The following is a 576,716-nucleotide window of genomic DNA, read 5'->3' on the forward strand; positions in this document are numbered from 1 at the left end:
TTCTATTGAATACGTATCGCTTTCTCCCCATTGTAAAGTCAAAAAGTCATTATTTGAGCCATCATAAGTTGGGGACCATGTGTAGTCTAATTCCTGGCACATAGATATGCTCAATAAATATTTTTATAAATAAACAAAATAAATATGAATGAATGAATGAATGAATATGAATTTGTGCTTCATATGAATATCACCTCTTCTGGGAAACCTTCTTTGACTCCCCTGATTCTACTTTCTAATTAATCTTTCCTTTCCTCATGATTCTATAGCTCGTTGTTTAGCCTTATAGTACTCATAGTCTGACTAGTAATGTGGTTAACTGAATCTGTCTCCCTCACCATATATGTGCCCCCCTGAAGACAGGAGCTGTGATTTTTGTCTTTGTGTCTCCTTTCCCCGTATCTAGCACAGAACTCTGTATACTTTAGGTAATCAGTATCAGTTGCTAAGCAAATGAATGAATGCTCCACGACCTTCAGGGCAAGAAAATGGAGAGGCAAGACAAAGAAGTGACAGTAATAAACTCTTATATTTGTAGAGTGATTTACAGTTAATAGAGTAGGATCATCTATATTACTTTATCCTCACATCAACCCCAGGAAAGGGGAAAATATTAATATCCCCATATTGTGAGGACTCTAAGCTTTAGGCCAATTAAGTGACTAAGGAAGGAAACCCAGTCACCAAGTGGCATAGTCAGTCTTCAGACTCCAAAACTGAAACCCTGGGGGTCTTTCCCCTATGCCATGGGGACAGCTTACCGTGAAGATGGCAGAACGGTTGCTGCTCAGTCCTGGTTTGAGTGACAGTTTCCTAAGAGTCCAGACCCATCGTTGGCTTGGTAGGAGGAAGAAGCTCCCTTTGCTTCATTTCCTTTGACAATGAAAGTTCTTTTTTCCCGGGGGATTCCCATACCAGCATCTTCTTCCAGTATGGTCTCAGTAACAGTCTGGGTGAGACCACACCAAGAACGCAGAGTTAGCGCTTCAATATTCCCAGGGGCCTGCAAATTTCCAGATGCAAGTAATTCAAGATTTGGGTTTACCTTGCAACACCAAATTCTACCAGCAGAGGGAGATATGACTATGTGACACCATCCCTAGATGAAAAGGAAGTTTCTGGGCTCTCAATCAGTGTGAGCTTATCTCACTCAAGGGTTCCCAGCTATGTCCAAGTCTAGATTACTAATAGCTCCTCTTTTCCCAGTAGCTTATTTTCTCCTGTCTCTGCTGTAATTTCTGGTGAATGGGGAGCTAACTCCCCACTCCAACCCCCAAAATAAAAAATAGAAAAATCTGAAAAAATTTTAAATCTGAATATTAAAAAAGAGCTTTCCTTAGAAGCTACCCTGTATTGAGCACCTAATAGGTGAGTTACAGTTGTTTTATCTAACCTTCACTCTAACCCAAGTGGTAAGTGGCAATACTTGAACTTGAGCCTAATTTCTCCAACTCCAAAGCTCCTGCCCTTTCTACCACCCTGTACTGAGCCCCCAGGCTCAGCTCTCAATCTGCTCCTCACCTGGACTAACTCCACCTTCTTCTTTCAACACACATTTCAACTCCAGCCTCCTCAGTAAAGACTTTCCTGCCTCGTCCAGGCCTCTGAGGTCTCTTCCTTTCCTTACCTCCTGTGGCAATTAGCTTCTGCTTTTTTTATGGTGTTATCCATCCATCTATGAAAATATCCCGTCTCCCCAACTGCATTTCTTAGGCTCTGCTGTATTTAAGTTTCTCATCACAGAAGTAATTTAAGAACATGTTTTGAAGAGTTTTGATCAAATATAGAATTGCACATCCTATTTTTAAGAAAAATATTATACTTATTATTGACTCCTCTTCCTCTTCCCCTATATGCCATCCATCAAAAAAATCCTATAGGGCTTCCCTGGTGGCGCAGTGGTTAAGAATCTGCCTGCCAATGCAAGGGACACGGGTTCGAGCCCTGGTCCGGGAAGATCCCACGTGCCACGGAGTAACTAAGCCCGTGCGCCACAACTACTGAGCCTGTGCTCTAGAGCCCGCAAGCCACAACTACTGAGCCCATGTGCCACAACTACTGAAGCCTGCGCGCCTAGAGCCCATGCTCCACAACAAGAGAAGCCATGACAATGAGAAGCCCACATACCGCAACAAAGAGTAGCCCCAGCTCACCGCAAGTAGAGAAAGCCCACGCACAGCAACAAAGACCCAACACGGCTAAAAGTAAATAAATAAATAAATAAATAAATAAATAAATAAATAAATAAATAAATAAGAAAGATTCTTAAAAAAAAAAAAAATCCTATCTGGGTTCTATCTGCAAAATCTATTGATTCTGTCTCCAAAATGGCCATTCTAGTCCATGCCACCTTCATCTCTTGCCTGGACACTGTGGTAGCATTTTAACAGGAATCTGTGCTTCCACCCCGCCTCAACTCCCTCCTCCCCAGAACAGCCAGAGTCTTCCTTCTAAACTATAAATCAAACCCTACCACTTCCTGCTCTCAACCTTCCAATGGCCTCTCATCACTCTCAGAGTAAAATCTGAAGTCCCTTGCAAAGCTGCATTTGCCATAGGGTCCCTCGTTACTTCTCCTGTTTCGTGTCTTCATCTTCTCCCCCTCCCTCACTCTGAACTAGTAACACTGGTCTGTTCCTTAATCCTGCCGTGCACATTCCAGTCGTAGGGCCTGTGCACTTGCTCTTTCCTCTGCCACAGGCTTTTTCTCCCATGGCTACACATGGTTTCTCTCTCTCACTTCATTCAGCTGCGTTTTCAAATGTCATCTCCTCAGAGAAGTCTTTCTAACCGTGCTTCCTAAAATCTCTCTTCATCCCTCTCTATATCCTTATTCTGCTTTGTTTTTCTTCATAGCATTTATCACAATATGACGTTCCAGATGCTTCAGTATCTGTTTATACATTATCTTCCCATTAGAATGTGAGCACCAGGACCAAATTTTATTCTGTATCCCGGTGCCTAGAAATATGCCTGCTTCACAACAAGCTCCCAGGAAATATTTGTTTGATGGGTAAATGAGTGAATGAAGTTATTAATAGCCTTCATGCCCATCATTTTGAATGGCTGCTTAATATAAGTTATTTTTAATTATGAAATATTAGGTTGAACCATATGAAATTGCCAGTAGGTTTAACTATTAAGTTAAAACGGGTTGAATATTGTCAATTTCACATAGTTCAGTTGAATAAACCACACACTCAGAAAGTTGCATTACATAAATATACCACTTAAAGAATTGTCATAAAATAGCCGGGTACCCACCACCCAGGCCAAAAACAGAACACTGACAGCATCCCAGGAATCCCCTGCAGGACCCTCTGTGGTCACAATTCCCTCCTTCCTCTCTAAGGTAACCTCTCTCCTGACTTCCATGGTAATCATTTGCTTGCTTCTTTTTTTTTTCTTTTACCATCTAAAGATTGTGGTTTTGTTTTGTCCTTTTTTGAGCTTTACCTAAGTGTATTCTTTTGTGTCTGGCTTTTTTCCGGTTTCTTTTATTTGAGAGATTCATCCACATTGCTGTGTCTGGCTGTTGTTCATCCATTACTACTGTATAATATTTTGTTGTGTGAATATACAACCTATCATTGTCTCTTGATGGATAGTTCGGTTGTTTCCAGTTTGGGGTTGTTACAAGGTGTGCAGCTATGAGCATTCTTGTTCATGTCTCCTATGCACACTGGACACATTTCTGTTGCACATACACCCAGGGGTGTGATTGCTGGGTCACAGGGAATGCATATCTTCAACTTCAGTTGATAACGTCAAACTGTTTTCCAAAGTGGGAATAACAATATGCACTGCCAGCAGTGTATGAGGGTTCCAGTGGCTTCACATCAGAACCAACCCTTAATAGCGGCATTCTTAGTTTTAGATATTTGGTATCTCAACGTGGTTTTAATTTGGACTTCCTGACAACAAATAAAGTTGAACACCTTTTCACATGCTTATGACATGGCACTTCTGTGTCTTATTTTGTGAATTGCCCCTCCAAGTCTCTTGGTCATTTTTCTAATGGGTCACTTTTTTCTTACTGCTTTATAAGAGTTATTTTATATTTTGGCTTTGAGCCTTTATTGCTTTTGCAGGCATTTTCTCTGTGGCTTGCCATTTCATTCTTTTTTTTCTTAAATTTATTTTTGGCTGTGTTGGGTCTTCGTTGCTGCAAGTGGGGGGGCTACTCTTTGTTGTGGCGCGTGGGCTTCTCATTGCGGTGGCTTCTCTTGTTGCAGAGCACCGGCTCTAGGCTCGTGGGTTTCGGTAATTGCAGCACGCGGGCTCAGTAGTCATGGCACGTGGGCTCTAGGGTGCGCAGGCTTCAGTAGTTGTGACTCGCAGGCTTAGTTGTTCCGCGGCATGTGGGATCTTCCCAGACCAGGGATCAAACCCGTGTCCCCTGCACAGCAGGCGGATTCTTAACCACTGCAGCACCAGGGAAGTCCCAATTTCATTCTTTTGGTGGTACCTTTTTATAACCAGGATTCCTTAATTTTCACATAGACACATTTATCAAATTTTTTCTTTGATTAGCACTTTATGCATTTTACTTAAAAACTCTTCCTCTACCCCAAGATCACAAAGACATTCTATATTATTTTCTAAAAGCTTTATTGTTTTGAATGGCTACTTAAGTTTCTGATTTATTTCAGGTCACTCTTCGTATTGAACAGTTAGGATGTGTCTGATTTTTTTTTTTTTTTAACTATTATAAATGTCGTGGGAACAACTCCCATCACTCTTCTCCGTCTCATTCAGCCCCTCAGGGACTCAGGGAAAGGAAGTGGAGGTTGTGGTGGGGTGTGGGCTATCGTTCTAGCTTTGCTCTCCTTGAATTTCAGATCGCATCTCCCACTGCCTGCCGCCTTCCCTCTGGAATGCTCGCCATCATCACCGACTTGAGGGGAGGCTCCTACAACAGAAACTCCGGACACCTGAGTTGAGGCCAAACTGGGGCCACCCGGGCATTTGACCTTGACAGGAAAAACACCCGAATCTCTTCGCCTCCTGCGGCTCTGATGTAGATCAAGGCGCAGAGTCCCGCATCTCGAGACTGCCCGTCTGGTGCCCTTTCCCCTGACTCACACACCACCAATCAGCAGTCAGACCGAGGGCCTGGCTTTCGCATCCTGGAATGCTGCAGAGACGGTTTCCTGGTGTGATTCACGAACGGCAAGAATGTTTCAGTCCGACTGGAGACCGACTTAGGGGAGGGGGACCGGGTGTCCTCAGTCAGGAAGCTGCCTCGGAGGCTCCCAGTCCCCAGAGGTCTCATACTGTCTTTTATCCAGGAGGGTCATCGTGTCGCCCCCTTTATGTCATTATAACACCTTACGCTCACGCCGTCCTCTGCTGTTATTTCCCGTGCGCCGCTGTTTCTCCAGCTGTGAGCAACTCCCGGTCAGGGAGCAGGGCTGTGCTTCCGCGCTCGCCCTACCCCAGAGGCTGGACGGGGCTGACACTCCCTGGTTGTGAGAATGCGCCATCAGATGATGTTTGTGTGGCACTAGGCATCAGCACACTTTGTGGCTAGAATCACACCTGGAGGAAGGATTCCAAAATGATCCAAAAGACCCACCTCTGTCCTGGTGGTTGGCTGACCACTGACACAGAGGAGTAACAAAGGAGCCTGGGCAAATTCCCAAGGGCCCAGGGTGAGTAGATCTTCAAAGACCAAGCCTGTCTCACTGGCAAAAGCTCAAGTGTCCCCTGAAATAGCCCCACCCAAAGGCCATGATAGCCGCCATGGGGAAGGTCATCCCCTAAGAAGACCCTGCCTGTACCCTCTGCAGGTTTAGAATCTAAAGAAACAACATGAGTACGTGCTGGGAGCGGAGCGGCTCCAGGAGCTGGGAGCAGGCCCCATGCTGAGGTCAGGAAACCTGAGCTCAGGCCTGTCTCGGCCACATCACGCCTGCCTGGTGACACCGGACCTTCTGGTGACTTCACCCCTCTGAGCCTCTGCCCTTATATGCCCAGCAAGGGGCAGCCCTGCCCGGCCCCTGCACAGGGATGGTGTCAGAACAAATGACACAATATATATTAAAGTACTTTGAAAAGCGTAAGGTGTTATAATGACATAAAGGATTATTAGAAAGAAAAGCACTGAGAGATGAAAGGAGTGGGCCTCTGACACTTCTCAAGGTAGTTTCCTCAATAGTAGGAACAATCCCTTATTTGTTCAGTACTTGATAATTCACAAAGGTTTCTAGGCTCTTTATCTCACCTGAGCCTCCCAATAACCCCGTGAGGCAGGCAGGGCAGGTTTTATCCTCCCTGACCACTGACCAGGTGAAGAAAAGGAGGCTTAGACCATGATTTTCCTATGGTCCTATAGTCACGGACCTAGGACTAAAACCCCCCCTTTTTTTTTTTTAAATTATTGTATTTACTTATTTATTTGGCCACTCAGTTTGCAGGATCTTGGCTCCCCGACCAGGGATTGAACCCATACCCTCAGCAGTGAAAGCGCAGAGCCCTAACCACTGGACCGCCAGGGAATTCCCCTTAAACCCCCTCCTTGTAGCTCTCAATGCTCCTTATGATGGGCCTGTTGTGGTCCTCCCTCTGTTTCACTTGCTGCAACCCCATGGGGCAATTTCCCACAAGAGCTGTGTGAACACATCCTATCAGGCCTCCTATGACTGGAAGGGGTGAGGAGGGAGGGGGAGAAGAGGGAGGGGGGATGTGGTTATCCAATGAGTAACACGAAGTTATTAAAACGTTTTAAGCAGAGAAATACTATGATCAGGGCTGTGCTTTAAAAAAAAAAATGCTTTCCTTCTCTACCTCCTCCTTCCTTTCCTACTCCTTTTCTCCTTCCCCCATCTTCTTTCTCCTTCTCCTCTTTATTCTTCACTTTATGTAATTCCCTAGGAAGAGAAAGAAAGGAACATCCTGGGACCTTCCATCACCAGAACCCTTGGGGTTCCCTGACGGGCTGGCTCTTCGACTTTATAGGGTGCCAGTGTTCAGCCCAGAACTCAGGGTCCCGCCCAGAGACTCCCTTCCTCATGGGGACAGTTCTAGGAGTTTCATGCTCCAGGAGCAAGGCCAGGATTCAGTGAAGGAGTATGATGTAGCGGGCATGTGCCCAGACTGCTTGTCTCCCCAAAAGCTGCAACCAGTCCCTTGGGTGCCTCCCTGGCCCTCTGGGAAGGGTCTTGCTTCGAGAACTGCCTGAAGTGGCCAGAACCTGAGATCCTGGCCATGTGCCCTTCTCCACTGGGTGCCTGCCATTCAGAGTTACACACTCCCCAGGCCACTAGCAAATGGCCAGGTGATGATGTGTACATCCTGGGGTGCCCCTCCAGGCCGTCTGGCCCCTCTTCCTCCCCAGCTTCCTTAGGCTACTGGCCTAACTTCCTTCCCATTTGTCTGTGTCCCTCAAAGATCACATGCCTGGCAGCTGAGTCCCTAGTGGGAGGCTCTGGGGAGGATGTAAGCAGAAAAAGCAAGTGTGTGTGCCTGCGTGTGTGTGCGTGTGCATGTGTGCATATATGAGCATGTGGCATTTTGGGAGGAAGAAGTAGACACTGTCTCTGTAGAGAACTTCTGCCTAATGGATCTTGCTCAGTATCGTACCTCCAGCACAGGGAAAGTAGTTGGCTCTTAACAAATATTCTTTGAATCAATGAATGAATGAACAACAAATGAATGAAACAAGATTAGAGCTGGGGAGTATCTGTTGCCTGGATATAGCGACCAGAAAGTCCTTGGAGACCTTGCTAGCACACTTCTAAGGAGTGCCAACAGGGCAGGCATGGTGCTGAGGGTGGAGGAGTGCGGAGGAGGTGAGCCAGGTAGCATGGGCAGCTTTTAAGGAGTCTGAAGTGAAGGAAGGGAGGTGTAGGGGAGCTGGAGGTGGGCTGGGGATGGGAGAGTCTGTTTGAGCTGAAAGGAAGAGTCCGGTAGAGAATGTCACTGGCCGCAAGGCCTTCTCACACCCTTGGACACATCAGATCTTAACCTTGCTGCTTCCCTTTCCAGGCTAAAACCAAGCTCTCTTTTCTGTGGCTTTCCTCGAACACAGACCTTACACCTTGTCCACACCAGGAACTGTTCGTCACCCAGTTGGTCATTTCTAGACATATTTGACAGAATTTCCATTGGTGCCTTCACTCAGCTTCTTTGACAGTGGCCTTGCCTCCCTGTGGGGTTCGCAGGGCACTCCAGCTTCTGCCAGGTGGGCCCTCTGTCCGAGGAAGCAGAAGGACCTGGTCGGCAGACGCAGAGAAGAGCAGAGGAAAGACCACATGTGCCCCAGAGATATGGAGGGAGGAGCCTCCACTTTTGACTTCCCAGTTCCCCACTCAAGCTAACTCAACGAAGCTTCTGTTCCTTCCAACCAAACGATATTACAAACCCACAGTTTGTTTCCTTTTTTTCTGACCTCACCTCATGGCATGCGGCATCTTAGTTCCCCAACCAGGAATCGAACCCGTGCCCCCTGCAGTGGAAGCGCAGAGTCTTAACCACTGGACTGCCAGGGAAGTCCCCAGACCCACAGTTTGGATGTTCCCACCTGAACAAGTTCAAAATGTAACCACATACACGCCCCCTTAATATTCCCAACCAGGTCCTTCCCTCTCAACTACCCTGCCTCTGTCATCATTACCAGTATTTGGAGCTATATTTTTCTCATGCCCTCATTCATGCCGGAAGCATCTCTCACCTCTCCATCCCCCTCCATCCGTATTCCTACTGCTCTACGCCATCCTTCCTTACCCTAGGCCTCCATCTCACTACCAGCTTCCTTCCTGCATCTCTGATTTCAAGGTCTCTCTTCTCCATTCCATTCTGTAATCATCACCTCCACATTATTTTCTTTTTCATTTTTCAAAGGTACACATTATATCATGTTTTTATTCAGAAGAGAGTAAAAAACATATATGCATAATTTAGAGTGAACGTATGTGGGCTATAACCATTCCCCATGTTAAGAAACAGAACATTGACTGTACCAGTATTTTCTTTAAATGTCTTTTTTTAAATTGTTCAAGAATCTTTTTTTTTGTAGAATTAAAAAAAAATTTATTAGAGAATAGTTGATTTACAACGTTGTGTTAGTTTCACAGCAAAGTGAATCACTTATACATATACATATATCCACTCTTTTTTAGATTCTTTTCCCATATAGGCCATCATAGAGTATTGAGTAGAGTTCCCTGTGCTATACAGTAGGTCTTTATTAGTTATCTATTTTATATATAGTAGTGTGTGTATGTCAATCCCAGTCTCCCAATTTATCCCTCCGCAACCCCTTTCCCTGCTGGTAACCATAAGTTTGCTTTCTACATCTGTGACTCTATTTTTGTTTTGTAAATAAGTTCATTTGTATCATTTTTTCAGATTCCACATATAAGCAATATCGTATGATATTTCTCTCAAGAATCTTTTGAGGCTCCCTATTCCTTGTCTAACTTCCTAGCATGTCGTTTAGTCAGGCCCTACCAGGCTGACCCCACCATGCTTAATAATCCTTTCCCACACTACCATCACTCCAGTTATTATACTTAGTTTAAGAGCACAGGATTAGAATTTAAATATATGGTCTAAGCTTTCTGAATCAGCCAGGACTCTGTTAGTAGCAAGTAACAGAAATCAGATTCAAACTGGCTTAGAACAAGAAGGGAATGTAATGGCTTACCCTCTCAGAAAAATCCTAGGATAATGCTGGCTTCAGGCACAGCTGGATCTAAACACCCAAACAATGTCAACAGAAAATGGTCTCTTGGCTCTGCTTTCCTCTGCATTGGCTTTATTCTCTTCCCCAGTTTTCCAGCAAAGGTTCTGGATGTGAGTCTCATTGGCCTACTCGGGTCACATGCCCATCCCTGAACTACTGTGGTGGTAGTTCAGTAGTAGACCAGGTCTGGTTAGGCCCACCCTGGATTCAGGGGTGGAGTCAGAACACTGGTTGGTCTGAGAGTGGAGAGAGATGTTTTTCCAAGGAAAACCAGGATGCTAGATGCAGAAAATGGGAGAGAGGGAGGCTGAGCAAACAAAATCAACAGACTCTCTCCAGTTTTCACTTTCTTTGTGAGTGGGAATCTCTGTTCTGTCAGATGCTTGAGGCTGCTGAGAAGATCAAAAAAAGAGCAGGGCTATTAAGTTTCTTTGAAAACTTTAAAATTCAATGGAAATGGGGGTGATTTTGAAGGTGTATATTTCTCTGCCTTTTCCTCACACTGTTCACCTGTCCAGAATGCCCTTTGTTTGTTTACCCCAAGCCTACCCTTCCTTCAGGCCCTGTCCAGCAAGACTTGGACATTTCCTAGCAGCTGGAGCCTCCTGGGTACATGTGGATCCCCTCAGCCCACATAGATTAGCATTTAATTAGATATGGTCTTTCATTATCTTGTTTATGCATTTTTTTAGGGATATTACGGTTTATTTGACAGTTCACACCTGGATCATCAACACTTACGGATGAACTGGAAACAATTCTGAGTCCCAGGATCAGGACACCTCCTCCCTGCCTCCTGGGATGCTTCACACTCTCACTGTTGCCCAGCTGGTGGCTGCTCAGGGAGTTCATGCTAATTTTCATTTTGGCTTAAAATAGAAACAAAAAATCGTATCAGTTGTACTATTCCTTAGGCGTTTCACGTGCCTTGTTCTCCTCTCTCTGATGGCTTAGTAGCCTCTTTGAGGGGAGACCCTGTGTCTCTTGTTCTCTGCTCCTCATAAGCCTCAAGCCACAGGGAACACATTTTAAGTGTGTACCCCTGTTGGTTGATTTAGAAGTTGACCTTGTGGGAATTCCCTAGCTGTCCAGCGGTTAGGACTCCACGCTTCCACTGCAGGGGGCATGGGTTCAATCCCTGATCGGGGAACTAAGATCCCGCATGCCACACAGTGTGGCCAAAAAAAAAAAAGTTGACCTTGTGAAGAAGCAGAAAAATAAGCCAAAAAGCTAGGTTGGAAAGGTATCTATTCATACCATAGTTAACTTAGTCTCAGGGCCAAATCTCCAGTTGACATCTGATCTTACCATGTACACTCTAGTCCCAGAGTTCTGGTGCAACCATGGAACATTTCCCAGGTTCCTTGCTTTGGCTTTTGTCTCTTCCTGGGGAGGTGCCATCTTACCACATCTTTCTTTCTTTTTTTTTTTTAATACTGCTTTACCGGGGATGTTCCATCTTTTTTGCCTGATTAATTTCTAATAACATTATCATTAGTTTTTGCTATTCTTCTAATTCAATTTACTATTTTTATTTTGTTTTTTAAACTTTTTATTTTATATTGGAGTAGAGTTGATTAACAATGTTGTGATAATTTCAGGTGTACAGTAAAGTGATTCAGTTATACATATAAACGTATCTATTCTTCTTCAAATTCTTTTCCCATTTAGGTTGCTACATAATATTGAGCAGAGTTCCCTGTGCTATACAGTAGGTCCTTGATGGTTATCCATTTTAAATACAGCAGTGTGTACATGTCAATCCCAAACTCCCTAACCTTACCACTTACTTCTCTAGAGCTACTCCCTTTTTTGCCAGAGCCAAGAGAGAGTCTCTCTCTGTCATTCCCTGGAACCCTTGCATCAGTCCCAGTTTCTACTTTAAGGAATATATTGTCCAAGTACTTTTTGTCCGAGTAACTGGAAGAAAGGCAGAGCTTGAACATGAACCTCTCCTTCCAGAAGAGACCCTGCCCTCTCTGACAGACGGTGGATAGTTCCTTCTAACCCAACAGGTAGCCCTACTTTAACCATTTAATGCCCTTAATAAGCATACCACACACACACACACACACACACACACACACAAAGTGTAATGAGGGCTTATAGACAGAGTGTCGACCCAAAAAGTATCATTCCTTCAGAGGGATACCCTTCACTCTGGCAGGTCATGGGGAGGTATGTGGGGGAACTGGAATGTTCCTTTCACTTTCTTGTGCCTTCAGAAACCACTTCCAGTGCCTCAATGACACAAACCTAGGTGTTAGGTAGGTGGGCACAGCGTCCCATCCAGGGTTACCAATTTTCCCAGGCACAGGAGTGTGCTGAGGCTGCAGGCAAGAGAGGAAGCCCAACATAGAGGAAGGACAGGGCGTTGGTTCCTCAACTTGCTGAGACCAGAGTCGTGTAGCAAGACAAGCTGGAAGCACACTCAGCATTTCTCCTTCCTGGCTTGGGTTTCACCCCGGCCCCACTTCAGTGGCAGCCCTGTTGGCTCAGAGGCTGAGGGATCCAAGAGGAGGAAGCTTGTACAATCCCTCATCTAGTAGGGGTGGGGGCAGGGTGGAGTTTTAAAGTAAGCCTCTGTCAAAATCTGAGTCAGTTATATTGTCCCAGTTCTGGATCTGGCTTCTCCTACTTCTCTACCCCACCCACCCTGCCCTCCAGTCACAGCAAATTTCGTATCACCCCTGACCATTATAGGCATGGCTGCTGTGTACAGATTGATGAGTTGTGCACTGCATAATTCCTGGAGGTGCCATTCCCACAGACAAAGAAGTGAAAAGCAATTCTAAGAATCATGTACAATTGTACCAGGTAGCCCTGAGCCAGGTCCTTTTATGACTTCCTTTCCATGTATTGCTTCCTCTGCCAAGAATGCCGCTGTTTGCCTTCCCTCCCACCATATCTTCACCTGGTGAATCATCAAACACTTAGCTTTCAAATTCCACTCAAATAATGTTGATGAACACAAATGTAACAACCGAACGCTTTTAGGAATGCTCAAAGCCATTGAGAAGTAAACCTTATATACAGGAGTCTCAAACTGGCGCACTGTTAGCTCATTCCACCTGGTAGTTTTATTATGTCTGTAGCGTGTTCTGAAAGGCAATGTAAGTAAAATCCATCAGAATGGCTAAAAAGAAAAAGACATAATAGCAAGTATTGGTGAGGATATGGAGCAACTGGAATTCTCATATAAACCTAGAAGGAATGTAATTTGGGATAACTACTTTGGAAAACTATTTGGTGGTATCCACTAAAGTAGAAAAGATGCCTAGCTTATGACTCAGCAGTCCTACTGAAAATACATACATATGTACACAAACAATTTGTGCAATCATGATCATAGCAGCACTATTCATAATAGCCCCCAAACTCGAAATAACTCAAATGCCCATCAACAGTAGAATAAATAATGTGGTATATTCATAAAATGGAATGTTACACAGCAACGGAAATGAATTGATTATTGCTTCACATAACAACATGGATGAATCCGACAAACATGTTGAGTGAAAGAAGCCAGACATAAAGTACATACTACAGGATTCCGTTTATATAAAGTTCAAAAACATGCACTGTGGTGCTACAAATTAGAACAGTGGTTATTCTGGGAAGAGAGGTAATGACTGGAAAGGAACATGAAGTTTCTGGGGTGCTAGTGATGTTCTAGTTATTAATATGAGAGGTGGTTACACAGGTGTGTTTATTTTGTGGAAGTTTATGGAGCCATTCACTTAGGATTTGTACATTTTTATGTACGTTTGCTATGTTTCAATAAAAAGGATCACTTAAAAGAATAAAAGCAATGTCTACTTTTGGCTATGATGAAGTAGCAGGACCTAGATTTATCCTCTGCCTTAGTCAATTATAAAATTGAACAAAAGATATAAAACAATGGTTTTAAGACTTTGGATAACAGGGGGGATAGTGATCCCTGAGAGAATGAAAACAAATGAGATGAGTCCTACCAATGTCCCTGCTCACTGTCTGGAGAGAGTTTCCAGGCTACCACAGAGAGAGAGAGAACTCTTGAAGAGTTGGTGTTCCCACCAGCCAGAATAGAAAGACCTCCCAACACACTGGGCATAGATACCAAGCCAAATTAGCGCCCATCTAAGAGGTGTTTTGGACCCACCTAACAAAGCTTAAAAGCGCACAGTAAAAGGATTAAATTGTTTCCAAGTAACAACTGCATCCCATACTAAACTACCCAAATATCTAAAAGAAAAAATCCTAAAACAAAAAAAAAATATACTAGTACCCAACAACATAAAATTCAAAATATCTGGCATCCAATTAAAAAATTACCTATCATTCAAACAAGCAGAAGAAAAATCAACCAATAGAAACAGATCCAGAAATTATACTTCTAATTTTAGATAAGGACATTAAAACAGCTACTATTAATACATTTCAGATGTTCAAGAAGGTAGAGGAGAGCATGAGCATCATGAGAGTGAAGTAGAAGATATAAAAGAGGCCCAAATCAAAATTCTAGAGATGAAGAATACACTGAATGGGATTGATAGCAGATTAAACATTAAATAAGAAAAGATTATTGACTGTGAAAACATAGCAATAGAAACAATCCAAAATAAAACACAGATAGAAAAAAAAAAGACTGGTTAAAAAAATGAACAGAACATCAGTGAGCTGATATAGCATTAAGCAGCCTTACATACATATAACTGGAGTCCCAGAAAGAGAGGGTGGGGTGGAGGAGAGGACAGAAAAGATATTTGAAGAAATAATGACTGAAAAATTTCCAAATTTGATGAAAACTAAAAACTCACAAATCAAAGAAGCTCAACAAACTCCAAGCAGAGAAAACATGAAGAAAACCACATCAAGGCACATCATAATCAAATTGCTAAAAAACCAATGATAAAGACAAAAATGTTGAAAGCAACCAGAGGGGAAAAACAGATGACGTACAGAGGAACAAAGATAAGGATGGTAGCAGACATCTTGTTGGCCATGATGCAGACCAGGAAACAGTGGAGAGACATCTTTAAAGCACTGAGAGAGGACTTCCCTGGTGGCTCAGTGGTTAAGAATCCGCCTGCCAATGCAGGGGACACGGGTTCGAGCCCTTGTCCGGGAAGATCCCACATGCCATGGAGCAAATAAGCCCATGCGCCACAACTACTGAGCCTGCGCTCTAGAGCCCAGGAGCCACAACTACTGAAGCCCACGTGCCTAGAGACTGTGCTCTGCAACAAGAGAAGCCACAGCAATGAGAAGCCTGCACACCACAATGAAGAGTAGCCCCCGCTCACCACAACTAGAGAAAGCCCACATGCAGCAACGAAGACCCAGTGCAGCCATAAATAAATAAATAAATTTATTTATTTAAAAAAAAAAAAGAAGCACTGAGAGAAAAACTGCCAACCAAGAACAAAAATATCTTTCAAAAATGAAGGTGAAATAGAAATACAAAAGCTGTGACTCTGCTTCCAGGTGTGACAGATTATGATTCTACCACATGAATCTTTCCTACAGAAAACAGTGGTAAAATCTGGGCTCAATACCAAAAGGAACTACTTGAAGATACTGGAGTCTCTCTACCTACCTCTCTGACCCACCTCATTGACTCATGAATGGAGCACACAAAGTAGCCCAGCTAAAGGCAAACTGAACTGAGGCTGGAGCCGGTACTCTGCAGGTAGTGGAGAGTAAACAGAAGCAGATAGACTGAGCCCAAGGCCAAGTGTGTCCCAGGTTGCACACAAAGGGCAGATGGGTTCACAAGGAAAAACACACAGTCCTTATGGCCTGGGAAAACAGAAAAAAGAAGCCAGGAAAACAGTGAAGACTGAAGACAGTAGAACCTCAGAAAGAAGAGAACCAGAGAGGAGATCTCCAAACTCTTGTCTACTCATATCTCTGACTGATTCTTGAACCACATATGCATGGAACAGACTCAAAGTAGCTCAGCTAAAGACAAATGACATGAACAAAGGATGAAGATGCTGCACAAGAAACAGGATTTGCCATTCCAGCCCAGCCAAGAAAATTTCCTGTTAAAACAAAGGAAACATACTCACTGGAGAAAAATAACTGTACCAGTCAGGGCTCTCCAGAGAAAAAGAACCAACTGTGTGTGCGTGCATGTGTGTGCAGAGTGTCAATTGAACAGACACTTCATAAAAGAAGATATGCAACGGCCAATAAGTACATGGAAAGATATTTAACTTCATTAGTCATTAGGGAAATGTAAGTTAAAACCATAATGACATACCACAACACACTCACTAGAAATGTTCAAAATAAAAAGGCTGGCAATACCAAGTGTTGGTAGGACTGTGGAGCAACTCTCAGTTTTTGTTGGTGGAAACGCAAAAATCATACAGCCACTTTGGAAAAGAGTTTTGTAGTTTCTTATAAAATTAAACACACATTTACCCAAGAGAAATGGAAAAGTGTGTCTTACAGAAACACGTACATGAAGGTTTGTAGAAACTTTAGTTAAAATAGCCAAAACCCAGAAACAACACAAAAAGTCCATTATTAATGGAGGGATAAGCAATTGGTGGTATGCCCATTCAATGGTATGCAATTCAAGAAATACAACTGATACATGCCCAATAGAATGAATCTTACAAACATTATGCCAAGAGAAAGAAGCCAGACACAAAAGACTACAGAATGTATGGATCCATTTATATGAAATTCTGGAAAAGGCAAAACAACAGTGAGGGAAGTAGATAAGTAGTTGCCAGGGGCCAGAAGTTAGAGGGAAAGGATTGACTGCTAAGGGCCACAAGGGAGCTTTTGGTGTAATAGAGATATTCTATATCATGATTGTGGTGGTGGTTACATATCTGTATGCACTTGTCAAAAGTTATTGAATTGGTAAATTTTATTGTATGTAAATTACACCTCCATGAAGCTTACCCCTCAGAATTAAATACATAAAGGCCCATGTTACACATGTAGATTAACTCCTTGCCTCCTCTCTGTCTCCAGCATGCATACGAGTTTGCAATCCCTGACTAGTACTTTATGTTTTCAAAGCTCTTTCACATGCTTTAGAAAGGCAAGCAGAATTTGCCTTTCAGAACTTGTCTCCTTGAAATCCAAGAGGAAGCAGAAGTTATAAAACTTGTTAAGATGTAAAAAGAGGGGAGGAAATACATAGGGCAAGGCCAGGGCTGCCACTAGGTTCTGCAAGTTAGGAAAAGTGTCCCCTTCCTCAAGTTAAAAACATTTTAAGTTAGCACATTGTTTGCACAAGCCGTGCAGTAGCGTGTGCTGGCTCAAATCCTGGGCTTGGCCCAGGCAGCCGGTCAGGGTCCTAGCATGAAGCATCCGTGGCTGCATTCAGGCCTACTCACACCCTTGCTCTTTCACACATAACCTAATGCCACTTCTTTCCCTTTGTCAACTTGTGAGCCCACCACAACTTCATCCTTTCCCCAGCTTCCTAGGTGAACTATGTCAAGTTTAGAGTTGGGGGAGGAGTGAGTGTTAGAAGTTGGGCCTCTGAGAGCAGCGAGTAGTGAGAAAAGAGACCTCAGGTCCACCCACCATGCACTTGAGACAGACATGGCTGGGCACTGGCTGTGAGTATGTGCAAGTGTTTGCTGTCAAGTCTGTGCATGGCTGTGTATGCAAGTCGGGGTTTACATAGCAACCCTCCTGGGTTGCTCCAGCCGGGAGGCCTAGAATGTCTGCAACTGCTTGCCCATTCTCATTCAGGTTGGTATATGTCTGTCTGGCCATGAATGTTGCCTCCTTCAATGTGGTGCCTTTGTGGAGTGCACTATCTTAACCACTGTACCTGGTGGCCCTGCGTAAAGATCCCTAAAACCTCTCCTTCTTCCTGAGGAAAAACCCCTCCCAGTCACCTGAGAAACAATAGGTAGAGGTGTCAAATCTATTTTCTTTCCACACCTCCCTGAATGCTAGTTATATGATACATGTCTCAAAGTCTCCATGCCAACTTTTCCACACAGTACCAGGAGGAGCTCTCTGGGCGTAGATGAGCAACCCCTACTGGCTACCTACATCCCTGAGGCCGGGCCACCTCACACAGCAGTCGGAGCCTCCTCCGTCCCTCATACCTGACCACCCAGAAGGCTCCTTCTTCCTTCTGACACCTTCTCTCCCAGAATAGCACAGTCGTCAGTCTTTGTAGAGTTCACACTGTTGCTAACAAGTGACAGGAGACCTCAGCCTAGCATGGCCTCTTCCTAGGACCCTCTCTTTTCCACTGTGCAGATGCTGGGCCTCAAAGAAGGAACTGCCTTTTACGCTTTAATATTCAAAGGCTCATCTTTCCATTACATCTTGTTCCTTTTTTTTTTTTAATTAACAAATCTATGTTGAGCATCTATTGTCTGTCATGTGCCAGCTAGATGCCAGCAATATTTCAATGAACAAAAGATATATATAAATATATACTGGACTTCCCTGGTGGCACAGTGGTTAAGAATCCGCCTGCCAATGCAGGGGACACAGGTTTGAGCCCTGGTCCGGGAAGATCCCACATGCTGCAGAGCAACTAAGCCTGTGCACCACAACTACTGAGCCCGCACTCTAGAGCCCGCAAGCCAAAACTACTGAGCCCACGCACCACAACTACTGAAGCCCGCATGTTGTAGGGCCCACGTGCCACAATTACTGAGCCTGCGAGCCACAATTACTGAGCCTACGTGCTGCAACTACTGAAGCCCGCGGGCCTACAGCCCGTGCTCCGCAACAAGAGAAGCCTCTGCGATGAGAAGCCCGTGCACCGCAATGAAGAGTAGCCACTGCTCGCCGCAACTAGAGAAAGCCTGCGTGCAGCAACAAAGACCCAATGCAGCCAAAAAAAAAAAAAAAAAAAATATATATATATATATATATATATACTTTCATGTCTTTATCTATTACATCAGGTAATAGATAAAGCAACCTAAGGACAATTGCCTTTACCAAATATTTTCTCCTCCCTGTGTTCACTGTCAAGGTAAATCTTTGCCCTCCAAAACTAAGTTCAAATAGCAAAGAGATTGGAAGGTACACACCACCAAGTTGTTATCAATGGTGTCTTTATGGGTGGCTTTAAACGCCCTTTGTTTCTGTATTTTCTCAAATTTCAACAATTGTTATTTTTGTAAAGAAAAAAATAGTAGAAGTTACTTTAAAACAAACAAAACCTCAGTTTAAATATCCCCTCCTCAGAGACACTTTCCTTGGTCATCCATCTCTCCAGTATGACTTAGGGACCCTCTTCTGGACAGACAGCACCCGCTCTTCCCTCTCTCCTCACCCACTGGAGAAGCACAGGAATCATTAGTGTGTGCCTCCTCCCTTGGACTGTGAACTGAAGGGCAGGGACCACGTCTTATTCATTTCTGAGTCCCCAGCCCCAAATTATTGGTGCCCAGGAGGAGTGCAGAAAGTATCTATTCAGTGAACAAATGGATGAGGTTATCAAGTCATGGCCTAGGAAACACCACTGAGGTCCAGGGGCTAGACCTCCAGCAGTGAGGGGGGCAATGGATCTCACTGAAACACACCCTCTCAGGGTCCAGGTCAGACTAGAAAGGAAATTTGATGCTGAACACTCTGAGATGGGGCTAAAGCCTCTTAAGTCTTCCAAGTGAGTATGGGAGGGGGAGGTTTATAGAACTTGAGGTATAGTTGAGCCTGTGGGAAGGAATTCAGTAACCTAGGTGAGGAGTGTCACAGTTTGAAATGATCTATTGATTTGTTTGCTTTTCAGTTACGTGGTCCCCCTCATTAGTGCGTGCACTCCATGAGGATAGGGATCTTATCTGACTTGTATCACAAGGGCTTGGACCAACGCCTGCTGCATGGATGGCACTCAATAAATATTTGGTGAATTAATATGGAATGAATAATCTCTCTCTAAACCAAACTCATGAGGGAGAGACCAGATACAGCATTATTCATTCACCCTGTAAAATATAATTGACAATAGGCCTGAAGAAACCCCAGTCAGCACATTCTTTACTCTGTGGGAAGGCGTAGTTTAGAAGCCAGAAGTAGATCTGAGAGTTGCTTGGTAAATACAGAGTTGGACAAAGTGACTTGGAAGATCTTAAGAGATTGTGTCACTGACCTGTGGCACCCCGATGAATCATGCTTTCCCACATGGGGACAGACGTCCCTTGCCAAACAGGATCCTGCCTTGCCCAACGCTGCCATCCCTTTCCTGTCACTGTAGGGGAAACACTGACAGTCTGTCCTCCCCCATTCTTCCTTCTCCGTGCTCCTTATCAGTAATAATGCCTCAGTCCTTTAGGCTTGACCTCATGTTACAGTGTTGAGGATTACACAGTGTCCCTTATTGGTTACATTTTCCATTGTGGCTTCCCAGGGAGATTTCAGCCACAATTTCACATATCCTGCTCAAGATAAACAATCCTAGACCCCAGATCAAAACTTTCCACCAACTGAGCTGCACAGTCACTGGACCTCAGTTTCCCTATCTTTAAAAGGTGAAATAATAGAAATTTTTCATGTATCTCACAGAGCTGTGAAGCCAAAGAAATTGAAGACTATGAATATGAGAGGCTTAGAAGTTGTGCTTTGACCCTTATGATTAAAGTTCTATACCAGATTTGCCATTAATGAGCTACATGACATTAAGTCATTTTTATGAGGTACTTAGCTCAGTGTCTTGTTCTTAATAAGCCTTCACGAGATATGATATGATAAATCATATGATATGGCTCTATGACCATGGGATGAACTGAGACACCTCCCACTTTCCCAAGGAGAATGCTTGAGGAAAAGTAGTCGGTTGCTTTTCAGGTAGCTATTGTACTATTGCTTTGTTGAGTGTGTATAAACTTGAAACCAGGGACTTCCCTCAGTGGTTAAGACTCCTTGCTCCCAGTGCAGGGGGCCCAGATTCGATCCCTGGTCAGGGAACTAGTTCCTGCATGCAGCAACTAAGGATCCCACAGGCCGCAACGAAGCTCCCACACACGGAAACGAAGATTGCGCCTGCAGCAACTAAGACCCAGCACAGCCAAATAAATAAATAATTAAAAAAACAAAAACAAAAACAAAAAACCTTGAGACCATAGTTGAATGGTTTGGGAAAAAAGGAGGAATTTCAAATGAAGTTGTATAGTAGGAGAGATGGAGAGAAGAGACCTGACAATAGGGTAGCAAGGGAGAAAACTTTGGGCAGAGGAACAGGTCTAGCTAGTCAAATGGAGGGATATAATTAAGTTTTTCATTGTGGTGTGCGATGTAATCCTCTTCTCCATCTTCCCATGAAGCCTTCAGTAAAATCTTATTAGTCATAAGTATTGTTGAATTTGAATGTATTGGGGAGGATACAAACAAAGTGCTCAGGCTGGCCTTGATGGTTAGAGGGAGTGAGAGCAAAGCCAATCATCAATTTAAAAATGAGGAGGTGAATTTATGACCCTATGGGCTCTTCCATTTCTAATGTTCTGTGATTCTATATGTGTAAGAGACAGAATGTTCCCAGGAAATTCTGATGCAGTAGGTTGGGGTGGGGCTTGGGAATTCCCATTAAAAAAAATTTCCCCAGGTGATTATGATGCACACTAGCATTGGGCATCATTGTACACATGCTCATCATCTTCTAGTCAAATGTTTAATCACCCACAGAAAAATCACCCTCATCCCCAATCTCCAGCACGTCACATTGCTGACAAAAGCAATTGGGGTGTGATCAGAGAATATAAATTTACATTAATATTGTTCTAAGTAAAACATGCTTACAAAAACAATGTTGTATCCATGGAGGAAAGCATATAACAAATGGTTCTGGGGGCAATTGGATAGCCACACACAAAAGAATGCTGTTGGACCCCTACCTCACACCATATTAAAAAAAATTAACTTAAAATGGATCACATAACACTCCATTGTAAAGCAATTATACTCCAATAAAGATGTTAATAAATAAATAAATAAAATGGATCATAGACTTAAATGGAGGAGCCAAAACTATAAAGCACTTCAAAGACAAAATAGGAGTAAATCTTCTTGACCTTGTATTAGGCAATGCTTTTTTTAGACATGATACTAAAAGCATAAGTGAGAAGGGAAAAAAAAAGGTAAATTAGACTCTATCAAAATTTAAAATGTTTGTGCTTCAGTGGATACCATCAAGAAAGTGAAAAGAAAACATAGAGAATAGGAGAAAATATTTGCAAGTCATATATCTGATAAGAGACTGCATAAATAACTCTTACAATTTAAAAAGACAACACAAGTCAAAACTAGGCAAAGGTTTTGAATATACATTTCTCCAAAGAAGATACATAAATGGCAATAAGCACATGAAAAGATGCTCAACATCATTAATCACTAGGGAAACGCCAATCAAAACCACTGTAAGATATTACTTAACCCCAACAGCACATTAAAAGGATTATACACCATGATCAAGTGGGGTTTATTCCAGGAATGCAAGGATTCTTCAATATACGCAAATCAATCAACGTGATACATCATATTAACAAACTGAAGGAGAAAAACCATATGATCATCTCAATAGATGCAGAGAAAGCTTTCGACAAAATTCAACACCCATTTATGATAAAAGCCCTGCAGAAAGTAGGCATAGAGGGAACTTTCCTCAACATAATAAAGGCCATATATGACAAACCCACAGCCAACATTGTCCTCAATGGTGAAAAACTGAAACCATTTCCACTAAGATCAGGAACAAGACAAGGTTGCCCACTCTCACCACTATTATTCAACATAGTTTTGGAAGTGTTAGCCACAGCAATCAGAGAAGAAAAAGAAATAAAAGGAATCCAAATCGGAAAAGAAGAAGTAAAGCTGTCACTGTTTGCAGATGACATGATACTATACATAGAGAATCCTAAAACTGCCACCAGAAAACTACTAGAGCTAATCAATGAATTTGGTAAAGTAGCAGGATACAAAATTAATGCACAGAAATCTCTTGCATTCCTATATACTAATGATGAAAAATCTGAAAGTGAAATTAAGAAAACACTCCCGTTTACCATTGCAACAAAAAGAATAAAATATCTAGGAATAAACCTACCTAAGGAGACAAAAGACCTGTATGCAGAAAATTATAGGACACTGATGAAAGAAATTAAAGATGATACAAATAGATGGAGAGATATACCATGTTCTTGGATTGGAAGAATCAACATTGTGAAAATGACTCTACTACCCAAAGCAATCTACAGATTCAATGCAATCCCTATCAAACTACCACTGGCATTTTTCACAGAACTAGAACAAAAAATTTCACAATTTGTATGGAGACACAAAAGACCCCGAATAGCCAAAGCAATCTTGAGAACGAAAAATGGAGCTGGAGGAATCAGGCTCCCTGACTTCAGACTATATTACAAAGCTTCAGTAATCAAGACAGTTTGGTACTGGCACAAAAACAGAAATATAGATCAATGGAACAGGATAGAAAGCCCAGAGATAAACCCACGCACATATGGTCACCTTATCTTTGATAAAGGAGGCAAGCATATACAGTGGAGAAAAGACAGCCTCTTCAATAAGTGGTGCTGGGAAAATTGGACAGGTACATGTAAAAGTATGAAATTAGAACACTCCCTGACACCATACACAAAAATAAACTCAAAATGGATTAAAGACCTAAGTGTAAAGCCAGACACTATCAAACTCTTAGAGGAAAACATAGGCAGAACACTCTATGACATAAATCGCAGCAAGATCCTTTTTGACCCAGGTCCTAGAGAAATGGAAATAAAAACACAAATAAACAAATGGGACCTAATGAAACTTAAAAGCTTTTGCACAGCAAAGGAAACCATAAACAAGACCAAAAGACAACCCTCAGAATGGGAGAAAATATTTGCAAATGAAGCAACTGACAAAGGATTAATCTCCAAGATTTACAAGCAGCTCATGCAGCTCAATAACAAAAAAACAAACAACCCAATCCAAAAATGGGTAGAAGACCTAAATAGACATTTCTCCAAAGAAGATATACAGATGGCCAACAGACACATGAAAGAATGCTCAACATCATTAATCATTAGAGAAATGCAAATCAAAACTACAATGAGGTATCATCTCACACCGGTCAGAATGGCCATCATCAAAAAATCTAGAAACAATAAATGCTGGAGAGGGTGTGGAGAAAAGGGAACACTGTTGCACTGTTGGTGGGAATGTAAATTGATACAGCCACTATGGAGAACAGTATGGAGGTTCCTTAAAAAACTAAAAATAGAACTACCATACGACCCAGCAATCCCACTACTGGGCATATACCCTGAGAAAACCATAATTCAAAAAGAGTCATGTACCACAATGTTCATTGCAGCTCTATTTACAATAGCCAGGACATGGAAGCAACCTAAGTGTCCATCATCGGATGAATGGATAAAGAAGATGTGGCACATATATACAATGGAATATTACTCAGCCATAAAAAGAAATGAAATGAAGGTATTTGTAATGAGGTGGATGGAGTTAGAGTCTGTCATACAGAGTGAAGTAAGTCAGAAAGAGAAAAACAAATACAGTATGCTAACACATATATATGGAATCTAAGGAAAAAAAAAAAAAAAAGGTCATGAAGAACCTAGTGGCAAGATGGGAATAAAGACACAGACCTACTAAAGAATGGACTTGAGGATATGGTGAGGGGGAGGGGTGAGATGTGACAGGGTGAGAGAGTGTCATGGACATATATACACTACCAAATGTAAAATAGATAGCTAGTGGGAAGCAGCCGCGTAGCACAGGGAGATCAGCTCAGTGCTTTGTGACCGCCTGGGGGGGTGGGATGGGGAGGGTGGGAGGGAGGGAGATGCAGGAGGGAGGAGATATGGGAACGTGTGTATATGTGTAGCTGATTCACTTTGTTATAAAGCAGAAACTAACACACCATTGTGAAGCAATTATACTTCAATAAAGATGTTTAAAAAAAAAAGATATTACTCAACCCATTAGCATAGCTAAAATAAGAAAGACAAAATAACTTGTTTTGCTGAGGATGTGGAGAAACTAGAATGCTTATATGCTGCTAGTAGGAATTTAAATGGTGTGGCTACTTTGGAAAATAGTTTGGCAATTCCTCAAAAAGTTAAATAGGAAGTTACCATATGGCTCAGCCGTTCCATTCCCAGGTATGTACCCAAGATACCTGAAACACGTCCCACAAAAACTTGTATGTAAATGTTCACAGCAGCATAACTCATAATAACCAAAAGTAGAAACAACACAAAGGTACATCAATGATGAATATATAAACAAAATGTGGTATTTCCACAGAATGAAATATTAGTCATCTGCTACAACATGCAAAAACCTTAAAAATATTATGTTAAGTGAAAGAAGTCAGTCACAAAAGTTCACATATTGTATGATTCTATTTATATGAAATGTCCAGAATAGGCAAATTCATAGAGACAGAAAGTAGATTAGTGGATGGTAGGGGTTAAAGGAAGGTTGTGGGGGGAACTGGGGCTGGGAAGTGATGCTTAATGGATACAGTTTCTTTGGGGGTGATAAAGATGGTCTAAAATAAGATGGTGGCAATAGTTGTACAACTCTGACTATACTAAAAACCACTGAACTGTATATGTTAATAGATGAATTTTGTGGTGTATGAATGATATCTCAATAAAGGTGTTTTTTTAAAATGTTGCCTATACCATGTGACCATACAAAAAGTTCTTATACAAAATGGAGGATTTTAGATTATGCATTCCATTGCTCAACTGACAACACACACTCTATTAGTCAGGACTTCTTTCGCAAGTGACAGAAATCCAGTTTAAACTGGTTTAAGAAAAGAATAGAATGTATTAGCTCATGTAGCTGAAAATTACAGGGGTTGCTGGCTTTAGGCATAGCCAAATCTAGAGGCTCAAATGATGTAATACATCTTTCCATCCCTCAGCTCTGCTTTCCTCTGTGTTGGCTTCATTCTCAGGCAGACTCTCCCCAAGTGATGGCAGGATGGCCACCAGTGAATATGGGATTACAACCTAATTTAGCAGGGAAAGAAAATGTGTTTCCCAACAAAAATCCAGGATTAGACTTTGACTGTTGTGGCCTGGGTCATGTGTGTGGAAAGGGAGGCGTACTGGCCCAGCATTATGGTAGGGGACAAACTATAGTGAGTTACTGTTGATGCTTTCAATTTCAGAATTGGATTATTTAGAACAAGTCACCTTTAGGTGTTTTGGAAAAGAAAGATGGACACTTGGAACTAACATTAATTCACTTAAACAAATGGATCAAACTCTTAATTTAAAAAAATAGATTGCTAAAGTGGCAGATAAGGGTAATGCTTGGCATTTTGCATTTTGATTCTTGCAAGGCACTAGACAAGTTTTTCATGATATCTTTGTAAACAAAGACTGGATAATTGAGTTAGGTGGAATCATGTTTCATTGATCAGCCATTTCCAAAAAGGACTGACGAATGAGTCAACCTAGTAGATCTTGGTGGGTCACAGAGATCTGCTCTTAGTGCTGACCTGGTTGACCAGTTTATTAACTACTTAGACACAGATACAGAAATCATGCTTATTAGATGGAGAGAGGTTACAGGACTAAGAGCAGTTAATACGTTCGATGACAGAGGCAAGATTCAAAGTAATTTTCTTTTAATTTTTCTTTAGGATAATTTCAAACATTCACAGATTTAGACATTATAGTATAATAAACCCCATCTACCAATCATCCAGCTTCAACAACTTTCAACTTATGGCCCATGTTGTTTCTCCTATTCTCCTACCCCAACTTCCCTTCCCTCATTTTATTTTGAAGCAAATCCCAGGTATCCTATTTGTTAAAAACAAAACTCTAACACTATTATCACACTTAAAAAGAAAACTCAATAATTCCTTAACATCATAAAATATCCATTTTTCAAATTTCCAATTGTCTCACAAATATTAAAAAAAGTATTTTTTGCAGTTTATTTGTTCAAATCAGGATCTAAACAAAGTCTATACACTGTAATTGGTTGATATGTTAGGTCTTTTTTATTCTACCAGTTGCCCTCTCTACCACTTTTTACCTTGCAATTTATTTGTTAATGAACCAAAATAATCTTGATAACAAAATGACAGTTAGTAGAGATAAATAGATGTAATACTAAAATTAAATCTTATAAAGTCAGCTGCAACAGTACAAAATGTTGGAGACACCTGCAGTTCGTGAATAAAGGTCTAGGATTTTCAGTTGGCCACAAACTTAAAATAGTCAACACTATGATATAGTTGCCAAAGTCCCAATATATACTTAGGTTAGATTAACCCCAGTATATACGCACACCACAAGATGTGGTGGGTCTTTTCTACCATACCAGGTCAAATCCTGCCTGGAATATTGTCCTGATTGTGCCTCCCAATCCAGTTTGTCAGAGGGACTGAAAACTGGCACACTTAGACAAAGCCCTGATCCTGGTTAGAGAGCTGAAACACACTTCCTTTGGCCAGAGAGCAGCGAGGGGAGAAGGGAGTGGGAGAGCTAGCTGTTTATTTGGGTGTGTGACTCAAGGCAGAGAGGGTCCTTAGAAACTGGGTATGCACAAGGAGATGGTGCTGGGAGAAGGAACATTCTTCTGGAATATTCACATTCAGGAGTTTTGAAGCTAAAGAAAGGGAAGAAGAAGCTCATTAGTTAGTGGGCGACAGAGAAATAATCAGGTGTGACTGCATGGTGGTAGCCAAGGGAACAAATTAAGAGTATGTAGAATCATGGCGTCAGGACAGTGGTGTAGTGTGGTCTGGGCTGGCAGATGATCAGAAAACGACTGGCCCATGTGGGAATTATGGGAAAGTAGGTCTGAGTACCCAGAATTGAGGCACAAGAGCTGGGGCAGCACTTGGTTTCAGGCCTGAAAACTTTGATGTCAGTCCAATTTGAGCAGAAGCCAATCCCCAGGTAGAGTGAAGGAAACTGATGGGTGTTGTGCACCTACTAAGTGCTATACATACACAACATTGTCTGACCCTCACAATAAACCTGCAAGGTAAGTATTTTATTCCTACCTTACAGACATAAAAACTGAGGCTTGGGACTTCCCTGGTGGTCCAGTGGTTAAGAATCCACCTTCCAGGATTTCCCTGGTGGCACAGTGGTTCAGAATCAGCCTGACAATGCAGGCGACACGGGTTCTATCCCTGGTCCGGGAAGATCCACATGCCGCGGAGCAACTAAGCCCGTGAGCCACAACTACTGAAGCCCACGCGCCTAGAGCCCGTGCTCTGCAACAAGAGAAACCACTACAATGAGACGCCTGCGCACCGCAGCAAAGAGTAGCCCCCACACATCGCAACTAGAGAAAGCGCGAAGGTAGCAACGAAAACCCATCGCAGCCAAAAGTAAACGAATAAAATAAATAAATTGAAAAAAGAATCCACCTTCCAATGCAGGGGACGCAGGTTCGATCCCTGGTCGGGGAACTAAGATCCCACATGTCGCAGGGCAACTAAGCCTGTGCCGTAACTACAGAGCCCATGCACCACAACTAGAGAGCCCGCATGTCACAACTACTGAGCCCATAGACCGTAACTACTGAGCCCATGGGCCCTGGAGCCTGGGCGCCACACCTAGAGAGAAGCCCACGCACAGCAACTAAGAGCCCAGGTGCTGCAACTAAGACCCGATGCAGCCAAAAAATAAACAAATAAATAAATATTTTAAAAAAAACAAAAAACTGAGGCTCATAGAGGTCAGTTACTAGCCCAAGGTCATGAACGCCTAAGTGGCAGGGCCAGGATTCAGAACAGGCTGGCCTGGAGGCCAGAAGGATAGAGCTGACATGGGGGAAAAGCTAACCTTAGTGACTTAGCCATGGGGTCAATGTCTGGATCCTCCAGTCGCGGTGCCAGGGCACCAACACCTGGGGAATATATCATGTCAGCACTTGCTGTAGCTTCACATCTAGACCAAGAAATGGGTATAATAAGAGGACAATGGGGAGGGATGGGCTGGGATTTTGGGGTTAATAGATGCAAACTGTCATATATAGAATGGATAAACAACAAGGTCCTACTGTATAGCCCAGGGAACTATATTCAATATCCTGGGACAAACCATAATGGAAAAAAATATAAAAAAGAATGTATATATGTGTACAATTGAGACACTTTACTGTACAGCAGAAATTAACACAACACTGTAAATCAAATATACATGAATTTTAAAAATTAATTTTAAAAAAAAGAGGACAATGAGCATTCTCCACAAAAACACAGACCAAGAATTTGGTCTTCATGTTGCCCCAGCCCTGGTCTCTTCTGGGTTTGAGCCTAGGCATGGAATCCTCCTCTATAGGAGAGGGGAGGTGTCTTTGTATTTTCCTCTGCTTTTCTCCTAAAGCAAATCCCAGAGTCACCAAGCAAAGGAAAACTATCTTTGGTAGATGGTGGGAGATGCTGGGGCCCAGCTCATCCTTTCTACCCAGGGATAGATTCCTGAGCCCTGTCCATATCTCCAACAGCTCGGGGGTGGTCTTCAGCTCCCTTCAGAGCTGACGGGCAGTGCAAGGGTGGGAACCCCAGGTGAGAGTAAGGGAGCAAGAAGCCACCCACGGAAGAGGATGCTGGGATGGGGCAGGGCTGGGCTGGCCCAACCGGCTCAGCCCAGCCAGGAAAGGGCAAGTCAGATCTGGCTCAGCAAGGGGGACTGGGTGGGGGCATGGTGCTGACTCAGGGCCTGGCAAGTCAGGTGACGGCCAAGGACAGCTGTTGCCTGGGTGTTTTTAGAAAACTGGCTGCCAAAGGCTCTCTCATGGGCTGCTTCTGCACCTACTCAGAAGCAGGCAGAGAAAACGGGGGCATCTTCTTTATAATAAGCTGTAGGCGTGGGGAATTAATAACCTGACCATACCCTATTGATTCTTGCTTTAATGTACCTAGAGAACAGGAGCAGAAATTAGTCGAGTCTTCTGAATTCCCTCTGAATCCTTTGAAAATCACTAATCTGTTCCCCTTAGATCTTTTTAGGTACCTTGCCAGGAATCCAGTGCAGAGGTTAAGAGAGCAGGTGCTGAAGTCAGGAGGGCCTGGGATCAAAACCCAACTTTATCACTTATTATTTGTATGACTTTGATCAAGTTTCTCAACTTAAAACAAAACATACTTTTAACTATGGAAAAATTCAAATATATACAAGTTAGACATAACAGTATGAATTTCCATATACCTGTTATCCAGCTTGACAGTATGAATTTCCTTATACCTGTTATCCAGCTTGAACAATTATCGACCCATGGGCAACTTGTCTCATCCACATCCTACTCATCTACCTCCCTCCAATTATTTTAGAGGAGATCCCAGGCATCATCTCATTCCATCCCTCTTTATTCCTTTAAACTTTTGTTTCCTCATTTGAAAATGGGGATTATAATAATCCCCACCTCAGAGTATTAATGTGAGGTCATGCATGTAAAGGGCCAGCACAATGTAGGAACTCAGTAAATGACAATTTATAGTATTAGATTTAAAATATAAAAATAGGAAATGTCTCTGCTACCCTCCCATCTCTCTGCCTGTGCCCTTCTTTCCTCTCGGTGACCTTTCCTTCTATCTGAGGACTCTCTCCCCTGGTCAGTACTAGGTCCAGTGCTGACATCACAAAAGGGTTAGGATGACTGCCAAGCTGTCCAGGCCTCAGGATGGGCTGGGAGCACAGGGTGCTTGAGCCCTAGGGAGGGAGCTGGAGGAAGGCAGTGGAGACACAGGAAAGAGGGATCAAAAGTACAGCAGCCTGGGAATTCCCTGGAGGCCCAGTGGTTAGGACTCTGTGCTTTCACTGCTGAGGGCTGGGGCTCAATCCCTGGTCGGGGAACTAAGATCCCACAAGCTGTGCTGTGCAGCCAGAAAAAAAAAAAGTACAGCAGCCTTGGGAGAGACACCAGCAGACAGGGGCAAATTCTGAGCAGGTCCAAGTGGCAAGGGCAGCAGAAGATAGGAAAGAGAAAGTGGACATGGTGAGAATATCAGGCAAAGTTGGAGTCACCCTAGGAGTTCTACCAGAAACAAGTGTGTCCATCAGGAATCCTGGTTGCAGCACAGACTGACTTTGGCAAATAGAAGCAGAAAATAAATTTACTGAAGGGCTATTGGGAAGCTCTCAGAATTACTGGGGAGGCTGGAGAACCAGGCTAAGGAATTGGGGCGCAGAAACAGGCCACACATGCAGTCTGTTGAGGCCAGACAATGAGGTCATCACTGCCCTCTCCAGACACTAAAGAGATTCTGCAGCCGGCAGCAGGGCCAGCACCGGACGGGGGATACACCTAGCTCTGGGGCCCACAGGTGCCCTGGAAACCAGGTGCTCCTGCTGTACCCCACTGCCTTCTCAGTACACACCCCACTGCGCCTGCTTCTTTGGGTCCTAAGCCCCTGTGTCAGGGTTCTGGGCTGGCGCTTGAAACTGGTAGAGCCCCACTCATGTCCCCACAGCCTAGGTGTGTGTTTGGGGGTGCAGTGGGGGTGGGTGCTGGGGAGGAGAAGATAGTGGGAGGAGGGCTCTGCGTACTGAAAACTCACTGTGGAGAGTTTCTTAGTCAAAGAAGGGGGTTCAAGGCTGGGCAGCCAAAGACCTGTCAAATGTCCATTACACAAGGAAGCGAGTGTGAATATGGGTGAGGGGTGGCAGACTGGCACTGGTAAGAACAAGGCAAAGAAACAGGATCTCCATGTGGCTGTCAGGGACACCAGAGCCCTGAGGTAGGGCAAAGGGTAGTGGAATGCTGGATGCACAAGCTACATGGGAGAGAGCCTCGCTTCCTCCTGGGGGTATTTTGGACAAAAGAGATGGCTGAGCTCAGATATTATCTTGGCAGTGTCTAATTCAATTGGTATGTAGCATGAGGGCTTTTGATACCCTGCGCTTCTACCCTCTCTCTGGCTCTGGGAAAGAGGTGGGGCAGCCTGCAAATAACTGGGTGCTTAGTCTGAAAAGCTGGGACCAGACAGGGCTAGGCAAGGGCTGACAAGGGACAGCTGAGAGCAGAGTACAAGCTTTGTGAACAGGCAAGTCCATGAAGTCTGAGCTTCCGTGATCATATAAATGTGAACAAATCAATCTGCCACAAATTTTAAAATCTGCATAACTATTGTTATGCTATGTGTCAGTTAGGCATAAAAGCAAACAGCCAGAATCTGTGTTCTTTTTATCAAACCAAACCAAATATTTAGGGTTTTTTCCCCTCACTTTACTATTATTCTGATATCTATAAGGAGTATCAATATCAGTTTCCTCTATCTCCATGTACAATGTTAATCCCTTCCTCACTTTTTTTAAAGTCCTTGTTTATTTATTATTATTATTATTATTTTTGTTGTGCAAACATCACCACCATTTATTTCCAGAACATTTTTATCACCGCAAAAAGAAATCCATGCCCACTAAGCAGCTGCTCCCATTTCCCCCAGCAACCATTAATCTGCTTTGTGTTTCTGTGAAATTGCATATTCTGGATATTTCATGTAAATGGAATCACACTTTATTTCTTTTCATACATGTGAAAATAAAATATTTTCATACTTATGAATCATATAATATGGCCTTTTGTGACTGGCTTCTTTCATGTAGTGTAATGTTATGGTTCACCTGTGTTATAGCATGTATCAGTACTTTTTTCAAATAATATTTTGTTTATCCATTTGTCAGTTAATGGACATTTGTGTTGTTTCCACCTTTTAGCTATTGTGAATAGTCCTGCTAAGAACATTTATGTACAAGTTTTTGTTGAACACCTGTTTTCACTTCTTTTGGGTGTACACCCAGGAATGAAATTATGAGGTCATATGGTAATTTTATGTTAATTTACTAAGGAACTGCTAAACTGTTTTCCAGTGTCTGTACTATTTAACATTTCCACCAGCAATGAATAAGAGTTCCAATTTCTCCACATCCTTGTCAACACTTGTTATTTTCCCTTTATTATTATATCTATCCTAGTGGATGTGAAGTAGTATCTCACTGTGGTTTAAATTTGCATTTCTTAATGACTAATGATGTTGAGCATCTTTTCACATACTTGTTGGCCATTTGTATGTCTTTGAAAAAATGTCTGAAAAGACATTTTCTGACATGAGATGATCTGAAGAGACATTTTTAATTTATCTATTATTAATTTATTTTTTGGCTGTTCCATGCGGCTTGTGGGATCTTAGTTCCCCAACCAGGGATTGAACCTGGGCCATGGCAGTGAAAGCACTGAATCCTAACCACTGGGCCGCCAGGGAATTCCCCCTCTTGTTTTATCTCATTTTATATTTTTCCCTTCTTCCCTTCTCAATGTCCTCTCCCTCCACAGGTTCCCTCTCTAATGTTGGATGGGTGTTATTAAATACCTATGAAACTTCATAAAATATAGTTTTGCATGTTTTTAATTTACATGAATGGCATTGTACTTTAAATCAGTTTGTCTCCTTTGTTTCAGTTTTCTATGTTGCTGAATGTGTAGCTAGTTAGTAGTTTAATATTGCTATAAGGTATTCAATAGCATGTGGGGTAGGCCATGGGCAGGCCTGCTATAGGCCCAATAGTACGACAGGAATTTTCTTTTCTTTTAAAGTATTATTTTAAAAAAAATATTTGTGTATATATGTATTTATTTATTTGGCTGCGCCAGGTCTTACTTGAGGCATGCTGGATCTTTGTTGCGGCATGTGGGCTCTTAGTTGTGGCATGAGGGGCCTTAGTTGTGACATGCGGGATCTAGCTCCCCGACCAGGGATCGAACCCAGGCCCCCTGCATTGGGAGCACGGAATCTTAACCACTGGACCACCAGCGAAGTCCCCAACAGGAGTTTTCTTACATGGTAGATGGTAGACCCTTGAATGCTGACTCAGCCCCTCCCCAAGCCTAATCTTATAAAAACTTAGTGCTGACTGAACTCATTAGACAAGTTTTCTCCCTCTGAAAAGCCTGCTCTGATCACCAGAATTGGGGCATGTTTCTGTGAGGAACTAGGAAGGCATTGTTCTTTGCAAGTTTGCTAATATATTAGTAAACTGAAGTGATAACAAACTTGACTTGGGTCTGAGTTGTCATATTAGCCAATTTTCAAACCCAAGCCAACTCTTTATCATCTGGACTAACTCAATTTGCATCCACAATGTTTTATTTACTCATCCCCCTAGCAAAAGACACTTAGATTGATTCCAACATCTAGCTGCCACACAGAAAGCGGTGATGAATCTATGTGAGAATTTCTCTTGGACACACCCAAGAGTGGTATTGTTGAATCACAGGCATGTATATCATTTAGTAAATATTGCTTGATTGCTTTCCAGAATGGCTGGACCAAATTGCACTCACATCAGCTATACGTGAGAGTTCTTGTCTCTCTACATCCTCACCAACACTTGGTATTATCCATCTTTCTAATTTTTGCCATTCTGATGGGCAGAAAATTTTACCTTATTGTTGTTTTAATTTGAATTTCTCTGATTACAAGCAAATTTGAACTTTTTAAAATATATTCCTCTCTTACATCTGTGAATTGCCTGTTCCTCTCCTTTGTCTATTTTAGATTTGTATATGTAAAATGTAATTTATATGATAATTTATTGAATGGCTTTAGTAACTTAATGGTTACAATGCAAGGTTGATCTGGAAGGCAGTTTCTTTTTTCTTTTTTTTTTGGCCGCACCTTGCAGCTTGTGGGATCTTAGCTCCCCCACCAGAGATTGAACGCAGGCAGTGAAAGTGAGGAGTCCTAACCACTGGACCACCAGGGAATTCCCCGGGAAGGCAGTTTCTTCTCAGTCAGGTACCAAACCACCTCAGCCTTACAGAGTATCCCAACTGGCCCTTACTACTATAATAAGGTAGCCTGATCTGGGCATTTTCACAGGGTTACGTTATCAACTCAAGCACAGTGTTCAATTATGGATGCCACATTCGAAAAGGGACATGTGCAAATCAGAAATGGTGGCACTAACAGTTATCTGAGGGCCATCTTATTTGAAGAGGGTTAGTTTGGAGCAGTTTAGAGGAAAATACCAGTGCTATCTTTAAATAGCCGAAGAGTTGTCAAGTGAATATAGGGGAAGGTTTATTCTGTGTTGCTCCAGAGGACAGAATTAAAACAAATTGATGATATGACATGGAGGCACACTTAGACTCAGTATGTGGAACACTCTTCTGTCAGAAACATCCAGCCCTGCAATCAGCCTTCTTGGCGTCAGCAACCTCACTGGCAGTGTTCACACAGAGGCTGGACAGGCCATAGGTTGGTTTCGGCATTTCTTCACAGAGCAGAAATCAGTTTAGATGACTTCCAAGCTTTCTTCTAATGCAGACACAATTCAACCTAATTAATATTTATTGAGCCCCTATTACATGCAAGATACTGGGCTGGGTATTATAGGAGATACAACAGTGCTTCCTTAGATGGTTTACATTTTATGGGGGAAGAGAATCAGTATTTAATGAACCACTTGTTCTCCTGCCAGGTTCTTTGCATAGATTAATCTTTACAATAGCTTGAATTTGGTAGCTACTGATAACCTCAGTTTCCAGATGAGGAAACTGACTTTCGGAATGCTAAGAAATGGTCTAAGATGACCCAGCTAAAATGAGACGGAACAACGATTCAAGATCAGATCACTTTGGGGACTTCCGTGGTGGTGCAGTGGTTAAGAGTCCACTTCCCAATGCAGGGGACATGGGTTCAAGCCTTGGTCCGGGAAGATCCCATATGCCACGGAGCAACTAAGCCCGTGTGCCACAACTACTGAGCCTACGTGCCACAACTACTGAAGCCCGCGTGCCTAGAGCCCATGCTCCGCAACAAGAGAAGCCACCACAATGAGAAGCCCACACACCGCAACTTAAGAGTAGTCCCTGCTCACCGCAACTAGAGAAAGCCCGTGTGCAGCAACAAAGACCCAACACAGTCAAAAATAATTAAAAAAAAAAAAAAATCAGATCATTGTGACTCCATCATACCATGCCATGAGTCTACGAATTTATGTTAAGTGTAGCTTCATACTTCTTGTCTTGGCAAAGGGTTAAAGCATTCCCCTCTTGTCATTGTCTTTTAAAGTCGGATGAATCCTCTAGGTCTTGATGCTTGAGATACAGTTTTCTGGAGAGATATCTAAGTTTCTGTTCCATTGGGGTTCCAAGTCTTTCCTTGAGCAGACCTCTTTCCTCACTTTGCCAATGCTCACAGCTTGTCAGTTCCAATTCTTGTTTCTCCCAGTTTTAATCTTTCATTTCTCCTTCTGACCTATTCCTGTTCTTAGTTCAACTTCCTTTGGCACCATTTTTTGTCCAGGATGGCTTGTTGCTTTGATCATTTATAAGTATTCTAAATTTACTTGTAATTTTCTGCTTTCTTTTTCCTTATGGTACAATTCATTGCTCTTATCTCTTAGTAATAATAGTAATCATTTATATTTGCATAGTGTTTTACACTATATAAAGTACATTTACTTGCATTATCTTATTTAATTTTTAAAAGTCTCATGAGGTACTATATTCTTTTGATGTATGAGGCTTAGTGAGGTTAAATGAATCACAGAGCTAGTCAGTAGCACGGTTGGTTTTTTTTTAAATTTTTATTTATTTTTGGCTGCGTTGGGTCTTCGTTGCTGCGTGTGGGCTTTCTCTAGTTGCGGTGAGCAGGGGCTACTCTTTGTTGTGGTGCGCGGGCTTCCCATTGTGGTGGCTTCTCTTGCTGGGAGCACGGACTCTAGACACGTGGGCTTCAGTACTTGTGGTTCGCAGACTCAGTACTTGTGGCTTGCAGGCTCTAGAGCACAGGCTCAGTATTTGTGGCGCACGGGCCCAGTTGCTCTGCGGCATGTGGGATCCTCCCGCACCAGGGCTCGAACCCGTGTCCCCTGCATTGGCAGGTGGATTCTTAACCACTGCGCCACCAGGGAAGCCCACACAGTTGGGTCTTGAGTCTATGTTATCTGATTCCAAGTTAAGTGTTCATTCCACTATATCACAGTTGCTCCATTAGTCCTAACAGTATTTCTTGTTCATAGAAATAAACTCTAAAATGGAGTTAGGTGAGTTCTTCATGTATTTTCTAAAATTAATAAAATATTGCTCCAAAGGTATTATCTTCCCATTCACTTCTTTTGAATTTTCAATTCCACCCCCCCCCCCACCCCCAGCATCTTGAAAGTTTCTCCAAATTAGTACTGCTTTCCAGGAAAAAAAAAAAAAGTGAATCTATCTCTGAATTTCATTTGCTTTTTCCTTCACTAAACATGTTTTGATGTTCTGATATATTCAAGGCACTGTGCAAAGTGATGTATGCAATAGTCACAGCCCTCAAGGATATTCCAGTTTGAGAAAATAAGATACATACATAAATGTCTTTCAGAAAATGTAGAAAATGTGTCATAAGAAATGTCTAAATAAAGAGTTGTGGGAAGAAGAATATCCACATAGTTATTCACCAAAATGCTAATAGTGGTTATCTCTGGGGTAGAATTTTTAATAATTAAAATTTTTGTTTTGCTTACCTGCAGGTTTTAAGTTTCTAAAAGTAAATATGTATTATTTGTGGAAATGAAAAGGAGGAAACATACTTGATTTTTTAGTGCTAGGGAGTTCAAAGGAGGAAGAAGTTCCTTCTTAGAGAGTGTGCTGGGGAAGACAGGCTATGGTGAGGACATTTAAGTTGAAGGGATGTAGGTGGGGTGAGGAGCAGTGTGCATTTTGCATGGAGAGAACCACAGTAAACTAAGCATGAAATCAAGAAGATACAGAGTAACTGTGAGAAAGATGAGTAGTTCAGCCTGTCTAGAGACTAGTATGTGGAAGATAGATAGGGTAGGAAATAAAGTTCGTTGGCTAGGGCCTGGAGCTCCTTAAGTGCCAGGTGAGGAGGCCAGCATTTCAGAACTGAGATATTCCTGGAGATTAGAACAAACACATCCAATGTGCTGGGGAAGGCTCATGGGCCAGTAATTCTCAAACAGGAGGTAGGACTAAAACAAGATATGAAGGCAGAGCAGAATATTGGCAGGCTACGGTGATAAGAACAGTGGGTGGTAGCCTCTGGGCAATCAGTACTTAGCATCAGGAAGGTCAAACAAAGACCTTCCTCTAAGAAGGCCCTGGGGAAGAATGAGAGTGTGAACACAGGAACTAGGCAGTAGTAAATAGGCAAAGTCCCAGGAACTGGAGGGGTAGGTTTTACAGCAAGGTGATGACTTAACAGTGGGGCTGCCATTCAAGGGAAGACGTCATTCTTTTTTTTTTTTTTTTTAATTAATTAATTAATTTATTTTTGGCTGCGTTGGGTCTTCGTTGCTGCACGCGGGCTTTCTCTAATTGCGGCGAGCGGGGGCTACTCTTCGTTGCGGTGCGCGGGCTTCTCATCGCAGTGGCTTCTCTTGTTGCGGAGCACAGGCTGTAGGTGCGCGAGCTTCAGTAGTCGTGGCACGCTGGCTCAGCAGTTGTGGCTCACAGGCTCTAGAGCGCAGACTCAGTAGTTGTGGCGCACGGGCTTAGTTGTTCCGCGGCATGTGGGATCTTCCCGGACCAGGGATCAAACCCATGTCCCCTGCATTGGCAGGCAGATTCTTAACAACTGTGCCACCAGGGAAGTCCCTGGGAAGACTTCATTCTGAACACGAACAGAGAGAGCAAGGGGCAGGGAGATTAAAGAGGAAGAAATCAGGGAGACAGACTGGAAAATGTATGTGGGAAGAATGATAAAGACAATCCTGAGTCAGTATCTTTTCACGCAGGGATTTCTTACATGTTGTAGAGGCAGGTCCTGAAAGTTGAAGCTCAAGACTGGACCCATGAGCTGGCCAGCTGTGCACGTTCTAGAAAAATATAGAGACAATACCTTAATTACTGGTATGAACATATAAATATACCTATTTTCTTTCTTGGCTTGGCAAATATTTGGACTAGATTCTGTACAGAGCAATTTTTAAAAACAGGTATAAGCCCCAAGCTACTACTAAATTGGCATTTTCACTGTTTCAATTATTATCAAATATTACTTTGCAACTCTAGGTTTACCTTTAGGCCTACATAGACTCCCATTTTATTCTTATTTTCTAGAGTCAGAGATCATGCCTGATCACTCTAGTTGCCTTCAGTGGGAGACAGGGCTTGAGGCTTAGGCCTCACTGCAGCAAAACCTTTAAGTTTAGGGAAGCCAAACATTAAGTACTGGCTGAGCCTCCCAATTCTCACCTTCTTGCAGTATGATGTCCTGTAGAGGTGTTCTTCCCTTTTCCCTTGCGCATATAGTGGCCGGCTCTGCCACTGCCAGTGTGACCTCTGGCGAGTCCCTAACCTCCCTGTGACCTCTGGCAAGTCCCTAACCTCCCTGAGCCTTAGACTCATCTGTAAATTATGTGCAGGAGTTGAATTATGACTTAAAAGATATTACAGCTCTAAACTTCTAGGATCCTGATCCAATACTAAATAAACTTCGTTAATAGTATAATTAATTACTAAAGTTCCAGCATATTGAGTGCATGGAGAAAAGGCTCTAACTGATAAAACTGTTGGAAACAACTGGGATAAACAAAGAAATTTTTAAAAAATTATTTTTCATTTTTAGTTGCCCACTGTCCCCAACATTTATGTAGTGGAACTAATTAGGATTTCTATGTTTAAAAATCATAACTTTCTAAAATGCTTCACAACATTGGGGCTTGAGTTAATCATAGTTCTTTTGAAAGGGAGAATCATATTAATACTGATGATTTTCCTGAACGTTATAACTCTGAATTGATGACAAACCTGTGAAGCACTGACCATAGCTCATTTTGTGATTTGCATGGCTAGGCTATTTTAGAATTGTGGCATTATTCCTAATAAGACATTCCCAATTGGAGAAAGAATGATTCATAGAGGATAAGGTTTAAATGACAAGAGCAATCCCAGAAACAAACTGGAGAGTGAGATTAAAGAAGACAGGCATCTTCAGAAACGAAGCTTTAGGGGTAGCTGGAAAAGAAGAATGTAAGACAGGTCTTCAAAGAACGGGAGACTGAAATACGATTACCCTACTGCCTAAAGACTAATTTTAATTACATATTAAATACACAAACATTTTGGTGGTGGGGGGGTGTAAAAATGCAGTTTTTACTTCTCTCGCAATCCCTGTTTCTTGCTTTCCAGATGTCTCAGGGTTTCCTCCTGTATCGGGTTGAACCAGCCCACCAGGTTCAACTACTCTGCCATCACACCCTAGGTGTGCTTTGGAGCCATGACGCACTCTAAGAAAGGTAGGGCAGGAGTATGAACATTTAAACTACAGAAAGGAAGAAGAAAGGGAAGGTATACCTGAGACTGATGGAAAGAGAGGGAAGGAAGAGTGCTAGGCATATGAAAAGAAAGTGCAAGGAAAAGGCAGCGGGGTTGGGGTTGGCTTCAATTGGTACACTGGTGGTTCGATTCTGGCAGCAGGGAGGGGCCCCGCTTCCTCTGCACGGTGCTCTTGGGCCCTCCCTATTGCAAAAGGGTGGCCAAGGGCTTCCCCGGTGGCACAGTGGTTAAGAATCTGCCTGCCAATGCAGGGGACACGGGTTCGAGCCCTAGTCTGGGAAGATCCCACATGCCGTGGGGCAACTAAGCCTGTGCGCTACAACTACAGAGCCTGCGCTCTAGAGCCAGTGCACCACAACTACTGAGCCTGCGCTCTAGAGCCCCCGAGCCACAACTACTGAGCCCGCGTGCTACAACTACTGAAGCCCATGCTCCTAAAGCCTGTGCTCTGCAACAAGAGAAGCCACCGCAAAGAGAAGCCCGCGCACCGCAACGAAGAGTAGCCCCAGCTCGCCGCAACTAGAGAAAGCCTGCGTACAGCAACGAAGACCCAACGCAGCCAAAAATAAAAATAAATAATAAATTAATTAATTAATTTTAAAAGAAGTGTCCAAGTTCTGGAGCCGGTTCTCCACGTAGACCACAGCACCGGCGCTTCCACTTGGCGGGGAGGTTCGCCCTGCACCCAAGTGTTCCTCGGCCCTCTACTCCTCGCCCTGGAGGGCAGATTACATCATCCCAACTTGAGCAGCGTGGCCAGTTTTTCCCATTTCAAACTCCTGCTCTCTTGAACGCCAACTCTGGTTCCTTAAGTAAACCGGGACGGAGCTTAATGTTTCCCCCGCCCCGACTAGCCACGAAAGAGGGCACTCCAGGATGCGCCTCAGTTTAGCAAAGAGGCTATTAAATGACTCAGGGCGCTACTTTTTCTCGCGTTTACGAGCTACAGCTACACAGGAACACACGGCGACCCAAGCCCTTGGCTGCGCCAAGACTCAGCGAAACACACGCGCCAAATGCGGCCCGAAGCATCCTCAGCTGAGCCCGGAGAGCAACCACAGGAGGAAAACGGGGGGTGTCAAGGGGCTACTCCAGCATGCCGCGCCTGCGCAGTCACTAGGCAGCGCCCCCCGCGGGGCGTGCTCGTAACGCCGCGCACCCTATCAGAGGGCCGCAGGGAGCGCGCCCGCGGCCTCGCCCTCTCTCGCCCCTCCCCTCTCTAGTCTCCGTCGGGCCTTAGACTGAGGCTCGGAGACCTAGAGCTCCACTCCTCACCCCCGCGGGCCCCCACACCCTCTGGCGCGCGTGCGCAGAGGCGGCCCGCAGGGCGAGGGCGCGAGGGGAGGGCGGGCGTACGTCCTTGCGTGCGTCTCAGGCAGCGCGCACGCCGGCGTGAGAGGGCACGGGGAAAAGGTGGCTCTGGTCGGGGCGGCTTGGCTTCCTGTGGCTATGTAGCTGAGCTCGTCGACTCCGGGTCCTCCTTCGCTGCCATCGCCGCGTCCTAGCGCAGAGCGGCTGCTCGCGAGGGATACTGTCTTCACGCCCGCCGCTCTCCCTCGACGGCCGAGCTTGCTTGCTCGCCCGTGGGAGCGTCCCGGCCGAGCAGCCCTGAGGGGGGAGGGGAGGCCATTTTGTCCCGACCGACTCCCCGGAACCGGGCGGAGCGGCTGGGAGAGGCTGCGGAGCCGCGGTCGCCGCCCTCGGAGGCACCGGACGCAGCCACCGTCGGGGCTTCCTCGACGAGGCCGTTCCTAGGTCGCCCGCGCCCTCTCGAGCCCTCCTTTTTCCCACGCTTCCCCGGTCCTCCGGCCTGAGAACGCCCGAGAGAGGAGGAGTTGGCCGTAGTGAGAGGGACCGATCCCTTGGGGCCGCCGGCGGCGAGAGCCTGTGCCGCTCCTCCCAATGGCGAAGAAGACGTACGACCTGCTTTTCAAGCTGCTCCTGATCGGGGACTCGGGAGTGGGGAAGACCTGCGTCCTTTTTCGTTTTTCGGATGATGCCTTCAATACCACCTTTATTTCCACCATAGGTAAGACCTGTGGGAGGGTGGTGTGCGGTCTCTGCATCTGCAAACCGTTTCTTTTATTCCAGACATCTTGCTTCCAGTAATATACGCCTTTGTTTCAGTGATTCTGATTCCAAGCGACAGACCCAAGTTACTGTTTGAATCGGCATCGAGCTTTCTGGGGCGGGGTCTTCCCAAGCTTTGCATCCGGTCTTTTGCTTTCAAGTCTCTCACTCTGCTCAGTGCCTGCTGTTACAAAATATGCAGCATTAACAGCGTTCTAGAATCCTATTTCTTTAAGCGTCTGGATTGGCTTTTTCCATGTTGGTGTGGCGTTACTAGCTGTACGATATTTGTAAGGGATTTATTTTGGTGGTTGGGACTGAAGCACTAGGAGTCATTTGGTAAAGGCCTGGATTCATACTTCAGGGCAAAGAGAAGATTCCATGTGGTCTTAAAGTAAACTTGAGGATTTGTGTGAGGAATAATTAAGGCAAATTAGAAGGGAAAAGTGAGTTGCTCGGCGTTGACTAACCCATTGATGTGTCAAACAATCGGAGGCTCTTCGTGCTTGGGGTGGGACTCTCTGGCATGTTTGCTCACAGAGCTGTTCGAGACATCAACAGAAGCAGTAATCTAATGGAGACGATCAGCTTCTGTCCTCGAACCCGAAAGAATGAAGTCCTCCCTTCTGTTTTACTCTAGAATTTACAGGGAACTGTCTGCCAGTCATAGCCTTGGGACTTATAATGTACTTTTCACCTCATGTTTCAGAATTATTTAGTGTGAAAGTAAGAGCTAAAGATTGACCTTTTAAATCGGTTTCCCGTTTAGGAAAAGAAAAGGGAACGCTCTAGGAAAGTCCCATTTGACTCTGCTGAGAAAATTTAGTGCATTAACACGAATTGTGTTAAATGGGTTGTATGTGAAATCCGTTTTTTCCCCCCACACAATAAATATGTTAAAGGACACATGGTTGTCTCTGTCACTTGGGGCCCAGAACACAGCGTTTGGGCAGTGCAATGAAACCCATTTTTAAGTGTAACTAGTTTTATATTAAGATGATTTTTAAAAGAAACAACTGTAGTCTTCTTTGAACTCTGGGAATTGTCACAATTAAGCTGATTTCAAACAGTTTATAGCATTTGGAATCGTTGATTTGGATTTCTTGTGATAAATATTTGTCAGCTACTTAATTCATTTTCATAAAACAAATTTTACTGAATTTAAATTGGGCAAGTGATCATTTTAACTAGGTTTTGATTTTACTCCCTTTTTTGGGGGGAGGGGGTCATTGTAATCATTATTTTCTGAGTGTCATACTGCTCTCTAGACCTGTCATAAATTTCACGAAACTTAGAACTTGTTCTCTGCCTGTGGGTTAGCACTTCCTACCACTATGTTTACTTTTAATATTTCCACTTTTAGCTGTATCTGGGTGGGTCAGGTAGTTAGATAGTTCAGTAAATATTTATTGAGCACCTAATGCTAGGCACTGTTTTAGGCACTGGGGATAGATAAGTGAACACAATAGACCTCTTAAGGAGCAGTCTAGTGAGGACAATCACAATAGAGTGTGGAAAGTGCTACAATGGGGGTGAGCATAGGAAGGAGGGGTGACTAGCCTAAATTAGGCGCTTGCATGGAGATGATGTCTAAAATGAAGTCTGAAGGACAAATAGGAATTGGACCACAGGGGTGGGATAGGGCCTTTCTGGAAAGGGGAGCATAGAATAAACCTGTAGTAAGATCAGGGATTTAATTCATGTGGTCAACTTTAACCTGTCGTTGAGAAGGATAGGGGGTGGAGGGTAGGAAGCAAAACATTAACTCCATCTACTCTTGTCTTTTTTAATGAGTGCATACCCTCAACTAAAGCCCAATCCTGTAAGATAATGACATAATCTTGTGTAGTCTTTCTTTTTTACTTTTTTTTTTTTTTTGGCTGCCCCGCAAGACTTGCGGGGACCTTAGTTCCCTGACCAGGGATTGAACCTGCGCCCTCTGCAGTGAAAGCTGGGAGTCCTAACCACTGAACCGCCAGAGAATAACCTTGTGTAGTCTTTTTACTAGGGAAAATGTGTAGTAATTTGGGATCAAACCTGCTGGGTTGGAATCCTAGTTCCACAGGTTACTAGTTATGGAACCTTGGCAAGTTAATTAATCTCTGTCTGCTTGTTTCTTCTTTAAATAGTGTTAATAATAGTACCTATCACATAAGGTAGTTGTGAGGATATTATGGGTCATTGAGAGCAAAGCACCTAGCATGGTGCCAGGCACACTGGAGGAGCACAATGCATGCATATTAGCTATATATGGAACTTGTGACCCTTCTGCTGCTGAAGTGAGGCAGAACAAGTTACTTTATGGATTGACTGCCCTGCATGCAGTGGTCACACAAATATTTGTTAGTGCTCTGCTAAACAATTCACTTTAGATTCTGAAACTTTCATATTTTGATATAAAAGTGTTTGATATGTGTGATACTTTGATATATAAGATATATTGAACAGTGTAAGCTGAGAAATGGATAAATACATGGGTGTAAAATTCTGAGTACAGCTCCAACACATTGCATGTATTAGCTCTGTGTGCAGGTTTAGAAGTCTGCTGGCATCTTACACCAGTGCATCCAAAAGAAATATAATGTGAGTCACATAGATCATATTTTTTAGTAGCCACATTTAAAAAGTAAAAGAAGTATTTAATACTATATTTTAACTCATGTTATCCAGTCTTAAAATTTTATTATGTAATCAAGATTAAAAAATAGTTGAGACATTTTACATTCTTTTTCTCCAGAGTGTATGTTATATTTACAGCTCATCTCAATTTAGATTAGGCACATTTCAGGTGCTGAGTGTGGCTAGTGCTACCATATTGGACAATGCATGTTTAAACAGTATAAACTAGCCAGTTGGCTAATGTGCAGATGATTAGAGATACTTGGAATGAGTACTACTTTTAGGACATTTTAAATTTCATCAGTTGACTAGGATGTTTTTTTGTTTTGCTTTGCTTTTTAAAAAATTTAGAGCACTCTCTAATTATGAATGATACTGAAATTTGAGTTGTCACTTGATTGTTAAAACCTCTTGAGGTTTGGACAGAAGTAGTTACCTTGCAGGTGTTCAGTAGGGCCAAACTGCCAGTATAACGCTGGCCCTCATTATTTTAGGCACAGTCATTTCAATTACTTATTGGTTATTGATTCTTGGAAGAAATAATTTTTATAGGCTTATGGTGCTTACTTACAGTGCTTACACAGACTACCGTATTTAAATTTTTCTGTATTTTTTTCACTTCCCACACATCTATGCCAGAAATTGTGTATGATGTTTATGGTCAGATTTATTGCAAACAGAGCTGTAAAAACATTACTGGTATGTTCCACACTCACCAATCGCAAAGTGAATCCAAGGGCACTAGAATATAAGCTGCACAAGGGCAGAGGGCTTTGTCTTTTTTTTTTTTAGCTGATAGATGCTAAGCACCTAGAAGAATCCCTGCATTTAATGGGTGCATGGTAAATAGTGAATGAAGGCAGGCAGACAGACAGGTAGTAAGTATAATCAGCATCCTCTAGAATTGGCTAGTTTTATTTTAATATTTCTTGTCTATCTATTTTCTGAGCATTAAATATGTGAAGTAGATTGAGGTCAGATTTTACTTAAGAAAATCAGCTGTTTGGCTAATAGAGTAATTTTAGGGTAAAACTGGTCTTGGAAATTCAGATTGTTGAAGTATTTGCTAAAGAGAGTTACTGGTTTTGGATGAGCAGATTTCATTGGTTGATTTGGCTATAACCCTGTTGGCAGTATGAGCTCAGGAAGGCATTACCCTTTCGTGATACGGTAGTTACTTGGACTCGTCCCAAAGCAGAAATTTTTAGTAGGCTGTTATACTGAAAGTGCTATCTTTTGGTGGTGTTAATCCTCCCTCCACCCCTCGACTTCATATTACTTTTTCTGTAAGGACTGTCTTTCACTGGGAAATGGAGTCTCTGGGTTCCATGTAAAAAATTAAATTGGTAAAGGCTCTTGCCTCTGGGAGGGGTATAGTGAACACACCCTTTTTGTTGTCTTTCTGAGTGTTTTTACTAAGCGTTGGAAGAGTAGGATGGTTCCACTAACAAGCATTTAAGAATTGGTTTATTTAATTGAAATGAGCCCATTTTATATGGAGAGGCTGCTTTTTAGAGAATTGAGCAAAACCTTTTTCATATTAAACGTGACAGGACTTTGCTGTGACACCCAGGCAGTGGCTCATGCTGCAGGAATGCCAGTGTGCCTAAAGAATTTCTTTCTTTTTTTAAAAGAATTTATTTATTTATTTATTTATTTATTTTTGACTGTGTTGGGTCTTTGTTGCGGTGCGCGGGCTCCTCATTGAGGTGGCTTATCTTGTTGCAGAGGTCCGGCTCTAGGCACGCGAGCTCAGTAGTTGTGGCACGCGGGCTCGGTAGTTGTGGCTCATGGGCTCTAGAGCGCAGGCTCAGTAGTTGTGGTGCACAGGCTTACTTGCTCTGCGGCATGTGGGATCTTCCCGGACCAGGGCTCAAACCTGTGTCCCCCCGCATTCCCAACCACTGCGCCACCAGGGAAGCCCGCCTAAGGAATTTCTTTCATTTGAACGTGTATTTTTTTTTTTTTTTAATTTTACACTTTATTTATTTATTTATTTTTGGCTGTGTTGGGTCTTCGTTTCTGTGCGTGGACTTTCTCTGGTTGTGGCGAGTGGAGGCCACTCTTCATCGCGGTGCGCGGGCCTCTTACTGTCGCGGCCCCTCTTGTTGCGGAGCACAGGCTCCAGACGCGCTGGCTTAGTAGTTGTGGCTCATGGGCTCAGTTGCTCCGCGGCATGTGGGATCCTCCCAGACCAGGGCTCGAACCCATGTCCGCTGCATTGGCAGGCAGACTCTCAACCACTGTGCCACCAGGGAAGCCCCTGAACGTGTATTTTTAGGATTGATTAAGAACTGTCCCGAGATTTTCCCAAAGAAGATACACAGATGGCCAGTAAACACATGAAAAGATGTTCAACATCACTAATCATTAGGGAAATGCAAATCAAAACCACTATGTGACATTACTTCACATCCATTAGGATGGCTGACATCAAAAATTAACTTTGGTAAAAAAAAAAAAAAAAAGAACTTTGTCATAGACTTATCTGTTCGAGTCCCTGCTTTCAGTTCTTTTGGGTATATACCTGGAAGTGGCATTGCTAGATCATACCATAATTCTATTTTTAATATTTTGGGAAACCACCATATTGTTTTCCACAGTGGCTGCACAGCTTTATGTTCCCATAGCACTGCACCAGGGTTTTATTTCTCCACATCCTCACCAACACTTGTTATTGTCTGTTTAGCAGCATTATTCACAGTAGCCGAAAGGTGGAAACAACCCAAATGTCCATAGACCAATGAATGGATACACAAGATGTAGCATATACATACAATGGAATATTATTCAACCTTAAAAAGGAGTGAAATTCTGATAGATTTTACAACATGAATAAACACTGAAAACACTATGCTAAGTGAAACAAGCCAGACACAAATGGACAAATACTGCATCAAGTCATTTATGTGAGGTGCCTAGAATAGGTCAATTCATAGAGAAAGTAGAATAGTGGTTACCAGGGCCTGGGGACTGGGTAATGGGAAGTTATTGGCTAATGTGTACAGAATTTCAGTTAGTGGGGAATTATTGCTTAAAGGGTACAGAGTTTCAGTTTGGGAAGATGAAAAAGTTTTGGAGATGGATAGTGGTGATGGTTGCACAGCAGTGTGAATATATTTAATGCCACTGAATTGTATACTTAGAAATGGTTAACATGCGCAGAAATACAAATACTGCATGATTCCATTTATATGAGGTATTTAAAGTTGTCAAATTCATAGAAACAGAAAGTAGAATAGTAGAAAGTAGAATGATGGTCTCCCAGGGACTGGGGGGAGGGGGAAATAGGGAGTTGTTTAATGGATATAGTATAGTTTTAGTTTTATGAGATGAAGGAGTTTTGGAGATCTGTTGTGTATCAGTGCGAATATGCTTAACACTACTGCACTATACACTTAAAACTGGTTAAGTTGGTATATTTTTATGTTATGTGTTTTTTTTACTGCAATTAAAAAAATGGTTTAAATGGTCGATTTTATGTTATGTATATTTTACTACCAAAAAGCCCCCAAAAAACTCTTTGCCACTTGACACAGCTCTCTAAAAGAGCATTTAATCACAGACAGCCCCTCACTGTTTCATGTGATAGCTACTGTTAACCAGTGGTCATTAAGTCAAGAGGCTCCTTTAAGGTACTTTCCCATGCTTTATTATTACCGGTCTGTACTTTCAGATACTGAAGGCAGGTTTGTCTTTTTGTTGTGTGTATCTACATAGATCTCCTTGGAATATTAATACAGGAAAGTACCCTGCAATGAATTTTTTTTCTTTTTCTTTTTTTTAGCTGCGTTGGGTCTTAGTTGCTGCGCACAGGCTTTCTCTAGTTGCAGTGAGCGGGGGCAGGGGCTACTCTTCATTGCGGTGAGCGGGCTTCTCATTGCAGTGGCTTCTCTTGTTGCAGAGCACAGGCTCTAGGTGGGCGGGCCTCAGTAGTTGTGGCTCGTGGGCTGTAGAGCGCAGGCTCAGTAGTTGTGGCGCACGGGCTTTGTTGCTCCGCGGCATGTAGGATCTTCCTGGACCAAGGATCGAACCCGTGTCCCCTGCGTTGGCAGGCGGATTCTTATCCACTGCACCACCAGGGAAACTGAGTCAGGAAACTGAGACTGATGAGGGGAAGTAACTTGCAGAAGATTATATGGCTAATTAGTGAAAGAGTTTTGACTAAAATCCACATCCAATCCTGTTCATGGCTGTGTTTCTCATCCTGAGAATTTCATTGTTTTGTTTGAAAAAATTAATGATAGGATCATTCTCCTACTCATCAATTTTAATTTGAAAAGTGGAGTTACAGTGGTTTATTGTTGTTTTGTCTTTGTTTTGACAGAAGTGGGAAAGTAACAAGTCTCAGCACCAAATACCAAGGGGTTTGTTCAGGTTACTTGTCTTTTGCAAACAGAGCATAACACAGCAGAGCTGAGCTTATAATGTTAGAAATAATTATTTTATTTTCAAGAATTATGGTGTATAATGGTATACGAGATGTGGCAAAGGAAATACTGATATTCCTGTGTGGTTTGTAAAGGGAAAGAATGATAGGAGAAATACTGTCAATCTGTTTCAACTTTTAACAGTACAGAGTTGCCCAGCCAGTGCTGTGATAGCAATTGTGATTAACAGAGAAATAGGGGCTTGTTGAGTTGATTTACAAATAAGAGACCATTATTTAGCACAAAATATAAATTTGTGAATAGCTAAGAGATCTGCATGGGAAGACTGCTTATGGAGATGGTTCAGTCATAAAGGTAGAGTGTAAAAGAGCTATAGAGAGTGTTGAGACCATTGTCTGAACATAAAGGCTGATAAAAGTCTTGTAAAGGTCATGGATTTGCTTCCTTCAAAGAGGTGAATATTGGGGGTTAATGGAATAAGTCCTTTAAATTTGGGTTATAAGAAAAGGAATTTGAAAAGATGACTGGAGTAAAATTTTGGTGAAGAAAACTCATCTGAAGGTAAATCTCAAATGAGAAAAAACATTATCTTTGAAGATAGTAGTACCATATATTTTGAGTTACAAGCAAAAGTGATTGCTTGATGTTTGTCCTTCTTTCCAGAGATGAAAAGTCATATTTTTGGGGAAAACAGCAACTGGTGATGGAACACTAAATTTCCAGCATGACCCAGAAACAGAGCATCCAAGGTTGTAAAACATTAGAAAATGGAAAAAACCATTATTATGGAGACCCAAAAAGTACAATGTAGCAAAATCAGAACAGAGGACAGTATTGATTTGTTTCTTTCATATCAGTAGCAATGCTTATGCAGGCTTTTTTCAATTGACATTTTTATTAAGGCAGTTGTAGATTCACATGCAGTTGTAAAAAACAATACAGAAGGATCCCTTGTACACTTTGCCCAGTTTCTCCTAATGGTAACATTTTGTGAAACTGTAGTATAATATCACAACCAGGATATTGTCATCTGTTACAGCACACCAGTCTTACTCAAATTTCTCTAGTTTTACTTGTACTCATTTGTGTGTGTGTGTATGAAATTCACTACAATTTTGTCACTTCTGTAGGTTCATGTAGCAACCACCACAGTCAAGATACTGAACAGTTCCAAGGGACAAGGATCCCTTGTGTTCTTTTTTAACTATACCCCTTTCCTCCCTACACCCCCCCCATTCTCTCCTCCAAAAATTTGTCCTCCATTTATAAAATTTTGTCATTCATGAATGTAATATAAATGGAACCATATACGATGTAACCTTTGGGATTTGGTTCTACTCAGTTGGCTTAATTCCCTGGAGATTCATCCAAGTTGTATGCATCAATAGTTCCTTTTTTATTATTGAGTAGTATTTCATGGTATGCATTCCCCAAGTTTGGTTAATGACTCACCCATTGGGGAACACCTGGGCTGATTCCAGTTTTTGGCTGTTACAAATAAAGCTGCTATGAATTTTTATGTAGAAGGTTTTGTATGATCATAAATTTTTGTTTCTCTGGGATAAATGCCTAATAGTGCAATTACTGGGTCATATGGTAATTGCATGTTTAGTTTTATAAGAAACTACCGAACTGTTTCTCGAGTGGCTGTACTATTTTATATTCCTTCAGTAGCGTGTGAGTGATCTTGTTTCTCTGCATCTTCACCAGCATTTGGTGGTTTTACTATTTTGTGTTTTAGCTATCCTTATAAGTGTGTAGTAATAATCTCGTTGTTTTAAATCACATTTCCTTGATAGCCAGAGGTGTTGAAAAATCTTTTTATGTTCTTATTTGCCATCTATGTGTTCTCTGGTGAAATATCTGTTCACGTCAGTTGCCCATTTTCTAATTGCATTCTTTTTTCTTTTTTTTTTTTTTTTACTATTGAGTTTTATGAGCTCTTTATACATTTTATTTTATTTATTTGGCTGCGTTGGGTCTTCGTTGCTGCACGCGAGTTGTGGTGAGCGGAGGCTACTCTTCGTTGCAGTGCTCGGGCTTCTCATTGTGGTGGCTTCTCTTCTTGCGGAGCATGGGCTCTAGGCATGTGGGCTTCAGTAGTTGTGGCGCACGGGCTTAGTTGCTCCACGGCATGTGGGATCTTCCCGGACCAGGGCTTGAACCTGTGTTCCCTGCACTGGCAGGTGAATTCTTAACCAACCACTGCACCACCAGGGAAGTCCCTTGAAAGCTTTTTAAAGTTAATTTTTATCAGTGATGTGTACACATATTTGAAGTTAAGTAAACTGCTAAAAGATTTATAGTAACAAAAAAAGCAGTCTCCTGTCTCATTTCCTCTCCATCTTCAGTCCTGTTCTTTAGAAGCATCTTCTACCTCTTCTGTTATATGCTCCTGTATTTTCAAAAGATAAGGTATACAGCCATCTCTTGAGTATTAATTTAATATTAGATGAAAATTTTAACCTGTTATAATCTCATCCCACTTTTATCCCAGTTTTTTTTGTTAAATTGATATCCAGTGGTTACATTAATATGCCCATGTGAATATTCCCTCTCAAGCCAAATAGTCTGTTATGACTCTATTTCCTTTTTTCTGAAGTTGAAAGTTCTTTTTATTTGATTAATTTCCTTTACGCATTATCAAGTCTTCCTACATCCTCCACCAACCTCTCAGAATGAATTTCTACACAGTCAAGCTATTAGAGATATATATATTTCTTCCTGGATACCTCTCTTCTAGGTCTTTCTCCTTCTTGCTTCAGTTCCCTTAGCCTCTCTCATGTGAGATACTGTTGTTAATTTATTGCCTTGGATCATATCATTCTCTAGTAGCTTCTTGCAAAAAGGGTACATGGCAAAGGAAATTTTTTGAGACTTTCCATATTTGACAATGTCTAAATTCTTTCCTTTCACTCAATTGAAAGTTTGACAGGGCCTAGGATTCTGGTTTGAAAATAATTTTCCCTTAGGATTTTGAAAGTATTACTTTTGTCTTTTAGCTTCTGATGTTGTTGGCAGGTACAATACCATTCTGATTCTTTATCCATCATTTATGGCCTAGTTTGTCTCTGGAAGTTTTTAGATTTTTAATTTTTTTGAATTCCTGGTAACAGATCATGTACCTCAGTGGGTGGGTCTTTTTTTTAAATAAATCTATCATTCTCGATACTTGGTGGGCCTTTCCAGGTCCTTAACTTCTTCACGTTTTCTTACATTTTTCCCTCCTGTGATTTTCTTCCCTTTATTTTCTGTTTTTAGTTGGATGTTGGACTTCCTGGATTGATTGTATAATTTTCTATTTTCTAGCTTTGCTAATTCGTTCTTTCTGGGAGATTTCTTTGACTTTACCTTTTAACTTTTCTATTGAAGATTTTATTTCAGCTGTAGTATGTTTAAATTTCTAGTGTTTTTTCTGGTTTATTCCTTAAAATTTGCTTTTAAGCATTCTGTTCTTGTTTTATAAATACAGTATCTTTCTTGGAAGATAGCTTTTTTGACATTTTCTTCTTGACTCTCTTTTTCCTTCGAGTTTTCCATACCCATGTTTGTTTTATTCTGCATTTTATTTTAGAGGCCTTCCTCAAATGATTGGTGATTTCAGGACATACATTCATAATTAAGAATGGGTTGTTGAATCAGCTGCACTTCAATAAGATTTTTTTAAAAAGTGCCAAAAAAAAAAAAAAAGAATGGGTCTTTGAAAAGATGTTCGTGAGCTTTGTAAACATGGGTGGGGCTTTTTAATCTCCCTGGTTTTAGTTTCATCTCCACACTCCACTGAACCTCTTGTTCCTGAATTCAGAGTGTGTCAGTTTCAGATTTTCTAGAGAATAAATCTTTAGACTCCTGCTAGGTCTTGAGGAGTGGTAATATCTGGTTATGTGAAATGGAGACTAGGTCTTGGGGTGTCCTTATATAAACCTTCAATCAGGCCTTTACTTTCTGCCTGGTACCTAATACCTCCTATTGCTAAACCTCCTATTTAGACGTGAATTGGCTTGCTCCTCATTGGTATCTTCTTCAGTGGGTTCTGAGGTCATAAACTTTTTCATCTATTGTGGTTAGTTACAATGTCTATCCATTGCAATGAAGGTAACCTCTTTATATTTCTTGTTTTCCTTAAAGTTTTGGTGTGATTTTGGAGAGAAGGGATCAGAAAGATTTTTCTCTTTTAGTTTAACTGGAATTTGAAGTAATTTTTGACTCCAAATGATTTTTGACTCCACTTTTTAACTCATAAATAACATCCAGTAGGATTCGGGATGGATGATACTTTGCTACTGTTCTTGTAAATATCTAGTCCATCCTCAAAATACTGGTATTTTTGTTATTTAGGGTAGTCAAATGAATGTAATAGGGAATCAGAGTATTCACAACAGCACCATTTAAAGGAAAGAGCTTTAATTTAGATGTATAATTCTTGGCTGATTTACTTGGGGGGAAGGGAGAGTATTTTTTGCTTTTTGAACAAAGTATGACTGTAGTCGTAAATTTCAGTCTTTTGCTCTCGATGTATACTATTTTATAGAATACTGACCAACAAATGATTCAGCAAACTCATAATCTGTCAGAGGATTGCAGTGGGTCCTATATATTACAGCACTTGGCTTTGAATGATAAGGTATCGCCCGCTTGATTTTTAGCTGGTTTGAAACCTACTAGTAAATATTTTTCCTTACAGAGTGTGAGTAGAGTTATTCTGCCTCTTTGTATATTCTCAGTCTTACTAAAATGGCTTTGCCTTCCTTAAATTAGACATTAATGGTTACGTGTGAATTTTTTAAAATCCATTCGTGTCTTTTTGCATATTTTTGTGTGTGGGAATATATACTCAGCATAATAAATGGACAAGAGTGCTGTGGAAGGTAAATATAATATCAAAATAACTGTTCAAGTGTTAGCTCTTTGCTTAAGTGAGTAAGAATTCTGAAAACTTTTTTCTTCTTTTGGAAAGTTTCAGACCTACAGTAAAGATACTTATTATAATGAATCCTCTTATATCCTTTCTCTAGATTCACCAATTGCCAATATTTTGCTACATTTGTTTTTATGTCTCTTTAGATAGTTTATTTTATGTATGAAGTGGTATCTGATTCAAAATAGATTAAAGATTTGTATGCCATAGTCATTTTTCAAAAATAAAGTAGGAAATTAAGCTATAAGCGTTTGCACTTGCCGTTGAGGTTTTGCAATGTGTCAGGCACTCTCTGTGAGCACCAGAGATGCAGTGGTGAGTAGTACAACTTGGTGCCTGTCCTTGTGGAGTTTAAGTTCTAGTGGAGAATTTTGAAAAGTGCACCAACATACCACTACTTTCTCAGCACCTAAGTTAGAATCTGATTCTCAATATCTTTGCTGCTCTTCTAAGACATTTCGTATTTGTGGGAAATACAAGCTTTATGCTCTTTAAGACACCTTATTTTTCTGTTCTGTTGTCTTGTCTTACAAAGTTATGTTTGCTATACCTCATGAAAGAAAGTTTTGTTTTGTTTTTTTAAGATACAGAATTTTAAACAGTCAGGTAGTAACACTTACATGTATCTAGAGACTAGTCTTCCATTAACCTCTGAAGATAATACAGACGAAAACAAATAGTATATTCACAAATCACCTAAATTAAAGCCACCGTAGTACTTAGTGTTTTCTTAGTGCCTTACTGAGTTTGTTTTTTAATTCCATTTTATTAGACCCTGAAGAAGCAGCAGACTTTTGTTTTTATGCCGGTGACATGTCCAGCCAGCAGAAATGAGACCAGATAGACATTTAGGTAGGAGACCTGAAAACTAAGACAAAGATTAAAGATTGTATTACCGTACGATACAGTTACAGATTTGTGAATTGATGATTATGGCCAATGAGAAGTTCCTTTTTTTTTTTTTGGCCGTGCCGCACGGCTTGCGAGGTCTTAGTTCCCCGACCAGGGGTTGAATCCCGGCTGTGGCAGTGAAAGCACCGAGTCCTAACCACTGGACCGCCAGGGAATTCCCTAGAAGAAGTTCTTTTATCTTCAGTAGTCTCTGTTGAGGTAGAAAGTTTGATATATTTTGGAGACATAATAAAAAATGAGTTTTGGTGCCTTATGTATGTATAATCAGAGTTTAACTTTTGTGGAATAATTTTTCCACAAGATGCTGGATAAATGCTTTATTATAATAAAATGAAATTATTTCTTGTATTCAGAAAGAATTTTAAAAATTGGGATGCATTGATGGAAAAGTGAAGCCTGAGGGTGAATATAATCCAAACAAAGTTATGAGCTTGGATGAGGTAAATTTAAGATTTACTCACTAGTTCTCAAGTATTAGGATTGTTGGAGGATTATCCTTTAAAATGTGAGTGAACAGTTTGGGGGATAAATATAAGGATTTTTTTTTCATGTTGAATGAAACATTTACAGAAGCAATTTCTCTATTTTAAATGGATTCAAAAAGGGTCTGCACAGATGTGTGAATGTCAGGACCATAAATAGCATCTTAATGAAACTGGCTTATACCTAAGCTCTAAGATGGACTTCCAGGAAGTCAGCCATGCTCTTAACTTAATATGCCTCCCTCAAGAATAGTGGGCTTTTTGAATAAGTCAGACAGGGTTTAGCAGTTTGTATTTCTCTGTACAATAAAATATTCTAATAAAAGTATTTAATAGTAATATCTTATATAACACAGGTAACTATAAATTAAGCAACAGGTGGACAGTTTCCTTTGTGGAGTATTTGTGACTGATGATCAATGTGTGCTTAAGGGAATAAAAATAATTTCAATGTTAACCTGATATACTCAAATAACTAATTTTTACACTATAATATCGTGACTTCCCCCTCTAATTTTTCTTTTTCTTTTTCTTTTTAAAAAAATACGCATGCAGTCCTCTTGGGTGTGTATTTAGGGGTGGGATTGCTGGGTCATGGTGTATGCATATATTTAGCTTTGGTAGGTACTAGCTTTCACAGATAGTACTGAACAATTTTACAAAGTGGTCCTATCAATTTTGGTTCATCTTTTTTTTTAAATTTATTTTTATGTATTTATTTTTGGCTGCCTTGGGTCTGCATTGCTGCGTGTGGGCTTTCTCTAATTGCAGCAAGGGGGCTACTTTTCATTGCAGTGCTTGGGCATCTCATTGCGGTGGTTTCTCTTATAGTGGAGCACGGGCTCTAGGCACGCAGGCTTCAGTAGTTGTGGCGAGTGGGCTCAGTAGTTGTGGCTCACGGGCTCTAGAGCACAGGCACGGTAGTTGTGGCGCACGGGCTTTAGTTGCTCCGCGGCATGTGGGATCTTCCTGGACCAGGGCTCGAACCCGTGTCCCCTGCAGTGGTTAAGGCGGATTCTTAACCACTGTGCCACCAGGGAAGCCCCTTCCCACTCTAATTTTTCTTCAATTTCTCTTCTGAAAATCTTTCTTTAATAAGATGTCTATATGTAGGTGCCACAGATTACAGGACTTTTTTAAAACTTTCTTCTTTAGCCCCCAACACATTTTCTTGAGCTGATTTTTACTTTTTTTCTACGTTATGCTTTTTAGCAGGCACTGTTTAAGTCATTGGTGAGGAATATATATATATATATATATATATATGTATATATATATATGAATGCTCTTATTCTTTGTCCTAGGTTGTGGTCTTTCTTTTTTTTCTTTTTTTTTTTTAAATTATTTATTTATTTATTTATGGCTTTGTCAGGTCTTCGTTGCTGCGTGCGGGCTTTCTCTAGTTGCAGAGAGCAGGGGCTACTCTTCATTGCAGTGCATGTGCTTCTCATTGCGGTGGCTTCTCTTGTTGCAGAGCACAGGCTCTAGGTGCGTGGGCTTCAGTAGTTGTGGCACATGGGCTCAGTAGTTGTGGCTCGCGGGCTCTAGAGTGCAGGCTCAGTAGTTGTGGCGCATGGGCTTAGTTGCTCCGCGGCATGTGGGATCTTCCTGGACCAGGGCTCGAACGTGTGTTCCCTGCACTGGCAGGCAGATTCTTAACCACTTCGCCACCAGGGAAGTCCCTGTGGTCTTTCTATTAAATGATGATTTCCAACTCCAGCAGTGATTTAGTTAAGCACAGTTTGCCTTTTAAAACTTGCCTCAGTCTCAGGTAACGTCCTCATCCTTGACATTCTGTCTCCCTTGGAATGCGTGAGCCTCCTGGAATGCTTTAGCCCCTGCTGAATGGACTGTTTCTTCAAACATTTGCCTTTTTTCCTGATCTTCTATTGAATTTTAGCAAACCTACTGAGTTTAAAATTGCTTCAGTTGAGTGAGAGTTTTTTAGGGAACTGTATTTTCAAATACAGTTTGTTTTATCATCTGTTGTTAGGTGAATTTGTTGGTTGATGGAAATGAGTGGCTAGAAGGGAAGAAATGGAGGTCTTAAAACATTAATTTTAAAGAAAGCATTATAGGTAACTTAATTTCAAGAGTAAATAATTAAAAGTTTTTGTTAGTTTGTTCTTGACTCTTCTACTGTAAAACACATCTTCCTCAAAGCAATGGTGTCAGTGTGCCTGCTTGGTATTGTATGATATATGCAATGCAATTGTACATATGTTGTTTTGTAGATTTTGAAATGTACCATGGAGTACTATTACAGCTTGGCTCATCCTCCTTGCTATTTGTCAGTTAAATTTTCTCGCATAACTGCCATGATCTGCTTCAGTGGATGATTTTCTTTTAAGACCATATTTGGCTTTCCTCAACCATTGAATTTGAACAATCTGTGGTGGGTTGATTTTCTCTAAAGATGATAAAGAATGATCCTTTTTTTAGAAATACCTTTATTGGAGTATAATTGCTTTACAATGTTGTGTTAGTTTCTGCTGTACAACAAAGTGAATCAGCTGTGTGTATACATATATCTCCATATCTCCTCCCTCTTGAGCCTCCCTCCCACCCTCCCTTTCCCACCCCTCTAGGTTGTCAACAAAGCACCGAGCTGATCTCCCTGTGCTATGCGGCAGCTTCCCACTAGCCACCCATTTTACATTTGGTAGCGTATCTATGTCACTGCTACTCTCTCACCTCGTCCCCTTCCCCACCGTGTCCTCAAGCCCATTCTCTATGTCTGCATCTTTATTCCTGTCCTGCCATTAGGTTCATCAGTACCGTTTTGTTTAGATTCCATGTATGTGCGTTAGCATCTGGTGTTTGTTTTTCTCTTTCTGACTTACTTCACTCTGTATGACAGACTCTGGGTCCATCCACCTCATTACAAATAACTCAGTTTCGTTCCTTTTTATGGCTGAGTAATATTCCATTGCATATATGTGCCACATCTTTATCCATTCATCCATTGATGGACATTTAGGTTGCTTCCATGTCCTGAGTATTGTAAATAGTGCTGCAGTGAACAAAGAATGATCCATTTTTTGAAATACGCAATGACTGTGAAGACAGTGGTTCCAAAGTGTGGATCTCTTCACAGCAGCACCAGCATCACCAGGAAACTTGCTGGAAATGCAAATTCTCACGTTCTACCTGTCAACTGTTGAATCAGAAATTCCTTGGGTAGGACTCAGCCATCTGTATTTTGATGGAGCCGTCCAGATGATTTCCATACAAGCTAAAGTTGGAGAGCCAAGGTTGTACTATTAAATACATCACAGAAGTAGTTGTATTTTACTTTTTTTCCTCCTTCCACAGTGTATCTTGGAGATCATTCCTCATGATTAGTTTCTTCACTTTTTAAAAACTGCTGCATAGTGTTCCATTAGATGTATTACGATTTAGTTAACGAGTTCCGTGTTTATCAACATTTTGGGTCTGGAGCATAAAGTGTTTAGAAATTATGTGGTGCCGACTGTGAAGGGCCTTATATGATCTGGCAGTAAGCTTGTACTTCATCCTGTAGATGGGGTAGTGAGTGGCAGGATTAGATCCATGTCACATAATCCTGATGCTACCACTGTCTGGGCGAATCGGTGCCACTAACTTAGGGAATATGCTAGTTAGGAGCATGTCTCACAGGCATGACGATAAGTTTTTTTAACCAACATGCGAAATTTGAGAAGTACATGGTAAATATTCCAAAGGTTTATTGGGGCAAAAACCGTGAGTACTTTAGGATTACAATTATCATAACTAGTCAGATAATTTAAAAAATAGAACTACTGTATGGTTCAGCAGTCCCACCTTTGGATATAGATCCTGAGGAATTGAAAGCAGAGTCTTGAAGAGATTTTGCACACCCGTGTTCATAGCAGCACTTGTTACAGTAGCCATGAGGTGGAAGGAACCCAAAGTCCATTTCTGCTTATCAGGAGCTGGGGGAAAAGGGGCAAAGGAGCGTTGTTTAATGCATGTAGTTCTGCAAGATGAAAAAGTTCTGGAGATCTGTTGCACTACAGTGTGAATATACTTAACACTACTGAACAGTACACTTAAAAATGGTTAAGATGGTAAATTCTATGGTACTTTTTAAAAAAATAAATTAATTTATTTATTTTATTATTTATTTATTTATTTTGGCTGCGTTGGGTCTTTTGTTGCTGCGGCTTCCCCTAGTTGCGGTGCGCTGGGGGCTACTCTTCATTGCAGTGCGCTGGCTTCTCGTTGTGATGGCTTCTCTTGTTGTGGAGCATGGGCTCTAGGCATGTGGGCTTCAGTAGTTGTGGCACACAGGCTCAGTAGTTGTGGCTCATGGGCTCTAGAGCACAGGCTCAGTAGTTGTGGTGCGTGGGCTTAGTTGATCTGCGGCATGTGGGATCTTCCCAGAGCAGGGCTCGAACCCATGTCCCCTGCATTGGCAGGTGGATTCTTAACCAGTGTGCCACCAGGGAAGCCCTGGTACTTGTTTTTACCACAATAAAAAAAACCCACATCACAACTAGGTTGGGATTGTATAGCATACATAGTTCAGGCCATACCACCATGGTCATGTCCAAAGCGCACTCAGTACAGGCGTACCTCATTTTACTGTGCTTTGCTTTATTGTTCTTCACAGATTCTTAACTTTTTACGAACTGAAGGTTTGTGGCAACCCTGCATTGAGCGAGTCTGTTTTTCCAACAGCATTTGCTCACTTCGTGTCTCTGTCATATTTTGGTAATTCTCATAATATTTCAAAAACTTTTTCATTATTATTGTGTTTGTTATAGTTATCTGTGATCAGCGATCTTTGATGTTACTATGACTTGCTGAAGGCTCACATGATGGTTAGTATTTCTTAGCAATAAAGTATCTTTAAGGTATGTGCATTTTTTTAGACCGAATGCTATTACTGAATAGACTACAGCATTGTATAAACATAACTTTTACATGCACTGGGAAACCAGAAGATTCATGTGACTTGCTTTATTGTGGCATTTGCCTTATTGTGGTGGTCTGGAACAAACCCCCAGTACTTTGAAATATTTCGAGAATTATCAAAATGTGACACAGAGACAGGAGGAAGTGAGCAGTGCTGTTGGAAAAATGATGCCAACAGACTTGCTCTACACAGGGTTGCCACAAACCAATCTGTAAAAATGCGCAACGTCTTTGAAGCACAATAAAGTGAAATGCAATAAAATGAGGTATGACTGTACATTATTTCAGTTCATTCTCACACTAATCCTCTGAGGAAATTTGTATTATCCCCATTTTGTTAATGAGAAAATTGAGGATTAGGAACATTAGGTAATTGAGCCAAGAAGGTCACACAGCTAGTAAATGGTGAAACTAGAATTGTTAATCCTGGTCCCTCAGACTCTAAAGCCCATATTCTTTCCAGTACATTATACCAGAGAAGCTGGAAATACAGACTTTTACAAAAGTGAAATCATTTTAAAAAACCTAGAACAAAACAATACTGGCCAGACCTGAAATATTGGTACAAGGGCTACCATTTTGTGACTCATAAAACTTTATTGAAAAGTATGTTTTCAGACTTCCCTGGTGGCGCAGTGGTTAAGAATCCACCTGCCAGTGCGGGGGACACAGGTTTGATCCCTGGTCCGGGAAGATCCCACATGCCACGGAGCAGCTAAGCCCACGTGCCACAACTGCTGAGCGTGTGCACCACAACTATGGAAGGGCATGCGCCTAGAGCCTGTGCTCCGCAACAAGAGAAGCCACCGCAATGAGAAGCCCGTGCACGGCAACGAAGAGTAGCCCCTGCTCGCTGCAACTAGAGAAAGCCTGCATGCAGCAACGAAGACCCAATGCAGGCAAAAAATAAATTAAAAAAAAAAAAAGTAGTTATCAAAACACACACACACACACACAAATGAGAAGAAAAATATCTTTTACAAGAGTAATTTCTGGGCTTCCCTGGTGGCGCAGTGGTTGAGAATCTGCCTGCCAATGCAGGGGACATGGGTTCAAGCCCTGGTCTGGGAGGATCCCACATGCTGCGGAGCGACTGGGCCCGTGAGCCACAATTACTGAGCCTGCGCGTCTGGAGTCTGTGCTCTGCAACAAGAGAGGCCGCGATAACGAGAGGCCCACGCACCGCAATGAAGAGTGGCCCCCGCTTGCCACAACTAGAGAAAGCCCTCGCACAGAAACGAAGACCCAACACAGCTATAAATAAATAAATAAATAAAAATTAAAAAAAAAAAAAGAGTAATTTCTTTGGGTACATAATTTGGGGGATGGTTATAAACAGATTAGATGTAGTTTCTTTATAGACAAAGAATTTGACTTGCTTTTCATATTTTTAGGTTGAAAGAGCTGATACGTAGTTGAGATTTTTTTTTTTCTATTTATCTCTTTTGTTGATAATTTTAAGCAGCCATTGCTCTTCCCAGCATCAAACATCATACCCCTTAAATGGGACTCACTGGAACGTCAAAATCTCTAACTACCACCAGCCTAAGGTTGTAGGAGCTTTCAGAAAAGGGTTGGAGTTGGTTTCTATATATGATATTTTGTTTGGTTTAGAATATTTTTATCATGTGGTAAATCACTGTAGTAAGTGCCTTTACTCCTGGGCCAGGAAAGTGATTTCCAATGACAGGTGCATCTGTTTTTATTTGAATAATATTTTTTAAAAATTATATTTAAAGTAATGCCTATTAGCTTAAAAACATAGCATTAGAATGTATAGCATAGAAAGGATAAGTACTGTGATGTCCCTCTTCTTTGCTAATTGTTCCACATCCTTAATGTAATTTTGATGGCAATACTTTTTTTCAGTACATTTGTGTATTAGGAGGTGACAGCTCCTTGCTTTTCCCTGCCCCCCCCCCCGCCCCCCCGCCAACCCAGCTGGCTTAAACAACAACAGAATGTTTATGTGTCACTTTTAGGGTTAGTCTGTTAAATGCTCAGCAACCTCACCAAGAACCCAAGTTATCTTTACATCCTGCCACTCAGTCAGTTAGTTTGTCCTCAGGCTAGTTCTCTTCATTGGTGTGGAGATACATGCAGCAATTTTAGGCTCCAGACATACTGAGTCATAACATCATCCAGAGGAAAAGGGACAATTTTTTCCTCGTGTCTCTTTTTTTCCCTTCCAGCTTTTTATTTTAAAAACTTTCAAATGCACTGAAAATTTGGAAGAATAGTGTAACTATTCACATATATGTCCTTCATGTAGATTTTCTATATTATTAACATTTTGCTGTATTTGTGCACTCATACCATTTGTATTTGTATTTCTTTTATTTGCTAGGCCATTTGAAAATTTGTAAGTAAGCTGCAGATATCATGACACTTCATCCCCTAAATACTCCAGTACGTATCTCCTCAGAACAAGAATGTTCTCTTATATAACTACAACCTCATAGTTACACCCAAGAAATTTAATATTAGTCAGTAATATATGCTTTATAGTTCTTATTCAAACTGCCTCAACATTTTTGCCTTTTTTGGGGAGTGGTTGGTGGTGTAGGTGTCCAGAGTCCCATTCAAGATTATGCATTGAATTTAGTTGTCCTGTCTCTTTACTTTTCTTAATCTAGAATAAATAAGATCGTGACATTGAGTTTTTTGAATGAGTCTAAATATTTTATTAAGAATGACCCACATTTTGGATTTGTTTCCTCATGAATAGACTCATATTAAACATTTTGGCAAAAATACTACCTAGATGATGTGTCTTTCTCAGTGCATCACATCTCAGTGCATAATGTCATTTTGTCCTATTATTGGAGATACTAAGTTTGAGCCCTTGGGTAAGATAGAGCCTGCCGGATTTCTCCATTAAAGGTACTTTCCCCCTTTGTAATTAATAAATTATAGGTAGGGTGATGCTTTGAGATGGTGCAACTATCTTATTCTCTAGTAACATTTTACCTGTTGGTTTGATCTATGAATGAATCAGTTATTACATTTTTGGTTGCAAAAACTGTTTGTCTTTCATTTCTTTTTCTCTTTTTTTTGGGCGGGGGGCACACCTCGCAGCTTGCGGGATCTTAGTTCCCTGAGCAGGGATTGAACCTGGGCCCCGGCAGTGAAATTGCCTAGTCCTAACCACTGGACCACCAGGGAATTCCCCCATTTTATCTTTTAAGAGCATAAAAACTCTGACCAGAAGCCCTTTGGCCGGCTTACGTTCACATTTCATTAGCTAGAATTGTGTTAACATGGCCATGATTAAGCAAGCATTTTCCTGACTTTTTTTTTTAAAGTCATATTTCTAAATCATGTGATCATTATACTGCTGTTTATTTATTAATTTTAGACATTATTTGTTGATTTCCTATTGTGGAATATGAGAGTTTGAGTCCAGACATTCTGGAGCCAGAATATATAGGAATATAGGAATGGAGGAGTCATTGGTACATGGTGTGTTTGGGGACTGCAGGTAGTACAAAGAGGCTAGAATTCGAGGCATGACAGGACATAAATTGGGGCTAGATTGTAGAAGACCTTAAAAGTCTTGTTAAGGAGTTTGGATTTTCTAAGATATCATCAAGGAGGGCAATGAGTTCAGATTTAAAGTATGACATTTTTCTCTCTTTAAAAAGTGTGCTGTAGTTGGCCCTCTGTATCCGAGTTACAGAGGGCCAACCATAAGGGACTTGAGCGTGCACTGATACCGAGGGATGACTGTATATATACTTTGATGTGTGTGTTAAAAAGAACACAAAGAGATATATACCAAAATATTAACATGGGAATTAATGGAGGCAGAGAGACAGATTTGCAAAATGCTAGGTAGAATCCAAGAGAGAGAGATGATGAGGGTCCAAGCTGGGAAGGTGAGAATTAAGATATTAAAGATTTGGTGTGATTCGTGTTGGGGACAAGATTGGTGAGATCAAGGGACCTAACTTAGGTAACTAGTAACTGATATCTTTAACTGAAGTAGTTAATGGTAGGGCGGGGATGGGGATTTCCTCCCCTTATTTGTGAATTCATTTATGTGAGGTCTCTACTAATCCATATAAACTCTATTGGAAAGATCAAAGGGATGAGCTCTTCAGTAAGTTGGCAAACATGTATTCAGTACTCACTAAGGGCACTGTGCTAGGTTGGTGGAGAGTGAACAAAGTTGAGTATGCCTAGTGGCTGGAGTGACCATGTAATTTATCATCCAGACTGAAGTCAGAGAGTGAAAGGGGTGCTAAAAATAGTTACATAATTTGTTGAAATATTTGACACTGTTTTTATTAATTTATTCCAAAACTATTTTAAAAAATAAGAATTTTTAATTCTTAAAAATGAATGTCTGTTTTCATGAAAGTAAAACTTTTTTTTTTTAGTATCAAGTATTTGATTGTTAAAAACATGATCCAGGCAGAATAGTCTTTGTGTCATAGTCATATACCTTTATTAACTATTAACTTTGTCACTAATGCCATGTCCCTTGTATTTCTGTGAAGAATGTGTTTTTTCCAGTATGGTTGCGTTTTTTAAATAGAGTTTTCTGCAGTTCTCTGAGTTGTATTTTAGGGTTTATATATTGCAAATACATAATTGGAAATTTCATTTGGCACTTCCCTGTTTGCGACCTCTTATTTTCAAGAACTGCAATTTGCCAAAGGCTTCAAAGCCTGAAGATGTTTTTGGCATTCCACTTCATTAAATACTTTGATTAAATACTTCCAGCTGATTTTTAAAAATGCAACCAAAATTTAGAAGACTCATTTATTAAAAAAAAGTTCAGTACCACTGTAGGATACTTAGATTCATGAAGTAGTTCTTTAAAGGCTCAAACAGTTCTAAAATATGATTGAGGACATGTAACAAATCACATGCTGCCCGTTCATTCATATGTATTATTAACAGCTTGATCACAGGTTTTATAGTTGAGTCACTGTGTGTATTTCTAAGGTTTAACATCTAAAGCTTGTCTTTCAGTTGGTAGAATATTGTAGCCTTTTTGTATGCAGTTATTTATTTATTTTAATTTTTAAAAGTTTATTATTTAATTTATTTATTTTTGGCTGTGTTGGGTCTTTGTTGCTGCGTGCAGGCTTTCTCTAGTTGCTTTGAGCAGGGGCTGTTCTTTTTTTTTTTTTTTTCAAATACAGTTCTTTTAAAAAAATATTTATTTATTTATTTATTTTTGGCTGTGTTGGGTCTTCGTTTCTGTGCGAGGGCTTTCTCTAGTTGCGGCAAGCAGGGGCCACTCTTCATCGCGGTGCGCGGGCCTCTCACTGTCGCGGCCTCTCTTGTTGCGGAGCACAGGCTCCAGACGCGCAGGCTCAGTAGTTGTGGCTCACGGACCCAGTTGCTCCGCAGCACGTGGGATCTTCCCAGACGAGGGCTCGAACCCATGTCCCCTGCATTGGCAGGCAGATTCTCAACCACTGCACCACCAGGGAAGCCCCAGGGGCTATTCTTTGTTGCGGTGCGCGTGCTTCTTATTGCGGTGGCTTCTCTTGTTGTGGAGCACAGGCTCCAGGTGCGTGGGCTTCAGTAGTTGTAGCACGCGGGCTCAGTAGTTGTGGCTCGTGGGCTCTAGAGCGCAGGCTCAGTAGTTGTGGCGCACGGGCTTAGTTGCTCCGCGACATGTGGGATCTTCCAGGAGCAGGGCTCAAACCCTTGTCCCCTGCATTGGCAGGCGGATTCCTAACCACTGCACCACCAGGGAAGTCCCTGCAGTTATGAATAATGTGTTCTACAATCATTCCAAGTATATTTTTTGTTGTGTAAGTTTTTTTTTTTTTTTTTTAAGCTTAGTGGAAATACTAAGAATGTATGTCTTACCATGACATCTGTACTCCGCTGGAATTTGTATCCTCATTATCACTAAGGGAAAAAAAATTGTCTTCAATGTTACATATATTTTTAACTCAATTCACAGTAGCATTCACAGTAATATCAGATGTTTCACCTTCAACAGAATGAACTTACAGAAGCTTTACTCTTATTATTATTTATTTACCCACAACACTTTATAGGGGAGAGGTGTGCCTAGTAAATGGGAGTATGGCAAAACCAATAGTTGCTCAAGTTCTAATTCTCTAGTGTTTTCATGATGAGTCCACTTGTGAAACAAAACCTCTTTAGAATAAAGTCTCCAGTTTTTTACCATGTGTCTTTAAAGTGATTTCTGTTCCTGTTTGTTGCTCACGTAAAGGCTTATTTGGTGTTTTTAGAAAACACTTGTAATGACCCTGGGACTGACTTTGAAAATACAGTATTTTCAAAATTTTAAGAAGTGCAAATAACCATTTTGCCATAATGTTCATATATAACTAACTTCTTAACATGTAGTTTTCAAATTACATTCTGTTTTCAGTGCCAAAAGCTTAATTTTCATTCCATAAATTGGACAAAGTAAAACATGCCATTAATGGGATGATGGTTTTTCTATTTGAAACATGACTATCTCTTTGTCAAGTTATTCTGCTAATGAAGCCAACAGATTAATAATTATTGATTCATTAAAAAAATTTTTGAGTGACAAGAAACTTGGAATTGAAAAAATGAAAAATTAATTTAGAGGAACAGTCATTTGACCTAAATTAAGTCATGCTTCACAGAATGTTTGTAATGGCATCTTTTGTAGCTGCATGTGTTATTGTCATCTTCAGACACAGTGTTACAGTAACTACTACCTTCTGAATTAAATGCTGATGCTGCATCAGATTTTTTTCTTCTTGTCAGTATTATCACTTTAAACATAAACTTTTTCTGAGTAAATTGCTGCCTAGAGGGCTTACTGCAAAATACATAGATTGATTGTAGATATACATTGTATAATATAAAATTATCGTTGCAAAAACATTTTTACTCTCTGTATACTTTATAAAAGAAACATTTCATATACACATATAATTTTCCATGTTTCCCATTTATCCCACTGACTGGTGACCTGATGACTTCTTGCATCTTGTTGAGGCAGCAGCTTCAAACTCTCTTCCCAGCATCTGTTAAAACCAGAGGGAATTGAGGACTTCCTAGGTGGTCCAGTGGTTAGGACTTGGCACTTTCACTTCCATGGCCCTGGGTTCAATCCCTGGTCTGGGAACTAAGATCCTGCAAGCAGAGTGGTGCGCCACCCCCCTCCCCCCACCAAAAAAACCCCAACCCCCCCCCCCCCAAAAAAAAAAACAGGGAACTGGCTGCCTTTTATTACACTTTGTCAGCTTGCTATGCTGGAAAGGGAAATGTCAGTCATTTTGCATTTGTAAAGGGTTGGGAAAGAGCAACAGGTTATCACTGGTTATCTTTTTAGATGCAACCATGTGTTAAAAAGTGATAACTGTTTACACTGGACATTTGTCTCACATAACTACTTGGTAAGACCTTGGCAGAAGTTAGTACCAATTCAAGGTCTGCCAAACCCTCTCCACATACTTTAACGCAGCTTTGTTAAAAATATGAAATCTGAGACAGTAAATTTGGACAGGACATTGGGAAACATGACAAATGAAGACTGTTTTGGTCAAACAGACTTAATGATCACCATACTTGCAGCAATTTGGTGGGGGTGATGTGATGCGTATTCATCAAACAAAAACACCAAACCAGAGTAATCTAATTAGATAATTACTAGGAATACAAAATATATTGTGAAATTAGAATAAACAGGTTCTTAATCTGTTTCAGGGAATGGGGAGGCAGCTCATGGAATTCGGTCCTGAGGAATTGGAATTTATGCTGCTATCTGAGATATTATTAGAAGTTAGGTAGGAGAAAAGAGTGAGAAGGAAGAACATTTCAGACAGAGGAAATAGTCAGGAAAAGGTCCTTGGTGAGTAAAGAAGCTTATCTAGTTCAAAGAACGAAAAGGTCTGTGTTGCAGGTATGAGTCAGGTAAGGTGAGCAGAGCAGTAGATGTTGAAGAGGTAGGCGTTGGCCAGATCATCCGGAGCCTGGTAGTCCATGCTAACGATTTGAATTCCAGTGAAGGTCTAAGCAGGTATGTGATGTGGTCAGATTCAGCTTTAAAAGGATGGTTGGCCCAGACAATGTGCAGAATGTATTGGAGTTGGAATTTTCTAGTGAAAGACTTAACAAAGGTGTGTTTAAACTCTTGTTTGTGTATTGAGTGATTTAATCTTTAAGGATCATGATAGAGTATATGTGAAAGTGCCTATTGGTGACTGACAATGAGCCTTTAATTTTTTGGAAATAGTCTTTTAGTGCCCAAGTATATGTGAGCCAGGGGACAGAATTCTAATCATGGTTAATTTGCTCTGTGAGCTTGAGCAAGTAATTTAACCTCTGAACCTCTTGCTTTATCTGTAAATTGGGCATGTTAGAGAAATGTGTGTTTAACCTAATTGTGTTAATCGCTTAACTCATATTGGGCTGAGTCTTGCTGAGTCATTTTCTCAGACTGACTATGTGGGCAAGGCTTAATAAAGGCCAGTTAAACTTAATGATATCTCATACCTCATCTGTAGAAGTCAGGGGAAAGAAAGAGTCGTTGTGTGTATGTTTTATTTATTGTTTTTAATAAAAGGGTTTTTTGCAGAGCAGTTAGCGTGTCAATTCATGCAGATTCGTTGTTGAGGAGAGAGAATACAGTACACTATAGCTAGGGGACAGGACTACTGAAGGCACCTCCTTGTATTTTAAATTTAAGAATTTCTGATTTGCCTTATGCCTGTTACGTCTATAATCTCATACATTTTTTAAAAAATTTGAGCTGCTAATACATTCTTAGTGTCTAATGCAGCCTCTTTTTCCCTCTAAACAGCATTGAGATGCTTTGGAATTTTTTGCCCCAAAAGTTGGCTTTAATGGAAGTGGTTTAAATTTTCTGCAGCAGGACCGTGGCTGAAGCTAGTGGTCCTGTCACCAGTAGCAAGCACCTACCTAGTAGCATCAGTAAAACTGCATCTTTGTCTCTGTAAATAAAAACCATAATCCTAACTGTCCCTGGAACTGTTGGATTGCAGTGTTCCAGCATTTACAGATTTATGTTTTTCCATAATTTAAACTTTTTGAGGTGTATCTTGAAGATATTAATGTATTAGGTGTTTAAAAAGGTGTTTAAAAAACTTTGCTCAGATAGCTTTGTTGGTAACAGTCTTGGTGTGGAGCATTGTACTTCATTGCATGTTAGTCTTAGATTTCTCTTTACTTTTCATTGCTTGTTATATTGAGCCATAGTGGACGTGTAAGCTACAAGTATTCTATGAGAGCTCCTTGATTTTTAATGCTTGGGCCCTTGAACTTGAAGCTACGTATCCTTGGCTTTATCACGGAAGTTGGTCTTCTTGGCTTTAAGTTTCTCTTCTTCTGTGTTTGACTTCCTGGCTTTTTCAGAGTGTAGAGGACTTGTTTTTGGCTCTTCTGGGAAGTTCAGAAATTCGAGCTTGCTTCAGAAGGATAGGCTAGAGAGCTCAATAAGATTTGGTGGGGAAGACTAGATCAAATCATGAAGTTGTGATTTGAGCAAAACAGTATTAAATCTGGTTTTATCTGTTTGTGTGTGTGTTTTACCATTTTAAAAAACATTAAGTTTTCACAGTCACTTAATAGAGTGACTGTACATCTTTTTGAACCTCAAGGACTTATTTTTTCCTTTTTGGAATTGATTTTTTTAATATATATAAATTTACTTATTTTTGGCTGCGTTGGGTCTTCGTTGCTGCACGCGGGCTTTCTTTAGTTACGGCGAGAGGGGGCTACTCTCTGTTGCAGTGCACAGGCTTCTCATTGCGGTGGCTTCTCTTGTTGCGGAGCATGGACTCTAGGCTTGTGGGCTTCAGTAGTTGTGGCTCACGGGCTCTAGAGCGCAGGCTCAGTAGTTGTGGCGCATGGGCTTAGTTGCTCTGCAGCATGTGGGATCTTCCCAGACCAAGGCTCGAGCCCATGTCCCCTGCATTGACAGGTGGATTCTTAATCACTGTGCACCAGGGAAGTCCTCCTCATCTGTTTTTTTAAAAAAAGGAACCAGTGAAATACATAATGAAAGCGTCTAACATTGTATGGCATGTAAATTATCAACAAATGTTAGTGTACCTCCATGGTTCTCAAAATTTGGATCTCCACTGACCCCACCTGGGGATCTTTTTTGACCAGATAGTCAAAACTATTTTCATATTAATTCTAAGATGTTATTTGCCATTTTCATCACGGTACAGAAACAATGGTATGTAAAATTGCTGGTCTTAGTGTGAACTAAGACAATGGCACCAAGCTGGCCTAGTTAGTTATTGTATTCTTCACCACCATGGACTCAAACAGGAGAAAACAAAGCTTAATTTCACTTAAAAATGTCCTTGATGAAGCGGAAAGAATTTTCAGTTTTATTAAATCTTGACGCATGAGCACACATCTTTTTTCTGTGACAAAATTGGAAGTAAATGTAAAATACTTCTGCCTCATTCTGTGACAGTGATGGTTGTCTCAAGGAAAAGCACTTGTGAAATTGTTTAAATTGGCCACCTTTTTCAGGAACTCGATTTATTCTTGAAAGAAAACTGGCATCGTGTGGTTATTCAAACGAGTATTTGGCAGATACTTTCTCAAATGAATGAAATGATAGTATTTGTTGCCAATGATAAATTCATGCTTTTAAATGAAAATTAGAATTTTGGAAAACTTGGGTCTGCCTCCATGAGCTTGACAGCTTTCCAGTTCTTAGAGATTCTCCTGATGAGGTCCATGGTGATATTAATGAATATGATTTTTTTCATATTGTGTAATGAGATGTGTCAACATTTGGAACTTATGTTGTTAAGCTTAGTGAACTGATGTTTTCCAAAAAATTAATGTTTTATATGTTATAAAATCATGCATGGATAAAAAGATCCACTCAAAGTGTAAAGTAACTGATGGATTTAATGTAATAGAATATGAAAAATTCATTGACATGGTTTAAGGTTCCACATTGCAACTAATCTTTAAGAAAGTACCATTTGTCGAGTTTGGTGGTGTCAAAGAAGAATATTTAGGGTGATCTGAAAAGGCTCTTAAAATATTCTTCCTTTTTCCAGCTACATATCTGCATGCAACTAGACTTTTCTTCATATACTTCATATTCTTAATGCGTTTCAATCAGAAGAGCATATTGCAACAGACTGAATGCCGAAGTAGATGTGAAAATTGTGGTCTGTTAAGCTGGACATTAAAGTTACAAAACTATAAAATCATGCCACTCTTCTCACAGTTTATTTTTGTTTTGGAGAATATAGTTATTTTTCATAAATATGTTATTTATGGATTTGTTGTTATTTTAAAATATATTAATAAATATTTTAAAATGTTTCTTAGTTTTAATATCTAATGTGGTAAATATAAATTGATGTAATCCACATAAACAAAAGCTTGTTGGGCTCTTTAGTAATTTTAGAAGTATAAAGGGTTCCTCAGCACAAAAAGTTTGAGTCCTGGTGGTCTACCTCTTTCATTGCTTCTATGTATGGTCGATCCTAACTCAGTTTATAATCTAGTAGGATAGACTGACACAAAATGAAAAGTCAGATGGTAGGATAATGTATGAAATAATGGTACTGAGGAAAGTCACTTAAAGGGAATCCATTCAAAACAGTAAAAGAAATTTCCTAACAAGTAATGGAAAACAGACAAAAATGTTGGGAAATTGTTGAGAAATAAAATTAAAACTTATGAAACCTAGTTTGTTTTGTCTTGTATTTGACAAAATTTAGATTATAATTTTGATTCCTTGTTACTATTTGGCACTGAGAAAAAGAATCTAACGTTGGAAGTGTTGGCATACTTTTTCTGACAAAATTATATAAATAAAATCCTTGAATCTTATTTTTGACTTTTATAGTATGAACATAAAAAGCCATTAAAAACACGTTTAAACAATATGGAATAACAGGAGATTAAAATAGGGCAGAAGGATCCAACAAAGAAGCTATTCTAACTATGAAAAATACATTAAGTCCATGGCAGTATCTCAGACTGTTTTATTTTGAAGTGATATTACCTCAATTCGCCCAAAAAAGTAACACAATAACATACTGTTATGATTACAATTTGTTTAAAAAATAAACATACATAACACCTTCAAAAAAAAAAAAGTTTGAGTCTTACTCATTTCTTCAAGGGACTCTCTTAATCCTTTGTTCATATAATATTTTTAATATAAATTTATTTAATTTATTTATTTTTGGCTGCGTTGGGTCTTCGTTGCTGCCCGTGGGCTTTCTCTAGTTGCGGTGAGCAGGGGCTACTCTTCATTGCGGTGTGCGGACTTCTCATCGCGGTGGCTTCTCTTGTTGCAGAGCATGGGCTCTAGGCACGCGGGCTTCAGTAGTTGTGGCTCGAGGGCTCTAGCATGCAGGCTCAGTAGTTGTGGCGCACGGGCTTAGTTGCTCCGCGTCATGTGGGATCTTCCTGGACCAGGGCTCGAACCCGTATCCCCTGCATTGGCAGGTGGATTCGTTACCACTGTGCCCCCAGGGAAGTCCCTGTTCATAAAATTTTAATTTTAGGCCCACTTGTGCTGCCATCTTTATCTATTTCTGTTTATATGTTAACTATCCACTCCTTTGTTTGTCAGTGACTTATTTCTTCCCTATCATTTTTCAGTGCATCTTTTACTGGATTTCCAGTCTCTCTTTATAATTAGGTTTACACTATATTATTAGAACATCTGGTAAGAGACATACCAACGATGTCTATGTGATGGCTGAGGGATAGATGCCAGTAAGTTGTGTATTTATTAGTATTTTCATGGTGTTATAACTTTACCTTCTTTTTACAGCCTTGTGACTTGGAATCTATCAGTAGACAAGGAAGACTTCCGTAGGCATGCATGGAATCACACATGTTTCAGGAAATGTAAAGAGCAAATGAGGGTACTCCTTTCAGGAAGTTTGGAATTAATGCTTTCTGTATTGTTATTACAATTGTTAATTTCTGTTTGATTTAGAAATAGTTAATTTTAACAGTGTATTAGTAGAATGTTTTTAGCAGTCTAGGAACTCTCAAATAGAAAAACAATTCCTTATTCTGTGTTTACAGTGAAAGATAACCAAGGTAACCAATTAATGGGAGGTTGATACAAACCACTATGAGTTAGAAATGGGCTTGAAGTTCTTAGATTTGTGACTATCATCATCGTTCTGTAGCACAAAGAGTAGAAGAAGAAAGAGCAGTTGATGAAAGTTATGGAATGGAGAGATTAAAAGTTGAGTGACTGAATGAATCCTTGGATTTTTAAACTAATTCCAGAGGCTATAAACTGGAATACTTTCTTTGTTCTGCTATGTAGTAATCTTTTGGTAGTATAGTAGTAGACAGAACTTTGTATTGGAGACAGAAAACTAGCTTTGGTAACAATAAATTTTTTTAATAGGCAAATGACTTCATATCTTGGCCTTCGTTTCCTGTCTGTAATAAAAGTGATATGATCGAACACTTAGGCTAACTAATGTGCTGGGAGCTGTACTAAGGGGTTTATATGGATTGTCTTTGTGGTTCCTGTATTAGCATGGTCTGAGAGATGGTTTGTGCAGTCCTACATATAGAGAAATAGCAGTGTACCAGCAGTAGTGCCTCTATGAGAGAATAAAGCAACATTTCTTTAAGAGATTTGGAGGAAAGTGACTTAACTGATATGCAAAATAACTTATATACTACTTTGGGGCTTCAAAAGGGAGCAGTAAAGTGAAAGGCTGTGATAGCAATGGTAGTGTTACATTGATTGGATCTTGAGGACTCTTAGATCTTTCCACCTTTTCTTTGTCATCTGTCACCTCTGGAAACAACATAAGATTGGTCCTGTAAAGGAGGGAGAACCATTGGTCTGATTTCTTGCACAGGCATTCTGTAAGTTACAGATTTTATTTTTCAAGGTAAAAAACAGAAGCGGTGGCATTCATAGTTAAGAGCGTGGACTTTGGAGTCAAACTGACGGAGTTAAAAAGCCAGTCTTAGTAGCCATGTGTAAATGAGCCTTGGGTAAATTACTTATCCTCCTTGTGCCTTAGTTTTTCTCATCCACAAAACCCTAAGAGCTACTATGAGGATTAAATGAGTCAATGGGTGTAAAGTGCTTGTGTCTGGCACATAGTAAGCAGTATATAAGTGTTAGATAAAACAAAAGTAGTAACAAAAGCCAGGGACCTCTGGGAGGAATAAGAAGTTGGGGCCAAAGGCAGAGGTTCTTCTCCCACATTTGTTGTGAGTGGAAACTGAGATTAATTTGGAGGTCTTGAAGAGGCATGCCTGGTTCTAAATTTTGAAGCAGCTACATGCAGCAGTGTGAGAGTACAGGCTTCCTAGACAGTAGAAGAAAAAAGATGCCAAGATGAGATAATTGAAAGTGGAATATTGCTAAGGAATTAGAGAACATTATGCTTAAATTTTATTAGTACATCCCTTTTCCCCACATCAAACATTCTTAACAAGCCATGTCTCCTAAATTCTTAAGTGCCAAAAGTAGAACTATCCTTTATTTTCCAGTAGGGAAAACAGTCCTCATCTCCTCCATTAAGTCATTTATTGCCTGATGCCATTTGAAGATCCTTCCCATCCACCTCCTCCCGGTTCTCTGTTGGAATGAAATGGTTTTGTGCTTTGGCTGGCAGTGTCCTGAGTGGATCAGCACAGATTTAACTTGTTTAAGCAGATGTTTTTGTCTCTCTGATAAATAAGCTAGAGAAGAGGGTTGCTTGAAAGGTTTTTTTGTTTTTGTTTCTTAAGACTAAAAAAAGGAGGACTTCCCTGGTGAGGCAGTGGTTAAGAATCCGCCTGCCAATGCAGGGGACATGGGTTCGAGCCCTGCTCTGGGAAGATCCCACATGCTGCGGAGCAGCTAAGCCCGTGCGCCACAACTACTGAGCCTGTGCGCCTAGAGCCCGTGCTCCGCAACAAGAGAAGCTACCGCAACAAGAGAAGCTACTGCAACAAGAGAAGCTACCGCAATAAGAAGCCTGCTCACCCCAACGAAGAGTAGCCCCTGCTCGCCGCAACTAGAGAAAGCCCGTGTGCAACAGCAAAGACCCAACGTGGCCAAAAATAAATACATTAAAAAAATAAAAAGACTAAAAAACGAAAAACATTAAATAAAACCTCATCTGAAATCTAAAGGGGAGGAGGACTTAAGGATTTGGGGAAGTCAAGTGAATTAGCAGGAATTTAAAGTGGCTTTGTTTTATCTAATACAGAATAAACAAATGCCATTGCAAAGTATTACTCTGATGTAAAAATTTCGTGACCAAATAACAAGTTGTCATATTACTTAGAGAGTAATAAGCATTATTCATTAATAAGTTTGAAACAGTTGATCAACAAGTCCTAGATTCTGAAGATTTGGTGGCCTTTAAAGATAGTATATGAACTCATTTGAATGATTTAGAAAACCTTTTAATACTTGAAAAGTTGCAAATATCCATAAAAGGGGAAGGAAGATAGAAAGCAACAAAGGGTTAGAAGATAAGTGAGCAAGTTCTGGAAAAATTGAGAACAATGTTGCTGACTTGAGATGCTGCTTGGAATACAGTTTGGTCTGGATCAAGGAGGTATCAGGAGAATAAGATAAGGGCAGGCCAAAAAGAGGAGAGACAGTTTGACTCACTAATGGCAAAGCGTTAAGACTGGGAGAAGGCTGAAATTGGGTAGCTAGAGTAATGTTCAGAACCAATGTAATAGCTTAATTGAGGGCTTTTTAATGCGCCATCCTAGACTTTTTACACATTAATCCTCATGTAATCCTTATGTAATCCTCACAGCATACTGGTGATAGAAATTTTAATTCCTGTTGTGGATGGGGGAAACAGGTCTAAAGAGGTTAAAAGTTTCACCCAGTGCAACACAGCTAGTACGTGGCAGAGTCAGAGAGCATGTTTGTCTGTATCCTCTTAATCACTGTGGTCCATACTGCCTTTCTTTTCTTTTTTTTTTTTTTAATTTATTTATTTATTTATTTTTGGCTGCATTGGGTCTTTGTTGTTGGGTCTTTGTTGCTGCACACGGGCTTTCTCTAGTTGCGGCAAGCGGGGGCTACTCTTTGTTGCGGTGCGCGGGCTTCTCATTGTGGTGGCTTCTCTTGTTGCAGAGCTCGGGCTGTAGAGCACAGGCTTCAGTAGTTGTGGCACGCGGGCTTAGTTGCTCCGCGGCATGTGGGATCTTCCTGGACCAGGGCTTGAACCCGTGTCCCCTGCATTGGCAGGTGGATTCTCAACCACTGCACCACCAAGGAAGTCCCCATACTGCCTTTCTTAATTCCTAAAGTTAATTCACTGTCAGCCCTAACCTTATATTTGCTTATTGATGTGTAGTGTATAACCTAACAGATCATCAATATGATTGGAGTAGTTTGGGAGGGATCATGATGGTTATTTGAGGCAGAGTTACTCTTGATGCTGTGGTACCAAATAAGAACATATGAAGATACCACCATGTTCTAGAGAACACCACCTTCTGGAAGGTGCCTCCAAAATTTTGAGAAGTGGAAGTAGCAACAAAAGCAGCTAATGGTGTTTTATCACAGAATCTACTTGCTCAGTTCTTTGACATGAAAAAAGCTTCTCTTTCCTTTTTAGAAAAGTGTCAAAGGAGCATTATAAAAGAAGCTCAGGAATAAAGGAATGGAGGAAGTTCATTAGGGACTCAAGGAGTTAACTACACATGCCAAATTTAAAACTACCTCTGGAAACGTATGACTCCAATAAAACAAATCTTATGACTTCTGTGAAACAAAGCAAAACTTATTAATTTCTACTATACTAATTTTGAATTCAGAATAATTAAGACATATTAAGTGGGTTGTGTTTTACTTTTTCAGAGCGTTTGAGTTTTCAGAAATTGTGTGAGATGTACATGTGAATTGGTTATATTTTTTTCATTTTTACCAAATTTCATAGGTGGTAAAATGCAAATTCTAAGTAAATATTTAAAATGCCACATGGATATTACAAATATAGGTATTAAAGGAAACTTTAAATTTTCAAATAAGAAAACTTATTCTGGCAGGTCGAGAAAAGGCATCACATCTTTTGTGTATAGAGAAACATGTTAATTTTCTGTTTTTGTGGTATTGCTTCTCTTGCTTTTATGTTACTGTCTATAAACTGATGTGGAATTTGTCAGATTTCCCAGCTGTCTTTTCCAGCTATATTACTTGTGAGAATCCTAATGACTTTATGAATTAGAGGAGTGTCTCTAAAATTAGTGCATAACAAATAAGACTTTCTTCATCCTGACTTACAGATACAGCAGTTCTTGGGCTTTATTATATATTACCGTGTGATGTCAGCTTCTTTGGTTTACTTGGCTGAAATTATTTTTTGTTAGAATGACTTTTGTTGGCATCTGTAATGTAATTTTAAGGTAATATAATGTACAGATACTTTAGCTACTTTGGTTTTTTAAAGTCTATGAATGAGATATAAGAGCAATATGCAGAAATGAAATGTATTTATATACACTGGCAATGAAACATCCAAAAATGAATTTAAGACAATAATTCCATTTACAGTGGCATCAAAAGAAACCAGTATTTAGGAATAAATTTGGCAAAAGAACTGCAAGACTTGCACACTGAAAACACTGTTGAAAGAGCTTAAAGAAGATCTAAGTAAATGGAAAGATTACCCCACTGTTCATGGACTGGAAGACAATATTAAGATGGCAGTACTGCCCAAATTGACCTACATATTCAGTGCAATTCCTATCAAAATCCTAGCTAGCTTGTTTGCAGAAGTTGACAGGTGGCCCCTAAGAGTCATGTGGAAATAGAAAGGACTCAGAGTAGCCAAAATTACCTTGAAAAGAAGTACAAAGTTGGAAGATACACTACCTGATTTCAAAACTTAAAGCAAAGCTACAGTAATCAAGACAGTGTGGTACTAGTGTTAAGACAGACATACAGATCGATGGACTAGAGTGGAGAGTTCAAAAATAAACCTTTACATTCTGGTCAATTGATTTTTGTTAATTTGATATTAAGTACTGCAAAATACTGTCCTTTCCAATTCACCCTTCTGTCTCTACCCTCTCAACTTCCTTCCATTACTTAAATCAACAGGTGTTTATTGTGAGCGCATAGGACTAGGGTGACTTCTGAGGTGATTTATTCACATACATCTGGCCTGACAGAGCTGGCTTGTACTCTAAGGACTTGTATCCTAGAAGAATGCCAGCTTTTAACAGCAGTTAGAGAAGAATGGTGAATAAGTATGTATATGAAATATATACATTTATAACTCAGTATCAGTGTTGCTCTTGCTGGTGGCTAGATTTGGGATAGTAAAAGAAAAGAATTCGCTATTTAATAATTATATAATGAAAGAAAGCTAATTACAAAATCGGTACAAAATCCAGATTACTTTGGCTTTGTTTCTTCACTCTGTAGTGTCAGACTGCCAGTATATCATAATGAAGATATGTGAGAAATATTATCTGTCACAGGTGGAGAAAGAATAATAGCTGGATTGTTTCTGAACTTTGTAATAAACTTTAAAAAAAAACGTCTCATTTGATTAAAAAAAAAAACTTCCTTGGCTCAGATACTTTAATTTCAGACTGAGCAAGTTTTCAGTAAATAAAAATTGGCCCTAAAACCTGGAAAGAATTGATAGTGTAGTGTACCAATACTTTAAGTTACAACCCTCTGGAACAATAGAAGGTGGGGGGACTGGGGCAGAGGCTATGAACTCCCTGAAATTCTACTTACAAATTTTGTATGTATGCACATTGGTGTGAGGGCATGTGCAAAGGATCCATGATTTTCATTAGGTTCTCAAATGATTTGGAACATATCCCAAAAAAGATTAAGGATTGCTTAAACCTTTAAAAGACAATAAAGCTGTTGAGAACTTTTACTTCTGGACGTTACAGAGTAATTTACTGGTACCAGATTAGCCCTCTGGCCATAAATAAGGAGGAAACTGGACAAAACACATTCAACAGGCAGGGCAGGACTGCATTCCCTGAGAGAAGGAAAATAAAATTCAGCCCTGCGAATCTCACAGGCTTTCTTTCTGAAACTAGATTCCAGTTAGAATCTAAGTTAATTAGAATCTAAGCAGGGTGAGGCAGTCTTGTTGGGCCAAGGAGGTAGAAGTCAGAGAATAGACTTGGGAGGCTGGAATTTGCGGGGGTGATTACCATAGAAGATGGGGTTACACAGACAGTGAAATCCAGAAATCTGCAGAGGAGTTCCTTTGACTCTTTGGCTGGATACTAAGCTGGGTGGAGCTCCATAGGCTGGGCAAAGAACAACTAACTATTAGAGGAAGAACAACTACCAGAGACTTGGTGGAAGTATTGGGACTTAATGTTGGGTTGTGAGACATTTCTAGTTTTGACCAGCCAGAATGGAGAGACTTTGTGGAATACCAGAACCATTTGGGAGAGTCCCCAGATATGGTACTCCTTAGGAGTAGGGCCAAAGTAACTTTAGAAAAGAGGCTACTCAAGTCCCACCTTAAAACTGTGCTGAAAAATAGGCCTCAAAAGGATTAAGCTGATTCTCAACTAATTTAGCTGCCCACCTGAACAAAACTCAACATGTAAGAAACCCATTGAAGCATTTAAAGGAAGCATGAACGTGAGAGAAATGTAAGATGTAAAAAAGATCTGTTAGAACTCCTAGAACTGAAAAACAGAATATCTGAAATGAAAAATTCAGCTGATGGGCTTAACAGCAGATTAAAAGAAGAAAAGACACTGCAGAAGAAAAGATCAGTGTAAGGTAATAGAAACTGTGCAGAATGAAACACAGGGGGAAAAGTCTGGGGAAAAAAGAGAGAGAGCCTCAGTGATGTGTGGGACATTATCAAGCAGTCTCATGCATGTGCATTTGGACTCCAGGACGGTAGGTGGGGGTCCTGTGGTTGCAGAAGAAGTATTTGAAGAAATAATGGCTGAAAATTTTCCAAGTAATGACGAGAACTATAATCCCATAGACTTTATGAACCTAGGTAGGAGGAACATAGAGAAAATCACAGTGAGACACGTCCTAATCCAGTGGCTAAAAACCAGTTACAAAGAGAAATCTTAAGAGAAGCCAGAGGGAAAAAAGACCACATTACATATACAGAGGGACAAAGATAAGAACAGCTGTTGACTTTTCATGAAACAATATAAGCCAACAAATAAGCAACATAACCACACTAAGGAAGAAGAAAAGAATAATCAAAATACCTTTAGAAAACAGTATTTGATTAGCTATTGTAAGACTAAAGATAAAAAGGACTGTAAACATGCATTTTGGTAAATCTGATTTCTCACAAGGGTATGGGTTAGCAAGTTGGAAACTGTATATACTAGGAATGAACATACAAGTAAATATATTTTAGATGAGAGCCAGGTTTCTATTGTTAAAGAGGTTAAGGAAAGGAAGAAGACTAGAAGGAACTCTGTGATGTTGAATTGGAATCAGAATTATCAGTATGAACTCATGGTTTTATATATTATACCTGCAGATGGTTGTAGAAATACAGGTGTGTGTATATGCATGGATTAGTGTACATAAATATATTTTCTCACTCTGTCCTCTGGGAATGCCTAGAAGAAGCAGTGAGCATACCTAGTGCCCAGATCTTGGACTCTACATTCAGTTTTTCAACAAAAGGAACCAGGACTCTTAAAAAGAACTGACTGATTCCAGAAGTGGGATATATGGGAGCATCTTTGGTGCCAGAAAATGAAGAAGTGCTCAGAAAAGGATGGGATATGTCAAAAGTATTTAAGAACCAGGCTTCCCTGGTGGTTCAGTGGTTAAGAATCCGCCTGCCAATGCAGGGGACACAGGTTCGAGCCCTGGTCTGGGAAGATCCCACATGCTGTGGAGCAGCTAAGCCCGTGTGCCACAACTACTGAGCCTGTGCTCTAGAGCCCGTGCCCCACAACTACTGAGCCTGCGCTCTAGAGCCCTTGAGCCAGAACTATTGAGCCTGTGGGCCACAACTACTGAAGTCCACGTGCCTAGAGCCATGCTCCGCAACCAGAGAAGCCACCGCATGAGAAGCCCGTGCACCGCAATGAAGAGTAGCCCCCACTCGCTGCAACTAGAGAAAGCCCGCGTGCAGCAACGAAGACCCAACACAGCCAAAAATAAATAAATTAATCAAAAAAAAAAAAGTATGTAAGAACCAGCCTGAGAGAGCTTCTAATGTCCAAAGCTGCAATGAAATAATTATAATATTGCATTACTACCAATAGAATAAAATAGCCATTAGTCCATATTGGTATGTATAAAACAAACAGGTAGGTTGGTAGGTAGAAGGGACAAATCATAAATGAAGAATTCCAATTAATAAGTGTAAAACCGTGACTGAAACAAAATCACCATTAGGCAAATACTGCAGTAATAGTTGTCACAGGCAGTCCAGTGATGGAAGGTGAAATCAGTGGGTGAAGGTACGATGAGAAACATTTGCATAGTCTCAAAGTATTTTCTCCTAGAAATTATTGATTACAAAGGGAAAAACAGCAAATTTACAGTGGAGAGAAGCTCTGTAGATACCACCTTAACTAAGTTATTAAGGTTAATATCATAGAACGAAGACATCCACAATATATACTTGATACAATGAACCAAGAAAGGCAAAACATTACATCTGTGGTGTTTTGTGGTATTCTTAACAAAAAATGCAAAACCTTACTCTAATTATGAGAAGACAGCAGACAAACCCAAATTGAGGGAGAATTCTACAAAATACCTGACCAGTATTCTTCGAAAGTATCAAGGTCATGAAAGACAAGAAAAGACTGAGTAACTGTCACAGATTGGAGGAGACTAGGGACGTATGACAGCTAAATACAAAGTGGGAATCTGGATTGGATTCTGGAATACAGTGACATTAGTAAAAAAAAAAAAAAAAAAAACACAACTGGTGGATTAGGTCTGTAGTTTGCATTATACCAGTGTTACTTTCTTGTTTCTGATAAATGTACTATGGTTATGTAAGTGTTAACATTAGGAGAAGCTTAGATGAAAGGTATATGTGAACTCTGAGCTATTTTTGCAACTTTTTTGTAAAATAATTTCAAAATAAAAAATTTCTTAAATCTATAGTTCTTCCCCAAATTGGGGAGTTGGAGAAAGAAACAGTGCAATCCAGAAGACAGTGAAATTACATATTTAAAGTTCTGAAAGGAAAAAACTATCAAGTTAGAATTTAATCCTAACAAAAATATCTTTCAAAAATGAAGTCAAAATAAAGACATTTTCCATACAAAAGCTGAGAGAATTTCTTGCCGGCAGTCTTGCACTATTACAAATGTTAAAGGAAGTTTTTCAGGCTGAAGAAAATCATTCCAGATGGAAACTCAGATCTGCACAAAGGAATGAAGAGATTAAGAAATGGTAAATATGTGGGGAAATATAAAACACTTTTTCCTCATTTTAGTTTATTTCAAAGACAATTGACTATTTAAAGCAAAGATTTTTATGTTTTATAGGATTCATAATATTTAGCAAATGTAGAAGTGTAACATGTAGAAGAAAAAAGATTTTTTAAATAGCCCAGTAATAGGAGAAAATGGAAGTATACTGCTATAAGTGTCTTATATTAATACCAGAAGTGGTATAATACTGTTTGAAGGTAGACTGTCCTAAGTTAAAAATGTATATTATAAATGCTAGTGCAACCACTTAAAAAAAATTAGGTATATCTAATAAGCTATTAATCATAAAAAAGCTCAAATGACTATTAATATTTGACAAAACAGATTTCAGAGTGAGGGATAAATACAGACTTTACAGTAATACAGACTTTTCAGAACAATAAAGTTGTCAATTTATCATATTTATATACCTAATAACAGTTTCAAAGTACCTGAAGCAGAACCTGACAGAATTGGAAGGAGAAATAGACAATGTACAATTACATAGCTGGATGTTTCAACATTCCTCTTTAGTAATTGATTAAGTAGACATATATTAAAGAAATTGAGGGACTTACCTGGCGGTCCAGTGGTTAAGACTCCGCGCTTTCACTGCAGGGGACACGGGTTTGATCTCTGGTCCAGGAACTAAGATCCCGCATACTGTGCGGTGCGGCCAAAAATTTTTTTAAAAATTAAAATAGTAAAGAAATAAAAAGAAACTGAATCTTAGTTTAAAATTCTCTGAAAGAAACCTCAAGGCCCAGATGGCTTCACTGGTGCATTTTATCTAATGTTTAAGGGAGAAAATACCAATCTTAAACTACCTCAGTAAATATAGGAGGAGGGCACACTTCCAAATCATTTATGGGACCAGCTTTATCTTGGATACTAAAACCATATAAAGATAAGACCTATTCCTAATGATCATTGACATGTCTTTCATGAACATGTATATAAGAACTCTTATCTAACTTGCAAATCAATTCCAGGAACTTATAAAACGAATAATATGTCACAACCAAGTGGGATTTATTTCAGGAATCCAATGTTGACTTCACATTCAAAATCAATTTAAATTATCCACCTTAATGGAATAAAGAAGAAAAATCATGAACATCTTTAATACGTATAGAAAACCCTTTGACAAAATGCAACCTCATTTTGCATCATGATACCTCAGCAAACTAGGAATAGGACATTTCCTCAACCAACTAAATGATGTACAGTTAACACGATACTTTAATGGTGAAACTTTCAGTCTAAGCTTTCTCTCTTGAGGATCAAGTACAAAACAACGATGTATTAGAGGTCCTAGCTAGTACAATAAGGCAAGGGAAAGAAGCAAGTCATAGAGGTTGAGAAGGAAGATGATATGGAAGTGCCTTTATACAGACTACCTGATTAAATACATTGAAATTCTAAGCCACCATCACCCCCCCTCTGAAAAAAAAATGAGCAACTGTAATTAATAAGTGAATGTAGCAAGGTTGCAGGATACAAGGTCAATACAAAAATAAATTGTATTCTATAGTTAGCAAAAAAAAAAAACAGTTGGAAAATGAAACTTAAAATCATCATTTACGGTATTATCCACAAAATGAAGTAGGGATAAATTTAACAAAATATGTGCAAGACCTAGGCACTGAAAACTACAAAATACTGTTGAGAGAACTTAAAGAAGACCCAAATAAACAGAGAGCTCTACCATGTTCATGGATCAGAAGACTCGTTATCACTGTACCCAAACTCCTACTTATCTTTCCTGAACATGCCAAGCATATTTCTACCTCAGACCCTGTGCACTTATTGTTTCCTCTGCCTGAAACACTCTCCTCACGTATTTTATTTTTTTGTCTCCTCTCCCTGGAATGTAAATCCCCTCAACAGAGGATTTTGTCTGCTTCATTCAGTGTCAAGTATATAGTAAGTGTGGTTTATTCTGCTGTAACACACATTACTATAATGTGAAATAGCTTGCAGACAATACATATATAGACATATATGTTACATTGCACTAGAAATGCTTGTGTTATCCCTTTATTACATCTTAGGATGTAGTTGGAAAAGTTGAATTTAGCTTTGGTTTTGTCAGTAGCTTCTCAGTTCCCAGGAACTTACCCTGTCTCATGCATTTCAGAAATTAAAATCAGTGTAGTTAATGGCATGCAGCAAAAGAAAAAAATAGATCATTTAATTGGACTTCATCAAAATTAAGAACTTTGATGCATCAAAGGTAATTAAGAAAGTGAAGACAGCCTATAGAATGGAGGAGATATTTGCAAACCATATTTCTGATATGACTCTGTTTTCCAGAAGATATAAAGAACTCTTACAACTCAACAACAAAAAGATAACTTGATTTAAAAATGGGCAGAGGACTTGAATAGACATTTCTCCAGAGAAGGTATACAAATGGCCAGCAAGCACATGAACTGATGTTTAGTATCAGTAGTCATTAGGGAAATGCAAATCAAAACTACAGTGAGGCACCTCTTCATATGCACCCCCTAGAATGACTTACAAAAAGGAAAATAATAAGCATTGGCTAGGATGTAGAAAAATTGAACGAACCCTCATACATTGCTAGTGGAAATGTAAATGGTGCAGCTGCTGTGGAAAACAGTGGTTCCTCAAAAAGTTAAACAAAATTACCATATGACCCAGCAATTCCACTCCTTGTATATACCCCAAAGAATTAAAAACAGGTACTCATATAAACACATATACATGCATATTCATAGCAACACTTCACCAAGGCCAAAAGGCGAAAACAGCCGAAATGTCCGTCAACAGATGAGTGGATAAGCAGATGAGGGTGTATATACATATGATGGAATATTATTCAGTCATAAAATGGAATGAGGTACTGACCAATACATGCTACAATGTGGATGGACCTTGAAAACATTATGCTAAGTGAAAGAAGCCAGACACAAAAGGTCACATGTTACATGCTTTCATTTATATGAAATATCCAAAATCGGTAAATCTATAGAGACAGAATGCAGACTGGTGGTTTCCAGGGGAGTGGTGAGAGGGGATAATGGAAAGCCACTGCTTAATGGGTATGGAGTTTCCTTTTGAGATGATGAAAATGTTTTGGAACTGGATAGAGGTGCTGGTTGTACAATATTGCGAATATACTGAATTGTTCACTTTAAAATGGTAAATTTTATGTTATGTGAATTTTACCTCAGTAGAAAATGGGTTAAGAGCATGCATGGTCTGCAATCAAACAGACATGGAATTGAGTCCTGGTTTTTGCCACCTATTAATTCTGTGACCTTAAGTAAATTACTGTATATTTTGTCTTCTATAAAATAGGCATATTAGGGGAATTCCCTGGCGATCCAGTGGTTAGGCCTTGGCACTCTCATTGCCAGGGCCTGGGTGTGATCCTTGATCTAAGATCCTGCAAGCTGTGTGGCACGGCCAAAGTAAAATAAAATAAAAAATAAAATAAAATAGGCATATTAGTACTTTCTCAGAGGATTTTTGTTAATATTAAATGAGATAGTATATGTGAAATGCTTACAATATTTAATTATCCAGTGAATATTAGTGTTAATTGATTTTTCTTTTGCTGCTGCTATTGGTTTTTATTTCACTTTTCATTTGTAGAATAGAAATAATAGTATGGACTAGGATTGTTCTGATGACTTAATGAGTTATCTATGCAAAGGGCTTAAAACAGTGCCTGGCACATTGTAAATTCTCAAAGTGTTTACTAAGCTATTACTATTAAATGAAAGGATCTTTAGAGGGAACTTTTTTGCATTCTCCATTTTCACATCCATATGGAGATGTCCATTATGGAAAATGGCCTTTTCAAAATTTGTGCTGTTAATGACAGAGCTAGGACTAGACTTGGTCTTTTAAATTTCAGACTAAGCTACATTCAAAGGATTGTAGGTATGCGCTTCCTATTTCCTCTCCTGGTGTGGTGAAAACACTTGATTTTCACTTTTAAAAACCACAGATATTGATCATTTAGCTATAAGTTGTTAAACTTTGGTTGTCTGGAGTTTATTATATAGGTTGTTTCTGCCTGCATTAATTACTATTGATGTGTCATCAGAAGCCAAGCTTTGGAGAACTGATATTTACAGTGACTAGAAGTTGCAGTTACTTTTCTTGCCACTGGATGGTGCAACATCATTAAGGCAAATGTTTTGCCTGATATTGTTTCTCACTTTCCTGAGCAACTGAAAATTGATAAATGAGTTAGACTGTGGTAAATTGAAATACTCGTTTGAACTGGGTCCCAGGAATCTGTAAAAAGTGAGGATTTCCTCTAGTATGTTTTTACGTAAGCAAAAGCTGGAGAAGAATCGCTGGTTGGATCAAACCCTATGATTTTGCTCTAGTCTGTGGTAATTTAACAAATGATGGTGTTGCAGGAGAATCTGATTCTTCCTGGCATAATCGTAAAGGGTGATAGGTTTTCCTAGCTTCTCTTGGCAACTGAGTTATTGATTTTGCCCTAATCTTTAAATTGTATCAAAAACTTTTCTGCTCTATCTTAAATATAGGTTTTTTCAACCTATGTTTGAGGGTGTGGAAAGTACGTGCTGGAGTGACTAAGGTATTTACTTGGGAAAAGTGCACAGTCGTAAAAGTTGTTTCTGAGAGTGACTGTAGAAAGAAGGTTGGAAGGAATGAGACTGTAGCGGTGGCTTGGGACCATGCTAGAAGTTCGGTGATCAAGTCGGAGTGTTTGCGTAGTGGAGAGAACATTTGTAAACATACCTCCTCCTCTATTAACCTAATTTTTGTTTCTATTAATGTAATAGCTGCAGAGTTTTAGAAGTTAGTACTTTAAGGCCTATGACAACAGCAGCAGCAACAATAAATCCTTGCCCCATGCTCACTTGTGTGTTACCTTTCCCAAACATTTTTTGGCCTTTACTTCTGATATTCAACCCCATATTCCCTAGGCATATGTTTTTAACTTTTAAAAAGACTAATTTGAGAAATTTTGTCTTGTTGTTATGGAAGATGAGAATTGGAATACTCTAATACCATGAGGCATTCTTGGTGCCTCTCCCTTCATCTTCTCAAATAGTTATAACACGTTTTGTTAACTGCTAAACCAAGTAGTGTACTATAATTGCATTTCCTTTCTTGGACAGCTTTCTGTTTTTACTGAGTTTACAGTCCCTTCATTGTTACATATGCTTAGATTTCAAGGCACTATTCATACTTTATCCCAAACTCTACAACAGAATTGCCAGACCCTCTGAACTCTTCTTTTCATTTAAATTCCATTAATACCATTTCATCCCCTCCCTCTCTTAGGAGGCATACCTCTTGGCACTTTCTCTGCATTTTAGCATTTTATTCTGTCCTGTTGTTTTCTGTCCTCATTCTCTCCTGAACTGGTTGCTTCTCTAGGCCAGTTTGTACTGCCCTTTACATCACTCTTTTTTTGGGGGGTGGAGAGGTGTGCTGCATGGCTTGCGGGATCTTAGTTTCCCGACCAGGGATTGAACCCAGGCTACGGCAGTGAAAGCACCGAGTCCTAACCACTGGACCACCAGGGAATTCCTTATATCACTCTCTTTGCTGGATTCTTTTTCTTCCTGTTCTTGGTAAAGCAATCTCTCCTAGTAGCTATCTTAGAAAAGATAACACAAGAGCTAAATATTTTGAGATCTTTCATCTTTAGAAATGCCTTTTTTTTACTCTTATTTGATTTTGGCTGGATATAGGTTGAGAATGCTTTTTTCTTAATTTATTTTTGGCTGCGTTGGGTCTTCGTTGCTGCGTGCGGGCTTTCTCTAGTTTCAGTGATCGGGGGCTACTCTTTGTTGTAGTTCACGGGCTTCTCATTGCAGTGGCTTCTCTCGTTGCGGAGCACTGGCTCTAGGCATGCGGGCTCAGTAGTTGTGGCGCACGGGCTTAGTTGCTCCATGGCATGTGGGATCTTCCCGGACCAGGGCTCGAACCCATGTCCCCTGCGTTGGCAGGCAGATTCTTTTTTTTTTTTTTTAAACGACAAATACTGTTTTTTGTTTGTTTGTTTAATTTTATTTATTTATTTATCCATTTATGGCTGTGTTGGGTCTTCGTTTCTGTGCGAGGGCTTTCTCTGGTTGCGGCAAGCGGGGGCCACTCTTCATCGCGGTGTGCGGGCCTCTCACCATCGCGGCCTCTCTTGCTGCGGAGCACAGGCTCCAGACGCGCAGGCTCAGTAATTGTGGTTCACGGGCCTAGTTGCTCCGCGGCATGTGGGATCCTCCCAGACCAGGGCTCGAACCCGTGTCCCCGGCATTGGCAGGCAGACTCTCAACCACTGCGCCACCAGGGAAGCCCCGGCAGGCAGATTCTTAACCATTGTGCCACCAGGGAAGCCCAAGAATACTTTTTATTTACCTTTTTGTATTCTGGATTCTAGTGTTGCCGCTGAGTAGTTCAGAGTTGTTATTCTTGATTGTTTAATATGGCCTGGTTTCTCTGCAAGCTTTTATAATATTATCTTTATTCCTGAAATGTATCTTTAGCCCTGAAATTTCATGATATAATTTGGTATAGATCTTATTTTATTCATTATGCTAGGCACTAGGTGAGTCTTTCAGTCTAAAATAGATTCCTTTGATTCTGTTAAGTTTTCTTGCATAATTTTTAGATTACTGTTTTCTGTGTGTCATTTTCTCTGTTCTTTCTTGAACTTCTATGAGTTAGATATCAGATCTCCTGGTATGATCTTCTGACTTATATCTCACATATATTCCATTCTTTGTCATTTTGTTGTATTTTTTGAGAGATCTTAATTTTCCTTTACAGCCTTTCTGTTGAGTATATTATTTCTGCCTTTTTAATTTCCAGGAGTTTTCTAGTTCAGATTACTGTTTCTTCCCCCGCCCCCCACCCCATCTTGTTCTGAGAATATAAAAAGAGCTATATCTTTTCCTCTGTATTGCCCCTGTTTCCTCCAGGTTTCCTTTTTTGTTTGTTTTTGCTTGTTTATTTTGATATCTCATTGGAACTTTGTCCTTCATGCTTTTGCCTGAAGCTCTAAAAAGCTGACTGGAAGCTAAGTAGGCAAGTGTGGAACTTGTCAAGTGGTGAGTTTCGCCCTAAAGGTGAAGTATCTGTGTCTTTTCTCAGGGACCCTTTTATTTTCTCTAGAAATTGTCATTTATCTGTTTATTCAACAGTGATTTCTTGAATGCCTGCTTATATGTTAGGCATAGCTCTAGGTGCTGGGAATTTAATAGAATTGAACAGATAAAAATCCCTACCCTTGTTGGATCTTATATTTGGCAAAGGGAGGCAGAAAAAGAAAAGGAATAAGTAAATATATACAGTATATTTAAGGAATGTTAAAGATTAAAAAGTAAGGAATAGGGTTAAGGGAATATTAACAGATAATGGACATGGCGTAAGGGGCATGAGGAAAAGTTGCAGCTTAGGATATGTTAGCTAGGGGAAGGAGCTCTGATGGAGAAGAAAGTATTCCAGGATGGGAGAACAGTATATACAGAGGCCTTGAGGTGGGAATCTGCCTGACCTGTGTGTGGAACAACTTGGGGAAGCCAGTACTGTTAGCTAGATCAGAGTAAGATGATATAGAAAATGCTGGGACTTCCCTGGTTGTCCAGTGGGTAAGACTCCGCGCTCCCAATGCAGGGAGCCCGGGTTTGATCCCTGGTCGGGGAACTAGATCCTGCATGCATGCCACCTGCCACAACTGAGGAGCCCACATGCTGCAACTAAAGATCTCGCATGCCGCAGTGAAGGCCCAATGCAGCCAAAATTTAAAAAATAAATAAATAAGTAAATATTTTTTTTTAAAAGATGATATAGAAAATGCTGAGGTCAGAGTGAACAGGGGGAGGTGGACAGAATGTATAAGACCTTATGAACTATTTTAGGGACTTCTGCTTTTAGTCTTTGTGAAAGGTGAGATTTAGAGATAGCCAGTAAGCAGTTGGGTATGTTAAGTTTGGAGTTCAGGGGAGCAGTCTGGGCTATGATATAAAATTTGAGAGCTGCCAGTGTGTACATGGAATTTAAGGCCATAAAATCAGGGAAAAGAAGTTCACTCCAATTTTTAGAAAAGTTAGATGAGGAGAAACCAATAATGAAGATTGACGAGTGGCCGGAGAGGTAGGAACACTAGCAGAGTTTTTGTGCAGAAAAGAATGAAGAACTGCTTCAACTGCTGCTAATTATTTTGAGGATAGACAACATGAGATGGAGAGGGAAACTCATGGAGTCTAGGATGAGGTTTCTGTCTTGAACAATTAGGTAGATGGCTTAAAACAGTCTAAATTCTTGGAAGTTTTCCAGTGTTACCTGGTTTCTGTCACAAAGGGTTTGGAGCTTTCAGACTGTCCTAATTTCACTTCTATTCAGGAAAGTTTTCTGAAATAGTATTGGCTGTCAGGTTTGTCATTAAGATTAATTAACAAATTCTATGCCTAACTGGGATTGTTCAGTTCTGTTCAGAGTTGTTCTTGACAACCAGGTCATTTTAGGACGATTTTCTCAGTAATTCCTAGAGAAACAAAAGTATGGGCTGTAGACATAGTCTGAGGTTTGTAAGTGTCAGACAAATGGCCCTCTTTTTTTCTTTTAATTGGGTATGGGAAACAAACTGAAAGGGCCAAGTTGAAGATTTTAGTTAGTTAAAGAGCAGACAGATCCTAGGGAACCTATAATACTTTTGCTTCATGTACTGTGACACACTGTGTTACTAGATGCATAAACATCTAGTACTTTTACACTTTCTGATTCATTGACCTGTTCATCATTATGAAATGACCCTCTTTATCCCTGGTAGTATTCTTTTCTGCAAGCTAGTGAAGGCTATGTTTTTTGCTAATAGGAAACATCTTTTTATTCTTTTGCATTGAAATATTAGATATTAAAAAAATTTTTTTTTAAATTTCCTAATTGTAAAATCTCTCTGTATATAACTATTTCTTCTACTGTCTTGGATCTTATATCACACAGGTTTACAATTGGACACCTTTGCTCAGAATTGCATACATAGTAAATTTCCAGAACCAAATAAAAAATCTTGAAAGTGTGTTTTTACACCAATTAATTTTAGTATAGCCATGTTCAGAGCCATAGATACAATTTACCTTTTTTTTTCTATGTTGTAGGAATAGACTTTAAGATCAAAACAGTTGAATTACAAGGAAAGAAGATCAAGCTACAGATATGGTAAGTAATGCTAATTTATTCACTTTATGTAGTAGAATGTTAAGTTCCTGAAGGTTAGGCAGTGAAATCCTTCCTTGTCAACTGTTTAAATTCTAGGAAACTTCCCATTCTAAGCCAGTAGTCAGGTGACCTTTTTTCAGTGATGTAAAAAAAAATTGTTGCCATGGACTTCGGAGTCTGTGAGATCTGGCTTGAGTGTTTTACCTTTTCTACTTACAGTATGAACTTGGGTAAGTTACGTACCACCGTGAGGCCCTTATATCTTCATATGTAAAATGGAGATAATATCACCTATCTCAAAAGGTTGTTATAAGGATTACATGAAATAATCTAGGTAGTGCCTTTAGCACAATACTTTGCTCAGAAACACTATATAAAAATTAATATAATCTTTTTGTTGTTTGGAGAGTCTTAAGCTAAAAATGTATTTAATGTGTTGATAACTTTTTATAGGCGTTATTATTTTCATTAGTTTGTGTAGGATTTGCCCCATAGAAGCACAATAAAGTTCTTTAAATTTGTATTCAGGTATGAATCATAGACTTTAAAATTATAATAGCATTTTTCAGTGAATATTAGGTGATCACAATTACCCTGTGAGAGATATATTACTCCTTTTTTTTATCTTTTCCTAAACAGCCTTATTGAGGTATAACTGGCATACAATAAACTACATATATTTAAAGTGTACAGATTGGTAAGCTTTGACATATATATAAATCTGTGAAACCATCACCACAGTCAAGATAATGAACATATTCATCACCTCAGAAGTTTCCTTAAGCCTCTTTGTAATCTTGCCTTCCTATCCCCAGTCCTCAGGCAACCACTTTTCTGCTTTCTGTCCCTATAGACCTGTTTCCATTTTCTAGTACTATATACAAATGCAGTCATATAATGTGTTATTTTTCTTTGTCTTTTTTGAGGGGAGGGGTCTGGCTTCTTTACTCAGCATAGTTATTTTGAAAACTATCAATGATCTTATGTGTATCAATAAGTTCATTACTTTTTATTGCTAAGTAGTGTTCCATTGTTAAGATAAATCACAACTTGTTTATTCACCGTAAAGCTGCTACAGATCTTTGTATAGGCAAATGCTTTCTTTTCTCTTGGGTTATTCCTATTTTATAGATAATGAAATGGAGGCATTTTGAAATAATTTAACCAAGGTCATACAGCATGTAAATAGCAGAGCTGGGATGCATTACATGCTCAGAATGTAGGGTTGAGAGTGACATTCTTAATTGCTATACTTCCTCCTATAAATAGTAGTTTGTCGATTGATTTTGCTGCTCTTTCCAGTAATTATCATTTTTCTTTCTTCATTGCCAGTCAACAGTTGTGTTAAATATGAATTCATGTTAATCTTTGGTTTTACTGTAATAGGACCTATCATAGAGTGGTTATGAGGATTAGTGATACATGTAAAGCACTTAGAGCAGTCTCCAGTGCATAATTAATGATCAAGAAATCGTAGATATTATTATTTGGGGATCTCCCATGATGAGGCTAGAACCCTACGAATGGTAACATTTTTGAGCAGAGGAACAAGTTAGCAAAGGAAATTGCAAAGCCATAGTTGGAGAGTTAGAAAGGAGAATTAGGAGAAAACAATGTCCCAGAATCCAAAAGACAGTTTCAGAAAGTTAGGTATAATTAAATCAGGTATGTCTAACCAGAATGTCTTCGTTACCTGACCATGTAATTAGAAGTGCAATCTTTATAACATCTTTAAAATTTAATACAAATTTAAATAAAACCTAGACATTTTAAAGCATTTCCTAAATTTAATGATTCTCTTTGAAGCACAACCCACTTGATGATCATTGATTTTTTTCTTTTCTTTAACTGGGAAATAACCCGGCAAATGAAAAATGCCTCATATTCTATTTCATTATAATTAAAGTGATCTCAAGGGAAAGGATGTCAATTACTTATTCTGAATTTCAACCAGCCCCTCACGTGTTATTCCGACCTTGTCCCTACATATCATTTGTGTTTCAAGCCCCCTCCTAGGCCTTGCCAGACTGATTGGCTCTCTTCTTAACTGTATCCCCTCTGTATAGGGGATACAATTATTATTTAAGCCAATAATTCTCAAACATTTTTGACAGTAGGTAAGATACATTTTACATTGTGACTCTGTGAGTCAATACACATGTACATGTATATGTGAGTGTGTATATAACAGAAATAGGAGCATACAAAACAATATTTTTTAAGATATATTTTTCTTTATACAATATATAAAACCTTTGCCCTACTGAATATGTCCTGTTCCTCCTCCTACACTCTGTCCTCCACAGACTCTCCCTTCTGTTTCTTGACCTGTGGCTTTAAACATTTTTCCCTCCTCTTACCATTTTAGTTTCTGTAGCTTTTAGAAGTAAAGAGTAACACGTAACTAACACTTGTTTTTAAAAAGAGAGCCTTCCTCAGAAGGTGCTCTTTTGAAATAATAAGTCCTCCAGTGTAGCCTTCAAGATTAATCTAGAAAAGATTTCTAGTGTACCTATAAAATCAAGTATAGCACAGAAATGGCAACATTTATAATTTAGAGTTGTTTATAACACTTTAGAAGGAAAGTTTGATGTAGTTTAGGTTTTCATGTATACAATTGACTGCTTTTAATTTTTTTTTAAATTAATATTTATTTATTTATTTTTGGCTACATTGGGTCTTCGTCGCTGCACGCTGGCTTTCTCTAGTTGTGGTGAGCGGGGGCTGCTCTTCGTTCTGGTGTGTGGGCTTCTTACTGCGGTGGCTTCTCTTGTTGCGGAGCACAGGCTCTAGGCACGCAGGCTCAGTAGCTGTGGCTCGCGGGCTCTAGAGCGCAGGTTCAGTAGTTGTGGCGCACGGGCTTAGTTGCTCCATGGCCTGTGGGATCTTCCCAGACCAGGGCTCGAACCCGCGTTCCCCGCACTGGCAGGCAGATTCTTAACCACTGCGCCACCAGGGAAGCCCTGCTTTTAATTTTAAATATCCATTTTCTTATAAAGATTAGGAATGAGTGACTGGTTAAAATTTGTGATTAATAGTTTTCAAGAGGTTAGCATTATGCCAGCTGATTTTGTTTTCTTTGCTTGAGTTGATATGCATGTTAATATTCCAGGGAGAAAAAAAGTCACGTAGCTCCAGGTTAAGAGATCTGCTGGGATATGCTGCAGTGATTCAAGAAAGCTTTTAGGATGAAAAACCCCATTACTCTTAACTTATGATGATACCAAAATCAAAATGCTGTTCTCAACTTTAGTGCTTTGCTTCCAGTTGCTACTAAAAGAAAGCACAGTGATTTTTATCTCTCTTTAGTTTGAATGAATATATTCAGGTTCTTGTTTCAGCATGAAAAGTTGTTCTGTGATTGAATATTAGTTTTGGAAACTTTCTTTAATCTGTGCTAAAGCTTTGTCTTATTTTTCTTACTCGAATAGTCTTCACTCATTTCTTTCTAGGAATCTTTTAGTTTAACTGTTGCATAAGGGTCTCACCTGTCCAAGGCACATATGTGTGGGCCTGAAATTAGCTTGTTTGGCTGATAGAGAAGCAGCTAGCTATGGTTTTTAAAATCCCAGATCTCTAGAAAGTTTCTACCAAAGTATCTTTTGCTATCTACATTTTCCATAGAGTAGTGGGTCCTGCCAGGAAAACAGTCATAGTGAGTTACTTTAAGTCTGCCTTTTCTTTCTGTTTTTTTCTTTTCTGTTATTTTTGTTTGGGGGGGGGGGTCAGAAATGTTTGCCACTGTCAACATCTGTATCTTGTACCAGCAGCAGATTTTAACATCAGCACCGTTACCAGAAACCAGTTAGTATCATATTGTAGAGAAATTAACCATTTACCTACATAAAGTGCCAGATAGACGGGAGCCATCTTTGAGTTTTCCCATTCCCTTAACCCCAACATCCAATTTAGCAAGTCTTATTGATTCTATCTCTAAAATATGTCTAGAATCCAAATACAATCTGATGTCTCCGTTGTTACCCCCTAGTTCAAGCCACCGTTACCTCTTCTTTGGACCATTGCAGTAGGCTTTTAATATTCTAACAGGTCCTTACTTCCCCCTTTTGCCTTCTTCCAGTACTTTTCCCAGGTAACAGCCTTAGTAACCTTTTTCAAATATAAATACGATCATGGTTGTCATTCCTTCCCCTATTTATAACCATTTTGCCTTTCCATTGCATTTCGAATGAAAGCCGAAATTCCAAATCCAAACTCCTTTCCACAGTTTACAGAGTGGTCCCCTGCCCGCTGTTCTGACCTCCTTTTGTGCTCCCTGTATATATAGTCTCTACCCACAGCTCATCTCCTTTCAATTCCATGAACATGGCAAGCTCTTTTCCAGTTTAGGACCTTTGTACATACCCTGTAGATCCCCCTTAACCCACCCAAGTGTAGCTAGACTAAGCATTCTGAAGTACCTCTCCATTCCAGAGGCTTCCCATTTCAACAGAAATAACTTAGAAAACTCCAGGTTCTGGTTACTGCCCCTTCTGACCTCATCTCTTACCAGCTTTGCTCCAGCCATTGTGGTCATTTTTTCCTCTCTTGAACATGCCAAGCATATTCCCATCTGTGGGCCCTTGTTATTCACCTGTTCCTTCTGCTTGGAATGCTTTTTATCAGATCTTTGTGTTGCTGCCTTCTCTCATTCAATCTCAGTTCATTGTTAGCCTCTGAGAGAGGCCCTGCATGATGACAAGCTAAAGCCACCCCAGTCCTTTAGGCACTATCATGTTTATCCTAGTTTATGTTTGTCATAGTATTTTTTTTAGTATCTAAATTTACCATATTTAAAAAATGTGTTCATTGTTGTTCCCCCCACTAGAATGTCAGCTTTTTGAGGGTGGGGATGCCATCTGTCTGATTTGTGGTTATGTAACCACCCCCTACAACAGACCCTGGCAGATTCAGATGCTGAATAAAATATTTGTTGACTGAATGACTTTGTTTGATTGGTTTCTGTTCATACTTCACTTCTCACTTACCTTAAACATCACCTCTATAGAGAGGACCTCCTTGATCATACTATCTAGATTATTTCCTCCCTCCCCTTTACATCATTCTTCATCACTCCACCCTGTTTACCTTGTTAACATTTATCACAATTTGGAATTACATATTTATTTACTTGTTTGTTCCTGTCCCCACTGTAATGTAAGCTCTGCAAGGGTAGGTATCAGGCTTTTGACTTTTGACCCATTTTGGGCAATGAAGATGAGCATAATTTATACTCACGGTATTTTAGGTGTAGAGAAGTTGCATATCTGTGAGGAAATCCAGGCCTTGTTAAAATAAAACTCAATGTGAGAAATTTAACATCCTAATTTATAAAGTAAATAACTTCATTATGTTACCAAAAGCACAAAGTTACGAAATCTGGGATCTCTGCCTTGCCGAGCAGCTTGATGTTGTCTCTGGCCTGTTCTAGTGCTGTCAGTGTCTAGACTAAAAATAACTGTCATAATAGCAGCCAGAGCACACGGCTTCTTTGACCCTGTGTGTGGGACTAACAATTAAGGAACTAAGCTCTTTTAGTTCCTAGGAATATATCACTCCTTTCATTATATGTCAGTGGGAAAAAATAGGATTTTACAACATTCTCTTAGCTGTGCATCTATCATTTTATGTAAGGAAAATTCTATTGCCATTGATTCATAATTTCAGAAATCTGATTATACTATATAGGCTGAGAAGAAAAAATTTTTAATAGGAGAGGAAAACCAAGTGGTTTTGAAAACAGGCTAAAAAACCTGTAATATGGGACATAAAAAGATAATGTGAATATATACAGTATTTAATTTCTCTTCAGATAATAAACACCTGCTTTTGCTGATTGGAGTCAACCTGCTGTCTTTAGACCTGAGTGTATGTGTTTTAGGTTTTATGCAAACCTAAAAATAATTTGACCATGAATTAGCAGCTGTGGCTATTTTTAGCCCTGGGCAGAGGGTCACCAGTTAGCCTAGAGGTAGTGAGGCAGGGACTCCCTTTCTGGTTTGAAATAAATTGTTGATTGCATTAACAATTGGTAGGGATTGGTATTAGGAGGATCCAGGAAAAGGATAATTTTAAAAGACTTAGCAAGGAGAGCATATAAAAAGAAGGAAGAGGGGGTGTAAGAAGTTTTGGGAGATGGAGGAGACAAAAATCAAAGAACAGATGGAGTAGTATGCCATCAATCAAAACAAAAACTCTGATTTTGTTTTGAAATCATGATTACTTTTTCAGAAGGGCCATTAATATTTCAATATCTTTTATATCAGTATTTCATAACTAAGCAGCATAATAATATAAACATAAAATTTCCTCTCCAGGTGCCATTGATTTAGATTTAGCTAAGTAGTTTCTTTGCAGTGCGTTTTTTCTTGGTGGAGAATTTAGTCATAGATTTGACACTGAAGTGTGTATATAATTTGCTAATTGTGTAGTGTGAATGAATGGGGATGTGAGCCATATAAATACCTGGGTATAACAGTGTTCCAAGAATGTTAGACAGTGTTGGGGGTGGTATTCATAGCAGAATGCTGTGGAAGATTTTTTTCCCAAAATTGTTATTACTTATGATAAAAATTGAAATGCAAGTTTTCTATCCCTCCTACATTATAGCTGTTAGACACTACTGGAAGCCCGGTCCTGTATGTTCTTTGTCTTGGATAAGTACATTTTTAGCCTGGATTTTAGGTAGGAAACTTTAACCCCTCTCTAATGGGATAGAATTATTAGTTAATTTATACTTCTTTTTGCAATTTACAAAAGAACTAAACTATTTCTACTGTGATAGGACAAATTTTTATTGTTTTTTCATGAAAACATTTATAATTACATCTGTTTTAAGGCAACTTGTAACTAAATAGATTAATAAAAGATAAAATAAGAATTTGGAATTGAGAAAAATGGAAAATGTAAATATACTGTCTCTAAAGGACAATTCATTTGCTATGCTTAATTTGTAAAATTTACCTATAAACTTCTTGGCGTCCAACACAAAAAGGGCAGGGAGGGAGGGCTACCAACAAAAAAAGTAAGTTATTCTTTTCAGAAATAACGTAAAAAAGCAGGAAAGAACAGGTCATAACTAATACAAAATAAGTTTTCATAAAGCTATTTGTAATGATTCTAATTTGTTAACATAATATTGAGATAATGGAGATAAAATTGTGGTCTAAGAAGGTATATAAATACATAAATACAAATGCATACATGTGCGTGTGTGTGTGTGTGTGTGTGTGTGTGTGTGTGGCCTCTTAGTAGTCTAACCTAATTTAAGGATGCAACATAGAAGAATTGATAGCAAGTCTGTTAGGTGGTTTTTCTTAAATGTCATTTTTTTGGATAGGTATTACATTACCTCCTAACTCTGCTTTTGCACACACACCCATTTTTAACACAGTAGACAGAATAATTTTTTTTAAAACCCAGATTAAGTTATTTCTTTTCGTAAAACCCTCCAGTAGACTTCCCATCTCACTCAGAGGAAAAGCTGCGATGCTTGCCGAGGCCTATAAGATCCTACACGATCTGCACTGCCGCCCCACCACCTCTCTGATCTCCTACTAGTCTGGCTTCACTCCTTCCATTCCAGTCACATTGCTCTCCTTTCTATTCCTCAACCATGCCTCAGGACCTTTGCACTTGTTCTTTCCCCTTCTTGGAATACCATTGCTCCCACGTATTTGTATGGCTCACTTTCTTATTCCCTTCACTTCCTCTACCCTGTTTAAAATTTCACTTGCTTGCACCATCCCCAGCATCAGCCCCTAGTCTCTTTACTTTTTGTCTTCTTGGCACTTTTCACCCTCTGAAGAAGTGTAATTCCAGAAATTAGTATGACAGGGCTGAGATTCTCTTAAGAAAATTGAAAAGTCCAGCCAAATCTTTAACTTGGCTAAATAAAAAAACATATTACTTTTTTACAGAAATAGGCTTCAGGCAAAGCCAAGGTTTTCCTTGTGAAGCAATTTTGATTATAGCTTAAACACACACAACTATTAACTTGAGAGAGCTCTGAATACCATAGACATAGAGCATCTCTATAGAGATGGTTTTGACTTAGGACATTTTAAAAGCACAATTAAATTTTGGGTCACATATAATGATATTATTACATGTTTGCCTATTTTTATACTATAGATTCCTTGGGGTTATCTATAATAAATACAAATTAACTATAAAATTTTACTTTAGTTATCCCTACTACTTTGTAAAAAAAAACCCCAAAGATCCAGGGAGGTTAAATACCTTCAAGGTCACTCAGCTGGAAGGATTGGAACCTGACAATAAAGTTGGATCTGACTCCAGACCCATGTTCTGTGTGTGTTCTTGCATAATGCCTAGCACATGGTAGACCCTCAGTATATATTTGAATTGATGGATAAATGGATAGGTGTCAGATATATGAACATGTAATGCACACTGTGATTAAATGTAAGGAATATTAATGTATTGGTAGTTCTTTTATATTCCTTGCTACTTATATTTTTAGACATATAAGCACTATTTTTAAAAATGTACGTTTTTAAGGGTCACGTAACTAAATTGGAATGCCTTGATTCTAAAATATAATAAAGGACTGCTAGGTAAGATTCTGAAATACTGACTCATTAACAAACATTTGAGTGTTTATTCACCATGTAGATACTGTGGATTCTGCAGTGAACAAGACAGACAAATCTCTGATGGAACCTACATTCTAGAGGACAGGGGAGACAGTAAATAAATCTGTAATAAGTGCTTTGTAGAGAAGTAAAGCAAGGAGATGGAATGGAGAGAGACTGGATGACTATTTAAATTGGATGGGCAGAGAAGGCTTCTGATAAGGTGATGGTAAAGATGAGGTGCCAACCATGTACAGGACTGTGGGCACAGCTAGTACAGAAGCTCTCTGGTGAGACCAAGATTGTGAATTTGGAGACATGAAAAAAATGTGGTTCTAGCTGTCAGGGAAAAGAGTGCCTCAAAATTGGGGGGGGGGAGCTGGTGAAAAGTACAAATCCTGTAATACTTTGTAAACTTCAGGGTAAGGATTTTGGGATTGGCTCTGGTTATAATGAATTGCCATTGGAATTTTTAGTTTGTTTTTTTAAGCCTAGTCATGTTTTCCGTTTGTTTACTTGTTTTGTAATGGCTTTATTGAGACATAATTCACATACCTTATAATTCACCCACTTAAAGTGTACAATTAAATAGTTTTTTAGTATATTTGCAATGTATATTCACCATGATCAAAATTTTAGAACATTTTTATACTTCTGGAAAGAAACCCGTACCCTTTAGCAGCCTCTTTCCATCCTGCCCAAACCCGTCATCCAGGGTAACCACTAACCTACTTTCTGTCTCTGTAGATTTTCCTATTCTGGATATGTCATAGAAGTGGAATTATATTACAATATGTGATCTTTTGTGTCTGATTTCTTTCACTAAACATAATGTTATCAGGGTTCACCCATGTTGTAGCATATATCAGTATTTCGTTCCTTTTTATGGCTGAATAATATTCCATTGTGTGGATATACTACATTTTATTTACCCATTCATTAGTTGATGAACATTTAGGTTGTTTCTACTTTTTGACTCTTATGAATAATGTTGTTATGAACATTCTTTTGTAAGTTTTTGGGTGGGCATATGTTTTCATTTCTCTTGGTAATATACCTAGGAGTGGAATTGCTGGATCATTTGGTAGCTGTATTTTTAACATTTTGAGGAACTGCCAGACTGTTTTCCAAAGTGGTTGCATCATTTTGCATTCCCACCAACGTTAGAGGGTTCCAATTTATCTACATGCTCACCAACATGTGTTATTGTTTGGTTTTTTGATTATACCCATCTAGTGCCTGTGAAGGGGTTTTAATTTGCAACTTCCTAATGATGTTGAATATCCTTTCATGCGCTTATTGGGCATTTGTGTATCTTCTTTGGATAAAAATCATTTATCCTTTATTGAGTTGTAAGAGTTCTTTATATATTCTGCATGTACAAGTTCCTTATCAATATATGATCTACAAGTATTTTCTTCCATTTTGCAGGTTTTCTTTCCACTTTCTTGATGGTGTCCATTGAAGCACAAAACTTTTTAATTTTGATGAAGTCCAGTTTATTTTTTTTTTCCATTGCTTGTGATTTTGGTACAGCATGTTTAAGAAACAGTTGCCAAATCTAAAATCATGAAGCTGTTCTCCTCTGTTTTCTTGTAAGAGTATCATAGTTTTAGCTCTTAACATTTAGGTCTTAGATCTGTTTTGCATTAATTTTTATATACGGTATGAGGTGGGGTCCAACCTCATTTTTTGCATAAAGATAGCCAGTTGTTTCAGCTCCATTTTTTCCCCATTGAAGCTTTTGGAAATTTTAAGCAGCAAAATGATATGATCACACATATATTTAAAGATCACTCTGCTATTGTGTAGAGAATGTCAGCTCCTACTTCTCTAAATGTTAGAATGCCAACAAAAGGTACTGAGAATTGAACAGAAACATGGTTTCTGAAAAGTCATGAGAATAAAATGTTTCAAGAGAAGGTGGTCAACTGTGTAGAATCCTACTGAATGATTACTGTATATGTAAGGGAACTAAATACTGGATTTGGCCATCAGACTTTTTGAACAAGAACAGTCTTGGTAGAGTAGTAGTAATAGCAGTTGGATTAGAATTGGTTGAGGAATGAATTTGGAGAGACAGAAACTAGAGATAACTCTTTAAAGAAGATTGCCAGGAAGATTTTTTTTTGTCAGTGTAGACAAGCTTGTCCTAAAATGTGTATGAAAAGGCTAGAATAGCTAAAACAACTCTGACAGAAAAAGAAGTGAGAGGAATCAGTCTACCTGATTTTAAGAATTTATTTAGCTAAAGTAATCAAGACAGTACAGTATTGGGGGAGGCACAGATAGATACACAGATCATTGTAACAGAATAAAAAACCCAGAAATAGATTGAACCATGGCCTACTGGTTTTTGCCAAAGGTGAAAAGCAATTCAATGAAGAAAGGGTATTTCCTTAACGTTTTCAACAAATGGTGCTAGAGCAGTTGGGCATCCATGAGTAAAAAGGTGAACCTCTACTCAAAATTCACACATTGTACCAAAATTAATTCAAACTGTGTCATCAGTTTAAATGTAAAATATAAAACCATGAGACTTTGAGAAGAAAACATAGGAGAAAGTCTTTGGGACCTAAGATTAGGTGAAGAGTAGATATAACACTAAACCACAATCCATAGAAGATTTTAAAAATTAATAAATTGGATTTCAACAAAATTAAAAATATTTGCTCTACAAAAGACCCTGTCAAAAGAATGAAAAAACTAGTTACAGACTTGGAGAAAATATTCCCAAACCACATAACCTGACAGAGGACTTATATGTAAAAAGAACTCTCGACACTCAATAGTTTAAAAAAAAAAGGGGCGGGGGGGAACCATCCAATTAGAAAATAGGCAAAAGAGGGAATTCCCTGGCGGTCCACTGGTTAGGACTCTGTGCTTCCACTGCAGGGGACACAGGTTTGATCCCTGGTTGGGGAACTAGGATCCTGCATGCTGCACTGTGCAGCTAAAAAAAAAAAAAGAAAGAAAATAGGCAAAAGACACAAATAAGACATTTCACCAGAGAGGATATATGGATTGCAGATAACTGCATGAAAAAGTGTATAACATCATTAGCCATAGAGAAATACAAATTAAAATGATGATGAGATATCACTGCATGCCCTAGTAGTACAACTAAAATAAAATATAGTGAGAACACCAAATGCTGATGAGGATGCAAAGAAACTGGGTCTCTCATACATTGCTAGTGGGAATGTATTAAAGTAGTATAGCCACTCTAGAAAAGTCTGGCAGTTTCTTATAAAGTTAAACATATACTTACCATCTGACTCAGCAATAACATTCCTGGGTGTTCATCCCAGAGAAATGAAAACTTATGTACACACAGAAACTTGTACACGAATGTTCATAGCAACTTTATTTGTAATAGCCAAAAACTAAAAACAACCCAAATATCCTTACACGGGTGAGTGATTAAACAAACTGTGTTGAGTCCATTCAGTGGAATACTACCCAGCAATAAAATGAAACGGACTAGTATTACATGCAACAACTTGGGTAGATCTCAAGGGCATTATGCTGGAAAAAGTGAAAACAACCATTTCAAAAGGTTGCATTATGCATGATTCCGTTTATATAACATTCTGGAAATGGCAAAAGTAGAGAAATGGAAAACAGACTATGAGCCAGGGTGTAGGGACTATAGGAGGTAGAGGAGTGAGTGATACAACAGTTTTCTGCCTTCTTTGTGGCAGTGACTACACAAATCTATACATGTGATAAAATTGCAGAGAACAGTACTCTAATAATGTCTGTAGATTGTACCAGTGTCAATTTCTTTTTGTACTATGATGTAAGATGTTACCATTGGGAAAAACTGGGTAAAGGGTACACAGGACCTCTTTGTACTGTTTTCAAAATTTCCTGTGAGGGTATAGTTATTTTAAAACAAAAGTTTTAAAAAGAAGTTTCCTGGGAAGGGGAACAGAGAAATGCAGTGTTAGTTGGAGGGATGTGGAGTTGAGAGTGGGGTTTTTGGTTTGTTTGAATTTTGCTTTTTTTAGAAAAGATAGGGGAAGGACTTCCCTGGTGGCGCAGTGGTTAAGAATCCGCCTGCCAATGCAGGGGACTCGAGTTTGAGCTCTGGTCCGGGAAGATCCCGCATGCTGCGGAGCAACTGGGCCCATGTGCCACAATTACTGAGCCTGTGTTCTAGAGCCCGCGAGCCACAACTACTGAGCCCGCGTGCCACAGCTGCTGAAGCCCACATGCCTAGAGCCCGTGCTCTACAATAAGAGAAGCCACTGCAATGAGAAGCCCCCACACCACAGCAAAGCGTAGCCCCCGCTCGCCACAACTAGAGAAAGCCCGCGCGCAGCAACAAAGACCCAACACAGCCAAAAATAAATAAATTTTTTTAAAAAAAGGGGGGAGACTTAAATATGTACATATGCTAATTATAATGATCCATAAAAAGAAATTGGTGATGCAAATGAGGGAAAAATTACAGGAGCAAAATATCTTAAATCTTTGGCTTGAAAGCATTGAAAAATACTACAATTTACGTATTTCTGTCCTGTTATTTATAAATGAGGTTATCTTTACAACTTTTTGTAAATGATTCTGAAGATAAATGTGGCTATACTATGGTGTAGTCCTTTAATGTTCTAAAAATTCCACAAGCTTTTGTATTACATTTTGGAACTAGATCACTAAATAAATGGAATTCCAAGAGTTTTTATCACACTTGCTGGTATTCGTCTTTAAATAACTTTAAAAAGAATTTTATGTCACTTTGTACTGTTTTCCCTTTCAGATTTTCATCCAGTATTGGTAGGTTGTTAATTTCCTTAGACTAAAAAGTATTTGCACATATATATGTTTACGAATAACCGTAATTGTTTACTATTTAAGAATTAAATGATTGGTGGTTCTATTTTGTTTTGTGTCATATAGTGGATTTTAATCTCTATTTTACCAAACTGCTCTGCTGTTTTGCCCTTTATCTAGAACTTAGTAATATCAAAATGCTCAGTGCAAATTATTGGCTGTTTATTTCAGGGATACGGCAGGCCAGGAGCGATTTCACACCATCACAACCTCCTACTACAGAGGAGCAATGGGTATCATGCTAGTATATGACATCACCAATGGTAAAAGTTTTGAAAACATCAGCAAATGGCTTAGAAACATAGATGAGGTAAGACCTAGAAATTGTGTAAACCCTACATAAACACACATTTGTGTGCTTGGTTAAGAAGAATAAATATTCCAGTTGATCTTATAGTGTTTGCTATCATTACTATTGAATATTTCTACTTGTTTTTAGGGTAATGTTATTTTTTGCTTACCTTTTTCTTAAAATTTTGGGCAGATCTGTTTTGAACCCCATCCAAGGCAATTACCAGATTACCCAGAAACTCTATACAGCCATCTTGTAAGATGGCCCCAGATAGAAGCTACCAGTGGTTTTACACACCTGTCTAAATGAATTCTTTTTTGGGGAATTTTTATTGAATGAATGAATTACATTTTCAATAGTAATTTTAAAAACGTATTTTTGGGAATTCCCTGGCGGTCCATGGGTTAGGACTTGGCACTTTCACTGCTGTGGCCCAGGTTCAATCCCTGGTCAGGGAACTAAGATCCCACAAGCCATGTGGCATGCCAAAAATAAATAATAAATAAATAAAAACGTATTTTTAACTTATGGAAATACCATATCACTTCTAGACATTTTGAAAGATACAGAGTACTAATACAGTAAAATGCTAACCAAGAAAATAGTGCCATATCATTGCACGTGAAGATGTCAGTTTTTATAAGGTAGTGTATCAAAACATGTCTGTTTCTGTGCTGCAGCATAGGTAGCTTCTTGTTGGAATTATTTTTCATGTCTTATTGCTACCTTCTATGCTTTGAATTTCATTAAGACTAACTCTTGGGAATTCTCTGGCGGTCCAGTGGTTAGGACTCTGCACTTCTACTGCAGGGGGCCCAGGTTTGATCCCTGGTCGGGGAACTAAGATCCCGCAAGCTGCGTGGCACGGCCAGAAATAAAAAACCTCTTTAAAGCAACTTTTGGCTGGAAACACAAAGACCAAGTCTTAAGCCAGTATTAGACCCAAGATAATAATATCTTCAATGGTAGCAATCCTAAGGGCTTATTACTAACTTTTCCGTTGCTACAAGAAGTCTGTTAGTATTTAATAATCTGTTAATGACACAGATTTGAAACCAAAAACAAAGCCTCCATTTTAAAATTTCTTTAGCCTTTATTTTATTGTTCGGCCAAGTAGCGTGTGTAATAAGAGCAATTTATATAGAGAGACTATGCAATGTTCCAGCAGCAACTGATTTTCCAATTCTGTGACATCAACTGGATGTCCTACAATTCAATCCTGTTCTGACACTAACTACTCGGTCTTAGTGTCAGACTCCACAGGTTTAAGGACTCAGTCCCACAAGACTGCTCTTCCTTCAAATGCAAGTCCTGGGTCCCCCAGGCTACCTGCACTTCTGTGTGACTTGGCTACAAATTTGGAGCTTCCCATGACCCATTTTGGGGTTCAGTTATTTGCTAAAATGACTCACGGAACTCAGGAAAGAGCTATACTTACAATTGTATTATAAAGGACACAACTCTGGAACTGCTAAATGGAAGAGATGCATAGACAGTGTATGGGGGTTGGAGAATGCAGAGCTTCTAGGCTGTCTCTGGACATGTAACCCTCTTGGCACCTTGATGTGTTCACCAACCCAGAAGATACCCTAAATTCATTGTTTCCAAGTTTTAATGGGGGCCTTGTTACATAGTCATGATAATTAAATCATTGACCTCTGGTGATTGACCCTAATCGCTAGCCCCCTTCACCTCATGGTGGGTGGGGGTTAAAAGTCTCAACCCTCAGTGTTTGGTTCCTCTGGTGACCAGCCTCCATTGTGAAACTCTGTAGAGGCCCTGGCGAGAGTCCTTTATTAGCATAAATTTAGGTAAACAGAAAGAGGCTTGTTATGAATAACAAAAAACACTCCTATCACTCAGGAAATTAGGAGCACTGTGCCAGGAATAGAAACAAAGACCAAAAATATGTTTTTTATTATACCACAGGCTCATACATTTAACTTGGTAGGCTGGATGGCTTAAGTTTCCCAGCATGAGAACTAACATACGTAAAACCCAGCCATTAAAAAAAAAAGTTTTTCTGATATATAAGAGATTGACTTTGTCTAATTTTTAATGTGTTGTAGAAATTTAAACTTTAACAGCTGAATTGATCCAGCAGCATTTAAGAAAAGATTATATATCATTGTCAAGAGAAATTTACCTAGGAATGCAACATATGAAATAATGTAATACACCGTATTAATAAAAGACAAAAACCATATGATCTTGTCAACAGACACACACAAAAAAACCCATTTGACAAAATCTAAAAGACGTATGTGAAAATCCCACAGACAACATCATCCTTTACCCTACAATCAAGAACATGATTAGGATGCCTGCTCTGGCCACTACTGTTTAACATTGTACTAGAGGTTCTAGCCAGGGCATTTAGGCAAAGAAAAAAAAAGAGCACCCAGATTGGAAAGTAAAACTATATTTGTAGGGCTTCCCTGGTGGCGCAGTGGTTGAGAGTCCGCCTGCCAATGCAGGGGACGCGGGTTCGAGCCCTGGTCTGGGAAGATCCCACATGCCGCGGAGCAACTGGGCCCGTGAGCCACAACTACTGAGCCTGAGCGTCTGGAGCCTCTGCTCCGCAACAAGAGAGGCCGCGATAGTGAGAGGCCCGCGCACCGCGATGAAGAGTGGCCCCCACTTGCCGCAACTGTAGAAAGCCCTCACACAGAAACGAAGACCCAACACAGCCAAAAATAAACATAATAAATAAATAATAAATAAAAAAATTAAAAAAAAAACTATATTTGTAAATGGTGTGATCTTGTATATAGAAAATCCTAAGGAATCCACACACTTCCACCAAAAAATAAAACTATTAGAACTAATAAACAAGTTCAGTACGGTTGTAGGAAGCAAGATTAGTATACAAAAATCAGTTGTATTTATATACGTTAGCAGCAAATAGTCAAAAATTGAAATTAAGAATATAATTTTATTTATAATAGCATCAAAAAGAAAAAAATAAGAAAAATTTAACCAAAGAAGCACAAGGCTTTGAAAACCATAAAACGTTGTTAAAAGAAACTAAAGAATATCTAAATAATTGGAAAGACATCCCATGTCCATGAATTGGAAGATTCCATATTGTTAAAATGGCAGTACTACCCAAAGTGTTCTGCAGATTTAGTGAAATCCCTATCAAAATCCCAGCTGCTTCTTTTGGATAGGGGCGGGGGTTGACAGGCTGATTCTAAAATTCATATGGAAATTCAAGGTACCCAGAATAGCCAAACAGTCTTGAAATAGGCAGTGACGTTTAAGCTGAGACCTGAAGAGATGAGTAGAAGGTATCCAGATAAGGATGGGGCTGGTGGAAATAATATGATGGATTCAAATTTAAGACAAACCAAGTCTCATAAATTACTTTTGGTGTCCAGAGAACATAATTGTGTTGCTGCAGGGATATTTCAGGGAAAGGTGCATTGGGCCAAAGATAGACAATTTGAGATATTTTCCCCATCCCATGGGTTGCTTTTTCATTCTGCTGATAGTGATCTTTGACACACAGAAGTTTTTAATTTTGATGAAGTACAATTTATCTGTTTTTTCTTTTTTGTTGCTTATGCTTTTGGTGTCATATCTGAGAAATCATTGCCAATTCCGAGGTCATAAAACTTTTTCCCTATGTTTTTTTCTAAGAGTTTAATAGATTTAGGTCTTCTATTTAGGTCTTTGATCCAATTTTGAGTATGGTGTTGTAAGTTAAAGATCCAGCTTCATTCTTTTGCATGTTGATATCTGATATTCCCAACACCATTTGTTGAGAAGACTGTCCTTTCCCCCATTGGATGGTCTTGGCACTCTTGTTGAAAATCATTTGATGGTGTACACAAGAGTTTATTTCGGGTATCTCTATTCTGTTCTTCTTGTCCATGTCTGTCCTTATGCCAGGAGCACACTGTTTTGATTACTGTAGCTTTGTAGTAAGTTTTGAAATCAGGAAGTAAGTGTGAATCTTCCAACTTTGTACTTCTTTTCAAGATTGTTTTGGCTATTCAGGGTCCCTTGATATTCCACATGAATTTTAGAGATGGATTTTCCTATTTGTGCAGAAGATGTCATTAGGATTTCAGTGGAGCAACATTTGTTTTTAACTGATTTTTGTGCATGGACTCCCCTAGCAATGTGACTTTTTGAGACTCTAAGGGCTCTATAGAATTTTAAACTAAGGTTTCTTATAGGGTAATACACATTATCTAAAATCATGATCCAGCTTGGATTTCGACTATGTGTAAGAAATTACAGTTTCAGATCTTTTGCATATGTCCTCTCTTGTTGAGAATGTTTCTAGAAACTAGACAGCCTCCTATAAAGTCATTTTTATTAAGCCATAATTCATGGTAGTGTGTAAATTAAAATTTTATTTCATTTTAGCATGCCAATGAAGATGTGGAAAGAATGTTACTAGGAAACAAGTGTGATATGGATGATAAAAGAGTTGTACCTAAAGGAAAAGGAGAACAGGTAAAAAGCTCTGAATGAGACTATTAGGCTGCCCTTTCTTTGTGAAGATGGTGTTGCATTTGATTGTTTTTACATTAGTGGTAGTGGAGTGCACTTGAGCTATTCGCATCCTTTTAAAAATGCTATTGGAAATGATAGCTTATCATTTGAGTGAATTTTTGTTTGTTTGTTTGTTTGTTTGTTTTTTAAGGAGCTTGACCATTTGAGTCTTGACCCATTGAAATAATCTGTTCATTTTAGATAACCTAGTTGAGACTACTACCTTTAGAATAGTATTACTATTTCCTTTAGGATGCTAAAGTCATCAATTGGTAACCTATACTTGATAATTTTATGATGATATTTTGCTTCTATTTTAGATTGCAAGAGAGCATGGTATTAGATTTTTTGAGACTAGTGCAAAAGCAAATATAAACATCGAAAAGGCGTTCCTCACATTAGCTGAAGATATCCTTCGAAAGGTAAATTTCTTTTTTCTTTTTCTTCTCTTTTCTTTTTTTTTTTTTACTGCTAAGGTGCCTGGTGTCACATTTGAACATTTCATGTTTTCTAAAGTACTAGATTTACATACAGAAATTGGGTTTGGGTGGTATTGTTTCTAAACTTTTACCCATCACCAATATATAATCCTCCAAAGTAAGGAAAGGAGCTGGAAGGAACAGGCAGCCATCTAGAAATCTCTAGGATCTAGTCAGTGGTAACAGTTGATATTCTGAGCTCCAGTACTCAGTCTCTAGCCTAATTTCATGCTCCTTTTTCCAACTTTTTGTCTGGTCCATGGTGTTATGGCTCTTCTGTTTCATTTCTCTTATATATCCTTTGCATTCCCATAGATAAAAAATTTAAGATAAGAGGTGAATCTATGATGCAGTTATTGCTACAAAATCACTCTTCTTCTATATAGTCATTTCTCAGACGTGCCAGTGAAGGGCATGTATATACTATATACTGAATAAATAGAGTAAGTCTGCCCCCAAATATCATTTACCCAATCATTTCAACCTGTAAGGTAAAAAAAAAAAAAAAAAAAAAGCTGAAAATTGATCTCGGGGAATTTTACCTCGAGGTTAGTTTCTGGGTTTAATTTGTGAATCCCAAAATTTGCCAGTACAAGTAACATGTAGCAAAATTGGGAAATCTGATTTTCATATTTTTCCCTCAAATGACTAGATAAAATACACAGTTATGAATTAAGGTTATGAGTCCTGAATTCTCTATTCAGTCTTAATGGTATATTTAAACGCAAATAAAATAGAGAAAATCTGACACAATCCTGAAGGAGAAGCAAGTATTGTATAAGAGAAAATTTAATTGCTTCTAGTAACCCTTCTGTTTTTATACTTGAGATATCAGTATTTTTCCCCCCAAAAAAACCCCTCAAATTTCATACACACACACACACACATATAAATCTAAGCTGTAATAGAGGTGGTATTATCAAGTGTAAATCTAATGAAATTTCTGAGGAACCAAGCAACTTAATTTTTTTGAGGGGAGAGCTGTCTGTTTACTATAGTGTTCAAAGTAGAAAAAACAGTTATCACTCATTGCTGTTTAGAGTAACTACAAAAGTTGTGCCTGTCCACATCTTCCGACATCCTGCATATCATGTCTGATATCTATAATGTATTGATATATTGAGTAATAAAAAGCAAGTTAGGATATAACGTGTGGTAAATGATCTTTTAAAAATTATATATGATACCAAAAACACATGTACACATACACACACACACACATTTGGTTATGCTTAGCAAATAAGGATCTGGAAGGATATATACCAGACTCTAAGTAGTGAGTACTCTAGTGTGATGGTGGGAAGGGGAAGGGGATACAGGACAGAATCACTTTTACTTCATGTACAGTTTTGTTTTGAAATTTTAACTTGCTTCTTTTTAAAGTTATAAAAACAATTAAAAAAATATTTGTACACAACTGGATATTAGGTAAAAACCCATTAGAATTCCTTGAGGAAATATATTTTTATTTTAAAATATTCCTGTAAGAAACAAAAATTAAAGTAGAACAGAAAAATACTAGGTAGACTACGAAAAAACATTTGTATTTTTAATTAAATGAAAGGAATAACAGATAGAAAAATACTTTAATTAGTGGAAAGTATAATACTTTGTATTTCTGAGATTGGTGGGTTACAGTGAAAAATTATTTCAATACTTATAGGAATTATCACAAAACTTACTGAAATACCCGTGTTCTCTGTGTTTTTTCTCTTTCTAGAAATTTGGTCTTCTCCATTTTTTCTGACTTCTTTCTGTATTATATCCCTTGATCTTCTTCCAGATCTTTGCATTTCAAAAAAATAGTGCTATATAGGCATATAATTTGTGTGTCAGTGAGGTAGATCTTCCTTATCATATTAAAGGTTAAAAGGTATGGATGCACCAATAAATAAAGATCTCAGTCTAGAGTCTTCCCCAGGTAGGCAGGCCCAATTGTGAGGCAGCATTTTTTCCCCATACACATACATGCACTTTTCAGTGTGATAAAGTTATGAGTTAAAACATCAAATGTAAGCTTGCTTTAAAAGATGTAAAATACAGTAGTGATTCCTGACTCGCAACCTTCTGTGCAGTGCTTTTTCTCCTGAGTTGATAAAAGAAAAAAGAACTTTAGAATGAAAGCAATTTAAAACATTTAAAACTTAATTATTTGAATAGATAATTCATTCCCATGATTCAGACATTTAAAATAAAAAGAGTAAACATACAGAGAAGTTTCTCACTATATTCCCCCAACTCCTCATTCCTCCCCCATGGGTAACCAATAATTAACTTCTTAGTTACTAATATATGAGTAAATATGAATATATATACATTTTATTCCCATCCTTCCTCCCCCCCCCCCTTTTTTTTAAAAAAAAAAAAAACAGGTAAGGCAACATGCTCTGCACTGTTTGGCACTTAATATAAGTAAAATAGTTCCATTTTTAAAATAACTGAGTGCTACTCCTTTGAGTATTATAATTAATACAGGTTTCCCAATGAGAGACATTTAGGTGATTTTCAGCCTTATTATCTCATAAATTGTGTTGTAGTAAATAATCTTTATATTATTTTACACATGTGCAAGTATATTTGAAGGACAGATTCCCAGAAGTGGCCAAAGAGCATATAGTACATTTATAATTCTGATACATGCTTGCCACCTTCTGCCTGAGGGCTGTACCCTTTTATACTCCTGCCAGCAGTATATGAGAATGTCTGTTTACTCAAACTCTTGGCCAACATAGTGAACTATAAGACTTTCAGATGTTTTCCAACCTGACAGGTAAAAAACACAGATTTAATTTGCAGCTCTCTTATGAATAAGATGAGCACTTTTAAAGATATGTTTAAGAAGCACCTTTGTGTTTCCCTTTTCTGTAAACTTTTTTGTTTATTCTTTTGCCCACTTTTGGTATTTAGTTATTGGCCCTTTTTTTTGAGAGTCTGTTTCAAGGGTCTAAGTTAAATTGTGCAAGCACAGACTGAGTGATATGCTAACTGAATAAATGTAGTGACCTCCCTGGCTATAAGCACCCATATATCTTTAACTGACCCACACCCAGGAGTCCCAGAGAAAGAGTACTGCCTATGCAACTTTTCTTGCTGTGGCCAGGTGCTGAGCTGCCTATTTCTCTTCTGTGCATTTTTCACAAAGACCTTTTTAATGCAAAACTTGCATCTTTAACATACAGTGAAAAGAAGAATTCCATAAGGCAGTGAGAGTAGGTGGGTTAGCTCAAAGTGCAAGTAGAAATTTCACCTCAGTATGAATTCAGCAGGCCTCTCTTGGGCTATGTGAGTTTTAGAAATTATTTTAATTTTTTCCCCTTGAGCTACCTTAACTTTATATTGTTTCCATGAGAAAATAAGTTCCCACTTATATCCTAGCTTTTAAAATTCCATTCATGATGAACACTGTTACACACACAACAGCATGGATAAATCACACAGGATAAATTGCACAGGCTGATACTGAGTAAAAGGAAAAAGAAATCAGATACAAAAGAATACATAAAATATGGTTCCATGTATATGAAGGTCAAAAACAGAAAAAACTAATCTATGGTGGTAGAAATCAGAGTATTGGTTACCTTTAGGAGGGTAGTACTGACTGGAAAGGGACACAAGGGAGCCTTCTGGGGGCATATTATGTTCTATATTTTGATCTGGTGGTTTCACAGCATATATTAAAAATCCATCAAGCACAGTTAAGATTTGTATACTTTACTGTAGGTATGCTATCCCTAAAATAAATTCTGCTTTCATACATATAGGCTATCCACTTAAAATAGTATATTCTTCTGATTATACAAGTAATATTTAGGATGTTGGGGGAATACAGGATTATACAAAGAGGAAAATAAAATAATTAATAAACCCACCACCTAAGGGTTACTACTATTAACATTTTGGTGTCTCTCATTTTGATTTTTTCCTGTATCCATTTTTAACATGAATAATACAACTTTGCATTCTGCCCCACCCTATTTCCTCCACTTAATGTTAGTGTATCATAGTTAAAATTGCCTTTTTAAAGCAATGCTATGGAAATACAAGCTCCAATCTCAAAAGGCAAGTAAAACTAAACAGAAAAGTGCTGTTTCACTACTCTGAAGTTAGACATACATGATCCATCATTGGTTTTATACATATGCTTGATGATGCTTTTTAAGTACTAAATACTCAGGGGTCAGGCCAGGAGATAACATACCTCTCTTCACAAGAGTTAGGGCAGAGAAGGTTTCAGAAGTTCTACAAAGGAAAGCCAGGAGGCCTCAAGACATTTCACAACTTTGAAGAAAAAGGCAAAATGAAGATCAAAAACAAAACTTCCATTTCTTTACTTTGCATGGGAGGGAAAACCTATCTCATGTGACTGTAATTGCACTGTGTTACTTAAATTAACATTTATGAGAATATTGCTGTTAAATCTTGATTTATCCATGGCAGTGTTTTTTCACGGGTTGCTTTCCTTGTGTGTTTGTTCCAGACCCCTGTAAAAGAGCCCAACAGTGAAAACGTAGATATCAGCAGTGGAGGAGGCGTGACAGGCTGGAAGAGCAAATGTTGCTGAACGCTCTCCTGCTCCATCAGTTACCATCCACCACCCTGTTTTCTCTTCCTGCTGCAAAATAAACCACTCTGTCCATTTTTAACTCTTCAACAGATATTTTTGTTCCTCATCTTTTAACTCCTAGTCCACCTGTTTTATTTGTTCTTTCATCTGTGACTGCTTGCTGACTTTATAATTTTCTTCAAACAAAAAAATGTATAGAAAAATCATGTCTGTGAGTTCATTTTTAAATGTACTTGCTCAGCTCACCACTGCATTTCAGTTGTATTATAGTCCAGTTCTTATCAACATTAAAACCTATAGCAATCATTTCAACTCTATTCTGCAAATTGTATAAGAATAAAAGTTAGAATTAACAATTTTATTTTGTACAACAGTGGAATTTTCTGTCATGGATAATGTGCTTGAGTCCCTATAATCTATAGACATGTGATAGCAAAAGAAACAAAAGCCAGGAAAACACTCATTTTCGCCTTGGATATGTAAATGGGGTTAATTTTGTCCTGTGCCTTATGTGGAAAGGAACTTCTTTGGTTTTTCCTTTTTTTGTTTTGGTGGAAGCATGTGCAGGAGACATATCATCGAAACATAAAGCATTAAAATGTTTGTGGTTTGCTTGGCTGTAATTTTCAGAGTAGTTAATTGAGGACAAAGGATAATGCAGAAATGATAGCTTTGGTTTGCGGCGTCTCATTTTAAGTGGCCTTGATATTTAAAACTATTCCTGCCACCGGTTCTTTTCCTTGGCCACTTTTTCCTTGTGTCTCTTCCTGCATGCTGCTTTATTTGCTTCTCCCCCACTACCCTGTGGTATGAGTTATTTAAAAATGAAAGGGGTAAACTAGCAGGTTTGTCAAGTTTAACATAAAGCACTGATTTAACTTGCTAAGTAAACTGAAAGATAAATTCTAACTGCCTGTTATCAGATGTCAGTTAACTGTGTCCTCCCCTCATTTTCTCTCTCCCCTAAAGCTTCTGTCCCAGATTCCTTCATTTGCTGTTCGACTTCATGTTCCTCTTCTCTTTCCCTCTTTGTTCCCTTCCTGTCTCTCCATTGAGTTTATGAAATGGAAGAGTTAATTGCATGCACTAGTGTTTGGAGGGTGTTGTGGTTTGTCTTTCTAATTAGGTGTATAGCCTATTCACTTTCCTAGAATAAACCTCTTAACCTAAATTTGAATAGTCTCCATTTTGGCAACTCCTCTAGCAGTTTGGTAGCCCAGTCAAGGTTGTTTCAAAAAGGTGGGAAGGAGGAGTGAAATTTATTAACATGTTTGCCAAATATATTGAGATTTGGCCTTTGAAGAACATTTTTTCAGTGTTAAGTTGTCTTTACCTTAAGATTTAGAAGTACTTTAGAATATTATTAATTTTAAGTCCTATCTTCACATCCCTTTGGAAAACTTGTATTACCATGGATTTGGAAAAAGGACAACAGAGGCTTTTCATGTGAAGATAAGATACTCTAGCTCTCTCTCACCCTGTCATTTTTTCACTTCATTTTTCTAGTTTTGCTTCATTGCTTATCATTAGGATAGGGTAAGTTAAGTTTGCTATGCTGCTGGCATCCTAAGATGATACCTTTGTTGAAATAATTGTGAATAGCATGATTCATTTCTAGCAGAGGCTGAGTTTAGGACAGCAGCTTCCATTGAAAAGTCTTTTTGTGTCGTGGATAGCATTTTAATGACCTCTTGGCTCACATAAACAACATAGGGACGTATCTGCTATGAACATCCATGAATTTTCAGATAGTGCCCTAAAAGTGATTTTATATGCCTCACTGGTGGTTGTTGTTAGGTTTTTTCCCTCACTTGACTTTATCATTGTTTACTACTAGTAAAAGCAGCATTGCCAAATAATCCTTAATTTTCCATTAAAAATAATAATGAAATGATGTTAAGCTTCTCAAAAAGTTTTAGGTTAAACCTACTGTTGTTAGATTAATTTTAATGTGTTTGTTGCTTTCTTTTATCTGGAATGTGGCAGTAGCTTTTTTTATTTTTAACCCTCTTTAATCCTTATTCAGTTCAGTGACTTAAGGTTTGAGAGCTAAACACTGGGATTTTTGGGTAACAGACTGACAGTTTTGTTGTTTGCATACTTATAATTGGCATTGTACATAGAAAGGATATGGCTACCTTTTGTTAAATCTGCACTTTCTAAATATCAAAAAAAAGGGAAATGGAGTACAAATCAATTTTTGTATAACCTGTTTGAAACATGAGTTTTATTTGCTTAATAATAGGGCTTTGCCCCCTTTTCTGTAAGTCTCTTGGGATCCTGTGTAGAAGCCGTTCTCATTCAACACCAAACAGTTAAGTCCATTCTCTGGTACTAGCTACAAATTCGGTTTCATATTCTACTTAACAATTTAAATAAACTGAAATATTTCTAGATGGTCTAGTTCTGTTCGTATAAAAACAAAACTTGATTTCCAACTGCGTGACTTGGTTTTCATTTATTTATGGAGTTTAAGATGGAGGATTCCTTCTGGAAATAGTGCAGAATAGCAAACTGGGTATTAGAGGAGCAGAAATAGAATAACTTTTTCAACTAGGGAATGCTGGGAAGGCAATTTCAAGGGCTATCATTGGAAGAAACTGCATTTTAAACGCAGAATCATCCTGGCATCAAGTGCACAACCATAGTCCCTCCCCAGCTAACACTTGCTAGAATGTGCCAGAGGCCAACTACAACTGAAGTCAGCTGATTACCCGGGGGCACCAAGGTAAGGCTGCCATGCTGGAGGATGAATCCTTGTTTTAGCAGCGACTGTCCTCTTATCTGAAAAATGTAAAGTGTTTCCTACTTTTTTTGTGAACCATAAAAAACAACTTTGGCTTTTTTTATATGTAGTATTGATGAAAGAAATGTCTGATCCTGTATTAAGGCCTTATTAGTCAATAAATAAAGATAAATATTTGTTGACAAGATTATCTCTGCTGAAAGGATGTATAGAGGTTTTCTCATAGTGCAGTTTTTATAAGGATCACCTAGAGTGATGTTAATGCTTCCCCGTTCACTCCCATCAACACAGAATTTTGTGTCTCGGGTGGGGCCTATGATTTCTGCCTTTAAGATTGGTAAAGGAAAAGAGACCATGGCCTCTGCCCTTACATCTATGATCTAGTTTAGAAAGCAGAAGGAATTGGTGATCAGGTAAACATATACAAGAGCCAAATAGTTGTGATCCAGATTTAAGTGCTGTATTAATAGAAGAGCAAGTTCAGTTGGTGAGAGTAGTTGGGGTGGTGTTTTGAGAGAGGAGGGAGGGACATGAATTGGTCCTCAGATACGTGAATTGAATGGCTAGGGCCAAGGGGAGGTTAAGAAGAGACCACGAGCACATTAAGAACAAGCTTTGTGTGGCAGACTACAAGTCCAGCTGGACAATGTGATAGGCAGTAGGAGTCCTGGTGAGCCCTGCAGAGTGGAGAGAGCAGTGTGTTTGAGGAAAGCGAGTCTGGGTGGGCTGGAAGAGGAGAAACAAGGGTTCTAGAGATCAGACAAGGTTGCTGAATTACTGCGATTTGAATAAGACCAGACTAAAATGATGGCAGAGGGCAGGCTTAATATACAGGGGAGTATGTGAAAGAGAAAGACTGTCTCTTGCCTACTAGGAAGCGGATTAGGTACTTGTGGCACTGTTCTTTGGGTTATGTCATCAACAACCTGGTGTAGTACCATTTGTACAAAATGAACTGTCTCAGGGTTAAGTAATTTGCTTCAGGTTGCACTGCCAGTTGGTGCTAGAGTTGGATTTTGAAACCAAGCCAGTGCTCAGTCTATTTTCACCTTCTCCATATCACAGTTTCTCAGGATAAGGTCCTAAGGTTTGGTTATACTGATTATAATGGGGGTAATAAAAACAAACATGTGCCAGAGCCAACAGAAAGATAGAATGCTCGAGTGTAACCTTAGCTTATCGAGTTAATGTAGCCATTTAGCCTAACCTTGGTACCTCGAACAAAGAACAATGCCCTTGAAAAGTACTTAGCTCAGTTTACTACTTCTTTTCTTGAAACCTATATTACCCCTTACCATCTTGTTAATTTTGTTTCCTCCTACTTCAAACCATCTCTTGGCTAGAAGCAAATGATGATGAAGTTGCTTTTCACGATTCTCTTAATTGGCTTTCTGAGGTTATGTACTTTGAGGGGGACTTTTGTTACTTAATAATGGCCACAGCAGTGAATAATAGTAGTGAAGTAAGTCAAAATACAGGGGCGGGGGGAAAGGCAGCTGGGTATAAGTTCATGCCAACTTCCTAGGTGGATTTGAGATCAGTATGACTCCCTAAGATCAAGAGCCACGTATGGGATGTGAGTGCTCCAAGTCAGAGTGTTTTGCTGGGACGTCGAATTTAGGTCTGAAACTTCCAGCACCAAGATAAAAAGAGATGGTGTGTTCCTGTTGCATCTAGTCAACGGGAAAATAACAGTTGCTTAGGGAAAAATCTGTAGCAAAAAATTCAGGAACTTCTAACATTAATTGTCATTGAACTACAAAGTGAAAATGTCTCCAGTGCAAGTTCAGAGAAATCCAGACATTTTATGTATCTTCTGACAACACAATACTTTCTATGCTGAGGCCATGCCAAAAAAAAAAAAAAGATCAAACTTCAGGTCAAACTTACCTAGATCCAACTACCAATTTTACAGGAAATCTAAGGACAGAGGAATGTATTAAACTACATCAGTCAACAAAATCCAGACTGGTAAATTTTACAGGATAATTGATCCAGTCTCTTCAACAATTAAGTTTCAATGGAGAGAGAGAGAGATTGTAAATTAACAAAAGATGGAAAGGAAAAGGGAAAACTAAACCTTAATGTGTTTAGGGAAGTACAGAAATAATATAAAGAATATTAAGGAAACGATTAAAAGTCAGGTAGGAGTATTCTTAGCCAGGAGGGAGGAGTTACACATTGTAGGGGGACATGAAGGGTTTTGGGGATAGCAAAATCCTATCTTATGACATGGATGTTGTTTACAAGGGTGTTTGCTTTATAGCAATACATTAATCTACACATTTGTCCTATATGGGTTTTAAAGTTTGTATTTAACCATAAAGGGTGCCGTGTGTGTGTGTGTTTAAGTGATATCACAATTTTCAGGACTGTAGAACCAGTCTGAGAGGCTATGCAGCCAAGACCAATGCTCAAAATCAAGCTTAGCAGAATTGGTCTGCTAAGGCGCTACAGTCCCTGCTGCTGAGCATCAGGCCCCAAGAATTGTCACTGAAATAGGGACTTCCCTGGTGTTCCCGTGGTTAAGACTCCACGCTCCCAGTGCAGGGGGCCCGGGTTTGATCCCTGGTCAGGGAACTAGATCCCGCATGCCGCAACTAAAAGCCTGCATGCCGCAACTAAAAGATCCCTCGCAGCCAAATAAATAAATATTAAAAAAAAAAAGAATTGTCACTGAAACAGTATAGCTGCCACCAATGCAAAATCTTTGCTAAGTCTATATAGTTCAGCCTCTCTTTCTTTGTTTTCAGTAGCTTTCGCTGCAAAGTCTGGGTTGGTCGGTGGAGCCCAAATTCCAGGCAAGTGAGGGAAAGGGAGTATCTCTTGTTTTCAGCTTCAAAAGTGGGGGTGGGCTCTGACTCTAAGGGTCGGGGATTCAGGTGCTGGGTGGACAAAATGAATGATAAATGCCCCTGGTGTCAGTGATGCTCAAACTTTACTGCACATTAGAATATCTGGGAACTGCTTTTAAAAATACCAATGTTAAGGTTGCACCCCAGGCCAATTAACACAGGATCTCTAGGGTGAGACTGTTAGTGGTTTTCTTGTTTGACTTCCTGTGTGATTGTCATGTGCAGCCAAGTTCATGAACCAGTGCCTACACTCTTGCTACTCAAAGTGTGGTCTTTAGGTCAGCCACACTGGAATCACCTGGGAGCTTGTTAGAAATGCAAAATCTCAATGCCAGGAAAACACACAACACACACACACACACACACACAACACACACACACACACACACACACACACACACACACACACACACACACACACACACACACACACACACACACACACACACACACACACACCATGGCTGTACTGAATTAGAATTGGATCTTGAAACAAGAGCCCTAGGTGTTGCTTGTTATGCATATTCCAATTTGAGAAGGGCTGATCTATACTGTTCTTCCAAGGCCAGCCCAAGTCCCACCAGCAAGGATATTCCCTACTCCTGAGCAGGGAAGTGACCTTGCCCTTCTCCATCCATTCTGTAGCACTTTTGAGCTACATTTCCACTGGGCATGTATTGCAGACTTCCTTGGTTGTGGTTAATTGTCTTCTCTTGGCTCATCTCCTTACCAGACTATAAGCTCTGGTGGGCAGGGACCCTGTCTCATCTCCTTTGTGTCTTCACAGTACTTAGCGCACTGCCATCCAAGCGGCGGGAGCTCAGGATGTGTGATCAGTGAACCAGTGACGGCCTTCTCCATCTTTCTTCCGCTGCACTGGCCTCCTTTTTCCCACCCCGACTTTCATGCATTCACATTTGTATTCCAATTTAAAGGCAACTTCAAATATAACCATAAAAGAACCTTAAAATTCAAGCCCAATCTATTTCTACAACTACCTCCAGACAGGATAAGCTGGATGACTCCGTGGATCGCCGTTGCCTTGGAGGAGGTGGGCTAGGAAGCCCTCGGAGACTCAGTCCAATGTAAATATTCTCGGATTCTGTGGTTCCTCTCTGCCTGATTAACCAAGACTCAAAATACTTTTAACTCTTGCGAGTTGGCAGGGATGGCTATGGAGAAATTATAAATTAAGTAGAGTCACTGAGCCACCTTGTGACCATTCCTGGGAACTGCATTTCTTCATTGTGCACCGGAAACTTCAACAGAGCCCATCAGTCTGAGATCCGTCATCAAGAATTTATGGTAAACACAGCCACACAAAATTAAATTCTCTCTCCCAACCTCCAGTAAGATGGGAGTAAAGGAATTTACAAAGTATAATCCTACAAAAACCAAATAAAAAAAGGCAAGAAACATCTGTAAGAATAAAACATTTTATTTATGCAAATATCGACCTAGGTCTTTAAAAAGTGGGAGATGGAAAACAGCGCTAACTATTCTAGAGCAGAAGTTACAACCTAAGTGTTTTCAAAGGTGGATGCCAATAAAAAGTGAGCAGATTCACCCTGAATCCGAGTTCCAGAGTTTAGCGGTACTAGGGACCGTGGAGAAGATAAACATATGGTGATGGGTTAAAAATGAGGACGGGTAGAAAGTCTGTGTAAGAAGTAATGGGATCCCCAGGTGTCCCTGCCCACCTCTTGCTGCCAGGAGTTGCTGCCACTCTTCCTGGAGGCTTATTATTTGCAGAAATGGAATGACAGAACCTCCAGACTTGAGGACACAGGGCATGGGGAAAGGTGGAGGTGAGTCAGAGGGTCGAACACCAGGAGTTCAGTGAATATCTGCATTGGGGTTTTTTTTTAGTTTGTTTATTTATTTATTTACTTATTGGCTGCATTGGGTCTTTATTGCTGCATGTGTGCTTTCTCTAGTTGCGGCGAGCGGGAGCTTTTCTTCAATGAGGTGCGCGGGCTTCTCACTGCAGTGGCTTCTCTTGTTGCGGAGAACGGGCTTGAGGCACGCAGGGGCTTTAGTAGTCGTGGCTTGCGGGCTCAGTAGTTGTGGCGCACGGGCTTAGTTGCTCCACGGCATGTGGGATCTTCCTGGACCAGGGCTCGAACCTGTGTCCCCTGCATTGGCAGGCGGATTCTTAACCACTGTGCCACCAGGGAAGTCCCAATATCTGCATCTTGAACGATGAGCTCCTCAGATTCCTTCCTTCCTTCTCCCCTCCCTTTCCCAGAACTTTGGCAGCCAGACACACATAGCCAGGCCAAAGATTTGGAATGTCCTCTCTGGAAAACCTGTCCCAAAAGAAAAGACTCACAAATACTGGAGGTTCACCAACTACAAGTTAGGCTCATTGCAGATTATTCTATGTTGAAGGTCTCCAGTCATCAAGATAGATGAATATACATGAAGTTTCTAATCTACCTAGAATATATATATGAGATCATTTAAACACAGAAACATATAGACAAATTAATAAAAATCCACGTTCCTGACCCTCAGACTTAACAGATATTTGCATTCAATCAGATATTCAGTTCTTCACATTAACATAAATGAGAGAATAAAACAACAAACAAAAAACAGAAAAAGGAAACAAAGGGGGAAAAAAATGCAGAAAATCAAATAAAAATCCCAAACTCACTTTCATTAATATTCTTGGATATGAGATGATATTGTATCCAAAAAGCAAGATTAGGATGTCATAAAAAGAGAAACAAAGAATGAGATAGAATTCTCTAAAATAAAAACTGTCAACTGAAATAAAAGATTCAAGAGAATTAGAAGATAAAAGTTAAGGAAATCTTCCTGAAAGTAAAACACACACAAAAAAGAGTGAGAAATGGAAAACAGGAGGAAATGATAAGAAATTTAGAAGGCCAATCTAAAGGCCAAAATTTGATTAGTTGGAGGTCTAGAGGAGGAAAATGGAGAGGAAAGCTGAAGGAAGGTGGTTATTGAAGAGAGAATATAAGAAAACGTCCTAGAATTGAGGGATTTTAGTCTCCAGATTGAAAAGGCCTAGCACAAAAAACAAAAAATTACCTGCATCCAGGAATGTCATCATGACATTTCAGAATTCCAAAGATAAATGATTTAAAAAAAAAAAAAAAAAAAGCAGAGAAAAAACAGGTCACATACAAAAGAATCAAGGACCTGAATGAGTTAAACGTTCCTAAAGTAATGCTGAGACCTCAAAAACAATTCTGAGTGAAAAGGATATTCTATGTAGAATTCTATACTCATTCAAATTACCTGTTAAATGTGAAATGATGTATTCAAATATGCAAAGAGGTAAATGTTTCCTTCCCTTACTCGCCTTCTCAGGAATCTATTGGAGGATATATTCTAGCAAAATGAAAAAGTACACCAGGAAAGAGGGAGACCTGAGATCCTGCAGGGCTGTGCCGCTGGCCTAGGAAGCAACCGATCTCGAGTGGACCCGGAGGACGTGGTCTCCAGAAACGCAAGTGGGAGAAATAATATTGATAGGTAATGGATGTTACAGAGCTGATGGAGCATGTGAAAGAGTGAGGAAAGGGACCAGGCTAGGGACCAGGATCTCTGAGAGCAGGGAGAAAATCTGCCTGTTTTGCCACCGGATCTCCAGTGCCTAAGTGTTCCTGGCACATAGAAGGTGCCCAGTAAATCACGTTAAAGGAGTGAGTGAATGAACGCATAAATGAGAGTTGATCAAGCTTCACGTATGTGCTTTGAGCCAGGCAATACAGCAGACACCTAGAAATACAGGATAAATGTAATTTTAAATGCATAGCAAAATTCTCAAGAAAGCAAGGATAACTGAGGGACAAACAGGTCACTTAGAAATCATATTGCAGGGCTTTAATTTACAGATGTCCAGAGATGCCACATGACAGGCTCAGGATCACACAGCTGACAGTACCTTAGTGGGCGGGGAGCCCAGGTGGCCATCCTCCCAATCCAGGCTGTTCCCACTTTATCCCTCCCAGCGCCTCTCCACTTAGGCGCCTCTCCACTTACTTGAGAACTAGCGGAACCAAGTACAGGGGTTGTGGTGATATTTAAACCTCCACTGCTGGGCTGTGATAAATCCACACACTCAGTGAGATGTAGAAAGCAGGGGTGAAACAGCCCCTTGAGTTTCCCTTTTTAAACCGGTTACAATAATTAAAGAGAACAAAACTGAGTGGAGAATTCTGAAAGAAAATGCTTTCCAGAGAAGTGGTTCCAAACTATTTAGAATAGGGGAAATCTCTTTTAACGTTTCACACAAGAGTAGGGCAAACAACAACTTGAATCATGCTGGAAGATCTCTAATACTTGCCAAAAAGAAAAGCACCCTCCCTTGATTCCCAACTCCACATCATCTCCAGCTCCCACCCATTTCTCTACTCCCTTTTATAGCAAAACTCCCTGAAGGGCTGTCTATATGCCTCTCTGCTCCTTCTCCTCTCTGCTCAATTAAATCAGGGCTGCATTCCCATCACCCCATCAGGAAAGCTCTTGCCGAGGTCAGAGCGGTGCTGAATCTGAGATGTTGACTCATTAATCTCACTCCTTCCTGAAACACCTCCTTCACTTGGATCCCAGGACACTGCTCTCTCCCTCCCTCACTTGCCCTCCTCAGTCTCAGAGCCGGTGTCCTCTTCATCTTCCTTTTTTTTTTAAATGGAGTATAGCTTATTTACAATGCTGTGTTAGTTTCAAGTGTACAGCAAAGTGAATCAGTTATACATATACATATATCCACTCTTTTTTAGATTCTTTTCCCATATAGGTCATTACAGAGTATTGAGTAGAGTTCCCTGTGCTAATCTGATTTCAGCTAATCCTGATTTAGGATACATACTCCATGAGGTATGTGTTATTGTCCGCATTTGGCTAGTGAATAAATACAATCTCAGCAAATTATGTAAATTGTCAGAATCACACTAGCAGAAAGAAAAACTCAGGCCCATTCCCAGGTGGGTCTGACTCCCATACCTGGGCACTTACCTTCCCTGGAAGTCCATGCCCTAATGGAGGGCCACTTTCACTCCTTGATATCTGTTGTAAAAATAGAGCAGTACTTTAGAAAATAATATGAGACGTGTGTATACTATAATATCATCACTGAGTATGGGACTTGACCCTGCACCACATAGAGGTATATTATGCACAACTGACTAGAGTTTACAAGTCCTTTTTTTAGAAATGATTAAATGTCTTTTATTAAAATTTAAATTCCCATAATATTGTAATAATAAGTGCTCACATAAAAAGCAAATAGAATAGACTCTGGTCATTGATAAAATAGCATTATATGAAACGAGTCTCAATAAATTTTAAAAGATTGAAATATTTAAAAGTATCTTCTCTGACCACAATGGAACGAAACTAGAAATCAATAATAGAAGAGAAACTGGAAATTTTACAAATATATGAAAATTAAACAACATACTGTTTTTTCAATGAAGGTATAATTGACATATAACATTATATTCATTTCAGGTGTACAAAATAATGATTCAATGTATGTATATATTGCAAAATGATCACTACAATAAGTCTAGTTAACACCCATCACCAGACATAGTTACAGATTTTCTTTTCCTTGTGATAAGAATTTTTAAGATCTACTCTCTTAGCAACTTTCAAATATACAGTACAGTGTTATTAACCACAGTCATGATGCTGTACATTACACCCCCGGGCTTATTTTATAACTGGAAGTTTGTACCTTTCGACCATCTTCACTCATTTCACTCCACCCCCCAGCCCCCTGCCTCTGGTAACCACCAATGTGTTCTCTGTATCTATGAGCTTGTTTTTTCATTTGTTTTTTGTTTGTTTGTTTGTTTTAGATTCCACATATAAGTGAGATCATATGGTATTTTTCAATTAGCATAATACCCTCCATGTTGTTGAAAATGGCAGGATTTCCTTCTTTTTTATGGTTGAATAATATGCCATTGTGTATGTATGTGTATATATGTCTATCTATATATATATATATATTTCACATTTTCTTTGTCCATCGATGGACACTTTGGTTGTTTCCATGTCTTGACTATTGTAAATAATGTTGTAACGAACATGGGGGCATAGATATCTTTTCCAGTTAGTGTTTTTCTTTCTTTCAAATAAATACCAATATGTGGAATTGCTGAATCATATGGTAGTTCTATTTTAAATATTTTGAGGGACCTTCATACTGTTTTTCACAGTGACTGCACCAATTTAAATTCTCACCAACAGTGCCCGGGGGGTTCTCTTTTCTCCACATCCTCGCCAACACTTGTTATTTTTTATCTTTTTTACAACAGCAGTTCTAACAGGTGTGAGGTGATATCTCCCTGTGGTTTTGATTTGCATTTCCCTGATGATTAGTGATGTTGAACACGTTTTCATGTACCTGTTGGCCATTTGTATGTGTTCTTTGGAAAAATATATATTCAGATCCTCTGCCAATTTTTAAATTGGGTTGTTTGGGGTTTTCAGATATATGACTTGCAAATGTTTTTTCCCATTTGGTAGGTTGCATTTTCATTTTGTTGATGTACAGCATAGTGACTACAGTTAATAATACTGTATTGTATATTTGAAAGTTGCTAAGAGACTAGACTTTAAAAGTGTTCATCACAAGAAAAAAAATAGGTAACTATGTATGGTGATGGATGTTAATGATACTTATTGTGGTGATCATGTCATAGTGTATACAAATATTGAATCATTATGTTATACACCTGCAACTAATAATGTTATATGTCAATTATACCTCAGTAAAAAACAAAAACAAAACCCCAAAGCAATATGGTCTTGGCATAAAGACAGACATATAGACCAATGTAACAGGATAGAGAGCCCAGAAATAAACCCTCACATACATGGTCAAGAATCCAACTTCCCCAGAAGGCATTCCTACCAACTGTTCAGTCGCTATGTGAGCGACTGAGTGGGAGCTCTCCCACAAGTTCTGGAAGCTTCTTTGCTTGACAGTAAGCCCAGGGCTCTCAGTTGCTGTCTTCCATCCCTGATGCCTGGTTGGTGGCAAGAAGACTGGTGAAAACAGCAGCAAAGCAAGTGGTAAGGGTAAATTTTTGATCTATAATAAGTCAGCTTGCCCCGTTATAAAAATATCAACCGTGTTGTGTTGCCATCTTCAAAACGTCAGATCTTAAGTCTGGAGAAGGAAGCTCACATCTTTCAGACCCATGAATATTATCCAGACTCTATTGCTCAGATGGGCAGAGCAGAGGTTTTAATTTTAATGAAGTCCAACCTACCAGTTTTTTCTTTCGTGGATCACGCTTTTGGTGTTGCATCTAAAAAGTTATCGCCCAACATAAGGTCACTTAGGTTTTCTCCTATGTTATCTTCTATGAGTTCTATAGTGTTGTATTTTACATTTAGGTCTATGGGCTATTTTGAATTAATTTTTGTGAAGGGTGTAAGGTCTGGGTCTATATTCTCTCTCTCTCTCTTTTTTGCCTGTGGATGTCCTGTTGTTCCAGCCCCATTTGTTGAAAAGACTATTCTTTCTTTTACCATTTAATTGCCTTTGCTCATTTGTCAAAGATCAGCTGACCATATTTGCCTGTGTCTATTTCTGGGCTCTCTATTCTCTTCCATTGATCTATTTGTCTTATTGCTCAGATTGGAATTTCAGTGGAATTATTGGACAATCTGTCTCAGCAGACAAAAGCAAAGCTGTAAGAGCCTCAGCTAATTTGTTGACTTGATTCACAGAAAAGATGTTGGACAATTTTTACAGTTTTGCTTGGTTATTTGCTGTCGCTTAGGCCCAGATGATACCAAGGCCATCTGAAATGTTTATTCAGGCAAGTGTGGTTCTGAATGGTATGAAAAACAAGTAGCACAAAATCTCTTTTTTAGAAAACAATTTTGAATAAAGTCATTTTTAAAGGATTCTGAAGCTTCTCATGTCGTGAACATAAACACCACCATTTAAAAGCAAGAGATGAAAAGGCTAATGAAGCTTCAGTTTAAAAACATCTTAGTGATGGTGAAGCTTAATTAGAAGAAATTTTACAAAATGAAAAATATGGAATAATGAAAATAATGAAACATGTTGATTATTTGTTACTTCTTTCCTAATATTATTTAAAATACTATTTAGAGTCAAAATGTTTTATTTGTTTTGGATAAACATGTATTATTTACTTGAAAAAAAAGTGTATCAACTAACAAAATACCCAACTTATAAGACGTGTAGTTTGATTTACTGTGTTCACTATTGACCAAAACTTAAAAGTCTAACTTCCCAAAATAAATATTTCATGAGTTATTTATTTTTTGGAAGGAGCATTTCAGGAACAACCTATAGATAAGGATTGGGTTCCAATTCCTCTTTATCCCTATAACGTTCTCTCCTTTTATGATAAAATATAAACATGCAAAAAAACACATCCCTTGAATAGGCTCCTTTCTACATTTTTTTGCCTAATGAACTACATTAGGTAAATTACGAAGGTCAACCAAACTGTGTTTCTTTCCTACTTCACAGGATTCTAAGACACTTTATAGTTCACACCACAGAACTAAGAAAGAACATCTTCAATGAATTCTTCTTAATTGTAGAGAACTTATGAAAAGGAAATTAACACAATGTTATGTGATGACAAAATGCGGGCTGAAAGTCAACAAATTGAGCTCATTTTTAAAATGTCGGGCTTCCCTTGTGGTGCAGTGGTTGAGAATCTGCCTGCCAATGCAGGGGACACAAGTTCGAGCCCTAGTCCAGGAAGGTCCCACATGCCGCAGAGCAACTAAGCCCGTGCACCACAACTACTGAGCCTGCGCTCTAGAGCCTGCGAGCCACAACTACTGAAGCCTGTGTGCCTAGAGCCCATGCTCCGCAACAAGAGAAGCCACCGCAATGAGAAGCCCGCGCACTGTAATGAAGAGTAGCCCCTGCTCGCCGCAACTAGAGAAAGCCCGCGCGCAGCAACGAAGACCCAACGCAGCCATAAATAAATAAATAAATAAATTTTAAAAAAGAAAAAAGTGAATGGCTTTAAAATAAATAAATAAAAAATAAAAATGTCCTTAGGAATGTCCCAGCCCTTTATAAGAACACACGATGACATGGGAATTCCCTGGTGGTCCAGTGGTTAGGACTCCACGCTTTCACTGTCGAGGGCACGGATTCGATCCCTGGTCAGGGAACTAAGATCCCACAAGCTGCGTGTCTCGGCCAAAAAAAAAGAACACACGGTGACAATATCCATATGGTGCTTCAAACATCAACAGGAAGACTTCCAGACTGTTCTTTGGTCTATCCAGCCTGCTAGCAGAGGGGGAAGTGATTATGGTGTTCCAGCCACAGAGCTATGTAGCAAGTGGACAGAATCGTGGACATATTTCCCTCAGAGGACAACACAGACTTCTTAGTTGTTTTCAACTCTGAAAAGCCTCTATCACCTGGACTCTACAGATGGTGCTGCTGGGAGTACAGTCCCCAAATCACTAAAAGGAAGCAGTAGTCCTTGAAGAAACGGCTGATTCCAGAGCTGGGCAGGCAAAGGGCAGAATGACCCTGGAACATCCTATTGTTTCAGAAAGTAAGGAAAATTCCAAAGAATTATGGGTGCATGCCAATGGCACACAGGAACTAGCTGAAAGATGCTGCCTTTGGTCAAATATAGGACAGTTTGAGCATCAAAATAAAGAATTTAAAAGAATTCATGAATTGATAATAAATAAGGGGCTGAGGGCAAGCTCCTCTTTGTAGTGGAATGCCAACTAATACATGTTTAAGGAATGACAGAGTTAGAAAATCACCATTTAGTAAACATCACAGTAATAATTGACCCAGGCAAGAATCAGCAATGGATGCTATCATTGGGTGCAAGTGTGCTGGGGAACAGGATGTTGAGAACAGTCACAAACATCTTCCCAGCGATTCTCTGTTAATCACAAAGGGAAAAACGGTGCCTGTATAGTGCGGACACCTGGCAAACACAACCTGAACCAAGTGATCCAAGTTAGCATCACGAAAAGTGGGACAAACTGACGTCACTTGCCTCCTGGTATGATGCACTGAGTATTCCTGACAGTGATGCATCAGGCAAAACTGGTCATTCTACAGAACAAATGGTCTATATTCTTCAGAATACCAATGTCTTAAAAGCAAAAAAAAAAGGCTGAGAAAATGTTCTAGCTTAGAGACACGGTAAGTAAATACAGTGCAGGATTCTAGATTAAATCTTGGGAAAAGATGCTATAAAGGACAATACTGGGATAAAAAATTGAATGTGGACTGAATATTATGTATCAACATTAAATTTCCTGAATTTAATAATTGAACTGTGGCTGTGTAAGAGAATGTCCTAGTTCTTAGGAAACACATACTGAAGTATTCATGGGCAAAGGAGCATGATGTCTTGAACTTGCTTTCAAATGGCTCAGAAAAGAATAATACGTATTATATTGTGAATCGAGGTGAAAGATACATGGGAGTTTGTTATAATATTTTTACAACCTTTCTATAGGTCTAGCTCTTTTCAAAATAAAAAGTTTAATAGAAAAATAAGGTTGGGGCACTTCCACTTCTGGTAATGGTTGAGTAAATCCTATAAAAGCAACCTCCACAGGGGGAAAAATTAAAAAAAGATAAACTCTGGACTTTATACAAAAAATCAGCTAAATAAAGCCCCTAGAGAGTGAACTATTTATTTACAAAATAAAAGTGAAACAATATCTCTACAGGCTGAGAGAAAAAGAAAGTCAACCCAGAATTCTATATCCCATGAACACATCCTTCAGAAAAAAGGGAAAATAGACATTCTCAGATAAAAGAGGAAAAAAAAAAAGAGAATTCATTGCCAGCAGATTTGCAGTACAATAAATGCTGAAGGAACTCCTACACACTGAAGGTGTAGTATACCAGATGGAAACTTGGGTCCTCAGAGAGGAATAAAGAGCATCAGTAAGTAAATATGTGGGTAAATATAAAGGTCTGTTTTTTCTTCTTCATTTCACTATAATATGTATGACTCTTTACACCTAAAAATGACAACATTGTCTTGTGGGGTTAATGAAATACATGTAAATGTGTGTACATACATACAATGTATACATACAGTGCTATGTATATTGGAGAAGGGATAAATGGATCTATATGTTACAAGTTTTCTATATTTAGTATACTGCTAACTCTATATAGACTGTGAAAATTTAAGAATGAATAATGTAATCCCTGGAACAACCACCAAAAAAAAAAAAAAGTGGAAAGAAGTATAGCTAAAAAGCCAATAGAAAAAAATGAAATAGACTTCTTTAATAGGCAAGGAAGGAAGAACCAGAGGAACAAAAAATAGAGGAGATGAACAGAAAACAATAAAATAGTAGGTAAGAAAGGAACTTCTCAACCTGATAAAGGTCATCTACAAAAAACCTACAACTAACACCGTCCTCAATAGTGAAAGGCCAAAGACTTTCCTTCTAAGATCAGAGACAAGGCAAAGACGTCCACTTCCACTTCTCCTATTCAACATAGGACTGGAGGTCCTAGCCAATGCAGTTAGACGCAAAATAAAAGGCCTACAGATTGGACAGGATCAAATAAAGCTGTCTTTATTTGTAGACGACATGATCTTGTACACAGAAAATCCCAAGGAATCTATGAAACAGCTATAAAAACTAATAGATGAATTTAAGAACAGAATAGAATATGCAGTTGATTTTTATATATTGACCTTCAACCTTATTAAATTCCTCTGTTTCATTGCAAAATGGGTTTATTCAGGAATTGGCAAGAATTGCAATTTGGGGGACTTCCCTGGTGGTGCAGCAGTTAAGAATCTGCCTGCCATTGCAGGGGACATGGGTTTGATCCCTGGTCTGGGAAGATCCCACATGCTGCAGAGCAACTAAGCCCGTGCACCACAACGACTGAGCCTGTGCTCTAGAGGCAGGGAGCCACAACTACTGAAACCCGCGCGCCTAGAGCCCGTGCTCTGCAACAAGAGCAGCCACTGCAATGAGAAGCCTGCACACCGCAATGAAGAATAGTCCCCGCTCGCGGCAACGAAAGAAAGCCCGTGCGCAGCAACGAAGACCCAACACAGCGAAAAATAAAATAAATAAATTTATAAAAGAAAAAAAAGAATTGCAATTTGGGACATGCAATCTACAGGGAACCACAGGCAAGTCTGGAGAACAAAGGAGAGAAAACTCTTTTATAGAGGAGAAGGGGGAGTTGGGAGGAGCTATTATAAATAAAGAGTCCATTGGAGGAAACTGGGAATTCAGAGTGTAGTGGCTTTTCATTAGCTGAGTTGTGACAGTCTCTCAATGGCTAGGCTATTTCCTGGCAGGGAGAAATTCTTCCTGCTGCTAGGTAGTAAAGTGGTAACCTTCTTCCCATTAGAGATACAAAGGTACAGTCTCTTCCTGCTGGGTCTGCAGTTGACAGTGGAACGGTAGGGCGTGAGAGCTTACACCTCTGGCCCCCCCACTCCATTTTAAATGAGGTTTCTGTTTATTAACTTTCATAGCACAATTTTTAATGAGTGTGTAGTACTCCATGGTATATTTGCCTTAGAAATGCCTAATGAAAGTACAGCTTCCCTCAGCTCCCCAGTCCAGAGATGAGATGAGATACAAGTAATAAAATTTATGACTACCATTTATTAAAATGTGTATCTGAAACTGTGCCAAGTGCTTTATGTACATCTTACATGAAGTGGGTACTATTTTTATCCCCATTTAACAATGAGAGACAATGGTGTACTGGTAAATGTTTTATAACCACTCTCTAGGCAAAAAAAAAAACCTGATTCATAGCATTTACCAATTTCCATGGTGTAAATAATCCCACTATGGCCAATTTCAAGCTATCAGCATGACATCACCGAACACAGAGTTGGGAAGAGATGAACAGTAGCACACCATTATATAGTTTTGCCACCATACAGAAACAATAGACAAAAATAACCTTTAGAGCATAGAAAATAGTAAAATATAATAAAATGAGGAAGTAATGAGTTTTAATTATTTATTATGGTTGTTTAATATAGGTTGTTTATTTGTAACTTTTAATAATTTAATTTTTGATAATAGCTGTGTTTAATAACCCACTTGTGAAATTCCTGAAATTTTGACAGTTGGCTCTTGCCACCACTGAAAAGAGATTAAGTCACTTGTACAGCCATTGGACTTCAAACGTCATCCTCTCAGCTCTAGGACCATTTTGCCTTATCTGTTGATGCCTGCTGTAAGCCAGATACATATTAGTCCCTGTGGAGAATCACATGTGAATAGATAAAATGCAGGAGGTGTATTTAATAGTACAACGCAATACATTCTATGGAGTGGTGTGGTGTGCACACTGAGAAAAATGAGTCAGTCCTATCTTGGGAAATTAGTTGTTTTTAAAGGGAAGGTGACACTTAGGCAACTATCAACAATGGCTGCTGACATCACGAAACAGAGACAACCTGACACTGTGTGCCTCCTGACAGAAGGACCACCACCTCCTATAGCATAGTAATGCCAAGAAAGCAAAACTCAAACCATCTGAATTTGATTTACTACCTACAGTCTACTACCAATTTAGAGAAAATCAAAAGACAAAGTAACAAATGAAATTACCCTACAGGGACTGAATCAACAAAATCTAGACTGTGAGAAACACTACAGTACAAATAGTCCAATTTCTTCTACAAAAAAATTGCAAGGAAAAAAATGTATGGATCTTACTGAGAACTTGATTTAAATAAATTGTAAATAAATTCTCCAACAAGACAGTTGGGAAAATATGAACACTGACTACATATTTTATGATACTAAGAAAATATTGTTAGTTTGTTAGTTGTGTAATATCACTGCAGTTAAATTTTGTAAAAAAAAAAAAAAGGTTCCTATCTTTAGAGATACATATTGAAATATTTATAGAGGAAATGATATCTAAGATCTTTTCAAAGTTCTATGAGGACATGTGTGTTCAATTGATCTTTAACAAGGGTGCCAAGACAATTAAATGGGAGAAAGAATAACCTTTTCAACAAATGGCATTGGGACACCTGGATATCCATATGCAAAAGAATGAAGTTGGACTCCTACCTCGCACTGTACACAAGAATTAACTCAAAGTAGATCATAGACCTAAATGTAAGAGCTAAAACTATAAAATTCTTAGAAGAAAATACAGGAGTAAATCTCTTCTCTGTGTCCTTGAGTTAGACAATGTTTTCTTAGATATGACACCAAAAGCACAAGCAACAAAAGAAAAAAATAGATAAATTGGACTTCATCAAAAGCAAAGACTTTTGTGAGGCAAACAATATCATCAAGTGAAAAGACAACCCATCAAATGGGAGAAAATATTCACAAATCATATCTCTGAAAAAGGACTTATATCCAGAATATAAAAAGAATGTTTGCAACTCAACAATAAAAAGACAAATAAAGGCAAAGCATTTGAATAGTCATTTCTCCAAAGAAAATACAAATATCCAATAAGCACATGAAAAGTTACCCAGAACCATTAGTCATTAAGGAAAATATAAATCAAAACCACAATGAAATACCACTTCATATCCACTAGAATGGCTAGACTTAAAAAGACAGACAATACACTTTGGCAAGGATGCGGAGAAATTGGAACTCTCATATTGGGTTTGCTAAAAAGTTCGTTCGGGTTTTTCCGTAAGATGTTAATGGAAAAATCCAAACGAACTTTTTGGCCAACCCAATATATTTCTTGTGGCAATGTTAAATGGTGCAGTCGCTTTGAAAAACAGTTTGGCGGTTCCTCAAAATGTTAAACATAGAGTTACCATCTGACTCAGCAATTCCACCACAAGGAAGAGAAGTGAAAACATATGTCCACACAAAAACTTGTACACAAACGTTCATAGCAGCATTATTCATGAGGCCAAAAAGGTGGAAATAACCCAAATGTCCATCAGCTTACTAATGAATAAATAAAATGTGGTTATCCATACACTGGAATATTATTCAGCCATAAAAATAATGAAGTACTGATACATGCTGCAACATGGGTGAATCTTGAAACTTCTGCTAAGTGAGAGAAGCCAGTCACAGAAGACCACACATTTTATTATTTGTATGAAAATGTATGGAATCAACAAATTTATAGAGACAGGAAGTAGACTGGCGATTGTTTACAGATAGGAAGAGGGCTGGGGAAAGGACTGACTGCTAATGGGTAGGGGTTTCTTTTAAGGAAAGATGAACATGTTTGAAAATTAGATCGTGGTGATGGTTGCACAATATGGTGAGTATACTAAAAACACCGAAATTGTACATTTTAAATGGATGGATTGTATAGTATGTGAATTATAACTCAATAAAGCTGTTTTTAAAAAAATTCTATAAGGAGGGGAAATAAACAGAAATAAGATCAGCTGTGGGCTGGTAAGTGTTGAAGCTGGGAGATGAGTACAGGGGGATTCATAATACTATTATCTCTAGTTTACATTTAGAATTTTCTGAAAGAAAAATTGGTTACAACATTTCCTAGAATTTTCAGAGGTGCTTATCCAAATGTTCTCTGGCCTCCCCCAGTTCATGGGCTCAGAGAAGGCCATCCGTCCTTCTAGGTGGGGTGGAGTGGGTTTGTTTTACACATAACCTGAGCTGCTGCTGGCCAATTCCACCATCTTTCTACTCCATTGACCACTCTGCCCACTCATGGGCAGCTTGGCCAAACTCTGCCAGAGCCTGGCCTCTGGACCAACAGTGGGCCTCTGCCAGGGCCGTGCCCCCCTCCCTGCCTCCTCCTTCAGACCACTGACCTCTTGTATGTCTTCCCTTCTACTTGTCACCACCAGCCCTGTCAGAGGGGGAACCCACAGCAGAGCAGCTGGGATCCCAGTGACCCAGCTCTTGCCTCCGCCCCTCGGCCCTCTCTGTCCCCCACACAGACTCTCCCAGAGGGTGAAGCTCAGGCACAGCCTCACACATCACCTAGGCCCCCAGCTCTCTCACTTCCAGACCCAGCTGCTCCCTCTGGCCTCTCTGTTAAGCACCCTCCTCCCTCGGGCTGCTTCCTGTGCTCTCCGTGCTGCCAGCTGTCTTCCAGCAATCTCAGCCCAAGGAAAGATCCTTTAAGTGGTTCTGACTCAAGGTGAAGCTGACTTCCTTCCTACATGGCTCTTGAGCCCTGAACAAATCAAGGGATGTATGTATGTGCACATAGTGGTCCCTGGAGATTTGCCACCAGTTAAAAAGCCCTAGAAAGGCTCTGGAACATTCTACAACAATTAGGGGGTGGGTCCAACCAGTTAGGTAGCTCTGCTTGATTTCTCACATCTGTCTGGTCCCTGACTCAGCCAAAATCCAGAGTTACACGGGTTTTGGTATGAAATATGAAGTGTGGCCTGGAGGAAAGATCAGAGGAGGAACTGCAGTCCGGCTGGGACAGCAGGGTTGGAGAGGAGGAAGGGCCACACGACAAACGGCAGAAGCAGAATTGCTAGGACTTGGTGACCAGCTGGATGGAAGGATTAAGAAGACTTCCAGGTTGGGGGACCAGGTGAAAGGTGATGTCCTTAGCTGGGATAGAAAATGAAAGAGGACCGGGTTCAGGTGTGATTGTTGACATGGAATGCCTGTGAATGCCTCGGTGGGGATAGAGGGGCTTAGCTGGAAACTGAGGTCTAGGGCTGAGGTGAACCAGCAATACTGAGAACTAGAAGCTGCAGATGTGGCGTCTACATCCAGGCTCAGAGGCCTCTCTCAGACACAGGGCGACCGAATGGTCCGGTCCTGGTTTACACCCTCTGTCCTGGTTTATGCCTATAAACCTATCCCTGTTAGCACCTCCTGCACTCTCAAAGGTGTCCCAGTTTGGATGACAAACTGCCTTCCAGTCACAGCTCTGCTTCTTTCCTGCTGTGTGACCTTGGAGCAAAGCATTTCTGCTCTTGGAGTCTCCGTTTCTTTCCTCTGCAAAAGATGGAGCTTGAACAGTGATCTGAAATGTCTCTTCCTCTGAGAAGTTGTGTTCATCTTATCTGGTGCCGTTTCTCTTGGGGTTCAGGTCACCTGATGTGGGATGTCAGTCACCTCCGAAGAGAGCGTTTGTGTGTGTGTGTTGAGGGGGGATCTCTCTGGGGTACTGAGGCTGAGGACGAGAGTCCATGGAGCCCTTTCAGCACCAGCTTATGTCTATGCTGGAGCTATCTGGCTCACGGACTGGTGACAATCGGTAAGAAGGCGCCGGGAACTTGGAAAGTGGGGGCGGAGGGGGCGGTATTAGGCTTCGGCGACAAGCTGGGAAGGCGGTGGGATCTGCAGTTAAACCTAGCTTCAAATCAAGCTGCTACTTGACCTCTCTGAGTCTGTTTGCTCATCAGTGAAATGGGGTTAATTAGGCGGCCTCGCCAGGATGTGTGAAGCTGGAGGTGATATACGTCCTAAAGGCAGCAACCGCTGCTGGGATCGCGGCGGCAGAAGCTTTGGGAAGTGAAGCAGGACCCCGAGCGGGACTGGAGGCGATTCCCGGAGGCCGGGGCACCGGCGGGCGAGGAAAGGGGGATCCGAACACGCTCGGCGGGGAAGGGGAGGCCGACCCCCACCGCCGACCCCGGGGATGCCGCTTCGCGTCCACGTTTTCCCTCCTGGCGCCCGCCGGGGGTCCCGGTCCCCGGCTGTCACCTGGACGCTCGGGGATGGGGCGGGAGAGCCGGGCGGGCGGGGAGGCGGGCCTTGGCGGCGGCTGCGGGCGCAGGCCGGGGGGTGGGGCGAGGGGCGGGGGGCGGGGGCCGGCGCCCCGCTGGGAGGCCGGCCACGTGACGCCCGCAGCACCGGCCGGGCCGCCAGGCGGGGAGCGCCGCGGCGGCCCCAGGAGGTGGCGGCGGGCGCGGAAACCCGGGCCGCGCGGGACTGGCCGTCGGGGCCCCGGGACGGCGGCCCCGGGGACGCCCATGCCATGGAGAAGTTGGCGGCCGGGCTGGCGGGCCTGCGCTGGAGCATGGGCGCCTTCCCGCTCGACCTCATCGTCAGCCGCTGCCGCTTGCCCACGCTTGCCTGCCTCGGGCCAGGTACCGGGGGTGTTGGGAAGGGCGACTGGGGGGCCACGGGGCCATCGGGGACTCTCCCGGGGCCGTGAGGATGCGGCCCCTGCCCTCCCGCTCCTCGGCGCGGGCCCCGCGCTGCTCCCGGAGCGCCTCCCCGGAGAGCCGGGGCCCACGAACCGAGGGGCCGCCTCCTTCTGGGCCCCACGGACGGGCACAGGGACAGAAACCTGGGACAGGGACTGGGGCCGGGCCCGGGACAGAGTTCTCCGACCCAGCTGGAGCCCGGAGCGCGGCGGAGCCGCCAAGTCCGCCCCGTCGGTGCACCCCCTTCCCTCGCCGCCCTCAGACCCCCGCCCGGGCCGCGCCCCCCTTCCATCCTTTTGTCTCCGGCCTCTCACCTCGATCCTCCCGTATCCCTTGGGCCTCGGACTCTGTCTTCCCACCGCCGCCGCCCCCCAGCCCCGCTCTGTCCCTCTTGGGACCCTTCTCGCACCCTCCTTTCGCGACCTGGGGAGCAGCCTCCGGTCCCCGGGGGCCGGCAGACTACCTCTGGGCCTGAGTGAGCGAGTCCTCCCGCCGGGCGGGCCCCCGAGCCCCCGGACCTCCCCACATCTTGCCCCACTTCTCCTTGGGGCCCGGGGGCCCGGGCTGCTCTGCTGAAGCTTGCGGGCCCGAGAGGGGCGCCCGGAGGCTGCGCCGAGCGAGTGGACCGTTTGGGGGAAGAGGGGCTGCTTGGCTGGGGGAGGGGCAGGAGCCGGGGCTGGCAGCCAGGCCGGGGGTTTTGTGTGTGAGAAGAATAGGGGTTTGGCCCGCGTTGGCACACTCGCTTCCCTGAATGCTAATGGAGCCCGCGGCCACAGGCTCCTCTCCTCTCCGCGGGGCCAGCGGCCTCTCCTCCGACCCGCGGCGGCGAGGAGTGGGCACAGTGAGCGTCACCGTGTCCCAGGAGCGGGCTCGGTGAGAGCGTCTATGCCTGGGCCGTCGGGCAGGGTTGCCCGGCAGTCCAACGTCTTGTTTTCCGGATCGTCGGCGCGTGATGCCGAGACCGCCCATGTCAACAGCAAGGCTGTGTGTGTCTGCGTGTGAATGGAATATGCTGGCCCTAGGTTGTGCCTGGCCACTTCCCACACATCCTCTTTGGCATCTCCCCCCCGCCCCCGGGGGGGGGTCCTTTTTGAGCTCCTCAATCTGGCAGGCCTCCTTTGGGCTCCCTTGACACCTCTGGCACCCTTGTCTTGTCTCCTATTGTAACCCGTTGTAATGGTCAGTTTATTGTCCTTCTACTGGGCTGCAGGCTCCTTGAGGTAGGGCATCCTGCCTAACAAAGATTATGGAAGGAGTAAATGAATGAGGGAATGAGCAACTGGTGTGATGGCCCAGTTGCCTGGTGCCTGTCTGTGACAATGGTGGCTATGGCTGTGGTCACCTTATGTGATCAAAACTGTGAGTGTGAATATGTGATCAAAAGTACGTCTTGAAGTCTTGAAGGTCCCTGTGTGCCTGTGCATTTGGGAGGGGCCCCTTAGTGGGACCATGGGACTGAGTTGTGTCATTGGGGTGGTAAGCAAGCCCCTATCACTGTGGGCCAGGTGGCTGTGCTGGCTCAACTACTGGTGACCATGAACCATGGTTGTTGGTGTGTGTCCTGTGTGACTGTGGCCTGCATCCCTTGGAAGGGCAGCCTGGGGCTTAGGAGAGCTCTAAGAGGAGGTTACAGAGTAGGAAAGCCTCCTCTGCCTCAGGTGAGGAATTGAGGAGAAAGGCTCACCCCTCCCCGCCCCATACACAGGGTGGAAGCCAGGCCCTTCCTGCAGGTCCTGAACACATCCTCCCCTCCCCCGACCAAATGCACACACTTCAGGGAGTCCCCAGCCATCAGAGTAAACCATTTCCCATTTGGTTGGGTGGCAGAAATTTATTAAGTTGCGTCTGAGGGGGCTGGGAAGGAGGCATCCCTCACCGCCACCCTGCTCACCAGCTGCAACCAGGAGACGGCTCAAAGGCCTCCTGGAAGCTGGGCCAGCCCTTCTGCTCTCCTGGAAACCGGTGCTGGGGTTGGAGCCTCTGGGGCCCAGGCCCCTCCCGACGGCTTGGCCCCCATGCAGCTTCCCCCAGGACTAGTCCCCATCACTCTTCTAAATCCACCCCCTTCCTCTGGCCTTCATCACTGTGTTCCAAAGACTGGGGGGGATGAAGGGCTGAGGGAGGGAGAGCCAAGAAGCAGCTTCTCTGAGGTGGGATCAGGGGGTATCTGAGACTTTCTCCTCTCTCCTTTGAGGTCCCTTGTGTGCAGGAGACTGTCTGTGGCAGTGGGTGAAAAGAGAGCCCAAAGAGAGCCAGGAATCAGCTCCTGTAAGCCCTGCCGTTCTCCTGACCCGAGTGACCCATAGCGCTGGGGTTCACCACGGACGGCCCCTTCTCGGCCCTCTCTGTGCCCCACCGAGGCCCTCCTTTCCTGGCCGAGGAGCCGACTCGGGGGCTGAGAATTCTGCTGGTCTCAGTTCAGGTGGTTCTGAGGCCCAGCTCAAGTGTCTGCTGCTCTGCACTGTCTCCCATCCTCCCTCCTGCCCCACACTCCCCCTCGGCTAGTTTACTGCCCCTTCTGTGAGAACTCAGACAGCCTCCATTCAGCGCCTCAAACTTGGCCTGTATTCTCTGTTCACATCTCTTCCCACCTCCCCCTGGGCCTAAGGGCTCCTGGAGGGCAGAGGCTGGGCTCATGCGCTGGGAGCCCCTGGCTCCAGCACAGGGCCTGGGACAGCAGGCAGTCCAGTCGCATGATGAATGCAGGACGGAGGCTGGGCTGGTTGCTGGGGCCCCATCGGGAGCCTGAGCCCTGAGAGAGGGGGCCTGATTCAGCCCCGAGGTCACAGCTGGCAGCCTGCCTGTCCCTTGAGTGTTGCTGGTCTGACAGGGGTCATGGGGAGCTGTCCCCGGTGGAGTCTCGCTGAGGAGGTGAGGGGATCACCCTGCCTATTCTTTCTGCCCCTCCTAACGTTCTCTTTTCTGTCCTTCCTCCTCTATCCTCCTTTCCCCTCTCAGGGGAGTATGCTGAGGGCGTCAGTGAGCGAGACATCCTGCTCATTCACTCCTGCCGCCAGTGGACAACGGTGACAGCCCACACCCTGGAGGAGGGTCACTATGTCATCGGGCCCAAGATTGACATCCCCCTGCAGTACCCAGGTGTGCCCAGCCAGGGACAGATGGCGCAGAGCCGGTGGGAGGTGTAGGCAGGGGGGTAGGGGTGGGGAGGTCTTGGAGGAAACTGTTGGTGACTGGCTTTTCCTTAGAGCCACAGGAGTGAGCAAGGTCATGGCTGGCAGGGTGGTGATTAGGGTTAGGGTTAGAGTTAGGGCCCAGTGGTTTTCATACTGTTTTGTGGAGCCCTGGGTTTCTGGTTGCAAACCTTTGATTCTCATTTTATTTTAAAATAGATTTGAAACTAATGTTAAAAAAAAAGTACCCACACCCTCAAACTGCTACAAATCAAACCTTAACCCTGACTAGAGACCTTTGGTATGTACCATTACATACAGGTGGTACCTCTGCCTCATTAACACTTTTTGCACAGACCCTCAAAGAGAATATCTCCTGCTAGGATCCTCTCAGTACTGTGCAACCAAAAGACTTCAAAAACAAAGGGATGCTCAGGCTGATTATGTGGCTGCATCTGCCTGCTCTAATCCTGTTTTTCCCAATTTTTGTGTTAAACTTATTGTTTTCACTGATTGACTTAAGTGAATGTTAAAATTTTAGGCTTTTAAATAAGATTCTGCAATGAATTTCTACTTTTATCTGTTATATATATGATGCTGATGTCCTAAAGATTTTGTTTGAAGAAAGGATTCTGCTGCTAAAAAAAGAAAGTACAGCCCTTTCATTCTGCACACAATGAAACAGAGGGCCTAAGAAGGGAAGTGACTTGCCCAGGGTCACACAGCTGGTAAGCAGCAGAGCAAGGGCTAGCACCCAGGTATCTTGACTCCTGGGATCTTGCTTGCTGCCACATCAGGAATGCAGGGTTGTTGTCCCCTGTGTGAGAGGGATGCGAGTCTGGTGGCCCCATCCCAGAGATGCCCCCATGTGAGCCCAGGATCCCACAGCTCCTGCATGTTAAACACGTGCTGCGTTTCAGACACTGGGCAGAGCGTTGTTGTCATTGCATCCTCACAGCAACCCTGTGAGGAAGTTTTATCAAGCTCCAGGAGTTAGTAGTCAGCCCAGTTCTGTGTTTAACTGCTGCCCACCCCCCAGCAAAGGTTGGAATCCTTTGAGCTGGGAAGGCTCACCGTCCCTTCCTCCCAGGTACGCTGTTCCCCTTCTGGCGCTGCCTGGGTCTCCCCGGAGCCAGTGGGACAGGACTAAACCCTTTACGGGGCTTCTGCCCTTTATGGCGCCCTGTGCCCCTCGTACTCCTGTAGCCCCACAGCCCATTTTAAACATGAGGAAACTGTCTTAAGTGTCTTTCTGACCTGGCCTGGAGCCCTTGGGGAGGCCTGCCCAAGCTAGAAACTTCCCAGCCTGGGTATCTGGCCTTGGTCCAGGGAGAGGTCCCAGGTCTTCTTCTTGGGATAAAAAAAGCAAAGATTGGGGGACTTCCCTGGCGGTCCAGTGGTGAAGACTTGGCGCTTGCACTGCTGGGGGCACAGGTTCGATGAAAAAAAAAAAAAAAAAAGCAAAGATTGGAAAAAGCCTTCACTGACAGAAATATGACTTACTGTGCCATTTCGGTTGTGTCATTAAAAATCCGGGAAACCAAGGTACAGAGCCTTCTGGGGAACTCTGTGTCCACGGGGCTCCTGGCCCTTTCCCCCCATCTCTTTCGGTGCCCTTGTGTACGGCGGGTGACAGCTGGCCTGCCGAGGTGTCGCATCCCCAGCTCCATCTTTCCGGTGGGCCGCTCGGGCCCCCGCCTGGATGGGGGCTGGGTGGCCGAGGCCCCCCTAGGAGGGGGAGGGGCTGGGCCGCCAGCGGGTTAATGAGGAAGCTCTGAGTGCACAGCTCAGCGCTGGTTCCTCCTAATGAATTAATAATTGCGCGGGCCGGCGGGCGGGGCGGACCGCGGAGAGAGCCGCGGGAGGCGGGGGAGGGAGAGGGGAGGAGGGCTCAGGGCGATGCCCTGCAGCGAGGGGCGTGGGGGCCGCTGCTGGAGAGCCGGGTCTCCAGGCCAAGGCCCACCGCCCGGGGAGGCGGGGAGACCGGACTCCTCCGGGACGACCCCCCCACCCCCACCCCGCCAGCTCCCCGCCTTGCCCTCTGCGCGGTGCCTCTCCCCGCGCGGCCGCGGACCCTGCGGAGCACCGGGCAGACGCGTCCCTTGAGCCAAGTAGTATGCTTCCACTTTACAGATGGGAAAACAGAAGCCCATGGGGATTAAGTAATTTGCTCAAGGCCACACAGGTGGTAGGTGGCAGAGCTGGGATTCAGCCAGGTCTGTCCGACTCCCAAGTCTGTGCATTTACCCACCGTTCTTTATGGAGCGTCTGTTATGGGTCAGGTGCTGGCAGGGAGGGGTGACAAACAAGACCCTGCTTCAGGCTGGAAGGGACGGTCGGGGCCGCATATACGTGCTCTGGGAGTCACGGACAGGGAGGAGGGGCAGGCCAGGGTGGGGCAGGTCCCTACAGCCGCAGGGGACCTCGGGTCTTATGTAGGGGGAGACAGGAGAGGAAGCTGCCCCCAGTGGGGCTGCAGAGGGAGGAAAAGGCTTCCAGGGGCCAGAGCATCACCCCCGGGAGGTCTACCTTCCTTCCTCCCGGCAGTGATGACCGGTGCTGGGCTCAGGCTGCGGCGGAGGAGGTGGTGCCGGCTGCCATGGTTACATCGATCTTCCCTGCCACATCCTCCCCCCCCCCCCCTCCCCGGCTCCAGCCCTGACTTGGCTCCAGCTCTCCCCACAGGGGGCAGTGGGCACTTCTCCCTGCCTGGCTGCTTGGGGTTGGGGGGTTTGTGTGTGGATATGGGGGAGGTGACTGCGTGAGGGATGGGGGCTACTTTTCTTGGATGGTAGCAGACCTGTGAATCCTGCTTTCTGACCTGCAGATCACTGTTCTTTGCTCGGTCCCCTCCCCAGTTTATCCCTGCTGCCCTCTAGGGCTGTGGCTCATCCGGGGCCTCTTCCTACCAGGGTCTCAGAGTGGTTGGGGAAGGATGGGGGATGGGACGTGGGGTATGTTCCCTCCAGCTTTCTCCTGGGCGTTTCCCCCTCTCTTTCTTGGTTCTCACTTTTCCTGCTCATAGATGTTGATGCTTCAGTCTCTGCCCCTGGCCCTCTGCTCTTCATACTCTGCATTAGGGAGTGGGTGTCTCAATCCGGGTTTCTGGTTGGGCTTTGGGGGCTCCAAGAACCGCCCCCCTGTACTGTATACAAAATGCTTTTTTGTGTGTTCCTGCTAGGGGTACACTGTGGGATTTCTCTGGGAAGATGGTCCCCAAAGGGTCAAGATCCTCTGTTCTTCCTCTTTCCTGAGCTGTCTTGCCTGCCCCACAGCTGACGCTGCCTCCCGTGGGCTGGTGACCTTCTGTCTGTTACTTCTGACTAGGCATCCTCAAGCCCTGCACCCACACGCTCTCCTGCCCTAGGAACACCCCCTGCAGGGCCTCACTTGGCCTCCCCAGTTCGGCTGGTGCTCCACAACTCATTCCTTCCAGGGTCTCAGTTTTGGTTAACAGCTCTGCTGTCTCCATTTCTGGCCAGGCTGGTGACCCGAGTCCCTTCCTCCACCACCTACTCATCAGTCACCACAGTCTGATGAGGCTCCCTACCTCAAAAGTACCTCTTGGTCAGCTCATTTTTGCTATTCCCTCAGTTGCTGCCCTGGCTCTTTTCCAGAACTCGTTACTGAGTTATTTACCTGAATGGTGTCCCTGTTATCTTTATAGAGTTCAACTTTGACCTTGGTCTTTCCTTGCTCAGAACACTCCAGGGGGTTTCATTCTTACAGAATAAAATCCTACCGTATGGCATTCAGAGCCTTTCATAACCCAGTTGCTGTCTGCTTCACCCCTGTCATCAACCCCCTCAAGTCCTACTCTCCAGGCACTCACCACTTTGGGCAGGCAGTCTGCTTCCGTGACTCTGTGTCTTTGCTCATGCTATTTCTTCCATGTGGAATGTCCATTCTGTAAAACTCTTTTCATTCTTATGATCCCCTCAGACTGCCAGGCAGATTTCCCCCAACTCAGTGGTCTTCTCACTCTTTTGTCATGAGCCTGGTGTAGCATTTGTTACATCCTGCCATCACACACTATATCTGGATTTCCTTGTGGGCAGACTGTCTTACCCAGATTTGCACCCCCTGTCGGGGCAAGGCTAGTGTCTGGCACGTAGTGGGTGCTCCACGAATGTTTGTGGAATGAACAAATGAATGGGCTATGACTGCAGCAACCACCGGCAACACTACAGACGCTAGAGTCGCCTTGCCTTCTCTCAGCTTATACGGGACTCTCTTCCTTCTGTGTGAGGGCTAAGAAGAGGCCATCTGTCCAGATGCCAGCGTGGCTCACAGCCTGTCTTTGTGCTCACATAGGTGGGCACATAAAAGGTGTGTGGCCAGTGAGGTTAGACAGTTTACACAGAGGGGTGTCAGCTTTACGGATTATCATCATTCTTTAAAGTCTGTGTCTGCTGGGGGCATCTGCTGAGCCAGCCAAAACATAGGCCTGGACGGCAGGTTGGGAAGACCTCATCTGAGGGAGGAGGCTTTGCTGGGCTCAGATCAGAGGCCTCTGGGACAGTGGGGCTGGATGTTGGATCAGAGGAGGATTTGGGAACAGATCTAGGAGTCAGAGTTGCTCTCCCTGGACCTCCAAAGACTGGGGCTGGGCCCCTGGTCTGCCCATTGCATCAGTGTGGGTTAGCAATCCAACGCAGATACATAGAATGCCAGATCCAGGCGGGGCCCAAGAGCATCTGCTCCAGCTTCCTCAGCTGAGGACTCAAAGCCGCAGAGAAAGGAAGGGATTTGTCTAGGGTCATAGCAAATCAGAGTGGGGCTGGGACCAAGCTAGGAATCAGCACCCCCAGTGCCACACTAACGCTTGGTCCGAGGATAGCTCTGTCTGTGTCCAAGCGTTTGGGTGCCAGTTTGCACTTGGGTTTCTCTGGGCAGGCAACTGCTAGCCTTATCACACACCCACAAGCTGCCCACTGGGTGAGGGCTGGGCTCTAGTTGCTAGGAATCTCTGCTCACCTCCCTGCTGAGGCTTGAATCAGCTGACCAGCTCCTTCCACTAGTGCAAACCTGCCCTTCTGACCACCTGAGTTACAGAGAGGCTGGCTGAGATGAGGGGAACAAGAAGCGGAGACAATGAGGTCTCTCCGGAAGCAGGCTAGGCTGCCAGCAAGCAGGCCCACCCTAGCAGCAGACTGCATCCCCTCCTGTGCAGGGAAGTTCAAGCTCCTGGAGCAGGCCCGGGATGTTCGGGAGCCAGTGAGGTACTTCAGCAGCGTGGAGGAGGTGGCCAGCGTCTTCCCTGATCGCATCTTTGTGATGGAAGCCATCACCTTCAGTGTCAAGGTTAGTCCTTTCTGCACCAGGCACGGTGCCCCCAGGTTTCCATTATCCTCGGGGGCAAGCCTGACCCTGGTTGGAGGGTGGCCTTTGAGCTCTAAGAGGTAAAAGTGTCACAGTGTGGCTTCTGGCAGCCCCTTGAAAGCCTCTGGCTAGGTGTATGAACTTCCTGGAGCTTCCTGCAAAAGGTGGGGAAGCAGGAAGTGTGTGTGGAGGGTCACGCCCTGACTGCGAAGTCTTTCAGGGCAGCCATCCTCTCAGCCACTGGTGGTGGTAGCACAGCTGTGTGGTACATAGTGCACATGGTCCCCCACTTATGTACAGGTGGTTCTTGCCTGTTTATAAACCCTCTGCTTATCCATCAATTCATTTCTCTTCAGAGCAGTCTTGTTGAATAGGTGGAGGATTGTTATCGCCCTAATTGTAAAAAATGATAACAAAAGTTGCCATATGCTTAGTATTTTCAAAGTATTTCATTGTACATATAGTCTATTTAATCCTTACAGCAATTCTTCCAAGTAAGAGTAACTAAGGTCCCCGAGAGGTAACTCACTGAAGGCTGCACAGCCACCACGTGGCCTCTCCAGGATGGACTGTCCTCAGTCCACTGCTCTTGATCTGGTCTTAGCCCTGGGAAAGCCCCAAGAGGAGCGCTGTCCTCCTGGGTCCCGGCCCGGTGGCTTTCCCGGGGCCCTAAGACCTCCCTCCGTTTCTGGGATCCCCAGGTGGTGTCAGGCGAGTTTAGCGAGGACAGCGAGGTGTACAACTTCACGCTGCACGCCGGCGACGAGCTCACTCTCATGGGCCAGGCGGAGATCCTGTGCGCCAAGACCACCAAGGAGCGCTCACGCTTCACCACCCTGCTGCGCAAGCTGGGCCGGGCCGGGGCGCTGGCCGGGGTGGGCGGCGGCGGCGGCGGCCCGGGGGGCACGGGGGCCGCGGGTGGCAGCGGGGACGCCAGGCCCATCAAAGGCAAGATGCCCTGCCTCATCTGCATGAACCACCGCACCAATGAGAGCCTGAGCCTGCCCTTCCAGTGCCAGGGCCGCTTCAGCACGCGCAGCCCGCTGGAGCTGCAGATGCAGGAGGGCGAGCACACGGTGCGCGCCATCATCGAGCGCGTGCGGCTCCCGGTGAACGTGCTGGTGCCCAGCCGGCCGCCGCGCAACCCCTACGACCTGCACCCGGTGCGGGAGGGCCACTGCTACAAGCTGGTCAGCATCATCTCCAAGACGGTGGTGCTGGGACTGGCGCTGCGCCGCGAGGGCCCGGCGCCGCTGCACTTCCTGCTGCTCACCGACACGCCGCGCTTCGCGCTACCGCAGGGCCTGCTGGCCGGGGACCCGCGTGTCGAGCGCCTGGTGCGCGACAGCGCCTCCTACTGCCGCGAGCGCTTCGACCCAGACGAGTACTCGACCGCCGTGCGCGAAGCGCCCGCCGAGCTGGCCGAAGACTGCGCCAGCCCGCGCCGCGCGCGCCTCTGCCTGCCCGCGCCCCCGCGCGCCCTCGGGCCCGCCCGCGCCCCCGCCTCCGGCCCCGGCCCGCCCGGCGACGGCGACCAGGAGTACGTGAGTCCCGACTGGGCCGGCGCGCCCGAGCCCGCCGCGCTGCCCGCCGAGATCCCCTACGAGGAGCTGTGGACGCACCAGGCGGCCGAGGGCCTCGCCGAGGGCAGGACCCGGCCGCTCCCGGGGCCCGACCTCATCTCCTTCGGGGCCGCTGGGCCGCCCCGCCTGGAGCCCGAGGCGGCCCCGCCTCCCGTGCCTCCCAAATCCGAGGCGGTGAGTGGACGCAGTGGAGGCGAGGAGGGGGGGAGGCCGGGCTCTGATCTCTGTGGGCCCCATCCTCCAGGGAGGTGGCCAGCCAGGGGTCAGGGTTTGGGCTTGAAAAGCTCGTTCTCCCGGGCCCCAGTCTTGGCATCTCGGTCTCCAGCCCCCGGAGTGTATGACAGAGGGTGGCCGAGGTGGGGAAAGGGGAGAAAACAAGGAGGAAAGAAACGCAGGAGCATTTGTAGGAAGGGATACCAGGGACGGTGGCATTGGGAGTTGTGGAGACAAAGATGCCAGCAGGTCCCCAGCCTCAGAGAATTGGGGATGAGCCTAGAACAGTGTTACCCAGAAGGTTCCACAGAACAAGGAGTCCTTTAAGTTGTCCAGTGTAAAGAAGGTTCTATGGTGAAGTAAGTTTAGAAGATGTAGTCTGTGATGCCCAGGTTCCCCCTCCTCGCTTTGGAGCCGCAGAGTATTGGTATAATAAAGGCTCTGAGGTCCTGCACGAAGGAAGCCTGTTTATCTGTGTTTAACACAGAATTTTCCAACCGAGCTTGTGCACAGACTATGGACAACACCTATGAACATCCCATGGAGTCCACTTTTGAGTGTCTGACCTATAAGGCAGGGATCCAGATAGCAGATACTTTTCCTTCCCTTTCCTCTCCTCATTACACCTTTTTCTTCTTATTTCTCTCCTTTTCCTTGAGGAGGGAATATGTCTACTTAACTGATTGTTTTTATCTACTTCTCTATTTTTTCTTACATTCAAGATGGATTTCCAAGGCCACAGGAGACAGTGTATGTGTTGTCGGCTCTCGATGAATGAAACGGGCTGGAGAGACGAGAAGGGGTGGGTGGGTGGGTGAGCAGCTGGGGTGTAAGGCGAGGCAGGCTCTTGGCGAAGTGGGGCAGTGTCAGTCCCAGACGCCGCCCTGGCCCAGCTGCCTGGGGACCGGGGTGGCGTCATGGCCCTGTGCTTGCAGGTGAAGGAGGAGTGCCGCCTGCTCAATGCCCCTCCTGTGCCCCCCCGAGGTGGCAGTGCCAATGGCCGGCTCTCGGGCAGTCCCCCGGTGCCCCCACGCTTCCCCAGGCTGCAGCCTCTCCACTCCCCCAGCTCCAGCCTCTCCTACTACTCCTCTGGCCTCCAGGATGGGTGAGCCCCTTCCTTCTCTCGGTCCTGGGCCTCCTCAGGTGGATTGAAGCAGGGGAGGGTGGGGAGGGGAGCCAGTGCTGAGGAAGAGGAAGACTTCAGGCCCGGGGTTCAGAGGTTCAGAGGTTCTGAGCAGTACCTGAGGGAGGGGGCCCTGGGGTCCGGGGTCCGGGGCTTCCTGCTTCAGTTTGCTTGTCTCCTAAATGATGACAACTGGTTGGGAGTGTTGCTCTGTTTCCCTCCAGAGTGGGATCTGCCACAGGGTGGAGTGCTCCTTGCTATTGAAAATTTTCTATGTAATTCAGTTTAGTTTAATTTTTCCTGGGGAGGGGGGGTGCCGGGAGAAAGAATAGGGCAATCTCAGAGGGCCTCAGGCCTCGGGGGCTGGGGTGCGGGCCAGCGCTGCTGAGATCGGAGCAGCGGCCTCTGTGACCTGGTGGAGCAGTGGTTTGCTGTGTCGTGTGTGTGGCCCTGTCGCGTTTCCCTCTTGCTGTGCTTACCCTTCCATCTGTGTCTGTCTCTTTGCCCACAGGGCGGGCTCCCGCAGTGCCAGTGGCTCTCCGTCACCGGATACCTACTCCCTCTATTGCTACCCATGCACCTGGGGAGACTGCAAGGTGGGCGAGTCCCCCAGCCGCCCACCCCCGGGACCCCTGCCCTCGACTACGCAGCCCAGCCAGGCCTCCCGGGCCCTTGTAGAGCCCCTGAGCAGCGGAGCTCCCTCTCTCTGGGGGGCCGACACCCCTGTCAAGACCTACCACAGCTGCCCGCCTCCATTCAAGCCCTCCCACCCCCAGAAACGCTTCGCTCCCCTTGGAGCTCTGGACCCCTTTTCTGGGCCTGCCTACCCCACAGGCCCTTCAGCCGCCTCCCCTTCTGGGCCCACAGCCAGCTCAGGTCCCCTGGCTACCTCCAGCCCCGCTCGTTCCCCGGGCCCGGGCCCTCCAGGCCAGGCCTATTCGGCCGCTGCCTCCTCCTCCTGTCCCACCTCCTCCTCCTCTTCCTCTGAGCGCCAGACACCCGCCCTGGAGCCCTCTGATCCCTTTGAGCTGGGCCGGGGCAGCTCTCCAGAGCCAGAGCTGCTGCGCTGTCAGGAGCCCAGAGCTGTGAGGGCTCCTGGGCCTGGGCCTGGCCTTCTGCCACTTGGACCCCCCAAGGCCTTTGAGCCTGAAGGTTTGGTGCTGCGGCAGGTCCCCGCCCCCCTGTCCCCCGTGGCCCTGCAGGGGCCCGAAGCAGGCAGAGCACGGCTTCTTCTCACCCAGGGGCGCCTAGAAGGGCCTCCGGCCGGTCCCCGGGATGGGGCCACAGGCTGGGGCGGCTGGGATGCCTCCTCCTGGCAGCCCCCCGCTGACCTGTCTGCACTCTCCCTGGAGGAGGTCTCGCGAAGTCTGCGTTTCATCGGGCTCTCGGAGGACGTGGTGAGCTTCTTTGCCCGAGAGCGCATTGATGGCAGCATCTTCGTGCAGCTCAGTGAGGACATCTTGGCAGATGACTTTCACCTCACCAAGCTGCAGGTCAAGAAGATCATGCAGTTCATCAAAGGCTGGCGGCCCAAGATCTGACTTCCCAGCTCGGGGCTGCACAACTGGAATTTTGGCCCGGAGGCCCTGGGGGGCCAGCCCTGGGTCTGCAGGGTGACGGCACTCCCAGAGGCGGGGCCTGCCTGCAGGAAGAATCTATGCCAAGACTGAGGCTGCTAAGCAGCCACGGAGAGTGAATCCAGGGGAGACACGCTTGGCAACGGGGTCCTCTGGGCCAGAGCCCTGCATGCATCTTGGCTTTCAGTGTGCAGAGTACGCGGGGAAGGGGCTGGAGGCACCGGTGCACACCCGGGCCTGGTGACACATTGCTGCGAGTCCCACGGGGGTTCAAAAGCGGGCCTTCACGGTGACCTAACAAACAGCCCCCTCCGTCTTGCTGCAGAGCTCCGCTGACAGATCGCACTTCATAGCTTGTCGCTGCAGGCTGGAGACAAGGGAAGATGGTCCATGATCTAAGCACAAATTCCCCAAGTGCCCACAGTCTCCTCTGTGCTCTGTGGGCTTTTGGCCTAGCTGCCCCAGGGTCGGGGTGCCGATCTCTGTATCTCGGGGATGCCCTCCTTTCCCCTCTGCTCCGCCGTGGGTTGGGTCCCTGGCCCCGAGCACAGGTGTGTCAAGTACAAGCCTGTGCCACCACACCTCCGAGGCTCCACCTGTGGGTTCTGGTTCTTGGGTGATGGCTCTGGAAGAGCACAGCTCTGCTCTGGACCTGCTTATCCAGTTACGGAGGCAGATGCTGCCCCACGTCTCCAGCGCACTGGCTTCTGCCGCGAGCTCAGCGCAACTAGCCCTCCGTCCTGCCCGTTGGGTCCAGCCCACGAAGACTCTGGCTCTGTGGAAGAGCAGGTGGATTGAGGGCAGCTGCTCCCTGATTCTTGAGGCAAGTGGCCTTCCATCGCTCCCATCCGTCTCCTGCCCCATCACTTGACCCTGGCAAACACGTGGTGTCCTTTCCTGGTTTTCTGTCACTGGCACAAGTGGGATGGGGAGGAAAGAGAAAGCACGATGGCTTGGGAAAAGCTGCTTTTTTCCTCGGAGCTCAGTCCTCTCGCACTTGTTCACCTGCTTCAAAGCAGGTCCTCGTGCCCTGTATCTCGAGCACGGTGATCTGCCAGCACCCAGAGAAGGTTGGCTGCCGTGTCCAACCCCCACCCCGCACCCCGTGCTCTTCCCCATCTCACCTACCAGAAGCACACTAATTCTCCTAGTGTCAGGCCCAGGGGTATCTGCCTTACCGAGATATTTATCTCCTCTGTTTTTCTTAATCTTGAGAGGAGCGAAGCCGTGCTGTTGCTCGTGCCCCAAGCAGGCTGCCCCGGCGCTGAGGGAAGGGGAGTCAGGAAGTAGAGCACAGGAACTGGGATGCTGAGACGTTGGGTTTCCTCGCCGATCACTCAGTGAATCCTCAAGGGCTAGTGAAATAAATGCTAGACCACTGAAGAGTAGTGCAGGTGCAATTCTGGGCGTCAACTGTGTTCTTTCAGAGGGCCGTGGGGACCGACTGGCACAACGTAAGTGCCTGCGGGCAGGAGAGGACTTCGGAAACGGTGTGTGTACACGGCCCACTTGTTCCTCAGAGGCAGCTGGTGGAGTGGCCCTCATTCCCTTCTGAAAACCCCTCACCAGCCCCTCAACTACAAGAACCCTCAATTCCCACTAACGTTTCAACATAATTCACACCTACCTAGTGCTGCTAAGTGGAAAGGTCATACTTCAAAGCTCCAAGCCACTACCCAGGTTTAACTTCCTGCCCTGTCCAAATACCTGCCTTGAGGCTGCTCAGACCACCCCCCCCACCCCACCCCCCAGAAGCCTGTTAATGGCCTTGGTGTAGAGGATCAGTTCTCTACCTTCTATGGGTCACCTGAAAACTCCCAACTCGGAGATGCCTTGGTTTTTGAGTCTGGCTTCCTAGCAACCAGCTGTGAGTGTTGAGGAGAACTGGAGCTGAGCTTCCCGCCTGCCAGTCGCCAGAGCAGAGCTACCCAGGGGGGCATGTGAAGCACTCGCCGCTGGAGCAGAGGCAGGAGGGACTGGTGGCATCTCAAAGATGAGACCGCGTAGCGTGATGGGACTTGAATTACGATTCCGCACGCACACGGAGTGGATCCTTCTGCCAGACCCAGTGAGGAGCCCGAAGCTGGTTACCTGGACTGGGCAATGCTTCTGCCAGAACACAAGTGTAGGAACTTCCCACACCAGAGGGCGGGGGGACGGGAAGAGTGGAGGCTCTAGCAGAGGGGAGGCGGCGGTGGGTCACACGGGATGCCTGTGATCGCTGTGCAGGTGTCGTCCACCTTCTGTGCCCTGGGGCAGCCAAGACGTGCAGGATACACTGGCCAGGAAAACGTCACCTCCTCTGCTTAATGCCAACGTTCCACAAACACCCTGAGGTGCGCACATGAATGAGTCACACCAAGGAAAGAACTGAGTAAAACTGTGCAACGGAAAGGAGTCTTTTATATGCTGGCCCTCCACACCTCTCCCACTGTTCTGCTTAGCCAGGGCCTCTTCCCCACTGTAAGCAGAAGCCCAGCCAAAGCATTTAAATACAGTTGGTTTAAAAGGCTTTAGGCTCATAAAATCCCACTTTCCATCAACGCAGTTTCTCTCGTAAGGTGCTGCCCCAGTACATTCCTACCCCGAAGCACAGGGCTTTATTCCAGCTCACCCCTTGAAGGAAAGGGGGTTAAACCACAAGGGCAAAGACAGAAGAGAAAGCAGTAGGCAGGCAGAGAAGCTGATAGTGTTTGGTTTTTACTGTTAAGTATTTGGCTGGGTGCAGAACTGCCCTCACCACCGTTGGCCACCACTGGTCTCCTGGGAGGAACAGGCAGCAAGGATGGCTCCAGAGACGCTGCTACTCTGGGCCTCGGGGCTTACGAATTCGTGAGCACAGAGGGTTCCACCTTCCAACACGAAGTACAAACTACTTCACAGCCAGACTTCCCTGGGAGGGAGAGATGCCCACAGCTGAAGGCACTTTAATCAAGGCACACACCCAATGCCAGAATTTGTTTTCCTTCTGGTTACTCTGATAAACCTAGATGCCACTCTGTCGAGAACCAGCGCTGCCGCGGCTGGCGTTAGTGGGTGAGTGAGCAGGGTTCAGGGCCTGCTCACTGGTAGAACTTCTTGTTAGGGCTGCTGGCATGGTCCATAAGCAGCTGGCACGGGGTGAACTGTTTTCCATAGGCAGCCTCGTACTTCCGGAGCCGGTCCACTATCTTCTGAGCGCCATACAGATCCACAAAGCGGAAGGGCCCTAAAAGGAGAAATAGGACGTTGTTGAAGGAGAAGTGAAACGAGCTCCGGGATGAAGCGAGCTACCTTCCTGACTTGCAAGACCGACCTCCAAGACAGGGGGGGAAGCCAAGCCCGAAGACCGCACCGATGTCTCCCTCTGTAGGCGTGGCCAAGACCCCTTCCTGCAGGCACAGGACAGCCTCGTTCACAAATCTGGTCACCAGGCGGTACTGGATGTCTTCGTCCGAGGAGCTGCCAACAGGGAGAGACATTCAGGGAGGCGGAGGGTAAAAGGGGAGGACGCAGGCGCCCCAGTGCAGAACGGGAGTGAGGGCTGGTGCTGCCGGAGCTCCGGGCCAGCCCTAGTGAACCTCCCAACTCTAGAGAAGGTGCTGCCCTTGGAAAAAGACAGCAGAGGGCTACTTGCCCTAATTAGCCCAAAACCGGGCACTGAGAACAGGGTCTGGCAGCGTAGACGGTACCTCTTGACATCAGCAGCTGCTGATTACAAATGATAATAAACAGTGTGGAGGTGAGCAGGCCTAGGGAGAACCGTCTTTCTAGTTGCTCTCTGGGACCCTCAGAGGGAAGGCTTCCCAAGGGGTCTTCCCAAGGCTGGGCTGCAGTCCTTATCCTGAGGCCTGGTAGAGGACGAGGTGGAATGTGGAAGGGCAAAAGGTGTTAAGCATCAGGAATGTTCTCTCTGGTCACGTATGGTGATCATAACAAAAATGATGGTAGAGGGTCCAAGAAGCTTTGGGCTGGTGAGAAACACGCTTCTGCACCAATAGCCCCTCAAATGAACTTACACATCAGGCTGAGAAGGCATCTTCAGGCCTGCCAAAATACTGTCTATGTCAGAGTTCAAATTCTTATTCTTCACACCCTCCTGGTAGATGTAAAAGCCCTTCCCGGACTTGCGACCTAAAAGAAGCAAGAAAAGGGAACGTTAACAAATTCTCAGAGCCCGGGCCTGAGAGTTCTCTTCTCTGCTAGTCTGTTATAAAGCGCTAGCCTCTTTTCCGTATTGCTGAATTTGTAGATCTAGCCTACTCTAGAAATTGGTGTTTGTCAGAAGAGTTGGCAGCGAAGGAAAAAAGAGCTTGTGTTTCCTGGAGCTTGGAAATCTGTGTATCTGGGTAGGAAAGGCCAGGTGGGTGAGTCTTAATGTCCAGGTATGCAACACGAAGCCCTAGGATGCCCAGGTCCTAGTGTTGATTTTGTTGCTACTTTGCCGAGAGAGAAAACCACCTCTCTGGTGGGCCTCAATTACATCCTTTACTTAGAGGTTTACTTCCTCCACAAAGGTGGTCAGACAACATGGAAAGCCTGGATGCAATGCTCCCGCAGTATCACGGGTGTAGTAAGACGCCTTGGGCAGGATGAAATGCCTGTCAATCTTGCATAGCCTGGGCAACGGCAGAGCCTCAGGAGGCCAGAGTTCTGCCTTTTGTCCATAATCTACAGGCCCAGCCTAGAAAGAGGTGGTCATGAAACCATTTTTAACTTCCCTATGACAGTGGGCTCTATGTTTAGAAAACACTCTTCCACGCGGGCCTTCTGCAACTCTTTGGTCTCAGGAACTCTGTCACGAATGATGCTAGTTACGTTTCTTTGCGGCTACTCACCCAGGAAGCCCTTGGATATCATCTGCTTCAGCACTTCTAGGCTTCCACCTGCAAACCGCTCCCCAAACACTTTGCCTAGATTTTCTGCTACGTGTTTTGCTACATCCACGCCAACTTCATCCACCAGTGTAGCAGCGCCCACAGGAAAGCCAAAGCTTGTGGTCAGGGAATCCAGCTTCTTCGGGCCAACTCCTTCCTGGATGGGAAGTAAAGCCGGACCTCAGGGGAAGGCCGTCCCAGATTCCCCGAAGGGCTCCTTGTGCTGCCCTCACAAACAGCCTTGTGCAGCACCCACTTCTCTTCTGGGTGCCGCCTGGCCAGGCCCAGGACTGGGACTGTTTCACTCAGGGAAGCACAAAGAGGCTTGGGAGCCACAAGGGGAAAGTCTGAGCCTTTCCTAACCTACAGAATTTTAAGGAAGTCTAGAGATGAACAAATTATTCATTTCCTTTTTGTTTGCAATCCTGGATCTCAAGAATAACGAGATTCCACACCAGACAAGGCTAAGTTTCCCGATGCTGAGAGAAGAGACGTTGCCGAGGAGCAGTACTGTAGAGTCCTGTGATGCCCAGGTCTGGTAAGAGCCCAGCGAGGAGTGGCCACGCCCTTCCCGCCAGTGACCGACCTGTATGGCCACTGGAGGGGTCTGCGTGCAGCAGAAGCAGGTGTAGCACCAATCCGACCAAATGGGCCCTGTTCCGGATGGGGATGCAGAAACCGCGCACAGAGCATGTCGGAGGCCTTTGGCTCACTGGAGCAGGGAGGACGCTAAGGGAGCAGAGCTAAAATTCTGCCCATCTTAGTGCAGTGTCAGCCCATGACTTCCCAGGCCCAGTGTGGAAAGAGAGGGCACCAAAGGGCCTTCTTGGAGGAGAGCCAGGAGTCAGCGTATTAGAAGGAAGCCTGCTCCTCACCTTAACATTACCAGTTTGGAAAACGAGTTTAAAGAGTGGAAGATGCCTCAAACATTCTGAGATCGATACCAACCTGGAGAATTCTGATGACTTCAGACATCATGGGTGCGAGGCACCTGGTGGTATAGAAGCCAGGTCCGTCCTGCCAAGGGAGAGAATATGAGCTCATGGGCCCCTCAGCTGTGGGCACTTCCCAGGTCTGAAAGCGGTCTCTCTCCCCCGGAAGCCACTTCAAAACTCAAGGTGATTTATAATCTCCATCAGAATCCTTAATATTAAACTGCAGGGGAAGCCATAGCTAGGGGCAGCCTGGCTTGAATCCAGGAGCACAGCAGACAGTCTCACAGTCATCTGAAAGGTCTGGAATGGCTGGGAGAACCCGCCATGTCCCAGGCCCTGACTCAGCGGTCCACCACTGTCCATACCGTAGACCACCAAGGGGAAATCATATCAAAAGCTGGTATATTTAAACTGAAGAGTTAAAAACAAACCTGGAAATATAAGGTTTCATAGAACCTTTCTGAATCTGCTGCTCTGACACACAGCTCCTTACCTTAACCACAATGATGACCTTCCCCTGTTTGAGACCAACTTCTACAGCAGAAGCAGTTGTGTCCTTAGAAGTTTTTGGAGTTGTGATAATCTCCAGCAGCTGCATCTTGTCCACAGGAGAGAAGTAGTGCATGCCAATCACCTGGCAAGGGGGGACAAAACATCGACAGATTTAAGAACTCTGAGAGGGGAAACTAATAGCATTCTTTTTTTTGCTAGGAAAGCACTGCAGAGAAAGGCGGTTGTAATACAGGAATACTGCTTGGTACCGTCAAGTGGTTTGGTTCCATAGTTCTTTGATTAAAAGTCCAGTATGTTCAGGAGAGAGCTAACTGGAATTCTCTTCCATCTGCTTCTAGGGCTTTTCACTAAGGGCAATGGATCCTACCAACAGTTAATGCCAAAATCGCAGCTAAAGGCCAAATTAGATTTACTGGGGAAGAATGAATGAGGGTTCCATTTATATTAATGATGTTGATGGTTTGGGTGAGAGGGTCCACTTTTTATGGGGTGTGGGGGGAGACAGGCAGAAGAATTACTTACTATGCTGGACTGTCAGAGATATATTTGGATTTTACATCAATGCGTCTCACCACCAGGATACTGTCGGCCCTTCATATCCACAGATTTCGCATACACAGGTTCAACCAACCGCAGATCCAACTGGTTGAATCAGATTCAACTGGTCTGACTCCTTGGATCTGAAACCTGAGGATACAGAGGGCTGCCCGTATTCACTGTACCACACTATTTTATATAGGGGACTTGAGCTTCTGTGGATTTTGGTATCTCCTGGTGGTCCTGGAACTAATCCCCCACGGATACCCAGGGACGACCGTACTGGGTTTAAATAACATTTCTCAACACTCAAATTCCCTCAAGGCTCATTAAACCAGTGACTCTCAAAGTCAAGTACCCAGACCAGCCGCACTAGCATCACCTGGGAATGTCAGAACTGCAAATTCTCAGGGCCTCCCCAGACCTACTGAATGAGGAACTCCAGGGGCAGGGCCCAGATCTGTGTTTAAGAAGCCCTCCAGGTGATTCTGATACATGCTAAAGTTTGAGAACAGCCTCATTAAGCTAACAATTAGATAGTCTTCACAACTGAACTGTGAAAGAAGTCTATCCATTAATTTATAGTTTTGCCTCCACTCCCCATTTTAGCTATAAGGTATTAACTAATATCTGCCACTGACTGACTGCTTACTATCCACTATTCATTAACACATTTATCATTTATCCTTTACATTTAATCCACTACAACTCTGTGAACTAGTCAGTGTAATGACCTAGATGAGGAAGAAAGACATCAGGAGGTTAAAATTAGTAGCTCAGGGTCAGTCAGTAAATGGCAGAGTGGGATGCCGTCAAGGTCGGCCTGTCTCCACAGCCTGCCCACTTCCCGTCGTGTAACACACAGGTCACTTGCATGTTACATCAACTTATCAATCCAAAAGTTGCTTCTAACCTCTGAATTATCCTTCTACTTATGTCTAAAATACTTAAAAAGACAGGACCTGATTCAGACTGTACTCCTGAGCAAAAGGAATTAGCCTTTACCATGTATAATTTATATACAATAAAACGCACAGATCTTAAAGTGTTCAGTTTGATGAGTTCTGACAACTGTGTATCTACCCACGTAATCACTACCCCAAGCAAAACCTATCGACATCGTTCAAAAAAGCTGTGCCAAAAGGTGGCCAGCTGTGTCCTGGACTGCTGGGACTTTCTCAGTTGTAGCACTGGAGGGCCTGTGTCCTGGGCAAACCGAGAGGGTTGGTCGCCCTACTTGTGCCCCTGTGGCCTTACTCTTACGTGAATGACCTAGGCAAGCAGGTGCTAAAAGCTGCTCAAGGTCCCTGGGCGCGAGGACTGCTAAGCGTGATGCTTGTGCTGCTCCACGGGGGAGAGGAGAGGGTAGCATCCAAGGCACAGCAACAGGGTCTCCTCCGCTGCCCTCCAGCGCTGAGGAGCTGCTGTGAGTGATTACGACGTGGCCAGACTGTCTACCTGCCGTTACTCCGCGTTTGTGTCTTCCCTCAGCTGCCACTTCTCCCCATGACCTCCCCCTGCCATCACTGAACCTGCCTCTATCAGGCCCACACCACTTCAGACCTGCTGCGTGCTAGGGAACAAGATGACCTTCAGTTAGCAAGCTATTAGAATGGGAATAAAAAGACTTTCGTGTTTTTAGTACATGGACTTTGTATTAACACTTTCAGCTGCTTAAAGGCCTTTTATATTTCCTGCCTACTTTTGGCTGGTTCTGCTTCGCTGAGGCTAACCGGTATCCTCCAGAGAGGCGAACTGTTTTATTTCTCCTTGAATGATTTCACTTGATTTCCCTGGTAGAGAGCAGAAGTCCAAAGATAGATTTCTAGGCATCATTCCAGATACTCACTGTAAGCGCTTCTACATCCACCCCTCTCATGTCCTAGGTAGAAGCTCTAAGCAAACCGGGGTGGACACATCCCACCACAGCCCCTGATCTTCCATTCCTGGATCTGGAGTTGGAACCAAACCCATCCCAGACAGTCACCAGAGTCTGCTCTGTAGCTCAAGTGTTATTTTGGAACATCTCTTCTTACTTTAGGGTCTATCTTTCAATACCCAATGTAATAAACGTAGGTTTTATAGTCTGAACCTGAATAATAATACCCATTAGGGATGCAAATCACCTATAAAGGTATATTTTAGTTGTAGTTCACTTGTTCCTGCATCTCACACTGGTCATGGTACTAGCTTTTTTGTGCCCAGTTTCTGGGACTACATCATCACCCTCATCCACTTCATAATCCATACCAGTCCCTTCTCAGATTCTAAGCCTTCATCAATGAGCCTGAAGCAGTAAAACATTTCAGGGTTTTCCTCTGTTCAGAATTTACCTTCTCAGGTCTTTTACTGACAGCAGCAATTTCGTTGATTGGGAGAGCAGATGTGTTGCTGGCAAAGACACAGTGATCTGGAATCACCTGCAGGAGAAAAGCATTTAAGAGTGTGTCATGTAGGCCTGGGAGATGACTGGAGTCCAAAGCAAAGCCAATGAGTGACACTTGGGCCCCGCCCACCCTTCACCTTTGAGAGAACAAACCATAATGTGCATGCCTATTTCATGTTACACATGTGTTACTAAGAAATGGTACACCACTATAATTATATCTACAGTGCATGAATACTATTAACTATTAGCTTTATCAACCTGCAGAATAGCGTCTAATGGAGATTCTCTCAGCATTCTGCCCACAATCTCAGCTTATTCATATTTTTATTCAGATGCTTGGATGAAAAACATGGAAGGCACATCTGTCAAATTTGTGCAAATCTGGGCAGGCAGAATCCTAACATCAGAGATGAGAATCAAGATTCAAGATACATTCAACACGCTGAAAAACTGAGTGCAAAATAAGATGAATTATAATGAGGATAAAGGTAAAGTACTGCATTAAGATTTTATGAAAGAGAAGAAAGAGAAAAAAATAACTGAGTAGGCACCTAATGGGCAAGACCTGGCTTGGCAGTAAACTTGTGTTAAAGAGCCCATGATTTTATTTAATCAAAAGTATAATGTGAGTCAAAAGTAGAGCCTGATGATCAGAAAGCTAACATAGTCTCAAGCTGCATTATTAATGGTATGGTGTCTAATGTTGGTGGTAAAATTCTCTATGAAGAGCAAACCAATGTCTCCAAAGATGGCTGGCAACAATCCTTCCCCTCCTTGTACTTGTGTGTCTCTCCTCCCATCCAGAGGCACAGTCTCTTTCCCCTCCTCTTAAATCTGGGCTGGCCTATGACTTGCTTTTACCAATGGAAAGTAGCAGAAGTGACTCTGCCAGTTCCAGGCCTTGCCTTATGAAGTCCACTGGCTTCTGCCTTGCTCTCTTAAGCCAGCAGCCATGCTGCAGAGAAGCTCTCGCTTGACCACTAAGCGAGGACAGGCCACAGGGAGAGGGAGGCGCCCCAACCAAGCTTTCAGCTGAATGCGGTCCCACGAGTGCCCCCACTGGGAAGCCACGTGGAATTAAGGGCCAGCCGCCTCGCAGAGCCCTGCCCTAACTGCAAAACTGTGAAAAGGACATTGTTTTTGCGGTGGTTTGTCACACGCCAAGAGAACACTGAGACATGGTGAAGACTGCAAAGGAGACAAGCAAGACAGTGAGTGGTCTGGAGACAAGGATTATGAAGATATCAAAGGAGTGAGTTTCTTTAGTTCTGTGGAGAGGAAGAGAAGTGAAGTTTTAAATCCCCGAGGAATACCACATGTAGATTCAGCTTTACCATCTTCCTGTAAAGAAAGGAGAGGCCAGGTAAGAGGATGGACTTGATGACCTCCTAAAGGTCTTTCACTTGAAATTCTTTGATTTTCCAAATACAGATCTGTTCTGGACCTTGCTCTTTTCCACCCTTTCTGAAAAACTTTTTTGAGTATCACCTACCTTAAGGTGATTTCACTAGCTTCTCTAAAGAGGTAAAGGCCTGTGACATGTTACATAAATAACTACAACATACGTAACACTTTGGATTTTACCTTTAGCAATAATCTTCTTATTCTTTTCTTACTATCTGCTAAAAATTCATGATTCCCCGAATATCCTCCCTTTCCCCAGTCCATGGACTTCACGGACATATAAAACCCCTTTTCTTTTCTTTCTTTCCCTTCTCTTCTCCCTTAACCTTTATGTTTCAGTGGGAACTACTGTATTGATTTGTTCATAGTCTGCACTTCTCTTGATCTGATCCCTCTTCTTTCTCTTTCTTTTCCTTGATCACTGGCTTCCCAACTGCTAAAACTAACAAACTTTTCTACACTCAGATACTCCCAAATCCTGATTTTCCAAAAGCAAATACCATCACCCAGTCAGGTGACAAATGCTCTTTTAGTGGTAAACGGCTCTGTCTGTTTTTGCCGCCCCTCAGTCTACCTTCCATTGGCCCAGCAGGGCCCCCAAAGCCCTGGGAACGTTGCGTCCATTTCTCTGCTGCAGTGCCACCTTGCACAGAGAGAACACACACCCACCCAGCTCTGCTGAATTCACTCCCTCAGCTGAATCTACATTACACTCTGTCTAAAGAAAAGATTTTGGAATGTGTGTTTCACAAGTGGAATCCATCCCAAACTGAGTTGCTTGTTGTTAGTTTCTAAACCCTCCTTAGGTTCAGTCTTTAGTAGAGCAGAGATTGTCCTCCCATGGAAGGGAGTCTTAGGAGTACAGCCCACTACTCAAGACACCCCAGAACGTTGCAAAGTCAGTGCCATTTTATTTACACCATTTACTAACCTACACTCTGTTTATTTAACTGTAGGCTAGTCGAGGCCCCGGTTCTACCTCCTGCCTGGATTACTGCCATCTCTTCTTTCCTTCTTTCCTCTTTCTTCATACCATCCAGTTCAAGTACTTGTTTTGTTCATATCATCCCATCTCAAGAGTTGACTATGCACAGCATTTGGGCTCAAGACCAGAGTAGCATTTCCACAAAATGAGCATCTGAATCCTGCCTGGAGAAACTGTTTCTCCCTATTTCCTCTGCTGCCTAGACCTGAATTAGTTTAGTTACAGCTTGCAGCCAACCAATAATGTCAAGACGTCTGGCTACAGTCCATGAGGTTATTTGTATGTTTGGGTGACTGAACTCCCATATAAGGCTAATGAACCCTGTGCTTAAGTTAATAAGCTACTCGTTTGCCTTTCCTTAGGACTTTGATTTGACCTTTATACACAGTGTGCATGGGTTCACATAAAAACTTACATTTGGGGGACACAGTTTTGAGGGGCGCAAGCCTGTTGTGTTCCCTTTTGCCTGGCAAAGCAATAAAGCTGTTCTTTTCTACTTCACCCCTCCAACAAACAAACAAACATACAAAACCCCTTACATCTGGGAATGAATGGCCCTATAAAAAGAACCACAAGTTTCCTATAGTTCCTTTAAAAAACCCTGTCTCTGTGTTCTCCACTCACAACACTAGGATTCAGTACAGCAGGCCCCTTACTTACTGCTTCTACTTCCTTGAGCACTTTGTGCTTAAGACTGAGGTCCTCAAAAACAGCTTCAATCACCATGTCAGCCTTTTCAAAACCCTGGTAATCGAGCTGCCCAGTCAAGTTGCTGAAAAAGGCGTCCCTTTCAAATGATGTTAGTGCTTTCTTCTTCACTTTATCATTCAGTCTAGGAAAAAAACACATTCCTAGTCAGAGGAGGAGAACAGGAAACTAACATTTACTGAGTGTCCATGGGCCAGATAGTGTGCTGTGTGTTTTTCACCAACTCAGTGAGGTAGCTCCCATTTTGAGGGCGCTGAGCTGCTCAAGGAGACTCAGAGGGACTTGTGGTCCAAGAGCGAGTTAAGGGAGGGTCCTAGGGTTCAAACAGGTTGACCCCCACATCCATATTCTTTCTACTAAAAGATGCCTCTACATGCCCAACCTGCATAAACGGTATCACTAACAAAACAGTTAAATTTGCCAAGAGGAGTAAACATGAACACTAAAATGGCAAACAAGAGAGCAGCTCTAGTAATTCTCTACCTACAATAGCTCTAGTAATTCTCTGCCTACAACAGCCAACACGGGTCCTAGACCACGAGTTTATACTTGCTTACATATCATTTTGTTATTCTGTAATTGTGATCTACCGGAGGAAAAAGACCAAGCATTATGTCGTATATTCTTAATCCATTTCCTGGTCAGTACCTAGTAGCACATCATATTGATTACATAAAATATTAACTCAAGGTTTCTTCTTCCCCATAAAGAGCTAAAAAGGATTCCTGCTACTCAGACACTTAACTGATTGTTTTTTATTGCCAAGGAAAATAGGCTCTCTTAGGTTTTAATCTGACTGCACTTTCAGAATAAATGACCTAGAGTTTTCCTCTGAATGAAGAATGAAGCTACACCCCATTCACTAGTTTCCTTAACCAAAAGAAAAATTAAAGCCACAAGGTAAGTTCAAAGAAGTAGTCAGTTTAAGTCTCCAAAGTATGGATTCAAATATCCTGGTTTCTGACAACCGTGTCAGCAGTCAGCAAGCAAGATTCTTGTGAGAGTTCAAAACATTATTAGTTGCTCTAATTCTAATGCCTAATGAAACTATTCCCAAGAGGACAAGAAATATGTATGTCCCAAGTCAGCAGTACACTGACGGGCACTCACCAGAGCCCGATGTTTCTAATGCAAAAAAGGAAACCCGGGACAGCTGGATCCAAAAGAGATCGAGGGGGAAAAGCTATTTTAGAGCAATTTCTCATTTTGGTGACTGTATGAAACTCTGGGAACGCTCGCGTGCTGGTCTCAGGGCAATGGTGTTATCGAGCACATGCCATTTTGGGGGGTCAGAATCTTTTACTACAATGCCTTGCTATCTTACGTTAAGATAGCTGCTATCTGCCAACATGATTAAAACTGCCAGGTCCTGCACAGTATTATGGTAGCAATATATGAGCAGAAAAGGGGTAAAAACACACTTAAGCTACATAATCCATTTAAGAAACGAAAAAACTAACTCAACTAAAAGTCACGTGCAAGACCATCAAAGCTCAGCCAGCCTTAGACAGTCTATTACATTGGAGCAGAGAAATGAGCTGAAACAAATTCCCAGTTTGGCCAAGTTGCTGCTCCATTTTCCCCTCTGCAAAACAGGCAGTATGTGTGTGGGGTGGGGGAGAGGAGGGAGGGACGGGCAGGAGGGAGAATAATATTCCCCGTTTATTAATTCAGAAGTAAGATGGAGACACAGTCCATAAGATCCAGATATTGTGGAGCCAAATCAGTTAACTGTTTCTCTATAGTTAACGCCAGTCGAGAAATATGAGGTTCATGAGTTCTGATCCCAGCCCTACCTTCAAGATGCAGTTACACGTTTCCTCATATCCTTATCTCAGTTCTCTCTATAGACACAGTCATGCTGTTTCAATATTCTATAACAATACAGCAATTAAAATTCACGAACGTGAGACTTTCTAGTCTGGTACCAAAGTATAAACTATATGGCATTTAAAAACGTCTAACAGATAAGGTTTTCTCTTCTGCACTCAAAGACTACAGACTCCAATGATGTTAATGATTTATAATAACATTGTCTGCAACAACAGCAAAAAAAAGAAAAAGAAAAAAGTGAAAGAAGGAATTAGCATGTCTAAAAAGCAAAGGAAATGAGACTTAACTATGGAGTATCCAATACAGATCATGTTCGGGAGAAAGGAAATTGTGACGGCAAAAACCAAAACACACGCTACTCTCCCAGCAGAGGCAGAGAGCAGGCTCACCCTTTGAACACTTGTTGCTGTCCTCGCCCCAGCGCGGCTAGCGTAGCATCCTTCAGTGTAGTCTGTAGGCCCTTATCCACGGAGACCTGGGCAATGCCGGCCCCCATTAGCCCTGCGCCAAGAATGGCGAGCTGCCTGAAAGGAAAGGATGAAACGACTTTTGGTATAAATCTTAATTAATTCAGTAAAAGTGGGAGATTGCCCAGGTCATCATCCAATAAACCAACTAAAGCAGGGACAACAATAAGGTATTTAAAATAATTTTTACCTATAAAAAGACATCTTTCATAAATGACTGATTTTCAAAGTTAAATGCAAAAATCCGTTAGGTCTAAAAGAACTGGTCTACCCAAGGAGACAGAATTATACTGATCTTCAATCACACCTGAGATCACTGAAAACAAAACAACATGGATTATGCTTAAATTAACGAGTATTTTTCTTCAAACAAAAGCCAACTTGCAGTGATAGGCCTAAAGACTAATCTCTCTTCTTCCAAATACTTACTTGCTAGTGATTTTGCCATTTTCCAGTCATCTTTCATTTCTCTTGAAATCTGTGCCTTTCTCACCTCTTACCTGGATTGGTTCTAAAGCCTCTTGGATGGTTTCTTTGCTTCCAGACCTTACCCCTCCCTCAAACACCTCCATCCATGCACACTACTGCCTTTTCCACCCCTGAATTCCTCTTGAACTTGTCAGGACCATTTGGCTTACCCCACAGTATTTTGGAACAGCTTCATGTACATCATTTTTGTCTCCTCAACTAAATTCTAAGCTTTTTGAGGGATAGAGATCATGTCTGATGACTCTTTTTAGTTTTCCATAGTTTTGGAACAATATGCCATTTCCCCATAAGTAACTAAAAAAAATTTTCAGAACAACTTCCTTCATAAAAGAAGCCCAAGTTTACAACACCGTAGACCTAAATTAGAGTTGTTTCATTCATAACAATTCTGATTATAATGTTCAAAAATCATATTCAAGACCTGAAAAGGCACCCTAACTTCAACTCCTGGGAGTATCTTTCAAATGCAGCTTTGTGATAATACACATTTTTATATGGTGAGTGTTAAGTAACTGGAGAACATGAGAAAATAGGGTAGAAAAACATAAAGAATAGGAGCTGAAAAAATTATTCATGTATTTACTGCATCAAAATTAAAAATTTGCTTGACAAATGACCCCACAAAAATTAAGACAACCATAGAAGAGGAAGAAATTTGTAACAGGTATAGCAGACAAAGGATTACTACTGGGGAAATATAAAGAACACACATATCAATTAAAAAAGACAACCCAATAAAATGGACAGGGGTTTATATAAAGCAATTCACAGAAAAAGAAAACAAATTGCCAATAAAATGCCCAACTTCCCTAATAATCTGGGAAATGCAAATTAAAACGAATGTATTCTCTCCCCATCAGATTGGCAAAAATTTTAAAAGTAACAGTGAGGATATAAAAAATTTTGTTCTTTCATGCATGCTTGATGGAAGTATATACTTTGCCCTATATAGGAGGTCAAATGTATTAAAACCAAAAACTGCATCTTCTACGACCCAGTAATTCTACTATCTACTCTAGAGAAATGCACTTATGCACAAGATGATATGCTGTGATGAACAGTCATACAATGTTTACGATAATGAAAAATTGGAAGTCATCAATCTTTCAGTAGAAGATGAAAAGGAACAAGCTAACTGGTATGTACCCCCAGTCTCCAAGTCGTACCACTGACTAAAAAGATTATAGGATTCATACTGAAGGATCCCTTTTATATTAAAACATTCAAACCATAAACACAAAACATTCATCTAGTATTCAAACTTCCTTATAATAGTTTTTTAAAAAAGGAGATTAAGAATGCATTCTTTGCATAAAAAACTAATTTATAAAAAGAGAAAATACATAAGGAATTCAAATTATTATCCGAGGCAAGGGAGAAGAGGCCTAGAGAGACAGAAGTGGAACTATCACTGACAACTGGGAAAGCAGGAAGGGGGATGCCCTTTCTTCAATGTTCTTTATTAAATTTTCGGTTCAACCTATTCTGCCTTGCGTACCTTATAATTTATTCTTCATTTCTAAGATGATGTTACCTTTTCTTCAATTTATTTCCCAAGTTAGGTCAACTCTTACATCATCCTGTTTTTCTGCCCATTTAATTCTGAGTCTTTGAACTTTTGATTCAAAGTGATTCTTTTCTTATCTGTAAATATTTATTTAAGGATATATAATTCAAGTTTGGAAGCATTCTACTATAGTGTTCTTTTGCATTGTGGTTGTTTTGGGGGGAGAATTTTTGTAAGCTTGAGTATTTTGATTCTCATTTTCTTATTTCTTCTTACATGAGTTTCACATGCATGCTGCCTGTCTTTTCTGTGTACTGGTACACAATAACAGCTTCTCCAGGTGGTATTACATGCTATTTGCATATAACAGTAAGAGTTACATGCAGACCAGAGTAGGAGTCAGGAGTGGCTAATTAGCTTAAGAGTAAACATTTTATAATTTTAAAATTTTTAAATTAATTAATTAATTAATTTATGGCTGCGTTGGGTCTTCGTTGCTGCACACGGGCTTTCTCTAGTTGCGGCGAGCAGGGGCTACTCTTCGTTGCGGTGCACAGGCTTCTCATTGCGGTGACTTCTTCTGTTGTGGAGGACGGGCTTTAGGCACGCGGGCTTCAGTAGTTGTGGCTCGTGGGCTCAGCAGTTGTGGCTCGCAGGCTCTAGAGTGCAGGCTCAGTAGTTGTGGTGCACGGGCTTAGTTGCTCCGCGGCATGTGGAATCTTCCCGGACCAGGGCTCGAACCTGTGTAACCTGCGCTGGCAGGCGGACTCTCAACCGCTGTGCCACCAGGGAAGTCCAATTTAAAATTTAAGAGTAATTTTTGCAGGATGTGTGAAGAGATGCAGATTTAAGTGGCCATATCATCATTCCACTGCAGCATGGAAGTAATTTATCTCACCCACTGAATGCGAGGTATTGTCAACATTAGGTGGTACACAGACAACCCAACTGATACCGATCACCACGTGTGCTGGAGAAGCAGTTACGGTTGTATTTCATATTCTAATTTGGAAATGAGCCCCCTTGGCAAGAGTCTTGTCTGTCTCACCCGGGCTTCTTATTGATTTCCTCTTCTGCTTTGGATTGCAATCTCATTAAAGGTGAGCGGTTGGAGAAGGTAGTAACATTAGCTGCTTTCACAAATCCCTCTCTGTAATTCAGGTAGACAGTGTTCCTCAACCTCAGCACTACTGACATTTTGGACTGGATACTTCTTTGTTGTGGGGCTGTCCTGTGCGCTGTAGGATGTTTAGCAGCATTCCTGGCCTCTGGCCACCAGATGCCAGTACCATCCCTCCCTCCCCAGCTGTGACAACCAAAAATGTTTCCAGAGATTGGCAAGTGTCCCCTGGTGGCAACGTTGCCCAGGTTAAGAACCACTGAGCAAGGGGGTGAGCTTAGGGGCATTACTAAACTTAAGATGCTGAAGAGCTATTTAGGCGGCATAACACTGAAAGGCTCGCTGAAGAGAATAGATATGAAACAGGTAAGTAGACTCTCAAACGCTTAGGCTGTAAGCTAAACGAAGGACAAGACTTTAATGACTAGAATGAGGCTTTACTTTTTTTAATGAGGGAGAAGTGTGAGTTCCCAGAGATGGTATCTCAAGTCACAGGGAGAGACAAGGTCATTAAACAGCACATAGTGTGTGTATTTGGTTTAGGAAGGGGAAACCTAAACCATATTTCTAGGGGACATCAATAGTGAGACAAGAATGCCTCTACAGGAGACATTAGAGAGCTCAGGAGAAAACTCAGCACAGGCAGAACTCTGAAAGCCAAAAAATCCTTCGTAGGAATAGGGATCTAAAGTGCTCAGGACAGAAGAGGTTTAGGGCAAGACTGAAGGCATAAATCTAGCTCCATGGATCTTCAGAGACATCGACAAGCATAGCATGTGCTGAAACCCACAGGGGCTTCCTACACAGAGCTGACTTACTTGACCTCCTTCCGCGGAGCTCCAAATTTATTCTTCTTGCATAGGGTCTGACCACGGTAAAGTCCCATCAAGGCTTTTGATTCTTTGGTCATTGCAAGCTCTCCAAATTTCTGGAAAAAGGGAAGAAGAAAAGGTAGAACTTCTCAGTCTTGGAGACGTGGATTCTTTCGGGTCAGTTTCTCTGCAGAGCAGAGGTAACACATGCAAAGCCTCAGGTCCTGAGCTGCTGAAGTTGGTCTCCTGCTGAGCGTCTTTCTTTCACTCTCCTCATCTGTACCACTTCCAACTACTGCTTTGAAAGGTTCTGGATATAACTGAGCTCTCAGATTCTCTACACCAGAAGTTGTGGTAACTTTTTTCATGGAATTAGAGTGTCAGAGCCAAAATGGACCAATCATCTCAACCACTGCTCTCATTTTAAAGACTGGGAAGAGGAGGCTCAGAATCTGACCCTGCTCAAAGCCACACTGCCTCAAAGGGGCAGAAACAGAACTTGAACCCAGGCAGTATGACTCCCAACTCCAGTTCTCCTTCCAGGGTAGCAGGCTGCCCCATGTGATATCTACCACTTTAAAAGGACCTTAACACTTACAGAGAACAAGTCTCAACTTCGTGGGAAAGAGCATGAGATTTAGAGTCTGTATTTGAAAGAACTGAGTTTAAAGCCTGGCCCTGCCATTTCCCAGTTGTGAAGCTTTCTTCATCCTTAAAATGGGAAAAACAATACCTATTTTACAGTATTGTTGTGGGAAGTAAATGAAAACACTAGTAAAATGACTGGGCCTCAATGTTAGCTATCACCATCATCAATATTACTAGAATTTACTGGTACGATTACATGGTTGCAAACAGCACTTAAAAGAAGGAATCCCTCTAATAATGTTGCCTTCATGTCTGAATAGAACCTGAAACAATGTTCTACTAATCTTGGCAAAGTAGGTTCTATTCAATAAACCAGTGATTTTTAAACCGTGGGTAGAAATCTATCAGTGGTCATGAATTTAGCAGGTTGTGATAAGTAGAATAGATAGAAAATACTGAGTACAGTGTACAGGCTAATTATTTTGGGAAATATGCTTCTATCTTTCTGTATATATGTATATGTGTACCTGGTGATAATGTAAAAGAATTAATCAGAGTGCACTGCAGTAAGCAACCCAGTATAAGAAATGTTTTCTCTGGAACTTGTCCTGAGCTCTTCAGATATCTTTTATTCTATTATTGAAGAGCAATCATCCTTCAATGATTGCTTAAAACTTCAAAACAACCCAAACAACTAAAATCTACAATACCACCAACTTGTTAGGAAGTGGAAGGGGTGAGGTTGGTTCGTGTGTTGCTCTGTTTTCTTGTCTTAGTGGGTGCAAAACATTTCCCTTCATTTCCTAATTCACCAAAGGGAGGCTCGGCTTCACAGGTTTATCTCCAGGCTCTAACAAGTAAGAACCATATTTTTGTATCAATGTACTCACTTTATCACAACAAAACCAGCCTAACTACCGAACAAAAAGTCCAAATGATTCCTTTTGAAAGGATTCTAACTCTGCCCCTGCTTTTCCTAGTTATACCCTCATTATTGAGAGCAAGTTCAAGCATCTGGGGACTACTAAGGTTTTCTTAGCACCTACTTGCTCACTGAGATTAATCGTAAGAAATGACAACCACTGGAAGAAAACATTTTTTTACTAGGCTTTGAATACTTTACCTTTTTTCAGTTTTACACAGCATTGTGGATCTCGCTTTTTCTGTCTCTAATAATAAAACACTGAAAGGAAATAACTTTACCTGAGATTCAGAGAGATAGCCAGCATCACTCCCTTGCTCAATCCCAGTCTTCACTACCTAAAAAACATATAAAGTACTTGTTCCTTGTTGGAATGGGTTGGCAAGATATACAGTAATGCTGAAAAAAATTGCTAGTGTTGTTAGTCTTCAAAGAGTAAGTCAAAAGTCTAGACTGGAGTGAGAAAGAGAAGAGGATTGAGTGCCTTACTGCTTAAGACTGACTTAATTCTCCATCTCTGAGGCTACTGCTCAACCTAGCATAAAATGGAAGGAAATAAAACAGAAGGAAAGAGAATTAAGAAGTCAGAATAGGAAAAGAACACAGAGGTGCCACAGCTCAAACTCCACCTCCTTATCCTTTGAATCCTGTTATTTTGTTAGAGAAAGAGTTGTCATCACCCCTTTCTGAGTCCAATAATAGGTTTACCTTTTCCTCTTAACTCCCTTCCCTCCTGCTTGAATTATTCTTCCAGCTCCTCTTCTGTTCTCCAAATGTGGGCAGGTCCCCAAAGTTCCACTTGCAGCCCATTTCCCCCTCTATTTATTCTTCCTCAGGAACATCATTTAGTTTATCACATTAATCATGAACTCCATGAAATTCAATTTAACATTTGGGGTAAGTACTAACCTAAGTACAATAGCAAGTATAAAAGAAATAACCCTGTATTCAATCACCATAATTTAATGGTGATTAAAAACAAACAAACAAAAAACAAACAAAAAAACAAATAAATCAATCTATATCCTTAACTGACTTCTCTGTCTAAACTACTGTTGCTTGAATTTCCTGAATACCTAATCTCAACACTTCTAAACCTTAACTCCTAACGCTCTTTGGCAAGTCTCTTACTACCTTCGTACTTTTGCTTTTACTATTCTATTTCGGGGTCTTATTCAAACTTCAAGTCTGAATTACCAGAATAGTTTCCTAGTTCATTGCTCTACTTTGTCTCTCTTTCTAATCCATTTTTACTCACTGCCATGAAAATGGTTCTCTATGATCTATATAGGACAAAGATCAAATTTCTTAATTAATTACTGTCTACCTTTTAAAATCTACCTTCAGTCTGCCTTTCTGAAGACATTGCATTATCCTCCTACAAAAACTGATCTGATTTGATGTTCCCTGAAGAGTCTCATGCTTTCCAGCTTCTGTAACTTTGCTCAAAATGCCCATCCTACCTGGCACTGCTTTCTCATCATGTATTCTCTAACAATTTCAGGGATCGTTCCCTCCTCAGTGAATTTAGCAATCTTCCTCTGTACCCCAGTTAGCTGGCGTTAACCCTATGCAGTTGCATACCGCCCGCATCCTGCCATCTGCCTTACCACATATATGGGTTTAATCTCCCCAACCCAGACTGTGTGAGGTGAACGGAAGTAGGGGACCACGTTTCATGTTTTATATACTTTGGCGTCTTCGGCTCAAAATCTACTTGTTGACTAATTCATTCTCCAATTCTGAAATCTTTGATTATTGATCTTGTCTTCAATTATTGCTCCTTTGATCTTGGACTTTCCAGATTGAAGATTTTATAAATTTTAAAGTCTACCTTTAGACAGATGTTTCTCCAACTCTGTGATCATTTTAATTATCCTCCTTGATCTTTTCCAGAACTTCTCTATATCATTACATCTTTTTCATAATTATGGCAATGGAAAATCAATGAGACATTTTAGGTAATGACAATGGTTTTGACTAAGGACAGAATACAGCCATTAATTTTGTTTCAACTACCTCTTAATTAATGTCCAATATTTTACTGGCTTTGTTATACTGATATGACATAGGTTCCTTTCCTGGTTTATAACTGGTAATTTTAAGCTCATCAACTAAAAAGTATGCCTGGCACTAATTTTCCCTAAATATCCATTTATATAAATCCTCATAGCTTGCTATGCTCTTGTGTTAGTTTTGGTAAGTACTTTGATAGCAGCATGAAGAACTTTAGTACTGGCAAACATGGTGCTGAATGGCAATAAAGAGTACTGCTCTAGACAAAGGGAAGAAGCATGAGAAATGTGGGAGTATGGGGTAAAGACTCACATCAATTATTTTCAGAGGTGCAGGATAAAGGCCCTTGGTCTGCTTTCGTACTTTTTCTTCCACCTTTTTGTAAATCTGTTGCCTGACAAATGGAATACTCATGGCATACGATGTCAATTCTGTAAGGTAAAATGCTTTTAGATCCTTACTGGAAAGAGCCCAGCCTCCCTTGTTAGTTTGTTCTGTAAACTCCATAAAAATGCAGTGATTCTAGCTATCTGAAAGAACTGCTCTTTACTCTGATATAAACAATCTAAATTTCAACCTAAGCACTTCTTTAAACATTAGTTGATAAATATTAAAGCTTGGTGTTGAGTACATGGGTGTTTATTACACTGTTACATTATTCTATTTTGGTATTATTTAGAATTTTCCAAAATAAAAAGTTTTAAAAAAATGTCTTTAACCAGTGTAAGGTCCAGGACTTGAGCCTAGAGCAGAGTTATTGCATCCTTTAAGGTTGACTTTACACTTAAGAGTAAATAATGCACTTACCTCTTCCTCATTTCGGATTTATAGAAAATAAAATTAAATTCACTGGAAAGAAGCTTTGCCTTAGTTCTTTAATAATGACACTCACTTTCTACCAATCCCTTGTCTCTCTTTGGAGAGATCTTTTTATCAGCTAGTCCTTTAGCAAAAGTAATTGCAACTTCTTCTAGGTATTCAATTGTCCGTTCTTCTGGAGGTTTTATTCCTGGTCCTGTAAAGATGAACACAACAGACTGGAATGTAAATCAGGCTTGGGTCAGTCCCAGGTAGACAAAACCCAGGCAGGCCAAAGCCAAAGGCTCCAGCACCCACTTTCAGCGCAGCTTTCTAAGTCTGACTAGAGACTGGTAGGTGGCAATGTCATGAACTATGGACTCAAAAAGAGAAGTCACATTGAGCGAAGGTGCAACAACCTCCTCCTGGTAGAAAACAAGTCTTAAGCCCTATTTAAGTCTGGCCTCCACTTCTGAGTAGGATGTATTATGTCTCATGAGGCCTGTTTTCTTGCTGCAAAACTGGAAAACAAAAAATCAATTGCAAAATCACATTTGTAAAGACACTGGAGAGCTGTGGAAGCAACAAAGGTTATATGAACAGAATTCCAGAGAGGGAAGAGCCTGTCCAATGTGAACTGATGATTGCTGGACATTGTCTTTCCTGGGGGTGCATGATGCTTTTGGGCGTGGGCTGAAGATTGGACTTGGCTCAAGCAGAAGGATGCTACTGAGGGAAAGTGAAATGATCAGAGTTTTTGGTGGTCACACAACAAGTCAGTACTAGAAGAAACCAAACGCAAAGCTAGTTTTCCCCCATGGAACATTTGTGAAGTTCTAAGGTGGTGCAAGAGGCTGGAAGCTAGAGTGAAATCTCTTACAGTGTCATAATGTTTAGCACATGCAGTACTTGTATAGAAAGAGGGACATGCCAAAAACATGCACCTGATTTTTCGCTTGAGGCAGAGCCTGATACCAAACTTGCTGGAGGCAGGAGACAAAGACTCAAAAAAGCCAAAGGCTGTTTTCACACAGCTATGAAAACAGACACCTACCAGGCTCTCAATCAAAAGCTTGTAAGAGCCACAATGGAGCGAGAGGTGGCTGAGGTTGAAAAGCTGATCTTGTGCCGTCTTATGGTGTGTAGGGAACAAAATCCCAGTAGAGGGAGAAGCCTGCAACAATATGCAACCATTCTCCCCCTTAAGACATTTGCCCTACTTTCAGCCTCCATGGAGGAGGAAGAAAATGAACTAAGCCCGAAACTTCTGAATGACAAAAGTGCACAGGGTCCGCAAAAGTCATAATGTAATGCTGGAATTATGGAAGAATACTGGAGAGCAGTTGCTACACAAAAGGAGAGCTCCAGAGATCTACAGAGGGGCCCCTTGAAACTCAGGCGAAGTATCATTCTGCACATGCATGAGAGGAAACTACCTGAGGCCAGGGAAAGAACCAACATAAAGGCATGAAAAGAAGCAAGAAAAAACATGGCCTAAAGCTAGGAGACAAACTGACCGATAGAAACAGATGCAGAAATGAAAAGATAGGATAAGCAGACACAATGTTAGAAAGGTTACTGTAAATTCATGCCATATGTTAAAGAAGGCAGAGGAAAACAGAAACGTAATGAAGAGAAATTGAAGATGTAACAGTGACTCAAATATTACTTCTAAATATGAGAAAAAAACAATACCTGAAACAAAAAATATAGGCAATTGGATTAATAGCAAATTATACTGTGAAGAAAAAAAGATCAGGAAACTTGAATACATGGCAAGAGAAATATAAACAGACTGAAAAAGAAAAACAGAGCTTCATTCTGGGACAATATCAAGTGATCTAAAATATGTGAGACTGAAGTCTCAGGAAAGGGGTAGGGGACTAAGGAGACAAAAGACTTGTACTCTGAAAACTATAAGACACTGATGAAAGAAATCAAAGATGACACAAACAGATGGGAAGATATACCATGTTCTTGGATAGGAAGAATCAGTACTGTCAAAATGACTATACTACCCAAGGCAATCTACAGATTCAATGCAATCCCTATCAAATTTTCACAGAACTACAACAAAAAATCTTACAATTTGTATGGAGACACAAAAGACCCCAAATAGCCAAAGCAATCTTGAGAAAGAAAAACAGAGCTGGAGGAATCAGGCTCCCTAACTTCAGACCATACTACAAAGCTATAATCATCAAAATAGTATGGTTCTGGCACAAAAACAGAAATATAGATCAATAGAACAGGATAGAAAGCCCAGAAATAAACCCACGCACCCATGGTCAATTAATGTACTACAAAGGATGCAAGACTATACAATGGTGGAAAGACAGTCTCTTCAACAAATGGTGCCGGGAAAACTGGACAGTTACATGTAAAAAAAATGAAATTAGAACACTCTTTAACACCATACACAAAAATAAACTCAAAATGGATAAAAGACCCAAATGTAAGACTGGATACTATAAAACTTAGAGTAAAACATAGGCAGAACACTCTTTTACATAAATCACAGTAATATCTTTTCCGATCCATCTCCTAGACTAATGGAAATAAAAACAAAAATAAACAGATGGGACCTAATCAAACTCAAAAACTTTTGCACAGCAAAAGAAACCATAAACAAAACGAAAAAACCCACAGAATGGGAGAAAATATTTGCAAATGATGTGACCAACAAGGGATTAATCTCCAAAATTTACTAACAGCTCATGCGGCTCAATATCAAAAAACCAAACAACCCAATCAAAAAATGGGCAGAAGACCTAAATAGACATTCCTCCAAAGAAGACATACAGATGGCCAAGAGGCACATGAAAAGATGCTCAACATAGCTAATTATTAGAGAAATGCAAATCACGACTACAATGAAATATCATCTCACACCAAGCAGAATGGCCATCATCAAAAAATCTACAAACAATAAATGCTGGAGAGGGTGTGGAGAAAAGGGAACCCTCCTACACTGTTGGCGGGAACGTAAATTGGTACAGCCGCTATGGAGAACAGTATGGAGGTTCCTTAAAAAACTAAAAATAGAGTTACCATATGATCCAGCAATCCCATTCCTGGGCATATATCCAGAGAAAAACATGGTTCAAAAGATACATGCACCCCCAATGTTCACCACAGCACTGTTTATAATAGCCAAGACATGGAAGCAGCCTAAATGTCCATCGACAGATGAATGGATAAAGAAGATGTGGTACATATATACAATGGAATATTACTTAGCCATTAAAAAGAAGGAAATAATGTCATTTGCAACAACATGGGTGGACCTGGAGATTATCACACTAAATGAAGTAAATCAGGGAAAGACAAATATCATATGATATTGCTTGTATTCAGAATCTAAAAAAAAAAAATTTGATACAAATGAACTTATTTACAAAACAGAAACAGACTCACAGATATAGAGAATGAACTTATGGTTACCAGGGGGGATGGGAGGGTGGGAGGGATAGATGAGGAGTTTGGGATTGACATGTACACACTGCTATATTTAAAATAGATAACCAACAAGGACCTACTGTATAGCACATGGAACCTTGCTCAATATTCTGTAATAACCTAAATGGGAAAAGAATTTGAAAAAGAATAGATACATGTATGTGTATAACTGAATCACTTTGCTGTATACCTGAAACTAACACAACATTGTTAATCAACTATATTCCAATATAAAATAAAAATTAAAAAAAAATCACCCTGAACAACAACAACAACAAAGAAAAGAAAAGCAGTAGGGGAGATGGAAAAATATTTAAAGAAACAGCCAAAAAGTTTCCAATTTTGATGAAAACTCCAAGCCCACTATCTAAGAAGCTCAATGAATCCCATGCACAGCAAACATTTAAAACACACACACACACACCAAGGCACATCATAAATAAATTGCTAAAATCAGTAATAAAGGGAAAACCTGAGAGCAGTTTGGGGAGGATTGGGGTAGGAGTGGAGAAGACACATTATATATGGATGACCAAAGATAAAAAATGACAACAGACTTTTCCTCAGAAATTATGCAAGCGACAACACAATGTAGATATCTATAAAGTACCAAAAGGAAAACAATGGAAATCTGGGATTCTATACCTATCAAAAATACCTTTCGAAAATGAAGACTTTTTCAAACAAATCAAAAAGTGAGAGAATTAACTGCCAGCAGACCTACACTATAGAACATGTTAAAGGAAGTTCTTCAGGTTGGAGGAAAATCAAGCCAGATGGGAACTTGGATCTGTACAAAGAATAAAGAGCACCAAAAATGATAAATATATGAGTAAACAGAAAAGAATCTTGTCTCATTTTTTAAATCTCTTTAAAAGATAATTGTTTAAAACAAAAATAGTAATATGCTAAGGAATGTATAATACATGCAGAAGTATAACAAGAATAGCAACAGAATGGGGGGAAATGAAAGTATACCCTTTTAAGGTTCCTACCTTACACGTGAAATGATATATCAAGACAGATTACATGTTAAAGATGTATACTGGACTTCCCTGGTGGCACAGTGGTTAAGAATCCGCCTGCCAACGCAGGGGATATGGGTTCAAGCCCTGGTCCGGGAAGATCCCACATGCCGCGGAGCAGCTAAGCCCATGTGCCACAACTACTGAGCCTGCGCTCTAGAGCCCGCGAGCCACAACTACTGAGCCCGTGTGCCACAACTAATGAAGCCCGCGCACCTAGAGCCCATGCTCCGCAACAAGAGAAGCCACCCCAATGAGAAGCCAGAGCACTGCAACGAACAGTAGCCCCCGCTAGCCGCAACAGTAGCCCCAAGCTCACGCGCAACAACAAAGACCCAACGCAGCCAAAAATAAATAAATAAAAATAAATTAATTAAAAAAAAAAAAGATGTATGCTGTAAACCCTAGAGCAACCATTAAAAGGGTAAAGCAAAGTAAAAGTCCAATAGTGAAGATAAAAAATGATTAATCCGGGGGGAATTCCCTGGCAGTCTCGTGTTTAGGACTCTGCGCTTCCACTGCAGGGCAGATTGGTTCAATCCCTGGTCGGGGAACTAAGATCCCCCATGCTACATGGCACGGCCCAAAAAAAAAAAAAAAAAAAAAAAAAAGATTAATCCAGAGGAAAGCAGAAAGAAGAAAAAAGGAACAAAGAACAGATGGGACATATAGAAAACAAGCAGTACTGAACGAAGCCGAAATGCCAGAACCATGGTGGTATGGTAGAGGAAATATTAAAAGGCTTAAGGAAACTGGAATGTTAGTGTGGATTTATCATGCTGGACCTGCTCAGCACCCCTGGAAGGGTCAGAGGACACACCTTTCACCACAACCAAGAGAAATCAATTTAGGAGGGGAGTCCCAGCATCCTTGAAGAGCTCTGTGGTTGCTCCTCTCTGTAGGTCAGAAATTACAGTGGGAACTGCTACCATCAACTAGGATCCCTAAATGCAGTGGGGATAATGGGATTCTGGGGTGGCAGGGGCCAAGGAGCAACACTCAATTGCCAAAAGCAAATGGGGCATGGTTACCAAAATGGATTGCAGAGCCAAAGTAAATAGTAATCAGAATAGTTTGACTTGTGGAGACCTATGGCGTTGGCTAGCTGATCATGGCATTCCTAGGAAAGAAACAGATGATGGGTGGCCCACTGGATTCAGAAGAATTCTAGGTCTAGTAAACGTAAGAATAACGTGAATTACCAAAGAGAGTCATTGGACATCCCTGGTGGCACAGTGGTTAAGAATCCGCCTGCCAACGCAGGGAACATGGGTTCAAGCCCTGGTCCAGGAAGATCCCACATGCCGTGGAGCAACTAAGCCCGTGCGCCACAACTACTGAGCCTGCACTCTAGAGCCTGCGAGCCACATCTACTGAAGCCCGCACGCCTAGAGCCTGTGCTCCTCAACAAGGGAAGCCACCGCAATGAGAAGCCCAAGCACCGCAACAAAGAGTAGCCCCCACTCCCACAACTAGACAAAGCCCGTGCGCAGCAACGAAGACCCAACGCAGCCAAAAATAAATAAAGTAAATTTTTTTTAAAAACGAAAGGAAAGAGAAAGTCATCGCCCTCATCAATTCTCAGAAATGAGCCAGTTTAAAGACCCAGAACCTCTTGAATAAAGGGGAGGTGGTAGCTCCTTGAGGGAATTATACTGTTAATCTTCCCTAAAGGGACTCTATGGTCATTTACCTTGAGGAAAGGGAAATAATCAGACTTTTGGGGGATTACTGGACACTGGCTCGGAACTGACAGTAATTCCAAAAGACTCAAAATGTTATTGTGATCCACCAGACACGGCAGGGGTTTATAAGGTCATGTGATAAAAGGATTATTAGCTCAGTTCTATCTCAGTGGGCCTAGTGGGTTCCTGAACTCATCCTTTGGTTACTTCCAGAATGCATGATTGAAATAGATATCCTCAGCAACTAGCTCCTTGACCTGTGGAATAAGGACTACTATAGTGGGAGAGGCCAAGTGAAAGCCACTAAAACTGCCTCTACCCAGAAAAATAGTAAAATAAAAGTAATACTGCATTCCTGGAGGGACTACAGAGACTGGTGCCACCATTAAGGACTTGAAAGATGCAGGAGTGGTGATTCCCACTGCATCCTCATTCAATTTACGTATTTTTGGCCTGTGCAGAAACCAGATGGCTCCTGCAGAATGACAGTGGACTACGCTAAACTTAATCAGGTGGTAACGGCAACTGCAGCTGGTATTCCAGATGCAATTTCATTGCTCGAGCAAGTTAACACATCTCCTTTTACCTCTTGTGTATTTGCTGATCTGGAAAGTGCTTTTTTCCTTGATAGCTGGTAGTAAAGACTACCAGAAGCAGTTTGCTTTCAGCTGGAAAGGCCTGCAATATACCCTTACTGTCTTACCTCAGGAGTGATCAATTCTACATCCATAAGTCATAATTTAGCCCACAGGGACCTTGATTGCCTTTTCCTTCCACAAGATACCATGCCAGTTCATTACATTGATGATATTATGCTGAATGGACCTGCTGAGCTGGAAGTACCAACTACTCTAGACATATCCATCTTAGTGAAATTTCTAGGGGTCCAGTGGTATGGGGCATGCTGAGACATTCCTTCTAAGGTGAAGGATAAGTTGTTGCATCTGGCCCCTCCTACCACAAAAAACAGGCACAACACCTAGTGGATTTTGGAGGCAACATCTTTTTTGGATGTGCTACTCTAGCCCTTTTACTGAGTAACTCGAAGGCTGCTAGTTTTGAGTTGGGCTCAGGACAAGAATAGCTGTTCTGCTCTTTAGACCATACGATTCAGACCTGAAGGCGCTTGAAGCATCAGTGGTAGACAGAGATGCTGTCTGGAGTCGTTGGCAGGCCCTATAGGCGAATCGGAGTACAGATCCTTAGGAATTTGGAGCAAAGCCCTACCATCCTCTGTTAATAATTACTATCCTGCTGAGAAACAGCTTTTGGCTTCCTACTGGGCCTTAGTGGAGACTCTAAGCTTAACCATGGGCCAACAAGTTACTATGTGATCTGAGCTGCCTGTCATGAAATGGATGTTGTCTAACCCACTAAGCCATAAAGTTGGGTGTGTGCAACAGCACTCCATTATCAAATGGAAGTGGTATAAATGAGACTGGGCTTGAGCAGACCCTAAAGGTACAAGGTGCATGAGGAAGTGGCCAAAATACCCTTACTCCTCCTTCTCTCTCTCAGCCTGCACCTATGGCCTCATGGAAGTTCCCTATGACCAGCTGACTGGGAAAGAGAAAACTCAGCAAAGAACGTGAAAATATTTGTGTTTTATGTGAATGGTCAACAAGGGGTGATCTCAAAGACGATTTTAATGATCGAGCGGAAAAGATAACCCATCCTGTGGATACCAGTCAGCCTCTTTCCCCAGTCATCCCTGTCACTGCCCAATGGGCTCATGAACAAAGTGGCCATGATGGCAGGGATGGAAGCTGTGCGTGGGCTTAGCAACAACTACTCACCAAAGCCAACCTGGGTACAATCACTGTTCGGTGCCCAATCAGCAGCAGAGACCAACACTGATTGTCTCATACCAGGATTCTCCCAAGGTGATCAACATTCTGGCAGACTGACTACACTGCACTGCTTTCGTCATGGAAAGGGCAGCACTCTGTTCTTACTGGAATAGACACTTATTGCAGGTATGAATTTGCCTTCCTGGCATGCAATGCATCTGCCAAAACTACCATTTGTGGACTTAAGGAATGCCTTATCCACCATCACGGTATCCCACACAACACTGCTTCTGATCAAGCAACTCACCTCACAGTAAATGGAGTGTGGCAATGGGCCATGCTCATGAAATGCACTGATCTCACCACGTGCCCCATCACCGTGAAGCAGTTGGATTGACAGAATGGTGGAATAGACTTTTAAAGACTCAGAGCACTAGGTAGGTGGTAATACTTTGTAAGGCTAGGGCAGTATCATCTAGGATCCTGTATAGGCTCTAAATCAACCTCCAATATACGGTGTCGTTTCTTCCATAGCAAGGATTCACGGGTCCAGGAATCCAGAAGTACATATAGAGATGGCTCTGCTACTACCCTTAGTGATCTACCAACAAAAAATGTGCTTCTGTCCTACAACCTTAGGTTCTGCTGGTCTAGAGGATTTAGTTCCAAAGTCCATCAGGAGACATAACAATGATTCTATTGAACTGGAAGATGAGACTGCCATGTGGCCACTTTGGGCTCTTCATGCCTCTGAAACAGGCAGAGAAGGGATTACTGTACTGGCTGGGGTGATTAATCCTGATTACCAGGGGAAGTTGGGTTGCTACTACAATGAAGGTAAGGGAGAGTATGTCTCAACTATGGGAGACCTCTTGGGGTGTCTCTTAGGGCTACTGTGACCTACAATTAGTTAGTGGAAAATTACAACAACCCAATTCATGCAGGACTGCTAGTGGCCCAGACCTTTTAGGAATGAAGGTCACCCTACCAGACAAAGAACCATGACCAGCTGATGTACTTCCTAAGGGCAAAGGAAATATGGAATGAGTAGTAGAAATAGGTAATTATAAATACCTGTTATGGCCACATGACTATTTGCAGAAATTGAGGGGTCCAGCCCCTAGCCAAAAACCTATGTGATATTTCAGGTCCAAGCATAGGCAATTACAGGCCTCGCAGGCCTCATGGAGAAAGCTGTCCTTCCCATACCAGACTTGGTGCCCAGCCAACGCACTGCGGTCTTTAATGGGAGTTGCAGTCAATGACTCAGGTCTCCCTGACTGGCTATGCTCTTACACACATTTTCATTCCGAGCCCATGTGCCTTCATTCCTAAGTCTCTTTATATGGGACCTTCAACCGAGGTCTTCTTCAGGTACCTCTGCTAAGGCCTCCTTACTGGGGGAGTAAAGAGAAACCTTAAAGACATTTTCCCTCACTCTGACTCAATTCTTTTCCACTCCTAGCTCTCACTATATTAAACAGCAAAATCACAAACAAAAAGCACAAAATGAGGAAAACGTGGCAGTAAATAGACCATGGAAAGGACACTTGGTTGGTTTTATAAAAGCTGAAATGAGAAGGCAGACAGTGCCTTGTTTGACTTCAGCTGGGAACATGTGCGTTGGGAGACTTGAATCTTTTGCCACTCTGTACGTGTCCAAGAATGACTGCAAAAGAACCACGAGTATTACTTTTGGGGTTATGACACATGTTAGTGAGTAGGCAAATTCACAGACAGGGAACCTCAAATAATAAGGACCAACTACATACTCTGATCACAGCAGAATTCAACTAGAAATCAATAACAGAAAGATATCTGAAACATCCCCAAATATTTGGAAATTAAACAACACACTTCTAAATTATACATGGGCCAAAGAAGAAATCACTAGAGAAATCTGAAAATATTTGACCTTCATGGAATTGAAAACATAACATTAAAACATGCAGATAAAGCAATGCCAAGAAGAAAATGTATAGTTTTTTTGTTTTTTTTGTTTTTGGCTGTGTCGCATGGCTTGCAGGATCTTAGTTTCCCGACCAGGGATTGAACCCAGGCCCCAGCAGTGAAAGCACCAAGTCCTAACACTGAACCGCCACAGAATTCCCAATGTATAGCTTTAATGCTTATGTTAGAAAAGAAGAAAGGCCTAAAATCAATGAAAGAAACTAGAAACTAGTTTCTAGTAAGAAACTAGAAAAAGAAGAGCAAATTAAATCCAAAAGCAAGGAGAAAGAAATAAATAATAAGACAGCTGAAATCAATAAAACAGCAAACAAAACCAATGGAATTAAAAGCTGATTCTTAGAAAAGATCAATAAAACTGATAAATTTCTAGCCAGACTCATCAGGGAAAAAAGAGAAGACACAAATTAGCAATATCAGGAATGAAAGAGGAGCATCATTATAGAGTGTAAAGATATGAAAAGAATAATAATAAAGTATTATGAACAACTTTTTTTTTTTTTAACTTTTAAAAAAATATTTATTTATTTATTTGGTTGTGCCGGGTCTCAGTTGCAGCAGGCAGGCTCCTTAGTTGTGGCATGCCAACTCTTAGTTGCAGCATGCATGTGGGATCTAGTTCCCTGACTAGGGATCGAACCCAGGCCCCCTGCATTGGGAGCGTGGAGTCTTATCCACTGCGTCACCAGGGAAGACCCTGAACAACTTTATTGAAATAAATTTGTCAAGTTAAATGAAATGGACAAAATCTTTGCAAAACAAACAACTACAGCTCACTCAAGAAATGGTGAACCTGGGGCTTCCCTGGTGGTGCAGTGGTTAAGAATCCGCCTGCCAATGCAGGGGACATGGGTTCGAGGCCTGGTCCGGGAAGATCTCACATGCCACGGAGCAACTAAGCCCGTGCGCCACAACTACTGCGCCTGCGAGCCACAACTACTGAACCCACACGCCACAACTACTGAAGCCCGCATGCCTAGAGCCCGTGATCCACAACAAGAGACGCCACCACAATGAGAGGTCCTGGGCACCTCAACGAAGAGTAGCCCCCACTCACTGCAACTAGAGAAAGCCCGTGCGCAGCAACGAAGACCTAACACAGCAAAAAAAATTAATTAAATAAATAAATTTTTTTTAAAATTAAAAAGAAAAAAATAGAAAAGAAATGGTGAACCTGCACTACTATGTATAGAATGGACAGCTAACAAGGACCTGCTGCTGTGTAGCACAGGGAACTCTACTCAATGCTCTGTGGTGACCTGTATGGGAAGAGAATCTAAAAAAGAGTGCATATAAGTATATGTATGGTGATTTGCTTTGCTGTGCACCCAAAGCTAACACAACATTGTATATCAACTATACTCCAATTAAAAAAAAAAAAAAGGAAAGAAAGAAAAGAGAAATAGTGAACCTGGGAACTCCCTGGTGGTCCAGTGGTTAGGACTTGGTGATTTCATGGCCAGGGGCCTGGGTTCAATCCCTGGTGAGGGAACTAAGATCCTGCAAGCCGCGTGGCAAGGCCAAAAAGAAAAAAGAAAAAAGAAATAGTCAACCTGAACAGCCTCCTATCTACTAAGGAAATTGAATTCCTAGGTTATAACCTTCCCAAGAAGCAAAACTCCAAGTCCATATAACTTCACTGGTGAATTTTATCAAGGATTTAAGGAAAAAATAATCCCAATTCTACACAAAATCTTCGAGAAAATTGAAGAGGAAGAAGTATTTCCAACTCATTTTATGAAGTCAGAATTACCCAGATATCAACATCAGGCAAAAATATCACAAGGAAAAAAATATTATCCCTGAGACCATTATCTCTCATGACCAGACATAAAAATCCTTCACAAAATTTTAGCTGATTCAACCGGCACTTTATAAAAAGGATAATACATCACAACCAAGTGAAGTTTATTCCAGGAATGAATTCAATAGTCAAAAATCAATGTAAATGACTTTACTTAATAAACTAAAAGGACAAACCCAAACAATCATCTCATTAGATGCAGAAAAAGCAATATAGTTCTCAGCAAACTATAAATAAGGTACATCTGCAATCTGATAAAGGGTATATATGAAAAACCTACGTAACATTATACACCCTACAGCATCAGTGTGAATGTCTCTCTTAAGATTGGAACAAGTTAATAATATCTGCTTTCACTTCAAATCAATATTGTACTAAAGATCTTAGCCACTGCAGTAAGTCAAGAAAAAGAAACACCAACCAGGTGGGAAAGGAAGAAGCCAAAATATCTTTATTTGTAGACAACATGATTATTTATGTAGAAAATCCTTAGGAATCTACAGAAAAAGCTAGTAGAACTAACAAATTTAGCAAAATCACAGAATACAAGGTCCACATACGAAAATCATTTGTATCTATATATGTTAGTAATTAATGAGAAATTAAAGTTAAAAAAGTATAATGGTACAAAAGCATGAAATACTTAGGTACAAATTTAACAAAATGTGTGCAAGGTATGTTCAATGAAAAGTATAAAACACTACTGGGAGAAACTAAAGATGACCTAAGTAAACAGAAAGTTATATTATGTTCATAATGAAAACACTCAGTATTTTTAAAATGTCAATTCTCCCCAAATTGAGACATTGATTCAATGGAATCCCAATAAAGATCTTAGCAGGGGCTTCCCTGGTGGCGCAGAGGTTGAGAATCTGCCTGCCAGTGCAGGGGACAAGGGTTCGAGCCCTGGTCTGGAAAGATCCCACATGCTGCGGAGCTACTAGGCCCGTGAGCCACAACTACTGAGCCTGTGCGTCTGGAGCCTGTGCTCAGCAACAAGAGAGGCCCGCGCACCGCGATGAAGAGTGGGCCCCGCTTGCCGCAACTAGAGAAAGCCCTCGCACAGAAACGAAGACCCAACACAGCCAAAAATAAATTAAAAAAAAAAAAAGAAAAAGATCTTAGCAGATGTTTTTGTAGATATGGATGAGATGATTTAAAATTCATATGTAAATGCAAAGAAACTAGAATAGGCAAAATGATATTGAAAGAAGAGAAGCAAGGTGGAGGGTGGGGTCACACTATCTGATATCAAGATTTACTACAAAACACAATAATCAAGACAGTGTGATACTGGCTTAAGTAAAGACATAAATAATTGGAAATAGGAAACCTAGATATAGACCCAAACACAGAGGGTCAACTAATTTTCCACCAAGGTGTCAAGGTGTCAATGGGAAAGAAGAGTCTTCTCAACAAATTGTGCCAGGACATTTTGGATATTCATAATCACACAACAAAAACAACAACAACAACAACTCAATCTGTACCTCACACCATACATAAACATTAACTTGAAGTAGCACAGACCAAAATGTAAGAGCTAAACTACAAAACTTTCAGAAGAAAGCATAGGAGAAAATCTTTGTAATCTTGTTAGGAAAAGATTTCTAAAACACCAATACCATGATCCATAAAAGAAGACTTTGATACATTGGACTTCATCAAAATTAAGAATTTCTACTCTTAGATAATGAAAAGACAAGCCACAGACAGGGAGAAAACATTTGCAAATTACAAATCTCATAAAGGACTTATATCCTGATATATAAAGAACTCTGAAAACTCAGTAATAAGAGAAACAGCTAAATCAAACAAAATGGGCAAAACATCTGAACACTTTATCGGAAGATATACAGAAGGCAAATAAACACATGAAATAAGTTCGGTATCTTTGGTCTTTAGGGAAATACAAATTAAACCCCAATGAGATATTACTACACTCCTATTGAAATGTTTAAAATTAAAAAGACTGAGCGTGCAAAGTGGTTGTAACTAGAACTCTCATACACTGCTGGTAAGAATGTAAAATGGTATAACCACTTTGGAAAAACAGTTTGACAGTTTCTTAAAAGCTAAGCACATCTATCATATGGTCCAGCCAATCCACTCTTCAGTATTTGTCCAAAAGAAATGAAATATTTGTCCACATAAAGACTTGTCAATGAATGTTCATAGCAGCTTTATTCAGAATAGCCCCAAATTGGAAACACCTCAAATGTCTATCATTTGGTGAATGGATAAACAAATTATGGTTTATCTATACAATGGAATGACATTCAGCAACAAGAAGGAATACATTGCTGACATATAACAACATGCATGAATCTCAAAAGCAGTATGCTAAATGAAAGACACAAAAAGCTACATACTAGAAATGTTCTATTGTATGATTGTGGTGGTGTTTACATAGCTATATACGTTTGTCAAAATGCAAACTGTACATTAAACACTGGTAAATTTATTATCATGTAAATAACATCTCAATAATGCTGATTTTTAAGAAATGTAAGAGGGTGATGAGCATACAATCTGGAATAGTGGTTTCCTTGGATGAGAAGAGGCAAGGAAATTGTATGGGAGGAAGCAGCACATTAGTAGATGTCAATTATTAATATCCTTAGGTTGGTTGTTTCATACATGTTTATTATATTATTAAAACAGACACAAAAAACTGAAGAATAGTTATCATGGATAATGCTACAGGTAATTTAAAAACCAAAACTAATGACTCGATTCAATCCTGTACTCCTGATGTCCCAATTACAAATAACGTTAAAATAGAAATCGGGGTGATGTTGAAAATGATTTAGTATTAGCTATTTTTAGAAAACTTCACTCTTCAGAATAATGACTCATTTCTTAAGTGTTTGGGTTTCACTATAACCAATATTCAAGATATTAACTCTTTAAGAAAATAAATAACTTCATAAGGCTCAATTCTGAAGCATGTTAGCACTTACCCAGCGGATCCACCAGCTGGTCAACCAGGCCCATTTTCTTTGCTCTGTCTGCACGAATGCCTCTACCAGTCAGCATCATGTCAAAAGCAGCAGGCACACCCACCTAACAAGCAAGGATTAGAGCAAGGGTGGAAAAAAATCAGAGTGACAATTACAATGTACAAATCATCCAACTGAGCAAAATAAATATTAAAATGTGAAAAGTCAAACCAGATTTTTATATATCCATCAACGAAATTTTATACACTGATACACATTTAGGTAAAGTTTAGTTTTAGAAACCTCCGCCTGAAGTTAAAAATGTCTTTATATCTCTTCTTTTAATTCAATATGTAGGATTTCTTTTTTTTTTTTTTAAACATCTTCATTGGAGTATAATTGCTTTACAATGGTGTGTTAGTTTCTGCTTTATAATATGTAGGATTTGTCTTATGGATTGATAAAGTGGAGGAAAAAATGTCATGTTTCCTAAAATTGTACATTTATGTCATTCTGAGTTTCTTCTGTATCATTTGTAAAATATTTAAAATTCCTATACTGGAATTAGTAGAGACTGAGAAATCTCATAGTTTTGACAATGTCTTTAGAAAGGATCTTAGACTTAACAAAAAGAGAACTCAACTAGGGCTTTGTATGTAGGTGCTAAAAGAACAGCTTCTAGCAACATTCAAGAACCAACTATAACAAAACAAAAGAAACAGCAATATTCTCTATACACATATAGGCTTATTCATTCTTTCGGTAAACCCGCTTGGCAATTCCTATGAAGGAATGCACACTATTTATTATCAGAAAACAAGTACCATAAACTTTCCCGTTTTTCTATGTCCAACTCATATCAACTTCTCTGCAAAGAGTATTTCTGCTGAGTGTTGTTTTCCCTGAAGAACCCACAGTGCCAGAGGCTATGAGGCTCAGAGGGCCCTCAAGTTTGATGTTAAGATTGCTCTGCAGCCTCCAGGTCTGACTGTCCTTCCCTTCTTCTTAAGAATTCAAAAGCCTGACTGGCCTCTTTTGGGTCTATAGAATACAACAGTGAGATCATCCAAATCAGGGGAAAGGTCTGCCTCTTAACAGTTATCATGAAATAAGACCCAGGGATTTGAAAAACTGGTAAGATCGCACTGTGCAGAGAAGGAACAAATTAAACTGCAAGTTCCAGAAAGCAAGACATGTATCTTATTTATCTCTTCCATTCTTCAGGGACTAACAAAGGACCCTGATCAATCATTTTGATCACGGAATTGAAAAAATAAATAAAAAGTAGAATTGAAAAAATAAACAAATATCAGGAATAAAATGTTATTGATCCCATATATTCACATTGTATTTGGTTTCTAAATTTTTTTTAAAATTTATTTGTTTATTTATTTATTTTTGACTGCGTTGGGACTTTGTTGCTGAGCGCGGGCTTTCTCTAGTTGCAGTGAGCGGGGGCTGCTCTTTGTTGTGGTGCGCAGGCTTCTCACTGCGGTGGCTTCTCTTGTTGCGGAGCATGGGCTCTAGGTGCGCGGGCTTCAGTAGTTGTGGCACGTGGGCTTAGTAGTTGTGACTCGCAGGCTCTAGAGCGCAGGCTCAGTAGTTGTGGTGCACGGGCTTAGTTGCTCCGCGGCATGTGGGATCTTCCCGGACCATGGCTTGAACCTGTGTCCCCTGCACTGGCAGGCAGATTCTTAACCACTGCGCCACCAGGCAAGTCCAGTTTCTAAATTTTACAATGAATACCCATATTATACCTTTTGTACAGAGGAAATAGATCTAAAGGGGCACATAGGACCAAGGTTCTCAAGTTTGCATGGGTATCTTAAACTCACCATTTTGGGTAGCCTTTGTGTGCCTCCCGCTCCTGGTAGGATTCCCAGCAAGACTTCAGGGGAACCCAGTACTGTTTTCTTATCTTTTGTTGCTATTCTGTATTGGCATGAAATGGCAAGCTTCAAACAAATGAAAGAAAATTAGAGTGTTAAAAAATGTAACTTTGTAACATCTTAGGATATGTGAGGGTCTAAAGATTACTCATAAAGCAGGAATGTGCCCCCAGAATAAACTGAAATTCCTTAGGCTGGCATTTGATGCTTTCTACAATTTACCTTTCTGGCCTTACTTCATACCTTTCCCCTAAGTTATTAACCTCTTTTTGGGTTGCAGATCTCCTTGAAAATCTGCTGAAAGGTATGGAAGCTCTCAAAAGAAAAATGCACACACAATTATGTATGTACCCCAGGTTAAGAAGCCCTGTACGATGTAAAGACTCTTCAAGCAAGCAGGCCTACTTATGGTGCCCTAATTAGGCTTTGTTTATCCTTGTCTTTGCTCACACCATGCCACATGTGGAATGTTTTCCCACTACTTTCTGGTTAATCAAATTCTGCCTATCTTTTAGGACCAGACACTGGTTTCCTTAATTAATACATGTGAAAGTGTCTAGTATAGAACTCAGCATGTGATAAATGTTCAATAAATGTTATTTTCTTTTCCCCTCCTTCTTTCTTACATGCTCCAGTTTGGGAAGCACCTCTTCTCTCAAACCTTGTGTTATTTACCATCTTTACTACTCACACAACACTTGACGTACATTATGCGTTATGTGTCTCAACCAGACTTCAGTAGCTCAAGAGCATGAATCACGCTTCTGAATCTTTGCCTTGAAAACTTGAACAAGGTTTTTTAGAATTGATAGGGACCTTAGAGAGCTAGTTCAAAATCTTCTCAATTTGTAAATGAAAACATGACACTTTGGTTCACTTGCTCTGTGCCATGAGACTAAGGATAAAAACCTATCCAGAAATTTGATAACTAAAAATACAGCTGATTCTCCCTCAACAACTTTTTTTAAAGGCAAAATAGTAGCCTAAAGGTTTGCAGCTGGTGAATCCCAACAATGAGCTGGACCGTTGTCTCAGTGACTTTGGAATAAATCTGTACCTCAAGTCCTCCTCCTAAGCAGGATCCATTGATGGCAGCCACAATAGGCTTTGTGGACTTCTCAACTTTCTCAAACATTTTCTGTGCTTCCTGTGATATTTGTGTTACCTCTTGAGGGGTCGTGCAAGCAGTTAACATGCTGCAGTAAACATGAGGGAAGAGAACCAAAAAAAACCAAAGATAAAACCATAACCTATTTTGTTCAATACTTTATCCACCATATCCTTATCCTATCATATATCAATATTTGGTAGTGAATCTTCAAACAGTCAGAAGTTTAAGAATGATTTTGCCTCAGACAGCACTAATATCAGCGACATCATCTCTCTATAAAGAGTGTTAAATTTCTGGATTCAGAGAACATGAAACAAAACATGTTGAATAATTTGTTTTGGTAACAAATCATTAGATTACAAAGCTCTGTACATGAGAAAATCATCTTCTGGTAAATATTTTCACAAGCAGATTAAACATTTTCACTATCAGGTAGCTTTCGGATTAAACATCAATCAAAATGACAGAAAAAAAGGCTTCTATTACAATAATGTTGTCCTCAATGTCCTTTAATTTCAGTTTGTTTCATTTGCTACTTACTGTTTCTGAACACATTTAAGCTGTGGGTTTTTTACTTTTGACCAAAGATAACTAATTTTCTGTCATTTTATATGCTGGGAGTTGTTCAGCTAGCCTCACACAAGCTACAAGTATTTTCCTACGGATTTAGGTAGCTACTACCAGGTACATCAGTGTCTTACTAGGCTTAAATAACCAAGCTAGAAGAAAAAGCACTTGATGGAGATAACTTTGCTTTTTCTAAAAGATAAATATAAACAAACAGAATATTTATGAATTTCTAATTACTATACATAAAAAAAGAAGGGTATACAATATTGAACAAAGTTTAAAAATATACAAACACCATAAATACAAATTACTAAGCCAATAATGCTGGCTATCATTGCCTAAACTGCAAAGAGTAATATAACAAATATAACAAATACCCATATTTTGACAGAATTAACAACTATTAACATTTTAACCCAGTATACTAATATTAAGGTATTATCTCTCCTCTTTACTTTTGCTTTAAAGAATTTTAAAGAAGTTATATATACGTACATTATATCACTGAAGAAAGAAAGAAAATATTAGCTGTATTGGTAAAGTAGCCTTTGACCTTCTGAAGTTCTACCAGCCAATTCATTTACCCTGAAACAACCATTTTCGTATGTTTGTAGTGTATTCTTCAAACCAACTACATATTTGTATCCATAAATAATACAGAGAAGTATTTCATGTATGGTTTTAAAATGTTTATATAAACTATATACAGTATCAAACATTCTGCAACCTCCTTTTTTTTTTAACTTAACATTATGTTTTTGAGTTCTACCATTATGCTGTAGATTTAGTTAGTTCCTTTGAATTGGTTCTGTAGTATTTTATCTTGTGAATATTCCACATTTATTTATCTATTTCCCTCATGACTGACGTTTAGCTTGTTTCAAATTCTTCACTATTTTAAACTACACAGGACTGAACATCCCTATGCATGCATGGGTCCTTAAAACCAAAGGGTGGGATTTCTCTAGCATATATACCTAGAAGAGGTATCACTTGATTATATGATATGTGCATTTTCAGTTTTACTAAATTTTATCAAATTACTCTCCAAATTGGCTATACCAATTTGCATTCCTACTAGTAATATTTAACTTTCTCACTTTCTCAAGTCCTTGCTAATATGATATTTTCAAACTTTTAAATGTTTGCTGGTCTGGTGTATGAAAAAAAAGGGCATCTCATTGTTAGTTTATTTTCATTCTACTCAAATATTGCTCCTTGAACTACTACTTCAACTTCTTTAAAGAAAGGTTGTATTCAGTCTTATAAGGTTTAAGCAACAGTCCCTCTTTTTTATTAACTTTATTATACTCATGAAAATAACTTTAAAAAAACTTGCAGAGAAAATTTACTTCTACCTTCTTTTAAAATGAGAAATGATTAGGCCTAAAAAACATACCATTAGCCAAGATAAAAGATGACTTCAAATTTCCTAAAACTTACTTGAGATCAGCACCTGCAATGAAGCACCCTGGCTTTGATGAGATAAGGACAGCACTTCTGATTTGATTGCTAGACCAGACTTCATTCATTACTTCTATGAACTCTGAATGCAGTTCTTGACCCAGAGTATTCACCTACCAAAGGGAAATACATATAAATCTAAGGGTTTAAATTCGAAGTAACAGATGTGCAAATCACCATCAAATGCTATTTTGATTATAGGAAATACGTTTATCCAGGAGAAATATACAGTTAAAAGAAAGAGACAGGGAAACAAACAAACAAACAACCCAGCAGCTGTCTATTCAGGTGCTTTGGCCAACTGTAAGCACCCCTCCCTCTAAAAATAGTTCTACTTAAAGGAGGAACTCGTATTCCTGAGGAGGTCATATTCCTAAGTTTCAATCATATGCAGGCTATAATTAAGTCTACAAACATTTATCAGCATGGAAAAAATTTGTATAATGTTAAGGAAAAAAAGAAATCAAAATTAGACATATAGTAAGATCTTAATTTTTAGAATATTATTTGTTGAAACTGGATTAAATGTTAAAAGTGGTTATCTTTGGGTTTGGAGTATGAATGATTGTTATTCTCCTCTTTATTGCTTTAAAATGTCCTACTATAGGCATGTGTTATTTTTGTGTTCAGGAAAAATGGTCAACTTACAAAAAATATCTTAAGTTTGAATCATTGCTCAGTAAATGCTAAGATTTACTCTAGTGAGGGGGACTGGCTCTTACTTTCCTTAATCTGTGATAGTTGTTAATTGCTTCCATCTAGGTCCTCCTACTTCATTGAGGCCTCTGGTAATAAGATTTCTGAAATATGAAATCTTTACACCAACTTTAGGTAAGGGAAAAGCATGAGCTTCTGCAATAAAGCTCTTCTTGACAAAAGACTGGATTAATGCTGCATGCTTTTTTGAAGTTGCCAAAAACAAATGAAGTTCCACTTTGAACAGAACTTGATTTCTAACATATGAACTGCACCGAGTCATTCAGGTCCCGTAGGAAACTAAACGACATTTAACCCAGCCAACTTACTATGAATAATGACTTATGTCAGGCAGGTTAAGGAAGCCGATTTAATAACCTCATAGTTAAGATGGGTAGGTCAGTTTTAATTCTTATAAACAAAGCTTATACTTTGCTTCTTATCTAATAAACCACCTTATCATTCTACAGTGTAACAAAAGGCTAGTTTTATTAATCCTTGATGTTAATATGACACCTAAAGTCAACTAGGAGGAATTCTTAAACAAGGACCTCTGCTGCAGAAAACTGCATTCCTTGGGCAATTTCTCAAACTCTAACTATCAAAACTGTAAGTTCATGTGATAAGATTACTGCCAAATTGGTCGATTTATTTCTTTGCCATTCAGGAGAGGATTAATGAATGTAGTGAGTAGAAATAAACTGCAGCAAGTTAAATTAGGTACCTTTGAATTGGGTGAGTTAATTCGAATAACTGCTACGTCTCCTTTGACTCCATAGTTAATATGGGTTCTGGCTAAAAAGAGAAGGAAAATTTATTTGTAAACATGTTTATTGCTAAATAAGTATAAAAAGCAAATGTAAGCATATCAACGGGAAGTTAAACTTACTCAGCAAAGCAGAGGACTTTGTAAAGTTGCGGCAAATATAACCTGTAAGAAAAAGGTATTTCAAAATTAATTATTTTACAAAACAGAATTTCCATAGTACCTGCTATACATAACAAAGCTGGACTTTATAACAACCACAACAAAACAAAGTGTTCTAAGCCATTATGGTGACCACTGCTGTATCTTTTTGTTTCAATTATCAGGTCAAATGATTATCTGGATACTAAACGTGGTAGGTGGAAGAATGGCCTCTCAAGGATGCCCATGTCCCCAAAAACCTAGTATGTTAGGTTATATGGCAAAGGGAAATAAAGGCTGCAAATGGAATTAAGGTGGCTAATTAGCTGACCTTAATACAGGGCGATTAGCCTGGATTATTCAGGTACACCCCATGAAATTACAAAGGAGGAGAAAAGGCAAAAGAACCAGAGATGGCAGCATGAGAACTCATTTTGCTGGCTTTGAAGAAGTCAAGGAATGCAGGCAGCCTCTGGAAGCTAGAAAAGGCAACGAAATGGATTTTCCCTTAGAGCATCCAGAATGAACACAGCCCTGCCAACACCTTTGATTTTAACCCAGTGAGACTCATTTCTGACATCCATAACTGTAAGATAATAAATTTCTATTGTTTCAGACACTAAGTTTGTGGAAATTAAGGGCCACAATAGGAAACAAATACACTAAGAAATAAGTAATCTACATAATGTTAGTTCCAAATGTATTCCAAATATATCTCAAGCATGTTCTCCAGCCAGGTCCTCTTGCATTTCTATGGAGAGATGGACTTTCCAGTGTCATGAAAAATAAAATCAAGGGGCTTTAGAGGCTCCATGTTTCTCTCTATCCTGAAGTTCTTTAAAGGAGGGGAAGCGAAGGCACAGAAAAAAGCAGCTTTATACTGCTTTCAAAGGCAAAACAACATACTATTAAAAAAAAAAAACTGTAGATGGCACCAGAACCAGAGTGGGGTGATCGCTGGTTCTGTCTGCATTTTTTTTTCTTTAAGCAATCCAAGTCAGCCCTCATGGTGCAAAGACAAAGGACCCGAGAGTCCAAAGCCTTGGGTTCGACCACCAAGTTTATTATTTACTAGTTGTATGACCATGTACAAGTCTCTCAGAGCATTTCAGTGTCCTTATAAAGATAGAGTAAAAGTGATGTAATGATTATAAAAGTACCTATAAGTCAAAGTCCTACACCAAAGTAAATTAAGATAAGAGAAGCCAGACATCTCCTCAATCTCCAGCGCCTCTACTTCACTAATGATATACTTCCCTTTGCTTTTCCATCATTTGAGATCTGTGTCATCTGTATTTGTGACTCTTCCTTCTTTATATCTGTATCATGGCTCCACAAAGCCTTATCTTGAGATTCTGTCTACAAGGATCTTTGCCTTCCCTGCCCAAATTTTTATCTTTATTACTCACTGTTTTGTTCTCTAATCGCTGCATCTGTAGCAGGTGTTTCCCCCAACTAAACTGCAATCTCCTCCAACATCATCTCATAGTCATTTATTCCACAACAAAAATCTAGTGTGGCCTAGAGTGAACAGAAAGACAAAAATCCCTGTCTTTGTGGAGGAGGTGAAAACAGGCCTGGCATAGATAGGAGTTTCCCTATAAAGTAGAAATTCTGTGGGAGGGGAGCCAGATAATAGGCAATTCTAGCTAGAACAGGGTAAACTGAATTAGTGAGAAGGAACTGATCAGGCATGCAGGGTGGGAGAAGATGGGGTGGAAAGACAGATAAAAAACAAGAAACATAAATATGGAAATAAATATGTTAGAAGATAAGTGCCTAAGGAAAAAAGAAAACAGAGCAGGTGAAGGGGCTTGGACGTGGGTTGTAATTCTGAAGACCAAATATTTGAGACAACAGGTTTGAGCTCATTAGCTTATAAACCATAAGCTCTCACCCACTAACCTACCTCCCCCCCCCCATATAGACATACACAAAACCTCCTCTAAATCAATAGAGACAAGAAACAAAGAGAAAAACAGCAAATGTACAAACATGTCTGGAAAACAATTTCAAACCACAGTCAACTAAATCAAGTTGAAGTACACGGTAGCTTTGCTTTTGGAATCCAGCCTTACTCACTTCCTAATTAGGAGAGCTTACTTTAGAGCAGCGGTCCCCAAACTTTTGGGCACCAGGGACCGGTTTCATGCAAGACAATTTTTCTACGGACCGGTGGGGGCGTGGGGTGGGGGATGGTTCAGGCGGTACCGGCCTGCAGCCCCGGGGGTTGGGGACCCCTGCTGTAGAGCAGCTGGGTGAACTTTAGCCTATATTTCCTGTGCCAGCAAAAGAGAGTGAAACCTCTGGCCTACTTTGTAATCATTTAAATAATTTAACTTGAGAAGATACCTACAAGATGGAAGACTACAGCAGTGCAGGGAGCTGGATTATGCTAACACAAATTTCAAATATGAAAGTGTTATTGTGGTTGTTAACAATCAACAGCTTTTCTCAATATTCAGTACCGGGGGAAGGGACAGGATTAAAGAAGTGAGAGTCAAATTTAAATATACACCGTCTACTAAGGTATTTGCCTACAATTCATTTCCTGTGAAATTATTCTACCACTTAGGTAATCAGGAATTTGGATTTAGAGTAAGAGTGGGAATTAAACAAGATATTTTGGTCAAGATGTGATTTTCATTTGATAGCCATACTAAGAATTACAGCACTCAGGCAGGAATGGGTTAAAACTTCAAGAAATACAAAGCAGCATCAAGAGATTTTAATCATCCATCATTAAACATCATAATCTCATTAAATGTTTGGCAATGCCTTGGCATAGACTTTCAGTTAGGGTTAGGGTTAGGGTTAGTCTGTTGAGCCTAAATGGCAATCCAGGTGTGCAGGTAATTTTAAATTCACTTTCTAGACTTTTTTTCAAAATTTATACATTGCTACTAAAAGGAGCAATAGCTATAATAAGCCATATTTTTTTAATTTTTAAAATTAATTTTTATTCAAGTATAGTTGATTTACCATGTTGTGTTAGTTTCTGCTGTACAGCAAAGTGAATCAGCTATACATATACATATATCCACTCTTTATTAGATTCTATTCCCATATAGGTCATTACAGAGTATTGAGTAGACTTTGCCTGTGCTATACAGTAGGTTCTTATTAGTTATCTATTTTATATATGGTAGTGTGTATATGTCAATCCCAGTCTCCCAATTTATCCCTCCCTCCCCAAGCCATATTTTCTTATAGGTTAAAACACAATGCAAAATATATACACACGTGTGTATATATATTTCTATAAAAAAACATAGAAAACTAGGCTTGTAACCTTTTATGACATGTAAAATGTAAAAATTACTTTAAAAAAGTCTCAGATCTGTATCAACAGAATCATAGTTCTTCAGGGCAGGAAAGAGTTGTAACAGCTAACGTTTATTAACGTTAATAGTAGCACTTACTCCACTTTACACTTTACACCTAAAACTTTTAGGTAAAAGTTTTAGGTAAAACTTTTAGATAAAAAGTTTTAGGTGTAAAACTGCTTTACACCTAAAATAACTCCTTTAAAGCTCACAAGGTGGTATTATTCCCCATTTCACAAATGAGAAAACAGACATAGAAATTACTTGCCCAAGGTCACCAAAGGGTAAGGTCACCAGAGGGTAAAAGGCAGAGCTAGATTCAAACCCAGAAGTCAGACTCCAAATTTAATGCTTTTAATTGCATTACCTTAAAATCAATGGAGGGGAAGCTCAAAAATATACATTTGATATTTTTAAAGTGTTAAACCAAAAATGTGGAAAATAGACAAACTGTCAGGTCACATGACCAAATGCTAACAGTAGGTATGTGAGTAGCAAGGGAATGGGTGATTCTTTTTTTCTTAATCCCTTTCCCCAGTCTTTACAGCATTTCAATTTTCTGTAATCTTATGATTGACGCGCGTGCACACACACACAAAGCAGTCCTGTGGAGACTAAAAACACTGGTCGAAATAAGAAAGCAGAAGAGATTCAATCATTCGAAATTAGTCCCTTACAGTAAAGGGAGATTCCAGACACTCTTCCAAAAACAGCATACGGTATTACCCCGGGGGTTCAGAAGGAGGAAGGCATATTATAAATTATACTTCTAATTAAGTAACCGATATTAAGTACAACATGCAATAAAAAGTCACATTTCACCTTAAAGATTTGAGATGGAAGGAAAATGCTTGATTTTCCAGTCACCCACTTTAACTCTTTCACTGCCAGTTTGAAGACAAAAAGACAATATAGCCAATGCAAGCTAACTGGGTATCGTCAGAAACAAGAGTAGAAATAGTTGTAAAATTATCTAACATCTTGCTCCTTAAGAAAGAGGGTATCTGCGTATTTTTTTTAAAAAATGCTTCTTCTAGCAAATTGCAGAACCTGCCCCTTGAAAATCTATATATTATACGTTCATAGTGGGATTACTGGAACTGCAAGAGTTGCGCTTCCTATTGAAGTGCGGTAATAGGTACAAAAAAAGGTTTTATGGAAAAGGGGCAGGGAATGGCAGTAATTTGCAAGGCTGGTTAATTTCATACAAGAAGGTTTTAAGATGCCTCTTGTTACAGGCAAGGTGCAATGGAGCCACAAAGATGTGACAGACTGACTGGCCTGTCCTAGTCCTCCTAGTCCTCCCAATCTCGTAGGAACAGGCTCAAGGCCATCATTAAAGGAAATAAGAGGAGACCAGCGGAAAGTGCCAGACCGGGAGGACAGGGCTCAGAAACGTTAGGGCTTATGGAGCCCGAAATCGCTGCAGGACTCATGAGAGAGGAAATGTCAGTCCCTGCGCCAGGGAACAAGAGACCGGATCCCAGAGCAGCATCCCTACCCCTTATCCAGGGCTGGGACCCTGGGCCGGGGCAGGGAGGTGGCAGCGATGGGGAGACGAGGCTCCGGGGAAGCTCGGGTCTCCGTAGGAGGTCTGCCCGGGGCTGTTGGGCGCCCTCAACCAGGCCTCACCTGGGCAGCGGAGCATCCTGGAGGGAGTGAAGCGGCTGAGGCTGCCAACTGCCCGGGAGGCCACCATCTTGAGCAGGAACGGACGAAAGTGGAAGGCGCTTCAAGTCGCGGGAGCCAAGCAGAGGACTTTTCTTTCTGTAGCCTGGCTCTGGCCAGGCTCCCGATGTACTGCCTGACTAAAACCGCTATGGCGAGCTGCCGCCGGTTCCTTAACCTCGCCCTTCGCTTCTGGCTAACGGGGCGGAAAGGACACCTTCTCCGCGAGGAGGAAGGAAGGCCAGGGAGGAGGGGGACAGAGTTCCGGATTTTCCAGTCAGGCAGCCGGAGGGCAGCCCGGAAGGCCTGCGAAGCCCGCGGAGCCGCTGGGAAGGGTGAAGGGTCCTTTCTAGGCAGGGCCCGCCCCTTGGTCCAGTCGGGTCCAGTCGCTCGGGTCCAAACCTCGCCGGCAGCAGGAGTCTGAGCCCACGCGAGCTAAGGTGAGAAGGCGCGTGCGCTCGGCTTTCCGCCTGGCCTTTCCGCGGCGAGGTCCGCACTTCCTTTCCCACCTAGTACGCCCGCGGCCGCCTCCTCTCCCTGGGGCAGTGGAGTTCGAGGGAGCGGAATGAAGCTTCTCAATGGGGGTCTCCCGTACCAGTGCAATTTGGGCAGTAATTTGGCCTAGCCTTCGGTCTGTAGTTCAGAGCAGCGGTGTCGCCTGTGTCTTTTAATTTATCACCGCATGTTAACGAACTGTTGTCTTGTGTTTGTGTCGGTTTAAAGCGCTGGCCTGTGTTCCAGTGTTGTTGTTTCACCTGCTTTGCCTGGAGCCAGGCCGGCGGCAGTAGATTCGGTACAGGGCCCGGGGTTTACCCCTTTTATGTTACCGAGGGTGGGTCTCGGTCGTGTGGCTTTTTCGGGACTCGAATGTGGGAGAAGCTGAGACATGCCTGTGTCCCGCTCCGAGTTCCAGGGCTCAAGATTATTTTCTAATCCAGAGGGGACCCGGAGATCATCTGGTCATTCATCCCCTTCATTTATCAGTGAAGCCCATGAATCAGGGTGAGTGAGTTTACCCATGGCCACAGGTGGTAGAAATAGGACTAGAGATCTGCTAACTTCTAGTCAAGACCTCTGCATTGCCTGAAAGCTGTTTTTGTGCTGGAAAGGTAGGCTTGAGTCCCGGAAACAAGTGATTGACTACAAAAAGTAATGTTGAGGGCCCTCTAGGCACTTTCACCGCCATCTCATTTAATCTTCACGATCCCAAAATTGTTATTTGCATTTTGTAGGTGAAGTTTGGGAGGCTCGGAGATTATGTAAATTTTCTGGTAGGTGGCAGAGCCAGGATTCGGCCATAAATTTAAGTCTCACTGTTCACCAGATTGACTGTTCCGCAGGAGAGGGAGAAGGAAGAGGTAGGGAGAAATGGCAGGGAAGTTGAGACTGAATTGAGGAGTATGAAAAGAAAGAAGAGAGGTTTCTGTTTAAAGTTCAAGTCAAATAGTGAATCCCCCATCACTGTGAGCACCTTAAGCAGAAACTGCATGAACAGTGATCTCTTAATTTGCAGAAAGGATTCTTGATGACCTCCAAAGGCCCTCCATCTCACAAGGTTTTTACAGTTCAAAGCTTGCCTCCTGCCCACATAATGCTCTTTCTGCATCTAATTCGGTGTAGCACTTACTGTTTAGATCAAGAGTGGCAAACTTTTTCTGTAAAGGGCCAGATAGTAAATAGTTTAGGTTTCACAACCCACATTGATCTCTGTCACATATTCTTTGTTTTGTTTTGCTCTACAACCTTTTAAAAATGTAAAATCTATTGTTAGCTAGAGGCCCATGGGTTGAAGTTTGCCATCCCCTGATTTAGGTCACCCTTTTGGCTCTTGACTTTTTTGTTTTCTGTATTCTGAGCAAAATCATAAGCTCCATCAAGGGCAGAAATGTTATGCTTCTCACTGTCTTACATAAAGGGGAACTAAATACATTTATACCATCACCCACTAGAATTAATAGCAAGCACATGTATAACCCTTACTATGTATCAGACACTGTTCTAAGTGCCATATGTATATATATATACCTCACAACAACCTATGAAGTAGGTACTTTAATTATCTACAGTTTACAGGTTCATCTTACAGATGAATTATCTACATCCTACTCCTAAAACAGAGAAAGAAAATGGCCTTTGGAGGTCATCAAGAATCCATTTTGCAAATTAAGTAGCTTGCTTAAGGTCATACAACTAGGGTACAGCCAGGATTTGGATTGGGTGGTTTGCCTTTAGTGTTTGTGCTCTTAAGGATATTGTGGATTGTGTCTTAATGATACTGTAATAATGAGCTGTTAGAGCCACTCCATCTTGCTTTCATTACTTGTTTAGTCCCTTCTTCATGTTACTTGCTCCCAGGTTCCTGCAACTTTATGCATCTTTCTATAGTTTCACACCCTACTCAAGCCTACCCAGGCTCCCCAAATCCTTGAGTCAAAATGTATTTCCTAAAGCTTAAAGCAGAAGACAATAACTAGGTCATATTTTGCTTAGTCCTTCTTTCTTTTGAAATCTGTCTCTACTTTTTATTAATTTTTGATGGGATGTATATTCTATTTAATTTTTTTTCCAGAAACTACAGGAAGTCTAAAGAAAATAAATATACCAATAACTCCACCACCCAAAGATAACCACTGTTAACATTTGCTGTGTATTTTTCTGGACTTTTTAAATGCATTTTTATATTTTTATCTATCTATGAAGATATTAGTATATGCAGATTTTCTATAAAACTAGAATTATACTGTACATTAAAAATAAGATGCTCATTGTAAGAAAAATTTTAAGAAGGCAGAAGAATATAAAATGAAAGTCCCTCTTTATCTCGTCCATATATAGATTCAGCTTTATGGATTTTTGTCTGTTTCTGTCATAAAATGGAGTCTTACTGTATATATATTATTCTGCAGCCTGCTTTTTCATTTAGTATATGTTGTGGACATCTTTCCATGTCAGTATATACATGTATGTCATCATGTTTCATTTTTCTTTACAAACTGCTGAACAGTATTCCATGGTATGTTTGTAATACTATAATTTATTTAACCGTTTCCTGATATGTGCATCTACATCTTGAGTATTTCTATTGGCTAGAGATCTATGATTGCTACATATACAACTTGAATATTTCTGTTGCTTAAAGACCAATAAGAAGAATTACTAGGCTCAGAAATTCATAATTCAGAATCTGAGCGAGAACTAAAAATTGCCTTCCAAAAAGGCCTTACCAATTATACTTTTATCAACTGTATATGGAAGTGCTTAAATAGTTCCATTCTTACTAGAATTGTGTGCTAACCATATTCTTAATTTTTGCCACTTAATAACCCCAAAATGACCTTGTTTTAATTTTAAAAAATTTTTATTGTTAGTGAGGTTGAACATTTAAATTTGTATTTATTTGACATTTCTATTTCATCTGTGAATTGCTCATTTGCTCATTTTTCCTTTTGGTCATGTTTCAGGAAGGAGCCTTTCAGCTGCAAATAACAGAAAATTAAACTTAAATTGGCTTAATAAAGGGGATTTGTTGACTCACAGAACAGAAAAGCACAGTGGGAGGGTGGGTTTCAGATATGATTCAATCAGGGCTCTAGTTTCTTTTTTCTGAATTTTCAGCTGTGTCCTCCTTTGAGACCAGCTCTACCTTTACACTAGCTTTTATCATGTTTGCAAACTGCTCTAGCCATGCCAAGCCTCAGAAGGAAAGACGTGTGTTCCAGCATTCCAGGCAGAAGACTTGAATGTCAGACTGACTAAGACCATCCCTAAATCGATACCAGTGGTCAAGGCAATACCATGCACAATTATTTTATGCCTTGGTTGTGTGAACCAAAGAGAATGAGATTATTCGGATTGGCTTAAACCCTGGAGTTGAGCTGGATTCAGTCCCATGTAAACCACATGTGGCAACTGCATAATGGGGTGAAATGGATATTGGGGTGAAAACCACAGATTCCATAATAGATTGTTTCTCTTTTTCCTGTAATTTGTAGAAGTTCTTTATGGAGTATGGGATTTAACCCTTTGTTTTCCATGTTACAAATATTTTCTCTGAATCTATTGTTTGCCTTTTAACTTTAGTGTTTTTTGCTATGTAGATATTTTAAATGCTTATTTAATCAGTTCTTTTAGTTATTCTTTTCCATTATGGCCTCTGAGTTTTATACCATATGTTGGAAGCCTTTCCCCAAGATTATAAAAATATTCTCTGATATATTCTTGTAGTAAGTTAGAAAAATATATATTTAGATTAATGCATCTGTAATTTGTACTTATAGTGTGAGCTATGGATCTAATTTTTTTTCAAATGGTTAGCCATTTTCCCAACAAATCTATTGAGTAATTCATCTTTCTCCCACTTATTTGAAATGTTATCTTTATTACATACTAAATTCTCATACACATGAGTATGCTTCTGAACTTGCTACATCCTGTTCTGTTGATTAGTTTAATTTATTCCTGTGCCAGATTGAACTGTTTAATTACTGGTACTTTATAGAAAGTTTTGATATCTGTTAGAGCAAGGTCCCCCTTTTTTTCAATCAATATTTTCTTGACTAGTTTCATGAATTTTATTTCAAGAGGAACTTTACTTATGGGGATTTATATTCCAGACTCAAGTGGCATCAAATGTAGCTTCTGGAAAAGTGGTGCCCATTGCATGGGCCAATTTGTGTCTCCCTGGCCAGAGTCCCCTGAGTATACCTAGGCTGGTAAGCCTAGAGGTTGGACTCCTCCATCTCTTTCCAATCCATATATTTGGTAAATGTGATCTCTTTTTTTCTTTTTGGAAGCCACAGGGCATCTCTTTTTAGTCAACGAAGACCTAAGAAAAGTTAAACAAGGCTTTTATATTGGCTGTTGCTGTGTAACAAATTACTCCAAAATTTAGCAGCTTAAAACAGTAAAAACTTGTTATCTCATACAGTTTCTGAGGGTCAGGAATTTGGGGGCAAATTAGCTGGGTCGTTCTGACCTCGACTTTCTCATGAGGTTGCAGTCAGAATGCTGGCCAGGGCTGTAGTCATCTGAAAGCTTGTCTGTGCTAGAGGATTCACTTCCAAGCTCAGTCACATGGCTGTTGGCAGGAGGCGTCAGTTCCTCATCACCAGAGCCTCTTCATCGGGCTGCTCCTGAGGTGCCAGCTGGCTTCCCCTAGACCGAGTGATCTGAGAGACAGACCAAGACAGGAGCTGCAGGATCTCTTAACAGCCTAATCTCAAAAGTGACATCTCATCATTTCTGATGTATTCTTTTGTTTACACAGACCAACTATATAAATAAAAATTCAGGGAAGTGGAATTACTGATCAAAAGTTAGGTGCAGTTGTAGTTTTTTGGCAGTTACAGTAATTGCCAAATTGCCCTCCACAGTGATGCGTCTGTGGAGGTGCATCAGTTTACACCCTCAGCAGCAGTATATGAGAGAGCCTGTGTGTGCAGACTACCACATAATGAATATCAGACCTTTAAGTCAAATATTATACCTCTGTGCAGTTTTAATTTGTATTTCCCTTATGAATGAGATTGAACATCTTTTCATGTATCTAAGAGCCATTTGTATTGATATTTCTATTTCTGTGAACAGTTTGTTCATATCCTTTGCCAGTTTTTTTCTTACTGATTTGTAGGAACTCATTTTTGGGAATTTAGGGAAGTATTTAATATATTTTATATATTTTTTAATATAGAGGGGTTTATATTTTTTATTATCTTGAAGTAATATCAAGCTTATAAAAAAGTAGCAAGTGCAGTGTACGAACTTTTTTTTCTTACAGCAGTTAAGATGTGATACTGCACTATCTCTGAATACTTTAGTGTGTATCCCCTTCAAATACAAACATTCCACAAGTCATTCTGCATAATCACAACACAACCATCAAAATCAGGAAGTTCCCATTGGTGGCTTCATGATCATGTCCAGCAGTCTCTACTCCTTTGGCCCTAGAGAAAAGCATAAACTCTGGAGCTAGACTATCTGGCTTCAAATCACAGCTCTGCCTCTTACTAGTCTTTCAATCCCTGTATGCCTCCGCTTCTCATCTCTTACAAAGGGTGTAATAATCATGCGTACTTCATAGGTCCTTGTGAGGATTGGATGGGTTAATGCTTAGATTAGTGGTTTGCATACTATGTCAGTACAGCTATTATATTATTAGAGGAAGGGTAGTTGGTAATAGAGTAAATTTTAAAGTATTTTATAGTAGTCATGGATGAGATATCGGAGATCATAGCCTACACTCTAAGCTACAAATTGTTCAAATAACCCAGAAAGTCTTTTTGTTCTTCTCTTTTTAGATTGAAGAATGACTTCCCTCTTGACTTACACTTTAAAAAATCTTCCCAGTACATCACAATGGGCCCTCAGATTTTGTAAGTTTCATTTGTTCTTTCTTCTTAAGATTAGATTTGGTTGTGTAAGCATCTTGCACAGACATGGAATTGTACTGCTTTTTGTAAACACTTTATTTTGTCTTCCAGCTATGAGACCTTTGAGCTGTTCCTCCCAGTTACGAGCTGCCGCAGGTACAGTAATTTGTAAAAAAAAAAAAAAAAGTCTGATTTAAGAGTTAGATTCTAGAATCTAAATTTGTGAATTTTGAATAAAAACCAAAACTAGTTTGCTAGCTCTCCCTTTTTATGAGCAACATGAACATCACTGTTGCCTTTAAATTAAAACAACATAGGACCAATCAGTAACGATAGTACATGGTGTAGGGTGGGCTCGAGGATGTTGACAGGAGGCTGCTTTCTGGGATGTGGAGCTTGATGGAGTCACGGAGGTTCCATGAACCTTACTGGTCAGTTTAATCAGCTACTGGCTGTCAGTCCTAGAGATGATTAGCTTACAGACACTCTGGAGACTGCTGTGGAGCCAAAAGGTAACTTTTTAAACTTTCAGTGACAGGCTTCTCTGTTAATGAATATCTTCTTAGTCCATGTGCAAGGGGATGCATACATGAAATAGGTGTGACTGTGGAGCCAGTTAATAACAGAAGGTTGTTTAGTCAATATGAAATGAAAAAGGAAGGAAATTTGTTGATTTTATATGGTCTTTTAGACCCTTGGTAAAGACTTCTTCACTGTTGAATACATACTTTTGCAGAACCTACTGTAGGTATGTATCTTCACTGGCCAGTGCTAAAAACGCCCAGACACGTTCTCCTTGCCTGGGTCCTGTATTGACTATGACTTCTGATTTTGGTTTTATTATGGTGTTTCTACTTGAATAATAACTTAATAGAAAAAGCATCTTACTAGGATTCAGAAGACCTCTGCTCTGTTCCAGTTCTACTTCTTTCTGGGCAGTTTGGCCTTGAACCGATCACTTTACTTCCCTGTGCTTTAGTTTCTTTATCTAAAAAAGAATAATAATTTTAGTCTTGTTAACCTCAAGTAGTTATGAAGATATCTCACAGCACTTTGAAAACTGTAAACTCAATATAAGTACAAGATGGGAATTCCCTGGAGGTCCAGTGGTTAGGACTCTGTGCTTCCACTGCAGGGGGTATGGGTTCGATCTCTGGTTGGGGAATTAAGATCCCGCATATCGCGTGGCTCGGCCAAAAAAAAAAAAAAAAAAAAAAAATATATATATATATATATATATATGTACAAGATGATATTTTTATATTGTTTTACGTAAGTATATTGTCAGGGGTCTGTTGCCTAATCTCACCTAGAAAAGTTTCACGTTGTCATGTCACAAATATATTTTCTGTGGCCTCTAAATTCTAATTAGAATATAGATTTGTATAGGCTCACAAAGAATAATTCCTTTCTATCTCATTTCACCTTTTCCCTAATTCTAATGTTCACCCAGGACTTTGCAGTCAGACAAATAGATCTGATTTTTTGCCAACCGGAAAAAGGTCACATTGAATACCAACAGAGGGAAGGCATTTTTCTGGCATATAGAGTATTCTTCTTTATATTGGTCTTAAAGTGTTTTGTGTTTCTGTCTCCCCAACTGTGTTGTGAGCCCTTCTGAGACTTAAGCATTTTAGAGTCCCTGGTGTCTAACACTGTCCTAGCGATTTGTGTTAACGTTGATGGTGATAGTGGTGCAAGAGGGCACATGATAAGACAAAGGAATGTTACCAGCTGATTTGAGAGGAGGGAGTGGGAATGTACCCCTTCTGAACAGGTTTTAGGTTGCAATAATTTTGTAACTAATTCCTCTTGAATTTCATGTGAATATGCTTGACGGTGCTGTTAGGATGAAGGAATTAGAATAGAGGGATACAGGTTTATTGATGTTTCCAGTCATCAGATTGACTGGAAATGTGTCTGATGGAAATTTTGACTTATTCAATGGCTATATATACTATGCATCTTCCTTGACTTACAGTAGGGTTACATCCTGACAAATCCATCATAAGTTGAAAATATTGTAAGTCAGGACTTCCCTGGTGGCGCAGTGGTTAAGAATCCGCCTGCCAATGCAGGGGACACGGGTTTGATCCTTGGTCCGGGAAGATCCCATCTGCCGCGGAGCAGCTAAGCCTGTGCGCCACAACTACTGAGCCTGTGCTCTAGAGCCCGCAAACCACAACTACTGAGCCCGCGTGCCACAACTACTGAAGCCCATGCACCTAGAGCCTGTGCTCTGCAACAAGAGAAGCCACTGCAATGAGAAGCCTGCGCACCACAACAAAGAGTAGCCCCTGCTTGTCACTAGAGAAACGCCCATGCCCAGCAACGAAGACCCAATGCAGCCAAAAATAAATAAATAAATGAATAAGATTGTTAAAAAAAAAAAAAAAGAATATATTGCAAGTCAAAAATGCTTTTAGTACATCTAATCTACCAAACATCATAGCTTAGCCTAGCCTACCTTAAACGTGCTCAGAACACATTGGGCAAAATCATCTAACACAGGCCTATTTTATAATAAAGTATTGAATGTCATGTAATTTATTGAATATTGTACTGAAAGTGAAACACAGAATGGTTGTAAGTGTATTGGTTGTTTACCCCCGTGATTGTGTGACTGGGAGCTACGGCTCACTGCTGCCCAGCATCATGAGAGAGTATCATACCACTTACTGCTAGCCTGGGGAAAAAAGTGAAAATTCAGAATTCAAAGTATGGTTTCTACTGAATGTGTATTGCTTTTGCACCATCCTAAAGTTAAAAATTCATAAGTTGAACCATGGAAAGTCAAGGACCATCTGTTTATCTGTGTATCTATATCCACAGACGTATATATATATATATAAAACAACAGTATAATACCTGGAATGTCTTCTCTCTGCTTTGACTGATTTTTTTTTTTTTTTAATGAAGGGTTTTTTTGTTTATTTATTTATTTATTTATTTAGTTTTGGCTGCGTTGGGTCTTCGTTGCTGTGCGCGGGCTTTTCTCTGGTTGCGGCAAGCGGGGGCTACTCTTCATTGCGGCGCGCGGGCTTCTCATTGTGGTGGCTTCTTGTTGCGGAGCACAGGCTCTAGGCACGTGGGCTTCAGAAGTTGTGGCATGTGGGCTCAGTAGTTGTGGCTCACGGGCTCTAAGTGCAGGCCCAGTAGTTGTGGCACACGGGCTTAGTGGCTCCGTGGCATGTGGGATCTTCCTGGGCCAGGGCTCGAACCCGTGTCCCCTGCATTGGCAGGCGGATTCTTAACCACTGCGCCACCAGCAAAGCCCTCTGCTTTGATTTTAATTGTGTTTGTGAAATACAGAATGTATATGTCAGCCATAGAATCCTAGGTTTGGAGTTGGGAGGAGTGCTTGAGGTCATCTAATCTAGCTCCCATATTTGCAAATAAGAAATTTTTGGCAGAGCAGGGACTAGAACCCAGATATTTTAACCCCCTTTTCAGATTCTTATACTACATTGCTACTGAGTGCCCATAGCACTGTGGAATATATAAAAAAGAGCCTTTGAGAAAATTCTGATGTGATTAGCAGCCAGTGTGCACATGAAACAGAATTAGAGTCCTTTGGGTGACTGTTCAATATATAATGAATATTATTTTTAAATGTGACTTCTAGTATTACTTTAATTACTTTATAACATGCTAAATTGTTTGGCCAATTTTTGCCCCATAGGTTGCCATAGAAGTTAAGAGGCAGGAACTACAGGTAGCTGTAGTTATCAGGGAAGGCTTTATTTAGGAGGTGGAATGTGAACTAGGCCTTAAGGGTAAGTAAGGATTAGATGGACAGAAAGGAGCCACTCAGATGGGAGGGTATATGAATGAAGGCAAGGGGTGTGAAATGAAGTCAAGGCTGTGAGGGACTGGGGGCTTGCTCATCTTGCTACATGTTGAGAAGTGATGGAGAACGTTTTTGGATCATTCAGTTGGAACCAAGTAAAGCAAGGAATTTGTTAGAAGAGTTAGGAATTTGAATTTTATCTGAAAGTGTGTAAAAGGAACATGCGGTCAGTTCTTAAAAAGTGGAATGATGGGGCTTCCCTGGTGGCGCAGTGGTTGAGAATCTGCCTGCCAATGCAGGGGACACGGGTTCGTGCCCTGGTCTGGGAAGATCCCACATGCCGTGGAGCAACTAGGCCCGTGAGCCACAACTACTGAGCCTGCGTGTCTGGAGCCTGTGCTCCGCAGCAAGAGAGGCCGCGACAGTGAGAGGCCCGCGCACCGCGATGAAGAGTGGCTCCTGCTTGCCACAACTAGAGAAAGCCCTCGTACAGAAACGAAGACCCAACACAGACAAAAATAAATAAATAAATAAATTTATTAAAAAAAAAAAAAGTGGAATGATGTGATGGTATGTCATCTGACTTTTCCTCTCATCACTTTATTCTCTCCAAGGTCAGTCACAAGTAATCTGCAAATCTTCAAACTTAGTGGCCTTTTTTCAGTCCTCATTCTCCTTGAGTGTTGAAATATTTGACCATCCTCTGCTCCTTGATACTCTCCTGCCTTTGCTTTCATGCACTGTTTTCTCCTCAGTCTCCTACTACCTCTGAAGTTTACCCTCTGTCCCACATTTTCTCTCTGCCCTCTAAATGTGGGGAGATCACAAAACCAAGTGTCTTTTATTGTGACTAAGGGGCCCACTCAAGTTAAGGATAAGAGGGCTTGAGGACTACAGCTAGGGAGGCATTAGGAACCAAGCAGCTCTAGGGGCAGCCGCTTTGTCTCAGTCATGGCCACATGGTGTGTCACTTTCCTGGCCTTCCTGCTTCTCTTTATATTCTTCTTCACTCCTCTTGCTGGCTTCTTTGCTCACTCAGGGTTTTTGCTGCCCCATAACGCTTACTTAAAAATAATTTCAGTTTATTATCACCCTGGTTCTTCCTCATGGCATCTTTTCAGCTTCAACTAATTGGTATTTTTCTCCATGCTTTGCTTAGATTCCTGTGAGAGAGAATCAGATGCAGCTTATCACTTGTAGGTAGATGACATGGGTTACTGGTTGGCCACTCTATGGATTGACTTCAGGTAGTCAGGTAGTACCCACCCTGAATCTAACCAGCTTTGGGTGTGGGCTTAGGGACATGACGTCTATGATTGCCCCTTTGCAGGGACTCTAAGCAGGGCAGCTCCATTTAGAGGGGGCTATGGGTGAGCAGGCACTGCAAAATATGTCTCTGCTTTTCTTCTGGTTTTTTTTTTTTTTTTTGAGGGTAGAAAGTGAGATTTATTGAGTACACTGCAAGGGAGCAGCGGGCGAGACCAAGAGGGGGTCTTCCCTGGGGGAAGAGAAACTGGGCTTCTTTTTGGTCCCTTTTGGTCACCCTTGGGTTAATGTTCTACCCATATGGTGGTTAGGGCTGCGTGTGTCATAGCTCAATCTTCCTGGTATACCAACTGCTTGCGACCGTTGGTAATTTCCATTGGGGGAGGGTGTGATTGTCTTATCTTGAAAGGACCTCCCCAGCCTAAGATGGCTGTTCTGTTGTTAAGCTCCACATTTCCCCCTAACAGATCAGCAAAGTCAAATCACTGACATCTGGGTGACAATATCATCTCATGCTACTTCTGCTGAGAAGGGGCGATGTGGGGTCCCGGTTGGCTTTGCTGATCGGCCATGGGGCTGTGGGATAGTGTGTGAATAGAAATTTGGGGAGGCCTGTTCAAGAGTAGTCAACTATATTGATTCTAGAGGTTGGAGTCCTTGTCTTGTCACCATTTGTGGCTTGATGGAATGAAATCGTTTTTGTAGTGACTCACTTGAAGTACCTGGAAATGTTGGTGGATCAGGATGGACGGTCCTCAAGGGAGGATGGAAAGAGAAGGGGAATCTCACAGCATGCCTGGATTCGCCAAGCCGCTGCTGCCGACTGCACCAGGCGTTGGAAGTGAGGAGTACCAAGGCTAGGGCCAAAGGACACTGCCACCCAATTAGGCAGGGACGGTTGGTCGGTATGGGACTGGGTTTTAGGTCCGCTGAAGAGTTGCCTTGGCCAGGATGCGCAATCCCCGAGTCTCCAGGGACCTCAGACCATCGGCAGTGTTGAAGAGGAGAAAAGACCATTTCCAGAATGTACCCCTTAGGACGACAGCAAGTTGGAGTCTCGTCCTGGAGGCCTTTGGGTCCCACCAAGGAGTAGACGTGGCCATTTGCCCCGAGTCAGTAGGCCGATCACTACCTGTTGGAAGACGGATCAGAAAACGCAGAGAGAGGAGAGAGCGGTCTGGTCCCCGTACAGGCCATCAAAATGCCACAGAGTGCGGCGATGGGGCTGGCAACATGGGTGGTAAAAGAATTTACCAAGCCAGAAGTGAGGGTAGAAAGCGAGATTTATTGAGTACAACGTAAGGGAGTGGCAGGCAAGACCAAGGGGGCATCTGCCGCTTCTGTATTCTAAAATGCATATATATCATGGCTCTCCCAGCTACACCTCACTTCTCTTTGGAGCTTTAGTTTTGCATTTCTAGCTCTCTGTCAAATGGACATATCCACCTGGGTGTCTCTCCATCACCTCAAAGTTAGCATGTTTAAAATTGAGGTCACTTTTCTTCCAAAACCAGTTCTTACTCTGTGTAGAATAGCTAGGTTTTCTTAGTGTCTAAGCTTCCTTTATAATCCTGTTTTCCTTTCTTTCCATATCTGTTTGGTCACCCAAATACATAGTCTTCCTTTATAAAATCTCTTGTATTGGTCCCTTCCTTTCCATTCACAATGATACTGCCTTTATTTTGGCCGTTAGCACCACATGCTTGTTTTTGCTACAGACTCCTTGATAATCTCCACGTGACTTTATCTCCTTCACCAACCAGTTAGAGCTGCGAGGAGAATCTTTGTACCCCATTTTATCATGACTCTTAGCTTTCACTACTATTTTCTTTAAGTTGGTTGTAGATATTTATCATAAATAGCTCTCTGTGACATAAGTGTGTGTGGTAAGGTGATTGTTAAAATTTTATTCCCAATTCTTTAGGATTTTTCTCTTTCTCTGGTAATGAAGGAGTGATGATAGGAGATGAATTTCAACATTAACAGCAATAAGAAAAGAATGAGACACATGTAGATACACACAGAGATCTTCCAGCTATATTGTTAAGTCAGAAAAGTAAACATAATACACAAGTGTGTGTATGTACATGCATAAAAAGAAAAAAAGTGGTAAAGTATATACACCAAATTAGCAGTATCTACCTCTGGGAAGGAAATTACATGGCAGCAGAAGACATAAAGAGGGAACTTTAGTTTTACTCTCCATATTTTAGTTATGTTTATTTTTCTTTTAACCACCAGGATATGTTCATGTTTTATTTTTTAATTAAAACATTAGAGAAAGTTTGCTCTCTTTTTTAAAAATTTATTTTATATGTTTATTTTTGGCTGCGTTGGGTCTTTGTTGCTGCTCATGGGCTTTCTCTAGTTGCAGTGAGTGGGGGCTACTCTTTGTTGCGGTGCATGGGCTTCTCATTGCGGTGGCTTCTCTTATTGCAGAGCACGGGCTTCAGTAATTGTGGCTCGTGGGCTGTAGGCGCGCGGGCTCAGTAGTTGTGGTGCACGGGCTTAGTTGCTTCGCAGCATGTGAGATCTTCCCGGACCAGGGCTCGAACCCATGTCCCCTGCATTGGCAGGCGGATTCCTAACCACTGTGCCACCAGGGAAGCCCCAAGGTTGCTCTTTTGATGTTAGAAAATAACTAGACAAATTGAGCCAGAATTCAGGAAGCATGCTGGGTTTTTGTAGAATGGCAGTAGTCACCAACCAAATGCCTTTATTTCTACATAGAAAAGCAAGAATATTAAGCTATATGAAGACTAAACGATATCAGTCATTGTAACTTCTAATATTAAGGGCAGACTTAATTGGTTGCTTTCAGTGGAATAGATTGTCAAACATTTGATTAAAAAAAAACAAAAAACATTTGTTAATGGCATAAACAACCTTATCATTAGGTATAATCTCTGTATTTACCTTAAGTATTTTTTTGAAATTTGTAAATGCTAGTTAATTTCTTAATCCTTTTTTTTTTTTTTTTTTTTTTTTTTTTTTAGTTCAAGTGGTTTGGTAAATGACAAATGCAGCTTGGCATTGAATGATATAATTCTTCTTAGAATGTCTGTCTTTAAAAATGTAAAAAGTCATTTGTCTTCGTATATTTTATTTTATTTTTTTAAGATTTTTTTGATGTGGACCATTTTTAAAGTGTTTATCAAATTTGTTACAATACTGCTTCTGTTTTATGTTTTTGGTTTTTTTTTGTCCCCGAGGCATGTGGGATCATAGCTCCCTGACCAGGGATCAAACCCGCACCCCCTGCATTGGAAGGTGAAGTCTTAACCACTGGACTGCCAGGGAAATCCCTGACTTCATATATTTTAGTTAATTGTTCTTTGAACTTTCTCTGAAAGCTGTCCAGACGAAATCGAAGCAAACCTTAGCCAAACCCAACATAAGGAACATTGTGGTGGTGGATGGTGTCCGCACTCCATTTTTGCTGTCAGGCACTTCGTAAGTATGAAATGATTTTGTTACATGTTCTTTCTTTCTGTCTTTTTCTTTTTTCTCTCCAGCTGTATTGAGGTGTGGTTAACAAATAAAAACTGTATATATTTAGGTTGTACACAGTGATTTTTTTAAGGTATTCAATGTGATGATTTTATATATATACATACTGTGAAATGATTACCACAGTCGAGTTAATTAACACATCCACCACCCCATGTACTTTATTTATTCCTTTTTTTAAGGCACTTTCAAAAGGGATCTTTGTCAGTGTAACCCAGTAGGTAATACTGTTGCTAGTGGACTAATATATGAAAAACATTTTCATGAAATTAATACAGAATAAGTCAAGCCAGTGGTGAAATAATGTGACAAAATTTGTTTTTTATCCTTTCTCCTGAGTAAGCCTCATGTAGTGTTAGATTGAACCAGTCATATTTTAAAAACCTAGTGTGGGACCAGATAGTTTGCTTCTAACAGAGATATCCTTTCCTTATCTGAAGATAAGTACTGTACGTTGTTTCTGTGCCTCTTCAGAAGTTTGAATATGGAGAATGTGGGCCCATGGGCATTCTGAAGGGCCTTTAATCTATGGCTTTGGTTTCCTGGAAATTATCAGAATTGGAGTTGATGGACTGGTCCAAACCCTGGTACAGCACAACCCCAAATATATGGAATAAGTATGATCCTAGGGGGCTTCCCTGGTGGCTCAGTGGTTAAGAATCCGCCTGCCAGTGCAGGGGACACGGGTTCGAGCCCTGGTCTGGGAAGATCCCACATGCCGCGGAGCAACTAAGCCCGTGAGCAACTAAGCCCGTGAGCAGCTAAGCCCGTGAGCTACAGCTTACTGAGCCTGCGCGTCTGGAGCCTGTGCTCCGCAACGGGAGAGGCCGCGACACTGACAGGCCCGCGCACCGCGATGAAGAGTGGCCCCTGCTCTCCGCAACTGGAGAAAACCCTCGCACAGAAATGAAGACCCAACACAGCCAAAAATAAATATAATAAATAAATAAATTAAAAAAAAAAAAAAAAAAAGAATGATCCTAGGGCTTCCCTGGTAGTGCAGTGGTTGAGAATCCACCTGCCAATGCAGGGGACACGGGTTCGAGCCCTGGTCTGGGAAGATCCCACATGCTGCCGAGCAGCTGGGCCCGTGTGCCACAATTACTGAGGCCTGCGCGTCTGGAGCCTGTGCTCCGCAACAAGAGAGGCCGCGATAGTGAGAGGCCCGTGCACCGCGATGAGGAGTGGCCCCCGCTTGCCACAACTAGAGAAAGCCCTCGCACAGAAACGAAGACCCAACACAGCCATAAATAAATAAATAAATAAAATTAAAAAAAAAAAAAAAAAGAATGATCCTAGACCAGCCCCCAAGTTCCCCAGAACCAAACTGCTGTTCTCCCTAGACTTTCCTCCTCCTTTTTTGTCCCCAAGTGAGGCCCAGGCTGTCCAAAAGTTGACGATGGACATTGGGAACTAGGTGCAAACTAAATGAAACATTTGTTCTATTCTGTTTAGATTGTTTTATTGTTCGTATTTTGAACTAGCAGTTACTAACTTAAAAACATTGCTAGGGAATGTCAGGCATCTGCTAAAAATAACGAGACCTTTCTGTACTAATATGGGAAGATCTTGAAGATATGTTAGGTGTAAAAAGTAAGGTTCAGAGCAGTGTGTATAATGCCACCGTTTGTGGAAGATACAGACCTGTGTGTGTGTGTGCACACGCATACATACACAAACGTTCGTTTTTAAACGATAGTTTAGAACCTAGAGAGTATTTTCTTATATAAGTGAATGCTGGTGAAGTTTCTTCATTCACCCTCTTCTCTCAATATAGTATTATAACTTTCCTGTACTGACACAACAGCAGTAAGAGTAAGAATCTGAAGCTTTAGCAGCAAAGAAGTGATGAGAGGGTATCCTCCTTGTACTCCGCAGTAACAGGGTAGGAAAAGAAAGTTCCATCAAGAGAAGAAAGTTCTTGGCTAGGAAGACCATTTTTTTGTAAGGGCTGTTTGTATACTGTGTAGAAGTTTGATTCCAACTGTTTTACTAGCTGTTAAAAAAAATACAAACACGCTCAACTATATAATTTACTTACATTATTTAAACATTTGCTTTGATAATTGGTATTTGCGTGAAGTTTGAGATATTCAGCACATTAACATAGGGTTTATTCCTTTTGTTGTGTTTTATTATTGTGTTTTAGTTTAACTTAGGATCCTAATTGAGAAAGATAAAGTTCATGAGTAATTTAGTGACACAGAGAAGAGCGTTGAGTAATGTAAGAAAATACAGTTAATAGAGAAGAAAGAATAAAAATTTTAAGGCAATATTCATGTATAGAACAAAAGTGACCAAAAAATAATATAGAAGGAAGAATTTATAGAGAAGACAAATAGTTAAGTCATATTATTAATCTTATGAGTGAGGCGACAAATGAGTCTTCTATAATAGTAGATCATTTTCTAGGTAGAAAAAGATCTTTTTCTGTTTAATTTGAAGAAGCTTTGCTTTCAACTTGAGTGATATTTGAAAGACCAGGTTTTTCTTAGAGGTAGAAAGCGCTTTGGAAGCACTCCTAGAAGTACACTCCAACAGTGACATTTGGGAGTCTATCAGGCATCCTGGTAGAGAGGGGTATAGGAGCATGAGAATAAAGATTGTAAAATGCTAACTAATTATGGTTCAGACATTTTAAAATTGACACACAACTTTTTCCCAAGTTATTCTGCTCTAAATTTGAGGGAACTGGTTTTACCTATGAAAGATTTTTAAAACTACTGATGATTCTTCTGTGATTCAGAGTAAAAGTAAAAACATTTTTGGATTTTTTAGGTTATAATTTTTAGGAATTTAAAGAATGAATATTCTTATATAATCCAATGGTTAAATCTTTGACTTAAAGGGAATTTATTTTTTAAATTTAAATAGACACACAGAGTTCACATCCACATCTTGGTTTCTAAATACCCATTCTTCAGTAGAAGGAACCAGGCTTCCTAGAAGAATGACTAGGTCTGGGCCAAAAAAAAATACAAGATGCACCTGGAGCATTTCGGAGTGCCAGAAAGTAAAGAAGTGCTTTTAAAAAATGGAGCATGTCAATAGGACACAGGACTGGGAATTCCCTGGCAGTCCAGCGGTTAGGACTTGGTGCTTCCATTGCCAGGGGCCCGGGTTCAATCCCTGGTCAGGCAACTAAGATCTTGCAAGCCATGTGGCTCCGCCAAAAAAAAAAAAAAAAGAGGACCAACCTAAAATAACTTTCAATGACAAAACCTGGAACAATTTAATTAATAAGTTATGATGGTATTATACCATAACCCAAAGAATACATCAGATATCTGTGAGTTCAATCTGATATAAATAAATGATTGAATAAAAAATAAAAGAGAAAGGACAAATCTTTCTTAAAGAAAAATTTCGGTTAATAAATACAGAAGGAATGAGGAAAATAAATAAATAAATCACCATTAGAACACCACAGGAATAATTGCTGCAACCAAGATCTACGAATGAATGCTAAAATTAGTGGGTGAGAAATGTTAAGAAGAAACAAGATAACTGCATAGCCTCAACTCTCTCCCCTCAAGTATTTATTAACTACTGTGATGATTTTAACATATGTCCATAATTTCTTTGTTACTTTTTCCACTAGGAAGTAGAGCTTAATTCTTCTCCCCTTGAGTAAGGGCCAGAGTAGTGACTCATTTCTAACAAATTGAGTTCAGAAAGGGAAAAATAGTGAAGAAAACCATACTTTAACCAAGTGGTCAAGTTAACATCACCAGTAATAAGTCATGTTGCTCTCACGTACACTCTGATAAGAAGCAATGGGAAGACACTTCACCTCTGTGATACACTTCCCTCAAATCCATAACCCCAGTCTTCCAAGTGTCAAGGTCAAGAAAGATAAGGGAAGACTGAGAAACTGTCACTGATTGGAGGAGATTAAGGAAGCATGACAACAAAATGCATAGATTAAGGAAGCATGACAACAAAATGCATAATGCCCTTTTACTGGAACAGACCAGTAAAAGGGCATTAGTGGAAAAACTGGTGAGGTCCAGATAAAGTTAGTAGCTTAGTGAATTGTATTGTGCCAGTATTAATTTCTTAGTTTTGACAAGTACATCATGGTTATGTAAGATTAGCTTTAGAGGAAGCAGGGTAAAGAGTATACAGGAACTCTGTTCTATCTTTCCAATTCTTTGTAAACCTCAAATTACTTCAAAACAAAATTTTCTTAAAAGTCCTAATATATTGCTCATGTCCCTTGAGACATCACAAAATAAATAATGAATTTTTTAAAAATAAGATAAAGGAGAACTTAAAAGGTGGGGTTGAAATAAAAATATTTTATTAAATAAAATATTAAATGTTAAATATTTAACATGTGTCATGCTGAACAATAAGACAGTGGGCAAGATTCTTGTTCGTTCTTAGCCAGCTCAAAAGGAGTCAAGGCTTGCCAGATTTTTAAGGATGACAAATAGCAAAGTCACACTATTTCTTCATTTGGAATGATGTTAAGTGCATTTATAGCAGCATATGTTAGATTATTTCTTTAGGTATTTCAAACAGAATGAAAAACATTTTTTATTAAAGCTCTAGGCTTTTGGTTTAAATTATTTTCTTTCCCCAGATATAAAGACCTGATGCCACATGATTTGGCTAGAGCAGCGCTTTCGTAAGTAAATGCAGTTTCATTTTAGTTCTTATTTCATTAAAAGTACTTTTCTCCAGTTTTTACACTTGAAATAGCATATTTAATAGAATTTCCATATCTAAGATATGTTAACTTTTATGTGGTGAGAAAAAACACATAGTAGATTTTACAAGATTCATTTATTCTTCATTTTAGCCATATGTGCTACACAAATTCAAGCAGCTGGTGAATGTCAGCGACCTTTATTTTGTAGGCTTGACTATTTCTTGGCATTGACAGTATTCCTTAATGAGTACTGTAGCTAGCTGCCAGTTGTAAACAATGTAGGGCTAGATTGATCAGGCTAGTCCTACATTGATCAGGCTAAATACAATACATATATTTGATGATTATCTTAGAAACATCATACTGTACGAGGATAGCTGAACAAATTATGTAAATACAGATGCAGAACCTGTGTATACAGAGGACCAACTGTACTATGCCATTTTATTTAAGGGACATGAGCATCCTCAGATTTTGGTATCCCTGGTGGGATGGGGATGTGGTTATTTATCTAGAAAAAAGCCTAGAATGAGACCTGAAGGTTCCTGTGCAAACCAAATAAAAATTAGATGTGGTTGCATGAGATTGAGATGGAAGAATAATTTGATGAGAGTCAACATGTAAGGCATTATCATTCATTGATGCTTTGCCTTTGTGTCTTCAAGCAGCTACAGGTCTTTCATAGTTTGAAAAAACCCTTCTTTGCACCTTTCTGCCCATCTTGTTCTGTTTGTTCTCTTCCTGCCAGCCTTTAAGAATGAATGAAAGCAGCAGTTGCTTTTCTTTTCTTACTATCCATTTATTCTCCTTAATCCCATAATTGCTTCCATTCCCATTGCTCTACAGTAACTATACTTTGGAAGCTTCTCTTAATAATGACTGTGTAATCACTAAACGCACCATTTTTTTCTCAGACCTCAATGACTTTGTCTTCTATAGCATTTGACACTGTCAGCTGTACTTGAAACTGTCTTCCTTTGACTTCATGTTACACCATTATGATTTTCCTTCCATTTTCTGACTGATTCTTTTCTACTTCTTAAAAAACTGGATCCCTTCTTCTATCTCTTTTTTAAAGGTATTTTGTAAGTTTTAGTCCTTAGAACTTTGCATTTCTCTGTATGCATGCTTTTCCCTAAAAATCTCATCTACTTAATCTTTATTTTTTTATGTAGAGGACTTCCAAATCTCTAAATCTGACCTCTTTTCTTAGGTATCTCAAGCTCAGTGTGTAAAAAATAAAAATTATCTTTTCCCTGAAGCCAGCTTACTTTCCTGTTCCTGATAATGGTGCTATTTCTGATTATGGTCCCAGGCTGGAGATTTACAGGTTTTTCCTCAACTTTCTGAATTAAAAAATGTCAACTATACAATAAAATTGAAAGTGAACACCTAAATACCCCTCACTTAGCATTAATAAGTGTTATTATTTTGCCATGTTTTCTATAGCTTATGGTTTGAAGCATTTGACATTGTTTCAGGCATCTTGATACTTCAGCCTTAAATTATTCAGCTAGTACTCCTAAGAATGAGGACCTTCTCTGTTATCCACAATACCATTACCATAGCTAAGATGATAATGACTGTATGATAACTTCTAATATCCAGTTCATAGTCACATCCCCCTCACTTGTTCCAAGAATGTCCTTTCTTTTAATTTTTTTTTTTTCCAAACCAGGACCTGGTCAAAGTTCATATTACAAATGAACATGTCTCTTTGGTCTCTTTTAATTTAGGACATCCCTCCACTCCACCCCCCATGACAGTGACTTTTTGAAAAGACCAGGCCAGCTGGCCTGTAGAATGTCCCACATTCTGGGTGTTTCTTCGTAGTAATATTTAACTTTCCTCTGAATTTCCTATAAACTGGAAGTTAGATCTCTAAGCTTGATTAGATTCAGGTTAAACATTTTTTGGTAAGAATGCTTCATAGGTAAAGTGCATGGGTATTGCATCATGTTAAGAGGCGCATGATGTGTAATGTTAAATCTAACCACTCGGTCACGGTGATCAGACCACTAGATCTCTTGATTATAAAGGTGTATTTTTTTCCTTTGCAATTAGTAAGTCACCTGTAAAGTGATATCTTAACACCATGTAAACATCTTGTTCCCCAACAACCTTTGACCAAATGGTCTTAGCATTCATTGATAATTTTTGCCAGGATTAGTTATTACATTAGAGATTACAAAATTATGACTTTGATCATTCTTTTATTCCTCCTATATTTATTGGTTGGTATTTTTCTATAAAGATCAGCTTTCCTTTTTTTTTTTTTAAGTGATGTGGACTTAACGAATTTTTATTTATTAATTGTGTTAAAGCCAAGCTTGGTCACTGTTCTTTTTGAAGCTCAGATTATCCCATAGTTTATCTGTGGGAGTTCCTTCAAGTTGGCTCCTATGGCCCTTTTGTTTGTTAGTATAATATTGTTTTTTGAGTGTAATTTGCATACAATAAAATGCATATATTTTTAAGTATATAGTTTGATGAATTTTGTCAAATGTGTACACCCTTGTTCCTGTTTTTGCTATGGTCCCATTAATCTTTGAGTGCTTTCTTATTTTTGGCACAAAAAAGATCAGAGAGGTTCACTTTGTACTTTTCTTGCCTTAGACCTGGCCTCAGTCGTTTTTTAAAAAGTTAATACCTTTAGGGATTCCCTGGTGGCACAGTGGTTAAGAACCCGCCTGCCAATGCAGGGGACACGGGTTCGAGCCCTGGTCCAGAAAGATCCCACACGCTGCGGAGCAACAAGGCTCGTGTGCCACAACTACTGAGTCTGTGCTCTAGAGCCCGCGAGCCACAACTACTGAAGCCCACGAGCCACGACTACTGAAACCCACGTGCCTAGAGCCCGTGCTCTGCAACAAGAGAAGCCACCGCAATGAGAAGCCTGTGCACCGCAACGAACAGTAGCCCCCGCTCGCCGCAACTAGAGAAAGCCCACACGCAGCAATGGAGACCCAATGCAACCAAAAATAATTAATTAATTAATTTTTTTAAAAAAGTTAATACCTTTGCTGGTAAATGGCATTTAGAAACCAAGTCTGAGTTCAAGATGTGCTCATTCCTACTGGAGTGTTATTGCTTCTAGTCTCTATCAGTGATCAGAACTAGAAAAATATATGTTATTTAAATTGTGTTTATATTGATATTTCAAATTTAAATTTAACATAACTGGGATTTTACTCTTTAATTTTCTATTTGTTTCTCTTTTCTTCTTTTTTTAAAGAAATATATTTTTATTTATTTGGTTGCACCAGGTCTTAGTTGCAGCAGGTGGGCTCCTTAGTTGTTGCATGCAAACTCTTGGTTGCAGCATGCATGTGGGATCTAGTTCCCTGACCAGGGATCGAACCCGGGCCCGCTGCATTGGGAGCTCGGAGTCCTAACCACTGCACCACCAGGGAAGACCCCTCTTTGATTTTTGACTGAAAACTTTGGTTTATGTATCTGTTTTATCCTATTTCAAATTATTTTTTTTTAATTTTTTTATTGGGATATAGTTGATTTATAATCTTATATTAGTTTCAGGGGTACAACATAGTGATTTAAAATTTTTATAGATTATATTCCAAATTATTTATGATTCTTCCTATTTAACTTCTCATTGCCAATTGAGCATCAAAGGTTGACTTTTTATTTTTTTTATTTTTTTAATTTATTTTTTTTTGAACAGTTCTTTTTTTTTTTTTTAACATCTTTATTGAAGTATAATTGCTTTACAATGGTGTGTTAGTTTCTGCTTTAAAACAAAGTGAATCAGTTATACATATACATATGTTCCCATATCTCTTCCCTCTTGCATCTCCCTCCCTCCCACCCTCCCTATCCCACCCCTGTAGGTGGTCACAAAGCACCGAGCTGATCTCCCTGTGCTATGCGGCTGCTTCCCACTAGCTATCTATTTTACATTTGGTAGTGTATATATGTCCATGACACTCTCTCACCCTGTCACATCTCACCCCTCCCCCTCCCCATATCCTCAAGTCAATTCTTTAGTAGGTCTGTGTCTTTATTCCCATCTTGCCACTAGGTTCTTCATGACCTTTTTTTTTTTTTTTTTTCCTTAGATTCCATATATATGTGTTAGCATACTGTATTTGTTTTTCTCTTTCTGACTTACTTCACTCTGTATGACAGATTCTAACTCCATCCACCTCACTACAAATAACTCAGTTTCATTTCTTTTTATGGCTGAGTAATATTCCATTGTATATATGTGCCACATCTTCTTTATCCATTCATCCGATGATGGACACTTTGGTTGCTTCCATGTCCTGGCTATTGTAAATAGAGCTGCAATGAACATTTTGGTACATGACTCTTTTTGAATTATGGTTTTCTCAGGGTATATGCCCAGTAGTGGGATCGCTGGGTCGTATGGTAGTTCTATTTTTAGTTTTTTAAGGAACCTCCATACTGTTCTCCATAGTGGCTATATCAATTTACATTCCCACCAACAGTGCAAGAGTGTTCCCTTTTCTCCACACCCTCTCCAGCATTTATTGTTTCTAGATTTTTTGATGATGGCCATTCTGACCGGTGTGAGATGATATCTCATTGTAGTTTTGATTTGCATTTCTCTAATGATTAATGATGTTGAACATTCTTTCATGTGTCTGTTGGCCATCTGTATATCTTCTTTGGAGAAATGTCTATTTAGGTCTTCTGCCCATTTTTGGATTGGGTTGTTTGTTTTTTTGTTATTGAGCTGCATGAGCTGCTTGTAAATCTTGGAGATTAATCCTTTGTCAGTTGCTTCATTTGCAAATATTTTCTCCCATTCTGAGGGTTGTCTTTTGGTCTTGTTTATGGTTTCCTTCGCTGTGTAAAAGCTTTTAAGTTTCATTAGGTCCCATTTGTTTATTTGTGTTTTTATTTCCATTTCTCTAGGAGCTGGGTCAAAAAGGATCTTGCTGCGATTTATGTCATAGAGTGTTCTGCCTATGTTTTCCTCTAAGAGTTTGATAGTGTCTGGCTTTACACTTAGGTCTTTAATCCATTTTGAGTTTATTTTTGTGTATGGTGTCAGGGAGTGTTCTAATTTCATACTTTTACATGTACCTGTCCAATTTTCCCAGCACCACTTATTGAAGAGACTGTCTTTTCTCCACTGTATATGCTTGCCTCCTTTATCGAAGATAAGGTGACCATATGTGCGTGGGTTTATCTCTGGGCTTTCTGTCCTGTTCCATTGATCTATATTTCTGTTTGTGCCAGTACCAAACTGTCTTGATTACTGTAGCTTTGTAATATAGTCTGAAGTCAGGGAGCCTGATTCCTCCAGCTCCATTTTTCGTTCTCAAGATTGCTTTGGCTATTCGGGGTCTTTTGTGTCTCCATACAAATTGTGAAATTTTTTGTTCTAGTTCTGTGAAAAATGCCTGTGGTAGTTTGATAGGGATTGCACTGAATCTGTAGATTGCTTTGGGTAGTAGAGTCATTTTCACAATGTTGATTCTTCCAATCCAAGAACATGGTATATCTCTCCACCTATTGGTATCATCTTTAATTTCTTTCATCAGTGTTCTATAATTTTCTGCATACAGGTCTTTTGTCTCCTTAGGTAGGTTTATTCCTAGATATTTTATTCTTTTTGTTGCAATGGTAAACGGGAGTGTTTTCTTAATTTCGCTTTCAGATTTTTTATCATTAGTATATAGGAATGCAAGAGATTTCTGTGCATTAATTTTGTATCCTGCTACTTTACCAAATTCATTGATTAGCTCTAGTAGTTTTCTGGTGGCAGTTTTAGGATTCTCTATGTATAGTATCATGTCATCTGCAAACAGTGACAGCTTTACTTCTTCTTTTCCGATTTGGATTCCTTTTATTTCTTTTTCTTCTCTGATTGCTGTGGCTAACACTTCCAAAACTATGTTGAATAATAGTGGTGAGAGTGGGCAACCTTGTCTTGTTCCGGATCTTAGTGGAAATGGTTTCAGTTTTTCACCATTGAGAACAATGTTGGCTGTGGGTTTGTCATATATGGCCTTTATTATGTTGAGAAAAGTTCCCTCTATGCCTACTTTCTGCAGGGCTTTTATCATAAATGGGTGTTGAATTTTGTCGAAAGCTTTCTCTGCATCTATTGAGATGATCATATGGTTTTTCTCCTTCAGTTTGTTAATATGATGTATCACGTTGATTGATTTGCGTATATTGAAGAATCCTTGCATTCCTGGAATAAACCCCTCTTGATCATGGTGTATGATCCTTTTAATGTGCTGTTGGATTCTGTTTGCTAGTATTTTGTTGAGGATTTTTGCATCTATGTTCATCAGTGATATTGGCCTGTAGTTTTCTTTCTTTGTGACATCTTTGTCTGGTTTTGGTATCAGGGTGATGGTGGCCTCGTAGAATGAGTTGGGGAGTGTTCCTCCCTCTGCAATATTTTGGAAGAGTTTGAGAAGGATAGGTGTTAGCTCTTCTCTAAATGTTTGATAGAATTCGCCTGTGAAGCCATCTGGTCCTGGGCTTTTGTTTGTTGGAAGATTTTTAATCACAGTTTCAATTTCAGTGCTTGTGATTGGTCTGTTCATATTTTCTATTTCTTCCTGGTTCAGTCTCGGTAGGTTGTGCATTTCTAAGAATCTGTCCATTTCTTCCAGGTTGTCCATTTTATTGGCATAGAGTTGCTTGTAGTAATCTCTCATGATCGTTTGTATTTCTGCAGTGTCAGTGGTTACTTCTCCTTTTTCATTTCTAATTCTATTGATTTGAGTCTTCTCCCTTTTTCTCTTGATGAGTCTGGCTAATGGTTTATCAATTTTGTTTATCTTCTCGAAGAACCAGCTTTTAGTTTCATTGATTTTTGCTATTGTTTCCTTCATTTCTTTTTCATTTACTTCTGATCTGATCTTTATGATTTCTTTCCTTCTGCTAGCTTTGGGGTTTTTTTTGCTCTTCTTTCTCTAATTGCTTTAGGTGCAAGGTTAGGTTGTTTATTCGAGATGTTTCCTGTTTCTTGAGGTAGGCTTGTATTGCTATAAACTTCCCTCTTAGAACTTCTTTTGCTGCATCCCATAGGTTTTGGGTCGTTGTGTCTCCATTGTCATTTGTTTCTAGGTATTTTTTGATTTCCCCTTTGATTTCTTCAGTGATCACTTCGTTATTAAGTAGTGTATTGTGTAGCCTCCATGTGTTTGTATTTTTTACAGATCTTTTCCTGTAATTGATATCTAGTCTCATAGCGTTGTGGTCGGAAAAGATACTTGATACGATTTCAATTTTCTTAAATTTACCAAGGCTTGATTTGTGACCCAAGATATGATCTATCCTGGAGAATGTTCCATGAGCACTTGAGAAAAATGTGTATTCTGTTGTTTTTGGGTGGAATGTCCTATAAATATCAATTAAGTCCATCTTGTTTAATGTATCATTTAAAGCTTGTGTTTCCTTATTTATTTTCATTTTGGATGATCTGTCCATTGGTGAAAGTGGGGTGTTAAAGTCCCCTACTATGACTGTGTTACTGTCGACTTCCCCTTTTATGGCTGTTAGTATTTGCCTTATGTATTGAGGTGCTCCTATGTTGGGTGCATAAATATTTACAATTGTTATACCTTCCTCTTGGATCGATCCCTTGGTCATTATATAGTGTCCTTCTTTGTCTCTTGTAATAGTCTTTATTTTAAAGTCTATTTTGTCTGATATGAGAATTGCTACTCCAGCTTTCTTTTGATTTCCATTTGCATGGAATATCTTTTTCCATCCCCTCACTTTCAGTCTGTATGTGTCTCTAGGTCTGAAGTGGGTCTCTTGTAGACAGCATATATATGGGTCTTGTTTTTGTATCCATTCAGCCAGTCTGTGTCTTTTGGTGGGAGCATTTAATCCAGTTACATTTAAGGTAATTATTTATATGTCTGTTCCTATTACCATTTTCTTAAATGTTTTGGGTTTGTTATTGTAGGTGTTTTCCTTCTCTTGTGTTTCTTGCCTAGAGAAGTTCCTTTAGCATTTGTTGTAAAGCTGGTTTGGTGGTGCTGAACTCTCTCAGCTTTTGCTTGTCTGTAAAGGTTTTAATTTCTCCATCAAATCTGAATGAGATCCTTGCTGGGTAGAGTAACCTTGGTTGTAGGTTTTTCTCCTTCATGACTTTAAGTATATCCTGCCACCCCCTTCTGGCTTGCAGAGTTTCTGCTGAAAGATCAGCTGTTAACCTTATGGGGATTCCCTTGTGTGTTATTTGTTGTTTTTCCCTTGCTGCTTTTAATATGTTTTCTTTATATTTAATTTTTGATAGTTTGATTAATATGTGTCTTGGCGTGTTTCTCCTTGGATTTATCCTGTATGGGACTCTCTGTGCTTCCAGGACTTGATTAACTATTTCCTTTCCCATATTAGGCAAGTTTTCAACTATAATCTCTTCAAATATTTTCTCACTCCCTTTCTTTTTCTCTTCTTCTTCTGGGACCCCTATAATTCGAATGTTGGTGCGTTTAATGTTGTCCCAGAGGTCTCTGAGACTGTCCTCAGTTCTTTTCATTCTTTTTTCTTTATTCTGCTCTGCAGTAGTTATTTCCACTATTTTATCTTCCAGGTCACTTATCCGTTCTTCTGCCTCAGTTATTCTTCTATTGATCCCGTCTAGAGTATTTTTAATTTCATTTATTGTGTTTTTCATCGTTGCTTGGTTCCTCTTTAGTTCTTCTACATCCTTGTTAAATGTTTCTTGCATTTTGTCTATTCTGTTTCCAAGATTTTGGATCATCTTTACTATCATTATTCTGAATTCTTTTTCAGGTAGACTGCCTATTTCCTCTTCATTTGTTAGGTCTGGTGTGTTTTGACCCTGCTCCTTCACCTGCTGTGTGTTTTTTTGTCTTCTCATTTTGCTTATCTTACTGTGTTTGGGGTCTCCTTTTCACAGGCTGCAGGTTCGTAGTTCCCGTTGTTTTTGGTATCTGTCCCCAGTGGCTAAGGTTGGTTCAGTGGGTTGTGTAGGCTTCCTGGTGGCGGGGACTAGTGCCTGTGTTCTGGTGGATGAGGCTGGATCTTGTCTTTCTGGTGGGCACGTCCACGTCTGGTGGTGTGTTTTGGGGTGTCTGTGCACTTATTATGATTTTAGGCAGCCTCTCTGCTAATGGATGGGGCTGTGTTCCTGTCTTGCTAGTTGTTTGGCATAGTGTCCAGCACTGTAGCTTGCTGGTCGTTGAGTGAAGCTGGGTCTTGATGTTGAGATGGAGATCTCTGAGAGATTTTCGCCGTTTGGTATTACGTGGAGCTGGGAGGTCTCTTGTGGACCAGTGTCCTGAAGTTGGCTCTCCCACCTCAGAGGCACAGCCCTGATGCCTGGCTGGAGCACCAAGAGCCTTTCATCCACACAGCTTTTGGGAGGTCTGACGTCTTCTGCCAGCGTTCAGTGGGTGTTCTGTAGGAGCAGTTCCACGTGTAGATGTATTTCTACTGTATCTGTGGGAAGGAAGGTGATCTCCGCATCTTACTCTTCCGCCATCTTGCCCCTACCGCCAAAGGTTGACTTTTTAAATTAGACTTTAATTTATTTGATAAGGTGCCACATGCTTGTCAAATTAAGGAAAAGATACAATCTCTACTCTTAAATCTAAAGTTAACCTTTTAACCAAAGTTAACTGTAGTGCTTTATGTGATGATCTATGGCACTATCTTGAATGTATGAAATGTTTCTTTGCTTTGGACTTCTGCTGGCAGGGGTTTGTTGCATCGGACCAGTGTCCCAAAGGATGTTGTTGATTATATCATCTTCGGCACAGTTATACAGGAAGTCAAAACAAGCAATGTGGCTAGAGAGGTGAGTAAAACAAACTTTATATTGTTTAAAGATTGATAGGAGAATCAATTTGAGTTTTAATTAATAGAATTTACTCTTTAAAAGTTTTAAAAATTCATTAAAGTTATATTTGACTTAAATGTGATTTTACTACTTGAATTATTTTATATTTAAAAGAATTATAGTATAAATCAAATGACGTACACTATACTAGAATATATTTATACTATACATCAAATCAATTATTTAAGCTGGTTTGGGATATTTTAGTTTGTTTTCTCTTAGGAAAATAGAGATTATGGCAAAGTATGGCTGATGTGACTTTTAGTAATGCTAGATATTGTGGCCTCTAACTTAAAATTTCAACATTTTACAAAGAACTTATTTCATAACACGGTTTTTGTTGGAGGTAGCCTTGCTTATTCATTTGTTCCCTTTGACTAGATGACACATAGGGCAGTTTCTTTTTTAACTATTTCACAGGCATTTACTTTTACCCTAGTTGGCAAAGCTCCATGTAGTGTTTATTGGGCAGCTGAGATAATAATGACAGGCCTTGGAACTTCTGCAGCATGTTCTACAGGCATTTCATGATGAATAGTCCAAAAACATTTTCTGGGCTTTGTTTCAATTCAAAAGTGACTATTTGGGTAAAGTTGGCTCCAAAGCACATTTCATTGTGCTAAGCATTTTCTTTATTTCTGGTTTGTGCTTGCCATATTATTGTGTTCAGTATAGTTGGAAGGGCAGTAACTTTCACCAGTGTCAGCCAAGAGAAGGGGAAATGAGCAGGACTGAAAGTATTTGTTTTGTCCCCCCTTTTTACTCATCAGTATATGTTGACTGCTGAAGGCCTGGTGTTACCGAAGTCCGCCATAATCAGCTACTGTATATTGTAAGGAGGCAGGAAAGAATTAAGAACAGGAAGAGGGTTTTTTTTCCCGTCCTGATTTTTTTGTTTTTCCCTGGACCTTCACCCTTCTAAATGTATCAAATATGACAATTTCATGAGTATATCAACATTTTCAACTTTTATATTCTGAAAAAAACAAAGTGACTCTTATAAGAGCGCTTAAAAAGTAAATATTAAATCTGTTTCAATTTTCTCTATATTTCTATTCTATCCCAACACTAAAGCCATAATTTTTTTTCTGGAAATTTTATATCCATATGCAAATCTCAGCTATTGATTGACATGTGGTAGATTCCCTCTCCCAGCCCTGTAATACTAAAGGCTAAATTGAGGGGATATGTTATAAGTATGTCTCTCTATAGTTGTTTTGTAACCTAAAGGCTACTGTGACTTCCAGCTAGAAAACTTTAAGCACCTGTTGTCTGTATTAATAGTGTAATAATGAAATCCTGAAAGGCTTCTGCTGCTGAGTTCCCATGAACCTGACTTCACTGAAGGGCCTCAGCATACTTCCCTGCTCTCCAACTTAACTAAGAGGCATTTTCCTCCTTTCCCCTCATTGTACTATCTAGAGCCTAAGCTTGCCTTGAGAGCTATTCAGACTTTAAATAGAAACATGTAGACAAGGTTCACCAGCAGCCACTTCTATTTAAAGTTCCTTCAGTCTTGAGAGTCATCTGGGGCCAGGGGTGTGACACAGGCTAGAGAGGACCACGTGAGGATCAGGCCATTACAACCTCAGTGCCCTTTACACTTGCCCCACTGGGAAGCTCTCCTCCCCTTCCCCTTGGAGACTTGCCTCTCTCTTCCTTTTGGGTTGGTTTACATTGAGAGGCTGAGGTGCAGCTGCCAGCGGGTAGTTTTCAACAAAGTGTTGGGCACTTAGTATCAGGCCTCACTGGAAAGACCAGAGTAAGGTCATGTTGCATGTACACTACTGTAACACATTTCTGTCCCTATGGATTATGGTGAATGGTGGTAAATGCGGTAACTAGTATAGGTAGTATAAGTATGAAGATAAAAATCAGTTAAGAAACAGAACCCTTTAATCTCAGCTTTGGAAACATGCTAACCTTACCAAATTATAGAAAATCTTGTATTCTGAGGATAAATAGTTTGAGAAAAAGGCCACTAAAAATTAATTCCCTTAATAGGAACCAGAATTTCATAGTAAATGATGGTAGGGGGTGGGGGGAGATGAGCTGTTGAGAGCTTTGTTTTTAAAGTGAAAATTTAATATTATAAAAGTAAGTATTTTATTTTTGCACGTATGCATTAGTTCTTTACAGAAACAAAAATGGAATCAGGCATTCACTGTTTTTTTGGCAGCATAATTTACTCAATAAATAGTATAATAAAATAATAGATGTCCTCTTGTCCATTTTTAGATTAAAGGAGGGCCTCAGTTTTTCTCAAGGCCCCTCAAATTACTCTCTTTTGAAGCACCTCTTGTGTCATCATCCTGACCAGTTTTCTCATTTCCAGTTGTTAACTGGTCTAACCCTTATTTGTCAGAGGCTCACTTGAGGCTCAGGCAGTTTTCCAAAATTTCTTGCATCAACTTGAACTCTTGCATGTTTGGCATGTTTTCCAGTTCCTCTCTGCGTTGGATCACGGTGTGCTGTCTGAAATATCAGGCAGTCAGTGAAAGTAGAGACGTGTGTAATCAGGCAGGGACCTGTGTGGGAATCTGTTCATGAGGGGTCAGTTCTTCAGAAATTATTTTCATGTTTGATGACTTTGCTTTACTACTAAGCCTTATAACTGCAGGAACATAGGTCATGAGAACCCCACACCATGATATAGGTCATCATTCCGTCAACTGTATGTAGCAGATTTACTTTAGGTTTACTTGCAAATTTAAGCAAGTTAAAATCAAATTACATATTAATGTCCTTAAAGCTCTGAGAAAAGCATTGCTAAGAAATCAGGTGAACTGCAAGACTGTTGTAGGCTTGAATACCACACTAGAAAATGGCTACAAGGAACTTGGCAGAGTGCTTGTCAGTTAATGGCTAGACGAAAAATTAGTAAACCATTTCTGTGATGTGCTTAGTTTTATTTTAAATATTACTCTATGGATTATTGAACTCAAATCCTTTCCTGATTTACCATACAATGAAGTATTGCTTAAAGCACCATTTACCTGTAGCACTGCCTTCGTAAGTGATCATTTCATTCACTCTGTTTCCTGAAGGCTGCCCTCGGAGCTGGCTTCTCTGATAAGACTCCTGCTCACACTGTTACCATGGCTTGCATCTCTTCCAACCAAGCCATGACCACAGGTATGTTTTTTTGACTGCAGAAGGTAGTTCTCCTTTGTCTTTTATATGATCATTAAAAACTACTCTTAACAGAAATAAATGATCTCTGTGTGTTTCAAAAAATAAGGTAATGTTTAAATTTTTTGATTTTTGACAGTAGTTCTCTGCCCTTTTTCCTGCCCTCCGTACCTGAGGACCACAACCATTCTTGTAGTTTCTCCATCAGTAGTGTGGCTGGCTATCTCAGGGATTATTTGTTGGAGGGATACTTCTAGATTTGAGGCATGAGAAGTTTATAACCTGCTAGATTTTAGTTAGGTGATTCTAATATGATACTCCCCCACAAAGATTGTGGCCTTCCTCCCTCTACCATTGTCACAGTGATAAGTCACTGCTTTAGATGATACAACTCTTTTCCTCTACTTTTCCCCCACATCTAGGCATTTTTATAATTAGTTAGGAATTCTCCTAAAAAACTTAGCAAATCTGTGGGACATTTTGTAGCATCAACCCTTATTGTGAAGAGACAGGAAACGTGAAAGATATGGTCATGATGTGCTCTCTTAGTGACATCAAGGCCAGGTTGCCACCTAAGGGGTGGCAGGGGATGAAGCCAGAGGCAGGGATGGGGGCATCCTCCACTCCACGCAGCATGGGTCTGGGTAGAGCGACACAGTACTTGCCAGTGGCCATAAAGAGGGAAAGGGGCTGCCTTCTATCTAAAAGCCAGAATTTCTCTAGCTTCTAGTAGAAATTGAAATTCTCTTTATAGGAAAAAAGTCATTATAGAAACTAAAGCTGGGAGCATATAAAATATGCCAAAAGTTTTGGTTTAGAGTACGATTTGTTTGAGAGTTGGTCCAGTGGATACTTCCGGAAGTTGATGTCCATACAGCCTGAATGAAACTTGTTTTTCTCCAGTGCGTCGAATGTATTTTTAGTCATTTAAAAACCTTACCCTAATCCCTCTGACGAGGTAAAAAACCTTAATTACACATGTTGTACAATGCTAGTAACTATCATACAATTTTTAAATCAAGAAGCCTAAATGTAAAAAAAGGATAAACATTTTAAATTACCAATGGCCTGTTTATCTATACAAGAGATGCTCATGTACCTGTGCCCTGTGCCCTGTAGCTGTCAGCTTGATTGCTTCCGGCCAGTGTGATGTGGTCGTGGCAGGCGGTGTAGAGTTAATGTCTGACGTCCCTATTCGCCATTCAAGGAAAATGAGGAAGATGATGCTGGATCTCAGTAAGGCCAAGACTCTGGGTCAGCGACTGTCTTTAATCTCTAAATTCAGATTGAATTTCCTGTCACCCGAGGTGAGACTTGTGAACGCTTACATAAAGACTTGTGTTGCTGAAGCATCCCATTGCAGAGATTTAGACTTAGGGAAGACAGCATGGGTTCAGTTATGCTCTAGCAGTTGCAGATTCTGTTAGTTACAGGGAAAGGTTAATTATTTGGTCCAGATGGAAAGAAAGAAAAAATAGTGGTTCGAAGATTTGAATTTGTAAGCCCTTTTTAGAGATGCCCTGCTCAGAAAGAACTTCCCTTGTCTTGGTCTTGATTGATAGTAGACTTTAACTTTCCCAAATAACCCTAGGTATGGTATAGCACCTGTTAACAGTGTGCCTGGTCCTGAATATCTCCTTTCTCAGCTTCCAGCAGTGGCCGAGTTCTCCACCAATGAGACCATGGGCCACTCTGCAGACCGACTGGCTGCCGCCTTCGCTATTTCTCGGCTGGAACAGGATGAGTATGCACTGCGCTCACACAGCCTGGCCAAAAAGGCACAGGATGAAGGACTCCTTTCTGATGTCGTGCCCTTCAAAGTACCAGGTAAAACAGTTTGCTTAACTTTGTAGAGGAGAATGCTCTTAATGCTCTTGATATTTGTTAGGGAGTTCTGAATTTCTTCCAAAACTCCAAAGACCCCGAGTGACTTTCCAGTAAATATGATGGTTCTCTTTCCAAAACACTCAGCCTTTATTCTTAAACATGGACTCAAGTTTCAATCCTTGTTGTAACAGTAGGTAAACATTTTTTTTTTAAAGATTTTATTTTATTATTTACTTATGTATTTATTTTCGGCTGTGTCGGGTCTTAGTTGCAGCACGCGGGATCTTTGTTGAGGCATGCGGGCTCCTCGTTGCGGCGCACAGGCTTATCTCTAGTTGTGGCATGTGGGTTTTTTCTCTCTAGTTGTGGTGCACGGGCTCCAGGGTGTGTGGGCTCTGTAGTTGTGGTGCGCGGGTTCCAGAGCGCGTGGGCCCCGTAGTTTGCAGCACACAGGCTCTCTCGTTGAGGCGCGCGAGCTCAGTAGTTGTGGTGCGCAGGCTTAGTTGCCCCAAGGCACGTGGAATCTTAGTTCCCTGACCAGGGCTGGAACGCGCGTCCCCTTCATTAGAAGGTGGATTCTTTACCACTTGACCACCAGGGAAGTCCCTGGTAAAACTTTTAAAAAGGGAAGTTTTTATGTCTCCTTTAGATCTTGCAGATATGTTTTAGTTCTTATGTGCATGCCTGTTTTTAAAATTCTTCATTCATATCTCTTCTGTATAGAAGAGCCAAATGTGAATGAATATCTTAAGAAAATAGGGTATCCTTTCTAATGTTAAATCATTTAGATTATTTCCCAGAAGTCTTAAGAATTTATTTTCAAATTTGGTAATATCTTGATAACTATAAGAGGCTTTCTTTTTAGTGAATATCTGTGGTTTACATTTTATTTGTTCTTGTGATTTTTAAGGTGTATTTCTCTGGAGAAGATATATAATGCTTGTTGTGCCTTAGAGTTAAAAACTTCATATTTTTATAGGAAAAGATACAGTTACTCAAGATAATGGCATTCGTCCTTCCTCCCTGGAGCAAATGGCCAAACTAAAACCTGCATTCATCAAGCCATATGGCACAGTGACAGCTGCAAATTCTTCTTTTCTGGTAACTATGTGTGCTATATGTGTTTACTAGTGATCTTTTATGTTTGTGTACTCTCAATAGAAAAGCCTGAAATAGAGGTATTTGTGTGTATTATGAATAGAGACTTAAAAATATACTTCCTCATTACAAAGATAATATTAAAATAGAATTATAGCTTTTAAAGCCATAGAAGTCTCCTGACCCAGTCACCATTCTGATACAAAAAGCTGTTCTTTTCAGGCACTTCAGCAGTCAAAAAACTTTGACTGCCTGTGCTAGGCACTGGAGATAAAAAGAACAGTTTATTGTAATGTAGTGAGAAAGTGCTGTGAAGACTATAAGCATAGGCTCTTGGGGAAGATACATAGATGGGTGAGTCAAAGAGGCTTCTTAGAGGAGGTGACCCTTGCTCAGAGAATCTTGAAGGACGAGTACAAGCCAATTCAAGTAGTATATAAATGGCATTCTAGGCAAAAGGAACAGCAAATGCAAAATCAGGAGTTATGAGAGCAAGGACCTCTTTGGGGAAAAGCTTGGTTGGAACATAGGATATGAATTCAGGGAGTCATGTAAGACTTGGTTGGCAAGTAGGCAGAGAGAGTGACAAGATACTTCTCCTAGCTCTGATTGTTAGAAAATTATGTTTTATGCCGGCCCCCAAATTACTTTCCTATAAGCATCATGGAATAAATCTACCCTCGTTTTCTGTTGTTGTTATTTTGCTTATATGCAGGTAGCTTCATGTCCTTGCTTGGGTTTTTTTTCTTCTCCTCAATTGAATGTCCCTGCTGATTCTGCTTCTGCTTGGGAGATGTGGTTTCCCTTCTCCTACTACCTTGGGTGTAGTCTTCTGGATATAGTTCATCTGGTCAATGTTTCTTTTACAGTGTAACTCCTCTACCCAGATATACAGTCTAGAAACATAGGCAAATGTTTGACATATTTGACTTTGGTAAATGATGATTTAATGCCTGCTCTTGAGCTCGGGCAAGGGTGCCTGAAGTGGTTCCAACATGATGGTGTACCACTCTGTAAAGCCTGAGTGGTGAAGGGCCGGTTAGGTGATTATTTCCAAAACCAAGTTGGATGATAGGGCCATATGGTATGGGTTACACTCTTGGCAGATCTGAACCCCCTTGATGACTTGTGGGGTGTGCAAAAGGTTCAGGTTTATTCATCAAAAATCAGAAACACGAATCATCAGAGGTAATGCATCACAAATACATGGATTTTCAGAGATTTTGTTAACGCACCACATTCACTGCAATTTTGCACAACTGCACATTGAATATATGATTGATGTGATATCATTATGTATAGTCACCTGTGTTTCCAGACTTTATGCCCGCCTATCGGTAGTGGCTACATAGCCTCTTCAAAATTACTGAGTTATAAAAATATGGTCTGATGTGGTAGAAATTGTTTTGATTTTGCAAATTCTAGAGAGTAGTTTCCTTTCCTTTGGAATTTTGGATTTTTTTTTTTTTTTTTTGAGCTCTTTCTTTTGAAGCAATGGTAAAGGGCTTCTGTGAGTGGTACTTCTTTGTCCCCCAACTTCTCAGTTGTCAGTTGGAAAAAAGCACGTGGGGTAGGTCCAGAGAGGGAAGGCCATGGTTCTTATGTTCTCAGCTATCTACCTATTTCTTCTTCTCCCATTGTTATAGTCTATAAATAGAAGAAAATCACCTCGAAGCCACAGGCAGGAAGCAGCTGGGAAACAGTCCAGAAAATGTAAAAACAAATCAGTAAACAAGAGATTTTTTTGGAGATTGTTTTAATTCATAAAATTCCTTATATTCTGCACTAAAAGCAAAAAACTTTTAGTTTATCATGAACACATATTTCTAGAGTTACCTATTCTCCTCATCCATTTTGATAATTACGGTACTTTCTGAATAGGCTCTTCTACCCTCATCTTCCAAAAGTGGGTCGGTGTGTGTGTTTGAATTGTGACTTAACGATGGATAAAATGAAAAGGTTTTGTTATATAGAGGCACTGTATAAGTGTCACTGGTTGGTAGATTTAGGAACAGGGCATAGAAGGTGGCTGAAGAAAGACCACCAGAGAGGCTGCAGAATTTAACATTTTTGTTCCGGTCAACATTTCAGACCGATGGTGCATCTGCAGTGCTGATTTTGGCAGAGGAAAAAGCTCTGGCCATGGGTTATAAGCCGAAGGCATATTTGAGGTAAAGTAAGTGTTCAAATAAATTGCCTCTGGTTTCTTTATTTTAGTGCTAGAGCTAACTCCTCTATTTTTTTACCTAGGGATTTCATGTACGTGTCTCAGGATCCAAAAGATCAGCTTTTACTTGGGTAGGTAGCAGTGTATATCCTAGGATTATAATGAAAAATATTTGGTTACCAATGTTTCTTACATAGATTTTAAAGTACATTAAGCCCTGAGTTCATAATTGGCTTGTGAGTTGGATTTTTTAAATAATAATAATCTTTTATGTTGCTTTATCATTTTATAGTTTTGGAGTCTCTTCCACTTTTTCCTATACTTTTCTACTTATAATTACAATATATATACAATTTTGTGTTCTTGTTTTACATTAAGATGTCATAAGCATTTTTTTCATATTGCCACACACTCTGCAACAGTCTTCAGAATAGCTTTTATAAAAGCCTCCTAATGTTTAGACTCCTCTCCCTCCCTCACGAGGCTCTACCCTCACTAGCCTCCATTATGTCCTTTAACTAGCCACGCCCCTTCTGATGCTCTGCCCTTTGAACTCTGTGTTCTTCTAGCTCTTCACATTATTAAGTTGTCCTTCTTGTTAATTGTTTACTTGCTTATTATCTATTTCTCTGAGTCCAGAATATCAACTGCAAAGGGCAGAGGCCATGTCTGTTCAGTTTAATATTGTATCACCAACACTTAATATTTGTACAGTAGAATCAGTGAGTGAGTGGAAGACACTCTGATAATTATGTAGAACTCAGTTTGGGGAATATGAAGGAGCTCTTAGGTTAAAAATTAAAGTTTTAATATTGTATCACTTATTTTTTTCTTTTCAGACCAACATATGCTACTCCAAAAGTTTTAGAAAAGGCAGGATTAACAATGAATGATATTGATGCTTTTGAATTTCATGAAGCTTTCTCAGTAAGTCACTTTAAAGACACATATCAAAGGACTATAATCATTTAATATGAGTAAAACAAGAGTGGAGCTTTATATTTGAAGTACTGACTTACACTGCTGGGAAGGGCATGATGGGAGGAACCCAGGGCTACACACACAGTGCTGAAAAACATACCTTTTGAAGCTATCACTTTGAGGCCCTTCAGAAGTACCAGATTGTTTCTTTAGGAAATATTCACTGAAAACTGATCTAAAGGTTTGCTTAGCTTTAAAGTTAGACAAACGCAAAGAACGCCTTGAGGGACATTACTAACAAGGTTCTTATTGAGTTATTTTCCTTTCTAGGGTCAGATTTTGGCTAATTTGAAAGCCATGGATTCTGATTGGTTTGCACAAAACTACATGGGTAGAAAAGCCAAGGTAAGTTTCTGGTTAAAATATGCTCGAGGAACTTCCCTGGTGGTCCAGTGGTTAAGACTCTGCACTTCCACTGCAGGGGGCGCGGGTTCGATCCCTGGTTGGGGAATTAAGATCCTGCATGCCGTGCAGCATAGCCAAAAAAAAAGTTTGAATTTCCAAAGCACTTTAATATTTGGAGCTTTAATACCTGCTAATAAAAATATGAAGAGGAAAGCTGCTGCTTCTTATGAAGAATTTTGTGTTTCATTACATATATTTATTTCTTAGTTGAAAAATACCTCCTGGAAATTCTTTAGAAAAAAATAAAAGCAAGGATAAAGAAGATGTGGCACATATATACAATGGAATATTACTCAGCCATAAAAAGAAACAAAATTGAGTTATTTGTAGTGAGGTGGATGGACCTAGAGTCTGTCATACAGAGTGAAGTAAGTCAGAAAGAGAAAAACAAATATCATATGCTAACACATACATATGGAATCTAAAAAAAAAAATGGTTCTGAAGAACCTAGGGGCAGGACAGGAATAAAGATGCAGGCGTAGAGAATGGACTTGAGGACACGGGGAGGGGAAAGGGTAAGCTGGGACGAAGTGAGAGAGTGGCATGGACATAGATACACTACCAAATGTAAAATAGATAGCTAGTGGGAAGCAGCAGCACAGCACAGGGAGATCAGCTCGGTGCTTTGTGTCCACCTAGAGGGGTGGGATAGGGAGGGTGGGAGGGAGACGCAAGAGGGGGGAGATGTGGGGATATATGTATACACAAAGCTGACTCACTTTGTTATACAACAGAAACTAACACACCATTTCATTGTAAAGCAATTATACTCCAATAAAGATGTTAAAAAACAAAAAATAAAATAAAAGCAAAATTTTAGGTTGTCTTTGTTCATCCATTCTGATGTTAGATGAAAAATAAATGGGCCCTTGGCTTTCAGAATTGATTTAGAATTTCTTTCTTTTGCAGTAAAATAACTTGTGATTTGTCTTTAAGTTAGTTACTTCCCTTTATTGCCATTACTACCTGTTAACTACGAGCCTGGCCTGATTCTTAAGTAAACTCATCTTTATATTTGTGTCTGTTTTTGTGGGATCCAGGTTGGATCGCCTCCTTTGGAGAAGTTTAACATCTGGGGTGGATCACTCTCCCTGGGGCACCCGTTTGGAGCCACTGGCTGTCGGTTGGTCATGGCAGCTGCCAACAGATTACAGAAGGAAGGAGGCCAGTATGGGTTGGTTGCCGCCTGTGCAGCTGGAGGGCAGGTATGTCACAGAAGCTTCATAGGAGCTTCCAGAAAGTCATTTTCTTGGAAACAAAACAAATTCATCCAAGAATGTTTGATTTAGCTTAATTTGAAACAGTCTTAGAGCGATTTTTCTGATGACAGACAACCGGGAAAAAAGCAGCCCATTTTTGTGGGGAGGGAGTACAACTTTGATTCTGATAGTACTTTGAAAGGAAGAATCTATTTAAATCCAAGTTATTTTTTTTCCCTAAAATAATGTTTGTGTTTTTTGTTTATAAAAGTTACATGTGCTCCGTATGGAAATTATGAAAATACGAAAAGTATTTAGAAAATAAAATTATAATCACTTATAATCCCCTCATCAGACACTATCATTATTCACACTTTGATATATTTTCTTCTTTAATAATAAAATTTTATTCATTTATCTAGTCACCATGAGACCTTATCTATAAAATCTCTCCAAGTCTTTCTTGAGAACTGAACTATACCTTAATGGAGAATTAATTTGCCTCTGGATAACCCTTTGCTATTTAGCTGAGGAAAATTATGTTTTTCTACAGATTTTTTTTCTATCTGCTTTACTTGTGTTACTGACGAAACTTCCTACCTGCTATAGCATTTCACTGTGGGAATAAAATCCAAAAGGAAGGCTGGTTGTAATCTTTTTTTTTTCCCAACCCTGATGGAAACAGATTTGATTTTTCTCCAGATAACAGAAACTATCTGTTGCCGACCAAGATGAATAAGATATGTAAAAGTATAAACATCTTACATTTAAAAGCCTTTATTTATGGCTTTTTCTCAGAGACTTTGAAAAAGCAAGGAATCAGTTATTTTTAGGTTGGAATATTTTAGACTTCACAATCAGAAGTATTTTCTAATCTGTGTAACTTCATTTACAGAAAACCATGGTAAATCAGGACTGGAGCCCTCCCTCGTACCTTTCTATGCCAAGTTTAAATGAGGGAGGTACCTAGTGCATAGCATTGTACATAGTGCATAGTCCACAGAGGTTAATGTCCTTTGGTTTTGAGTGTTTGTTCCCTAATTTTTTAACCTAGCACATAGAGGATTAATAACACAATACTAGATGCTTTTGTGGATGAACAAAGAATAATATCCAGTATTATTATTTACCTCTAGAAGTTTACAGTATAGTGAAGAAGGAGATGATGCATCTTAGAAACTAGATTAAACTTGGCATTGTTTCTTCAAGAGCCAAATGAGTGCTACAAACATGATTAGATCAAAGGAGGAATCCATCATTGTGGATCAGGATTTCTCAGCTTTGGCACTAGTAACATTTTGGGCCAGATAATTCTTTGTTGTGGGTGAGGGGACTGCGCTGTGTGTTGTAGGGTGTTTAACATGGTCTCTACCCACTAGATAACAGTAGCAAACCACCCCCCTCACTCCCCACCACCCCCCCGCCCCCCTGCCATGCACACAGTTGGGACAACCAGAAATATCTCCAGACATTGCTAAATGTCCTCTGGGGAGAGGAGGGAGCAAAATCACTGCCGTTGAGAACCACTGATCTAGTGCAATATATAAAAGATTTGGAACATGAAAACAACACAGTTGAAATAAAACAGGAAGAGGAATATTCTACCTTATTATGGGCCCTTCTAGGACAACCCCAAGTCAGTCAAACCTTCCTGTCCATGTTCTTTTGTTTGCTTGTGCCTGTATCAAGGTATTTAGCAGTTTGTTTTGAAGTACAGTGTATATTAGATTGAGGATACAGACCATATAGCAAAACTTCGTACCCACACAGTGTTCAGCTTGGTGCCTTATAAATAATAGTTGCTTAATATTTGTGGGGATTGAATTGAATCTAGAAGCAGGGAGATTAGTTAGGCTATTAACTAGTTTGATAGCAGTCCAAAAGATAGAATGACTATGATTATCAGATAGGATTTAGACTCATGAAATCATTAATTTCTATACTAGGTTTAAACTAGGGCGATAACTTGGATATAGCACTGTGCCTAGTACTAGGAAAGGAATTTTCTACCTTTTTACCTTTGTGGGACCTCAAATCATCATCTTGACCTGCATAGAGTAGTAAAGAAGAGACCAGGTTTTGGAATCATCTGGTTTCAAGTCCTGGCCCTGTTACTTAATAGCTTTGTGGATTTGGATGAGTAACTTAACCTCTCAAAGCCTCAGTTTTCTTATCTAGGAGAGGGAGAAGGCTGTTGTTGGATTCACTGTATTGCGTTTATTTTTATGCAGCTAAAAAAGCCCCTCTGGCTTATTTTAATAGTAACCACTTACAGAGCATCTACTAGGAGTCAGACTCTTCTAGATAGACTCTGATACACATGTGTATACATGTATGTGTGTGTGTGTGTATACATACACACATTGTATGCTATCTGATGCTCACAAAAACACTTTGAAGTGGGCACCATGAACCCCATTTAGAGAGCAAGTTGAGGTTCCGAATGGCTGATAACTTTCCCAAGATCACACAGTGTTTGAATGGCAGAGCCAGGATTAAGTTCCAAAGCCTATATTTTTCCCATTGTTCTATGCTTCCTCTGTACTGGCTGGATTCATTGCATTTGACTGCTCTAACTGAACTTTTTTTTCCTTTACAGGGCCATGCTATGATAGTGGAAGCTTATCCAAAATAAAAGATCAAGAAGAGGTGACCTGGAGTTTCTGTGCAACACTCACCCTAGGCAATGCCATTTCAATGCACTACTCAGTGACATCTATAGTTCCTAGCTCCTCTTAGGAAAACAAAATTTGTGGCCTTCTGTTAAGTACTTTGCAGTTAAGCCTTTCCAGTGTTCTGAGCTTTCCAATAATCACGGCTTATTACTCTTTCAGGAATTTCTTAGTTACCAGAATCTCTCAACAGTGATAAGTTTAAGCAATTGTGTTTGGTCTTTATTTTTATGAAAGACTCAATGAGTGGTTGCAATTTTGGAAAGAATTTAGCTGAGATTTGGAATCACCTTTGTAACATTTGCAAATTATAGCTCATTCCTATTTGTGACCTAAAGATAAATGTTTTCTATAAAATACAAACCAATGTGCCTAAATTTAACTTAATTATGGAAAGGTAATTCAGAATCTGAACATCACTGAAAATTTACAGTAAATGTTTAGATATATAAATACCATGTTGGTTAACCTTAATAAAGTAGAGAAGTATCAGAGAACCATTTGCCTTGTTTTCTTAGAGGTAAAAGGTGGTTCTCTTGCCTTAGAGACAGATTTTGCCTTGGATTACTCATTTGTAACTTCTAACCATTTTAGTCAACCATGAAGCTGCTAGGAACATAAAGAAGGTCCTGCTTTAGAATAACACCATTTTTTCCCCAGTGCCCAGTTGAAATAAATTTATTTTACTGTTTGGAGATGTTTCTGTTTGCCGGGTTTAATGAAATGTAAAGAAATTTCAAAAATTTGGTCAACATACTAAAAATTCTCTGAGTTTTTTGACAACCAAACTGCATTAAATAACATGTATGCTAGTGCATTGCAGAAGCAAAAGTCTCAGTTGCAACCATTCATGTGAATTTCATTTAGGTCTATGAAAGTTACTGGCAATCAGAATCATACTCTAGTTCAGGGACAGATTGGGCAAGGGAGCAAGTGCTAACCTCTTAAAAGGTTATTTGAGAGTCCCAGCTTTATTTCCCCATGATTTCATTGCTGAATTACACCTAATGTGAGTTTTTAATACTGCAAACCATTATATTTACATATCACAAGTATTAACTCTAGATAAGTTAAATATAAAAGATAAAAAACTTTTTAAAATTTAGAAAAAAAATACCACTATGACCCTTAGGTTGGGGCGGGGAGAATTTCTTAAATAAGACATCTAAAGTGTTATCATAAAAGAAAAGATCTATAAATTTGCCTATGTTGAAATAAGAACCTTTGTTCTTTATATGATAGAGTGGAAAGACAAGCCACAAATGGGGTGAAGATACAGATGTAACTTACAAAGGATGTGCATATATATATCTTTTATATATATGTACATATATATATCTTATCAAAAATATATCTTTTATATCTCTATCATATCATGCATATGATCGATACCTTACAAGATATATATGATATAGATATATTTTACAAAGGATCCAGGGTGTATACAGAATTCCTGCCAATCAAAAAGAAGAAAGATAGGGACTTCCCTGGTGATCCAGTGGTTAAGACTCTGGGCTTCCACTGCAGGGGGCTCGGGTTCAGTTCCTGGTCGGGGAGCTAAGATCCCACATGCCATGCGGTGAGGCCAAAAAAAAAAGAAGAAAGATAACTTGGTAAAATATGGCAAAAGATAATAACAGGTATTTTTTTAGAAAATAATGTACAAATGCAGAATAAACATGAAAAGATGCTCATTAGTAATCAAGAAAAACCAAACCAAGATCATGATGAGGTATTATTTTATACCTACTAGACTGACAAAAATGAACAGGACTGAGAATACCAAGCGTTAGTGAGGATGTAGAACAGTAGGAACTTTTTATACACTGCTGGTGAGAATGTAGATTGATACAACCACTTTGGAAAACAGTCTGGCATTATCTTGTACATTTGAATATGACACATGGTTTATAATCCAGCTTTTCTGCTCTAGGGTATATTTCCTGGAGAAACTTGTACCTGAGTACCAGAAGACATGCACAAGAGTGTTGATAGCAGCATCGCTCTCTAATAGCAATATATTGTAAATAACGAATGTTCATCCACAGCAAAGTTTTAAAAATAAGCAAAACTAAGCACATTTCTAGGATGCCTACGTACGAGGTGAAAATATTTTCCAAAACAGTTAAGAAAAAAGAGAAATCTTACGGAAGCATGCCAAATAATATGTGTAGACCCCAGGCTCCAGGAGGTGGAACAAGCCCTTCCCCTCTTGAGTGTGGGCTGGACTTAATGACTCAATTTCAGTAAATAGAGTGTGAAGACAGAAAACAAGGCAACCTCACAGTGGAGAAACCTGGCAAACACTAGTTTAACCAAATGACCAAGGTTGTTATCGGTGCTGTCATGTGGATATCACAGACCTCCTGGTATGAGGTAATCAAAAGGGCCCTTCACCTTAGTGGTATTCTTTCCAAGTACTCATAACCTAGTCGATTCATGAGAAAACGTCAGGCAAAACTAAATTGAGGGACATTCTACAAAATACTTGACCAGTACTCAAAACTATCAAGGTCATGAAAAATAAAAGAATACTGAGAAACTGTCACAGACCAGAGGAGGCGAAAGAGACACGAGAACTAAATGTAATGTAGTATCCTGGGTTGGATTCTAAAACAGAATAAGGACACTAATAAAAAAAAACTGGTGAAATCTGGGGTTTAGTTAATAGCTTAAAAAGGAGCCCAGATGTAAATTCACCTACAGTTGAACTATTTTCGAGGAGAGTGCCAAGACTAGCGTGGTAAGGACAGTCTTTTCAACAAATGGTGTTGGGAAAGTTGTATATCCACATGCAAAACAATGAAGTTGGACCCCTGCATTACACCATATACAGAAATTAACTCAAAACAGATCAAAGACCTAAACATAAAAGCTAAAATTATAAAACTCTTGGAAGGAAATGGGGAAAGCTTCATGATACTGGATTTGGCAATGATTTCTTGGATATGACACCAAAAGAACAGGAAAGAGAAAAAAATCGGAGTTCATAAAAATTAAAAACTTCTGTACATCAAAGGACACAGTGAAAAAGCATCCTATGGAATTGGGGAAAATATAAATCATATAAAGGGTTAATATCCAGAATATATAAAGAACTACAACTCAAGAGCTAGAAAACCCAATTTTAAAATGAGCAAAAGGGCTTCCCTGGTGGTGCAGTGGTTGAGGGTCCGCCTGCCAGTGCAGGGGACACGGGTTCAATCCCTGGTCCGGGAGGATCCCACCTGCTGCAGAGCAGCTAGGCCCATGCGCCACAACTGCTGAGCTCACAGGCCACAGCTGCTGAAGCCCACATGCCTAGAGCCCGTGCTCCACAACGAGAGGAGCTGCCACAATGAGAAGCCCGTGAACCACAATGAAGAGTGGCCCCCACTCGCCGCAACCAGAGAAAAGCCTGAGCGCAGCAACGAAGAGCCAACGCAGCCAGAAAAAATAAAATAATAAATTTATAAAAAAAATAAAAATGAGCAAATAATTTGAATAGACATTTCTCTAAAGAAGATATACAATGACCAATGAGCACATGAAAAGATGTTCAGCCTCACTGTTGAGGAAATGTGAATCAAAACTACAGTGAGCTGCTACTTCACACCCAATAGGATGGCTGCTATTAAAAAACCTGAAAATGTGTAAACATAAAATACAGTGTGTGTGTGTGAAAAAAAAAAAAAAAAAAACCTGAAAATGACAAGTGTTGGTGAGGATATGGAGAAATTGAAACCTTTGTGCACTGTTGATGGGAATGTAAAATTGTGCAGATGCGATGGGAAATAGTATAGCAGGTCCTCAAAAAATTAAAGGCATTGGGTTGGCCAAAAGGTTTGTTCAGTTTTATTCTGCAAGATGGCTCTAGTAGCACTTAGTTGTCTTTAACTTCATTCAAAACAATTTTGTTAGATTGTACATGGCAGCTGTCACATCAGCATGCATTTTAAAAACAAAATTGGTGAATTTTTGTGTAGCCATTTTAGTATTGAAGATGGAAGAAAAAAGCAACATTTTCTGCATATTACGCTTATTTCAGGAAAGGTAAAAACACAACTGAAATGCAAAAAAAAAAAAAAGATTTGTGCAGTGTATGGAGAAGGTGCTGTGACTGATCAAACACGTCAAAAGTGGTTTGAGAAGTTTTGTGCTGGAGTTTCTCGTTGGACGATGCTCCGTGGTCGGATAGACCAGTTGAAGTTGATAGCGATCAAATTGAGACATTAATTAAATCAAGAAATTAATTGAGAACAATCAGTACCACACGGGAGATAGCTGACTTACTCAAAATATCCAAATCAAGCATTGAAAATCATTTGCACAAGTTTGATTATGTTAATCACTTTGATGTTTGGGTGTCACATAAGCGAGAAAAACCTTCTTGACCACATTTCCGCATGGGATTTTCTACTTAAACGTAATGAAAACATTATGTTTTCATCAATAAAACAAACCGTGACGAGTTACAAAAAGTGGATACTGTACAATAATATGGAACGGAAGAAATTGTCAGGCAACCGAAATGAACCACCACCAACCACACCAAAGGCCAGTCTTCATCCAAAGAATGAGATGTTTTTATGGTGGGATTGGAAGAGAGTCCTCTATTATGAGCTCCTTCCGGAAAACAAAACAATTAATTCCAACAAGAACTTCTCCCATTTAGACCAACTGAAAACAGCACTTGACAAAAAGCGTCCAGAATTAGCCAACAGAAAACGCATAATCATCCATCAGGGTAATGCAAGACCGCATGTTTCTTTGATGACCAGGCGAAAACTGTTACAGCTTGGCTGGGAAGTTCTGATTCATCCGCTGTATTCACCAGACATTGCACCTTAGGATTTCCATTTATTTCAGTCTTTACAAAATTCTCTTAAAGGAAAAAATTTCAATTCCCTGGAAGACTGTAAAAGGCACCTGGAACAGTTCTTTGCTCAAAAAGATAAAAAGTTTTGGGAAGATGGAATTGTGAAGTTGCCTGAAAAATGGCAGAAGGTAGTGGAACAAAAGGGTGAATATGTTGCTCAATAAAGTTCTTGGTGAAAATGAAAAATGTGTCTTTTATTTTTACTTAAAAACCAAAGACATGGGCTTCCCTGGTGGCGCAGTGGTTGAGAATCCGCCTGCCAATGCAAGGGACACGGGTTCGAGCCCTGATCTGGGAGGATCCCACATGCCGCGGAGCAGTTGGGCCCGTGAGCCACAATTACTGAGCCTGCGCATCTGGAGCCTGTGCTCCGCAACAAGAGAGGCCACGATAGTGGGAGGCCCGCGCACCGCGATGAAGAGTGGCCCCCACTTGCCACAACTAGAGAAAGCCCTCGCACAGAAACGAAGACCCAACACAGCCATAAATAAATAAATAATTAAATAATTTTTTTTTAAAAATTAAAAAAAAAAAAAAACCAAAGACACGTTTTGGCCAACTCAATAGAATTACCATATGATCCAGCAATTCCAGGTCTAGTATATATACAAAAGCATTGAAAGCAGGGTCTCAGAAATATGTATACACCCATTTTCATAACAGCATTATTCACAATAACTAAAACTTGGAAACAACTCAGGTGTTCACTGATGGATCAATGGATAAATAAAATGTGTATATACATGCAATAGAATACTATGTAGCCTTAAAAAGGAAGGCAATCCTGTCACATGCAACATGGATGAACCTTGAGGATATTATGCTAAGTAAAACAAGCCAGTCACAAAAGACAAATACTGTATGATTCTACTTGTCCCAGGTATTTAAAACAGTCAAATTCATAAAGACAGTAGAATGGTGGTTGCCAGGGCTTTGGGGAGGGGGGATGCGGGGTTGTTTAATGGGTACAGGATTTCTGTTTTGGAAGATGAAAAGAATTCTGAGGATTGGTTGCACGACAATGTGAATGTACTTAACACTACTGAACTGTATACTTAATCATTAAAATGATAACATTTTATGTGTATTTTACCACAATTAAAAAAATTTTTTTAAGGTAAGGGAAAACGTTCAGAACAGAAGTTACCTCTAGGTAGGGGGCAGTGGAATTGGATTGGAGAGGAGCACACAGGTTAAAGTTATGAACTATTTCAAAACATTTTATATGTATAGAGAGAGCCACGTTATTTTCATTAGCATGACTGCTACAAAAGATCATCCTTGGCTGTGGTGATTATAGACGACTTTTTGATATTTGTTCTTAAATATCTTAAACTGGTTATGTTTTTAAAGATCCCAACTTAAGTGTCTCTCTTTTCATTGTAAAACTTTAATTAGACCCTCTGTTCTACCAAATAACCAATTGAGAGTGGAGCCTTTATTTGCCCTCATCTTCTTTCATTCAAACTTCAAAAGGTCGGCTCCCCAACTTCTCCCCCACCCTCTCCCCACCACTCTTCCCTGCCCCTAGCTGTTTGCTTCTCCGCCTGTCTTCTCCCCCATCCTTTCTCAGTTTTGTTTATTTCTCCAGGCCTCTGAAGTTCCGGTCTTTCTTGAGGAGTAAAAGGCGGTAGCAGGGTCTCCCGGGCTTTCTCAGATTTTAATGGATGACTCAGAGTCCTTCTGCCTATATCCGCTGTGGTTTTGGGGGACTCTGAACTGGTTTATTGTGCTTGCTCAATGAAGAGGGATCATTGATGGAGAGGAAATGGGAGAATGTGGGGATTGGAGGACAAAAATAGTGAGTAGACATATTATTCTGAAAATAAATAGATTATTGTGAAAGAGAAGAAGCATTTAGACATGTTGGCAGTGTTTGTACTCAATGTCGTACTCAAATTGGAGCCCTTATCCCTTCCACACTTAAAGAACCATCAGTGATCAATTGATTCCCAAAGCAGAACTCCAAACAGGGAGTTCACAGCTTCCCCAGGAATGCCTAATATAGTCTGTCCTTCTGTACAAACTTAAATTCCAGGGCGTATTTTGTTTGTGTTTCTTTGCTTGTCAAGATTCTATTTTTAAATATGCAAAATGTTTAGGAAAAAAATTTTTTTTTAATTTATTTTATTTTTGGCTACGTTGGGTCTTCATTGCTGTGCACGGGCTTTCTCTAGTTGCGTCGAGCGGGGGCTACTCTTCGTTGTGGTGCGCAGGCTTCTCATTGGGGTGGTTTCTCTTGTTGTGGAGCATGGGCTCTAGGCGCACTGGCTTCAGTAGTTGTGGCACTCGGGCTCAGTAGTTGTGGCTCGCAGGCTCAGTAGTTGTGGCGCACGGGCTTAGCTGCTCCGCGGCATGTGGGATCGTCCCGGACCAGGGCTCGAACCTGTGTCCCCTGCGTTGGCAGGCGGATTCTTAACCACTGTGCCACGAGGGAAGCCCCTAGGAAAACTTTTTGAAAACCATTTTTTTTCCAATATAAAAATACATGCTCATCGTAAAAAATTCAAACAATGTAGAGTAGAAGAAGAAAATGAAAAATCAAGTAGAGATACCCACTGTTTATATTTTGATATCTCTCCTTTTTAATGTGTACATATTTATGTGGACATATAGAACATAATTGCCTGGTATAATGGTGTTCTGGAACCCTTTTGTTTTACTTAGCTATGTAGCATTTTTTCATATTAGTGGGTGTAGCTATACGTCATCATTTTTAATGACCACATAGCATTCCTTTGTATGGATATATCCTAATTTGTTTTACCAAGTGCCTCTTTTTTGAGGATGTAAACACGCTAGAGTGCACACCCTTTGTACATTTATCTGTTCACTTGTTTACTTATTTCTTTAAGCCTTCTTTTTAGAAATGGAATTGCTGCTATATCTCACCTTCTTGTATTTACCTCCAGAGCATTCTTTCTCATTCCTTTTTTTTTTTTTTATGGTGAGAGCCAAGTGAACAAAGGCTTAATATCATTTCGTTTATCCATTCTCAAGTGTGCTTTTAGCAGCAGAGCATGCACTGAGTATGTGCAGTCATTTGAGAAGGAAAACGAGAACACATATATCTACAGAAGCATACTCAGGAATCTGCTGATTCTATTCTATATTACTTGAATTTTTCAAAAAAAAATTTTATAATTAAAACAAGACTAAATTGTTAATAAAGTGAAAGTGTATATATACACTAATGTATAAAATAGATAACTAATAAGAACCTGCTGTATAAAAAATAAATTAATTTAATTTAAAAATAAATAAATATTTTAAAAAGTGAAAGTGGCATTGAGACCTGACTCTGTTGCCAGGGAAACCAGCAAGGCAAAGCCCCCACGGGATTCCAGTAGCTGCTGCTTCCTGTGAGGGCTGGAACAAGTATGAGGCACAGAGACACTGCAGTTGTCCTGGTGAGTTGGTATGTTCTATTTGAAAGCATGATTGAATCCATTTAGAGAAATACTTGAGCTGGTTTATACACAATTAAAATATTCACACAAATCCTTAAGTGGGGATATAGTGTATGTAAGAAAAATATTTTCAATGGCATGTGGTTAGCATATCACTTTTTTATTTTGAAAGAAAACATCCTCATTCCACTTTATAAAAATATCCATGAATTTTTAAATTAACAAACATTCGTCAGATTTTTTTCATTTATTTAGTTTAAAAAATTTTCAGAGTCCTGTCAGCATCCTCTTGTGGATTCCGTAAGATAATTCAGCTAGATATCTTGGTGTCCTCTAAAGGCTTTTCTTAAATATTTCTTCTCTGTATCTAGTCTTAGCTTGATCCTGTCATTTTTTAGATGTCAGTGTTTGTCATCTTTTCTCCTTAATTCTTGGCAGTCTGTGTTATCTTTCTCTCTACTTTAAAATTTATACTGCATTCTTACAAATGTACTCATATCAGTGACTTTTTGTATGCATGCATACGTCTATGAAACTTACATTTTATAGTAATGTATTTTATAGAGATTAAAGAAAGAGGGACCTATTAACTTCACCTTTTCCTAAATTTTGAAAAGAAATTAACCAAATTCTCCCCTTGGCCTCCAATGTTTAGAAGATCAGAGTTCCTGTCAATTAAGCCATCCTTTCTTTGTAGCTATAGAGAAGAAATAATCAGACAAGAAATCACTGAATAGTTAAAATAAGATCATTTTTATCAAATATATCTGTAACATGAACTGTTGATTAGTTAAAAACTGGTTGAGACAGTTTTACTTGTAATTATTTTGAACTTTGATATCTGTTGATTATTTTTACAGCAAAGGCAGCTTTATTCATTAGGTAGCTTTAGCTAGTTTTTCTTACTTTTCTTGCTTGGATAGTCACAGGTGGCGAACAGGTAAGCTGCCAGAGAGATGAGCATGACTAATGAAAACAGAAGCCTATCTTTCCCAAGGGCTGAGCTCTGGGAGGCGGAAAGGGTTCAGAGGATCGGCCAGGACCCATCCCTGGATTCAAGGACACACCCTCGACACCCTTGAAGGAACACGGCTCTGCCTGTGGGTCACTCAGAGCTTCTGTCTTCCCCGTGAAAGAGCTCGCCCTAAAGCCTCGCCCTAAAGCCTCTGCAAGCTACCCTCTCCTCTGGACACCGGACCCACCAATGGCAGTTCCTTCAAAACAATGGTTTTTCAGGGTAATTAAAAATTCGATAGTGTGAAAAGGAGTTTTCAGAGTGAACTGAGTCAAGGGTTGGTGGTGGTGACACTCCCTTCAGCTTTCTGGGAAAAGCAGTGGGAGCTACACCATCTGCTTTCTGAGGCCTCCACCTTCTTCAGCCCCTCTAGAAATGTCTACTTGGAGAAGTCTTTTTTCCACCCTTTAGGTTGGGACAGGTATATGAAGAGGAGTTTTCTTTTTAGAGCTTTGCTGGAAAGCCCTTTGTACACTCGGCCTCACCCCACGCTGCTCACGCTTCTTCCGAGAACGCTTCTTTCTCACCTGGCATCTTAACTTCCTCCTTTGCTGTGTTCTGGGATGTAGGTTTCATTTGTGGCCTAGGAAGGGGTGGAAAGGCCCAACTGCAGGGCAATTATTATTATTGCCAGCTCTCCTCTGACGAGGTTGCATCCATTTTTACATTTTCACCTGCCCTCCTGCCTGGGCAGCAAAAATTCTAGGAACTTTGCTCCCAGCTACAGGGACTCCCATGCATTCCGATCCTACATTTTCCCTTCAAATGCTAACTGGAGGCAGATTTTCAGGGAGAAACAAGGGACAATCCAGAGTCACCAGGAGTCCAGGTTATAATCAGGAGCCCAAGAACCTGAATGTGTCCTCTGTCTGGGGTGCTTTCTCTGTTGTTGGAGAGCTTGCCCTAAAACCCCAATCTTCTCTTGGCTTCTAGCTGTGCCCATCTCCTCTGGGGAAGGCTATGGAACATCTACTTCTGACCAGCTCTCAGCGGGGAGAAGTGAGAGTTTGAAGCCAGCAACTCACCAGGGAGCTGGGGGGCTGCGTGCGGCAGAAGTGTTTGCGTAATGCCTCTTGCACCTGCAGGAGAGGTGAATGCCGTTATGCCAGCCAGAGTCCCGGCCTTCAGATGCGAGTCAGGCCTGGGGAGGCAGACAGACTCACCTTCCTGTCCATGAGGCAACCAAACAATAAGATGAAGACACCCTGAAAAGAGGGAAATGGGGATCCATTAGTCAAGGAGAAAGGAATCAGCTGAAATCAACTCTTTCCTTCAACCTCTGTCCTCTTGTCTAATTCAGATCCTGAGGCTTCCCATCTCAGTTTTTCTGTACATCAGCACCACTTGGCACAAAGGATCCATTTCAGGTGCTTTTTTTTTTTTTTTTTTAATTTTTACAAGAGATAAATAGACTGACACCAAGCATTGTACATAGATGACCACAACAAAAGCAACAATGATTGCAATTACCAAACATGAAACACACTCATACTATGTCATAATATTGACATTCAGTCCAGTAATCCTCCACTGTAACAGCTCCTTTACTTTGCAGTGAAAATTGATTTGTATATTCTTTGCCTCTGAGTCCTTGTGGGATTTTTTTTTTTTAATTCAAACAGAAAGTCACAAAAATTATCCTCATCAGTTCACTCAGTCCCATGTAATTAATTATTTTTTTTCATCTTGATCTTTTGTTAGCACTTTTATGAGTTCATCAGTTTTCCATTAGAGTTCTGAAAATGCTTATTCATTCAGTTCAGCAGTACAGTTACCAGAAACCTGTACTTGTCAGAGTCTTTTCCATGAATTTCTTGAAGATAAAAGCCTTTTATAGGAACATATTTGCAAAAGCATCAGAGTACACCCAGAACTGTCTGTAAATGACAAAAGACTTAAAAATGACCACGGTTAAAGATTTGATGAAAGTTCATAATAATGCAGTTGACAAAAAAATTAGTTATTTCTGAGATATACATTTTAAAGTAATAACTAGGATTATGACTTATAACATTATACCAGAACATATAAGATTTTTAGAAATTTCATGTAATGTCTGAAACATTTATATTAACATATTTCCATACAAATAACCCAATGAAAGTTTAGTATTAGTTGTTTTGTTTGTTTGTTTTTTTATACTGCAGGTTCTTATTAGTCATCAATTTTATACACATCAGTGTATACATGTCAATCCCAATCGCCTAATTCAGCACACCACCATCCCCACCCCACCGCAGTTTTCCCACCTTGGTGTCCATATGTCCGTTCTCTACATCTGTGTCTCAACTTCTGCCCTGCAAACCGGCTCATCTGTACCATTTTTCTAGGTTCCACATACATGCGTTAATATACGATATTTGTTTTTCTCTTTGTGACTTACTTCACTCTGTATGACAGTCTCTAGATCCATCCACGTCTCAACAAATGACTCAATTTCGTTCCTTTTTATGGCTGAGTAATATTCCATTGTATATATGTACCACTTCTTCTTTATCCATTCGTCTGTCAGTGGGCATTTAGGTTGCTTCCATGACCTGGCCATTATAAATAGTGCTGCAATGAAATTCGGGTGCATGTGTCTTTTTGAATTACGGTTTTCTCTGGGTATATGCCCAGTAGTGGAATTGCTGGGTCATATGGTAATTCTATTTTTAGTTTTTTAAGGAACTTCCATATTGTTCTCCATAGTGGCTGTATCAATTTACATTCCCACCAACAGTGCAAGAGGGTTCCCTTTTCTCCACACCCTCTCCAGCATTTGTTGTTTGTAGATTTTCTGATGGTGCCCATTCTAACTGGTGTGAGGTGATACCTCATTGTAGTTTTGATTTGCATTTCTCTAATAATTAGTGATGTTGAGCATCTTTTCATGTGCTTCGTGACCCTCTGTATGTCTTCTTTGGAGAAATGTCTATTTAGGTCTTCTGCCCATTTTTGGATTGGGGTGTTTGTTTCTTTAATATCGAGCTGAATGAGCTGTTTATATATTTTGGAGATTAATCCTTTGTCCGTTGATTCGTTTGCAAATATTTTCTCCCATTCTGAGGGTTGTCTTTTCGTCTTGTTTATGGTTTCCTTTGCTGTGCAAAAGCTTTGAAGTTTCATTAGGTCCCATTTGTTTATTTTTGTTTTTATTTCCATTACTCTAGGAGGTGGATCAAAAAAGATCTTGCTGTGATTTATGTCAAAGAGTGTTCTTCCTATGTTTTCCTCTAAGAGTTTTATAGTGTCCAGTCTTACATTTAGGTCTCAAATCCATTTTGAGTTTATTTTTGTGTATGGTGTTAGGGAGTATTCTAATTTCATTCTTTTACATGTAGCTGTCCAGTTTTCCCAGGACCACTTATTGAAGAGACTGTCTTTTCTCCATTGTATATCTTTGCCTCCTTTGCCATAGATTAGTTGACCATAGGTGCGTGGGTTTATCTCTGGGCTTTCTATCTTGTTCCATTGATCTATGTTTCTGTTTTTGTGCCAGTACCATATTGTCTTGATTACTGTAGCTTTGTAGTATAGTCTGAAGTCAGGGAGTCTGATTCCTCCAGCTCCATTTTTTTCCCTCAAGACTGCTTTGGCTATTCGGGGTCTTTTGTGTCTCCATACAAATTTTAAGATGATTTGTTCTAGCTCCGTAAAAAATGCCATTGGTAATTTGATAGGGATTGCATTGAATCTGTAGATTGCTTTGGGTAGTATACTCATTTTCACAATGTTGATTCTTCCAATCCAAGAACATGGTATATCTCTCCATCTGTTGGTATCATCTTTAATTTCTTTCATCAGTGTCTTATAGTTTTTTGCATACAGGTCTTTTGTCTCCCTAGGTAGGTTTATTCCTAGGTATTTTATTCTTTTTTTTGCAGTGGTAAATGGGAGTGTTTCCATAATTTCTCTTTCAGATTTTTCATCATTAGTGTATAGGAATGCAAGAGATTTCTGTGCATTAATTTTGTATCCTGCAACTTTACCATATTCATTAATTAGCTCTAGCAGTTTTCTGGTGGCAGTTTTAGGATTCTCTGTGTATAGTGTCATGTCATCTGCAAACAGCGACAGTTTTACTTCTTCTTTTCCAATTTGTATTCCTTTTATTTCTTTTTCTTCTCTGATTGCCGTGGCTAGGACTTCCAGAACTATGTTGAATAATAGTGGTGAGAGTGGACATCCTTGTCTCGTTCCTGATCTTAGGGGAAATGCTTTCACCATTGAGAATGATGTTTGCTGTGGGTTTGTCATATATGGCCTTTATTATGTTGAGGTAGGTTCCCTCTTTGCCCACTTTCTGGAGAGTTTTTATCATAAATGGGTGTTGAATTTTGTCAAAAGCTTTTTCTGCATCTATTGAGATGATCATATGGTTTTTATTCTTCAGTTTGTTAATATGGTGTATCACATTGATTGATTTGCGTATATTGAAGAATCCTTGCATTCCTGGGATAAATCCCACTTGATCATGGTGTATGATCCTTTTAATGTGTTGTTGGATTCTGTTTGCTAGTATTTTGTTGAGGATTTTTGCATCTATATTCATCAGTGATATTGGTCTGTAATTTTCTTTTTTTGTAGTGTCTTTGTCTGGTTTTGGTATCAGGGCGATGGTGGCCTCATAGAATGAGTTGGGGAGTGTTCCTCCCTCTGCAATTTTTTGGAAGAGTTTGAGAAGGATAGGTGTTAGCTCGTCTCTAAATGTTTGATAGAATTCACCTGTGAAGCCATCTGGTCCTGGACTTTTCTTTGTTGGAAGATTTTTAATCACAGTTTCAATTTCATTACTTGTGATTGGTCTGTTCATATTTTCTGTTTCTTCCTGGTTCAGTCTTGGAAGATTATACCTTTCTAAGAATTTGTCCATTTCTTCCAGGTTGTCCATTTTATTGGCATAAAGTTGCTTGTAGTAGTCTCTTAGGATGCTTTGTATTTCTACGGTGTCTGTTGTAACTTCTCCTTTTTCATTTCTAATTTTATTGATTTGATTCATCTCCCTCTTTTTCTTGATGAGTCTGGCTAATGGCTTATCAATTTTGTTTATCTTCTCAAAGAACCAGCTTTTAGTTTTATTGATCTTTGCTATTGTTTTCTTTGTTTCTATTTCATTTATTTCCGCTCTGATCTTTATGATTTCTTTCCTTCTGCTAACTTTGGATTTTGTTTGTTCTTCTTTCTCTAGTTTCTTTAGGTGTAAGGTTAGATTGTTTACTTGAGATTTTTCTTGTTTCTTTAGGTAGGCTTGTATAGCTATAAACTTCCCTCTTAAAACTGCTTTTGCTGCATCCCATAGGTTTTGGGTCGTCGTGTTTTCATTGTCATTTGTCTCTGGGTATTTTTTGATTTCCTCTTTGATTTCTTCAGTGATCTCTTGGTTATTTAGTAACATATTGTTTAGCCTCCATGTGTTTGTGTTTTTTACGTTTTTTTCCCTGTAATTCATTTCTAATCTCATAGCGTTGTGGTCAGAAAAGATGCTTGATATGATTTCAATTTTCTTAAATTTACTGAGGCTTGATTTGTGACCCAAGATGTGATCTATCCTGGAGAATGTTCCGTGCGCACTTGAGAAGAACGTGTAATCTGCTGTTTTTGGATGGAATGTCCTATATATATCTATTAAATCTATCTGGTCTATTGTGTCATTTAAAGCTTCTGTTTCCTTATTTATTTTCATTTTGGATGATCTGTCCATTGGTGTAAGTGAGGTGTTAAAGTCCCCCACTATTATTGTGTTACTGTCGATTTCCTCTTTTATAGCTGTTAGCAGTTGCCTTATGTATTGAGGTGCTCCTGTGTTGGGTGCATATATATTTATAATTGTTATATCTTCTTCTTGGATTGATCCCTTGATCATTATGTAGTGTCCTTCCTTGTCTCTTGTAACATTCTTTATTTTAAAGTCTATTTTATCTGATATGAGTATAGCTACTCCAGCTTTCTTTTGATTTCCATTTGCATGGAATATCTTTTTCCATCCCCTCACTTTCAGTCTGTATGTGTCCCTAGGTCTAAAGTGGGTCTCTTGTAGACAGCATATATATGGGTCTTGTTTTGTATCCATTCAGCAAGCCTGTGTCTTTTGGTTGGAGCATTTAATCCATTCACATTTAAGGTAATTATCGATATGTATGTTCCTATGACCATTTTCTTAATTCTTTTGGGTTTGTTTTTGTAGGTCCTTTTCTTTTCTTGTGTTTCCCACTTAGAGAAGTTCCTTTAGCATTTGTTGTAGAGCTGGTTTGGTGGTGCTGAATTCTCTTAGCTTTTGCTTGTCTGTAAAGCTTTTGATTTCTCCATCAAATCTAAATGAGATCCTTGCCTGGTAGAGTAATCTGGGTTGTAGGTTCTTCCCTTTCATCACTTTAAGTATATCATGCCACTCCCTTCTGGCTTGTAGAGTTTCTTCTGAGAAATCAGCTGTTAACCTTATGGGAGTTCCCTTGTATGTTATTTGTCGTTTTTCCCTTGCTGCTTTCAATAATTTTTCTTTGTCTTTAATTTTTGCCACTTTGCTTACTATGTGCCTTGGCGTGTTTCTCCTTGGGTTTATCCTGTATGGGACTCTCTGCACTTCCTGGACTTGGGTGGCTATCTCCTTTCCCATGTTAGGGAAGTTTTCGACTATAATCTCTTCAAATATTTTCTCTGGTCCTTTCTCTCTCTCTTCTCCTTCTGGGACCCCTATAATGTGAATTTTGTTGCGTTTAATGTTGTCCCAGAGGTCTCTTAGGCTGTCTTCATTTCTTTTCATTCTTTTTTCTTTAGTCTGTTCCGCAGCAGTGAATTCCACCATTCTGTCTTCCAGGTCACTTATCCATTCTTCTGCCTCAGTTATTCTGCTATTGATTCCTTCTAGTGTAGTTTTCCTTTCAGTTATTGTATTGGTCATCTCTGTTTGTTCTTTAATTCTTCTAGGTCTTTGTTAATCATTTCTTGCATCTTCTCAATCTTTGCCTCCATTCTTATTCCGAGGTCCTGGATCATCTTCACTATCATTATTCTGAATTCTTTTTCTGGAAGGTTGCCTATCTCCACTTCATTTAGTTGTTTTTCTGGGGTTTTATCTTGTTCCTTCATCTGGTATATAGCCCTCTGCCTTTTCATCTTGTCTATCTTTCTGTAAATGTGGTTTTTGGTCCACAGGCTGCAGGATTGTAGTTTTTCTTGCTTCTGCTGTCTGCCCTCTGGTGGTTGAGGCTATCTAAGAGGCTTGATGGGAGGCTCTGGGGGTGGGTAGAGCTGACTGTTGCTGTGGCGGTCAGAGCTCCATAAAACTTTAATCCACTTGACTGTTGATGGGTGGGGCTGGGTTCCCTCCCTGTTGGTTGTTTTGCCCGAGGCAACCCAACACTGGAGCCTACCTGGGCTCTTTGGTGGGGCTAATGGCAGACTCTGGGAGGGCTCACGCCAAGGAGCACTTCCCAGAACCTCTGCTGCCAGTGTCCTTGTCCCCACGGTGAAACAGAGCCACCCCCCGCCTCTGCAGGAGACCCCCCAACACCAGCAGGTAGGTCTGGTTCAGTCTCCCCCAGGGTCACTGCTCCTTCCCCTGGGTCCCGATGCGCACACTACTTTGTGTGTGCCCTCCAAGAGTGGGGTCTCTGTTTCCCCCAGTCCTGTCGAAGTCCTGCAATCAATTCCCACTAGGCTTCAAAGTCTGATTCTCTAGGAATTCCTCCTCCCTTTGCCGGACCCCCAGGTTGGGAAGCCTGACGTGGGGCTCAGAACCTTCACTCCAGTGGGTGGACTTCTGTGGTATAAGTGTTTGCCAGTCTGTGAGTCACCCACCCAGCAGTTATGGGATTTGATTTTACTCTGATTGCGCCCCTCCTACCGTCTCACTGTGGCTTCTCCTCTGTCCTTGGACGTGGGGTATCCTCCTTGGTGAAGTCCAGTGTCTTCCTGTCGATGATTGTTCAGCAATTAGTTGTGATTCTGGTGCTCTCGCAAGAGGGTGTGAGAGCATGTCCTTCTACTCCGCCATCTTGGTTAATCCTCCAATATCTCAGGTGCTTTTCTTTTTTTTTTTTAAATTTTTTTCGTTTATTGATTGATTGATTGATTGGCTGTGTTGGGTCTTCATTGCTGCACACAGGCTCAGTAGTTGTGGCACACGGACTTCGTTGCTCCGTGGCATGTGGGATCTTCCCTGACCTGGGCTCGAACCCGTGTCCCCTGCATTGGCAAGCGGATTCTTAACCACTGTGCCACCAGGGAAGCCCCTCAGGTGCTTTTCTTACTGTTATGGTTACAAAGCAGATGGATATCAAAGAATAGGGTACTGACAATTCCCTAACTTCAATGGCAAATCCAGATATTTTACAGATAAGAAAGCCAAAACTCAGAGGTTTATCCAAAGTTACATAGCTAGTCAGTGGAGGAACTGGGATCCAAACTTAAACCTTTTAAATCCCTGAGCCTATATTTCTTCTGCTCCACCATGACACCTCCTTGAGAAGAGACTGGGAGTGACTTAAGCCGTCTAACAGGGCAAAAAGCACAGCCACCACCACCTTATCACCCACCTGGGAGGTGTTGAGAACTGTGAAGACGTAGTGAGGGACTATGGAGACTTCCTCTAGCAGAGTGGCCAGACCCAGCCCCCAGATGAGGCCAAAGATGGGTGTGAGAACGAGCAGAGCTTTGATCACCCCCAGGAGGGCTTGGTGCTTCTCCACCTGGGGTCCCTCTGACAGCGAAGGTCTCAGCAGCTTCAGCACAGCCACGGTGAGTACCAGCCCATTCACACCCACGATGGCCAGCACTGGACCCACGAAGGTGTAGAGCGCTCCTCCCTTCTTGTCCAACCAGCATGCCCCCTCCCCCAGGTATTGCCCTCGGGGTAAGTAGAGGCCCAGGGCGACACCTGCAAACCCCATCGGGTACAGATAGCCAAGGAACACCATCAGGGAGAATCCTCGGTGCTTGGACAGCTGATGGAAGACGAACAGCAGCTGGTGGGCCAACATCAGGGCCTGAGCCAGCATCCAGAAAAAGGTGGCCAGGTAGAGGAAATGACAGAGGAAAGCAGCGGCCAGGCAGAGCGGACTGTGGGGTCCTGGAGGAAGCAGTGGGGCTCCTAGGAAGCAGGTGTCTGCGGCCAGCAGGCAGAGCACCATGTTGAGCAGGGCCGTGTGGCGTAAATAGGCAACTTTGTTCCGCACCACGAATCTCCACACCAGCCTGTACACGCCCAGGCACACGAGCAGTGCCAGAATGGAGGCCCCCAAGCCCACCTGACTCAGCATCTCCAGGGTGGGGTTTTTTGGAACCGTGTGTCCAGACATGAGGATGGAGAAGGCAGTGAGGTGCCGGCAGATACACTGAGTGGTGGGGCTGGCACTGGCTGCCTGCACCTGGCACCCTGCCTCAGACCAGCCTCCCTTGCCCTGGAAGGGATCATGGTCCCAGAAGACACAGTGGGGACTGCCATCTGTGTCCCCAAAGTCCATGATGACCTCTCCCTGGTTGAAGACCTGGCCACCTGCCGTGATGGAGATGGCGAGGACCAGCCCAGGAGTGGCGTAGATGGAGTCCCCCAGCCCTTGTCCATAGTTCGAGGGCAGAAGGTGGTCCAGTTTTCGCAGCACCAGGCTAGTAACACTGACGTTGGTTCCATTATGGCCCAGTGGGGCCAGTGAGTGCCTGGGAATCTGCGCCTGCAGCGGGGGCTGAGGAGGGAAGGAGACTCTGTAGTCGGCAGGAAATGTGGGCCTGAGGAGCTGGCTCTGCAGCTGCACGTTGGGCAAGACGAAGGAGAATGCATGAATGCCTCTGAACTCCTGTCTCCACACCCCCTCCCTGCCTTCCCTGACCTCCTATGTGTTCCCAGCATCAGGCCTCCTCCACACTCCGTGGCCTTGGAGACTGGTATCCAAGAGGAGAAATGGACCAGAGGAGCAGACACTTGGACTCTAGAAGAGTCTGCCATCTGACAGCCCATGGTGATGTCAGAGGGGCAGAAATGCCCAGAGGTGAAGAGCTTCCAGCCCACACTACCCAGCTGGCCCCTGATGTGGCTCAAGGATCTCACCTCCAGTGCACTGCTGTTGAGCTGTATTCTGGCATCTGCCACCACCTTGGCCAGGATTGTCATGGTGCCCACCAGTGCCAATAAGTCGGTGGGTGAGGTCACCACCACTGCCTGCTCCGGCAGCTGAGCCAAGATCTGTGACACCTCGTCCACAGGCCAGCCCGGGCCTGCCCTCAGCAGCTGAGACAGATAAGACAGCAGGGGGGTGGGCGTGGGCGAGCCCTCAAGAGGGAGGGGCCACCTCCCCCCAAGTCCAGCTCCTTTCTCCCCACATCCGCGCCCTGTCCCAGGGGAGCAGGAAGCAGAGAGGGGAGCGAGCCACGTGGAAGAAACTGACACCAAGTTTTGTGGAGCAGACCCTTCTTGGGATTAACGATTGGGACCTGCACCCTCCCCGCCATGAGAGCGCTGGCCACTCTGAGGGGCCCACACCTGCTTCCTGGCTCTGCCAGGGCTCCAGTTCAGAGAACCTGAATACCCTTCGGGCTGGGTCTCTGGGGGAAAGGACTCTAAAGTTGGGTCCTGAGTGAGGAAGGGATAGGTCGTGGAGGATGGGGCACGTGGGCAGCAGGGTCAGAAGCTTTACCCAGGCTCTAAGAAGCAAGGCCAGGAGCCCCGTGTCCGTGCAGCTGCTGTGGATGGGCCCCCAGACCCCCTCAGGCCTACAAGGCCTCTTCACCATGCCCCTCCTCTTCCCGGGGCACGGGGCCTGGGCCACATGGCCAGCCTTGGTGACGTTCCAGGCAACAGCTGAAGAGTCCTCAGGGCAGGTGGTGTCTCCATCTGAAAATGATACCAGGGAAGGCTCAGCAACCCAGTCTAGCCCGAGCCTTTCCTTGGGCAGAAACCCATGCAGTGTGTGGGGTCTGGCCCTGTTGCCCAGCGCAGGGAGACATCAGGAAGCAGCTCCCAGGACGAGCAGGTGAGAGGTCAGCCACCTGGACCCCAAGCCCCAAGTACCCTGGATGACGGTGACAGAGACGGCAGCCCTGAGAGGGCTCAGTCCCGGGCTCTGCAGGTCACAAGTGTACGTAGTGTCGGCTGCAGGGCAGCGCTGAACAGCCAGCACAAAGCACTGGGAGTCCGGCGTGTTGAATAAGGAGGCTGAGGGGGAGACAAGAGAAGGGAACGGTCACTGGGCCAGGGACATACCGAGGCCCCAGGGGTCCGAGAGGTGCCTCGGCAGTCTTTCTAGCAATTTCAGAAGCGGATGAAGCAGTGGAGATGAGCTGAATGGTATGTGGGCATCAAACTACTGAAGGAAGAGCTTGGATTTGGGGGGAAGGGGACCCTGGGCATCTCTTACTAGTTCCAGGCCCTGAAGCCACAGTGAACTCGTTTGTAAAATGGGATCATCATCAAATGAACCTCACAGAATAATATCGTGTGAGTTCACGGAGATCGTGTGAATGAAAGCATTATGCAAAAGTTGTCTACACACGTGTGTTTATTGTTGTATGAACAGAATTGGGGTAAAAACAGATTTGGACTTGGACCCCGAACGCCCAGGTTGAACTGCAGCCTCTGCTTCCAGGGAGCTGGAGAGCCAGCTGCCTGGGGGCAACTAGCTGCCCCCTCTCCCCTGAGCCCTGCCAACCAGCCCCTTTCCATACCTTCATTGCCATCTCTGGGGCTCCAGGAAGCCGTGTAGCTCAGGTGGGCACTGGGGATGCAGCAGCTCAGCTGGAAGCCAGGGGAGGTGGCACAGGAGACGGAGAGCTGGTCTGGGAGCCCAGCCACGTCTGTCACCTGCAGGGGCACCCTCACCATCTGGTGCAGCTCCCACCTGAATCCCCGGGCCTCAAAGCAGCATACATACTCACCTGCAGACACACCTGCTGCACCTCCCGGCCGCTTGGCCCCCCACCTGCACCACAGGGTCTCTGCTGCTTCCCCAGCCACACCCTAGGTCTGCCCTCTCCATCCAGCCTCAGCTTAACCACAGCAGGAAAGATCCCTGTCCCCCAAAGGATTTCTAGGAGGAAGATGAGATCCTGACCCTTTGTTATTAGCCTGCAGCCATGCATCCTAAGGTGAACCTCTCTGCCCCCAGTAGATGCCCTTTCTGCACCACCTACTGCCATTTCAACATCGTGAAGAAAAGCCTGCATCTGTTCTCAGTTGAAATTGAGACCACGCTTTCAGCGTTCTCTCATTATAATTCTTCACCTCAATGGGCCTCTTAGCCTTAGTTTCCCCAGAGTGAATAAATGGAGATAAGGGAAAAGAAGAGAAGAAAAGACAAGAAGGAAGGAGAGGGAGGAGGAGGAGATGGAGGGGAGCAGAGAAAAAAGAGGAAAAAAAGAAGGGGAGGAGAGAGGAGGAGGGAAGGACAGGTGGGCTACGTGCCCATTTATGGGAGATGTTGACAATGCTGAGGACAGCCCGGTCCCGGCTGGAGGTCAAGGACACACGTGTCCCTGCCTGCAGGAGGATGGGGCTGGGGCTCCCTGTGGGCCACAGGAACCAGTTCAGGTTGGTGGTCTCCTGGCTTGTGAGGCGGGTCAGGTTCAGGGTGTCGCCAGGCGTCTGCAGCCAGGAGTTGAGGCTCAGGGCCGCGGGGACTGCAGGAGGCAAAAGATAGGACCCCCGGGGCAGGAACTTGTGGCCCTCGAGGCAGCTAAGCTCTCCCTCCTTCCCCATCTTCTGAAGCCCATCCCTCCTCCCTCCCTCCCCACCTAACATGTTCTGTTCTCTTTTGTCCCTGGAGGAGTGTGGCTGCCGCAATCCAGCCTGGAAGACCCTAACTGCCAGTGGGAAGCAAACGGGGAAGCTTTTTGGCCTAGGACTCCCCCTCCCCCAGGGAGGGAGCTCCCTCTCTTTGTCCACCTGTCTTGGAGTCCTGTTGTTCATTAGAGTCTCCCTCCTCCTGTCCTGAGCGCAGGGCCTGTGATCTGCTATGATGCCTGGCATTTTCTCTCACCCAGAGGAGCCACTGGACTTGGACCAGCTGGCAGAGATACGGGGGTCAGAGAGGAAAAATCACAGAGAGTGTTCCTTTCACTCAGGGCCATTGGTTTTCACGTTCCCAACCCTCCTCACCAGGTGGCAGCAGCTGGCAGTACCCGGCTTCAGCAGGGCCGAAGACAAGGCAGCCACAAGGCCGGTGCTTGAGGGGGGTTTGGCAGGGACGGTGATGGGAGCAGACGCTGGCGTTCCACTGGTACCCAGAGAGGCAAGCACAGTAGCTACACCCCTTGCGGGTGACACTGCACTCTGTGACAGAGGGAAGGGGGATAAGAAGTGAGCAGGCTGTCTGGGAAAGCCCAACGCCTGATGTTTGTGAGGCTCTAAGGCTGGGTATCGGGGACAATCCCAAAGTCACAGGCACTGCCTTCTCAGCCTGAGTTCAAAGCAGCAGCGCAGCGCGTGTGGGGCAAAGGCATCAGAGGTGGCAGTGGAGAAGCCCGGGCCCGTGGTCATCTGCCCCTTAGGCCTCTGCCAAAGTTTAGAAGATGGGACGTGGAGCAGGAAGGGGAGGTCTGTGTGATGGGAGGTGAGGAAGGAGCTGGGCCACACAGACCCTCCAAGAAATAGGGAGGGGCTCACAGTATCTCAGATGAGGGGGTTGCGGGAGGGCTGGGCTCCTTGCACTCTGAACCCCCTTCCCATGCAAACAGCTAAGAGCCACTGAGAAGCAGGGGTCAGTAGAATTCCCGCCACCCCACCTGCTGTGAGGCTGAGGCCAGTGAGAGTTACTGGGGCAGAGGAAACCAAGGCGGGGCGGGGAGAGTCAGGGGCCTGGAGAGTGCCGCCGGCCGGTGCTCACTTGAAAAGTACAGCTGTACATAGACGGAGACCGGGACCGATTCTGCAGGAGAGAGGGGACAGCTGGAGAGGAGAGGCAGCTACGGGCCTGTGCCCTTTGGGCCCCATACCTCGCTGTCCCCGCCAGGAAGCGGAGCACGTCCCACCTCCCATAGCCTGTCCAGGTGCAGACAGGACCCAGGAAGGTGGTCACTGCTCACGCAGCTACGGTGCCTTCACATGAGCCATCTCATATCACCCTCCCAACGACCCCCTTACCTGGGCAAGACTCTCTAAGAGGAAGGATTTTCTCAAGGCCTCACAGCTAGAGAACTACGTTCAGACCTGTGTGACCAGCGCCAGACCCAGTTTCTCTCTTAACCCCACTGCCCCCTGGCTGTGCCCTCTTCCAGACCTTTCTTTCTTTCTTTGCCTCGTTCCAGGCTCCCCGTCCCCCTCCCCCCTCCTCCTCCTGTCTCTCCACTCACCACCTGCTCCACTTTCTTGGTCCAATTGCTGCCCTGATTCCCCTCCAGTCTGACCCTGGCCCTGGAACAGAGCACAGGGGAGAGACCTCTGAGGACAGCTGACTCCGCATTTCTCCCGGGGACACCTTCTTCCCCAGGCCGGGGGCCAGCCTGGCTAATCTGGTAGGACTTGGTCTCTTTGAAGCTCCTCTTTTTGCCTGGAATCAAGCGGGCACATCAGGAGGGGAAAGCAGGCTGCCGGCAGGAGGTGCAGGGATGCAGCCCCAGGGATCCCGCCCAGGCCTGCAAAGCCCACCTGAACCCAGGAGCCAGGCACAGCCTGGAGAGTCAACATGCTTTGTTTAATTCCTTCCTGAATGTACCCGTCCCCGGGCCTCCAGGCTAATTGAAATGGCTGGGTCTGGAGCTCCAGAGGGGGCTGGGGGCGCTGGGCAGAGCTGCCTGGGGCCCAGAGGCTTGGGGGCTTTATTCCCTCATAGGCATTGCCATGAGGGTGAACAGCAGGCAATACCTTAGTCTCTGGTGCCTGTAAATTATTTCCCCACCAACTCCTCCCTCTCTCAAAATTGTGGGTGGGTGAGGAGATCAGTGTAAAAACAGATATTGATCTAGATAAGGACGTGGCTAGAGATAGAGACAGAGATATCCACCTCGGAGAAAACACAAATCATAAAGTGCTAAACTAACTCTGCTGCCTTTCCTCAGATTCTCTCCTGTCCTCTACGCCAATGGTTCCCAAGTTTGGAAAGTTTTTATTTTCATTTTTAAATTGCAAGCCTGACTGGAAGAGCCTTTATCCAAAGTGCAGCAGGCATCGCTGGTGTTCACGGGAATTCAAATGAAGAAACAAAAGCTATCCCCACATCCTGAAAAATAAGGCTGAACTCTCAGAGATCTTATAACAAACCAGCCTCTTTTAAAAATACATTACTTCCTCTCCCTCCAGCCCTCTCGCCTCCACCCATCCTTTCATCCCACATCTTGCTGCCTCTCACACCCAGAGGCCCCTGTCGTTACCTCTGCAGACCTTCCCTCGGTCTTCCCTCACCCCAGTCTTACTCACAGGCTGGGACTCTCGGGCAAGTGGTGACCTCACCAGAGGGAGAGTCATGGCCAGGAGTAGCACAGGGGCAGCCGAGCAGACCATGGCTCAGTGAAGCAGTCTTCAAGAGGCCTCCCGCTGCTGCATGATGCAAATTTCCTCAGAGAAGAGCTGGCAGGGCCCTGCACAGATGGGATGGGAGGGAATAGTGTAAGGGAGCCAGAGGAATTTACAGAGGAAGTGCTACAGCCTGTGGGACCACCTGGAGCCCACATGCCCCAGTGAGAGCGGCCTGCCCAGGTTCCCTGCTGGAGTCTAGGCCAAGGACTCAGTGAGCAGGAGAGGACTTGGGGGCCCTAGGTCACAACCAACCATGTATCAAGCCAGGTACAGTCACATCCCCAAGGATCTGGGAAATCTGGATTGTTCTGGAACTCCCAGGAAGCTGGGTCATTGATCAAAGAGCCAAGGTTAGAAAAGGCAAATATTAGAGCTGATTGCTATCCTAAAATAATTTCAAGATAGACTGGAGTCTTAAACGTAACAAAGAATCTGGAAAAATACCAGGATAAATTATCAAAATAACTTGAAGTGAGGAAGGCTTTTCTAAACACAACACAAAACCCAGAAGCCAGAAAGGAAATAAATTAGACAAAGTGTACAAAGTTTACAAAGTGTACAAAGTTTTAAATTTGGGATGAAAAGAATGTTGGGTTAAAAAGGCAAAAGACAACATATTTGTAGGACGGTGATTGAATAAAGGGCTAATCTTAACACAGGAATTTTTTATCTTACACATCATTGAGAAAATGGGCAAAAATAGGAAAAGGTGTTGCCGAAATATCGGCTTCCCTGTGCACCAAGGCTGAACAGAAATACGGAGACAGGGATTTTGGAGGAAGAGAGAGATGGCTTTATTTTTCTGCCAGGGAGAAGGGAAGACACAGCAGGCTAGCACGGCTAGGGCCTCAAGAACTGTGCCTCCACTCCTTGGGAAACAGGGAAGATTTTATATGTGGGGCTCGAAGTCCCGGAGTATATGATAAGGATCAAAGGTCTTGCATTCTTCCTTCCCTTTGCATTATTTCAAAACAGTCATAGCTGGCGTCAGGCTGCCTGGTAATTGGGGTCCGGCAGTCTGGTAATTGTGTCCATTTGCCTCTGGTTTATCGGCCGGTGACTTTGTTTCTGAAATGCAAAAACTATAGGGGGTGATTTGTTACCAGGGGCGTATAGAATGTAAGTGCCAGGACATAATAGGGAGTGAGAAGCACGGGATATAACTCACACAGAGTTAGGGGTGACAGGTGCCGAATGTAAATTACATAGTGTCAGGGAGTGAGGTTAGCTTTGTAAAGTACAAATCTAGTTACTACAAATTAGTGACAGTTAAAGTAAACCAAGGAGTGATTTACTCTTTCAGGCCAGGTTATGTTTCCTCCCTAGCCTGTTCACGGTTCCCTTTATCTTCCTTGTTCTCAGAGGAGGGAAAACTTCATTTCTATTTTTGCTGCAACACAGGCAGTTTACTGAAAAAGAAATATCAATAGTTTGATAAACATATAAAAACATCCAACTTAAGATATAAGAAATGCAAATTGAAATAAGAAAATATTCTTTGTTACCTACCAATTTTCAAAAGACAAGATATTGATAATCTTCAGTGTTGACAAAAGTGTACTTATACAAAATATGTATATAAGGATGTTCAAAGCAGAGTTGTTTGTGATAGCAAATGAGTTAAACAACCCAAATGTCCAAAAGGGATAGGTTAAGTAAATTATGGCATTTCCAAACGACAGAACATTTTTATGGGAAAAAAAGTAAAATAGCTCTATTTGGAGTGAACCCCAATATATATGGTGAAATTTAAAGTGTATATTATACTCTCCTTTATGTAAAAAAAAGGGAATCTATATTAGATACTTGTGCTCTTTTACTTGGAATATTTCTGGAAGAATACATCAGAAATTTGGCAATAGTTGTTGCTTCCGGGGAATGAGACTACGAGTCTGAATGGGTCTGTGTGCTGCTTGATATACATATTTTCTAACCATAGGCATGCTTTTTTTTTAAATAAAAAAAGAAAGGTGGGAATTCTCTGGTGGTCCAGTGATTAGGACGTGGTGCTTTCACTGTGGGGCCCGGGTTCAATCCCTGGTTGGGGAACTAAGATCACACATGTCACGCAGTGAAGCCAAATTAAAAAAAAAAAAAGAAAGAAAGAAAGGGGGAAAAAAAGAGCTGATTTACACACACACACACACACACACACACACACACAAAGCACCTAGGGTAGAAATCTAGCCTCAGTACATTTCCACTTTCACCACCACCCCTGGCTAAGGTCACTGCTGAAAGAACAGCAAACAAACATATAGAGCACATGCATGCATGGGAGCAAAGACTTTGTAAATAATTGATTTCCGAAAACATGAAAATGGTGAAGAATCTGTTTTGAGAACCACAGAGAGAAGACACAGGTGCTTGGGGTGGGGTGCCATCAGCAAGTTGGAAACTGTCTACTGCAGCTGCAGGTGGTCTCAGATGGACACCAACAGCATCTGCTACCATCGCCAAAGGGGGTCAGTCAGAGAGCCAAGTGGACCTGGGCAGTGCTCAACAGGGGCTCTTGAGGACCAGGAATGACAGAAGAAAGAGGTGGGATTGAGGCCCCTGGAGGTGAGCTGCTTCCGTGCTGGGCAGAGACTGAGCAGTGGTAGCCTCCAGTTAGGAGACGCAAGGACAGACTGCTTGGAGAGAAGACACTCCACCTAGAAGCAGAAACACCGAAGGAAAAAGTGACTCAGAGAACATTAGAAAGTTGATGGAGCTGGAGCTGGAGAAACCCCTAAGGATTCTACTCCCAAAACATAATTTTTCTTAATTGATACCCTATTCACCTTAACCCCTTTGAGTTCATGACAAGTGAGAAGAACAAGAGAGATAACATCTTCCTGATTCAATGCAAGTTGAGGTGTCCAAGGTATATAAAACAATGAACAGAACTAAGGAAGTCAGTTTTCTTATACAATATTTTTAGACCGTTCCTATAACTTTAGAGAAGTTTGAATCGTTTCTGCATGTACAAAAAAATGCCCAGGAAGAGACTGGAAGGAGATGCTGTAGATAAACAAAGTGTCTGTTGTGTTGACCTCAGTGCTCCCCAGGGCCTAGCACCATTCACCACAGGCCTTAAGTAATATTTATATTCAATGAATCAATCAATAGATAAAAGACACCAAGCCATTAACAGTAGTTGTCACTAAATGGTAGGATTTGGTATGTTTTTTCTATTTTTCTGTGTTTTTAAATTTTGTATTCTCTAATGGTAAAATATCTTAATAAAAAAATCAAATCTTACAGTCTCAACTTCTTTCTTACGGACCAACCAGATACAGAGTCCTTCAGTTTTGCCCAGGTGTCACTGGTTGTCGGGAAGCACCCACAGGCTTAGACCTAGGGTGGGATTCAGACAAACAGATACTTATTGCTGCCACCTGCTTACTCCCAAATCCAAGGTCAACCATAAGGCTATTGGCCTTTATCCCTCTATATACAGAATGATAATTTGAAACTAGGGAAGCCCCCTAGTTTTTTTTTCCCCCCCTCCAGACTTGATTAAAAACTAACTTGTGAATTTTCTTTTTTAAAACATCTTACCATGGTAACTTGTAGAAGCATGGTGCAGTGGAAAAGTTATTCAACTAGAAGTTTGATGACCTGTTCTCTTATTCCAGTTTTACCATAAACTTTTGGGCAAGTTTTCCCAAAAACTTGCCCAAATGTAATTCTTCTGTTGTTCTGTTCCGTACAATTAGAACAACTACCCAGCCACGGTGCAGGGTTGTTAGGATGATCTAGTGAGATGTCAAACTGCTTTGAGTTTATGAATATAAGGCTTTATCATTGTTTAAAAATAAAAACCCAATCAGTATCTTTTTACAAGCTTCCTTGGGAAGTCTTGCCTATTTTTATGTCTTTAATAACTTATATTGGAGTTACTAACTATATTAGTCCTTAACTAACTCCCAATTTTCTAGATATCTCCATTTATCTGACTCTGTCTTACTTATGACTAAGTAAAACAGGAATTGTAGGAATTATACCATTTCCCCCACACCCCACCCCAGGTTATATTAGGAAGTTGATAACATTGTTCTAGCACAAATATCTTTTATGATTATCATTCTGGAAGGCAAAAAGCCTGACCTTGAGTGTATGAGATATAGAAGAGAGGAACTTCAATGGATGAGGAGGCAGACCAAGGAAGCAAGCAATAACAAACTGTGCTCAGTATTGTGGTGCAGAAGGGAGAGACAGCATGGGGTATAGAAGGGACTAGCCAGGCCAATATGAAGTGATCCCTGGCAGCTCTGGGCTGCCTTAGGGATAAATGCGCCCTCGAATGGAATTCAGGAAAGAGGAGACGGAAGGTGATTCACTTGCAAAGGCAAACTTGTTTACACGACAATTTTCTCTTCCTGGGTGAGAGTACCTGGTAAAAGGTACCTGGTAAAAGGATTCATGGGGTTTTGGAAAAATAATATCTTATATTTGTATGGGCTTAATTTAACAGGCTTATGCCATACCACTTCACGTGCTCTATGAAATAACTATAAGGTAGGAGAAGAATTATGAGCACTTTACAGATCAGTTGATTTCACCTTAGAGAAGTTAAATGATATAGTTTAATTAAATTTCAGAGATAAATAGGATCTTAGAGATTTAGTCTAATGCCCACTCTTTAAAAAAGAGAACATGTTATGTGACTTCCCTGGTGGCACAGTGGTCAAGAATCCACCTGCCAATTCAGGGGACACGGGTTCGAGCCCTGGTCCGGGAAGATCCCACATGCCGTGGAGCAACTAAGCCCATGCACCACAACTACTGAGCCTGCGCTCTAGAGCGTGCGAGCCACAACCACTGAAGCCGGCGCGCCTAGAGCCCGTGCTCCACAGCAAGAGAAGCCACCACAATGAGAAGCCTGCGCACCGTGACAAAGAGTAGCCCCCACTCGCTGCAACTAGAGAAAGCCCGTGTGCGACAACGAAGACCCAACGCAGCCAATAAATAAATAAATAAATAAATAAATAAATAAATAAATAAATAAATAAATACTCAATGTGATTTAAAAAAAAAAGAGAGAGAACACATTTAGGTGAAGTAAGCTGTCTAGGATCACACAGCCAGTATGTAACAGATGTCAAAGTATAAACAAAGTTCTGTGTTATGTTTCAGTTTAGAAATTCTCAGACTGACTCATAATTGATTCAAACTTGTTACAATCTTCTGCAGCAGAGAGGCAGCAAATTGTTAACTGCTTTCACAAAATTAAAAGCTGCTCTTTTTAAAACACTGCTTTTGAAGAAAATGTTAGAGAGGTAGGAAAAAATTTTACAAAATCAGAAATGTCACTTTGAATTTGCTTACATCTGAAGTGATTAACAATAACTGCAGTTTATGAGCTACTATTAGGTTCATGTACTCAAGTCACATTTTATGGCTTTTCACAATTAACTAAATATCTTTTACAAGTATGAAGTTTATATGCCAGATCCGTAAGCACAGGTCTTATATTAAAAATCATTTAGGGCTTCCCTGGTGGCGCAGTGGTTAAGAATTAGCCTGCCACTGCAGGCGACAGGGGTTCGAGCTCTGGTCCGGGAAGATCCCACATTCAGCGGAGCAACTAAGCCTGGGCGCCACAACTACTGAGCCTGCGCTCTAGAGCCCGCCTGCCTAGAGCTTGTGTTCCGCAACATGAGAGGCCACCACGATGAGAGGCCCGCACACTGCGACGAAGAGTATCCCCCGCTCCACACAACTAGAGAAGCCTGTGTGCAGCAACAAAGACCCAACGCAGCCAAAAATAAAATAAAGTGGATTTCTATAAAAATAAATAAATAAATAAAAATCATACTTTTTTTTTTTTTCCTCTTCATATCGATTAAAAGAAACACATAAGGGCTTCCCTGGTGGCGCAGTGGTTGAGAATCTGCCTGCTAATGCAGGGGACACGGGTTCGAGCCCTGGTCTGGGAAGAGCCCACATGCCGCGGAGCAACTGGGCCCGTGAGCCACAATTACTGAGCCTGCGCGTCTGGAGCCTGTGCTCCGCAACAAGAGAGGCCACGATAGTGAGAGGCCCGCGCACCGCGATGAAGAGTGGCCCCCACTTGCCGCAACTAGAGAAAGCCCTCGCACAGAAACAAAGACCCAACACAGCCAAAAATAAATAAATAAATAAATAAAATTAAAAAAAAAAAAAAAAAAGAAACACATAATAGAGGAAATCTATAGTGTATTACTTGGGAGAACAGCTTCAGTCTGATTAACAGATTTGTCTAAAATTCCAATTCAGTTTTCTTATTAATACACAGAGAGGATTTAAATACGGTACCTGCACAAAGAAAATACTTTTATAAGGAGGTGGTTTCATAGTTTTCCTTTCATTAGAGCCAACTTCCTTCTTAAAGGGAGGTTCGCATTTCCAATGTCCTTCTCAAAGCTGGGCACTTCACAGTGTATCAGAGATCTTTGCTCACTCATTCAACAGAATGTATTGACCATGTACCATTTGCAAGCTGCTAGGCTACGGGACGTGGGGAAAATTAGGTTGTATAAGATACAAATCCTCCCCTTAGGGCAAGTGAGGGAAAATAACACCCAAATTTATTGCTCATCTACCATGTACCAAGTATGATGATAGATGTTTTATATCTATTACCTCGTAAGAATCTTTATTTATTTACTTTTGGCTGTGTTGGGTCTTCGTTGCTGTGCGGTCTTTAGTTGCAGCGAGCGGGGGCTGCTTTTTGTTGTGGGGCACGGGCTTAGGTGCTCCGCGGCATGTGGGATCTTCCTGGACAAGGGCTCGAACCCGTGTCCCCTGCATTGGCAGACGGATTCTTAACCACTGCGCCACCAGGGAAGTCCCTACCTCGTGAGAATCTTAAAGTTTAGAAGCTAAGACATATGCAGAAACAATAATATACTTGACATATATTGAGTCCTCAATTAGTATTTGTTGAATGAATGAATGCAAAGAATATAAGAGATCTCAAAATAATTGCCCTTGTTTCAGAGTCCCAGAGAGACTGAGAGGCTCCCTTATGTGGTGGCTTTCCATACCAGAGAACAAGTTTGGGTTGACCATTTCCGAGCTGTGTAATTAAGTGATCCTGGTCAGGTTAGGTAGTCTGAATTTTGATTTCCTAATCTGCAAAGTGGGTAAAATGCCTTCCGTTTCTCACGGTGTTGTTATAGGGGTTGGTGATAAGCTATGTAAATTTCCCCATCTAGAAGGCGATCAATAAATGGTAGCAACTATTACCATTATTCAATTTTATTATTAGACTGATACACACTAGCCATAGATCTAGTGTTCTTTCTATAATTGTCTCCAGTTATGTAAACGCACTTCTTGCAAATGCATTTAAGGACCCCTTAGAGACTCAGGGATCAGTGTTTCTATCTGGTCGGGAGACACTGGCAATCTTCATTTGGAACAGAGCAATAAATAGAGCGGAGTGTGTCCAAGGTTCACAAACAACGCTGTCCCTAGGAACTTGTCTCCAAAGCTCTTTCACGCCCCTTTACCGACTGCAAAAAGCCTCTCACTGGCTTCTCTACAGCAAATTACGTTCACTAAGCTACTGCGTGCAGCGCACTGTGCCAGGAGCTGGAAGCGGGCTGGGCACAGACGCTTTGTCTGCTTTTACTTCACGGCTTGGGGGAACTAAGCCCTCTTTCCTGAGGTACTGCTGAACTGATTCGCAAGCAATCACTCTACCCGCCCCCCAAGACTAAAAAGGTATCCCCAAATCTCTACACAGGCACAGATGCCACATCACCCCCGGCACACCCCAGAGACGAAGAGCAAGGCCTCCTGGGAAACTGACCTTTCACCTCCCCTCTTGCCTTACCTCAACTCACCAATTTTGACGCTAGCTAATAAAGCGACGAGGAAGCCTAGAAGGCGGAACTTAGTGGCTTCCGATCCACGCTGATTGGACTGCGACGGCGCGAAGGGGGAACCGCGTGAGCCTGCTAGCTACCCACCCTCGGTGGGCGGGGAGAAGTGGGGGCTGCGCTTGCGTGCTGGGAGGCGGCGGAAGTGGCCGGGGTGGCTACGCGTGCGCGGTGGGCGGAGCACGGCTTTTCCAGCTCTTTTGCCAGCCCAGGTCTTCCCAGTTTTGCCAAGCTGGTGCGGTGCTCGTGTTTCCCCATCTCGTCGTGGTGCGTCGCTGCCGAGTGGGCGCTAGTGTTCGCGTCGTCATGGCTGGTTACGAATACGTGAGCCCGGAGCAGCTGGCCGGCTTTGATAAATACAAGGTAGCGCGGGCCCCGCGGACGCCCCTCGCCCTGCTGGTCCCGGCCTCTCCCAGGCGCCTAAGGGGCCGGCGCGGTCCGTGTCACCTTGTGCCGCGTGGCTCCGGGCAGGCTGGCGGGAGTTTCTCCGTGGGTCCTGCCGAGTGCTGGGGCTTTGGGGTCGGGGAGCGTGGGAGCATCCTAGGCCCGCCGCTCCGACTCGGTACCCTCCCGGGGGATTGCCTTTTCCTTAGGAGACCAGTCGACGAGAGTGGAGCGAGAGAATTCCCTTCGCTTCTTTACTTCGTTATTATTATTATTTTTAGTCCCCTGAGAGGTGATGCAGTTCCCTTCTGTGGTGTCTTGTCTTCATTTTAATGAAGAAGTTTCTACTCGGCTGTCTTGCATTCAACTTCGGAGATGGAGAGAATCATTTGGCAGATGAGGCCCGGGGAGGGAGAGTGACTGCTGGGGCCAAACTGCAGATGCGCTCGCTTCCACTCCCAGGAAAGAGGCGCCTGGGCGGCCAGTGAAGTACGTGTGCACAGGCAGGAACTGGAACCGTGTAGTGGAAAGAGGGCGGGCTTTGCAGTACATATAAACCTGATACCGAACCTGATGCCAGAATCTAATTTTTTCTATTGACTTTGGGCCAAATAATAGTCTCTACGGTGCAGAATGATTATGAGAATTGGAGAACCGCCTGGTACATAATGGGCCTCCAGTAAATGCTGGTTGTTCACTTTCCTTCACGTACGGTTCTCCTCTACGACTCCCTTATCAGTGAATGACTCCACTATCCGTCCAGTCAGTTGCCCAGGCCCCACATTTGGGCAGTAACCTTTCATCCTTGCTACCTGTGTCGCTTTCACTACTGAGTCCTCTACCCCACCCACTAGCTGGTGAATCACCAGGTGCTGTATGTTCTGTCATTTTTAGCCTAAAGTAGAAAGATGGTTCCATTACCACTCTCCCCACATATACTTTAATCTTTTAATTTTAGAATGGTTCTAGAATATTTTAGAATAGATTTACAGAAAAATTGTGAAGATCGTACATACAGAGTTCCCATATACTCCACACCCGGTTTTCCCTGTTATTAACATCTTATGGTACATTTGTCACAATTAATGAACCGATATTTACACATTATTATTAACCTATGCGCATACTTTATTCAGATCTCCTTAGTTTTCACCTAATGTTCTTTTTCTGTTCTGGGATCTCATCCAGAATACCACATCACAGTTACTCATCATGTCTCAAGGCTCCTCTTGGCTATGACAATTTCTCAGACTTTTCTTGTTTTTTTTTTTTTTTTTTTTTTTTTAGCTTGGCAAATAATATTTATTTATGGCTGTGTTGGGTCTTCGTTTCTGTGCGAGGGCTTTCTCCAGTTGCGGCAAGCGGGGGCCACTCTTCATCGCGGTGCGCGGGCCTCTCACTATCGCGGCCTCTCCTGTTGCGGAGCACAGGCTCCAGACGCGCAGGCTCAGTAATTGTGGCTCACGGGCGTAGTCGCCCCGCGGCATGTGGGATCTTCCCAGACCAGGGCTCGAACCCGTGTCCTCTGCATTGGCAGGCAGATTCTCAACCACTGCGCCACCAGGGAAGCCCACTTTTCTTGTTTTTGATAACCTTGACAGTTTTGAGGAGTTCTGGTCAGGTATTGTGTAGAATGTCCCTCAACTGGGATTTGTCTGATGTTTTTCTCATGATTAGACAAGGGTCATGGGGTTTTGGGAGGAAGACCACAGGGTTGAAGTGCCTTTCTCATTGTAAGAAGAGTACATGTCATCATGTCATCGGCATGACTTATCACTGTTGATGTTGATTTTGATCACCTTGCTGAGGTAGTGTTTGTCAAGTTTCTCTTTGAAAGGAAGTCAGTACGCGCAGCCCTCACTTAAGGAGTGGAGAGTTATGCTTCACCTCCTTGAGGGCAGAGTGTTGACATAATTTATTTGGACTTCTGCGTGGAAGATTTATCTTTTCTTCCCAATGTATATTTATTCAATGATTTATTTATATCAGTATGAATTCATGGATATTTATTTTATACTTTGGGTTATGATCCAATACTACTTGGTATGGTTGCTTACGCACATCCACTTTTGCCCTTCCAGTTCTTTCTCTATGCTTCGTAGTGATCTTTTAAAAAAATGTGCATCTGGTCACATCACTCCTTTGCTTAAAATCCTCCATTGTCTTCCCTTTGCTCTTGGAATGAAGTCCAAAAATCCAGAACATGATCTGCATGGCTCTGAATGATCTGGCCCTTGTCTGTGTCGTCAGCTTCACGTCATGCCACTCACTGTCTACCCCTCCCAACGTTAATAGCCATCTCTCCCGTCTCCTTTTTTTCAGATCTTCAAGTAATGTTGTTATGTCTGCCAGGAATGTAGCTCCCCATTTATGTTCATCTTCACGTCTTAAATATTCCTCAGAGAAGCATTCCCTGAGTATCTCGTTCCCTTTAAGTGTGCCCTCACAGTACCCTCTGCTCCTTTATGGAATTGGTTCTTTAGGTGTCTCCCCGTTAGAACGCAGTACCCAAGTGGTTAGGCTCGCCTTATGGATCACCATGGCCTGAGCACAGTGCTTCTGTGCATAGGCATCCAGTAGACATTTGTGGAATGAATGAATAACTGAGAAGAGTCATAGTGGATCTTGTCAAACTGGAATTGGAATAACTGTAAGGGACCTTATAAGGTCACATAGTACATTCCTCTGCTTTCAAGCAATATTGTGCCATACCATTTTGAACTGAGGTGCTGACTTGTCTGAAAATTTTAAGTCGAAATTTAACCCAGTGCAGGGCTTTCACTAAAGAAGGTTATTAACCTAGATAACCTCTTGTTTTCCCTTAAGCTCTACCACCTTTCTGTTACCTCTTCTGCACTGTAAATATTGACATATAAAACTTTTTCTTCCTTACTAGGATCTGGCTTTCTGGTAGGTGCCAATAGACTAGCTGTTTCATTTGCAGCAGTGTCTGTAATAGGGAATCTTCTTTTTTTGTTTTATAAGCTGTCTTTCCTAGATTTATATTTCCGACTAGACAGGTGTCCTAATTTATAGAAAATTTTAGTGTGATTCTTCCGTTCCTATTTTTCCCTCTTCCGTTATCTGACTCACTTCCTGTGTCTGACAGCAGATTTCCTATCATCTTGGAAAATAAAGGTCAATTTAGCCAGCATCCAACGTTCACTAAAATGTAGTTTATTGATGTTATTTTAGTTATAATGAGGCTTCCTTTAAAAAACTGGAGGTGGGGGGGTGTGGCACAAATTTATAACCTAAACTTCTTCTTGTAGAAGGTTCTTTACTCACTACTGTGTTCATATTAAAAAAATATGAATCCAAAGGTCCAAAGGAAAAAAGTCTGTGTGGTCAGTTTAACTGGAACATGAATTGCACCTAGAGACCTTTTCTTCCTGAAGATCACCCATTCCCATTATGTGGGCTTCGACAGTGAGTGCTTTGTAAATGCTTATCGCATTAAAACAGCTTTTGAGGAAGATCATCCCATAAATGGGTAAAGACCCAAAACACTCAAAAGAGATTTTTGTTCCCTGATGTGACCCTGTATATTAAAGCAAAGAGTTGTAGAGAAAAATTGGTACTATAAAAGCAGCTGGTGGAAGAATTACTTTTGAACCAGTTTAATTTCTTTATCTTCCCTAGAGGTACATCTGAGGAGCTACAGTTGGAAACCTGGCAGTTATTCAGAATAACTCCTGAAAGGAGCACACACATAGAGTAGTAATTAGGTTTCTGTAGTAAGAAGCTGTTAAGACAATTGATTTTGAGTATAGAAGAAAGCATGGGATGGATTCTGTGTTATATGCTCTCTAAACACTTATGTTTTTCATTGTGTTACCCCAGCCTTATCAAACAGTTGAATAATTAGTTGAGTGTCTGCCCTCTCTGTTAGGATATGAGCTCTGGGAGGGCACATCCTACAGCTCTCTTGTTCAGTGTGACCAAGGTCTGGCACACGAACAGAGTAGGCATTTGACAAATATTTGTTGAAGGAATGCAAGTGTAAAAGAATAAAAACCATTTTGGAAGTATGGTAAAATGGAGCTGTGCATCTCCTGGAAATTGGAAGGATACTTTTGTATTTTGAATGTGAAGATGTCGAAAGTTTAACCACCATTGTTCTCTGTTGCTTATTAATGTACTTTCAGACAGTTATGTTGAGGGATTTCACTCTCATGAGGCTTATCATTCCTTCTCTCTTCTTATCCTATCTTTACTTGGAGGATTTTGCCACTTAACTAAGGGTGAAACTTCTATTGTGGTATACCTAATCTGACCTAAGGAAGGCTTAGTTTTAATTGCTAGTGTAGCAGCTCGTTTCAAATTGTATCATTTTGCTTTAGAGAGGAAGTGTTCTGTGAAATATCTTGTTTGGTTTCAAGAATATAATTTTATGATGAATTGGTTTCCGCTATTATAGTAGTTAATTAACTTGACTGTCAGCAATAGCCTGATTACAGGAATTGTGATAATTGTGAATTTAGGTGGGAAGGAGAGGCTGCATACATCTTGATGGTAATGCTAAAGAACTGGAATCTGGCCTGCACCCTTACTGATTCATGCAGTTTGATTTTGTTTATTCAGTAAGCGTTTACTGAGGGCCTGCTCTGGGTCAGACATGGCACTGGGGCTGCAAAGTTAAGCTAAGCTAGAATTCCTGACTTCAAGGAACTCAGTTTGGTGGCATATGGGCAAGGAAATAAACAAATATAAATAGTTAATAAATACAGTTAGGTAAGTGTTGGGTGCTGTGGGAGAGAAGGAAGCAGCTCCAGGGAGTAAGGGTTAAAGCTGAGAAAGGCTTCAGAGAGGGGATGGAGGGGAAGGCAGAGCTCAGTCTAGAGGATGAAGCTGAGTAGGCCCCAGTTCTTACCGGGTGAAGAGGGGAGACGAGGCATCCCAGAACTGGAGAGCAGTGGGGTGAGTGCACAAGGGTCGAGGCCTGAGAGTATTTTCTGGGAACCATAAGATGTTAGGTGTTGGGGCTTGGTGGTGGAGTGTCAAGAGAAGAGACTGGAGAGGGAGGTGGGGTCCCCTCAGAGGGGGATGATTTGATGGAAAGGATTTCTGGATTTTACCCTGTAGATCATTGTTTCTGTGGTCCAAGGACTACTGGCATTAGAATCACCTGGGGAAAGTGTTTAGCCAATTTCTAGGTCCATTTTGGGAGGTTCAGATCGGGTAGGTCGCTGTGATATTCATGTTAGACACATACCTCAGGTGGTTCTTAGGTACATGGTAATGCTATAGGTTTGGGGAGCCACTTACAAATTTTAAACAGGATCAGATTTTAATTTTAGGAAGCTCACCCCGGCAACTAGAAAATGAATGGAGAGCAGTGGAGGTGGGGGTGATCTGGAGACCTTTTAGGATCCTCCCGGGTAAAACTAAGTCAGAAATGAGGAAGGCCTGAATCAAAGCGGTGGGGATAGAAGGGGAGATGGGAATCTAAAGAAGGAGGTCAAAACTGGTTAACCTGCCCACTGAATTTGGCCAGCAGATATGTTTAATTTGGCTCACACCTACTTTGTTTCAAAAATTAGTATCTTCCCCATAAAAGCCCAGATTTCTGGATTCTCTTGAAAAACTAAAATAGTGGATAACATAGGCCCTGAACTTCTTCCTGACAAGGATCTCCTGAAGCTGAATAGTGCTTGCCCTCTTCAAAAAGGGTGTTTGCTCTCTAGTGTGCCATTTCCCCACCCTTCCCTGTGCTCCACGCAGGTCTGCTTTGTTCAGTTTACCTGCCTGAGCCCTATGTACATTTGATTGTGATCCTTGATTTAAGATTTTAAATTGACAGGACACGGTAACTGACTAGCTGGAAGGGGTGAAGGTAAAAGATGCGGAGGAGTCTGGGATGACTCAGGTTCTAGTAGGATGACTGGGTGGATAGAGGCAGCAGTCACTGAGGTAGGGGTTTTGTGAAGCATTAACTCTTTGGTAATAATGGCACCCAGCATTTGTTGAGTCTAAGAGTTAATCCTCTTGATATTTCAGTGAGGAGGTATTTTATTAATATCTCATCAGTAACCTAACTCATACGAGATTGGTCCTTACAGAACAGAAGCAAAATTATAATTTAAATGATGAATGATGCTGAATCTGGCAGAATAACAGTAATCTTTTGCACAGGGCACTTCTCTTGGACAGGACAATGGGGTAGACTTCTCTTGGACGGTGTGGTTTTTGGACTTGGAATTAAAACAAAGAAAATGTCATGTTCTAGAGAAATATCATTTGTGGATGAAATGTCCCCCATTAGAAGACTGTTTCTGTAACGATTTCAAAGACTAGAACACTTTTCCTCCAGAGTCACAGGGTAAACATGAGAAGTTCCTGATCTTTTGATTTTCACTTGTTATGACTGCAGGCCGACTACGATATAATGTGTTAATTATGGCATTAGCTAGATATGTTACAGTTAACTCAAGCATAACTTATCTTTAGTTGTGCCTTGGTCTCCTTGAGTAGATGTGGGAAACTGGCCTCTCCCACTTGTGAGTACATTAGTAAGGCTTGAAAAGTATTATAGTCGTCTTAGATATAGATTTACAAATGTCTCATAGAAAGAATTATTTTTGAAGTTGGTAGAGACAGAGGAATCTTTCAGAAGGAGTGAGAGGAAAATGGATGGGAAACTTCTGCAGGGTGAGAGAGAGAGCAAGAGAGATTGTTAGGTAGAAGGTTACTCCATTTCTAGGTGCTATTTGGAAGAAACATCTTGAATTGGTTCTTAAACTACTTTCTGAAATATCAGTTCACTGCTGATGGCTTGCTTTTATAACTGCTGTAATTCTTAAATGTCAAGAACTTCTCTACTGAATAAGAATTTGCCCGGTGCATAAGGGAGAGAGGGGAAAGATGTTTCAGTCAGAGAGCCTGATGGGAACCAAGGCACAGAGCCTGGGAGGACCATGCTAAATTAGAGGCACAAGGAAGTGGAAGGTGTGTGAGGGACCAGGCCGAGCCTAGTGAGCTCAATGAGGGGAAGTTGCAATGGCAAGAGCAACGTCATTGTAAATACCCAATAGTGATAATGATAATGATGGCAAACATTTATATAGCATTTACTATATGCCAGGCATTCTTTAAGTGCTTTACATATATTGTCTCATTTAATATTCACAAGTGCTTTGTGAGGTAGAGGTACTATTATTTTCCCCGTTTTACTGAGACACAGTGTTTAAGTAACTTGCTCAAGGTCCCACAGCTGAGATTTGAACCCAGGCATTCTGCGTCTGGAGTCCATGTTCTTCATGCTGTGTTGCCTCTCAATTCTAAGAATGACGTATAAACTCTGCCTTGTAGTTACTGGGTGTTTTGTGCAAAAGATATAAACATTAGAATAAAGACCTTCAGTGACGTGCTTAATTGGATTTGTGTCTAATGTTTACAGATGGGGAAAATGTACAGTGAAAAAGGAAGAACTGACTTTGTTTTTTCTTCCCCCAGTTTTAAATTATTTGTAGGGACAAGTGGGCTTGTATTTGCTAGTCTTATATTTAGTTGACTATTAAGAACATTTCATTCACTATTAGCTCTAATTGCAGTAAATGGCTTTTGAGTAAATAATTAGCTTTGGGACTGATATTGAGTTAAATAGAACCCACATCCTGGCTTTGCGATCTTGAGCATAACTTAATCTCTCTAACCAGGTTTCCTCATCTGTGAAATGGGGTAGTACCTGCCTCATAGGATCATTGTCAAAATTGAATGAGTTAATATTTGTAAAGTGCCTGGCACTTAGTGATGTGTCAGTGTTAAGTAAATAAAAAATAAAACTTGACATTTGTGCTTCTCTGCTTGTGAACATTAACTGTCATGTAACATATACACACATACTCACACCCGAGGAGGTTATACCAAGAGAAAGGATGTTTCAGCAAAGGAAGAGTAAGTAAATTTTTTCAAATACCACTTTGCTATTTATGAATCTGCAGTACCTCCCACATATTTATCATGTGTTTGATGTCGAGATTCCTCAGCAAGGATTTCAAGTCCCAATGACCCCTCCTTTTGTCTTATCTTCTCATGTCTCGTTAGTTTATTATATGTTGTTTAAGTCTAGCAAGCAAACGTTTGTCATCAGGACATGCTTGTTCTTGTCTCACTGCTCTAGTTCTTCTCCAGTCGTCTCTCACCACCTTCTCTCCTCTGATGCGTTAGCAGGTATAAATGACAGTATTCACGGAAATGGGATCTCATTGTCCACTGAGTCATGTTCTCTGGGTGTAGTTCTTAAAGTCTTGTATTGATTAAAAAGTACTTTAAGAAACTTTAAATTTCTGTCTTAGGGTTAATATAATGCCCCCCCCCCCCTTTATTTTCATTTTCAGTTCGATTTGGTGCTTTTCTTTCTTGGTAGATTATTACTAGCACAGTGCCTTGCCTTTAGTGAATTTTATTATACCTTGTCTCTTGCTCGCAGTGCAGTATTTGAAGTTGCCATCAGGAGGTTTAGGTGTTGACCACTAGGCTGATGGTGTGGCTTTTCCTTCAGCTGAGGAGTTTGCAGGAGTGTCATTCACATTCGTTTTCACCAGAGCCGTGGCCCTCAGACTTGAGGATGCCTCAGAATCAACTGGAGCGTTTGTTAAAAGACAGATTGCTGGGCCCTACCCCTAGGCTGTCTGATTCTGTATATTTAGGGTATGGCCCAAGAATTTGCACTCAGTTTGGCAACTACATTTTTAGAAGCACCTCATCAGAGAAATATTCCATTATATTGAAGAGCAGTTAATAAAACCAAGAAACGGATGTAAAGGAGTAAGAAGCTATATTACCGTAATGTTCATATATTAGCCCGCAAGTATCAGGTCGTCTTGATTTTGTGGATAGGAGCCTCAAGGTATCTCTTACTGGAAAAGAGGATGACGCAGTGCTTTCAGTATTGGACATTAGTTTTCTATCGCTGGATAACAAATTACCACAGACTTGGTGCATAAAACAACACACATTTATTGTCTCACAGTTTCTGTGAGTCAGGGCACCAGTTACCTGGCTTCTCTGCTTGAGGTCTCGCCAGCCTGCAGTGAAGGTGCCAGCTGGGCTGTGCTCTCATCTGGAGTTTGGGGTCCTCATCCAGGCTTATGTGGTTGTTGGCAGAATTCAGTTCTTTCCAGTTGTAGGGCTGAGGCTCTCGGCTCCTAGTAGTTGCCCACTTTTCTGGCCACATGGCCTTCACCATAGGCAGTTCATAACATTGCTGTTTGCTTCTTCAAAGTCAATGGGAGACTCTTCTCCAAACTGTTAAGATGGAGTCTTAGGTAATGAACTATATCATGGAAGTGACATCTCATCACCTTTGCCATATAATGTTCTCGCAATCAAGGCAGTGACATCGATCACCTTCACTATATTCTGTTCGTTAGAAGCAAGTTACAGGTTCCACCCTCAGGGGAATGACTGAACCATCAACAGGAGGGGATTGATTATACAAGGGCTTGACTCACTGGGGATTACCTTAGGATGTGTCCGCCACAAATTGGAAGACAGAAAAATGTGTATTGGAGGATATTATGTTAATAACAATTTCAGTATATTGGATCTAGGTAGCTCATGATTGTACTTGAGCCAGGAGGGGGTAGTCTGGATTAAAGCAAAGTGATCCATTTCACAGAAATGTTCCAAGATGATTCATAAAGGATTTACGGTTTAGACCTTCCTGTTTATTAGCTGTTAATCCCTGAATTTTATAGTTTCTTCATCTGTAAAATAGGGAGGAATAATCTACCTTATCTATTTTACAATATCAAATAAGAGAACAAATGTAATTGTACTTTGGAAACTATAAAACATACAAATGTAGACATGGTGTTATTAATAGGGGGAGAGTAAGAGCAACTTCCCCTTGTGAAGTGAAAAGTTGCTGTAGACTAGTGCCCAGGGGAAAAGAGTTCCTCTCATCACTGATGGAGTCACTCTATACTGCCATTTAAGTAAACATGCAGAGTAGTTCATGCATTTATTCATTCATATGTGCAAACATTCAGATATGTTTACTGAACTCCTACTATGTGCCAGGTGCAGAAAGGATCAGGTTGGGAAGCTTTCTCCATTCTCTTAACTGCTTCTTTAAATACCAGTGCTCAGTGAGTCCCACGTTTGTATGTGAAGGTAGCTCTTTTGACTGCCTTGATACTTGTTGCGTGAATAACAATTTTTAATAATTGGGATCTTTTGTTTTATGTTTTTTGCTTAAGTGACTGGCCCAGAGGCTTGGAATGCCATTGCTAAAGAACTCTTCTCCAGGAGTGGTAGAGCACATGTTGGCCACAACGGATCCTGCCCCTGTAAAGACTTACACCTAAACATGATTGAGTCATGAGACCCGTCAGCAAGGGACTGACCTCCATACCATACCAGTACCACACCAGACACTGAGCTTCACTGTGCAGGGGGAGAGAAGAGAGTTGACCTTTCTTTTCTCTCTCCTGAGTTCTTAAGAAAGGTTGATCATGTATTTCTTTCATTATGTCTGGAAAGTTGGTATGAGCAATAAATAACTTCATACAGTGAACCCAGTTGTGAACTAAAATTGGTTCTTTGTGACTATCCTGCCTTTTATTCCTAAAAACATGGATGATTTGGAACTCAAGAATTTGGGGAATAATTTTAAAAAGTCAGAAACATCATTTTGAGTTTGCTTACATCTGAAATGATTAACAGTAAGTGCTGTTTATAAACTATTATTAGCTTGTACTCAATCCGTACTTTACGGATTTCCGTGGTTAACTAAAATATGTTTTATAAGTGTAAAGTTTATATTTCAAATGGGTAAAGACAGGCTTTGAATTAAAAATCATTTGATAGTTGGAGACTTATCCTCCTTATATTGATTAGAAGACAAAGCAAGGGAAACCTGCATCTGTTTATAGATGTTAGAGTATTACCATCTATATTAGTATTAGATGGGATACTAGCCTCAGTCTAATTAATAAGTTGTCCAAAGCTCTGTATTTAGTGCAAGGGTGTGGCAGTTCAGTCAGTTTTCTTATCAGTATGTAGAAGGGATTTAAAGTACATGTATAAGGGAAATACTTTTAGGTCCAAGGAAGTGCTTCCATAGTTTTCCTTTTGTTAGAGCCAATTTCCTTCTTAAATTAAGAGGAGGCACATTTCTAATGTCCTTCTCAAAAATGGGCACTTTATAGCATATTTTGGAAGTAATTTAGAGTCATTGTACTGCTCCTGGCCTAACCCGTAATCGTCTCTTGCCTGGTATACTGTAACAGTCTCATAACTATTTTGCACTTTTGCCCCCCTCCAGTCCATTTTCTACACTGTAAACAGTGGGATCCTTTAATAATATAAATCAGGATATGCACTGGGCTTACGATAAAATAAAACTCACTGTGGACCTTTGGGTGGTGTCTGCCCATGTCTCCAGTGTCATTTCATACCACTCTTCCTTGCTCACTCACTACGCTGTAGCTCCATTGGCCTTCCTCCACTTTGTGGTCCTTCCACATTTTGTTCTCTGCTTAGAAGGCATCTTGGCATGCACGCCCCCCTCCCAACACCTATAAACCACACACACACACGCACACACACGCACACTGCCACACATATATTCTTTATTTTCTTTCTCTTTTTTAAGGTATAAATTATATACAAACGCACAGATCTTAAGTACACAATTTGATGAATTTTGTATATGTATGTAACCACCACCATGATATATTTTTAGCACCTCGGAGGGCCCCCATTTAGTCCCTCTCACCAGACTGCTATTATGACCTCTTTTTGCCATAAATTAATTTTGTCTGATTTTGAACTTCATATAAATGGAATCTCCAACAGCATGTTCTCTTTAGTGTCTCCCTTGTTTGACTCACTGTTCTGTCTCGTACACGCTTTACCTGTCTTCTCATCTTGTAGGACTCAGCGTAAGTGTCCCCTCCCCTGAAACGCTTTCTCCGGCACCCTGCCTAGGCACATTCCCAGCCCCCTGGTACAACACCTTGTTTATTGCCTTCACAGTATTGATCACATCTTGTGATTACGACTTGTTTTCTTGCTTAGCATCCATCTCACCCTAGACTGGACTTGGTGAACATAGGAAACTTTTTGATCTTGTTCACCATTCTCTTTCTGGTGGCCTAGCACAGTGCCTGACACAATCATAGGCACTCAGTCACAATTATTTGTTGACTTTACTGAATGAAAGAATGAAGAATGAGCTCTGCTTTATTTCCTGACTTGTACTGAAGTTAAAAAAAAAAAAAGTCTTGAAACTTTCTAATATTTGACAAAATATTATCTAAGATAATTCTGGATTTCACTAAGACTTTATGAAAATCTTTTCTCGTGGGTGACGTAGACTAATTGCCATAGATGACAGTATAGAATTCTGTACCCAAATAAAAATGATTAATATATTAGTAGCAATCTTGAGGGGAATGTTTAGAAGTTCTACCTTGATCAGCATTTTTACAGAGACTTAGGTGAAGGCATTGCTAGCATGACAGCTTTACATGCTGAGAGTTTGGGGGGCATAGCTGGTACCTTGGATAACTTGAGTCTGACCCTGAGGAGATCGGAGGAGATAGAAAGATGAGTGGACTCTAGCAAGATGAAATGTTAACATGGTAAATGTAGGGTCTTACACTTAGTTTCCAACAGTCAGCTTCAAATTAACGCAGAGAAAGGTGGCTTTGCAGTCTGTATAAGAAAGGCCTGAGGGGGTAAGGTGGCTGTGAAGGTGTGTTAAGTCTGCAGTATGACTTTGTTGCCTCAGGACGTTAATACTGTGTTGAGCATCTGTTAAGAGAAATAAGTTGTTGAGGAAGAAGAGCTTATAGTCATGTTCTCCTTTGTGCTTATGCACCACTTGAAATGTTCCTTTTGCCCTGGATCACACTTTTATTTTGGTTTAACAACAAAATGGATTGTCTGGAGCACTTGTCGTCAAACTAAAGCCCCCGGACACCTGTTTTGTGAATAAAGTTTTATTGGAACACAGCATGCCTCTTTGTTTTCTTATTTTCTGTGACTTCTTTCTGCTTCAGTGGCAGTGTTGGGTATTGTTACAGAGACCATATGGCCTGCAAAGCCTAAAATATTTGCTCTCTGGCATTTTCCAGAAAAAGCTTTCCAACCTCTGGTCTAGAGAATTAGACCTAGATGATGAAGAGAGTGAAACTTTGGCAAGAGAGTAACAGCAAAAGGAACATGAGATTTTTTAACCAGGTGAAGAGAAGATTTAGGTGTGACAGGGAGAGCCATCTTCAAGTGTTTGAAGCATTATTGTTTGGAAAAAAATTGGACCCTTGTCTGCTTAGCTTTGTTAGGGAAATTCAAAACATGATAGGAAATATGGGGCGAGGGGAGGATTTTGTTAGCATATAGAAAAGTTGTTTTAACATTGGATTGGGCTATTTCTAGAAGTAATGAGTTTTTTGGTAACCAGAGGCATTTAAAAAGAGGCCAGGGGCTTCCCTGGTGGTCGAGTGGTTGGGACTCCACGCTTCCACTGCAGGGCACGCTGGTTTGATCCCTGGTTGGGGAACTAAGATCCGCATGCGCAGCACAGCCAAAAATTAAAAAAATAAATAAATAAAGAGGCCAGGGACTTCCCTGGTGGCGCAGTGGTTAAGAATCCGCCTGCCAATGCAGGGGACACGGGTTCGAGCCCTGGTCCGGGAAGATCCCACATGCCGCGGAGCAACTAAGCCCGTGCGCCACAACTGCTGGCCTGCGCTCTAGAGCCCGTGAGCCACAACTGCTGAAGCCTGTGTGCCACAACTACTGAGCCCACGTGCCTAGAGCCCGTGCTCCGCAACAAGAGAAGCCACCGCAATGAGAAGCCCGTGCACCGCAACGAAGAGTAGCCACCACTCGCCGCAACTAGAGAAAGCCCCACGCACAGCAACGAAGACCCAACGCAGCCAAAAATAATAAAATAAAGAAAAAAATAAAGAGGCCAGATGACTGTTTTACCTATTCACATAGGTGAGGGGCAGGCACGTGAGAACTAGATATCTCCTGAACTCTTGTGGTTCTGAGATTTTCCTTGGAATGATTCTCAAACTCAGGTTGTGGTTCTCAAGCCTTTCTCCAGGGCACTGGATTAGTCTGGCCCAACAGATTGTAGATCAAGCAAGTCCTGCAGGCCTTAAACAGGGGATTATTACCTTGTTCAGATATTCTGGTGTATACCAAAACATCATTCCAATAGAAAATAATATATTTAACAGGCATTAACTAAATCTAGTTTAGCTCCTTTAAAAGTTTACATTTTACTTACTTTTTCAGGCATGTGGAAGGTGTGACTCATTCTTCTTTCCTCCTATTGATTCACAAGACAGTTTCAAGTTTCTTTGTTTATACCAAGTGATATGTGACCTTGAAAAATGCTCAAGTGTGTAAGGCTAGAGCACAGAGTGCTCTTTAGGTTTACTGTTTGCTACCTTTTGTAATCTCATATTAGATTAGATTTCCTTGCTGTACTTGAGCTTATCAGCTATTTTTATTAAATGTAAAAAATGCAGTTAGGCAAACTGACCTTTTTGTATTGAGTTCTATAATCTTTTCTTCTTCTACTGGTGTCCTGAAATAGAAATTTAGAGTTAAAACTTCAGAATTTGGGGACTTCCTTGGTGGCGCAGGGGTTAAGAATCCGCCTGCCAATGCAGGGGACATGGGTTTGATCCCTGGTCCAGGAAGATCCCACATGCCGCGGAGCAACTAAGCCCGTGCACCACAACTACTGAGCCTGTGCTTTAGAGCCCGCGAGCCACAACTACTGAAGCCCACGTGCCTAGAGCCTGTGCTCCGCAACAAGAGAAGCCTCTGCAATGTGAAGCCTACGCACCACAATGAAGAGTAGACCCCGCTCGCCGCAACTAGAGAAAGCCCGCGTGCAGCAACGAAGACCCAACACAGCCAAAAAAAAAAAAAAAAAAAGGTGAAATGTTATAATAGTGGAAATAAAGAGATTTAAAAAAGAGAAAAAACTTCAGAATTTAAAAAGAGGAGCTTTTCAAATCAAAATACCATGAGTAAATGATCTTCTTTTAGATCTAAATTCAAATTATGGAAAGCGGCTGAATGAGAGTCATTCAGCAAACATTTGAATTAAGAGCATTGTACTTTGTACATCGTATTAACTATTCGTGTGATGTCTTAAATTGTTTTCTTCTGATTTGGACTTCTTACAACTTTTGTACTTTGCAGTAGATGGTGGACTTGAAATGTGTGGTTTTCCAGTTTATCTGACCTGCTGGCTACGTCATGTGGGTCTGGGTTCAGACTTTGGTGAAATGGAGGAGGCCATGGCCTTCCCGCCTTGTCATTGGCAGCTTTTCAGGGTTCATATTGGTTGCATGTCCTCAGGTCTGAAAACTTAAATTCAGGCAGTTCTCTCAACTGGGGACTCCTTCATTCTACAGAGGTTCAGGTGTCATGGTATCTGTTATGTGGAAAAGCTTTGCGGGCTGTAGAGAACCATGCACGTAGAAGTTGATTTTAGCGAGAACAGTAATACTCATTTAAGTAGGCTCCAGCTGAGAGTCTGCATGCAGCTGCAGAGCTTCTCACTCTGGCCAGTGTTCTCCTTCGCCATTTTCTTCCCACTGTCTGTCTCAGATCTTTTGTCCAGGATATCGCATTTCGTCAGAATGAGTTGGAGAAATGGAGGCACTCAGACATGGATTCTGTTGAGTAAACATTTGACTTACTAGCTAACTCTCTTTGCTAGCAGTATTTTAAATGATTTCTATTTATTTACTTTTTTGCTCCATCACACTTTTAAATCTTGAAACACTGATGAGAAATATTTCCTGCATATCCATAAAACATTCAGGAAGAAATTTTGATCTTTAATTATGATTTTTTAAAAAATCAGTTGCTCAGATGCTTACTACTATTTTATTTGGGTTGGCCTTAACGGAAAAACCTGAACGAACTTTTTGGCCAACCCAATATATTCATACTAAACAAATACAAAACACAGTTGAAACTTTTTTCAGGCATTTGACTAGTATGACAGCTTGTTGAATTAGGTAATATTCCCACTCCCTGAGGGTGAGAATTAAGTTGTCCCTTACCCATTTTGTATCCCTTCTTCCCCACACCTAGTGGATGCTTCCTACATGCCAGGCACTCCAGTGTGTGTGTGTGTTTGTGTGTGTGTGTGTGTTTGTGTCTCTGATGAATAAGTCATCAACATGACTCTTAAAGTATTACATAATTACATACAGATATTTTGTTAAAATTTTCTTTGAAGTTTTACTAAATAGCTCAACAATTGGGGAATACACTTGAACACCCTAACTTGTTGTTTTCTGCCTTTGCTTATTTAAGCAATCCATTTTCCAGCTGTAAAGGGATCTGTCATTCCTTTGGTGCTCAAAACACAGTAATGGTACCTAATGCTTATATAGCACTAACTGTGGGCTAGGTACTGCTCTAAGCACTTCCTGTATATTATCAGTTTATCTAATCCTTATGGCAATCCTTTGAGGTAAAGGCTGTGATCCTTATTTTACAGGTGAAGCAACTAAGGCAGAGAGGTTAAGTAACTTACCCAAGGTTGTACCATTAATAAGTGCATTAGTAATGGTGTCAAGGGTAAAACAGCTAGATTCCCGTTAGTTGAGAGGGATGAAGGAGGTTGAGAAAGTCAGTGTGTGAATGCACACAGTGTGCTCATTATCCTGCAAATAGGTGAGCACTTGAAAGCAATATAAAATTTTCTGCTGCAACATTGTAATATTATAAAAGTTGATTTGAGTAAAAAATTGTCTGGCTGTGCTTGGCCGTCTTTGCCCCATTCATATTGCTTTTCCAGTTCTGTTATTTAGAAGAGGACATCGTATAACTAGATATATTCTCTAGATTTATTTTTACTGTTATTTTCTTTTTAAAAAAAATTTATTTATTTATTTTGGGCTGTGTTGGGTCTTCGCTGCTGCACGCGGGCTTCCTCTAGTTGCGGTGAGCGGGGGCTACTCTTTGTCGCGGTGCGCGGGCTTCTCACTGTGGTGGCTTCTCTTGTTGCAGAGCACGGGCTCTAGGTGCGCAGGCTTCAGTAGTTGGGGTGCACGGGTTCTAGAACGCAGGCTCAGTAGTTGTGGCGCACGGGCTTAGTTGCTCTGCGGCATGTGGGATCTTCCTGGACCAGGGATCGAACCCGTGTCCCCTGCGTTGGCAGGCGGATTCTTAACCACTGCACCACCAGTGAAGTCCTTGTACTATTATTTTCATTTGAGAAATATTGTTCTAAATACTTGCTGGTATGCAAGGATTAACTCTGAATATTTTTTTTCATTTCTTAACAGTACAGTGCTGTGGATACCAATCCACTCTCTCTGTATGTCATGCATCCATTTTGGAACACTGTAGTAAAGGTAAGATGATTAATAAGCATGTACTTAGGTTTTAGTAAGTTTTAAATATTTTAAACTATTTTATGGAGTATTACAGGCCAACTGTCAGTTCAATAAGACGTTTAGAGAAACTGCCTCTCCCATCCTCCTTTCCTTTAGTCACATACCTTTTGATTTGTCTCATCGTTGAAGTATAAGCTTATACTCTAGATTTATCATATTTATAAAATGCTTCTTAAATTTTTCTAAAATAAATATAATCTTATGATTATAAAAGTTTGTTGATTATAGAATTATTTAAAATATAGAAAATAGACTTATTTCTATTAACTGATTACGGTTTATAATTTGATATATGTAATTCCTGTATATATGGTCTTTCAAATTTATAGTTTTTGTTTTGACAAATTTGCATGTTGTCGTATGTAGTGGACAGAGAGATTTCTCTACTTTAATTATTTTGTAATTATTTTGAAAAAAATAGGTATTTCCTACTTGGCTGGCTCCAAATCTGATAACCTTTTCTGGCTTTCTGCTGGTTGTGTTCAATTTTCTGCTTATGGCATACTTTGATCCTGACTTTTATGCTTCAGGTAAGATTATTACTTTAATATAAAATCTTAAATGTCTAAATAGCAAAAAATGAGATATGGTTATTTTCTGATTCTATTAAGATGCTTGCATTTCTGAAAAATTTTGAATATTAGAAGGGTTGTAAGATGTTAGAATTGGGTGTAAAAGCTAAGTTGTGTTTTCACAGTCTGTTATGTATGTTTCTAATAAGTTCTAGAAACCAGTTTGGTTATTGAATTTAGATATGCTGTCTAAAAAGCAATGAGGTTTTTGTAAATAAAGAGTAATGGGATTTATAAGACGGAAAATTAGGACTCTGAAGTTTTGCCTGAAAATGAATATAAGCAAGGCCCAGCATACCTACCAGTTCCAGAAATATCCCTTCCCCTTTTCTAGGTATGGAATAAAAATCCCCCTTTTCTAAAGGCAATGTGATCTCTCTTTCCCTCTGCTCTGCCCTTGTACGTACCTTTAATAACTCCCAGTTTCCTCTGAAAATGGTTGTTAGACCTTAGATATTTATTGACAGAAGTCTGGGCCCTTACTGAGGAGGGGAGGCAAAATGCACCTTTGGAGGCAGTTTTCAGCCTATTCCCAACGTCTTCTTTCAGACCCATTGCTATCTTACTTCCTCCCACACCCCAGCTTCTGCCCCGGCTGGACAAGAGAATCTGGAGCACATCTGGGATGAGGGGGCATATGTAGGAAACAGTTTATTCTTATTGCTCAGCTGGTGGATGGAGTTGAGAGGAATAGAAAGATGGAGGTAGATGAGTATTTTTTGCATTCTAAGTTAGAAGATATTTTCCAATAAGAATACTTATAAATGATGTAGTCAGGAGTTTTAGTACTATAATTCCGGGGTCCCCAGCCCCTGGCCCGCGGTCCGGTACCGGTCCTCGGCCTGTTAGCGACAGGGCTGCACAGCAGGAGGTGAGCAAAGGTCGGGCAAGCGAAGCTTCATCTGCCGCTAGCCCTTGCTCGCATTAACCGCCTGAAACACCAGCACCGCCCCCCCTCCCCCGTCCATGGGAAAATTGTCTTCCACGAAACCGGTCCCTGGTGCCAAAAAGGTTGGGGACTGCTGCTATAATTCATCTGTGTTGTGGGTTCAGCAGACGTTTGTGCACTGACCTAGAGAAATTAACAATCACTGACAACATTGTTTTTGTAGGAGAATTTGGAGTTTTAAACACTTAATGACTTTTGATATTATAGGAATTATGAATATTGAAACTCTGCCTATGCCTGACTTTATCAACTGAAAATTTTAGCCATAGCTTCTGAATATGTACTAAAATGGTAATTGAAGATCATTACCATTACCATGCTTAAGTTTCATTAAGCATGGTTTTGATATTGTGGGGTTTTTTTAAAATTGTATTTTAATCCTCAGAACAAACTCAAAAGTTTATCTTTGAAACTAGAAATAGTATTTTCTCTGACTAAATAAGACTATTTACTTAGTTACTAAGAGAACTAAAAATACGTAAATATATGTATTTCTCCAAGTCGTACAACTTGAAGGGCCAGATTAACCATCTAGTCCCAGTATACTTGGGGAGTGGAAGCCAGGAAGGTGAAGTGGTATATTCAGGGCCACACTGCTGGTCGGTTACGGAGCCAGGACTAGAACCCAGACCTGAATCTCACTTGTTTTATCTTAGGGGGGGGAAAGTGAGGTCCAGACATTTCAGAACGATTTTGTTGCCAGAATCATCCAGTTGAGGTAATTTACCTATACACACACCAAAAGGTCTTTTGTTCAGCTAATTAATCATTTAGTGAGAGAGTGTAAGTTGAAAGCTTAATACGTGTTTGTAGTATAATCATAAACAACAAGGATCAGATTAAACACAAGCATTTTTTGAATTCCAAAAACATTATTTTTCATTGTAGGCACATAAGTAATTTTCAAGTGAAGATAGTCAGTCTCAAGTTATGATTAAAGCTCAAAACAAATGCCTATTGTTTATGAGGGGTTGGACAGTTACTTTGGTTTTGTCAGAGTTTGCTGATACATTCTAACATTTACCTAGTTCTGCATTCGAGATATATTGTAAAGTACTTCAGCTTCTATTTAATAAATAGAAACACTTCTCATTGGCAGTATGGGCTACGGTAAGAACAGTTGTACTTAGACTGTGTTACAATCTGAGTTGCTTTCCTTTACAGCACCAGGTCACACGCACGTACCTGACTGGGCTTGGATTGTAGTGGGCCTCCTCAACTTCGTAGCCTACACTCTAGGTAAGAAATTGGCCAATTGTCAGTGCCTGGTGCAGCTGTCCGCAAGGATAGCCACCAGACATTTTCTCCTATGCTGAATTCATTTTAACTAGGGTTTATTAATATCCTGTTCAATTTGATAAATACGTTCTTGAGTTTCTCTGTGAAAAATATTGTCATTTGCTGGGAATTCAAAGAATAAGATAGGAGTTGGCAAACTACCACCTGTACGCCAGATCTGGCCTGTTGCCTCTTGTTGTAAGTGAAGTTTTATCGGAACACAGCTATGCTCATTCCTTTACATGTCTGTAGCTGCTTTCCTACAGCAGAGACATAGTTGAGTAGTTGTAACAGAGGCCATTTGGCCCACAGTGCCTAAACTATTTACAGTTTGGCCCTTTACAAGAAATATTTCCCAACCCTGGAATAAGACATCATTTTTGCCATGAGTTTGGGAAGCAGTACTGACATATCAAATAACTGCAGAATACTGAGAGAGATGCTGTAATAGAGCATAGTGGGAGAACAAATATAGAAGTGATCAATTCTCATTTGGTGGAGGGGAGTGGTCAGGGAAGTCCACTGGGCCAGGCTACACCGTGTATTCTGCCAAGGGTGCGTTTCGTTGGGATCATCTGCGTGACTTGTCCTGCATTCTCCTATTCTTCCCTACTTTATTTTTCTCCATAGCACTTAAAACCATATGACCCCCTTGTATGTTGTCTGCTCTAAAATGTAAGTTCCTTGAGGGTGGGTACTTTATCTTGCTCGCTGTGTACCCAGTGTTAAGAACAGTGCCTGCTCCATAGGAGGTACTCAGTATGTGGTTTTTAAATGAATGTGAAGTAGCAGACCCTGACTTAAAGTTGCTTAGGTCTCTTCAGATAAAAATGACTTATATTCATAAAACCAGGGTAATTTGGTACAGGATTAAATGCTGACGTGGTGGATGACCAGAGCTGCAAGAGTTTGGGGAAGGAAGAGAATGAAATCAAGAAGAATTAGGCAAAAACTTAGTTAAAAGATCTACATTTAGACAGAGGCTTTTGTGCATTTGTTATTAAAGATGAGTTGGTTTTAATGGGACTTCCCTGGAGGTCCAGTGGTTGAGACTCCGCGCTTCCACTGCAGCGGGCACGGGAACTAAGATCCCACATGCCACGCGGTGTGGCCAAAAAAAAAAAAATTTTTTTTTTTTGCTATAGGATTTGGTTGCCAAGAACTGCAGGAGGAATAGGGAAAAGGAGAGGGTGGCCTGTGTGCTCTGACTTTTTTTTTTTTTTTTTTTTTTTTAATGGCTGTGTTGGGTCTTCGTTTCTGCGCGAGGGCCTTCCCCAGTTGCGGCAAGCGGGGGCCACTCTTCATCGCGGTGCGCGGGCCTCTCACTGTCGCGGCCTCTCTTGTTGCGGAGCACAGGCTCCAGACGCGCAGGCTCAGTAATTGTGGCTCACGGGCCTAGTTGCTCCGCGGCATGCGGGATCTTCCCAGACCAGAGCCCGAACCCGTGTCCCCCACATTGGCAGGCAGACTCTCAACCACTGCGCCACCAGGGAAGCCCTGTGCTCTGACTTTTAACAGCATGTCGTAAGAGTCTTTTTTTTTTTTTTTTTTTTTTTATTTATTTATTGGCTGCGTTGGTCTTTGTTGCAGTGCGCGAGCTTCTCACTGAGGTGGCTTCTCTTTTTTTTTAAAATTAATTTATTTTTTAAATTTTTGGCTGCATTGGGTCTTTGTTGCTGCATGCGGGCTTTCTCTAGTTGCGGTGAGCGGGGACTACTCTTCGTTGCAGTGCGCGGGCTTCTCATTGCGGTGGCTTCTCTTGTTGCGGAGCACAGCCCCTAAGCGCATGGGCTTCAGCAGTTATGGCACATGGGCTCAGTAGTTGAGGCGCACAGGCTTAGTTGCTCCACAGCATGTGGGATCCTCCGGGACCAGGGCTCGAACCTGTGTCCCCTGCACTGGCATGCGGATTCCTAACCACTGCACCACCAGGGAAGTCCCAAGGTGGCTTCTCTTGTTGTGGAGCACAGGCTCTAGGTGCACAGGCTTCAGTAGTTGTGGCACGCAGGCTCAGTAGTTGTGGCTCACGGGCTCTAGAGCGCAGGCTCAGTAGTTGTGGCGCATGGGCTTAGTTGCTCCGCGGCATGTGGGATCTTCCCGAACCAGGGCTCAAACCCGTGTCCCCTGCATTGGCAGGCGGATTCTTAACCACTGCACCACCAGGGAAGTCCCCGTAAGAGTCTTTTGAAGTACTGTACCATCTACCTGTTTCAGGTCTCCACAATTCTGGCAAAAATCCTGATCTAACCTGAACTGTTTGTTGCAAAACCTGCCTTGAAGCAACAATTTATAATCTTCATTTATACTACTAGTGTGATTATTCTTACACTTTGCTGCAGAAATATCAGTGTGTTTGATCACAGGGTGCTGCTGTAGGTTCTGCTGGTAGTTTTTTCATAATATATAGGTTATGCGCTGAATTGCCTTTCTTATGAAAAAACGTTGTGAGACTTATCTAGACCCCAGACTTATGGGGCTAAAACGGGTTCAGTGAGAAGACGTACAAAACCTAATTAATATGTAGTTCATGAATATAATATTTGTAATAACTGCACAGAAGTTGCACTGGGAATAGGAAATTAAGTCAGCAAATAATAAGAAAAGACTTTTAGGATATATTTTAACTACTTGGGGGCAGAAAAGTTCCCAATCCTATATAACAGAGATCTACAGTGTTTGGGCCAGAGTTTGAGATTCATCCTTTCATATATTCCTTCAACAATATTTTTAAAGGCCCTCTTTGCCACAGACTGAGCTAGGCACTGGGGATAATACTGTGGTGAGCAAGATAAACACAGTAATGATAAGGAATTTTTAATTCCTTGAATCTGAATCTTTACAATTAGTCTAATTCTGATGCACTTAATTAACAAAACTGTTTGTTTGGAGGAGGAATTTTTATAATTCAGACTCTTCTTCCTTTTTAACTAGGTTGTACCATTCTCTCTTCCTCTTCCCCTCTTCCTCCCCGCCCCCCCGCCCCCGCCCAGGCTCCTCTGTTTTTGCCCCTATATGAAGGTGTTCCAGTGTGCTTTCTCTTTCTCCTTCCTTATTCCCTTGGTAATCCTGATCCTTAACACTGTTGAGTTGACTCCCGTGTTAGTATGTAGCCCTTATCTATCTTCTGATAGATAGATCAGTAAGTACCCTTAGGTTGAGTTGCTTGACATTACCATGTGGATGTCCTGCCAACACTTCAATTTCAGCCTCTAAAACTGTACTCAGATCTTTTCTATCCGTCTTGCTCCTTCAGATTTTCTTATTTCTGTTAATACTACCACTCTCTTAGTTACACAGATGGGAGATTTTGGAGGTGGTCCTCTTGTCCTTCGGCCTCACCTCTCCTCTTTTGTTGCATTGTCATTTTTATTTTCTTAATATCTCGCCCGCCTCCAGCTTTTTATTCCCACCACATTCCATCTCAATTTAGGCCTACTAATTAGGGTTCCTCTCCCAGCCTGTCCTTCACACTGATTATCAAGTGGATCTTCCTGAAGCACTTCATTGCTTTTACTCTTTGTAATCCTCTACTCAGATAATTTTAGTAGCTCCTCAGACTCTCTAATACCTTTAAACTGGCTCAAACCTCCCTTCTAGCCTCTTTAGACTGCCATCTTCACATACTAGTTTATACTGCCCTCTTCACATACTAGTTTCTGGTCAAATTAAACTACTTGGCATTCTCTGCACACGCATGTGCTTTTCCATCTCGGTGTTTTTGCCGATAGCACTCCCTTCTCTTGAAATGACACACTCCTTTATCTCCTGTCTACTGAAATCCAACTCATTCTTTATGTCCCCACTCAGATTTCATCTAGTCAGGAAAGCCAGTCTAGCTTATCTTAGCCTGAAGAGAACTCCTCGTCCCTTTTCTGTACTCTTCTCTGGTTTGTGATACATCACATCTGTAACTGTCATGTTTTGTCTCCTTTCTCAATTGTAAACTCTTTGAGGGCACAAACTTAGTTTATTCTATTCTAAGATTTTTATAGTCTTCACAGCATCAAGAATAGTGCTTCGCAGTGAACTCTACTCAATACCCTGTAATGACCTATATGGGAAAAGAATCTAAGAAAGAGTGGATATATGTACATGTGTAACTGATTCACTTTGCTGTACAGCAGACTAACACAATATTGTAAATCAACTATACCCCAATAAAAATTAATTTAAAAAATAGTGCATTGTACAGTTTCAATAAATTTTTTTTGAATTTTATTTATTTTTTTATACAGCAGGTTCTTATTAATTATCCATTTTATACATATTAGTGTATATATGTCAATCCCAATCTCCCAATTTATTCAGTAAATTCAATTTATTCAATAAATTTATTCTTATATTTACTCAACACGTACTGTGTTGCAAAGCCTTTTTGGAAAGCACTTAAAATTATGGAGGTGGTCCATCTGTAAAGAAGTAACTGTGATGTCAAACAAGATGAAACAGGTGTTATGACTGAAGTAACTGAGTGTATTTGGATCCTAGAGCAAGGAATAGTTAGATAAATTATAATGAACAACTATTGAATATTCTCTGGAGGGTTAAGAATTTGCAGCTAGTGGAATAACTCAGTTAGTTGTTAGGCAGATTTGGAGGAATTCAGAGTCCAACTAGAATGCTTCTTCCTCAGATCTAAAATAGACACCATTCAATGTGATTTAACATTTTAATTTTTAGATTAAGCTTTGAGAAATTACAGATTTTATTTCTGAAATCTTTGCATTGTAGGAATTAAAGGTTGGATTTTTATAGTACTGTCTGATAGTTATAATTTAGTTAATCAACATTCCTATGATATGCTCATCTGTTTTGTTTTGTTTCTCTCCATTTTATTAAAGAAGACTTTCTCCAGACTGGTGCAGTTGTTGACCTATTCCTGTGGTAATGTGTTTTTGTTGCAGATGGTGTGGATGGAAAGCAAGCCCGTAGAACCAATTCCAGCACCCCGTTAGGGGAGCTTTTTGACCATGGCCTGGATAGTTGGTCATGTGTTTACTTTGTTGTAACTGTGTATTCCATTTTTGGACGAGGATCATCTGGTGTCAGTGTTTTTGTTCTTTATCTCCTGCTATGGGTAGTTTTATTTTCTTTCATCCTGTCCCACTGGGAGAAGTATAACACAGGGATTCTTTTCCTGCCATGGGGATATGACGTTAGCCAGGTGGTAAGTATGGGTTCTTCCTTAAATTTTCAACATTGCCATGAATTTTGGGGAAAGTTTTTGTTATTCCTTCTTTATTGACCTTTTGCTTTTTTGGTTAGAACTGATGGGTGCTTTAACATTTTTTTCCTTTTTATTTTATATTATTTTTACTTATTTATGGAAAATTTCCAATATGTACAAAAGTAGAGAGAATAGTATAGTGAACCCTTATGTACCTGTTACTTAGCTTGAGCAGTTAACACTTGGCCAGTCTAGTTTCACATGTACTCTTCCTCACCCTCCTTCCAATTACTTTAAAGGAAAATCCTGGCATTATGTGATAAATATTTTGCTATATATCTCTAAGTGGTAAGAGTTCTTTTTAAAAAACATAACTACAATGCCATTATTACACCAAAAAATGAACTGTTTCTTAACAAACATTCATTGAAACTGTTGATTTTATAAAGAAAGTTATGCGCTTATAATTAAATTGTTGGCTTTTTGTCTTCATTGCCAACTTTTCAGTGAGTAGAGAGATTTGTTTTCCTCTTACTTTATAGGCTTGCTATTAACTCTCCCTGCCTTAGAATCCCAGCTTTTTGTGTTGCCATTTTGCCCGTCTACACCTAAGACTCCAGTAAAGAATCAGAAGTTGGAGTGTGTTTGAAGAAAGTGATTGGGTGGGCAAATTGGAACATCATGTGGCTAAACCAATTTACGAGGTGCCTTATGAGGCCAGTTGTTTGCATTGTCTAGAAGTTAGTTATTTTATGGTGTTGTTGGCTGAAAAAACTATTTTTAAAGGCAAGAAGACTTGCCACCATATCAAATTTAAGCATACTTCTTGCTTTTACTAAAACTATTTACTAGACTTATGCTGCATAAAGCGTTATTGACTCCCTGATCTTTCCAGCTGTTAATGCTCTGTATACTTTTGTCTGCATTTTCCTTCCAGACTATTTCTTTTGTCTACATAGTGACTGCGATTGTGGGAGTTGAGGCCTGGTATGAACCTTTCCTGTTTAATTTCTTATATAGAGACCTATTCACTGCAATGATCATTGGTAAGAAGCTCCATGTTGAAGCCTGTTGTAACATCGCTTTGTTATCAAAGCCAGTGTTTGATTATAACCAGCAGCACCTCCCCGCCTGCCTGCACGCCCTGCAGCAAAAGCAGAACCCCGCAACCCTGTAGGGTTTCAGCCAAACCCTTAAGGAAAATAAGGTTGCTTTGTTTGTTTTTTTTTTTTCACACACACACACACACTGTATTTTATTTTTACAAGAGATAAATAGACTGACGCCAAGCATTGTACATGGATGACCACAACAAAAGCAACAATGATTGCAATTACCAAACATGAAACACACTCATACTATGTCATAATATTGACATTCAGTCCAGTAATCCTCCACTGTAACAGCTCCTTTACTTTGCAGTGAAAATTGATTTGTATATTCTTTGCCTCTGAGTCCTTGTGGGATTTTTTTTTTTTTTAATTCAAACAGAAAGTCACAAAAATTATACTCATCCTCATCAGTTCACTCAGTCCCATGTAATTAATTATTTTTTTTCATCTTGATCTTTTGTTAGCACTTTTATGAATTCATCAGTTTTCCATTAGAGTTCTGAAAATGCTTATTCATTCAGTTCAGCAGTACAGTCAGTTACCAGAAACCTGTACTTGTCAGAGTCTTTCCCATGAATTTCTTGAAGATGAAACCCTTTTATAGGAACATATTTGCAAAATCATCAGAGTACACCCAAAACTGTCTGTAAATGACAAAAGACTTAAAAATGACCACGGTTAAAGATTTGATGAAAGTTCATAATAATGCAGTTGACAAGAAAATTAGTTATTTCTGAGATATACATTTTAAAGTAATAGCTAGGATTATGACTTATAACATTATACCAGAACATATAAGATTTTTAGAAATTTCATGTAATGTCTGAAACATTTATATTAACATATTTCCATACAAATAACCCAATGAAAGTTTAGTATTAGTTGTTTGTTTGTTTTGCTTTGTTTTGTTTTTGTTCAGCACCAAGGTATTTCTAATCAGAAGGCAATACCGAAATAGATCACACAAACCCTGTAAACTAACTATTCAAATTAATCTAGACTGTATTGGAGGATCCACATTTAGTTGGACGTTCGGTATTGATTTCAATACTTATCTCAAAATTGAAGATTGTTAGTTTGAGGAAATAGAATGACGAAACACAGAGTTTACTTTATAATACATCCACTCCAAAAATTGAGCTTCTGTTCCACTCAGATACCCTTTTTCTTAAGCCTTTGAATGCTAGGTAAAGGTTTTGATCATGGTAATGTTTCCTTTTTGATTTTAGCCAAAGGGGATATCTACAGGATGATTGAGTAGGGGAGAGTGTTTTTATGGAGAGAGGCAAAGAGGAAGAGGAATCTGGGTTGTTATTTGGGGCACCAGGAGTGACACTAAGACCTTTGTAGTGTAAAAGAAAAAAACTTGTTGGCTGTTGCTCTGTTCTCTTATCTAAAAATTAATCCTCCCTCCGTCTGTCTGTGAACCTTGGTTACAGAACGGGAATTGAAGGCTTAGAAACAGCTGAGAAGATGGTGCATTAAGCACTGGCTTTCAGAAAAGGAGTAGTTTGGGGATTTTCTGTGGCTCTGGACTGCAGATATTTTAGGAACCCTGCTGTAATCTGACAAATGTTCATTTTTGGGTGCCTGTATAAACTGATTTCTTTACCTTGAAAAGGCTAGCTATTTTTCATCTCCAGCTGTCATTCATGAGTGAATCTTTTGATTTATGCACCTTGTCCTGTGGCAGGTTTGCTGCATTTTACATTTAAATGTTTATTTAAAGATAAAATGGAATCTCCGACATAGGAGATATATTTTTGAATGTTAAGTGGGTACTTTAATAGGCATATAAGTTTCTTTGTAATTTATAATTTTTGGCAGCAATACTTATTAGGTAATGGTACTTCCTATTGCATCACATTAGGGGGCACATGATAGCTAGTTGTCCTTCTGTGTGTGGTATCAGTAATGACTAGAGGGATGAGGTATTGTACATCTGTTCCATCTCTTCCCAAGTTCTGCCTCAACTCTTCACCTAGTGGTACTAACAGTCGCTGATGATCATTGCTTAGGAATCCATTCATTCAGTGGATAGCCAGGGAATAAAGTTTGTTTTTTGATAAAGTACCTCATAAATTCATACTGATAATTCCAAATCATATTTGATGATACAGATCTTTTACTTAACCTAGTTGATCTTATATTTGTATATCCTTTAAACTCTGACAAAAGTCTTTGCTTTCAACAACACAAAATAATTATTCATTTGTGTTATTCCATAAAATACCCACAACAGTCTGAGAATGTAGTTCCAAAATCAGCGACATATGATTACTGGAAATTGTTGAAGATTTTGGTTTTTTGCAGTTCCATTTGCCCTATGGTTTATCCCACTAGAGAGTGCCCAGTCAGGTTATTATAGTCTAAAGTTCCCATTCTGTGGATATGTACATTTAAGTTAGTTTCATTTTACTTTTGATATTTATGGGTTACTTTTTCTTTTAAAATTTATTTTTCCTTTATAATTATGTAGTGTATTCACATGATTACAAAGTCAAATCTATATATAAAACGATATATTCAAAGAAGTCTAGTCTGTATCACTACCCTAGTCTTTTCTTCCCTCATAGTTAACTATTCTTAGTTTTTAATTTTTTGGTTTATCTTTTCATTGTTTCTTTCTTAATATAAGTAAGTGTGTGTGGGGGGGGGTTTATCACCCCCTTTCATAGATAAATGGTAGCACACTATACATATTTTACCACACGTGCTTCTTTTTTTTTCCCCTCCACATAATAGTATATCTTAGAGATCACTGCATAGTGATGTTTAGGGATCTTCCTCATTTCTTCTTACAGCTGCCTGGTACAGTGCTTCATTGTGTGGATGTACCATTGTTTATTCAAACAACCTTCTACTGATGGACATTTGTGTTACTTCCGGTCTTTTGCTGTTGTACAAATTGCTGCAATAAATCGTCTTGTACATATATATGTCTGTTCATATTTTTCCCAGGGTATTTTAGAAGAGATCTCCAGAAGTAGAAATTGTTAGTAAGGACAAATGTATGCAATTTCACTAAATATTCCCATATTCCCTTCCATATGGGTTGTCTGATTTTTGAATTCCCATCAGCCATGAAAGTACTTGTTTATTTAGTTTTACCAATGTAGTATGTTGTCAAACTTTTGGATATTTGCCAGTCTGTGATAGGTAAGAAACGATATATCTGTATAGTTTTAATTTGCATTTCTCTTATTATGGATGAACTTTTCTAGTGTTTGAGAGCCATTTATATTTCTTTTTTCTTTATATCTCAAGTCAATTTTTGCATTACAATTGTTAACCACTTCCTTTATTTTTAGAAGCTCTTTATCTATTAGGTATATTAATCTTTGTTTTGATATAAATGACATTTCCCCCCTTGTTTGTTGTCTTTTTTACTTTCGTGAAAGTATTTTTTGTCTTGTTGGTTTTTATTGAAGTTTTTATTTAAGCCTGGAAATACGAGGAACCAAAATATTTGTTGTGACCATGTTATCCTTGGTGTTCATCTCATTCTGATCAATGCTTTTTTATGAATTCTATTCTGATTTTTCTATAGCTATTGTTTCTTATATTATGAAGTCTAGGCCTTCCTATGGTAATAAAAGCAGGTCTACATATGTATGGGTTCTATCACTATCATTATATAGAGTTTAATAGACAAGTATTTAACAATTAAATATTCTTTATAGAAAGTACATGGAGTGTTATTTAGAGAAGAAATAGAAGATACAGTGTTTCTCTTTGGCAACCTATATAGAGCTCAGGCTTTCTACAGGCTTACTGCACTTAATTAAGATAAAGCTATTTTAGGATGTTTTAAACTAAAAAACTCTTGATACCAAATCTTTTGCAAGTTTCTCTCAGCCTATTTTCAACACCTCAAAGCTACAGATGATTCTGGGTTAATTCATTTAGCCCTGGCTCCCTAACAGTGTGCTCCCCAGCTTGACATGGAATGAGCTGCTAAAAATTTCTGAGGACACTGAGGACATCTTGTCTTCTCTTCCACTCCCTCTAAGATCTTTTAACTCAGGGAACTTTGTTCCATTTGGGCTTGAAAGTAGTAGAGTAATTCATCTTTTGAGATGAGATTTCTGTTCGGTGAATTCTAGTTTTTTCATCTTTTTTTTAATAAATTTGTTTATTTATTTATTTTTGGCTGCATTAGGTCTTCTTTGCTGCGCACAGGCTTTCTCTAGTTGCGGCAAGCGGGGGCTACTCTTCGTTGCGGCAAGCGGGGGCTACTCTTTGTTGTGGCACGCGGGCTTCTCATTGCGGTGGCTTCTGTTGTTGCGGAGCACGGGCTCCAGGCGCACGGGCTTCAGTAGTTGTGGCTCGCGGGCTCTAGAGCGCAGGCTCAGTAGTTGTGGCGCATGGGCTTAAGTTGCTCCACGGCATGTGGGACCTTCCCGGAGCAGGGATGGAACCCATGTCCCCTGCATTGGCAGGCAGATTCTTAACGACTATGCCAGCAGGGAAGCCCCTTTTCATCTGTTTTTAGCAAGGTGCCTTAGGAATTGTTTTGAAGGAATGTTCTTCTCTCTTTGATTCTTAAGGTCACAGCTGCATTGACCACTGCCCCCGGCCCCTCAAGCCAAGTTTAGTCACCAGGAGTCCAGAATGGGCTAATATGTTGAGTGACAAGGAAATATCCAAATGAAGTGTTCCGAAAGTTGCCACATATATTGATTTGGAGTTTGAAACAGAGAAAGATTAGAACTTTACATCTCTATAGATCACAGAATCAGATTCAGGGGTCACTAGAAAATCATTTAAACCATCCTCATGGTACAGCTGTGGAATCTGAAGCTCAGAGAGATTGTCTGATTTACCCAAGACTACATAATTAGATTTTGGAGTCATCTGCAGGTAGCTTATCGTTAAAGCTGAAGAGAAGATTCTCAGAGGGAGTGTACATGCACAGTCAAACATCCAGTTAGGAATATGCAGGAGGTAGCTTACCAAAAAGGGACACCAAATGTAATGGTTGGATGGCTAACAGGAACACTGGGTGAATGGAATCACAAAGGCCAAGGGAGGAAAGAATTGCAGTTAGTGGATAGTCAGTGGAGTCATCTTACTTAGAAGTCAGGAATGAAGAAAGGATACTGAATTTGACTATCAGGAGAGCTTGATAAATTTCAAGAAGTACAGTTTCTGCAGAGGGGAGGCAGAATGAATGAGTGCTGAGGAAATGAAGACAACAGGAAAGTTTGGTGAGTGATAGGAAATAGCAGAGTAAGATAAGTAGATAGAGCAGCAGAAGCAATGGTAGGGCTTCTTGGGAAGGCCGTCCTTTTTAGGTTTCAGGGGAAAGAATTAGTGTATAGGGTAGGGGGAGAGATTAAGAATGCTAGGGAGGTAAAGATAAGTGTAAAGGAAGCAGCAGGATTTATTAATTGTCCCCTCTTCCAATAAGTAACTTAGACTGGCTGTGCAATTTACTATATACCAGGTACTGTTCCAGGTGTCTTTGCATGTAATAACTCATTAAATTCTCAAAACCCTATGGGGTTGATACTACTATTATCTCTATTTTATAAAAGAGGAAACTGAGGCACTGAAAAGTTAATTTGCCTGAAGTCACATGACCAGTTGGTAGCACAGCTGAGATTCATCCCACTCTGGCTCCTTGAGTCTCTGCTCTGAATCACCAAACCGTACTGCCGCTCTTCCAGTTGTAAATGCTGTTCAAAAATGTATTTAATTTCATTACAGAAGTAAACCTGAACCTGAAAATTATTGGGTCTAAAAATATTACATAGTTTGTATGTACTTGATTATTATAAAAATGACTCTTGAATAATAATTCATGATAATTTAAATATTCTTCCCTTTAGGTTGTGCATTATGCGTGACTCTTCCAATGAGTTTATTAAACTTTTTCAGGTAAGTATTTTATTTTTTAATTGGGCAAGAAGTATGAAAATCTTTAGAAATTGTTATTTAGGTGAATTTTAGGATTTCTTTCTTTTGGAATCTGGGCATTTAGAAAAGGTCATGAAACCTGTATTTTGAATCTAGAATGAGGTCAGGATAATTTGTCTGTGGTGGCCTGCGTGCTCAGTTCAACCATAGCCCAGAACTACTAGTTTTTTTGTAAGAGTTTTGGGCTCACCAAACAGTCTTCTAATTTGTCATTTTTTTTGTGAGTGAATCAGGAGGGAGTATGTTCCTGTCAAATATCGATAGGTTTACGTTCTTTTTAGACACTGATTATAAGTTTTTAGAAATTGATTATGTGTAAGTTTAGTTAGCATGATCATACAATAAAACTTCTCAACTTGTGTAGTTGAGGACCAAATCCTGGACCTATGCCGCCTCTTCTCAAAGAGCGCCATGTGGAATTCCGGCCGGAGGAGTGTGTAGGGGTTGGGAGGGGGGTTGCCCTGGTGGAGCCACATCTCTGATCTATGCACTTCTCCACTTTGGCTCAGCCACACTGAGTTCACTTATGTGCCCTGAATGCATTTTGTTCTTTCGTTCCTCAGTACTTTTGCTCCCACTCTTTCCTCTACTTGGAACACTTTCTTGTACTTCCCACTTCATCCTTCAGTGCTCAAATCTGTCTTGCACAGTCCTATGCATGTCAAGCCAAGCTCTATGAATCTTCCCTCTTTACGGCCACTGGCAGTCATTCATAGACGCCATAAAATTTAAAGCTCTGAAGGCCTTAGAGGTGATTTGAGTCATGTCTTCCTCTTCTTCTAAAGTTGAGGTCCTGTCCTGGTTGGGCAGTATTTTGCCTAAGGTTATGTAATTAGTGGCAGAACCGGGATGAGGATTGAGGGTTCAGTTCAGATGAGCAAACATATATGAGAGTACCACCTGTGTGCGCAGAGCCACTAAGATACGCTGTGGACCGTCTCATTTCAGAGTCTTTCACTCTTAAGTTGTGTATCATAGTAGCACCATGGTATTTATTTTTCCTAGGAAAAATAGGAAATTTTTCCTATTATATTCTAATAGGAAAAATATTTATTTTTCCTATTAGAATATAATCTCATAGGACACAGTCCAAGTTTTATTCATCTTTACATTCCAGAGGGAAAAGTGAGACTAGGGGTCAGAAGACTTCCATTCTAGTCCTGGCCCTGCCACTTGGTAGCAAGTTATGTAAATTTAAATTCTCACATCCTCACTTAACCTGTCTCTAAAATGGGATTAATAATGTTGGTTCTACCTATGCCATGGGGTTATTGTGAATAAAAATAAGAGAATAAGTGTGAAAGTACTTTGAAAACTATGAAATACAAGTACAGTGTTTTTATATGTAATAATGTTCTTTGTATTACTTGATTTTTTTTTCAGAAGCTATAAAAATAACACCTTGAAACACAATTCAGTCTATGAAGCTATGGTTCCCTTCTTTTCTCCATGTTTGCTATTCATTTTGTCTACAGCATGGATCCTCCGGTCACCTTCAGATATTTTAGAGTTACATCCTAGAGTATTCTACTTAATGGTTGGAACAGCCTTTGCCAATATCACAGTAAGATTTTTTTCTTTTAAAAATTGTCATACATATAAGAAATATTTGACAGAATTCAGTAGTTTGAGAAACCTTATATAGTATTAGTATAAGCAGATTTTAATTTAAATATCTTATATCAGAAATTTGAAAGACTAATAACCTCAAAGACAGAACATGCTGAAAGTTATTTTTTTGTTTGAAACCAGTAGGATTTGGGAACTGCTGTAGTATTTTGGAACCATGGCATAATTTAAATTTTTTGTTTTGGTTGCCTGCTGAAGAATTCATGGAATAATTCCCTTCAGACTCTAAATATTATTTATAGTGTGATTGAAATGGCAGCAGATCTAACGATTAATTTAGGGAGCTTGGAAGGGGTTTTTGAGAGAGGAAACATAGACACACACACACACACACACGTTTTTTAATCAACTGATTTTTAAATTAATAACATAGAATTAAAAACTTTGTAATAAATACTACATATGTTAAAAAATCCCTTTCTCTGCTATGGCCCAGCAAGAGGGCAGACAGGGAGGAAAGATCAGGAGGACTTGAGAGAAGACCCTGTTAGTCCTGACAGCCAGGAAGCCTGTGCTCTAGCTCAGGCCAGATCCTTAATAAGTTTTTATTTTTTAACTTAGCCACTGAGTTTATGTTTCCATGTTTGTAACTTGTGTTTACTATCCCAAGTCATATTGATTTCATAGGGTTTAAAGATCTGAAAACATTAATGCATTGTATAAAATGTATCTCTGAAGGAATAAAACTTTACTTTCAACACCTTACTCAAATATAGAGAGCCAAAGAGGTTCTGAGGTGTTGTATGATAACATGACTGAATTGGAGGTAGCATCTCCTCATCACCATGAAGAAATTTAGGTGTGTGGTACTGTGGGGGGGGGGGTGTTCTGAGAAAATTGTTGTCGTATATCGTAGAATCTTAAAATTGGGAGAAATTTCTTTTATCCAAACTGTTACCCAGTAGAAGAGTGCCTTCTGTAGCATCCTTACTAAATTATCTTCCAGTCTCTTCTGACACACGGTCTGAGGGTCCACGGGTTTGGAGGTTGGGGTAGAGGTCCAGTTGGGCTCCTGAGCAGTTGAGAATTACTGAACTTGATAATAATGTAACGTACAGGTACTTGAATGCTTTTTAAATGTTGGAGTGACTCGTGCTTTGCTAATTAAATTTTCATTCTCTCTCTTTTTTTTTAATAACTTCAAGTGTCAGCTGATTGTTTGTCAAATGAGCAGTACCCGGTGCCCAACTTTGAATTGGTTTCTGGTTCCTCTCTTCTTGGTTGTCATAGTGGTAAATGTAGGAGTAGCCTCTTACATTGAGAGCGTTCTCCTGTTTACGTTAACAACTGCTTTCACTCTGGCCCACATCCATTATGGAGTACGAGTGGTGAGTAATCTAGAGCAAAATTGGTTCCATTTGATTCTTAAATAGTGGAACGGAGGTGAGGGAGAATTTCAGAAGAAACTTGCTTATTATAGTAGCTGGAAGAATTTTGGAATATTCTCTAAATTTTGGATAATATCCAGGTGTGTGATGCCAGATACCGTTTCTGTAATGAATATGTCGTAGTAACTACAAATAATTTCAAAGCTAGATAATTATTGTGAGGAATTAGTTCTTGTTTTTAAGTGAGACGAAATGTAAACCATTTTCTTGGTAAAGAATTATAAACTCTTTTGTGCTTTTAATTATATATAGGACAAAATCATCTTATTTGTTGTTTATCTGTTTCTATGCTTGCTTCTTTAGCTTCAGGGGCATTTTTTATAAGGGGAAGTATAGAAGAGAGTAGATTTAAGAAGTATTCTGCAAACCTTAATATTCTCTTCTAAAATAAGAAACGGGTTTCAGGACAAATGGACTAAGATAGGTATAATAAAATGAAAATCAGAACCATGCAGTTTAGTTTCTTTTTCCTCACACTGTAACATTCTTTTCTAATTATTTTACATATCTTAGCATGGTCTCATAACTGTGATTTTGAATTGCTGTACAGTATTCCATCGAGGAGATTACTTAATAATTATCAGTTTACTTAACCATGACTCAGTTATTTTAATCATTTAGGTTGTTTCCAGATTTTCACTATTATAAATAAAGTTGAAGTGAACTATCTAGAATAATATTTTTTTTCCTTCACTTGCTTTTTTTCTGAGGATAATTTCATAGCAATCGGGTCATGTGATAGGGTATTCATATTTCTGTGGCTTTAAAAATACTTCTATTTGGTATGTTTGTTTTGAAAGGAACCCTGCTGTGAATCAGTTTGAGAAACAAAATGTCTTTACTTCTGTATTGTCAGACATGTTTTTAAAACGGGGGCACCTGTCATGCTTGATAACAACTTCTTATACCTTGCATATGTTTCTTGCCTTAGTGTTTTTCCCCAAAGTAGCCCACATTTGTTGGAACAAAATAGATGAAAACAACCATGATAAGTCTATGAATTGTGACATGAAGACATAATCATTTATGTTTTTGTTTGTGCAAATTTAACGTTATATGCTTTATATCAACACTCTGAGGTCTTTATTCTGATATTTCATCAGTCATATGCATGAAGTAGAGCACAGTTACCAGTGTCTTTCATAATTGTTTTAACTTATTATAACCCTCAGAAGCATATCTCTAGAAAACCATATACACACGCCAAACCAAACCAAAACACATTTAAATTACAAAGGCAGTACATTTTCATTGTTAAAAATCTGGAAAATAAATATAAGCTCAAGCTAACTGAAATAAAATTCCAGGAGCGTCTTTTTTTGGTCTGTCTTTTCTGCTCTCTTAACACTTCTACAACTTCTGACCAGAAGGTGAAACTTGCTAGACCACACGAAAACATTCACTTGAACTATTGAAATGTAAATATTAAGAAGAAAAATGGAAATAAGAAGGATTAAATAAACCATATTTGCTAACTGGCACATTACCTTGCTTTTGCCTATCCACTAGGGATACCCTAACTAATATGGCTTAAACTGTCAAAAATTTACAGATCTAGTTTTATACTGTTTCATCAGATTAGGAATGATTACCTATAAGTGTTACAACAAGGTGAGCATTGACTCTAACCATATATATAAATATTTGACCTGATAGATACTATAAGTCAACTAGCCCTATAATTTTTCAGTAGATTTGAATGTAAGGCTGTGTGGTCTGGAGGGTTCTGGAAAGACTAGATTTTGGAATTGGGCAGACCCAAGTTTAAGTCCTAGCTCTCCCAGGGTAGTTCTAGTACTCATTTAGCCAGCTAGCTCTACAGCTATCCTAGTCCAGAAAAACCTCTTCATTTCTGATGATTTTTGCCATGCCAGTAAATTGTTGTCTCCAGAGGGTGAATTCTGTATGCTTTTTAAAAAAAATTACGTATGTATTTGTCACTGCCTCATGTTCTGGTTTTCTATAGGTAAAGCAGCTGAGCAGCCATTTTCAGATTTACCCCTTCTCATTGAGGAAACCAAACTCGGATTGACTAGGAATGGAAGAAAAGAATATTGGCCTGTAATCTACAGAGAGAAGTACTGTAAATAAGATGCTTGTAAATATTTCATCCATCACCATTGAACTAAATTGATCTGCTTAACAGACATGGGAACTCAGTGTGTGTGGTACTTGGACAGCAGGAGTGATACATATGATCTGAACTTGTGGAATTTTGGACCTACTAACTCCCAGCTTCTTTTATTTTGTTTTTTATAAAGCCATGTGATGTTTTGGTTAAACATAATATACATTAGACCAGCAAAATGTTCCTAGTAATTTTAGCTTCAGGAGTCCGTAATGTTTTGGTTCATACAGAGTTAAAGATGCCTTGGTTTTTATTTTTAAAACCCCCAAATTTGTTTAGGAACACTGATAACATTCAGAAGACCCAATATGTTTTCATATTTGGTACTTAGTAGTAGGTCTTTAGCTGTGGAAGCTATCAGTAGCCCAAATCCAACATAAGGAAAAGATAAGAGCAAGTCACCTTCAGCAAGAGATGCCAGATGATTACAAAACAATATACAGTTGCCAAATACTGGTTCCTCTTTCCCATGGAAATGCCTTTTGTCCTCATGTGCTAAGAGAGCTAATATATATATATATATATTTAGATTCTCTAGTATTCTGGCTCTCTTTGTTATGGAACGGATCTTGATAAATGGTTTAATTTTCTTTTAAAGAAAAATATTCTCTTGAGACTTAGTAGAGAATGGATTGTAACTGTAGCTCACTCATTGGCATGGTTCATTGTTTAAATGTGGCATTATTTCCCCCTCAGCTGCAAGTTGCTGAGATTTGGTGCCTATGAACTATGATCGTATGAATGCATGTGACAGTCCCAGTCTTACAATAATTACTTGTGAGGAACACAGATAAGCTTCCTTATAAGAAAAATTTTCTTAGGAGTTAGGAATCTCATGAACCTCACTATGAAATTACTACTGTGAACCTCACTACGAAATTAGTTTTCTGATTTAATTTGTCCTTCCTCTCTCCCACTGTCTTTTTCTGTGGAAGAGAGTGCTGTGTTTTTTATTTCGTACAGGATAAAGAAATAGAAATTCTCTCTTCCCCAACTTGCTCACTTCCCCACTTGAAGACAATTTTTGATATATATGCCTTACTGAGTATGTGCTCCCTTTATGTGACTTGGAGTAATTTTTGAGGTTTACTGACAAACATAAAAATCTCTTTGACTTTAATATGGTTGTTTTATGATCACACCTTTTTGTGAATGTGGATATTCTATTTCTTTTTTTATTTTGTCTCCATTTAATTTGGTGGTGATGAAATTTACTGGCTGATTTTCTTTTATTTTCCACTGAATGAATTTTGTGCTTGAATGAAGAGTGTATCTTAAACCCTTTTTTTTGGATGGATTGCACTTGGATAAAATAGGCACCACTGTGTTGATATGTAATTAAATCCATAATCATTATTTATCTGTGAATGTGACCTTCGTCAAATTTAATTATAGTGTATTCCTCTTTTGGATTTTAGTCTGTTGCTTTGTAAAAATAACTATGTAATTGATATTTCAGTTTTTAAATTTGTAAAGTCTAATCATTGTCATTCAGGTTATTAGAAATGAGGCATCAAGGAGCTAACACATGGTTCTGTACTCATTTTAAAAAATTGTAAAGGTTGAGGTATATTTGGTGACTTTCTCTGAGACAAAAATGAACACTGAAAATAGGTGAGAAATTGATGAAGGGAAATATGGGTAGTGATTTCATGTTTGCTGATAAATTGCCATCATGGAGGTCAGAGAAAGAACTAATTAAGTAAAAGTAACTATTTTTTGTATACCTTGTTCTGTGTCATCTGTAAAATTGAACTGGATAAAGTGTTAATTTGGGCCTGGAACAAAGCTTTGTTTTAAGGTTCTGAGCTAATCATTTTATTGTTTTGTTGACCTTGTATACAAAAATGAGGTTAATCTGTATTATAAAAGAACGGATAAATATTTATAAAATGACAGATGTGGACCACAGGCTTTCTTTACCATGTACAGTATAGTAAAAACAACAACAACAACAACAACAACAAAACCCTTTACTTCTGGCATAGGGTCATGTCCTGTAGTTTTGGGGCTGTTTTACCTCAAAGTGTGTTTCTGCTCTTTTTCTGTTGCATCAGGTTTATTTGAAAATTGTTTTGTGCCTATACGTTATAACATATTTCCCAATGGTGGTTAAGAATTATGCTGTAGTCAGTTTTATTGGCATCGTTTGATGAAAGAAAGATGGCTGTCAAGAAGATAAAAGATGAAAAGTGAGTAATTAACTGTTTCAGAATACTGTGGACTTGTGAATCTTTAGTGTACTGTTGACTCTTTTTCTTGGTTTAGTCTGCTGTCTTGAAGTGCATCATGAAAGCCCCCATTTGTTATGTAGTGATACAGCAGCCGAAGCAGGACTTCATTACAAAGAGCTCTTGTGAATTTACGTCATTGCCAATTATCATAACATTTCCGAAGTATAAAATATATTTTAGGCTTATGCATGATATTTTGGAGTGCGTTCACACCCCAGCCTTTCTCCCAGCATACGCTGAGCTGCCTTTTGGGGAGCAGTGGCATGATTGGTCATACATGCATGTTTTCGGTACATTTCAGAATAGAGTGCCTTAGCCAGGCCAGAGGTTTGCTTTGTGTTTCTTCTGACCAAAATTACCTAGACCTGTAAGAAGTTTCTTTCCAGGTTATGGTATGAAAAATGTCCTTTATGCTTGTCAGAAAGTAATTCCCCTGTATTTGAGGGGGGCATGGGATAGAAAAATCTTAAAAAATACCTGAGTATGTTAATGCTGCCTTTTATGATCCTTCAATAGCATTCATGATCCTAGTGTAACGTACAGTTTAAAATTGCCACAATTTAACCAACATTCCTCCCTTAATGTATAATAGACATAGTTTATGGGTTCTAGTCTTAAGGGTAATAGACTGAATAACTTCCACATAAAGAACTAAATAGTCTTCCCTGGCGTTTTAATAATATCATGGTTAAATTACTTTTAATTGTAATTTTAAAAAGAAGGTTCAATGCTGATTATGGCCTAGAATGTTATAGTACTATTACCAACATTTCATTTTTTTTTTAGTATAGAGCTGTTGGGAAGAGGAGTGTATGTCTAGGGTTGCCCAAATTCTAAATAGTTACCAAAAGAATATTGGTCATGACCTAGAGCCTGGGCATTGGGGGAATATGCAGAGGAGAAAGCAGGCATAGTATCCACTTTAAGGGGAAGAAGAGATCACTTTAGTGCCCAATGATCCTACTGCAGTGCACAGTTTAAAATTGTCACAACTTAGTCATTCCTCTACCAACTTCAAGTTCAAATGTGAATTTGAAAGACTCCTAAGTGTTCAGTTTTCAAAGAATTATTTTATTTTGTAGTCAGTCCAAAAACATTGGGAATGTACCTTGCTTTCCAAAGCAGACTTTGATTCTCTAAGTTATGGAGGATAAAAAGATAATCTGAAGGTGTTTGAATCAAAGGCTACTTTTCCCCTTTATATTTTAACAAGAAGCCTATTTGTAACTCGTCCCGTTCATTCTTCACCTGGGTTTTTAACTAGCCACTGTCTAGGACAGAGACGCCCACTTGCTCTTTCGCCCCTAGATCTCGCCACATTCACATCTCCTCGATTGCCTTATCTCTCTTGACTAGTCAAGGACTGGGAACATGCCAGAGGGAACAAAGTAAACCTGATGGACTAGAACATTTGACGTTGGGTCCCCAAATAAGCCAAAAACACATACAGACATCTTTGATTGTGTTGATTCTTATGTTCAGAGTGGCCTTTATCTTGACCTCAGTTCTGGACTTGCCTGAGCACTCTATAGGAAATTTGTGAAGTCAGACTAGAATTTTCTTTGTCCTATGAGGTGTCCTTGTAAGGCAGCATGCCCATTCTTGAACACCCTGTGGGTGAATAACCTTAAGTGAGCTGCCAGTACTTGAACCTTCCAGGAAGAATTTTAACTAGTATGCTGCATTCGAAGCACTTTGACATGTACATTTTAAGTGACAGTTTTAACAGCAAAACGGTGTTAAATTAATCACTGTGAAACTTGAAAGTGTGATGCCCTGTACATTTTAGGAAACAAGTAAATTTCTGATTTTCCTTTATTAATTATGTAACCCATGTGATTTGTATATTTTACTTTTCATCTTTGACAGTGGTGCAAATGACTGACTTATTGGCAGGCAGTTACTTTAGGGTATATGGTAAATCATGGTTGTCTAACTTTTCCAGAGAAAGTGGCAATGTGTTTACTTTTTCCTTTGTGTGAAGCCATGGGAATTGGATTTACTGGCTAATTTATTTCCAGGGTTTCTACAGTGCAAAATAAATGTAACCTTTTAAACATGCTGGTAATGCTTTTCTTTTTAATAAAAATGCAAGAGATAGTAATCTAGCTGATTGATTGTTTTTAAGCAGAGACCTGCTCTTCTTACAGACAGATCTTAAATGAGCTAATATTTTGGGTAGCAAAAGAAGTTTTGCCATTTGTAGCCTTTTTCACAGGTGGCCTGAGTGAGGGGGTTGTGTTACATTTGGTCAGAAAGGCCCGCTCCCCAGAATTGGCAAATGGCACATGGAGTGATTCTAGAATAATTTAACAAAGCCTTGTCTTGAGGAGAGTCCATTTGGACACATAACATAAGTATTGTCTCCCACAGGCCATTCACACTGTCTTGCTCTTCATAGAATCATTCTTAGAAAGCCAGGTTCAATCAGAGTAGTGTTATTTTGAAAGCATGTGAATTGGATCATGGCCACGGAGTACCTAATGCTACATTGTAATTAGAGACAGTAGTGTAGACGCAAGGAGTGGCTAAATGCTATGGATGCCTTATGGCTCTTAGGCTAAGGGCTTCTCTTGAGAAGTTTCTATGGGTAATAATTAGAATAGGAATTGATTCTGGCTTTTTATTGAAACATACACAATTTACCATGAATTCTAGATTCTGATATTCTTGAGAAGCACTTTTTAATCTCTGAAGAGTAAGTTCTTGACCAGAAGCATGTTCAGTTTAGTACTTGATGTTACTAATCAGGTTATAGGAGGGTCCTGTTTTATTTTACGAGATCTATGAATGCTGCATTGTGAATCTGTTTGAATTACTGGTATCATTCAGTATCAGACTTAGTTTAATAAGTACTAATTAAGACTGCCCACAATATGAAGATTTTTTTGTAGGTTATTTTGTTTATATAACTTATCCCATTAGAGCAGCCATTCAGGAGACAAAGACCCAGCTACATGTAATCATTTCCTCTTTCTGGAATGTGCCAAGAAAGCAGAATTCAGTATTAAACTCCAAATTTCAGTTTTGTTTTTTAAAGTAGCATTTCCTGTGGGTAAAGGGGAAGGCAGCGAACAACTGCTGAGGTGTAAACTCCCTGCTGCCTGCCTTCTCCCTTTCCCTTCCCATCTTACAGAATAGATTAAGTTTGTAACCAGTTGTAGGAAATGAAATCGATACTTTTCTGAGTAAGGTTTCATGCCCTGTGACTAAGAACAGGCGGCAGGAATCCTGGCGGAATCAATTATTGATTTGTTTAGCTTGGTCCTGTTGCAGGTTGCTTTCTGTAGTATTCTGATTCCATCCCTTCTCAGGTACCTAGAAACAATACCACTTAAGTAACTGGAATGTGTTCAGCTACAAGTGGAATATATTAGAGAAGATGAAAGGAGAGCAAAGTCTTATTTTCCCTTTCAAGTAGTTTAACTGAACATGTTAGTAACTGGTCTGTCTAGCACTTGCTGTGTTCATAGCAAATAATGTAGCATTCATTTTATCTGGTTATGTGTGGTGTGTGTATATATGCATATTTAATATGTACACATATTCTCTGTGCATATATATGTATGATATATTCGTATATACATGCAGTCTACTCTTGATTATCAGCAAGACGGTAAGCCTTCACTAGACTGTTTCTTCATGTTGACTAAATCTGCATGTAGCCGATAACTCTGTGAAGCCTCTTCCTTATCTGGAGCCATAGTCTTTCCTACTTTCCATTCATCTCAGTCCCCAGGAAAGGCCCTTGACATATGTCACTTTCCCCTTCCCTTTCACCAGGGATTGTTGGAGCCAGAAAGCTTTTGAGAAAGATGGTTGCTTCCACCAGAGTTGAGGCTTCTGGGTCTGAATGATGATGGGGCCCATTCCTGGCCAGAAGGCAGCCCCTGGAGCAGTTGTGCTCTTGGGCTTGATGGGGGGAAAAATCTAGCTCTTATGGGAAATGGGGCTTCACAATTTGCTTAAATTCCTTAGCTGGGATGTTGTGAAGTCTTAGATAATTCGATGTGCAAATAGAGTACAACTGTGCATTTCACCGTTAGTATTGTGTCATCGGTGATCCTGTTGCTAGCCCAGATAATCAAGACCTTGACTCTTTCTTGCCACTGGATTCTGGAAGCCTTGCCCTTTCAACTGGATTTGTGTTTATTTCTGCTGCTGTGAAACACAAAAGTAATGCAGTAGGTTTTAACTTAAAATTGTTTAATTCTGTTACTGATAAATATTTATTGTAATAAAAGTAAAGAGAAAATGATTTTTAAATCCTTTTAATTGTTTTCAGATTGTCTTCTTTGTTTTTCCTTGGTAGGTGCAAAAGGGGAGGGGAGCTATGGGGAGAAAAATAACGTCCAGTCACTTGTCTCAGAGAGTCATTGGTTAATTTAGAGCAAAATATTAAAAGGTTTTGTTTTGTTTGATCAGCTCCTGGGTGTTCTACAGTCCTGTGACTTGTTTCAGAGAGCAGAGTACCAGGAAGATGGCAGTAACGGCTTTTCATAATATACTGCTCTTGGCTCTCCCAGAACCGGGCACTGGGCAATATTAATTGTTCTCACAGTAACTGGATCACACTTACATTAGCTTGTAAGGTGGTTGTTTCATACTCAAAAACATCTTCCCATAGAAAGAGTGTTAATGTATGCTGTTAATTTTCCAGGCTAATTCCACAAGAACTTAATAACCCACACTTAATACACCTAAACTTTAGTATATGAACAAACCATAAGCTCTTATAAAAACTCATATTTTCTAACATGGCTTCTGAGGAGAATATTTCCTATTGTTTTAACATCAGAATTGGTCTCCCAGTTCTGGCAGTGGGCATTTAAAATTTTTTTCTGTAACAGGTTTAAAGAAGGTGAGGGAGGAAATGTCCCATATTTTAACCCAGGCTAATTCTCTGGCTTATGTGCTCTTAATCCCCTGCTCTCCCAACTTCTTGGTCGCAGTAGCAGTTATCCCCTCCCTTATAAATGCAAACCTCCGACACCTAGCACGGGCCTGACACTCAGCAGGGGTAACCAGCTTGGGTTTAGCTACTGATAAACTTAAAAAAATTTACTGATGTAATTTTGACCCCATGGGGCTATAGCCTAGACCTATTATCTCTCAAGGATAGTTCTTTTAAGTGGGATTGCCTACTCAGTGCATATGCTTATTTAAACCATTGCTACTGGCAAACTGTCTTCCTAAACGGTGTCTTTCCAGCAGTGAATGAGAGTGTCTTTTTTTCCACGTCTATGAAAAAGGTTTGTTATTTATATAATTGAGGCTGTCTGTGACAGCAGCAAAGACCTCCCAGCTGGCTGGGAAATGTCTGGAGAGAGCCAGGAAAGGAGGCTGGCCTGGGGTATTGTTATGGTTGGGAGGTAGGGCCAGGATGAGGGTACCCAGCACACACAGTAAGAACCTCCCACCAAAGGAGAGAGCACCAAGGGTTTTTTGTTTTTGTTTTTTTTAAGTCAGCTGCCCAGATGTGGAGCAAAGGGGAAAAAAGGCATGAGGCTTAAAAGCTCAAACAGCAAAAAAGGGAGTCAGATTCCTTATCACAAAAAATGTATGGCTTTAGGCCAAGCAGCTTATTGATCGCTCTTTATGAGTCTTTATGGCACCTTTGCTCTCTCTCCCATCTCTTGTGTGACAGCCGATTCCCACTGACTTTCTTGTTGTATCCTACTCCCAGCCGTAGACAGGCACACACACTTGTGTCTCTTCTCACAGGTGGTGGAGACATGAACCAGAACCTAGAGGAGTTAGGGGTCAGAACTATATCTTGCCCCTGATTCCTCAGCCCCTAGGGAAGGTTAAAGCTGGAGGTCACAACTAAAGGAGAGCGATTTGGTAGAGGGCCCTGAGGCCCGAAACAAACTCGTTCCCCTCCCCCGCCCTCCAGACTCCTCACCCCAGCTAGATATGGGACAAGGATCCAGGCAGGTGTTGGACTCTTGACTGCTCCAAGATTTTGGCACTCCTAAATCTCCCTACCACTTGTACACTTGGAAAAATTTAAAAAAGAAAACTCCGATCCCTCCTCCAGCCCCGCACCGCCCCCCCGTGCCCCGCCCCCAGTCAGACCGCCCACAAACCACCACCGCCTCCCCGGGGCTCTCCGCGCTGGTGGTGACGGGCCCGTGGCCGTGGCTGCTTTTGCTCTGGGCGCCCGGATCTGGGGCCGCCGCCGCTGCCGGAACAGAGACGCAGGGAATCCACTCTACAGCAATGCCCTATACCAGCCCCGGAGGGCCCCAAGGAAGAGTGAGGCATGGCCTGTGGAGGGGAAGGTGCTGGACATCCCCAGCAAGAATCAGAAGGGCCAAAGCTTCTATTCGATCTCTTTCCCCCGGCCCCCCACCCCCAGGCGGCATCTGGCTCCCAAATCTTGCCCCAGCCCCAGGCCCAGTCACCCCATCTCTGCAATTGAAGTCTCTCCTGGACCAGGCTCCTCTGGGCAGCCAAGGCCAAGAGGGTTCCTTGAAGTGAGGAGAGGAATCAGAACCCCCAGAGACCCAGAGAGGACCCCGCCAGCGGCTGCGTAAAGATGTGACTTATTCCAAGAGCATCACGGAGCCCAGCAGTTCATCCTGAGACCCACCCCCCCCCCCTCATTTCTATGAGGCTGGACCTCTCCCTTGCCCCCAGAACACCAGTAAAGGCTCATGAAGAAAGCAAAAAAGGAAAAAAGAAAAAAAACTCCATTTGCCTCTGGGTAGGTCTTATTCACAACGCGATTATCTTCTTTGGCCTCACAATTGCCTGTGATTTGAGTAGGCAGGCAGTACAGCTGAGAAAACGGTCAAGAAGTTGTGGCATACCTAAGGTCGCAGGGCCGGTCTAGGACTAGGACCTGCATTTTCTTACTACTGCAGTGCCCTTTCCCGGGTTAACCTCAGGCCAGTGGGATAAGATTCTGCCAAACGTTATCCAGCTTGTTTTCGAAAGGATTTTAATTCTCAGTAAGAACACTATGAATTTTTCGCTGGCAATGCGACACACACACAAAAACGCCCAGGAAATAGTGCCTCTCAAGGGACTCCTCAAAAGTTTAATTATGCTTCTGTGCTCTTAACTTTCACTCCCCCCGACCCCTGCCTTCCGTACCATTTTCCTCTGCTCTCCTTTTCCTCTTTCTGTAAGTATGTGATTGCAAGTGGTGATGGTGGGATTGTCCTAGGTTTCAGCCCTACTGAAAACCGCTACCGAAGACAATTCCTTGATGGATATATTCTAGAGAACATAGGGGCCGAATGCACAAAGTATCAATAGGAGCTCAAAAATGAATGGATGACGAGTAGATGGATACAGTATACTTTAGTTCAAACTTTCCGAGCGATCCTACTATTCTATCCGCTCCATGAGGAAAGGACAACGCTTGTATCCTCAGCGCTAGCACAGTGATTGGCACAGAGTAGGCACTCAATTATATTTGATGAATATGATTTTGAGGAATATTTATTTGATGAATGAAGAATCAATCATCAGGGTCAGTAAGTGACGAATCACAACTTGGTGCAGCTCTTAAATCTTCCAGCCTCCGTTAATACCCCCGGGCCTTCGTGGGGATTACCCCGATTGCAAGAGAAAGGAATAAAGCACCAAGCTGGGATATAGCTTTCGGAACACCAGTGGGCGGAGCCTGAGGGGATGGGCGCGCAACCACGCCAGCTGCGGATTAGGTGACTGTTTTTCCCTGGCAACGGCTTGTTGTTAGCAACGGCTTGTTGTTAGCAACAAGGCGGTAGTCCGGCTGCGGTCCAGGCAGAGCTGCCTGGGGGCGGGAGGCACCTGCCATGAATCCGCCGGGATCCCTGGGGGTCCTGGAGGAGAAGGAGGAGGAGCATTTAGCCACCTCGGTTATCGGGCCCTCGATACATTCTGATAACCCTCAGGAGAGGATCCAGGCCCGGCGCCTCCGCATCGCGGCGCGCCTGGAAGCTCGGAGGCGGTGAGCTGGATTTGGGCGGGTCCCGCCAAGGAGCGCCCGGGGTGCGGTGACGCGGTGCGGGGATGAGGGGGTGGCTTCTCCGGGCCGGAGCCCCTCCGGTGAGGGGGCGGCGTGCCCTACGTGTGAGCCGGCCTTGTTTCTTGATAAGATAGAAAACATTTCTACCAGAAGGTTCAAACAAAGCATGGGATATTAAAACATTGAACACACTAGTAAAGTCAAAGACGGAAATCATAATCCCTCCAGCATGTTCATTGAGAGCCTGCTGCGCCAGGCACTGTGGGCCATACGCTGAAGAGGCGGGCTCCACGACCTGCCCGCCGAGGTCTTTCTTTCCTCCTTGCCTCCCAGCCTGCCTTCCTTCCACAAGTAGTTATGGAGTGGACCTCGGCTATCACTTCTGCTGGTCTCAGTGGCTTATCTGGGTGTGTGACACAAACCCCTTTTCCTGCAGGCTCTGAGGCTGATAACCACGCCGTTCTCAGGCCGGGGTTGCCGCACCTGTCCGTTCACAGACGGAGTGGCCTTGTCTTAAGGGGGTACAAAGGGGAACCTGCATGACCCCCTGAACACCCTCTCAGTGTGACAGCACTTATACCTTGTCCTGCTGGTCAGGGTCAGCTGCCCTGCCAAGATGGTGCTTCTCTTCTTGTCTGCTGGCCTTTGGACACAAGGGCCCTAAAGTGATGTGGCTGGGTTCCAATAAAACTTTACTAAAGAACACTGAAATCTGAATTTCATATAATGTTCATGTATCACAAAATATCCCTCATATTTAGATCTTTTTTTCTACATTAATAAATTTCATATTGTAGAGCAGTTTTAGGTTCACAGAAAAATTGAGTGGAAAGTACAGAGATTTCCCATATACCCCCTAGCCCTACACATGTATAACCTCCTCCACTATCAACCTTCCCCACCAGAGTGGTACATTTGCTACAACTGATGGATCTTGATAGATATATAATGACATGTTTCCACCATTACAGTATTGAACGGAATAGTTTCAGTGCCCTAAAAATCCTCTGCGCTCTGCCTATTCATCTTGATCTTTAAAAAAAAAAAATTTGAAAATGTAAAAATCATTCTTCACTTGTGAGCCATACAAAAACAGGTGGGTCAGATTTGACCCATAGGCCAATGTTTGCCAACCCTGATGTAATAGATCAATGTGCTGTTCTGTGGGATATTCAGATGGTCCTGATCTATTCAGACTATATTTTGACAGATCAGGAGAGTTAACATGGCTCTGTGAGTGAGAGGCCTATGTGAGTATACATTATCTGTTCCATGTAAATGTGAACTTCCTGATCCTTTTTCCTGATTGAGGTAGAAAATAATGCATTTGGCCCAATCAGTGGCTACATTCCATGTACCTAAGGCCACAGTAACCTGCTCTAGCAAAAACACCCGACCTGCATGTCAGCTGCGATTAGGACTGCTGCTTGGTTGAGCTTGCAGTAATTGACAGTTATTATCTTGGATCCATCCAGTTTTTGCAGGGACCAGACCAGTGAATTAAATGGAGATTTGATAGGCACCACCACTCCCAAATCCTTGAGATCCTTAAGGGTGACACTAATCCCCACCATCCCCCCCGGTTGACAATAGTGCTTTTTTATGCACTCGGGTGAAGTTTCGGCGTGTCCGTTTGACCTTCCACATGGTGATAGCTCTTACCCACAGGCCAAGGACCTAGTGTGAGAATTTCTCAAATTTCTAAGTATGTTAAATTCACTCTGGTTGCTCTTTGGGGAATGGTTTGGAGGAGCCAGAAGTGAAAGTAAGGAGTCCAGTTAGGAAGCAGTTGTATTTGTCCAGGTGAGAGATGAAGTTGGTCTGAACTAGTTAGTGGCAGTGGTTTGGAGAGAAAGCAGATGCACTCCAGACATATTTTGGAATTGAAGTTGACTGGATTTACTGATTGATTGGACATGCTGATGAAAGGCAGGGGAGAAGCTAGAATGGCTTGAACAGCTGGGTAGATAGATGGTAGTACCTTTTATTGAGATGGTAAAGACAGTGATGGGGGCAGTAAGGCAGGAGTTGAAAATCAAAGGTTTGGTTTTGTCCATATTAAGGGAAGTCGAATTTTGTAAGACATTAAAATTGAGATGTCCACTAGGCAGTTGGGTAGGGGTCTTAAACTCAGAAGAGATCTGGATTAGAGGTACCAGTGCAAAGAGTCAGCAGCGTTATGATTGTATTTTAAACCATAGGAATGAATTAAATTACACTGGGAAAGAGGATTAAAACGGATGAGAAAACTGTTCATGGCTAAGTCCTGAGGAAGCCCAGCATTTAGAAGTTGATGGAAGAGGAAACGCTGACAAGGAGAATAAGATAGAATGGCCAGTTGAGGCCGGTGGAAAAACAAACAAGTGAGGTGCAGTAGCGTACCTAATGAATTTTTTTTTTTTTATTCACGTTCTTTTTTATTTATTTATTTATTTATTTATTTATTTATTTATTTATGACTGTGTTGGGTCTTCGTTTCTGTGCGAGGGCTTTCTCTAGTTGTGGCAAGTGGGGACCACTCTTCATCGCGGTGCGCGGGCCTCTCACCATCGCGGCCTCTCTTGTTGCGGAGCACAGGCTCCAGACGCGCAGGCTCAGTAATTGTGGCTCACGGGCCCAGTTGCTCCGTGGCATGTGGGATCTTCCCAGACCAGGGCTCGAACCCGTGTCCCCTGCATTGGCAGGCAGATTCTCAACCACTGCGCCACCAGGGAAGCCCCGTACCTAATGAATTTGACGCCTGGAGCAGGTAATTTCTAAAACACAGATAACAACAATAGCCTGAAAAGAAAAGCAGAAAGTGAACATTGTCTTTTATTGAACTTTGTTATATTACCATGCCGGTAATTTTTAAAAAATAAAAATAGAATTTACAATGCAAAATGAGAAAGAAGTAATGGATGAATACTTTTATATATGTTTTTAAAAATTATTTATTTATTTTTGGCTGCGTTGGGTCTTCGTTGCGGTGGGCAGGCTTCTCATTGCGGTGGCTTCTCTTGCTGCAGAGCTCGGGCTCTAGGCGCGTGGGCTTCAGTAGTTGTGGCTTGTGGGCTCTAGAGCACAGGCTCAGTAGTTGTGGCGCACGGGCTTAGTTGCTCCGTGGCATGTGGGATCGTCCCGGATCAGGGCTCGAACCCGTGTCCCCTGCGTTGGCAGGTGGATTCTTAACCACTGCCCCACGAGGGAAGTCCCAATGAATACTTTTAAATTACATGTGGGGAATTCCCTGGTGGTCCAGTGGTTAGGACTCTGCGCTTTCACTGCCGAGGGCCTGGGTTCAATCCCTGGTTGGGGAACTAAGATCCCACAACATGGCCAAAAGAAAAATTACATGTGTTTTGGGGAAAAAAAGGAAGAAAAAAGCATATGAAGAAATGTTCCCAAAGGAGTGAATTCGCAAGACTTAGAGAACGAGTTGTGTATAGAATGACAGAATAGAAGTAACTCAGGTTCAGTTTCTTCATGTTTCTAATAACTGGGCTAGTGTTGTTTATGTCAAATCCCTAATCTGCTGGGATATATAGTACCTGGGGGGTTGTGGACGTGCCCTCCGCTGAAGTGAGCTGGGACAGTTCTGAACCATTTCAAATGTGCTCTCAAAACACATGCACGTAGCTGAGTCTGTGTGTCAGAGACCAACTGTATAATTGCAAGTTCTACAAATTAACTTCCTTCTTCAAGGATAAGAAATAGAAAGGTGCTATATTGACGCTTACATATATATTATTAAAAAACAACAGTAGGGATTTCCCTGGTGGCACAGTGGTTAAGAATCCGCCTGCCAATGCAGGGGACACGGGTTCAATCCCTGGTCCGGGAAGATCCCACATGCGGCAGAGCAACTAAGCCCGTGCGCCACAACTACTGGGCCTGTGCTCTAGAGCCCACGTGCTGCAACTACTGAGCCCACATGCCACAACTACTGAAGCCCGCACTCCTAAAGCCTGTGCCCTGCAACAAGAGAAACCACTGCTCGCCACAACTAGAGAAAGCCCGAGTGCAGCAACTAAGACCCAACGCAGCCAAAAATAAATAAAAAATTTTTAAAAACCCACATAAATTAAAAAAAAAAAGATTTAAAAATCAACAGGACTGCAGCAATTTTTTGGAACTTAGATTAACAAAAGATTTTTCAGAAAGGAGTGTTTTACGAATTGTTTTGTTGCTGGCACAGGGTGATAATAAAAAACAGACTGACTTTAGTCAGTTGTGTTGTTTTAAAATTAGCCTTGGGCTCCTTGATTGCCTTTGGTGCCCACCGCCCTAACTGCCTAGGCCTTGGTGGGTCAATGAGGTGTAGTTTTAGAGGGGAAGCTGTTAACAGAATCAAATGTCATATGAAGATAAAGAATAAGATTAATGGCTAAAGCACCCAAAACTCTCAATCTCTAGTTTTTCAGTTGACATTTCAAATTCCTGAGAGATGTCACTTCTGAGTCAAGATGGTGGATAGAACACATGCATTTACCTAGGATCTCTATCAAAAATGAGATTTCAAGGGATTAAGTAAAAATGATATAAACCCACAAAGTAAAGCAAAACAGGGGGACTCAATAGCAACAACATTTTGGAAGCTGGGACGTATATAGACAGATGGTAAATGGCTTAGCAGATTCAAGAATATGGAAATATAAACTAGTAGTGAGGAAAACTGAGAGCCCCCTTGATTTCCTCTGCAATAAATCTCCAAAAGGCAGCATCAGGTTTATCTGGATAGGGGTGAAGAGGGAACTAAAATAAGGAGAATTGATTGGAAAATTAATAGATGTCAAGAACCTTTCTCCCACTTTGCACAGTTGACCGGAGGTTTGGAGAAAGTAAAATGGAGGATGCATGATTTGGGGGATGCTGGCAGAGAGGAGGCAAGGACATGGTACTAAAAGCAAGGGGACTCCACGGACACGTGCACACTGGAGCTGAGCGCCTCCACCTCCCCGTTCCTGGAATGCGGGCAGGACCTGCCCGTTGCAGGCAGGAGACTGGAGAAATCTCTCTGCAGAATCTGACCAGCCCAGAAGGAGGGACTTAAAGACACTGAAATCAAGTTTGCCCAGGAAATGGTTCAGGTAGATTGTCCTGCACTGAAGTTCACAGCTGTTATACCACACCCTTGCACTCAGCACTTTCATAAGATTTTTCGTCTTAGCATGGAAAGGTAGCCAATGATTTCGAGATGTCTGAAGAAAGAAGTCTTTATGGTGAAAGGTAGACACCAAAATGAATAAACAGAAAAAAGCAACTTAGAGGAAATTGAGACCATGTAGGAAGAAAACAACAAAACACAACGAAAAGACTATCTTTAAGTACACTTGAAACTTATATAATGTTATATACCAATTTTACTTCAATTAAAAAAGAAAGACAGGGACTTCTGTGGCAGTCCAGTGGTTAAGACTCCACGCTTCCAATGCAGGGTTCGATCCCTGGTCGGGGAACTAAGATCTCGCATGCTGTGCAGCACAGCCAAAAAATTTAAAAAAAGAGAAAAGAAAGAAAAAAGGAAAAAATGACAGTCATTAAGATCCTCAGAAGAAGATATACAGATCACCAACAAACACATGAAAGAATGCTCAACATCGCTAATCATTAGAGAAATGCAAATCAAAACTACAATGAGGTATCACCTCACACCAGTCAGAATGGCCGTCATCAAAAAATCTACAAACAATAAATGCTGGAGAGGGTGTGGAGAAAAGGGAACCCTCTTGCACTGTGGGTGGGAATGTAAATTGATACAGCCACTATGGAGAACAGTATGGAGGTTCCTTAAAAAACTAAAAATAGAACTACCATACTACCCAGCAATCCCACTACTGGGCATACACCCTGAGAAAACCATAATTCAAAAAGAGTCATGTACCACAATGTTCATTGCAGCTCTATTTACAATAGCCAGGACATGGAAGCAACCTAAGTGTCCATCGACAGATGAATGGATAAAGAAGATGTGGCCTACATATACAATGGAATATTACTCAGCCATAAAAAGAAATGAAACTGAGTTATTTGTAGTGAGGTGGATGGACCTTGAGTCTGTCATACAGAGTGATGTAAGTCAGAAAGAGAAAAACAAATACTGTATGCTAACACATATGTATGGAATCTTAAAAAAAAAAAAATGGTTCTGAAGAACCTAGGAGCAGGACAGGAATAAAGATGCCGGCATAGATAATGGACTTGAGGACATGGGGAGGGGGAAGGGTAAGCTGGGACGAAGTGAGAGAGTGGCATTGACATATATACACTACCAAATGTGAAATAGCTAGCTAGTGGGAAGCAGCTGCATAGCACAGGGAGATCAGCTTGGTGCTTTGTGACCACTTAGAGGGGTGGGACAGGGAGAGAGGGAGGGAGATGCAAGAGGCAGAGGATATGGGGATATATGTATATGTATAGCTGATTCACTTTGTTATACAGCAGAAACTAACACAACAATGTAAAGCAATTATACTCCAATAAAGATGTTAAAAAAAAAAAAAAAAGAATCCGCCTGTTAATGCAGTAGACACAGGTTCGATCCCTGGTCCGGGAAGATCCCACGTGCCGTGGAGCAACTAAGCCTGTGTGCCACAACTACTGAGCCTGTGCTCTAGAGCCCGTGCACCACAACTACTGAAGCCTGCGCACCTAGAGCCCGTGCTCCGCAACAGGAGAAGCCACCGGAATGAGAAGCCCGCGCACCGCAATGAAGACCCAACGCAGCCAAAAATAAATAAAATTTAAAAAAAAAAAGGATCCTCAGAGAAAAAAGAGAAGATAATTGCAAACATGAAACAAGAATAGGATGCTATTAAAATAATCTAGAGATCAAAACAGAGCTCTTGGAAATTAAAAATAAGGTCGAAATGGGAAACAGTAGAAGGGTTGGGAAGTAAAGGTAATGGAATTGCCTGGGAGATAGACCAAAAAGGAAAAAAGATAGAAACTAGTAGAGAAAAAGATTTTTTAAAAATTAGAGGACTAGTCCAGGAGATCTAGCATCTCCTTTCTAGATCCAGAAAGAAAGGAGAGAGTAAACAGAAGGGTGGAAATGATCACTGAAAGAATTCAAGAACATTTCTCAGAACTGAAGATCATGAGTTCCCTGGTTGAAAGGGACCATCTGCCAGCACAATGAATGAAAGTAGACCCACCCCAGGCACACCACTGAGCATGTTCAGAACACCAAGAACCAAAAGAAGGGTCCTACAAGCTTCCAGAGTGAACAACGATGCCAACAGTAATGACAACTCTCACGTACAAAGAAAGAATTAAGAAACAGGATGACATCTGGTTTCGTAAATAGCCACCCTGGACACCAGAAGACAATGAGCAATGCCCTCAAAGTTCTGAAGAAAAATGATTTTCAACCTGGAGCTCTAAACCCAGCCAAACAATCAATTATGTTTCAATTTTTTAGGTCCTGAGAAAGGTCTCTGACTTGTCTGGAGGTATGGTTATTCAAGGTGGCAGCTCCCATTGAGACCATATGGGTGGCAGTGGTGGGGAAGCAGTTTCCCAAAAGGGGGATCCAGCTCAAACCTGAGGAGAGAGAAGTCTGGGATGGCAACTTTAGGGAATATGATAGGTCAGCACCGACCAAGAGAAATACAATATGTAAATTAGCATCCACATTAAAAAAATAGAACAGGTGAAATTAAAGTTTGTAATTTATTTTGTTGAACTCACTATATAAAAATATTATTTTAACATGTAATCAGTATAAATCATATTGAGATATTTTGCATTTTTTTGTTGAAAGTCTTCAAAATCCATCTAGTTCATATTTTACACTCATAGCACATTTCAGTTTGGATCAGCCACATTTCAAGTGCTCAATAGCCACATGTGGTTAGTGGCTATTGGACAGTGCGGTGCTAGGCAGTCAGAAATGATAAGTAAAAGGCAGCAATGGGATTAAAGCTGAAACTAGAAGATAAGAATGTGTAGCATAGTTATTTTTCTTTCTGAAGCACAGGTCTTTGCTCCCGGAAGTAGTTGGAAGGATTATTTAGACAGAGGTGGTAATTAATTGGTGGTCAAAGTAGAAAGTCAGGTGAATGAGTGTGTTTTGGATGGTAATGAGAACCATTAGCCTGGCAATATCTGAAGCCCTGAGTAGAATGAAACAAATCGTTTTCTCGGTAAGGGCAATGAGTAGGTTCAATAAGAGTATGGAAGTGAATGAAATGACAAGAAAAAAGAGTTTCAGTTGGACTGGGAGTGGGGTGAGGGGTGCTAACTCAATTCCAGCTCTCAAAAATGGTGTAGCACGATGTAGGGCTGTGCTGACCTTTGAACAAATGGAAGGGAGATGGAAGTCAGGGAGAGAAAAAGTCAAGAAAGAATGAAGAGTCAAGAAAGGGATCTGCTTGTTTCACCATGGTTGAAGCCATAAGATGATGGTTTCATTTTTCTTAAGGCAGAACTGGGAATCCTCATGGCCGCTGTGTGCCGGAGGAGAGAGCGGACCTCCACGATGTAAGTGGGGTGGGTATTGGTGGGGTCATTCCCCCATGCCTCCTCCAAAGAAGCCCAGAATCTGGAACCTTATCTTTCCCCCGTCATCTTTGGTCTTATTTTCTGATTAACACATACACACATATGCGCTATATATAAAATTCGTGCAATAGAAAAATGTAGAAACTGTAAGTCCTCAGTAAAGTTCTCTTTCCTTAAATAATTACTGTCATCTGTTTGTCATAAATCCTTCCAAGATTTTTCCTGTGCATATGTATATAAGCCTATTTTAAGAAGAAAATCTATATTATACTTTACATATTGTTCTACAGCTGGCTCTTTTTACTTACATATTGTGGACATCTTTCTGTGCTGCTAGATAGCACATCATTTTTTTTTTTTAATAGGCTACAATATATTTTCTTGTATTGTTGCCTCACAAGTTATTTAAACAGGCAACTATTAATATGTATGTAGAATGTTTCCACATTCCTGCTAGTAGAGAGAGTGCTGCAGTAATCATTCTTGTGCATATTTCTTTGTGAACTTGTGAAAGCTTTCTGTGGAAAGTTCGTAAAGTTTCGGTCAGACGAGAGGCCCGTGTAAGTTTTGGAAAAGTCTTGCCAAATTGCCTTTGGATGGGTTGTGACCCTTCGCGTTCCCACCCATGGAGTATGAATCAACGGTCACCCACACCCTCTGCCCCACCAGATACTATCAACTTTTAAATCTTTTCTCTTGATAGGAGAATGAGGGTACCTCACAGGGTTTTCAATTTCATTTCTCTGGTTATATGTGAAGTTGAACATATCTTCGAATGTCTATTTGCCATTTGTATTTCTTCTGTAAACTGCTTGTTCACATCCTTTGCCAATTTTCCTATTTGGTATTTTGTCTTTTAAAAAAATTAATTTAACTTTTTAAAATTTAAGTATAGTTGATTTACAATGTTGCATTAATGGTATTTTGTCTTTTCTGTACAGATTTGAAGGATCCCATTCTATTTTAGAGCAGAAGTTTGTCAAATATCTTTTACCAGTTTATCCCTTGACTTTCAAGGATAAAATGTTTAATTTTTTTTGGCCACAACACGTGGCTTGTGGGATCTTAGTTCCCCCAACAGGGATTGAACCCCAGCCCAAGGCAGTGAAAGGGCTGAGTCTTAGTTCCCCCATCAGGGATTGAACCGCAGCCCAAGGCAGTGAAAGGGCTGAGTCCTAACCATTGGACCACCAGGGAACTCCCAAAATGTTTAAATTTTAGGAAGTAAAACCTTTCACTCTTTTTTTTTTTCTAACTTTGATCTTACTCTAATAGAGGTTCTCGCCTGTATTTAATTCTAGTGTTTTTACGATTGTGTTTTTTTAGTATTCAAATTTTTATCCATATAGAACATATTTTTGTATATACTGTGATGTACTATGAAATTTTTAAATATAGACTCTAAGTACTAGAAGTAACTTCAGTTTCTCTACTGTTTTCCATCACAGGGAAGCGCTTGGAGAATATTTAGACGGGAAGGAGAGTGAGGAAGATCAAAGCAAGAGCTACAAACAGAAAGAAGAAAGCAGACTGGTAGGAACTGGGGAGTAAATGGGTCGCGAGTGTCCTGTAGGACCGGGGCTTTGCTCTTCCTGTGCTGTCCCTTTTGGGGGGTTGCAATGCCAAGCCCCGCCCCTCCCCTCTTCTTCCCTCCTGTCCTCTCCCCTCCCCCTTTCCCCTCTCCTTTCCTCAGGCTGCCTTCGCAGACTTCAAGACCATCTCACGTCCCAACTCTTCCACGAATTCCTCCTCGGTGCAGGTTGAACTCTTTAACTTCCCGTCTGTACCATTCATTTCATTTTAGATACTTTTCTGCCTTGTATGACTTTTCGAAGATGTGTGTGCGTGCCCCAGTGGAACTGTAAGTTCTAGAAGAGCGAGGGCCTCTCGGTGTAGCTGTGGAGTAGGGCAGAGCTTGTACCCAATAAACTCTAAAAGGAAGTCTTTGATCGCTCTCCCGTGGCGATGACAGGGCTCCTGAGACATGAGTAAAGGACTTGGAGCGAGAGGCGCCGGAGGGATGAACAGTAGTTCAAAGCAGCGCGCCGGAACTGGCACAGGGCCGCGTTTACTTAATTAATTGCATGCACAGTGACACCGTGGGCGTTGAGATATGGGAAAGAGCTCACCCAGACGGCCTGGTCAGGGAAGGTTCCACGGAGAAAGTGGGATTTGAGCTGGGTCTTAGAAAGGTTAAATGGGATTTATAAAAGTGGAGAAGAGAGATCACTGCTAGCAGAAATTGAAGTGTATTTACTGGGAGAAAAAAATATTCAAATTACTGAAATATTATTATAGAGCATAGAGGTATCTAGCAATAATTGAATAACCTGTGCTGTACTGGATCAAGGATAAAATATTTTCTTGTAGTGGAAAGAATATTGAACTATTATGGGTTCTTGTTCCAGATCACTTCTTTATACTTAAGATACTTCATCTAAAGGTTGGTGATCTCTGAGTGTTTCTGTCTAGGATAAAAAGGGTATTATATATAATCTTGAAAATACTGTTGTAGTAGATACTGCTATAATCCTGAAAAGACTGATATACAGTTCAGTATATTTTCAATTTTAGAGTGTAAAATTGAGTGTAAAACCAGAGAGATAATGTTGTTTTCACCAGCAGCTTTCCCAGGTTCCTTTCACTTAGGACTTAAATCACGAAGAGTGTTGGCATTGAAGAGAAATGTATAAAGAAAATGCTACCTTTCTCAATATCAAGGTATTAACAACCAGTTCTGCCCTAAGACCTGGGCAGGAGGGGCCCCTGTCCTGCACCTTATCAATCATTTTTTTAAATGATAATTCTTTTTGTTTCCTGTTTAATCTTGGTCTACTCCAACTTTATAAAGATATTCTTCCATGTTTTCTTCTAGAAGCCTCATCGTTCTACTGTTTACAGTTTGGTCTACAATCTAGACCAAAATGGATCTGGAATCCATTTTTGTGTGTGGTGTAAAAGTAGGGCTCAAGGTTCATTGTTTTCTAACTGGATCTTTAATTAACCCAGCACCATTTAGAGAGAAGATCATCCTTTCCCCTCTGCATTGCAATGCACCTTTGTTGCAAATCCGGTGAGCATACTTGTTTGTTTCTAGATTCTCTATTCTGTTCCATTGGTCAATTGTCTTTATGCCAATTCCACACTATTTTAATTACTGTAGCTGCATGACAGGCCTTGATATCTGGTAGGGTAAGTCCTCCAACTTTGTGCTTCTTCAAGATGGTCTTGGCTGTTCTTGACCCTTTGTATTTCCATATAAATTTTAGAATTAGCTTCTCAATTTCCACCAAAAAAAAAGCAGCTGGGATTTTAATTGAGATTGGATTGAATCTATAGATCAATTTGGGAAAAAATTAATATCTTACCAATATAGAGATTTATAATCTGTGAGGATAAATTATCCCTCCTTTTATTTAAGTATTCTTTAATTTCACTCAGCAATGTTTTATACTTTTTCTTTTTTTAATAATTATTTATATTTGGCTGCATCGGGTCTTCACTGCTGCGTGCAGGCTTTCTCTAGTTGCAGTGAGCGGGGGCTACTCTTCGTTGTGGTGCCTGGGCTTCTCATTGCGGTGGCTTCTCGTTGCGGAGTACAGGCCCTAGGGAGTGCAGGCTTCAGTAGTTGTGGCACGAGGGCTCAGTAGTTGTGGCACATGGGCTTAGTTGCTCTGTGGCATGTGGGATCTTCCTGGACCAGGGATCGAACCCTTGTCCCTGTGTTGGCAGGCGGATTCTTTTTTTTTTTTTAATCAGTCATCAATTTTATACACATCACTGTATACATGTCAATCCCAATCGCCCAATTCAGCACACCACCATCCCCACCCCACCACAGTTTTCCCCCCTTGGTGTCCATACGTTTGTTCTCTACATCTGTGTCTCAACTTCTGCCCTGCAACCCCGTCCATCTGTACCATTTTTCTAGGTTCCACGTACATGCGTTAGTATACGATATTTGTTTTTCTCTTTCTGACTTACTTCAATCTGTACGACAGTCTCTAGATCCATCCACGTCTCAAGAAATGACTCAATTTCGTTCCTTTTTATGGCTGAGTAATATTCCATTGTATATATGTACCACAACTTCTTTATCCATTCGTCTGTCAATGGGCATTTAGGTTGCTTCCATGACCTGGCTATTGTAAATAGTGCTGCAATGAACATTGGGGTGCATGTGTCTTTTTGAATTACGGTTTTCTCTGGGTATATGCCCAGCAGTGGGATTGCTGGGTCATATGATAATTCTATTTTTAGTCTTTTAAGGAACCTCCATATTGTTCTCCATAGTGGCTGTATCAATTTGCATTCCCACCAACAGTGCAAGAGGGTTCCCTTTTCTCCACACCCTCTCCAGCATTTGTTGTTTGTAGATTTTCTGATGATGTGGCAGGCGGATTCTTAACCACTGCACTACCAGGGAAGTCCCTATACTTCTTCTTGAAGTTATAATTGTTCATTGTTGATTATGTAAAAGTACAATTGGTTTTTATATATTGATCTGATATCCATCAACCTGGTCAAATTCATTTGTTAATTCTAATAGTTTACCTGTAGGTTCTTTTTGTTTTGTTTTGTTTTTTACATATATAATCATCTGAAAATGACAGTTTTATCTTTTCCTGTTCAATTTTGATACCTTAAAAATTTTTTTCTTGCCTTATTGAACTAGATAGGCCCTCTAGCCCATTGAATAAAAGTGGTAATGAGGAGGGTCCTGTGTCTTGTTCTGGCCCTTCTCTGGATGCACCCCCCTCAAGTGGACTTGCCTCAAGTCTACTCAGAGCCCAAGTGCCTCCATTAGATCACTCTCTGAGTGTCACAGAACTCCAAATTCCCTGCCCAAATGGTTCTGAACCCACTTTCAAGGCCTGCTTGGGCCTCTTCCCAGGGTCTGCCCTGCTCAGGGCAGACAAGGCCTCAGGGATGACCAGGGGTTTAGATGGAGCTCGCACGTGTGGTCTGGGAAATTCCATACCTGCATCTGAAGGATGGAGCTAGGAGTGTGAAGAGAATGGGGTGGGCTCCAGGCTGGTGGCCAGAGACTGGCTGTCCCTTAGCCACCAAGTTCTGAAAGGAACTCTGATATGTAGTGTGAATTCAAACTAGGACTTATAAATTGTTATGAAGGTGCCAAGGTAGGTGGATAGAACATATTTAGTGGTTTATTACACTGAATTATATTTTTAAATATTTAGATAAATGGTATGTGGACCTTCACTTAAACTCTCACCCTGGGTCTCAAAAATGTTAGGGGTGTGTCTGTTAATCTGATGGTAACATTTTCAGTTTTACTTTGAGACTGAAATACTTGATTCCGAAATTTCTGATGTTCGCATTGTCTGAGTAGAAAATAGAAAATTGCTCAAAACTACAGGAAAGCCATTGCTTCCTTATGCATGTAAAACCGTTTGGCACAAGTGATAAAGCTGCAGCTGTTTAAAAAAAGCCTGGAGTACCCTGGATAGCTGGGTGGAGGTTCAGTTCTGTATTCATTAAAACTGTATTTCAAAATTTCCTTAGAAGAATGAGATGAAATAGAGTCTCTGATCATTTCAGTGACTCCCTGGAGCAGAGATATTTATAAGTTCCTAGTTCAGAAATGATTTGAGAGTTGAAAAATTTGTAAATTCCAAAACAGACTTGGAAAAACTCAGGCATAACCTAAGGATACTTGAACTTTTTTTGAGAGGGTTTATCATCTTAAAATCATGATATCACCAAAAGTTCAGGAGGGAAGGTACTGCATGTGAAATTTACGAAGAGGAATTTAGAAGGGGGGGTACCAGTAGCAAAATTCCTGGGCGTTTGAGGGAGGGGGCAGTGCAGTCAGCTACGTTTCTCTCCTGTATTACAACACCTATAGCAAGAGGTTCCACGTAACATTAGCTTAAACAAGGTAGAAGCTTATTTCTCTGGTTCACTTAATAAATAGTTCAGAGCAGAAATAGTCCAGGGCTGGTATGGGGGTTCCTCTGAAGTTGGGAAACTCACCTCCTTCCACCCTTGCTTAGGTTGCCTTCGTCTGCTCACCACGTCATACTTTAGCATCACATGCCAGCCTGGGAGACAGAGAAAAAGGGGGCAGCAGAGGGCACACCTTTCCCCTTCAAGGCACAATTCAGAAGTGGCACATACACTTCTGCTCATGTGTTATTGGTCAGATTGCATTCTAGCTGCAAGGGAGGTTGGGAGATGTATCTATTTTTGGAGGTCAAATGCCTAGCTAAAATTTGAGTGTTCTGTTATTAAAAGAAGAGGGGGAAATGGACATTGGAGGACAACTATTATTATGTGTCTCACATCCCCAACTGAGATTCTTAGAAAGGACCCTGGCAGTGTCAGTCACTTGGAGGCCTGCTGGGGAAAGTGCTGAGATGTACCCAGAGCGGATGCCCGCGTACTCATAGGCTGGTCCCTCCTTTAACGAGAATAAACTGAAGTACATCCAGAATTGCAGAGTGCTATTAAATTGTAAGCTGTAACATCACATCACAAGTGTCCTGATGGAAACAGGTTGCTAAGTAGATGCTATGCTTTAAAGTCTTAAGGTAGTTTTTTTTTAATATTTATTTTTTATTTTTATTTTTAAATTTATTTATTTTTGCCTGTGTCAGGTCTTAGTTGCGGCACGTGGGCTTCTCTCTAGTTGTGGCATGTGGGTTTTCTCTCTCTAGCTGTGGCGCGGGCTCCAGAGCGCATGGGCTCTGTAGTTTGCAGCATGTGGGTTCTCTAGTTGAGGCGCACAAGCTTAGTTTCTCCGCGGCATGTGGGATCTCAGTTCCCTGATCGGGGATCGAACCCACGTCCCCAGCATTGGAAGGCAGATTCTTTACCACTGGACCACCAGGGAAGTCCCTTAAGGTAGCTTTTAATTCCTGCTTGGTTGGTTTGAACACCTACAGACAGTTGTGCAAATGTTTCTAACTTTATAAATTCTTATTTGTTTTCAGAAATTGGCTAAACTGCTGCTCTGTGGCACTGAGTTGGTGACAAATATCCAGGTAGCTGCAGATATCAGAGAGATCCACAGGAGAGTCGAGGAAGAGGAGATAAAGCGTCAGAGGTGAGGACCCCCATGGCTCTGCAGTGACGTATCTCCTCTCTGGGTCCTCAAATTCTCCCTGTCTTTGTCAAACCTAGTCTAGTAGAATCCACTTCTTGTCCCTTATGAATCCTCCCTCCTTCTTTCTTTCCTTCCCTCCCTCCCTCCCTCATTGCTTCCCTCCTCCTTCCTCAAGTATTACCTTCTTAATGTGTACCAAGCCCTTTGGATACAAAGAGGAGTGGACACGGCCTCTGCTCTTGATGTTCACAGTCTAGTAGAGCCAGATGTGCAAACGCCCAACCATGATTTGTGTTAAAGGTATGTATAAGAGTCGTGGAAACACATATGAGGAGGCCTTTAATTCTCTCTGGAGAGATTAGAGAAAACTTTCCAGGCAAAGTGATATTTGAATTGGACCATAAGGGATAAAGAGGAGTTGGAGTCAAGGAATGGGCATTTTAGGAGCAACTTGGGCAGAGGCCTGAGATTGCATGATGTTTGGGAATGGCATGAGAGTGAGGGATGTATGGGGGGTGGTGGAAGAAAAGAGACAAGGCTGAGAAGGTACATTAGGCTGTTCTGGGTTTAAGTTAATCATAGCAACCAGACCCATAAACACTACGTACAAATGTAACAGCGTGTTAAAGAATGGTAAAGACTCCATGCCTGGAAGGACAGAGGGTCAGAGGGACGATGGGATCCCATGGCTGACCCTCAGCTCCAGGCCTTGGCAGGCAGGCTGTGGGCGCACCCAACTCCTAGGGCTCAGCTTGCCCGACGGAGGCAGGCGTAAGCTGCTTAGGAGTCAACTTCTAAGTTTTGTTTGCCCACAGAGGACCGATAGCAGCAGGAACAGAGGTTCTCATGTAATCTCTTCCTTTGGCTTGTTCTTCAATTAATTTCCTACCTATAGTCCAATTACAAGAACAGCCCATGGGGCCATTTTGCTCATCTCAGTAGGTACATACACAGTACAATTTTTTTTTGATTGATGGATTTTTATTTATGTATTTTTGGCTGCCTTGGTTCTTCGTTGCGGTGCGCAGGCTTCTCACTGAGGTGGCTTCTCTTGTCACGAAGCGCGGGCTCTAGGCGCGCAGGCTTCAGTAGTTGTGGCACGCAGGCTCAGTAGTTGTGGCTCACGGGCTCTAGAGCGCAGGCTCAGTAGTTGCGGCGCTCAGGCTTAGTTGCTCCACAGCATGTGGGATCTCCCCGGACCAGGGCTCGAACCCGTGTCCCCTGCATTGGCAGGTAGATTCTTAACCACTGCGCCACCAGAGAAGTCCCCACAGTACAATTTTAACAACAATATTTTCAGTTGTTCAACATAAGTAGTTCTCCCCACCAGCAACTTTACCAGTGTCACCAAGATATAATTTATTCTTGAAACTTCCCACTGCCTGTCATGGCCTGAACCAGGGACTGAATTGGCAGGGACAGCTGCAGAAACTCCCTGAGGGCCCCATTGAGGAGTTAGGCTTCTCCTGCAGCCACTGAGGAAAAATGGAAGGTCGCGAGTGGCAGAGTTACAAGATAAATGTGGGTTCTGGAAAGATAATCTGACAGCTGTTTCTCATTTTTTAGAAAAAATAGTTAATTGAATTATAAGATGTACTATGTGCCCTAGCTTGGAAGGTGGGAAGGAGAGAGGGGATCATAAGATAATTATGTTGTGATTCTTGTCCTTAAGGGAGTTTGAACCCTCGTTTGGAGACAGTCTCATAGAAGGACAGTCTGTTAAAGTTGGGAGAGGGTCACAGGCATATGTCCTGGCCCCTGTTCTCAGAAGGGGCCTCACATCTCAGCCTTAATACCTCCTTCTATCCAGCCCCATCCTCAGTGTTCTCCATCACATGGTTTCTTTGGAATTTCTGGAATTCTGGGAGATCATCTCTATTTTCCATTACTAATGGTGGAGTTTTCCTTTTTGTATGTTCCACTGGTCATTTATTGATAATTTGGGAGAGGAATGGCCAGACAGTTGAGGTCATGTCAACAGTAAAAAATAATGAGTGCCATTTGTTAAGTGACTACTGTGCTGGGAATAATTTTATTTAATCCTGACAACAGCCATAGGAAGGTAGTGATAAGTGGAATATTTATAAATGGAATGGAATATTTATAAATGGAATATTTCCTGCCATATCAATAAACAAAGGATGTCACAGTCATCAACGATTGCAGCCCTCCAGCGTAAGCCAGTGAGCCCTGAGGAGACTCAGGGTTGAAAAGAATACCTGCCATCTAGCAGCCATCAGACTGCAGCCACTCCCTGCAGTGAGCCCTGAGGAAACTCAGGATGTGAAAATACAGGATACTGGCCCCAGATAGCTGAGGTGCATATCAAAGGAATGATTTGAGTGAGCCCAGACTCTTGCATCTTCCCATACATAGAAAAGCGCTAAATTCCTTAACTTGAGATATCTGGTTTCCTTTAACAATAATCTTTTGACATTCCCAACTACCTGCAAAACTCCTGTTTATCCTGGCTCCTCCCAGCGCCTCCTTGGAGCAGTTTCTCAGAGTTATCTGAAACTCTGTCTCCCGGGCTGCAGTCCTCATTTTGCCCCAAATAAAACTTAACTCGCAACTCTCACGTTGTGCATTTTTTAAAGTCAACAGTTGATCCTTTCATCCTCTCTATTCTACAGATGAGAAGAATGGGGCCTGCAGAAGTTAAGCAATTTCTCTAAAGTTGAGAGCCAAGTAGCAAAATCAGTATTTGAACACAAGCTGTGGGACTTGTGACCAAGTGGTTAACTACTGTGTCACCATCTTACTCAGAAGTATGTGACAAACTGACTCTTGATCTGTGTGTGTGTGTGTGTGTGTGTGTGTGTGTGTACAGCCTTAATGTTGATCCATTTTTGTTATGTGTCACTTTGTTTATTCGGTCTCAGTTACTTAGAGTCAAGCATTAAACTAAAAGAAGATTTCTCAGAGCCCGGTTTGGTTTTCAGGCAGAGCTGGGTACCCAGGCCTGTTTTACAGACCCTAGAGAACCAGCCTGCTTTCTTGGAAGGCAGCCTCAGGAGCTGGGCTGTTTGTATTTGCAGACTTGAAAAGCTGGAGAACGAGGTCAAGACCAGTCAGGACAAATTTGAAGAGATCACCATGAAGTGGGAGGAGGGCAAACAGAAGAGAATCCCGCAGGAGCTGTGGGAAATGCTCAACGCCCAGCAGGTGCACTGCGCTGGGCTGATAGAAGATAAGAACAAGCTGATCAGCGAGTTACAGCAGGCAAGAGCCTGGCCCCCGGTCCTGGCTGCCGGGGATGGAGCTGGGGGATGTTAGCTTCTCCTGAATGGAGAAAGGCGGAGGCTTTACTTCATTACCCAGAATGCGATATAGCTCAGGCAATACACTTTTTTTTTTTTTTTAGGAATGGAGATTTCCTTTTTTTTTTTTTTAAATTTTATTTATTTATTTATTTATTTTTGGCTGTGTTGGGTCTTCGTTTCTGTGCGAGGGCTTTCTCTAGTTGCAGCAAGTGGGGGCCACTCTTCATCGCGGTGCACGGGCCTCTCACTATCGCGGCCTCTCTTGTTGCGGAGCACAGGCTCCAGACGTGCAGGCTCAGTAGCTGTGGCTCACGGGCCTAGTTGCTCCGCGGCATGTGAGATCCTCCCAGACCAGGGCTCGAACCCGCGTCCCCTGCATTGGCAGGCAGACTCTCAACCACTGCACCACCAGGGAAGCCCCAATACACTTTTTTAAAATTTATTTTTTATTGAAGTATGGTTGAATTACAATGTTGTGTTAATTACTGCTGTACAGCAAAGTGACTCAGTTATACATATATGTACATTCTCTTTCATGTTCTTTTCCATTATGGCTTATCACAGGATATTGAATATAGTTCCCCGTGCTATACAGTAGGACCTTGTTGTGTCAGGCAATACACTTTTAACCAGAAGAAAAAGCTTTGTACTCAGTTTAGAATTATTGGCTACCTAATAGAAAGATGTCTTGTCGTAGCAAATGCTGTTTCAGGTTTTATGTGCTTAGTCAAGGAATGGAACTTAGGCTGCAGTAGATGTTTTCCCATGTTGGAGTACAGGAAATTCATTGCTTGGCTGGAGCACCCTGGGCTTTCTGGGAGGCTGCAGGGAGATTTGCAGCAAGTAGTCATCGAGGGGTCTGATCCTGTGCTGCTCGTTGAAGCTTTGCCCCGAGCTGAGCCCATGGCCTCCAGACACCCGTGCTTCTCCCAGGCCCTCCCAGCCTTTCCCAAGCACCTTCCCTTTGTGCAGTTATAATTCCTAGTGCGTGATGCTGATGGGAGGGGTCTCCCCCACCCCGGGGTGAGGCGTGGCTGGCAACTTCTGGCTTCTGTCTCAGTTGATGACCAACCTTTGACATGCTCTTCTCTAGGAGTTAAAAGCCAAAGATGACCAGTACGTGAAGGATTTGAAGAAACAGTCGGGTGACATCTGCCTGCTCCTGGAGAGGATGGAAGAACAGGTGAAAAATGTGATGAAAACCTTTCGCCAGGAGCTCCAACACATCGAGGTGATGGCATGCGAGAGAGCTGCCCTCTGCCCCTGGGAGGCCCCTGGGAGGAGTCCCCTGGGAGGTGGCTGCCTGTGGCCTAACCACCCAGGGAGGGCCCCCAGACGTCTTGGTCCTCTCATTGCTGTCTCTGCTGTAGCGTTTCATTCACTTACTTATTGATACATTCACTCCTCCAACAAATATGCAAGTGTCTACTAAATGGCAAGCACTGTGCCAGGGGCTGGAGATACAACCACGGACAAAGTCCTGGATGAAGCCTGTTTTCTAGCAGGAGACAGCTAGACAATAGAGATAAATTACTAAGTATATAATTTGACAGGTGTGATAAGCACTTGGAAAGAAAATAAAAGAGGGGTAAGAGGTGTGGAGGAGGGAGATTAGTGCTCCAGAAGCAACAGGCATTTGTGAGCCATTTATTTGATGTGTTTACGACAGTCAGGGATGGAGGGAGAGGAAAGGGGCGTGCGAAACAGGATCCAGGAACCAATATTCTGGATTTGAATGAAATGTTAAGGATTGAGATCGAGACAGACCTTTCCAAAATGGAAGAGAGCCAAGAGGTGGGGGCCTGTCTCTTTGGAGTATTACAGACTCATTTCTGCATTCCTGAGTCTACCCCATCCCCTGTTCTGTGAGCTCCACGCTGCCTTTGCTTCATGGGAACCCCAGCCATAGCAATGCTCTAACCCGACTCCCGGCTGAAGACATGCCGGGGTTGGCCCTGTGACTGCAAGGCGCTGACCTTTGCTCAGCTTCCTGCCTCGCTTATCCAGTTGACACAGGACAGCTGGCACGTTTCCTCTTACAGTCTGCGTGAAGCATAGATTTCATAACACTTTCCATGCAACTCATTCCACAGTCCTTTGGTTGCATGAAACTTGGCAAGTCTGCCTTTGGATTTGACTTTGTGGGTGGCAATGGGGCGCTGGTGCTGTTGTCTGAGATTTCTTTGATGCTGTGGGACCTGCCTAATTAAAACAGACACAAGAGCCCTTTTCCTTCTTGGTCGCAGAAAGCATTTGAGGTGGAGCGAGAGGAGCTGCTGACCAACAATAAGAAGAAATGGGAGCAGGCCCTGCAGGCTCACAATGCCAAAGAGGTCAAGGGGCGGCCGATGGGGGAGGGGGCGGGGTGTCAAGGGTGGTCCATAGGGTCTGGGGTGATTCCTCTTGTGGCTGAATTTGCTAGCCTTTTTGGACCTTGGGGAGGATTGCCGTGGCCAACATCCCTGACTGCACCTGCCAGTTAACCAGCGGGGACTGCGGATGGCGCCCTCTTGTGGTGGTGGTCAGTACCACCCGTGCAGCCCGCTGTGGTTTCCACAGTCCTCCCACTCTCTACTTCATTTCCTGGGTATCTCCCCCAACCATGGCTATTTGCTGCCCACAAAGCTGTTTTAAGACACATTTTAAAGGGTGTGGGGTTATCGCTTTGTTTCAGAGATGTAAAGAACAAAGAAATAATATGACCAAGATCCACTGGGTATTTTTTTTTAGAAATACAAATGTCTGACTGCAGGGTCTGCCTTCCTCTTAGAGCTTCTGGAGTAGAACCCCATTAGGCAATACAAGCCATAGCCTGGGAGTTCAAAGCCTTGGGGCACAGGGGTTCTGAGGGCAGACAGACTCCCTCCAGAGTCGGAACAGGGATGGGACCTGCCTTTCCCCTTGTCTCCCTGTGCCTTCAGCTGGAGTATCTTATGAACCGCATCAAGAAAGTGGAGGACCACGAGAAGCAGCTCAACAAGCAGAGGATCTGGGACTGCGAAGAGTACAACACGATCAAGATCAAGCTGGAGCAGGACGTGCAGGTGTGACTTGTTCCTCCCCCAGAGCGTCTGGGCTGCTCAGCAGACGGAGAGCACCTGTGAATGTCTCTTCCTTAGCCACCACCCATAATATTCTAGAGCTAGTCCATTGAACCAGTACTTACATGTTATCTGCTCTCTTTTAAATGATTGTATTTGAAGGAGCTCATGTACAGGATACACGTGGAGGAATGCTTTCTTTAATAAACCAGTGGAAAACTGCCAAGATGCTGAAGGGGTCTGGAAACCATGGCACATGAGGGATCGTTGAGAGAATTGTGCATTTTCGCGGGGTGAAGGGAAAATGTCCCTAGGGTCAGGTAGGCCACATGTGTCACATGGCCAGTGCTAGGACAGCCACCATCCAATGGGTGTCTACCGTATCCCAGACACTTAACACACAGTATCTCTAATCCTCACAGTCACGTGAAGGGGAGAAATCACTAATGGCATTTTATACACAAGGAAACTGAGGCTCAGAGACAAGGCTACTTATCTGGTAAATGGTAAGCCCTGGATTGAAACCCAGTTCTGTGTGCCTCAGTAGCCTGTATCCTTCCCAACATTCCAAACAGCCCCGTGACTGATGGTTGAACGTAGCAGTAAGGCAGGTTCTGACTCACCATCAGAAGGAACCTCCTCAGAGTTAGAACTGTCTAATACAGAAAAGGGTCATCCCACAGAACAAAGAGTCCTTTATCTCATAAAGTATTCAGAGGCTGAATGACTATGTCTGTCTTCAGTGTAGAAGAAGGATTCCTGCAGTGGGAAGGAGGTTAGATTTTTCTGGTTTCTAAAGTTCTTTCCAAACCTAGGATTCTGTATTTCAACATTGGTTAAAAAAAAGAAAAATCATCCCTAATTATATTTAGATGTAATGTAATTGTGTCTTAATATTCAAGCATGTTCATGTTCTATTCATTTTAGTCTTTATCTAGAAAAACATGTTAGATTAAAGCTTTTCCACATAGCCTTTGGTAGAATTTCAGGTCTTAACTCGTCCTGTAGCTTTATATAACGAAGTTAAAATAAAAAACCCCGTTAGCGAATTCCCTGGCTGTCCAGTGGTTAGGACTTGGCGCTCTCACTGCTGTGGCCTTGGGTTCAGTCCCTGGTCGGGGAACCAGGATCCCGCAAGCCACAAGGCAAGGCCTAAAAAAAAACAACCCCCACCCCCAAACCCTATTAGATTACAAATATTTTTCCAGTTGAGAATTTTCTTGAGCCTTTCTTATATTAATGTCATGGAGCTGAGCATTAGACAAAGAACAGTAGAAGTCTGTAAGAAAGCAGCACTGCTTCTGTGGGCTGTACACATTACACTTTTAATGAAAATGGCTATTGTTAAGCTTTCTGAAGTTATCTTGATTCTACGATCATTTATATAACAAAAGTACATAGTGTTGGCCTCAAACAGTGAAATAATGGAACCTCATGTTCTTTTTTGTTTTGTTTTTCCTTTTGTGGTAAAGACCTTTAATACAAGATCTACCCTCTTAGCAAATTTTTAAATATACAGTACAGTATTGTTAATCATAAGCCCTCTGTTGTACATTACATTTCCAGAATTCATTCATCTTGCATAACTGAAACTTTGTACCCTTTGACCAATACCTCCTCGTCTTCCCTTCCTCCAGCCCCTGGCAGCCCCTCCTAGCAAATTCTACTCTCTGCTTCTAGGAGTTTGATTATTTTAGATCCTACATGTAAGTGAGATCATGCAATATTTGTCTTTCTGTGTCTGGCTTATTTCACTTAACATAACGTCCTGCATGTCCATTTATGTTACTACAAATGGCAGGATTTCCTTTTTCTTTTAAAGGCTGAATAATATGCCATTGTATATATATACCACTTTTTAAAAATCCATTAGTCCTTCATTGGACATTTAGGCTGTTTCTATATCTTGGCTACTGTGAATAATGCTACAGTGAATGTGGCAGTGCAGATACCTCTTCAAGATCAATTTTTTGGGGTATATATCCAGAAGTGGGATTACTGGATTAAATGGTAGTTCTATTTTTAATTTTTTGAGGAACCTCTGTATTGTTTCCATAGCAGCTGCACCAATTTGCATTCCCACCAGCAGCACAGAAGGGTTCTCTTTTCTCCACATCCTTGCCAACACTTGCTGTCCTTTGTTTTTTGATAAACAGCCATGCTAATAGGTGTGAGGTGATATCTCACTGTGGTTTTGATTTGCATTTCCCTGATGATTAGTGATGAGCATCTTTTCATATGCCTGTTGGCCACCTGCATGTCTTTTTTGGAGAAATGGCTATTCAGGTCCTTTGCCCATTTTCTAACTGAGTATTTTTTTGCTATTGAGCTGTAGGAGTGGAACCTCATGTTCTTAATCCAATGTTCAAATGCTTGAAGGAAGCCAAAAAATTCTGGGACATGGGGAGATTATAGAGGTTAGGGGGTAAGACTAAGGAGGTGAGGGGCAGAGAGGCAGGTAGCCTGGGAGACCTGGCTTTCCTGGCTACCCCTGTGTGGATGGACTAACAGTGGAGTGTGGGTATGCAGGAGGCTGGCAGATGGAGATTCTCAGAGTGGGAAAGCGTGTGCAGTTCCTCTGTGTAACAGTTCCTTCCTGTGTTAGAGTTGAGTATACTGTACCACACTCCACCCTTTAGCTGGGAAAAGGTAATCAAATCAGGGATTACCCATATTGCAATATGTGGAATATTTTAGTAGCCTGAACTTTATCATAGTGCCTCTGAGCTGTATTCACTAGATAGTAAAGTTAAATAGCGTCGATTTTTGTCAAAAAGATAACGGCATGCAGCTCAATTCCTAACACTAATTCATAGCACTGTGTCAGTTCTAAAATATGGACTAAAATTTTTGCAAACCAGAAAAATACAAAGGATCCAATACACATAGATATGGTTTGATAGGTGAAGCATAAGAAGTAAAAATAAGGAGATGCACTTTTCAAGTGCTTACTGCTAGCAAGGTCACACTAGCAATGAATGAAGATTTTACCACTGCTGCCCACCACCCCAAAATAAAACTGCTAGAAACACTTAGTTCTTGATGCAGGAAGCAAATGGTTTTTATTTTTAGGCCTTACCTGCTCATTTAAAATTGTGAAATGGTTTAGTTCAACTTTAATACCAGAATATTCATCACAAAAAGTTAAATACAAGTTATTTATTTAACAAGTATTGTGAACTTACATGGTGCAAAGCATAAAAATAAATAAGATACAATTTCTGTCCTTAAGGAATTTACAATCTTTTGAGTGAGAAAGCAAGCTACATAAATAGTATAAATAGTAAGCAACAGGGAAGAAAAGGGTAAGCAAGAGTGTGGGATGGAGAGTCTGCAGTTCCAAATGGAATCCAGGGGTTCCCTCCCATCCCCACAGGGTTGAGATCGGTGATAAAGAGGCTCAGTGGGGTCTTTAGAATCAGCTGAGAAGGCCAGAGGGAAAGGCTGTTCTAAATTTCCATTCTGCTGGGGTGGTACTGGCTACCGGCGGTGTCAGCCTGGGGTAGGAGATGGCTCCAGAAAGCAGCTTCCTTGCTCCTACTGCCCAAGGAAAAAGAGGGGAAGGGAGGTGCGATCAACACCTGGAGTACCTGAAACATTGAAGGATTTTCGTGGCAGGTTAGATTGTAATCTTTATAAATTTTTCCCCCAAACTAACCATGATGTTTTGCCATTGGTCTTGGGAACATGGAGTACAACTTCGCAAAATACCTTTGGATAATTGAATAATAAGCACGAGCATTTAACAAGATCGATTACAATTTTTCTGGTATTAAAAATATCTAAACTTTATTTTATTTAACATCTTTATTGGAGCATAATTGCTTTACATTGTTGTGTTAGTTTCTGCTGTATAACAAAGTGAATCAGCTATACATATACATATATCCCCATATCTCCTCCCTCTTGCGTCTCCCTCCCTCCCATCCTCCCTATCCCACCCCTCTAGGTGGTCACAGAGCACCGAGCTGATCTCCCCGTGCGATGCAGCTGCTTCCCACTAGCTCTCTATTTTACATTTGGTAGTGTATACATGTCCATGCTACTCTCTCACTTCAGATTACATTTTTTTAATATGAAACTATATTCAGTGTATGACAATCAAGGACAGCTACATATTGAGACTAAAACCTGTGACAATTAACAATAGAGTCACCGGTACTAAAATTATCACGAGCAGAAGGTGTTGCAAACAAATAACGAGTAACAGAATTCGTGTAATCGCCTGGTGTAGACGCTGAACTGCAAGAGGCAGGAGACTGTGATTAGTTCTGTAAATTCATCAACAGCACTGCCAGTCACCCCTAAGTGGCATCACGAACGTGAAGCCCCCTGTGGTGGTCTTGGGACAGAGCGGAGGTGAAGGGAGGGCTGATCTGTGATCTGTGTGTACGTTGCATTGCTCGTTCCTCCGGGCGTCAGTTCCCTAAGAGGATTAGCAAATGTTTTCAACAAGAGGAAATAAAATCGGGGAATAAAATTCAACTGCGCGCACAAGCAGAACACTGTGAATTAAAACAGTCAGGTGACGGATTATAATTATTATATATATATTTGTCTATAAAATCAGCTCAGCTTTAAGGTCTTTCTTTCAGGCCACATCGAGTGGCTGGTTAGCTCAGTCGGTTAGGGTGTGGTGCTAATAAGTTCCTTCAGGTCACAAAGAAAAAGACATGGCCTAATCACTTTTGTTCAGAGTTTTGTAAACTGTGTTCAGCTAGGTGAGATATTGGTGGTGGTTTCACAAAACCAACAAAAAAAGTGATGCCAGTGATATTTTTTTCCTTTCAAGATGTGTTATGTAGGAAAAATAGAGTCCATTTACATAATTCTTATTATGTAATAATCTGCCTTTCGAATGAATTTGACACGAGAATTCATATGGTAGGGCTCGCATTTATAACTCATGTGCTCTTGCTGTGTTATAAGTATAAAAACTGTTCTATGGCCCAGTAAGTTTGGGAAATTCTGTCTTAGTGACAGGGGCTCATTGCAAAGCTCTAGGAAGAAGGAGGTCCCTGGACACGGTCAGAGCAGGCACCCAGGCACTCAGGGTCATGGGGCTTCTGGGTGCCTCCGTCCCAGCAAAGCCTGGAACTCATTCACTGTCATCCCAAATCCAGAGCAGCTCTGGAGACCCTCCTTCTCTGTGAGTGTTCACCCTTTCTCAGATTGTCGCCATCCAACAAGGAGCTTTTCTATTGGACTTCTGTGCCAAGCCACGTTGACCAGTGGCCTCCCCGGTGTCCAGGGCTGGTCACACTTGAAGCAGTGGGCTGGTTTCGTTTGGAGCATGGTGGCATAAACCATCATGACTTTGTAGGAAGAATTGCTGAGAGTCCCTTTCCCCACTTGGCACTCACAGTCATCCCTAGAAGGGTCCAGGGCCCAGAGCAGTGGCTCAGGCTGGGACCACCCCAGATAATTGCACTTGAGCTGAGGCTGTGCCTTCAGAACCTTCCATAGGCTCTTTGGGATAATAATTCAAGTCAGGAATTTCTTTTTTTTTTTTTAATTTAATTAGTTTATTTATTTATCCATTTATGGCTGTGTTGGGTCTTCGTTTCTGTGCGAGGGCTTCCTCTAGTTGCGGCAAGTGGGGGCCACTCTTCATCGCAGTGCGCGGGCCTCTCACTATCGCGGCCTCTCTTGTTGTGGAGCACAGGCTCCAGACGCGCAGGCTCAGCAATTGTGACTCACGGGCCTAGTTGCTCCGCAGCATGTGGGATCTTCCCAGACCAGGGCTCGAACCCGTGTCCCCTGCATTGGCAGGCAGATTCTCAACCACTGCGCCACCAGGGAAGCCCTCAAGTCAGGAATTTCTAAATTAAACTTTAATCATGCTCAGGAGGAGTGGGGTGCGGCTCCCGACAGCTCCCTGCCCAAGGTCTGGGCCTGCCCTGCACGGTGCTGAGAGCTGATGGGGCGGGGAAGCGGGTACTTGCACACGGCCAGCGGGGCGTGAACTGTTAATTGCTTTGTGGAGAGCCTTTGAACTTCACTTCTGCGAACCTACCTTAAGGAAATAAACAAAATACCCCCAAAATTTTAAATGTAATTCTTCCCACCATTATTTTGTAATATTGAAGATTATCAAAACAATATAAATGTATTTATACATTTATAAATGTATATACTGTAGGGAAATGGTAAAACATTGTGGTATATGGTAAACATAAATATTTCCTATAGGGTAAATTAAAATATAAAAATATGCACCATTAAAATTATATTAATAAAACTTGATTGGCATGGACAATTCTTAAGTTGTAATATTAAAGGAGAAAAGTGGGATATAAAATTGTAGGTATAGTTGGATCTCAGTTATGTAAGGAACACTGGGAAGAAACAGGCCAATATGTCAACAGAAATTGCCTTTGGGAGGCGGAATTATGGGTAGTTTTTCTTCCCCCTTCTCCTATGTCTCCTTCTTTATCCTTTACTGTACTTTCTGTGTTTCCTACAATGAGCAAATATTACTTTCACAATGAGGAAAAGTTTTTACAAAGAAAAGCATGTAACTAGAAAAAAGTAAATAAAAATTTGACTGAAAGTAGAGAGATCGAGAGGTACAATCAGTTATCATCCTGGTGACCGAGATGGTTCTTCACTGACCACCTGTTAAAGAAGGCATAGAACAGGCCTTCTGTTCTGAAGGAGATGTTCAATTCTTGTCCCATAATGGAAATTTTAAAATCTCTGGGGTAGCTAAGCAGATCCTCGTGACTAATTCCCTCAGTTACAGTGTGGGGATCACCGACTCCACATGGAAGGTGGGAATGACTCACCCTCTGATGATGGGTGATCGCCTTTGTTCTCCTGTTTATCACCTCCTGGCCACTTCTGCTCCTTGAGGATGACCCAGAGCAGTCTGGAATCTCTTCCTTCCTCTGCTGATTCCTTGGCGAGGGTCTGTAGTCGAGTGGAGGGAGATGGGAAGGAGGCCTGAAACAGTGTGGTATGTGGCATGTCACATGGCTGCCTTACCCAGATCTGATTGTACTTAACTGCATCTTCCATTCCTGCACCTCCATTCGAGAAAGGCAGGAGCGAGCCAATGTGTATTTGCCCTGTTCCAGCCTTGCCCCTCCCTGATCCTTTTCACCAGCTGCGGAAGGATCTTTCTACCCTGCGCGAACTAGTAATTCCACTCTTCCCCCTAACGTCTTAGTGGCGCTCCTTTGCCTTCAAGGATAAAGCGTTAGATTCCTAGCTCTGTCGGGCCCCTGCTGCTCTGTCAGCCTCATCTCTACCATTCCCTCCCTGCTTCATACCTCACGTCCTAAACTGCTCGTGGTTTCCCCAAAGCACCTGGCTTTCCCTTGCCTCTCTGGACCTCTCTCCCCTCCACCCGAGTAACTCCTACTCATTCTCCAGGCCTCAGACACGCGAATGCCATCTTTTCAGGGACGCCTGCCCTGCCCTCAAGGCCCGGGAGAACCCTCCTCTCATTGGTCCCACACCTGTGCTTACCCTGATCTTGCTTCTTGTCACCAGTGCTTGTTCATCTGTCCCTCTCCTAGAAACGGAAGGACTGGGTTTTTTTCACCAGTGTTCTCCCAGCAACACCTAGAAAAGCATCAGACATATAATAGGCACTCAATAAATATTTGCTGAATGAATGAATACAACTAATGATGATCCAAATAGTAAGGATGGTCGCCTCTATCCTCCTTTAAAATGAACACGGTTTGCTAAACACTGACATTGACAACCGGAAGGTCAGAGCGGGGACATTGCAGGTTTTTTGTGGCCATGTTAACTTTTACGGTTTTTCTAGTGGGGCTGCTTGTTCTCTAAAGGGTCTGAGCAGAGCATGAGAGGTAGCTGTACTTGAACTGGGCTCTAACTCTGATCTCTCTTAGACTTTATGCAGGTAGGCTTTAGCTTGCACTTGAATGATTTGTATTTTTTCTGGTTGACCTTTAGTTTGCCTCTAATGATACATTTTCTAAGAATTCAGGTGGAGACACTTGTCCCTAAGGTTCCTCTGGTACGACTCCAGAACAAACGGCCAGGGACCCTCATGCATAATAAATTGTACCAGGGCCAATTAGGATTATTTCTTTAAACTTTAACTTTAGATTCTTGAGCAACAGCTTCAGCAAATGAAAGCAACGTATCAGCTAAACCAAGAGAAGTTAGAGTACAACTTCCAGGTGCTGAAGAAGAGAGATGAAGAAAGCACAGTGATTAAATCCCAGCAGAAGAGGAAGATCAACTGGTAAGCTAGCATGCAGAGCGTCTTCGTTCTGGGCCCTTCTGTGCTGAAAAGAGGGATGGGTATGTACTCTTTTGTAGGAGTAGAAACTGTTAAAAATATAACCAATTCTTATTAAAAGAATTTTTTTTTTTTTTTTTTTTGGGAAAACAGAATACATTCAACTGATTCTACCCTCCCCCCACCCCAAAAAGAGTTTACAGCAAAAAGTCTGTCTCCCATCCCTCCTTTATCTGGGTCCTCTGTCCCACCTCTGTGACCATTATTCATTTCTTTTGTTTTGTCCAGAATTTCCTCACGCACGTACAAGCAAACACAAATAGTCTCATCCCCTTCTGCTTTTACACAAATGATAGCATTCTATGCACACTGTTCTATGTCTTGAAGATGTTTCCATACCAGTTCGTAGAGAAGGTTCACATTATTTCTTAAGCTGCCTCGTATTCCGCTGCATAGACATGCTAGGATTTACTTGACCAGTCCCACACTGATGCACATTTCGATGGCTTCTAATCTCTTGCTGTTGCAAATAATGCCAACATAAGTACTTATGTCAATGTGTCACTTCTCATGTCCGCCCGGTTATCTGGATAATAAATTCTCAACTTGTAATTACAGAAGCAGTACATGTGCATTATAGAAAATTAGAAAATACCACAAATGAAAGTGAGATAAAAACATAAAAATACCATATTCCTCCTACCAGAGATCAAGTGTATCTCTTTATCTCCCTCTCTCTCTATATATAGATAGATATAGATATGACATCATACTGCAACTATTGTTTTGCAGTCTGCCTTTTTTTAAAGTCAGTAACCTCTACCTTTCCATTTCAGTAAATTTCATTTCATCTAAATATCTGGATCACATTCATATTTCCCTAGTTGTCCAAAGATATCCTTTACAGTAGGTTTATCCAAATTAGCATCTCATCTAGGTCCAGGCATTGCATCAGGTTGTTAAACTAAGTTCCTTAAGTCTCTCTGATCTATGAGATCCTCCGATCTCTCCACCTGCCAACCTCCTTTTTACATGATACTTATATACTTATTGTATCCTCTTCTCTTGATGTATGTGTGTGTGTGTGTGGTGTGGAGCCAGTTATTTGCTCAAAAGTCTGAGCCAGTTATCTTACAGAATGTCTCATTTTCTGGATATGAAAATAGGGATGATCAGTGTGTTTTAGAAACCTTCTTATTATTTCAGAATAATGCCTAAGAGGGGAATTTTTATTTTTATTTATTTGGCCGCGTTGGGTCTTCGTTGCTGCACGCAGGCTTTCTCTAGCTGCGGCGAGCGGGGGCTACTCTTCATTGCGGTGCGCGGGCTTCTCATTGCGGTGGCTTCTCTTGTTGCGGAGCACGGGCTCTAGGCACACGGGCTTCAGTAGTTGCAGCATGTGGGCTCAGTATTTGCGGCACATGGGCCCTAGAGAGCGCAGGCTCCAGTAGTTGTGGCTCGTGGGCTCTAAAGTGCAGGCTTAGTAGTCGTGGTGCATGGGCTTACTTGACCCACAGCCTGTGGGATCTTCCCGGACCAGGATCGAACTCGTGTCCCCTGAACTGGCAGGCGGATTCTTAACCTCTGCGCCACCAGGGAAGTCCCTAGAATTTTTAAACTGAAACTTTGTCAGTCCTCAAACCTTCCTGTTCCTGTGTAAGTGAGGCACTGACATAAGATGTCTGTTGAGGAGCGCAAAGTCTGAAGTCTGTTCTTGGGTCTAAAAGCCATGCCTGTGTATTTCACGGGACAAGTTTCTATATACAGAGCTCCTATTAGCAGTGAGCCAGGCATTGGTGGCCTGACTGTGTTCATGGTGCTCTGGGCAGGTCATAGCTGTCTCTCCTGGTGCTGGAACCTTTAACCACTCCCCACTCCTGCAAGCCAGGTTCCCCTGGCACCCTGTGTGAAACTCTTCTGTAGCACTATTCACACAGTTCTGTAATTAATGTTTGTCTTTGTCTCTGGCTGGACTGATAGTGCTTTGGACTCAGACATATCCTTGTATTCATCTTGGTATTCAAACATATCCTTGGCACAAAAGAGACCTTTCATGTTTGATGAATGAATGAGTGAATGAATGAATGAGTTATTGGACTCGTTAACAGTATCAGCTCTTTCGGGATGGGGGACTCATATATCATAGGCTTGTGATGCAGTTTTACTTTTTTCCTTTCTGTTTTCCTTGTTTCAGAAGTTGAGGTAGGTTATTTAAATCTGTGAGTCAGCAGTAGGTGTGCTGTGCCGAAGAAGATTCAGTCACATTGTTGAATAAGAGGCTACCTCTTGGTGGGTTTGGGCTTATGGATTGTTTTAAATGCATTTAGTTCTGGATGATCCCATTACCTCCTGTTGCTTGCGTTTCCTTGATCACAGCTGGAGCTGTGTTTGGGGAAATATCTGGGAGGGTTTCCCCCCCTGGCCCCCGCACCTTCCACAAGTCTGAGCCTAGATTTAGATAGTAGATAAGAGGAACATACATTGCAGCTTCTATTCAGCTGCAGACTAACTTTTTTTTTTCCTCTTCAACCCAGCCTTCATGATGTACTTAACAATCTGAGATCAAAATATAACAAGCAGGTAAAGCAGTTTCAGGAGGAGAACCAGTCCCTAACCTCAGACTACAAACGCCTTGTGATGCAATTCAAGGAGATGCAGAAAGCCATGAGGTATTTCAGGGACGTGGGTCCCAAGGCTTGTGCCCTAGGATAGAGGTTGCAGGGGTAGAGCTGGTAGTGGCGGTGATTTCATCAGACTTTGATATCACCTGCTTCTTGGGAGCTGGACTAGGGCACCAGAGAATCCTTTGTGCTGTCTTTCCTGTCCCTTTACTTGCGTGTCACCTGCCTTGTTCTCACAGGTGAGAATCAGGGGCTCAGGGATTGGGCCAGGCCCAGGATTTCCCACAGCTGTGCCTCGGTTCTTGCCCTGCTGCTATTTGGGGGTGGGGACGGGGGCTGGCCTGGCACTGGAATCAGCTGGCCACGGTCAATAACTCTCCTTCACAGGCATTTCGCTCTCATTGATGACAAGCAGTTTCGGGAGATTTGGCTGATGAATGAAGAGGAGGTAAAAGATCTGATAAGCAGAGCCTTTGATGTAGACAGGATCATCCATACCCATCACCTGGGGCTCCCCTGGACAGCACCTGACTTCTGGTTCCTGAAGAATGTGGGACCAATTTCTCAGCAGCAGCAGAAGTCGGCCACACAAATCTTAGAGGAAGTGCTGATGGAAGCAGGTGACTGGAACAGGGTCATAGCATCTTCGAGCTGGAGTGGAGGGGCCCTCTGAGAACATCGGGTCAACGCATTCCTTTTACAGATAAGGGAACTGAAGGCAGTTCCCTTATCTGGGGGATAAGATTTCATAGCTTAAGAGGTCCAGAGAGCACGATTGGTTGATATGACTTTCAGGTTTCCTCTAATTTATAGCTTTACCTTCTCCCCTGTATTATAAACTGGTAGTTAGATCTAGAAGCTTGATCAGATTCAAGTTCACTTTATTTTTGCTATATACACTGTTGCCTACCTCCACTGGGATAAACTGATGCCAAGTTGTCTCCCTTTGTGATGTTAGCAACCATTGATAACCATTGTCTAAGATCCACTAACTGCATTAGGGATTGCACAATGGAGTTCTAAGTTCTATCATTCTGCCTTCATTTATTAGCTGGAACCCTTCTGAAAAGAGAAGCTTCTCCCCATCAGCTATTTGCTACCCTGAGATGCAGTTTGTACAGGAAAAGCAGAATAGTGCTTAGTCTTTTTTCTGTTTACTAGTCTTCAGAATAAATAGACTGGGGCTCTAGCATCTTCTAAAGGTGACCAGTGAGGTTTTATGTAAATTTTTCCTTATGAACACATGGGTTTAAACAAATGTGATGTTTCGGTTTACTACAGATATCATCCTTACTAATGCTCAACTTATTCCATCTTTGGCCAGCGGGAGTCTTTTCACGTCGGCTTCTGGGTCCTTTCGACACAACCCCAGCAGTCTTTGATAGCTTCATGGCTTTCCAGAATGACCAGATGTTCCAGGCTCACATTATGTTTTTCCTGCTTCAAGTCTGGAATCAGCCGTTCCTCCAAGGAGACTTGGTCCTTTTAAATAGGGAATGGCATTTTGAAACCGTAGTCTGGGTGCTGGAGGGCTCACTGTTTTGATTGGTCATTGTTTCCAGGCCTTCTCAGTGGATGAGCCGAGGGTATAGGATTATGTTTTAAAGATAAACATAAAATATCATGTATTTATGATACATGATTTATTTTACCTTTAAAACATAATCCTAATACTTCCTAATCATCAGGATGCCAGAATTTTTTACTTAACCTTATCAAAGTGTATCTCCTTTCTCCTAACTTGAAAATCCTGGTACTCAGTGCCTTCAAAATAATTACTCATATACTTTTTTACAGGACCACAAAATCGTCTCAGAATAAAAGAGCAACCCTACCACTAACAAATGATTACTAAAAAGAGTTTAAACATTTTTTGCAGTTCCTTTTGTTCTTAGGATACAACCTACTAGGGATGTACAGACAGATTACTGTCTTTTAAAATCACTTGGAATGGCTTCTATGTGGTTATGTGGTTTCACGCTTAGGTCTTTTTGTTTCATTTTAGTTTTGATTGTTAGTGATTGCTCTTTTACAATTTAATTTTGTTTTATAATTATGTAAAATATTTACATGTTTCCAAAGTCAAATGTACAAAACAAGTTATACTCAATAAAGTATAGCTTTTATCCTCTTTTGTCCCTCTCCTATAGGTAACTATTTAATAATTTATGGTTTATCCTTCTGTTACTTTTTAAAATTATAAACAAATGTGTATATCTTTATATAAACCCGTTTTTAGGTAAATGAGGACATATGCTTTTCTCCACCTTGCTTTCCTCGCATACAATATATCCTGGAGATGAGTCTATACTAGGAAGAAGAAATACTCTTCATTCCTTTTTTATCTGGTGCTCTATTGTGTGGTTGGGCTATAATTATTCAAATAGTCCTCTGTTGATGGTTATTTGGGATATTTCAAGTTTTCTTTGCGTTTTTGCTATTATAATGTTGCTGTAATACATAGCTTTGTGCATTTGTGTTTTCATGTTTTTGCCTGTGAATTGTTGGGATATTTCCCTAGAAGTAGAATCACTGGATCAAAGGGTAGATGCCTCTGTAATTTTTCTGGGTATTGTTCCATAGGGATGGTACCATTTGCATTCCACCTGCAATTTGCTATCTTGTACTTTTCAAAATCTTTTCATATATATTATCTTGTTTTACCTTTTGAGCAAGTAGTAAAACCTGGGCAGTACAATGATTTTTATTACTATTTTCAGATGAGGGATGTATAGCATAAAACACGTAAAATTTTAATTAAGAAAAATTTTGGCTCTTGCTATCAGCTGCCAGTTCTTGCTGATATTATTTTTCTGTGAGGCAGCTACTTTTCCTACATTTTCATGGGCTGCTTCTAATCTTCTGCAGGTTTAGAAACCATATGGTGGATGTGTTAGATTTATCTCCAAAATAATAACTAGGTTCTCTTTCTCCCTACCACTTCCTGGTCAAGGCTGGATTTTGAGTATGATGTTTCCAGGTAGATGAAATTGGTAAGAGTGAGGCTTTATAGGCTGGCCAAGAGCGGCAGAATTCTCCAGATAGTCTCTTATTTCGACCCCCAACCTCCCTTTTTGTTTTCCCCGCATGATAGGCTTTCTTCAGCTAAAGAAACTTGCTAGTGCCTTAAAGAGGCCTTTTAAGGTGTAAATTTTCTCAAGGAAAGCCGTTTGACTGTTCCTGAAAGTGAACCAGGCCAAGGAGTCACCTTCTCTTTCTTTCTCTCTCTCTCCTCTCTATGCCCCTCTGCAGAAGAGGAGGGGGCAGAGCAGGCCGCCTCAGAACCAGAGTCTTACCTGGACCTGCCGAAGCAAGTTTCAGCGAAAACTACCAGGAAGATCCTGATGCTCCTGTGTGACGAGTCGGTGAGCCTGGGCTCCTGGCGGGTGGCTTTGCCCACTTTCTGCCCGTCTCGAGGGCTGCTTTTGATGACACTGGACGGGCCAGAGGTGGTCTGGAGGCAGGAGTGGACCGGCCCTCAGGATGGTGCTGGGGGCGGCCCCTGGGCTTCGTGGGGTCGCGGAGAGGCTGTCGTGCTCCTGAGCTGGCCTGGCTGGTCAACAGGTCCTATCTTAGTGGTCAGCAAGCCCGGCCCAGGCCAGCCAACGGGCTCCTGCTAATTAAAAAAAAAAAGCCAAACAATTGCTCATCTGCGAGAGAAAGGGCATCAGTCTCGCCTCCGTGCATCCACCTGACGAGTAGCGTGGCCACAACCGACGGTGGCCTTTCTCTGGGAGCTGAGTCTGCAATTACTCTGGGGATGTTAGGCCTTGGATATCCTCACTGTATATTAGCAAAACTAATTGGTGTAAAGGCCTCGTTGGAGCTGGTTCAGCTAGAAGTCTTATTGTACCCAAACAGAACTGGTGTTTATGCAGGTTTTCATTTCTGAGATGGGAAGGAGGTGGCACGAAGATTGGCAGGCTCCAGTCCACTTGGGACAGTTGGGACAGTTCTTGGGCACGAGGGGGGGCTCCTGCCACCGAGGGCAGCTCCAGCTGAAGGCGGCGGCTGGCGGGTGCTCCCCTCCGTCCACAGGCTTGCTGCCAGTGGCCACCCCTCCAAGGAGCCCTCCCCCCGGCGTTGTTCCCACTCCGAGCGGGCACCCAGTCTTCTCCCCCCTCACCCCCCCACTTGACGTGCACCGTGTTCTGCTCTGGTGTCTCCATCTCCCCCCGGCCCTCCTCTCCTCCAGCTCACTGCCTGCCGCTGTGTCCGGTAGATGTCTGGGGACTAGCGTTTGCATGAAGCGACGTGGGCGGGGGGAACGGGACTGGATCGCGTCTGGACTGTGGCGGGGAGCTCAGGTGTTCGCCCCATGGCTTGCGGGCGAGGTGAGTCCGCACCCTTCTGCGGTGCGGGGAACTCAGTCCACCGTGAGGATCGGCTTTGTCTCTGGGGAGGGCTCTTAGGCATCCCGGGAAGGCCTTCCTCCAAGGGCCCTGCTGCCCAGTGTGTCAGCCCTGGGCTTCTGCTCTGTGGAGTCGTCCCTGGCTAGTTACCCAGACGGGGGATGCGGGGCCTGGGACTCGTCCTGAACCCTGTCTCTGACTGGAGATGTCATTTCCCTTCTCCTCAGGGTTTCCTCGTAGAGAGCAAGCTGCTGAGCCTTCTTCTGCCCCTGGATAAGAGCGAGTGTTACCTGCTGAAGCTGGACGCCATCTTCTCAGTGAGTCCCCCCAGGGCTGGGTGGGTGAGGGTCCTGGGGTAAAGACAGCCCCCTGGCTTTTCCAGCACTGCCTCAGCCCAGGAGTAGATGCGGGGCTTCCGGGGCTTCCCTGGCTCCCTGTCACATCCTTCCCTTCATCTGTTTTCCATGCATGAATTGGCCTCAGAGTTGCATCGATGTCTCCCATCCCACCCCTTCCTCTGTCAGTTCCTCTCTCACGGCCCAGCTCTCAGCCGTAGGCTCTCCCCTCCGCCCCTCAACTTAGATGTGGGTTCAGCCCCGTTAGCATTCTCGTGCCCGCCAGGCCTGTATGGAGCCGTTCCTGACCTGAGAGTCATTCCTCTGTTCTGATGTGCGTGTCCAGATTCACCGAGCTTTCCAGGCTTGAATGGCCTGTACTCTGGGCCATGGCAGGCGCTGGGGCTGCTGAGGGGAGCGAGGCCCCTGCTCTCGGAGCTGAGGGCCTGTTGACTCCCGGAGCCATGGGCAGAGGGGGTGCTTCTTGACGTGGTATTTGAGCAGTCATTCTATTTTTCCCTCAGGCCCTTGGAATTGAAAGTGAGGATGACTTGTACAAACTGGTAAACTTCTTCCTCAAATACCAAGCTCATCATTCACCTCCCAGCCAGGTAAGGTGACGTGTAATAAAAAAGAGAGCATTTAAAATTCTCCTGGAAGCCCCCAGAGGGTATTGCTGCCTTTGAATAATACTTCTGGAGAAATAGTAAGGGTTTTGTGTCAAGGATAGCTAACTCAGCATTTCCCTTGTTATTATTACTTTTTGTCTTTGTAAAGGGAGGGCTGGCTGGCGATGAGATGCTGTTCTTCTACTGAGGCCCAAGGAGTCTTTTCCAGGGCCTTCCCCCAAAGCCAGGCCTCAGCCACATGAGATCTGGGCTCACCAAGTTCTGAATATTTTGATCCGTAGCACTTTCGTGCAAAGCAGGGCCCATTTTTAATACCTATCTTGATTATAATTGACTATTTTGAGGAAGTCATCATGTTAAAAATATTATAAAATTTTAATATAAAAATTAAAACTTGAATTAAAAAATGTTTTTAGTATTGTTAGCCCCAGGGTGAGTATCCTGATATGCTTCCAAAAAGAGTTGGCTGAGTAGACAAAACACAGAAGCCATTAAAAAAAAAAAGGACATATTTGACTGCATTAAAAAAATTCTGTAGAGCAAAAATCACTATAAGCAAAGTTAAGATACAGATGACAGAAGGGGGGAAATATTTTTAATTCATATCACAGTTAAGGGCTAATTTCCTTACTATATAAAGAACTCTCATAAACCAATAAGAAAAAGACCCACAAGTCAATGGAACAGACAAGGGATATGAACAAACACCTCCTAGAAGAGGCAATAAGGTAACTTTTAGGGACTAGGGCCGCGGCAGCCATCGCCCTTTGCAGTTCAGTGTCAGAGTGAGTAGGGCCGACGCCAAGCAAGGAATTGTGTTCTCTCCAATCGCAGACCCTATAAGATTTGGCTATGTCCTTCATATTTGACTGGATTTACAGTGGTTTCAGCAGTGTGCTACAGTTTTTAGGATTATATAAGAAAACTGGTAAATTGGTATTTCTTGGATTGGATAATGTGGGAAAAACAACATTGCTACACATGCTAAAAGATGACGGACTTGGACAACATGTCCCAATGTTACATCCCACTTCAGAAGAACTAACCATTGCTGGCATGATCTTTACAACTTTTGATCTGGGTGGACATGTTCAAGCTTGAAGAGTGTGGAAAAACTACCTTCCTGCTATCAACGGCATTGGATTTCTGGTAGATTGTGTAGACCATGAAAGGCTGTTAGAATCAAAAGAAGAACTTGATTCACTAATGACAGATGAAACTGTTGCTAATGTGCCTATACTGATTCTTGGGAATAAGATTGACAGACCTGAAGCCATCAGGGAAGAGAGGTTGTGAGAGATGTTTGGTTTATATGGTCAGACAACAGGAAAGGGCAGTGTGTCTCTGAAAGAACTGAATGCCTGACCCTTTGAAGTTTTCATGTGCAGTGTGCTCAAAAGACAAGCCTATGGAGAAGGCTTCCGCTGGATGGCGCAGTACATTGATTAACACCAGCCCTCATCAGTTCAAGGTCTCACCATTCAGGCCTACTTAGAGATTTGATCACTCAACGTGCATAACATGAATTCGATAGACTTTTGTTGGTTAGAAAACAGATGTTTTTTAGATTATTAATATTTTATCAACCTAATTTGAGTTAGAATTGAAAACTGATTCTAGTAAGCTTGAATATCATCACAATGTTAGCTTTCTAATTCCATAAAAATAATTAGTTTCTACAGTTTATAATCTGACATTACCCCCAGCACCATTTTTAAAGAGCAACTTTCCAGACTACATTTGAAGCACTTTTTAACAATATGAAACTACAAATGTAAACCATATTTAAAAGTTCGTCATGTTGGGCTTCCCTGGTGGCACAGTGGTTGAGAATCTGCCTGCCAATGCAGGGGACACGGGTTCGAGCCCTGGTCTGGGAAGATCCCACATGCCGCGGAGCAACTGGGCCCGTGAGCCACAAGTACTGAGCCTGCGTGTCTGGAGCCTGTGCTCCGCAACAAGAGAGGCCGTGACAGTGAGAGGCCCGTGCACCGCGATGAAGAGTGGCCCCGCTCGCCGCAACTAGAGAAAGCCCTCGCACAGAAACGAAGACCCAACACAGCCAAAAATAAACAAATAAATAAATAAATAAAGACTGACATTATCTGTTTAAAAAAAAAAAAAGTTCATCATGTTAAATTTTTTATGTACTTTTTTGGAACTAGTTTTTAAATGTTAGATTATGTGTCCATCTGTCTTAAGTGAACAGTTAATAATTAGCTTATTGATGATTGCATGATGCCTTACAGTTTTCATTATTTTTTCTTATGCAAACGTCATGCAATAAAGCAAATCCTAATATTTGGCATCCTTGTTGGGCAAATGTTTCATTTTAATGTGCCTTATCTGGCTAGTATGCTCTGAAATTTTGCATGTTTAATATTATCTATATGAGGGGGTTACTGGGAAAGGAGATTGCTTCAGAATATTTAGAATAATGCCTAAGTTCCTAGAGGCTTTTGCATTTTCCAGGAGACAAGTTGTGTTTGGTTGCACCTTATACCACATTTATCTCTGAATCATGTGTATTTTTATCTGTAACACTACCATTACCAGTGCTGATGGGGTCCATGTCCTAGGCCCTGGGATTGGCCTTCTGCAGAAAAACACAGCTTCTGGTACGACCCAAGGTTAATTTTTGGTTTGATAGGCCCATTCCAGTTGTCTGATTCTGAAGTGCTCCGGCTTACTGGCGCCCGGTTTGGTGTTCTGTGCCTCTTCACCAAAAGTAGTGACAGGCAGCAGTCTCCCCACATTTAGAGGTACTCCCCAGTCTCTTTATACTTAATGGTACTCTCCAGGGCAAACAACAAGTAGGGTCTTGTGCGCAGTTTCATCGTGGAGACCTGCATCTGAGGAAAAAGAGCCTATTCTGCTTCATTTGTCACTGAGATGTTTGGGGATTTTGCTCCTATCCTACAGCTCTTTTGCATTTTTGGCATATTTTATTTCTTGGTGGAAAGAAAATGAATCCATATATTTAATTTTATTATTTTTTTAGTTATTCTCAGCTAGCTCTCACTTTATAGCACAAAAGGCTTTTGTTTTTAGATACAGTGCTTGCCACGTGATAGTGTCTGCAAGCCTCATTGATAGACTTTCTAATAAGATTTTAGTTAGCTTTTTGAAGCATTTTAATTTCCTAAGAAATTGAGTTCTTTTTTTCCATATGTCGGAGATTCCCATAATTAGCTGAAAGACAAGTGCCAAATATTTATTTTTAAAGACTGTCAAGCTTAAGATTTCCTCTCTTTGTCATAAACCAAGGTTTTATAGTATATTTAACCAATTCCATTGAGAATAGATTGCTCCAATTCCATCAAGAGTGATTTTAATATCAGAATTAGTGTTTTCTCTAGCTACTGTCCAAATCAGAGTTACTGTAGTCCCTTCTGTCATCAATAATGTAATATATGAAGCAAATAAGGATTGAAGGACATGCCTGGAAGCAATTACCAGTTAGCTAAACCAACAAGGTCATTTCACCATGACATTTGGTTTTAGGAATTCACCTGTTCTATTTCACTTTCAGCTTCCTTCTAAACGAAAATAAAAAAGCTTTCTCTCTGCCTAGAAACATCAGTAGCACCATGGGAAAAGTAGCAAATGATATTTCAGCCTCTTGGTTTATTCTGCCAGATATGTTTAAACTACTCATTTTTAATGTCTTGACTAAACAGAATTAAGCCTTATTAAAAGTAACCGCTGGGCTTCCCTGGTGGCGCAGTGGTTGAGAATCTGCCTGCTAATGCGGGGGACACGGGTTCGAGCCCTGGTCTGGGAAGATCCCACATGCCGCGGAGCAACTAGGCCCGTGAGCCACAACTACTGAGCCTGCGCGTCTGGAGCCTGTGCTCCGCAACAAGAGAGGCCGCGATAGTGAGAGGCCCGCGCACCGCGATGAAGAGTGGCCCCCCGCTTGCCGCAACTAGAGAAAGCCCTCGCACAGAAACGAAGACCCAACATAGCAATCAATCAATCAATCAATTAAAAAAAAAAAAAAGTAACTGCTTCTTGTAGTTGGTATCTTTTCAATATTTACAGGGACATGCCTTTCTTCAAGTATTTCCTAGTATCTATTGTGATAATTGAGAAGTTAATTATTTGTGTTATAAATTGGTATAAAGGAAAAAGCTTACTGGTTTCTCTAGAGGGGATTTGCTTTCTGGTACAAAATATCTTGTTTCAGAACTCTCATTCTAGGTCTGTCACTGGGATCAAAGGAACAAAGTCACCTTGTGGACCACAGCTAAACTGTGGATATTTTCCCAATGATGTAAGAGTCTAATAGCCTGAACCTCTGGAAATGAAGCTGTACTTTCCTGCCAGCTTGAGGGAGATGGGCCTCAGAGTTCCCCAGCCATTGGGCTTACCATCTAGCTCTGAGATCTCCTCAGAGGATATACACTGAGTCACTGCTTCCTTCAGAAGAAGCAAGTTAAGAGAATGCCAAGAAACAATAAAAGCACATAGGGAAAACATATACTCTGTATGTGCCTGTGCAAGTGTGTACATTTGCGGAGTATTTTTTGGGTAAATGGTAGTATTGGGGACATAGGTTAATTTTGTTCCTCCCACTGTAAAGTGTGAAAATGTAATTAACACTATTGTATACAAGCTAAGATTGGATTCCATATAAATCAGGAAGTGTTCAAAAGATGTTTTAAAATCTTAAGTCCAAAACTCTAAAAATAGAGGGCCTCAGCTGGCTTTTATATTTTTAAAGAAGAGATTCTTAACCTCACACCTGTTTCAATGACTGCTGTTAATTATAGTTTTGTGTAACTGTTTAAATTGATGGATTCCAGTTTATCTTCGTGAATTTTTAGATCGAAGATTATAGCATTTTAAAAAATTGGGGCACAGATATTTCCTAAAGCATATGAAAAAATATTCTTCACCACTGGCTTAGTTGATCCAGTATCCTTGAGTGCCAAAGAAGTATGAATTCAGATATTGCCTGCATAGATCTAAATTTTAGTTTTGTGTGCCTGTGTACATATACAAATTTACTGTGGTTTACAACGTATACACAGAACGCTGTTTCTTTTCTTTAGTTTTCAACTGGCTCACACTTCTGTGTAGTGCTTTCCAGCACATAAGCTACTTATAAATCATTAAAATAGAGTAATAGCTGTGATAATAGTGTTTCTTGCCTTCTGCAAAATGATTTGATTAACCCAACATTTTCACAAGTTCCATCGTTAAAAACAGAATACCTCTAGTTGACATGATTTGAGAGTTTCAGGAGACAGGTTTACATTTTCTGAAACTGTACTTGGTATGTGACTCAACGTGGCATTTCAGTCTTATTAGTCACTTACATGACTGAAGTTTGCAAGGCTTCTATTGCCAAATAAATTTTGACCAGAGTACATTGAAAATAGCTAATATAAAAGGAAGTCTCTCAGAAAATCTTGTGTTGATTTTATTTAGAGTATATTGTTTGGATTTTTTTTTTTTCTGGCCGTGCCACACGGCACGCGGGATCTTAGTTCCCTGACCAGGAATCACCATGTGACCTGCACTGGAATCATGGAGACTGTCAGGGAAGTCCCTGTTTGGATCATTTGAAACATATGTAAAAGTTGGTGAAGCTTCAAAAAGTCTCCAAGAGAGCATGAGAAAAATAGAGATTAGCAAATATAAATTTCTGGATGCAAAATTAACAGGGAATTAAAGGTTTTCTGTAAACCTTAAAATTTTTTTTTGGTTGTTGTTAATAGTTAAGAGTTCAGAAAACAGTATATCTTCAATTAAGGACTAAATTCTCAAAGCTCCATATTGATGTTTCTGGTCATTTCCATCATTGTCCTTTTGAAATGCAAATTAGTGCTTTTTAACCAAAAAAAAAAAAAAAAAAGAAAGAAAGATAAAGAGAAAAAAGAAAAGAAAGAGAACAAGCTCTTAGAAATATAGGACTGTGCCTCTATGTAAAGTGATTGGGATTTTGTTAAAACCATGTTTCTACTCCTGAACCCTGTAACCATTCCCCCTCACATACCCCCAGCCCACACCTGGATAAAAATATCCCTGAGTATAAAGGGAATCTACAGAGTCTACTGAAGATGCAGTTCTGAACTAGCTAATTTTTGTCCTCATAATTTAGAACATTAAGTAGCTAATATATTTAATACCTCTGATTGATTGTTCTGGGCTTTGACCACACTTTCAAACAGAATCCAAAGTAACCACAGTAAAGTAAGCAAATTTATTCAAAGTAAACTTTGTTTCAGGAGTGCCCCCACCCCAAATAGATTTTAGGACAGAAATGGGAAAGGTTTTTGAGTTATTTCATGCAGAATTATTATCTGTGGAAAAGCCGCACTGGAGTGGATGAATTCTTCTTCAGTGTGTACTTTAAATGAAGCAGGGGAATTAGATTTAATTTTAGTTTTAAATATTTGGGGGAAAAAGGAGGTGACAGTTCTACAGTTTTTGACCTACAAGTTGTCCTTGAAATTGTTTTCATTATCAAGTATAAAGGTTCACATCAGAATGGCCAGCTTCACATGGGTTTCTGGATTCCCTGGTGCTGCTCCTAACCTGGACTCGTAATCAGTTGCCATACTGAGGCAAGAGCACTCAGGGTGAATACAGTCACATAACTTTAAAAGTGATCAAAGTGTTTTCTGTGGTGAGGCCTTCAGTATTTGAGTGAACGCAGAGTATGTTGAAGTGGTAAGTCGGTGATAAGTTCTTCATCACTAACCTTGTTTGCACTTTTGTACACCGCTGCTTGCACTAGTATCTTAGTGTGAATTTTAACAATTGTTTTACAGTGTATACAGATTGTTAAGCATTAATTTATATAAAGATATTTCTGTTTACTTTTATGTATTTTACGAAGAACAGCTATAATAGTTGGTTAAATGTTCTTGAATTGTGTTTGTGTGTTATTTTGGTTATGTTCTATTGTCTTTTCATCCCCTATGAATTTGAGTGTCAGGAATAGAAAAATAAAATGATTACCTGGTCTTTGAAAAAAAAAAAACTTTTAAACATATGAAAATATAATCAGGCTTTCTTGTATTAAGAGAAATACAAATTAAAAGTGCTCAAATTCCATTTTCATCTGTCAGGTTGGCAAAAATCTGCAAGTTTGATAACACATAGTGATGGCTGAGATTTGGGAACCGGTCATGCTCATAATTTGCTGGTGTGGGTGTAAATTGTTGCAGACTCTGTGGAGGACAGCTTGGCAGGATTGATTACAAAACCGTATAGTACACTTCACCCTGTGATTCCTCTTGTAGGATGTTAGTCTATTGATATACTCGATACAGTTGAAACGATGTGTTTATCATAGCTTATTCATCGCAGCACTGTTTGAAATGACAAAAGATTGGAAATGACCTAAATTTTCATCATTAAGGAATTGATTAATATATGGTGCATCTACACAATGGAATACTATGCAGCTGTAAAAAAAAAGAACAGGAAAGTTCTTTATGTATTTATGTGAAAAGCTAAGGTTTATTGGTATGTGGAACTCTACTATGTATGTAGTAGAGTATCATTCATGTAAAAATGGGAAGAAAAAGTGAAAGTGTGTGTGTGCTTATATGTATGTATATTTCTTTGGAAGGATATATAAGGAACTGATAACATTGGTTTGCCTGTGGGAAGTAAACTGAATGAACTGCAAGGCAGGAGTAGGAGGACTTTTTAAAATTAAAAAGTTAAAATTTAATTTGTATTATGAGTCAAGAGGATATTTTTAACACATAAGCTTTATGAATATCAATAAAATGAACACCTGTGAACTGGATTTAGAAATAGAACATTATCACTGTTGTGGTTTTTTTTTTTTTTTTTTTTTAATTCGGCTGCACTGCATTTTTTTTTTTTAAATTCTGCTGCACCACATGGCATACGGGATCTTAGTTCCCTGACCAGGGATCGAACCAGGGTCCCCGCAGTGAAAGCACTGAGTCCTAACCACTGGACCACCAGGAAATTCCCACATTATCACTGTTTTGAAGCTCCCTATGTGCCTCTCCCTGGTCCCATCTTCCTTCTTCCCCATTCTTTTTCCTCACTATTTCTTTCTTTGTGTAAATGCCTCCCTCTGCATCTTTTCCCTAACTTCTGTAACTTTCTGTAAACTTTTCTCCTTTTTTTTCCTCTTTCTGTTCTCATACACTCATGCTTGCGTACCTCCAGCCATGGTTACCCTTGCACCTTTGTCCAGATCAACCCCTGGCATCTGTGTCTCCCCTACAGGAGCGAACAAGCCTCGTATCACCACTGGAGAAGCTGGACCCCCAGGGAGAGAAGGAGGGAAGCCTTGTGGACCGGGAGCCACAGGAGAAGCAGCCCCCGCCTTCTCCCCGGCTCATCCACCCCAACGATGTTCTCAAGATTCTGGAGGCCTTTGTCACGGGTCTGAGGAAACCCAGGTGGGCTGTGTTGCTGGAGGGCTTGCCTGAGAACTGGGGAAGCTGGATGGGATGGGGGCCCAACAGATGCCAGGGATGGGAGAAGAGGCTGCTGAGCCAGAACTTGGGGGGAGTGAGTAGAAAGATGTCTGGAAGGAGGGTGAGAGGAATCCACGGACATTACAATGAAAGAAATGGGTGTAGAAGCGATTTGCATGTTTTCATTCATCATTCATTCATTCAACGAACATCTGTTGGGTCTGCTGTGTGTGAAGGCCCCGTGGGGAGAACACTTTGTGATCAGAACAATGGTCAAAGCATATGGAGGTGTCATGTTGCTCAGGGGAAGTGGTCACCTCCATCTGGCATATCAGAGAGGGCTTTAGGAGGAAATGGCACCAGAACTGGGTTTTCCTCGGTGGACAAAGTGGGGGGCGAAGGGCATTTTAGGATGTCACAGCACAGGGAAAGGCCTGGTTCAAGAATCATGACAAAGAGGTATGGCTGGAGTGTCAAGGATCTGAGGAGTGGGACCGGCTTGGGTAGAGGAGCCAGGCCAGATCTTGAGAGCCTTAGCCAACTTGCCCAAGGTCTTGGTCTTTACCCTGTAGTGGACCAGAGCCAGAAAAGGATCTTAAGCCATGTGGGAGCCCTGAGTAGACTTGCATTTTAGAAAGATCACGTTGGCGGCAGGGAGGGGGCTGCTGCTGGATGCAAGGACAGGGGTAGGAAGGTTTGTCCAGGTGGGAGGGAACAGCCTGGATGAAGCCTATCCTAGAGGGGATGGAGAGGAGATAAATTTTGAGAGCTGCTTTGCTACATTTGTGGAAGAAATAGGCAGAGTAATAAGCTATAAAGCCAGTGAGGTAAACTGATGGAGAGAAAGCGGGTGGATGAAACTCCAGTGATGCTTTCACAAAGGTGACAATGGCACCAGGAATCAGGAACACTGATGATAAGCGCGTGTTCTTTCTGAGAATCTTCCACGAGCTGATGAACTTGTATAGCTGGGTGGGAAGGTGACAGGTGGAAAGGCAGTAAGTCTGTGAGGTGCAGGCACTGTGATGGGCCCTGCTCGGGGGCCTGGATGACACCAGGCGGAGAGGATGGTACCAGCGCTCTCAACCTTCAGGGACTTTCGGGCACCAGTGAAGCTGCTGAAGGTTGTGCGAGACGACTCAAAGGACTCCGCGTACTGGAAGGCCCTGACCACGGTTATCCCTGCCACCACCCTGAACCTCTGGGACGCTCTCTACACAGCCTTGGAGAAATACCAGTACGTGTGTATGTCATGGCCCAGGAGGAGGAGGGAGCCGGGCATACAGGTAGGAGAAGGATGCTGCTTGGAGCGGCCACATTTGGCGCCTCCCTGTCCCGTGAACTCTTGGAGAGAAAAGCTGCCAAAGGGCAACTCCTGTCAGGGGGCGGTAGTGTTGGGGGAGGAGCCCTCTGGCCCCGCCCTCCCTGTTCTGTTCCCACTGGCCTGGCTCGTTCAGGGCGGGAGGGCTGCTCTGGTGGGCGAGACTTCTGGGGTCCTCTTCCACCTCCAACCAGATAGAAATGCAGAGCCCCTGGCCCTTACTTGATAGAGGATGGAGGATTCAATGGGCCTCTAACTCATTTTTCTGCCCAAAGCCTCGTCCTGACCCAGAGGGCCGAGCTGCTGATAGAAAACAGTTCTCTGGAACGGCAGAACACAGAGCTCCAGCAGCTGCTGCAACAGTATCTAGACTCCAAGGTGGGTGACGAGCCCCTGCAGGGAGGGGAGGCGGGACGCTGGGAGAGGCCCTGGGACAGGAGGAGATACTAGGAAGTGAGGCGTCACCCCTGCCCCCACCCTGCCGCGAGGCGTGGGAGCTTTGAGATGCGGGCTGTAATAGTGTCCCTTTGATGCCCATCGTTTTCAGCTCCGGCTGCTTGCTGGACGGCTCTTACAGGCAGTGACACAGCCAGTGCTGGCCTCCCAGCTTACAGAGCCCTTCCACATGAATTTCCTTCTTTGGTCCCTAACAACCAGTCTGTGAGGCAGATAGGGCGGAAGTGATTCTCCCCCTTTTCCACAAAAAGGAGAATCGAAACTCAGCGCCTCTGTAACTTGCCCAGAGGGCAGACTCTTCCCTCTCTGCCAGCCCTGGGTGTCTGGCCTAGGATGTGACATGGGGACGGGAGGTTCCATCTGGGGCAGATATGCCCTGGCCCCCACTCGTGCCTGCTCCAGTGACAGTCGGGGCAACTTCCCCATGGCTTGGCAGGAGGAAGAATCTCCCCGTCCGCTCCACAGGGAAGAGTCCATTGGCAACACAGTTGCTGGCTCTGCTCTGCTCCTGTGGGATCCTCCACGTGGTGCTTAAGGTCGTAACACGGGGCTGAGCGCAGGTCCTCCGTCATCAGCTGAGGCCAGCCACATGCCCACGCACTGGGGATGTGTGGCCCGTGAGGTCTCAGGCCCCAGGCCACACCTGAGGGGGGGATGTGGTGAGCCGGGGGGTCACGATGGCCTCTTGGCCCGAGACAGGACTCAGACGTTTGGGAACCGTATGGTCCATACTTCCTTCGAGGCCACTGTGGGCAAAAGGATGGGGAGGAGGGGGGAAGCACAGGGCCAGACTGGGGCTAGGGTGGGCAGGTGAAGAGGGGAGGGGAGGGTTCAAGAGAATGGATCAGAGGGGAAGGTTAAGAACATTACCGGAGCCTGACGAGCTGGAGCAGAAGCCAGACGAGGAGCCCGGGTCTTGGCTTCGGAGGAAGGCAGGCTGCGGGCTTTCCCAGGCAGCCGGAAGTGTTTGGGGGAGGAGGTGCTCCCAGGGATTTGGAGGCCTGTGGCAGGGGGACCCTGGGGGAAGTGTCATGACCTTTACTCTTTTCCAGATAAACTCTGAACTGCAAGTTCCTCCGACTCAGGTGTTCCGGGTCCCCACAAAATAGAGCCAGACCTCGACAGGCTGTCATGTTAGGGCCGACACTGGTATCGGCATTGGTGCCAGAGGTGGCATCTCCTGGGGAGCTGCCTGGGCCCACTCCCTGGGTTTTCCAGAGCTGCTGTTGTCAGGCCTGTCAAGATAAGGTGACAAGGGGAGTTACTTGTATCCTGCAGGCATGATTAAAGTCTTTAAAAAGTTGTGTCTGAATCTCTTTAAAGAGGTCAGGTGAGACACGGGCCCCTATCCCCACCTCTGTGTCACGAGGGGACTTTGTCCCCAGCCTCGGATTGTGGTTTGACAACAGGCTTGTAGCTGTGGGACAGGGCCCGTGGCACGGGGCTCCCTTCTTGCTTTTGGGAGAAGTTGGTGTCTGCAGGTGGCGGCTGGAGCTTTGGGCCATTTCGGGGTCTGTGCCTGCAGACTGTCCTTGGGCCTGCAGGACCCTTTAGTGAGCTTTTGGGGCCCCTGGTTCCAGCCTGCGGTGCCCCCTGGGCTGTGGTGTGAGGCTCTTCCTGTGGGCAGCCTGGGCAGATGGCCCTGTACCTTAGGCCCACCTTGAACCCTGAGCCACAAGGCCCCCCAAAGGGTTAGGGGCCCATTCTGTACTGAGTCTGCCAGCCAACCCTGCACCCCGCCCCCCATCAGTCCCCCCACTTGGACAACTGCAGACTTGTCAGCTCAGTGTTTGATTTCTTTTATTAAGAGAAAAATCACCACTCGAGAAAGGAAAAACAGCCAAGAGAAACCCAGCTCACGCAGGCAGGGGGGCAGCACTTCAAGCAAACTCCAGGCAGCCCCTGGAGGGCCGGAAGGGTGAGCCCTGAAGGGGCCAGGCGGGTAAGGGGGCACGGGCGTCCAGGCGTGGACGTCCAGGCTTGCGAGCGCTAGCCTGGGCTGAGGAAGCTCTGGAAAGCCATCAGGACCCACAGGCTGGGCAGGGACTGGGCTTGTGCACCCAGGGCTGTGGCTGCCTGGGCCGAGTGGAGCGGCCCGGGGAAGCAGCCAGCCCGCAGGATTAGTATGAAGGATCTGGCGCACTTCTGCAGAGCCAAGATTGCTAGTGTCGGCTGCCCTTGCAAGATTATGTCTGGGGGAGGGGAGGGTGATACTTTTTGCTCATTAACTCTTTTGAAAGCCCTGGGCACTGGCCCATGACGTGATTCTCGATTCTCAGTTAATTTTGTTAACGCTTTCAAGCTCTACTGGAAGCCCTGGGGAGGATTTGGGGTGGCTTCCTCTGGACCCTCAGCAAGGTGGGGCAGGCCCCCACCCCTTCCCACACTCCCCACCCTGCAGGCAGGGACCAGAGGGGAGGGACCCGGCCAGCAGCAGACTTGGGGTGGTGAGGACAGGCAGGGAGGGGGGGTGTCACCAGCCCAGACAGCAGGACGAAGGCTCCTGGGACCGGAGGCCTCCATGCCAGAGGAGGGGCAAATTCCCAGGCCCAGGAGGGGAGCGCAGGGAGGCCCCGGGGCCTTTACGCCCCTAGGAGCTTCTTGACCATGTAGCCGGGGAGGCTGTAGAGGAAGAGGGCCAGCATGAGCAGCCCCAGCAGTGCCAGCACGATCTTGATGATGAGCCACTTGTACCGCGTGCAGATGAGGTACTTGATGGACTTGAGGGGGTTGAGGAACCAGACAAAGGCCGTGTCGGGCCGGCTGGGGGAGGGAGAGTCTTGGTCAGTTGGTGGCATCTCCAAGGCACCCCGTCCCCTCAGCCCTACTAGACCCCAAGAGTACTGAGTCCCCAAAGTACTGAGTGCTGGAGGGAGGGTTTGAGCCCATCTCTAAGCACCAGGTTTGCTGCCTGCATTCCCTGTCCTCTTTGCAGGACCCTCTGGTGCCCCATCTCCTCCCGCGGCCTAGACGGCATTTCTGGCAGCTGGGCAGCCATCACACCTCCCGCACCCTCGCAGTGATGGCAGGTCAATGCTTGAAGAGGCGGCCGCAGCACTGCAGGCAGTTCCGATTATTAGGACGCTCCCTTATTGAGCGGTTCCTTGTATACGGCCAGTGCTGCCCCATGTTCTCAGTGAGATCGGTGTTTCTCAACCTCTCCCCCTTTCTGCTTCTGTCCCCACCAGGTCCTGCCAGGGGTGTGAGGGGCCCCGGTGGGGCATACGCCACCCTCACCCCGACCTGCCCACCGTCAGGGCTGGATCGCTATTCTACCTTCTGCAGGGCCGCCTAGCCCAGAAGGGCTTGTTGAGCTTACATTCTGTTGACTGTGTTACAGAAACAACAGGTTCTATAAAATGTCAAGATGGAAAATCAAAGTATTGAATATGCTTCTTCAAATTCCTCCTGCTCCTGGAGGACATGGACCACACCCTCCAGAGCCTTTCAGCGCAGATGGGGCTGCAGAACAGGGGTGTGGGCGCAGGGCACCCGGTCTCTAGTCCCAGCGGTGACAGGCAAGTTAGGCACCTCTTCGAGCCTCAGATTCCTCACTTGTACCACGGGGTTAATAGTAGACCCCCACCTCCGGGGTTGGTAAAAGGGTGACATGAGAAAGGGCATGGGATGCTCTCAGCCCAGCGCCTGGCACCGAGCTGTGCTCCTCATGTGCTTGTTACTAAGATGTTTGAATGGGATGGAGATACTCACTGTCCTGCAGGGCAGGAAAGGGCTCGGGGTTGGGAGGAGGATACTGGCAGACACTATTCAGGACTTGGTGGCTAATCCCAGCCAAAGCCTTTCCCCTTTCCCGTCCATAGCTCAACTTCTTTCTGCCAGTGGAACTGGGTTAGAGTCTGTCCTGATTGTTGCTGGGAGAGGGATTGGTGTAGTGCGAAGGACACTGGATTGGAAGTTTGAAAACTGAGGCTGAATCCTAGCTCTACCCTGATGGCTAGGTGACCTTGGGCAATTTACTTTTCCTCTCTGGCCTAATACGTGAACGTGCAAGACAGTTATTTGCATTTCTGAGTCTATGATACTGTTTGAAAGCTTAAAAGTTGCTGTCTGTATCCTTATGTGTGCACTTGTGGGCATACTTGTGTGTGCACTTGCGTGTGTGTGTGTGTGTGTGTGTGTGTTCCACATGCTGCCCAGCTCATAAGCCCTAGGTCCCGGAGGAAGGGAGGAGTACCAGACCCAGTAGGATGCTGGGCTCAGGCCCCAAGGGTCTTCTTGGCCAGGTAGCCAGGCACAGAGTAGAGGAAAAGGGCGACAAGGAGGAGCCGCAGTGCGGGCAGCAGCAGGTTGAGGGGCAGCCAGCGACACGTGTGCCACAGGAAGAAGTGGGTACACTTGAGAGGGTTCAAGCACCAGAAGAAGCTCGTGTCGGGCCGGCTGGAGCAGCAAGGGGAGCAGGGGCAGCACGGAGGAAGGACACAGAAGATGAGGGCTGGGGTGTGGTGAGGGCCCCGGCCAAGATGGGGGCTGACCCTTGGCTGAGTTCCTAGTTCCAGGCACCCCACCAGCCATGAAGGCTGCCTGGGGCCCCAGAGTCCACCATTGCAGCTGTTTGTCTTTGGCAAAAACGAGGAAGAGCGTTTGACTCAGCTAAGTGGGGCCTTCCCTGGGAGAGGTGCCGCTTTCCTGTACTGGTAGCCCATGCTCTGGCTCAGAGGGAGATGTGGATTCTGGGGAGAAGGGGAGGAGGGAAGAGGCTCCCCTGCAATGAGGCTGTGGCCTAGGAAGGGACGGAGAGGGCAGAGGTGACCACAGAGTGGAGGGCAAGAAGACCAGACGGTTCTGGCACCTCCTTCCTGTTCCAGTGCCCCCAGCGACTAGCGTGGCAGGGGCCTGGCCGGCAGAGCACTCACTTGGGTTTCTCCAGGGGGTCAGGTTCATTGCGGGCCAGGCCCACGGGATTCTTCTCCGCCTCCTCGGCAGTGAGTAGATGCAACTCTGCCTCCACCTTGCCCTGCAGAGAGGAACAGAATGGTCCCGGTGCCCGGGTTAGGTGCCAGGCCCCCAGCGCCCTGGCCTGGCCCAGACCTGCCCCCTGCCCAGCAGTAGTGGTGCCCACCGTGAGCTCAAACTCATCATTCTCGTTGCGGGCCAGGAGGGGCCACCAGCCTTTGACACGCTTCTGCTTGAAGATGGAAACCAGGGGCACGTCCAGCTCCCCCGTGGCCATCTCCATGCTGCACTGCTTGGCCGTCTTCGCGCCCCGCGGGAACCGGTTCAGGTCCAGCTCGATGGCCCCTGTGGCGACCTCAGAGTCAGCTCTGACATCCGGTACTATTGACCGCACCCCCAAACCTGGGCTGGGCTCACCCTGCCCCTGCCTCCCCCTCCGCTGCCCGCTCTGCTGCGGTCCCAGCCTTGCACCCAGGAAGTCGTCGGCGGAGAAGTGGTCGGCGTCCCAGATCTGCAGGGTGAGCCGCGCGGGGATTTTGTATTCAGTCTCGTCCCAGGAGAACATGGACTCCTTCTTGGAGATGACAATCTTCTCCTCGGCAGCCAGGTAGTCGAAGGGGAACAGGTAGCGCCAGTTGAAGTTGCCCTCGCCCGTGAGGGAGTGGTAGTGGACGTCCGTGTCCTGCTTGTCCTCCTGCTGGCCCTTCAGCCACCTGTGGGGCATCGTAGCCTGCTCCAGACTTGTGGCCACACCTGGGGGGGGCTCTCTCCACCCACAGCCCCCCTGTCCTCTCCCTCCTCTCCTGCCTCGCAGGAAGGTGGGCTCACCCAGCTCAGCCCGCTCCCAGCCGGGGAACCTCTCACCCACCCCCGCACGAAAATGTCACTGGACTTCTCCCCAGTGAAAAAGTCATCATCCTCCAGGACCACTTCATCTGTGTTCCACACGATGACCCGTAGCTCGTACCTGGGCAGGGGGAGGGGCTGATTAGCAGCCTGCGGGGGGTTTCTCCAGGGTCTTGGGGCTAGGATGGGGCTGGAGATGAGACGACCGGGACAAGTCCTGGGGACTTGGGGTGGGCATGGGGCCTGGGTCAGGCTGGGGCTGAGGGAGCAGATGTGGGGAGAAGCTGAGGGGATGGGGAGACATGGGGGCGCTCGGCTGAGAGAAAAGGGTCCCCCAGCCAGCATGGCTCTTATCAGGAGAGCTGGGTTGGGGGAGAGCCAGTTGGGCTGGAATGCCAGGACCCAGAGCACACTCTGGGCAGGGAGGCGGACTCAGGCCTCGGAGAGGCTGCCCAAGCTGCAGGGGAGGGCGTGGGGGGTGCAGGGGGGTGCGGGCGTGGCTGAAGCGAGGCTTGGAGAGTCAGGAGCAAGATCCCGCATCTCCAGAGGCCGGAAGCTCCACTCCAGCTCTAATGAAAGTTCACACTTAAGCCCAGCAGCTGGCTGTGAACCACCATGGAATCTGATTTCCTTTACATCCTTGTCCCCAAAGGGGATTTTCCCCTTGAAGTGTAATTGTCATGGTAAATGAGGTAGTTATGTCTCAACCTTTAGGAGTGAGGTTGAGTCAGCCACTAAAAATTGACTGGATTGTGGCTCTTGGAGTTCTGTCCTGGACTGCAAGTCCCGGAGACATAATGGGTTGGGGTGTCCCCTGGTGGCGGGCCCTGGAACAGCAGACTCAGGGTCCCACCTGGAGACTATGCCAGCTAGAATGGGCTGTATAATTTGCGGGGTCCAGTGCAAAATGGAAACGTGGGCCTTTTGTTAAAAATCATTAAGAATTTTAAGACTGCCATCTTGAAATAAGCGTGGGGTCCTGTGCAACTTCATAGGCCTACGCACTTGGCCCTGATTGCAGGCGCTGAGGCCAGTGCTGGCAGTGACTTGATCCTGCCACTTTACAGATGGGAAAACTGAGGACCAGGCAGGCAAAGTGACCTGGCCAGTGTCAACTAGGAGAGACAGGTGGCGTAGCTCCTGACCCAGTACCCCCACTCTCCCACCCTCCCGCCTCTTCTGGGCACTCGCCCTGTGCGTCTCATCAGCAGATGCTTTAAATAAAACTTGGTAGAGCTGAATAACAGCCTGGAGTGGGGACTGTCAGGGAGCAGAGCAGGCTCTCAGGGCCTCTGTGTCTTGTGGGTGTGTGTGTGGGAACCCACGGGGACGCTGTGTGTGTGCACGCACGTGGAGGAGTGGGTCTGTGAGGACAAAGTCTGCCGGAGTGTGCCGGTGTGAACTCACGGCCCTCACTGACTTCGCCACGGAGGTGTGGCCCCTGCTGCAGCAAAGGGGACCCGGCCAGGGCAGGCCCCACAGCCCTCCTGATGGGTTGCTCTGTTCCCCCAACAAGGCCACATGGGACTGACTAGGGAGACCTGGGCCCGGAGCCTCCTACAGGAAGGATGCCTTTGGGGGGCAGGGAGGGAGGGGTGCTGGGCCCGAGCAGCTCACTTCTTGGGCTTCCGGGGGGAGATGTCCAGAGGCGTCCCGGGGGCCGGCATGTCCATGGGAAACATGTCCACCCACAGCTCCAGGCGGCCCTGGGGAAGGAGGTGTGGCAGGTCTCACGGACTCCTCCCTCTGCCCCGCAAGGCCAGCTCTCCTCTCCCTCCCAACCTTTGTTCTGTCAGGACCCATTTCATCAGTTTTCATCCTTGGATGCCAGCAGTTCCTATGACGTCACCAATAGCCAGTGGCAGCTTCTGAGGGAGATACCCTAGGTCTCCATCTGAGGTGATGTAATTCTCACACAAAGTTAAGACTCGAATCCTGGAAGTTACGGCGAAGGGCCATGGTGTGTGCGTATGAGGGGAACGCAGTGAATAGCATAAGGATCTGTTTTCACGGACCCAGGTTGGGACTCCCTGATCCCAAATACCAAAGAACCTCAGATCCCGGCCAGGCCAGTCACCTGCTCGATGCCCGGCTTGTCAGGGTTGAGCAGCGGCCGCGTCTCCACGTGTTCCGGCACCAGGCGGCAGCCCACGCGGGGGATGTCCTCCCAGTACCTCAGGGCCAACAGTGCCACGTGCTCTTCCGTGGGCTTCCTCTGCCCTGTGGGTACCGGTGGAGAGCTCACACACGAGCTCAGCAGAACAAGAGACCTGTGCTGGGCCAGGGACTCAGGGGCACAAAGAGGCCCCATCTCCAGTTTACTGTTGGGAAACTGAGGCATAGAGGGAGATGTGGATTGCCCAAGCTCTCAGCTGCCTCATGGGCCCAGAAAAGTCTGTGTCCTTGGGTTTCCTCTGCTTGGGAGAACTTGACCAGAGAATTCTGGGCTATGAGGTCAGGGAAGAGAAAAACCCACATCCTGTCCCAGCACCCTGAAGATGGTTGGCACTGGTTTCCTGGCAGAGATACCTGCTGATTCTCTGGGAGGTGCCAGGGGGGCAAAAGTGTGGGGAGAGCCAGACCGACCTGGGTCTATGCCCTCACTCTGCCTTGTAAGAACTGAGTGGCCTTGGGCAAGTCACTGAAACCCTTTGGGTCTCGGTTTCCTCATCTGCAGAATGGGGAGAACCTCCCTACCCTACAGGGATGCTGGGGGAGAGAGTGAAGGGGACAAGTGGGCAAGTGCTGTGTGGGATGGGGAGAAAGGGCGGAGGCTGGGCGGACAGGAGGGGGACACTGGGGTGATGAGCGGACGGGTGGTCCCACCACAGGGAAGTGTGGGTCCTTCCTTGGCCTCTGACACCCCCGTAGCTTTGTCCAGCATCCTGTTACCGTTCTCGTCCTCGATCTCGGAGGGCCCTGTGAAGACGCGGTTGGACACCTTCACTCTCCCAGGGGGCCCGAAGTGGGGGCCGTCCACTTTGCCCTCCTTGCAGAGGCGGGTCAGGATCTGGCTGGGCTTCGTGGGGTCCCGCCAGATATTGTAGCCGTGTCTGTCGGAGGAGACACATGGGCTGGGTGGGGCTCAGGGTGAGGCTGGGCCATCCCCAGGTGGTAGATGGTCCTGGCCAGTTTTCTTAGGTTGGCCGTTGCTCCGTGTCAGCAAGTGAGCCCTGCCCTGCGCTCCAGGATCAGCTGACACACCAGGGCTGCTGCAGGCTGATCCCTCCTGCCCTGGGCTCCGGCCCACGTGCTCAGTGTCCCAGGGATGAGTATCCAGTCTCCCCCAGGGCAGCCCGCACCATGCCCCCACTGTGTCCACTCCAACGGAACTTCAAAGACTCCCTGAGGAAACTGATAACACAAGAGGCTAAGGGGCTTGCCCAGGGGCACGCAGCCTGGCAGTGGCACAGGGCGGCCAGATCCTCAGTGCACTCTTCCTAGTGCACTTCTGCCTCTCCTCCCAGCCCGCTTTTCTCTCCTCATCCTGCTTCCTCTGTCCTGGAATCCCCTGTCTCTCTCCCTGTCTTGGAATCTGCAGTCCTGGCCCCTGAAGGCTGAGCCCAGAACCTGTCGGGGTGGAGGCCTGGCTGGGACAGAAACCATAATATGTCCACCTTCCCGAATCCCACGGTCTGCATCTTGTTCTTGGAGTCAAGGTGCAGTAGGTGTGCCCTGCCCCGCCCCGCCCCACGCACGTGGAGTAGGTCTGGGCGATGCCACAGGTGGCGCGGTGCTTGCTGTAGAAGCGGTTCTCCAGGTCGATCTTGGTTTCCCCAATGAGGTCATCGGTGCCTACCAGATCCCAGTCGTATACGGCTACCGTCAGCAAGGATTCCATGGGGAAGGAGGCCTCAATGTCAAAGGACCTTGTGGGACAGGGTTGGGAGAAGGGTTGAGGGTTGGGCTGGGGTAGGGTGGAGTAGGAGGTGGTCTGCTCTGGGGAAGTCGGGGCAGGGTGGAAGTGGGACACCAGGAGGCCTTACTTCCCAAAGACGGGGTTGAGCTGCTTGGAGATGTAGTTCTCCTTGTCACGGATGTCAGTCTTGCCTAGCCGGATGGCGATGTAGGGGTCGGCTTTGCCATTGATGTCTGCGGGGTGCAGGTCCGTGGCCTGGGATGGGAGGGGTGCTCCTGAGCAGGGTCTGGGCACCTACATCTTCCAGCGTCCCTGCCCCTCTCCCTGATGGTCTCATGACAGTGAGGGGCAGGAGCACGGACCAGAGACTTGCTGTGTGGCCCTGGGCAAGTCCCTGACCCTCTCTGGGCCTTGGCTTCCTCCTCTATAAAGGATGGCACTAGACCAGCTGACCTCCCTGGTGTCTTCCAGTTGGGGGCTGTCAGTCTGTAGCTGCTTCAGCCCTTCCTGGGCAGGAGGACTGGGAGCCTGGGGAAAGGATGTGAGGGGACTCTCACCCGGACCACGTAGACCCGGACCAGCACGTTGATGGGGTCATTGCTGGGGATGCCCTGGAACATGCCATAGGTGGGGTCATAGCCGGCTTCCCGGGACACGTCCTCTGGGAGTGGCACTTTGTACACGCAGAGGGAGCCCTGGGGCGAGGCAAGCGTGGGTCAGGGTGCAGGTTCCCATGGCACAGGCAGGAGTGGCATTCAAACTAGCACTGAGGGTCTGCACCCTGCTGCGGTGGGGCCTTAACCCTTTAGTTGCTGGGGTACGGAGAGTCAGGGATTCTGCAGGGAGTGGCTGGATTGGGGGGGGCAACTCTGAGGGGGGTGGAGTGGGGAAGTGGGTTTAGGGCAGATGATCTTTATCAATCAGCATGGAAGTATTTTCATACTTTATCAACCGGGTTGGCTGACAGTTCCACCTGGCTGTCAGCCCCGGGCTTGGGGTGGGGAGAAGAGCTGGTGGGGGGGCTCAGGACTTAGGGCCCACTTGTGCTCCCTGCCTGACCTTGAAGCGGCCCACGATGCGCTCCTCCTCGGTCGCGCCATCCTCGTCGTCCCCCGTCTTGCCCCGAAGCAGGTTGAACGTGTGCAGCCAGTCCTCGAAGCTGTCGAACTCTGACTCCAGCTCCTTGGGGTACACCTGAGCCAGGCCGGGCTGTCAGGGGGCGAGGCCGGTCCACTGGCCTCTGTCTTGCCCCCGGTGTGACCCTACCTTCTGGCTAGGTCTGCTCCCAGACCCTCACCTTGAGTTCATCAATCTTGGGTTTCTTCTTCTCAGGGGCCTCAGACCCTTGGCCTGGGCCTGGGCTCTGGGTTCTCTTCTTCCTCTCCTCCTTTGCAGCCCTTGCCTTCTCCTTGCCCTTCATCGGCCCCTTCAGGCCTGGCCAGAAACAGACAAGGAGGCAGAAATGATCTGGCAGGAAGGCCTGGGTTGGAGACCCAGCTCTGTCGCTTTGCTAATTTAACTTGCAGGTCTCTGTGTGCTCATCTGTAGAAAATGCAGACAATGCTGCCTGGCATGCCCGCCTCACGTGGGAGCAGGGCACCAGTCTGCCAGGAATGTGCAAAGACTGTTGTGTGCCCTTTGACAGAGAGGGGCCTGGAAGGAGCTTGGGTCTGGTGCCAGCTCACTGTGCTCTCTGGCCTCAGTCTACTTGTCTTTAACATTAAGAGGATTGTTCTGTATCAGCATTTCCCAAACAGCATTCGATGGAACACTAGGTGTAGGTGTTCTTGGAATGCTTTAAAAGAAAAGATATATATATATATATATATATATATATATATATATGTAAAATAAGCTGGGGAAATATTTTATTATGTCTTCCTTCTAGAGATTTATAATAGCATTTGTATATTAAAGGCACTGAAAAGTCCTGCACCAAGGGACCTGTTTAACCCATTTGACCCCAGAACCCTCTTTTCCCTTCAGAAGACCCATTAATAGTGTTCCATGGAAAAGGTCTGGAAAATGCTGAATGGGGTGAGCTCTGAGATCCCTTCCAGCTCTGATGTTCTGTGACTCTAAATGTCTGTCCCTCACTGTGGCTACCGAACTGGTCAGAGTAAAAGCCACTCTAGATAAGGGTCTCAGCCTGCTCTCTGGTGCCCAGGGATGCCTGGTGATATCTGCTGTTGGCTGCTGCAGCTGGGAGGGCCCATGGGAAGGGGAAAGAGAAGCAGCTGGTGTGACAAGCAGGGGAGCCACCCATCCAGGGGGCCGGGAGGGAGAGGCAGAGATCCAGGGCTCCAGGACTCACCCTCAGTGTTGTCCATCTCCTCCTTCTCCTCCAAATCAGTTCCTGAGGCCTCTTGCTGTCGAAGTTGCTGCCAAAAGATGAGGTGAGGAGGAGGGAAGGTGGGTTTCCTAGGGAGGGGTTTGTTGAACCCACGCTGTGGTCTTAGACCAGTCTTAAATGCTTAGAGGCAGAAACTCTTTTCCATTGGGTTTCAAACCCATGATGTGCTTAAGTGGGTTAAAAAAAAGTTTATGATGTGTACAATGTGACTTAACTGTACTTAGGGGTTATGATTCTTTAATTGTGTATGATTGAAAAATATGTGCTCTTTAATGTTGCCTCTTAGTGGTATTATTATTTTAATGTAGAAAAGTATAACTGAATAAGAAAATGTGCCTTATTTTCTTCAGTCAGTACACACTGTACACTAAATCATCAGGTTTCACCCAAGGTGTCACCGCCACCTGTTGGCAGCCTGTGCAAATTACAGGAATAGACTTGAGGAGACAATGGGCAGCCTCTTGGAGCTCCAGCCTGGCCAACTTGAATTCAGGAGGTGTGGGTGGGAGAAGATACTACTAGGTGTCCCCCAGTTATCTGCTCTCCTGCTCTCTAAAAGTTTTTGGCACACAGCTACCTAGCTAAAGATTACATTTCCCAGCCCCCCTTGCAGCTAAGTGTGGCTATGGGACTAGATTCTAGCCAGTGTGAGCTGAAGTGATATGTGCAGCTTCTAGGCTGGGCCCTTAAAAGGAAAGGAGTATGCGTCCCCTTCTTCTCTTTACCCTTCCCGTGGACTAGTATTAGGACGTGATGGCAAGCCATCTCTCACCACACAGATGCCAGTAACAAGATGGCAGGGTCTTGGTCCCTGACCCCACTGAATCACCATACCAACCTTCTTCTTGTTCACATCAATCTAACTTGCTACAGCAGTTTAACCTGTGCTCTAACATGGATGGTAAACATCACACGCAACTCGGGTCATAGAAAGGGCCTGGGGAGAGAATGTGGCTGGATCAGCTTGGTTGAGGAAACACAACCATGGGCACACGTCCATCCTGGTCAGTCGGTCAGTCAAGAAGTGCCCTGAGCTAGGCTGGCAGTGTGGAGAGAGACAAACGAGGAAGAGGAGACGTGAGCCTTCTGGAACTTGCAATCTGGCTCAGCAGACAGAACCCATGTGCACACAATAGGGGAAGAACATTTCACAGCCACAGTGACGGAGGCATGTAAAATAAAACAGCTGTGTATTATTATGTAAAATAATAGTAGCTGTGCAAATACTCCTGAGAAGTTGTTGTTCCCTTTGGCCTCTGAGCGCATATTTCTCCTCTTCCTCAAAGGTCACCTCCTCTGTGAAGCCTTTCCTGATGCCCCCAGGCACTGAATTGCCTTTGTTATCACATGGTAGTGTATCTGCTTACGTGTCCATTTCGCATGTCCAGTAGATACTCAGGGCAGGTAGCCAATCTTATCTTTTGGCTCCTGTAGCCCCTAGGTTGGTGTCTGACTCATCATATATACTCAAGAGATATTTGTGGAAGAAATGAATGAGGACTAGAGAAAACCAAGGCAGGGAAGGTAGACTGGACCTCCATCCTGGAAAAGGGTGAGCTAGAACTTCGAGGCTGTGAGACAGCCTGCCACAAGCTCATGTCGATGGAGTGGGGGAGCCAGCTCTGGTGTGGGTGGGGAAGAAGCTGGATAGGAGGGTCTGATGTGGAGCTGGGGTCCCCTCTCCCAGCCCAGTCCCTCCTTGGCCCCCTGCCCAGGCCGAGGCCTCACCTCTTTCATGGTATCGATGGAGGCAAAGTACTTGGACCACCAGTCCAGCATGCTCTCATCTGTCTCCTCCTCCTCTGGTTCTTCTGAGCTGCCCTTCTTCTTCTTCTTCTTCCTCTCTTTCTCCTCATCAGCCTGCAGGGTTGGCTAGGTCTAGAGTCCTGCATACATCCCCGCACCCTGGCCATTCCCGGAGCCCTGAACAATCCGGGGGTCCCCCATTCATTCCGACCATCTGCTCCAGGAAAGCCCTGGGCTCCAGGAGGCTCTGTGGGGCTACCGACATCAAAGGGGCAGGGCCTTGTTTTATGGATGTCACGGCCCAGAGAGGGTCATGACCAGCCAGCATGAGCCCCCAGCCAAGGCAGGATTGCCTCTCAGGGGCCCTGCAGCCCAAACAGCTCTCTCTCCCTCTGCCTCTTTGGAGGGGTGAGATGGCCGGGGCATCAGGGGCTACGGGGTGGCTCGGTCCCTGATGCTGTCTTCCTTGGCCTGATACCCTATGTAGTGTAGGGTCTTCTCTCCCCAGAGCCCCCCGCTGGTCCCCACACTCACCACATCCACCTTGATGACAGCATCAGAAGTCTGCAGAAAGGAACCAAGGAGACAGGGACAGACTTAGCCACTGGGGCCGGAAGTGGTAGGTAGCGGCTGGCCAGGGAGGGTGGAGGAGAGGGCGCTCACGCAGGGATATTCCCTGTGTCGTGAGCGCTGTGCTCTCATGGCCAGTTCTGGGTCTGTGGAAGGTCTGCCTCGAAGATGTGTCCTCAGACCTTCCAGGGTGGTGGTTTGCAAACTTGGCTGCACGTTAGAATTACTGGGGGCTTTTAAAAATCATCAGTTGCAGGGCTCCACTGAGTCCAAATGGGGGTACTGGGCACCAGGAGAGTTGTAAACTCCCCAGATGACTGCAGTGGGCAGTCAGAGTCAAGAGGGGAGGCTGACACGGCATGAGGCTGGAGGTCAGTAATGTTGGCTGGATGAAGGACAAGTGCCTTAAAAAGTAAGTGGACACAAAATTACACAGCTGAAGAGGAACCTGGTGAAAAGGGCCCCACCAGAGTCCAGGGCCTGTGGGATGATGGGGCAGCTCAGGTCTGTGCCGCGCTCTTGGTTCGCTGATGGCCTGAAACCAGGGGGCTTCCCTACCCCGCCCCTGCCTCCAGGAGGAACAGGCTTCTCAGGGAGGAGCTCAGGAAGCTGGGAGCCCAGGGGGATGTGGCATCTCCCGGTGTAGCCCCAGAGCCCCTAGCAGTGCCATCCCAGGCCTGCAGGCCAGGCCCCGGGCCTCGACTCCTCCCCTTTTCCATGAGCCATGCCCCGTGCTAACTCAGCCTGCTGGCTGGGACTCTCTGGGGACCAGGATGGTGAGGTAAGGAAGGATCCTTTCAGACCCGACTCAGACCTCAGAGGCTAGGAGACGCCCCTGGGCCGTGTGAAGCACATGCAGTCAGGAATGGGACTTGGAGAATGTGCTGGGAAGGAAGCCTGCTTCCCGCCCCTCTGTCCTGTCTGGATTCAGGATGGCCTGTTCCAGGCCAGCCTCCATCCCGCCATCCCCTGCTGACGCCATGTCTGCATCCGAACACCGAGGTGACAGGTCTCCCTCTGGCAGACAAAGAGCCCCAGTCCCAAAGCCAGGAGGAATAAGGCGCTTCCACCTGGAAATCCTGCCCCAACCCATGCCTTGGGAGAGTTGTTTGTAAATGGCTGGGAGGGAAAACCGGGGACCCTCTGGAAAGAGCACTGGTGTTTGCACAAGGAATCCATTGCCTATGGTGTCGTTTGTTGGAATAAAAATAATTGCAGGCTATTACTTCACACAGTTACTGCTCTCTCTGTCTCTCATACGTGTGTACCACGTGTTCATGCACATGTGCACACACACACGCAGAATTGAGAGTCTCGCCTTCCAGGACAGTATAGGATGGGGCTGTGTGCACATGCAGTCAGGGTTAGCCCTGGCCCATCGCACGCCAAAGGAGGAGCGACTTAATGTGTCGTCTTGTGTGCGGGGTGGCCCGGCTCTGGGAAAGTGCCACCCGCAGTTGCACGTCCCCAGCCAGCGTGGGGCTGACCCCAGGCGCCTTACCGCATCCAGCTTCACCACGGTCTCCAGCTTCTTGACAGGCACCTCCGGCTCCATGTTCACCACGACCTCCCCTGTGGGGTGAGAAGAGGGGCCCGCACTGTACAGCACACGGCGGCCCTGGAGGAGCCTGCCTGGACAGAGAGATGGACAGACAGACAAGGAGGAGCAGCAGTAACGGTGAGAGTCAGGGCTGGCTGGAAGGACCGGAGGCCTAAAGCTGATTCTAGAGCTTTCCGAGGGAGAGGGAGGCATAAGATGGGCATAAGGAGAGGGAGGAGGTGAGCCAGAGAGGAGGGTGAGCCGTGCTGAGTGACACAGTGGAGGCCGGGGGGCGGGGGAATCGGGGGGTTGGGACGGGGAGGGCCTGGGTCTTCTCCAGGAACCGGCTGAGGACCATCTGCCCTCAGGCCCTCTAAGGACCCCTGGGCTCTGGCCTTTCTGGCGCTAGAGCTGGGGGCCACCCTGCGCAGGCTTCCTTGGCGCCCAGGGGGGGACCTCCCTCCTGGCCTCCCCCGCCCACTTAGGGATGGCCCAGGAGGAAACCAGGAGGGCTGGATTGTGAGCTGGAGGCCCTGCCCTGGGCCCAGAAGCGCCATACCCGAGGTGTTCCAGCTGGGGGCTGAGCGGTCCGGGGGCCGGTAGATGAAGCGCCGCAGGGAGCTGACGGTGTGGGAGCCGACCAGGGTGTAGCGGCCGAAGGCCCGGCAGTCCACCACGCGGATGTTCAAGGGCGGGTGCAGGAGCTCGTTCTCCGGGAGGTCCTGAGGGTGGGGCAGGGACCCTGAGCTCAGAGAAGGGGCAGAGGCACCCAGCTCTGCCCAGGCAGGTCCCGGCCCACACTCACCACTTCAAACCACTTGACGAGGGTGTTGAAATTGGGGTTCTTCTTGTAATTGTGGATCAGGGACGACTGTACTCCCTTCCCCGCGCACTCGATGTCTACCCGCGGCCGGTCCACCTGGGCCAGGTTCACCCGCTTCAGGTCCCGCAGGCCCCAGAACAGCACCTGTGTGGGGGTGCGGTGGGGGTGAGAGGACAGCCCCTCAGTCAAGGGCACCAGCTGCGGGCGGGCAGGGCCACCTGAGGAAGAACCGGGCTGTGGGTGGACCGTGCGTCAGGAGGGGCAGGGCTGGGAGAGCCGAGGAGGGGCAGGTGTCCTGAAGGCGCTGTGGGGTGAGGGTGGGTGTGGGGGGCCGATGGGAGGGCCGGGAAGGGTCCTGGACCGTGGCAGTGTGACTCAGCACAAAAGGGGCAGGCGCCGGATGGTCGCGAGCCTGGGTCTGCTACTGGCCCCTGGGTGTGAACTTGGGCCAGTCACTTCCCCTCCTGGGCCTTCAGTGTCCTTATTTGAAAAACGGAGCGTGGCCTGAGGTTGCTGAAGACCCCTGGAGTTTGATGCCAACAGTGTAATGCATGCATACGACCCTCATGGAGAGAGAGTGAGGGGGGCCAGGGAGCAGAGCACAGCAGGGCCTGTTCAGGGCAGGGCTGGGAGGGGCCGGATGCAGTCCTCACACACCTCTATCCGGTACTTGCTGAGCACGGGCCGGATGCCCATAGGCACAGGCATGATGGGACCTCGGTCCACGTCCACTGGGCCATTGATGGGCGGCAGGTCGGCCTTCCCTGCTGGTCCAATCTGGGGAATGCGGGACATAGTGTCACACCCTGGGGAGCCCGGGGAGAGGGCTCTCTCTCCCCATGAGTTATTTGGCATGTGATCTGGGGAGACAGGGAAGGCTGAACAGCCCAGGTCCCCAAGAACCACACGCCCAGCTTCCTGTCCGACTGGCCTCACAGCAGGATGGGGAGGAGAAAGGCCCCTGGCCCAGCCCCCTCTTTCCAGCAGCCCCACCTGCAGCAGCTCGAAGGCGGCCAGCAGGTCCCCGGCCGTGGCGTTGCCGCGGTAGATCTGGTAGTACTCAAGCTGGGGCGGGAAGCGGGGCGGGCAGTATGCCTCGTCGGCCATCTTCACCAGGGGCTTGGCAAAGGTCCGGCCTATGAAGTCGGCTTTGCCCTGACGCGACAAACAGCCAAGGTGGCCTCTTGGTGCTTGAACTGACCAAGCATGTTCACACCTGGGATCTCATTCAGTCCTCACCACGGCCCCATGTAGTTGCAGGTGTGATCACCCCATTTTACAGATGGGGGAAACCAAGTCTCGGGCTAGCTCCAGGCCATGCTGGCAATGAATGGCAGGTGCAGGACTCAGGACTAGAAACAGCTGCTCCTACCCCTAGTCCAGAGCTCCCTCGGGGCACCCCGGTAGCTGAGGCGGCTTGTAGTAAGCGGCTCCCCATCTCTGGAGGGGTCACCCTAATCCCCCACTCCCTTACTCCAGAGCTCCCATGGAGAGCTGTGAGGCTGTTACTGACTGTGGTAGGTGTGGGCAGGGGTTGGGGGGCCCCTCAAATGGGGGAAGGCTGGGGACAGCAGGCTTTCCTGGCACATCTGGGTCTGAGCTTTGCTGGGAGGTGGGACGCCCTGGCCTGTCTCCTCCCTGAGGCCCCAGAGGCCCAAAGCATCGGGAAGGGGTCAGGTTGCAGTGACAGGGCAGGAGACACCCGGGGTCTCCTGGAGGGGCTGGTCAGCTGCCCAGACTCCCAGCTTCCCCGGCAAGCACCCTGGCCAAGGGGCTCTGGGGGTGGGCTGTGGAGGTGGCCGCTAACGCAGGTGGAGTGTGGGGGAGGAGGCGTGGTCCCTGGTGCCAGAGCCCACCCATACCATGGTGTCCTGGTCGTAGATTTCGATGACAATGATGGGGGGGTCATCCCGCAATTCATGAGCTTCGCCATAGAGCTCCAGGTTGTCGAACACCAGCATCTGGTCCCAGGTGGGGCACAGGGTCTCATTCAGCACCTGCAGCATGGGGGGGGGGCACAGGTAAGTGATGGTGGGTGGGCAACACCTGAAGAGGAGTCACCCCCAGTCACTGTGGTTTCCAGGGGACGCGGGAGCAGGAGTGCCATGCTCCCTGACTCTTCTGGGAATCTCAAAATGAAGGCTGATATGAGGTCCGCTCCTGACCCTCTCTCCCAGCCCCCCGCCAGTGTCTTCCCTGTCTTCTGTGTGGAATGTGACCACGATTAAAGCCTTCACCAGTGTGGCCTGGGCCTGCAGTCATCTGCCAGTCTTCCCTCTAAGGATCTGGAGTAGTGGCTGGTCTGTTTCTCCAGGTCCCAGAGGCTCACAGGCCCCCTCCAGTGCTCTCAAAGCCAGAGCCAGGCCCTCCTCCCCGGGGCCCTCACCTCTGTGCACTGACTCTGGTTGATGAAGAAGACACGGGCGAAGGGGTCCGAGAGGCCGCTGCTGTCGGCGGCAAAGAGGCTGCGCGCCTGGTACATGTGGGCACGGAGCTGGAAGGCCTGCTTCTCTGTGGGGGAAGCAGGCTGAGGCTCAGGGAACAGGCCACCCGCCGGTGCCCTCCCGCCCAGGCCCGGGAGTCCTCGCTCACTGGTGTAGAGCAGGCTGATGGGTGGGAAGGCGTGCAGGCCTGGGCCCTGGGCCGCCCTGACCTCCTCGAAGCCGCAGGGCAGGCCGCACAGAAAGTCCTTGCACTGCTTGCTGAGGCCCAGCCACAGATAGAGCTCCAGCTTGGCCTGCACCGTCCAGCCCGCCGAGCCGAAGCCCCGCTTCCCTGGCAGCTGCGGGTGGGCGCAGGGTCAGCTGCTGGAGCCCACGGCATGAGGAAGGGGCAGGAGCCTGGAGGAGGCTATGGGCGGAGGGGCCCCTGCCCTCCGCAGCCATCCCGCTGGGCTGTGTGGTGCGGAACACAGTGCAGAGGGGCATGGGGGGACCCCGCACCCCTTTCCTATTCTCTCCAGCTCTTCTTTGAGCACCCCGTCAGCTCTGGCCAGCCAGACCCAGGGGTGGGGGTACTGCTCCCTCCAAGGGGAGGTTGACCCCTTGAAAAAGCGCCGACCCCAGCCCCTCCGCCCCCAATCTTGCTCCCCTTCCGGCACCTTGAGGAAGAGCGTCTTGACCTTGGCGCAGTCCTTGCCCAGCTCCTCCTCCACGGTGGAGAAGAGCAGGTCCTTGGAGGGCACCCGGGCGTAGGCGATGCGCTTGTTGTTGCTCATCATCCAGATGAAGACGTCGGGGACGCTGTGCTGAGGCTGGGGTGGGGGCAGGGTGGTGGCCAGTAAGGGAGAGATCCTGCCTCTTGGCCAGGCCTGAACCCACAGAGGAAAGGACCCCGACGCTGGCTCTTCCTTCTCCTCCCACCGATCCAACGGGAAGAACACGGGACAGGGTGAAAGGCTTGGTCTCTCCTGTCCCCCAACAGCTGTCAGAATGGGAGGGGCCTCCTGGATGGTCTGGCCCAACCCCTCCTGTGCAGGCCCCCTTCCGCCACCTTGGGTCACTCTGGTTTGGGGCTGGCAGGGGGCACACCTCGTCTGCCAGGAAGCGCAGCTTGTGCAGGAAGTTCTGGCACAGCCTCAGCTTGTCCCTCACCGTGTGCCACTTCACCTGTGCCCGCAGGGTCTTGGCCTGCTGCCCCATGCTCTCCTGCCGGGGTCGGGGGTGTAAGTGGGGCTCAGGTCATGACGCATGATGGAGGGTCTGGCCCTGGGGGCTGTGACCTCAGAGACAGATGTCCCCCACCTCGGGTTCCCTTTTCACCTCCAGACCCTCCCTCCGTCCCCGGTGTGGTCCAGCCGCGTCCTCACCAGCTCCCGCATGCAGGACTTGAGGCGCTCCCGGTCCAGCCTGGTGCGGGACCAGTGGCCCTGGTCCTTGTCCGCGAGGGAGAGGAAACGGCTGGGAGGGGGAGAAGCAGGGCTTAGCAGAGCCCACCCGCCAGCAGGAGGCCTGCAGATGCCTCCTTCTCTGCAAACCCCCCACTTCTGACCCCCGACTGGCAGCCCTGACACTTACTAGCAGCCACAGCTCAGCTCCTCCAGGACGCCCCGCAGTCGACGCTCAGGGTAGGACTTTTCCGTTTTGATCATCTCCTGCACATCATTCAGGCCTTCTTCCTGTGAACCAGGGGTGTGAGCCACAGCCCCCCTCAGCCTCCCCAAATGTCTCCCTCGTTCATCAGGGGGATGAGGGTCTAGCGCCCTAGGACCTCCCACGAGCGCCATCTCCGGACTGTCTCGCCATCACAAGGAAACCCAAATTTTCCAGGTTCTGTTTTCAGAACCTGAAGGAAGAAGCCACCTCTGGGCCATGAGTCTGTGGTCCTGGTGGACCCACAGGAGTCAGACAGAACTCAGGGCTAGATGCAGGGGGTGGGGGAGTGCAGGCCAGAGACAGAGGGGTTGGCCAGTCACCTCCAGGGAAACCCGGGGCTGGATGGGCCAGGGTTCCCAGACTCCACTCCGGGCCGCCCTCAGGCTCTCCACCGCTCCTGGGGCTGGGGCGGGGACAGGAACACAGGTTCTACAGGGGCCACTCTGCAGTTCCTCCCCCAACCGCACGGCGTGCTGCCCGGCAGACAGGACTCGCGTGTTGCCGGGGAGCTGTCCAAGCTGGGCGAGGCCCTCTGAAGCACACGCCCTCTGCCTTTCCCCTCCCCGCCGTGGCCTGGCCCTGACCAGCTTGTCTGCGATGTGGTCCACGATGTTGGCATTGTAGAGGCGGCGGCGCTGGTCCGGCCACCAGCTCTTGATGTAGATGCAGGGCTTGCGCTCCAAGTAGGGCAGATGGAAGTAGTTCCTGGGGTGGGAGCAGGTGGGAGGTTGAGGACTGGGCACCCAGGGAGGCGGTGGTGGGGCGGGGCCAGGCCATGAGAGGATGGGAGGCAGCGGGCAGGGCTCCCAGGACCCTCTGTCCTGGCCGGCTCACCTGTCGGTGATCTGGGGCCGCATGGGTGGGCTGGAGGAGACTGAGGGCAGGTCCCCACCCTCGTCAGTCTCGTCGTCACTCGACTTCTGGATCAGATCCACTTCCTCCTCGTCCCCAGGCTCCTTCCGAGGCCGAGGCCGAGGCCGCTGGGGTCGAGACAGGCCATCGACTTCGTTCCCATAGTTGCCTGGAGGCAGAAGGGGGCACCGAGGGCCTAGAGTCCTTTCCCCCCCAGGCCCCACCCTGCCCTCCAGTCCAGGGGTCTGTGGGAGGGAAGAGGGAGAGTCAGGGAATGGGGCTGGTGCTCACAGGTCTGTGCTAGCTTAGACACGATAGAACACTGGCCAGAGGAAGGGGCCATGTCCTGCACTCCTGCAGAGGTCTCACTAGGAGCCCTGATGACCGCTGAGCTCAAGGTCCAGCCCAGGACGTGGCCCGTATTCCCACTCTCTCCTCTCCAGTCCCATGAGGGCCTCGCTCCCTTCTGCAGGGAGGGCTTCTTTCCTCCTCGTGTCCCTAACACAGCCTAGCCCTTAGGTGGAGCTAAGGCCGACCCTGTGGGGCGTGTGTTCTCAGGTGCAGTCGCTGTATGCGCTGTGGGTGCCTGAGGACACACGAGGGAAGTGGTCAAAGTTCCCCGCCCCCCCCGGGCTGTGGAGCGGGGCCTGGCAGTTACCACCCAGTCCCCGGTCCTGCGAGCCCAGCTCTCACCTATAGTGACCTCAAAGGTGATGGGCTTGTCTCCGTTTTTCCGGTCGATCATTGAGGCCTCCAGGAGGGCTCCAAATAGAAAGAATTCTTCCATTTTCCCCACGCAGCTCTGTGGAGAAGGTGGTTCAAGCCCTCCGGAAAGCTTAACGGGGTGGGGGCTGGGCCTGGGGCCAGGCCTCCTCCTACGTCTTACAGACAGGCCCTTGGGGCTAATGGTGGGGACATCCTACCCGGCTGTGGAGCTAGGAGCCCCGACACTGAAGGCCCAGTTCCTTCGGCCCTCCAGCCTGTCCCTGGAGGAAGGGCTACTATGTCCAGCGCAAGGACAGCCATGGCCAGGAACAAGGCAGAGACAAGGCTCCACCTTGGGACCTCTGGGGAGAGCACAGGCACAGGCAGTGGAAGGGGACAGAGGTCCTACTGCTTTCTGCGGAGGGAGACCCCATCCTGGGGTCTGGGCCCCTGAGGTAGGCAGGAGGGACACTGGCAGAGGCCAGGCGCAGGCTGCCGTGGTGGGAAGGGGGTTGAGCACAGCGCCCTGGGGCCTCACCTCGGAGACGGGTGTGGCCTGTTCCACCTGCACCTCCGTGGAGCTGGTGAGCTCAGGGTTGGAAGTGTCCAGGATCTCCACCGCCAGGCCCAGCATGAGGCGGGCGCGGAAAGACACGCCCTCCCCCAGGCCCTCGTTCAGGTCCTGGTGCTCGTCCAGCAGCGTGTAGTTGCGTGTGGAGCCATACATGTTCACCCAGGCGGGGCCCAGCGTGGGCAGGAAGCCTGCGGGCCGGGGGCAGAGGGTCGAGGGGCTCACTCGGGTGGAGGGACCTATTTTGGGGGCTCCTGGCCTGTACCTCCTGGTTGCTGAGCTGAGGACCTCGTGTCTCGCTCGGGGAAATGTCTGAGGCGGCAGAGGGCCTGCGGGCAGCGAGGCTCACAGGGGCTGCGTGGAGAGCGGTGTCTGCTGCGCGGGGCTGGCTGTGGGGTGGCCTTGTCACTTGCATGGGGCACTTCTGTGTGTCTGCTTATTCTCTGCGGGAGCCTGAGCTGGCCGTGCCGCTCCGCATACACACACGTCCATTTCTGTGGAGCAAGGCCACGCCCCCTGCTTCCCGGTGCCTGTGGCGGGGGCCGTCTATGACCTACTTGAAGGACCGATGCCCCAGCTCCTCAGCAAGGCCTTTGCCTTCTGTGCAGACCTGTGTGCCACTAGGGTCTCACCTGCCTCTGCAGACCCCTGCCCTCTCTCCGAAGGCCCTTACTCTTCGCCTGTGCCTGTTAAACTCTCTTCCTCCACGAAGTACCCCCAATTCCTAGTCCCAACTATTTTTCTCCCATTAGGATTTGTTATGTCTCATGTGTAGCACGGATTCAATTCTGCCTTATGAGTTTTGTTTGGTTTCTGTTCTGCCTAGTTTATAAAGAACATTATAGCATTTAAAAAACTGAGATATTCTTCCTATAACATAAAATTCACCATTTTAAAGTATGCATTTCAGTGGTTTTTCGTGCATTCACTATGTTGTGCCACCATCCAGGACATTTCCATCCTCCTCAGAAGAAACCCCATACCTTTCAGTGGTTCGTCCCAGTTCCCCTTCCCCCCAGCTCCTGGCAACCACTCGTCTACTTCCTGTCTCTATGCATTTGCCTATTCCGGACATTTCATACAAATGGAATCATACAATCTGTAGTCTTTTGTGTCTTCTGTCTCAGGTTTTGAGCATTTGGTAGCACACCCGTCTCCCTCATCCCCAGGGGAGCACCATGAAGACCGGATGCATTCCTCCTTGTTCTGTATCCCTGGTACTCAGCTCAGTGCTCTGGTCCTACAAGTCTGTAGATAGGTACTATGGCAGCAGTACACGCATATATGTAATACGTATGTATATATACACGTATATAATTACTATTATTCTCATTTTACAGATGGGAAAACAGGTATGAAGGTCACGCAGCTTCTAACTGTCAGAGCTGGAGTTCAAATCCAGGCAGCTTGGCTCAGGCGGGCCCAGGCACCTCTGTGCAGACATGAACCATGAGTTTCCACCCTTCCCTGGAGGCAGGGGCTGTTGGCAATGCCCTGACCATGCCTGGCACCTTTCAGGCAGAGGTATGGGATGGTGGTGGTGTATGGGGGGTGGTCTCATTTATGCTACCCCTTTAGCCCCACGTCCCACCCCCAGTCTCCTGCTGCTGACCTTTGTCTCCGTCGTTGGAAATCTTGCGCAGGTCAATGAAGTGGGTGCCGATGGCTACGTCGTTGACCTTGTCTGAGTCCCGGATCTGTACCTTCATGCGCTTGCAGAGCGGGGGGAACAGGTCTGTAAAGACCACCTGCTCATTCCACAGTGGCTCATAGCTGCTTTTCTGCACTGAAGTCTTGCCCTGGTGGGAGGGAGCGAGGGTTAGGGTTTGTGTATGTGCATGAGTGTGCATGTGTGTCTGTGTGTGAGTGTGTATATGTGTGCTATGTGTGTGCATGTGGTGTGTGTGTGTGTACTTATCTCCTCACCCTTCCCCACCCCAGCCTCTCTGGCTCTTCTCCCTCTCAGTGACCCCCTCCCCTCAGCTCTTGGTGACCTGGGGGCAGTGAGGAATCCCTAAGGCCCAGCCTGGCCTCACCCCCCAGCCCCTCTGAGCTAGAGCTCCCCTCATCTCTCTCTCCTCACTTCTAGAGGTGACTCACCAAGGTGATCAAAGGCCAGTCTCGTGGCTTCTGATTTTGCCTCACGTCCGTCCCCAGGACCCCACACCCAACCCCTTGCACCTCTGGTGCCTGTCACCCCAAGCCCCAGCCTCCTGCACCCCAATACCTTCTGGCCAGCAAAGAAGACTTGCACGTAGGGGTCGACCAGGTCCTTGTTCTCACCAATGAAAGCCTTCTTCATGTTGGCCATGAGGCTTGTGTTCATGCGGGGCAGCCCCTCTGCTCGGTAAATCTTCACGTAGAACCGGGCCCACTGGCGTTCGGGGGGCACCCCCTCGGGGAGCAGCAAGTTCCTGCCGGCACATACAGCTAGGGCTGGGCACCCCGACTCCTGCCCCAGCATCTACATACCCCTGGGGGCTGGGACAACAGGTGAAGGACGGCTGAGAAGGCCCACACTAGGACTAAAGACACTGGAGTTTAGGGCACCTGCTCTCTTGTGATCCTGGGCAAATCTCTCTATCTCTCTAAGCCTCAGTTTACTCACCTTTAAGATGGGAATAATATGGTATTCCCTCTCAGAATATGATAAGGCTCAAATAGGTTAAAATATATGAGTACTTTGTAAACTGTAGCGTGGGAGACCACTCTTAATATTATTATCCAGTTTTCTCAGCTTTGTGTCACATCTTTCATCTCCTACACAAAAACCTCACAACTGGCCCCCACTCTCCCTCCTTGGCCCATGGAAGTCATGATTCATTGGATCCTGCACTTTTTCTCACTGAATCCAGATGAGGTCCCAGAATATTTCTCAACAACCACTGTCAGCTGCCTGGAATTGGTACAGAAAACAAATCTCTTTGCTCTCCTGGGTGTAGACTCAAGACCCAGCAGCTCTGGGACTCCGCTCTTTTCTTCCAAGTTTCTCACAGTCAGAAGCCTGGATGTCAAATGACTGTCACTCTTGACTGTCCTCTGTGAACCCCTGCCTGCCCTGCCTCAGTCCTTTCTGCCCCATGAGGAGAGTCCCCGGACACCGAGGCTGGCCGGGCCTCAGTCCTTCCAGGGAGAGATGGGCCATCTGGGCATGGGGGTAGGGAGATGGAGGGTGAGATCCACCCTGGGGGCTCCCTTGGTGTTCCAGGAAGGGCTGGGCCGGGTCTCCAGGGGCTGGGGGAGGATGGGAGCCTCACCCCTCAATGTCATCCTCGTCTGTCTCGTTGGCCTTGTGGGGCGTCTTGATGTTGTCCCCCTTTCCCATCACGGCGACGTCGCACTTCACGTAGCCCTTCAGCCCCGCGGAGATGTCGTCGGGGTCCGACAGGATGGCCCACTTGTGGTGGAACTGGTGCTCTGCAGTGGCGAGGAGCAGGGGCTGCACCTGCTGGCCTACCCAGGGCGGCACCTGTCCTCGGGGCAGGCCTCAGAGCCCAGGTCATCAGGTCTCGGGGCCCTGGGGCCACAGCTTTGCCTGCCTCTCGGCCAGGGAGACAGAGGTCCCCGAGCAAGGGTGGCTGAGGCAAGGCCCCGCCCCTGGTCATGCACCCAGGCATGTGGTGTGGCTTCAGAGGAGCCTCCTAATTGGTTTCTCTGCCTGCAGCCCTCCTGCCCCCAACCCATGCAGTCAACCACCATGCAGCTGCCAGACAGAGGCCTCAGAGAGGCCCTCCCTCTCTCACTCCCCATTTCAAACCCACCTGAGGCTCCCCAGTACTTGGGGGAAAGACCACAGACCTCAGCATCCCCTGTGGGGTCTCCTGATACAGCTCTCCCCAGCTCGCAGTGTTCACCCTCTGCCCGCCCCCTCCGTGCTCCTGCAAGCAAAGCTGTTTACCCCTCTCTGAATAATTCATATTGCTGTTTCATACCCCCATGCCTTTGTGGCTGCTGTTCTTTGAGCTTGGAATGCCCCCATCCCTTCTGTCCCCCACCCCAACCCTCCACCTCCCTATTCACACTTCTAATCATTTTGTTCATGTGTCTCCTCTTCCATGCAGCCTTCCCTGACTTCCTCAGAAGAGCTGATCCTGGCCCCTTTCCATATGCACATCTCCTAACTCACTATCACTGTGATTATCTACTTATTGTCTGTCTCCAATTTCAGCCTGAAAGCCTCCTAGAGACAGGGACCGGTAGTGTCACCCCAATACTCCCAGGAATTAGGACAGTGTGGAGGAAAGGACAGATGTCAAGAGAGCAGGCCACTCTAGGACGGATCTGCCCCTTCAGGTTGACTTTAAAGCTGATTGTAGGCGTAGCCTGCACGAAGGGCACATCTTCTTCCTTGATTTTGTGTGGGCACTGGAATCTCCAGGGACTCAGAAGTTTCCTCTTCCCCTCCCTCCACTTTCAACTTCTACTATAGTTCAGGCCTGTTGCCAGCAAGCCTCTCTGTCCCCATTCGGTTCTGTGAGATGTGTTCAGGACTGTGTGCAGAAATCAGCCTGTTTGGGGATAGGCCAGGCCAACTGTGTCTCCGGAGAGATAATGCCATTGCAGAGTCCGAAGAGACAGACTGGGACGGTGAGAGGGGAGTAAGCCATGTGTGTGAGGGGTCACTGGAGGCCGTCAGCTGAACTGGCGCATCTCAGGAGGAGGGGGCCATGTCCTAGGCTACCCCAGAGCTTCAAGGGTCTTGCCAGAGTGGGTGTTTGTGGGATGGATACATGAACAGATAGATAGCCAGATGGCTGGATGGGGAGTTGGATAGTAGAAGACGGGTGGTAGGGTGCCTGGCTGGCCTAAAAGGTAGATGGATAGAGGGATGGATGGATGGCAGATGGATAAATGGATAGAAGGATGGATTAACATACAGACAGGTGAGTAGGTAGATATGTGGGTGGTTGAAAGAATATATGGGTGGATGGACAGATGTGTGAATGAATAGTTAATTGAACTGGGGAAATTTAGTAAGGAAAGAGAATAAGACTCAGGAGGGACATAAAATTTGTCTTCAGAGTTAAAGGCTATTTGAAGAGGGAATGGATTTCTTCTTTCTGTTCCTTCAGAGAGAGATTGGACTAGATGTTTTTAAGGTCTCTTCAAGCTTGAATGATCTATGATTTTGTGATTTTTATGTGTATAATCTTGGGTTTTCAGCTTAGATTTTCTGGTCTGAGTCATAGTTATAATGTGCACCAGCCAAGTGTCTACTAGGTTGAACATAAGGAATCGCCAATTTGTTCAACCTAATAGTTTAGTGGCACCTCTGAGACACAACTTCTTTTAGCCTCATTTATCTCGTCTGTAGAATGGGAAGGAATGCTGATGTCTCCCTCACTGTTTTGTGAGGGTCAAATGTGATTGTCTGGGCGAAATTGTATCGTCACTGTCATAGGGCCTAATGGGGTCCTTACTGCACCCAAGTGGCGGGTTCACTTCAGGGCATGGGTGGGGCCCAGTGCCAGCTTGTCTGCCCGTGGTTCCCAAGCTGGCCATGTGGTGAGTGTTGTCTGTCAGGCTGAGGCACCTTCTCTGTCTGGTCCAACCCTCACCAGCCCTCTGGGCCACGCCTTGGGGTTCCCTCACTAACCCCACGCAGTGCTGGCTTATGGGTTCCCCCAGAGCTGCTGAGCAGATAGCCCACGCGGCTGTTCTCAGGCAGCCTGGGTCCCTGGACGGATGGTCAGTGAAGGTGTTTTCAGGGCACAGTGTCCCTCAGAGACTGCCCCCCGCACTGGGTGTCGGGAACAGCGTGGCTCAGTAGGGACTCTGGAGTCACACGGCCTGACCTCACTGTAGACCAGCTGGGTGACCAGGGAAGCCCCGGCGCTCCTCTGGCGCCCAGGCCCCTCAGCTGTAAAAGGGGGGCCATGCTGCCACCTCTGCAGGCCTCCCGTGAGCCCCGCCGACTGGGCGCAGGTGGTCACTGCGACTGTATGCAGGCTGGGCACCCCATCGCTCTGCATGCCTGAAGACTGTGCACTCACGGCCTCACCTGAGCCCAGCAGCCTGGCCAGGCTGAGCCCAGGGCCCGCCAGGGTGGGAGGGACCGCGTGTCCCGGGCTCCCGGAGCTGACAGGCTGTGCAGCTACTCACCAGGCTGGGAGTACACGGTCCCCACGTCCATCTTGAAGGAGCCCACCAGGGTGCCACTGCGCAGCAGGTTCTTGGAGTGAATCACCTTCCAGGCAGAACCACCAGTCGCCAGTCAGGCGGCATGGGGCTGAGGCTTTCCGTGGGGCGGGGAAGGGCTGACTGATAGTGGTGCCATGTCACTCTTTCTGGGGATGTGAGCTTCAGGTGAAGCAGGAGGGCGTCTGGCAGGGCAGGGGCAGCTCTCTGAGGCTTAGTATCAGCCTCTTCTGCCTCGCCTGTGCTTTGCTGGCCGCCAGGTATGGGTGAGCAGGTTGTACACTATACAGAAGGATCTGGCTAATGGGGTGAGAGGGGCCCACATCCAGCCTGTGCCCCACTTGCCCGGCTGTGTGTCTGGGTGCCATCTGCCTTTTTATGGTTGGCCCGCCCAGAGGGGGTGCCCTTTTCAAGTCTGCACAAAGGTGCAGTTTGAGCTAAGAGCCCCGCCTGCCAGGGACTGCTCCCCACTCACCGAGATCTTGATGATCTTGTCGAACATGACGTCAGGAGAGACATGGAAGTCGAAGACGAAGTACTGGAGGGGGGAAGGACCCAGACTTGCTGTCACTTGGAGGGCAGAGGCTAAATGCCAGGCACCTCCCTCCTGACGGTGCCTGTCTGCACCCTGGCCATTTCCCTTGAGCCCCAAAGTTCGGACGAGCAGGAGGGGCAACCACTGGTCCCCCCGACCCCGGTGAAGCTGGGAGTCGTGTGGTCTTGAGCAACACATCTTCTGAACCTCAGCTTCCTGAGCTGTCAAATGGGGGTAATGATGCCCCCTCTTAGAGTCTTGTTATGAGTCTTGATGAGATACGTGTAAGATACTGTAAGATACGCTGTGGTTATATGGGCCCCACAGACACCACCATTAAACCACAATGCAGCCTAGAAGATGCACCCCAAGTTTGGAGGTGTTTAAATGTAAACTAAGCTGAGCCTTAGAATTTAGAACTGATGAACTTCATCTGCTGTAAATGTAACTGCTGTGGGCGCGACCTGTCCTCTCCGGCTGGGAGCTGCCACTCACGGCTGCAGCACCCACCCATCTGTCCCGGCCTTGGTGTGCGGGCGCTGGGAGCGAGGGCGCCGACGGCAGAAGGGCCACTGTTTTGGTGAACTTGTGGGCAGGGAGATGGAGAAAGGTTGCCGAAGAGCTTGGAGCAAATGAGAATCTGCTCCTGGCTGCTGGAGGCTCACACTAGAGCATTGTGGGTAACGGCGCCAGCTTTAGAGCCAGAAAGACTGAGCTTTCACTGTTGCTCCAATCACCTCCCTTCCTGAGCCTCAGTTTACACCTCTGTGACGTGGGGATAACGAGCCAGGGCCGCCATGTGGAACTGCTCCGGGGTAGCATTCACGGGGTTGCTGGGAGGCGTGGTTCGGAATCTAAATGAGATGACCTGGGTCAAGCATTCAACCCAGGCATGCACACGGCCACTGCACAATAAACACCAACTGCTAAGGAGCACTATGCCTGGATGATGCTAGTCACGGGGGACTGAAGCTCTGGAGAGGTGGGTGGTACAGGCATCTAGACACGCAGATGGTAACCGATGCCTTGAGGCTGGGGAGATACCCAGGGAGAGAAGGAAGGAGAATAGGAAAGAAGCAGGCCCAGTACAGGGCTCCAAGAAGCAGCAGCACTTCAGCAGTGGGCACAGGGAGTGATGCCAAGAAAGGCAGTGAGGAGAGGAGCTGGAGAGAGGGGAAGGCAGGAGAGTGGCAGGAGAGGTCCCCAGGGCAGGGGGCAGTGAGAGGATAGAAGGACCGGGGCAGTCAAGGGAGAGGGAGCAATGGTGGATGTTGAACTTAGGGACAGTGAGGTCCTTGATGTCTGGAAAATGGCAGTTTCAGGAAAGATGGGGGGCAGAAATGAGTGCAGGGATTAAGGTGAGGAAGTGGTGGTCACTAGGAGGTATGTGGGACTGAGGAAAGGCATAGCTAGGTGGATAGATAGATAGATGGATGCATGGATAGGTAGATGGATAGATAGATGGTAGGCTTCTAGTTCCTGTCCTTGATCATAATGCTTCTTCATAGTTGTGCTTAGAATATGCTAGAGTGAAATGCCTTATAGACAAAAGAGGAGCCAAAAGAAAAGCAAAGGCAGAGTTGGTGATGTTGAGTGGATGATATAATGGTAGATTCTTTGGGATGTAGAAAGAGAAGGATTCAAGGCAATGGGGAGAGGTGGTTTTAGGCAGAAGGAAGATGACGGTGTCTGGGACCGGATGCACCGAGAAGAGGTCTTGGCCTGGTCTGTGGATTGTCAGGTTGTTCTGGGGACAGGGGTGATGGTTATGAGCCTCCCTTCATAGGAAGACAAGTCCAGAGCCAGGCAGGAGGGTCAAGGTCAAGGCCAGGTGCCGCAGAGCTGTGTCAGCCCCAGGAGAGCGAGCTAACTAAGCTAGAACTCTGAGCTGTCTGTGGTCATATTCCTTGTATTTCCTGAACATGTTTCCCTTTTGTAATTACTTAGAAATCTAAGTGATGTTGGTTGTTCTCACCTCCCTCTATTGTGTTTAGTGGAACCAAAGGTAGGTTCCCATCAACTCAGAGAATTAGGGGAAAGCAGCACACCCCTGGGACCAGGGGGATAGTATAAAAGGAAGAGAAGAAAAGGGAAAGAGAATTCTAGCTTTGGGGCTGGGAGGAATCATGGGAAGATAGTTTAGAGCACCGGTTCTCAACTGGGGCCGATTTTAACCCCCGGGAGGCATTTGACAATGTCTAGAAACCTTCTTGGTTGCTACATCTGGGTGGAGGATTGCTATTGGAGGGTTGCTTCTATCTAGTGGGTAGAAGCCAGGGATGCTGCTCAATACCCTACAATGCACAGGACAGTCGCCTGCAACAAAGAATCACCTGGTCCAAAGTAGCCACAGTGCTGAGTTTGAGAAACTCTGGTTTAGAGGAAACAGAAATCGAATAAATCAGAGTTACTTGGGTTTGTGAAAAAGAACAAAAATATGATCAGGTGTAAATTTAAGATGATCCAAAGATGAGTGGAATAAATAGTTTTAGTGGCTATAAATGTATAAATGGTTTAGTGGCTATAAATGTAGAGTTTGGAAAATGGAACTAGGAAGTTGCACTCGCTCTGTGGCCAGGCTTGAGCTTGGTGCAGAGCAGATGCCCAGCGGATGTCTGTTTCTTCGTTTGGGTAAGTATCCATTCAGCAAAGTGTTACCAAAGCCCTCTAGGTACATGGCAGGCCCTGGGCTGGGCTACAGAGATGCAGGAGACTGGGAGCCTCCCGGGTTACATGTGAAGAACCAACTGCAACTTGGGGATGTTATTGTCAGAGAGAGAGGAATGCCCTGACCTCTGACCTAGAGAGTGCAGGGAAGGCTACTCAGTGCAAGGACATTTGAGCTGGGCTCTGCAGGGTGAGTAGGAGTTTGCTGAGGAGCCACAGAGTGGGGAGGACAGCTCTGTTTCCTTGGGAAGGAGGAAACCATTTGAATGAAACATGAGGCATTTGGCCCTGCTGCAAGGTGAGCCCTCCCGTCAGGCAAACGTGGCTTCACCACTATCAAATAACTGTGGAAGGCCATGGGGGCCCTGTCTCCACATCTGTTAGGGAAAAATAGACGTTATCTAGGCCGGAGGCTTTTCCAGTCAGGGATGTGTCCTGACATAAGGTCAGAGGTGTCGAGCCTGAATTTCCTGACTCCTGGGAAGGTTGCCGCATGGGGCTGAGGGGGGTCCTGAACAGCAGTGTCCCAGCCCTGTGGCCCTGCAGGAAACCAGCTGTGAGAATGGGGTCCATTTGTGGTCATTGAGGAGACCTCGGCCAGGCTCTGGCTTTAGCCTGGGTCTCCGTGAAGGGCAGAGGTGTGCCTGGGTTTTCCTCCTGAAGGCCCACGACTGGGGCCGCTCACAGTTTCCCAAGCGATGCCCTCCCCCAAGCAGCAGACGGCACCCTCAGCCCTCACCACGCCCAGGACAGACACCGAAACACAGGATGCAGATGCCGCGTTTGGCCAGGGTGCCCAGCTGACTTCTGGCTTAGTCTGATGTGTGCTCAGGGACCTGAGGGGCATCCTTCCCCAGAGCTGATTAAGATGGGTCCCTCCCTGGAGCCCAGAGGCACGATGCTGTGTCTGGGGTGGCCATCCGAGGTGGCAGACAGAGCGCTGGGCAGAGGCAGGGCAGTCTGGGCCCTGCTCTGTCTACAGTACTCTCTGTGATCTTGGCCCTTTTCATATTGTGGCCTCAGTCTCCTCCTCTGTAAGATCGAGAGATTGAACTAGAAGGTCTCTGAGGTCCTTTAACCTCGATGTGGCCTCAAACAGCTGCAACGAACAGCAGTGGGTACCGGGCCTTTTATCCCTCACTCCCCAAGCATCACGGCCAGTGGTCTGGAAGGACCCCGAAGAGGTTCAGGCGCCCATGACGGCAGCTGAGCAGAGAGCGTGCGCACAGAGGACCCGACTCTGGCACGTAGCACCCGGGCCAGGTCTTTCTCCAGGAGCTTCAGTGTCCCTTGTGTAAGATGGCATTGATGGTGACAACTTCGGACAGTGTGAGAGTCAGAAGAGATAATGCACCAAAAACGTTTACAAGAGTTCCCGGCACGCAGCAAGTGCTCATTAATGGTGCCCGTGCCACCACGGGCTGGGGCTGGAAGGAGGTGGCCCTGCCCCGGGGCTCTGGCCTGGGAAGCATCTGGGACCAGGCCTCAGGGGGTGCGAGGTTCACTCACAGGCACTGCTGCGAGCAGCACAGGAGGACCTGGGGTGCTATTCCTTTCACAGGGTGGCCCCTGGCCAGACCTGAGTCTGGCTGGGATCTGGACTGGGGTTCAGAGGGGGCAGCACTGCACGTCAGCAGGCTGGGGGTTGTAACGGGCGGGCCAAGGTCACGCCGGCTGGTAGCCCTTTGTCTCCCTTGCCTCCCAGCTTCTCCTGTTGGGCCCCATGGGGCCGGGGCCCAGCCTCTGCCACGGTTCGGAGGCCCCTTCCCCACCTGGGGCCCCGGGCGCTGACCTCGTTGTAGTAGGGGCAGTTAGTGGACTCCTTCATGGAGGTGAACTTCTTGTCGTCGCCCACCTCCACGCACACCACGGGGTCCATGTTCAAGCCCACCAGCTGCCGAGCCTCGATCACCGTGACGCTGACCTGCGGGCGGGCAAGAGGGGGAACGAGCAGGAAAGCGGGTGAGGTTGGATCTGGTCCTGCAGGAGTCGGGGCCTGGACAGCGGGCTGGAAGGTGCCGGGAGCCAGCACCGGATTTGGGTGCCAGTCTGCCTGCCGTACATCCGCTGGTGATCCTGGGCTCTTTCCCCCACGAAGCCTCGCTGTCCTCATTTATAAAGAAGGGGCGTGTCTAGATCACCTCCAAGTAGGTGTGCAGCAGAATTACCAGGTGGGAGGGGAAGGATGCTGGGTAAAGACCCTGAGGCCCCTGGCCACACTCCAGACCAACCCAGTCCAGTCTTGGGGGAGGGGTGGAAGGAGTGGCATCCAGCATCCATATTTTTAAAGCTCCCGGGTGATTCCACGTGCTTCAAGTTCTCCCCGGCATCAATGGCCCTGCCTCACCGAGGGCTGCAAACCTACCTCCCAGGTTTTGTGCACTCCGGGATTAAGCTTTCTAAGTCTCCATTAACATGCATTTAATTTTCTGCTCCAGCATTTCTCATTTTAAGCCTGCAGGTCTCTGACATCTTTTTTATTTCTGGAATTTGGCCCCCTTTCTACATTCCTGGTTCCCCTTCTTTTGTTTAATTTCTTTGAATGCCCAGTGGGGCTTTGGTGCCCACCTGAGCACACCTTTTTTGCCTTGATACTTGCATGTTGTGTGCATTCTGTATCTTTTTCAGTGGTGTCCACCTTTCTGGAATCTTATTTCTATACTGGGAAGCCCTCTTTCAGTTGTTCATCCATTCAACAAATATTTGTATATATATATATATATATATATATATATATATATATATATATATATATATATATATGTATGTAGAGAGAATATATATATATATATGTATGTAGAGAGAGAGAGAGAGGGAGAGGGAGGTAGAGACGTGCGTGCGTGTGTGTGTTAGTGTATGTGTTTGTGCACATACTTTTCCTGAACTCTCATTGTAAGCCATCAGTTCTTGCTTTGGATCTGGAGGTGTCAGTGGCCATGGGTGGGCCATGATAAATAGGAAGAGGCACAGATTCGGGCTTGCTGGAATGACATTGAGCCTCAGTTTTCTCAGCTATGAGTGGAAGACACTACCTATCTGTAAGTTTGCGTGAGGGCTGAATGAGATAATGTGTGTAAAAGTGCTTCATAAACAGTAGACAGGTCTAGGAAATGTGAGCTCTTGTTATAAATGGCTTCTCAAATAGAATTTACTTTCAGTTAAGTGGCTGGTGTCCCAAACAGATAGGGTCGTGTGTGATGCTTAATATTGTTTCATTTAAGTCTCTTGAACTTGCATTTTAACAAAATAGCTTATGTTGAGCTAGTATTAGCATTTGCCTCAGCACTTTTCTTATGAAACTGTATGAGTTGCTTTTTACCATTCTCATCTTGGAGAGTTGGTATTTTAATTGCTGTGCTTTGATGCAACTACTAAATATGATTTTACTCAAGAGAATCATTCTCCCTTTTCATGAAAAAGAATAGCCATGAAAATTATCATCCACTGCGTCTATCAGATATTTATATATCTTATAAATATCTGGAAGGCCAAGAAAAATCCATACAACAAAACTAGCGATGTTAAAAAAATAAAAACCCTGATGACAACGAGAACATTACCAAGCAAGTATATAGAACTGGAAACTGAACATTTACTAATTGAAGTAATACTTGAACTATGAAAACAAGCATTTCTATGTGGAATGAGGTTCCAAAGGAAATGGAGCTGAGAATCTGGAGCTCTGAAGGAGTTCAATAATCACTGTTTCTTCAGGGAGCTAAAAGGGAAATAGAGCCAGCTCTGAGAAGTTTACTGTGAAGAGAGTAAACAGACACTAGAAGTCCTTCCAGAACATTCTTTGCGTAGTAGTTTATAGAGTTTTAAGCTCTATGAAACTTTATACCAAAGATTTTTTTAAGAGCTCATTTTTTCCCCCAAAACTAACCCATCCCTTTTCCTCCATTAAAAAAAAAAAAAGATTTTCTGTAACTCAAGACTGGGAAGTAGACAAACACAGTTTTGGCATAATAAGGTAGTAAAGATATGCCATCAGGAGATTAACTTTTGCAGTGTGAGAGGTTGGCTGGTTTTTATGTTTTTCACCCAGGGACTCAGCCGTAATGATAACCTCTTTGCCCCCTGCTCCTTTTCAGGACCCAGAGTTCCCACCTTCTTCCACTGAGTAGAGCCAGTAATGGTGGACGACCCTAGCTGGAAGCTCTGACACCAGGCGGGAAGCAGGTAGGGAGGGGAGGGCACAGGGCTGAAAGGAGAAAGGGGTGGGGCAAGGGGAGGAGGCTCCAGTGTGTCCTCTTTGCAGGCTGAAGGGTGGCCTGAGGGGTACCCTGGGAGTGCACAAAGGAGGTCGCGGCCTGGCGTTGGTGGGGGAGGGGAATGCCAGTCCTGATCATCCCCCCCGCCCCCGCCCCCGTCCCGGTGCTCTATGGAGGGGAATGTATCATTTGGACTTGAAATTAAAAAAACAAAACAATAAACTCTGAAGAAGGGGATTTCAGTCATCAGCAGAGGACTCCATCTTTCCATGATGGAAGAGGGGGAGGCAAATAGAGCCACTAAGGGACCAACTGACCAGCTGACCAGGGAAACTCTTTTGGTGACTGACTTCCATCTTCTTCCAAGATAAGGGACATAATCCTCAGGTGACTTCATGAAACTCATCGCAAGGAACACTGCTGAGTGTAAATCTATACCTCTGTCCTGGGAGAACCCAAGAGTCATGGTGCTTTGTGACCTGCTTCTGAGGGGTCTGATTGGGGTGCAAGAACATTGCTGGGAGCTGGAGGTGAGAGGTGGTGGACCCCTTAGTACTGCTCTTCTGAAACATCCTTTATGTTCCCTCGTCTCCAGGTGACAGAGATGTGACATGACCAGTTGTGCATTTTGAGAATATCACTCCAGTGGTGGTGTAGAGCATGGAGTGGAGGGGGCAATATGAGAGCAGGGAGATCAGATAGGAAGTGGCCGCCATATTGCACTTGAGCTGGATAAATGACGTGGAGGTGAAAACGGGAGAGATGTTTGGAGGTGAAGATGTATATGGTCTTGGTGGCAGGAAGAGAGGGTAGAGGAGAGACTCAAGACTCTGTGACCCGCCAAGAACATCCCTGCCAAGGGCCAAGCTCCAAGCTTTGCCCACTCTGATGGGGAAACTGCATATTCACAGGGAGGAAGCTGCAGCTTCTTGCTTTTGAGATGCCAATAATCAGGAAAGGGTTTTCGCATTACATTCATTCTAAACAGAAGAAACAAAGGGCCTGAGTACACCATGGTCTTTTCACCTTGGGACCTCCTTTCAGTGCTACCCAATCTTTAGGATGGTTCTGAGCCCTGAGGATCCTTCCTGAATCTGAGTTCAGCTAAGTGCCTCTGGCTGAGGTCTTTCTAACTCAGCAAAGCCAAGTTCTCCAAGAGAGTGAAGTCCTTCTGATAGGTTTTCTTGCTTTATACATTGTACTTTTTGAAAGCAAGAATAATTCCACATTTGCCTCCTCACAGCTCTCTCTCCAAGTGTGTTAACACTTACAGTTGAGATGTGAATCAACCTGTCAGGGAATACTGTGTTACCAGGTGCAATACAACTGTTTTGTTCAGTTCAGAATGTTTACAAAGTCTTTGGAGGCTGACTGTCTGGTCCATTTAATAAAAGTCTCTGTTAGGAAGTGGTTTGAAAGAGCTTTTGAAAACACGCAGTAGGTAGTAAGCTAAAGATGAACAGGGACCAGAGGGAGAGACTGTTCAAAAGGCTTAATTAGAGAGAAATTAGTTGCTCTGACTATGGGGTAGGACACCCTCAAGTTTGAACCCTGTTTCTAGCTTTGAATAACTGTGTGACCTGGGGCAAGCTGCTTACCCACCCTGGGCCTCAGTTTCTTGCCTATGAAATACAGTAATACCTATATTTGGGTGGTTGTTAAGATTACATTAACTTAAATGGAAAACATACCTACCTAGCCTAGTGCCTGGCACATAGTAAACCTTCAAAAAAATAACAGTTACATTAGCAGCAAAAATAACGATGGCACCATTTTCTATGTGCCTTTACATGGCGGGCTCGTGACACTGTAGATTGAACGGTATCTGACTATGAGGTCTTTGTTCTTTGGAAGTTTTTCTCTTCTCAGAACACAGAGGAGCAAAGCCTTGAGCCAAGCATCCTGGAAAAGCCCTCAGAAGTGTTAGGACATTCTGTGCTTGGGTTTTGGCAGAGAGGTGAGGAGGTGACATTCCCAAACCTCCAAGGAGCCCAGTGTTGTGAGGTTGTCTGAAACCACAGGGGCAGGTCCGCTTGACACTGCCTGGGGCTGTTTTTCAAGCCCCTGGGAAGATGGTCACCGACTGGATGAAAACAAACCGAAGCAAGGATTCAGAGAGACAAGGTGCATCCTTGAGGAAATATGACCAGATGTACCTGATACAAAGAAAGCTGGTGTCAAGTCCTCAATATTATCACCTGAGTGAGGTGAGGTGGGCTGTCCTTAAAGAAGGGAGCATGGGGCCTGGGAAATGGGTATCAAAGATAAAGCCCTAACCCGGGAGAGGGGTTTGCTCTGATTCTGGGGCCTGGCGCTGGACCTAGGCAGGAAGTGCAGTGGCAGTCAGGTGAGGTCTCCTGAAGGCTCTGCCCTCCCGACCAGCCAGCACACTCACTCAATCCTAGGAACGCCCAGCAGTCTTTTCACCTACAACTGGGTCTTGATAGCTCCTAATGAAGGGTCCAGAGGAATCTGTGGTCCTTGGGCCCTTCTTGTTTGCAGTTTATAAATAAGTACTGGGTACTTCTGGCTTGTACATTAGCCTATCGTGAGTTATGTTAGTGTAACTCAGTCTCTCAGGCTCCGATCAACTCTGGGAAAAGAGACAAAATTGAGGGTGTGGCCCTGCAAAGCTGAGGATGAGGCCCCAGGCTGGGAGGGCTGCACTGGGTCCTGCTGTTCACGTGGCCCTCTCCCCGCAGTTCCCAGCCATGCTCATGCCCCATCCTGCCTGCACTGTGGCCACATCAGCAATCTTATAGCTGCAAATCTCTCCCTATCTCAGCCATTTGGTCTCCAGTTTTAGAAACATACAAATAAAAAAATTAAGTGTTAATTTCAGAAAAATACAGAGAAGCAAAAAGAAGAAAAAAACACCCATATTCTCAGCATCTATAGATAGCCAGGATTGACATTACTTCCAGCATCAAAATAATACAAAGCAACAATTTAAAAAAACACACCAAAATATCTTTCTTCAGAGACACTTATTTAAAAAAAATTTTTTTGAATGCCCTTTGGTCTTTTTATGGTTTTTCCAGGTCCCTCTCACTTTATAAAGACGGTTACAAAATCCTAGGAGGGCTTTGACCAGCATAAGCAGAGTTCTCAAGCTGCTCTTTGGGTTTGTACTTCTCTACTTATGACACTGCTGTGAGTGCTTTCCAGGAACAAGCTTACTTTGGTAACATATATTCAGCTTGTGGTTCTCTATGACCCTCAGATCCATGCCTTCACAGAATCTATAACGCACATCTGGCCAGAACCCCCCACTAGACAGAGTCGGAAAGGCATGAGGCCTCTAGCTGCCCCACCTACCTGGTAATCCATGGGCCGCCCGGCACTTGGCTCCATCTTAATGTCTGGCTTGGATCTGAGGAGGGGAATGTACTGTCAGGCTGGGTGTAAGGGGACTGTTTGCAGGGGAGGAGGGCACTGGCAGTGGTTAGACCTTGGAGAAGGGCAGAAGGACAGAATCATGATCTTCAAACACTCCAGGGCTGCCAAACAGAATGGGGATCAGTTGTTCTCAGAGGCTCCAATACAGAGGACTAACCAATGGCAGAAGTGATAGGTAGACAGACATTAGGTCAACAGGTCCAAGTGTGGGCTGGGCAGCTCCGTGATTTCCCTTTGCCCGGATGTGTTGAATGACCTGGGAACAGGCTCCTGCCTTTGCAGGGTGAGAGGTGAGGGAGACATCCAGGAAAAGAAGAAAGGGGCAGGGTTAGGAAGGAGCTGCCCATGGGCCCTGATTCTTCCCCACCCAAATTCCAAACATAGCAAGCTGGGTCCTGCCTGACCTGGTGAAGGTAACTGGGGCTGTGGGGTTCCTGCCCACTCACCGCTTGTTGGAGACGTTGGTGGTGAGAGCTGTGACGGAAGCTAGTGACATGGAATCAGGATCCAGCCCATCCCCCAGCCGAATGGCCAGGCGGTCAAGGTTCTCCATCTCCAGTACTGCCGGTTCATCTGGGGAAGAGGGAGGGCCAGTTAGGTGGGCTGGATGGTGGGATAGTGACTGTATTTCCCTTTCTGCTTTGCCATCCAGGGAGCTGAGTCAAATTCCAGGTTTACTTGGTAGCACCTGCTTAGAATGTTATGGTCTGCATATCTGCGGTGTTTCTGGCCTAGTCGTGATCTCTGATTTTAACTGAAATTGCACCTGGTCTTGCTTTTTAATTTTAATTGAATGTAACTCACTTATGCAAGCACTGAATATCCTCCGTGGAAGAAGGTCAGGAATAAAATAATCCATACTTCTGTATCTCCTGTACCAGTAGCTACCGTTTACTGAGTGGCTATTATGTGCCAGGCACAATGCCAGGGACGTTATACACATATTTTTAGTCCTCATAATCCTCATAGTCACAGCCTGGCAAGATACGCACTACTCTCATGTAACCAGATGAAGAAACTGAGGCTTAGGAAGGAACTTATTCATGTAAAACAGCTGATGGAATTCAGAACCTAACCCTGTATTGATGTGTATTAATCCAATGAGATGAAGGAATGACGATTCTGAGAAGCCACCCAAGGATGGTGGGTTTGAGTCTCAGCCGGCAGCTCTGCCCTCTCCAATCTAGGAAGGCAAAAGGCACAGCTGGAATTCGCATGGGGGCAAAAGACAAAGAGAGAGATTCTGGGGCCAGTGGGCCACACAGGGGATGCTGGGAGGGAAGCCAGGAGCCCTGAGGATGGGTGTGTGATCTACAGACCTGGGTTAGAAAGCTACACACAGCTCCCCTAATACACTCCATTTCTCCCCTGTATTCCAACTGTGCTCCCTGCCTCCTCTTAAATAGCTGTCTTGCGCCCTCCCCAGCCTGCTGCTCCGGTGGCACCAGTGCCACAGGCCACTCCAGTCTTCCAGGACCCACCCTGCCTGTCTCCCCCAGGGCCGTCCCTGCAGCCTCGTGAGAGGTCACGGGGAAAAGGCAGGAGAGCGAGTCCTGCCACGGAGCAAGCATTCTCAGGACTCTGATTTTCCCCCAGAAACAGGGAATTGGCCAAATAACTTTTTTTTGTTGTTGTTATTCCCGCCTCTAATTAAAAATTTCTATGCTTCTGTGTGGAGAAGAAAGAATGAGAGCAAAGATGGCAGGATGAGCCCAACAGACTGAGGGGCTCTGCTGCTCAGTTCTAGACCGCAGGAAATTCGCTACCCACCTTCAGCCCTCGGAGCGCCCCCTTCCGGAGGACCACTCTCATGACCCGGCTTCTCCGTCAGCCAATGAGAGGCCAGGCCCCTCCCAGGTGGATCCGCCGGCCAATAGCAGGAGAGCCCGTTGGGGCGCTGCCCGCGGAGAGGAGGGGTTTGGTCACCGGAGGGGAGAGAGGGGCCGCCTGGACCGTGGGCAGGGGCACGCGTCCATACCTTGTCTTTGGGGTTCCTCTTTGTGAGGCCGGTTCTTGCCGAGCTTCATGGCGGAAAACACGCTCCTCCCGGCTCTGTGAGAGGGCCGCCAGAATGAGGTGGAAGGAGATAGACGCCGGGAGGAAGACACACAGACATAGAAGAGCAAAACCCGAAAGAACACGTAAGGGAAAGGGAGATCCAAGCTCCAGCCCCTCACCTGCCGGTCCCAAGATATATTGGGGCCCAAATTTACCAAGTTGGGAGCCGTGAGGGGGAATTAGGGCAGAGGGAACCCCACCACTTCCTCCTTCCCCGTGTCTTCACACCACTCAGGAGCAGGTCGGGGTCGGCGACCAGTAAAGGCGGCCTTCAGGTGGAAAGAACCGTTTCAACTGGAGCCCCTCGGGGTCCTGATCCCAGCCCCCTCAGTCCAGTCTTAGAGCTCTGAGCTCCGCCCGTGCCGCCAAGTCCATCCTCCCCGACCGTGCACCCCACCTCGGCTGAGTGGAAAGAAAACCAGACAACCAGAGAGAAAGCATCAGAACAGAAGGGCAGAAACGGGACTCAGAGGCACAGAGGCTGGTGAGCAGGTAGGAAGTGCGGTTGAAACTAGCTGCTTAGTTCTCAGATGGCTCTGGTGCTCGAAGCCGGCCTTGTCTTTCCCAACCTCTCTGTGCCTTTGGATTCTCCTTGGTCCCCAGTGAAAAGAAGGAGATGGGCCCTTTCCCGTCTCTATCTTTGGTCCTGGCTTTGCCCCTTCTACCTGTCCCCTCTCACCACAGAACCTCCCCCCCAACCAACCCCCAGGAACGTATGGCAGACTCCATAGTTCCTACCTCTTCCTCTGGTTGGTGTGGCCTTGTGTCCGCAGGAGAAGGGCCTTGCAGTCAGGGGGGCTGAGGGAAGGGGGCAGGGGGTCCTCACTGTCCCCTCAGTGATGTCCCCACAGCTGAGCTTGTGATCCCTGGTCCAGGAGGGACCAGGAGTAGGATTAACAGGCGGTAAAGTGCAGTATTCCATTACCCCATCAATATTGCATGAGCTGGACACCTGACTCCGTCCACTTCCCATTCTCCCTCCTCCTGGCTGTGCCCCTGTCATCCTGAGCCCCATTCCTAGGTGGGGTGAGGTGCAGATTCCAACCCTGAGCTCACCTACAGCAGCAGAGCCCACCCATCTTTGGGTCAGGCATCTCCTTGTGGAGGTTTGGCTATGGTTCCCTGAGAACCCCTGTTCTTTTTTTTTTTTAACCTTCGCTGTTGGGCGTTTTTATTCATTGAATTCTTACAATAACCCTCTAGGTAGGAACCATTATCATCCCCCTTTTACAGGTGAGGAAACTGAGGCTCAGTGAGACTGAGTTCCTTGTCGAGGTTCACCCCCATCTAGCAGGTGGGATTCATATACAGGCACAGCGTCACTCCAGCGTTTATGGCCCTCTGTGGGTAAAGCTTTCTTCTTTTGTAGGCAGTATTAATCATCATTAACATTTAGAAGCATGATCTTATTTCACCTTCCTGGCAATCCCTGAGGTAGATTTTCACTCTGTATGACAGACTCTAGGTCCATCCACCTCACTGCAAATAACTCAGTTTTGTTTCTTTTTATGGCTGAATAATACTCCACCGCATATATGTGCCACATCTTCTTTATGCATTCATCTGTCGATGGACATTTAGGCTGGTTCCATGTCCTGGCTATTGTAAATAGTGCTGCAATGAACATTGTGGTACATGTCTCTTCTTGAATTATGGTTTTCTCAGGGTATATGCCCCGTAGTGGGATTGCTGGGTCATATGGTAGTTCTCTTTTTTTTTTTTCCACTGTAACAGCTCCTTTACTTTGCAGTGAAAATTGATTTGTATATTCTTTGCCTCTGAGTCCTTGTGGGATTTTTTTTTTAAAATTCAGACAGAAAGTCACAAAAATTATACTCATCCTCATCAGTTCACTCAGTCCCATGTAATTAATTTTTTTTTCATCTTGATCTTTTGTTAGCACTTTTATGAGTTCATCAGTTTTTCATTAGAGTTCTGAAAATGCTTATTCATTCAGTTCAGCAGTACAGTCAGTTACCAGAAACCTGTACTTGTCAGAGTCTTTTCCATGACTTTCTTGAAGATGAAACCCTTTTATAGGAACATATTTGCAAAATCATCAGAGTACACCCAGAACTGTCTGTAAATGACAAAAGACTTAAAAATGACCACGGTTAAAGATTTGATGAAAGTTCATAATAATGCAGTTGACAAGAAAATTAGTTATTTCTGAGATATACATTTTAAAGTAATAACTAGGATTATTACATATAACATTATACCAGAACATATAAGCTTTTTAGAAATTTCATGTAATGTCTGAAACATTTATATTAACATATTTCCATACATATTTCCATACACATACAAATATAAGATTTTTAGAAATTTCATGTAATGTCTGAAACATTTATATTAACATATTTCCATACAAATAGCCCAATGAAAGTTTAGTATTAGTTGTTTTGTTTGTTTTTTTATACTGCAGGTTCTTATTAGGCATCAATTTTATACACATCAGTGTATACATTTCAATCCCAATCGCCCAATTCAGCACACCACCATCCCCACCCCACCGCAGTTTTCCCCCCTTGGTGTCCATATGTCCATTCTCTACCTCTGTGTCTCAACTTCTGCCCTGCAAACTGGCTCATCTGTACCATTTTTCTAGGTTCCACATACATGCATTAATATACGATATTTGTTTTTCTCTTTCTGACTTACTTCACTCTGTATGACAGTCTCTAGATCCATCCACGTCTCAACAAATGACTCAATTTCGTTCCTTTTTATGGCTGAGTAATATTCCATTGTATATATGTACCACAACTTCTTTATCCATTTGTCTGTTGATGGGCATTTAGGTTGCTTCCATGACCTGGCTATTGTAAATAGTGCTGCAATGAACATTCGGGTGCATGTGTCTTTTTGAATTACGGTTTTCTCTGGGTATATGCCCAGTAGTGGGATTGCTGGGTCATATGGTAATTCTATTTTTAGTTTTTTAAGGAACCTCCATATTGTTCTCCATAGTGGCTGTATCAATTTACATTCCCACCAACAGTGCAAGAGGTTTCCCTTTTCTCCACACCCTCTCCAGCATTTGTTGTTTGTAGATTTTCTGATGATGCCCATTCTAACAGGAGTGAGGTGATACCTCATTGTAGTTTTGATTTGCATTTCCCTGATAATTAGTGATGTTGAGCATCTTTTCATGTGCTTCGTGGCCGTCTGTATGTCTTCTTTGGAGAAATGTCTATTTAGGTCTTCTGCCCATTTTTGGGTTGGGGTGTTTGTTTCTTTAATATTGAGCTGAATGAGCTGTTTATATATTTTGGAGATTAATCCTTTGTCCGTTGATTCGTTTGCAAATATTTTCTCCCATTCTGAGGGTTGTCTTTTCGTCTTGTTTATGGTTTCCTTTGCTGTGCAAAAGCTTTGAAGTTTCATTAGGTCCCACTTGTTTATTTTTGTTTTTATTTCCATTACTCTAGGAGGTGGATCAAAAAAGATCTTGCTGTGATTTATGTCAAAGAGTGTTCTTCCTATGTTTTCCTCTAAGAGTTTTATAGTGTCCAGTCTTATATTTAGGTCTCTAATCCATTTTGAGTTTATTTTTGTGTATGGTGTTAGGGAGTATTCTAATTTCATTCTTTTACATGTAGCTGTCCAGTTTTCCCAGCACCACTTATTGAAGAGACTGTCTTTTCTCCATTGTATATCTTTGCCTCCTTTGTCATAGATTAGTTGACCATAGGTGCGTGGGTTAATCTCTGGGCTTTCTATCTCGTTCCATTGATCTATGTTTCTGTTTTTGTGCCAGTACCATATTGTCTTGATTACTGTAGCTTTGTAGTATAGTCTGAAGTCAGGGAGTCTGATTCCTCCAGCTCCATTTTTTTCCCTCAAGACTGCTTTGGCTATTCGGGGTCTTTTGTGTCTCCATACAAATTTTAAGATGATTTGTTCTAGCTCCGTAAAAAATGCCATTGGTAATTTGATAGGGATTGCATTGAATCTGTAGATTGCTTTGGGTAGTATACTCATTTTCACAATGTTGATTCTTCCAATCCAAGAACATGGTATATCTCTCCATCTGTTGGTATCATCTTTAATTTCTTTCATCAGTGTCTTATAGTTTTCTGCATACAGGTCTTTTGTCTCCCTAGGTAGGTTTATTCCTAGGTATTTTATTCTTTTTGTTGCAATGGTAAATGGGAGTGTTTCCATAATTTCTGTTTCAGATTTTTCATCATTAGTGTATAGGAATGCAAGAGATTTCTGTGCATTAATTTTGTATCCTGCAACTTTACCATATTCATTAATTAGCTCTAGCAGTTTTCTGGTGGCAGTTTTAGGATTCTCTATGTATAGTATCATGTCATCCGCAAACAGTGACAGTTTTACTTCTTCTTTTCCAATTTGTATTCCTTTTATTTCTTTTTCTTCTCTGATTGCCGTGGCTAGGACTTCCAGAACTATGTTGAATAATAGTGGTGAGAGTGGACATCCTTGTCTTGTTCCTGATCTTAGAGGAAATGCTTTCAGTTTTTCACCATTGAGAATGATGTTTGCTGTGGGTTTGTCATATATGGCCTTTATTATGTTGAGGTAGGTTCCCTCTATGCCCACTTTCTGGAGAGTTTTTATCAGAAATGGGTGTTGAATTTTGTCAAAAGCTTTTTCTGCATCTATTGAGATGATCATATGGTTTTTATTCTTCAATTTGTTAATATGGTGTATCACATTGATTGATTTGCGTATATTGAAGAATCCTTGCATCCCTGGGATAAATCCCACTTGATCGTGGTGTATGATCCTTTTAATGTGTTGTTGGATTCTGTTTGCTAGTATTTTGTTGAGGATTTTTGCATCTATATTCATCAGTGATATTGGTCTGTAATTTTCTTTTTTTGTAGTGTCTTTGTCTGGTTTTGGTATCAGGGTGATGGTGGCCTCATAGAATGAGTTTGGGAGTGTTCTTTCCTCTGCAATTTTTTGGAAGAGTTTGAGAAGGATGGGTGTTAGCTCTTCTCTAAATGTTTGATAGAATTCATCTGTGAAGCCATCTGGTCCTGGACTTTTCTTTGTTGGAAGATTTTTAATCACAGTTTCAATTTCATTACTTGTGATTGGTCTGTTCATATTTTCTGTTTCTTCCTGGTTCAGTCTTGGAAGGTTATACCTTTCTAAGAATTTGTCCATTTCTTCCAGGTTGTCCATTTTATTGGCATAAAGTTGCTCGTAGTAGTCTCTTAGGATGCTTTGTATTTCTGCGGTGTCTGTTGTAACTTCTCCTTTTTCATTTCTGATTTTATTGATTTGAGTCCTCTCCCTCTTTTTCTTGATGAGTCTGGCTAATGGCTTATCAATTTTGTTTATCTTCTCAAAGAACCAACTTTTAGTTTTATTGATCTTTGCTATTGTTTTCTTTGTTTCTATTTCATTTATTTCTGCTCTGATCTTTATGATTTCTTTCCTTCTGCTAACTTTGGGTTTTGTTTGTTCTTCTTTCTCTAGTTTCTTTAGGTGTAAGGTTAGATTGTTTACTTGAGATGTTTCCTGTTTCTTTAGGTAGGCTTGTATAGCTATAAACTTCCCTCTTAGAACTGCTTTTGCTGCATCCCATAGGTTTTGGGGCGTCGTGTTTTCATTGTCATTTGTCTCTAGGTATTTTTTTACTTCCTCTTTGATTTCTTCAGTGATCTCTTGGTTATTTTGTAACGTATTGTTTAGCCTCCATGTGTTTGTCTTTTTTACGTTTTTTTCCCTGTAATTCATTTCTAATCTCATAGCGTTGTGGTCAGAAAAGATGCTTGATATGATTTCAATTTTCTTAAATTTACTGAGGCTTGATTTGTGACCCAAGATGTGATCTATCCTGGAGAATGTTCCGTGCGCACTTGAGAAGAACGTGTAATCTGCTGTTTTTGGATGGAATGTCCTATATATATCTATTAAATCTATCTGGTCTATTGTGTCATTTAAAGCTTCTGTTTCCTTATTTATTTTCATTTTGGATGATCTGTCCATTGGTGTAAGTGAGGTGTTAAAGTCCCCCACTATTATTGTGTTACTGTCGATTTCCTCTTTTATAGCTGTTAGCAGTTGCCTTATGTATTGAGGTGCTCCTATGTTGGGTGCATATATATTTATAATTGTTATATCTTCTTCTTGGATTGATCCCTGGATCATTATGTAGTGTCCTTCCGTGTCTCTTGTAACATTCTTTATCTTAAAGTCTATTTTATCTGATATGAGTATAGCTACTCCAGCTTTCTTTTGATTTCCATTTGCATGGAATATCTTTTTCCATCCCCTCACTTTCAGTCTGTATGTGTCCCTAGGTCTAAAGTGGGTCTCTTGTAGACAGCATATATATGGGTCTTGTTTTTGTATCCATTCAGCCAGTCTGTGTCTTTTGGTTGGGGCATTTAATCCATTCACGTTTAAGGTAATTATCGATATGTATGTTCCTATGACCATTTTCTTAATTGTTTTGGGTTTGTTTTTGTAGGTCCTTTTCTTCTCTTGTGTTTCCCACTTAGAGAAGTTCCTTTAGCATTTGTTGTAGAGCTGGTTTGGTGGTGCTGAATTCTCTTAGCTTTTGCTTGTCTGTAAAGCTTTTGATTTCTCCATCAAATCTAAATGAGATCCTTGCCGGGTAGAGTAATCTTGGTTGTAGGTTCTTCCCTTTCATCACTTTAAGTATATCATGCCACTCCCTTCTGGCTTGCAGAGTTTCTGCTGAGAAATCAGCTGTTAACCTTATGGGAGTTCCCTTGTATGTTATTTCCCGTTTTTCCCTTGCTGCTTTCAATAATTTTTCTTTGTCTTTAATTTTTGCCACTTTGATTACTATGTGTCTCGGCGTGTTTCTCCTTGGGTTTATTCTGTATGGGACTCTCTGCGCTTCCTGGACTTGGGTGGCTATTTCCTTTCCCGTGTTAGGGAAGTTTTCGACTATAATCTCTTCAAATATTTTCTCTGGTCCTTTCTCTCTCTCTTCTCCTTCTGGGACCCCTATAATGCGAATGTTGTTGCGTTTAATGTTGTCCCAGAGGTCTCTTAGGCTGTCTTCATTTCTTTTCATTCTTTTTTCTTTAGAGTGTTCCGCAGCAGTGAATTCCACCATGCTGTCTTCCAGGTCACTTATCCGTTCTTCTGCCTCAGTTATTCTGCTATTGATTCCTTCTAGTGTAGTTTTCGTTTCAGTTATTGTATTGGTCATCTCTGTTTGTTTGCTCTTTAATTCTTCTAGGTCTTTGTTAAACATTTCTTGCATCTTCTCGATCTTTGCCTCCATTCTTTTTCCGAGGTCCTGGATCATCTTCACTATCATTATTCTGAATTCTTTTTCTGGAAGGTTGCCTATCTCCACTTCATTTAGTTGTTTTTCTGGGTTTTTTTCTTGTTCCTTCATCTGGTACATAGCCCTCTGCCTTTTCATCTTCTCTATCTTTCTGTAACTGTGGTTTTTGGTCCACAGGCTGCAGGATTGTAGTTTTTCTTGCTTCTGCTGTCTGCCCTCTGGTGGTTGAGGCTCTGTTCTTTTTTTTTTTTAACATATTTAAAAAATAATTTAATCTCCACAGCAAGCTTTGAGGAGGATACTATTGACCACAGTTTAGAGTTGAGGTTTGAAGCAGTTAGAAAAGCTTTATTCCATTGACCACATCTTATTATCTGTAATGAAGAACCCCTGTTCTTTATGCTGGGTCATGTGAGATTGGGGAAAACCTTTCTGTCCTTGTAGAGATGGCCTAGAAATCTCAAGCCCCTCCTCCCCTCAACCTGGCCCTATCCTAGCTCCAGGCCTTTTCTTTACTCTTCATATGTCTGGCAAGACATGAAGAGAATGTGTCTGTATCCCAGTGAGAGAGCGACTGAGGACCACCTCTTTCATGTGGCACCAGCTCACACTTTAAGAAACACTGGCATCTTCATGATTTCCTAAAAAGGCACGAGGCGGATGAAAGAAGGCTGGGGTAGCACTGATCTCTTCACACTATCCAGCATCATGTTATCCAGGACATATCAACAGGAGGAAAGGGAAAGAAGGCACTCTAAAAAAAGAAAACTGATGCCTTTGGAGTTATCTTTAAAAATTTCTCCCCAACAAGAGATTATATAACCTTTCTTGAGCCACTAATCTGGGCCAAAGGCTTTTCCAGATGTTTGCTCATTTCATCTTCATAGCAGTCCTGGGAGGGACATATGCTTCTCCTCGTTCAACCCATGAAAAACCTGAGGTTCAGAGAGCTGGGATTTAAGCTACCACCTCCCAGGCTGGCAATACTTCCACTGCATCCTCGCTGCTGTGGGATTGCACTTTTCTGGGGGTGTGAATCCCGTCCTGACCATTTGGAACTTTGGCAGAAAGTCTCCATGGGGCCAGCGCAACTTGCAGATGGGGACCTCATCTGTGAAGAGTCCCATGGACTGGGCCCATGTTTACAGAGAGGAGGCTCATTCAAAGTAATGTAAGCATCAAGACATTTTGGGAATAGAAGGCTATAAATATTAAATTACTGGTGACCTAACACTGCACCAATCAATGAGCCCATTAAAAACAGTCGTATGGTGGTGAGAAAGGCACCATCCCGCCTGGCTTACAACGAACCATCCTGTGAGATTTCTCCCTGTATGGTGGCCTTGAGGGCAGGGGTGCCGGCCATACTCTGACTCTTGCAACAGGAAGTGAGCCTACTGTGGGCCCTCCCTCTGCTTCCTGTCCCAGCGTTTGGGTTTCCTTTCCTCCCAGCCTTGCTGCTCTCCTGCCTTACCCAGGAGGGCCCTGTGCTGACCGTGTACAATCACTTCTTGGCCATTCCTGGGCTGTGTCATCCTTAGAGTCCCCAGCCCCAATCCGTGTGTGACTTACACGCTGCCATCACACAGTCTGTTCCAGCCACACAACCCCACTCCCATCCCACCCATCCCCGCCACCCCCTAATGTCACCGAGGAAAGTGCTCTGAGATAGTAGGTCAAAGCCATGTATGGGGTCAGAGCAGGCCCTGCCTGCAGAAGCCAGCCACTCTGTATTCTGATACCGGATCTGGTCCTGCTGCCTGAGGCCCAGAGGGGGTTTGGGTAGCAGGGAATTGCGGATTTCTGATGCTGGTCCCAAGGACCCATCCAAGTCGAAAATGGCTTGGGGCTTCCCTTGGGCAGTTATGGCCCTTGAATTTGAAAGTCACTCTAGTCCTTAAAACAAACATATTTGGAAGCAAAGATTGAGACTTTAAAAAAATCTATACTTATCTGACCATTGTCTACCAGACCCTGAAGCAATTCAAAGGAGAAATCTCTCTCCCCAGACCCTGAATGATTTTAACCATCTCAAGTGGATAAGTTCATTGGTGGGATTCCTGTGTGCCTGGGATTATCTCAAAATGGTGACATCCCTTTATAGAAAAACGCGTACTATGTAGGGCAAGTGTAATTCCCAGCATTCTTACTGTAGGCTCTGCACCTATTCATTTCTCTTCAGAGACTAGCTCTTCATTCCTGTGAACTGTGGGCAGCAGAGCATGATGTCATCGGCTATCGCTGCCCTTTGTAATTTTCTAATTGATGACACATCAGAATCCACATCAGTTGCCCATCATGCCTGCTTCTCTTGGCAAAGGGTAAAGGTTATTCTTGAAATAAATGTTAACTTAATCAGGGAATTTTGAAGATTATCCACTTGTATTAAAGACTTAGATTTCAAAAAAGGTAAATTGTTGATTAGGTTACTGATGTACTGATGTTTCTTTGTTTTAAATTCTGCATTTGGTCTAGATGGTTCTCCAGTTACTAAAGGTATAATATGGACAGAAACAGACAAAGAAAACAAGCCGATAATCAACTTGGTGAAAAACCACTTTGCAACCAAGTGGCTCCGTATTCGTGGCTGTCTGAAAGCCTGAGAAGCCAGAGCCGGGGAGGTGGGCCGCTCAGGACCCTCTGAGGGCTTATGATCACATTTAGGCTTCCCCATTGCTGGATTCATGACAGTCAGAATGATATGCACACACAATTTAGATAGCTATTTCTCTCTAGAGAGAAGTCTAGTTAGTTCACTCATTTTAAACTCTTTTTTCATTTATGGACCTAATGATTTCTTTGCTGGTTCCATGGCTAAGAATGTCTTTGTGGTTGGGTAATGCACCTGGGGTCCTAAGGGAGAGCTTGGAACTATCCAGTGATGACTTGGAAACATTCCCCAAATTAAATTTAGTGAGCTGGGTCTCAGTCAGGTCTCTGTGTTATTGTGGAGGTTGTGACCTAGAGGGGTGGGACTGGAAATGAACCGCAGGCCATGGCTGCCTGGGGCTTCTGCCCTCCGACTGTCTGCAGTGGAAACTGTCAAGGCTCATTAGCTCAGGCCTCAGGTAATTGGGAGAAACAAACTCTTACCTAAGAGACACAGGGTTTATGGTTCTCCCTTTCCTCTTGTTTCTCCTCAGGAGAGCTAGAAACTAACCAGCTTTGCCCCACAATAACCCTTCAGAGATTTAAAACTGCTCCTACAGCCTTTCTTTTTCAGGCTAAAGAAGTTCAGCTTGTTTAATCTCTTCTTAGAAACCCCATTTTCCTACCCTTTCAATCATCCTAAGGCTCTACACATTAAAATAAGAATGAATGCCAGTTTACTCATCTCATCTGTGAATTGGAAATGGCAGGACATTAGGATGGGGTTGTGCAAGGGAACCAGCATTTACTGTGGGCCTACTACATGCTCGCACTGTGAGGCACCCCTTAGTACAGTTGTGTCCAAAGGGATCAGGCCAGCCTGAATCCCTTGGGGGTCTGGCCCAGGACAGACTGGGGAGCTGGAAATCAAGAAGGGTCTTAGAGCATCACCGATCTCAGACAGAGAGCCTGGGAGACCGGCAGGTTGGTTGTGTCTCATACGGGCCTTTTATGTCTATCTGTCCATGCAAAAACCTGACCCTGAGCCCTCTCCCTAAGTGGGGCCCCCAGCTCAGCAGTGTGATGTCATCTCCCACACCCCCCAAGATCCTGTTCCCTGGCTCCCTCTCCAAGTCCGGCACATGCTCTCTGCCTGAGGCTTCTTCCCTTGCTTGTAACCTGGCAAATTCTCCGATCCTTCAGGTCTCTGGGCCCGAATTTCCCCTCACGGTGCCACTGCCTTGTTGTCATGCTTTTTGCTCGTGTGTAACAAGCGGGAGCTGGAACTCAATATGCTTTTGTTAAACGAGACTGGGAGCCCCCGGGATCTTAATGCAAGCAGATGCCCGAAGCCCACACCAGTGCACATCACTTCAGACCCCTATACAAATAATCCTGCTGTCGCCGTGATATTGTCTTGTCGACTAATTTTTAACTTATTAAGACCACAGTTTTGAGCAAATCTCTTAACATCTCTGGGGCTCAGTTTTCCTATCTGGAAAATAAAGACCACATTCCTGGCTTTTCAGCTCTTGTTGATGTGTTCGGAGAATTAAATTTAGAATATAGTCAAGTGCTCTAAACTTACTGGGCCTATTGGAAACCCTGGGTTGGGAGTTAAATTCTCTGGGTTTTAGTCCCAGCTCTGCTCCTCTTTTGGAGTCGCTTGCTTCCCTCTCTGGGGCTCAGCTTTGTCATCTGTAAGAATGGGTGTTGGAGCAGGGGCCGCTCCAGTGTGGTCAGCCCTGACTGCCACTGCCCTTGTGAATTCCCTGTGATGCTAGAAGGTCCTTGAGATGATGCAAGCTCTGGGGAGGCTGAAAGACCCACTTGTCACCCCCCGACCTTGAGACTTTCCAATACCTTGTGGCGGCCCCTCCCATCTGGAGTCCTCTGGGGAATGGAGATGGTGAAGACCACCAGAGAGGGGTCATCTCTCCTTAGCTTTCTGGGCTCCATGCTCCGGCCACATCCTGTGGCCACCCGGTGCCCACAGTTTGTCCTTCTTGGGCCTCCAGCACTGCGTGTCCACCAGCCCAGCCCTGCCTTGGCTCTGGGGGAGAGCCATTGGCATCTTGGGCCGTCCCCACTCCCTCCCTCACAGGGAAAGCTCGGGGCCTGCCCACAGGCATGGGGGACGGAACAGGGAAGTGGAGGAGGAATCAAGACACTGAAAGGAGGGAGAAGGGAGTGGAAACCAGAAGGCCTGCACCCACCCTGACACCTCCCCGTGCCTCGCCCCCATGGCCAGATGGAGAGACCTCCCTCGCCCTGCCATCACCCGGTGCTGGCTCCACCACTGCTCCGGGCCCCCCGCCATCTGTACCCTGTGCTGAGGACCCTTCCCTCTCACGAGCCGCGCGGGCTCCACCCTGGCCTTGGCCACCTACTTGTGCTCGCCATCTCTGCCTCCCTTGGTCTTCTGTCTGCCTTTGCTGAGTAGGGGGAAGAAATGAGGAGACAAGGGGATGTGTGTGAGAGGGTGTGAACCAGAGACACTCGCAGACTTAGCCCCTGGCCCTGCTGACACCCACGCTCCCCAGGGGCCTCCTTGTCCCGGAGAGCCCTCACCCCACAGCCTCTCACTTAAGCAAGCCTAAGCCTGCTGGGTAGGGGCCCCATGGCCCAGGCTCTGCCCTGGGGAGGAGGGGAACTGTGGTCCTGATTCTTGGGGAGGAGCTCACAGGAGTGGGGCTGGTGGCCACTGTCCCACTGACCCCAAGCCTAGGAGAACCTGGGGCCCTGGGGAGGGAGGAGGCCTCAGGGTCCCCGTTGATCTCCTCCCCCAGGTCAGGGTCTGGTGATTTCTGAATGTGGGTTGCAGGTTCCACAGGGAACACAGGGTTAGATGAGCCTTGCTACCGTCCAGGCCTGGGCCACCCTGCTCTCCTCACCACGCGTGATCCCCTCCAATAGAGTGGGGGGCTCCCAGCTCTGAGGGCCTCGGAGAAGAAAGGTGGGCCAGGGAGGTTCTGGGCCTGCAGTTGTAAGCGAGCTACTGCTCCAGGGCTCAGAGCAGGGCTCCTCCTCCTCCTCCTTAGGGAGGCTTCCAGAAAGCCCTTCTGGAATGTTCTCTCAGTGCTTCCCTGATGCTGTGGCAATGAGGATGAGGGAAAGGAAGTGAATAACAATTACCAATTTTTTCCTCTCCTCACACCCTGTCCTGGCACAGACCTTGCCCAGGTAGGCATGCCTCCAATCCCTCACAGCTCAGGTCCTGAAGGCCCAGTGGATCACAGCTGTCCTTTCCATCTGGCCAGCTGGCCAGTTTGTACTTCCTTTCGAAGGAGTTAACATCAGCGAGGTCTCTGGCTACCGCAATCGGCTGAGACCACCGAGCAGAGAACAGAGAAGGGGAGACGGTCTCAGCAGCCCTGCTCTGGCCCCGGGCCTGGCTGGGGGTCTGGCCAGGCCTGGGCCCCCACTGGGACCCGCTGAGAGCTGCGTGGGCTCCAATGAGCTTTCGAGAATGAGGGCCGAACGGGAGATTTACTGGCCCCAACCCCACATGAATCCAAGTGGGGCTGCCTTTCTCTGAATTATTGATCCAGGTTTCGAGGGAAATTTGTTTTTTTGTTTATTATTTTTTAAAGAACTGGGTGACCCTGAAAAGTTTGAAAATCTTTGCAGTAGAGGAACTGGAAGGGGAAGTGTATCACCTGAGAGTGGGCAAGGGTGGGTCAGGAAGGTGGAATTTGTGTATCTAAATGATAACATCTGACCCTTTTTCTCTTTCCCTTTGGGGGTTTGCTCTGAAATGGCAGAGAGGTGTCAGGCTGGCCCAGCGGGGGCCCCCTCGGGCACACAGCAGGCCAGAGAACAGTGTGTACCTGCAACCTGGCAGCCAGCGCCTGGCACACACGTGCCCTACCCCTCCTCACGCGCTCCAGGCCCCTGGGCCGGCTAAGAGGCTGCACACAGGTCCACACACTCAGTGTGGAAATGCAAAAGGGAAAAGACCCTCTTTCTGTGAAAAAATAATACTCTTGTGATTTTACTACAAGCACTGTTATGACTGCAACTAACATTAATAACTGCACAGCCCTGCGGTGAGAACTTAAACATGCCTTGACATATTGATGCCAGCCGTCTCACAAGGTGGTATCATTATCCTATTTTCCAAACGGGGGAGCTGAGACTCTGCCTGCCCTTAGTCACTCAGCCGCAAGGGGTGGGGATGAGAGGTTTGACCTCACGGTCATCCTTGTTGCTAGGGCACCTCTCCGTGAAGCCCTGGTTGGGCCTGACTTTCCTCCTAGAGTCTACATTGTGTTTTTAAGTGTCCCAGCCTGGCCAGGTAAGTTCTGTTCCTCAGCCAACACACACACACACACACACACACACACACACACACACACACATACTCTCTCTCTCTCTCTCTCTGCCACAGTTTCACTCACCTCTTCCTCAAGCTCCCACCCCCATCACTCTGTGTGCACGGTTAGAAGGAGCCATGGAGGCTGGCGGGGGTGTGTGTGTGAACGAATCAATATGGCAGCCTCTGGGGGACTGAGGGTTTTCCGGGATCTTAGTGCTTCACGGCGTGAGGCCTCACTTGAGCACTCAGACCCGGGCAGGGGGTGAAGAGGACCCCCACCTCAGGTGAAGCGGCTGAGTTTGGGAGGAGTCTCCTGAGCACTGCTTCACCCCAGATCTCAGCATGGCCTTGACCCCGGCTCCTGCAGGCTGCTTGGGAGCGGCTGAAGCTCTGGAGCTCAGCCTGGTGGAGGGAGGCGGGGGAGGGTCTGTGGGAACCCCGCACTCTGGGGGTGAGGCTGGGTGTGTTGACCCCATACACACACGTCTCTGCATACCCCAGGGCACATGCCCCATGCACATCTCTGTCAGAGCCCCCAGGCATGCACACAAGCCTGGCTGTCCCCTGGCCCCAGGCATAGGAGGGAGGTACCTTCTTCTATGGGTCTCCACTGGAGTAGAAGAATGATCCAGAAGGAGAACAAGAAATGTGGCCCGCTCCCTCCCTTCCCCCAGGATGAGACCCCGCAGAGAGAAGCCCAGCAAGGACACCAGGAAGGGGGGTTGCGCAGAAGGAGGGCTGGAGGGCCAGGCAGGTGGAGAAAATGAGGAGGAGAGTCGCGGAATACAGGGAGTGGAATACAGGGAATCCGAGAAGCCCAAAGTCTCTGAAGTGCAGTTGTGAGATTAAGGCTGGGTTCCCTTGTTTGTCCTTTCTAACAGGGGGTCCTTTGCCCAGAACCTGGTGGTGTGTGCAGCTCCCTGGTGTCATGGAGCGAGAGAACGTATGTGCAGGTAAGCGTGAGCAACCCCCCCGGGCATGTGTGTGTGTTCAGGGCCAAAGTCTCCTCTCTCTTCAGACAACAGGGCAGATGTACACTGACACGCAGGGGCCCGGAACCCTGATTTTGTGCTTCTGAGAGCAAAGGGCGCACGGGGTTAGTAGTTCATTCCTTCTCTGCAACACTGACAGCTGGGGGCGGCGAGGGAGTCCTGTGAGCGAGTGAGACCCTGGCCCGGGCCCGAGCGGCGGTGAAGCTCTGGCTGTGGGCAGCTTTGTTGGCAGAGCCCTTGGAGTAGGGTGGGGTGGGCCAGAGCTGAGAGGGATCTTGGGCCAAAAGGTCAGTTGCTGCTCAGGGTAGAACAGGTTGTGGTGGGGTAACATGGAGACTGCGGAGAGGGAGAAGGAAGGAAGGGGACACTGGCTGAGCACCGGCCACGGGCCAGCACTGCGGTGGGCAGCTCACGTGTATTATCTCATTTGACCCTAACACTCCTGTGAGGCATCAGCAACCCGCATCTTACAGGTGGTAAAGTGGGGCTCCAAAGGGCAGAGCTGGGATTTGAGCCCTGTGCTCTCCATGGCACCGCACTGCCTCCTGGGGCACTCCCGGGCATATTGCGCAAAGAGCTGGCTGAAATCAGAGGCTGCTGATTTGGAGGCAGGGCCTACAGAAGCAGCCAGAGTGGCTCAGAGGGCCTGACTTGGGCCTGGCCCTGCTGGAACCATGGGAGGAGACCGGCCAGGGCCTGGGCCTGATGGAACCATGGGAGGAGACCGACCAGGGCCTGGGCCTGATGGAACCATGAGAGGAGAGGGTTAATGGGAGGGCGGGTGGTGGTGGGTTGGGGGCTGGGGGACTGCTCAGGCAGAGCTGCCAGTAGACATTCCCTGAGGTCCAATGGGAGGAACTTCCGGGAAGATACTTAAGGCCTTGGGAGTGTAGAGGAATGTCTGCAGAGCCCCTTCCAGGGGGTGGTGAGGGCAGATGGCAGGAGCCCAGCCGGGGGGACCTAGGCCCTGCAGGGAGACCTCCCCACATCAGCCTCCTCTGCCCTGCACGGAATGGATGCCTCATGCCACCAGTCCTGCGCCTGAGGCTGCTTCCTGCCCCTCACTCCACCAGCCCCCCGACCCCTCCAGCAAGCACCCCACCCAGCCACATCACACAGGGAGGAATGGATTCCCACACCAGACGCCTGTGGATCCAGAAAAGCAGGTGAGAGACCGTTGCCTACTAGCAATGAAGTTTTCTTGTTGGGAAAACAACACAGAGGCACCCTGTAGATTGGGCACCTTGACCTACAAAGCGATGTGCCTTCCCAGGAGGGGCTGGAGGGCAGGGAGCAGATGTGGGCGAAGGAGGACTTGACTTGGAGTCAGAGGCTGGGCACATCCATCCCTTCCTTCTCCCTGTTCCTTCGTTGGCCAAATGTTTTCTGGAGGGCCCTCTGGCCCAGAAGACAATGGCTTCCTCCCAGACCCCAGAGCTGACGGGCCTGGCTGGCTGGCACTTACGTGAGGAGGGTGAGACATAACACCTAAGGCTGCGAGGCCAAATCCAGGCTCCCCTTGGAACCGTGCATTCCTTGACCTAGAACTCATTGACCCATGCAGGCAGCTAGAACTAAACTACAGGAGAAGCCCAGATTCTCTAAACCAGCTCTACCTTCTCCTCACCCCTCTGCCCTCCCCCCGCCCCCAGCCTGCTGGTTGCATGGCCAGGCCTGGCCAGAGAACGTGTGACAGTGGCACCACCCCGAGGCGCTCTCAGGGTCTGGGTTGGCAGCCCCAGTGCAGCCGGGAATCTGCGCACACACCCACCCAGCCCCTCCAAAGCAGGCCGTGGCCCCCGGAAGACAAGGAGCTCTGACTGCGGTCGTCATCCTCTCTCCATTCCCAAACCCTGGGATAAAACTTCTCCTGCTCCTGCTTCCTGCTGCTGCTGGGGAGGTGGGAAAGCCAGGCTATAATGTGAGGGAGGATAGAGGCACCCTCTCCATCTCCGTATTCCTGGGGCCCAGGACGGTCTGCAGGTCCAGGACCAAAGCCCCTCATGCTTGACTGCATCGTCTCACTGTTCCCTCCATCAACACCCTGGCCCACTTGTGTGGGATGAGAGAGAGGACCTGGCTGGGCATTGCCTGAGCTGCAGCGACCCCAGACAGGGCTGCCCTCTTGGCTTCCATAGCTCCAGAGAGCTGTTCTCCACGCGTGCTACCCACGGGACCTGGAGAATCCCTGGGTCCCTCAGGATGTCAGAGTTGGAGGGCAGCCAGGATGCTCAACCCATTCCTGTTACTAACCCGGAGGGGCTAATGACTTTTCCAAAGTCAGTTAGTTAGCGGCAGTCAGGATGCGACTTAATGGGACTCAGCTCTCCTGATTTGGAGCCAGCGCTCCTCTCCCTGCAACTGATGGCTCTCACATGGCGTCCAATCTGTCCCCAGAAAGCCCTTTCTTAAAGCCCACGTGTAGCGCAGACAAGCTCTTTTCTCTATGGGGACAGAGGATGGGGACCAGATGGTACCCTTAGTGCCAGCATCCCCACACTCCCCACTGTGTCCCCGCTCCTCTTTTCACCATTTCCAGCCCGATTCCTAACCCTCTGCATTGTCCAAGAGCCTGTTCATCACCAGCCCTTACGTGGGGTAGTACTTGGCACCCCAGTTACAGCCTGACGCTCCATTATCCCTCAGCTTTCCCGGCAGCAGGGTGGGGGTTCCCATTTTCCTGAGCCCCCTTGTAAGAGAAGGAGTGACTGGCCAAGGGTCACGAGGCTGGTAAGAGGCAGAACTGGGACTCAGACCTGTGTCTCCTGAGGCCAGATTACACGCTGTCTCTACGCTACCCAGCCTGGAGTCTAAGGAGAACGGTCTCCAAGCTGGCCTGGGCGATGCCACCCACCTCACGGCTGACCTGGAGTCACAGGTCCGGCAACATTTGCCACAGGCATGGTTCCTTTGGACTTACTATGATTACTCCCCACCTGGCTCCCAGGGTCTGAAGCTTGTATATGTCTGGGGGGGTGGGCGGGAGTGGTTCAAGGGCAAAGAAGGAAAATGTATTTATACAATAAAAGTATAAAATTCAGTTACCCTAATTTAGCATCTATGTTTTTTCAGAACAAGTACTGAATCAATTTTACTTGGAAAGGACAGGGTGGAAGGAGATGGGAGGGAGATGTTTCCAATGGGAGGGGAGCATACCCCCCTCTCCAAACCCACCCCCATCCTTCAGATGCACCGCTGACTTACCTGTGTTTTACACATTATTCCCAGTGACCTAGGAACCTGCAGACAGTGTTTTACCTAGAGTTTGTCTCTCTGGGCTCTGAGAGTAATACAGTTGCGTTTCCTTTTTTTGTAAAAATAGTGCATTTGGAACAAGTAGGCCTGGACACAGCATCCTGTCCTCTGTGTGTGACTGGACATTTGAAGGTGTGAATCCTGGACACCTAGGGTGTTGGGATGCAGTCTTCTCAACAGAATAGAGGCCAGGTCCCGACCAGGACTGTTGGCTTCACTCCGGCAGGAAGAAGCCTCCCTCTCTTGGGCCTTCCCTGGGCCAGGGCGGAGGCCAGGCTGCCTGGGGCTGGTCTGGCACTGCTGGGTCTTGGGCCAGAGAGATCAGGGCCTCCTCCTGTCTGCTTTTCCCATTCTTTGAGGAGGCAGGAGGTCTAGCCTCTTCCACCCATGTTAGAGCCCACCCTCCCAGAACTTTGCCTCCCTCCGGGTAGCGGGGAGGCCTGGCCCCTCAGCCTGATCGCAGACACCCTGCTGCCTCCCCAGTGAGTTCTGGAGTCGGGCTGCAGGGGATGCTGCAGAAACACTTCCCCTCCTCGTGTATGTCTCTCCAGCAACTCAGGTCTGTGCTCTGAGCCCAGGCCTCGAGGGGCCTTCCAGGGGAGCAGGCCCCAGGCATCCTCCCTGTGCCTTTGGGGGCAGAGGGCCCAGCCCGTTACCTCCGGAAGCTCTTCTCGCCCGGCGGCCGAGAACTGGGGCGGGAGCCAGGGAGCAGCCCATCTGTCTCCTGGCTGTCCTTCTCTTCCTCGTGAAGGGACTCATCCCCCAGGAAGTCCCCATCATCCCAGGAGCCCACCGTGCCGTCTGTGGCCTGATACCGGACCTCCACGCACAGGCTGGTCTGGAGGGAGAGATGGGCGGTGAGCGGCTGGGACGGCAATAACAGTCATAATCCCGTGTCCTCCGCTGCTCTGTGATTTTACAAGGTGCTTTCACGCCCTTAACTTACCTGGAGGAAGGCAAGCTGGGTACTATCCTCCCCCCACTTTCCCGTTTTGCAGATGAGAAAACAGAGGCTCAGAAAGACTGACAACTGAATGAGCTGTGGCTCCAGATCCTGCTGCACGTGGCTCTCCTCCTCCCTGGTGCCCGAGGTGGGGGGCCCACCTCGGGCAGCTGAGCCTTGGCTGGGGGTGGGCCGAGTCCACTGGACACATAATCAAGAGCATCCTCCAGTGTCCCCGTGGTGTAGGTCACTCTCTCGTTCTCAGAACCAGGGCTGCCTGCGGGGACCAGGGGTGGCCTGTCTGAAATCAGCTGACTTCCCCTCGCTCCTGATGCTCTCTCGGGATTTGATGACATGAGCTGAGAATGTCCTTCAGGAGAGGAGCCCAGGTCCTGGACACCCTCAAAGGCGTGAGGTCAGCACTTCTTCCTGCTCACCTGACACCCACCCTCCTAATCTGGAGAGGATGGGAGCTCGAGGTCACCACGGGATTTTCTCTGTGTCCTTGGGCCACAAAGCAAGAAGCCTTCTCTTAGCTCTAGCTTCTCCCCAGTGCACAGGGAAGACTCATCCTAGTCCCTTCCTCAGCCCGTGTGGGTGCTAGGAAATCTTCTAGACATGCTTTCCCTTCCTCCAGGTCAGGGGTTGGCTTGCTCCAGGACCACTAGGCATGTGGTCCTCTGAATGCCCAGGCTTCGATTTCCCCAGGGAAGAAGTGTCTTGAGCCACCAAGGCACCGTGGGAATTTCTGCCCCACCCTTGGCACTCCTCAGAGAGGGTTCCTTCCATTCTGGCTCCCTGTGGCTGCAGTCCTGCTTCTGAGGCTATTCTGCTGGCTACTACATAGGGTCATATGCGGGCCCTGGGTTGGGGAACCATGGTACAGCCCCATTTTACATATGGATAAACTGAGGGCAGGAAACAATAGCTACTGATCTTACTTTATATATTTATTGAGCACTTACTATATGCTTAACTGTTCCAAGCACTTTCTGTGCATTCCCATTTAATCCTCAGAGCAGTCCTGTGAAGTCGATACTGTAATTTTGCTCACTTTGCAGATGGTATGCAGCCAGCCCACAGTTAGTGGGTGGCCTAATGAATGTTTGTACCCAAGGGCTGTGTTCCTCACCACTAGGCTCAACTGCCCAGTGGTGGGCATCAGTGAGCTCATGGGGACAGATGCGTCAGAGCAGAGCCTGGGGTCTGGGCGTCCCGATTGGTTTATTTCCTTCCTTTGTTTGAACATGTATTAAATGCCTACAGACTGTGCGTCATTAGTACATGTGTGTTCCTGTTGGAAGTGCTGGGATGGGATGTGACAGATGAAATAGAAAGAAGGTCCCTGCCTTCACAGAAAGGCTAGTCTTAGATGCCAAGGCAGGCATGCAGAGTGAAGGTCATGCCCAGGAGTGGCCAGCAGGGCTCAGACTGGCTTTCAGATGACGAGAGACACGTCTTTAGTGATTCCTGAGCTGGGTCCAGATGGAAAGGCCCCTGGGGAGAGAAGGGAGGGCATCCCCCCGTCGCCTTCTCTTGTACTCTCACTGCAGGAAGGACTGCAGTGTCCACCTTGGGGCCCTGTCACACCTCAAGGGCTCTGGCCATGGCTGCCAGGCTGAGGGGCTCCAGCAGAGTCTGACCTGAGTCTCCTCCTCACACCTCATCTCCCCGCCCACAAGGAGTGCTCCCCAGACCACGCTTGTGCCGGGGCAGGGAGGCCAGCAGGTCCCCAGGTGACCCGTAACAGGCAGGTCCAGGGACTCTCTGGGCACCCTCACCTGGATGATCGCATTGTTGTCGTCAATCAGCATGTCGGTCACCTCCACGTGGCCCTCCTCCACCACCTTCTGCAGCACCATGCGGAAGGTCCCGATCAGCCTGTGAACGGCAGAGGGGGCGTGGTCTTCATGGTTTCACATGAAGAGGCCAGAACGAGGGGCAAGGCTGACATCCCGAGAGGCTGTGACTGGCCGGCGAGGGGACGAGAGGGCTGGCTCAGGCTCCCGGCTGGGGCTGGAGAAGGCGGCCCAGGAGCTGGGGCTGGCCAGGGGGGCATGTCCAGGAGGGTCTGTGACCCCCAACAACTGTGTGTGGTTGTACGTATGACAGCCATTTCCCTGGGAGAGCTTGAGGGCAGTGAGCACCGGGGGGAAGTTCACAGACGGGTCAGTGTGTCCTGGGGGAACCTCGTGCTCTCGGGTACAGGCGGTTGGGGTTGCTGAGCCCCTGCGGAGCAGCTTCCAGATGCCCAGCATGGAGGCTGTGGGGAAGGACCAGAGGCTCCCGGACACACAGATAGCTCCTCCCCCTTCCGCCTCCCTAATCGCTACCGGGGTCTCTACCCCTCACCGGCACCACTGGCTCGTTCGTCCTCTGCTGAGTCGTAGTGGTGCCCACACACACCTGCATTCTGCAGGCTCCTTGGGGCAAGAACCCACCTGACTGTGGGGTCCCCATCCGCCCAGCTGCCTAGAGGGGATCAGCAGGGCAGTGTTGCGACGAGCACAGACCTGGAGTCGGAGAGACGGGATCGGAAACCCAGCCCGGACACTTTCTAGAGGGTTACCTGCTTCGCGGGCAGCTGACCTGGGCTCCCTCAGTCCCAGATTTCTCCTAAGATGAGCTAATAACCCCTGCTTCACAGAGTAGCTGTTTAGAGGACTAACAGAGATCCTCTGTGCCCAGCTCTTAGCAGAGCGCCTAGCACATAGTCAGCACTCCAGGAGCTGTCTGGTCGTTATCAAGGGGGTGACGTTATAGCCTGAGCCTTTCCAGGGAAGCAGCTGTTTCGTATTTCCAGACTCTATTAGATATTTCTGGCTCACAGGAGGTCTCACAATCTACTGGCTGAATTAATGAACAACAGTGGGGGCCCCATAAATGCTGACTGAGTTGACCTGCATGCCGTTTCATCCCATGGTTTGAAGGTTATTGCTCTAGGAGAGAACAGGGTACTGAGAGGTTCTCACACGGTGATTCCACATGGGGTAGATCAAAACATACACACCACTTCTGGTTGAAGGGACAAAAGCAGAGGGGGGCATTCACAGGGTGTGGAACAGGAGGGGACCTTGGGATCATCTAGTGCTGCCCTTGGCTTATAGCGGAGGAAGGTGAGGCCGAGAAAGCAGGAAGGGATGCAGTTAATTTAATGGCCGCTCCGGATGAGGTGAGGTATCAGGTGGATTCTGACTTTACCGGACATGTTTGATGTCTGCATCCTCCTGAGGGCCATGGAGGGCAGACACTGTTTTTAAAAAGCCTCCCGTCTGTGTGAGGGGAGAAAGTGGTGGGAGCAGCCACAGTGAATGAATGCTTCTCTCCGGGGTTCAGAGCTCCATCTGTCAGCTCGCCCCATCCTCCCTATGGGTGAAACTGTTCATACCATTCCTCCACTCTAAAGCCTACCCTACCTAGGCTTCCAGGCTCTTCTCAGACTAGCCCCTTGGAAGCTGCCTCCCCCGCTGCATCCTGCCCTCTCCCCAGCTTGGGCTGAAGTGCCGGGCTGGGGTCAGGAGACCTAGAGCCGCTGCCCCTGGGTCTCAACTTTGTCTTTATAAAATGAGGGTGGTGGGCTCTTAACTTCTGTCCTGTGTGGCCCTTCTAACAGTAGACTCTAGGCATGAACGTATATACTGGGTTTTTTTGCAGCTTCATCTCTTTAGGGTCTAAATCTGTGGTTCTAAACTTCAGCATGAACAGAATCATTGCGAGGGCCTGCTAAAACACAGATGACTGGGACCCACACCCCCACCGTTGTGCTGGCAACTGTTTAACAGCTGGCTGGGGGAGGGGAAGGGCAGTCCTGACGTGCAGCTTTTGCTCATTTCCATGGTGTAAATACCCCCACCAAGGCCAATTTCAAGCTTCCAGTGTGAAGCCGCTGAGCACGGAGTTGGGAGAGATGTGTACCATCTGCTCTTGGGAGCCGGCCCCGCCCCAGGGGGCCTGACTCAGCAGGCGAGGTGGGGGCCCCAGAATGGGTATTTCTGACGAGTGTCCAGGTGATGCTGATGATGGTGCTTGGGGAGCGCACTTTGAGAATCCCTGTTCTACCACGGCCCCTTGCCGGCTGGAACTTCAGGCCCTTTTAGCTCCACTAAGGCCTGTTGAGCACCTGCTGAGCGCTGGGTGCGCGGGCACAACTTTCCCTAGACGGTACCCAGGGATCAGTAGAGATGCTGCAGTGTGACAAGACTCCCCCAGGGGGCAGGATGGAGCTATTCCCCCACAAGTGCTCAGAGAAGGCTCTGGCACCTTCCAGGCTTAAACAAGTTCTCAGACCCCTAGACTTGCAAGGGACCTAAGAGGAAAGCTTGTCCAGCATTCCATCAAGGAGAAGTCCCTCAGTATAGCTGATTCACTTTGTTATAAAGCAGAAACTAACACACCATTGTAAAGCAATTATACTGCAATAAAGATGTTAAATAAAAAAAAAAAAAAGAAGTCCCTTAAACCTCCTCCCTGACACACACTCCCAGCTCCTGCTACACGCCCGGTGATGGGGACCTCACTACACGCCGGCTGCTCTCACTGCCCACCCATCCACCTCTGCTTCAATCACACAGTAAGCTGAGATCCACCTTCTGGCAAATTCCCCTCTCCTCATGCCCTGGTTCAAGCCCTGTTCACACACAGACTAAATGCCATCCCTAATGGGAGGCAATGTAGACAGCAGAAAGAGCCTGGGCTCTGGAGTCAGACAGAGGTGGGTTTGCCCAGCAGGGTCTTAGAGGGTTTCTACCACCTGGCAGCTGTGTGACTTGGGCTGGTTCTCCAACCTCTCTGAGCCTTGCTTTTTCTCCACCTCCCCAAAGGAGGTGATACCACTTGCTTCACTGGGTGGTGGTGAGTACACTCAAGTGAAAGTCCTCTAATACCGCCACACTCAGATGTCACATGTCACAGTGGGGCACGGGGTGGGGCGGTGTTTGCCGTCTGGAGGGCCCATACAGCACTGGTCTCCTGCACAGCGTGGGCTCTGGGGGCAGATGTGCAGCCTCACAGAGCCAGAGCAAGCCTGCGGCCCAGAAGATGGGGCTGGGGTCCTGGGAGCTAGCAAGGCCAGAGGACTGAATTCACCATACCCACAGGGGGTGGCTTGTGGGGCTTTAACTCTTAATAGTTACCCGCTGCTTCCCCCAAACAAAAATAAAAAATAGTGTTCTTTGAAATGGACAACAGATGTGATCTCAGTCTTATGTTAAGGATAAAGAAAAACATCCGTCAACAGAGGAATGGATAAAGAAGATTTGGTACATATATACAATGGAATATTACTCAGCCATAAAAAGAACAAAATAATGCCATTTGCAGCAACATGGATGGACCTAGAGATTGTCATACTGAGTGAAGTAAGTCAGACACAGAAGGACAGATATCATATGATATCGCTTGCATGTGGAATCTAAAAAAAAAAAGGGTACAAATGAACTTATTTACAAAAGAGAAGTAGAGTCATGGATGTAGAAAACAAACTTACGGTTACCAGGGGATAAGGTGGGGGGAGGGATAAATTGGCAGATTGGGATTGACATATACACACTCCTATGTATAAAATATATAACGAATAAGAACCTACTGTATGGCACAGAGAACTCTACTCAATACTCTGTAATGGCCTATATGGGAAAAGAATCTAAGAAAAAAAAAAAGAGTGGCTATATGTATATATATAAAACTGACTCACTTTGCTGTACACCTGAACCTAACACAACGTTGTAAATCAATTGTACTCCAATAAAAACTTTTAAAAAATAAAGAAAAACATTTTTTATAAAACTTTACCCTTTTTGCATATCTGTAACGTACTGTCTAAGCAAAACCAGGGGGCTTGCTATGAAAACACAACTTCAAAACAAGTGCCCGCATGCTGCTTCCAACAGAGCGTTGCCCCTCAACCCCCTTCCATAGATGTTCTCTGGGGAAGGAGCTGGTGCAGGAAGGAAGGAAGCCTTGGGTCTGGCCTGCCTGGTGACCCCGGAGACCACCTCCTGCCCCGATCCCAGCTGCCCTTTGTCCAGCCTGGCTGGAAGCTCAGCGGGCTCTGCCTATTGCCCCTGCTCCTCCCAGTGGGTCAGCGTGGAGGAGCTGCCTGGGAGATGGGCCCTCCGGATGGCAACCCCCGACTCTGGAGGCTGGGCTGGCCCCCACGGGGTGGCTGGGCAGGCTGAGCAGGGGCAGGATTCTCGGGTAGTTAGCCAGCAGCGAAGGGGGCCCACAGACTGACCACAGTAGAGCTGCAACCCGGCACCAGGGCCTGTCAATAATTCATTGCTTTCCTCTGGGAGCTGGTGTCAAGTGCCTGAGGCCTCACCAGGCCTCCACTGCTCTCCTGGCTCCTGAATTATTCAGGAGTCCCAGGAGACTGGTGCCTGGGTCAGGCCAGCCCCCATCCAGGGTCCTGGACAGGCAGAGGGGGTGGCACAAGATGCTCTGGACCCAACACCACGTCCTCACAGGGAAGCCCAAGGCTCTTGAAAAAGGGACCTCATTCAAGGTGGGCGGAGCAGACCTGGGGTCTCCTGGCCTGGGTGAGGGGTCAGCTTCTATGCTGCCCTCTGCTTCTAGAATAAGTCCCTTTCTCTGCGGTGGGTGGTGGTGGGATCAGGCCCACAGGTTCTAAATCTCACGCCAGCCTCCTTTACCTCAGTTTCCCCAAATGTACCAGTCATGTGACTGGGTTCCTGGAGAGCCCTGAGCTCTTCAGAGAAGAAGGGCCACTCGAATTCCTGTGCCCAGATCCTCCTACCCTGTACGCCCTCTCCTCCTGACATTTACTCATTCACTCATTCCACAAAGTAAGGGGGGCCTGCTGGGTGCCGGCCACTGCCCCGAGCAGCGGGTGTGGCTTTGCTGGTTGCCGTGCCCGGTGCGGCCCCCAGAGGCTCCCCAGAGGCTCAGCTGCCCCATCAGAAGGAGCCTGGTGACTGAGCTGGGCCATGGTGGGGACAGAGGGAAAACACTAGGTGACCCTTTTCTTTGGCTCTGGGAAATAGAGCCCAGACTCCAGGGTGGGAGACTGAGGCCCACCTGACTCCAAGCACCCGCCCTCCCTTTCCGACCCCCTGAGCTGGCCTGTGTCAGGTGGGCCCTGCGTTGTCCACGAGACCACCACTCCTCCCCACCCCAGCTCTGCAGCCAACAGTGCCCTGGACCTTCTCCAGGCTTCCAAGGAAACAGCAGGACCCACTTCCACCAGGTCCAGGCCTCCCCTTGTGGGGTTTCCTGCCTTTTCCTGGGTTGGGGCAGGGAGGGCCGGGAGAGAGAAAGAAGGAGAATCAGAGTAGGGAATCCCCTCTTCTGTCTCCTTCTTGCTGGCGTTTTAGAACAACTCATCGAAGCCTTATATTCCAGCATACTCACTGTTACAGTAGTTGATTTCCTAAACAATTTACCAGATACTTCTGATCTGTTTATAGCAAGAGTTCTGATGTTTTCAAGCATTTTAGGGATTGGTCCAGCAGCTTTCATTTAAATGATTTAGCAATCTCTTCCACATCCTTGGTTTCCACCATCACTGTTCACGTAGCCTGGTTTCTGGGAGTTTGAGGATTAGGAAGGGGAGGAAGGAGACCAAGCTCCATGAAGGTGGGCACCTCGCCATCACAGTAGGCATTTAGTAAACATGGGGATTGAATGAATGAATGAACATCTATCTCATTTAATTTTCACAGCTTCCCTTTGAGGTAAGTACTTATCTTCTTTACACATGCAATCATTGAACTCAGAGAGGTCATGCAACCTGCCCAGGGTCACACAGTAGATGACTGAGCTGGGATCTGAGAGCAGGCTCTCCTGACTCCTAAACCACTGCACCAAACTGCCTTGGAGCTGCCAGTCCTCCACAGGTGTGACAAGTTCACTCTCAAGGCTACAGATAGATGGTCTGTTGGAGGGTATTATCACCTTCTCTGATGGGTAAATGTTGCCCAGCATGGTGTAAGGGGGAAAACTTGAGGAAGGAAACAGGAAGCTGTGCTGGGACTGGGGACAGAGAGAGTGAACTGGGCCAACAAGGATTGGGAGGGCTGGGGGATTCTGAGGGCAACATGAGGGAGCGGGGGTTTGGGGTGGGGTGGGGGCAGGTCTTTGAAGGTCAACCCAGGCCCGAGTGCGGGTCCCCTTTTAAACTCAAAGGAGGGGGCAGCCCAAGGAACAGGGCAGGGCCCCCCCGCCCCTCGGGGCCCCGCCTCTCGTGCCCCACCCCTCACTTACTTGTTGCTGAAGACTTTGCTGTAGTTGAAGATCTGAATCTCGAGCATCTCATTGCTGTCGATGCTGCTGGCCACCTGCCACCGGAAGGTCTGGGGAGAGAGGGACAGCTGTGGCCTTGGGTGGAAATGACAGGGAGGGGTGTGGGGAGTGGGAGGGGGACCCCTGGTAAGACAGCCCCTCACATCAGCCCAATGCTTCACAGGAATTGGAAGACCAGACGGAAACCTGGTGCCGGGGTGGAGCAATAAACCCTTCTGGACTGGACTTTGAATAACCGAAAATAACCAGAAAGCTCTGGGGTCTGCTCAAGATGCCGCTGAGAGATGCTAAACAAGGGGGATTTGACAGAGCAGGTGGAAGGCAGTGACTTTTTAAGTTTCATTTATATATATATACCCCACCAAATTCAGAATGCACAAGAGGCTAGTAATAAATAATAACAATAGTAATAGTAATAATAGCTGCCATTTGTGGGTCTGAACTTTTCATTATGTGGGTCTGAATACTTCAGATGCATTAATTCGTTTAGTCTTTACAACCACCCAAGAGGCTGGTAACGTGGTCTCCGATCTAGAGACAGAGGAACTAGGGTTCAGGGAAGTAACAGGACGCTGTTTTTAGTGGCCCAGCAGGTGCTGGGGAGGCTTCTGAGGGCCCACCCGGCAAGCGTGCTGCTTCAGAGCAATTCTTCATTCTCCACTGAGGACTTGGGGGCTGCGGGAGCACTGACCCAGCCTGGCAGATCACGGCCGAGTGTGGGCAGGGCCTGTCATGGCCTTCATGTCCCCTCTCTCTGGGGCTGGCCAAGGCCCAGGGGGGACCCTGACACCTCCACGGTCAGCTGGAGCGGGCAGGTGAGGGAGGAAGAAGCAGAGGAGGGAGGGGGGCCTGGGGTGGGGAGGGAGAGGGCTTTGAGAGGGGCATGGGCGGGGGACTTTGGAGGCCTTGGACACAGAAGGAAGAAGAGCGGGGAGGGGAGCCTGGGAGGCAGCCTGGCCGCCCACAGGCCCCATTAAGCTGCTCTGTTCCTGCCATCTGGAGGTCTCCAGCTCAGCAAGGGTATGGTTTTCTTAATGAAGTTGCCATTATCGGGCTGAAGGGAAATAAACTAGCGTGCGAAGGGTGAACTCATTAGCCACCGTGCAGAGGGAGGAGGGTCTGGGGGGGGGCACCAAGATTTTGGTTTTCTTAGAACCAAGGGGAAAGGGGTGTTTGAGCCACCTGAGGGTCTGTGCATGGGATTTTGGCACTTGAAGGAGGGAAGGAGTAGGAGAAAAAGGAGCTGTGGAAATGGCACAGTTAGAGGAGGGTGGTGTTGAAGAGTGACATAATTAGGTGAACACAAAGGAACTGGGAAACACGAAGTCCTTTTGAGGAAAAGGGGCCCAGAGAGGGAAGCGGCTTGTGGTCTCTTCTTGCCCATCGCCAGGCCCTGACTTGCCCAGTGGTCGGGATGCAGTTTACTGGGTCACCAGGGCCGACAAGATAAGAAGGCCACCGTCGTGGACCAGTTTGCTGAGCAGAGAGGAGGGGAGTGAGCAAGGGCTGGGAGGGGCACCTGGGGGGGCCCTGACTGGGGATGAGACTCCAGAGGAAGCCCACCCGGGGGCGCCCTTTCAGAAATTTTTCAGCTGAGGGAGCACATTTAGCATTTCCAGGAAGGAGCCTCAGTTGAGCCCAGCCAACCCACAGAAGCATGAGAAACACGAAAATGTTGATAATTTGTCAGTGAGCTTTGGGGTGGTTTGTTACGCAGCCCTAGATGACTGTGACAGTCCCCCATGCTATCTGTGCCTCTCTCTAGGAGTCAGCCTCATGTCAGGGAGGCCTGTCATCAGTGGCAGAGCTGGCTCCCTGCCCAGCCCTTGCCTCTCCACATACCAGCCCCCTCCCTTCCCGCTGTCCCCCGGACTCCTGGGATAGCTTGCCTGTCCCACTCAGCAGTTCGGAGCCTGAGCAGAGCCGACAGGCCCAGTCTTGTCTCGTTTACTGGGGTCTCCCTGCACCCAGCACGGGGCCTGCCACATGGTAGGCACTCAGCAAATCGGCCTCCAATGGTTGCCTCCACTGCAGTGCTGCTCCTTGCTGGCCTGACGGCGAGGCCGAGCTGATTCCCCTCTCCACACTCCTCCTCCTCCTCTGGAAAGGGAGGGTGACGTCACAGTACTGCTTCTTGGGGTTATCGCGAGGCTGGTGAAGCACTAGCGCGGAACCCAGCGCAAGTAAGAGCCTGATCAACATGGCGCTTTATTACAGTGAATTCTACTGCGTTGCTGTTATTTCCAGGAGCCGGGGCAAGGTCTGGCATCCTTGGGGATGGACACTGCAGGGATTGCAGGGGGCTGCTGGGGACAGAGAGCTTCTCTCCAGCCTGAGGCAGCACCAGCATGATTCTCTTCCTGCAGCCACAGCAGCTAAGGGTTGTGTCTTCTACCTCTGGAGATGCCCTGAAATCAGTGGCCTAGCGATCGGGCCAAGGGAGCCCGCACATCATCTAGGATCCCGCCCCGTGTCGGTCTCCAAACATGCCAGGGGACTCAGGTAGCAGCTGAGCCAAACATAGCTACTCAAGTTGTCATGAGCCAGCAAGCCACGCGCAGGAGCACACGTTTGCTGAGCACCTCCTATGTTTGCTGGGCACTTCCTGTGTGCCGGGCTCTGTGTGGGGAGGCAGGGGTGTCTCTCAGGAGCTCCTGGGTAGTTCTGAAGACAGACACAGACCTGAAATTGCAGCCTGGGATAGGAACATTGACAGAGTAAGGTGGCAAGCATTAGGGGCAGAGGGAGGGAAGAGGACCTCTGTCTGAAGGGGGTCTCAGGAGCACCGGGATTGTGGAGCTGTGACCCAGTTCACCAGCTCTAAGCTTGGCCATGACCTGGCAGGTGCTGGCCAGGGTGGCGGAGTTCTGCATCCTATCAGCCCCAGCTATCTAAGACTCCACGGAAAGGTTTCCCTGATGTAGGCTGGAGAATGACCTGGGTTATCCTGGGCTTCATCAACTGGGTTTGAAACCATCCTAAATCAGCAAGGCAATGTCCTTAAAGAGACAGCCCTCTAAATTTTGGGGGGGAAAATTTTAGGATGTGTTGCAAAGCTTTAGGGTGCAATGGAAAGAGACTGTCTTGGGACGTTAAAGACCCAAGACTCAAATTGGGTTTTTTCCTTTGTTCGTTCTTTCACTCGGCAATATTCCCCTGAGCCCTGTGCTGGGTGCCAGGCCATTCATGAACCAGACAGGTATGTTCCTGACCCATGTTGCTCACAGCCCATGTCTTCCAGGTACAAGTGAAGTGGGAAGATGAGCTCTGACCCTCTACAGCCCAGGCTGATGAGCTCTCCCTCCTCTGGGCTCAGAAGGCCCATAGTCCATCTTTCCTGTTCTGGGTCCATCTCCCCACTGGACTGAGCCCCTTGAGGGCAGGACTGAGCCTTGTCCGCTTTGCAAGTGGCCATAGGCTCTGGAGTTAGACTAGGGTTCAAATCCTGATGCGCTACTCATTGCCTGGGGTGGTGCCCACCCAGTGCATTGCAATGAGTTATGAGGCTTGCGTAAGCTCTCAGCCCATCCTGCTGTGTACCAAGCACTCAGTACCTCGCAGCTGCTCTTATTCCTACAATTACTATTGTTATTCTGGTCTCTGCTGGGAGGTCTGGTCCACAAGAGCCTGGTTAAGGCCAAACCAAGCTGGCTTGGAGTAGGCTGGTTGTGGCCATCCCCCCACCCCACCACCAGGGGCCTCTGCTGGCTGCTGGCCTGGCACGAAGGCTGTCTCTCTCCGTCTCTGTCTCTCTCTCTCTCTCTCTCGTTAGCTTCTCCATAGTTGTAGGTTAAATGCACGATCTCAGGTTCCAGCCTCTGGGAAAGGAGACACCAGGTCCAGGCTCTGTTTCCACCATTGTTGTACAGAGCACTGTCTTTCTGCCATGTCCACCCCCCAACCGCCTCAGGTTCCTCGGCCCCGCCTGCAGCGGCCCCTCCCATCCTTGTCTGAGTAGAAGAGGGAGAGACATTTGTTTTCATGTCTTTCATTTCATTTTCAGCCATGCAACATTTCTGTGAGGCAGACAGAGCAAAGAGTCTGACCCCATTTTTCAGAAGGGGAATCTGAGGCCTGGAGAGGTTGAGTGGCCAACCCAAGGGCACAGAGCTCATTAACACCTCAGTGGGGACTGTAGCCCAGGTCTCGTGACTCCTAGGCCAATGTGCTTTGTACCTCACTGAACTGGTTCCCAAAGGCCCTGGGCACAGTAAGGGTGAGAAAAAAGACTTGCTGGGAAGCTAGGAGACCTTTGGAGGTTTTGTAAGGGGCAGCTGAGGTTTCTTTTCCAAGTTTATTCTGGAACCACTGACAGGCTGGTTCTTTCAGGAGCCAGCCGGGAAAGTTTAGGACTTGTCCACCCGAGGCTGGGGAGACAGGTATAAGTATGGGTGCAGTTCCAGGCTCTCTTTGGAGAGTTCCCTGGGCCCTTCCTGAGCAGGAGGTGGGACGGTTGCCTCCACTGCTTTGCGGGGTGTACCCTGCTGACCAGTGGCAGCCAGGCTGCAAGCTGCTTCTTAGAAGGAGAAATGGAGACAAGGGTGTGGAGAGACCCCAGCAAGACCTTGCAGGAGTGGTGGGGGTCAGGCCAAGCAGCTTTCTACTGCTGCATCCAGAGGGGGCTTAGTATCTAAGAACCCTGGCTTTGCCACTTACAGCTGTCACCTTGGGAAGGATACGTAGTCTCTGAGCCCGAGTTTCATCACTGTAGTTGCTGTGGAGACTGGATGGAAGAGGCCTTGCTCAGGACGCAGCATGGTGCTGCTGTGGGAAACTGCTGCCATGATCTTCCCAAGGGGCTGCCCAGAGTGACAGGCAAGTCCATGTCCCGTGGGAGGGCCTGAGCACTGCAGGTCACTTAGCATCCTTGCCCCATTCCACCAAGTGCTCGTGTGTGTATAAATTTCCCTGGGTGGGAGCTACTTCTCCCCGCCTCACGGCTGCTCTCCGATCCTGTGCTTTTGCCCATAACTCCCTGGCTTCCACCCCTTCCTGGTCTCTCTGCACTGACCTGGAGGCTCCCTGTGCCCAAGTTCCTGCAGGGATCCTTGTGTATTGTTGCACCTGCCTCTCCCTCTGGGGCATCTCTACCTGGGCCTGGCACACATCAGGTGCTCAGAACGTGGTCCCGTGCTCGGGGCGGCAGGACTGACTCTCCCCCTGCCCCGTGCTGGGCGGCACTGGGAAGAGGAAGGACACGGTGATTAACTTGGAATGTCATGTATACCCATGGCTCAGGTGTCCCAGGGTGCAGTTAATGGAAAAGAGTGACAGTGCCCTTATAAGGGGCATCAGGTTGCTCACGGGCTGGAGGTCTGGGTGGACATGCCCCTGGGATACTTGGTGAGAAGGAGGGAGTCGATGCTGTGCCTGGTTGATTGGGGGCAGACGCCCAGGGAGGCAGGACTGAGCGACTGAGCCAGGCTGCCTGCATCCTCACCCAGCCAGGCCCTCCACCTTAGGGCCCTGACTGAGGAGGTGGTGCGGAGGGGAAGGAACAGGCAGGTTGTGCGGTGGGGCTCATCTGAGGCTGAGACACCAGGCTTAGTACCAGCAATGGTTCCATTGTCACGACAATCTCTCATTTTGTTCATGGTTTTACAAAGAGACTTCATACCCATCACCTGCCCCATTTGACAAGTGTGGTAGCTGAGGCTTAGAAACTGAGGCTGAAAGTCATACAGCCAGGAGGCGGAGAAGGCAAGAACAGAACTCTCACCGGAGAGGGTACAGCTTGGGGGCTGTGATGGTCAGTGGTGGCCTGAGCCCAGGTGAGAAGGTTGAGGCCTTGCTCCCCTGTGCCTACAGCTCTGGCCCTACGGACACAGCTGTACCGTGTGGGATGGGCCCAGAGTGAGGAGGAGACAGCAGTTCTCAGTGGCCCCTGGAGGCTGGTCAGATAAATGCTAGTCTCAAAGTGAACAGGCTGTCATGAGGCCCTTTCCAGCCCAGACAGAGCCAGACGTGAGGGGCAAGGCCCAGGAAAGATGGGGTAAGCTCTTCTGGGGTCAAGCAGAGCTGCGGCTTTGTGCCAAGATGGTGACTTAGGACTCTGCTGCCTCTCACCCCAAAGTCAACCCCGTAGGACCTACAGAAGCAAGAGGGGAATATGGATTCTAGGAAGTAACAAACAAACGTGCAAGCAGGTATGAGAAACCCAGGGGGACCAAAGGCTGTGTGAACTGACATGAGCTGGGGAGTATGGCGGCTGCTCAGCTTGTGGGGGAGGGGTGAGTGGAAGCAGCAGTGGGAGAACAGGTTGGAGGAAATCTTTGCAAGTTCTGCTCTCATCACTCCCTGGCACTACCTTGGGGCAATGGTTGCCTGCTCCTTTACTGATAAAACTGTGACAAAAACCCTACCAGGATGAGGTTTAATAAAAATAGATGCTGATAAACCAGCTATCTCATACTTTCTCTCATTGAACCCCCAGAGCTAGTTTGTTAAAAATCTCGACTGCTTTCTGTCAACCATGTCTCGCCTTTAAGGCTTAGAGATGAGACCCTGACTCTGTTTCTGTGGTGACTGGGCCCCCCTGGTGCTCACGCCCACCCTTCAGCCCCTAGAGGCTGACACAGCAGCCTTTGATGGTTGCTCAGTACTCATTACCAGACAGAGTAGCTGATACCAGGGGAGTTCAAACAGGGCAAAGTAAAGAGACTGGGAGAGTATCTCTCCTATAAAAAAAAAGACAACAGACTGAACTGTATACACCAACTGGAACAGGATCATTAGAACGAATGGACCATAAAACTATATAACAGCAATATAAAACAAGTTCAAGGAATCATAAGAAAAAAGAACAAATTAGTAAATTGGAAGATCAATTTGAAGAACTCCCTCAGAAGACAGCAGCAAAGGATTAATCAACAAAAACCAGAAAATCTAAGAAATGTCAGCTAGAAGTAGTACTGACATCTGATCATAGGAGTTGCAGAGGCAAGAACAATATAAAAACTGAATGTTTGAAAAAGATAATATAGAATTTTCTATAATAAATGAAAGATGAAAGGCCTTAGATTTGAAAGAGCTCACAAAATAGTGCAAAAAAGGAAAGATCAGGAAACCCACAATTAGACACATTATAATAAAATTTAAGAATATCAAAGATAAAGGACTTCTATTTGAAGTTGTGAAGGAAAGAACTTCGAGCTTAGAATTTTATATCTGATGAAACTCAAATTTGAAGAAATAAGAAACACATTCTCAGATTTACAAAGCTTTAGAAGGACTGCCACATAAAGATTCAAATGAAAAATACTTTTGGAGGAGGTACTCAAATAAGAAGAAAAACAATTCCAAGAGATGCTTCAAGAGATACGAGAAATAAAGGTGATTAAGTATCTTGGTAAAGACTATTGTTGTCTTAAAAAAGAACAAAGAGGGCTAGGACAAATAAAGGAAAAAGAGAACACACCTTCATAAGAACCTAGAATTAAAATTCTAATCTAGTCAATATCAGCATAAGGATGTGGGCTGAGGTGGGGAAATCAAAGAGGCACAAGTGAGTATTAAGGTACTTGTCATGTTAGGAGAAATTATGATTACTTATTTATTTGAGCTCTCAATAGGAGAACATAAACATAAGTATGGAAGGCTGACTACCTACCTTGAAAACAAAACCAGAATACATAGCTTTTCAACTAACAAAAGAAACTCAATCTATCCAACTGAAAGCTGGAAAATAGGGAAAAAAAAGAAAGAAAGAAGCAGAAAGTACAGTAAATGGAAAATATAAAATAAGATGGTGATAGAAATAAGCCTTATAATAATAGAAATTACAGTAGAGGTAAATGGGTAAAACTAATCAATTAAAACAGAGAGACTCTCACATTGGGTAAGAAAACAAGACCTAATAATCCATGCCTTAAGAAGACACACTTGATTTTAAAAACGGAATTATTGAAGATCAGAACATGAAAAAAGATATACCAAGAAATTAAAAGGATCGAAACAGATATACCAGGCAAACGAACCAAAATTGGCTGAGATAGCAATCTTAATATCTGACAAAATGGAAATTAATGCAAAAAACAACATAAGAGACAAAGAAGGATATTAAGTGCCGGTTGAGGGAAAAATAAACAAGATGATATAGCCATAATGAACATAAAGGCAACTAGTAACAGTTTCAAAACACATCAAGCAACAACTGACAGAACTGCAGGGAGAAATATATAAATCAACAGTTGTAGCAGTAGATTTTATTACAGTCATTATTGAAACTGACAGATCAAGCAGAGAAAAATAAACAGAACATTTGAAGAATTAAATAATATAAATAATAAGCTTGAGCTTATATAATATCAAGCTTATATTGAGCTACAGATAGAACCCCACACTAAACAAATTCCTTTTAAGCAGAGGGAGCATTTATGACCATGAATTAGGTCATAAGAGAAGTCTCAGTAAATTCCAAAGGATCAATACCATACAGACTCTGTTCTTTGATCATAATGCAATAAAACTAGAAATGAATAAAATAAGGAGCTATAATTTCATACATGTATTTGGAAACTAAATAACATATTATTGTATAACTCTTGGGTTTAGAAGAAAATCATAAAGGAATGTAAAAGTTTAAACCTGAATAATAGTGAAAACATTATATATAAACATTTGTAGGATACAGTTAAAACTGTATATAGAGCAAAATTTACAGCTTCAAATACATTTATTAAGAAACAAGAAAAGTTAAAAATAATAGACTTAGCACTCAAGAAGTTAGGAAAAGAGCCATAGAGTAGAATAAAATAAACAGAAAGGAAATAATTAAGAAAAGGGCAGAAATCAATGAAATGGAGAGCCACAATAGGGGAGATTAATGAAGCCAAAAGCTGGTTCTTTACAAAGACTAATAAGATAAACAAATCTTTAGCAAGACTGACCAAGAAAAACAGAGAGAAGATACAAATAAATGAAATATGGAATAAAAAGGGGGAAATAACTTTAGGCACAAAAAAGATTTTAAAACAATCTTAAAACAGTATGATCAAATGTGCACTAATAAATTTGAAAACCCAGATGAAATGTAAAAATGCCTAGAAAAATGTAAAAATCCAAAATTGGTTCAAGAAGACATATAGAAAGTGAAAAGGGAGTCAAAGAAACTTCAAAAAAAAAAAACAAACTTCAAACAAACTTCAAAAAAAAAAGAGTAAAGAACTTGCCTCATCAGATATTAAGACATTTTTAAAAAGCCATATTAATTAACACAGTGTGGTAAGTTCAAGAATAGACAGATAGACTAAAGGAATAGAATAGAAGACTCAGACATAGACTTCAACATACAATAAATGGCAGAGATGATTGCTTGCTTTGCAAGCTGATGTTAGCAAAAATGGTTCCCTTTATAGAGAAAAATAAAACTGGACCCCTATCAAAAACCACATACAAGATAAAAGATACAACTATAAAATCAGAAAATGTAGGAAAATATATTTGTAACCAAGAAGAGTATATAGACTTCTTCAACAAAACTTGGAAACACGCCAGGATTAAGAATTTCTAGTCAATGAGGGGCACCAGGGACAAAGTTAATAGATAGATGGTAGACTGGGAGAGGATATTTCAATATCCTAAACCAACAAGGAGTGGGTATCTAGAACATACAAAGAGCTCTTGCAAACCAATAAGAAAAGACAGCTATAACAATAGGAAAAAAGGGCCAAGAATATGGACAGGCAATTTAAAGAAGAGGAACCTTTAAATGCATCTTTAAAACAACAATGAGGTATCATTGTTAGCCTGGTGAGAATCAGAGAGCTGGATAACACCAGGTGTACATGAGGATGTGGAAAACAGGCACTGCTAGTGTAAACCATGACAGTCCTGGGTCAAATTAAGTGTATGCATAGCCTATGAGCTAGCAATTCCTGGCCCTGGTGTATATCCCAGATAAATACTTACAGAAGCCCAAAGGGCATATGCATAAGAATATCCATAGCATCTCTGGTGGTGGGGAGCTGGAGGCAAGCTAGGAGTTCCTCATGGGGGGTGGGTGCACAGGCGAAATGGGTAGGGTGATTAACTCACCCTGGGTTGACCATGACTTTTCTGCTTTTAGCCCTGAAAATCTGTGTCCCAGGAACCCCCTAAATCTCAGGCAAGTCCCAGGATGGTTGGTCAACCTAATGTGTGTTGGATGTGTCCCATGGAGTACTGTAGAAACAACAGATTAGCATAGCAATGGATGGAATTTAAAAATGGTGCTCACTGAAACAAAAGGAAATATTTAACATGACACCATGCAGGTAAACATAAATTATATGCTTATGAGATAACAATACCAATTTTGTAAGAACACACAGGAAATTAAAAGATACACACATTAAGCACATTAGAATGGTTGTCTATGGAGGGAAAGAATACGGAGATAAAAGAGAATGCGTGCATCCATCCATCCCTACCTACACACTGCAAAACAAGAGGGGACCTTGTAGGGACCAACGAGACAACGTGCCATAAACGGAGGCAAATGATTTTCTCAACCCTCTGAGCCTGAGGTTCAAAAGAACAAAAAAGCTTCCTGCGGAGCCACAGGAAGCCCACTAGCTGTTGGAGAGGAAGGGGTGAGGTCCGTGTGCGCCTGTATTTGTTGGAAGGTGGGTTAGCCTGGCCCTCCATGTGCCCGGGGAACAGGGAAGCCCCTCCAGGCCTGTTGGATGGGCCCAGCTGGCCCTTCTCTGTGCCAGACGCTCTGCACGGGGCTCTCCTCTACAGAGGTCCCTGAGAGGGGTCCTGGGTGGAGGGGACAGGAAGGCTCCACCCCAACTCCCACCACTGCCTCCTCCCAGGAAGCAAGGAGCTCTGGGCAGGCTGCCCCCCAGGGTGTGGGAGCAGCACACCCCCAGTAGGCAGGGAGTTGCTGGTTCCCCTCTGGGCTTGTGCTGCCCCAAGGGCATCCTACCTCTGCGAAGTCAGCCACATCCTCACAGTTCTCCAGGACCCGGGAGTAGAAGGATTGCCCTGGTGGGGAAGAGAGGAAATTATAGTCAGAACTCCCTGGACAGTAAGCTGTTTATTTAAAAGCTCCCAAATTCAATTCTTATATATATGAATGGACGAAGATCTCAAACCATTTAGAAGTGGTTATCAGTGGGCAGGGGGAGTGAGAAGATATTGAAAGCAGCATGCTTTGATTTTTTTATTGTATACACTTGAGTTCGACATTTTTCGATGACTGTGCTTCACTTTTGTAATTGAAAAAAAGAATGCTTTTAAATCCCCACCAGCCTAAACCAATGGACCATTCACTGAAGGGCTACCTCCAGGTTGAACTCAGTCTCATTCTGAGGGTTAGTTTGGGTTGTCACCGGCGGGCAGGCTGGGGACCCAGGAGAGGGGTGGGGGAGTACGGTGTGCTCTTCTCCCCCTGGAAACACCGGGAGATCTGGCAGGACCAGCGCCTGGCCAGGGAGGCACTGGAGTGAGTCGCCCTGATGCTCCTTGGTGATGGGGGTCCATCCCCCTGGGAACCACCTCTCTCCTCTGGCCTTGGTGGCCTCACCTGTATTATAAGAGGGTTGGTGCGGGGATATCCAGGGCTTGCCTGGTTTTTAGAATTTAGAAGCAAGTCCTAGTTCAGTATGAAGCTGACAAGGAGGAGGCCAGGGGTTTGATGCCAGAGTCAGGTGGATGGGGAAGGGTGTGTGTGTGTGTGTGTGTGTGTGTGTGTGTCTGTATTTGGAGGATGGGGGCACATGGGGAGGGGTTGCAACCAAGATAATGAGGAAGAAGCTATAAAGCGAAAGCTAGAGACACAGAAAATAGATGTGGAGTAGACAGATGGGAAAGAAAGATTCTTTAGCACTAGCCAGGGACAAAACAAAACAAAACAAAAAACTAAAAAGAAAAATCTCAACGACAAATCCCAAGGCAGCCAGGGGAGGAGAGGAAAGCATGAGGGATGGTGCCTGAGCCTCTATTAATTTTTCCCCCAGGCAACATGCAATACAAATTGAGAATCAGGTGAGCATATCTGTGCACTGGGGCTTCCCCAAGGAAAGCCTGAATAATCAAAGGCCCTTTCATCCTGGGAAACGGTAATGAGCCTGGATATGGCTGTGTTCAAGCGTTTCCCGGAGTGAAACTGAGCAACCCAGCCAGAGGGGAGGCAGGGAGGGACAGTCCAAGATGGTATCACAGGGTTCAAATATGCATGAAGCCACTGGAGCTCAAACCTTCCCCTGCTTGTGTATTTCCTATAGCCTTGTTGGAAAAGATGTAAAATACTGTGAAATCAGCCATTGCAAAATTTATACATCAGGGCTCTGTTCTGAAAAGCAGTAAAACCTCATTGCCTCAGGCCCTGGGGATTTAAATGTGGTGAATGTTGTCAAACAGGATGAGCTAAATTTTACCTCTAGATATTAAAAAAAAAAAAGGTTTGCTAAAAAAAAATCAAATCGGGGCTTCCCTGGTGGCGCAGTGGTTGAGAATCTGCCTGCCAATTCAGGGGACACAGGTTCGAGCCCTGGTCTGGGAAGATCCCACATGCCGCGGAGCAACTGGGCCCGTGAGCCACAATTACTGAGCCTGCGCGTCTGGAGCCTGTGCTCCGCGACAAGAGAGGCGGCGATAGTGAGAGGCCCGCGCACCGCCATGAAGAGTGGCCCCCGCTTGCCGCAACTAGAGAAAGCCCTCGCAGAGAGACGGAGACCCAACACAGCCATAAATAAATAAAATAAATTAAAAAAAAAATCAAATCAATGGCACAGAACGGTGGAAAGGACAACTTATTAAGAAAACAGAATGTCCTTAAGCATTTTTGGACAGCCACTTTTTAGGAGGATTTGTACAAACGGTGACAGGGATCATTCCAGTGGTCCTTTTCTATTCATTAGGGCAGAGCCAGGGGACCTCTGTCACCCCTTCCAAATTATCAGTGGGGATTACTCACCCCATCTCTCGTTTCAAGTTCGTTTCCACTTAACATCTACTCTACTCAATACCAGTCTTGTTGACATTTCAGCTCCATATTAAATGACTTTCAGACAAAACCATTTAAAATTCCAATATCCAATCACCTTTGTTGCCACTGAGATTGAGAATAAGTCTTGAGAGAAAGGAAATAGCCTGTTCCCTGCTGTGGAGAGGCTTTTGTGGATAGACTGAGCAGGAGATTAAATGGGGAAAATTGAACAGCATCCTTCGTTCCTTTGGAGGCTCATGGGATAGCTGAGCTCTTTGGTCCGAAATAAAATCCTCCTTGAGTTGATAAATGAAGTTTGAATAGCAGACTCTGTGATCACACTGTAATGAGTGCCATGACATCAGATATACCTAAATGGAGAGGTCCAGAAGTCCAAAAGCTTAATCGAAGTCAGTTGTATGTTGTTTGCCATTTTACAATATCCATACGGCTACTACTCCCCTAAATGATGTTCTTGTCTCAGAATGCAGGATGGAGTGCCAGCTTTCATGTGATGTGACTTAAGGGTATAAAACGTCCCCATCTGCACCAAACAGCTCTCTCTTCCAGACAGTTTACCTTGCTAGAGCCAGACCTTGAGAACAGGCAAGCGTATAGGGACTGGGCTGTGAGCCGGTGTGCATTTGTTCATTCCCACACACAAGAGGGTCTTCTATTTCTGCTGGGTCAGCACAGCCATTTGGCCGTGGAGGAGGGTGGGCCAGCAGTCGTACAAAGATAATTAGAATCGGGATGCTGCCTGAAGAATCTTATTACGATCCAGAAGGGGGACAGGTCAGGCATGTAAAAGGCTAGTACGTAAGGCAAAATTTAGTTGTTGGCATGCAAAAAAAATTATAAATAAATTGAGAACACAGGAAAAAGAGAAGTGACCTCAACTTAGCAGATCAAAGAAGGTGTTATAGAGCCATGGGCATTTACACCGGAAGTTCGGATGGAATCTAGGAATGCAGAGACACTGGGGGGAAGAGAGAGAGACGACAGGACATCAGGCAGAGAAAGGTGTGAGCAAAGGTTTGAAAGGATGAAGCAGAGAATGGAGCCCGGAAGGAGTGGGACACAGGACAAGTGCGTTCTGATGGTGAAGGGAAGAATGAAAAGTGCCTCCCCTCGGGGAGCAGCCCCCTGAAGGAAGACCTGGACTGGGGGGTCCTAAGAGGGCACAGAGTGGGGGGAGTGGAACATTAAGGGGAAAGACAGTGTCCTGAGGACAAGCTTCAGGGACATGATGATTTTGCCCAGGACCTAGCCCTCTGGGCTGTATCAATACCTGACATTACTCTTTTCCTAGTGTGAGCTGAGAAATAGCGCAAAGCACCCTGCTTGTGACTCAGACCCGTCACTATTATTTCTTTGCGTTATTTAACATTAGCCAGACCTCACTGTCTGCAGTGCCTGGGATGGCCTGTATGGAGGGTGGCCTGGCAATCAGCCGTTCCCTGCTGCAATGCTGTGACGTCCCCAGCATCTGCTCTCCCCCTGTTCCTCCACAGCACCTCAAGAGGGTGGCCCTGCAGTTTTCATTCCCCCCCAGTTCCAATCAGCCTGTTCCTTTTCGAAGGCCAGTTACTCCCACAAGTGTGGGGAAGCAGGCCCCAGGCATCCCTGTGTGCAGAAAAAAGCCAGGCTTAGTCCGGTTTGGGGCCTGCTGCTGCGGCTGAGGCTGGGAGGCCTGGAGCTGGCTATTCCATCCCCGGGGTCTCAGTCATCATCTCTAAACTGGCGGCAATTATCCTGGACGAGCCTACATCCAGGAACCACTGTGAGGGTCAGCAAGAGACTGTTTCTGTGAAAGTCTGAGTAAAGCATCAAGCCCCTTACAAGCACAAGGGGCCACGGGACAGTGGTTAAGGCTTGTGGGCCAGGCTGCCTGAGTTCAAAGCCCAGCTCCATCACTTGCGGGCCTTGTGCTCTTGAAGAAGTTAACTGGTCTTTGTGTTAGTTTCCTCATCCATAAAATGGAGAAAATGATAGTGCTTATACACCTGGTACGCAGCTCATTACCCAATTAAAAGATGGCTATTATTCCGCTAAAGAGTCCTGTTTTTTCTTTTGACATTTAAGTTGTGTCTTAAATATAAAAATGGTTTCCTCTATTACGGATCACATTTTGTAGCTTATTTTTAGTAGTATATAATCAGGAACAATTTTCTACCTCATCTTGTATAATATTTTTTAAAGTTTAGTTATTTTACGTATGATTAGCTCTTTTTTTTAACCAGGTAAAATTTACATTCACAGATCTTAAGTGCACAACTCAGTGAGTTTTGATAAATGCATATATTGTACTTGTGTAATCACCATACAATCAAGACACGTCGATCAAGAACATTCCTGGGCTTCCCTGGTGGCGCAGTGGTTAAGAATCCGCCTGCCAATGCAGGGGACACAGGTTCAAGCCCTGGTCGGGGAAGATCCCACACGCCACGGAGCAACTAAGCCCGTGCGCCGCAACTACTGAGCCTGCGCTCTAGAGCCTGCGAGCCACAACTACTGAGCCCATGTGTCACAACTAGTGAAGCCCGTGCACCTAGAGCCTGTGCTCTGCGGTAAGAGAAGCCACCGCAATGAGAAGTTCATGCACCACAACGAAAAGTTGTGCCCCTGCTCGCCGCAACTAAGGAAAGCCCACACAGCAAATAAGACCCAGTGCAGCCAAAAATAAATAAATAAAACTTTAAAAAAAGAACATTCTTACTCCTCAAGATGTTCCCTCATCCCCCATTTTCCATGAGTCTCTACCCCTCATAGGTAAACCACTGCTCTGATTTCTAACTCTTGATTTTAAACTTTGTGTAAATGGTGGTAGCATACAGAATGTACTTTTGTGTATCTGGCTTCTTGAAGTCAATGTAATGCTTTTGTGATTCATCTACATGGTTGTATATATCAGTAATTCATTTAATTGTATTGTTGAGCAATTTCTGTTGCATGAATAGACTGCAATTTGTTGATCCATCTTCTTGTTCATACTTTTGGGATTGCTTTCATTGTCAGGCTGTTGCGAGTAAAGACGCTGTGAACATTCTTGCAAAAGTTTTTTGTCGACCTATCATTTCATTTCTTTTGGGGAAATACCTAAAAGCAGAATCACTGGCTCAGAGCATAGGTGTATGTTTAACTTTAGAAGAAACTGTCAAACACTTTTCCAAAGTGATTATACTATTTTACAATCCCATCCACAATGTAAAAGAAATGCTCTATATCCTCACCAACATTTGGTTATTGTCAGACTTTTACGTTTCAGTGCATGTGATGTCGTATTTCATTCTGGTTTTTGAGTTTCACTTCTCTGATGACTAATGATTTTGGTCACATTGTCATGTGTTTATTGGCCATGTCTATATCTATATCATGACAAGGCAAGGTTGTCCACTCCCACTTCATGTTTTATACAACATTGTACTGGAGTTCTAGCCAGTCATTATTTTTCCAATTTTAAATTAACCTTGCATTCCTGGGATAAAGCTCACTTGTTATGATGTGTTACCCCTTTCATATATTGCTACTCAACTGACTAATATTTTGGTAAGGATTTTTACATCTTTGTTCATGAGGGATATTGGGCTCTAATTTTCTTTTTGTATAAGGTCTTTATCAGATTATGGTATCATAAAATGAATTATGAAGTGTTCTTCCTTCTCTATTTTCTGAGAGTTTGTGTAAGATTAGCATTATCTCTCCCTTAAATAATTTCTAGAATTTACCAGTGAAGCTGTCTAGACCTGAAGTTTTCTTTACGGAAAAGCAGTTTATCACCACCACCACTGCCATCATCGTCATCATTATCATTGTTATTACAAACTTGATTGTATTGATTTCTTTAATAGATACTGGGCTCTTCAGGTTTTCCATTTCTTTTTGTGTCAGTTTTGGTCAGTTGTTTTTCAAGGGATTTGTTCCTTTCATCTGCGCTGTAGAAATTTATTGCCATAAAATTATTCATAATAGTCCTTCAGTTTCCTTTTAATTTAACAGTATCCCCTCTTTCAGTCCTGATATTGGTAATTTGTGTTTTCTTGTTTTTTCTTGTTCAGTCTTGCTACACTTTACCTATTTTATTAATTTTTTTTTAAAGAACAAACTTTTGGCTTTGTAAGTTTTCTCTGTTGTTTGTTTTCTATTTCTTTCCTTTTATTATCCTTGGATTTAATATTTTAGATTGTATTTATTTTTATTTATTGAAACATAATTCACAAACCATAAAGCTCACCCACTTAAAGTGTATGATTCAGTGAGTTTTAGTATATTCACAAGGTTGTGCAACCATCATCACTAACTCCAGAATATTTTCATCACCTCAAATGAAACCCCATACTCATTAGCAGTCACTCCCTATTCTCTTCTTCCAGCCCCTGGCAACAACTAATCCATTTTCTGTCTCTATAGATTTTTCTATTCTGGCCTTTTCATACAAATGGAACCATATGATATGTGGTTTTTGTGCCTGGCTTATTACACTTAGCAAAATGTTTTTAGGATTTGGGTTTAATTTTCTTTTCTTTTTTTTTTTTCTTTGGCTACGTTGGGTCTTCGTTGCTGTGCACGGGCTTTCTCTAGTTGCGGTGAGCAAGGGCTACTCTTTGTTGCAGTGTGCAGGCTTCTCATTGCGGTGGCTTCTCTCATTGCGGAGCACAGGCTCTAGGCATGCAGGCTTCAGTAGCTGTGGCACGCGGGCTCAGTAGTTTTGGCTCGTGGGCTCTAGAGCTCAGGCTCAGTAGTTGTGGCACACAGGCTTAGTTGCTTCTTGGCATGTGGGATCTTCCCGGACCAGGGCTCTGAGAGTTGAATTCCAGTGGGATCAGAGAATATACTCTGTAAGATGTCAGTCTTTTGAAATGTATTGAGACTTGTTTAATTACCCAGCATATGGTCTGTCTTGATAAGTGTTCCATGTGCATATGAGAAGAATGTGTATTTTTCAGTTTTGGGGTGAAATGTTCTAGAAATGCCAATTAGGACAATGTGATTGATGGTGTTGTCAAATCTATGTCCCTAATGATTTTATTGTTTAGTTGTTTGTGATTCTCTCTTGTAATAACACTTTTTCCCCCTGTGAGGAACACATACTATTCAATTTTATAATGACAGTTCATGGGACAGTAGAATGAAGAAATTCAATTGAAAAAGAGTTGTCCAGGAAAACAGCTATTCCTTATGTTCCTTAACCAGTGTGCTCTCCAAAGACCACCAGCAACTCAGAGATCCAGATTTGGGTTCTGTAAAGTCACTGGGCATCCCACAGGGGAGGCTGTCCCTTCCTTTTCCCCCACTTCTCAGCTAGATGGAGGCCCCATCTATCTCTCATCTGTTGTTTTCCACAAATCTTATTCAAATATCATTTCTTACCTCCACTCACTTATTTCCCCTTCCCTCACCCTGTTAACACCCAGGGACACAGTAGACACTCAGGCTTAGGTGAGGGATTCATCTGAGAGGCAGGGACAGGGCAGGGATTATAAACTCCATCTCTCTGGCTCAGCTCAAACCTGTACTTCCTTCCAGGTGCTGCCTCAAAATGATTTTGCCATGTAACTAACTGATGGCGCTGTTTCTCATCTTTCAGACCCAGGCACTGAGGCAGAGAGAGAGTGTGATGTTTCCCCTCGAGCCTAGGAAAGCACGAGCCACACTCTCAGCAACTGTTGCATCTTAGGTTCTCCTCCTCTGTGACAGATGGAGGAGCTCGTGGTCTCAGTGATCCATGAGCTCTGCAGAGTACCTTCTCCGTGTCAGGCACTGGGAACATAATGAAGCATGACGGGAGCGTGACTCTTTTTACATCCTTAAATGGGGTAAAAAAATATTGTTAAAACTGCAGTCCTCAAAGAATATACAAATCAATTTTCACTGCAAAGTAAAGGAGCTGTTACAGTGGAGGATTACTGGACTGAATGTCAATATTATGACATAGTATGAGTGTGTTTCATGTTTGGTAATTGCAATCATTGTTGCTTTTGTTGTGGTCATCCATGTACAATGCTTGGTGTCAGTCTATTTATCTCTTGTAAAAATAAAATACAGTGTGTGTGTGTGTGTGTGTGTGTGTGAAAAAAAAAAAATAATCCTTAAAAAAAAAAAACAAAAAAACTGCAGTCCTGACTTTATCTTAAACCTTGGCTTTTAAAGAAAAGCCAGTGAGTGAAAACTGACTTCCAGCTAAGTTGATGAGCCCTGCTGTTTTGAAAAATAAAATAGAAGCAAAGACTGTTGAGCCAGCCTCTCAGGGGTGGATCCGTCCAGGTAGGAAGCAGACAAGAGGCCAAAGGTAAAGATGATCATGTGATATTCTCCGTCTCAGGAGACCTTTCTGGAACTGCCAGTGGAAGAAACAGATCACTGCCTGGTGCTGCCAGGCTCAGGGGCTGCAGGGTCCCCTGCTGCTAGCTGCTTGGCCGCTCCTGCCACACCTGCAGGCCGCGCTGCTTCCTGTTGCTTCTGTTTTAGATTTGTTCTGTGCCAGGCACTGTGCTGGTCCCAGGGAACCTGGTGAGGTGCCTGCCCTGGAGGAGCCCACCTGGATGGTGATGGCTCCAGGTGTTTTTCACCCTATCATCTCCATGTCTGGCAGAATTTGGGGTGTCAGCAACTGACAGGAGTCCAAAGGAGAACTCCTGCCCCCCGCCAAGATCCCTGGGTCCATGGGATCCCCAGGGTCACAATCTACTCTCTTTCTGTCTCTCTAGAAGGCTGCAGCATGAGGGGCCCTAATTAGAATAATCCTTACATTTTACAGTACTTTACAGTTTGTAGAGCCTTTCATGTATGTCAACTTTCTCGTTTGATCCCAAAGCAGCCCCGTAAGAACCAGGCATACCTCGCCTTCTCCTAGGTCTTCACTTACCACCTGGCCTCCCAAACCACTGGATTCCAACCACTTTCCTGGGTACTCAGGGTACCAAGGCAAATTTCAGGCTTCCTGGGGGACATTCTCGCTAGAATGACCTACGGGCACCCCCCAAACCTGCTCTTCCTTGTATGCACCCCGGCTTCACTGGTGGCTTCACTGCCCACCCAGGTACTCAAGTATGAAATCCAGCGGCACCCTCGTCCTACCTTCTTGCTCACTCCCAATCCCAGAGCTGCCTCCTCCTCTGGACGGATGTCACCCCTTCTCTCCAAACCCACAGCCCCCCTTTTGAGGCACAACCCTCTGCCTGTACCACTGCCCCTCCCTGGGCTCCTGGCCTGAGGTCCTGACCTCCAGATCCCCAAATCGGATCTTCCCACCCCATCCTCTTGCCAAGAGCTTTGGTGACTCCCACTCAATTACAAGGCAAAGTTCAAACTCCAGAGTGTGACACTGAAGACCCTCTGTGTTTGAGCCCAGACTCCCCTCCACCCCATTCCTACCCCAGGCCCTGCCAGCACTCCCTGCTCCCCAAGCCCTTGACACGGCCCCACACCATCACATCTGTCCTGATAGTAGCCCCTCTGCCTGGAATGGGGCCTTTCATGAGTTTTGTCTCTGCCAAAATGCTATCCTCTCTCAAGGGTGTTTCAATATCAGCCCATCCCCTGCTCAGTAAGATCTCCTCTCTGGGTCTGTGCACTTTTCCAGCTTCATCCCATTGACTCACCCGCTCAGGGCAGCTTCTGGAGCTCCTGGTCTGAGCGGGCTTCTCTTGCCTCGTGCTGCCTTGCACCTGTACCTCTCTTTCCAGAACACTCATCCCACTCACAGTGACTTGTGCAATGACTGGCTTCCCCTTGAGGGCAGGGGTCTTGTCTGTCTCATTGACTGCTGTCACCCCATTGCCTGGAATAGCACTTAGCTCATAACTGGTCCTTGATGAATATTATTACCTGGATGAATGAAGGAGTGAATGAATGATTAAATACTTGACTTACAAAACACATTAAAATATAGCTTTTAATGAATTGGGAAAGAGTTTATGACATTAATGAAATAATCAGAAACTTGATCACTGAATACTTGATAGTGTTAAGGATTTATTTTTTTTTTAGGAGTGATATAATATGTGGTTTTTTTTTATTTTGAGTCCTTGATTTTTACAGCTATGTACTAAATATTTACAGAGGAAATGGTGTGGTGTTTGGGATTTACTTCCAAATTACTTGGGGGGTGGGAGTAGGAAGGGGTACAAATGAAACAAGATTGGCCATGAGTTGACAGCTGTTAAGACTGCATGGGGAGAACTTGGGGGCATTTATACTAGTCTCCCTACTCGAGTATATATTTCAGATTTTCCATTCTAAAAAGTTAATAATAAAAAAAAAAGATCAAACCCAGGGATGGGAGTAGGCGGAAGGGATATAGCTTTTATGTTATCAGTAAAGGTGGGTAAGATAACCAAGACTTTGCAATTCAGGGAAATTATTTGCAAGTCTGTTCTTGAGCACATTGCCTCCCAGCAGCATTTTTGCTGAGGGCCGTTTGTAGCAGAAGACAGTTATATGATCATCTCCATATCATGAAAACACACCTGTCTCATCAAAGCAGGAGAAGCTTGGGGAACATTCAGCATGCTCTGCTGCTCTCCGAGGTCTGCAGCTGCTTGCTCTGGCCCGGGGGAAGAGGATATTTACCTCCTAAGGCTTTAGGCACAGAAGATCCACTCTCCCGGTGATGAGGGGCCTGGGAGTGCTCGGAAGAGTGGAGGCTGTGGCGTAAATCCCTCGGGCACCGCAAAAGCACAGAGCTGTGTCCACAGCCAGCCGTGCACTGCAGAGGCTGTCCTAAGGGTTCCCTCTATCTGCCGCCTTCACTGGGGCAACACCCGCCCCACATCCTCCCAGAGAGGAGGTGCTGGGCGGGGCTGGAGTGCACAGGCAGGTCCAGGCATCCCAGGAGCATCTCAGGGCTGGGACACAGGGGTACTCTGCCTCCTTCACCAGGGCTGGTAGAGAAGTCTCTGGATAGAAATCTTATTTCTCACCAAGGCGGAGAGTTCCCCCATTTTAATGGGAAAATAAATCTAATTTGGAGCCTGAGGTGGTCTCTGCAGCAGCCAGGAGTAGGGGAATCTTGTCCTCAGTGCCCAGGCGGGGGCCCCAACCCCTTCCCAGCACGCAGTCACCCACCCGGCCGTGCGCTCCTTTCCAGGCTCTCTAACCTCCATCTACTACTTGCAGCCTCTGCTGCAGCCAAACCTAGTGGCTTCCTGGCCATCGTATTTAAGTGGCATTCCCCTCCTCTGGCCTCTGGTCCTGTCAGTCCCTCACCCAGAATGGCCTTGCCTCCGCCAGCAACCCTTCCTCGCCCGTCCTTCCGCATCTCCACGTGTGCGAGCAGCTATTCAAGACCCAGCTTAAGGGCTTCCTCCCCGCCTCCTCTACCCCCTCCTCTGCCTTCTCACGAAGCCTTCCCTGATCTCTGCAGCTGGGAGCAAGCGGTCATCCTCTGAACGTGTTGCAGTTTACGCCCCGCCCCTAAGAGCGCCTTGGCCCCCTGTGTCTGGCAGTGTTTCTCCATTAGGTCTGCGCACGTATCTTCTCCCCTATCAGATTGTGAGAGCCTGGTTCCTTTAAGCCCCACCCTGTACCTTGTGCTCTAGGCAGCAATGCTCAGAAAGAGCATGTGCCATGAAGGGGGAGGGGCGGGGGAGCTGTGTAGCCTTTCTTGCTTCCCACCTGAGGACCACAGCTGGACTCCCCAACATTTGCTAGAAGATGAAGTCAGCCTCCCTCTGGGGCCCTGAAAGATCCCCTGGGTTGGGAGGTCAATGGAGGGAGCTAGGGCCAGGATTCTTGATTCCTCCACTTCCGGATCCCCTTTGGATAGACAGCTGGGGGCGGGGACATTCACAGTTGAGGACACTGAGCCAAAGAGTGACCGTGTCACAGAGGAAGAAGGATTTAAACCCACTAACAAGTGAGTACCTCAAAGACATGCCGTTTCGTATTCATTTTGATGACTTGGCCCAGGGCTCAGCATAGGGCTCAATTAGGAGAGCTAAGATCAGATCCCTGTCTTCAAGGCGCTTGGAGGTTAGTACAGCATACAAACTGGGGCAGTTTCTGAACTACAAAGTGCCCTAGCTGAGGGGTGGAAGGAGCGTGTACGCAGTACTGCAAGGGAGGGCGAGGGCTCCACAGAGGAGGTGACGGCTGAGCTGGGCCTTGAAGGGTGCGCAGAATTAACGGGAGTTCTCAAGGTGGAGATGGCAGAAGAAATATGACGTCTCGAGGCTTGGAGGTATAGAAGACTTGGCATCTTCGGGGAATGGCAGGAAGTTCAGTGTAGTGAGAACCCAGTGGGTGGTGTGGGGAGGGAACAAAGAGGAAAAGTCAGCTGGGCCAAGGGGGGAGCCTTGATAAAGCAAACCTCTGTGCCAATTACCAGGTCAGGCGAATTATGTGGAGATCAGAGCCAGCCTCCAGAGATCACCCATCTCACCCATTGAGTCCCCAAAGCTGGTATTTTGGCAAGAAAACTCAAGGATGGAGAGTAAAGGAAGATCAGGAGGCTGGCCCCAGACAGTCTGTCACTTGGTTCCCTGACAGCCCAGGGACCCATGACTGGGGGTTTGGATGGGGCTGAGAAGTGGGCAGAAGGTTGGACTAGAGGATCTTAGAGGCCCTTCCCACTCTGCCTTCCGTGACTCTATGATGGATGCTGGGAATTATTTCAGGAGTTGAAAAAGGACAGCTTAAGCTAACACTTCCTCCCTTTGAGTAGTGACCTGCAGGCAAGATGGCTCCTTCCCAGACAGCCCACTCCGGATTCTGGCTGCAGCCCTCTGCGTTAAATGAGGACCATGGTCTCCATCTTGCTTATGGGAAGCGGAGGCCCCGAGGCCCTGTGGTCCACATGAATGACGGGGACTGGGGTCCAGGCCTTCTGGTGTCTCCTGTCTGACTCAATGGGCTGTGACTCCTGCAGGTTAGGGGCTGTGTCTTCTTCCCCCCCAGGGTTCCAGGCCTGTCCACAGGTATCAGCACATTCAGTGAACAAACGAATGAGGGCAGGACCAGAGGACCAGGTTAAGAGTGGCTGTTGGAGCAGTAAGAACCAAGAGCTACAGATGGAGCTGGCCGGTGTGCGCTGAGCCGAAGGGTAGGTGGCCAGCTGACCCGGGATGGCAGGGAAAAGAGGGGTGGCCGGGGACAAAGCTGGAGCATGCCCAGCCCACATGGGAGCAGGGGTCTCAGGGGTGGTCTGCCCCAGGCCTGGGTTCCTGTGGAACATCTTAGCTGGGGGTCCCTATAGAGCAGAGGCCAGGCCAATTTGCTTGCTCCTGGCACAGGTCGGGAACCCCTCAGGCGTGCCCTCCTCCCCGCTTTATATCTCGCACGGTGCCCTCTCTCCTCACTCCTGGCTGACAGAAGGAAGCTGGGCTGGAGAGATGATGACTCAAAAGCCAGCAGCTGCCCCAAGTAGAAGTGAAACAGTTGTCTCACAAACACATCGGTCATTTAAATGCTCTTTCCTCAAAACTCTTTCATACCTATTTTTTTCACTGAAGCAACCTGATGAAGTGAATGTTATCATTGTACCCATTTTACTGGTGAGTAAACTGAGGGTCAGAGAGGTGAAGTAAGTGGAAGAACCCAGGTAGGACCCAGGGCTTTTGACCCCATATCTACAGATTTCTCTACCACAACCCCATAGGGCTCTTTCCTAAGTGTCCTGTATCACGCAGCACAGAAAGTCAAGCTTTATTTCAACCAATTGATCTGGTCTACCTGGGCCACGAGTAACTCACCTGGTGCTCCCTCACCCCACCTGGCATTGAGCTTCACTCAAGGGATTCGGGGAGCTCAGGGCCAGCATCTCCCTGTGACCGTTCACTGGCTTCTCATTTCTCCCTGCAGGGTACTTGCTTGGACACCAGTGGTTGTGTGTGCAGGAGACGCTGTGGAACATTCTAGAGTGAATCTGTTCCCTCTGAATTGTAGTTAGTGTTGGTCTTTTGGGGCATCTATAGGTGTCAACTGCTGGCAGCAGCAGGTGAATGGCTGGGGCATCTCTGGTTCTTGCAAAGGACTCTTTCTGGAAACCTGCTTGCCATCTGCCTGTTCCTGCTGCCCAACCCCCTCCGCAGGAGCTCTGCCTACGGTCACCTGCTGCAGATGCGGAGCTTGGGAGTGGATTTCTCCACTCAGTCCAGAGGGCACGGGTTGCAAATAGGCTAATTCCTGTGTGGTCCACTGAGGCTAGAGGACTAGCCCCACTGCCCAAAGAAACAGGTGGGCATCCGATAGACAAGGTGCTCAACCCCAGTTCACCAGGAGGGGATAAAGAGGCTTTCAGGGTGGAGCAACCAGGGCTGGGATGAGGTCTTGTGAAGTGGGGCCACTGTGCTTCGGTCCCTCCACTAAGGCCATACAGATCTCTTTACACCTTGGTTTTTCTGCCTGCAAATGGGACTGGTTTGTGCAGCCTGGGACTGTTCTGTCATGGCAGCAACAACACTGCGACCTGTAGCTAAAGACCCAAATACTGTGCTATCTGCCCACCACGGGGACACGTGTCACAGATGAAAGGACACACTTGCTTTTTCTAAAGGCAGCACGAGCTGGCAGGTGGCACGTGGAGATCCAGGGTGCTGCAGAGAAAGCAGTCTGGGCGGGTGTGGGAAGCAACAGGCAGCCGAGCCCCCATTCCTCTCCCTCCTGCTTGCACGCACACCGCGATCCCCTCCACCTCTGCCTGTCCCTACGCACAACAGGCCACGGTGTGGACAACCCAGGGCCTCGTGCCCAGAGCTGGCCCGACTGAGGGGGTGACGTGGGTGCCCCGGCGGCTGCTGGAGAGGTCCTGAGAGGGCTGCCCCATGGTCTCACCTCTCCCTCCTGGCGCAGGTGCAGACGTGTGTCCAGCCTGGGCCCTGATGCTCAGTTTGCCCTTTAATCTGGTGGGTTCTCTCAGCTCCTCCCCTACTCTCCCACCCCGCCCCCACCCTCAGACCCCTCTCTGGGGAGAAAGGGCCATGTCTAGTGAGGAGCACCCTGGCCTTTGGTCAAAGGCTGCCAGACATGCCCCTGGCCCAGGGGGCTGGGCTGTGGCCAGACAGAGGCAGAGGTGTGTGGGTAAAAAGCAGAGGGAAGCCTGGCCTTGTCTTTCCCTGCTCAAAACCTTCAGGGGCTGCCCACTTTCCCCGGGGTGAAGGCAGCCTTGCCTCCTCGGCTCTACCTGTCTCTCCTGCCTCAGCTTGCACCTACCCTGGGATCCAGGCTTATGGGGCATCTATCTGTTCCCGTGTCCCAGCTCCTCTCCTGATCTTGGGCATCCTGTCCCCTCTGTCTGCTCTGTTCTTACCTCTTCACCTTGCTCCTTTCTGCTGTTCCCTTGGATTTCAGCTGAGGTGTCACCTCCTCCTGGAAGCCTTCCCTGACCACCCTGCCCCCAGCCTGGGTCAGGGTGCTGCTTCTGTAGCTTGCACCCTACATTCGTCCCCATCCTCATCGTATCACACACCTGTCCCTATTGTCTGCCCACTGGTCCTCCTGTCCCAGTGGATGTGGGCTCATTGAGGGCAGGGCCTGGGCCATGCCCAGCCCCTGGCCTTGGCACAGAGATCATAGTAAATGGTCACTGGATGTGTGAGAGGGAAGGAGGCTAGGAAGAGAACCAACAGAGAGGGAGGCTGGTGGGGCTCATAGGATCCCTGACCACAGATAGACCTGCGAGAAGCCAACAGTATCCCCATCATGCTGGTTTCTAGGAGCACCCCGGGTCTTCCAGGCTGTAGAACCCACCCCCACTCTGTGCCCAAGGAAATCAACCTGCAGGAGGGAGAGGGAGAGGAGGAGGGGGCCCAGGGAGACTCCGCAGCGCTGGGTCCCTCAGCCCTGGGTGCCCCTGAGCCCTGGGGTGGGGGTCCTCACTTTTGCCTCCCCAGGACCTCCTGCAGGCAGAGGACTCCACAACCCTCTGGTTGGCACATTGGCAAGTGCAGGGAGAGACACACGTGCAGACATGGAAACGTGGGGGACCCTGATTTTCAAGAAGTCACAATGGTTAGTCAGGCCAGGGGCAGATGGCTACCCGTGAGAAGCCTCATCGCACCAACCCTGCTAGAACTTTTCCAATCCATCCTCCCCTCCCTGCCCTATCCCGTCAGCCCAGAGCTGGGGTCCCCATAAGACAGGAGAGTCCCTACCTCGGAAAGTCACTTTGGCGATCCGGTCGCCCCTGCCCCGCAGCTTGGAGACCGTCTTGAGGTGGAGGAGCAGAGCCATGCTGGTGCGGGAGCCTGGGTACCGCCAGGCGGGAGCAGCTGGGGAAGGAGCGAGCTCTGCGGATGGAAGGCGCTCGGCACACATGCCTCCCTCCTCTCCCACACCGCCTCCTCTCCCCTCCGATGCTGCCCACAGAGACCAAGGCAACCAAGCCGAGCCGCTCCTTCCAGCGACTCACAGCCCGGCCAACCCCCACCCCTCCAAGTTGTCAGCCCAGCGTGTGCGTATCTGTGCGTGTGTGTGTGTGTGTGTGTGTATCTGTGCGCGTGTGTCGTGCGCCCGTGCGCAGCCTAGCAGTGCAGACAGTCTGAATTCATTATTCAGCAGCCGCCTGCTCCCAGATAAAGGACGGCCCAGCTTCAGGTGTCTTCTCGCAGCTCCTGGGGCAGAGCTGCCTGCCCTCCCCTCCACAGGGCCTGCCAGGCAAGCTCTTCTGCCACCAGGAGTGGGAAGATGGGAGTGGGCATGAGCGCGGTGGGCTGGGTGTGGGGCGGCAGCCCTCCCACAGGGGAGAAGGAACTTTATGATCTGCGTGCACAGGAAGGTGAGCTGTCGCACTGGTGTTTCAGGGTGCCTCCCCCCCAGTCAAGCTGGCCAGCGGGGCTGCTGGTGCCCACCAGGCTCAGGGGGCCTGCATGCTCTGGATGGGTCACACCGTGCTAGGTAGAAATCCCAGCCCAGGGCCCTTCAGCTGGAAAATCAGCACCTACTGGATAACATCAAGGCTGTGCCTGGTGGCCGGAGCCTCAGAAACGGGAGCCCTAAGAGGACAAGGGAATGTACTTTCCCACCTGCTCTCATGGAGATTAGGACCCCAGGAGGCCGGGTCCTGACTCCCTGGGATCTTGGAGGATGGAGGTGCTGCTTGGGGGGCGCTCAGGGGCCAGGCTAATCGTGATTGGAGATGCCTGACTGCGAAGGCCTCAGAGGCTTTACAGGGAAAAAAATCCATCTCCTCCCTAGGCCCTCTGGATGTTCTCTTGTGAAGGGGGTGAGTTTCATGAGGCCTCCTAGGGACCTGTGCATCTTTAGGAGAAAGCCCCTGAACTTGCCCTAGGCAAAGCCTGGAACTTTGCTGAACCTCAGTTTCCATATCTATGAAATGGTAGCAATTCCATCCAGTCAGCACACAGCACCCCTTGGCTGAGCCACTGACCCTTCTGAAACCTAAGCCAGATCCCACTTTTTAATTTCCACTCTCCTGACTATTACCCATTTGGGTAACTCTTAGTATAACACTTATTCACTGAATGTGTACTGAACTTCTCGTACCAGGTGCTGGGGACTCAGAGATGAACATGATAAGTACTAGCCCTCAAGCAGAAGAGGCAAACGGACTAGAACACAGGCACACAGAACCCAGGACGAAGGGTCCATGGGTGGATCAGCTTGGAATCCATGAATGGGGAGAGGGAGTGGGCACCGGACCTTGTCTGGGGATGGGGGTCTTTAGGACCACCTTCCTGGAGTTGTTCTAAAGAACTAAAGGTTGTTCTTTTACAACTTTTATGAATGTTGTTCTTATCGTAGCCCACATTCTGCATGGAGAATTTAGAAATCTATAGAAGTGGTTGCATTTTGAAGGATGGGTGGAGGGTCTTCCATCCCATTTGCAACCATTCATTCCCTTTCAGCTCCTTTTCCTCCCCGGGCCTCAGTTTTCCTGCTCTTGGAAGCCTGTGCCCCGGCCAGTTCCATTGTCATCTGTCCGAGAGAGCCTTCTGAAGATTCTGGAAGCTGAGGTCTTCATCAGCTGCCATTGACAGAGTCAAACTGTGAAGATAACACCTCTCATCTGACAGATGAAGTGAGATTGTGACAGACGAGGCTAAACTGCAGAGCTGCTCGCTGACACCAGGACTGCTGTAGGGGGAGCCGGGGAGCAGGTGGGGGGCAAGACACAAAGAGCCTGGCACCTTGGAGGCTGTCTGTCATCACACTCCCGCCACCCCCACCAATTAAAGACCTTAGGCCCCACCCTGCCCTACATGTGGCCCAGGGCTGTGTGAAGGTGACTGGAGAAATCTGGGTGTGGGCACCGAACACTTACAGGAGGGAGGCACTACGACCAAGAAACCTCACCTGGGCCTGCTGAAGCTTTGCTCTCTGGGGCAAACGCCCAACCCTGGATTCACAGGAGGGACTCAGCTGCAGAACCGGGGCAAGTGTAAATCGCACACTAGACCTTATCATGATTGGCTTTTGCTCCTTACTGATAAACCTCTCTTGTGGAGTAGTTTGAGAGGCAAGCGGAGGTGAGAAGGAAGTTCCTAGGGAGAGAGGAGAGATTAAGGAGAAAAATGTCCTTCGCTCCCGACGTTCGTACACACACACACACACACACTTAAATTACAGTGTCCTGGGCAAACACTCCAAGCGGGACACACGTCTGAAGCCCCCTCCTGGAGGCCCCGCGGAACGGGGCCCCGGTGGAAAACCTTGGGGAGCAATGGCTCTTGAGGTCCCTGTGGCCACTCGGGCCCTGGGGCTGAGCCGAGCTTGGGCTGCTGCTTTGTGCACCGTTTCCACCTCCGACCCGCCTCGGAGCATCAACCATCTGGCCTGGCGGGGAAGTTGAAAGATGCAAGGAGGCGAAAACGGAGGCTTGGGTGGGAGCGGCGATTTGCGGGGTCACACAGGAGAGCACGTGGCGATGCGGGAACATCTCGCGGGCGCGCCCCGCCTGGCTGCTCCTAGAAGGGGACGGCGAGCGGGGTGCGGGGCCCCGGAACGCGGCGGCGGCGCAGCCCCCCTGGCGTTGCCAGGCGCACGGTTGCCGGGTAACCCGTGCTGTTGACCGTGTGTCCAGAGCGCCCGGGCTCGCTGCGCGCTCGCCGCCCCCACCATGGCCTCCCGCGGCGCGGGCACCCTACTGACCGAGTTCAACGCCGCCTACGTGGCCCCCGGCCTCATGCCCGGGTAAGACCGCCGCACACCAGGCCCCGCCTGAACCTGGGGGTCAGAGCCCCTGCGGGAGGTCTCTCCCCTCCTCCCTCCACAAAACCCTCCACCGGCCTCGAAACTCCGCCCTTTGGGGGCTGAAGGAACCCGGGGCGCCAAGTTTCCACCTGGCGGGGTGGCCTCCCCAGGGGTTTGCGCTCTCAAGGCAGTGGCTGGGCGCGGCGGGGGCTCTCCAGGTCCCCTTCGGTAGGAAGTCGGTACCTAGCGAGCGCGGAGCCCGCCGGGCCGGGATAACCGTGGTTGGGGTCCGGGTCAGGGGGAGGAGGGGGAGACGACGTGTGGGGTGGGTGTTTGGAGACGCCGGGCAGGAACAAGAGGGTGAGGAGTCCCCGAGAAGGGGGCGGGCTCTTCGGCCCCCACCACAGTGCGGGCACGCAGGATTCCCGCAACATGAATTACTTGTTGGTTGAAGGAGCGAAGGCGACCGGGTGGGCACCCGGGAGCGGGGCTCGAAGAATCTGACAAGGCAGGACCCGCAGTAACGTTTAGTGGCGTGTGCTACCCACTGGATCGCCTCGTCGGTTCTCCCACTGATCTCACTTAATCCTCACAGAATGCTGCCTTTGAAAGCTTCCCAGCCCCCAGACCTGCCCTGCCTTTAGCATTTTCGGATGCAGGGCAAAACCTACATTTCCTTTCTCTGGATGTTTTCACACTCCAGACAGCTAAGGTGCAAGTCCGACCGCTCCCTTCCATTCTTTGGTCCTTTTCCTCAAAGTGTCTGAGATTTCCACTCCCAACCTCCTCTTCCAGGGTGTGAGATTGTCTTCTCTCTCCTACTAGTCAACATGGGCATTGAGGATGGGGGCTGGATTCTGAGAAGCCGCCTGCACAGCACCTGCACATCTGTATTGAAAGAATGAATGAAATTAATGTCTTGAGAGTTTTGCAGGCAGGATCTCCATGTGGGTGGAAAAACACATGCTCTCTTCTGCAAACTAAACAGACTGCAAAACAAAGAAAAGGTCTCACTGTATATTTTGTGTGATGTTTGCGTTGTCTTGAAGCAGAATAAGGCTGACATAGAGGAGCTCTGATATTAAAATAATTTCTGCACACAGAGGTAGTACAGTAAGTAGGGGCAGGTTCCATAGCTTTAATCCAGCCCCTTTGGACAGGGCCTTTCCTGGGCCTTAGAGGGCTCAAAAGGTGCTTCGGTTCCCATCAGACAAAGCTGATTTACCAGGTCACAGTTGTTTCCTGAAGTCAAGCCAGGTGTGTTAGAGAAGATGACTAAGGATTTTCCTATTAATTCTTTCAATCGTTTAGGCATTCCGTTGATAAAGATGTGTTGAGTGCTTGGGATGGGCCAGGTGTTGGGTTAAGACAAACAAGTCGGGGGCTGCCCTGGAGGGGTTCCCAGTCTGGTGTAAATACATAAGGTTGAGCTCAACACCATCTCTGCAGCCTTGGATAGTGGTGTTGACACCACACTCTGGGTGTTTATCATGAAATTTGATTTCATACATTGCTATATTTTTGTCTTAAGCCCACCACAGTCTCCGTTGGAACCTAACCCTCCCCCACGGCTCCCCCACTCTGTCCCAGGTTGCGGGGAGGGAAGCTGCATGTTTCAGAAGCAATCCCAGGATACTTCTCTATCCACGCCACTCGTCTGCAGTTCCCTTGAGTGCCCTGTCCTCTGACTGATCTAGAAATTGTGATAACAAGTGAATCATAAATAAGGTTCCAAGCGTGGATGGGCTAGTTTGAGCAGCTGAGCCCTTATGTGTTACTTTCTTGGCTGGATCTTTCTGGGAGGGATGTGCTCTCCCTAAAGATTCTCATCAACAAGGAATGAATTGAGTTGTCTTATGTGTCTAAATGCTACCTTACTGGCAATTTTGTTAACGTAATGAAAGAATCCAAGATTCCCTGCCACACTTGGGTAATTATTATTTTGTATGTCTTCTCAAAGATGAATCACAGGATTTTAAGTGCAACCAGTCTCTTCTGACATTCAGATCGTCCTCCTTACCAGTTTTATTCATAGAGGCAGAAAATCTTGCAGTGGTGAGGACCTCGGAAACTAGGTAGTCCAGCCCCACCACCACCTCCCGTTCCAGACATGGTCACTGAGGTCTGGGGGATGGGGACTTGCCTGAGCCTCAGGCTGGTGATGGAAGAGCTGGGCTGGAACCAGGTCCCTGATGCCCTGTAGTAGCACTGTGAACCCCCATGTATAAGCACCTATTATATGCCAGGCACTGAGCTGGGCTTTTTACAAACTTAAAAAAAAAAAAAATCTTCACAACAACCCAGGTGTCAACCCACATGCAAAACTGCCCAAGGTCTTTCATCAGGTTGCCCAGCCAGGTCTCTGTGACTTCAACACCCTGCTCTCTCCAACTGCTAGCAATCATCATCAGTTAGATCTCTACAGTGTTCAAGGCCTGATTCTGGGTACTGAGGGGAACAAGATGCTGGTCCTCAGACAAGGACGCTCCACCTCCTCCCTTGCTGGTCTGGGCAGTGCAGCCCTCAGACATTTTGCCACTTTCTGGCCCGTGTGCCCTCCCTGCAGTGAGCAGGGAGCTCTCGGGTCAGAGATCCTGGGGTTGTAAGGCTTTTAGAGGGATGAGACTGGCTCAGTGACACTCTGTGCTTCCTGCCCGCAGGTCAGATCTAGGTGGTACCCATTCCTTTGGCTCTCTGCCTCCCACCACACCTCAACGGGCTCCCAGTCCGAGCACTTGACCTGCCCATGCATCCTGGGGTACAAAACAAAGGCCGTCTGCCCAGGAGGATGTAGGAGGCCCAAGTGCCCACATAGCTACCTGATGCCACTCACACAGCCCTGAGGAACTGGGGAGCCTTCCTAAGAATGGGGGATGAGGGGCTCTGGCAACCTGGGTTTTGTAACAGGGACCGTCCTTCTCTGCAGAAGAATCATAAGCCCATAGAGCTGTGCCCCCATTTGTCAGTTCAATTCAGCAAATACTTGCAGAGCATCTACTGGGTGCCAGGGATGCAAGTATGAGTAGAACACAGCCCTCTCTCCCCGTGGAGTTGACAGTTCAGAAAGGAAGAATATACTAGGGCCCAGGTAATTACAACACAGCAGAATGTGAACTGAGACATAAGAGAGGCACAAAGATCGAAGACAGTTCAATGGCAGGGACAGGCATGGTCTATGGGTGGGTTGGAAGAGGCTCGATGGGAAAGGGGGTGTATGAAATGTACCTTGAAGGATGGAGATGATCACAATTTGGGGAGAGGAGGAAGCATCTTCTGGACGGAGGGGATGGCATGGGGAAAGGCACGGGGTGGAGGTACCAGCAGAATATGCTTTGAAAGCAACAAATGGCCTTTTTGCCTGGAGTGGCAAAGCTGATGTTACCGAAGCAAACTTGGGTCTGCTTGCCTGCGCACAGTAAAACCAATCCGTTGACCTGGGTTGCTGTGAAGGAAAGTGCCGCGTTTATTGCAGGGCACCAAGAAAGGAGTCCAAGTAGCTAGTGCTCAAAAACCTCCAACTCCCCAAAGGCTTTCAGGCAAAGGTTTTTAAAGATAGGGTGAGGGAGGGGGTTTGTGGGGTGTGTGATCCGCTCGTGGACATTCTTCTGATTGGTTGGTGGTGAGGTAATCAGGAGTTACCATCATCAACCTTCTGGTTCCAGCCAGTCTGGGGTCTCTGTCCTTGTGGGCAGCAGGCAGTTAACTTCTTCCGCCTGTTGGGGGTGGGGTCAGTATCTGCAAAATGGCTCAAAGGACATGGCTCAGAATATTATCTATAGTCCTTGCGGAGGAACTAGAGGTCCTTGACTTTGTTTAATGGCTGAACTATTACTATTTCGTCTTGCTTGACTGTTTTCCTGTCTTTCTGCATTTTCTCACGTCTCTGATTAAATTTATTCTTTGGAACTCTGGGAAGGCCTGGGAGGCTGAAGTTCTTCTACAGACGAGAGGCAGGCGGAAGACACGGTTGGGGATTCTGTCCTTGGAAAGCCCCGTAGGGTCCTGCTCAGTTACACTGGGACACGGAAGTGGGTGATAAGACTGGAAAGACCTCTCACGGGGGCCCACGTCAAGCAGGGCCTTGAGCACCTGGCCCAGTTTGTTCTTAATTTCCCAGGTGCTGGGGAGCCCTTGAAGGTTGTTGCCCAAGGGAGGGACCTGATCAGAACCGTACTCAGCAGGAAGTGTGTGGAGACGAGGGTGCTCTTGGAATGAGAGCAGGCTGCACAGTAACAAGTTAATTAGTTAATAAGCTGCTCATGGGATCCCTGATGGCGAACGGTAATTAATCTGAATGTTAGCTGGGGGACCAAGCAGTGCTATTAAGAGGCGGGGAGGGATGGCTCCCTGTGTGCCCAGTAACCTCAGGGGACTGTGACGGCAGACCAGGCTGAGCACCTTCTCCAAGCTTGTGTGGTGCGCAGGTGGGTGAGGGGCAGGGATGGATGAAGGGGTCGAGGAGGAGGAGGTGTGGGGGTCCGTAGGGCCCATTCGATGCCCCATCGTGAAACATGCTGTTCCCCTCTGTCCTCTCCACCATGGCGTGCCACACGCCCAACAAAAACGGGGCTCTACCATGGAACCGCACTGTCACGCTCACAGCTCGCAAATGCAAGTGCGTGCAGGGACATAGACCTACTAGTCAAGGTGTGCCCGCCGAGGGCTAAATAAATATGACCATGTGCGTGGGCACGCGTGCGCGCGCACACACACACACGTGCGCATGTGCACGGGCCCCGCCCTCAGCAAGAGGGGCTGAATGGAATCCAGAACCCACGCAGAACCTTAGGAGGATTGCGGAGGAGAGGGCTTCTCTTCTATTGGGATGCAAATATCTTGGCATTCAGAGAAGGTGGGAAAGCAGGCAGCAGAGGAGGAGTGTGGCGGAGAGCCTGGGGGTGGCAAAGACAAGAATCACGATGACATGTCACTTTTCTACAGCTCCTTTCTTTGAGGTGTGCAGACGCCCCTGTGGGTGGGACGCTGGGCCGGTGTGCTCATCAGACAGGAGCCCAGCGTTCCAGGAAATAGTGCCCCCGGCTTCTGGACTTGAGCCTCCTTCAGTGAACATTACTGAGCACTTGTCATGTGTCAGGGGCTGTGTAGGTTTTGAGGATAAAAGAGAACACTCATTAGCAGAGGAGCTGAGCTAATGTGGATCTCGGTGTCGATGAAGGATCATAATCCTGCTGTGAGGCAGAGATGCTGGGCAGAGGGTGGGTGGCCAGGGAAGGCGACAGGGAGCCTGGCTCTGTGAGTGAGGGCGAGATGTCCCAGGAGGCAGGAGGAGATGCAGGTGGAGGAAACGTGTGTGAAGGCTTGGAGAGCACGTGGGGCCCCAGGGATGTGAGTAACACTTCTGGGGCATCGGGCGCCCATGGGGAAGTGAAAAGAGAGGTGAGCCATGGTGATCAGATGATGAAAGGTCACTCTGGCATCAGTGTGGACGACAGGCTGCAGGGGTGACACTTGGTCTAGGGGACTAGCTAGGAGATCTGAGGCTGTCCAGGTGAGCAAGAGGAGGGCTTGTAGCCATGGGATGGAGGAGGGCAGTGGGAAAGTCACTAAGGAGGGAGCAAAAGCAGGACTTAGGGAGAGGTTGGATGTGACAGTTGGCAGGGTGATGCCCAGTTTCTGGTGGATTCTGGTGGATTCTGGTAGGTGAGGTGGTGTTAGCCAGGACAGGGATGTCCAGGAGGAGCAGCCGGCTGTCTTCAGTCGTGCTGAGTCTGGGGGCCCTGGGCAAGCCCTCGGTGGACAGCCGGGTGTGTGGATCTGTAGCCGGGAGAAGGGTCGGTGCTGGAGACACCGATCTGGGTGTCCTCGGTGTTGGAAGTCTAACGTGGACGAGCTCTCCCGGAGGGAGTGGGTCCCTGAAGAGAGAAGAGGACCCTGGGGCAACACCAGCACCTAGAAGATGAGCAGGGGAAGAGAGCCAGACTCCAGGCCGTCCTCCTCCACACTGAGGTTTTCCTCAAAGCCTCCCCTGATGGAGACCCCTTCATGGAGCTCCACCAGTACTCTCCCCACCCGACCTTCATGGGAATGGGCCTTCCCTCCTCGTGTTTAATAGCATTAGAGCCTTGACTGCTGGCACCATTCCTGCACACACACACCAGGACTCAATAAATACTGAATGAGGGGGAGGCGGGAGGAAGGAGGGCTGAGCGATGCAGGCTTTTGTATTCTCGACACCTAGCATCGCACCGGCACACAGTGGGTTCCCAATAAAGTAACTGTTAATGCCATCTGACTCTCTTAAAAAGTATTACCTGTGCAGGTAAAGAAGAACGCAACAAATCACCCCAAATCCAAACACCTAGAATTAACCTAAAAATCATTTTAGGTTTCTTTTTATGTGTATATTCAGATAAAAGACTAAATGGATGGGTGGATGGATCGATGGACAGAAAGATAAGAGAGCAATTTTATAAAAATATGATCTTACCATACTTACTATTTTAAAATGAAAAGCATGAAATTTAATGTTACTCAAACTTAACTGAAGAGAAAGATACTGAAGTAAAATGGAAGAACAGATTTTAGATAAATGCTAATTCATCATAAGAGATCTCCGTTTCTAAGAGTTCCCTCTGACGGAGAGAGGGAGAGAGAATAAGCACCGTTAAGGGGTTAATTACATTGTGTTATTTTCACCAACGTGTTTCAATTTTAGATGCCACTGATTGACTATGCTTTAGAAATTCTAAGTGCACGCCCGTCTCCCCTCCACCCACCCCCCAACTTTTGTTGCTTAAATTATTTTTTCCTTTGACAGGTTTTATAACATTTACATTCTTTTCTGCAGCCAGCCTTCACCTAGTAGCTATTCTTGGTTCTCTGCACTTAAATAGATGTGAAGTAACCACCAGTCATTCTTACAGAGGTTCTACATTCCTGAGTATTTTTTTCCTTTGAATCATCTCTTAGTTGGCAGGATTTCATCATTGAACACTGCTTTCAAGAAGAGCTTTGGGTGCTTTATTGCCTGAGTTCTTTCATACAGCTGCCTTTATACCTGGATGACTGGCCAGTTCGATATTCTTGGATCATGCTCTTTTCTCTGCAGACTGCTGTAGACGGTTGTTTCTTTAGTTTTCATTCTGTTGCTTCATTTTCTCTGTGTTGGAGTTTGGCAACACCTGGTGACCGGCACCTCTTTCATCCCCTGCATCTGAGCCACTTGAGAAAGAAGATAAAAGAGGGAAAGCTGGCGTTGGAGAATGGGGCTGATGCTGAACCCAGATGAGATGGCCAGGCTGGGCTGGGGCAGGCTTTCCTCCTGAAGGGCAGAGTGGGTCCCCCAAAACAGGGCGTGGAGGAGCAGGGTGGGCTTCCTTGCTTCCAAGCAAAAGAGGCAGGGAGAGTGGGCTTCACCCCCCCAGGTAGATGTTCCTCCACTTCTAATGTGGAAGAACAAGTGAGGGCTGGAGACGGCTGGTGGACAGTTCCCTCCACACGGAACGACTCATAGCGATGAAGGAGGAAGCACCCCCCAACTGCTTGTCTTTGACTTCTTGATGATGGCACTGCTATTTTTATGACGTTTCATACACAGCACAAAGAACTTTCAGGGACTCTGCCTCTTTATCTTAGGTGATGCTTCTTCCAAATGAGTTTCTTCATCAGTGTGAATGTTGCAGAGAGGGAGTGTGGGTCAAGGATGTTGGATCTGGTGACTGGATGATCTTATATGACCGTCATGAAAAAGCACAAGCACACATTCAAGTGACGGGTCAGAAGGAAAGCATAGGAATAGAAGAAATGAAAGCAGAAAGTAGTATAGAGGATTCCTTGGAGAAATTTGGAAATAAAGGAAGAGAAAGGGTTGTAGAAAGCAGCAAGGCCAAGTGTGGAATTTTGCAATCTAGGAAAAGCTTTGAATGTTTGTGGGCAGAGGAGAAGACACTAGGGGAGCAGGAGAGATCCCAGATGGGTGGGAGGGGAGACAGAGGCTGAGAGACAGGGAGGGACGGATGGGGGAGTGAGGCCTTGGTGAGGCAGGAGAGGGTGCTGCAGCCCAGGAGGGGGAAGGCCATGGCAAAGAAGAGGACTCCGTCCTGAAAGTGGCCAAGGTGACCCCACAGGCTCACAGGCACTCACCAACCCCACCATCTTTCGAGGACAGGAGACGTGGCCGCCAGCAAGGAACTCAGGAGGGGCCAACAGGAAGGGGCACTGAGGCAGGAGGGAGAGGGTTAGGACCACCAGGGTCACGGCACCCAGGGCAGAAAGAAGCCAAGGGACGAGAGAGGTGAGGCTGGAGAAAGGCCTGAGTCCAGTGGAGGGTCTCTCCCCTCTGCTGCCCACTCCACAGCCCCGTCGCTCACTGCTCTGGCCCCGGGCCAGCCTCGAATGCTGCAGGATCGCAGGAAGGTAGAGCTGCGGAGGGAGGGTAGGACCAGGAACCGGGGAAGGACTCCTTCTATTCTGCCTACAGTGGAAAGCCATTGGAAGGTGCGTCAGTAATCACGGTGCTTAACTTTCTCGCCTTTCATCCAAAGATGAAGTCATGCATTTCTTTCTAACTCTAGGCCAACACCCATTCTACTTGTGAGGAGGCTGAGGCCCAGGGCAGCCCTCAGAGGTAATACTGAAGCACGTCTTCAAGGGCCTCACCGTGCTTTGGCCTCTGGTGCAGGACGAGTGGCCTGGACGGCTCCCTGCACTTTCCGGGGCTTCCCTGGGAATGTTTTCATGTCGGGGAGGGAGCTCAACCGGGAGGAAGTCAGACGTCAAGCCTTGCAATGGGGTGGTCTCAGGAGATGCATTGGAGGGCCCTGGAGCATGGCCACCGGCTTCCAGCGTCTGTGTCTGTAGGTCCCACCGTAACGTCACTGGTACTGTTGGCACACCAGCTACTCACCTTGTCATTTGTTTAATAGACATTTCCTCCCCACAGACCATGTGCCTGACCTGGTTCGGAGAACTGGGGATCAGACATGAGTAAGATGTGATCAAACTCTGCCCTTGAGAGGCTCCCAGTCTAGCAGGGAGACAAGATGTACGCGGACAGTAGCAGGACAGGGTGAGATGCAGCTGGTGGAAGGGGTTTAGGGCACAGAGAGAACAGAGAGTGGGACCCACCTAGACCTAGAAGAGGTGGCAAGGAAAGGCTTCTTCAAAGAAGTGACATTTAGGCGAGGCTTAAAGGACCTTTTAGTACTGGGAGGCAAGGGGCAGGGGATGGGGTGGTGGTGGACAGGTTTGTCATTCCTGATGGCAGAAGGCACAGGGTAAGACCCCAGTGGGGAGAGTGAGGGGAAAGGCAGGGTGGGGGGCAGGAAGAGCAATTACACACAGGAACTACAATGGCTGTTTGCAACCGGGATGTAGGGTAACTGATGAGGCAGAGACAGAGGCAAGGGTCAGGTCACTGACAGCCTTGCCTGCCACGCTAAGGAGCTGACTTCAGAAAGTTCAGTCTGGTTGAAGTGTGGAAAATGGGCTGGAGGTGCGAGTGCAGACAGGAGAACGGGGAGGAGGCTGCAGCCGCGGTCCAGGTGAAAGGCGACGGAGCTTGAGCTCAGGTGGCGGGGATGCAGCTGCAGGGCTTGGTGGCTGATGGGACGTGAGGGATGAAGCTGGGGGAGATGGATGCCCGTTCTGCCTTGGACATCGCGGAGTGCTCTTCACGGAGGTGGGACTAGACTGTTGGGGAAGGTGGAGGTGGGAGGTGAGGCCTGGGGGACATCCCAGGGAGATGCATAGTGTGCAGCCGTACACAGGAGTCTGAAGCTTGGAGGGAACTTCTGAGCTGGAGCTGGAGACCAGGGGTCCTGCACACACAGGTGAAGGTTAAGGCCACGGCATGGAGGCCATCACCAGGAAGACTGGGTGGGCCCTGGACAGACCCCAGAGGAAGTGGGCAGAGAGGGAACATGATGAGAAGGAGATTGAGAAAGAAAGGACAGAGGTGTTGGTGAAAACCAACAGCGAACAAGAGAGCGGCGTAATAGAAACCACGAGTGATATTTCAAGAAGAGAGCGGTCCACAGTGTCCAGCGCTGCAGGAGGGCCACTGGTGACCTCGGCAAAAGTGACCTCAGTGGCAACATGGGGGCAGGGCCAGGTTTCAGAGGGGGGGAGCCCAGGGGAGGCTGTGCTGACTGGGGAGCTTTGATCTCTTATTTGCCCGAAGTCTGATTCCCATGCTCGCTGATGTCACCGACTCGCCCCTCCTCTCCCCTCCCTTTCCCCAAACAAGTCTTGGTTCTCTCTGTGTGAGTCTCACTTAACCAGGGGTCTTGAGCCGTGTCTGCTGTGCTCTCTGTGTCCCCAAGCATCTCTGCTCGCCCTGCCCTTGTCCCTCCCACTAGCCCCCTTGGTCGCAGAGGGTGATGGAGCTCTGTATAAGGCTCTCAGAGCTCCAGAACCTGGGCGAGCTCTCCAGGCCGGCTGGGTGGCACCCGGTGAGGCTGTGGTGCCGGAAGCGGGGCTACACCAGAGCTGACACTCATCACATGCCCCCTGCCTCTTCATGGGATAACCGCAGAACGTGACAGCTGCAGGAGGCCTCCGCCTCTTCAGGCCAACCCCTCCTTCAATGGAGGGCCATCAAGGGAGAGTGATTTGCCTGCAGCCTCGCTGAGGGGGTCAGGACTGGAGCCCAGGTGTCCTGGCCCCTGTGTGAGCCTCTGGTCTGGAGAGATGACCTCTGTGGGGAGGCAGAGGCCCAGAGCCTCTTTCACTTGTCCTTCCCCAGGGGCTCGAGCTGGGCCGTGTACCTTAGGAAGCCTCTCAAGGCCCGGAGGTGACCAGCGGGGCCGCTGACCTCGCCCGCAATCTTGCAGGGCCTCTCTCGGAACTGGCCTGCAGCCCATCACCCATCTCTCCCCCCTCCCCTGCTCTCTCAGGTACCAAGGCCATGTTCCTGGCGTGGCCTTCTCCTTCGGTTCCCCCTACGGCACCACCACGCTCAAGTACTTCCAGGAGCAGCGCAACGCAGAGAAGAGCCACACTGCCTTCCGCAAAGGCGGCCACTTCCCGACCAGCTTGTCCCCAAACCCCAACCAGGTGCTGAGTGACCGCTCCCGCACCCGGGACCACTGGCTGTACGCCCCCAGCTGCACCCGCTTCAACCTGGACAGTAGCCGCGCGGCCGAGCTCTCGCGCTTCTACCAGGTGGGCGCCCCGGGCTGGGCTACTGCCACCCCTCTGCCCTCCCCCCGACGTCCCCTCTCCCCACACCGTGGGGAGGGAGTGACCGCTGGCGGCCAGGGGAGACTCTCAGCCTCCAGAGCGCCTCTGTTTGCTTCCTCAGAGCCCCTGAGCCAGCAGGGAACCTGGTGAGTTTGGCCGGGGAGTGGGGAGGGGCTCAGCGCTCTGCTTCCCTGACCTCCCCCTACTCTGGGGGCTCCAGAGTGTTTCTCCCACTGGCGGGAGAGCTGGGAGCCTTTGGGGATGTTCCCGCCCTCACCTCTGCCCAGCAGCCTCTCCCACTGGATGCTTGTTTACCTGCTTTCTGAGCAAAAGCCCTAAGATTCACCCCCAGGATGAGTCACACGCACTGAGGGCCGCTGAGCCCCACCCAGGTTCCAGCCCCAAGTCTACTCTCGATTGTACACCCAGATCCGGGTGCCCACCTGACACCACCTCCCTGCTCCACAGGCCCATTGAGGATGCGCTCGAGTCAGCCTCAGCCCCAGAGCAGACCCCAACTGCCCTCAGGGGAACAGAGGCGGATGGAGGGGGGGGCCTGCCCACACCCCCCTTGTCCTTATCCTGCTCCTCGGGCTCAGAAAGCCTCCTCTGGATCCGTTCAGACGCATCCCAGCCAGCCACAGGCTCACAGGCGCTCACCCCGCTCAGGGGAGGCCAGGGCTCCCTCTCCGCTGTGGACCCCTCAGCTCCCTGGCAAGCATCCCTCCCAGCCTGATTTCAAGGGCACAGATGCCTCCAGGCCCCCAGGGTGGAAGACTGCATGAGAAGGCAGCTTCCCGGGAGAGATGACCGGGTCCATGCGGTCGGACTCCGAGGAGCTGTGGAACCGGGTTGTGCGCCTGGGACGTTCTTTACCTCCACCTTGGCTCACAGAGCACAACCTGCCCGGGAGGGAGGGAAAGGGGCACACACACACACACACACACACACACACACACACACACACACACACACACAGCTTACCTGTGCTACCTACTGAGCTGGGCTTCACATCCCCTACCTCTGCTGGTCCCCTGCCTTGTTTACTTGCCCTAGCAAAGCTGGCGTGGCGACAGGAGCTGAGGCTCAGGAGGACACCTAGCTGGGGACTCTTCTCTGAGGGCATTTGGGGAGACGGCCCCCACCCCCCTGCCCAGGTACAGCCAGGCAGGTGCTGCAGGGGCCCGAGGTCACTCCTGCACACTTACGACCTGTCATCTCTTCCTTGGTTGAGCTGTAGATGACGCAGCAGCATCGGGAGTACTATCAAGACAAGACGGGCATGGCGCCCCGGGTCCCCTACTTCGTGCTGCCTGTGAGGGAGTGGGAACGGTACCCCACCCCCACCGACCTGTGAGTTCCTGCCCTCTCCTCATCCATACATTCAGCACACCGCCATAGGGCACCTGCTCTTGCCAGGCATGCAGGCCCCCAGACTGAGAAATGAGTTAAGACTTTACCCCACAATGCACAGGGTGACAGTTACAGAGCCAGGGGGTCAGGGTTTCAGCAGCCTCAGGAGGGATGCCAGGAACCTGAATGGGCGGAATCAGGAAAAGCATTTTCAGATGCCCTGGGAGTTTGGGAGCAAACCCCATAATCCTTGCTGGCCTGAGTCTGCAGGCTTCTCCCCCTGCAATGGCAGCCTTGCAGCTACACTCGTCCAAACGCCAGCACAGCCCCTCGGTGCAGCAAGGAGCTTCTGCCCTCTGGTGGAAGCAGAGGGTACTACACAAAGCAGGGCTGTCTCCCCAGCCCCAGCCCAGACTCAGAAAATGTTCTTTTAGGGACGTGAACATATTTTTCAAAGTCCAACTGTCCCTCTGACAAATGTGAAAGTTCCTCCCTGTCCGCCGTTTGCTGCTTTTATCCGGGAGAGCTTCTTCTCCCGGGGAAGGCCAGCTCTGCCCTGTGAGGTAATCGGGGCATGTGGTTTCCTCACTCTTCCTCCTGACACCCAGGCAGGGAGATCAGAAGTCTATGCTGTGAGGTGTCCTGTGGAGTAGGGGGCATCGGGAGGTCAGTGGGCAGATCTTGGGTTTCCAACTCCATGCTGACCCATTGCTTGCCTCAAGAGCCCTGAGCCTTGCCATTGTTGTTATTGATAAAGCAGCAACCCTTTCCATAGAGTTTAATGATTTTTAAAATTAATTAATTAATTAATTAATTTAATTGGAGTATAGTTGCTTTTTTTTTTTTTAGTTAATTAATTAATTTTTGGCTGTGTTGGGTCTTCGTTTCTGTGCGAGGGCTTTCTCTAGTTGCGGCAAGCGGGGGCCACTCTTCATTGCGGTGCGCGGGCCTCTCACTGTCGCGGCCTCTCTTGTTGCGGAGCACGGGCTCCAGATGCGCAGGCTCAGTAGTTGTGGCTCACGGGCCTAGTTGCTCCGTGGCATGTGGGATCTTCCCAGACCAGGGCTCGAACCCGTGTCCCCTGCATTGGCAGGCAGATTCTCAACCACTGCGCCACCAGGGAAGCCCGAGTTTAATGATTTTTAAAGATACAATTTAACATCCTCTATAGGTTTTTCTGTGCAGGACAGATGGGCCCATTTTCTAAATACGGAAACTGAGACTCCACAATGGCCTCGGGAACTTGTGCCATGGCGAGTCTGGTTGAAGGCAGAACTGGAGAGAACCCAGATCTCCCAACGCCAACTCTAGGATTCTAGGTTGGCCATCTCCACCCTTGGAGTGGCTCTGAGTCAGTCCATCCCTGGAGACAGTGCAGGGCCTCGTCTGGGGACAAGTCTCCCCTTGAGACCTCTCCAGGCAGGATCTGCATCTCCTGCAGCTGTGGGACCCCAGGACGCCCAGCTCTGTTCCTTCTCCAAACTGCCTGGCAGCCCGTGCTGCTGCTGACAGCTTCACATCTAACACAGAGGACCAACTAGGTGGTTGGGAGTAAGAGGGTCAGTGTCTGCACTCAGCCTTTACCCTGATCATCTCTGTGGCCCGGGGAAAGTCCCTGTCCTTCCCTGAGGTCCACTGCCATCATTGTCATCATCACCATCACCATCACCATTATCACCATCACCATCACCATCACCATTATCACCATCACCATCAACATCACCAATCACCATCAACATCACCATCATCATCAGTAGCAGCAGCACATTTCTTATAACACTTGTTGAGTGTTTGCTCCTTGTTCAGCATTATGTTAAGTGCTTTGTACGCATTACTTCATCTACTCCTCAAAACAGAGCTAGGAGGGAGGTACCGACATTAGTCCATTTTTACATGTGTACACTTCTAGCAGGAATTGGGCCAGAATCCATCCCAGCTTCTTGACACCTATGTCCTTGCTCTTAACCACTGTACCGCTGTGCAAACACAAGTCATTCTGACCTCGAGTGCAGGGTGACTTACCAGGTGTCAAGCTGACGAGCAGCCAGCAGGGTCGTCAGCAGCACGGGCTGGGAAATGGGCCTTTTTCACCCTCCCTATCTGGTTCACTGCATAACACTAGCTCCATCCTCACCCCCAGGCCTCCTCTGGGCCCGAAGAAGAAGTGGCACCTTTTAAGAGTATCCCCTGAGAATCTGAGGACCTACCAGACATTCCCATCAGGGAAGAGGGTCTCCGCACAGGAGCGGCAGATGCGGGACTGCTACTTTGAGCTCAGAGCCTGATGCCTGAGAGCTGCGGCATCACCAGGTTGGCTTTCTGGAATAAAATCTTTATCCGTGACCCTCCCACGCTCCTCTCCTCTGAGCCCCAGGAGCACTTGGCCACAGCAGGACAGCACTGAGGGTCACACAGCACGGTGTCTGAGGGGCCTGTGGAATGCTCACCCCAGGTGTTAGAGCCAAGAAAAGGCAGTGTCAGCACCCTGCTGGGCCCACACACCTCTCCCCTGAGGACTGCAGGGCTCCTGAGTCTTGGTGGCAGGTCACTCAGGCACAGAAATACCTCCCATCTGCTTCCACTGGGATAATCAAGGAAGTCCCATTATGCCATGTCTGAGAATGAGGGTGCAGTGGCCCTGGAATGCTTGCGCTGGTGTCAGATGCAAAGGGATTCCCACTTGAGCCTCGGCTCAGCGTCATTTCATTCACACAATAGCCTGTGAGAGAGGGGGTGTTGCCCCCACTTTACTGATAAAGACACCAAGGCTCAGAGGTGGAAAGAATTGTCCAACCTCACGCAGCTGAGAAGTGGCACAGCCAGGGTTCAAACCCAGGCCTTTCTGACTCCCAGGCTCTGCTATCTCCACCACACACTCTGCTTGTGGCCCATGTGGGGTGGGGATGACGCAGATCCCGGAGGGCCCTGTGGTGCCTGAGAGGTGAAACCACTTTCTGCATTCTGCCCAGACTGGCAGGGACAGTCTGACTTGGGACCTACCCCCTGGGACTGTTTCTAGAAGGGGACAGGAGGGAAGGGACCCGAGACTAAGACACTCTTCAAGGCATCGCTGTGCATCAGGGACCTTTACGCCAGAGTGGACACTGGGTTCCTAGGTCACATCTGGAGGTGGCCTGGGAGGGTCAGGGTCTGAAGGCCGCTGCTTCCCACCTCCTGGGAGGCCTCCTGTCTGTGGGACAGGGCACAGGATGTGGGGGACAGCCCCTTTGGAGACGGGATCTAGAATGGGAACCTTGGGTCAGGTGTGTACCCATACCATAGGAATTCTCCAACATTCCAGCACTCCTGGATTTGATCAAAGGACTCCATCAAGAAAGGGCTCTTATTTCCCCTACAGGCAAGGCAACCACAGCAGGTTCAAGTACACGGGAGGGTGAAATAGACCTTCCCCGTGAGCCAGCATTTAGACACTTCCTCCCCTGAGGACAGGGTAAACAAGAAAAAACGTGTGCCCGTCAGGTAGGCATCTGACAGCTTTCAGAGACCCACTAAGGGGCCTCTCCTGTGTGCCAGACCAGCTGAGCCCCAAAGAGCCCCTGTGGTGGCCAAATTCATTCCAGGGCTTGGCTGAGTAGCAAAGCAAATAAACCCTGATCGCTGGTCACACACTGTCGCGTCCCGAGGGTGCAGGGGTGCCGAGTAGGGCCAAGATGTCTTGGGAAGCCAGGCGCCACTTGGAAAGACTGCTCAGCGCGTAGCTCTGTACAGCCTGCACCCGAGAGGCGAGAAGAGAGGCTGGGCAGAGGCTCCAGGGAAGGGAGGGAAGGACGTGTATTTTCCTGGTGAATTTCATCCCATTTGGCCTGGTCCCTGCTGTGACATGTGTTGGCCTCAAAAGGACTGGCCATCCCAGTCTTGGCATCACAGGCGAACTTAAGCCCTGGAATGAGCAGTTCTTAATAAAAAGTACTTCTATATGACCCTGCACTCAAAAAATGATGAACTGATGGAAAAAGGGAAAGGCTTTTCTTTTGCTTTATTGAATAAACAATATTCTAGAAGTGAAGGAGGGATGGGGACAAAGTCATTCTTCTAATCAGATTTCCCCCAGCGCCTGCGGGGGTTGAATTCCTAGTTCCAGGGGTCCCCCTCAAGGCCACCAGAGCAGGTATTTGGGGCCACATCAGCATCCCCAGGAGTGAATCCGAAAGGAGCTGAAAGAAAGAATTCCATTAGCCACCTCGAGCCTGCAGTTGTAAAGCCCCCTCTAATTTCTGGGTTCACACTTCTTGTGTCCCTTTCTCTGAGTGATGGCCAGTTTGCAGCTCTCCCAAGCCAACTCAAAGCCTCCTTTGAGCAGCTTTAGAATGCAAAGGCTGCCAGAACCTTGTGGTGCTGGAACCAGTGGAAAGAAATGGGAGAGATTCAAAGAAAAAACTCAAGGCAGACAGGATTCCAGCTCCAGTCATGTGCTGGGCTGTTATGGAGGAAGAGGAATTACCTCGGTTGGCGGGGGTGGTCCAAGTGTGGATCCTCTTTTAGAGAGTCTGCCCAGGCTAAGCCCTCTGGCAACCATGTTGGAATGGAGGGCCCTCTGCTCCGGCCAGGCGGTTGGAAGAGGGCTGGACACCTGCCTGGAGCTGGCCAATCAGATTCTCTGAGAATTTGGAGCCAGAGCTAAGGGACATTCACTGAGGGTCATTCAGAGCCAAATAAACATAAAGTTGACCGCTGTGGAAGCCACATTTGGCCTCACGTCTGACAAAGCAGAGATTGATGGTTGCACATAAAGCAAAGTCCAGAGTTGCTGAGGACAGAGGCAGAGACTCTGGGCCCCTGACCAGGTGCTCTCTGCGGTCTAGCTGTTTTTGTTCTTTTTTGATTGGTTTGTTAAACCATTTTGAGTGGGTATTCTTCCTTGTTATCAAAATCACCTAGACTGAAGACCAAGGGCAGAATAGGGCCCAGGAGTAGCAGACACAGGCAAACAGATGCAGCTCAGTGCGAGAAGATTGACCTAAAAGGGCTGTTCCTCATGAAATGGGCTGCCTTCAGTGGTGGTATGTTTCCCACAACTGGAAGGACCCAAATAAGACTGTTAAATACAGCCAGTATGGAGATGGCCGATTGTCTCAAAGGAGTTTGGACAGCTAACGACCGTTAACGCCCCTTTCCGCCTGACGGAAGGTTTGGAAATGCTTGAGCCCTTCTCTGAGCTCCATCACCAGCATCTTCCTCCCTGCCGCTCCCCCCCACATTTCCATGCCAATCCCCAGCTCCCAGTGACCACTGGAGGTCCTGGCGGGAGGGGAACAGGACCAACAGGGGCAAGGGCAACTCCCCAGGTCAGTCCTGCAGCCCAGCGGGCTTTGTGTTGGCTGTAGAGGGACAGCACCTGAAGTCTGGACCACCCACGTCGTTTGCAAAGCCTGGAATGCAATCTCCCCTTTGCCTTTTGAAACCCCACTCCCTGTCTCTTTCCAGGTTACCTCATTTCTCAGAAGCTCCAGTTTTGCTGATTCTGGAAGAATCTGCAAATTGCCCTGGAAACTCATGACCTCACTGGGAAGACCAAGGTGTCCCGTTGGCCGAGGGAGACTGGGGGGGGCCTTTCTTGTCCCCCACTATGCTGGGCATCTCCCCCTCACTCCAGAACACCTTACTTCATGAAGTCTGGAGATTTGGCCATCGCGTGTTCAAACTCTGAGAAAGACAGCACGTTGTCATTGTCCAGATCTGACTCATTCAGGACCTGGACGGGGTGCAGACGGAGCCAGAGAGCAGAGAATCAGAAAGGGAGATGGGGGCGCAGGCGTGGGGGGCGGGCACCACATGCTGAGTGCTACCATAAGCCAAGCTCTCGCTGGGTGCTTAGCATCCCTGGAGTCCCCTGGGAGGCAGGTGCTCTGTCCCTGCCCCAGACACGGACACGGAGGTGCAGAGAGATGAGGTCATGTGCATGGCTGTCTGGGACCTCGTGGGCTGGTTTCATCATGGGAAGAGTCCTCTTGGTGCCTCCAAGACAAACTTGGCAGTGAGAACGGGTGTGGGGTGATGGACAGGGTGACATCCCCCACCCGCTCTTGTCACCCAGTCACAGGCAGGGGCTCTGCACTGCAAGGGGCTCAGTCAGGGTGGGGAGGCAGTGATGAGCCCTCATGGTTTTATCTGATCCTAGTTCCCATCCAGACCAAAATGCTCTCATGGTCTTAGGACAAATGGGTCCATGGTTGTCTTCATGTCCTGCCAGACTTTGGACTGTCACTCTAGGACATCTGGGCGTTGTGCTGGAATAATGTAGGAGAGGGGATGTTGTGACGTGTGCATCTGAGGCTGACCTGCTGTTGGCCCACCTGCCTGCAGTGGCTGCAGTGTTGCTGGGAGGGCCCCTTGGGGTGGGCTACTGATCTGGAGACCCAGGAAGGGAGTCATGATCCTGGAGGAAGGACAGAAAATTGGGAGTAGTTGCTTCCAGTGAGCACACATCCCTCAGTGCCCCTCACCCTGCCTGCCATCAAGAGGCTTCAGGTGGTAGCGGGGCCCACGCCAGCCACCGTCCCGCAGCCCAGGGCACACACGTGGCTGGTGAGGTCGGTCAGCAGGTCCTCTGACACGTCGTCGCTGTTGAACAGTCGGAGGATGATCCTCTGTAGGTCCTCCTCGTCGATGAAGCCGTTCTCGTTAAAATCTGAAAAGAGGAGACGGGGCCTGAGAGGAAGGGTGAGAGGAAGGGGGCTTCCTCGGCCTCCAAGAGTCCTGGGGCCATGGCAACAGCCAGGACCTACAGACTCCCACCAGCCCCTGGGAGGCCCTGCAGAGCCCAACTATACCAGGTGGGTCTAGAACCTGGGACTCAGGGGAACCTGGGCAGGCCTAAGGGGTGGGGCTCAGCAACGGCAGGGCAGGCTGCAGGCAAAGGTGGTGCTTAATAATAATAATAATAATAGGCATTGATTGGGTCTGTATTACCTGCTCAGACTTTTCCTGAGATCTTCACCTGTTTTAACTCACTGAATCTTCACAATTAACTTTTTATGAGTCTCACTTTACCAAAGGGAAACTGAGGCACAGAGGGTTTTATGGTTTGTCCACACAGCCAGGAAGTGGAAGGGCTGGCATTCAGACCTGGCTAGGCTGGTGCCCGGGTCCCACATCTACCACCATGCTGTGGAAATCCCAACCCTGGAACTTACAGGTCAGTATATCTTTTGGTGGCTAGGAGTTGGGCAGCAAGGAGGAGCAGGAAGCAGCCTGGCTTTGGAGCCAGAGGACCTGGGCACAAGTCCCTGCTCCTGTCACCCTGCATCAGGCACAGAGATGCACCAGGCTGGGTCCTGCCGACAAGGAGCTCCCAGGCTGGGTTGGGGTGCAGGGGAGACTGTCAGGTACCCGAGTGGCTTGGCTCCAGGAAGAGAGGAACAGGCATCCCAAGGACCCCAAGCGTTTCCAGATGGGCGTGTTCTTGTCTGGTTGGGGTTGGGGGTGTGAATGAGGAAGACTTCTTGGAAGAAGAGGCATCAGAGAAGGACTAAGTGGCTTGGGACTGCAGAGATGGCAATTGGAGGAGGTGTCAGGGTCAGGGTCACTGGGGACAGTGGCAGAGAAGGAACAACGCCAGGTGATCAGTTAGTTTTGAGGGGAGTGGAGGCTTGGGAGAAGGTCAGGGGTTGTCTGGAAGGTGAGCCAAACTGCAAAGGGCCTTGAATGTCAGGATGAGACAATTGTACTGACATTCTTAACAGCCCTCCCCTGGGACACCCAACACAGTCCCTGAACCACTCATCAGCCATGTAGTAAATGCAGTCAACTTAGGCAGGTACAATAATTACCACCATGACAAACAGAGGTGCCAGGTTATGGTCTAAGTGCTTTGTATTTCACTGCATTTAATTCTCATAACACAGGTGCAGAAACTGAGACACACAGAGATTAAATAACCATGTTTACTTCCTTAATCTCATTTCAGCCTATTACCTCATCAATATGCTGATGAATCCCAAATTTGTGTCTCCAGCCTGGGCTTCTCCCTGAACTCCAGGCTCATATATCCACCTGCGTTCCTGCCCTCTCTACCTGGAGGACTAATAGTTCTCTTAAACTCAACCTGTCCAAACCCAACTCCTGACACGCCCCCCTCTGCCCTGCCCCCTAACCTGCAGCACTCAGAGCTGCCCCTTGGCGAATGGGTAACTCTACCCTTCCAGTCTCTTGGCCAATCAGGTTGGAGTCATCCTTGACTGTCTTCTCCCCTCCCAGCTCTAGCTCCAGAGGCAGTAAACCTAGCCTGAGGTCTTCTCCTCACTGCACTGCCTCCACCTTGGTCCAGCCACCATCACAGCTCTCTAAGACCCCGTAGCAGCCTCCTAACCAGTTTCCCTGTTCTCAGTCTGCCCCCTTCAGTCTCTTCTCCACTCAGCAGCCAGAGTGGTCCTGTTCATCCTTCACAGCCTCCCATCTCAGCCAGAGGACAGCTGGTCCCGACAGTGATCCCCGAGGTCCACCCTGCCCTCACTCTGCCTCTTTGCCACTCCTCCATCGGGCCAGGCACGCTCCTGCCTCAGGACCTTTGCACTGTGGTTCCCCCTCCCTGGAACACACTCACCCCAGAGTTCCTTTGGGTCTTTATTCAAATGCCAGCTTTCCCCCAGGGCACTGCTCAGAACCTGTCTAAAATTACACTTCCTGTCCCCTTCCCTGCTTCATTTTCTCCCAACACCGAAGACTACCTAACACACTATATGTTTCACTTGTCAGCTCGTTTATTTCCCTCCACCAGAACATAAATTCCACGAGGGCAGAAAGTTTTATCTTTTGGTCACTACTGTATTCCTGGCTCCTAGAATAGTGCCTGGAACAGAGCAGGTGCTCAATGAATATTTGTTGAGTGAGTGAATGAATGAACCACCCAAGGTCACACATTGGTAAGCAATGGAAACAAGAGGAAACCCAGAAAGTCTGACTCTATGGTCAGTCTATGCTCTCAATCACTCATAACTCTTAAAATGTCCAATTTTTAGCTGGGCCCAGAGTGGAGGAGTGCATTTGCTGATGTCATGGGATCCTTCTGTGGTAGAGCCAAGACTTTTGTCTCTGTTTCTCAAGGAAGAGTATGGGTGTGGAAGGTACAACTAAGCCCCTAACCCCTTAAGCAGGTGGCTCTCCCCTGGCTGAATGTTGATTGGCCACAGGGACCAGAGGCTAAGGCCCGAGATGTTCATCTGAGCTCTCCCTGCACAGTTCTGCTATGACATGCCATGGGTAATGGATCAGATCCGGTGGGGGGTGGTGCAGAGGGGCCAGCACTGGATTGGAGGGAGTGGGTCCCCGCAGTGACGTTGCACTGCTGATGAGAAGCTCTGCAGCCTCTCCCTGAGCCCCTGCATTGTCCCCAGGAGTCCTGCTGGCCCAGCTCCCATATGCAGAGACTGCAGCAAAGCGACATGGCTTTGGTCCCAAGCCATCTGAAAACAGAATAATTTGCTGGAGTAAAATGTAGTCCTGGACAGTTCCCCTTCTCTGGTGGTGCAAGGGCAGAACAGCCTGGGAAAGGGCTGGGGGCAGGGAGCTCTAGGCTACCGGCCAGCCCATGTGGCCTCAGCAGCCTCATGACCTGCGTCCGGCCCCTCTGGGGAGAGGGGGGTCTTCTTCTTGCTGTTTCCCAGCAACGAGGGAGATTAGAGAGCTGGTGGGCTCAGCCTTCATGTCCCCCCAAAAGCCTCTGACCATCATCATCCCAATCTCTCTGTCATGTTATTCCTTGCAATTTACAAAGTACTTTCACAAAAATTAGCTCATTTGATTGAGTGAGGCAAGGCAGGCTTTCACCACTATTCCCGCGGGAACTGAGGTTGCCTCTTCGCCTCTCCCAGCCACTAACATCCCTGTGTCAGATCCTGGGAAGGTGTGGGAAGATCCGCTGCTGGTGCTCTGGCACTGCCTGAGGGTAATTCACAACTGGTGGAAGCCGTGCTGACTGGAGCAGGAAAGCAGTGCTGGGATGCTGGTCTCTGACAGGTAGAAAGTCTCCCCAGAGGTGCTGAGAGAGGGGGATCGATCAGTTGGAGGCCAGGAGGGTCCCTCAAAGCAGAAACTGGAGCCCAGTAGGTATGTCCTGGTAGGTGTGGCTGGCCTGCTGGACTTGACCGAGAGCCATTCACCCCTTCCTTCTTCCTAACAGAATTGCAATTCTTGTTTACGATGACACCATGTCCAGCTTAAAATACTCAACCTTCCAGTCTCCTTTGTGGCTATGAGTGACCATGTAACACAGTTCTGGCCAATGAAGTTACGGCCAAAGTTGCTGGGTGGAGCTTCCAAGAAAGTTTGTTAAAGAAGAGTAGACTTCATCTGTGCCTTTGAACGTCCATTTTGTCCTTATCCCCTCTCGCGTCCCTTTTTCTTCCTGCCTGGAATGACGAGATGCCTGTAGGCACAGAAAATATCTTGTGACTCTGAGGACAACAGTCTCATTAAAGATGGGAGATTAGGAGGCTTGAAGGAGCCAGGCCGTTGGTTGCTTCCTGGAGCCATTACCTCAGCTCTGGACTACCTGAATCCAGGATTTTCTTTTTTTTTTAAACAGGGATGTTCTTACACATAACTAAGTGCAATCCTAACTGATACAGTAGGTCAGAACCCTAGTTCTCAAACTCTGCTGCATCTTACAATCACCCAGGGAGGACTTCCCTGGTGGTGCAGTGGTTAAGAATCTGCCTGCCAATGCAGGGGACACGGGTTCAAGCCCCGGTCCGGGAAGATCCCACATGCCGCGGAGCAATGAAGCCTGTGCGCCACAACTACTGAGCCTGCACTCTAGAGACCACGAGCCACAATTACTGAGCCCATGCGCCGCAACTACTGAAGCCTGTGTGCCTAGAGCCCGTGCTCTGCAACAAGAGAAGCCACCGCGATGAGAAGCCCGTGCACAGCAATGAAGAGTAGCCCCCGCTCGCCGCAACTAGAGAAAGCCTGCATGCAGCAACAAAGACCCAACACAGCCAGAAGTAAATAAATAAAATAAATAAATTTATATATATAAAAAAAAGAATCACCCAGAGAGTTTTAGAAAAGCCCACCAACCAGGGCATACCCAGCACCATTACATCAAATCTCTGCAGCTGGGACCCAAGCAACCATAGGTCTGAAAAACTCCAGGGGTAATCCCAGTGTACAGCCATGTTGGAGAATAAGTGGGTTAGAGCCATGCTTCTGAAACTTTAAGGTGCAGAGGAACCACCTGGGGGTCTTGTTAAAAGGCAGATTCTGATTCAGTAAGTGGAAGGTGAGGCCTGAAATTCTGCATTTCTAGCAAGCTCTCTGGCAACGTTGATGCTGCTGGTACATAGGCCACACTTGGCGTAATGAGGGGTTAGAACACTGAGTTAGGTCTTCAGACTTTGGCTAAGAACGATCATCAAGACCATCACCAACACCATCCTCTCCTTTCTTCCTCCTTCTCCTTACCCTTCTTTTTGTTCCTCCTCTTCTTCCTTCACTGCTACCACTACCACCTCAATTTATAGCGCAGCCATCACGGGCCAGGCACCAGGCTCAGGGATTCACACATCCCATCTCTAAGCTTGCTGACAGCTCTGCGAGGTAACAAATCTTCTGAGCCCGAAGAGAATTCAGATTTGCCTGAGTCTAGCTGATGAAGCCTTGGAGTTTATGAGTCCCTAGGCAGCTATTTGCACTGCTGATTTGCATGAAGGCTCTGTGCTTTTTGTTTTTGTACTTGAGCTCAAGGAGGAAGGAAACTGCCCGAGGGGGCCCTGGAGAGACGGCGGGGAGGAAGATACAAGGACAGTGTGGGGGACAGGGAGTGTCTGCTCCTCGATGTGACCTGAGGACCCTGTCTGACTTCTCAGGAGGAAGGGCATTCTCCCCATCCCTGAGCTGAACACAACTGAGCTCCTGAGTCTTGAACAGCAAGAGAACCTGCCACTCTTCTAGTTCCCTGAAGGTTTGGGTGTTTTTGTTTGTTTAGCTCTAGAAACCACGGAAAGACAGCTTTGGCAGACATCTTTTGGAACATCCGCCCAGCCTACTCTTTACCATTTCTCAGCAGCATCTCCACCCCCAGTGGTTGGCCTCTGGAGCCACGTTTATTTATGTGACTCTGCTTCTTCTTGGTTGTGGATTATTGGACAAGGTTGGTCCCCTAACCTAGGGGCAGCTGGATCCCTGCTTTGGCTGAGCCAATCAGCATCTCTTGACAAAACAGAAGTGAGAAACAGAGATGCTTGTGGCTGGTCAGTCACAGTGAAGCCCGAAGGCCACGTGGAGGCCAGGGTAGTCACCTTTGGCCCATAGGCATAAAAATCAGATCAGCAGAAAGAGAAGGCGCACAGAGAGAAGCAGAGACGAGAGGCCAGGCAGCAATAGAGAGAAAAGGAGAAAGTAGCTACCTCGCTTCCTGACCACTTTCCAGCTGCATCCTAGGCTCTCGGGAGGCCTGCTTCACTTCTACCACGGGTTCCACACTGCTTATAGTGAACAAGCTCTAGTGCCCTCCTCCCCCCATGATCTGCACCTCTTGGCGTTCACGCTTTTGTATAATCCACATACCCCTCTTGTGTGGGTGGGCACTTACTTCTAAGCAATGGAATTTGGCAACAGAGATGTCATTTCCTGATTACAATATGTTATATTGCCAGCAGACTGGCTCCAGAGACGCCCTAGCTGTCTTTCAAGAAGCAAGTGGCCATGTTGGAAGGCCCATGTGACGAGGAGCACAGGTCACCCTCTGGAAACTGAGGGCAGCCTCCAGCCAACAGCCAGAGAGAAACCAGGGCTCTAATTTCTGTAGACACAAGGAAATGAATTCTGCCAACAACTGGAGTGAGCTTGTAAGTAGATTCATTCCCCGTCAAGCATTCTCTAGGCGAGCATGCAGGCCAGCCAAAGCCTTGACTGCAGCCTTGTGAAACGCTAAGGCGAGGACCCGACTAAGTTGTGTCCAGACTCTTAACCCACAGAAACTGTGAGATTATAAATATGTGTCATCTAAAGCCACTAAGTTTGTGGTAACTTATTACACAGCGATGGAAAGCTAATGTACGGCTGCTCTTCATCTGTTGCCTTTAAAAAAATTTATTTTATTTAATTAATTAATTTATTTTTGGCTCTGTTGGGTCTTTGTTGCTGCACGTGGGCTTTCTCTAGTTGCGGCGAGCAGGGGCTACTCTTCATTGCGGTGCACAGGCTTCTCATTGCAGTGGCTTCTCTTGTTGTGGAGCACAGGTTCTAGGCACGTGGGCTTCAGTAGTTGCGGCTCTCAGGCTCTAGAGCGCAGGCTCAGTAGTTGTGGCGCACGGGCTTAGTTGCTCCACAGCATGTGGGATCTTCCCGGACCAGGGCTCGAACCCGTATCCCCTGCATTGGCAGGCAGATTCTTATCCACTGCGCCACCAAGGAAGCCCCCGTCTGATGCCTTTTACACAGGTAAATTCCTGTTACTTACAACCTGAAGAGAGCACGTAGCCTGGGCCAGCATTTTCCACCCAGAAGAGCTGCTCCATCCAGAAGAGTACTGACAGAAGACAGAAGAGGCTAGAGATAGCACAGCATGTGCTCTGCAGTGGAAGGCCTGACAGAGGGTAGCACAGCTCGTGAACCAGAACTCCTTGAATACCTTGGAAACTCCCTGGGGACTCCCAGAAATACGTGGGGTAAAGAAGGAGGAAGACTAGTGGATGGGGGTGGGGACTACTAAGCCAACTGAATTTGGGTATGTGATTTCACTTGTACTTACCCTGCTTGATGTTCATTGTAAATGTGTGTCATCAGATTTAGGACATTTGGGGCCATTATTTCTTCAGATATCTTTTCTGCCCTGTTCATTCTCTCCTCTCCTTCTGAGACTCCAGTTAAATATATGTTAGAACTTCCTGTTGTCCAGCATGTCCCTCAGGCTCTGTTCCTTTTTACTCTTCATATTTTTTTCTCTGTGTTCTTCAGACTGTATTATATTTCTATTCATCTCTATCTTCAGGTTTACTGACTCTTTCCTCTGTCATCTTGATTCTCCTGCTAAGCCCATCCAGCGGATTTTTATTTCAGATATTTTATTTTTGAATTCTGTATTTTCCACTTGATTCTTTCTTATAGTTTCTATTTTTCTGCTGAGAATTCCTATCTTTCCATTCATCAGGAGCATATTTTCTCTTACATCATTGGGCATGATTATAATAACTGTTCGAAGATACTTATCAGCTAATTCCAACATCTGGGATGTTGGAATCAGTCCCCATTCTTGAGAATGCATCACTAAAAAGAAAATTTAATATATTGAATAATTTTGGATTGTGTCTTAGTCATTATAAATGCTTTATGTGGAAACTCTGGATTCTGTTATATTCTTCCAAAGAGTGCTGAATTTTTGATTCTACTGGGTAACTGATTGGACTTAAACTGCAAACCCTGTCACACAGAGACCTTGTTAAAATGCAGTGGCAGCTCAAATCTCCATTCCGTTCTTTTATCCTTACCTGAGTTGCTTTGAGTCTGCCCTGGTATATGTGGTTTAGAGGTCAGAATGAGATTTGTTCATAGTTTTTACACAAAATTTGGCTCTCTTCCTCTGAATGTCTTTCATGGACTCTCCCCTCTTTTCACTTTTGAGGGGAAAAGTGCCCCAAACTCTCGATTCTTCAAGTCAGAGAGAGATCAGGGTTTCTATCAGTCCATGATGCCACTTACTGAAGCTCAACTTCAGGCTAAAAAAGTAAAAAACTAAAAGGGGGAGAACCATTCAGTACCATTTCCTTTTTTCAAGTGTCAACTCTCTGCTTCTGGTAGCTTTCTAGTGTCATCAGGTAGTTGATATTTATATTTTGTTTAGAGTTTATAGTAGCTATCTGCAGAAGTGACAGTAAGATAGGAGCTTACTCAGCTATTCTCAGCAGGGAAACCTGTGATTTCATTTGAGTTTACTGAATACTAAGCTTGAGAACATATCAGATACAAAAATATCATTAAGCCCTTTTTACAGATGGGAACACTGAGCCCTCATAGGTCCATCTGGTTTAAAAGTCCTCCACCCCATTTTATCCAACTCCACTTGGGTGAGGCAGGAATAAGATGGTGTCCACCATGTGGAGACAGAGGGGGAGCTGACAGAAAAAGAAGGTAGGTGAGATGCCAAACTATGCAAACCTAAATGTACAAGTCCTTTGGGCCAAGGATTTGTCATGATGAGCTTGAAGCCTTGCATGCGGTCTGTTTGAAGGCTTTGTTTCTTTCCTTTTGGTCCCTTTTGAGAATTGCAGGGATCCCGGATGTGCTAAGTGTTCGTGAGGAAGGGTTCGTGAAACTGCTGAAGAGCAGAACTTTAGCAGAGCCTGTGGCTCCCAGACAAGATCAGAAACAAAAAATGTCATAGGACCTCAGAGATGATCTCAACCTCCTCATTTTTAAGATGAGGAAACTGAGGCCCTAAAAAGTAAAATGATTTGTCCAAGATTTCTTAGCTATTTAGTGGCTGAACTAGTTTCAGTGTTTAATTCTCTTAACTTCTTCAAAATAAACATAACTCCTTCATACCCATATATAGTCCTCTCTTTCTCTCTCTCTCTCTCTAGCCTGCCCACACTACGGTCATGAAATATCAACACCAATGACTCCATTTGCCTCTGATGGCATGGAGGGGAAGTCATCAATCCATGAGAGTAGTACTCCTCAACCATTAAAAAAAATCTACAGCACTTGAGAAGCATAGTACCCATAAATACTCAAGTAAACCCCAACTAACATCATCACAACAATGCATTGACGTCAATGGATTCCAGTTGCGGTATTTATTCTATGGCAATTGTCCCACCACTCAATCCCCACAGCACCCACCGTAAATGCGGAAGGCGTACTCGATCTTCAAGCTGGGGCAGGCCTGCTCGCTAAACACGGATGCCATGCCCAGCACATCCTCGAAGGAGAACACATTGGTGTGGGAGAACACTCTGCAGATTCGGTCTCTGAAAGGGTTGACCTGTGGGTGGGGAGGAGGAGAAAGAGGAAGGAGGCTTATCAATGTCAGGTTCATGCCTCCCTGGGTCTTGTTAATCTATCAGAAGCACAGTGTCCTGGGTTTGAGAAGAAAACAACAACAACAACCTAAATATTGGAGTAGATGTTGGGTCAATAAGCCAGGACCGCGGACACGATGGAGGGTACCTGGGCTGAAGGACCACGCTTAACATCACTCTCCCCACTGTCACCTCCTCCTGCACGTACCTTCCACAGGCTCATTTTTTGGTTGTTATTCTTTTTTATGCTTATTAATTTTGTATGTACAATTTGGGAAATACCCCCCAAAGTATTGAAAATGGGATAAAAATTGTTTATAATTCACTCTCCAGAGTTACCTACTATCAACATATTGATGTAGAAGTCAGACAGACCCAGGTTTCAGTCCTCGCTATTTACTAGTGATTATTTTACATAATCTCCAGAGCCTAAGATTTCTCACCTACAGGATAGGGTGGGATAATACTATACCTACTTAATAGGTTTGTTGTGAGGATTAAATAGGATAGGTTTAAAATTGCACAATGACTAATAAATAACACTCAACAGATGGTAGCTGTAAGTTGTTATATAACGTCTACAGATATTATAATTTGCACAGCAATTTTCATTTTTAAACCAACTAGTTCTCAAATTCGAGTCCCAAATGAGTAAGGGTCATGTGAGTTTAGAAACTCTAATTCCCCTAAACTGGGCCTGGCCAGGGTCATTCATGAGGGGGCCCTTCTGAGCTGGTACCACAAGGTTCTAAGCAGAAACACCCCAGCCACTTCTCAACCTGTTCAGAGGCAGCTCACTAAGGCCGCCTTGCTACTCTCCATCCAGCCCCCAGGAATGGGCAGGTGGGGTGGGCTGTGGGCTAGAAGGGATGGGCAGATCTAATGAGAGTTAAAGTCACAGAACACGCTTGGAAATATTTAAAAGTAGCAGGTCCGTCTTTGGCAACCTCCTCCTCCTGCTTCCTGTGTCTCTAATCCACCCCCACCTGCTGAGATTCCTTGGCCCACAATTGCTCAGGGGCCCAGCCCGTGCCTGCTCTAAACTCACCCTGCCTGCTGGAAGGCCTTACCAGACCCCAGCTCTGTTCTGGTGTTCCGAAATGACCCCTGATCCCTCCCTTCTCACCAACCAAAATTCCTTTTCCTTAGATGCATCTCAGCTAAGGAAGCTATTTGATTCTGCGAATTCACACAGCAGTTCCTCAGTATTCCAAATTTTTAGTTAGTTCAAACAAATCTTTAGTTGATTTTTCTAGTCCCCTTTCACTGACAAGGTATTTCTTCAAGGCTGCAGGCTTCATGCAAAAGGATTAGTTCCACTGCACACACGGCCCTGTCATCTCCCTCACTAAACCCCGTCCCCAGCCTCTCTGGGCCCCTGTCCTTGTCTATCACTCCTTAGGGCTGCCCTAGCTTCAGCCAACGCTTCGTTCTCTGGTTTTGATGTCTCCATTTTGCAGTCATGAAAATTTCTCTTTCATTTCTTTTGAACTCAGCTACAATGTTAAAATCTATGGTTTAATTTTATTTGGTATTCTTATATATTTGAGAAGGGAGAGAGGACATTCTGAATCACCTCACGTGGCTGTGTAGTTCTCAAACCTTAGTGAGCGTACAAGTTATCTGAGGTCCTTCTTAAAAACATGAATTGTAACTCCCACCCTCAGAGATCCTGATTTAGAAGGTCTGGGGTGTAGCCCAGCGTTATGGATTGAATTGTGGCTCCCCCCAAATTTATATGTTGAAGTCCTGATCCCCAGTACCTCAGAATGTGACCTCATTTGGAAATAGGGTCGTTGTAGACGTGATTAGTTAAGATAAGGGTATATGAAGTAGGGTGGGCCCCGCATCCAATATGAATGGTGTCCTTATAAAAGGGGAAAGTTAGATACAGAGACATGCACTCAGGGAGAACACCACGTGAAGATGAAGGCAGAGATCGGGGTGACACCTGTACAAGCCAAGGAATGCCAAAGATTGCCAGAAAACTACCAGAAACTAGGAGAGAGGCATGGAAAAGATTCTTCCTCACAGCCCTCAGAAGGAACCAACCCTGCAGACACCTTGATCTCAGGCTTCCAGCCTCCAGAACTGTGAGACAGTAAATTTCTGTTGTTTAATCTACATAGTTGTGATACTTTGTTATGGCAGCCTTAGTAAACCAGTACACCTAGGAATCTTCACTGTAGATAAGATTCTCAGGTGACAGGATTAATCCCATATATATCTATATATACACATATATGTTTGAGGAGTGGCCAGGGTCCAGGAGAATCCAGGCTGCCCCGTTAGATCTTCCAGACCAGCTCCTATCTCCTCCATCTTTTAACCTCCACCTCCCCTAGAAAAGCTTGGTTTGCCTGCTTCAAATGAATCCTGCTAAGGGCAGTGTTCTGTGATGTGTTCCACCTAGCTAAGTGCCTTTACAGATTACTTTGCCAAATTTTAACTAAATTAATGCTCACAAATGGATAGGTGGCTTAACAAGATTCCTGCAAGGAAACCACAATTGAAGATAACGCTCATAATGCAAATGCAAGTGAACAAGAAAATGTCAGGGCAGATTCCTCTCCTACTTAAAATGTGAGTTCTTCTCTATGAGGTAGAAACAGTGACAATTCAATCAGACATAATGAGAAGTCCCAGCTCCAGTTCTCTTTTCCTGCGCTCAGACAGGTGCAAGGCAGGTCAACACGCTCACTGCCTAAGCGTCTCTCCAACCACTGAACGAGATACCAATCTTCCCTTCCCTCGGGGCGGCCCCACTACTTGGCTTTGCTGGGATTGATGGGGGAGGGGAGAATAATTACCAGGAAATCAATTCACTCCCCCTTAGACCCATGTCACGTGACTGTTATCCACCTGCACACACACACACACACACACACACACACACACACACACACACACACACCCCTTGTTTCCCAGAGATTGGGAAGCCAGCTGTTGGTGTGGAACCTGCTGGTAGCAAGAACAGTACATGAACAGAACATGGTGACCGCAGATTCTGTTGGAAGATGCAGAGAAAATCCTGCTGAAGGTGTACAGAAATATGGATTAGAGCAAAATTCACACTGTGGAAAATTTGCTAAATAGTTGAAGAAAAGTACAGCTGTTTCTAACATGGTTTCCCTAGATTCTGTTTCAATAATGAAACACATGAAGAACCACATTTCTGTGAGTCACTAAAGGAAAGAGGCAATGTGGACTGAACAGTACATTACCTCCTTAATAAAGACACCATTTATGGGAAAATTTGTCTGAGTGTAATCACTGATGGAGTGGCTGCTTCCTGATGAAAATGGATTCTGGGTAAGGGTGCAAGGATGTTGATACATGTGTAACTACTCCCTGCAGCATTTCCTTCAGGCTACTGTAGTCAAGAACTTAGATGCAGAAGTACACGAGTGCTGTAGGATGCATTGATGTGATTGGGTTTTTTTTAAAGAGTTTAAAATATAGTAAAACTTATAAAATGATTTGTAATCAGAAAGAAAGTGACTATGAAAATCTCTCGAACCACACGGAGGTTTGCTGCTTATCTATTGGCAGAGCACTTAAAATAGCCATCAAACATAAAGAGGATTTATTCTTGTGCAAAAAGACAAGAGTTCTAAATTTGCTGAGCTTTTTATGATGACAAGTGGCTGTTGACAGTTTGCTACTTCAGAGATATCCACCAAAATATGAATTCAAATTCTTCTGACTCTTCAAGGTAAAGGTGACTTATTTTAACAGTGAGTAAGTATTTGCTTTTCCAAAGAAACTCATGTTTTGGAGAGAATGTTTTGAAAATGAGATTTTTGTTGCTGAAAACATGTGATCTCACCTATAAAGATGCTTCTATCTGCATACTTGAAAAATATTAGAAACAGATTTTTCTGATCTGTTTGAAAATGGTCCAAATGAAGAGTGGATTTTGAGTCCATTTGTTAAAAATATAAAAACGCAATGCTTTCCAATTATCTTGTAAGAGCCGCTGACTAATGTAATGGAAGATGGACATCTGCTAGCTTAACTTCAATCAAAAGCCTTTAATTGGTGGATGGGATTGAAAATAAGTACCTTAATTTAATATAGCAAATGATATATCTCTTCTCTCTGGATCAACTACAACAGCCATTGAAAACAAACTCAGCTAGACCAGATCTCTAAACGGCTCTATCTCAAAGGGTTAAAGCAAGATTTCACAGAGAAATGAAGCATATCCAATCATATTGCTTTCCCTGACACTGTTGTTATTAATTATAAGCAAACAATAAAATTGTGAAAGGAGGAAATTTTGTTATATAAAATAAAGGAGAATTTATGTAAAAAATATTTTATGTAATCTTTAATTTTAACTTTTTATTTTGCATGTTTATTTCATAACATATTAGTATTGTAGTAAAGGTATAGAGTTTATAAGTGAATATATGCATATTATGGGTGCATGCTCCATATTTTTTTATTGCTGAGAATGCGTGATCAAAAATGTCTGGAGGTTTCTGATCTAGACTAACCCCCTCATGTCACAGATGTGGAAATGAGGACCTGGGTGGGGGGCTGACTTGCCCCAGGTCATTCAGCAAGCGAGTGGGAGAGCCAGCCCAGGACCCAGGTCTTCTGAACCTGCCTGGTACTGTTCCCACCTCAGTGCCTTGTGACACATAACTATCAAAAGAGAAAGGTGGTGATGAGGCCAAGCATATGACCTGAAAAAAACTTTTTTGACAAGAAGTGCAAAAATGGAGCCCAGATTGAAGTCAAAGAAGTGGCCCCTGGCCTCTGAGAGCTCTAGGGTGACAGGAGCAAACGCTGAAGGAGGGAGAAGCCCAGAGGGGAAGGGGAAGGCAGCATGGGGCCATGAGGCTGGGGAATGGTGGAGGAACCAGAGTGAGGAGCAGGGCAGGTATTGGCTGCTGGGCTAGAGCCAGAGCTGTGTCCGGGCCCTGGAGGCTGGGGTGACTGGTATAGTTCTCTGTGAGGCCCGGCGGGCACCTGCCAGGAGAGCGTCCCAAGCCTGTCTCTGGTCCAACAACGGCAAGTTCCCTCCCCCCAGGTTTCCTGCCGCTCGCTTCCCAGAGGGAGATCCCAAGGCGCAGACTGTCCCTGTGACCAGGTGTCCCTGGCACACATGCAGCTCCCTGCAGAGGGCTGCTGATGGTGTTGCAGGGAGAGTTTCTAAGGGCCCAGGGAAGGTTGCCTCAGCGCCTCTCCCATCTCTCCACCCGGAGCCAAGTGCCAGCTCAGCCGGAGTCCTCCGGTTCAGCCCAGCCACCAACAGATAGAAGAACAGCTGGAAAGAGGCAGGAACGGGAGCGAGGCTCATTAAAGAGCACAGTTCCAGTTTACAGTGTTCCAGAGTTTTGTTGCTATTACTTTAATCATCTGAAATCTGAACCAATAAAATTTGGGACCCATCCAGAGAGTTATATAGTCTGCATAAAATTTCACACTCAGAAGTCTTCAATCCTCCAGAGGAGGACAATGACAACTGACAAACTAACGCTTCCGTTTCAAGAATAACATATACACCCTAGCGTGAAGGTGTTCTGAACAAGGGAACATAAACATGTCAGTACAGAAATTTATACAGGTAACGGCAGTGCGATCCCCATCCAGGCATGACAAAACTAAAGAAGGCGAAAATAAACCCCGAATGCTGGGGATATTTTTGGAAACACAAACTACAGTTTGTAAATAAAAAGATTTCAGTCCCTGCCAAAAAAACTAAGTTTTTTCAAAAAGGTCTTCTCAAAGTTATTGAATGAGAGATTTGATCTGAAGATGAAAGTCAGAGGGAAAATATTTGGACTTAGCTTAAACACATCTCCTCACCATTTCTCCAGCAAGTGCGTCGTCAAAAAGAGCTCTTCACAGTTGCTGGAAAAAATTCACACAAAAATATGCTAGCGACGTCATTTGTAGTTTAATTTTTTAAGTAGTTTAATTTTTAAGATCTCATTTTTTTAAAAAGGGATCAAACAGTATTTATTATTTCATTTAATATTTCTCACTGCTAATTCAACTTTCTTAATTTTTAGTGTTTGGTTTTTTGAATAATGCTTTACTTTTTGCTCATTTTGTCTGCTACCAACTCTTTTAAAAATGATATGATTAATGTTCGTATTTTTAAAATTTTAAACAGATGTAAAGCATCTGTCGAGGAAATGAGTGGATGAAGGTATCTGTACATGAGGCCAGCCCCTCCTAGGTCTTGAGCAGAGCCCTTTAGGTTACTGGAGCAGACTCTCACTGGGAGAAGTCCTGCCTGAAAGAACCCTCATAGTTGTGAAAAATTGGGTGAGCAGACCCCGTGTCCTGGAAGAAGGGTGTAACAAAATCCTTTTAGCGCCTTTAAAAACTTCCCTCAGATATGTCATATTTTTGGATTGGAAGGCTCAATATCATTAAGATGTTGCTTCTTCCCAAATTTACCTGCAGAGTTAATGCGGTTCTAGTTAAAGTCTTCCAGCTGATGTTTTTGTGGAAATTGACAAGCTGACTCTAAACTTTGTATGGAAATACAAAGGGTCAAGAACAGCCAAGACAATCCTAAAGAAGAGGAACAAAGGCTGAAGTACTTATACTACTAGATATCAAGACCTTGCTAAAGTTTTCGTAATCAGTACAGTGTGGTACTGGTGCAAAGATAGTCAGACCAATGGCCTAATAGAAATTCCAGAAACAGACCCATATGTACATGGCTGCCTGATGTATGACAAAGATCACATTGCAGTGGAATAGGGGAAAGGAGAGTTCTTTCAATAAGTGGTGTTGGGTTTAGTGTGTATCCATACAGGGAAGAAAGGAATCTTGATTCCTATGTCACACCATACGCAAAGATCAATCCCAAGACTGATCACAGATCCAAAGTGGAAAACCAATAATAGAACTTTTAGATGAAAGCATAGGACAATGCCTTTATAACCTTGAGGCAAAGATATCTTAACAATACACAAAAAGCCCTAATTATGAGAGAAAAATTTCGTAAATTGGAATATATTTAAATTGAGAATTTATGTTGTTCAAAAGACATCATTATGAGAGTCAAAAGGCAAGCCACAACAATCAATATGTACTTCAACAGGTGAAAGGATAACAAACACTGGCACATCCATACAACGGAATACTTCTCAGCAGTAAGTAGATTCATGCAACAATGTGGATGATTCTTACATGTATTTTGCCAAGTAAAAGAAGTCAGGTCCAAGACTACCTATTGTATGAGCCCATTTGTATCACATTCTGGAGAATGCAAAACTATAAGGATGGAAAGCAGCTGGGTGGTTGCCAACAGCTGGGGGAGGGGGACAGAGTTAATTACAAAGAAGCCTCTCAAGGAAATGTTTAGGGTGATGGAACTGTTCTGTACCGTGGAGCTGTGATGACAGATCCACACCTCTATGAATTTGTTTAAACCCATAGAACCGTACACCATAATGAGTGATGTTTACTGGATGCAAATTAAAAAATTAAAAATTTAAAAAACCCAGTGAACCCAGGATGAAATGCAGACCATGACAAATAAAAGTAACTATATACAAATATATGACAAAACCTCCCTGAAAGGAATTGGGAAGGAGGAACTGACCAAGTAACACGGTGTTTCGACCGGATACTGTAAGTCTAAAGACAACAAGAACCATAAACCAACACTGTACTGTAGTTGGCAAATTTGTTTCTCACAGGGGTATGGGCTAGCAATTCTGAAGCCACATGGATAGTGAGGTTGAACAAATAGGTAAATAAATAACAGATTATAGGAACCAAGTTTCTTATTGTCACACTAAAAAAGTTACAAATAAGCAAGAGAGGGAGTGCTAGATTAGTCAGAGACATCAGTAGGAACTCATGGGTATCTAGATAGATGGATAGAAGGATAGATATAGAAATAAATATTGGTGTTTAGCATACATGGGTTACTATATACACATATATTTTCTAGCTCTGTGCACTAAGTGACTTTACAGGGGTGAAACCTGGAAACATCACCTTAACTAAGTGATGAAAGTTAACATCACTGGTAATTGATTGTATTGATATTATGTGTCCCCTGATATGATGTGATGAGAAGGGTACTTCACTTCTGTGGCATTGGTTGCATAAATCCATAACCCCAGACTAAGCAAGAGAACACATCTGAAAGACACAAATTGAGGGAGGTTCTACAAAAATACCTGGCCAGTACTCTCCAAAAAAGTCATGAAAGACAAGACGGAGGAACTGCCACAGATCAGAAGAGACTAAGGAGACAGAAAGACTAAATGTAATGTAGGATCCTGGAGTGGATACTGGAGCAGATAAAAGATAAATGTAGGAAAACTGGTGAAATCTGACTAAAGTTTGTAACTTAGGAGTGTTCCACCAATTTTAATTTGTTATTAGTTTTTTTAAATTAATTAATTTATATATATATATATATTTTTTGGCTGTGTTGGGTCTTCGTTTCTGTGCGAGGGCTTTCTCTAGTTGCGGCAAGCAGGGGCCACTCTTCATCGCGGTGCGCGGGCCTCTCACTGTCGCGGCCTCTCTTGTTGCGGAGCACAGGCTCCAGACGCGCAGGCTCAGTAGTTGTGGCTCACGGGCCTAGTTGCTCCGCGGCATATGGGATCTTCCCAGACCAGGGCTCGAACCCGTGTCCCCTGCATTGGCAGGCAGATTCTCAACCACTGCGCCATCAGGGAAGCCCCTATTATTAGTTTTGATAAGTGTCCCATGGTTACATAAGAAAGGTATACAGTATTTGCCTTAATAAATCTTGAAAGCAAGCCTTGAAAGGATTAAACTCATTTCAAATAACAAGACTGCATCCAAGAACAAAACTCGATAACATTTAAATGGATACAACATTAAACACCTAACAATATGAAATTTACAATGTTCAGATTCCAATAAAAAATCACTGGTCATGCAAAAAAGTAGAAAAATAAGATCTACAACCTGTAGAAAAAATCAATGGATAAAAACAGACCCAGAAATGACACTAATGATAGAATAGGCAGGTGCAAATATTAAAACAACAATCATAAATATGCTACATATATTCCAGAAGGTAGAGGAAATCATGATGAGGTAAAACGATAAATCCATAGATTCAAGAAGCTCAACAGAACCCAAGCAGAAGAAACTTGAAGAAAACCACACCACAACACAGTGTAATCAAATTGCCAAAAACCGGCAATAAAGAGAAATATATTGGGGGGTGGTGTGGGAGGACACATACATATAGAGGAACAAAGATAAAAATGACTCAGGCTTCCCTGGTGGCACAGTGGTTAAGAATCCGCCTGTCAATGCAGGGGACACGGGTTCAAGCCCTGGTCCGGGAAGATCCCACATGCCGCGGAGCAACGAAGCCCGTGCGCCACAACTACTGAAGCCCGTTGTGCCACAACTACTGAGCCCACGCGCCTAGAGTCGTGCTCCGCAACAAGAGAAGCCACCACAATGAGAAGCCCGTGCACCACAACAAAGAGTAGCCCCCACTAGCTGCAACTAGAGAAAGCCCCTGTGCAGCAACAAAGAGCCAACGCAGCCAAAAAAAAAAAGACTCTAGATTTGTTGTCAGAAACTAAGCAAGTCAAAAGACATGGAGTGATACTCTCAGAGAGAAAGAAAAAAGGCTCTCATCCAATTATTCTATACCCAGCAAAAATATCTTTCAAACCTAAAGGCAAAGGACTTTCTTCTTCCCCCAGACAAACAAAAGCTTAGAGAATTCATCAGCAGAAGACCAGAGCTACAAAAAATATTAAAAGAAGTCCTTCAGGGAGACGAAAATACCAGAAGAAACTTGAATCTACACGAAGGAATGAAGAACACCAAAAGTGATAAATATCTAAGTAAATATAAAAGATCTTTTTTCTCATTTTAAACTCTTTTTAAAGAGACAAATCCACTTACATAGCTGGAAGTTTCAACATCCCTCTGTCAGTAATTGATAGAACAATAGACAAAAAAATCATTAAGAATATAAAAGACTTGAAAAGACTATCAACCAACTTGACTTACTTTGATAGAACACTTCACCCAGCACAGTAGTACACACATTTTTTTCAAATGCACTTGGAACATTTACCAAGATAGACCATATTCTGGGTCTTACAGCAAGTCTCGATAAAGTTAAGAGGATTTAAATCACACAAAATATGCTCTGACCACAACAACATTAAATTAGATATCAATATCAATAAATTAGAAAATCAATAAATCAATAAATTAGAAAGATATCTTGGAAACACTCAAAGTCAAAGAGATCACAAGGGAAATTAGAAAATAATGTGAACTAAATAAAAATGAAAACACAACCTATCAAAATTTGTGGTATTCAGTGAAAGCAGTGTGTACAGGCAAATGAACAGCATTAAGTGCTTCTAGTAAAAAAGAAAGGACTTAAATGTTTATTAAAAAAAAAAAAAAGGCCCTTATCCAATGGTGGGAGTTGGTCACTGGGGGAAAAGAGGGAGGGTCAGGAATTCCAGGTCTATCATCTGGCGGATGATGGAGCCCGTTGTAATCCTGTGCTACCTGGGAAGTGGCTGCCCCTTAGGAAATGGATGAGCTTGTCACCTGGAGCAGTGGCTTGGAAGCCACAGGTGGATGGAGCTTCTGGGCTGAACTGGAAGGCTTCTCTTCCTTCAACCCTGTTGCCCAGGAGGAATTCCTAGTTCTGGGTCTGAACCGAGTCACCCTTCAGCACTAGAGTAGCTCTACCAGAAGGTGGCAGTATTGAGTTGGAGTCATGCAGTCAGTTCTCAAACCCAACGTGAGTGAGCACCTACTGTGTGCAAGGTGTTGAGTCAGGCTGTGACTATCTCACAGGCAGGTGGCAGGATGGATATTACCATTACGTTTTACAAAGAGAGGACACTAAAGCCCAGAGAAGGAGGACTCATGCTCCTAAGTCAGTGCTTTGTCTACAGTACTACTCTTAACTGCACTGGGTATGCAATTTTTTTCCAAGAAAAGTTCTCAAAATCGCATTCTTGCACATGCAGAGCAGGCAGGGTTTGAGGCATTACCCTGAGTCCCATGCCCATGCCAGTTGGCAGTTGCTCAGAGGACAAACCAGCGGAACTGAAGGATGTGGCTTCCTCAGCTAGTGATGAGACACAGGCTCGTGGCCTGAATTTTAAGCCATTGTAGCAAATGCATAGGTGAGTTACTGTGTGCCAGGTACTGACCCAGGTCCTGGGGCCCCCAAAATGCTGGAGACGCCACCTCTGTCTTCCACGGGACACAGGCTAGGCACTTAAAGAAGTCTCTGCAGACACAGACAGGGTAGGAGAAAGTCTGAATCAAGTCCAAGCAGAGGGAAAGGACAAGAGCTAGGACAAGCTAGCGTTGCTGGGCGGTAGGCCCAACAAAGGGCAGGGAGGAGAAACCAGCCAGGAGACAGAGACAGAGCAGGAGCCAAGGCCAGACCAGGTAGGGAGTGATGTGGTGCGACAGTGGGATACGCTGTGGGCTGGGGGTGGATGGGTGGGTGGGCAGGGAACAAGGCAAGGCAGCAGGGCCTCCCCTTCCTTCTCCACATGCCCGCCAGCTGTCTCTTCCTCTTCCAAGCTGCCCTCGGGTCACCTACTTGGATAAAAATGTTAAGTAGGGGAGGGCAACAGTGGGGCTTAACCTGGACCCTGAATCCTCAAAGGCCCAGGTTGGCCTGTGTGATCTTCACCAGGTGGAGAGAAGCCTGGCATTTTCATTCCAGGGAAGCTGGGGGTAGGGAGCACAGGGCATGAGAAATTCACTTAGGTGAATGTACTCTCTCTGTTGGCCAAGCCCCGGAGGCATCCTTCCCGCTAGTTGTTTATAAGAAAGGGACAGGCTCTATGTTTCAGATGTTCAACCTTCCTGAAGTCTAAAAACAGAGAGGCCTGTAAGGGAGCTGTCTCCTGGTGACAGATGGGTTGGCAGGGACAGGCTGAGGATGTGTCCTGCTGGCAGATGGATGTGGATCGCTAATGAAACAAATCAGGGGGAAATGCAGTAAAAATGTTAAATATTATTAAACATCCATGGGACCACGTGGCCTGAACTCAGACCCACCACACCTATCTCTCCCCAGATTCTAGGCCCACAGGTACCTGCCACTGCCCCGAGGATCCTTCCGGAAGAGCCATCTGCTAGCTTGGAGGAGCTCAGGGGACTGCAGGCCTGAGTTTTTGCGGGTGGCCCAGGGGCCTGGCATTGTGCTGTAGGAGGCTTGAGGTGGGGAATGGAAGGGGCAGAGGGTCTGGAGTCAGACTGACTCTAAATAAAGTTATAACTTTTTATTTGACATCTACAAGATTCTGGTATCTTGCAGATTTAGAGGTTAATATGATCTCAATTTTTCAATAGTGTAACTTGCCCAAGCAAAAAAAGAAAAAGAAAAAGGAAGAAAAGAAAAAAAAAAAAGGGAAGCAAAAGACCATTTGTCCCCTCACTTATTTATCAAACCTATTACAGGAGACACAAAACTTATTACAGAGAAGTGTCTATTCACATCTGTACATTAACATTTTAACAGCTTGAGATCAACTCTACAGTGTCTTCCAACACATTAAACAATATTCAAGTTCATGGGTAATGAGAATAACAACAAGACAAGCTGTGTGAACTTGGGCAGATCGTTGAGCCTCCCCTTTTCCCCATCTGTAAAATGGGCAGAATCATAACTTTGCTCATGGGATTTTATGGGGATCAAATGAAATCATATTTGCCAAACACCTTGTGCTGGCAGGCCCCCAATAAACTTTATCATTAGTAATTCTCTGCACCCAACTTCACTGTCCCCCCCCTCTGCATCACCAGCATCACCAGCACCCCCAGGGACTGGCAGGGCTATCGATTTAAAGCTCCCAACTAAAGATGTTACCTGGGCCAGCATGTTGCCAGTTGCTGACCCTGCCTGCCGATGGGCACAGAAATGTTAGTTTTGGCTCCCATGGGTGCCTATAGGGACAACTGCTGACTGCAGCCAGAGACATCACCTCCAAGTGAAGTCTCCAGGGAACTCAAAGGAGAGCAGCTTTGGTGAGAAGAAGGGCAAGAGGGGGGCTAACGTGTTGAGTGCTGACCTCGGCATAACCTCATTTTGCAGTTGACGATAAGGAATCACAGAGAAGCTAACACACCGGCTGTGCGGCTGAGTCCCACGGGGAGCTTTCATCGAAATTCACCTTCCTTAACCCACCAGTGGCTTTGAGTCGGTACCTCTAGGGGCAGGGCCCAAGAACCTGTGCCTTAGTAAGCTACCCACGTACCACACTAAGTGACCTGGTCAAAGTCACAGTGCTAATAGATGGCAGAGACATGACATCAGATGCCGTCTACCCCACTTCCCTGCCCCGTACTGTCCCTTCCAGGACACAGCTTCCCACCCAGCAAAGACCGGGGTAGGGGTGTACAGCGCGGGCAACCTCTAGCCTCGCTCCAGGGCAAACACCCAGCCTGAAAACATGTGTTTTGCAGAGACACCTCACAAAGCTCCCTCCTGCTCCCTCTAACGTCCCTCCACCGCCCCCCCTCCCCGCGGCCAACAGGCTGTGGCCGGGCCCTGCAGAGGCAGGCAAGTTACATCACCCCAACCCACGTGGGCCTCCCTCTCCTGCTCTCTCATCGCTCACAGTCAACTCCACCTGTGACAAACTGTCTCTCCTACAAGCATGTCCTTTAACTGTTTTCCCTCTAACTTCCCTCTTCCAGTTTCTGCCAGATTTATTTAGGGAATGTTTCCATTTACCACCTTAGCCCTTCTGATGGAAACCACTTCTACCAGAGCACCAAATAAAGTGCTATTGTTGAATGAATGACTCCCTGGTTCAGTCCTCTAGCTTTGCTGTTTTATGGAATTACTAGGATAACAAGAAAAAAATTGCTATTTTTCTGTGGAGAAAGCAAACAAAGTTCCAAACAGCCAATATGAAAACCCGTTAAAACACACTCTGTACCTGTACTTTAAAGGCAGGTTGTGCAAAGCTGGAAACAGTGACTGAGGTGATGATGTCATCCCGGGGCAGGCCAGGCAGCAGACAGTTCAGAGAAGAGCCCAGATCGGGGGCCACTCTGCTTCTCACGGGAGCGGGAATGGAACGGCAGGGCTGCCCTGGCCCCAGCCCTCCTGGTGCCGGCCCGCTGTTTATAAGCTGCCTTCCTGTCTATAAGCAGGAGGGCTCCTCAGATGGTGCCGGGGCTGCTTTGCAGCTGTTTGGGGACACTCACCACAGGCACCCTGGGAACATGTTCCCCTGTGAACTCTGTAAAATGTGTATCTTTGCGTCAGGACGACAATTTCTCTTTTACTAATACATCTAAGTGACAACAGTTGATCTATTTTGCCCCTCACTTTGAATCAACTGATATAAACTGAAATGGGCTCACACCACAGCCCCTCTTGTCACCCACAGCTGCTACTCTCTCTCCCTGTGATGCCCAGTGACTCTTTAAAAATCCAAACCAAAGCAACTCAAAGGTCCTGTGTTATTTCAGTCCCTGATATTTTGGATTACTGGACTTTTGAAACCCCCAACTTCCTATTCTGCACTTCCCCCTGTATCCTGGGAACATTGGTCCACCCCCAGCAGCCTGCCCGTGACTGCTAAGGGCCCAGCCAGCCAGCCATGATTCGTCATCACCCAGGCATTCATTGAGCACCTACTGTTGGCCAGACCTCTAGGCACTACACCTTTTCCATACTTTCCCTTGGTCCCAAGGAGAGAAGCAGAAAGGAGAGAAACTGGTCCTTGCTAGACATTTACTGTATCTCAGGTGCTATGTCAGTCACATGCACATAAGTTGTCCCATTTATCCTTTAAATCAACCCGAACAGCAGATATTGTTAAGTTCATCGTATAGGCGAAGAAAACCAAGGAGCAGAAAGCTTATATAACTTCACCAAATAAGAGGAAGAACAAGAATGTGATCTCAGGTCTGTCTGACCCTCTGACCTGAGCTCCTTGCATGGAGTGTGTTCCAGGAAGACGCTGGATCAAAATGAAGACAAACAAACAAAAAGACGTGCACAGATATGTCAAGCCCCTGGGTCACCACAGGGGGCCAGGCTGAGAGCCAAGAGCATGCTTATGGCTGGTGCTGATGCGGCTCAAGGAGGACCAAGGGGAGGGGTGAAAAGTGTCCTGCAGATCCTGGCATTTGTGGGGGTGTGACAGGATGAGCAGACGCTGGCTCGCAGGAGCCGCTGGGAGTTCTGCAGCCCCCGGCGCACGGCACGTCTGGGAAGTGCTCCCACAATGCCCTCATGGAGGATGCACGACACACACAAGGGCCTATTGAAAACCCACATGCAAAACGACATTTATGCATCTATGTCAACTTGGAGAGTGGTCTCTAGCGATGTGTCACAGGGCTCTATCTTTTATCATTGACTTGGGTTAAGGATATTTAGCAGTCCAGTTTTTATTTTGTGCCCCACCATGAGACATAAATGTTTTTCCATGTTGCTACGTAGTCAATATAGTTATCATTTTAATGGTTGCGTAGCTCAAATTCCCAGAGTGGACGGCCCTATCTATCTCATGCCTCCAAGGAGAACCTGGAAATCTAAATAGGAAAATAATTTTTTAAAAACAAGGAAAATAATACATGAGGATGTTTATTGAAAAATTATTTATAGCATCAAACAATACATATCCAAACCTGGAAACAACGTTAATGGCCGGCAATGAGGGGATGGTTTAGTAAATCAGAACTCAATGCAATTATGCAACCATTAAAATGATGCCAACACAGACCACATAGCAACACGAAGAAACATTTATGCCTAATGGAGAAAAAGCACAAAATAAAATCATATCTGTTTGTCTACAGTGATGTAAAATAAAGTGTGCCTGGGGGAACAGTGGCAAAAGAAAATAGAAAAATGACAACTTCTGTTAGGATGGTTGGGTGCTAAGGAATTCGTTTTTAGAAAACGTATTTTAATGTCAACATATGATTTTAACAATAAATAAAAAGCAAATTAAAAAAGAACGTAAGTTCCAGAGACAATTTGCTAAGCAAGCAAACAAACTTTTCTTCCTAAGGGGTAGGAAGCAAGAGCTTTGCTCCTCTTTTCTGCTTTGCTCTCTATGGGGCAAGGGCTGGACTCCAGGCAGATCTAGACTCTTGTCTCCCAGACCCAGTGGGCTGCTCTTCCCCTCAAGGCCCGGCAGGGGATGCTCCTGAGAATGGAAGTTCAGTGGAAGGAGGCCCCAGGTCATCTCATGGTCTCTGCCTGTACCTTTCCAGATACATTCCAAGATATGCAGCCATAGGTTGGTAACTAGCAAGTAGTGAGCAATTTTCATTTTTCCTGATAATTCTACCAGGTTTTAAGAGCACTGTCGGCTCTCGCGCGCTGCCGTCCTACCCTCTTGGTTGGTACGCCTGGGAAAGCACCGTGGTCCCCGGCCTCTCTTTCTGCCTGCCGGTTCTGAGGCCTCTCTAAGCAGGATGGCATCTGAGGATGGAGGCGGAGCCACCTCAGTCCCCTCTCCCAGGTGAGTCTCCCTATTCTGGGAGGCCCTTTGCCCAGGAGAGCAGGATCAGAAGCCGCTGGCCAGGCAGGGCACCGCTTGTGCAGAGCAGGAACCGGGCCCTGACCCAGAGCTGCCCCGCCAGCTGACCACCCTCCTGGAGGGGGGCTGCTTGAGTCCTGGGGGTACTCATGGGGCAGGACAAGGGAGAGGCTCTGGATCCAGAGCAGCCAGGAGGCAGGATGAGGTTGGTGCCTCCAGCCATCTCCGAAGAGAACCAGTTTCTGATGTTCTCCTTTTCTGCTGCCTGAGCAGTGGCGTCTGGGTCACGACATCTGCTTCAGTTCCCCTCAGCACTGGGTCAGCCTGCTGGGAGCACTTCCTCTGGCATTTGGCCTCAGGGGGAAAGAGGGAGGTGGGTGACTTCTCTCACAGAGCCTGGCCGGGGCTCAGGATGCAGAGACTTTCGGCCGATGGAAGGACACTGACTGTCTCTGCTTCAACTTCCTGGGCAAGCGGCCCACCCACAGCTGAAGCCTGGTCCCCCTGCACTTCATCCCAGGAGCTCAGCTGGGAGGCCTCCGGGGAAAGCAAGCTTGCTCCATCCTGAATGAGCCTAGTTTTGTTTCCAAGAGTGCGATCTGTTCAGGAATTTTAGCCCCAGGGTCACTTTTCCCTCTCACCTTACGGTTTATGCTCGGAGCCCATCTAATTCCTCCTTCACCCTCCAGCAAATTCGTAAAGAGGGTCACGTCCTCCCGAGTCTTTCTTCAAGGGAAACACCCTCATTTCTTAGCCACCTTCCCAGTGGTGTGGCTTTGGGTCCCTCCACCAGCCTGGTAGCTATCCAGGGACACTGCTCCCGTCCATCTAAACCCTGGTGTGAGGTTGATGCTCGTGTTTAAAGACTCCCCGTGTGGAACGCTCTTGCACTGTTGGTGGGAACGTAAAGTGGTGCAGCCACTATGGAGAACAGTACGGAGGTTCCGCAAGAAACTAAAAATAGAACTACCATATGATCCAGCAATGCCACTCAGCAATCCCACTTGACAATAGCCAAGACATGGAAGCAACCTAAATGTGGACAGATGAATGCATAGAGAAGATGTGGGGTATATATATAGATATAGAGATATATATAAAGGAATACTACTCAGCCATAAAAAAGAATGGATTAAAGCCATTTGCAGCAACACAGATGGACCTAGAGATTATCATGCTAAATGAAGTTAAGTCAGAAAGAGCAAGACAAATGCCATATGGTATCACTTATACGTGGGATCTAAAATTCAAGACAAATGAACATATCTGTGAAACAGAAACAGACTCACAGACACAGAGAACCGACCTGTGATTGCCAAGGGGTGGGGGTGGGGGAGGAAGGGACTGGGAGTTTGGGGTTAGCAGATGCAAACTAGTATATATAGGATGGATAAACAACAAGGTCCTCCTATATTGCAGAGGGAACTATATTCACTATCCTGTAATACACCATAATGGAAAAAAATATGAACGAGAATATATATATAATATACACACATATATATGTATAACTGAATCACTTTGCTGTACAGCAGAAACTAACACAACATTGTAAATCAACTATACTTTAATTAAAAATTAAAGGAAGAAAAGACTCAGAGGAGTCCCACCACTCAGAGGGGCACAGACGCTCCCTGCCTCCAGGTGCTATTCCTCTCTGAAGCTGCCTGAAATCCCATCCACCTGCCTGTTGCATTTTAGCATTTTCACAGCCATCTTCTCACGCAGGCTGCATACAAACCCCCCGAGGTAGGCAGGGCTGCTGTCATTAGGTCCATTTTTCACGTGGGGAAAACTGAGGTCACACACAAAATGCAAACTCCAGTCCAGGACTTTGAGCAACAAGCCTGATGTGCCTGGGAAACTTGAGGGGCTGCATCCTGGGGGCCTCATCCGGTGCCCAGCACACAGAAGGGACCTGTGTTCTGTTAGGGGCTGAGGCCAGGGCTAAGAAGAGGGGAAGCTCCCTCTCAGGGCCTTCTGTGGCTGGGCCTGCAAGGGGCCCGGCCTGGCCTTCTGCCTGGGTGAGTGGGTCCAGCTGTGCGGAGCCGTGCTGGCCTAGAGCTCCCGGCAGGCAGCACCAGCCCTCCCCCACACCCGTGCCGCTGGGAAGCAGAGGCAGCAGGGGCCCAAGGCCGGCAGGGGGTTGAAAATCCTGGGAACAGAGCCCCAGCCAGCCCAACCAGCACCTCATTAGGAGGCCCGAAGCGGGGAGGGGGCACTTCAGGAACAATGTTGTTTATTTTTCTATTTTTAAACAAGCCTGAGGTCTCTGGGGCCACAAATGAAGTTATCAGAAAAGACATGAGTGGAATAAAGCCTCAAGCCAGCAGGCTGAGAAGGGCCCTGGGGACCAGGACTCTTGAAAAGCTGAGATGGGGTTTGTTTATCTTGTGCTCTGAGAGCGCAGGACTGGGACCAAGGTGCTGGGCAAGCCTGTCCCCAAGCCCACTGCAGCCTGTTCCCTCTGGGCCACTGGGGAATTCGGGTGTGAGCTCTACTTTCAGAATGATCCCGTCAGTGTCACCTGCTGTGGGGAGGGAGGAGGCACCACCTCTGGAAGGAAGCCCGGGTTCACTTCTCACCTCGGCCACGTGAACACCTTTCCCAGTGGGCAGAGCCCAGCGGAGCCGGTCGGTGCACTCGGGGCACCTGGTCCCTGCCCGGCCACTGCTGGCTCTGCCACCGACAGGCCCTCCACCTGCCACAACCTCTGCTTTCTCCTCCAACAACGCGCTGGTCAACCTCGTCTTGACTCCCAGGTAGCGCTCGTGGGGAGAGCAATGAGACGGTGTGTGTACCTGGAGAGGGCCAGGGCACGCGTCTCACTGGATCCCGATGCCCTAAAAGGGGGCTCGTCCTTCCCATCTCAAAGGTTAGGAAGTCGAGGCTCTGAGGGGTTGAGTGACTCGCCCTGAAGCATTCAGACTCAGGCCCGCCTGGTTCTGGAGTTCACTCTCCCTCCACGGGGCAACTGCCTCGCCAGTGCTCTTAGGAGGTTTGAAATTGGAGAGAAACGTGGATCGTTGACAGAACGAATTAAAGGCCTGGGTGGGTGTGGCTGGATGAGAAATACCTCTCAGAAGTAAGAGATGTGATAAGAAGCAAAGCGAGTAGGACTTGAGGTCAACGGTCCTGGTTTGATTCTGCTTCGAACAGCAGACAGTCACCATAGCTACCGCCCAGGGTCAGCGACAGGGTCCAATAAGATGCGACATGTGAGGCGGTAAGGGAATGGTCAGGCTCTGTACAAATGAGCATCAAACCGCTCTCCAGTTCTGCTCCCGGCCCCTTGCCCCCTGCTACAATGTGAAACATGGGTCGAGCAAATTGCACCCAGGCGAGCAGGGGGAGGGCTACACATTGCCACCTTCTAGAGGTACCAGCCAGAGGCCTCTGCAAGTACAGAATCATCCACTGGGGTGCACCGGGGGAAGGGCTGCCCTTGGCCATCCCACAGGCTCCCTCCAGCCCCATCGTCCCCAGCTTAGGGGCACTCCTGTGACTTGCCCTGGAGTCTAGATAGAAAGTTGAGGCCAAGAAGGAGGGAGTTGGCCCACGGCCAGTCAACCAGAGGAGGGAAAAGCTAAAACCAGAGCGCAGAGCTCTCCCCTACCGTCCAGGCTTTCCTAACTACCTGTGTGGGAGGCATTACGCATCCATTTGGAAGGTGAGGAAACTGAGGCCCTGAGAAGCGCAGTGACGCGCCCAAGGCTGCTGGTGTCTGTGCTGCAGCCAAGGCTGGAGGCCAGATCCCGTCGGTCTGCCGCTGGCTGCTCAGGCCAGAGCAGAGACTGCGTCCCACATCACTGGGCTTTTTCTGAAACGAACCACTTCTTAATTCTTTGGCTGAATGTCTAAATAAGGATTTTTGCCAATTCTGAGCCCTGCTAACTGATGAAGTTGTCAGAAAAAGATCTAATGATGCTTGAAAACGCGGGGCGTGAGCCAGCTGCCAGATTGCCCCCCCAGCTCTGACTCCGCATCAGGGAATTAGGACCCTCCCTCCCCGGGGGGCGGCGGGAGGGTTAGTGAGTGCTGGAGGTTGAGACTCCGCTGCCTTTCATCAACTGTGTGACCCCTTTGATCCTCTGCTTGCCGGCTGTAAGTGAGGATAGCTCCGAGGATGAAATGAGGTGACGTGTGTGCGATGCCACGGCACAGATTTCAGGGCAGGCTGGGATGGCAGGGGTGGGGCAGGGAGGCTGCGGTCTGAACTCTGCTGAATGGACAGAGGTGGCCCTGCCTACAGCCCTGGGTGAGCGAGAGCTGCAGTTGCCAGCTCCATGTGGGGAGGCCCCAGGTCACCCCCAGTATTTATCTCGGGAGGGAGGGCTGGGAGAGCCAGAGGGCTTCTCTCCGATGAGATGAAAGGCTCAGAGTGACCTCAGGCCCTGTGAGGCGGAGGCCCTGGGGTGGGAGCCTGGGAGGCTGGGCTGGGGTGCTTGGCAGGCCAGGCCCGGCCCTTTGTTCTCTCTCCTTTCTCAGTGGAACATTTGTTCACGCGCGAGTCCGGGCACTAGGGGTGGGGCCTGGCTTGGGGACTAGGGAATCCGACAATTCCCAGGCCTGTCTCAGGAGCCTGAGAGGCTGGGCTCTGGCAGGGGCCCTCCCGAAACGAGTTGGACCTAAGTGCAAGCCTCCCTAGTACACGAGATACACATGTGTCATCTGCCACCCAGGGGTGGGCTCGGTGGGTGACCCAGCCAGAGATGGGAAAGCCATTCCCCCTCAATCACCAACTGTCCAGACCGCCAGCTCCTTCCCATTCTCCTTCCTCCCCCTGCTACATGTACACACATGTAGACGTACATACACACACCCACACATGTTTCCTGCTTGGAAACCTTGATTTCATCCTCCCTAGTAGATGAAGAAGTATGGAGAACAAACAGGTCTTGGATGCAAATGCATTTTTCCAATTGTGGGGCTGTGGATAGAGCTTTTAACTTAGACTCGGCTTCCTCGCCTGCAGAGTAGGGAGGTACGCTGTGCTTCACAGACGTGGTGAGAAGCAAACAAGGCAGAGTATGAACAGGACTTGTAACCAAGAGGCACTCGACTAATGGCAGTGGACATTTGGGGCTGGAAAGCAGAATTGCTATAACCATCCAATCTGCTTCTTTGTTTTTTCAACAAGCCCGGGAGAATATCTAAGGGGGAGGGAGGGGTTCAGGGCAGTGGCCTAAATACAGCATGAGGATTATCACTGGGTCCAGCTGTCCTGGCTTGGGCCATGGGTGAGCAAGACAGCCCCACCCGCTCCTGGCCTGCTGCCTTCCCTCCTTGCCCAGTTCTCTGCTCTCTGGCTGAATGTGGTGCACTCAGAGGACAGCCCCGAGCTCATGGGAGCCAAGAGGTGAATGTTAGGGGCAGGCAGGCCAGCTCCTCATCAGGGATCAAACCTCAGTCGGAGCTTCCCGAGGATGTGGTGGGAGTTCAGAACGTGGAGCATGGAAATAGCCTGGCTGGAGCGGGAGGCGTGGGTTCCAACCTTGGCTCAGGCTCTGATGGGCCCTTGACCTTGGACAGTCATGTCCCATCTGTGGGCCTTAGATTTTTCATCTGTCAAGGCGGCCGTGAAAAGGCTCTGACAAAGCTGATCCAAAAATGCACGAGGAAGACCCCCAGAGTCAGTCACTGCCATCCCTCCACCCCAGCCTCTTCTCAGATGGACAGGTGGATTCAAATTCTTCCCGGGTGTGCCATCACCCATGGAAGAAGAGAACCCAAAGGCCTTTCGGACCCCTTCCAGCCAGGGACTCCGCCAGACGAAGCAGGATGGTCATTTATAACAACAGAGTTTTCACTGGACAAATTGCTTACCCCCTTTGACCCTCTGCTTCCCCAGCTGTCAATGCAGATAATAACTCAGCCAGCCGAGGGCTGCCGGGAGAGTTGAGTGCAGCGCCCAAGTGCCGAGCCCTGACCCTGGCCCAGCCACAGGACAGTACTAGGGAGGTCCTTCCCCGGCCCCTGGGGAGGGGTGCTGTGCCCAGACTTGCCTGACTGCCCCAGAAGCTGCTCAGCATCCTAAGAAGTTGGGAGGGGACGCCAACAGCATGACCAAGGTGTCTTGGGCTGGGTCTCTCTGGGAGGGACTGTGCCCACCGTGTAGCCTTTGTGAGCCTCTCTGGGCCCCAGCATTGGGCACTGGAGTCGAAAATCTGAGCTCTGCAAAGCCCCCAAGGTTTGTGATTCTCCTGTTTGTTCTTAACCCTGAATTTCCTGAGAAAAGGTCTTCTAAGCCCCCAAGACCTCACTCCGTATACAACATATAGTAAATGCCTAATAACTACTTCTGGGGGTGAATGGATAAGGACCGGGTGTGGGAAGCCCTATTCATCGGACTCCAAAAAATGTCTCTTCTCTGTGGGAATTGCCCTCTGATAATCAACAGGACAAAGAGTGACCTTTCCCAGGGGTCCGTGGGGAGGGAGGGGGCTCCCCGAGCAGCCTGGCTGGGCTGGAGGGCGGTGTGGGGACGGGAGGGGAGAGCGGGGAGCAAGGCTCTGAGGATACCAGCCAAGCGGAGCATCTGGGAGGTTGGACGTGGAGAGCTCTCCAGGAGAAAAGTCTGGGGGCAGCCGCTGTCTGTGTGGAAGATTCTGAGACAGCAACAATGAGGAGTGGGTGTTCTGGAAACATTTTTGAAACGTATTACCGAACATCAGGAATGCAGTTGTCAATCCTGGATAAAGATAGCAGGTTGAAACCTCGCATCTATTTTCATTCCCTTCCGACACCCACTAAAATTACGGTAAAGCAGTCTTTAGAGGCATGACCCACAGAAACAGAGAGGACACAAGGGAATCGCAGCAATTACCCAGTGACTCTTCCCCAGCTGAGCTCCAGGGTCCTGACAGCCAGAGCTTTACTCCTGTTCTTGACGGTCCTCAAGAAATGGCGCCTTCAGGGCTTCCCTGGTGGCGCAGTTGTTGAGAATCTGCCTGCCAATGCAGGGGACACGGGTTCGAGCCCTGGTCTGGGAGGATCCCACATGCCGCGGAGCAACTAAGCCCGTGTGCCACAGCTACTGAGCCTGCGCGTCTGGAGCCTGTGCTCCGCAACAAGAGAGGCCACGATGGTGAGAGGCCCGTGCACCACGATGAAGAGTGGTCCCCGCTCGCCGCAACTAGAGAAAGCCCTCGCACAGAAACGAAGACCCAACACAGCCAAAAATAAATAAATTAATTAATAAGAAATGGCCCCTTCAGCTCATCCTTCAGGGAAGCTCCCAGTCGATGAACTCCACCCAGAGACTGGAACTCTGAAACAGCTTTTTAGCAACCACTTCCCACTCTTAATTACGAGCAGACAGTTACCAAGTACCCAAGGAAGGCTTCTGACATGAAGGATGGTGACCCAAACAAGCTAGTGGAAAAAAGCACCTTGGATTACAAATCGGAGAAGACATTACATCCAGTAAAAATGAGAGCATACTATTAAAAGAAAGAGAAATAAACAGAGAATAAAAATGAGCCCTTGGAAACGAAAATCATGATGGCAGAAGTGAAAAACTAAATTGGACATGAAGATAAAGTTGAGGAAAGCTCCCAGGAGAAAGAGCAAAGGGAGGAAGATGAAATATACGCGAGAAGAGATGGGAGTGAGTTTATTGCAAGCTATTCTAAGCAGCCTATAAGCAGGCTTCCGAGAGGCTCAGAAAAACTGGGGATAGATGGAAACCAAGCTGGAGCTGAAACCTTAGGAGCCATACCTGGAACGTCTCCTGACACCTCGGACAGGTTCCCAAACCTCTCAGTGCTTTTACAGAGTTGATGCTGGGATAAAACGTAGTAGGCACCAGGCTGTGCACAGACCATCTGCCTGAAGGAAGCCCAGAAAGGGAGGTGGGAAGAGGCCGGAGGTGCGCGGTGGCCCCGTTCAGTGTGGGAGCTTCCACCAGACCCCCTGTGAGACCCCAGTATCTTCCCCCCAGGTCTTGCTGCTGGCTGTCCTGGTCCCAGAAACTAGAAACCCAGGCGGGTCACACCATGCCACTCCTCATCCGTGTTTACAGAAAGCAAGATCATTATTTACAAGAACAGAAACACTGAGCTAATTCACTTCTAAATACACCAAACAGAGCGGCAGACAAAAAGAAAACAGAAACTTCTGGGTAAAAAGGGGCAGTGCGTCCTGGCCCAGCAGGGCCTTCCTGTGGTCAGGCTTTCCTGCTAGCCTCTGCTGCCCAGGCCGCTCTTGCCTTGCCCTCCGCTGACAGACAGACCCTTCCCAATATTAACCAACCTACTTTTTCCACGAGTGAATCCAAGTTAAGAAAACAGAGCTTTCTTCCCAGATCACTCAGGACCCTGAGCCAAGTAATACCAGTACCCAGAGCTCCCTGGGGCCCCGTTCTCAATGCTTTTCCAGAGATGTGTTCTGGGCAGGGTGAGTCACCCAGCTCCCGTCCTTGGGGCCGCAGAGGACACGGGGACACTTGGGGCCCCACCTCCCATCAACCCTCTCCTTGCTCCTTTTGGGAAGTCAGCTTTCTGCTTCGACCAAGATAGGAAAGGCACAGAGGGAAACTTGAGTCCTGGATCTAAATCCCCAAATGCTAGTCTGAGGACCAGGCATGATCAGGGACAAAGTTCCTGACAACCAGTAACAGAGGGAGAAAAATAGGAACAAAAAGGGATGTGTGTGGAAAGAACTGTTATTGCTTCTGGGATTAGATCTTTCTTACGTTTTTGCTCTAAAATGAACATCTTTTAAAAATGCAATGATGATTGTGGAGACGTGTTTTAAGTCCTTACTTGGCAAAATTGGAAAGTTGGCATTTCTAGCTAGTCCTTCCTCAAAATAATAATTTTTTGAGTTGGGGGGGGTGCGGAATTTCCGGGACTATGAAGTCCAAAGTCTGGGACACAATGTGGTAGATGACACAAAGGAGAGTAAGACCAAGCTCCGGGCCAGAATCAGAACCTCAGACTCGGAGGGTGAGGAGGGCATCAGTGCACGCAGTCCAGTCTCCTCTGATACCTAGGTGTGTGCTAGAACACCCCAGCTGAATGCTTGGCCAGCCCCCCGCTTGGTGCCCATCAGGGACAGGGAGCTCATTCCCTCTGCATGCAGCTCTGATGATTACAAAGTGCTTCCTTCTACTGTGGAGAAACCTACGTCCTTGGATCCATGTCTATGCCTGGGAGCACCTAGAGCCAGGCCTTTCACCTGCAGGAAAACAGCTCCACGCTGCACCCCTCCCTCCTAGTCTTTTGCTGGGGCCTATTTGCATCCCCCTCACCCTCAGTCATTCCTTTTGTGAAGTGACTTGCTTGCGATCACTTGCCTAGCAAGTGAGTTCAAAGCCAGCTCTTCTGGTCCTGGCCCTATGCCCTGTCCCCTAGTTCTCTACATGTGGCAAAGGCTCAGTGTCCTCAATTCATGAGATGGTACTGGTTGTTCAGAACCAGTTGGAAAAGCAACAAAGAAACCAAAATGGGGAAGAAAAAAAAAAAGCAACAAGCAAAAAAGTCAGTGTGATCCCAATAAACACTTCTATATCCACATTAAAAAAAAAGTGTGGAAAGAAATAAGGCAAGATGATCATGACAGTCATACCTTGAGTAGGCTACCTGACGATTTTTACCATATTTTTGCTTTTCTGTCTGTGTTTTCTAGTTTTTCTGCAATGATGTGGTTTTTATTTGTAGGATAGAATAAAATAATGACCGTTTAGAAGGATGAAATAAGAAATGTAAAATTAATCTCACCCTAAGACCCCGTCTCAGTCCCCAGCCACTGTCCAGTGAACAAGCTCCTGGGGCTCTAGGGCTCCAGAAATGACGCATATTGTGGCCTCGCCCTGGGGCGGTGGTCCGCCCACAGACCCTCACACATCACAGCACTTTACAGCAGCCTGACATTTCTGCTGCATCGGCCCCCAGCCCTTGTCTGCCAAATGATGAGCCCGCGGCCAGGCAGACCCCAGACCACCCCGGGTTGTTGCCCAAGTGCTCCTGCCCATCTGCCCCTCCTCCATTCTTCTCCAGCCTTGGCGGCCCCACCCCAGACCCCAGGTGGAAGAAAAAGGAGAGGATGGGGAGCAAGATGGAGGGTGCAGAGGACCATGGCTCATCCCTGCAAGGTCTGGTACACAGCACAGGGTGTGCATATTGTTTTACAGACCGGAGATTAAACTTAGAGGGGAGATGTGTCACCCGTGGAGTGTGATGGAGCTGTGCCCAGACCCAGCCCTCTGACCTAGTCCAGTGCTTTCTCCTCTGGGGCTCAGATCAGAGCCCCCAGGCGTGACTAGGGTGCGCTGGGTCCATCAGAGTGCTGGGGCCGCTGGTCACGCAGCAACCTCCGTGCCAGCCCTCTAGGGCGGGTCTTTGCCAGCTGCTCCCCAGGGCGCCTGGCAGCCCCAGACACGTGTCAGCACCGAGCCAAGCCCTGATTAGAAGTGCAGGCCCGGCCGAGGGGTCAGAGTCCTGCCTGACTTCCAGGCTCTGCCGTGTCACGTGGCCCTGGGTGAGCTGTCGCCCTCTTGGGGACTCAGTTTTCCGATGGATAAAACCGGAGCGGAGAACATTGGAAAGTGACTAGACCGGTGGTTTCTAAGTTTCTTTCCAAGCTTAGCATTCAGATATTCTGGGACTGAACAGTGACACCACCGCCCATCCAGGGAGGGGAGGGCAGAAGCTCCCCATTCAGCCTTGCCTTTGGGCTGCCCCTCAGCCTGGCTCCCTGAGTGGAGAGTCTAGGTCTGGGAGAAGTCCCCCACCCTGTGTCTGAGTGTTTGCGGGTGCGGGGGTGTGCAGGGCTGTGTGTGTGAGGAGGGTGTCCCCGGAGGACAGGCTCCCCATCTTGTATCTGGGACGGACACATTCTCCAATGATGTCACCTTTCTGAGCTCCCAGCTACCCTCGATCCCACGCCCCTTCTGGTTCCCTTGTCTTCTCAATTCCAGCCTCTATTGCAAGTCCCGGGCTCTGTGTTCCTTCTCGGTCTCTGCCCTAGAACAGGTCTGTCACTTCGGAGGGGCTGCCCCTGCCCCCCCACCGTCTCTCCCTCAGAACCCCTCCTGCCACCCCACCCCTGGCCCTCTTTAAAGAGGCGCCCACAGCTCTCTGAGCCTGTCTTGTTCCAGACAGAAATGAAGATGGACTCTCATTGCACAATGACACCTTCAAACCATTATTCTGCCAAGATCCGAATGAAAAATCGGGAAGCCTGACACTGCTGTGATTTGTTAACCTGGCATTGCCTCTCTATGCTTTGCACAAAGTTTAATTAAAATCTCAGGAGTGATTGGGGAGCCCTTTTATCGTGCACCTCTGGGCTCTTCCAGGGACCCTGGGGGAAGGGCAGGGTCTTTTCACAACAGGGACAAAAGCTCAAGGACGGTCCCTAAAAGATTGGCAGCTCGTGCAAAGCACAGCCTGTTGGAGTGCACAGGGCCTCAGGGAGCACATGGAATCTGAGCCGCCCCACCACTCCACCCATGTCACAGGTGAGGACACTGAGACCAGCGCTTTCCGCGCCTCAGCAGATCCCAGTGAGGCCGCCCCCACCCCCTCCACCCCACCCCCTGGACTCACCCTCAGAGCCGGCAGGGAGCTGACCTGGTCCATGGTCAAGGTGGCCTCCTTGTAGTACTTCCCCGGGGGGACAGAGCTTCAGGAAGGAGCCGTGGACGCTAAGAAGAGAGGCGTGGTGGGCTGGGAGTGGGGACCAGCAGGCCCCCTCTCCTGCGGGCTCTCTTTGGAGGAAGGGGACTCAGAATTAACTGACACAGAGAAAGCAGTTATAGATCATTCCACCCTTCCAGAAACATCCCTTGTGCTCCAGTGTGCCCAGCGCACCGTGGTGGATGCAAAGATACGCCAGGCTGGAGGAAAGGTATGTGAATGTGCTCTGTAGCCTGAACACAATCTACAAGTGCACCGGAAGGGACTTCTGTCCTCTCTCGCTCCAGTCCCTCATTTACGATGGAGAAACCAGCAGGGCCTTGGGGACGCCAGCGTGCCACCCCAGGCCATCTGTCCAGCCCCACCCTCAACTCAGCTCAGAGAAAAGAGGTCGCTCGGTGGGTGTGGCCGAGTCAGGATTAGAACCCAGCTGCCTGCAGCCAGCAAATCACACAGCCACCCGAGGCCAGCGAGCTGATTCCAGACTGTGGGACTGAACAACTGTCCCCATCGATCCAGTAATCAATGTCTGTCTGCAGGCCTCCTCACCGCTCCGAGGGATTGTGTTTACAAGGCACAGGCAGGTAGAGGGGGAAATGGCTGTGTGAGCACTAAGAGGAAGCAGGCAGGAGAGAACTCTGCACCAGGCCAGGAGAGGAAGCCCTTATCCTGTGGCCCTCCCGGTCCACATTCTGGAGAATGAACTCTGTCAGCCTTGTATGGGGCCCCAACTGTCGCCAGAGACTTTACACCGACAAGTTGGGGAGGGAGCCAAGAAGTGGGGTGTGAAATGGGGGAGGAGAGACAGTCTCCAGGAAAGTATGGGTGGGAGGAGGGACACTGAAGGACAGCAAGGAGGAGAGGAAAGCCATCGCACCTGAAGGGTCCAGTGGCCTACAAGGGGAAGGGGCGCTGGCAGTGGCCTGCTCCAGTCCAAAGGAGCATTTGATCACTGTCATTGTTAGAATTGCTGTTGTGGGGTGATAAAAAGCAGACTGACTTTCAGTACATTTTATTAATTTTTAAGACTTCTCTGAGGCCGGGCACCTGTATGGCCGTTGCCCAGGGTGAGCTACTCCCGCCGTCCCCCACCCTGGTCCCCCACTGGGAGTGACTGCTGCACTCTGCCAGCTCGCATGGACATTTTTCGTGGAACCTGCAGAACAATCTTGAAAGGTAGGGACCATTACCTCACTTTTACAAACGAGGAAACTGAGGCTCAAGGAGGTAACCTAACTTGCCTTGTCTAAGGTCACACAGGGGTAAGCGTGAAGCCAGAGCTGCAGACGCCAAAGCTCCTTCCCCAGGAGCCCAGAGAGGGAGGTCTCAGAAGGACTGCAGGGGGAAAAGAAGGAACCTCCACTGCCGTTACCACCCCCCTTCCTGTTTCCCAAGCTCTGTGTGCTGAGTGCATTCAAGCATATTAGCTCATTGAATCTTCCCAGCAACCCTGTGTGAGAGGTATAGGGGTGATCATTTCCACAGATGGGTAAACCGGGGCTCAGAGAGTTGAAGGGGTCTGCCCAAGGTCATGCAGCTTGGAAGAGGTAGAGTGGGGTCTGAACCCTAAGCCAGGCTCTTTGGGCTGTACTGCCCACCTCTAAAGGGTCCACCTCCCACCCAGGTGAAAGACTCTCAGGCCCAAACCCCCACCCTGAAGAGCCTTCTGGGTTAGGGGGTGCTGTGAGAGGGCCCTGCCCGGACTTCATGCCTTCCCAGGTTGCCGAGTGGGTGGGCTGCCCGCAGATGAATCGTGGCTGTGTCTCGGCTGCCACAAAATGCTCTGCTCCTCCAAATATGGATCAGCTAGCGCTAAATGGAGCTCTGAATTCATCACTAATAGACTCAAAAGTCAAAGCCATTCGAAAAACTCACACATCCCGCCTGCCAGCAAGCAGCCCAAGCTGCATCTCCCTGCCACACCTAGCCAGACAAGGGGAGGGGCTGTCTGCGGGCTCGGAGGCTGAAACAGGGAGGAGACCAGCTCCGCTGCTCTCGCTCTGTGGTACTTGGACCTGCCATGTCCCCTCTGGGCCTCCGTTTGCCCTCTGTACAATGAGTCTCAGTCACCCCCCTCCATCCTCCAGTTCAGGCATTCTGGACCCCTCTCTGGCATCCTGTCCAAATCCTTGCCTCTGAGGCCCTCCAATTTAGCCTTTTTCTACTGGGTCCCACATTAGAATCATGTGAGGAGCTTGTGAAAGTATCCGTACTCAGCTCTAGAGATTCTCATTCAAGGCTAGCGTGGGGCCCAGGCACCTACAGGTTCTACATGCTTCTGTGTTTGTATTATACAGGCAGGACTGAGAACCCGGCTCCAGTGAAAGCCTCTAATTCCACACCTTCCACCCAGCCTAGGCTCCCCGACCTGGGCTTCACTCCCATCCCATGGGGTCAATAGTTCTTTGCCCCATGGTATGGCCTGCCGGTATTTTATAAATGGCCCTATCTTTAGCTTGAAAAATGTGGCTTTTAGTCCTATGATCTGCTACTTCCAAGCTGTGTTACTTTGGGCAAATCACTTCATTTCTCTGAGCCAGTTTCCTCATTTGCAAAAAGGAAGTGATCATACCATGAAAATAACAGCTACCACAGTCTCAGCACTGATCCCTGTGCCAGGCACTGCTCTAACTCCTGACACAGATTTGATCATCTAATTGTCCTAATAACAATCATGTGAGATTGATACATATGATACTTTTTGTAAGTGTGGAAACTGAGGCTCACTGAGGGTAAGAAACTCACTCAAGATCACGCAGCAAGTAAATGGCAAAGCTGAGCCTCGAACTCCAGCCTTTGGCTTCCAGGAAGCAAGTGTGTAACCAGTCTGCCTGCTGACCTTCTGGTGCTCCAGGAGGACCAGGAGCTAACGGCCAGGACAGGGCCCGGAGATTGAAAATTTTGGGGACCTCAAGGTTGCTAAGAGGATAGAGGGGCCTTATGGCCAGGTCAACCTGAGCAGGAGCTAGGGGCAATGCTTCAGGCTCCCACATCAGATCCACCCCGAGCCCTAGATCGTGCCAGGAGCCATCCCTGAGTGATACCGCATAATCCAAATTGCTCAAACTGAGTTGGGCTGACCCAGGCCCAGCCACAGAGGTCTAAAGGAAGCCACACGTGCCCTTTTTGAGTTAGGTCCCAGACCCAGGGTCTAGAGCCACAGCTGAAGATGAGGGCGCAGGAGGGCCAGTGCACTGAGCCCAAAGAGACATCTGGAAGGCAGGAGTTTCTAGGGCAGCAAATTTAACCAGAGGTCATAGAAGGCTGACCTGAAAGCTGAGGATGAAAGGGACCCTGCTCTTTTCAGAGACCAACGGGGTGTGAAAGAAGATTCCCACAGGCTAGAAATTTAGGGTGGACAGACCCCTTCTTGGAGAGCTGAGCCAAGGCAGCCCTGGACGGGGAAGAAGCTGTCACATGTGGTCTGCTCCTCCCGTTATGCGTCATCTGCAGATCCAGTGACCAGGCCTTTATGCCCTATGCAAGTCACAGGTGGGAAAGCATTTAGACAATGACAGAGGCACCCTCTTGCAAAGATTACCTCTGTTTATCAGTCTCTTGGATACTTTTTTTCAACTGGCTAACTCCATCCAAGTGTACTGTCAACCAAGCCACATTTCTTTATCACATTTGTAGGAAAATCACAAGAGGTGATGCCGGAAAATTGTTCAGAAGTGATCAGACCTTAGTCCGGCTCAACTTGGCCGTGGCAGCCCACGATGGCTGCTTTCTCCCCTGAGCACCACGTACCATCTGCTCCCTGAGCCACGGCAAGTGCTGCTGGGCACCCACATCAAAGCTGCCTCTTCACGTTACAGACAGTGCATCCACACTAACCCTAATGTAGTCAGTGCCCAGGTCCCCTCCAAGGAGCTGACCTAAGATCAGCGCGTGTGCGCGCGCGTGTGCGCGTGTGTGTCCCCCTTCCTAAGATATCCTCTGTGTGTGTGTGCATGTGCATGTATGTATAACACTTTATTTTACAAAAACTGTAGCATCCTATATATACCAGTCTAGTTTACCAAAGTAAGACAGATAAATAGGTTAAAACAGCCAGTAGCTCTATAAGGCTCACAATTAATATCACTAATACCCAGTACCCTATACCATCTCTTTACCCCTGCTCTCCAGAGGCAGCATTTAAAGCAAAAATTTGCTATTTCTCTTGGTTTTTCCTTAATATTTGCATAGTATTTCTAAAGACAGTGCTGATACTGCCATTTATTGGTATTTTTTTTCATTATAGACTTTATTTTGTGCCCTCTTACTATTAAAAAAAAGAGAGAGAATTTATCTCTCTCTGTATACTACTTCTCCTTCCCCTAACCTCCCAATATAAGATGATTTGCCTGAATCAAAATTCAGTGTTTATGTTATTACTATATACATATTATTTTTACATTTATATATATTATTACATATTATGTATGTATTATTCAAACATTGCTCACAGCTGAGTTCCCTAGTGCAACGTGATTACATTTTTCTTTCTTGCAAGACTCTTTGTTTTTCCCAGAGTTAATAATCACTTTGTCTTCCTTTTGCTTAGGTTTCAGTGTTTCTATCATTATTTCATCCCCAAACTTTCTGCAGAACTGTAAAGTTCCTCTGAATATGGTTATACACATTACACCACCTATAGGTTCATTTTGTTTTCTTGGGGGCACCACTCTTGGAACCCCTAACTCTTTAATTCTAATCTGGACTCATTGCTTTTCAGGCCTGCTGCATGCACCATTATCATGGGCTTCTCTTCACTGTCAACTTTGTAATTCCATTGTGTTGACATCCTCTGTTTCCTGGTTCCCTTGTCTTCCTTTTTTTTTAGTTTACTTACTAGTTTTAATGGAGAACTTAGTTTACTTATTAATTCTAATGGAGGCTCCAGAAGCTCCCTGAGACAAGGCGCATGAGGCACGTGTGAGGAGCCCTAGCGATCCAGAGAAGACCATGTGAGAGTCTTTGAACTTTCTGGATGGAGAAAGGAGCAGGCATGCTCATGCTCAAGTGGTGAGAAAATAAATTGGTACAGGACAATCCTGTCATCCCTGTCAACATTTTACACATACCCACCCTTTGCCCAGCATTTCTATAGCTAGAAATCTCTCCTGTGGATTTAATCTGACCTGTTGGATAAGCTCTTCATACATAAGTGTTTGTTTACTATAGCATTCTTGGTAGAACTAAAACCCATAAACAACTTAAGTGTACATTATGGGGGGGTAGTAAAATAAATGATATATCTTTTATAGGAAAGAATGCTCCTTAGCCATTAAAAAGAATGAGGCAGATCTCTATGTGCTGTATGTAAAACTAGCCAAAATAAAAACTTAAAAAAAAAAAAAGGTCAAGGACAGTATGATGCTTCACTGTAAATGGGCAAGTGCAACAGTATGAATGGGATAAAATTTTTGAAGGATACTTATGTAGATCTATCTATGAAAATTTTTTCTGGAAGCTTCGATGTGAAAGTAACTGTGAACAGTGGCTATCTTCAGGGAGAAGGCCTGGGAAGGGGAAGGAGACATTTACTTTTCACTTAGAAGTTTCTAGGCTACTTAAATTTTCTAGCCATGCTCACATATTACTTTTAAATTTTCATTTCATTTTTATTCAAGTGTTCCTTTTTAGAAAATATCAATAAGGGATGTACAGGTAGTAGGATATTGGTTATTTGGAGTTTTGTCATATTTTTCTATATTTCAAAAAGTGAGCAAATATTCATTTTAAAGTGAAAGTGATGTAACCCCGTGACTGTCCCTGGTCTCTGTCACTCCCTGTGCCCCCGCCATCTCTCAGCCCCCATCTGTGCCTGGGGAGTCTCATGCTTGTGGCAGAATCACTGCCCCGCCTGGCACCCTGAGTGGGAAGTGTGGCTTCCAGGCTGGGCTTGATGCTGGGGAGGTGAGTCCAAGCTGAGACAATGAGGCGAGAGGGCCCTGTGGGTCTAAGGATGGTCTCCTCACCCCAACCTCACCCCACCCCACCCCAATGCCTTAGTGAGCTCCTTTATTCCTCTAACAAGTTTTTGTTGAGCTCTTGACCCGGGCCGAGCGCTCACACATCTCCATGCCGTCTACTCCCTCCGCAGTCCCATGAGGGATCCTCGTGATGGTTGTCTTGGCCTGGAGCCTTCCCCACTGGCCATCACCTGCATGAGAACAGGGGCTGTGGACTGCTCACCCACACTCCCAGTGCTGGGAGGCACTGAAGCAAAGCTTGGGAGGGAAGGGAGGGCTACGAGAGATTCAACAGCGCATCAACTTTACCCAGCTAGTGGATTATGCAGCCAAATGGGCTTCAGACCTGTTTCCTAAGTCCTTTCCTCCTTTTGCTCATCATCCCAGGGAGGCCCTGTCCACCTCTGTGATTCTATGAAGAAACCTTGCCTTGGATCCCATAGCAACCTAAGGCCTGACTTTTCACTCAGCTGTAGTCAGGCCCTGGGAATCATGACCTTGGACCCTCGGGGCTGGGGTCCGTCTCTGCCTGGCCACTGCCAGCCTCGTCTCCAGGACTCTGCGGCTCTGAGCAGGGACCATACTCAGGGACCAGAGTGAGGCTGTACCAGGGCAAGACTTCAGCTCAAGGGGAGGGAAAGGGGGCCCCCTCTACTCACCACAGGATTTCATCTCTGGTCAAGAAGGTCAAGGCCTGCAACAAACCACAGAGAGGTGACCTGCCCAATCTGTCCAGCCCTGCCCTGGCCCCCTGGGGAGTGGGGAGCTTCAGGGGTTGATGAGAAAAAGCTCGTGCTCTCATTGCACAGCCAGAGAACGGAGGCTCCCAGCCCTCGGCAGTGGATACCTGGGGTGGTGCAGAGGAGGTAACGGTACCCCACCCTCCTCCCCTATCTCTGATGGCCTTGGGAGGGAGCACGTTGGCACAGACCTGCAGAAAGGATCGGAGACAAGGCTAAAACCCTGGGCTCTGGAGCAAGAGACAAATGGGGGAGGGGCCCTCGGAAGGCTGGTCCGGGTCAGATGGATGTAGGTTTAGCAAAGGCCAGGGCCACTGCAAGTTTTCCCACCTGCTTCGGGAAGCTTCCACCTCTGCCCAGAATCTCCTGCCTGACCTACCCACCTGGTATTCTTCCAAGTCCTCCCAGTGCATCTGGTACCTCAGACATTGCCCCATGCCAACCCCACCCTTTTCTCTGCCAGCAGTGGAACCTCAGCCCCAAGGGCTCACCAGCTGTGCACCAAGTGATCGGTTGCCATGGTGACCTACATTCCGCCTTCTGCCCATTCTACCTGAGCTCCTGAGTGGGCAAAGAAACAGATTCTTTTGGTTCCCGAGGCTAACAGACATCACTCCCAAAACAGCAAACAGAAAGGCAGCCCAATAGCAGGTTTGAGAGTCACACTGTTGGCATGTGCCACATGCTGACAAGGCATGCGATCTTGGGCAAGTTAACCAACCTCTCTGTGTCTTAGTTTCCTCATCTACAAAATGCGGATGATGATCACGGGATTGCTGTGAGGATTATTTGAGTCAATACAGGTAACAGTGCCTTGTACATAATAAATGCTTGACAAGTATTAGCTATTAGAACCACGCCCCAAGCACTATGCCAGGCGTGGGACACAGAGATGAGTAAGCATAGACTTTGGCATCAAGAAGTGGCCCAAAGAGCACAGAAAACGGCATTCTACCCATCCGTCAGGTCCCTGAAGGAGTAGAGGGCACAGTCAAATCAGGATAATATGAAGAGGGTCTAATAAAGGGACTCTTCAAAGGCAAGGTCAGGGAGTGTGGAAATCACCCAGGATAGCACAGCATCCGGGTTAGAAACCACAGAGCTGCTACCAGTCCTGGACCAATGCATATGGAATCAATACCCGCACGCCACGCCCTCCTCTTCCTCTGGTCTCCTGTGGGGACTGAGAGCAGAGTGGAGAGTGAATCTGGAAAGACGGAGAAGTCCAGCACAGACGTCAATGTCGCCCGCCAGGAGGGTCCTCCCGAAGCCACCCCCTCCCCTAGTCTCAGTGCCAGTGTAGGTTTCCTGGTTCGTGTACCCATGTCCTTCCACATGCTTTCCTAGGTAAACATCCCAGGGGCTTCCTGAAAGAGCTAGTTTATATCTCTGGAAATACAACTGCTCATTTTTCTTCATCTGCCCTCCACAGAGATGGAGACTGGCAGAAGAAACCCAGGAGCGCTTAGTCCTTATTTACTGGACAGACACAGGTAGAGTATCCACAGTATGTCAGGTGCTTGGCTTGACCCTGGGGAGAGATAGGTGAATGTGGTCTCAGCCCTCGAGGGATGGATACTTGCCCCCCCACCACACACCCCATGGGAGTTGGAGTAGATGTCATCAGAGAGGTAATACGAGTTATGAGTATTTAGAAGAGGAGACCGCTGGTTGGGAAGTCTTCATGTAGGAGGTGGCATTTAAGTGGTTGTTATAATGTCATGGTTAAGAATGTGGGCTGCCTGCATCACTTCTTGCTGCATCCCCTTGGACAAGTCATAAAACTACTCTGGCCCTCAGTTCCCTCAGCTGTAAAATGGGAATAACAAATCCCTACTTTATAGGATTATTGCAAGGCTAAAATTAAATGATAGATATATAAACCTCTTATATAGCAAGGTACCTGGCACATGATGAGTTCTCCGTAAAGGGTAAACAATATTATTACTTTTTAAAGTTGGGCCTGGAAGAAAGTGTAGGATGTTAGCAGGCAAAGTCAGTAATTACATCCCATCTTCTGGCAAACCATCTGAGCTTCTATTCTCATTTATTGAGCGGCTTCTCTCATCAGGTGTGTCCGTAGGAGCTGTCTCCTGTGCTCACAGAGCCCTGGGGAAGGCCGAAGCTGGCGAGGTTCAGTAATGCTGTGGGGTCACTCAGCTGGCCAGGGCCAAGGGAGGATCCGAAGCCTGGATTGCCGTTGCAAGCCCGGGGATTCCCACAGTGCGGGGTGGGAACCAGGGGAGCTGCCGGGCCGCACCCCAGAAGGCTGTTTCCTCCTCAAGTCTCGCTCAGCCCTCCTGTCCCATGAGGTGCAAGTGGCAGCGCTGCTGGCATGTGCCTTTAACACCTCGTTGACACTTGCTAAAAGGAGAACAAAAGCAAACTAGAGGGAATTCCCTGGCGGTCCAGTGGTTAGGCCTCCTCGCTTCCACTGCAGCGGGCACGGGTTCGATCCCTGGTGGTCAGGGAACTAAGATCCCGTAAGCCGCGCGGCTTACTTAATCAACTTTTTATTTATTTTTTAAAAAAATAATTAATTAATTAAATTTTGGCTGCGTTGGGTCTTCGTTGCTGCGCGCGGGCTTTCTCTAGTTGTGGTGAGCAGGGCTACTCTTCGTTGCGGTGTGCGGGCTTCTCATTCCGGTGGCTTCTCTTGTTGCGGAGCACGGGCTCTAGGCACGCAGGCTCAGTAGCTGTGGCTCGCGGGCTCTAGAGCGCAGGCCAGTAGTTGTGGCGCACGGGCTTCGTTGCTCTGCAGCATGTGGGATCTTCCCGGACCGGGGCTCGAACCCGTGTCCCCTGCATTGGCAGGCGGATTCTTAACCACTGTACCACCAGGGAAGCCCCTCAACTCTTTACTGAGCCCGGCAGTGAAGACAGAGTGATTAAGCCAAACAAGGCCCTGCCCTCATGGAGCCAGATGCCCATAGGAAAACCAACATCCCTTCGATTGTGATAAGGGTTATGGAAGAAATAAAGCAAGGATGGAGAGGGGGTGGGGCTGGGGAGGTTTCCTGAGGAGCGGCCATTTGAGTAGAGACCTGAGCGACAAGGAGAGTGAGCCAGGCTAAGTCTGGAGAGTTTTCCAGACCCAGAAAGCAATAGCATCCAGCTAGAATTTGATGACACTGTTTGGTTTTCCTTATATTTGTTTATATTGTTCTTTCCATTTTGAAACTGATGCAGGTTTGCCATTTCTACCTGTGATATGTTTCCTTTATAAATATATCTGTTTGATGAAAAGAAATAGGAGCCCATCTAGAGAAAAATATTAAGTAAATAATTAGACAGGTGGTAAAGGAATATGCCAGAAATCACAGAGGTGTTTCTCTCTCATCTCACACACAGGTAACCAAGGTTTGCAAACTCTGCTACCCTCCTCTCTCCTTTAGCTTGTATCCCCTCACAACTCCCACTCCCCAATCCCTGCCCACTCCACCCCTACACACAGGCTCTCATCCTAGAGAGGGTTTTCATCGGTTCCTACAAATAACAATAGTAACAATAAGAATATCACCTTACATTTGCATCGCTTTGTAATTCCAAAATGCTTTTCTATGTGCCATCTCATCTGCTCAAGAAATAAAAGCCTATGCTCCTTTAAAAAAAAAGAAAAGAAAGAAAAGGAAGAAAAGAAAGAAAAATTCCCCATACAATTCTGCCTTCAATGCATTAACCAACAAGCATCCCTACCCTCCTCCAGCCTGTCAAATCTCTCAAACTCCTCTTTGGCAGGGGTTCTGAAAGGGGTGTAATTGAACAGAGAGCAGGCCCAGGCATGCCCCGACAGTTCTGCACACTTCCCCTCCAGGGTCCGTCCCTGCAGGAATCCTCTGCATGGGACAAAATGCATTCTTTGCAAGGTTTCTGTCACCTGCCAATGAACTCCACCAACTGTTAAAATTGTAACCCCTGCTCTGACCTTGATTTAGATGTCTCTTCAAATTCAAAAAGGGCTGAGAAGGAACTTGTATCCAGAATACACAAAGAATGCTAAGAATTCAACAATAAAGACAAATAACCCAACTAAAAAAATGGGCAAAGGATTTGAATAGACACTTCTCCAAAGAAGATATATATGAACGAGCACATGAAAAGAGGCTCACCATCATTAGCCATGACGGAGATGCAAATCAAAACCACACTGAGATATCATTGCACACCCACTAGGATGGTGAGGACAAAGAGAAATTGGAGCCCTCCTACACTGCTAGTGGGAATGTTAAATGGTGCAGACACTTTAGAAGAGAGTTTGGCAGTTCCTCAAAATATTAAGCAAAATTACCATATGTTAAAAACAAGACAACAGGCCCAAAATGGAGTCACTCATGCTAAGCCCCACATCACCAAACTGAAACTTAATTACAGTTTCAGCTCTCCCAGAAATGGAATCTTAAACCTGTCACTAGTGAAGCCTGATAGACCCCTGCCATCCGTTAAAGGAAGTGACCTTGCGACTCCATCTACTTTTTGCCACTGTACCTTCCTTGTTCCCCCATCCTTCTGCCTATAAAAATCTTTCCTTTCATACAGCTCATCCAAGCTCCTTTCTGTCTGCTAGATTGGATGCCACCTGATTCATGAATCCTTGAATAAAGCCAATAAGAACTTTAAAATTTACTGAGATGAATTTTGTTTTTTTAACACATATGACCCAACAATTCCACTCCTGGGTATATATCCAAAAGAAATGAAAACATTTGTCCACATCAAAAACTTGTACATGAATGTTCATAGCAGCATTATTTATAACAGCCAAAAAGTGGAGACAGCCCGAGTGTCCATCAACTGATGAACATATAGATAAAATGTGACATATCCATACAATGGATCATTATTCAACAATAAAAATAACTGAAGTATTGGTACATGGTACAATGTGGATGAAGCTTGAAAATGTTATACTAAATGAAGGAAGCTATTCGCAAAAGGCCACAGATTGTATGATTTTGTTTATATGAAATGTCCAGAATAGACAAATCCATAGAGACAGAAAGTTAGATTAGTGGTTGCCAGGAGCTAGGGGGAGGGTAGTATGGGTGGGAGGGGTTACTGCTAATGAATATGGGATTTCTTTTTGGGGTGATGAAAATATTCTAAAATTAGATGGTGGTGATAGCTGTAAAACTGTGTAAATACACTGAAAAGTACCGAGTTGTACACTTTGAGTGAATTGTATAGTATGTCAGTTATATCTTAATAACGTTTTTAGTACAAACAATTTCAAGGAGTGTTTATGTCCTAACTTAGTGCCTGGCACATAGTAGGCCCACCATAAATTTTATTAAAGGAATGTGTAAATGATATTGGGTTTTGAAATAGTTTCTGATCTATTTCCTCAGCCTGTGGGTCTTGTAGCCCAGGGGGGCTCCACTCACTATAGTTATTCAGTGCTGGGAGCAAGGGGAGATCTTGCTCAAGCAAGTCACTGCCCAGCTCTGAATATCAGCTAGGCTTTTTTTTTGAATTCCCTGCAACTGAGCAGACTGGAAAGCCATCCTCTGTCTGGAGAAAGGATTTTCTAAATTCCTTTGGTGTGGCAAGAGGCAGGTCTGGGGGTTGCAGATCCTGGTCTCTGTAGGGGCATCCTGGCAGGCAGGAAGAAAAATGGTGGAAGTCCTGCCCTTCTCGCCTTGGGGGCAGAGGGGAGGAGGACGGTAGTGAGGACCCCTGGGTGCTGAAAATCTTGGCGCTCGAATCACCCTACTGCGAGGCCACTGGGGGCTGGGGGAGGGGTCAGGGGGGCTGCACACCTCTAGAGGTCTGCCTGATGGTCTCAGGCATTTCCAGCACAGTGCAGAGCGAAGGTGCCCCAGTGGCAGGGGAGGCGTGACCGCGGTGGGGCTCCTGGCCTCCCTGGCCATGCAGGGGACCCTGGGGCACAGGGAGAACATCAGAGGAGCTGAGAGCTCAAGCAAAGACCTGGCCAGGACGCAGAGCCCAGTAAGGCACTTTTCCAGAGGCAAATGGGACACCATGGACCCCTCACAGTGCAGGTCAGCACATTACCCTGAAGGCCAGGCGTGACTGTCATGCCTCATTGGACCCAGACAAAAATGCACAGAACAAGCACGGATCCAAGGAGGCCTCCCCACGGCCAGGTGAGCCTGCTTTGTGCACCCAGATACCGACTTAGGGGAAAGAAGGGGTGACAAAAACCTGAAACACTGAATATTTACACAGAGAGACTGGTTCATCCAAAGAGATTGTTTAAACCAGATCTTTAGTTTCCCATTTATATTGTCTGGGGGAGAGTAGGATTGTTATAGCAATGCGGGTGGGGAGCAGGGGGTTTGAAACAGAGTAACTCTTCAAATAGATAGGATATTTATATGGGAAATAGTCATTCAACTTGGAAGACACTTAAATATTATTAACAGTAAGTCTAGGGAGTGGAAGCTTGAGAGGAAAATCTGGGCAGTTTTAGATAATAAACTCTCTTTTCCTTGCACACACCAAGGAAAGCCTCCATGGCCAGGCCAGGAGGAGAACGCTGAATTAAGAGCAGCTGGAGGGGGCCTGGGAAGCCAGGGGCAGCTCAGGCCTGGAAGGGCTGGTCCAAGGGCCCTGGTGACCTTCACCAGCCTGACGAGCTAGGCTGGAGTCTGGACACTGACAGTGGGGGAAGGAGGGAAGGGTAGGGAATTCCAGCCGGGCACACCCCACAGTGCCCAGTGCCTTCAAGTGAGACGGCCTCTCACCCCGCCACACGTCAACTTCCCGGTCATGCTCATCTCAAGGGCAGTTCTCCTGCCTCTGTGTCTGGCTTCTGGGATGAGGGTGGGGCATGGGACTATGCTTGGAGAAGACAGAGCCTCCTTACAGATGAGTAGGGCTCCCCAGGTGAGGTAGGAAGCAGGTAGGTACACCTGGGCACAGTGCAAGTCTGACACTAACTATCTGGTGTTAGTGCAGCCTTCACCGGTGAAAGACACAGTCCTCCACAGGACTCCCCTCACTTCAGACACCAGCTGCAAGTTCTGGGGTTCCCAGGCCACCTGCACTTCTGCTAAGTGGCCACTATTCCCTCAGGTCTGATAATTCGCTAGAACAATTCACAGAACTTAGGAAAGTGCCATACTAATGACTACAGTTTTATTATAAAGGGTACACATCGGGACCAGCCAAATAAAGAGACACATAGTGTGAAGTCTCAGAGAGTCTCAGATGTGAAGCTTCTGTGTCCTCAGGATGCATCACCTTCCTGGACCACTGATATGTAACATGAACCAGGAAGTGCTCACCCAAGCCTGAGGTCAGAGTTTTTATTGGGGTTTCATCATGCAGGCATGGTTGACTGAATCATCAGTCATGTGACTGAGCTTAATCTCCAGCCCTCCACTCCTCCACAGCGGTCGGGCTGACATCAGCTGGCTCAAAACCCAACCCTCTAATTGCATGTTTGGTCTTTCTGGCACAGCCAGCCCCCATGCTGAGTCATCTCATTAGCATGAGCTCAGACATGGTCTGAATAGCCCACCAGGAAGAGTGAAGACACACATTCCTATCACTTGGGAAATCCTGAGGGTATAATGGTTACCTCCCATGAGCCAGGGACATAAGCCATCTGAATTCTTTACTATACAACACTAGGAAGTCTGGAGTGGGGTTGGGGTACAGTCAGAGAAATGGAGAACTAGATCCAATCTTTTGAAAAGAAAGCGACCCCTTCCTCCCCAAAGGAAGAGTGAAATTTATTTGGGAGTTAAACAGATTTACCCAGAGGAAGAATGTGGACAGAGAGTATCTTGAAATTTAAATCTTCGTGTTCTTTTCTACCTTCTCATAAGAGACATTTTTTTTTTTTTTTAGTCTCCCATTCACATTGCCTGGGGATAAAGCAAAATTGTTATGGTATAGGAAAAGAGCTAGAACCAGCCAATGTTCCTTTTTTTTATGAACAAATCAGACTTCTGAAAATCCAAAAGGAAGGCTGAGGGAAGCAGAGTCCAGAGTTCATAAAAGGACAGAGAAGAAGTATTATGCTACCAGAGAGGCAGGGCAAGGGTCTCCCAACTGGGGCCACTGCCACTGCCAGGCCTGGGGAGCTCAGAGCCTGCAGACAAACCATTTGCTAACTGTTGAGGGAGCACTGCTCACTGCCCGAAGAGAAGAGGCACACGAGCGACCCGCTTCCTCACTGTGGGCCAGGAGCTCCATCACGGGTCCAGCCAGCTGTCACTCAAGGAGGGTCCAGCAGAACATTTTGTTTCCCAAGGCTCTGCTGAACCCCATCTGAATTGCCCAGGTGGACAGATGCCCCCACCTGCATTTTCAATATCCCAGGACACCACAAAGCTCCGCAGAAAAGAGGGTGGGGGGCCTGCCCACTCAGAGGGTGGAGGACTGGTGGGGGGATGGGAGCCCCAGCTCCCGTTCTTGCGTGGGGCTGGACCGTGGTGCACCTGCCCCTTTGCGACTTGTATCAGATGCCCTGGTGACCCAGGTCCCACTCTGACTTCTGGGGCTGCTGCGGGGACAGGTCTAAGAGAGCTTGGTCCATCCCAGAGTGTTGCCTGAAGGATTCTCCTTGCGTTTTCTGTCCCAGGACTGCTCTATCAAGAAGCTTCCTCAGCCTGCGGGTAAGCACAGCCCAGACGTTCAGGGTGACGCTCCCTGGGGTGACTGTCCACCCGTCAGGCTGGGAACTGGTGGAGAAAGGTTCCCACGCCTGTGCTTCTGAGCGCCAGCTCTGGGAGTTGCTCTGTGGCTTTTCAGCAGGGCCTGATGAGGTTATAGCCCTTGAGACAGAGTGATCTGGACACACACACCCCAGCTGGGCTTTTCCTCTTTCTCCACCTCTCTCCCTAGCCCCTCACTCCTGCTCCCTGGGATGGGTTCTCAAGTAACCCACCTGCACAAAAGTCCTGGTTTCATTCCTCCTTTCAGGGACACCTCGGTGGGGCACCCATGGCGTTGTTGGGAGCCTCTGGGGGGCGCTGCCCTGCTACGTGAGAGAAAAAGGACACTCCAAAGACTGCATTCTGATTGGAGCAGTCCTGAATTTTTAGTTCTAAATTCCAATAGACTAACCTCAAAGATCCCCTAGTTGGACCCCTTCATTTTACAGTAGACTCGGAGCCGGGAGGAAAGTCCCCTGAGATCCCGTGGGGAGCGGGGCAGAGCAGGGTCTGGAACCCAGCTCATTCCCTGGTCTCTTCCCTCCCAACAGGCCTCTAAAAGCTGCTTGCTGGAGGTCATTGAGCTGGTTGAATGAGATCCTATCTGTGGAAATGTCTTGTAAACTGCGAAGCATTATAAAAATGCTATTTGTCATGATTTGTGCCAGACCTAGGACTGGAACCCAGATCTGCTAGCTCCCCGGCCAGCGCGTTAAGCCCAGCAATAAGAAGTTGCATTAGACAGCAATTTAGAATTCCTTATTTTTAGAGTCATGCTCTCAGAGACTCTTGCTAACTAGCACCCCCAGCCCAGCCTCCCTCTCTCTGCTGGGCACTCCCTGCACTGTGTTCTGCTGGGTGGCTGGTTGGGTGTGCAGTGCCAGCTGACCTCCATCTTTTATTCTCTGATTCAAAAAAACTATTTACAAATCCTCTAAGATGTCTCAGGGACTTTGCTGGTGCTGAGGACATGGTGGTGACCAAGACAAACATAGCCCTGGCCTTAAGGAGATTGGCATCTAATAGGGGAGAAACGTAGGCAGTAATCACTTGGTTAACTATACAATTGTTTCTGTGCTGGTGCTGTGAACAGAGTGCAGGACACAATGACAACACCACCAATTCTAAGGGTCAGAGAGGGTCCTTGGAGGAGGGGACATTTAGCAGAGGCCTGAAGGATGGACAGGAGAGAAGCAGACAGGAGAGGAGAAGAGTGTCTCCTGGCAGAGGAGCCCCCAGGGAGAAAGGAGCGCAAGGTGCTGGCAGAGTTGAGAAGGGCCTAAGGGTGGAATGTGTGTCAAGGGCAAGAGTCAGGCAAAGCGAGACTGGAAGTTGGGTTGGGGTAGAACTTGTGGGCCCAGTGGCTCCTTGAGGGTTTATCTTCAAAGCTTTCCTAAAAGCAATGGACGTCATTGAAGGGTGTTATGCTGAGAAATGACATAGTCATATTTTTGTTTTCAAGGGGTCATTCTGCTCATAGTGTGGTTGGCGAACATGCTGGAAGGAGGCCAGCCTGGCTTTGGGGAGGAATGTGAGGAGACTCCTGAGAAACGAGGGAGGGGAGCAGTGCCGGAACAGGGCTGCGGTGGCGAGAAGGACAGAACTAGGTGAGTTCATGTGACATTTTAAGGTGGAATTAGCAGCAGTGAGGATTGGAAGTGGGAGGGGAGGGAGTGGGGATTGCTAATGGTGACCCTTGGATTTCTGACGTAAGCAGCAGGGTAGATGGAGGACATGCCCCTTCCTGAGCTGGGAGCCTGGGGGAGGGACAGACCTTGGGGAAGAACATGACTTTGGACGTGTTGAGTTTCTGTGCAACAGCCTCCTGGAGATGACAAGTGGCAGTCAGATACGTGGGGCTAAGAGCTTAGCGCAGAGCTCTGGGCTGGAGACAGACATTTGGAAATGTCCAGGCATAGGTCATAGTCAGATGTCATGAATGAGATCTGCCTGGGACCACAGTGGGGATGGAGACAAGTTCCCTGACCTCAGGGAGCTTACCTTCTAATGGAGCGGGTAGAGGATTCCACTTCTTGTAATATCAGAGTGGCTCTTTCGAGACCAGTTCTCTCACCAAAATTAAGCTGGACAAAATCCAAAAGCCGTTTTTTTTTGCAGCCATTTGTTTGAAAGGTCAGGATCCCAGGGAGATGGGAGCATATGGAGGTGACATTTGGTGCTACTTTTCCCCTTAAGGTATCCCTGGCTCGTGAGCAGCATGGGGCCAAGAGGCTAAAAACCAAGCAGAAAGCAGTGGAGAAGAAGCTGAGAACTTGAGTTAGAGATTTTGGCAATCTCATAGAGTAAGGAAACAAATTTGGAGTTCAAAATAGCCAGACAAGTAGGACCTGAGGGCCAAGATGTCTGGGAAAAGAGAGGAGAAGAGAAGCACAGTAGGTTAGTTCACCATTCCCAGGTCCTCTTCCCCGAAGGCATTTGCTGATTCACAAGCAGCATCCGCCCAAGTAGTGAAGGACTGAGCGGAAAGCACGGACGAGAGACTAGAAAGTTGAGCGGAGTTTTGGCCGTAAGATGGGGCTGGGGAAGCAAACTGGGAATCAAAGGCCCACCCAAGAGGAAGGACCCTAGAAAACAACCCAGGCTCCCAGGGAGAACCCCAGAAGGGTGAGGCGCTAGGAGCCTGGGTGAGCCAGAAACAGAGCAGCCTTCAAAGTCTGACCTCCTGCTTCAAGCCAGCTCAACCCCAGGCTGGATTAAGATGGCCTTCCGACGCTTGAACTGCCTTCCAGAAAACCAAATAAATCCTCTCTGATGAAATGTAACATCAGTCAGAGCCAAAAACGTATCTCCATAATAGAAACAGACCCACAGGTGATCCAAATAGTGGCGTTATCTGATGCAGTACAGATTTTTAAATCACTGTGATTAAAATGGTCAAGAAAATCGACGACAAGATGGAGACTTTCACCAGAGAACTAGAATCTATGTATGCAAAAGAATCAAATGGGAATTACAGTGGCGTGGATAGAATTTGGCAATTAATATCCTTGAAGAACAGCTAACAACCTTCCATTGAGCCAGGAGGAAGGGCACCCCAGGGGCAGGTAAGTGCCCTGTGAAACCCCACAGGTAGCAGCCTGCAAACAGGGTGGAGGGTGGGGTGTTTGGCTGGCAGAGCCAGAGGCAGCATTCCATGCAGGAAATTCAGGGAAGGCCAGTTGGAACTGCATTATGCTCGAATTTGAATGTTGGATGAAGAAATTAGAATTCCGTTCTGCAAAGAGTGAACAGTAGTTCTGTTTGTCTGTGTCTCTAGGTTTACTTTGCCTCAGGGTCAATGTAGGAAAAGTTTAAAAAAAAATGACATAGTTTGCATTTTTTTTTAATTACTTTTTTCAAACATTAAGAAATTCAATATCTGCACCAGTACTTAAAGCATTTTTAATTGTTTCTCCATCCAGGAAGAGTTTCATCTTCTGGGCTATTTTTGTAACACTCCATAACAAGCCTATATTACAGTTTCGGACTGTAGCATTGAACTTTTAAACAAATTTTGGCATTGAGCAAGACCTTTTTTGGCTAGTTTATTTTGTCCTTCCTTTGCTGACCTTGTAAACTACTTAATTGCGAAATGTGGTTTGTCTCAGAGTGCCTCTTAAACACTGTATTCTTTAAAATAGAGATTTTCCCATTGCTTGGGAGACCAACAGCCATATCCTCAACACACTCATACGATAAAGCAGGGGTCCTCACTTCCACTTACTTAGAGACATATGGTTTTCATCAGCCACTTCTCTCTTCTTGGCAGAAAACCTGGCAAAGGTTTAAGTTTTATTTAACAAATAGCGCACCCCTCTCACATCAAGCCCCTACTTGCTGTTCTGTCTCTTCCGCCATCCCAAGTGACCCTGCCTCCTTCTCCATACCCAAAGTGTGCCCTCAGTCCCCTGCCAGGCAAACCCAATTGATTGAGTCGCCCACCTGCCAGATCTGGTCAGTGGAGCTCTGAAGCAGGAAGTCAGCCCGAAGGCCTCTGGAAGTTGGAGCTGACCAAGCTGAGTGTGAACTGTCTTTCAGAAGAGAGGGTTCCTGAAATTAGATCGGCCGGCCAGCTGGGAGCTCTTCCTCACTGCTACAGAGAATGGGCAGCTGATGAGACTGAAGTTCAGGGGTTGAAGACCACTGCCATTTGGGTTGTCCTGCTCCCATTCTGATCCAGTGGGGAAGCCCAGTGCCATCCCCTTGCCAGGCTCCCCCACCTTCTGTTCCCACCAGTTCTTACCCTTCCTGGTGTCATTGTGAGGGAGTTTTCTAAGCTGGCAGCAAAGTTTGTTGAGCCCTCAGTCCCCCTGACCATCCTTCCCCTGGAGGCTGGCTGAGCCTCACTGACATAAAAGTGGCCAGAAAGAAGTACCTGAGTGCTGGTAAGGATGGCCCGAGACTAGGTGCTGAGGGACCCAGGCGGTCCAGCATGCTCACCACCACCATATTTACTGCAACAACTGACCATTTCTGCCTTCAGACATACCCTGAATCCATGCTCGTTTCTCCACCTGTGGAGGCAAAGGCTGTTCCTGGCTCCTGGCCTTGGTGGTCCAGGATGCTGGGGTTCTGAGGGGCTGGAGGGAGGCCAGTGTGGCTGGGGCACAGTGATAGAGGGAGAGTCACTCAGGATGAGGCTGCAACATTGGGGAGACCACGTTCCATTCGGACTGCTTCCCTTCAGTGCCCAGAAAGCACTGGAGCTCTGATTTAGACAGATGAACATTTCCTGAGGCTTTGCATCAGCTGGGTGCCCCAGTGGGTGCTGGGGACTTGCCAGGGCTCACCATTCTTTGACCATGTCACACACTGTGAGACCCTCAGCCTCATAGAGACAGAGTGACCCCAGGCAAGCAGCAAGGCTCCTAGGACCTTGCTGGAGGAGGGAGAAGAGGGACTTCCTATGGTCCCCGTGGCTGGTTCTCCAGCTTGGGGACAGCAAGCACTGGGAAATAAGGGCTTGGGTTATTTTGAGAAGGTTTGTGTATTGGGGCCATAGGGTAGGGCTCTGGAGGTGCTGACAAGGGAGGGGTGCAGCCAGAGGGGGAAGGATATATCAAACTAGGCGGGTGGGGTCAATGGAAACATCTCTGGGCTATAGTTAAACTTGAGCAGCAGGAAGGAAAAAGCTGTGATTTAAACCACCAACGAAATTATTCTAGCACTTCTGCCTTCCAAGCGGGTGGCCTAATTCATATCAAAGTGATGATGAATCTTTCCATGCCTACAGAGACGGGTAGCAGAAGGAGTTAAGACCAATAATTTGATTGTGTTAAGGGCAAAAGTAATTTTAAAACTGGTCCTTAATGTTTTCTGGGCAGGCAGATATTGGCCCGGAGGCCGTCTGGGCAGAGGGTGGGGATGAGCTGCTCCACAGGGGAAATGATGCTGTGGGAGGCGGGCTCCAGTGGGGGGGGGGGGAGGGGGAGGGGGAGTGAGGCTGGAAATGTACTGGATGCGGTGGGGGTGGGGAAGAGCAAGGGAATAGCTGATATGCACCTTTAAGGTGTTCTCCGTGCGAAGATGCAACACGGCTCTCCCAATTATATGTAGGAAAATGTGTCACACACTCCCTATGCTAGGGCTACTTGGGGGAAAATCAAGGGAAAGGATCTATGTTTTACATGTGTCTTGACATGGGGCAGAGAGAAGAAAACAGCTTCAGGGGACAAAACCATAAAAAAGAAGAAAGAGAGGGAGAGAAAGGAAGAAAGAAAGAAAGGGAGAGAGGGAGAGAAGGAAGGAAGCAAGGGAAGAAGGAAGGAAGGGAATTAATTCAGTAGAAACAGTTAAGAGGGTATTGGGAACAAATCCCCCAAAAGTCTTGCAGGAAACCCCGGATTTCCCTCTACTGTGGGTTGAGGGTTTGATCCATTTTCCCTTGGATATTCAAAGGCAAGGTGGCCCTCATAAGGCCATAGGACTTGGAAACACCCTACACGGTAGACATAGGGTTTTAATTTTGTGTGTAACTTACTAAGTAATGAGGAAGAAGAAACTGAGCAGGACCTGGTGAGGGTTTGAGCAGCCTCTAAAGGGCATTGAGGAGATCCATCAACTAGGAGTTTAAATCCAAGCCTGTTCTGTTGAAGGCAGGTCCTTGGCTCACTGTAACCAAGGGGGTTATGGAAACCCTTGTAGTATCTGGAAGGAAGTGGGCTTACTATTCCCTTCTACACACACACACACACACACACACACACACACACACACACCCTCAGATAATGATAAGGACAGGTTTGGCCCGAGTGTCTCCCTGCCGCCTTCCCCTTGATGTTTCTTGAAGCCTCTTTTAAATTATGGATCAGCTCATTAATGGCCAGTTAAGATGACTGAGTGGTTCCATCTATATTTCAGGGAAGCCCTGGGATCCTTTTGGCCAATCATGAGGACACACTCCTTTCTACCTTCTCTTCCACTTAGAAACTGAAGTTATTCAAGGTGCTGGCCTCTGAGAACTCCCTGAGGTAGAACCAAGTTGCTTCATTCTTTAGGGAAGTGTAGATACCTCAAATCATACATTGCTATGACCAGGCTTACCCAAAAGTCCTCCCCAGCACTTGATCCACAGGTATCAACCTTTTATCTCAATTTCTCCAGAGAAGACCCCATCATGTCCTTGACTGAAATACAACCCTGAGAGAGAAGGTCCCCCAGGGACACAGGTGTGCACATCTCCGTCTAGAGGAGGATGATTTGCAGGGAGGGGTCTAGAAACCGTCTCAAATGTCAAATGAATTGAGGATGTTGAGTCTAGGGAAGAGAAAGTTAGGGAGAACACACAACTGTCAGTGAGCATTCTCTCTTATGAGTAAGAGAAATGTGGCAAATTCGGTTAAATAAGAAAAAAATATTATTGGCTCATGTATTGAATAAAAGGGAGGATTGCGTAGGCTTCAGGAATGGCACACTCTCTGTTTTCGAGAAGATTGCAATCAGCTCTACCCAACCCAGATGGAATAGGTTCCCCACAGGAAAGAAGGGATCTGTTACCACAGGAAGGTAGAAGAGGTATTGGCCAGACAAAGACAGCAGATGTCCAATCCAGCTGTCTACAAATTTATGAGATATTCATTTGGGTTTTCTTTCTATAGCTTAATATCCTTCAGTGGCTCACCAGGGCCTACAGGATAAAGTCCAGTTCCTTCAAATGACTTACAAAGCCCTCCAGGGAGCTCTGCCCCTGGCTCCCTGCTCAGCTGCCCCTCCTACCACTCTCTGCCCAGATCTCTCCCCAAGGTACCCTTACACCCAGAGCCAGGCAGACCTCAGTCCCTCTGCCCAACGCATGGGCCAAGCTCTCTCCTAATTCTCTACACCACGGCAAAAGACAAGTTAACAACATTGCCTGAAATCTTAGGGAGGAAAAGGGAAGTACACACCAGAAAGTATCCTATCATTGTTCTCAGAAGTGGCTCTGCTGAGAGCCCACAGCCCCGAGCTAACTTCAAAGTTCTTTTCAAGCCCACTCCCCACCTCACCCACAACTGCCTCCAGGTGGCCAGGAATAAACCTCGTCCCACCATCAGGCGTCTTCCAAGTATCCCTCTTCCTTGGAGTTCAGGTCTAAGCAATGACCCCACCCCCCAACCCAGCTCCTGGAAGTAGTTTTTCCCTCTTACTCCCAGCTGACATCTGCCTCCCAAGCCCTCTTGTCCTGCCCCAGAATTTGCCTCTTCTATGCATTACTGACAATAGGAATACCAAAACAAAATACCTGCCAGGACATTTTCCAAAAGTTAGAATGGTCAGGTTAAAACAACACTTTGGGAGGGACACCGACTCCCAAGTCTAGATTGGGCTGTGCCAGGCCCAGTCGGGTTTATTTGCACAGTTGTTTTCTCCAGTCTAAGCTGAAGAAGTGAGCACTTCTCTCCCACATTCTTCTCCATCTCAGCTTCTTATCTTGTACAAACAACTGATCCCAGAGTAACACACACCACTTTGCAAGAACACACCAGTTTCAGGCATAGGGTAGTCTGATTCCAAATTAGGAGATGGTGGTGCTCTAAATAAAACAACGTTCAGAGGCAGACTTCTACAAATCATTCAATGTATATTACTAAAGGGTATTAGCATTTTAGACTAAGAAATCTCCTTTAGGACCCCATCAGTGCTTTCCCATTCTCACCAAGAATGATGGGTCGTTGCTTTATATTAGCATAGCTAAAAGGGCCAACTCAAGTGGGACATTCAAAAACAAAGGAACATCTTCCATAAAGCAAATTTTAGTCTCCATCCTAAAAGGCAGACAGCTTGTAATTCTGAAATGTCATTTTTTTCCAGCTTAAAAAAACCCAACTTATTATAAACTCATTTTAAAGTAATTTTATAATTCCAGGACAAAGGATAACAAAGAGAGAGATTGGGTGAAGGCTGATTTCAAAGTCTTGTCATGGGAGCCCTACTGAGACATCCAATCAAAACAAAAAAATTATCAGATATGGGAATTTCCCAAACCTGTTCCAAACAGTGAAACATTGCATATTTGTTTTAAATTTTATTTTAAAACATAGCTAAGCTCAAAAGCAAAAAAAGAAAATTTCTAGACACCAGAAATGAAACAGAAACCTATAGCCATAGAGGATCAGAAAGGACAAACCCCAAAAAGAGTAAGAGAAGGCAATAGTGAAATCACCCCAAAAGAAGCCTTAATAATGCAGAGCACTTACAGGACACTTGTGGAAAATAACTCCTATTGAAGATGAGCTCACAGACGAAAATTATAAAACATATGGGGAGGTCCAATGACAAGACAGATATTCCACTGGCCCAACAAATGGGATAATTCACACCAGCGGAACTACAGACTAACAAATGATTTGACAAGGGCCTTAAGAGTTTAAAGAGATAAAGAAAGGCCTATATAACAAGAGTAGAAAATTATGAAAGACAAGAGGATTTGCAATCTTTGACTATAATTGTGCATTGTATATTTCTCTTTGTAGTTCTATTTCATTTCATACATTTTGAAGATTTATGAGGTGCATATACACTTAGAATTACTATGTTCTGTAGGTGAATTAATCCCTTTATCACTATGAAATAACCTTCTTTATCCTTGGAAATAGTCTTTGCTCTGAAATCTGCTTTGTAAGATATTAATATAGCCACTCCAGCTTTTTTTTGGATTAGTATTAGCATGGTATATATCTTTATCTAACCTTTCACTTTTAACCTATTTATGGCTATATTTAAAGTGGGTTTCTTATAAACAGTATATAGTGGGATCATACTTTAAGAAAAACCCAATCTCCTAATCTATGCTTTTAATTGGGGTATTTAGATGATTCACATTTAATGTGATTGTTGATATTGTTGAGCTTAAATCTACCATTTTGCTATTTGCATTCTATGTGTCCCATCTGTTCTTTGTTCTTGATTTCCTCTTTATTGAGTTACTTTATGTGTTTTATGATTCCATTTTATCATAGGTCTACTTTATTCGTAGGATATTATATGATATTTATTTTATCATAGGTCTACCTCATTCTTTTTAACCCCAATATAGCATTCCATAGTATGGATGTACCACAGCTTATTTAACTACTGATAGAAATTTAAATATTTTTTCAGTTTTTAAATATTACAAAAAATACTGCAATTAACATTTTTATGCATGTCTCCTTGTGCCTTGAGTATTTCTGTAGAATCAAGTCTCAGAAGTGAAATTTCTAAGTCAAAGGATATGTACTTTTTCATTTTGATGGATTCTGCCACGTTTCCCTCCAAAAAAGCTGTATCAATTTGTTCTACCAACAAACAGCAATTCCCTACATCCTTGCTAACCCTAGGTAGAATTTTCTTTTATTATTTTTTGTCATTCTACTGGGGGGGGGGTTGTCAGTTATTATTGTTTTAAATTTTCATGTCTCTGGTTTTTTATAATATTAAACATATTGACATATATTTATTGGCCATTTGTACTTCTTGTGTGAATTATCTATTGTTATGGGCTGAGTTGTGTCCCCTGCCCACCCCCCGCCCTCCACAAATTCATATGTTGAAGTCCAAACCCCTAGCATCTCAGATGTGACTATATTTGGAGATAGGCCTTTAAAGCAATAATTAAGGTAAAATGAGGTCATGTGGTGGGCAGTAAATCCAGCGTGACTTGTGTCCTTATAAGAAGAGGAAATTAAGACGCAGACGTGTGTGCACAGAAGAAAGACTGCGTGAGGACACAGTGAGAAGGCAGCCATCTGCAAGCAAAGGAAGGAGGTCTCAGAAGACATCAAACCTGCCAACACCTTGATCTTGGACTTCTAGCCTCTTGAACTACGAGAAAATAAACTTCTGCTGTTTAAGCCACACAATATGTAGTATTTTCTTATGGCAGCACTAGCAGACTATACACATATTCATATATATCACCCATTATTCTCTTGGGCAATATATCTTTCTTAATGCTTTATAGGAGTTCATTATATATATAATAACATTTTAATTATATATATATATATATATATATATATACTTATATACATAATAACCTTTTGTCTAGGGTGACAACATAATTTATCATTCAAACCAAAACATCTTTGAGAATGAAAATGCGACACCAGGACAGCAGATATAAACCAAAACTGTTCTGAGAAAACTAGGGTATATGGCTACCATACTAACATCTGTTACATTTGCTGCCAATTTTTCTCTCCAACTATATTAATTACTTTAAAATTTTTAATAGACTTTATTTTTAGAGAAGTTTTAGGTTTCCAGAAAATTTGAGCAGAAAGTTCCCCTATTATTAACATCTTGCATTAGTGTGGTAATTTGTGACAATTTATGAATCAATATTGATACATTTAATGACTAAAGGTCATAGTTTACATTAGGGTTGATGCTCTATGTTGTACAGTTCTATGGGTTTTGACAAATACATAATGTCATGTATCCAACATTACAGTATCATACAGAAGAGTTTCACTGCCCTAAAAATGCTCTGTGCCCCATCTATTAATCCTTCCCTTCCTCCCCCAGAACTTCTGGCAATCAGATTTTTTACTGTCTCTGTAATTTTGCCCTTTTCAGAATATCATATAACTGGAGTCATATAGTGTGTAGCTTCTTTCAGTTAACAATATGCATTTAAGATTCCTCCATGTCCTTTTATGGCTTGATAGCTTCTTTCTTTTTATCACGGAATAATATTCCACTGTAAGGGTGTACCACAGTTTGTTTATCCACTCACCTATTGAAAGATAACATGGTTGTTTCCAGTTATCGAGTTATGAACAAAGCTTCTATAAATATTTGTGTGCAGGTTTTTGCACAAAGTCTTCAACTCATTTGGGTAAATACCTAGGATTGGGATAGATGAATTATACAGTAACCTATGTTTAGCTTCGCAAGAGACTACCAAACTCTTCCAAAATGGCTGCACCACATTGCATTCCCACCAGCAATGAATGAGAGTGTTCTGTGTCTCCACATTCTCACTAGCATTTGATGTTGTCAGTGTTTTGGATTTTAGCCATTCTAATAGATGTGTACTGGTATCTCATTGTTGTTTTAATCTGAAATTCCCTGATGACATATGATGTTAAAAATCTTCTCATAAGCTTATTTTCCATCTGTATGTCTTCTCCGTTGAGGTATCTGTTCAGATTTTTTGCCCAATTTTTAATTGGGTTGGTTGTTTTCTTATTATTGAGTTTTAAGAGTTCTTGTATATTTTGGCTACAAGTCTTTTATGAAATATGTCCTTTGGAAAGATTTTCTCCTAGCCTGTGGCTTGTCTTTTCATTCTCTTAACAATGTCCTTCACAGAGCAGAAGTTTTTAATTTTAATGAAGTCTAACTTAGCAATTTTTTCCTTCAGTGATCGGTGTTGTATCTAAAAAAATCATGGCCAAACCCAGGGTCACCTAGATTTTCTCCTATGTTATGTTCTAGAAAATTTATAATTTTTGTTTTACATTTAGATCTATGATCCATTTTTGGTTAATTTTGTGAAGAGTGTAAGGTCTGTCTCTAGATGCACTGTTTTTGCATGAATATGTCCAATTGTTTCAGTACCATTTGTTGAAAAGACTACTCCATTGCATTGCCTTTGTTCCTTTGTCAAAGTCTATTTGACTACATTTGTATGGGTCTATTTGTGGTCTCTTTAATCTGTTCCATTGATCTATTTATACTTTCATCAGCATCATACTGTCTTGATCACTATAGCTTTACAGTAAATCTTGAAGTCATGTAGTATCAGTCCTCCAACTTTGTCCTCCTGCAGTATTATGTTGGCTATTCTGGGTTTTTACCTTCCCACATAAACTTTTTTTTTTTTAAGATTTTTTTTTTTTTTTAATGTGGACCATTTTTAAAATCTTTATTGAATTGTTACAACATTGCTTCTAAGTTCTATGTTTCGGCTCTTTGGCCCTGAGGCATGTGGAATCCCAGCTCCCCAACCAGGGATCGAACCTGCAGTCCCCACATTGGAAGGTGAAATCCCAACCACTGGACCACCAGGGAAGTCACTCATTCTAATATAAACTTTAGAATGAGTTTGTTGCTATCCACAAAATAGCTTGCTGGGATTTTGATTGTGTTTGCATTGAATCTAGAGATCAAATTGGGAAGAACCAATATGTTAACAATTTTGAGTTTTCCTATTTATGAACATGAAATATTTCTTCATTTATTTAGATATTCTTTGATTTTTTCATTAAAGTTTTGTAGTTTTCTTCATATATATCCTACACATATTTTGGTAGATTTCTACTTAAGTCTTTCTTTCTTTCTTCTTTCTTTCTTTCTTTCTCTTTCTTTCTTTCTTCCTTTCTTTCTTTCTTTCTTTCTTTCTTTCTTTCTTTCTTTCTTTCTTTCTTTCTTGTGCTAATGTAAACTGTGTTGTCTTTTTAATGTCAAATTCTAATTATTCACTGCTGGTATATAGGAAAGTAACTAATTTTTGTATATCAACCATGTATCCTGAACCTTGCTATAATCACAATATTATTTCCAGTTTTCATTAATTCTTTGTGACCCTCCACATAGACAATCATGTTATGTGCAAACAAAGACAGTTTTATTTCTTCCTTTGAACTCCGTATATCTTATTTCCTTTTCTTGTCCTCTTGCATTAGCTAGGTCTTTCAGCACAACATTGAATAAGACTGGTGAGAGGGACATCCTTGTCTTGTTCCCAATCTTAGAGGAAAAGCATCTAATTTGTCACCATTAAGTATGTTAATGTTTATTACTTTTTAAAACATGGAAATAAATTTTAAAAACTCATTTAAAATACATCCCTATGTTTTCTAGATTTTGTGTTTTGCTTTAAAAGAGCTTCTCTATTCCAAGGTTACAGAAATATGTCCCTATATTTTCTTTATGTTCTTCCAGTAATTGTATAGGTTTGTTTTTTACCTGCACCTCTTTAATCCATCTGAAATTTAGTTTGCATATGGTATGAGGTAAGTGTCTGTTATAGATAGATACTATAGATTAGCTGGATCAACATTCATATCAATGCCCTTCCGGTATGTCTTCCTATATTGCAGACTATCTTGAAGATAGGATTCCAGATGTAATGGAGATTCCCCCAGTTGGATGCCTTCAGAATCTGCCACAGCTCCAAGCCAATGACTGAGCATGAAGAGGAAACTAGAGTGTGGCCATTTCTCCCCACATAGAATAACTCTTCCATGGGCAATCTTGTAGTAGCCAAGACTTTCTCAAAGCTGCATCACAGTCTGAAGCTTTTTCTACCCAATCTTCTTTCCTTCTCCCTTTCCTTTCACAGATGTCACACCTAAATTACAGTCTGAAGGTTTTCCCTGCTGCTCCTGCTCCTCCTTCCCTTTATCTTTTTTAAAAAATTTTATTTTTTATTTATTTATTTTTGGCTGCCTTGGGTCTTTGCTGCTGCGCGTGGGTTTTCTCTAGTTGCGGAGAGCGGGGACTACTCTTTGTTGAGGTTCGTGGGCTTCTTATTGCGGTGGCTTCTCTTGTTGAGGAGCACGGGCTCTAGGCGTGTGGGCTTCAGTAGTTGTAGCGCATGGGCTTAGTTGCTCTGCGGCATGTGGGATCTTCCTGGGCCAGGGATCGAACCCATGTTCCCTGCGTTGGCAGGTGGATTCCCAACCACTGTGCCACCAGGGAAGTCCCCCCTTTATCTTTTACATGCAGTGTCCCAACAAATCTCCTGTCCTTCTAACTCCATCTTGGTGTCTACTTTTTAAAAGACCTAAGCAGATACAACTCACATGAAGCTTTGAGTTACCTGGAGAAAAAGGCAGCACAGCTTCCATTTTACTAGGGCCGATCCTGGCAGAGGTGCTGTAGTTTTGGAATAGCACCCATGGCAAAAACTTCCTACTCTCTGGAAGCTTCCAGACTGTAGCAACAGCATCTCCTTCAGTGGTTGAATTCTGCACTGTGGCTTTTGAAGTCATTCTGGTAAGCTCAGTCTAAATCCTTTTCCTCTAACTCTCTTCACAGTTCTGGCAGCTTTACATAACTTCCACAGATTCCTTTCTGATTAAAATAGTAGAATGAATTCTCTTTTCAGAAATTAAAACCATCACCAATGTAGTATCTAATTTAACTTCTTCCAAAGTGGGTAATCTATTGTCTCAAAACCATTCTTGACTAGTCAGTCTTTTCCTAATGATTTAAAATGCCCTTCTCACATACGCTAGATTTCCATGGATCTATTTCTTTACTCTGTTCCATTGTTTGGATTATCTGTTCATACATCAATATCACTCTGTATTGACCACTTTATAGTAAATGTTTATATGTTGTTCTTACTGTGTCAAAATTCGCCTGGCTCTTCTTATTCATTTTTTTCTTCTAGGTGACTTTTAGAATTTGCTTTTAAAATTCTATTTTTTAAAACTCTTACTAAATTTTTATTGGGATTTCACTTAATTTATAGATTAATTAGGGGAAAATTTACTACTCTACAATATTGGATCTTCACCAGGACTCATTTGTACTAGGGACTGGCTAAATGGTTCGGGAGTGGGCTTGAAGCTTGAGGCACAGGGCTGTACCTGCTAATTAACTTGGCCAAGAGTAGATCATAGGTGTCTTAGAGAGAGCAAGAAAAGTTTTGCAGAATGGTGGGAAAGCAAGCCAGGCCACCTGGAGTTAAGGAGTGGTTTGACGATGATACACTGAAGGATAAATAACCATCTTATATGTAAGGGGTGGGGGGTACTTTAGGCCATGTACTGTGGCTGAGGGAGGGACTCTGGACTCATAAGCTCTTCCATGAGGAGGCCATCTCCATGTGCTGATGTAACTTAAAAGGCCCCCAAATCCTGGGTGGAATCAAGATGGGACCAAAGAGGAAACAACACTGAGGACTCCAGAGAACTTGGAGCCAGGGGAGAATGGAGGAAAACATCCTGTTTCTGGTTCCTTGGAGACCAGGATAACGGAGGGAGAGCTTGGCAGATGATATGGAAGAACAGAACAGACTAGTAAGGAAAGACAGTCTTCTCGGAGAGTCAGGAAAAGAAGAACAGCCTTGGAAGAGACTGGATGTGGGCTGGAACAAAGTTTACAGAGTTGAGGCATCCCTATACAAGATTTACCTGCAACGGTGACCACAGATGAGGCCTGTGTCCAATTAGCAAGATTCCCTTCATCAGTTCTTCACCTGCAGGAAGAAGTTTCCATTCCTCTCGATACCAATGGCTTGGATGTGTATTGTTATTGCTGAGTTATTGCAAGTGGAGAGTGAGGGTCCGTGGGGGTAATAATCTCCTTCCTAGAACCAGAGCTTCAAGCCCTGGCTGGTGGCAGAGGAAATGTCAGAGAAGGCAGGGTGCAAACCCGGCACCTGCTCAGAGCTCTCCTACTAAAATGTTCTCCAGAGGTCTTCTGGACTGACCCAAGGTCTTCTGTAGCCATTTGGGTCCCTTTAGCCACTGCTGAGCTCCAGAATGGATCTTTTCTCTTCTACATTTTTATTTAAAAAAAAAAACAACACATCTGGATAGTACTTCAGAGTTTATATTCATTATCACACTTGGCCTTCTAAAAACACTATGATTTAGGTGTAGCTATAATTACTGATGGGAAAACTGAGGCTCAGAGAGATTATCTGACTCACCAAAAGGCACAAAGCTACTCAGTGACAGAGTCATTCATTTATTCGGCAAATGTTTCCTGAGGCCCTACTGTGTGTCCAAAACTCTGGAGACCCAGCGCTGAAAAAAACCTGTCCAAGTCATCAAGGAGCTCTCAGCCTAGTGGGCAGACAGGCTCATGAACAGGCAATTTTAAAGCAATATTATTACCTTGCTGGTGGTCCAGACCAATCCAGAGGTTATGCAGAAGAAAGTCCCTAGGAAGGCCTGGCAGAGTCTTCCCAGACATAGAGGCGGCATTTGAGCTGAGACTTGAAGAATGACTAAGAATTTTCCAGGGAGAACAGTGGAGACGTTGCATTCCAGGAAGGAACAGCAGGGGCAGAGGTACCCAGGAGTGAGAGGACACAGGGGGTTCTGGAAAAATGCAGGTTGTTCTGGATCACGGAATCACACGGTGGCAAAGGGTGGGCGAGGTGGTCCAGAGACAGAGACTGACTAGGCTTCAGGGGCATTCATTCCATGGCTAAGGAGTGCACCAGACACTACCCTAAGCACATACTAACTCACAGCATCTTCCCTTTGTCTAGGCTGGGACCCTTCCCAGCATAGCTTACACTCCAGAGCCCCAGAGAGATCAGGCTGGGGCTGCCTGTGTGGGACTTTGTCTGTGTCCTCCCTTCCCCCACTGTTCTCCCTGAGACCACACCATTAACAAATCCTCATCTTGGGGACTGCACCCCAGGAACCACCCCCAAACACCTTCTTTGTTAGTTTCAGTCACTTACAGGAACTTGACACCATGCTATGTTTGTGTTTGTTCACTCTTCGTCCCCTTCCACTAGAATATAGGCTCCATGAGGGCAGGGACCTGACCTATTTTATTCCCTGTGCCCTCTCATGCCTGGAAAGGTATGTGGCACGTGGTAGGCACCCAGAATATATCTTGCAGAATAAAGGATCTCAGTGAATCCTCACAATGACCCTGTGAGGTAAAAATTATCATCCCATTTTACAAATGACAGAGTGACACAGCCTAGGTGACACAGCGCACAGCACAGCCAGGCTTCCAAACTCTGCCTGTGTGACTCCAGACCAAAGCTTATACTGTAAACCCAAGCCCATGTTTGCCATTTCCAGAAACTTCCAGGCTATTTCACACCTCCTCGGTGCTTCTTTTGCAAAGAAATGTCCTTTCTCCCTACCAACCCCTCCCACATACACACACACAATTGACCAATGCAATGTCCTTTGAGCCCCTCTGGCCCCTGGACATATTCCTGGTGGCTCTTTCTCATGTTTGTTTCCTTTTTCTCTTCTGTGAAATGCTTTAGGGTAAGACTTTGCCTTATTCATCTTTGCTTCCCTAGCACCAAGTGGGGCCCTGGCAGAAGGCTAGCAATCTGTGAATATTTATTAAATGAAAAGAAGGAAGAGAGGGAGGGAGGAAGGAAAGAAGAGAGAGAGGAAGGGAGGAAGGAAGGAAGGGAGGGAGGGAGGGAGGACATGAACAGGGCCGTGGGGATTACAGAGCTGGGTCCAGCCCTGGCCCATCAATGCCAGTGCTCTATTGCCCACAGAGGCCCAAAGTCTGCCTGTGGGAGCCTCTGGCTCATAAATGTTTGCTGATTGACAAAATGTCACTAACTTATATTTGTAAGTCCTTCAGCATGTACAGGACAGTTTCACATAGCTTGGTGGTGTAGGCAGAACAAATAACATTATTTTTACATCCCCTCTCCTGGAATGGAAATATGGCAGTCTCCCTAATAGCCATCCTGTTCCCTTCATACTGGGCATCAGCCGTGCTGTCTGGGTAGGATAATCCCACCCCAGTTCAGGGGTCTCAAGGCAGCTTGGTCCAGTGAAGAGAGATCTAGATGGGGAATCCAGAGATCTGGGATCCTAATTCCAACTGGGCCATAACTGGTGGAGTGACCTTGGGTAGGTCCTTCCTTCTCCAGGCCTCCTTTTCCTCATCTGTGACATGAGGGCCCTGAACTGTCAAAAGATGATCTCCAACATTCTTTCTGGCTCTAGGATCCCCATATTTCTGAGACTTTAAATTGTCTGGTGCGGGAAGGCAGCCAAGGGTAGTGGCCAGGGCCCAGAATAAATATCTGCGTTCAAATCCAGGCTTACCTCTTACCCCCTCTGTGCTCAATCACCTGGTCCCTCGGAGCCTCAATGTCTTCACTGATACGATGGAAGAAAATTCCTCTTGCCCAGATTACTCTCCTGGTGAATAAAGGGATAAAACATGATAAGGATGAAGAAAAGGTAAAACATTTACCTTTGCCGATCATTTGTGAGTCTTTGTTCCAATCCAGACATGGTGGTAAGAACCTGACAGACTATCTGATTCACTCTAGTCCTGTAGGGTGAGAATTGTCCCCAGGGATGATCTGGGAAATGCTAACAACTGGCCCTCTGGGGAGCAAAGGCCTGACCTGCAGGTTTGCTCATTTCTTTGGTGTAAATACTCTGCTGTGGCCCTTCTCAAGCTAACCAGCTTCATATGACTGAATGAGGAATTGAAAAGAAATACACACAATTGGCTTTTGGGAGCTAGAACGAGCCAGCTCCGTGCATCCCTGATTACATCCGCTTTATTTATGAGAAAACTGAGCTTTGGCAACATGCCCCAATTCACACAGTCAATACAAGCAGGGGGTGGGATTGCAACCTGGGCTTGATTGCCTGCAGACTCACTGCCCCTTCCCCTGTGCCGCATCAGTGCTCTGCGCAGCTACGGGATCTGTCTGTGCTCATGGAAAGAGACTGGACGTAGAATTAGAAGGTGTCAGTTTGGAGCCTGGCTCAACCACTTTCTAGCTGTGAGACCTGGCAGTACTTAGTGTCTCTTAAGCTAAGACCTCAGTCTCCTCATTTGTTTAATGGAAACAAATGCACACCTTTCCTCTGTGGCTTGGACGAACGCTGCTGTGCTTTGTGACAGGACAGCTCAGTCTCAGAGCAGAAGCAACCAGCCCCGCGAGGGAGCCGACGGGGAGCTCCTGCTCATCCAGGGAGCGTATCTGCTCTGAGGACACTGCTTCCCGCAGGCTTGGGGCTCACATCCTCCTCCTCTGGCTTGAGGGTCTGTAGCCAAAGGCAGGTGGAAGCATCCTCCATCCTCGGCGGGCTCCTGCTTGAGTCCTACCAGGCTCTGCTCCCTCAGCTTCCTAACTCCTAACATTCCAGTGCCAGCCCCTCCCTTCTGCCTCTCCTCAGAGCTTAGACCGGGCAGAAACCAGAACCCTTCCCAGAGCTGCTGGAATCCTGCGCCTCATAAATCAGGATGCATCCTGAGCTGTGGGACCGAAGGAACGCTCTGGAAAAGTGAGTGACTCCCCTGGTGATCATTTCCAAACATCATCCCACACCCCACTGAGCCCAGACCCCTCCCCAGGGTCAAGCTGCCTTCCAATACCACCCCTCACTAACGATATCTGGGCTCACACCTCCCTCTTTTAGTACCCAAGCAGCACGGGGTGGAAAGAAACCTGAGGTGGGGCTCAGGCTCCTGGAAACCATGCCCTGCTCTGTGGCATGACCCAGAAGGGAGGTCAGCTGACCTCTCAGAACCTGCCCTCACCTGGCCTGGCTGACTTGGAAGGAGGGAGCAGTCTATGATCACCTTTGTAAGAGGGAGACATTGTACTCTGTACAGACCGAGCTGATGCCCAAATCATGTGCATTCACACACACACACACACACACACACACACACACACACACACACGTGTGTACGCACTCCCATCTATCCCCACCCTGGAGCATCCTTGAATTTCAGAGATGCACGTTGTGATGTGGACTCTGGTCCCGCGAGAGGCAAGAAAGAGATTTCTGGGTGACCCGAATCGCTGGGAGCACGTATAAGGAATCAGAGGGAAAAAACACAGGCTGGAGGAAACAAAACATAGGAGAAGGGATTTCCTGAATGGAAGGGGTCCTGAAACTGACCTGGGGTAGGGCGGGGGGCGGTGCAGGCAGCTTCCCTGGAGTAAGTCACTGGCAGTGCCGGCAGCTGGGGCTTCAGAGAGGGCAGGTGTGCCCTGGTGCTGAGGGGCTGACTTAGGATCTGAGAAAGAGACCGTTCCTTCTGAGTGACTAGGGGAGCTCAGCTCTGGCCTTAGATAGAAGGATGGAGGGAAGGAGGGGAACGGTAGGCCAGGATGAGGACTGGAAACCCTCTCCAATGGGCTGGTACAAGGAGCCAGGCAGAGTGACTCGTTGTCTGGGCCAGGGCTGTCCTTGCTCTGGCTTGTCTGTGGTGTCATTCCAGTACTTTCCTTTAAGTAATTGCCTGAAGGGTGGTCTGGGCAGAGACAGGCTAGGGATGGGCAGAGTTCAGAAGCAGTGGTGTCCTTGGGTGGAAATTTGTCACATTTTCTTGGCATCCAGGGGAGAGGTAAAAGGCACTGAGAGGGATTTTCTCTCTGTGGGAACCTGAGCTAAGAAGAGGTAATTCAAGGGAGGGTGTCCAGTAGGCCAAGTTGCATTGACCAAGGGACCTCCCAGGTGGCACGACCCTGGTGAATTAACCATTATCCCAGACCAGGCCTCGTCAGGCTCTCAGAACTGATCCAACCCGTAGACCCAACTTGCCAATCAAAATCCCAAGAGTCAGAACCTGCAGGTCAGCCTTGGCCAATGTGTTCAACCGTAATGTGGGCTCTGAATCCCCCCACCCGCACTTGGCTGCCCCAGCTTGGCCCTGGACCACTAGACATCTGAGGCTATGAGCGTGGGATGTGAGCAAAGTCTGAGGGCCACTACATCCTGGCCATGGTGCGGCCCAGTGACCTTCCCAGGCCACACTAGAGCATGGGGCCTGGTCCCCGGAGCGTTTGCAGATTCAGGGCCTCTCCCCCAAACGGTGTTGGACAAGCGCTGCCCCCCTGGCTCAGGGCTCCTCTTGGCCTCTCCCGGGTCCATCACCCCCCACTCCTTTGGCCCCCATCTTCGAGTGGAGTGAGTCCCTTTCATTACACTTACCCAGAGCCTGCCCCCCAGGGATCACCTGCAAGCCTCGGTGGGCACTGAGAGTCCTGGCAAAGTTGGCGATCCCACAGTTCCCGACAATGGCTTGGCTGACTTCCTCAGATGGTGAGCTTAAGGCTGAGGGAAGCTTCCGAGAGTCGCCCCCAGATCCTGCCCCTGAAAGGGGCCTTGGCCTCTCCCAAGGCAGATGTGGCATCTCTGAGAGAATGTAGGCCTCCGCCAGTGGAATGTCAGGGCTGATGAGGACCCTGCAGACCTCCCTGCCCACCCCACACACCACACAGACGAGGACCCTGAGTCCTGGACTAGGTCACAGAGATGGGTTCAGGGCAGACTGGGGCCGAAGCTGGGCTTCCTGCTCCTCATCCTTCCTATTACAGCTCACGCTACCACTCCCCCGCCCCTGCTCGGATATTAATACACAGGAAGCTTTCCTGGGCCTGGGTGAGGACCCCCACCCCTCCCCACTCCCCAGGATGAGCACTGGTGGGGGGCAGGGTGAACTCTGGCCAGGGCAGGAAAAGTGCTGTCTAAACACGCAGTGGGGCCTGTGTGTCTGGCTCACTGGCTGTCACCCGGGCCAGGTGGGCCTCTGACACACAGCAGGAATTTTCCATTCGCGCATCCTCTGGCTGGTTGGGATCCAAGGCATTTTTAAGCCTTTGTTTTTTCATTCCCGTTGTCTCCCCTGCCCCATGAAGATGCACCCTGTGGTCCAGAACATGAGTCCCTAAACTCTCAGGAAGGCTTCAGTGAGACTCACCCAGGAGCCACCTGTTAGTGCCTAAAATCTAGAATTATCAAATGTAGGAGCAGGAAAAGTGCTTTTTAAAAATCTACACGGATGATGAAATTAAAGTTCCGAAATAAGGGTGACCTGGCCAAGATCACTCCACCATTAAGTGGTGCGACCAAGATCAAACACAGGTCTGTCTAACCCTGACACTATTATATTTCCAAAGTCCCAGTTTCCCAAGGTTAAGAGCCAAGGTCAGCGAGAGACACTCTAAGCCACGTGAGTGAGCTCCAAATGTGAAGCTGCATGCAGGAGCAGAGCCATCTGTATGGGGAAACTGCGGGATCACAGAAGCCTCCAGAATGGACAGCTGAGTTGCCAAGGACACTTCTTCCCCACGCTCCTTTCCCCAGCCTGCCGCAGCAGCTCCAAAAGCTCCTTCCCAAAGGTAAGGCCAGTGGGCAGCAGCCCCACCCTTCTAGGGCCTGTGACCCCATCCAGCATTGCGGTGATGAGGATATTTCCTGGGTTGGGGCAGACTTGGCCTTGTGTCCAGGGCATTCCTTGGGCCTTGACGTAGTGGATGTGTGGGGAATACAGACTGGGAGGCTGGGCCCACATATTGGAGACCAGCCGTGCTTGAGCCTGAATCTTTTTTTTTTTAAAAATATTTATTTATTTATTTATTTGGCTGTACCAGGTTTTAGCTGCGGCATGCAGGATCTAGTTTCCTGACCAGGGATGGAACCTAGGCCCCCTGCTTTGGGAGCACGGAGTCTTAACCACTGGGCCACTAGGGAAGTCCCGAGCCTGAATCTTGTGGGATCTTTGTCAAACAATGCAGGGGCTCCAGTGGGCCGCCACAGGCAGAGGTGTATCCCCAGGGCAGTGTGCCTGGTGGTTAGAGCAATACCTTTGCCTGCAGGGCAGGTTCACAGCCAAGGGGAAAAGGCTGACTCTCCACGTTGAATGGCATTCTGCAGACCCCTCCCTGGGACCCTGGGAATGTTTCCTAAAGTCACAACTAATTCCCAGAGAGTGGGTCCTTACAAAGCTGGACCTCAAGGAGCCTCAGCCTTGTCCAGGGAGGTTGACAGATGGGAAGGTGGTGACAGGGAGACCTGGAGTGCCATTTGGCCTGTGCAACCTCCTACCTCCATGAAACATGAAGAAAGAGGGCCCCAGTTATAAACTCAGCATTTCCTGAAGAAGTTCTGTGAAATAAAGCCAAAGAGAGTTAGAGAAAAAAAAATGTCTCCATGGTCAAATAAGCTTGGGGAACCGGGTTAAATCAGTCTTGCTTCCTCAGACATATTACACATTTCCTACACATCTCCTAGAGCAGTTGTTCTCAGCCAGGGGCAAATTCACCCCCAGTGCACATGTGGCAATGTACTGAGACATTTTTAGCTTTCACAACTGGAGGGGTGCTACTGGCATGTGGTGGATAGAGGCCTGGATGCTAAACATCCCACAATGCCCAGCATAGCCCACCGCAAGGAAGTGCCTGGTCCAAACGTCAACAGTACTAAGACTGGCAGACCCTGTGCTAGAGCACGGCACACTCCCAGGGCAGGTGTCCAGGGTCCACAGCGTAGAGAACAGTTGTCATTTTGGGCCAATCAGCACCTGCCCCGCTTTCCTATGTTTAAGGGTTTCCCCTGTCTGCTGAAGCAGAGGCTGCCTCCCAGTACAGAAGCTGAAAGTGAAATGTGAAATTCACATTGTCCCCGCCTCTCTTGAACTAGGGTGCGGGCACACGACCTCACTCCACCCCTAGACCGTGATGCAAGGAAGCCCAGAATATGCAGGTTCTACTCTGATGAGAGTGGTGGCAGCAGTGGTGGCAGCAGCCACAATCTGTTTTCAGAGGCTTCAGTGGTGGCAGTTCTAGAAGCGGTTTCCAGTGCTGGTGGAGCCAGTGGCACAAGTATAAAGCACAAGTTCAGTGGCAGCAGCAGTGGGGCTTCCTGGGGCCAGTCATACAATATGACTTTGGGCATTGTCCCTGGCTGCTCTGCCCTTGGTTTTCTGACCCTGCAGGAGATTCTGTGAGCTACCCAAGATCCTTAGAATAAATCCCTTTTAAGCTTAAATTAGCAGAGTTGGCTTCTGATGCTTGCAAACAAGAGCTAACGCTGAGTGATGCTTAGAATTTCCCAAACGCGTTGGAGCACAGGACTTTTTCTTTTGCAAAACATCTCAAGACACCATCGTTCTATGAGCATCCTATGAGGAACACTGGCCAAAATGACAGTCGAATAGGGATTCACATAACCTCTGCTCTAGCCGGAGCCAGACCACTGCTGTGGCCCACCCCTACCCAAGGCTACTGCGGACCACTGCTGTGGCCCACCCCTACCCCAGGCTATTGCGGACGCTCAGCGCCTCTCTCCCGGTCCTCGATGAGTCAGGGCTAGCGCACATCTACCCTCCTCCCCCGTGACAACGAGAGTTGAGAATAACCACAGCTGGCTGCAGCCTCAAGAACCAGAACATAATCAAGGTTCGGAAATGATTGGGCTTGTCAGAAGGTGGAAGGCACTGAAATATGGATACGAAAAGTGTTGCTTGATTGGGCTGGTGGTATGTTTAAAAAGAAACTTGAGGTTTTGAGAATATGTGGCATCAGGAGGGAAAAGAGGGGACCTTTAGGGGAGGTCAGAGTGAGTGAAGAGAAGAGTGAAGCTATTTTAGGGAATGTTCTGCCTGGACTTCCTGGAAGGTGCTGAGCAGGGTTTCAGGTGTGTTTAAAGAGAGCAATTTTAGACTCATTTAGACTCATTCATTTACTATGGAATTCAGACACTGAGCAGGTGCTGGGGAGACAGTGTTGAACCAAACAGACACACCGACCTGCCCCTGCCCTCCTGGAGTTTACGGTCCAGTGGGGGAGACAGACATCAAATGCTTGAGGTACAGCTGGTCTTTTCATTATGATGGTGTTTTGTCATCGGGAAGGAGAGGACCACAGCATGAGGAACCTAACCTCCCTGGGGTCACAGAGGACTTCCTGGGGAAGGGACTGTCAGAGGAGCGGGTGTGCGCCGGGTGGACACAGGGGTGAGCCCGGGCAGAGGTAGGGTTCATGAGGAGGCCAAGGTGGAAGGAGCATGACAATTGGGGACCTGAAAGAAGGATCCAAAAGTCCAGAGGGGCAGGGTAAGTGGACTGCCAGGCCAGGCTGGAGAAGTAGGGGGTGCGGATCCGCAAGAGCCCCCTGCAGGCCACACCGAGGGGCCAGGTCTTCATCCTAAAAGTGATGGGAAACATTCAAGAGTTCATACTGGAGCCATGTGACACAGGCTGAGGGGAACCTGAAACTAGAAAAAAAAAAATGACGTGGCTTCTCCAACAGCTGAGGTTGATGAAGGGAACCGGGCCTCAGATAGGGATGAGCCGCCAGGTGAACTAAAAAAAGGAGGTGAAAGGGGAAAGAACAGACTTTGGGAGCACCTATCACGTGCTCAGATCATGTGCTGGGTGTTCTACATGTGACTTTACATTTACAGCAGAGCTGAAATAACCATAAAAGCAGCCCTGGTCCCACACAGAACTGGAATGCATGCTTTCCCTCCCCCCTCCCTCCCCCTGCATGCTGTTCAGGCCTGAAGACTGTCAGAGAAGTCCTGGGAGAAACAGGCAGGGTCCTTGGGAAGCAAGGCGGCCAACCTACACTGCTGGGCAGTGCCAGAAAGTGGTGGGGGGGAGAAGGAGTCTTAGAAACCTGGCTGGTCCAGCCACCCCTTTTATAGATGAGACAACTGAGGTCCAGGGTTCAGCAGCAGAGCTGGAAATAAAGCCCAGATCTTCGGCTCCTCGACCAATGCTCTCTCTGCTGTTCCAGGTGTGTGTATGTGCGTGAGTGCACACGCACGTCACACACATATGCCTGTGTGCATGTGTGGCCGAGACGAGGACATCCGTCTCTCCATCCATCCATAATCCAGGCTGGCCACGAAGTCGGCATGAATTAAGATGTTTATAGAAGTGAAAAAAAAAATGCTTAGAAAAGAAGTTAATCTCTACATGGAGGGGGGTGTCCAATTTCAGAAGGTTAATATCTTGATTTTTTTAAAATTCCTTTTCTGTTTTTTCAAAGAGGATTTGGTGTTCTCAGACCCAGCTGGGAGCTTAAGAAAACAGAGCAGTGTTTCTTTGCCTTTCCCTGCAGCTCTGGGCCTCTCTTACTGGACCTGCGGACAGGGAAGCTTGGATCCTGACCTTGGCTCAGGCCAGCCCCATGCCTCATTTCCCTCTCTGTACAGGGGCATCAGGCTTCCCTTTCTGCCTTCCTCCCCGATCTGGTGGAGAAGGTTGGTCCAGCCTGAGAGCGAAAGGGCTCAGACACAGGAGGTGAGAAACAGGACTTACAGCTGAAGGTGTTCAGGGGAACTGACCTGGCAGCTGAGGAGAATCACAGGCCCTGAGGGAGACTGGAGGTGTGTGCAGAGAGAAGAGGCAGATGCAGAGACCGCAGTGTGTCCGACAAGCCAGGAGTCCCACCTCCCCCACTTACCATCTGGGTGGACCTTGGAGCCATCCTTCCTCCTTGGAAAAATGGAGATGACAGTGGGACCACACATGCACTGGATGTACTCTTAAAGCTGAGTTTTGGGGCAAAGAGGACAACATATTTCTGGGTTCACCATTGGCGGTTGGACAGAGGCCTTGGTGTGGCCATCTCTATGCCCCAGTCAAACCCTTGGAGATCAGCCACCTCCAGGAATCCTAGCCCATCAGACCCCGAAGCTCCCTGGCCCCAAACTTCCAGGAGAGAACACCCCTCTGCAGACGGCTGGGCCTCACAGGGTAGCAGGTGAGCTGGAGCCCCACCCAGGGCTAATTGGGGTCTCAACAATTTTGACTACAATAAAAAGCAAGTTCCAGTTCCTCCAGATTCCCAAGGTCAACACAAATACCTCTGCTCAAGTCTGGTGCCCTGGCCATTGCCTGGAACCCCATTATTTCTTTGCTAGTCAGAGATCTTTCTTACTAGGAAACTCAGCAATGGGATTAGAACTCAATCAAGATCCAAGTACCATCATCATGTTGCATGCCCTTGACCCTTCCCTTCCCTTGGCCTCTGTTTCCTCTCTTATAGAGTGGGAATTTAGACCAGATGACTTCCACCACAACTCCACACAATACACACACACACACACACCCCACAAATTTCCTGTGACACTCATTTCAAGATTCTAAATTTCCCCTGAATCTCTGCTGAGTGTCTTGCCTGCCTCTAATCAGCTCAGTCCATCCACAGCCCACGCAACCCATGCTAGACCAGGAAGCCCCTTTTCCTGACCAGATCACCTAAGCCTCAGGGCTGGCTTCTTCCCTAAGCTATGGTGCAGGGTTGGTTTTCCCCAGCTCTTACCCGGGAAGTAGGGAACAGAGGGAAAGGAAAGAAGCACTGCGACATGCCAGTCCTGACTTAAGGACAGATACTTCCCCTATCTCACCTAATCCTGCCAACACATTTTAAGAAGGTGGGTTACACAGCTGGGCAGAGCAGGACCCACCCAGGGATGCTGACCCCAGAACCTGTGCTCTTTCCTCTGCCTCACGACTGCATCCTTAGATCCACTCCATTGAAACAGGGTAGAGTTCTCTGGCCAGGATTTCTGTCCTGACTCAGTTCATCAGTCCTTACTAAGAGACCAGAGGGTTTGTTTGACAAGGTATTAGGGGGGCAGAAAAGGTCCACAGAGCCTATGGGGTGACTCCCTTCTGGCCTCTGGAATGCGGCTCAGCCCCTCCCCCAGGGCCGTGTCAGGCCATCATCAGACACCACTGGGCCTCTGGCAGCAATTTTCCCATTTGTCCTTTTGGATCCAGCAAGTTACAGCTCATTCCTTTGGCCACATTGTTCCTTAACGACATCACTTTTTCCATCTCCCTGACGGCTCAGTGCCCTTCTGCCTGAGCACTGCCTTCCAGCTGATCTCCATCTCCCCGATGTGCTGTGGATTCCGTGGATCACTGGACTGTACCATCTCTGGGTCATCTGACATCCACGCAGCATAGAGCCCAGGTACCCACCTGTGTCTTCCCATGGTGACCCAGCACCAGGACCAACCCCTGTCCACGTGGTTGGATGGTCCATTCCCCTTCAGACTGATCGGTGTGCTAGAGACACTGCCGTTCTCCCAGACACCTAGCTCAAAGACTCAAAGGTATCCTGCAATCTATGCACAGCTGTGGAGACCCTTCTGAGTCCCTGCCTGGGCTGGATGCTGGGGCACCATGCTAGGGCAGGCCATGGACAACTTGGCCTCCTCTTTCCTCTCCACCTCGGATCAGTCACCGAGTCCAGCTTGTTCATGACAGTCCTGTTTCCCAGCCCCTTTGCAAGCTGGAGTCACTTGGCCTCACCCACAGTTCTGCCCTGTTTCCTAGTCAAAGTCAAGCATCTGTCCCTTCTGGGACAAGCCCAGGTGCTGCGTCCTAGCCCTTCCTACAGCCTTCCTCTCTGAGCTGCTCATTCATTCACACAACCAGTATTTTTTAAGCTCTAGCTATGTACCAGGTTCTGTGTGGATAGCACCTTTTGTTCTATTCCCCTATTGCAGCTTGGCTCTGCCCTCTATCATTTTCTAGCGAGGGAGTGTGGCAGAAAAGTGAAAGCACAGACTTTGGAGTCAAACTGATCTGGGTTGAATATTGGAACTGTCATCTATTTACCTGTAAGAGCTTAGCCCATTTGCTTCACTGTGAGCCTCAGTTTTCTCATCTGTAATGTGGGAATGCTGCCATTCCAAAGGCAGCACTAAGTGTAATCATATTTGTACCTGGCACAATGTGCGTTTCTGGCAGAAAAGCAAGAAGGAGCCTGGAACATTTGGAGGGACTGCAAAGATTACAGAATGGCTGGTGCAAAGAGCCCTAAGTGGAACAAGGGGGATGAGGCCAGAGAGGCAGACTGGGCAGATCACACAAGACAGGAGCCCAGGCTGAGGGACGCGGGCTTGGCTCTGAGGGCCGTGGTCTCTTTGTGGAATAGCCCTGCCCGAGCATCTTTCATGTTCTCCCACTGCCTCCATCCAGCCGTGCAGATTTCTTCTGCTGGCACTCCAGGCTTTCCAATAACCTCCCAGTACAGCCCTGCCTCCCACCACTCTCAGAATAGTATGGGGAATAAAGTGGCTTCTTCCTCATACCCTCTCTTCTGGCAAGTGACTAATGCGGGGTGCTAATGAGCAGGGCAATCCGGGCCTGCTTGGTGCCCCCTCCCCCTGTATCCTACCTCCTTCCTCTTTCCTGCCAGTGTGATCCAGGGGGAATCGGCTCTCCTCAAGCCCAGCATCTGAATCAAGGTCGCTTCTCCTCCCTGCAACGAATGCCCAAAGGCTATGCATGGCCCAGCAAGGCCACTGGTTGCCAATCAGCGCCAGGGCTCCTCTTTGAGGACAGACCAAGGCTTTGGTCTGATTACATGGGCACCAGCCATCTGAGATCACCAAGGCCAGGGAAAGCTGGCAGTCAGGTGGCCCCCACGCTCTGCTCCAGCAAGGCCACCCTGCTCTCAAAGCTACAGTCATGAAAATCAAAAGAGAGAAGGGCTGGATTAGAGAGGGAGACCTGGGTCCCAGCTGTTGTTAATAAGAACACTCTTTTTTCTTTTTTTAAAAATTGAGATATAATTGACATGTAATAACGTATTACATATAATGATTTTATATGTGTATATATTATTAAATAAGTTTTGTTGATACCCATCACCATACATAGTTATAATTTTTTTTCTTGTTATGAGAACTTTTAATATCTACTCTCTTAACAACTTTCAAATACACAGTACAGTGTTGGTAACTACAGTCACCATGATGTACATTAGACCCCCAGGACTCATAACGGGAAGTTTGTACCCTCTGACCACTTCACCCATTTCACCCACCTCCCACCCCCTGCCTTGGACAACCACCAATCTGTTCTCTGTATCTATGAGTTCAGTTTTTGTAAGATTCTACATGTAAGTGAGGTCATACGGTATTTGTCTTTCACTGTCTGGCTTATTTCACTTAGCATAATGCTCTCAAGGGCCGTCCACGTTGCCACAAATGGCAGGATTTCCTTCTTTGTTATATCTGAATAATATTCCATTGTATATATACCACATTTTCTTTCTCCCTTTATCCATCGATGGACGCTTAGGTTGTTTCCAAATCTTGGCTATTGTAAATAATGCTGCAATGAATACGGGTGTGCAGTCACTCTTTCGAGATAGTGATTCTATTTCCTCCAGATTAGTACCCAGAAGTGGAATTGCTGGATCATATGGCAGTTCTATTTTAATGTTTTTGAGGAGGCGCCATACAGTCTTTCCATAGTGGCTGCACCAATTTACATTCCTGCCAACAGTGCACAAGAGTTCCCTTTTCTCTACATCCTCACCAACACTTATTATCTCTTGTCTTTTTGATAATAGTCGAGGTGATAGGTCATTGTGGGTTTGATTTGCATTTCCCTGGTGATTAGTGATGTTGAGCATCTTTTCATGTACCTGTTGACCCTTTGTATGTCTTCTTTGGAATAATGTCTATTCAGATACTCTGCCTATATTTTAATTAAATGGTATGGTCTTTTATATTGAGTTGTATGAGTTCTTTATCTATTTTGAGCATTGACCCCTTATCAGATATATGGTTTGCAAATATCTTCTCTTGTTTTGTAGGTTGCCTTTTCATTTTATTGATGGTTTTCTTTGTTGTACAGAAGCTTTTTTAATAGTTTGCATTCTCACCTTTTAATAGAATTAATTAATTAGTCTTCGTTTCACATTCATCATCGCACTTGGAATCCCTCAACCACTGTGTGAGGGAGGCTACGTGGAGATGGCTCTCATCCTTCTATGCTGTCCAGGAGGAAGCTGAGGCTCACAGAGGGGCCATGGCTTGCCCGGCTCTCACAGCTGGTTGCTGCTGAGGTCTGCTGGCTTCTGGTCTCCTCCACTGGGCTGCCCACATGGTGAGTTTGGGTCACGTCATTTGCTTAGTACCAACCCAGAGTCTTAGAATTTCAGTGCTGGGAGGGACTGATGTTTAAATTCCTCTTCAGTGGTCTTGGAGAGGGTGTGAAGAAAAGGGAACCCTCCTACACTGTTGGTGGAAATGTAAATTGGTACATCCAGTATGGAGGCTCCTTTATAAACTAAAAATAGAGCTACTATATGATCCAGTAATCCCACTCCTGGGCATATATCCAGGTAAAACCATGGTTTGAAAAGATACATGCACCCCTATGTTCATAGCAGCACTATTGACAATAGCCAAGACATGGAAGCAACCTAAATGTCCATTGACAGATGAATGGATAAAGAGGATGTGGTCGTATATACAATGGAATATTACTTAGCCATTAAAAAGAATGAAATAAGGCCACTTGCAGCAACATGGATGGACCTGGAGATTATCATACTAAGTGAAATAAGTCAGACAAAGACAAATATCATATGATATCACTTTTATGCAGAATCTTAAAAAAAAAATGCTACAAATGAACTTATTTACAAAACAGAAACAGATTCACAGATTTAGAAAACAAACTTATGGTTACCAAAGGGGAAAGATGGTGGAAGAGGGATAAACTGGGAGTTTGGGATTGACATGTACACACTACTATATTTAAAATAGAAAACCAACAAGGACCTAGCGTATAGCACAGGGAACTCTGCTAGATATTCTGTAATAACCTAAATGGGAAAACAATTTGAAAAAGAATAGATACATGTATATGTATAACTGAATCACTTTGCTGTACACCTGAAACTAACACAACATTGCTAATCAACTACACTTCAATAAAAAATTAAAAAAATTTTAAATAAATGAATAAATAAATAAATTCCTCCTCAGCATTCTCACAGCATCCAGGAATCTTTCAGGGAGTTCTTCCTCTGGGAAAGGAACCAGCACAGGTAGAACAGACACTGCCATGGCCCAGTGACCCTCCTGTCTCCATCTTGCTCATTACTCCCTCACTTCCAGGGACCTCCTCTCCCGTTCCTTCCCCCGCTAACATGACCCAACTTCCTCAAAGAATCTGGAAGCCACTAAATCATGGTCAAAAAAATCTTGTCTGTTTTTTAGGGAACACACATTTCATTAAATTTCTAGAAGAAAAAAATTCCAGGAGGCCATTCGTAATTTTTAAAAATACATTATTTCAGTTTTTTTTAATAGCCTGAATAATTAGATCCTGCAGCATGTATTTCCATGTTTGAGGATTTCAAAAGTTCTTCTCTAGCTGGTCAGGTCATTTTAGCCTGGACTAGAGCCCAAACCAGATGGACTAGATAGACTAACGTCTCTGTGTTTTGTTTTTTTTTAATTAAAACCATTTCATTGAGAGATGATTGACATACAAAAAGCTGTACATATTTAATGTATAAAACTTGTTGCATTTGGAGATAAGTATACATACACCTACGAAGCCATCAAGACAATTTATGTTGTAAGCATATCCATCGCCTCCAAAAGTTTCCTCTTACTTCTTTATTTATTATTGTTGTTATTATTATTTTTTAACAGATCTTATTTATTTCTTTATTTTTATTTTTGGCTGTGTCGGGTCTTAGTTGAGGCATGTGGGATCTTTCATTGTGGCGTGCAGGTTTTTCTCTCTCTAGTTGTGGCAGGCGGGCTCCAGAGGGCGTGGGATCTGTAGTTTGCAGCACGCAGGCTCTCTAGTTGAGGCGCGCGAGCTCAGTAGTTGTGGCATGTGGGCTTAGTTGCCCTGCAGCACGTGGGATCCTAGTTCCCCGACCAGGGATCAAACCCGAGTCCCCTGCATTGGAAGGTGGATTCTTTACCACTGGACCACCAGGGAAGTCCCCTGTTGTTGTTGTTGTTATTTTTTATAAGAACATAATGTTAGATCTTCCCTCTTAGACATTTCTA

At 44.7% G+C, this 576,716-nt stretch overlaps 10 protein-coding genes, 1 non-coding gene and 1 pseudogene across 17 annotated transcripts; 8 read left to right on the plus strand and 4 right to left on the minus strand.

The window, feature by feature from the left end:
• Nucleotides 1–41,282: 41,282 nt before the first annotated feature.
• Nucleotides 41,283–117,405, plus strand: RAB10 (RAB10, member RAS oncogene family). The gene is made up of 6 exons (XM_068564299.1): nucleotides 41,283–41,936; nucleotides 91,677–91,737; nucleotides 105,342–105,480; nucleotides 109,840–109,929; nucleotides 110,289–110,390; nucleotides 114,925–117,405. Exons 1-6 carry the CDS (start codon nucleotides 41,810–41,812, stop codon nucleotides 115,006–115,008), a joined length of 603 nt encoding a protein of 200 aa, XP_068420400.1. The 5' UTR covers nucleotides 41,283–41,809; the 3' UTR covers nucleotides 115,009–117,405.
• On the plus strand, nucleotides 106,230–106,302 carry TRNAR-UCU (transfer RNA arginine (anticodon UCU)). The gene has a single exon. It is a non-coding gene; the product is annotated as a tRNA-Arg (tRNA).
• Nucleotides 117,406–138,428: 21,023 nt separating the features above from the next.
• GAREM2 (GRB2 associated regulator of MAPK1 subtype 2) lies at nucleotides 138,429–153,373 on the plus strand. Of its 2 annotated transcripts, XM_068564304.1 has the most exons (6): nucleotides 138,429–138,623; nucleotides 141,642–141,782; nucleotides 146,988–147,118; nucleotides 147,838–148,893; nucleotides 149,868–150,037; nucleotides 150,567–153,373. In XM_068564304.1, exons 1-6 carry the CDS (start codon nucleotides 138,512–138,514, stop codon nucleotides 151,594–151,596), a joined length of 2,640 nt encoding a protein of 879 aa, XP_068420405.1. In that variant the 5' UTR covers nucleotides 138,429–138,511; the 3' UTR covers nucleotides 151,597–153,373. The 2 variants fall into 2 exon arrangements, with proteins under 2 accessions (XP_068420405.1, XP_068420406.1); XM_068564305.1 differs by lacking the exon at nucleotides 141,642–141,782.
• Nucleotides 153,374–154,309: 936 nt separating this feature from the next.
• On the minus strand, nucleotides 154,310–201,012 carry HADHA (hydroxyacyl-CoA dehydrogenase trifunctional multienzyme complex subunit alpha). Its single transcript, XM_068564578.1, has 20 exons — nucleotides 200,780–201,012; nucleotides 195,804–195,845; nucleotides 195,639–195,709; nucleotides 194,198–194,331; nucleotides 192,131–192,269; nucleotides 191,020–191,139; nucleotides 189,206–189,308; nucleotides 174,606–174,728; nucleotides 174,026–174,144; nucleotides 171,979–172,035; nucleotides 170,194–170,303; nucleotides 166,182–166,316; nucleotides 163,912–164,083; nucleotides 160,807–160,893; nucleotides 157,917–158,057; nucleotides 157,437–157,505; nucleotides 156,450–156,645; nucleotides 155,631–155,745; nucleotides 154,928–155,073; nucleotides 154,310–154,840 (listed from the first exon to the last, which is right to left on the minus strand). The coding sequence occupies exons 1-20, from the start codon at nucleotides 200,844–200,846 to the stop codon at nucleotides 154,695–154,697; spliced, it is 2,292 nt and encodes a 763-aa protein (XP_068420679.1). The 5' UTR covers nucleotides 200,847–201,012; the 3' UTR covers nucleotides 154,310–154,694.
• Nucleotides 201,013–201,079: 67 nt separating this feature from the next.
• Nucleotides 201,080–244,406, plus strand: HADHB (hydroxyacyl-CoA dehydrogenase trifunctional multienzyme complex subunit beta). 2 transcript variants are annotated; one of them, XM_068564580.1, is made up of 16 exons: nucleotides 201,082–201,255; nucleotides 207,112–207,186; nucleotides 207,295–207,339; nucleotides 215,593–215,692; nucleotides 220,338–220,382; nucleotides 230,088–230,187; nucleotides 233,277–233,364; nucleotides 234,481–234,668; nucleotides 235,008–235,188; nucleotides 236,168–236,289; nucleotides 238,378–238,457; nucleotides 238,537–238,584; nucleotides 239,293–239,380; nucleotides 239,705–239,779; nucleotides 240,881–241,045; nucleotides 243,639–244,406. In XM_068564580.1, the coding sequence occupies exons 2-16, from the start codon at nucleotides 207,120–207,122 to the stop codon at nucleotides 243,672–243,674; spliced, it is 1,428 nt and encodes a 475-aa protein (XP_068420681.1). In that variant the 5' UTR covers nucleotides 201,082–201,255; nucleotides 207,112–207,119; the 3' UTR covers nucleotides 243,675–244,406. The 2 variants fall into 2 exon arrangements, with proteins under 2 accessions (XP_068420680.1, XP_068420681.1); XM_068564579.1 differs by lacking the exon at nucleotides 243,639–244,406 and having other exon boundaries at nucleotides 201,080–201,255; nucleotides 240,881–241,144.
• Nucleotides 244,407–252,784: 8,378 nt separating this feature from the next.
• On the minus strand, nucleotides 252,785–277,158 carry ADGRF3 (adhesion G protein-coupled receptor F3). The gene is given in 16 exon segments (XM_068563877.1): nucleotides 252,785–252,924; nucleotides 253,522–253,577; nucleotides 254,020–254,073; nucleotides 254,158–254,199; nucleotides 261,511–262,899; nucleotides 263,019–263,198; nucleotides 263,605–263,801; nucleotides 263,979–264,122; nucleotides 264,632–264,841; nucleotides 265,364–265,582; nucleotides 266,061–266,234; nucleotides 266,687–266,738; nucleotides 266,741–266,829; nucleotides 267,254–267,314; nucleotides 268,317–268,477; nucleotides 276,233–277,158. Coding segments are annotated over 14 exon segments (2,943 nt in total). The 5' UTR covers nucleotides 268,401–268,477; nucleotides 276,233–277,158; the 3' UTR covers nucleotides 252,785–252,924; nucleotides 253,522–253,529.
• SELENOI (selenoprotein I) lies at nucleotides 276,457–320,697 on the plus strand. 2 transcript variants are annotated; one of them, XM_068563875.1, is made up of 10 exons: nucleotides 276,457–276,631; nucleotides 293,938–294,006; nucleotides 294,470–294,578; nucleotides 296,734–296,808; nucleotides 301,752–302,014; nucleotides 302,952–303,060; nucleotides 308,961–309,009; nucleotides 310,432–310,612; nucleotides 311,823–312,005; nucleotides 314,032–320,697. In XM_068563875.1, the coding sequence occupies exons 1-10, from the start codon at nucleotides 276,575–276,577 to the stop codon at nucleotides 314,128–314,130; spliced, it is 1,194 nt and encodes a 397-aa protein (XP_068419976.1). In that variant the 5' UTR covers nucleotides 276,457–276,574; the 3' UTR covers nucleotides 314,131–320,697. The 2 variants fall into 2 exon arrangements, with proteins under 2 accessions (XP_068419976.1, XP_068419977.1); XM_068563876.1 differs by lacking the exon at nucleotides 314,032–320,697 and having other exon boundaries at nucleotides 310,524–310,612; nucleotides 311,823–311,982.
• Nucleotides 320,698–324,217: 3,520 nt separating this feature from the next.
• On the plus strand, nucleotides 324,218–373,834 carry DRC1 (dynein regulatory complex subunit 1). Its single transcript, XM_068564406.1, has 17 exons — nucleotides 324,218–324,372; nucleotides 334,323–334,407; nucleotides 339,831–339,943; nucleotides 342,982–343,165; nucleotides 344,300–344,437; nucleotides 345,453–345,539; nucleotides 346,128–346,250; nucleotides 354,332–354,471; nucleotides 357,003–357,137; nucleotides 357,477–357,709; nucleotides 360,342–360,454; nucleotides 361,669–361,758; nucleotides 362,301–362,387; nucleotides 370,632–370,807; nucleotides 371,919–372,062; nucleotides 372,422–372,524; nucleotides 373,655–373,834. Exons 1-17 carry the CDS (start codon nucleotides 324,218–324,220, stop codon nucleotides 373,709–373,711), a joined length of 2,163 nt encoding a protein of 720 aa, XP_068420507.1. The 3' UTR covers nucleotides 373,712–373,834.
• On the plus strand, nucleotides 363,164–363,854 carry LOC137777565 (small COPII coat GTPase SAR1B pseudogene; annotated as a pseudogene).
• A 1,350-nt stretch (nucleotides 373,835–375,184) lies between the features above and the next one.
• On the minus strand, nucleotides 375,185–469,176 carry OTOF (otoferlin). 4 transcript variants are annotated; one of them, XM_068564119.1, is made up of 47 exons: nucleotides 469,098–469,176; nucleotides 453,004–453,062; nucleotides 442,056–442,144; nucleotides 435,617–435,716; nucleotides 433,549–433,730; nucleotides 426,718–426,762; nucleotides 414,407–414,480; nucleotides 412,875–413,001; nucleotides 412,348–412,402; nucleotides 406,608–406,739; nucleotides 402,089–402,151; nucleotides 401,578–401,662; nucleotides 398,733–398,892; nucleotides 397,703–397,889; nucleotides 397,088–397,274; nucleotides 395,443–395,666; nucleotides 394,893–395,001; nucleotides 394,182–394,368; nucleotides 393,932–394,052; nucleotides 393,270–393,370; nucleotides 393,062–393,152; nucleotides 392,784–392,900; nucleotides 392,354–392,506; nucleotides 391,846–392,035; nucleotides 391,640–391,764; nucleotides 391,116–391,250; nucleotides 390,247–390,408; nucleotides 389,911–390,030; nucleotides 389,236–389,397; nucleotides 388,990–389,152; nucleotides 388,392–388,462; nucleotides 386,855–386,884; nucleotides 386,303–386,434; nucleotides 384,536–384,602; nucleotides 383,519–383,655; nucleotides 383,281–383,415; nucleotides 382,779–382,916; nucleotides 382,349–382,476; nucleotides 382,061–382,231; nucleotides 381,255–381,415; nucleotides 380,440–380,582; nucleotides 379,980–380,068; nucleotides 378,385–378,483; nucleotides 377,988–378,229; nucleotides 377,683–377,861; nucleotides 377,477–377,577; nucleotides 375,185–375,365 (listed from the first exon to the last, which is right to left on the minus strand). In XM_068564119.1, the coding sequence occupies exons 1-47, from the start codon at nucleotides 469,174–469,176 to the stop codon at nucleotides 375,185–375,187; spliced, it is 5,988 nt and encodes a 1,995-aa protein (XP_068420220.1). The 4 variants fall into 4 exon arrangements, with proteins under 4 accessions (XP_068420220.1, XP_068420219.1, XP_068420221.1 ...); XM_068564118.1 differs by lacking the exon at nucleotides 426,718–426,762 and having other exon boundaries at nucleotides 388,392–388,522; XM_068564120.1 differs by lacking the exons at nucleotides 375,185–375,365; nucleotides 426,718–426,762 and adding an exon at nucleotides 376,820–377,000.
• Nucleotides 469,177–472,021: 2,845 nt separating this feature from the next.
• On the plus strand, nucleotides 472,022–486,875 carry CIMIP2C (ciliary microtubule inner protein 2C). The gene is made up of 4 exons (XM_068563872.1): nucleotides 472,022–472,095; nucleotides 482,952–483,219; nucleotides 484,478–484,590; nucleotides 486,731–486,875. Exons 1-4 carry the CDS (start codon nucleotides 472,022–472,024, stop codon nucleotides 486,873–486,875), a joined length of 600 nt encoding a protein of 199 aa, XP_068419973.1.
• A 1,703-nt stretch (nucleotides 486,876–488,578) lies between these two features.
• On the minus strand, nucleotides 488,579–535,836 carry CIB4 (calcium and integrin binding family member 4). Its single transcript, XM_068564926.1, is given in 8 exon segments — nucleotides 488,579–488,765; nucleotides 490,215–490,303; nucleotides 491,130–491,239; nucleotides 500,395–500,536; nucleotides 528,610–528,678; nucleotides 528,680–528,707; nucleotides 535,319–535,353; nucleotides 535,783–535,836. Coding segments are annotated over 8 exon segments (558 nt in total). The 3' UTR covers nucleotides 488,579–488,734.
• Between the last annotated feature and the right edge of the window lie 40,880 nt (nucleotides 535,837–576,716).

Source organism: Eschrichtius robustus, chromosome 15, assembly GCF_028021215.1.
Source record: "Eschrichtius robustus isolate mEscRob2 chromosome 15, mEscRob2.pri, whole genome shotgun sequence".
NCBI lineage: Eukaryota > Metazoa > Chordata > Mammalia > Artiodactyla > Eschrichtiidae > Eschrichtius > Eschrichtius robustus.

What these genes read in the sequence shown, in the direction of transcription:
- HADHB (XM_068564579.1), top strand. Translation starts at nt 207,120, where the DNA reads ATGACTTCCCTCTTGACTTACACTTTAAAAAATCTTCCCAGTACATCA. An exon ending in CAAGCAATGTGGCTAGAGAG is followed by an intron (nt 230,188 to 233,276) that starts GTGAGTAAAACA and finishes TGTTTCCTGAAG; the next exon opens with GCTGCCCTCGGAGCTGGCTT. An exon ending in CGTGCCCTTCAAAGTACCAG is followed by an intron (nt 235,189 to 236,167) that starts GTAAAACAGTTT and finishes ATATTTTTATAG; the next exon opens with GAAAAGATACAGTTACTCAA.
- OTOF (XM_068564118.1), bottom strand. Translation starts at nt 469,176, where the DNA reads ATGGCTCTGCTCCTCCACCTCAAGACGGTCTCCAAGCTGCGGGGCAGG. An exon ending in TCAAGACGCTCTTCCTCAAG is followed by an intron (nt 392,036 to 392,353) that starts GTGCCGGAAGGG and finishes GCCCACCCGCAG; the next exon opens with CTGCCAGGGAAGCGGGGCTT. An exon ending in TCCGGGTCTACGTGGTCCGG is followed by an intron (nt 382,477 to 382,778) that starts GTGAGAGTCCCC and finishes CTCCCATCCCAG; the next exon opens with GCCACGGACCTGCACCCCGC.
- CIMIP2C (XM_068563872.1), top strand. Translation starts at nt 472,022, where the DNA reads ATGGCCTCCCGCGGCGCGGGCACCCTACTGACCGAGTTCAACGCCGCC. An exon ending in GCCCCCGGCCTCATGCCCGG is followed by an intron (nt 472,096 to 482,951) that starts GTAAGACCGCCG and finishes CTGCTCTCTCAG; the next exon opens with GTACCAAGGCCATGTTCCTG. An exon ending in AGCTCTCGCGCTTCTACCAG is followed by an intron (nt 483,220 to 484,477) that starts GTGGGCGCCCCG and finishes GTTGAGCTGTAG; the next exon opens with ATGACGCAGCAGCATCGGGA.
- SELENOI (XM_068563876.1), top strand. Translation starts at nt 276,575, where the DNA reads ATGGCTGGTTACGAATACGTGAGCCCGGAGCAGCTGGCCGGCTTTGAT. An exon ending in TTTGGAACACTGTAGTAAAG is followed by an intron (nt 294,007 to 294,469) that starts GTAAGATGATTA and finishes TGAAAAAAATAG; the next exon opens with GTATTTCCTACTTGGCTGGC. An exon ending in CTTCGTAGCCTACACTCTAG is followed by an intron (nt 296,809 to 301,751) that starts GTAAGAAATTGG and finishes TTTTTGTTGCAG; the next exon opens with ATGGTGTGGATGGAAAGCAA.
- DRC1 (XM_068564406.1), top strand. Translation starts at nt 324,218, where the DNA reads ATGAATCCGCCGGGATCCCTGGGGGTCCTGGAGGAGAAGGAGGAGGAG. An exon ending in ATCATTCACCTCCCAGCCAG is followed by an intron (nt 362,388 to 370,631) that starts GTAAGGTGACGT and finishes TCTCCCCTACAG; the next exon opens with GAGCGAACAAGCCTCGTATC. An exon ending in AACAGTATCTAGACTCCAAG is followed by an intron (nt 372,525 to 373,654) that starts GTGGGTGACGAG and finishes ACTCTTTTCCAG; the next exon opens with ATAAACTCTGAACTGCAAGT.
- HADHA (XM_068564578.1), bottom strand. Translation starts at nt 200,846, where the DNA reads ATGGTGGCCTCCCGGGCAGTTGGCAGCCTCAGCCGCTTCACTCCCTCC. An exon ending in AAAGTCCTCTGCTTTGCTGA is followed by an intron (nt 195,710 to 195,803) that starts GTAAGTTTAACT and finishes TTCTCTTTTTAG; the next exon opens with CCAGAACCCATATTAACTAT. An exon ending in AGGTCATCATTGTGGTTAAG is followed by an intron (nt 157,506 to 157,916) that starts GTAAGGAGCTGT and finishes CTCCCTTGGCAG; the next exon opens with GACGGACCTGGCTTCTATAC.
- RAB10 (XM_068564299.1), top strand. Translation starts at nt 41,810, where the DNA reads ATGGCGAAGAAGACGTACGACCTGCTTTTCAAGCTGCTCCTGATCGGG. An exon ending in CACCTTTATTTCCACCATAG is followed by an intron (nt 41,937 to 91,676) that starts GTAAGACCTGTG and finishes TCTATGTTGTAG; the next exon opens with GAATAGACTTTAAGATCAAA. An exon ending in AAGATCAAGCTACAGATATG is followed by an intron (nt 91,738 to 105,341) that starts GTAAGTAATGCT and finishes TGTTTATTTCAG; the next exon opens with GGATACGGCAGGCCAGGAGC.
- GAREM2 (XM_068564304.1), top strand. Translation starts at nt 138,512, where the DNA reads ATGGAGAAGTTGGCGGCCGGGCTGGCGGGCCTGCGCTGGAGCATGGGC. An exon ending in CATCCCCCTGCAGTACCCAG is followed by an intron (nt 141,783 to 146,987) that starts GTGTGCCCAGCC and finishes CCTCCTGTGCAG; the next exon opens with GGAAGTTCAAGCTCCTGGAG. An exon ending in TGCCTCCCAAATCCGAGGCG is followed by an intron (nt 148,894 to 149,867) that starts GTGAGTGGACGC and finishes CTGTGCTTGCAG; the next exon opens with GTGAAGGAGGAGTGCCGCCT.